This window comes from Pseudonaja textilis, chromosome 4, assembly GCF_049901715.1.
Source record: "Pseudonaja textilis isolate UNSWEBS1 chromosome 4, rPseTex1.2, whole genome shotgun sequence".
In the NCBI taxonomy this organism is placed as follows: domain Eukaryota; kingdom Metazoa; phylum Chordata; class Lepidosauria; order Squamata; family Elapidae; genus Pseudonaja; species Pseudonaja textilis.
Window position 1 is genome coordinate 9547880 of NC_141993.1, and position 576716 is coordinate 10124595.

The window sequence follows — 576716 nt, forward strand, 5'->3', positions numbered from 1 at the left end:
CTTAACAATTTCTTTACGCCCAGTAATTATTAAATACTAATCTCAAGCGTGTTTTTAATTGAAGCAGTAGTTATTCTTTATTCTTTTACCAAAGGGGAAAAAAATAGATCAGTAACTTAAAAGGATAATTAGAACTGCAGAAAAAACAATGGCTACCAACCTGCCTTCCATGGAGGACCTGTATCCTGCAGGAATCAAAAAGAGGGCTGTGAAAATATCTGCAGACCCCTCACATCCCGGACATAAACTGTTTCAACTCCTATCCTCAAAACGACACTATAGAGCACCGCACACCAGAACAGCTAGATACAAGGACTCTGCTAAACAAATAATTCCCTCAACACTGTCCAACTATTTATAAAGTCTGCATTATTATTACTATTAATCTTCTCATCACTCCTTATCACCCATCTCCTCCCACTTGTGACTGTATGACTGTAACTTGTATCCTAATGATTTATATTGACTGTTTCCTAGTATGAGTTGATTGCTTATTGTACCCTATGACTTTTATTAAGTGTTGTACCTGATGATTCTTGACTCTTGATGAATGTCTCTTTTCTTTTATGTACACTGACAGCATTTGCACCAATACAAATTCCTTGTGTGTCCAATCACACTTGACCAATAAAGAATTCTCTTCTCTTCTCTTCTCTTCTCTTCTCTTCTCTTCTCTTCTCTTCTCTTCTCTTCTCTTCTCTTCTCTTCCCTTCCCTTCCCTTCCCTTCCATTCCCTTCCATTCCATTCCATTCCATTCCATTCTATTCTAAAATAACATGGATCCAAGACAGTTTAGAACATGGGCGTCAATACTCAATTGCGTCACGTGATGTATCTCGATGTATCACAACGTTTTTTGTCTTTGCGCAGCTGGGGTGGGCATGGCCTGTGCATGACGCATCCAGCCCATGGGCCGCCTTTTTGACACCCCTGGTTTAGAACAAAGCTTTATCCAAAGACATCAGGCAGAATTCTCAAAAAACCAACTGGGTGGGCGGGGCTCACTTTTTATGGGCCGACCAGGCTGTGAATGTGGAAAAGGGGTGGGGCTTCAGCTGGACACTTATGACTGCGATCTTGACCTTTTTTTTTGACTCTAGCTCCCTCTTTTATTGTTTTATCAAGGGATAAAACAGTTTGAAAAGGTTTTCTCTTGGTAGCAAGGCAGAACTGGTCCTTCCCCACAGAACAGCTAAAATTCTTCTTTTGAAAATGCAAAGTAAACTCAATAAGAGAGTCAGAAAAAACCCACAGGGAACAATGGGAATTCGGGATCCATTTCTTAGCCAGTGGTTAAAGAAACAAGGAAAAGAGACCTAGACGGGTCAAAAGCCGATAGTAGCTGCCTGTCTGGAATGAGCCATACATATATCTAGGTTTCCAGATAAAGACATCAAAAGGCTTAGTAACTGACAGGCAGGTCCGCAGGGGGTTGAAATGTAAGTGTTTTTCTGAGCTTCTGTACATCTCAATTAAAAAAAAGAAGGAAACAACAACTAAAGAATGTGGTGGAAGGTATTATTGTGGCACCTCTGTGAGACTATGCTCTGAAGCTACTGTGCTCTTCAGATGTTTGGGCAGAGATGACTGTGCTGCGTGTCCTTCGGGTTGCATGCATGCCTGTCCTACTTTTGTTTTTCTCTCCAAGATTAAACCACAATCTCATTAACCTGATTGTCTTGTTGCTATCACCAACTTTCTGATTTCAGCACTCTTTTGTTTCTCTCTCTCTCCCTCTCTCTCATCTATAAATCTGTCTCTCTATCTGTCTTCTATCTATCATCTATCTATTTTTTTATCTATCTATCATCAGGCTTCTGTATTGTGTTCGTCTATCTATCTATTTTCTATCTATCTATCTATCTATCTATCTATCTATCTATCTATCTATCTATCATCTATCTATCTATCTATCTATCTATCTATCTATCTATCTATCTATCTATCTATCTATCTATCTATCTCTGTGTATCTATGTATCTATATATCCATCCATCCATCCATCCATTTGGACTAGATGATCTACAAGGTCCCTTCCAACTCTGTTATTCTGTTATTCTGTATCCATCCATCCATCCATCCATCCATCCACCTATCTTATATATAAATCTATCTGCTTGTCTATTCTCTCTCTCTCTCTCATCTTATTTATAAATCTATCTGCCTGCCTATTATCTATCTATCTATCTATCTATCTATCTATCTATCTATCTATCATCTATCATCTATCATCTATCATCTCTATTTCTGTATCTATTTGGACTAGATGACCTACAAGGTCCCTTCCAATTCTGTTATTATCTATCTATCTATCTATCTATCTATCTATCTATCTATCTATCTATCTATCATCTTATCTATAAATTTATCTGCCTGCCTGCCTATTATCTATCTATCTATCTATCTATCTATCTATCTATCTATCTATCTAGCTATCTAGCTATCTAGCTATCTAGCTATCTATCTATCTACTACAAGGTCCCTTCCAACTGTTATTCTGTATCCATCCATCCATCCATCCATCCATCCATCCATCCATCCATCCAATATATAAATCTATCTTCCTGTCTGCCTACTCTCTCTCTCTCTCTCTCTCTCTCTCTCTCTCTCTCTCTCAAACGTGACCTCCAGTTCTGCTATTCTGTTAACTGAAAAGAGTTCTTCCTTTAAGAGACAAGAGCGGCATAAAAAAGAGATTCCAACTTACTTATGGTAGGTATTGGTTGATCTGGAGAATTGCTTTGGCAGGCTTTCAAGATCTGTTACGCTCTCCCACTAGAAATAAAGAATCATTCCACAAATCTAAGTGAGTCTTTTTCTTGATTTTGCCAGATGTCACCATTCACTGTAAGTTGTTCCTGCTCTCTGTTGTTAAAATGGCCAATTAAAGTACTAATGTTATACTTTTCTGGCAAGGTCATGGTCTTAATCCAATCTGCACTATCTCGATTCCCTTCTCGGTTAAGACAATTCCTCGAAATCATTCGAGGCCGGCAAATACCAATTCTTACTTCAGTCCAGTTCCATTCAACTATTATTGGAAGATACAGAAACAGTCTTTCAATATTTGAAGGGTTGTCGCAAAGAACAGGGGACTGATTTATCCTCCAAAGCACTAGAGGGTAAGAAATAACAAGAAATAATGGGTGAAAGCTTTTCAAAGAGAGATCCAACCTGGAAGTAGGGAGAAATTTCTCCTCAGCCAGGGCAATTTTCTGACAGTGAGAGCATTTAATCAATGGAATAGCTTACCTCCTGTCATTGTGGATGTTCTATCATTGGAGGTTTTCCAAAATAGGGTAGACAACCTTTGACCAGGATGGCATGAGGTCTCCTAGACCTCTATGGTTCTTTTTTTCCCCTAAGTTTTATGTGTTTTATTAATATAATATATAAAAAATATATTTCAATCAAACAGTGTGTTGTCTAGGTACAATTGTTTTTAGATGATCATAATCGAAATGTTTACAATAACATTCACCACAATAACATTAATACTATAGTAACAATAATATTTTGTTTATCCATTTCAACAAATTTCCATTTTAACATTTATTCTTTTTTATGTCCCTTTCTTTCTGTTTTTATTGTCTAGCCATCGATAAAATGAGTCCCATGTCAAAAAGTATTTAGTTTCTTCTTTGTCCTTAATAGTAAGCGTTCTAGTATTTTCTTAATTACCTTCTCATGTGTCAGGATCTCGTTACACTTCCTTTGCTGAGCAAACACAATTCTAGCTACAGTTAGTACATGTAAAATCAAGTATATAGTCTCTTTATCATATTTTTCTAGTAAAATGCCCAATAAGAATATTTCTGGTATTCCTCTCTATATTCTGTTTTATCATTTTTTTTCCAACCAGGTATGTATTTTTGTCCAATATATTTTAAGCTTGTGGACAGACCTCTGATTCTATGTTCAAAATCGAACCAAATCTTGTATGCTTCCATGATTTTTGTAGCTTTATTCTGCAAGGCTGCCTGTTCTTTCATTCCAGAATCAAGACGTAGAGAAGTCCTGACACAAGACTTCTGCATGGTGTCATCCAAGCAAAATAGAGACATCAGACGTCCTTCTATGTTCATATCTGAAGTTCTGGATAACACCAGAAGCAACTGAACACCTGTTCTGACCAAGGCTTCCTAGACCATAACTATGCACACGCTTGTTTTAAAAACAAGACTTACTTTATTGCAACGCTGGGAATTGTTTTCATTCCCAGCCGGTAATGAATCTCAAACAGTCCCTCAAGATAAGCACCCACCTTTCTTTCCTGAGAAGTGCTGCCAATAACAGAACTGTCAAATGAACTAGAAAAAAAAGCCAGCTGAAGTACAAAGAGCTTCAAGAATGAATCTGAACCGAACGAACGACTTTGCTTCCTGCAAATGTTCCTCTACCTTTGCACTTCCTTTATAACGTAGGGGAGGGGCAATCACCTCCAAGTCTTACTCCCAAGTCACCCCTTTTGTCTCAGCTGCTCTTGCCTTCTGGCAGCTCTGCACATAGACACACTGGGAACAGGCTCCCCTGGGTTCTCTGCCTCACTGCTGCCAGACTCCAGAGGCTTTGGAGGCAGCACTCCCAGATGGTCCTGGCCCCATCCTTGCATTGGACACAGGACCCTCACCCGAGTCCTCTCCAGGCTCCCTGACTGGTCCCTGTTCTTCTCCACAGTCTGATTCTGCTGCCAGTTCTGCACCGGCTGCCAGTGAGCCACAACAACAGCCACCAATTCAACATGTCACCCTATTTCTTGAACTCCGCATTGCCTGAACTTCGTTGTTTGGTGCATCTTCTGCTTTTGTTCTGTAGCACCGAAGGATTGGAAGACTCCTTACCAAGGATATCTACAGCCATGTAGAACTATGAGTTTGTGCATTTCCTAGCCCGTCTTCATAAAATTAAGGCTTTCGTAGCCATTTGTGGACTCTGAAATGTATTTGGTTCTTCTGCCGAAGACCGTGCAGGAATTCTCACTAGTGAAGGTCAGAAAGTCTTGGCAAAAGAGAAAATGGTTAGAAAATGTTGTTAGGAAAAAGGCAAGTCTTCAACTTTTGACGGCTGCAAACCAGCATGGCCCCCCACCCAAATTTATTTCAAAGGTTTCCTTTCTGCCAAGACAACACTTCAGGATTAAAATCCACAAACTCATGCATATAAAAGAAGATAAGGAGATCCCTGTAGGATCAGGCTAAGGTTCATTTAATCCATCTTGCTAGTCCCAGAGTCCCCAGCCAGGGAGATAAAAAGGCAACAGCTACTTTCCGTTGCTGCTCGCCACTAATTACTCCTCAGTGCAGGATTCTGGAGCAGACAGATAGTTGTCATCACTATTAGCTGCTGGTGAACTAATCTTTTTTTTGTTTTATTTAATCCTATTTTCTAAACCATTGAACACCCCCCAGTAGTTACTGGACCGTATTCCCTTCCTCCCTGGATAGGATGAGCAATAAATGAGGATTACGAGAGTTGAAGTCCAGCACCTGGAGACCCACTGCTGTCTGCTCATCCTAAAATCCCTATTTCAACTTTCCAGGAAGACAACGCAATTCTTGATCTGAGTCAATTTGGCACATTCTGCTTAAGTCTTGTGGCTATTCTGCCCCAATAATTGCGGGGTGGGGAAACGGCACATATTTTACCTCAGGGTAAAGACTTGAGGTAACAGACAGCTGCTAAATGAAGGGAAGGAAATCCATGAGCCGCGGTGGTGCAGTGGTTACAGTGCAGTACTGCAGGGTCCTTCTGCTGACTGCCGGCTGACTGCATTTTGGCAGTTCAAATCTCACCAGGCTCAAGGTTGACTCGGCCTTCCATCTTTCCAAGGTCGTTTGTTGGGGGAAAGAGGCTGACTCTGTAAACTGCTTAGAGAGGGCTGTGAAAGCACCGTAAAGTGGTAATATAAGTCTAAGTGCTATTGCTATTCTTGGGCTTGGAGGTGTTCCTCAGGGCACCTACAGAGAGCCAGGGTTTTTCCCTTGCAGGTGAGGTCTATGTTGGGAGACCAACTCAGGCCAGCTTGGTCTTCTCTACCAGAGGATGCATGAGGCAGCTTCTTCAGGTCAATCTATGCCTTTTCCAAGCGGGGAAAGGACCTGCCACTCAAAGCTGTAAGAGATGACCAGAGTCTTTGTTGGGAAACTCTGAGTCAGGCAAGGGAGAAGGGTCAAGTGGGGAACTAATCATGAATCCTTGGAAACTTGCACCTGATCCCATCTCCCAGTCCCCAAGTTCCATGAAACCTTATCTTTTGTTCCCAAGAAGTCCAGGGAGGTTCTTGTATTATAGGCAGAAAGCAATAAAGTACTGATCTTGAACTTTCACCTGTGGATCTGGCTGCTTGCACCTGACAGTCTTCCTATTGAAGAAACATGATGGGGAAAAGTCCAACTGATGTGTATCTTTTCTGACAACCTTTTTGTTTTTGAAAACGCATTATGAAAAGACAGCAATAAATACAAAGCATAACCAGAAAAAAAAAACCACACTAGATTGTTCTGCACAATTGGACTGGAAGTGCGAGTGAAGATTCCCATTTCTGCTTAATGCAATGCATTTAAACTAGCTCCAATGATTTATCAAATATTTCTAATTTACCTAGTTTTGCCCACTTAAAAACCGCCCTTAATATAAATGCTTCAAAGAGCATTTTGCTGCATTCCTAGGCCATAGATAAGGAAGTCCCTTTCTCCCTCCATATTTAAAGTGTGTTGTTGTTAGTTGCGAAGTTGTGTCTGACCCATCATGACCCCATGGACAATGTTCCTCCAGGCCTTCCTGTCCTTTACCAACTTCTGGAGTTCATTTAAGGTCATGCCTACTGCTTCCATGACTCCATCCAGCCACCTCATTCTCTGCCGTCCCGTTCTTCTTTTGCGTGTTCCCAATATTCAGCTCTTCTCCAGAGAGTCCTTCCTTCTCATGAGTTGGCCAAAGTCTTTGAGTTTCCTCTTCAGGATCTGGCCTACTAAAGAGCAGTCAGGGTGGATCTCCTCTAGGACTGACCGGTTGGATGGCCTTGCAGTCCAAGGGACTCGCAGGAGTCTTCTCCGGCACCAGAGTTCAAAGGCTTCCATTCTTTGGCGCTCAGCCTTCTTTATGGTCCAACTTTCACAGCCCTACGTTGCAACTGGGAAAAGCATAGCCTCGACTATGCGCACTTTTGCTGGCAGGGGGATGTCTCTGTTTTTTAGTATGCTGTCTAGATTTATATTTAAAGTTAACAAGAAGCATTGCAAAAGAAGAGATGTGATGTCTACTAGAGCTGCAGCAAACGTATCTACCATCCAAGTCTCCTGACTTGCACACAGACAATCACAATTCCAAAGTGTGCGAAACAGCACAATAAGACACCACAAGTTGTTTTGAAAGATAGTGCAGGTCAGCCACTCACCAGATCATCTGGACAATGACTTGTGCGCACAGTGTATTTGTGATTTGCAGAGTTTTAGATGGCTTTGTTTTTCCTACTCACTTTCTCTCTGAGAAAGTTGATTGTTCAGCAACATTGGCAACCGGTGGCTATTAAACGTCTCACTCCAGTAACCGGCGGGGAAGAGCGATGTTAAAGATTTGCAGAGTTTGGAGAAGCTGTCCTTCCACTTGGGATCCAGGAGCTGGAAGGATAACCACCACCCACATCCCCCAATTGCTATTCTGATCTCTCAACTTTTCATTCATCTTGAGAAATTGGCCATCTCCGTTGCCACAATGGACGTCTCATCCTTTATGCTGGCTCAGTGACATGTGAATTACCAAGGCCAATTTTTTTAAAAAAAATTTGGCTTCTTTGTGAGAGGGCTTTACATGAATTGCTCTCCCTGCACAGTTGAACTGCTACACACCTCTGTTGGGCAGTGTTATTTTTTCCATTTCAAAACTGGAATCCTGAGGGTATTTTTTTTACGCACGGCACGAGAGAGGCGAGATGAACTCAACTAGTTGGGTGAACAAAAAGGAGAACAGATGTAATGCTGTGTGTGTGTGTGAGAGAGAGAGAGAGAGAGAGAGAGGAGAGAGGGAGGGAGGGAGGGTGGGAGAGAAAGGAGGGGGGTCACTGATGCTTGGCTGCCCAAAGCTATGAATATACATTTTATTACATTAACCGCCACCGGTTTACATTTTATGCTGAAATGTAAAATGTCAACTAGCCATCTTTCTCCTACCTGGAGTTACTTAGCTTGGCCAATGGGAAAGTTTTGCCATAAAATAATGATCCATATCCAGCTTTTCTCAGGTTCTGTCTTGGGGATGGGAAGTTCTGAAATTCTGCTGGCTTCCAAACGAAAACCATTTTATTTCAATAACAACCACTAGATTTTCATTACTGGATCGATATCACCAGTATTTTTAACGCCCTGCCTATTAATACTGGCAAAGTTATAGGTTTGGGTTACTTAATTACATCAATTTTCCTGCTTTCTACAGTAAATTATGTATTTTTATCAGCATCATTGATGAATTGCAGTCCAGTTATTCTTCCCACTTACTCTTATAAGAGTCTATTTACTGCAACAGAACCCCATCACAGCATTAAAAACCCAGAGAACGCCTGTATCACAATTCCTTTATTTATCAGTATCAAATTACATAGTAAATTACTTTGGAGAACACTTTTCTTGAATACTGTAATACAAATAAAGATGTTTCCATTCTTTGACGTACTTATTGTCTTAAAACTGTGCGTTTGAAATAAAACATTTTGACGTATCCCAAAGAAACAGCCTGCATGAATTTTCTGTACTCTGTTTATACATAATACGTGTGTGTGTGTGTGTGTGTGTATTTCTTAAGTTTTCGCGGGTACTTACATGTATGATATTCAGCTTTGTTCGGGTATTTTCCCACATCATTATAGTTGTGCTTTTAAAGTTGTAGCAATGTTTCGGCAGAATCTCATCTGCCATCATCAATACAGAAGCCTGACGTTGCTACAACTTTAAAAGCACAACTATAATGATGTGGGAAAATACCCGAACAAAGCTGAATGCCCCATATATATATATATATATATATATATGGCCCATATCTATTATGGGCTTTACACTTATCATAAACATCCAGATCCTGCTCTGGGAAAATGAGATTCCTGAGCCAAAATCCAAGTTAACGTGGAGAATGAAAGTCCTACCTCTCATTTGAGGAACCCGCATCCAATTTCCTACCCCAGATCACACAATAATCTTGGGTCACCCCAGGAAACATGGTTATAATCCTCATTACTGCAAGAGAACCAGGGTTCAGCTGGGAAGGTAAGTAAACTACAGCAAGGACCAATTCTATTTCTTAGACTTGTACCGTGATTCTACTTATTTCCCAATTGAATTCTCTTCTGGCCAAGGTAAGCAGCGTTGGTCAAACTTCGGGATAGTAGAAGAATTTTGGCGTTCCCTTGAGAACTCTGTGTGTGTCTGTGTGTGTGTCTGTGAGAGAGAGATATGTACAGGGCACCAGAAACTGCACCCTGCATGATGTTGCAGTCCAACAGGATGACGACGACGTGGGGAGAAGGGTATCCAAGAGATGTGTCCGAGGTCTAAATGAACAGAAGTACAGAAAGGCCAATGCAGGGTCACAGGGGGACAGGAAGTCGGCAGCGTTTCCTATGGAGCCCTCAGCGTGCCGGTATCATTTGAAATCGGGTTTCTCTGGGAAGGTGCAACCGGAACGCTTGATGATCACACTGGCAGCGTAGTGCCCGGCACGGATGCACTCCGTCAACGGCCGCTCGTAGACCAACTGAGACAGGAAGCCTGAAGGACAAGATGAAAAGGGAGCGGGTAAAAACACAAACACATATGAAAGGCTGAGCACACCTGATGCACGTCATCTCTAGGAGAGGGAGAGAAGGACCATCGATGGAGACCAGGGAGGGAAAGTCTGCAGAGAATGGGCTTCTGGGATTCCCCCAACCTCTGTGCCACCGGCGAGCACAGCGGACAGGGACAGCTTTGTTCTGTGTCTGCCTGTACCTGCAATGTGCTTTCTCCTTATGGCGCATCTCTGTGTTGGCTGCATGCACTGACTTTGGGCCCAGGGGTGGGATTCAAAAATCCCAGCCACTGGTTTGCTGCCCAGTTGCTGGGAGGGTGTGGCCTACTGGAATGTCCAGGAAGGCCGTTTTTTTTTTTTTGCATTCCCCAGAGTCCGGAGGCTTCTCTCGGGTCTCTGGGAGGGCAAAAACGGCTTCCAGAGGACTCTGGAGGCCCTCCGGAAGCTGGAAACAGGCCTGTTTTCAGACTTCCGGAAGGCCCATTTCCCCCCCTCCACGTGGAACCTGCACTTACCTGCATCAAAAATGGGCCGCTCTTGGGAGGGGCAGGGCCAAACTGGTAGAATCCCACCCCTGCTTTAGGTGATGTAGTCAGCCAGAGTAGAATGGAATAACGGGGAGGACGGGGGATGGGGGGGCGCGACTTTCTCAGCCACCTGGCTTTCCCTGCCAGTTTTTAAAATTTGGCCTTTCCTTTTGCCAGTTTTTCCCCTCCCACAGAGAGCAGAGCATGGGCAGCTAATCTGGTGCTTCCAGTACACACTTCTACACAACCGTATACACGGAGAGTTGTTCCTATGGCCACTGCAGGTAAAAAGATTAGGAAGAATTCCCGAAGTCATGTTCCACAGGGATTTCTTATTCTAATATGTCTGGTTTGGTTCTGCAACCCAACAGGACAGACAAAGATTTCAGACAATGATTAGGACTGCAGAAAAAAACAATTACTACCAACCTGCCATCATCTTCCTGTATACTGCAGGAAGTCAAAAAGAGGGCTGGGAAAATATTTACAGACCAGAGGTGGTATATTCAGCAGGTTCTGACCAGTTCTGGAGAACCAGTAGCAGAAATTTTGAGTACTTTAGAGAACCAGCAAATACCACCTCTGACTGGAGATTTTACAGTCTCCTTCCCCTGCCACGCCCACCAAGCCACCCCCACAGAACCGGTAGTAAAAATTTTTTGAATCCCACCACTGTTACAGACCCCTCACATCCCAGACATAAAGTGTTTCAACTCCTTCTCTTAAAACGACACTATAGAGCACTGCACACAGTTTTTCCCCGAACGCCATTACTCGTTAAACAAATAATTTCCTCAACACTGTCCAACTATTTACAAAATCTGCATTACTATCACTACCTTATGATTCTTGACTCTTGATGACTGGGTCTTTTCTTTTATGTAGACTGAGAGCATTTGCACCAAAGACAAATTCCTTGTGTGTCCAATCACACTTGGTCGATAAAGAATTCCATTCCATTCTTTCATTATTCTATTCTATTCTATTCTATTCTATTCTATTCTACTCTACTCTACTCTACTCTACTCTTTCATTATTCTATTCTATTCTTTCATTATTCTATTCTATTCTTTCATTATTCTATTCTTTCATTATTCTACTCTATTCTTTCATTATTCTATTCTATTCTATTCTATTCTATTCTATTCTATTCTATTCTATTCTACTCTACTCTTTCATTATTCTATTCTATTCTATTCTATTCTATTCTATTCTATTCTATTCTATTCTATTCTATTCTATTCTACTCTACTCTTTCATTATTCTATTCTATTCTTTCATTATTCTATTCTATTCTATTCTTTCATTATTCTATTCTATTCTTTCACTATTCTATTCTATTCTATTCTATTCTATTCTATTCTATTCTATTCTATTCTACTCTATTCTATTCTATTCTTTCATTATTCTATTCTATTCTATTCTATTCTATTCTATTCTATTCTATTCTATTCTAATATGTTTTAAATGCAAATGCTTGGAAAGTTGATGCGCTGACACTTTAAAGCTGCTGTGGATATTTGTTCTTGTTCTTTCGTTAATCTGTTTTAATATAATAAGGCAACATCAACAGAAGAGAATATCTGTGGCTCAGGGTTGAACTGTGGCGCTCTCTGGGTTTGGTGGTTTGCTGGTCGGCTTTTCATTACCCTAATAGAGAACATCATCAATGCTAGTGAGTGTGGAGTTTGAGTTCTGTTCATATAGAACCCTGCCAGTGTGTGTGTGTGTGTGTGTGTGTGTGTGTGTGTGTGTGTGTGTGGTTTTCCCCTTGGTCATTCCTTGATCAGGGTATTGTTTTCTGGTTGATTTGTCTGGTATTTATCCCTGCTCATCTTAACCACACCTCTACAAAATTGCTGTGTATAAACAGGGAGCAAACCCCACATTCACTACTCGCACTGATAACGTTACCGAGTTGGGTAATGAAACGTCTGGAAGCATACAACAAAGAGCACCAAGGACCCCCACCCCCAAAATACCAAGCCATCTTTTCCTGTTTATTGCTGATTTCTTTACTACGACGATCCATTCTGACTGCTATATCACATTTTAATACCATTGGTAGAAATGCTGCAGAATCGGACAAAGTAACTTCTGTGGGGCTAAAACAAGCCCCTGAATAGGTTTCTTAGATGGACCAATGATGAAATGTGCCAAAAGAAACCACACAGTGACCGATGGCTAAGTATGTCTGTTCTGAGACGGCACAATTTAAAAATAAACCCATCTTCCAAGGCAGCACTTCACAGCGCTTTTACACTCCCTCTCTAAGCAGTATACAGAGTCAGCATATTGCTCCTAACAATCTGGGTTCTCATTTTACCGACCTCGGAAGGAAGGAGGGAAAGCCGAGTTAACCTTGACCTCTGTCAGGACTGAACTCCTGGCAGTGGGCAGAGTTAGCCTGCAATGCTGGCATTCTAACCACCGTGCCACCAGGGCTCCTGGTTTCTCTTCCCTACATTAACTACAGGTTTTGGCCCAAAGAGGTAAGTCCAATCAGAAGAAATAAATTAGCATACGCCTATCCCCTCATTAGGGACCTGGTGGTGGCTCAGTGGCTAAGACGCCGAGCTTGTCGATCAGAAAGGTCAGCAGGTCGGCGGTTCGAATCCCTAGCGCCGCATAATGGAGTGAGCTCCCGTTACTTGTCTCAGCTTCTGGCAACCTAGCAGTTTGAAAGCATATAAAAATGCAAGTAGAGAAATAGGGACCCCTTTGATGGGAAGGAAACAGCGTTCTGTGCATCTTCGCCGTATAGTCATGCCGGCCACATGACCACGGAGTCGTCTTCGGACAGCGCTGGCTCTTTGGCTTTGTAACAGAGATGAGCAGCGCCCCCGAGAGCCAGAAGCGACTAGCACGGATGTGCGAGAGAAACCTTTAACTTTACCTTATCCCCTCATTGTATTTTCAAACCTCCTCAGAATATATTTCGGTCTTTTTATTATATCTTATTATTTCTGACATGATCAAAATTAGGCTCAACAGCTTCTGTTCTAATCAGAGGAACGTTTGTTTCAAAAGTAATGTAAGGCGGTGTTTCTCAAACTTGATAGCTTTAATCCATGCAGACTTCACCTCCCAGAATTCCCCAGCCAGATCTAAGGCACTTTTGCCATCCATTTCCCAAATAACATTGTGCAACCATACTATAAACCTTGTTTAAAAATTCCATATCTGGAGTGGAAGATAATACCATAATCCGGATTGTTCCTTTCTTTCATTCTACAACCTCTCTCTGCCACAACTCGAATTAAAAACTCCTCCTTAATGGTGCTTCGAGAAAGTTTAAACTGCTAAAAACATCAGAAAAGCCACTGCAAAGCTGTCATATTTTTTTTTTTAGTCCAATTTTGTAATATGATAGAAATGTAAACAGATATCAAAAGAAAACAAAAAGACAAAAGTAGAAAGTCAGTGTTAAAAACGTGACATGGGATCATGCTCCTTATCTCAAAGCTAGTAGACAATTTAAAAAACAGAGAATTGTATTAGTTTATTAGAATATAAAATACAAAGGAAAATGAAAATAGGAAGTAAGGGAGAGAAAAGGGAAGAGAAGAAGGTGTAGAGGAAAAGGGAAAAAAAACAGCATTGACTTCTTTGTAGTGCAGTAGAATAAAGTAATAATAGAGTGGTACCTTGGTACCCAAATGCTTTGAAACTCATCAAAATTTGGTATTCAACGTATTTTGACATGAAAATATTGTCCCGGTACTCACTGTTTGATACACAATGCGCAAGCTAGAATTTGTTGCTGTCGGCTGCCTTGTAACTTACTACATTATTCCTTATGGGAAAAATTTGTTCGCTAACTCATCATTTTTGGTACTCACGGAGCCTCCCGGAACCAAATAAAAAATGAGTACTCAGGTACCACTGTATACAGCCTCAGCTTTTCACTTTTACATATTAGTAACTACTAAGCTAGTAGGCACTTTTTAAAACAGGATGACTGCAAATCTACACCTGCACAGGAGGGTCTTAAAGTAACACCTATTTGTAGGGACAAAGTTTGCTGGGATGATGAAAAGAGAAAGGAAGAGGAACCGAGCCAAGGGACTTGCAGAATGAACACAGCTCAGAAAGCAGGATGGCTCAATGCCAAACACTTCCAAGGATGAATCTGAACTTCACCCATACAGGATACCAACTATAACTGGATAGATACGTCTGAGACTCGTAGGCTAAGTCCTGTAATTTACATTTGTTTTGTCTTTTACTGGAATCCCTTGCATCGGGGCAACTGAATGGACCTGAGCTTTTACTGGCCAGATGCCTTTCTTGTTGCCAGTGAGGAGTTTGCAGACGGTATTTACTCATTGTGCCCAGAGAGACAAATAAACTGCCGCTGTCTAGGATCGAACTCTGGGATTTGGGGGATCTCTGAACTGCACAGGACCTTAGGTAGGGGCTCTCCTGAACCCCTGCGAACCCCCAGCAGCCCACCCCTGGACATAGCCCTACTTCCGAAGCCCTACTTCGAGGTAGTCCTCGACGTACGGCCACAACTGAGCCCAGAATTTATGTTGCCAAGTGAGAAGTTTGTCCACCGCGTTTTGTTCCCTGCAACAACTTTTCCTGCTACACTGGTTAAGGGAATCACTGCAGTTGTTAAGTTAGCAACACGGTTGTGAATCTGGCTTTCTTGTTGAGTTTGCTCGCCAGAAGGTCGCCAAAGGAGATCAGGTGACCCTGGGAATGCCGTAAACCATCATAAATATGAAGCATCTGAATGTAAGCATTGGATGTCAAGCATCCGAATGTAAATCATACAACCCCAAGGAATGCTGTAACGGTCATTAAGTGTGAAACACGAGCCACTTTTTACAGGGCTGCCATAACTTCTAATGGTCACTAAATGAACTCTTGTAAGTTGAGGACTACTTGCACAACAACATTGACTTAGCAATCATTGGGAATTGGGAGAAAGTGGTATTTCTCTCTCTCTCTCTCTTTTTTTTCTCCTCCCCCCATCTGGAAGCTACATATATATATCTAAAACTATGTTAAAACAAGCACCGGTGTTTGTGTGCTGAATAAAAATGTTCAGATGTTTTAAATTACATAACATTTTCCTGTTTAAATAAAATTAAAATAAGCCTTGACTATTGTCTAAACTTTGGAGCTAAAAAACTCTTTTGTTATTGCAGTCAAAAGGTTTTTTTTCTTCAGAAGTCATAATAAGAATAGCAAAGTCATTTCTCCTTAACCCACATAAATAGCGAAGTAATTTTTTTTTTTGTCTTTAAAAAAAAAAAAGCCACAAATAAACGAGGCTCCACTGAAAAGAGAGCTGTGGGGGCCTGCCTGTTTCTAATAAAGAACCTTTCCCAAAATCGTACATTTTGTTCCTTCCACCTTTGATTTTTGCTTCCTTATGTTCGTTTGTTTGAAAGCTAAGAAATTGCTTTCCCGCTCCAGAAATTGCAGCCCTAGCTTAAGTGCGCAGGAAATATATCAGAATGATTCGAGTTGTAAAATAAGATTTTTTTTTTAAAAAAAAAAAGCAGGATGATGTTTTAAAAAGGGAAGAACTGGGCTACCTTTTAATAGACTCGCAGGCTTTTTATGTTCAAGTCCAGCAGCTACTCAGCACAGCCAGCGACGGGTTATTTACAGAGGCCCTGCGGTTATATTCAGTCGTTGTCTAGCTCCTTGTCAATAATCCTGCACTTTTAGCGAAATGTCGCACGGCTGATAGGGATGCCCAAAGGCTAGTCAATTTCAGTTTGCTTTGGGCAAAGCAGAAATGTGGGGCTCACACCAGATGACTCACAGCCAAGGAAGACGCTTAAAAGAAGGATGTCGAAGATGACGCTAGGATCTTAACTCTGTGAAGGTAAAGGTTCCCCTCGCGCATACACGCTAGTCGTTTCCGGCCCTACGGGATGGTGCTCATCTCTGTTACAAAGCCAAAGAGCCAGCGCTGTCCGAAGACGTCTCCGTGGTCATGTGGTCAGCAGGACTAAATGCCGAAGGCGCACAGAACGCAGTTCCCTTCCCACCAAAGGGGTCCCTATTTTTCTACATGCATTTTTTCCATGCTTTCGAACTGCTTGGTTGGCAGATGCTGTTGTAGCGGGAGCTTACTGCGTTACAGGGTACTAGGGATTCGAACTGCTGACCTTTCTGATCGACAAGCTCAGCATAAGCTGCTGAGCCACTAGAGTCAGAAGGACATGCAGCACCCTATTTCAACAGGTGAGGATAAAACAGGTTCGACATTTTCTCAAGAGTACAGAAACTCCCTGCACATTTCTTTCTCTCTTTCTTTCTTTCTTTCTTTCTTTCTTTCTTTCTTTCTTTCTTTCTTTCTTTCTTTCTTTCTTTCTTTCTTTCTTTCTTTCTTTCTTCCTTCCTTCCTTCCTTCCTCCCTCCCTCCCTTCCTTCTTTCTTTCTCTCTCTCTCTCTCTCTCCCTCTCTCTCCCTCTCTTCTCTTCCCCTCTCTCTTTCTCCTCTCTCTCGCTCTCCAGTTGAGACGAAGACTTGATTGGGCCATGTTTTGACTGGTGGGTGCAGGGGAGGGATCCTTGAATTTCTTTGGGGAAGGGAAAACCCGGAACTCTCAGATTTGAGTTTTCCCGATGTGCCAATACGACAACTCTAATAAAATGGAATTTGGAGGAAATGCTTTGTCTCTTGAGTTTACTGGTTTGGAGTTGCTTAGTTGGAATGCTGACAGACATCTTGACAAGTTGGCCACCTTGTTCCTGCTACAGGCCTGGATGTGTGAAGAAGAAAAGCTTTCATGGTTTTCTCACACTCAGGTTCAGGCAGGTACACTGCGTGATTAACCTCTGGGCGCGTCATGAGCTTCTAGGATGGGTTTCATGCCAATCAGCTTAGATTGCTTTGAAAAGGAATTGGCCAAGTTCACCAAGGATGAGTCTCATAAACAGCTATCGGCAGTAAGAATGAAACGAAACGTCTATATTTAGGGCTAGGAGGCCCTGAGAATCAGTTGGTGGTATTTAGCTGGTTAGCACTGGATTGGCAAACCGGTAGCAAATATTTGGCGTGGGTCACCGAACCAGTAGTAAGTTCTGGCTGGGCATGCCCTTGACATGGTCGCCCTCCCGCCCGCTCACCCGACATTTGCCTAAGGTATTTCTTTCTTCCCCCCTCCTGACAATCAGCTGTACATACGATCAGCTGTGCCAGGATTCCCCTTGCTGAGGCACAGGAAGGCAAAAAGAAATGGCTCCGTTTTTTGCCTTCCTGAGCTTCAGAGGAGCCTTATGGGACCAAAAACATCCCCCTTAGGGGATCCTCTGAGGCCCAGAAGGCCCCCCCCAAAACGGGTGGAGGGCCGCCTGCAAAAAAGTAAAAAAAAAAAAAGGCATGCCCACCCAGTCACATGGCCACACTCACCAAGCCACGTCCACGGAACCAGCGGTCAATTTTTTTGAATCCCACCACCGAAGGCAACGGCTTTCAACTACATTTGCCTTCCAGAGTGATTTCTGCCACGGCTGATAAGAGAGTGCTGGAAATAGGTCTAATAAAGATTTGGAAGTCGGAAGTATGGCGAGGGAGAATTAGTAGGAGGTTCATGTTCACAACAGAGGCCCACACGTTGCACTTGGGCAGGGCTTATCATGGAATCCCAGAGCTGGAAGGGACCTTGGAGGTCTTCTAGTCCATCCCGCTTCTCATGTAGTCCTTATGCTAGGGGTCAGCAACCTTAAAACATTCAAAGAGTCACAACCGGAAGCCCCTCATTGAATTCTGGAGCTGACCGGAAGTCCGGTTTCCCTACTATAGTCTCCTCCTAGTGCGGCGTCCATTTTCCTCTACCTTCTTCCTCTTCCTATCATTTGTGGAGCTGACCAGCAACAGGGAGCTGCAGCAGAGGGATGGATGAGCCACATGTGGCTCCAGAGCCACGGGTCGCCGACCCCTGCCTTATACCATTCCGGACAAATAGCTGTCCAATCACAGCATCATTCCCTAGATTCACATAAAAACAGTTCGCAAACCAGGTATCAGATCAGTAGTGATATTCTACCCCGTTCGGCCCAGTTCTGCTGAGCCGGTAGCGGCGATGAGCAGCGGAGACTGAACCTGTTCTCTCCACTGCTCTGCTGTTGGGCCCGCCCACCCGCACTACCGTACTCACCTTTACCCTCTGAATTTGAAGCACAGCTGCTTTGCGCGGCACAGCAGAGTGCTGCGTGGCAGCTGCTGAAGTGACCAGGACAGTGAAGGCTTGCGGGAGGTGAGTTAGAATGCCTCTGCGCCTGCGCAAAGTGCATGTTTGGTGCGTGCACACAAAGTGTGTGCACGTGCGCAAAACAGGCCCACCAAGCTACGTCCACCGATCTGCTGGTAAAAATATTTGAATCCCACCACTGCATCAGAACCTATGTTATCTTGGCGCCTACAAATACGCATTCTTTTTCTTGCTCCTCACCCGTTTCCTCTTTCCGTCTCTTTTCCTTGCTTGCCCCACTGCTCTTGTCTTCACTTCCGCTTGGGATAAAAATCAACTGGGAGAATCCACAGGCATTAAAAGTTACTCCACTTTCATGTTTCATCTCAAGCTCCTAATCTGGATTGCTTTCTATCGCTGAGCTGATGAAACAACGGGTCACCTTCGCCACGCACGCTAAATGAAAACCTGGTTTTAATTTTGACTTTGGGGGCCACTGTGGTTTGTAAACCCTTTTTTGTGTGAATTCAGGAAAGATGTTTTAGTTGATAAGCCCTGATCAAGTGCAACTTTTATTACAATGTGGATTATATATATATATATATATATATATATATATATATATATATATATATTATATATGTTTTCTGAGGTTCTCGGGTATTTATATGTGGATCTTTGGTTGTTCGGGTTTCTCCCAGTAAGATTGAGTATCTAGGCAGCGTTGATGAGTCTCATTCATCATCTTCAGGCTTCTGTCTCCGGCTCTGTGCTTCTCACATTACTCTGAGAAGCACAGAGCCGAGACAGAAGCCTGAAGATGATGAATGAGACTTCATCGAAACGTGCTCTAGATACTTCGAATCTTACGCGGAGAAAACCCAACAACCAAAGATCCATATATATATATATATATATATATATATATATATATATATATATATATATATATATATATCAATCACCTGGAGTCACCTAGGTGGCAGCTATGTAAATTTGTTTAATAAATAAAAACTTCTGAACCTGTCATGTCCCCATTTGGAGTCTGAATCCAAGAGGGAAGACCAACAGCTGCCAGGGAGCAGTAGAGTGGCTCTGTTGGCTGTGGAGGAAACTGGGGAAGGGCAAAGTCAGGCTGAGCAGAGCAGGGAAGAGATAGAACAAAAGAGAGGGGGTTCAGAGGAAGACCAAAGCCCACCCCCTCTTCATCCAAGGGCACGAAGGGAAGAACGGAGAAGAGAGCAACATGGGTTGTGTGGCTTACGAGGGAGGAAAGGGCCCTGATTCCCTTCACAAGGCACACAGTTGGGAGGGGCGTTTGTCAGGAACAAACATTGAGTTTATCTAATGTTGGCTGCTGTTATTTAAGTTCCTGGCATCCTCCCAACTGGTTTGATTTACTGCTGTGTTACTTTATTTCTGCAACTCCTTATCTTGCCCTGCCAGATTTATTACCTTATCTTGCTTTGGTGGATTTATAGTTTCAAGTTTTCTCTTTACATCATTTTAGATTGGAATATCTGCAGCCGAAGGCTGTTGCAGGTTCCTGGGAGAGTTTTTCTCCAGACCAGAAGGTAACCGGGACATTGGGGGCAAAGTTGGAGCTAGTAAAGGGACCCCTACTAATTACCTGGCTGGGTTGCCTTTGTGCCAAGCCCCGGGTCATCACAGAACCTCTATTGTGACATGTTCACCTCCCCAGAAAAGGTCACTGGAAAAACATCAGCCTTGTGCAAAGACATTTTCTACACCAGTGGCCCCCAACCTTTTTTGTGCCGCGCCCCGTAATGGCATCACCAAATGATCCGCGGCCCGGTACCGGCATCAGCACGCATGACCAAGGCAAGGTGAGCCGAGCAACCGGCCAGCCAGCCGTCCCGCACTTCTTCCCGCCACCTTCAACTCCTCCTTTGTACCTTGGTCGACGGGGCTTCGCTTCGGGACGGTCGCTCGGCTCGCCTTGCCTTGGGTGCTGAAAGAATCCTCACGCCTTAGTTTCGTTCGAAGCCGCCACTCTCCCCCCTTTCGATGAAACTAAGGCGCGAGGATTCCTTCAGGACCCAAACACCACTTTCCAAACCGGAAAAAGCTCACCCGGAAGCACTTTTGTCATCGAAACAAGATGGCGGCGCCCAGCAAATCGGCGGCCCGGTAGGAAATGTTCCACAGACCGGTACCGGTCCGCAGCCCGGTGGTTGGGGACCCCTATTCTACACAACTGCTGGATGCAACTTTGTCCTCCTTGCTGCTTCTTAAGAGCTCTCTGTTTTTAAGGCTTCCATTTCAGCCCTTTTGATTTATACCTTCCTGCTGTTTTTGCTGAATCTTCCCCATTTAAGACAGATGGCAATGAAAAACAACAACAACAACCCAAAACAAACCTGCTGCTCTGCTCATCTACCTGGATGCCAGGCTAAAGATCTGCTTCCCTCAAACCAAGTTAAAAATCAATGTGAAGTTTGAGGAAACACATCCACGGCTTGATTAGGATGTCTCGCTTGTTCTGTAACAGCTACTTGAAGCCAGGGAAAAAATTGATTCGACTCCGTTAAACCTAAAGTGCTGGGGAAAGAGACCCATTGATGCGGCTGTTATAAAAATACCTCCGCGGGAGACTCCGAAGCTGGAACAAACAGCCTATGAAGTGTCAATAATTTTTTACTCTGTATCTATATTTCTCATCTCTGAGAGCGAGAGAAAACACACGAGCGCACTGCTTATCAAACACCCCACGTGCCGGCTAATGCTTATTTCATAATCAAATTCAATTGCACCACAACAATTTTTTTTGCAACCTTTTCAGTGCGGTTGTTACAGTTTGCCTAGCTACTCCTAGCCTCCTTCTTCCCAAAGAAGGACAAATGTCAACCGTTTAAAAACCATCTAAAATCAGAGGAGTACAAGAATGTCTTCTAGCTGTTGAATAATATATTTTCAAACACGCAGACGCTGCAGTTGTTAAGTTAGCAACACGGGTGTGAATCTGGCTTCCCCGCTGAGTTTGCTGGTTGGTAAGGTTGCAAAAGGGGTCACATGATACCCCCCCCCCCCAGGACATGCAAACCATCATAAATAGGAGTCAGCTGCCAAGCGCCTGAATTTCGAACACGTGACCCTGGGGGTGGTTGCAACGGTCGTAAGTATGAAAAACGGTTGTAAGTCACTTTTTTCCAGTGCTGTTGTAACCTCGGTCACCTAAATGGATGTTTGAACATTGAGAACAGCCTGTATGTATTTCATAGGAGGGAAGAGAAAAAGAACATAAAGAAAGAGCCCGCCAGTCTCTCTGTGTGAGTCAAGCAAGGACTCTTAAAAGTTGGGAACAAATGGGAGGAAAGCGTTCCTTATTCTATGACGATAGGTGGGAGGGAGTGACTTAAATATGGTTTAATGAATCAGGATGGATTTAAAAAAAAAAAGATATATGAACTGTTAGAAAGCTTTAAGTTAGTTTTGTCTGTGTAAAATGAGTACTTAGGTATACGCAGGTCTGACGGTTTTTTAAGGAATGCTGAATAATATTCTAACGTTGGTAAAATGTTACAGATGTCAACTCATAAAATATTTCTATGGTCTTTTTAGAATGGCCAACAGAAAGGGAGGGGGGAGCAGTGCGGCAGCTTGCAAACCGAAAGCGCATTCCATAAATGTTTTCAAAGATAGTAACTAGGTGACTGAAGTTTCCAACATGCAAAATTGTAACTGGAGAGCGTGATTGATGACTCTGGGCTATGGATGTGTCCCATTGGAGAATATGAATTACGATACACCCGGGGGTGGGGAAAAACTAGGGTCAAGGGTGACAATGAATGATGTGTTTCAGAGTCGGTTACACCCAGGCAGCGCTGGCATGTTTACTCCTAATACGTCTTTAAGTTTTGGAAGTTTGGCTTGAGACTCATGATTTAAATGGGGGTAAGTGCCAGAGCCCTGACTAGATTTGAAAATATAACAATGAATGATATATTATTCCCAACAGCAAGGAGAAGCTGAGATGGTCAAAACAATTCTTTGATCCAAATAAAAGATTATATTTAATTTTGTCTCTAATTTGAAATTCCTTCCAAATTTTGTGTTGGCAGTGAGAAAAAAATAAATAAGTGAAACTTTGATTGTGTTTTTGTAAGCTAGACAGGCTTATCCTTATTAAAAAAGGCTTGTACATACTGTTGTGTAAAAGCAAAAAGTTGTGGTTGTAATGTTGTTACCTTTGACTGTGCCAAAGAGCATCGGAGGTTGGTGCCTTTTTCTTTCTTTTTTCTCCTGTTACACTATACCCACCGCTTACCACCTTCCAACACAGCTACCCTTCACCCAGCTCTTGTGCAATTTTCAGAGGCCATGCATGAGTGGGATGTGCTCTTGCGCAGTCTCTGGACCGAATGCAAGTTGCACAAGAAGTGATGTCACATGCACCCCCAGGCCCTCTTGAAGATGAACTTACTGGTATTTAATTTTGGTAATTATTTGACATTTCTTTATATATAATACGTAGCACCACAGAACGAGTGGACTGTATTTTTTAAAAGAAATAAATGCCTGCACAGAAAATAGTTTCTGTTTTGTTTGAGGTGTGTGTTTGTGTGTGTATGTGAGAGAGGGAGAGAAAGAGAAAGAGGAAGAGGGAGAGAGAGGGGAAGAGGGAGGGAGAAAAAGAGGAAGAGAAAGAAAGAGGGAGGGAAAAAGAGGAAGAGAGAGAGGGAGGGAGGGGGAGAGAGAGGGAGAAGAAGGGAGCAAGGGAGAGAGAGGGGGAGAGAGAGGCAGAGAAAAAGAAGAGAGAGGGAGAGGAGAGAGAGAGGGAGAGAGAAAAAGAGGAAGAGAGAGGGAGGGAGAAAAAGAGAGGGAGAGAAAGAGGGAGAGAGAAAAAAGAGGAAGAGAGAGAGGGAGGGAGAGGAGAGAGAGGGAGAGAAAGAGGGAGAGAGAAAAAAGAGGAAGAGAGAGAGGGAGGGAGAGGAGAGAGAGGGAGAGAAAGAGGGAGAGAGAAAAAGAGGAAGAGAGAGAGGGAGGGAGAGGAGAGAGAGGGAGAGAAAGAGGGAGAGAGAAAAAGAGGAAGAGAGAGAGGGAGGAGAGAAGAGAGAGGGAGAGAAAGAGGGAGAAAAAGAGGAAGAGGGAGGGAGGTAGAAAGGGAGAGGGAGGGAGAGCCCAACAGAATCAAAGTAGACATTTTCTGAATTTTTGATAAGCTCAGACTGAAGGGTTTGTCATTGCTGTACTGGAGCATGAGAAAGGAGATAAGAGAAGGAGTCATGAAAATAAAAATAGTGAAATTTGAAGAAGCAAGAAGAAGAAAAAAGAAATAAGGTCATCTTTGCCTCACATAGTTTTTTTTAAAAAAAAATATGGGCGAATATGAAAAATATTTTGAATTGAAAGAGTAATGGGCACTACAGCAGAATCTGCTATTGAACCTTCTCCACCTAGCGTGTGGGAACGCAAAGCTATGTTTTGTGCTTGTGGGCCCCACTTAGTATTTGAAAACATGCCTGCAATATTCAAAAAGCTGATACTCACCATTATGACTAGATCAAAAACTGTAAGACAGTCAAAACATCTCTTCGTACAAAGAATAATTTTTCTAATACAATAAGAGGGAAATCTGCCAAATTCCTGTTAGAAATCTCTTCCTCCTCCTCCTCCTTGGAGTAGCTGTCAGTCAAAAAAGGCTGAGGGAGTGAAAATAGAATTGCAAGAAGAGATAGCAAGGGTTAAACCAGACACCCTTGTTGAGCTAATCTCTTTTATACTTATCTTCGGCTGAAAGGAAAAACGGCAATAGCTAAAACATTCTTCACCTCAACGGTCTTTATTTTTCATTCTGCTTCATTTATAAAGATTGCACCAGGCGCCATTCACAACGCAATGGATTTTCAGAAAATCAGCTATCTTTTTTTTTTTTAAACAATGAAGTTACTCTAGCAATCATCTGAGGCGCATATTTTACAGCTGTCAGATGGCGAAGGAGAAGCAGATTTATCCTAGGGGACAACGAAATTAGGATAGGAGGAGAGGGAAATAATCTGTGACAGGTATTTTAATTATGATGATCGTCTTACTGTCATGTTTTTTTTTTATTCGATGCAACTTCCTAAGGCTTGAAGAGAAAAGCCAGAGGGTATCTTTCTTGATGTAGCCCTTGTTTTGGTCTCTCTGCCAAAATCTGGACAACATAAAAAAATAAAAACAACACTGTACATTTCTTTATTTGATGGTTATTATCATGAAATTTAGATTTCTTGAACTAAAGTGGAGGTATCGAATAGGTAGGGGGTTCTTATTGTCAGTTGAGGGACATGTAGTTTCATCGAATTGTTGAAACAAAATCAGTTCCATATATACTGGTAGTCCTCGAGTTACAATCACAACTGATCCCAACATTTGGACCTTAGATATATTTTCTTGGCAATATTACATCTAATTACGATAATGGCTTGGATTGAAAGTTAAAAAAAAAAACATTGAAATTATAGTCAAACAGATAGAGAAACAGGCAGTGGGCTGCAACCGGTTCACACTGGTTTGCGTTAACCGGATGCTAATTTTACATCTGGTTCGCCAAACCGGTAGTTGGAAGAGGACTATATTTTATGTGGGGGAAAAAATGGGATTCTTTCCAGATGGCCCTGATAGCTGCTAGTCATCATGAGAATTCCAGGTGGGAATATGCTGGAATGGATGTTATAAATAAAGTCACAAAATGGAGGTGGGATGTAGGCTAAAATGATATCCATATGAATTTTTCGGGCAGTTTTTGAATGTTCTGCCGTTCATTTTTTGAATATTATATGACATGACATGATAGCATTGTTCCAATATCTAAGGGGCTTCTACAAAGAAGATGGGATTGACCCAGGGGTGGGATTCTACCAGTTCGGACCAGTTCGAGCGAACCGATAGTTCCAGTGATCGTTTGGCCCCACCTACTCGCTCCTAATCTTTCCTGTACTTTATTTCCTTGTCTTGGAGCACAGCTGATTCGCACAGCAGACTGGTTTGGCCATGCCTCAGCTGTTTTACTCACCGGGGGCTGCAGTAGAAGGTAGGTATTATAGCTGAAAATGAGTTTTTTTTTAAATAGTGTGCACGCACGCAAAGCGCACACTTCGCACGTGCGTGCTATCAATGAGCCGGTTGTTACACCAGTTGAATCATACCGCTGGGATTGACCAATTGAAAGCAGGACACGAAGCAACGGATGGAAACTAACCAAGGAGAGAAGCAACTTAGAACTAAGGAGGAATTTCCTGACAGTGAGGACAATTAATCAGTGGAACAATTTGCTTCCAGAAGTTGTGAATGCTCCAACACTGGAAGTTTTTAAGAAGAGATTGGACAACCATTTGTCTGAAATGGTGTACGGTTTCCTGCCTAAGCAGGGGTTGGACTAGAAGACCTCCAAGGTCCCTTCCAACACTGTTATTCTGTCATCCTCTTCTTCTATCACTCCTAAAATTTACTAGCTCCTTGGAAATTGGTATATTTGGGAGAACAGATATGCAGTACCAGAGGACCAAATTAGAGGCAGTCAGTTCTCGCCAGCTATATCCCCCTTAATGCATCTTCGACTAAATCTTGCTTTCCTCAAATTACATCAGCTCCAAACCTGCCACCAAAGTTACTAAGAAATCACCTGCTGGATGGTGAGCGGAAAAAAAATCCATCATCATCATCATCATTATTATTATTATTATTATTATTTAGATCAGATTTTGTGCATGAGAAGGAATGAGAAGTGGAGGATTGTTGGGAATCTGCTCGAGAAAACTACTTGGTTTTGTTTAACTTGGGTTTCCAGGCAGTAAAATACAGGTAAGCCTCAAATTACGACCACAATTGAGCCCAAATTTTCTGTTGCTAAGTGAGACATTTGTGAAGTGAGTTTTGCCTCATTTTACAACCTTTCTTGCCACTGTTGTGAAAAACGTCCGTAAGTCACTTTTTTCAATGCTGCTGCAACTTTGAACGGTCCCTGAATGAACCACTGTAAGTCCAGGACGGCTGATAGTAATTTACGCAAAGAGAGGAATTTTGGAGAGGTCTTCCATTAGCTCCATTCCTGAGGCCTTTTTCTTTCCTGTGAGTAGAGAAGCTGCACCTGAGGAATGGCTGCTTTCACACACCTCTTTCCTAGTCCAAAGTTTCCAGCCTCGAAAGTCATAGGAACTGGTAGCAAGTCAAGTGACTTGTAAAAATATCTGCAACGTATCTTCCCAATTTTATGGGATGTGGATTATAAAATCCCTGTCTTATATTCCAACTCACAGCATAAGGGGGTGATATGGAGCTTGTCTGCCTTAGTGATATATCACCAAAGAGAGCTCTAGATCAGGGGTCTCCAACTGTGGCATCTTTAAGACTTGTGGACTTCAACTCCCAGAATTCCCCAGCCAGCAAAGCTGCGTGTTGAAGTCCGCCAGACTTAAAGTTGCCAACATTTGAGACCCTTGCACTAGATCACTGTCAACCCATAAAATATTTCTATGGTCTTTTTAGAGTTGCCAACAGAAAGGGAGGAAGGAGCAGTGTGGCAGCTTGCAAACCGAAAGTGCATTCCATAAATGTTTTCAAAGATAGTAACTAGGTGACTGAAGTTTCTCCCGTGCAAAATTTTAACTGGAGAGCATGATTTGATGAGTCTTGACTATGGATGTGTCCCATTGGAGAATATGAATTAAATCCTTTTTAAGTTTTGGAAGTTTGGCTCGAGACTCATGATTTAAATAGGGGCAACTGCCGGAATCCTGACAATGACATTTAAATTGGGAGTGCAGGTAGCCCCCACATCTGGAAAGAGGCAGGGGTGGGATTCTACCGGTTCGCACTGGTTTGGGTGAAACAGTAGTTCTGGTGAGCATTTGGCCCCACCCACGCACCCCTACTCTTTCCTGTGCTTTATTTCCTGTTTTTTTTTTTAGCACAGCTGATTTGCGCGGCGCCTCAGCTGTTTTAGTCCCAGGGGCTGCAGTAGAAGGTAAGCAATGGAGTTGAAAATGTGCTTTTTTAAACTGTAGAGCACCCGCGCGAAGCGTGCACTCACCATACCGGTTGTTACGTGCCACCGGAAAGGGGGCTTCCCTGGACGAAGCAGGAAATCAAATAGGATGGGATGCATAAGAGGAATCTCTTCTTGATTCTGTCCTTGGTTCTTAGCTGCAGATCTGGGTTATATTATATTAGTATTTTCAGCTGAGTTTTTTTTTTCCCCTGGTGCTGCTGATATTTGTTTTATTTGTTAACACTGATGTGATTTTCTTAAGAAGGCTCTTTTTAATCCTTAAAAAAGCAGGGGTCTGCAACCTTGGCCACCTTAAGACTTGTGGACTTCAACTCCCAGAATTCCTCAGCCAGCACAGCTGGGAGTTGAAGTCCACAAGACTTAAGGTTTATTAGCAGTACAGAAATCCAGTTATTTGTTCTAGAGTTAAAAAAAAAAAATCACCAACATTGCTGGGATCGCTCCATTTTCCGTTTCTTGACTTCTGCTTGGTTTGATCTTTTTTTTGTTGTTTTCCTATCAAGATTTTTTGCTATTAAATCTGTCTGGATTTTTCAAAGATCAGATATTTGTGGTTCTATGCAGGAAATAACCCAAAGGGGCTTTTTTCACGAGGCAACTGGACTGTCCGGAAATAAAGCAGGAAATAAAAGTTTTAGGTTTGCAACTCGTGATGAGAGTCAATCTGGTTCTCAGACACTCTGTTAGGCAAGGCATACTTCTCTCTCTACTTTTAGTTCTTACTCAGGATGCAGCCGGTTCTCACCGAGTTTTACTCTCTCACACACAGTCTGCCAGAACTTTTTCTCTCTAGCTCTCCTACTTAGCTTACTTTCTGTGCCATCCCACAGATGCAGACTCTCCTGAGTCTGACAAATGAAGAATGAATAATTGGCTCCATCAATTCTCTTCTTTTCCAAACAGTCTAAACCCTCCAAATATTCATTCTTAAAAAAAAAAAATCTCTATTTGGTCGCCAGCAAAATATTCAGACGCGAGTACAGAGAACTAGGTAGATTTTCTCTGCTACACTCAGTGCCCTTTATATAAAACTGTTGCTTTCCATCTGTTAACGCTAAGTAAATATTGCCCCTTGGAAGCAGAACCTGGAGAGATCAGCTCTCAGTAAAGCTACACAAATTTTGCAAGTCCATTAAGAAGCCTCCTACTGTTTACCTCCAGGATGGAGTTTAGCTAAAAATGCCTTCAGAACAGAACGTATTTGGAATTCAATCCCAATGCCTTGTCTGGCCTTAGCTTTTTCTAATGGTAACTGCTACTACTAAAAGAAGAACGGGGAATCTATGATCCCATCTCTCCAACTGGTTCTCATCGTTGCTTTTCCTTGCTACAAAGCTTAGGGAATAGAATGAGCTCATCATCCGATAACACAGGTAATGTCATGCCCCTGGTGGAGACTGACTCTGAGGGAGAGGAGGAACAGCCGACAGGGAGCAGACGTGTTGCTCCGGAGGTTGTAGAGGAGGCTGGGGAAGGGCAGAGGCCGGCTGAGCAGTCAGAGGAGGACCCAGGCCCATCCCCTCTCCATCCTAGGGCATGCAGGGAAGAGAGGATAAAGGAGAAATGTGGTCTTCTCAGGAGGAGAGGGTCTTGATCCTCTTCATGGGATGCAGGTGTGACAGCTGAATAAGAGTTTAGACCCGCGTACTGGCAAACGCTGGAAACAAAGCATGTTTTATTTTGGTCTGAAGTTATCTTGGTTGGCGTCCTTCCAACCGACGGTGCTTTGACTATCTCCTTGAATTTGGTAAATACCTTCTCTTGTTCCTTTGTGGAAATTTCGTCATTGTAGTTTGTTTGCTTTTTTATTTCACCTCTATCTGCTCATTAAATTTGGACTGTATTGTTTTCTTTTGAAGACTATTTTTGAGTGCGTTTTATCTCCAGCTGAGAATTATTGAACAGTGGGGCCAAATCGGAGGCATTAAAGGACATTTATTTACGTTTTGGATTTTGTTACATTTGTGTTACACTCCGGGTCATCACAGGTAAATGCTTTTAGGATAACTTTGTTGTGGTTCGCCGGCAGCCTATGCAGACAGCAGTGGAATCGGACAGTGGGGACGAACGGGGACCAGTCTGGGAGTCTGGGGAGGACTCGGATGAGGGTCCTGCTTCTGATGCAGAGATGGGGCCAGGACCATCTGGGAGTGGGGTGCTGCCTCCGGAGCCTCCAGAGTCTGGCAACAGTGAGGCAGAGGAACAAGGGGAGCCTGTTCCCAGTGCGCATGTGCGCAGAGCTGCTAGAAGGCAACAGCAGCTAGGACAAAAGGGGCGACTCAGAAGTAAGGCTTGGAAGTGATTGCCCCTCCCCTAAGGTATAAAGAACAGGCAAAGGTAAAGAAACCTTTGCAGGAAGCAAAGTCATTCGTTCTGTTTGGATTAAACCTTGAAGCTCTGTGTGGAATTTGTACTCGGTTGGTTTTTTTTTTTTTTTAATGTTATTTTGGCCCTTTAGTTGTTGGCAGCAATTCAAAGGAGAGAAAGGTGGGTGCTTATCTCGAGGAACTGTTTGGACTAAACATGTGCTTAATTATGGTCTCAGGAAACCTTGGTCAGAACAAACCTTCAACCAACCATCCTCTGGTCTTTTGGGTCAGGAGGAGGAGGAAGAGAAGGAGAATTCTGTTTCTGTCACATTTGGGCTAATATCCAAACAACCACCAGAGGGCAGCCACATTTGTGTTTTCTGAACCATGCTGCTGCCACCTAGGGACAGTCTAGAGTTCTGCAACGCAGACCTGATAGTACAAGATTGGCAGCTCAAGGTAAACCTAGATTGTTACAGACTTGAGCCAAGAAGTGAAGACTCTCATATATTCTCTTCCTCTGGTATGGCAACAACAACCATAGTCACACCATAAGAACAAGTCCTGGGTTTTGAGAAAAATAAGGAGAGGGTTGTGGACAACTTTAAGGGCTTTCAGCACTAACCATGTTCAAAGCGAAAGACCCTCTGTTGTTGCAGGACGCAGAGATTTATCGTCAACAAGATAACTTTGCAGCTACAGGAGGGTTTGATTTATCTGAGGCATTTTTAAACAATGCGGACCGAGAGTCATCCCTTCCCAATATTTTTTAGAAAAATTGAGATCAGATATAAATCCGAGCAGATGTTCTGCTATTTCTGACTCTTAAAAGCGTATCATTTGGGGGAGGGGCACTTACCCACCATCAGCCTAGGAAACAGATGCAACTGGGGGTGGGGAGTTTAAGGTTCAAATATGAGTTATTTTCATACTCTGCAATATTCGCCACAACCTGCTAAAAAGAAGAGCAATGCGCTAAGGTTTTTTGAGCCAGACTAGAATTTGGAGGACTCCAACAAAGCACATTTGAGGCCGTTTTCTTTACGCAACATTCTGACAGGCACAATTAATCTTGTGAAAACAAGGTAGATGCTGCTAAAGGTACCAACACATTTTTTTTTTCCCCTGAGAGAATTAACAATCCATTAAAACAGACTCTCGGGATGCAAATGAAGGCTTGCAAAAAAACAAACTTGATGCTCTCTGTTTGGGGGAAAAACGAACAAACCACCGACCCCTTTGTCATCACATTGGCTGATGAAGTTGCCGGTTAAGGAGAGGAAGAAGGGTGAAGAACAGATAGATCTCCAAACAGAATCACATGCAAAAGGTACTTACCACCTACAAAGGCATCTCCGGCTCCATTAGTGTCAACGATCTCACTCTGGTCACTAATTAAGACTGGGAAAGTTCTTACTTCATTTTCTAAAAGGGAAGAAAAAACAACACATGCACACGTTTTACGACATAATTTGATCACATTCTGAAGGGCTGCTCACACTTTGTAAATGGACTCAGCCAAGAGTTGGCTTTTAAAAAGTACCACCACCTCTTACAATACTAGACAACACAGTATCAACAGTAGAGACCTTCACATTTCTGGGTTCTATCATATCACAAGACCTAAAATGGACACCTAACATCAAAAATGTCATCAAAAAAGCACAACAATGAATGTTTTTCCTGTGCCAACTCAGAAAGATCAGCCCAAGGAGCTGCTGATCTGAGTCTTTTATCTGCACCTCTATAACTGTCTGGTTTGATTCTGCAACCCAACAGGACAGACACAGACTCCAGAGGATAATTAGGACTGCAGAAAATACAATTACTACCAACCTGCCTTCCACCGAGGAGGACCTGTATAGTGCACGAAACAAAAAGAAAATATCTACAGACCCCTCACATCCTGGACATAAACTGTTTCAATTCCTTCCCTCAAAACGACACTATAGAGCACTGCACACCAGAACAACTAGACACAAGGACATTTTTTTTCTGAATGCCATTAATCTGCTAAACAAATAATTCCCTCAACACTGTCCAACTATTTACAAAGTCTTCCCATTACTCTTATCACTCATCCCCTCCCACTTGTGACTGTATGGGTGTAACTTTGTCGCTTGTATCCTTACGATTTATATGGAGTGTTTCCCAGTATGATTTGATTGTTGATTGTACCCTATGACTATGATTAAATATTGTACCTGATGATTCTTGACTCTTGATGAATATATCTTTTCTTTTATGTCCACTGAGAGCATTTGCACCAAGACAAATACCTTGTGTGTCCAATAAAACTTGGCCAATAAAAATTCTATTCTATTCTATTCTATTCTATTCTATTCTATTCTATTCTATTCTATTCTATTCTATTCTATTCTATTCTATTCTATTCTATTTCTATTTCTATTTCTATTTCTATTCTATTCCTATCTATTCTACTGGTAAAGGTTCCCCTTGCACATCTGTGCTAGTCGTTTCTGGCTCTAGGGGGTGATGCTCATCACCGTTTCAAAGTCGAAGAGCCAGTGCTGTCCGAAGACGTCTCCGTGGTCACATGACTGGCATGACTAAACGCTGAAGGCGCAAAGAACGCTGTTACCTTCCCACCAAAGGGAACTATATTTTACTTGCATTTTTTTTACATGCTTTTGAACTGCTAGGTTGGCAGAAGCTGGGACAAGTAACGGGAGCTCACTGCGTTACTCGGCGCTAGGTATTCAAACCGCCGAACTGCTGACCTTTCCACCGTGTCCCTTATAAAAGGTTATTTCATTTTCTAAAAGGGAAGAAAACACACACACACACACACACGTTTTACGACATAATTTGATCACATTCTGAAGGGCTGCTCTCATTTTGTAAGTAGACTCAGCCAAGAGTTGGCTTTGATGGCCTCCTAACTGGAGCCTTTTCTGGAGACACCCAGGAGCATGATATGTAACCAAGACAATATAACCCATGGCAAGTTGAGCACTGAAAAGAGCAGGGATGGGAAAACGCCAGCCTTCTGGGTGTTTCTGCTATCTTAAAATCTCAACCACAGTGTGGGCTTATGGTTAGGGTAGGGCTATGTTGGGAGAAACCACAGGTTCCTTAGTTCAGGAGAGAAGCACTTGGAATTAACACATGCAAATGAAATGTAGAGAGGAGGAGGGAAAGGAGGATTGTGAGGTCCTTAGAGTTCTCCGAGCTTGGTTGTTTTCTTGCAGATGTTTCACTACCCAACTAGTTGATGGCATCAGAGAGAGAAGAGGAGGAGGTGGTTTGTGGGCTCCTTAGTGTACTTTGAGTTTAATTGCTTTCTTGCAGACATTTCATTATATCAGAGATAGAAGCAAAAGGGGTTTGCTGAGATGAGGAGGAAGAAGAGGTGGAGGAGGAAGAGGAGAGGGAAGAGGTGAAGTGTGGGGTCCTTAGTGCTCTCTGAACTTGGGTATTTTCTTGCAGACATTTCATTACCCAACTAGGCAACATCATCAGGGATAGAAGGGAGAGGGGTTTGCTGAGAGGAGGAGGAGGAGGAGGAGGAGGAGGAGGAGGAAGAGGAGGAGGAAGAAGAATGGCTTTGCACTGTAAAAAAATTGCCTAAATTATATCCATTTTCCTTTAAAAAAAGAAGAATCTGGATGGTAGATTCTCTTTGGCACAATAAGATTTAAAGGAAATGTTTTCTACTTTTGCTTGTACCTTTTTGGTAATTCCACTCCATTTCCAGCAGTTCTTTCAAGGCATTTAGCAACGGGTGTATTCGAACATGCCATTAACCACGTACACTCACGGGGAAAATGGGTTTAAAGTCACAGAACAAGATGCACATATCCTTCATGAGGAGAGGTGTTCTTTTTTTTTTTTTAAAAAAAGAAAAGAACGTGATATCATTAACGCCCTTTTTGATGTGTGAATGAGGAAAATTAAAACGCCTGCATGTCAGACAACATGCGTACTACATCAGTTACAATAGCAAGATGAAGGAATAAAACCTACTGTAATAGGAGATCCAAAAAAGCTTTACAATGACTGTATTTGTTTTGAAAATCTAAATAAATAACCAGGGTAATGTAATAGGAAGCAACAAAAGAAACAGTTATCAAAATGTTTATGGAAACTGTGTAAGCAGCGTGCATGTGAGGACCAGACAGATCCAGGCTGAAAACGGTCAAGGGCCCTGAAGTAACCATGCCCAGATGTTGGCAGCTCTTTTCCCTAGGAAAATGACTCTCCATTCATTTAGGTGCTCAGGTAGGACTTGAATCTGGGCCACAAATAGATTGGAGCCAAAACCTGCTGAATCTTTGTGGTTTTCTAATGTGGGTAATAAAACCAGTTTAACAAAGAGCCGTGATCTTGACTCTCTCTGCCTGTGAAATTACAAGTTCAGGAACATGTTTTGATAAAACCTCACTGTCACAGGTAAGGGGAGGCCCACTCATGTAGGGAAAGCAGGAACTCAAGTGGAACTTGTCCAAGATACTCAATCTGAAGTCTTTAAGAGAGGGAACAAGGCTTTTATATGTGTCATGCCCGTTGTAATCTGATTCGGAGGGGGAGGCCGAGCAGCTGACAAGGGTGTGGGAGTGTGACTCCAGTGGCTGTGGAAGAAACTGGGGAAGGGCAAAGTTCTGCTGGGCAGAGCAGGGGCAAGGGAGAGCAAGGGAGAGGAAGACTCAGGCCCACCCCCTCTTCATCCTACAGCACGCAGGGAGGAACGGAGAAGGGAGCAATGAGAGTTGCGTGGCTTACGGGGGAGGAAACGGCCTTGATTCCCTTCATTAGCTGCAGCTGGGAAAAACAGTGTTTAAAAAGGGAAGCTGCACACAGCAAGTTGTTGGGAGCAAACTGTGAATTTATCTGGTATCATCAAGGCTTATCTGGGTTCCTGGGATCTTCCCAAGTGTGTGAGTTTTGTTGTGCTTTCAAGTCTACAATTCCTTCCCCTTCCCTGTCAAGTTAATTACTGCAGCATGATTTGTGTGGATTTTTATTTACAGTTTGTATGTACTTTGTTTTCGGACTGAATAAAGACTGTTCCTGGGAGAGTTTTTCTCCAGCCAAAGGTAACGGGGACATTGGGAGCAAAGTTGAAGATAATAAAGGGACTCTTCTTGCTTATTCAACTGTGTGGCCTTTACGCCATGCCCCAGGTCATCACAATATGACTGCTGTAAATTGAAAAAAACTCTTAAGCATAAGCTGAGCTCTGTCTTGGAACATTCAGGTATCTCACATCTCCAAATGTTCTCTTGTCTGGAGGTCCCCCAAAGTGGTCATGCTTCCCTCCAGTCTTTTTCCCATTCATTTTATAGCATCCCCAAATGAAATAAACAAACACATTAAAAAGTTATGACACAAAAGTTATGAAATAAACAAACACATTAAAAAGTTATGACAAAAGTTATGTAGTTGTTTACCAAGCACATTTATGTTATATTAAAGTATAACCAAAATATGACCCAGTAGCTCAGTGGCTAATACACTGAGCTTGTCGATCAGAAAGATTGGCAGTTTGGCGGTTCGAATCCCTAGCGCCACGTAACGGAGTGAGCTCCCATTACTTGTCCCGGCTTCTGCCAACCTAGCAGTTCAAAAGCATGTGAAAATGCAAGTAGAAAAATAGTTCCCTTTGGTGGGAAGGTAACAGCGTTCTGTGATGCCTTCAGTGTTTAGTCATGCCGGCCACATGACCATGGAGACGTCTCTGGACAGCGCTGGCTCTTCGGCTTTGTAACAGAGATGAGCAGCGCCCCCTAGAGCCAGAAACGACAAGCACGTATGTGCGAGGGGAACCTTTACCTTATAACCAAAATATCTTTTACAATTGCCAAGGCATGTCACAACTTTTGAGCACCCCTAATGTTTGGAAATTGGAAATTTTACATGCCCTAAGATTCAGTGTAATGTTGATGTACATCGGGGGTGTCAAATTCAAGCCCCGCCATCCTGGAAACAGCTATTGCCTCTACCAACAAAAATGGAGGTTGGGAGGGCTCCATTTTCACTGGCAGAGGGCTGTAGGAAGCCATTGCAGCCGAAAACAGAGCCCAGGAGCCCGTTTTTGCTGGCAGAGCACCTGGGCCACCACAGATGTCCCCGACACGAGTGATGTTGGGCTGTCCCCCCTGGCCTCCCCGAGCTCAAACACAACTAGACACAAGGACAGTTTTTCCCCGAACGCCATCACTCTGCTAAACAAATAATTCCCTGAGCACTGACCAACTATTGACAAAGTCTGCACTACTATTACTATTAATCTTCTCATCATTCCTGATAGCCCCATCCCTTCCCACCTGTGACTGTATGGCTGTAACTTTGTTTTTTTCCGAATGCCATCACTCTGCTAAACAAATAATTCCCTCAACACTGTCCAACTATTGACAAAGTCTTCCCATCACTCTTATTGCCCATCCCCTCCCACTTGTGACTGTATGGGTGTAACTTTGTCGCTTGTATCCTAACGATTTATATTGACTGTTTCCTAGCATGATTTGATTGCTTATTGTACCCTATGACTAACATTAAGTGTTGTACCTGATGAATCTTGAGTCTTGACGAATGTATCTTTTCTTTTATGTACACTGAGAGCATTTGCACCAAAACAAATTCCTTGTGTGTTCAATCACACTTGGCCAATAAAGAATTCTATTCTATTAATTCATTAACCCTGATGCGGCCCTCAATGGAATCGTGTTTGACACCCTGATGTACATTATAAACTTGCTTTAGGTGTGAATACTGCATACCTCACTACAGGTAGCTCTCAACTTGCAATCATACATTTAGCAAATGTTTGAAGTTACAAAAAGACTGGTTCTCATACATGGTCACATGATTGTGAGTTGGGTGCTTGGCAACAGGCATGTGTTGATGATAGCTGCAGCTTCTCAGACTCCAATAAATGTGCATTTGCAACCTTTCCCAGCTATCTTCTGAGAAGCGAAATGGGAGAAATAGATGTGCTTAATGATGAATCACTTAACTGCAATGATTTCCATTAACAAAAATGTCATACAATTGGGAATGACTCAGTGAACAATCACCTTGTTTAGCAACATAATTTCTGGTCCTCATTGTAGTTGTAAGTTGAGCCTTCCCTGTAGCTCTGATTATAAGATTTCTTAAAAATGTTAATTTCTGCTAAGTCTTTGCATGCATGTGAACAGACTACAGGTGCAAAGTGAGCATCATAGGTCTCTCAAATAATTTCTTTTCAAAAACAATCTTTCAAAAGGTTCCTGGATCCAAACATTTTAAAAGCGTGCCCTGGGGAGTATGGAGAAATGAGAGAAAATTAAAAATGTGGACATGAATTGAAGGCTGGCTACAGGTGCACAGAAAATTAAAACCTTTAACTAAAAGATTAAACGACAGTCCTTTTAACTAGTAACAAACTGAATCATGCAATCCACTCAAGGTACTAATATCAAATTATCTTCCACTATGCGCACTTCTATTATTTCTCTGTAATTTTCAAGCTCCATGGCTCCTCACCCTGCTGATAACAGAAGCTGTAGCACTTATGCTGTTCTTTTTTTATTCCCTCTATCCATCAATTGTAGCACTGAATAAAGCTCAACTGGATGTACGTGACTTCCAAGGTGAAAAATAGGACCATTTATACGTCTGTTTCCGTCACAGTGTGCCACAGGCAACAAAATGCAAGTGGTAGAGGTTTGCAAAATGTAATGTGTCATCTTCCATTTTGCAATTCAGAGTTTACATTTACTTTTGTTCTCGGGATGGTTATTTTATGCTTTGCTTGCACAGTAGCTAAATCACATGTTTTCTTGTTTGGAATTGAAATATAACCTTAGAACAGGAGCGAACAAGATCAGGATCTATAAAGGAAATGCCAATCTCTCCCAGTAGATCCCAACACTTGGATTTCTAGCTTGCTTGCTTGTTTTGTAAGCAGCAGCAATCTATAAAACAAAGACTGAAGTCTGTTTTACTCCTTTTAGAATAGAGTCAAGTCGAGTCGAGTCGAATCGAATAGAATTCTTTTATTGGCCAAGTGTGGTTGGACACACAAGGAATTTGTCTTGGTGCAAATGCTCTCAGTGTACATAAAAGAAAAGATACATTCATCAAGAGTCAAGAATCATAAGGTACAACACTTAATAGTCATAGAGTACCAATACGCAATTAAATCGTATTAGGAATCAGTCAATAAAAATAGTTAGGATACAAACGACAAGGTTACAGTCATACAGTCACAAGTGGGAGGAGATGGGTGAAAGAAAGGATGGGAGGATTAGTAGTAATAGTAATGCAGTCTTAGTAAATAGATCGACAGTGTTGAGGGAATTATTTGTTTAGCAGAGTGATGGCATTCAGGGAAAGACTGTTCTTTTGTCTAGTTGTTCTGTGTGCAGTGCTCTGAAGATTGTGCACACTTTCTGGTGATTTTTCTGAGTTTCTAAACATCTTCAAGAATTGGACAAGGGACGCATATAAAATCCATGATCGTTACGTATTCTACAAGCTAGCCCAGTTGGATTGAGCCGTAGAGACTGGTCTGTAACAATCCTGCAGAATAGTCCAGGTGTTATTATTGTATTGCCGTGTCTTTTGTTAAAAGGAATAGAGGGTGTTGAGACTGCAGCTGACTGCAACAGAGGTGCAAATTTAGAAAAGATAGGATGGGTTTGAATTCACAACATCAACAAAAGTCCAAGCTTTGTCCTCTCTTGCAAGCAATGTGGCCTCTGGTCTTCATAAAGCTCTCTCTCATCTTGTGAAGTATTATTTTGTGAATTTCTGTATGTTTTTTAAATAGCTGAGCCTGTCAAAGGGCCTTATCTGGTCAAAAAAAGCAGGGAAAGTACACATTGTATACATTAGATTTTATATCCTCCATTTGCCTCCAAACTTAGTGGTCCTGTTTGGCACTATAATCTGACTGGAGTTAAATATCCATTCATTTTGTTCATTCGGTCTACGGATCTTATATCAAGATCAGTTTCAGGATTAAAATTGTCTCCTTTCATATCTGGAGGGTTTCCCCCCCAAAGTAGAATGAATTTCTCCAACTCCCAAGTTATAGGAGATAGGAAGATGTAAATCTTCCATACCAATTCTTCAAACTCAGGAACAGCTACTGCCACGGATCTGCTCAGTCTCCAGAAATTAATTCAGTCGGACAACTTACACAAAACCTGTAGTACTGGGAACAAATGCAAATTCCCAAGAACACTGGTAGTAAGTGTAATTGGTATAGAAGTTTTTATTATGTGGCTGATCAACACTATGAAGTCTCCAAATACAACCAGTCAGAATAAAGCTGGAAGGGAGGCTTGGAGATCTTATAGTCCAACCCCCTATACCATTTCAGACCAGTGGAAACTGATCAAGAACAGATCCAACTTAGAAATAAAGAGAAATTTCCTGATATCGAGACAAATCAATTAGGGGAATGGCTTGCCTCTAGAAGTTGTGGCTGGTGCCATCACTGGAAGTTTTCAAGAAGAGATTAGACAGTTATTTGTGCTTAATGGTTTAGGGGTTCCTGCTTGAGCAGAGTGTTGGTTGAGAGGTTCCTCCCAACTCTGTTATTCTGTCAAATGAACCAAGGTCATGGTATACTTCTCATGTTCTTGTCCAAAACCATGGAGGCCTTCTCCTGGCAAATCAAGTGTTCATAGTGTCGCCCAGGGGTGGGATTCAATTTTTTTTAACAACCGGTTCTGTGGGCGTGGCTTAGTGGTCATGTGACTGGGTGGACATGGCTTCGTGGTCATGTTAATTGGCTGGGCGTGGCCAACTCAATATCACTCACATCGAGGCACTCATCTCCTCACCTGGCCTCTCATGACTGTGGGGATGCTGCAACAGTCTTAGGTGTGAAAAACGGTCATAAGTCACTTTTTTCAGTGCCATTGTAACTTTGAATGGTCACTCCACACAAGCAAAGTACCAGCAGAGGAAGGGAAAAAACTCCAGAGAAATTCCTGAGACAGGAAGTCTCGTCCTGCCAAGAATGTAATAAGAGTTAATGGAGAGGCAGTTTCTGTAAGCAACACCAGAATGTTTCCTTCCTGCCTTCCTTATAGGATTAGGACAGTAATTTCTCTGAACTGCTTAGAATGTTAACAACTGATTCTAGAGAATAGGAGCGAACTGGTAGAATTCCACCCCTGGTTTCGCCCCAAAATATCCAAATGTATGGGTAAGAAAAAGGGACACAGATGTATAGCAGTAATAGGTGGCCTGCCTGACATGCTTATGACAGGCCATGCATGGAGGCGTATGACTCCATGCACCCATGGCAACCAGAACATACAGGTAGTCCTTGAATTGCCACCATTCACTTAGAGGCTGTTCCAAGTTACAACAGCACTAAAGAAGTGACTCTTGACCATTTTTCACACAACCATTACAGCATCCCGATGATCACATGGCAACTGGTGTGTGTTTATGACAGTTGTGAAGTGTCCTGGGGTCAGGGAATCCCCTTTTGTGGCCTTCTGATGAGCAAAGTCAATGGGGAAGCCAGATTCACTTAACAATCATCCTACTCACTTAACAACAGTCAGATGGCAGAGCCAGATTCACTTAACAATCATCCTACTCACTTAACAACTGTCAGATGGCAGAGCAAAACTCACAACCGTCTTGCTTAAGCAATGGAAATTTAATAGTGGAAATTCAATAGTGGTCATATGTCAAGGACAGAGCTGGTATTCAGCAGGGTTCTGACCAGTTCTGGAGAACCAGAAGTGGAAATTTTGAGTAGTTCGGAGAACTTGCAAATCCCACCTCTGACTGGCCCCGCCCCCATCTATTCTCTGCCTCCCATCGAGTCCCAGCTGATTGGCAGGGTCTTCTTTGGTTGCCCTGCACAGGAGAACGGAGCTGGAAAGCAGGTTAATGGGGTGGGAAGGGAATGGGGATTTTGCAGTATCCTTCCCTTGTGATGCCCACCAAGCCACGCTCACCAAGCCAAGCCCCACCCACCATGCCAAACCACGCCCACCAAGCCACGCCCACAGAGCCGATAGTAAAAAAAAATTGAATCCCACCACTAGTCAAGGACTATCTCTACTCTCAAAAGTCCTTGAGAGCCCCCCATAAATTTAGATGACCTTTGCCCAAGGATAAAAATGTTCTGTGCATTCAATATACCGTATGATTAGTCATTCAGGATAAAATCCTACATAGCAAACTCAAACTGTGAGTGAGACTTAGTTAAAGCCGTAATAATTGCACTTCTTAATTCTTTATTTATGATTTAGGAATGAATGAATGAATAAATAAATAACAGGTTCCGCCCATCGCTCCCCATAGACCTTAGAAACTCCGCGGCCTTTACTTACATTCTTCAAAGCTTTCTAGTTTTGGCAGCTTCTTACACTGCTGTCTTCTTAACTGGGTTTTATTAAGAATAATGGGTTTTTTAAAATATCTTTCTGAGGCACAATGAGATTTGAAATTTATGCTAATCTCCAAAGGTTACATTCCGTTCTTAACTACACTCATGAAAATACAGGATAGATCACACAGCTCTCAATGGAATTATCTCCGAAACACAAGGATGGCAGGAGAAACTGCAGCGGTATCAGCCTCTTCAAATGAAATAAATGTATTCCTCCTAAATGAGTTGTTGATTGTTCCTCTGATAATTAAGTACACAAGTCTATGATCCTTTAGGATCATCTAATTAGTATCCACATAATTTCACTTAATTGCCACTGTAATTGGAATGTATAGGATTTACACCCTTCCCCACCCTTTCAAAATAATTGCATGCACATTTTAATATAAATTATGTAACAGTTTAGTTTATAGATTAATTTCCACATATGGAGCACAACTCATTAGGATGCTAGTTATTATAATCGCAGTTGTGACAGGCATTTTCTACCTAAAGCTTCTGAATCGTAGGTTTGCATACCAAACCTTTAAAAGCATGACGTGGAGATAAAGATACTCATAAAAAAAGGAGTATGCCTTAGATACCCAACCACTGAACAGTAGGGGAAAAAAAAGAACTCTGGCTATAAAGAATGACTCATTATGAAGACAATACCAAACAGGCTAAAAGGCATAATGAAAAAAAATAATAATATCCACCCTGCATATTTCCTGAACACTGTCAGGTTTATGCCACAACTTGTCATTTTTAATTATTTTTCTTTGAAAGCTTTCCTGGGCTCATGCTTTGTTTTAAATCTCCAAAATAAATTTTCTCAGGCAGCTAAAAGGACGAAATGAAAACAGAGGAAAAATTCTGGCAAACACCCTTTGCCGCAGCTCTAGAATTTTTTTTTTCCAGGCTGAAAATCGCAAATTATTATATTTTGGGAAAAACAAATTCCCTAATAAAAAAAATGGAATACACGTGCAAGTAGACCTCCATTATTTGTGTGCATCCTTTCATTTAGAACGGCTTTGTAGCTGCCTTAAATATGACTTATATCGGCCATCTACTGAAGCTTGAAGGAACTGAGATGATATTTTGCACACCCAAAATCTAGACAAGGTTCCAGAAACTGTCAGTGTGTAAGAAATTATGAGCTGGGATAGCCATAACAAGTCAGCCAATGGGAACTGTTTGGTGACTAAGAAACAGGATCTGTTGTGAGCTATGTCAGATAGCTCAGAGCCTGGGCGTGGCTTAGCTTGACTGATCTATGTACATATATACATATATACATATACATACATACATATATATATATATATATATATATATATATATATATATATATATATACACACACACACACACACACACACACACACACACACACACGTAGGTCTAGGTGTGTTCGGGTCATTTCCTGTGTAAGATTAAGAGTATCTTGGCGACGTTTCGGCAAGGTCCCACTTGCCATCCTCAGGCTGGTGCTTTTGGTTTCGTGCCAGTGCAAGCAGTGTGTGATCGGAGCAGCAGAGACTACCTGCACTGGCACGAAGCCAAAAGCACCAGGCTGAGGATGGCGAGTGGGCGACGTTTCGATGAAGTCTCATTCATCATCTTCAGGCTTGTGTCTTCGGCTTTGTGCTTCTCAGAGGATGAGAAGCACAAAGTCAAGAAGCACAAAGCCGAAGACACAAGCCTGAAGATGATGAATGAGACTTCATCGAAATGTCTAGATACTTCCAATTTTATGCAGGAGAAAACCCGAATAACGAGAGAGAAAGAGAGAGAGAGAGAGAGAGAGAGAGAGAGAGAGAGAGAGAGATATGGCATTCAGCTTTGTTCGGGTATTTTCCCGCGTCATTGTAGTCGTGCTTTTAAAGTTGTAGCAACGTTTCAGCAGAATCTCATCTGCCATCATCTGATGGCAGATGAGATTCTGCCGAAACGTTGCTACAACTTTAAAAGCACAACTACAATGATGTGGGAAAATACCCGAACAAAGCTGAATGCCTTACATGTAAGTACCCGTGAAAACATGAGAATGCTTGTGAAAGGAGAGTCGGTTGTGCAAATGACATCTCCAAGAACTGTTTGGGTGAAGAAGAAACTTATCTACTCAACAAAGAGAACAGGACTCTGTTCAAAAGCTGAGCGAGACAGAGACAGAGACAGAAACGCCAGATTACTCTAGATAGTTGGATGAAACTGTTATTCCACAGAGGTCTGGAAGGGAAGTGAAACACGCAGTGATGAGAAAGGATGATCCATGTCTTAACAAAGCAGATGGATAAATGGGAATCTCCAATTCACCCAGATACATTGCCATCCAAGAGGCCACCTTCAGAGGGAACAATCTCGGGACTGAAATGACAGGCACATGAAATGGGTTATGTCTGTCAGATACTAAATCTAACAGGGGCCAAAAATGATAGGAATGGAGCATGAGATAAGATAATCCCTAGGGAGACTGTCTGGCCAGAGGATGGGAAAACAGGAGAGGAATCAGCCTGGGAACCAGCCTGCTAAAATCACTGATGAACCAAGGGCTGGAAATAAAATTACCTATTGACCTGCTTGGGCCCCACGATAGATTAGAACAACACTTTAAAGCATTTTTCATGTTTGCATTTATTAATTGAATAAGTAACCCTAATTGAACCATTTAATGTTCCCCAGTATATAATCAGATTCTCCATTCAGAACTTCATTTTTTTAAGGGGAGGAAGAATTCTATCTTTAAAACAATTGAAGATATATTTCTTTCTCTGGATAAGAACAATTTCTCTTTTAGCCTTGCAACTGAACTAGAAAATGACAAGACCATTTGTTTCACTTGCGGCTTCTTCTTAACCTCTTCTTATTCCTTATTTTGCCCAATGAAACATGCCACTTATTTTCAAACGGCTCCCTATTAATCCGGAAACCTCAGATACAAACTGACCACACTTGGAAGCAAAGTCTCTGATCTTGGAATTGAATGAGACTGCAGAGCTGTATAGTTCCCCCCTTCATGCCAAGAAAAATACAATTCAGTGGAATAAAACACTCCCAAAAGTGATTGCCAGACTATACAGCTCCCGCAATTGCTTAGGTCACAATGTATGGACCAGTTTTTCGAAGCAGCTTGGAAAAAGTGAATTTGGGAGAAATTGGCATCTTTGGGGAGTAGTGGTCAGAATTTAAAAGCAAAGATGGGGCTACAGACTGCCTTATATTTGAATGACCTCTATGATTCATCTGCATATTTCCAAGCTAAATGTCATTTAGGTAACTCTGGCAAGACATTGACATTTGCTATTTTCACAGATTGCTTCCTGAAGCTTGCTGTTCAGAACAGGAACCTATGCTACCAGTTTAATGACACCGCTAACTTTTTATTCAGCAATTTGGTTCAGAAGCCCTGAAACAATCTAGGAGTCTGTTAGTCCCTCAAACCATTTTTATCTAGTAAAATGAGCCTAATATTAAGATTACGTTATTCTCCTTTTGTTGCTAATTAACAAGGCAGAGGATCTTTTATTATTGGCAACAGAATTTTGGAAGGCTCTCATTAAGAACATTTCCAAGACTTGTATTCAACTTGCTTTTCAAAAACTTATTTCAACTATCCTCAATATTTAATTAGCTGGTAAGCTAGAACTGACAACCAAAGGGGACAATTTCTTGGACTATTAGAACAAGGGTGAAATTATTAAATAATAAATGGAATAATAGTATGTGATAAAATTGCAAATGTGACAGATAAAACAAATATGTGTAATGAATATAGAAATGAAATAAGAATCTTAGATAATATTGTAAGTAAAATATGAGAATATTTTAAGAAAAATGAAATAAGCTAAGATGTGAACTGAAATTTGATAAAATAAGTTTAATGAACTTAATATTTGAGAATATTTAAAAGAAAATAGAATAAGTAATAATGTGATATGAAATTGAACAAGAAAGATGAATATGTAACTATGGTCATGTTTGTACTGAAATGTAAAAACCTGGAACTGCACTGCTCACCGAAAGATTTTTTTTTTAAATATAAAAACAAAAGAAGAAATTGAATAATGAAATTATCATGTATGTTTAAACAATATGGTGATTGGCATTAGAATAATTAAATAATGAAAGATTATAATTTAATACATATATGTGTATTAACATTAGAATTATATAAGTTTGATGAATGTAAGAGATATGATTAATTTTGTTATTTTTGTTTGCACCAAAATGTATGATGCTTAGGTGCCACACTATATATGTAGAATAAAAATAAAAAATTTGGGGAAAAATATTTAATTAACTGCTGCTTTATCTTGCTTTCAATGGATGCTTTATCTCGGTGCTGGTAGTCATTATGTATTTTGAATGGTTGAAGTGCATCATTTCATTTTTCGTCAGCCAACTTGGCTTCATGTACCAGAAAAGAATACAGTCACCAATTTCTCTTCAGAAGGGCACTATTTCACCTGATTTCATGGCTATCAATTTAATCAACCAACCAACCAACCAACCAACCAACCAGCAATCAACCTAACTAGGGTGAAAATCACATGAATCAAATTAAATCAAATCAGCCACTGATCAGCCTAAGGCAGGGGTCTTCAAACTTGACAGCTTTAAGGCTTGCGGACTTCAACTCCCAGAATTCCTCCTCCAGTCATGTTAGCTCAGGAAATCTGGGAGTTGAAGTCCACAAGTCTTAAACTTGCCAAGTTTGAAGACCCTTGGCCTAAGGGGGCCCAGTACAGCCATTAGGAAACAACATGAAAATATCCAAAATAAACAATACATGTAGGTGGCATAGAACAGGTATCCCCAACCTGGTACCTGGCCTGTTAGGAACTGGGCCACACAGCTGGAGGTGAGTGGCAGGCAAATGAGCGAAGCTGCACCTGTATTTGCAGCTGTTCCTCAGTGCTAGCGTCATTGCCTCAGCTCCACCTCAGTACATCAGGCATGAGATTCTCATAAGGGCACGAACCCTACTGTAAACTGCATATGCAAGGGAAATTGGTTGCGTGCCCCTCCTCCTCTCCCCCCCCAACCCATGGAAAAATCATTTTTAGTTTACTTTACTTTATTGTCATTGTACCTCATACAACGAAATTAAATGCCATCCTCAGTGCATGCTATAACTATAAAAATAAAACACAAGCACACATCCTTTGCATTCTATACAATTGAATTGAGAATCCCTGATATTGCATTAATATTGCCCTATACAATAGAATTCAATGGAGCTACTGCCCTGGGATAGAAGCTGTTTTTCAGCCTCTTTGTCCTTGTTTTTATTGTCCTGTACCATCTGCCAGATGGTAATAGTTCAAAAAAAGGGTGCCCAGGATGAGATGGATCTTTGAGAATGTTTTAACTTCCTTAAAGGCAGCGGGAGCTATAAAGCTCTTCCAAAGAGGGGAGAGGGCAACCCATGATCCTCTGGGCAATGAGGTTAACCCTCTTCCATGAAACTGGCTCTCGGTGACAAAAAGGTTGGGGACCGTTGACACAGAAGGCATAAAAGATATAATAAATGTGACTATAAAGAGGAGAGAGAGGATAGGGCACAGGGAAGATTTATGTATATAGTAGGTGTGAGGCTAGATGCCTACTGAGTTGAGTTTACAGTCTTGAGTCACAAGCAGAAGCCAAAAACTTGACATCCAATGAATGTGGAAAGCATGTAGGTTGCAACAGGGTTTAAAGAATTATGTGAAGTTTGATATGAGAACACAGAATTCTTGTGAGGTAAAAAAATTCAGCCATCCCCCCCCCCCACCCCTTTTAAATCTGAAGGACAGTAAGTGCCATCTAGTGGCACTGAAGCTTCAACAGCATTCATGGCCACCATGTTGCTGGACCTCAACAATTAGCTAATTTAGCTACTCTCATTCCCTCACACAATTCAGATATGCAGCAACAGGTTCTTAATGCATTCACAACCACAGAGATTATTTAGGGCACACTTTGCTTCCAAGTTTTTAAAGTTTAAATACAGCTCCTATCTTGAGTAAGCAAACCCCTCAGATATAATGGTGGGATCTCAACATGTTTAGAGTGTATTAAAACCCACAGTTAACTCTGTAAAAAAAAAAAAAGTCACCATAATTGACAAGCAAACATTTCCAATTGTCTTCACAAAGGCATGAAAAAGGAATGAGCTGAATAGTTTACTGAAGTGCCCACAGATGAAGATATGAACAAAAATTAATCGCCTACAGTAATGCTCAAATCTAATATATCATAATTATAAAATTATTGATGGACTTCCTCTTGACAAACAATACATGCATTAGGATGCTCTTCTTTTGTTGCACATGATTAAGAAAACTGTTTATCCCTTTTTGGCTACATCTTTGGCTAATAAGTCTCATACTGCAGATGTTTCTGTAGGCAGCCCTGATGTTTAATGGTGCATGATGCTCTAGGCGAATTCCCATAACCTCACTTTGTCTGAGATGAGCTTAGTCAATTGACAGGATAATAAAGAGAGGGCATTGCCCCAAGCTGGTCTGGGATGTTCCCAATTCTGCACATCTTTTATATTTGCCATTATTTGATAACTGATTGCTTGCAGAATTCTTCCTCCGTTGCTGGGGACAACAACACATAAATATTACATAGTACCATCAAGTTTGTCCAGGAGAAAGGAAGAAGCATGGAATAATTAATTTATTTCATGTTTGTTATTATTGATATATGTATTATTGATACTACTTCTTCTGAGAATCGTTTCTAACATCCATCATATTTATCGTTGGACCTGTGAGGACTGAGCAGGCAAGTGCTTGGCATGAGGTTTAAAATATGCTTCCCCACAAAATATGCTTTCCCACAAAAAAAAAAAAAAAATCCACTCTTGCTTTTAAATCAAAGAGCTGCCAGTTTACAAATCATGGGCCGGAGTCTATTTTCAGATAAAATTAATGCAAAGACGTCTGTTTCAGTTCAACAGACACAGCTGTGTTTTCTTGCTCTCCATCCAAAGTCTCCCGGACTTGGAGTAGGGGCCGTCAAGAGTCCACACCAGTGCGCGAACTGAGACATAGAAAATAAGAGTTCCTTTGAGGATTCTGAGTTCGAAACAAATATGTGCGTTTGGGGAGCTTTGTTTTGAGATGAAGTCACAGCTGGAGCAAAAGGAGACATTTTGAGCACCGCTGTTCCATTTACTCCATGATACAATGCAACTCTAAAAGGGACACGTTCAAAGGTCAGTATGTTCCCTGTTTTGTCTACAACCTTTTGAAGGAGTTGTAAGTCATGACGGTTGTAAAGCAGGCCATCACAAGGTGGTCTCGATTTTATGACCTTTTTTTGCAGTGGTCGTTAAGCAAATCATTGCGATTGCTACTCAGATGGAGCTGGCAGCAGAGTCGGACAATAGCAAGGAGGTTGGGGAGGAACTCGGGCCATTCCTGGAGGCTGAGGAAGGCTCGGACAAGGGCTCTGCAGGAGAGGCAGAGATGGGGCCAGGGCAGGCTGACAGTCATCAACTGCCTTCAGGCTCGGACAGCAGTGAGCCACAGAGCTTCCCAGCCTGTGCTTGCGCAGAGATGCCAAAAGGAAGGAACAATTAAGAACTCAGGGTTGACGTGGGAGTAAGGCCACAGGTGGACAATGAATGGCCCCTCCCATTAAGGATTAAAAGAGGAGCAAAAGGGGAGGGGGCTTTTGCAGGAAACAATTCGTTCATTCGCTCGTTCGTTCATTCCAGCCTCGCGAAGAACTGTCTGTGTAACCTAGAGACTCTGTGCCGAGCCCTTCCCTGACAGCACCGTGTGTGGAGATATTTACCGGGCAGCTTTCCAAGATAGATAAGGTCTGAGCTCATAATTATACCTTTGCAAGACTGTTTGCCAGGCCATTGGCCCAATGTGAATGTAATAAAGTCACATTCATTTAATAAAAGAGGTTTTGCCAGGACACAGAGTTGGCTTAGTGCTTTGTGGGGGGAAGCCTAGGACAGAACACTTGCACAGTTTGATCCCGCCTTCCCTCACCTTTACCCGTATCTCTCTGAGGCAATCACCTTCTATCCTGTTCCAAATGCCACGACTCAGCTAGGTCTCTTTAACACTTAACACTTCTTCCAGGCCTCCACGTTTAGCAGGTATCCCTTCCCTGACCTCTAAAGGGGTTTTTCCTGCACCACTAGAGGAATGTTTGAAGGACGATTGTGTCCATCGCTTCTGTGATGGGACTTGCGTCCGCTTCTCTCACTTAGCAAACAGTCCCCTGGCCATCAAGTCCAGGAAGATCTCTTGGTTTTTGCTGTCTACATGGCCCACCTGGCAGGTTCTGTTCCCTCGGCATATGAATCGGTTCCTGGAAGAATGCAATTTTATGGATTGTGCTGTTGCCTTTCAGAAGCAAAGCATTTCTCCCAACCCAGGCCACTGAGCTTCTGTAAGAGATGTCAGTCATTGTACTACATGGCAAATTAAGACACATACGTCTCATTTTCATTCAATATTTTATAATAAATGATGTGCGAAGAGAAGGATGCTTGATATTCAAGAGCGGAAGGATCTATAAGAACATGGCAAAACCAATAATACTCCGATGCGTCTTCTGACAACTACCTGTGGGCCATACATTTTTACATTCTTAATCATTATTAAATGACTTCATGTCATACATTGCCTGTATCCTGATACAGAAATGAATTATAAATGAAATGAAAGATCAAGCAGTCTTAGAAGAATTACCTCTGGGAAATGAAAATCTTTAATTCTCTTTTATTATTGACATTTATTTGGCTACCATGAATAATAATGCAGCACAGAGATTCAGCTAAGTTTATGTATGAACAGCTTTCCTGGATTCCAAGTCACTTAACATTTATGTTTGCTTATGTAACTGACCTTGCGGAGTAAGCTCTTGTATCTTGAATTTCCTAAGCATATAAATCAACGCATCCCCTAATTTAATTTACACATGGAATCAAAAGTGCAACCAGTCCTCAAACAATTTCCTTATCGCACAAAAACCTCTAAGATTTGATAGTTAGGTTAGCAGCTTCACCGTGAATGAAAGCAAAATATCACAGAAGCCATTGAAAAGCATGTTCAAACGATGCTTCATATCATTTTAACATTCAGCGATGTGTGTTTAAATCTTGAGTTTATTAAAATTACACCACCAATTTCACAGCCTTTTGGCAATCGACAATAAAACTTAAAAGTAAAAACTGAGATATTCAAAACAATTTAGGGAAACAATTAAAAAGTATTAAAACCAGCTACTAAAAACTATTTTAAAAGATAAGTTTTTAAATAGTTTTTTTTTTTGCAATTGCCACTGTTATCTGGATTACAGTTATTATGATAAAGTATTTTATGTAATTTTATTGCATTTTATGTCTTTCTTTTAAAGTTTAACTACTAATAATTACAAATTTGTGCATTTTATTGTTGTACACCCTGACCTAAAGACTGTAATAAAGGTTTGAGTTGATCTGATAAATAGATTTTAATTTATCAACTACAGGATATGGAATTTTCGATTGTTGCTATAAGTTGCTTATAGCAACAGCTGACAAACTTGTCAGACAACTTCAATGAACAGAAGTGGGTTATGGGAGGAATAATTTCTTAAATACGTGGAACAAAGCTATATTGGAGTTTAAAAATTAATGGCTACTGGCGTTTTACCCAGAAATAAACTGGCAGCCAGTGCAAAACTTCTAACATAGGTACAATAGGGTATCTTTGGGAAACCAAAAAGCAACCTGGCTGTTAAGATCTGCACCCCAAGAAGTTGGTGAACTATAATTCCCAGCAACCCAAGACATAAGAAATAAAGGTTGAGGTAGGATGGGCAGGATCACAAAGAATGACAACAGAGTTTCCATGGACGAGAGTGAACTGGAAGCTGTTTTCCCAGAATTAATCCTACACCTTAAGTCCTATTTCCTTACTCTACCCACACTGTCATATTATGGAAGACAGCATTTCTGCCCCAGTATGATAAGGTTCTTCTGGATCTCAGTTGGTTAATCGGTTGGTTGATGGATGGATGGATGGGACCAGAGCAGGTTAAGAAGAGTTTGAAAAGGACTTTTCTTCTACAAGGTCCTTCACTTGATTAGACAGAATCGATTTTGCCCTTCTGGAAATGCAACCGATGGGCAAGTTTTACCAGGCTTACTGATTTCTGCAGTTCACGAGTTCTAGAATATTTGTTTGCAGAGCCACATTATTTAGGATTCCATAATTGTCATGGAGAGAAGAACTAGAGGTAGTAGACCTCTACATATAAGTTGGCCAATGGATCTCAAAGGAAAGTGATACAATAAAGGAAATTGAATGGTGTTTTAAATGTGATTGGCAGAAATTTGGCAAGCTAAGCATAATTTTCAAGGACAGCCTCCGCCTATGCCTGAAGAGAAAAGTTTCTGATCAGTGTGTGCTACCTGTTCCAACATACGCCAGTGAAACATGGACACTAACAAACCTCACAATCAATACAAAAGCTAAGGGTGGCGAAAAGAAACACAGAGTGATACATGCTTGGCATTACAAGACCTGCACCTGGATCAGAGAACAAATGAAAGTATAGGATATCATTGAGAGAGTAAAATAATTGCAAGTGTCCAGTTATCATTGGCTGGACACTGGGGGCCAAGCTGGAGGTATTAAAGGGACTTTACCTACTTTTGTGACTTTGTTGCTTTTGTGCCACACCCCGGGTCATCACACCTGGCTAACTTGGGGAATGGGGAGTAGCATCTTAAGAGGAAAATAATGAAGATAGGAAAGAAGCAAAGGCAGAAACAAGCAAGACTGCAGCAGTAACCAAATCAGGGTCCTACATTTTGGATAGGAAAAAAATCAAAGATGGAAGAAACCCCAGTGAGCAGTAGGATGTGACAACAAGGACCTGTTGCAACAGATTACACCAGGGGTGTCAAACTCGATTTCATTGAGGGTCACATCAGGGTTGTGTTTGACCTCAGGGGGACATGGTGGGCGTGGTCAGGGTGGGCGTGGCAAGCTCGATGGCACTTGTGTTGGGGTGCCTGTGGTGGCCCGAGCGATCTGCTAGTGAAAATGGGTTCCCAAGCTCTGTTTTCGGCTGCGATGGCCTCCTGCAGCCCTCTGCCAGCAAAAACGGAGCTCTGGAGGGACACCTGTGGCCCTTGGGAGCTTTGCTTTTGCTGGCAGAAGCACTGCGGGCTGGTCCTTCACTGTTCCCAGAACAGTTTTTAAAGGGAAGAAATTCAGTATGAACCCAAAGTACATATAGATTATAAATAAAAACCAACACAAACCACGGCTGCAGCAATTAACCAGACTGGGCAGGATAAGGAATGGCAGAATTCAAAAGATAACAAAACACACACAGTTGGGAGGACTCCAGAACCCAGCTAAAACTTGACAAACAAAGATAATGCATGCTTTGCTTCCAGCAAGGTGCTGTGCGCAAACACCCTTTTTAAATCCTGTTTTCCCAGCTGCAGCTAATGAAGGGAATCAGGGCCCTTTCCTCCCCCGTAAGCCACATAACTCACGTTGCTCCCTTCTCCGTTCTTCCCTGTGTGCCCTAGGATGAAGAGAGAGTGGGCCTGGGTCTTCCTCTGAATGCCCAGCTGGACTGTGCCCTTCCCCCATTTCCTTCACAGCCACCAGAGCCACACGCCCACTCCCCCAACAGGGGCATGATACGAGGTGTTCTATAACAGAGGTGGAGAACTATGCCCCCTTTATGATGTGTGTTCAGCTCCCAGAATTTGAAGTCCACAAGTCATAAAGGGGCCATAGTTCCCCGCTCCTCTGTTCTACAGCCACCTTTACCCGTAGTTACCTTGAGTTTCTCATGAAATTCTTTCTCTGCTTTAATTCTCGCTCAGATTATTTAAATGCCCCTGTCTGGATGCACATTCCTGAAATTAAAAATATATGGCAGAATCATAAAGCCTTGAGGGGACACTTTTTCTTGCTCCTTCTTGCTCAAAGCTTCTTAACATTCAGCAGCAAGATCCGCACTGGGCTTCTATGCAGAAACTGATGAAGCAAATTAATATGAATCAGGCTGACATCTACAGTAGGTGAAAGCAACTTGTTCTCGGGCTCCTGGGAACAGTGGATTACATTGTGATGAGTTCAGATAATCCCAAGACTCCTGGGAAATATATCATCTTGGCTAGCTAAAAGTATGCGCATCCCAACGATTGTGAATCATAATTACCAGCCTGGTGGTTCTCTTAATAACTTCAATGTCTATGGTCTCTCCCACATCAAGAGCCGCTTTCTTTCTCTATAAATATGAAACCAAACCTCAAGCTCTTAAACGGCAAGAGTTCTTTATATTTATGGTACAACCTCAGCTCACGAACGCTTCTGACCACGACCAAATCGGGGGCCAACCCCCCCAAAAAATCCGCTAAGTGTTTCACTCTGATTGCGAACACATCCTCGTGTGGCAATCAAACAAAGCGACGGCGATTTTTCCCTGCCACGGCGATTTCCACTTCCGTGCCATTCTTTTTGTGTGAGCATATGCGCAGTCCGTCTTGCTTCCAGTCATGACCAAATCGGGTTGCGACCAAAGTCCTGGAACAGATTATGGTCGTGACCAGAGGGAGATTCCATTGTACTATCAATATAGCCAAGATCGAAGGATTCTTGTCAGAAAAAATGAAGAAGGAAGGAAATGGCATTATGTGAGGAGAGGGCTTTACGACCCCTCACCTATTCTTCCACTTCTCAATTTAGCCTCACCTGCTAATTTTTTTAAAAAAATATTTTTATCCCACCTTTCTTCCCTTCTATATCTCAAGGGGGTGAATGTACCTAATGCAACAACCCCGCGAGGTGAATTTGGCTAAGAGAGAATGACTGGCCCAGATCACCTAGCTATTTTTTCCACACCTAAGGTGGGATTGTAACAACTCACTGTCTCCTGGTGATTGGCCCAAAGTCACCCAGTTGGCTTTTATGAGGAAGGTGGGGCTAGTGCTGACCATCTCCTGTTTCTTAACCAGTGGCCCCCAATCAGGGGTGGGATTCAAAAATCCCCAAAACCGGTTCTCTGCCTGGTTGCTGGGTGGGCGTGGCTATGGTGGGCATGGCCTACTGAAACTTCCGGGAGGGCTGTTTTCGCCTTCCCCAGAGTCCGGAGGCTTCCCTCGGGCCTCTGGGAGGGCGAAAATGGCCTCCCCCAGCTCTGGAGGCCCTCTGGAAGCTGCAAACAGGCCCTTTTCCAGACTTCTGGGAGGGCCTTTTTTGCCCTCCCAAAGCCTCTGTGCACTTACCTGTATCCAAAAAGGGCAGTGTGGAGACTCTGGGGAGGGGAGGGGAGGCGGGGCCAGACGGTCGGTTCAACTACCGGTTCGGCTGAATCCCACCCCTGCCCTCAATCTTTTGGGCACCAGATACTGGTTCCACAGAGAAATGTCTTTCCACAGACCTCAGGGAGTGTGGATTTGTGTGTGGCCCGCATTCTGCGGATGGGACTTCACTGGTTTGCACAGACCGGTTGCTGGCCGGCTGTGGACCGGGGCCAGTCCACAGACCAGGGGTTGGGAGACCCCTGTTCTAGACCAACACTTTCATCACTACATCAAACTGGTTCTCTTTTCTGGGCAATGGAGCAAAACTGGCCAGTCTTCTTTTTCAGGCTTTCTATTTCAAAGAAAGACAAACTTTTTCCTAACTCAGCTCTTTGGCTGAGGAGTCTGTTGAGAGATTACTTTCAAAAGACTGAGTGTCAACTCCATCCGGACACTTGTGAATCCTCAGAGAGAACTACCGAATCAGGGGGCTGCTTAAAAACCAGCCAATTTATTAAGGATTTCGTGAGGTAACTCCACAGCTGCGTATTCCTTAAACACTACCTCATTCTGAGAGAGATCCTGAACACTAAGCCAAAATACACTTATGTATGTGGCAATGATACCTATGAACAGGAAATATGGCACCTAATATCCCAACCTTCTCTTGGTCTCTAAAAACAACTCACACCAGTGAGTTTGAACACAACATAGCCCATTTTACTACTCAGCACATCAAGGAATCATAATGTCTTGTGCTGGGGAGACATGATAGCAGCCTTCCAATATTTGAGGGGCTGCCACAGAGAGGGGGGGGCAAGCTATTTTCCAAGGCACCTGAAGGCCAGACAAGGAATAGTGGATGGAAACTGAACAAGGAAACATTCAATCTGGAAATAACGAGGAATTTTCTGACAGTGAGATTAACCAAAGGAACAGAAGTTGCCTTCAGAAGTTTCAGGAGCTTCATCACTGGAGGCTTTCAAGAAGAGACTGGACATTTGTCAGAAATGGTGTAGAATCTCCTGCTATCTGACAGAAATGGTGTAGGGTCTGCTTGGGTGGGGGGGGGGGTTGGACTAGATGACCTACAAGGTCCCTTCCAACTCTGTTAATCTGTTAAAGTGTGGTTACTGGGAAATCCTCCACTCACAATATCTTGGGCAAAGAATCAAATAAATGTCTCATCAAATATATCTACTAGGAGGACTAGGCATTTCTGTTGTTGGAGACAGCTGAGATTTAGATTCAAGCTCCTTCACTGTGCTCTGATGAGGTTACCTAGTTTGGTGATGAAACATCTGCCAGAGAACCGCCAAGCTCAGAGAGCACCAAGGACACTGGCTCTAACAACAGAAACTTACAAGTCTGTAAGTTTGCTGTATCTCCCCGCCCATTTCTTCTACTCCAAAGGATCATGTTATGGGAAATTAAAAAATGTTTTGGACTCCTTTGCCTGGGTGATAGTTCTTACATATTTCTATTAAAATCATTTTTCTCAGTCTTTCCATCCGTCCTCCTACATGGCGTCTTCCATTTCATGCCTAAAGATGGCACCATACAATCAGGAGTGGGCTTCAAAAATTTTAGCAACCAGTTTAGCAACCTGCCTGGTTGCTGGGTGGGTGTGGCCATGGTGGGCGTGGCCTAGTTGGCCTCCTGCACCACGGTGCGGGGGTGTGTGTGTTTTCATCCTCCCCGGGCCCGTCCATTTCTGGCCTTCCTGAATTTCAGGGAGGCCCATTTTTTGCCCTTCTCGGGTTTCGGAGGCTTTCCTCGAACCTCCAGGAAGGCTAAAATGTCCTCCCTGGGCTCTGGAGGCCCTCTGGAGGCCAGAAATGGGCCCATTTCTGGCCTCCAGAGGGCCTTCAGGAGGCCAATTTTTGCGCTCTCCAAACCTCCTTACTTGGCATCCAAAACGGGCCATATGGAGACTCTTGGGAGGGTTGCATTGGACGGGACCAGCCAGGGGTGGAATTTGCCGGTTCACCAAACCGGCCATAAAATTAGCTGCTGGTTTGCCCAAACTGGGGAGAACCAGTAGCAGCCCACCCCTGCATACAATCCTTCCCTTCAGCATGATACAAAATCATTTATAGGCATTAAACAAGTTTAACCAGTTGCAAATTCACAGGACCCTCCAGCAGTGGTGGGATTCAAATTTTTTTTACTACCGGTTCTGTGGGCGTGATGTGACTTGGCGGGCGAGGCAGGGGAAGGACACTGTAAAATCCCCATTCCCTCCCCAACCCATTCACCTGCTTTCCAGCTCCGTTCTCCTGTGCAGGGCAACAAAAGGAGACCCAGCCGATCAGCTGGGACTCAAAGGGAGACGGAGAATAGATGAGGGCGGGGCCAGTCAGAGGCGGTATTCTGAACTACTCAAAATTTCCGCTACCAGTTCTCCAGAACTGGTCAAAACCTGCTAAATACCACCTCTACCCTCTAGCCAACATTTTTCATCCTTGACCTCATGAAAAACCTTGCCGAGTGCTTTACTGAGGTCAGGGTACCGTACAGTGACAGCGTTTTCTTGGCCTGCTAATTAGTGAAAGGAAGGAATTAGTGGAAGGAAGGAAGGAAGGAAGGAAGGAAGGAAGGAAGGAAGGAAGAAAGAAAGAAAGAAAGAAAGAAAGAAAGAAAGAAAGAAAGAAAGAAAGAAAGAAAGAAAAAGAAAGAAAGAAAGAAAGATTGATTGTCTCAAACCCATGCTGGCTCCTGTTATTAGCAGAGTTCTTTCAAAAACATTTGCAGACCTGCTGCTTGACAATCTGTTCCAAAAGAGACTTTAGCATAAGTTCAAAGCCATGGATGAGGCAGCAGAGAACTGAATTAAATATGCTGCTTTAGACAAAAAATGCACGATAGATTCCCCCCCCCATACAAAAACCCTATTTAAATCAAGAAATGTAGACAATGTGTCTAACTGCAGGAAAAGTCATACTTTAATGATTAAAATGGCATATCATAGATCACTTCATTCCTACACAAGCTCCTTTTTCACTTTTTTTTCTCTAAGGACCAAAAGTTCTCAAGTGGGAAAAACCAAAAGTGGAATTTCCTGCTTTAAAAAAAAAAAAAAAACAGCTGGAAATTCACTTCACAGTATATCAAATTTTGTATTCTCCATTACTACTTACATGCATTTAATCCTTACAGCATCTGTTACTCGGTGAGCTTTGATACAGATAATCAAGTAGAAACAACTCAAGAGAAAATCTAAATGAAAGTAAATAATTTAAATCTTTTCAACCACAGTGCATATTAATGCGCAGGCATCAGATGAACTAGAAAAGGTATCTTTAACATTTTGGGACCGTATCAATGTGTAAAATTATGCTTAGCCCTTACACCAGATAAATAATTATGTCTAAAATCCCTAGAGTGTGGTCGCTAATGGAACAAACTTGATAAAGAGAACCTTTTCCAGCCAGCATCAAAATATAAAACACATTTCTATTCATATGGAAAACTGACTTTTATAGTCATTATATATAGAACCCTAGTAATATTTCCAAACAATATCTTGGGTAAGTGTAAAGCTAAACCATGCTTCTTCTAAACAGGAATCCAAACGAACAGATGCTCAGATATGAAAACCCTATAAAAGCAGCCCAATCCTTCTTATGTATTATCACACTCCCTCGCAAATGAGTGCACGAAGGTTTTCTTATTATCAACAACTGGTTCTGCCTACTGCTGTGTTTCTTTTTTTTTTACCAAATTCACCAGGATTACTCACAGTACATTCTCTTAAAACAGTTTTGTTGCTTTATTTGATGCTCGTTTGATAAGCCCTTTTGGGAAGCACCAGAAGAAAACGGAATGCCATATTCTTCAAACTATTCTTTTGGGGGTCGTCGTAAAATCCTTAAAATATTAGAATTAAATTTATGTTTTTAGAAAGCGTGTACCTGTGGCCATGATGGTGTCATCCTTCCCTTGAGTAATCACCACCACCCGCGGTCTTTTCGGATTTGCTTTTTTCAGTGCCTGAGTCTTTCGGGCGATCTCTTCAATGTCCTCTGTCTTGGTGGGGGAAAAAAAAGAGAAGAAAAATCTTGAAAGCAGCAGAGTGAGTTATCAAAGCCAGATCATAAACTTTTCAACAGATTTGCAGAGGGATTGTTTTTAGTTGAACCTGAATGTGGAGTACTGATGTCAGAATGAAATCGCAGCTGGACAAGCTACTTTGATTAGGACAGATTAGTTTTCTCCACGATCGAGATGATCACCGAACGAGGGGATGAGGAGAAACAGACTGTTGGGCAATTATTTTTCATCTAATTTGCTACTCTGTTTCCCTGAAAATATGACCTACCCTGAAAGTAAGTCCTAGCTTGATTTTTACATGGGTGCCCGATATAAGCCCTACCCACAAAATAAGTCCGAATTAAGATCCCGCCCACTCCAGAGTGGACAGGTAAAAATTAAGCTAGGGTGAGGATAGAGGGGTGGAGCTGCCCTACTACTTATCTTTAGACAGTTGTAGCCAGGCCTTGCATACCTTGACACCTGCCTTTCTGGCCCATTTCTTCTGCAGCCAGCAAGACTTTCCTAAAGGCCTCTGTAGCTGATAAGAAAGCTCTGGATCGATCCAGAGCTATTGGCTGCAGAGGCCTTCAGGAAAGCCTTGCCGGTCACAGAAGAAGAAGCTCCTGAAGGCCTCTGACAGAGAAAAGGAGGCGGGGGATGACACGTGCAAGTGAGGTTAGTCAGTGGATGACATCCCCCCAAAATAAGACCTGGTTCCTTTTTTGTTGGCAAAACATTATAAGACAGGGTCTTGTTTTGGGGAAAACACAGTAGCAGCAGTGGGAAACAGATAGCTTGATATAATTGCTGGGGCAGAGGGGAAGTTAAAAGTCACCTCTTTAGCAGATTCCCAAAATGTGAAGGAATCCAGACCTGGACTTGGGTATGAGCAAGCCATTGAGGGGAGAGTTCTCACAAAAGATTACTCAATCCTGGGAAACAGGAAACAATGAGAATGGAACCGCTTAGATCCAACTTATACCAACAAGATCAAAAGAGGTTCTTTCCTCCTTATATTTCCCTTTCTTCCTATGGGAAGAATTTGAAGAGACCTCCAAATATGATGAATCAGCCTCCTCACCATTTCTGGAGCAACTCTTACTATCCCTGTCCAAACTTCTTCACTATCTAACAGTATGGACCCAGAAGAGAATTTCATGGCTTCAGCAATTTCCAGGAGACAAGAGGATTCAAAAAAGCCCAGTGGTTCTTCAAGAACCAGAGTCACAGGGGATTCTGTAGGGACAGGGCCTATATCTTTTGCTTTATCCTTCTTTTTCTGGTTCATAGATCACTAAAACCAATGTAATTCAATGTAATTCTTCTTAAGGTCTTCCGTGACCACAGACTGATCTACTGTAAGAGCAGTTCTCGTGGAGAGAGCTAACTCAACGTTCTTGTACATAATTCTCCAAGGAGATGGATTCTATCCAGGAACCCAGAATTGCTGAAGGGTCATCCATTATCTGTAAATACCAGTCAACACCACTTCTTGGGAGTCCTCAGACAGACATCATTAAGGACAAAGCGATCCGCCCTCCTTATCTCACTTGAAGAATTTGAAAGTGGTCTTTTCGCATAGCAAATTCCTGAATTCAATTTACAAGTTGTTCTCACCCCCCTTTCCTTATGACTGTATTACCCAAATTATACGGAAATGCTGAATTACTAGAGTGTTCCATACAATACAACAAGTTATGCCTCCTTTTAAAAAATGTTAAAGAAAACTACTAAATTATTCAGGTGCAACTACAAATATAAAGGCTATTTACAGCCACATTGATCTCCCCTCAAAAAAAAAAAACAAAAAAACCTTTCCTAAGTTTCTCTCTGGATATCTCACTTTTAAAAGTCCCTTTAAGCCACAATGATACTCTCCCAGCATCTTATTATTCTCCAATTTTATTATTCTTTTTAATCTAAAAATCTGTATTTTTTTGCTCAGTATCTTCCAAATGACATTTTGCAGGTGATTACATTTTTGAAAATGATGAGGAAGGGTTTTTTTTGTGTGTGTGCATATTAAAAGAAAATTCTTGCTTAGAAAATTCACACCATTTGTGGAAAAGTAGTTAGCTAGAGGATCTTTTATAAAATCTTCAAGAACATTAGGAATGATAACTTCGTGGTTCATGCTGAAATTGCTTTGCTCCAAAAATTACTTCCAGGATGGATTCCCCATATAACTTGGGAACTTCTACTTAAATATAAAACATTTAAGCCTTTAGGCTAAGAAAAACAGCTCCCATCTTATAAAGAATAGGTATCATTTAATTCAGAGTTTCTAAAACTTTAGGACAATCATTAAAACATCATCTGAATCGAACTTTTGTTCCCACCCACATTAAGTGTCACTTAAAAAGCCTTCTTCCATCTTAGTTTTTCTTTCAGTTTGTACTCTAATTCAGCCAATGGTGGTAAAAAAATTAATTTAACTGAAATTAAATCATTGACTTTCATCTTTAATTTCTGTTAATCCACTTTGCAGGTATCTTGATGAAGGAGAAAAAGAAGATATGGCCTTCTGGAGAGATCACAAACAAATGGACCCAGTGCTGATCAGCAACGGAAGAGAATCAAACGAGACAGAATTAGGATCTAAAACAAAAAATTACGTTGAAAAACATTTCAAAAACTGCTATGGGACAAGTTAGCATGATTTCTGTCATTCTGTGCGAATTTAAATCGGACTTCTTCCACATTCCCAACTTGAGGGAAAAAAATGAAAATATACACCCCCTGCACTTTTCTTTGATTTATGTTAATGCTAAGCTAGGTTGTACAAAATCTAATCACAGAAAACCAAGTTTTCCCGCAGCCTTAGCGTCCATCGCAATTCAGAACAGACCATGGCAGGAGACCAAGCTTATAGTTTAAACACTTAACGGTAGAGAGGGGCACGTTTTTGTGTTATCTTGAAGCGATCTAAATTCGGGACACAGACCCTGGCCAGATGTTCCTTCCCTACCTCTCCTTTACACGTCAACAAACGCAGAGGAAAGGCACAGACGGCCCTAGGGGTCTCCCAGGCGTTGAGGCCTGATCAATGCAGGAGAGGAGCCCTCGCTTTCCAGCGGGTCTTAGGATCTTACCAACAACCCCTTGGAGAAGGGAGTAAAGCAAATGAATCCAAAACAAGGGGTTGTTGCCTTTTACACCAGACCGTAAAGATCTGAAAGAAGTTGGGCTGATGCCGTTGGAACCCACCCCTCTCCTAGGAAAATGAAATATTTTAGGATATATTAAAAAGGCAGAATATTTCCCCTAAAAAGAACTCAGAGGGGGAGAAACTCAGCCCCCCACACTTTGCTAATGGGCCATTACTCTGGCCCGGGCCAGTCTATTTTACATAACAAAGGTCTACTGCAGGTAGAGCTATAATAGGAATTGCCCCAAGCTCTTTCATTGCATCATCACCCAGCAAGGCTCAACCAAGCCTGGGACTCAGGACAGCCTACAGAGTTGCCCCTGCATGGCCCCATGGGAGTCTTGACAACCAATCAGAATACAAACTCCGATTCAAATCCCAACAGAGGGCATAAAACCCAGGGACTCTCAGCATCTCAGCCCTTCCTTCTTTTCCTTCACCCCACATCTTGGAAGCATGCCTGTTTTTTCACTTGGGAGCCTCAAGCCATGTGGTCTTGGTCCACCATTAAACCATCTTTCCAAGCAGCCATTCCCTGTTTTCCAGGGTCTTTCTTCCGCCCGCTTGGAACCGAACCCAGAAGGCTATTTTCTTCCAACGTTACACATTTATTGTGTTTGGAGGAAATGCCCGCGGCCCTACGATTGCTAATTCCTCGGATCAAATTGTTTGGGTGGAGCACCCACCCCAGTGCTCTAGAATCACGGAGACCCTTTCGCAAGGAGGCAGTTGACAGGCTGAACAAAAGAAGGGAGCTCGTCTGTGTGTGTGTGTGTGTGTGTGTATAGAGGTGGACTCAGATGGGGAAGAAAAAATAAAAATCCCTATCCCACTCCCCAGAGAGGCTGCGGGACTCCCGCTAATCAGCTGTTAACATATCCACCCACCAAGGCGTTTGCATCGGGATAAAATCGGTGTTCAGCACGGGGCCCAGGTGATTCCAAATGGCACCCTGCTCCTGAATTTTCGTCCTTGCTCGCTGTCCGCCCCCCCCCCGGGCTTTCTCGCGGGGGATCCTTTTTTTTTTTTTTTAAAGAAGAGTGTAATTCAGCTAATGAGGTGGCTTTTTAGCGGAACCGTCTGGCAGGTCCCGTATCTGCAGAGGCAGCTTGAAGCTGCGCCCAGCCTCTCAGCTTCCCGAGAGGCTTTTCAAAATTCAATAAATAACATCTGTAGGCGATGTTGGGCGCAGACCTAAGCAGAGTGCATCATAACACTGAGCTAGCAGAACAAAGAAACCATGACGACTGCCAAGTCTCTATGGCAACCGCAGCGAAGCTTGGAGAGGATAATAGCACATCAATCACGGTCCCAAAGAACTTCATTATCAGCCAGGAAAAGGAGGGGGGGGGGGAGAACCCCTTTAGAATCTGTTTAGCGTGTAGTGTAGGCTTACTCACCTCAAAGCCTTGCTCCCGAGCAAAAGAGGCAGCTTCCTGAAATAATAATAACAATAATAATTTAAAAAGAAGCAGTTAATTAGAAAGGGCTAGATAATCAAGAAATAACATATTGCTTCAGGCGGTCCCCTTTTACAGAGTTATCTTAAGTCTAGCCACATGCAAACCTTTCAGTTACTAACAGATAATCAGAGTAGGAAGGGACCTTATAGGTCATCTAGTCCAACCCCCCTGCCCAAGCAGGAGACCCGGCACTGTTTCTGATAGATGGCGGTCCAGTCTCTTCTTGAAAGCCTCCAGTGATGAAGCTCCCATAACTTCTGAAGGCAACTTTTGATTGTTCTCACAGTCAGGAAATTCCTCCTTATTTCCAGGTTGAATCTCTCCTGGTTCAGTTTGCATCCATTATTCCTTGTCTGGCCTTTGGGTGCTTTAGAAAATAGCTTGACCCCCCCTCCCCCGCCCCTCCTCTATGTGGCAGCCCTGGGTGTGACCCCAAGGACATGTCAATGCCTTTCAGACATGATGGAAATAAAATGCAGGTTTTCCTCTTCATGGGCAACGTCAGGATGGACAAAGAGGATTAACCACGTTCATCATGGATGATCGTGGCAATGATGCTTCCCAGCGACAGCAGCTGGGAATCACCCAAAGTTGCAACTCAAAGTTAGCTCCAATCAACCCCACCCAATGCAGTTTAGAGTCACAATCTGATCTTGTTATCTTCACGACTTCATGAGTTTGGCTGACAGCAACCACCTTGGGCGAATGAGCGTAGCAACACAAATCAAGGAAGATGACCTTTCCTGTCCAAATATTTTTAGCCGTGATCCAGGACAAGCCGTCCCGGCTCAAGGCTCCAGACTCATATAGTGCAAAGAAAATTACTCCTTGTCAGAGTCACAGATAAAGCCATACATGGAAAAGCGCTCTCCTCGGATAGTCAAAACACCCAAACAATAGCAACCAATTTCAGCGACTTTCCTAGAGATGCCTTGGAGGGCTGCATTTAAATATCTCAAAAGATCCTCCCGAAACGGAAGCAGCTGCCTTGGAATCTCCTTCAGTGCACAGGTTGTCAAAAGCAAGAAGGCCATACAGGTACCGGCCATCAAAACATTGTGATGTTGTTTCAAGAAGGAGAAAATAAATGTGAAACTTCCACGCAGAGTGTATTTGTACACTAAGAGGTGGGTGTTCAGCTGGTTCTGACCGGTTCTGGAGAACCGGTAGCGGAAATTTTGAGTAGTTCAGAGAACCAGCCAACATCACCTCTGACTGGCCCCGCCCCCATCTATTCTCCACCTGCCAAGTCCCAGCTGATTGGCTGGGTCTCCTTTGGTGACCTGGGACAGGAGAACGGAGCTGGAAAGCAGGTTAGTGGGGTGGGGAGGGAATGGATATTTTGTAGTACCCTTCTCCTGCCATGCCCGCCAAGGCACACCACACCCGCCAAGCCACTCCCACAGAACCAGTAGTAAAAATTTTTGAATCCCAACACTGCTGTACGCCAATGTTTGGCCTAAGATACAAATGCACCTGAGTCCTCCTTACCCCCTCTAGAAATACCAGCAAAATCTAACTGTGATCTGCGATTAGAAGGAGGACCTCATCCAAGGATGACTACTCTAGTCTCTACAGGTTGAGAATAGCAATAGCATTTAGACTTATATACCGCTTCACAGTGCTTTACAGACCTCTCTAAGTAGTTTGCAGAGTCGGCCTCTTGGCCCCAACAATCTGGGTCCTCATTTTAACCCCCTCGGAAGGGTGGAAGGCTGAGTCAACCTTGAGCCTGGGGAGATTCGATCTGCCAAATTGCAGTCAGCCGGCAGTCAGCAGAAGTAGCCTGCAGTACTGCACTCTAACCACTGCGGCTCCTATACGTTTCTCATTTTAAAACCACACCTTTTATTAAAAGACGGTAAAAACTAGGGAAATGTAGAAGGCAAAAGAGAAAAGGATATTATAAAAGGGTAAAAGAAAAAGCGAAAGATAAAAACAAGGAGACCCAAAGAAAAATATCTAAAGAAGCAACTTCTGGCCTTCTTTGCAGCAGTTATGAAAATGGATCTCTCCACCAACAAATGGTTTAGAGAACAATAAGTAGCTCCTCTCAGCCATAACCACTGTAACAAATAATTAGGGTTGATGGGAATTGATGAAAGAACCAATCAATGGACCAAAGAAGTATATTCAATATATGCAGAGTATTGATAGTTTTCCTGCATAATCCCCATTTAATGAAATAAATAGCCTTAGGCAAAATAATTGCTTTCTCTCATCAACCCTCATGGGATATACAAGCACAGTATGCACACAATGGCACTGCGTGCCTTTGACAAAAGACAACGTGGAGACTTTCCCTTTGTCCCTTCCTAAAACCCTCCTTTTATTTTTCCCACTTCAGAAATTCTCACAGTTGAAATGGCAACCGTTCAATACCGAAAAGAAAAAAAAAGTTAATTCGCAACACCGGATATTAAAATTAGGTTGTGAAGTTGCTGCTTTCTATGGAACTTACCCTCAAGGAGTGCATAATGTGCACTGTAGAAATAGTATGGAGAGAGCGAGCAGCCCCACGGGTGCTTTTTCTGGAGGCAACTGGATTTCCCTGTTTTTCTTTTGAAGACGTTTCGCTTCTCATTGAAGAAGCTTCTTCAGCTTTGACAAGATAATGAATCTCGCTCTGTGTGTGTGTGTATCTATATACATCTATCTATCTATCTATCTATCTATCTATCTATCTATCTATCTATCTGCTTCTGTTTATCATCTATCTATCTATCTATCTATCTATCTATCTATCTATCTATCTATCTATCTATCTATCTATCTATCTATCTATCTATCTATCATCTATCTATCTGCTTCTGTTTATTATCTATCTATCTATCTATCTATCTATCTATCTATCTATCTATCTATCTATCTATCTATCTATCTATCTATCTATCTATCTGCTTCTGTTTATCATCTATCTATCTATCTATCTATCTATCTATCTATCTATCTATCTATCTATCTATCTATCTATCTATCTATCTGCTTGCTCTGTTTATCATCTATCTATCTATCTATCTATCTATCTATCTATCTATCTATCTATCTATCTATCTATCTATCTATCTATCTATCTATCTATCTATCTGCTTCTGTTTATCATCTATCTATCTATCTATCTATCTATCTATCTATCTATCTATCTATCTATCTATCTATCTATCTATCTATCTATCTATCTATCTATCTATCTATCTGCTTCTGTTTATCATCTATCTATCTATCTATCTATCTATCTATCTATCTATCTATCTATCTATCTATCTATCTATCTGCTTCTGTTTATCATCTATCTATCTATCTATCTATCTATCTATCTATCTATCTATCTATCTATCTATCTATCTATCTATCTATCTATCTATCTATCTGCTTCTGTTTATCATCTCTCTCTCTCTCTCTCTCTCTCTCTATCCTATCCTATCCTATCCTATCCTATCCTATCCTATCCTATCCTATCCTATCCTATCCTATTTGTTTATTACATCAATGTCTCCACTGATTCAAAACACACATATTTTTGTGTTATGTGCAGCGTTGAAAACACTGAAAACATTATGTGAAGACTATCTGGCCTTGATTTCTATTGTACAATGGATTCCTCAGATGAAGAAAAAAGAATCTAATGCAGGGGTGAGCAACTATGGCCCCTTTACGTCCCAGAATTCCTCAGCCAGGATGGAGGACATAGTTGCCCTCTCCTGATCTAACAGATAGACAGCCTTCAACTGAGGAAGCTTCTTGGATGAGAAGTGAAACGTTTTCAAGGAAAAAACCAAGAAAGTCCAGTTGCCTTTTGGAAATCACCTTTGGGTGTATATATGCGTGTGTGTGTGTGTGTGTGTGTGTAGGCTTTTTAATGAACCTGAATTCTGTTTGGACTATAGTTTCTTGTGCTCCAAGGTCATTTTCAACTTTCTGGATATATTTAATTTTTATCCCATCTTGATTACTTTATAAATAGCTCAAGGGTTTCAAACATACCCAATATGCCTTCCTCCTCCTCCTCTTCCTCCTGCCCCCCCCACACACACACATTCAAAACTGTAAGGTGAGTTGGGCTGAGAGCGAGGGACTGGCCCAACAATTTTGTACAACAAAATTAAATGCCATCTTCAATGTACATTGTAACTATAAAAATAAAACACAAACACACATCCTTCACATTCTATACAATTGAATTGAAAACGTGATATTGTATTAATATTGCCCCATACAGTAGAATTCAACCGAGTTACTGCCCTGGGATATAGAAGCTGTTTTTCAGCCTATTTGTTCTTTTTTTTTATTGGCCTGTACCATCTGCCAGATGGTAATAGTTCAAAAAAAAGGCTGCCCAGGATGAGATGGATCTTTGAGAATGTTTTGAACTTTCTTAAGGCAGCGGGAGCTCTAAAGCTCTTCCAAAGAGGGGAGAGGGCAACCCATGATCCTCTGGGCAATGAGGTTAACCCTCTGGAGTGCTTTCCTATCTTCCGCTGTGCAATTGGCAAACCCTACAGAGGTGCAGTAAATTCTGGACCTTGGATAAGTTTCCAAATATCTTAAATACTGCCACTAAAATCTACATGGTCTTTGAAATGAATATTGATTCCTGAGTACTATTTCCTCACTCTTGTTCTATCTGGCATAATTTCTGGACTGAAGCATGAATTTGTAGGCAATTAACCAGAGTATCATTTAATAATATACTTTTTCAGCCTAATGCAGAATAGAAGTATCTGTCAGATTTCCCTAAAGGTAAAGTACTAAATAAATGATGGAAAAGTGATGACTGAGGAAAGTAGAACATGCTGTTGAACATCCATCAAGCTGTCAGAGGATGAAGCAACTGAGAGGCAGTGGTGGCAACTCCAGAAACACCACTATCCCAAAAAGGATATGCAGGAAGCGTCCAGATCTTTTTTAGATCCCAGATAAACAGTATCTGCCTCTAATCAAAACATAGCCGAGCATTTTTCAAACCAACTTTCTTCTGACTCAGGACTGGACCTTCTCCAACTTCTCAAGTGCAGAGATTTGGAAAGCGGACAATTAAAATCCCATCATCAATTCATCAAAGGGTTGGAATGAACCTGCAGCAACAGAAGCTTGCTTTCATTATTCCAGCTTTGCAAAACTCTGCTTTGCTTGTTTCAAATTTGTGTTATCCTTCTTTATGTTCCAAGTTAATCTTTGGAACTCCAGATTGGCCAGCTAATGGATCCGATTTACAGTTTGGCTCAAACGTATCTTATTCTTCACTTCAGCTTGTTTTCAGATACTGGCTACCTGCATCTTAGTGAAATTCCGACCTGCAGTTCTAACCCATACATTGCTTCAAGATAAGAATTAACTGAAAAAAAAAAAGAAAATAAACATTACATTTGCAATTGGCACACTGCTGGAAATGGAGCTCTTGGAGGATTCAATCTACCATTTTTAAACCATCCCATAATATCTGTGACTCTACTTGGAAATGGCTTCACCAGATCAAATGTTTCCAGCTTTCCTGGCAAAAGGATCCCAGGCAGGGGTGGGCTGCTGGGGGCTCCCAGGGGCTCAGGAGAGACCCTAATTAAGACTCTGCAAGAGCCCCCCAAAACCTTAGAAAGACAAGCAGAAAGGGAAATCTCTCCATAGGCTTAATTGAACTTCTGGGCCAAGAGCATTTCACACCTCGTAAAAGTGTTGCAAGCTAGATAAACAATCCACTCAGCGCTTCGGGAGGGAGAGCCATTGAGAACATCAGACAACATAGCCGCTAGACTCCGAGGGGATTAATTCCCAAATAATAAGAATCACCTTACTCGCCAGAAACTCCACTAAGACTCCAAGATCCCTCTCACAGGCGCTGCTATTAAGCCTGGTTTCACCCAGTCTTTTATTTAAGTATTAAGTGCACGAAATAATAAACAACTTTTTGGTGTATATCCTTTTTTAGATAATTAGGGCAAAGAAGCGGCGTCAAATTGGCCACACCCACCTGGTCACATGGCCAACTAGCCATGCACATGACCACCCAGCCACGCCCACCTAGCCACACCCACCCACACCCACCCAGTCATTAGGGCAGAGAGCTCTTTGCTAAAAATATTTGAAGCCCACCCCTGATCTCAGGCCTAAAATCTTCCCCAATTAACAGACAAAAGGCTCTGGATTTGGTCAATCCAGTCCTACGTAGGCCTTTCCCGCATGATTCTGATATCTTTCTAAACCAAATGAGGCTTGTACTATATACGGAAGCCTTCGTAAAACTTGTCATGGCGAATCATTCCAGAAGGCACATCAGAGGTGATGCTGTCTAGTTGACGGTTACAGGACTAACTTGTGCCTTGTCCAATATCTGAACTATAGAATAAGGTGGCAGCTTTAATGCCATTTCCAGGGGGCTCTGGTGGATAGGTTCGTAAACTTCAAGTTCTGCATGCCCTCATTTACTTCTGCCTTGCAATCATCATCTGGGGCACTGGGGTTTGATGCCCTGAATCAATGCAGGATTAAAATCCAGCACTCATTAATTTCCACAGCTTCTCTCTGAAAGAACTAACGCACTTGGATGGAGCTGGTCTTCACCTTACACTCGGGGGGGGGGGAAACACTAAAGAAAAATGTTGGGAAAAAGTCTAATACGTAAACAGAAAAATATACTGAGGGCCCTAAAATGCTTGTCCAACCCCCGCTTCCCCAGTCCTGGCCAGCATCACTGGAAAGGGCTCAAGAGAATACAGGAGAATTTATATATTATCAAGATTATGTGCTCTCTTTTAATGTTAATAGACTGGGGAATGTTATTAAGAGACCCAGACTGAGCAACATAATCGAGGATATTACCCCTGGTATCACTTTCAAGTTAACACACCATGAAAAATCATTAAAAGAGGTTTAGAAACTCTTTATCTGCGCTTTTGTGATGCAGCTAGAAGAGGTGTGGTAGTTCTAATTACTTGCTTAGGACTCTTTGGGAAGATTTATAATGGCTACCAGCTTAATACGTGCTGCAAAAAATAACTTTGGATCTGTCTAGTCATGCCAGAAAATGATAGATCTCATTTTTAATTGATTTCCTAGATAAGATCATTTAATACCAGAAGTGTTACTGTCTGAGAAGATTTAGATGAAGTGCTCAATTCTAAATAAGGCAAGATTTTTTTTTTTTAAACCAACCAGATGGCCAAATAAACATGCGGCACAGTAACAGCTCTATTACATAAACAAAATCCACTTGAGGTAGTTTAAATCAGTGGTTGCCCACCAGTGGGCTGGGGACCACCGGTGGTCCGTGAGAAAATTTTGGTGGCCCGCAGAGAAATGTCCCTCCCAAAAGCAATTAATCCAGACTGCATGGGAACACAAGGCTGTGCGGCCCACATGGCCTGCGGGAACACAAGGCTTGTGTCACTTGCATTGTGAACAACATGAGGTAGTGAGGGGAGGGGGGAAAGGGCGGAGATGGGGAACTTGCCCCACTTGCTACATTTGCCTTGCATGGCCACCAGGCTGCTTCTTTCCGCTTCTTTCTTCTTCTGCTTTTGGCTGCACTCAAGGAAAGCAGCACAAGTCTTTCTTTCTCTCCCCCAAATTCCACCAGAAATGAATCTTTGGGACCCCGCAAGGCCTCCTGATCCAAGAGGCTGCACCGGCGCGACAAGTCTCACAAAGACTCATTTCTAGCAGAGTTTGGGGGAGAGAAAGAAAGACTTCTGCTGCTTCTGCTGCTTTCCTTGCATGAAGCCAGAAGTCTCTCTCTCTCTTCCCCTGAGAATGGAGCTGGAGACGGTATCCTGTGATACCAAATAAAGAACAAGCGATTCGTAGGAAAACGGGTGGGGCATTTTCCTGCAGAATTTTGGGGGGATTTTCCCAGGGTCTCTGGTACACTGGATTTAAAATTATGAGTTTGGTGGTCCCTGAGGTCCAAAAAGTTGGCGATCCCTGGCTTAAATCCAAGCATACAAGAACACACAGGCGTTTTCCATAATGCTGGTCCTGTCTCTGAATGGATCTACTTAGAATAAACTTTCTTGAAAAATAAAGGGGCGATTTCTCCTTCAGACCAATTGTTTTTTTCCCCCGATCACGCATTACTTACTCAGCTTCTTAAAACAAATTCTAATCCATGCGTGATCTGACAGATTAAGCGGTCCAATACTTTAATGGATTAAGATTAATTAATATTAATTAAACCATTTAAGTTGTGTTGCAACTCCTTGGAAAGAATGTTAATGAGGAAAGCATTGATCCCTCCTAATTTGGCAGAAGAAGACAGTACCTATAGTGGGAAGCTAAGTAGAGTCAGGTCTGTGTCAGCTTTGGAAGCCATATTGAGACTAGATACTCTCATGCTGTCACATTTTGAGCCTGGGAAAGTGGGAGGGGGGAATTTCTTGGAGTAAATGTAGTTAGACATAACAACATTCTTTTTCTAAATCAAGGTCATGTTAGTTTGTGCATGAGTGAGTGGAACTCTCGAGTTGGGACGGTTGGTGATTGGGGCATGTGATGTGATGATGGGTGCAGGGGATGGATTTGTAGTTTTTACTTATTTCAAGGAAGCCTGGAACTTTCAGATTCGGGATTCCCCAGTTGTGCCAGTTTACTATCCAAATAAAAGGAACTTTTGAGAAGATGCCTGTCTCGGAGTTATTGGTCGGAATGGAGGGTTACTGGAATACTGACATTATCCCAAATCTGAAAGTTTTGGGCTTCCTAGTTCTTAGATAGGAGGCTTTTCAGAAATCCTACCAGTATTGGTTAACAAATCAAGCTAACAACCACCACAGCAGAAGACAGCCGTAAAGCACAGCCATGTTGCTACAATCATAATGTCAGATCTGCCATCTTCAGCTTTGTGCTTTGCTGGCATCCTGCCATAGAAATGCCAGGGGAAATTTGTGGGGCAAAGAGTAGTAAAAAATTAGCCTGGGAACAGGAAGACAAATGGCGAGGGAGGGGGAGATACCCCCGAAAGAAACCAGAGGTGCCAGGCATCAGATCAAACTGGCCTTCAAGGGCACCCAACCTGGGAACAACTCTACCACACAGTTCCCAAAACATCTGGCCGGCCTGCTATTGGACACTGACTGACTGGTCAAGCGGGGAGGGCCAAGGAACGGGGAAAAAGTACAACCTTTGTGCGGGAATACTCAGATCTAGCTTTTCTTTCCCTGCAACCACTGAACCGAAGTAAAAGAACCTATCACTTCAACCAAATGAAGTCGAGGGTCTTTCTTTCCTAAAGACCTGAACTGAGGTAGGCCTGACACACGGAATCATAGAGCTGGAAGGGACCTCAGAAGTCTTCTAGTCTAACTCCCTGCCAAAGACAGGAGTCCTTACTCTATCCTGGACAATCGGCCGCCTGATCTCTTCTTGATGAGATGGAGTATCCACGACTTCGGGAGGCAAGATGTCCCCCTGATTAACTGTTCTCACTGCTAGGAAATTCTTATTTCCGGGTTGGATCTCCCTCTGATGAGCTGTTTGTCCTGCACTCTGTGTCAGGTTTCCAAGTGATGAAATCCATTCAAAAAGAAAAGAACAAAGTCCATCTTCCATGAGTAATTCTTTTATTTAGGAAAGCATCAAATTGGCAAAGTCCATGGTAATTCCGGATTTGACACAATCCGGAATTACCCCATAATATTAGAAGTTAGAAACAACCCCCAAAAGCCACATTCTCCAATAGAACTAATTCAACGATGTTCGATGTCATAAATTTGCACCTCAGGGGACCTAAGCACGGGCAGCTTGTTTTCTCACGGGAAGAAGAACCACCTAGCCTAAACAACTCTCTCTATCTCCACTCCTCCCCGCTCTAGGAATGTGGCAAGCCCGAAACCTTTCCCCCATGACTGCCACAGAGAAAGTAGGAAAAAGAATATACATTAAGTCTAACTAAAATGGCTACACATATGTCCATTTTGGGCTTGGCACTCTGGTTCTTTAGAGAATAAGTTGATCCCCTCTTCCCTGTGATAGCCATTCAAGTATTAGAGGACTGCTATCATGTCTCCCCTGAACCCTCTCTTCATTAGACTAAACATACCTAGTTACCTCAACGGTTCATTGTACAATTTAGTCTTCAGATCTCTTAAGGCCAGGGGTGGGCTGCTGGGGGTTCGCAGGGGTTCAAGAGAGCCCCTAGCTAAGATTCTGTGCAGTTCAGAGAGCCCCCAAATTCCACTCCTGCCTGGCGTTGCTTACCCCATCCCTCCGCTCCCAGGTGTTCCAACCCAACCCATTTTGGATGCAGGTAAGTGCAGGGCTTGGGGAGGGTGAAAACAATCCTCCCAGAAGTCTAGGAAGGCCAGAAATGGGCCCATTTCCGGCTTCTAAAGAGCCTCTGGAGCTCACATTTCAGCCCCCCCAGAGGCTTGAGGAAATCCCTCCAAGCCTGGGGAGTGCAAAAACACCCACCACCATGGTGCAGTAGGCTGACATGGCCATGTCCACTCAGCAACCAGGCAGAGAACCTGTCATGCCCCTGTTGGAATCTGATTCCAAGGGGGAGGTCGAGCAGCTGACAGGGAGTGGGAGTGTGGCTCCAGTGGCTGTGGAGGAAACGGGGGAAGGGCAAAGTCCGGCTGGGCATTTAGAGGAAGACGCAGGCCCACCCTCTCTTCATCCTAGGGCACACAAGGAGGAACGGAGAAGGGAGCAACGTGAGTTACAGGGAAGAAAAGGGCCCTGATTTCATTCATTAGCTGCAGCTGGGAACACAGGATTTAAAAGGGGTGTTTGCGCACAGCACCTTGCTGGAAGCAAAGCGTGCATTATCTTTGTTTGTCAAGTCTTATCTGGGTTCTGGCGTCCTCCCAACCATGTGTGTTTCATTATCTTTTGAAGTCTGTAATTCCTTATCCTGCCCTGTCTCGTTAATTGTTGCAGCCATGGTTTGTTTTGGTTTCTATTTAAAATTTATATGTACTTTGGGTTCAGACTGAATTTCTTCCCTTTAAAAACTGTTCTTTTTTTCTCCAGCCAATGATAACTGGACAATGGGGGCCAAGTTGGAGGTATTAAAGGGACTTTACCTACTTTTGTGACTTTCTTGCTTTTGTGTCATGCCTTGGGTCATCTCATCACAGAACCCTTCACTAAAATTTTTGAAGTCCACCCTTGCTTTTGGCTCTTCTCTATACTCTTTCTATGAGCTGTTTGAATGGTGGTGACCACAACTGGATGCAGTATTCCAAGTGTGGAGTACTCTACACACTAGTATAGAGCGGTACTATCGCTTCTTGTGATCATGTTGCTTATCCCTCTTTTGATGCAGTCTAGGACTGTGTTGGCTTTTTTGACAGCTGTGGGACACTGCTGACTCACACTTAAACGTGACACCTAGTTCCCTCTCACAAATACTACCGCCATGACTGGCTCTGGAATTCTGGGACTGGAAGTCCACACACCTTACAGTTGACGAAGTTGAGAAACATTGCTATAAAACAATCCCAAAATTGTTCCACTGCAAAAAGAAAAAAAACCAACCAACCCCCTTCATTTCTCTCTGGTGTCTAATTTACGAAGATACCATTGTTTTAAATACGTTAACGCCTTCAGGTTGTTTTTTTTTCCAATTCCTCTATTTTGGAAAATTCTTTTTTTTTTTAAAAAAAGAACCAATCCTTTCTCATTTCCTTTCTGTGGGATTTAGTCAATTTAACAATGCTTTTATTACTCCAACACTGAAGGTGTCCTTATTACACCTTCATTATTCAGCCGCTTCCCTGAGGAAGCTGAAATGGCATGATCTTAAAAATTACAGCACATGCATCTAGTTTCATATTTTGAGATTTCTGATAGGGCTTTTAAAACATATGCACTTCCTTCTCGGTTGGTTACAAAAAAAGGAAAGATTTGTTGGCAATATACTCGGCTTCTAGCTATTTTCTTTCAGGTCTGTCTGCAGTCAAAAACACAGCGTGCAACCAAATTATTGGTGGAGATTACAGATACTCAATAGCAATCAGTTTGGCCATGTTTCTTAAGATAATTTAAAAAACAAAACAACCCTAATCTGTAGAAGTATCATTTAATGTTGGCTAGATTGCACAGAATAAGCTATGCATGCTCAATTAATTGCTAGCTAGGCTTCAGGGGGAAAATGCATTTATATTCATATCTAGCTGTGATGTGATAAGGCCAGGATAACTGAAGGGCATAATAGCTCACTTTAATGATGGCGGAGATCGTTCTCTTTTCGGATACATTCACAGAACTGGAAAAAGAAATGATTTTTATTGGAAGAAGAATAATTTAGAGGAGTCTGTGCAGGCGTGTATGTCTGTGTGTAAGAGAGAATGTAAGAAATAGCTCACATCAGAATGTCTTAATCATAGATGCTAGCGATTGTTTTAATGTGTGGAAACATCTTCTAAATAATACATGCGGTTAGCTAATAATTTCAGGGAAACTTTTACGGTTCTGCTCACCGGGATAGCAAAGAGAGACTTTGAAAAGATGGAGTGCTCTCCTTTATCTACACAGATAAGAAAAGCATTAAACTGACAGCATTGCAAGACATTTAGAAAGCTTCTCTCTTGATTTTAAGATCGTGTAAGAATCACAACAAATTGATTCTGCCTAATTGAGATTATGGGGCAGGCCAGGACACAGCATAAAAATCATCCAGGCTGTGGCAAAAATTTCCACCTGGCTTCAAAATGCCAGAAGATACTCAGCAGGTGAACATGTACAGGCTGAAAAGGTGTATATCTTGGCATGTACATCTGTGCATTCGTTGGCATGATTTCATTCCTTCCCTTAGAAACCATGCCGCTAAATTTGCTATCTGCAAAACCTTTTTATAATTAGCTTAGTTTAATAAAATATTTAACATGGAGTGCTGGAGTCCCATCAACACTGACGCTCTCTTCCAAATGAGGAAAACATTCCAGCACTCTGGGGAATAAAAATAATTGCTAACATATAGAAAACAGTTCAAATACTTGTTGAGTTCATATATATATATATGAACTCATATATATATATGAATATATATAGTTGTGCTTTTAAAGTTGTAGTGACGTTTCAGCAGAATCTCATCTGCCATCATCAGGCTTCTGGGAGAAGAAGCCTGATGATGGCAGATGAGATTCTGCTGAAACATCGCTACAACTTTAAAAGCACAACTACTATGACCTGGGAAAATACCCGAGCAAAGCCGAATGCCATACATGTAAGTACCCGCGAAAACTTAAGAGAATATTTATTTATTTATTTATTGGGGGGGTGGGGGCAGGAAGGAAAGTATATTAAATTATGCCACAATTTATATTTTCTTCCTGACTTGGCCAATGATATTTGAACTTAGAAAAAGAAAATAGGATGCCTCAATTTGCAACATACTAAAGAGACAAAAAGACATTTTTATGTTTTACAGTTGATCCCTTTTGCCAACATTCATTCCAGAGGAATATATTTTTGTTATCAACCTCTTTCTGTTAGTCTGGGTTATAGATATCCAGACCTCAGTGTAAGAATAAAAATTATATTTCTGGGAAGCCCTGGAAGGTCTCTTATTGCATTGTACCAAATATGCACACAGTACGTTATGGCTATTTTTTCCAGGTTTCCATGTTCCAAAAACTAAGCTTGTCACAATCAGTTATTTTGTGTAGTATAATTACGGTGACTATATTTTCGCAGGAAAAAATGAGGGACAAGTTGAAAAGGGGGCAAAACCTGGAGAAGGCTCATCAGAGTAAATACTTTGGCTTAACAAAGGAAAATTAAAAAGCAAAACCAAGAAATACGTTTACACAAATACATATTCTAATAAAAATACATAAATCAAACAACATAGGTAAATGTATTTTTAAAAAGGAAATTTAATTTCCATATTATTCACATAAATATCCAAGTGTCACTAAATGGTACCATTTTTATGGTAAAAGTTAAATGACCAATCAATCAGCCAACCTAAAGGACAGCTTGCTAAAATAAAGGACTGCCCCTTATAATAAAGGATGTATAGTCATAAAGTATAATAATAATAATGGAACCAGTGGTGTAAGGTAGAGTGCTTTATACAGACTGGAGAGATCCAGGTTCAAACTATGCTTACAAACTGTCTATCACAGCAACCATTCAAAGCTAAAATGACGTTGAAAAAATAACTTTGCAACCAAGGTAAACATCTACGACTTTCACTATGTCTCCCTCTTCCAGGCGTTTGTCATTACAGTCAGGGTTGTCCTGTTTCTAACCCATTCCACCCCTCACTACTCACAAAGCAAGAGATTGGAGAGGAAGGGATTATAAGGGAGTATGCAGGCACACAAGGTGGAATACTCATAGAAAAGAATGGGCTAGGGTCTTTGAGGAGCAAGAAATTGGTAGACAAACGGTTGGCGCCGGTACATTACTTTCAATAGGTATTCTCCATAGCGTGTCGACTTACTCTCTTATAATCCCTTCCTCTCCAATGAAAGTACAAGTTGACCTTGACTTACAACAGTTCATTTAGTGACTGTTCAAAGTTACAACTGAAAAAAGTGACTCATGCTCTCCAGTTAGAATTTTGCACGGCAGAAACTTTGGTCACCTAGAAACTATCTTTGAGAACATTTATGGAATGCAAGCTGCCCACTGCTTCCCCTTCCCTTTCTGTTGGCAACTCTAAAAAGACCACAGAAATATTTTATGGGTTGACAATCTCCTTTTGGGACCTTGTGACAAGAAAGGTTGTAAAATAGGCAAAACTCATTTTACAGTTGTGTCACAGAAAGTTTGGGCTCAATTGGGGTCGTATGTTGAGGACTCTCGATACATGCAAATAGCAATTCCTTGCTTGCTAATTATCTCAGTGCTTAAGGGGGCTCTTGCAAAGCCATGTCATGAGCTTCCTTCTTGTTGTGGTTCGCCAGCAGTAGGTCTGGACGGCAGCGGTCTCTGAGAGTGAGGACTCAGATGAGGGACCTGTGCGTGATGCAGGGATGGGGCCAGGACTATCGGAGAGTGGCGTGCTGCCTTTGGAGGTCATGGAGTCTGGCAGCAGTGATGAAGAGGACCCTGGGGAGCCTGTGCATAGGGCTGCTCGAAGGAAAGAGCAGCTGAAGCAGCATGGGCGACTCAGGAATAAGGCTGGAAGGTGATGGACCCTCCCATAAGGGATAAAAGCCAGCCTTCGGAGTTGGCTTCTTTGCAGGAAGCAAAGAAGTTCTTTATGCTGAGAGTCCTCATTGAAGCCCTGCTTGCTCCGGTTTGTTTTTTGAAACTTCTGGCTTTGGATATTTATCTGCAATTAGTCTTTTGTTCTTTGCAGCCTTTCGCAACCTTGAAAGGGCTTGCTCTTATCTGGGACAATTAGTTTTGAATGACTCTTGGCTGTGAATGTATAGAATTCACAGCGCCGCGTTAAAAAGGTTTGCTTTTATACCTACTTTGTGTTTGTTTGATTTGAACAAGGTTTGGGCTCAGAACACGTCTTAGTGACTACTTGATTTAATGACAGAGCTGCCACTCTCAATGGTGGCCACTAAATGAGGACTACCTGTATTTGAACAGGAAGTTCACTGGCTGTCTTTGTCTTTCTTGTTCAGCCCAAAACAAGTGGTGGTTGTGGAGATAAAACCAGAGGTGGTATTCAGCAGGTTCTGACCAGTTCTGGAGAACTGATAGTGGAAATTCTGAGTAGTTTGGAGAACTGGCAAATATCACCCCCCCCCCCCCTATTCTCTGCCTCCCATTGAGTCCCAGCTGATTGGCTGGGTCTTTTTTGGTTGCCCCACACAGGAGAACACAGCTGGAAAGCAGGTTAGTAGGGGGAAGGGAAAAGAGATTTTGAAGTAACTTTCTCCCAGGTATGGGGAGGGAATGGAGATTTTACAGTATCCTTCCCCTGCCACGCCCACCAAGCCATGCCCGCAGAATTGGTAGTAAAAAAAAAAAATTGAATCCCACCACTGGATAAAACACACATCAATTAGCATTACATAATCCTCCCAGAGTACATAAAAAAGGAAGATTATAAATACAAGTCCATCAAATAAATATATTTTTGCTCAAATTTTTAACACCATTATAGTTTCTGCAGGAACTTCAAAAAGACCAATTGTCACAGCTGGGATATACAGTAGCTGGGATAGTCATATAATTCAGCTGTTCTGAAAGCTCATGACCGATGAAATTAATAAAACCCATTACAAAAAACTGTATTTTTCCTCTAAACTGGACAATCTGAACTTTCTCTGCAGTCTACCTGTCATATTTTTTCATCTAAAGGTTACTATCAACTTCAAATGTCTCTAGCAACCGGGAACCTTTTAAAAACCAATGTAAAGCATAAAACAGGTAATGTTGGTGTTTAAATGATACAGCTGAATAAAATAGGAATTATTTAATAAGAATTAAAAATAAACTAGCACAATGCTAACAATTACAAGTAATAAGAATTTTAAAAGCAAGAAAACATAAAAATACAGATCTACAGCTTTAATGAGTAATAAAATTAGGGTTGGATTGAAGTGGATTCATTTCAAAAGAACTTTATTAATCATTTCCCTCCATTGTTTCTCCTTTCCTTTTATAGCACATTTAATTTTTGATGGATGACAATCTGTGTGTTTTAGACAGCTTTCCATCAATCATGATAGTTTCAAGACTATCATTTTCAAATTTATAATGTAGAGTTATATCCTGAATGTACACTATAATCTGATTCCAGAATAGAATCTTTCATTACAAATAAAGAGAACAAATGTGAAATGTTAATCAGTCTATTAACTGTTGTTAAAGCGGTAAAGACACAGATAGAAAATGTTGACTATATATTACATCAAGGCCTATTATTTCTCTTCCCATTTAGACAAGCTATTTGAAAAAATGTGTTTTAATATTTTCTCTCTTCCTAGGAATGTGCTGAAGATCCCTTCATAAACTTAGCAAGAGGTTTTAAAATAGGAATTTAATGCCTTCTTATCAATATGCGTTGAATGAAGCTCCTTTAACCGTACCAAATGTAGCAATAGCAATAACACTTAAGACTTATATACCACTTCACAGTGCTTTTTCAGATATCTCTAACTAGTTTACAGAGTCAGCATAGCTCAACAATCTGGGTTTGCATTTTACTGACCTCGGAAGGATGGAAGATTGAGTCAACCTTGAGCCAGTCAGGATCAAACACCAAATAGGCTTTGTTTTATTGTTTATTCCAGGTTTTTTAAAAATATGGGTCACTTGTGCAAATTAGAAATGTCCGAGGGAATTCCAAACCCCGAAATTTTATTTTCACACGGATGGAGAAAAACTTTAATTGGATCCAATTGGAAAATAATTTTTCTCCAATTATGAAGAACAGACAGTTATTATGAATTAGCTGCCTGTCTAGAAGATGTAAAGAAAATAAAAATGCAGCTTAAATATAAAATGGCTTTTAAACATCTATGGTCGATTTACAGCTACGGGCTAACTATAATGATTTTTAAAAGGATCAATAAAGACTCCACTATTCCTTGAATGTAATAACCAAATCCAATGGTCCTATTCTGGATACCATTATATTGTCAGAGGATGGTAGGGTCCAAAAGAAATCTTTGAAAAATACCTGGAGTGCTCAAAACTGTTCATGTGTTACATTCAGTTTGCAAAATATTCCAGTTTCAATGCATTATGACTTGAACATTAAATGTTCTGGTTACACCTTCTGAATAAAACCAGATGCAAATTAGTGGGGTCTTTTGATCTGAATGAGGATTTCCAACAAAACATTGAAATGGAGACTCCCCACAGAAACCTCCTCCTAATCCTCCTATCAACACGACAATTCATAGGGATGCTATCTCCATCCCTTCCTACTTCCATGTGCACTGTTACAGATACGTATGTAAAGAATGGAGGTTTACATTGCAACACATATTGCATACAATATTTGTAGCTCAGGGTTGCCTGTGGGGTCCTTGGTGCTCTCTGAGATCGGTGGTTTTCTTGCAGACGTTTCATTACCCAACTAGGTAACATTATCAGTATTATGTGATCAGTTTTAGCACTGACAATGTTACTTAGTTGGGTAATGAAATGTCTGCAAGGAACCAACCAAGTTCAGAGAGCACCAAGGACCCCATATAGATCGTTACTTGTCATTTGTTCTCCCCGAGAATGCTTCTTAAATCACACTATGTAGAGGCACCAAGAACATGGAAAACTTGCTTGATTTCAGGGGCACGCGAGAAAAACTGATAAAAATTCATTCCTGAGAACAGGAATTTCCAACAAATTGAGGTTGAGGTTTGGATCTTGAAATATCCCCAACTGGTACACTTGTTTCTTCAGAGCAAACTTGTCACGAACAAGCTAAACATGAATAGTGATTTTGCCCTCTTATTTTAAAATTCAGCTTGTTGACTCCTATCCATCTTTCAGCGGCCACTAAATAGTAATTCAAGGTTTTCATTAACACTGTAGTGCCAGAAGTTGGAAATGAGATCTAAATGATCTCAAGGTACCAATGAGACTTCAGCATACATACCCAGGTAACATTTACTAGAGACTTCAGCACCGGTTCTGTGGGTGTGGCTTGGTAGGCGTGGAGTGGCTTGGTGGGCGTGGCAGGGGAAGGATACTGCAAAATCCCCATTCCCTCCCCACCCCACTAACCTGCTTTCCAGCTCCGTTCTCTGGTGCAGGGCAACCAAAGAAGACCCAGCCAATCATCTGGGACTCAATGGGAGGCAGAGAATAGATGGGGGCGGAGCCAGTCAGAGCCAGTATTCCCAACTACTCAAAATTTCCACTACCGGTTCTCCAGAACTGGTCAGAACCTGCTGAATACCACCTCTGGACTTCAGGTAGACTGGGGTACAGAAACTCTACCTCACCGATCCTCCTCATAGAGGTTGGAGTCAGCCAGTTTAAGGCGCTACTTTTTATCCAGGGAATTTATTCCAAACAAATTTTGTGAAGGTACTATGAAAAATGAATCTTCTATTATACATAGGTGGAAGAATATATCAGGTTAAAATATTAAATACCACAGTTACTGCTTCTTAAATGGCACAATACAACCTCTTTTTAGGTTGGGGAATTAAGGAGGTGGGGTAAAAAGCAGACCCATGAATTCTGTGAAATGGCTTAAACTTGGAAAAGCTCAAATCCATGAATTCTCAGAAGAGGATGTGAACACATCCTATCCAGTTCCGTCTCTTATTAAACAAGAACTAATTATTTCCTGGAAAAGTTATTTATGGGCCTAACGGAGGGTCAGCTATTGATGTATCCATCCTACATGGGGTAGGGATAAAGACATTTAAAAAAATGAATAGGTCTCAAGCTAAACCCCAGGTGGTTGTTGTGGTTCGCTGGCAGGTCAGGCCTAGATGATGAAACCTTTGCAGGAAGCAAAGTAGTTTGATCGGTTCAGAGTCAGTCTGGAAGCTCTTTGTACTTCGGTTGGTTTCTTCTCTAGTTCATTTGATACTTCTGTTTTTGGCAGCACTTCACAGAACTGAAAGGTGGGTGCTTATGTCGGGGGACTGTTTGAGATAAATTCCGGCTGGGAATGAAAACAATTCCCAGCGTTGCAATAAAACAAGTCTTGTTTCTAAAATAAGCATGTGTGTAACTACGGCTTAGGAAGCCTGGGTCAGAACATAACTGTATTGTTACTTCGAATGTACACTAAGCGCAGGGGTGGGATTCCACCAGTATAACAACCGGTTTGGTGATCGAACGCAAACACATGCATACTCCGCATTTCAAAAAGGTTTTATACTTTCCTTCTTCTGCAGTCCCTGTAACTAAAACAGCTGAGGCGTGGCAAATCACTCTGCCACGCAAATCGGCTGTGCTCTCACAAAAGGGAATAAAACACAGAAGACAGCGGGGGCGGGTGGGCCCACATTCTCATCGCAGAGAGCCGGTTTGCTACCAGCTGATCTTCAGAACAAGAGGTTCGCCCGAACCAGTCTGAACTGGTAGAATCTCACCCCTGACTAATCGGGCATTAAATTTCATTGCATACAGCTCTCAAAGGGTTACCGCCTCCAATATACATTACATAATATAACAGAATAAATAAATACAGATCTGGTAGTCCTGCCAGAAATACTTTGAAACCTCCTCCCAGAGGGGACCAACAGAAACCAAACATAAAATATAATGCTACTACTAACTGGGTACTTCATCAAACTTAATAAAACACAAACTGAATTTAAAAGAAAAAGCTTTTTTAATGCGATGCTGGGAATTACTTACATTCCCAGCCAAAACTCATTAGACACAGTTCCTCCAGATAAGAACACGCTTTTCAGGGCTGTAGAATGCTGCCAAGAAACAGAAGTCCAATTAAGGCTAACATAAATCAACTCAAAAGCCTAGAAAAAAACCGACCAGAGTCCAGAGTTTTACGAAGGACTCGGAGATTACTGAACTGCTTTGCTTCCTGCAAAGAGTTTGTCATTGAGGTCTGACTTTTATCCCTTATGGGAGGGGCAATCACCTCCCAGCCTTACTCCCAAGTCGCTCCTTCTGCTTCAGCTGCTCTCGCCTTCTAGAAGCTCTGTGCACATGCGCACTGGAAACAGGCTCCCCGGGGTCCTCTGCCTCTCTGCTGCCAGACTCCAAAGGCAGCACCCCACTCCCAGATGGTCCTGGCCCCATCCCTGCAATCGGACGCAGGACCCTCATCCAAGTCCTCGCCAGACTCCCTGACTGGTTCCCTTTCATCCTTACCGTCCAATACCTCCATTGTCCACACTGGCTGCCAATGAACCACAACAGGTAGAGAAAAAAGGGGGAGCTTGAATCAACCATATATACCGCTTTATAGTGCTTTATGGCTCTCTCTAAGCGGTTTACAGAGCCAGCATCTTGCCCCTAACAATTTGGATCGTGATTGTCCCAAAGCTGCTTTCCCCCAAAAAACAACTGGACTTTCTCGGGAGGGGAGGTTTCTTTCTTTGAAAACGTTTTGTTTCTCATCCAGAACTGAAGAAGCTTCTTGAATGAGAAGTGAAACGTTTTCAAAGGGAAAAAAAAAGTTCCAAAAGTTAGATATCACCAAATGAGCACCATAAGAAATCAATGGAGGAATTTCAATCCTCTAAGAAAAAAACAAGTCAAAAACGCAAGGAAAATGGCGTGAGAAAGAACAGCACCCATCTTTTGTTCCAGTTTCCAGTCTTAAATATAAATTATTTCTGTTAAAGGGGATTTTTCAGTTTTCATGGATCACTCCATCCCAAATTATCTTTCACCCTGATCAGTTGGTCGCTGTAGCACCAGGATAATGTTCAGAAATGCAATGGGAAAGATATTGAGATAACCTAGGCAGCTTCATTGCTGAACAGATCTTCCTCTCCTTGTCTTCAGCAAGCTGAAAAGCTAAGCTTTAATAAAATAAAAATGCTTTTAAAATATAGCGCTGGCTTGAAGCCCCCATTGATAAAAATCCTGTTATTGGAAACTCTCTAAATTACTGGAATTAATCATGCTATTTAGAAAATAGCACACTTTCTATGATTCATCTGATTCCATTAATCTTTCTATTCATCTATGTTACCTTGACAGCGGCACTATAAATTCTTCTGTAGGTATTTAAATCATTGGCCTAGGAACTTGTAAGTTAAAAAAAATCTATAGGCAAGATTTTTGGTGCTTCATTCAAGTTACGTTTTATAGAAGTCATCTCTCTCTCTGCCCTTCCATCCAAAATGTGGAATGCTCTTTTGCCTAAATTACAGGTGAGTCACAGTCCTTCGTTTTTTAAAATCATATTACCATACATTTTTTAAAATGAAAGAATTGTTTTAATATGTTACTATTTTATAGGACCTAAAAGAAATCCTATTATTATTTTGATGGTTTGAGGCTTTTTTTTTTTAATCTTGCTTGTTTTGCTGCAAGCTCAGGTCAGAGATCTAGGGCAAATTAAAGACCTACCTGATTAAATTAAGCCCCACAACTAATGGTAAAACTCTACATTTATTCTCAATATATATTATAAAAATATATTTAGAAACATAGAAAAGTGATGGCAGAAAAAGACTCAGTGATCCATTGATCCCCGTTGACTTTACTTCTATATAATATATAGGAAATCCTTGTTTAGTGGTTGCAATTGGGGCAGCCAAGGGAGGGATTTGGTGGTTCTTCAAACCGGCCATAACATTAGCTACAAGTTCTCCCAAACACGGGCGAACCCGTAGCAACCAACCCCGGGTCTTCCACAAACCTCCATTAATAAAGCATTTCTAATAAAGTTTGTGCCCAAGTCCAAGATCATAAGTAAATGTTGCCTGCTAGGCAACCCTCATTCATTCTTCTATGTCATAGTAATTATTATAGCAGTTACAATAATCATTGTTATAATTGTGCTCCTGCCGTGCCTATAAGCCATCAATGGAAGAGCAGTAGTCATTATTTTAAACATTTACATTCTTCCTTGTTTGTTTTAATCCTGTTTACATACAGCAGGATTATAAACCACTCGGAGTCGTCAGCAATGTTAGGAGGGAAAAAGAAAGGAAAGTCCCCAATTTAAATATTGACCAAAATGATTTCCAAAATAATTTCAGTATTCAAAAAGTTAGACACCACCAAAGGTGCACCATAAGTTAGTGGAGACATTTGAATTCTCTCTTTTTTTTTAAAAAAAAAAAGAGAGAGCCAAAAATCAAGGGAAACAATGTGAGAACAGGACCAGAATACCCTAATAACTGACATAATTTATCCAGGCATTTAAATTTGCTATAAATACAAGGAAAAAGAATCGGTAATGGCATTCTGCCTTGGGTTAGGAACACCACATTAGTTAATCAGTGGGGGTGTTTTTTCCTATGTAGAAGTTTTGCCTCAGCCATTTACAACTTATTTTTCTTGGAAATAGTGAAGTATTTGAAATAATGGGGAAGAGGGCCTCTGACTTCCTTTTCTGCTGAGGATTGCAGAGCCCAGCGTCTTCCATATACTCTGAAAATACTTCATGTTGGCCTTTGAGAGCGTATAAATAAAACCTACTGGCAGGATTTACGTTATCTTTGTACCTAAGCCAATTTGTAAAATGGCTGTGAAGCTAAATCATGTAATTGGAAAGACTCCTTCAACATTAATTGGAAATACGATATGGGGCTGTTCAGCCATTCCCTCTTATCCAAATGTAGGGAAACCAGACAGAAATCTGAAGACATCTGTAACGTATATGAATAGGGCAGAAATTGGGAGGTAAGTGGAAATGAGTGTATTTTGAGAGTTACCTTTGTTTTGATGTTCTTCTGCCGTCAGTAAAACAGTTATTTCACAGTGAACGTAACTATTTAACAATGGTGTATAATGAGTACAATAAGCATTTCTTTGGGCATAGAGCAACTACTTTGTAACTCTCCAGAAGGGATAATGATGGAAAAACCTCCATTATAATCATAGCAGGGGAACCTTTTCGTGCGGATTTCAGTGCAGCAGTGAACGTCACAAAATAATTCACAAATATAATTTCCTAAACCTCTAGAGGAAGATACATATTTTATTTCGTTTTACTTAATTTCTCTCATCTTACGTTGGAGATTTGAATCCATTACAATGTAGGAACAGTGGTTATTGGAGGGTATCCGTTGGGGAGAGATTTTATGAGAGAATATTCAAAGAGTCCTCCATTAAAGTGTGGGCCCATGTGCCTGCCATTTCTCCACTGTCTTTGGGAAAAAGCCAAAATTGCCTTTCTGACCTTGGTGGATTATGGGCCTCACCAAGAAAGAAGACAAGGAAGCGCAGCAGCCTTTAACCAACCCAAATGTCATTCTGGGTGATTTCTTTTCAGAAATTAGCCATATTTGTAAAAATTCTGTAGCCACAGGTTATTATATCACCAGAGTTCTTGGTTGGATCAATATGAAATGTCCACGATGTTAACTGAGACCATAAACTGAAAGGCCCTTCAAACATTAGTTTGTTGTTTTAAACATGTTACAACAGAAGAAGCCACACAGTTGGAAATCTGGGAATTGTAAACCCCGTGAGGGTGAATATCTTGAAGCCTATATAATGGATCCTTATGGTCCAACACAAAAAGATTGACCATTTCTTCCCTGTCCAATTACTATATGAACCCTTGCGGTGGTGGGCTGCAACCGGTTTAACAACCGGTTCTGTGAGCGCACGCGGTAATCCACTTTGCTGCGTGAATCAGCTGAGCTGCAAAAGAAGGAAATGTAAGACAGGATAGGGCGGGGGTGGGTGGGCGGGGCCAGCTGATCGTGGTTCATACTGGTTCGCTAGAACCTGTCTGAACCGGCAGCAGCCCACCACTGAACCCTTGGCAAATTTATGTTCTGATAGTGGCTGCACAGGGTTTCTCAGCTGTTCTAATACCATTGTTCTGACTAAGGCTTCTTAAGACCGTAATTAAGCACACGCTTAGTCCAAACAACGCTTGTTTTATTTCAACGCTGGGAATTATTTTCATTCCCAGCCGGTAATGAGTCCCAAACAGTTCCTCGAGATAAGCACCCACCTTTCTCTCCTTTGAATTGCTGCCAACAACTAAAGTGCCAAATTAACTGTAAAAAGTCAACCGGAGTACAAAGTCCACACAGAGCTTCAAGGTTTAATCAGAACAGAGCAAACAAAGTTGCTTCCTGCAAAGGCTTCTCTACCCTTGCACCTCCTTTATACCTTAGGGGAGGGGCAATCACCTCCAAGCCTTACTCCCAAGTCGTCTCTTTTGTCTCAGCTGCTCTTGCCTTCTAGCAGCTCTGCGCACACATGCACTGGGAACAGGCTCCCCTTGTTCCTCTGCCTCACTGCTGCCAGATTCTAGAGGCTCCAGAGTCAGCACCCCACTCCCAGATGGTCCTGGCCCCCTCTCTGCATCAGACACAAGACCCTCGTCCGAATCCTCCCCAAATTCCCAGACAGGTCCCCATTCTTCCCCACTGTCTGATTCTGCTGCTGTCTGTACTGGTTGCCAGCAAAGCACAGCAAGATATTATTCTATCCCTATCCTATCCTATCCTATGTAGCATTTGTGTCGCATTTGGAATCTGCCTCCTTCGACAATATAAAGAGCTGCGATAAAAGTAGCGAAAACTTAAAAATTAGGCAACGAACATTTATTTATTTAAGGTGAGCGGTTCTAAGATGAATTGAGCAAAACTTGTGACCAGGCACTTATCATTGGGAGATAATTGACCTCATTTGAGTGCTAAATGTCCTGAGGAGAAGTTGAGTGTGTTTAAATCCTAGCAGGTTAATTATCCAGTGATTACAATAAACTTGAAAGGTATTAGAGCTAAGAATCATTTGCACGATGATGCTATTAGAAAACTAAATTCAGTGATAATTAAAAGAAATGACGAATAATAAAGTTCTCCAATCATGGATTGCTACATAATGACTGTAGAATGGCAAGAATTGGTTAAAAGCATTAATTGCTTCTACTAAAAGTGCTAAAATTATTGTGTGAAGCCTAGTTAATAAATACTGATGAGGTAAGCAGTAACACTAATTTCCAATATATAAAAAATATGTTTATTTTAATTGTATCCTGCTTTTTACAAATAACTCATAGTTCATCATAGTTCACAGTTGCAATGAATCAACATATTAACCCAAAATATTACAATTTAATAATAATACTCAGGGGTTACTAAAGAGATTTCCAGAACCAGTTATTCTATCTGTTTGCCTGCCTGTCTTCCATCTTTAGTACTTTTACAAATAACTCAAGCCAGCAAACATATCCAACATACCTTCCTTCTCTTCTTTTCCCTACAACAACAACCCTGTGAGGTGGGATGGGTTGAGAGAGTATGACAGCTGGATTTCACGGCTAGGGCAGGACTTGAACTCACAGTCTCCCACCTTCTCCCCGATGCCTTAATTTTTAGCTATTTTTTTTATGTGGGTTTGGCTTTGGCTATATGAAATGGAAATAAAGGTAAAGGTTCCCCTTGCACATATGTGCTAGTTGTTTCTGGCTTTAGGGGTCGGTGCTCACCTCCGTTACAAAGCTGAAGAGCCAGCGCTCTCCGAAGACATCTCCATGGTCATGTGCTGGCATGACTAAATCCCAAAGGCTCATGGAACATTGTTGCCTTACCTTCTATTTTTCTACTTGCATTTCTACATGCTTTCAAACTGGGTTGGCAGAAACTGGGACAGGTAATGGGAGCTCACTCCGTTATACAGCGCTAGGGATTCGAACCACTGAACTGCCGACCTTTCTGATCGGCAAACTCAGTGTTGTAGCCACTAAGCCACTGGGTCCCCGTTGAAATAAAAATACAACTCCATAAAACTAGCTTCCCCATTACTTCTAGTTTGCTAGGGTGCATATATCAGGTGCACAACCACCAACCAAAACCTTGGTTCCTGCTTCCAAAATTCCTCCATAGGTTACCGTTAGGTTGAAATACAAAATATAGAAGAGATTATTAAACGAATTGTTTCCATTTAATTTACTTTAAATCATTTTAAAGTGTTTTCTGGTTATGCCCCTGTTTTAGAATGTGGTCTTTGCTTGCCAAATGAATGAAAATAAAGAAAACGGCCATAAATAACTTTTGCTTCTAGATGACACAATGAGAGAGTACGAAAGAGTTCAGACCTCTCCATGGAGCATGGTGTCTAAAAATTTAAGATGCAATGCAGTGGTGGGATTCAATTTTTTTTACTATTGGTTCTGTGGCCGTGGCTTCTTGGGGGTGGCTTGGTGGGCATGACAGGGGAAGGATACTGCAAAATCCCCCTTCTCTCCCCATTCCACTAACCTGCTTTCCAGCTCCGTTCTCCTGTCAAGGACTACCTGTAGCTGGCAGCAAAAGCCTGTTTTCTTTCTCTCTCTGCTGACACCTAGTGGTTGCCCAGAATCTGCAGCCCAGATCTGCCACCCTTATCATTTTACATGCCAGTACAGTATTAAAACAAGGACACTTCCAAAAAGCTCTTACCGTTTCATTCCCAAACAGGACGTCAACGTAAGGCATGACTTCCATCAGTTGGTCCTTGTAGAACTGGCTAATGAATGGTGCAGAAAGATTTAAAGTGAAGATCTTGTTGTTTGCAGAAGCTTGAATTGCGACTTTCATTATGGATTCTGGAGACACTGTCAAGAAGAAACCCTGCAAAGAAACTCAGAATAAATTGCTACGCACGGAGGGTTTAAGAAATATTGCTGCTATTAAGTGAAAAAAGAAATCCACACAGAAATAGATGCCAGAGATACACAATTAAAAATAAGTGAAGGAAGAGCTCAAAAACACCCATCCAATATGTCTATGAAGATTCTCAATCCTCCAGGTCATGGTTGTCCGAAGGTGCTTTTTCAGGAGGCCACTGGACTCCCTGGTTTTTCTTTGAATATGTTTCGCTTCTCCTCCAAGAAGCTTCTTGAGAGCTGAAGAAGTTTCGTGGATCAGAAGCGAAACGTCTTCAAAGAAAAACCAGGGAGTCCAATGGCCTCTTGAAAAAGCAGCTTTGGGACTCCCATCCAATATCAAGAATATGAGAAAACTACCTCTCCATGAATTGTATTTTATTGAGTGCTTTCTCTATGAGAATTATAATATTTATCTATAGGAAGAAGATTAAGATGGACCTAAAGTTAAAAACAGTTATCTAATCAATATCTTGGGAAACTAGAGTTATATTTATTCAATGGGATTCTTTGAATCATATTCTCTTGAACTATATAAAAAATGGCATAAACTCTGTAATAAACAACTGTTAGTATTTTCCTAGTACTAAAGCAAAAGTAAAAATTATACAGTATAAAAAGTGAATTAAATTAAAAAATTATACAAACTATGTAACAGTAATAAATTATAAAAGTTATTTTAAAGCTTAGGTTACAAAAATCTGCATTAAACACGTAGGAGCATAATTCTGTGTACATGTCTGCTCAGAAGAAAATCCAGTGCATTTAATGAAATTTATATCCTGATAAATGTTTGTAAGATCACAGCTGAAAAGGTGCTTTAGGAGTTAAAGAAACGAAGAGTCAACAAAGAAAGAATCTCTCTCTCTTTGTATTCTCTGTCCTTCAAGCTTTTAATGAAAGTTCAGTGAGGCATTCCGAATCATTTTCATACGATACAATTACTATGAGTTTTGAATGAGTGTGTTTTAATCTTTCAATGCATGTTTCTTTTTCATATTTGTTGGGCTTTTAAGTATGCTCTAAAGAACGAGTAACTATGGCTGATTTTGGTGACTATAGACTTATAGACATTTATGTGATAACATACTAATTACATTTTAACAGCAAGTTTTTCACCTTTTTTTTTTTAAAAAGAACAACCTCAGTTGCTTTGACTTAATTATTGAGCATAAATGTGCAAAAGCACATGCTATACTGAGATTTTGAAAGGAATGCTGCATTAAGAAACATAAAAACATTAGAAATTATGAATAATGCTGACAACATTTATTATTCCTGAAATCTGCGTGGGTTAAAGGCTGAATGTGCCAAATATTTCTCTTTCAAAATATGCTACTAAATATATAATTAGCTTGTTTTCCATATTTACAAAGTGCTATAACACCTCTCAACCACAAGATAGTAACTGTAATGGGAAATAAATGAGAACTGAATGAAGTGTTTAAATAATTTATATGAGCACTGAAATAAATGAACACTTCTCAGGGTTTTTTTTTCCTTAGCTCTATTTAGAAATCTGAAAAAAATGTGATCTGTTCTTTACATTTTGTGAGAGGAAATAAAAAGACCAGGAAATAATGACATATAAGTAATTGTTACTTACAATGTCAGTATGGACAAATAATTACTGATGGTTAACAGTAAATAACATTTATTCTAGGGGTTAAGAAAATATTCCCATGCTGATATACAGGGCTATGTTTTGATATCACAGAGAAATCAAGGGGAGATCATGTTTCTATCAATTCCTCCTTGGGATGTGTATGAGATATAGCTTATCTGATATTACTGTGATGGCATGCACAGCCCTCTCTGTGGGCACGCACCCATTGCCAGTTGCTCTTTTGGTCTTTGTGGGCGCCGGAGCCCCGGAAAAAGGCCTGAGAACAGCCAAAATACAGGCCGTTTTTATGGCCTTTTCCAGGCTGTTTTCTGGGCTGAAGATGCCCCCCAAATGGCCTGAAAACAGCTCCCCAAACAGCAAAAAAACAGATATGCATGCACCGGCCAGCTGGTTTTTGAGTTTCTAGCACTTCGGCACAGCTGTTGGCTGTGGAAGAAACTGAGGAAGGGCAAAGTCTGGCTGAGCAGAGGTAGAGCAAGAGAGAGGGAATTCAGAGGAAGATCCAGGCCCACCCCTCTTCATCCTAGGGCACGCAGGGAGGAAGGGAGAAGGGAGAAACGTGAGTTGCATGGCTTATGGGGGAGGGAAGGGCCCTGATTCCCTTTATTAGCTGCAGCTGGGAACACAGTATATAAAAAAGGAAGCTGCACGCAGCAAGCTGTTAGGAGCAAATGTGAATTTATCTTGTATCGTTGTGGTTTATCTGTGTTCCTGGCGTCTTTCCAAACGTGTGAGTTTTGCTGTACTTTCAAGTCTGAAATTCCTCCTCCTGCCCTGTCAAGCTAATTACTTCAATTTGGTTTGTTTGGATTTTAAGTTATTTTAAGTTATAGTTTGTGTGTCCCTTGTTTTGGACTGAATTTTCTACAGTTAAAGGCTGTTCCTGGGAGTTTTTCTCCCGCCGAAGGTAACTTGGACACTGGGGGCAAAGTTGGAGAAAATAAAGGGACTCATTGCTTATTTGACTGTGTTGCCTTTGTGCCACGCCCCAGGTCATCGCAGATTCGCCACCACTAGTTCTTCACTAGTTATACACATGGTTCTCAAGCAGTGGTGGGATTCAACTGGTGTAACAACCGGTTTGGTGATCATGCACGCATGAACCAAATGTAAACTCTGCGCACATGAATGCCATTTTAAAAAACCCATTTTCAGCTATAATACTTACCTTCTACTGCAGGCCCGGTGAGTAAAACAGCTGAGGTGCAGCAAAATTGCTCTGCCGCGTGAATCAGCTGTGCTCCAAGACAAGGAAATAAAGCACCGGAAAAAGCAGAGGGAGGTGGGTGGGGCCAAATTATCACAGAAACTACCAGTTTGCCCAAACCCGTCCAAACCTGCCCCTGTTCTCAAGGATATTTGCCTCTTCTGGAAAAGTGAGGGATTCTAAAATATGACACCGCCTATTTTTCAAATCCTTCTGTTGCACAATTGCATTAAAGCCAACTCTACCATCAGTTTTGTGGCAACACTAAGTTTATTTGAAAGAGGTTTCCTGTTATTGACTTACAAGTGTGTTAAGCACTTATTTTGCGCAGTTATTTTGTTGTTGCTTTTGTTCACACATTACGTTCTGCAAATCATCTTTTAGTGAGTAACCTCAAGGAATTTTCAACACATGAGTGGCATCAGAATTGATCAACTGCTGGATCCGTTCAGTGAAAACCATTTTAAACAGTCAAAATCAAATTTGACTTGTCATCCTCTCCCACACTTAGTTAACCTTATTGGCGTTTAAACTAAAATGACTTAGAACTGAGGAGCAGAAGGCAATCGGGGAGCTGATTCTCCACAGGCTCGCAGAACAACATAACTTTTTCTATTTTCTGTGGTTTGAAACACCTGTTGTTCCAAAAGAGCTATAATACTGCCCAATGCACAATTTAAAAAAAAATTAAACAGTCAACTAAGATTCTTAAAGATTTAATGTTAAGATAGATGATGGTTGAGAGCCAATTTGGTGAGGGCAACAGGCCAAGCCAGTTGGTTGACCTTCGGCCTGTCCATCTCTCTCTAAGAAAGAGGCAATGGCAAACCACTTCTGAAATCTTGCCAAGAAAATTGCAGGGACTTAGTCTGGGAGTTGCCAGAAGTCAACAATAACTCAGAGGTACACCCTCCCCACCCTCACCCCCAAAATGATGATCGCATCACATACAAGTGTCAGTCAACATGAGGTCTTGAACAAGAGGGTTCAAGAAATGTGGAAAACATTTTAAAGAAAGCAAAGCAGACACAGCATTATTCACTTTTATGGAATGTTTGAACCCATTTCTATCTGCCAATTCTCTGCTAAAATATTAGCTGACTATTTAGGATTTTAACTTATTTAATCCAGAATGTGCCTGTTTTCCAATGCGACTGGGTTACGATGGCCAAAAAACAAAAGAAACTCATCCCCCAACGCTTTTGAATAAAGTTTTTGGCATCCTGCAATTTGTATTGTTTATTTTAATGGAAACAGAGCTTCATAAGTGGAAAATGACTAAGATTTCAGCTATTGTTTTATTTCAAGTGGGCAGTTTTCCCATTTTTGATGAAAGCTAAATTTCAAACAGCTTTTCTACTTAAGTAAAAAAGCTGAACTGTCATGGTATATGCTTATATTGAGGCTGACATTTTCTTTTAAATTAGTGCCAACATGTGAAAAGGAGAGGACTACTTTAAGACTGGAACAGTTTTACTAATGCTGAAGCAAACTCTTAATTGTTGCCACATTGATATTTATCATTACAACAGCTGCAGAGCTAAATAGATAAAGTAATGAACATTAATAGCTTTGGAGCTTACCTCAGGCATGTCAAAGATTATACTTTAAAAATTAACATCAATTTCTAATTATTAAATGTCATGGCCACTACCCAGACAACAGCTTTATAAAAATCCAAGAAGTTTCTGTCTTGGAAATGGATCTTGGCCTCTGGGAGGAAAACACAGCAAACATTATTCATAAAAATAGGTCACGGCTATCACCAAACCCAAAGTCTAAAATATGCTGGGAACTAAAAGGTGGATGTAATGGGCTCCTCAGAGCCTGGGAAAGAGGATAATGATTTGCACGGCATTATAAGCACAGAACATCTGCACATTCTTCCTTTATCATGAAAACATGGAGTTATCTCCCCAGGTACATCAACAGGTGGCTAGCTAGAAAGCTCTAACTTAGGAAAAACTAGAGATATATTGGCTGCTAAAGTAAACAAACTCAATCACCAAGGTTTCTGTAATCTAATTCCCTTTCCCCCCTTTCCATAAATCTGTTTAAAGAAGACTCTGAGAATATAACACCCGGGTAGAAAGCATGCTACGGATGTGCCAAGAGGGTCCCCAAATAATGGCCCTCAGTGTCAGCATTCCAACTAACCAACTCCCAACCAATAAACTCCAAGGCCAGCATTTCCTCAAAGTTCCATTTTATTAGAGTTGTCATATTGGCACATCTGGGAAAACCTGAATTTGAGAATTCCTGGTTTTCCCTTCCCCAAAGAGAATTCAAGGATCCATCCCCTGCACCCACCAATCCATCACAATAGTCCAATGAAACCGTCATCCCAACTGGAGACCTTCCTCCAGACACTCCCCTCCAGGTGCAGGATAACTTGTCCTTGACTTTCTGAGAAGAATATTGTTGAGTCTTATCTTCCATCTCTCCACTAAATCCCCCCTTCCCAAATTGCCAGGCAGTAAATATGGCAGCCTTGAAGCTTCTAAGTAAAATATGGCTTCCAAGGCTGACGACACTCAGCCTATCTCCTTGATGGCTAAAAGGAAGTCATAAAAGGATGGCTACAATCTGACGCAGAGCTTGAGGTATGTCAGTAACGTGTTACCTTTAGATGATCCCTCAGAGTACAGAGCTGTGCTGCTGATAGCAGATTGCCTGATATTTGGCTCAATATCCAACACAACTGGTGTTACTATAGCAATAGCATTTAGACTTATATACTGCTTTACAGCCCTCTCTAAGTGGTTTTACAGAGTCAGCCTATTGCCCTCAACAAATGACCTCAGAAGGACGGGAGGCTGAGTCAACCTTGAGCCTAGTGAGATCCGAACTGCCAAACTGCAGGCAGTCAGCAGTCAGCAGAAGTAGCCTGCAATACTGCACTCTAACCACTGCGCCACCGCGGCTCATCAAGTTAGCATCATACCAAATCCTCATGACTGGAAGAAAAGCAAAAGCCCCGAGATCACAACCCGTGTCCTTGTCGTGGTCTGGTCTCAAAAGCCTCCTGAGATGAGAAAGAACACAACAGAGAATCTGTGTTACCAGAATCAGTGATGACGCTGAGACAACTGATCCCACTCTTCCAATAGAGACCTTTAAATTTCTAGGTTCTATCATATCACAAGACCTAAAAGGGACACCTAACAGCAAAAATGTCATCAAAAAAGCACAACAAGGAATGTTCTTATTGCACCAACTCAGGAAGCTCAAACTGCCCAAGGAGCTGCTGATTCAGTTCCACAGAGGAATTACTGAGTCTATCATCTGCACCTCTGTAACTGTCTGGTTTGGTTCTGCAACCCAACAGGGCAGACACAGACTTGAGAGGGTAATTAGGACTGCAGAAAAAAATATTACTACCAACCTGCCTTCAATCGAGGATCTGTATACTGCATGAGTCAAAAAGAGGGCTGTGAAAATATCTCCAGACCCCTCACATCCTGGACACACTGTTTCAACTCCTTCCCTCAAAACGACGCTATAGAGCACTGCACACCAGAACAACTAGACACAAAAACAGTTTTTTCCCGAACGCCATCACTCTGCTAAACAAATAATTCCCTCAACCCTGTTCAACTATTTACTAAGTCTATTAAGTGTTGTACCTGATGATTCTTGACAAATGTATCTTTTCTTTTATGTACACTGAGAACGTTTGCACCAAAGACAAATTCCTCTTGTGTCCAATCACACTTGACCAATAAAGAATTCAATTCAGTTCAGTTCTATTCTATTCTATTCTATTCTATTCTATTCTATTCTATTCTATTCTATTCTATTCCAAAGAGGCTGAAGTGTGCTCCTCCATGCCAAAAGGACCCTATAACGGAATAAAAGAGCCCAAGTCTAATCGTAGCTAGTTGCGCCTGGGTGAGGTCCAAAGAGAGCAATCTGGGCTTGGGAAGGTCACTGGAACAATGCTGACCCTATGAGGGCCTCGTTCAACTCCTGGCTGCCAAGAGCTTTTCTTGGGGTCTGTTTGCTTTCAGTTTCCCTCACTACTTCTTTTAGCATATTTGGCCTGATGAGTCTGCCTATGTGTGTATGAAACTTGGATTGAATTTAATACTTCAAGATAAGCCTGGCAGATTTATAATTTTAAGCCAGATAAGTGCTGTTTAGGAGGCCAGGCTGATTCCTAGCCGTTCTTTTCTTTTTGTAAAAAAAACAACAACAACAAAGCCCTCTTGGTTCTCAAGAAAGAACGGTCAACCTCACTCCCCAGTGATCCCTGCAGACTTTCAGCAGGGATACAAACTGGTTTTTATTGCTCAGTATTGGGCAAGGCAGACAGGCTACTCACACAGTTTCCCTGCTGCCTAACAGGCTTGCTGTCAATCAGTCTCACCGCTGGAACGGAAAGCAGCAGTCCAGATGTAAAAGAACTGAAGCATATTCACATAGCAGGAAACCTTAGTTTCCTGTTAAGTCTGTGCTGGATCTTGTAATTTGATCGCTGTGGATACACGAATTCCTCATATCAAACATTTTTCATAGACGGCAACCCATGAAAGTGAGACCCGTGGAAGTTCACTCTAAGCATCTTCTTTCTAGGCGGGCAATTTGGTTTGATCCGAGGACCACACAGGTTGCCAGGTCAATGACGATACACACCCATGTGTTTACTCAAAATGGGCACCCTTTCCTTCACCTTAGAGAATATTTAAAAAAAAAAACATTAAGAAGAAAGGGGAGCAGATGGAACTTTACCTTGTCTCGAGGCTCAAACAGGGGAATGCAATTATTGCCTATCCTTGACCAAAGACCAGTACCCTTCTATTTGGGACGATCTCTTTCTTCCACTTAAGGTACAACCTCAAGAGGGATAGAGAAGGAGCACCGAAGGAATTAATGGACACCCGCTTAGCCATCCGAATCTTTCACATTAACCTTCAATAGGGTGGCAGGTTATCACAGCCAAGTCAACCTCACATCCAGGACAGGAACATTTAGAGTAGTCAACATAGAAGATGTCATGCCCCTGTCAGAATCTGACTCAGAGGGGGAAGCCGAACAACTGACAGGGAGTGGGAGTGTGGCTCCATTGGCTGTGGAAGACACTGGGGAAGAGCAAAGTCCGGCTGGGCAGAGCAGGGAAGAGGTAGAACAAGGGAGAGGGAATTCAGAGGAAGATCCAGGCCCACCCGCTCTTCATCCTAGGGCATGCAGGAAGGAACCGAGAAGGGAGCAATGTGAGTGGCATGGCTTACGGGGGAGGAAAGGGCCCCGATTCCCTTCGTTAGCTGAAGCAGGGAACACAAGTGTATAAAAGAGGAAGCTGCACACAGCAAGTTGTTGGGAGCAAATGTGAATTTATCTTGTATCGTCGTGGCTTATCTGTGTTCCTGGAATCTTCCCAACTGTGTGAGTTTTGCCGTGCTTTCGAGTCTGAAATTCCTTCTCCTGCCCTGTCAAGCTAATTACTTCAGCTTGGTTTGTTTGGATTTTTAGTTACAGTTTGTGTGCGCCTTGTTTTGGACTGAATTTTCTACAGTCAAAGGCTGTTCCTGGGAGAATTTTTCTCCAGCCGAAGGAAACCTGGACATTGGCGGCAAAGTTGGAGATATTAAAGGGACTTTTATTGCTTATTTGACTGTGTTGCCTTTGTGCCACACCCTGGGTCATCATAGAAGATGGCGCTGAGAGTCCATACCAACCCTACTGCTCTAAATTATACATTTCTAATTTTCAGCCAGAACCTACAGGTCTCTATAGTATTGCTTATTGATCCATTTGTTTAGTTACAGGGCTTATAACTTGTTCCAATAAAAGCAACTCTGAGCACCAGACCATTCACCAACTGGGGTTGCAAGCAGAGAATATAAACGAGATAATAAATAACTAACATAATAAAAATTAAAAAGAGCACCAGAAATTGCAATACTGCCATATACAAACTGGGAATCTAAACACTCAAAGCCACAAACCTACTCATTGTGCAAAACATCAGTCACAACAAGTCTGCTTCCAAGGTTTGATGGAGCCACCAAATCTTTACAGCTTTCCTAGAAGGAATTATTTCAACATCCTCCAATTCCGATGAAAGAAGGCAATGATTGAAAAAAAAAAAAAGCTATAAGCTGTTAGAATTGATGCAGATTTTAAACAAGAATACTTAGGAAATGCCATCTTCTATCTAAGCTCAATGTAAGTGTCAAGTCTAATTATGTATTTTTATCAAAGATGTCACATTCTTATGCTAAATTTCATACTGCCTGACACAGCCATTCTTCAATTTTCCTTGTTGTGAATAGTTATTATTTGTATGTCACTAAAGACAACAAGAGCATCCATTTTACTTTTCATGCTTCTTGTTGAAGTAAAATCTGTTCATTTGTCCATTTACATCCACTATTTTAATGGAAGACATTAGAGTAAAAAAAAAAAAACTCTTTGAGAAATTAGAAATCCCTTACATAAGATGCTCTACTCTCATCCAATAAAGATCCATAGCAGAGGTGGTATTCAGCCAATTCTGACCAGTTCTGGAGAACCGGTAGCGGAAATTCTGAATAGTTCAGAGAACCGTCCAATACCACCTCTGATTGGCCCCGCCCCCATCTATTCTCTGCCTCCCAAGTCCCAGTTGATTGGCTGGGTCTTCTTTGGTTGCCCTGCACAAGAGAACAGAGCCGGAAAGCAGGTTAGTGGGGTGGGGAGGGAATAGGGATTTTGTAGTAACCTTCCCCTGCCACGCCCACCAAGCCACAACCACAGAACCGGTAGTAAAAATTTTTGAATCCCACCACTGATCCACAGGCTACAAAGACAACACAACAGGCATGGTTATCTGCTTCAAATAATTTAATGTGAGATACGCCCTGAATTTAGGTAGAGAAAAGAGAATGACTAAGATAAAGTTTAGAATTAGACACACAAGTGAGCAATGATTTCCCTCCCACCCTTTGATCTCTTAATATGATTAATCATGCCCTTTGGTCCAAGCATACAGAAATAAATACGAGCTGAGCAACACACTAGCACTTTCCACAGCTCTGAGTACATTACCCAAGGACATGATGTCTGTCTCTCTCTCACGCACATAACACTCAATAATGCAGAACATTTTGAAAATGGCTGCAAATTGGCAAATTATTTCCAAGAAATCATCCTGTTTTTGTGACCATCTTCTTCAAGATTTAAGTAACATTTACCCAAACAACTTTGGAAATGCTTCTAAGATGGCTTTGTAGCTAAGAGGCTAATAGTCTATTAGTGTCACAGTGGATTGATCTGCTAATAGACAAATATATTTCAGAAGAAGAATGGCTGGATCTTGGTGCAAAGAGAATTCAGGGCAGAACTGGGCCTCCTACTTCTTCTGAACCTGCAATCCAGATACCTGGCCATGAAGGCCTTTCTTGACCCTCATGAGGTCATGAGTGGTGTTGCTCCCTGTTGCAAAACAATTGTTGTGGCCTGCCGGTGGCTGACGCAGCTGGAAGCAGAGTCAGACAGCGAGGAGGTTGGGGAGGAACCTGAACCAGTCTTGGAGGCTGAGGAAGGCTCAGATAACAGATAATCAGAGTTGGAAGGGGACCTTGTAGGTCATCTAGTCCAACCTCCCCACCCAAGCGGGAGACCCTACACCATTTCTGACAAATGGCAGTCCAATCTCTTCTTGAAAATCTCAAGTGATGGCACTCCCACAACTTCCAAGGGCAAGCTGTTCCATGGGTTGATTGTTCTCACTGTCAGAAAGTTTCTCCTTATTTTCAGGTTAAATCTCTCCTTGTTCAGTTTCCATCCATTGTTCCTTGTCTGGCCTTCGGGTGCCTTGGAAAATAGCTTGACCCCCCTCCTCTCTGTGGCAGCCCCTCAAATACAGGAACTCTGCTATCCTGTCTCCCCTGGTCCTTCTTTTCACTAGATTAGCCATGCCCAGTTCCTGTAACTGTTCTTCATATGTTTTAGTCTCCAGTCCCCTAATCTTCTTTGTTGCTCTTCTCTGCACTCTTTCTAGAGTCTCAACATCTTTTTTACAGTGTGATGACCAAAACTGGATGCAGTACTCTGGGTGTGGCCTTACTAAGTCTTTATAGAGTGGTGTTAGTAGCTCACTTGATCTCAATTGTATCCCTCTGTTAATGCAATTTAGGATTGCATTGGCTTTTTTTAGCTGCTGCTGCACATTGCTGGCTTATATTTAGCTGTTTGTACACTAAAACTCCAAGATCTCTGTCACAGTTTCTGCTATTGAGCCTGGTTTCATCCAGGGCTCTGTGTCAGAGGCAGAGATGGGGCCTGGGCAGGCTGGCAGTCACCAGCTGCCTTCGGGCTCGGACAGCAGTGAGGTGGGGGAGCTTCTGGAACCGGTTCCCAGCCTGCGCATGTGCAGAGCTGCCAAAAGGAAGGAACAATTAAGAACTCAGGGTCGATTTGGGAGTAAGGCCACAGATGGACAATGAATGGCCCCTCCCATAAGGATTAAAAGAGGAGCAAAAGGGGAGGGGGCTTTTGCAGGAAACAATTCATTTGTTCATTCCAGTCTCCTGAAGATCTATCTATGTAACCTAGAGACTCTGTGCTGAACCCTTCCCTGTCAGCACTGTGTGTGGAGATATTTACCGGGTAGCTTTCCAAGTTAGATAAGGTCTGAGCTCATAATTATACCTTTGAAAGACTGTTTGCCAGGCCATTGGTTGCATGTGAATACAATAATTTCACATTCATTTAATAAAAGAGGTTTTGCCAGGACACAGAGTTGGCTTAGTGCTTTTTGGGGAAGCCTAGGGCAGAACAACAATATGCCCAGGCTTCAAAAGACGGCTCGTTAGGAGAAAAAAAATACGAGATAATCAGGTATTTTTCCTAAGTGCTCCAGAGAATTCATGAGTCCCTACTGAGCTTCTGCATAATGAGCCTTGTCTTGAAAGCAATAAATTATTGAAAACTTCTATTTGTGTCCCTGGTTCCAAATATAATACAGTATATAAACTTTGGTCTGACCAGTGCAGGGTGGTAAAAATGAAAACTATTATGTCCTATTAATAGTCCATTATACTTGTGTGGATGTAGCATAAATATGCACTGCCTTTTTCGCGGTCACATCGTACCACTGAATTGACTTATACTCCGTTTGTTCCACAGATGCAAAATATCTTCTGTATCTCTTGTTTGTGGCTGTTACTGATCTCCTCTGAGCTCATTCCTGTATTTGATTTTGATAATTTATTTGTTTATTTATTTATTTAATATACTTCCCATCTCCCCTACATGGTGACTCTGGGAAGCTTTAACATATTTTGATAAGTGTAAATGGAAATTTGCTTCTTCTATCTGCTCCATTTGTAGCAACTCTTTGCTTTGATCTATTGGACGATTTCAAGAAAAGATGCGGCTGCTTTAAAGAGTCGAAGACAGCAACATGTTTGCTCCTGGTGGCACTCCAAAGCACCTGTTGGGAGTTCAACCTGAAACCCATCACAGCCCTAACAAGCATTGTTGTTGCCAAGGTTACTTTTATTAATATTGTTCAATTGTATATGCTGTCCAACTCCCAGAGCTTTTCCTCCCTTAGGAACTCAACTGTAGTGGTATATTAACCATAAAGTAGACTAAGCACGTGTTTAGGGCACCAGGTCCAAAGGAGGCACCACAAAGTCGAGAAGGAAAACAAAACCAATGAAGGTTTATAAAAAATCTTGCAATTTACAAAGGAGGGGGCACCAAGATTTGCCAGTGCTTAGGGCACCAGTGAGCTTTAATCCCTGTTGTAGACTGATCCTTCTTGTAGGCCTTTTTCCTCCCTCACCCAATCACCAGCCCCTTTTCCTTTCTCCATTAGCAACCATCCCCTACAACCAAATCTTTGGGGGCGATTTTCTACCTTCAAAAATATCCCTTTGGATCCTTTCTCTTTTTGCCTTTCTAATAAGGAATTTCAACTCTTTAGTGGCAGTGAACCACTACTGCTGATTTTAATTTTTTTGTTGTTTTTGTAGCCTTTCTAGCTTTCTAAATTTTGATCACATATGTCAAACTGACTCCTCACAGTCAATGTACATTAAATATGATTTACACGGAGGCCCATATATAGGCTTGGTGTGGTTCCAAACCAAACTGGACTGATGTTGAGATGGTTGAATTAATATGGCAGCCCTCTTCTATATTAATTCAACCTGAACCTTCTCAAAGATTGTATTGTGAAGCCAACTGAAGGATTTTGCAGCAATCCATTTCACTACCCAGAGATATTATTTACGGAGTAATTGGAGGAGACCATTCATATACCTTTCCTTTGAGTTCCTGAAGGAAATAAAGAAATATAAGCCTTTTAAAAAATAAAATAATGACGCATGGACAAAGTAATAATTCTATATAAGGAGAATTTCAGGGAAGGGAGAGGAGTCGAACAGAACAACATCCACATTGCTTAGTTACTTATTCTAAGAAACATGATATAAATTAGACCAATGAAATGATGCCATAAAATTCAATTTCAATCACGCCGATCTATTAAAAATGCTAAAAATTATGACGGCGTTGCAAGCTTTACAAATGAGCTTTCTCTTACACTCATGCTTAACACCACCAATGGAATAAGTTATGAAAACAGTAGTCATTTTTTGAAACTGTTGAACTGTTTTAGTGCAGAAAAGCAGAATTTCGCCTGGCCTGAAAAAAATTGTTTAGTGACTTCATTGCTGGCTGTTTTCTCCAGTCAGCATTTATATAAGGAAAGTGTGTGTTATTAGACCTTAGCAAAATATCACATAATTCCTTTGCACGAAAAACGTCTTTGCTTGATAGATTATAACTCTCACCCAGCATCCACGAAGGCAAAAAGGGAAAGGGGAAAAAAATAGCAAGGTATGTTTTTCATTCACCATATCTACAAGGGAAGAATTGTTTTTCAATGCCTATAAAATGGTTGGGTGCCTGCTTGCTCTAATTGAAATAACAGATGCCCTTTGGGGGATAGGAATGGCACCCGTAGCATAGAAGAAGCTGAGGATTTCAAATGAGAATGTCTCTATAGCCCAAAAGAAGAAATCAGAAGTTTGGGTTTATCCCCTAATGTTTCAATAGACCCGTGTTGAACAAAGCAATGCAATGTTTCTAGTCCTATTGATGTGCTGAGTAATAAATGAAAACAATCACAATACCGGTAATAAATATGAAATGATTTAAAAGAACTATTTTGAAGCACAGAAAAAGATACTTCATGTATTAGAATTGAAGTCACTAAATATAGATAGATAGATAGATAGATAGATAGATAGATAGATAGATAGATAGATAGATAGATAGTAAGGAATGAAATGCTTAGGGTCATTCTTAAAAACAATGATTTCCAGATATCGTTTTTGCAATCCAGCGAATGGAGCTACACAACGAGATGGATTTCAAAAGGAAGCTAGGGCATATAAAAGTGTCGACAATTGCTGTGTCACTTTTGGGGCTCAATCAGCAATAAAGACTCATTTGATTTAAGAAGGGTCCATTATGATGCAAACATGGACATAAATCCCCTTCTCAGACTTAAATCCGGGTTACTGCAAGTAATCCGTGTTCATTTCAAGGAGCCATGGTGGTGCAGTGTAGTTAGAGTGCAGTATTGCAGGTTACTTCTGCTGGCTACCAGAAATTTGACAGAGCAAATCTCACCAGGCTCAAGGTTGACTCAGCCTTCTCTCCTTCCGAGGTGGGTAAAACGAGGACCCAGATTGTTGGGGGCAACAGGCTGACTCTGTAAACCATTTAGACAGGACTGTAAAGCACTGTGAAGTGGTAGATGAGTCTAAGTGCTATCGCTATTTCGCTCCAAAGGGGAGCCCAGACGTTATAGTATCCAACTGTATGAGGTTGTTGAACCAAGTAACCACTTCATGCAAGGGAGAGGATTACTAAAGAGAAGTGAATTCAAATGGTTCTAAAGGTTGAAAAAGGTTGAAGTTGAGGGTGATTCTCTTTGGAGAAGAGCACCAAAATGGTTCTCCCATTATGCTCATTGAGAAAGGAGAATATTCTTCATTCTTGTAGAGATTATCTACCCATGGCAGTTAAGGTCAGTATTCAAAATGTCTTCCGCTATTCAAACATAGACAAACACAAACATTTCAGCAATTTATACACACACACACACACACACACATTTTTTTTCCCCTCAATGGGGTCACTGGAAGCAAACCCAGCACTATCTCCCGATTGAAAGTACAAGGGAGAGGCGATGGTGCCAACAACAATCAACCCCCCCACCACACACTTGTTATGTCTGCACAGAAATACACAACGGATCATAACTGGTCACTGGGTATTGTGCTGATGCATCACTCAACAAAGCATGATGGCAAGAAACAGAGAACCGGCGGAGGCAGGATTCCTTCTCGTGCGACTGAAAGAACTTTTGCAAAGAAGACACAAGCAGTCCCCCACACGAGCAGCGCCCGATGTCTATATGGTGCACTTAGATTAAGGATTTTGTATTGATTTGAGAGAAAACTGGATTGATTTGACAGAGTGGCAGACAAGGGGAGCTACCCACAAAATCTGAGCTCACCTTTGAAAGAATGTCATGTCCGTCAGAATCTGATTTGGAGGGGGAGGACGAATAGCTGACAGGGAGTGGGAGTGTGGCTCCATTGGCTATGGAAGAAACTGGGGAAGGACAAAGTCTGGCTGGGCAGAGCAAGAGAGAGGTAGAACAAGGGAGAGGGAATTCGGAGGAAGACCCAGGCCCACCTCCTCTTCATCCTAGGGCATGTAGGGAGGAACGGAGAAGGGAGCAACGTGAGTTGCATGGCTTACAGGGGAGGAAAGGGCCCTGATTCCCTTCATTAGCTGCAGCTGGGAACACAGTGTATAAAAGAGGAAACTGCACACAGCAAGCTGTTGGGAGCAAACGTGAATTTATCTTGTATCATCATGGCTTATCTCTGAACTGTGTGCGTTTTGCCGTGCTTTCAAGTCTGAAATTCCTTCTCTGGCCCTGTCAAGTTAATTACTGCAGCTTGGTTTGTTTGGATTTTTAGTTACAGTTTGTGTGCGCCTTGTTTTGGACTGAATTTTCTACAGTTAAAGACTGTTCCTGGGAGGTTTTCTCCAACTGAAAGTAACCTGGACATTGGGGGCAAAGTTGGAGATAATAAAGCGACTCTTCTAGCTTATCTGACTATGTTGCTTTTGTGCCATGCCCCGGGTCATCACATATGATCTCTAAAGCTTAAAAAGTGATTATACAGTAAGAAAATATGAATACATTTTAAATTAGCCTCACATTATACTCAGAGAACATTCTGAAAACTTTTCTAATCTTTGCACTGTGGTGTTTAAAACATGCAAGTGAAGGTGACAGCTTACAAAGCTAGTAAGAATCTCAAGATTTGAAACACAGAAGATTTTGAAGCTGAGGCCCTTCAGCTGCTCCAGTTAATCTATGCAATAACTCAACCACCAATCTTTCCAACTGCTAACAGATACCATATGCAACTTTTCATATAAGCTGTTTGCATCAAAGCATCTGTATCAATCAGATCATGTTATTTATTGCTCAATGGCTCATTTAATTGAAATTATCATGTATAAAGGCACGAACGTAACGCTGCATCTCTACACCCAGACTGTAACTAAAGGGAAACCTCCAGAAAATCCCCTATATTTTTTAATCCATATGTTGGCTCCCCCACTTTTGTATCAGCACGCATAGATTATAAAACAGAACACCAAAATAGCCTTCTGACATATTTCTCTCTCTCAAGAGTCAGGTTTTTTTTGGTGAGATGGGTGAGATAAAAATTTAATAAATAAATAAAAGGGAAGAATTTAGGCAGAGATTCTAATCTTGTCTGATTCATAACACTGCTCAGTTTTGAACATGCAGGAGTATCTTTCCATATGTTCATATATCATGTTTCAGAAAATGAAATGATTTTGTGAAGAGACAAGGCCAAGGTTAAGAAACCATCACTGTTCTTCCATTTTCCAGTGGGAGTTATAAATCACGAAGTAAAAGCAAAGTTATTTCTAAGATAAAATATTCATTTTTGTGACTAAAGTCACATATATCAGTGCCATATGCTAGAGAAATAGAAGGGACAATCTAGCAGCATCTGCAAGGGGTAGTTGTAGCCAAAATGTCAACCACAACAATTGTGATGGCCCAGGGCTTGGCACAAAGGCAACACAGTCAAATAAGCAATAAAAGTCCCTTTATTATCTCCTACTTTGCCCTCAATGTCCAGGTTACCTTCGGCTGGAGAAAACCTCTCCCAGGAACAGCCTTTGACTGTAGAAAATTCAAAAAAGTCCAAAACAAGGGACACACAAACTGTAACTTAAAATGCAAACAAATCAAACTGAAGTAATTAGCTTGACAGGGCAGGAGAAGGAATTTCAGACTTGAAAGCACGGCAAAGCTCACAGAGTTGGGAAGACGCCAGGAACACAAATAAGCCACAACGATACATGATAAATTCACGTTTGCTCCCAACAGCTTGCTGTGTGCAGCTTTCCTTTCTTATACACTCTGTTCCCAGCTGCAGCTAATGAAGGGAATCAGGGCCCTTCCCACCCCCGTAAGCCATGCAACCGACATTGCCCATTCCTCCCTGTGTGCCCTAGGATGAACACGGGGTGGGATCTTCCTCTGAATTCCCTCTCCCTTGCTCTACCTCTCCCCTGCTCTGTCCGGTCGGACTTTGCCCTTCCCCAGTTTCTTCCACAGCCAACGGAGCCACAGTCCCACTCCCTGTCAGCCGTTCAGCTTCCTCCTCTGAGTCAGATTCCGACAGGGGCATGACAACAATATACGTGCACAATAAGGGGATGGAGCTTCAACTGGACAGTTCTGGTTGTCATCCTCATTTTTTTAACATGCTCATAGATGCCACTGGTGACAGTATATATATTTATGAATTAACTGAAACATTAGTGTCAGGGTTCCGGCGATTGCCCTAATTAAATCATGAGCCTCGAACCAAGCTTCAAAAAACTCAAAAAGATTTATTAGGAGGAACATGTTGGCATTAACTTAACTGAAGTCAACTCTGGCATATGTAATTTACAGTCACCTGTGACCTTTTTTTCCCCCCTCCCCCCTGGGTGTCTCATAAATCAGATTCTCCAATGAAGCACATTCTCCAATGAAGGATTTTCGAGGGCAGAAGATCTGGTAGCCAATCTTTTTAAGATAAGTGTGGAATGAACTTCTGGTTTTAAACTGCCGTATTGCTCCTTCAGTTTTCTCCCCCTCCTTTGTTTATGGCAAGTTGAAAATAGGCATAGGAATGTTTTATGAGTTGATAATTAGTTGTATAATGATGCCACAATGTTTTCCTTTCTATACCTAATGATCACTTTAGGGCAGTCAGAGCTCAGTTAACATACTGTTCTGACCCAAACCTTGTTCCAAGGAAACAAACACGAAACGGAGGTAACAGCAAAACCTTTTAATGATTCTTTACGAATTCTGTTCCTTCCCAGTTAAAAGGCTGTTTCAAACTAATTGCCTCTGATAAGGAGCCTTGCCAAGGTTGTGCAAGGCTGCCAAGAACACGAGATAAAGTTGCCAAGAAATATTTCAAACACAAAGAGTCTCCAAACACCAACCAAGATATTCCGAATGTCCACCAGGCTTGAGTGCAAAAACGTCTTTGCTTCCTGCAAAGAACTCCAGTTTCTCAGCTGGCTTTTATCTCCTCAGGGAGGGGCCATTAACTTGCAGTCTTGTCCTGAGTTGCCTGAGCTGCTGCAGCTGTTCTTTTCTTCAAGGAGCACTGTGCACACGCACACAGGGCACAGGCTCCTCGGGGACCTCTTCATCACTGCTGCTAGCCTCCACAATCTCCGAAGACAGCATTCTACTCCCTGATAGTCCTGGCCCCATCCCTGCATCACTCTCCAAGACCTCAGCTGTCCACACCTGCTGCCACCGAACCACAACACATACACTCAATGCAGCAAACATTAAGCCTCGGCATAAAGTCCATCAATCTGACACAAATGTCCCCGAATAGCATTTATCCTTTAAGGCAGGTTTTTAATCAACAAATGGCTTCCTTATTCTAACAGATTCTAGTAGGAATCATCCTTATATCCTTCTTCTTCCTTTTTATTGAAACAGTAAGGTTTTAATAAATTGCTTATTAGCTACCCAGGGGGAAAATGCATATAACACAATTACAATATAAGTCCTCATAAAAACTGCTTAAAAACAAGGATGCTTCTGCGCTGGGATGCTTCATCCAGAAATGAGGGTCGTTCCCAACATTCCTCATTATTCCTAATATGTAAGGCCCGAACCATCTCTTGTCTCTTGAGAAATGGGGCCTTCGGTCCAATAAGCCAGCATTCACAGATCATTTCACCCAACAGCTGGAGAGTCCGAGAACATGGTTTGAATCTTGGCGTATGCTTTGCCAGAAGGAGGTTGCCCAGAGTTAACAAACAATCGGGGGACTAAAACCTTTGCAAATGTTCATGTGCTTTCCATCAGATTTCATTCCAGTTGAGATTTGCATCCTCTAGTTTCATGTTACCTAATCAAATTTAATTCTGTAAGAAAGATGACGGGATAAGTGTGCTGCTGCCCAGATTCTAGCACGGAATGCAATGCTGGCAGAATTAATACACAAAGAACCAAACATTTGGGGAAAGAAACCAGGAATTATCTAAATAAGCTGGATCAATGCCCTTGCTATTATACTGGGGGGGGTGGGGGAGTAAGACACAGTGGTTGGTGAGCCCAATGAATGGTTTGGAGGAAATAATGTAAAGGGAGAGGCAAAAATGACACATATAAACATTTTTTCCCTCTCATTCTGGAGTTTGCTTCATGTTTTTCAGCTGTTTTAAACTATATCAATTCCTAAATGCATTTTGGCTTTACAGCACAATTTTGTTGAGTTCTTCAACTCAAAATGGCAGGAGGGGGTTACAAAAAGGAGAGAAGTGAGCCAGACTTGTGTAATCTTCTTGTGTAGTTTAATATACAGTACAGTGTGCACCAACAGCAGGTGGTAAAAAAAGGGTCAACCAAGCTACTACACCCACATTCTAATTCTTGTTCATTACAGGAATAGAAACTAAGGTGTAAGAAATAGCTCATTTAATGTTGACCTTGAAAATTGATCTACTTCAAGAGCTATTTTAATGTTAGTACGGAAAACAAGCTTGTGATAAAAGCTTAAATCTCAGCTATTCAAAAAGACAGGGACAAACATAAAAGAAAGCATCTCTCCAAATTGGCATAACTCCAGAATTTATATAAACCTAGGATTCAGACCAATGTTTCTAAAACTCTAGATTCTATAACAAACCTTTAATTTAATTCTTCTCTACTCTGTTGGCCAAGAACAGACCGTGTTTAGCTGGAATTTGCAATGGCAGCAAGAAGCGGGGAAACGGAAGTTTCCAATTCTTAAGCTGAAATGCTAAGGGTTGAATTTGTTAAGGATAACTCTTGCTAAGCTAATATTACACCACATTTAAAAGAAATGAATTAGATGTTTAGTAGATTGGGGAAACATGGTACGCATACTATATCTTGATTTCAAGAAAAACCTGACAAGGTAACTTATCACGTTCTGATTAGGAAGTTCTTTATGAATAAGCTAGATGGGTTTACAAGTAGCTGCTCACCAGGCTCAAATATTACACTCAAAGGTTCCTCAAGGGTTGTGCAACAAGCTATAACAGGGATCTCCAAACTTGGCAACTGTAAGACTTGTGGACTTCAACTCCCAGAATTCCTCAGCCAGCCACGTTGTCAAGACTCCTGGACTAGAGAATGTTATCAAGAGTAGTGCCAAAGGATCACATATGGCTATGATGGTAAACCCATGGCATGCATGCCACAGGTGGCATGCAGAGCCATTTGTGCGGGCACACGAGCCCCAGCCAAATTTACCTTTTTGGCCCATTTCAGGCCTTTTTCTGCCTCGCAGAGGCTCAAGGGAAGCCTCTGCAGCCTCGAGAGGCCAAAAAACAGCCTTCTGGAAATACTCGAAGTGTCTGTTTTCAGCCTCCAGAGGGCCTCCGGAGCCCAGGGGAGGGTGTTTTCGCCCTCACAGGGGCTCAAGAAAAGCCTCTGCAACCTTGGAAGTGCCGAAACGGGCTTGCAACAAAAAGAGTCACCCTCACGGACATATGGAATGCTGCCGGTTCACACTGGTTCCGGTAGCGCCGGTGAGCAGTTGGACAGGCCCTTTGCTGTCCTATATGTCCTTGTTTTTTAGTTCAGCTGATTCACATGACAGAGCAGGTTGTTGCACCTCAGCTATTTTACTCACCAGAGCTAATAGAAGGTAAGTTTGGAAGCGTGAAATCAGTGGATTTTGAACGCTGTGCATGCAAAACTTAATACACTCATATAGAACCAGTAGAAAAAAAGGTTGAATCCCACCACTGCAAAAGGTGCATTTCAAGATATTTATTAATAACTTGCATGAAGGAGAGAAAGAAATGCTGCGGAACTAAGCCAATCACAAAAGAACAAATGATGTATAACCAGTTGAAGGCAAAGGTAAGGCTGAAAGTGAACTTGAATGGAGATGTCCATTAGATGTAATGGTTAGGTGCAGTATAAGCTCTGTGTCAGGATTCCGGCAGTTGCCCCCATTTAAATCATGAGTCTCGAGCCAAACTTTCAAAACTTCAAAAGGATTTATTGCGAGTTAACATGTCTGGCACTGCCTGGGTATAGCTGACTCTGAGACACATCATTCATTATCATCCTTGACCCTGGTTTTCCCCAACCCCCTGGGTGTATTGTAATTCATATTCTCCAATGGGACACAGCCATAGCCCAGAGTCATCAAGCACGCTCTTCAGTTACAATTTTGCACAGCAGAAACTTCGGTCACCTAGTGTCATGCCCTTGGTGGAGTATGACTCTGAGGAAGAGGAGGAACAGCCAACAGGGAGTGGGAGTGTGGCTCCAGAGGTGGTGGAGGAGGCTGGGGAAGGGCAGAGGCAGGCTGAACAATCAGAGGAGGATCCAGGCCCACCCCCTCTCCATCCTAGGTCACTCAGGGAGGAGAGGATCAAGGAAAAGCAAGGTCTACTCAAGAGGAGATTACCATGATCCTCCTCATGGCTTGCAGGTGGGACCTATGTATATAAGTTTTCAACTGCGCAGTTAGAATTTGCAGGAGTCAATTAGTGTTTACATTGAAAGAGGTTTATCTTTGCTGGCGTTCTTCCCATGGACTTTTCTCGGTTATTTTCCTGGAGTTTATAATTAGTTATCTTGGCTTGCTTCGGAACGCTCATCAATGAGGTTTGTTTTGGTTTTATGTTTGCCTCATTATTTACTTTTGTGCCTTTAGACTGTGCCTAATAAAACAGTGAAGTTAAGTTGAAGGCTTTACCGGACTTTAATATATGTTTCGGGTTTGGGGTTATTTTGAGAGACTACGGGTCATCACACCTAGTTAGTATCTTTGAAAAACTATTTCTGGAATGCACTTTCGCTTTCCAAGCTGTCGCACGGCTCTTTCAAACCTCTTTCCCCCCTCCCTTTCTGTTGGCAACTCTAAAAAGACCATAGAAATATTTTATGAGTTGACACTCTGATGAATAAACTGCCATGGATAACAATAATACTAGTAGGATGCAGTAACAATAACAGTCGGGTTTGTTACAGACCCAACAAGCACACTACCCATATCCACGGATAGCACTGTGGCCTGCCAAGTGATGCCATCAACAAGTAAGCACCCTGGAAACCAGTAGCAACTTCAAGAGTCAATCTGTAGCCTGGATGTCTTGCATTGGAATATACCAGGGGTGTCAAATTCAAGATCCACGGGCCGAATCTGGCCCGTGAGGTGCTCAGATCTGGCCTGCAGGGCTGCCCTGGAAACAATGAAGGTGTGATGACCCGGGGCGTGGCACAAAGGCAACACAGTCCTTTCCTCCCCCCATAAGCCATGCAACTCACATTGCTCCCTTCTCCATTCCTTCCTGCTTGCCCTAGGATGAAGAGGGGTGAGCCTGGCTCTTCCTCTGAACTCCCTCTCCCTTGTTCTACCTCTCCCCTGCTCTGCCCTGCTGGACTTTGCCCTTCCCCAGTTTCCTCCACAGCCAATGGAGCCACACTCCTGCTCCCTGTCAGCTGTTCAGCTTCCTCCTCGGATTCAGACTCTGATGGGAGCATGACAGAAGGACCAGCCTGTGGTGCCTCTGCTAGTGAAAATGGAGCCTCCAAGGTCATGCAGGATCTGCCCGGGCTCTGCTCGCGGCCTCTCCGAGCTCCGTTTTTGCTGTCTGAGCACTGCAGTAGGCCCTCGTGGCCAAAAAAACAGAGCCTCGTTGAGTGGCGTCGAGTTGGCCACGCCCACCCCCTGAGGTCAAACACAACCCTGACGCGGCCCTCAATGAAATTGAGTTTGACTCAACGGTATATACAACAGCAAGGATGAACTGCACTTGCATTTTAACAGTGGAGTGGGCAAACAACTTAAAAAACCTGCCCTCTACTTCCCAGGAAGAGAAGGAAGATAAGGAAAGATGCTAGTGTTGTATGTAGAACATCATTATTGTGGCACTTTATGATATTAAGTAAAAATACTAGAATGCAAAAAAAAAAAAACCAACCCCCAGTTCACACTAAATCACTAAATAACCACTTGGTAAAAATACAAAAGAAAATCATTCCCCACGAGACAAAATAAAGTAGCACCACAAAAAGAAAAACACAAAAATGTAGGCGCCGTTGCCAACTTACATCATTTGTTTCTAGCCTGTCTGAATATTGTCAAGTTCCACTGTTTTCTAATAATGCAAACTCTGGAACAACATTTGGCCACTTTCAAGATGATGTCACTCTTACGGTCTGTGAGAAGAAATGAAAACTAGGGTTTTTCTAGACTGCCAGGGATTATTGCTATGTGGCGGGCATGAATTTGATCATAAAATTGGCATTATGGACAGAACGGATCATAACTCTCCATTTTAGAAAAAGTACTTGATTCACAATCACACATCATGGAATCGACTCCAAAATGCATTGATACAGTATTTATACGGTCATTTAATCTCAATTCCTGGTCTGAATTCACATACATATTCTCTGATCCTCTACAGTAGACTGTAGAGGATCAGAGAATATGTATGTGAATTCAGACCAGGAATTGAGATTAAATGACCGTATAAATACTGTATCAATGTGTAATTTATAAATGCTATGCACTAAATTTTATTGGGGTATCATCTTGATTTTCTACAAATTTCCAATGCAGTTTATTATAGATGGATAGAAAATTAGCCTGGGATTCATCAACAGCTTTAGGTACATCCAACACCCGCCTTTTCTAGTAGGAAGTTCTTGAGATGAATACAATACAGAATGTGATTTAGTTGAATTCTTGTGTATTTAAACTTGCAAAGGCAATTAAATTCTAACGGTTCCTTGCCAAATTATATAGAACAAGGAATAACTGGCACAGAATCATTTGATGTGATTCTGGAATTTCTATGCCTAATTTGATACCAGGTATTTTCAAGTCTAGATATTGAATACACACACATACACACACACACAACCCAAAGTGTACTGGAAAGAGATTGAAATCTCCTCCATGGTATAGGTATATACATTAAAAGAAAAAAACATTTCTAGGCCTGGAAACACCTAGAATCCTTTGCACAGATATGGCTAGAATCATATCACAGTTAATAAGTCAGCTAGTCTTGTTCTGTGTGATTAAAGCAAGGGTCTTCAAACATGGTAAGTTTAAGGCTTGTGGACTTCAACTCCCAGAATTCCCAAGCTAACATGACTGGAGGAGGAATTCTGGGAGCTGAAGTCCAAAAGTCTTAAAGCTGTCAAGTTTGAAGACCCCTGGATTAGAGCCACACAATGGAAAAAAAGAAATGACAAAATTGACCTAAGAGCAGATAGACGACAAGACGGATAATGAGACTTACAGGCACAGAAGATTATGAGAAAACCACAGGATACAAAAGGAGGGGTTTACAGGCCTTTGATTACGGAGTATATGCCAGAAAGTAAAATATGTTAAAGCTTACAGGTTACCAGAATACTTGAGTTTCTGAGGAACAAGAGACAAGAACCAACTATGGAGAAACAGAGTAGAAGAGATCAAAATGAGGCAAGGATGCCCATTGTCCTCCTATCTTGTATAGTTAATATGATATCCGAATGACGAGGCTGGGAAAAATGGCAGCTGGTATCAAAATAGTTGACCAAAACATTGTTTGAGAAATGACACCAATGACAAGGAGGAAAGGTCAGCCTCACTGCGGTTGCAGACTGTTCCCTTGTCAGGTAGGTATAACTGTGAATGCTGGCTACTGAGAAAGAGCAAGAGAAAGGTGAGCGATACCTCTCAATGATGGGTTCAGAAATGATTACTAAGAGCGCAAAAAGAACCAGCTAATCTTGGATTAAGTAAAGACTGATAGTTCCCCTGATGAGATAGAGGATCAGTATGCAGAAACTCACAAAATAGATGAGGGTTTCTCCGTGCAGACTTCACGTCTAACGTGATGGCACCTATCAGGCCATCTAACTTCAATATTATCATGGTTCTGCTACAACAGCAGCTGCAGAAAATCATCAGAACCAATACAAAAAACAAGCCATAGTTACTAAAGGTTCAACAGGGTCCCAAAGTGTTTTTTCAGGAGGCAACTGGACTGTCTTGTTTTTTTTTTTCTATTGAAGACGTTTCACTTCTCATCCAAGAAGCTTCTTCAGCTCTGACAGGACAATGGGGATGGAAGGATTTATAGTCCTTGCAGACAGAGCTGGTCGTTTGCATCTTTTTAGAGAGCTGTTGAGGCCACTTGGAAGTTTATCTCTGTCCCAAAGATGCTTTTTTTCAAGAGCCAACTGGACTTTCTGTTTTTTTTCTTTGAAGACGTTTCGCTTCTCATCCAAGAAGCTTCTTCAGCTCTGATTGGATGGTAGGGAACAGAAGGATTTATATTTCTTGCAGACAGCTGGTCATTTGCATCTTTTTAGAGGGTCCTTGAAGCACTTGGAGGTTGTTCCCTGAGAACATAGACAAACCTCCAAGTGGCCTCAATGACCCTCTAAAAGGATGCAAATGACCAGCTGTCTGCAAGGAATATAAATCTTTCCATTCCCCACCATCCTGGCAGAATTGAATAAACTTCTTGGATGAGAAGCGAAACGTCTTCAAAAGAAAAAAAGAAAGAAAGTCCAGTTGCCTCCTGAAAAAGCACCCTGGGGACAACCATGAATTGGATGACTCTACAGACTTAAAGGTTCAACAATTAACTTCCAAGCAGTACCCAAACTTCAAATGAAAGCTTATATAATTAAGAGTAAGTGATGAAGAGTTCATTCAGCTGTTGTTCTTTTTTTAAAAAAGGACACCAGCTAGCCTATGTCAAAACTCATTAATCTATTATTAAGCTGAAATGATGCATTCTTCCCATTAGATTGGCTGATAATCAGTTCAGCATCTAAACTCAAGAGTGATTATCGTGATAACCCAGAGCAATGAATTGCTACTTCAAAGCCCCGCTTTGCGCATGAAAAATCAACTCTGCTTGTGGAATTCAATTAATATCTCAACAGGAAATATTTCTGGGCTGAATCTGCTTTTCTGCTCTCCAAAGCTGGCCATAAATTTCAAGTGCTTCCTGGACTTTAAAGACAAGACAGGAAAGAAAAAAAGGAGAAATGACTGTAGAACAGCTCTTGTCATGAACAAAAAAAGTTGCTTCCTGGAGCTTTAAGAGCACTCAGCTCCAAAATATTGAAAGCAAAGCTAAGTTCCATTGAACAAGTATGAAGCACACCATCAGCATCCCATCTAATAAACTACATTTCATGTCATTCTATTTGGGGAAAAAAATAACATCTTGAAAGAACCAGCATTAAAATAAAGGAAGTCATCCCCTCTTTTCAATTGCAAGGTAGTTCGCTATTATTAAATAGGCAGTGCTTTTGATTCCTTGTTATGCAAGTGGCTCCATTAAATTTCCTTAATATATATATATATATATTCGGGTGTTTTCCACATCATTATAGTTGTGCTTTTAAAGTTGTAGCGACGTTTCGACAGAATCTCATCTGCCATCATCAGGCTTCTGTATTGTGTTCGTCTGTGAGTCAGACTTTTACAGTTGTTTCAGTTTTAAATTTGGGGCTAGCCTTTTAAAACTGAAACAACTGTAAAAGTCTGACTCACAGACGAACACAATACAGAAGCCTGATGATGGCAGATGAGATTCTGCCGAAACGTTGCTGCAACTTTAAAAGTACAACTATAATGACGTGGGAAAATACCCGAACAAAGCTGAATAACATACATGTAAGTACCTGCGAAAACTTAAGAAAACATATATATATATACATATACATATACATATACATACACATATATATGTATGTATGCAGGTTTTGGCGTGTTCAGGTCATTTCCCGTGTAAGATTGAGAGCATTTTGGCAATGTTTTGATGAGGTCCCACTCGCCATCTTCAGGCTGGTGCTTTCAGCTTCGTGCTCGCGCACAAGCATGTTTTACTTGTATTTTGTATGTGTAAAAACCCAAATAAAACTTTATTTAAAAAAAACACAGTAAAAAACCTGGAACATACTTCCTCATTAGTCCAACACATGAAAGCCACAGGTCATAGCATTGACTTCAATGGCACCAAAACCCTAGCCACTATAGAAAACCCCAGCTACAGAATTATCAGAGAAGCCATAGAGATTGAAAAAAGACCTGAAAGCATGAATAGAAGAGATGATTCCACCAGACTGTCAATTATTTGGAAGCCTGCATTCTCAAACAAAAAAATCTCCACACCACAAGCCAGGCAAACACCTGGGCACAAACAGATCCCCCCTGATACCTCCAGCTCAAACACACCCCAACCAGGCACCCAGATAAACCTAGCTTCCTAATAAATGATAGCCGTCCGTTTACTTGGAGCCAAGCTGCACTAAAAGCCTCCAATACAGGAAACACAATGTTGCCAGCCAATCAAGACAAAAACAGACAGACGATATTAGAAACACCAATCAAGCAAAACGCAGCAAACTCCAAGACCAATAAACACAGACCAAGACTCCCAACCAATCAGGATGAAAAAAAAACCATTCTGGCACAGCAGTAGGCTAGCCCCAAATTTAAAACTGAAACGGCTGTGAAAGTCTGACTCATAGACGAACACAATGCAGAAGCCTGATGATGGCAGATGAGATTCTGCCGAAATGTTGCTACACCTTTAAAAGCACAACTATAATGACGTGGGAAAATACCTGAACAAAGCTAAATACCATACATACATACATACATACATACATACATACATACATACGAACAATGAGTATAAAATACACACTGGACTAACAATTGAAATGTAAGCACTGTCAAAATGGATTGTAATATACACAACACTTTCATTTTAAACATTTGTATTGTATTTTGTATTTTAATGTTTTAAATTTTCAATAAAGGTTTAAAAATTTTTTTAAAAAAAATTCCTTGCATTCAAGGAAGACTGGAAACGTAATTCGCTGTAATCATGCGGTGCCCAGGCATTTTCAAAGCTTTAGCTTTATTAATGGGAAAGAAGCGATGGCCTGAAAGTATTACGGGGCTTCATTTCTTAATGTGCTAAATTTCTATTCTGTCCCAATTAGGCAACTCTACTCCTGCTCCATGGACCAGAATGCGTCATGCGCTGGCCACATCCACACTCAATGTAGCAAAGGGGGAAAAAGTCCCAATACGCCACATGATGCCGCTGTTGACAACATGGCTTAGGACAATAGAAGGGACAGGAAGAACAAGGCCAGAGACCACAGGCTGCCCATCAGTGGAACAACACTGTTCCCATTAGTGATAAAACTAGTCATGCGTATATGCTCCACCATGGAATCCTACATTTACTCTTCCTATATAAATGTCTCCTGCAGTTCAAATTCCTTCTCATATGGAATCAATTGTGGCCACTATTAGAAGCAGAAACATACCCAATGTCTCAGAGACTTCCCTTTAAAACTTTTATGCTTTCCAAAGAAAGAATTTACTTTTCAGACCAGTTGATCAGATTATTTTTTTTCGACAGTTGCTTATTATACTGTGGATTCAATGGATATTCCCATACTTTGGTAGGTCAGAAATTGCATGTGGCATATGGGTAGCCTGCCAGTGACCCCATATCTGGTCTGGACAGGATCTGGATAGGGACAAAGCAAACTTTCCATGGCAGAGATATCAAAAAAGTAAGTTTGGTGGCCTCATGCAGCCACAGATTCATTGATTCAACTGGATGTAACATTAGTTTAGTGAAAATATTTAATATTACTGCCCACTGGTTTATTAATGTTTCCCACCCACCACATTAAAACAATATATTAAGATGGGGACTTCTGGAAGAGTGTTAAGAGTTGCACCAAGAACCCTGAGGCCCGTGGTGCAGCATAGAGTTTGAGATAGGAGATGTAGGAGAAGAGCAGGAAGAGCTGGGGGCGGAGTTAAGTGTGTCATCAGCTTGGAGTCGATGGTCCAGGTCCAACCCTCCTTGAATTCCACTCAGTCTTTTGTGGCACCACTTTACTACTGAACCTTAGTTGACTAGATTGCTCTGTATAGTAAGAAATCTTTGAACTGCAACCTCCTAACCTATGGTCCTGACCCTTTGCGCCTGATATTAACCTCCTGTCTTGTTCTAACCCGGAATTGTGTAGTTACAATCAACATTCTTGTCAGTGCTTTCAAAGTCATGAAGTTCATTCCACGATAAATGCTGAGGATGCTGAACGTTATCTCAGAATAGGAATTCCCGCTCTTTTCCTGCCTTTTCTAAGAGATGTCAGCTTTATTGATCTAAAAACAAATGTGCTTTTAGTTCTTGAGAATTACTGCACACCCACATACAAACATAGGCAGATCTAAGTAAGTGTTATTGACATAGAGAAAGCTTCAATGTTAATGTCTACTTTTTTTCTATAAGAATGGGCGCCAACAGCCATCATGGAACAAGAGAGAAACTAAGCAACCCTAATTCCCCAGAGGAAGTAGAGACAGCCCATTAAGATCAGTGGGTTTCTCCACAGGACCACAATACTGACAACCAATCAGTCAAATCCTATAATGTCTTGCTTTACAGAAGGCAAATTAGCAAGTCAGCCCCTGTTGTCATGAGTGCAAAAGTAGATCTTGGAGTCAATCCAAAGCATTGCAGTAGTCGGCAGGGTAGTCTTCTTCAAACTAAATGAAGGACTTCCTCCCCATTGATTCTCTTACATGCACACTAAAAACTCATAAAATACAGGTGAAACTCGAAAAATTAGAATATTGTGCAAAAGTTCATTTATTTCAGTAATGCAACTTAAAAGATGAAGCTAATATATGAGACAGACTCATTACATGCAAAGCAAGATAGTTCAAGCTGTGATTTGTCATAATTGTGATGATTATGGCTTACAGCTCATGAAAACCCCAAATCCACAATCTCAGAAAATTAGAATATTGTGAAAAGGTTCAATATTCTAGGCTCAAAGCGTCCCACTCTTATCAGCTGATTAAGCCATAGCACCTGCAAAGGGTTCCTGAGCCTTAAAATGGTCTCTCAGCCAGGTTCAGTAGGAATCACAATCATGGGAAAGACTGTTGACCTGACAGTTGCGCAGAAAACCATTATTGACACCTTCCATAAGGAGGGAAAGCCTCAAAAGATAATTGCAAAAGAAGTTGGATGTTCCCAAAGTGCTGTATCAAAGCACATTAATAGAAAGTTATGTGGAAGGGAAAAGTGTGGAAGAAAAAGGTGCACAAGCAGCAGGGATGACCACAGCCTGGAGAGGTTTGTCAGGAAAAGGCCATTCAAAAGTTTTGGGGACTTTCACAAGGAATGGACTAAGGCTGGAGTCAGTGCATCAAGAGCCACTAGAGGAAGAATGGAGAGGCACACATTGCATGATGTGTGAAGTTTCCACAGTCTGTGTTGATTTGGGGAGCCATGTCATCTGCTGGTGTTGGCCCACTGTGGTTCATTAAGTCCAGGGTCAATGCAGCCGTCTACCAGGAGATTTTGGAGCACTTCATGCTTCCTTCCACAGACAAGCTTTATGGGGATGCTGCCTTCATTTTCCAGCAGGACTTGGCATCTGCCCACACTGCCAAAAGCACCAAAACCTGGTTCAATGACTGTGGGATTTCTGTGCTTGATTTGCCAGCAAACTCTCCTGACCTGAACCCCATAGAAAATCTATGGGGCATTGCCAAGGGAAAGATGAGAGACATGAGACCGAACAATGCAGAAGAGCTGAAGGCCGCTATTGAAGCATCCTGGTCTTCCACAACACCTCAGCAGTGCCACAGGCTGATAGCTTCCATGCCAGGCCACACTGAGGCAGACATTGCTGCAAAAGGGGCCCAAACCAAGTCCTGAGTACATATGCATGCTTATACTTTTCAGAGGTCTGATATTGTTCTATGCACAATCCTTGTTTTATTGATTGCATGTAATATTCTAATTTTCTGAGATTGTGGATTTGGGGTTTTCATGAGCTGTAAACCATAATCATCACAATTATGACAAATCACGGCTTGAATGATCTTGCTTTGCATGTCAAGAGTCTATCTCATATATTAGGTTCACCTTTTAAGTTGCATTACTGAAATAAATGAACTTTTGCAAGATATTCTAATTTTTCGAGTTTCACCTGTATTTCTATGGTCTTTTTAGTGTTGCCAACAGAAAGGGGGGGAGGGGAAGGGGTTTGAAAGAGCAGTGCAGCATCTTGGAAAGCGAAGGTACATTCCATAAATAGTTTTTCAAAGATAGTAACTAGGTGACTGAAGTTTCTGCTGCGCAAAATTCTAACTGGAGAACATGATTGATGACTCTGGGCTATGGATGTGTCCCATTGGAGAATATGAATTACAATACACCCGGGTGTGGGGGGGAAACCAGGCTCAAGGGTGACAATGAATGATGTGTCTCAGAGTTGGCTACACCCAGGCAGTGCCGGCATGTTTACTCCTAATAAATCTTCTTTCAGTTTTGGAAGTTCGGCTCAAGACTCATGATTTAAATGGGGATAACTGCCGGGGCTGTGACATACTCCTTGCCTGGCCTGAGAAGGTAAAACACATACACAAAAAAACAGAAATGAGAGAGAGGGAAAGAGAGAGGGAGAGAGAGAGAGGGAGAGCGACCCATTTCCCACAGAGAACACTGGGAGACACAAAACCTGGGTAGACGTGGCGGGTGGGAGAGACGTTGAGTTGGCCACACCCACCCAGGTTTTGCAGCTCCCGGTGTTTTCTTTTCTGTGGGAAACAGGTCCAAATGGCTCTTTGAAGAGTTTAAGGTTGCAGGCTCCTGGGACAAACATCATAAGGCCCTGGGACAGACATTATAAGGAGACAATATATGGTTGAGGTTTTTCCGTTTTTTCTTTTAGTGTTTGTGTGGTTTTTAATGTTGGGTGCAAGTCGCCCAGGGCTTGGTTTTAAGATGAATGGCTATAGAAATATTTGAAAGAAACAACAGAATAAAACATATTACAAGTCATTTTTATTCTATATATTATAGAACATTGGGATATAAATGCTAACAACAATGGGTCAATTTGTATGAGTAAACGTTACTGGATTATGTTTGAAGAAGCTGACATGAAGAACCAGATTTCATCTTTTGGAAACTACAATAAAGATTTAGAAGAATTGTGTTTACATAAATAAACAATAAAAAATCTACAGTGAAAATTGTGTGAAGCAAATGTGATTAGAAAGTTTACAATTTTATCATCGGACAGTAAATGTTTTTTAAGAATTACATTAGTTTTACTTTATTCCTCATTAAATAGACATGAAAACCTTAAACAGTTTCTCTTTGCCTTTAGCACCTGAGTATTTTAGTTTTATGCCAATTTTAATTTTAAATGTAATTTTAAATTTATTATCTTAATGTACGCTTATGAACCATTGTTATAATTTTGGCTCAAATATTGCAAAGGTGCTGACGTATTGTTGGGGTTAAAAAATGGCATCTATGAAGTACATTGTTGGTTAGTTTAGTTTCAAATATGAATTTAGCAAGGCACCTGGGACTAAGGTGGAAAAGAATAACGTTCACAACGTATGAAATATATTAAATTCAAGAGGGATTCAACAAGTTTGAAACTGTTCATCCTGCATGTGAACATATTATCATGGGGATATTCTTCCCCAAATTTTTGCAATATTTTCAGTTGTTGAAGTGCTCACTAATCGTGATCTCATATCAATGTTATGTTAATGTAATCCTTTGTTTGAACTGAGGAACCTATTACCAAAGTATGCAATATTGTTCTGATCATTTGTGGTGTAATTTTTCTTTTAATGGGTTGGCTTTGAACAGTAGAATTCTTCATTTTAATCAGCTCAATTGCAAACACTTTAAATTTTCACTATGTGCTGCCATTACAACTTGGAATAAGTCCTTTTTCAGGCTCAAATTATCCTACTTGAGGACCCAGATTGTTGGGAGCAATATGCTGACTCTGTAAACAGCTTAGAGGGGGCTGTAAAGCACTATAAAGCGGCATATAAGTCTAAGTGCTATTGCTATTGCTACTTTAGACACTTTATTCGAAGACTGCACCCTCTAGAAAAAGCTTGAGTGCTGGGTAAGATAGAAGGAAAGAAAAAGGGATGACCAGTAGCGAGATGATTACAGTGACAATTGGTGGACCATTGGAAGACCTAAACAATCCAGTGTGTTCCTCAGCTATGGCAACTTGAAGAGTTGTTGACATGCCAGCTGAGGGATTCTGGGAGTTGAAGTCCACATCTCCTCAAGTTGCCCTCTTTCAATACTATTGAAGGTGATGCCCAGACTGTTATTTTCTCTATGTGATGATTTTTAAAGTTAATTAGATAGCAGACCTGATCCAGGAAGTTTAAAGGAGAAGGAAAAGGAGAAGAGAGGAGGAGGAGGAGGAGGAGGAGGAGGAGGAGGAGGAGGAGGAGGAGGAGGAGGAGGAGAAGAGGAAGAAGAAGAAGAAGAAGAAGAAGAAGAAGAAGAAGAAGAGGAGGAGGAGGAGGAGGAGGAGGAGGAGGAGGAGGAGGAGGAGGAGGAGGAGGAGGAGGAGGAGGAAGAAGAAGAAGAAGAAGAAGAAGAAGAGGAAGGAGGAGGAGGAGGAGGACATACATTTTGCATATTTCATTGGTAGGACTGTTTTTACTCTTCAATATTGCTCTATTGCAGAATCATGATGTTCTAAAGTAAAAGGAACCACTGAGGTCATCAAGACTAAGTCCTGCTCACTGTAGACATTTCCATCAAGCCATCCCTGAAAGAAGGCTGCCTAGTCTCCCACTGAAGACACCAATGAAGGAGAGTGTCTGTTTTCTTCTTGGGTGTCCATGCATTCTTACAACCCTTTGAGTATCTCCAATAAAATAAATGAAACTTTAGACAGCTAAATTCTCAGGGTTTGATTTAGTCTAAATATGACTTGCATTTTTTCTAAGTAAGAACATGTTTCTACTTATATAGCAAAGTAGTTTGAAGGTCACCTATGCAGTGTTTACTCTGCAGGTTCTTTTCCTCAGGAGCCTTTCCTTGAGGTTGGATTGGTCTCAGATGAATGAATGGGAAGGCAGAAACACTGACAATTGTTATTTAATGCTGATGTAATAAAAAATAACCCACGCTAATCAAATATTCCAAAGTAAAAAATCCAACCTCCCACAAGGAGCTGGGTATACAACAACTTCCAACAAAATGGATATCCGTGCAACTTCATTAAAAGGTGCCTGCCTGACTATTCCACCCACAACCAACACAAGCTATAAAAAAATAACATTATAGTACATTAAAAACATCTCAGAAACCACTAGATAATCATAACCACATGGCATGACCGTAGCACGCAAACCAACTAAATCCCTCCAAAGCATTGTAGGTAAACTAAAAATCTCCAAAGCCCAGGAAGAACAAACAGGAGTCACTTACAACATACAGTGTAAGGACTTAAAAGCCACTATGTAGGACAGATAGGCAGAAGACTAGCAAAGCACATTCAGGAAAACTAATGAGTTGTCAGAAGATATGCTGAAAGCTCCTTAATCAAACAATACATGGATAGACTCAATCATAGTTTCAGCTGGAAAGCTGGGAGTATCCTAAACCAAGCCAAATTCCAAAATGGTCAGAATTTCCTAGAAGCTTGGCATTCAGACAAATCAGTCATCAATTGATACATAGAGAAAAACCACGTTTACAAACCATTCAAAAAAGACAATAAAAAAGCTAAGAAGGAAACAAAAACATCAGAATAGATTCTCTCCAGCAGCCAACACCCAGATAACCAGGTATTAAAGCTAGACAAACATTAAAGCAGAAAGCAATATCCTAATCAAGGAACTATGGAGGAGAAAATCACACCTACACCAACACTGGCAGGGCAATCTACTATAAATAGGGAGCAAGTCCCACATTCACTGATGATATTACTTAGTTGGGTAATGACACGTCTGCAAATAAAAAAACTCAGAGAACACCAAGGACTGCACAGTTCAACCCAGAGCTCCACCTATTCTCTTTTATTGGAACTGATTATACTCCCTGTCCTTTTGTTTGCATAAACATTCAGTCAGTAAAATAGCAATGAGTTCTCCCACTTGGTTTACTATAAGTAGAGAGGGATTGCAAAAAAACTGACATTTACTCCTAACTGCCTCTGGAATATTTTCTTCGGCCTGAGATGCTCTCTGAACAAAACCAATGTTCCAGTAGAATTATTTCAAAATTTCATATTCATTACTGCACCTCTGTATGGTTTGCCAACTGCAAAGATAGGACAGCACTCCAGAGGGTTAATGTCATTGCCCAGAGGATCATGGGTTGCCCTCTCCCCTCTTTGGAAGAGCTTTAGAGCTTCCGCTGCCTTAAGGAAGTTCAAAACATTCTCAAAGATCCATCTCATCCTGGGCACCCCCCACCCCCCCGGTATGTTTTTTGAACTATTACCATCTGGCAGACGGTGCAGGATAATAAAAACAAGGACAAATAGGCTGAAAAACAGCTTCTATCCCAGGGCTGTAACTCCATTGAATTTGATTGTATAGTGTAATATTAATGCAATATCAGGGGTTTTCAATTCAATGTATAGAATGTGAAGGATGTGTGTGTGTTTATTTTCATAGTCATAATGTACACTGAAGATGGTATTTAATTTCGTTGTACGAGGTGCAGTGACAATAAATTCAACCAAACTAAACTAAACATGAAGAATTCTACGCTCTTGACTATCTTTTCCCAAACTCATTTCTTCTAAAAAATAGGACAAATTTACCTGTAACAGATATCAAATAATAAGCCTCAATCAAGGAAAGATAACCAATTCTACACAAAGGAGCTTTTGCCTCAAAATCTGAAAGCATATTCTGCCCCAACCCAACACTAGTCAGTTTTTTTTTATCTGCAGAGGAAAAAAAACAACAGAGTGGATATATATCCATATTCATTCACCTGGCACGATTTAGTAAACAACATTATAGAGTTCAAGCAACTGAATTATCTGAATTTCAAAACCTTCCCCGGAAGCTAAAGAACTGGCCTCTGATGAGTGTGAAATAGATTTATTTATGCTGCTCCGAAAAGATGGGCTGGATCTCCAGCCATTAAAGCCAGTCAAAATTACACACTGTGCTCTCGTCTCTCTGTCAGGTATCTGTCAAGTGCAAAATTGTACATAACCGTTTTCAAAGTAATAACGATGTTTTATCATTTTAATTACAAAGCTTTGGAAAAAAAAAAAACACTCCCTGAAGGAGGTGTGTTGGGGTTGGTCTAAATTAACTGTAGCGCTATAGCCCAAGGGCAGCTGAAAAGAGGGGGAGCTACCAAATTTCATAGTAGTTAGAGCAGCTGTCTTCTTGCCCCGAGGATGCCAGGTTATTTAACAAGCAGACAGCTTGGCACTGGCCCCCTGATTAGCAACATTCGAAGATGGCTGGGTTGAATTGGCGAAGGCTCCATTGTTCAGCATCGGATTAAACATCTGGAGGATTTTGCCATGATGTTCTTTCCAAATACTCTCTTAGAAAAAAAAAAAATCCTGCAACGGGTGTCGTGTGCTACTCGATTTGACGGATAAAGCACGGAATCAAATTCCACCGTGCGGTAAAAGGGACCCTTTTCATAAAAGGGGAGAGAGAGGGAGAGGGAGGAAACTTAGGTTACAAAAAAAAAAAATTAAATAGCAAAATGGGGGGGTGAGAATCCTTCTAATTTGTCTCTGAAATATTCTCAAATCAAAAGATTGCAAGGAGAGGATAGAAACCGCAGGACTGGTTTTACTGCAGCTTATTCTCAAACAAAGAATCTAGAATTTTTTAAAAAAAAGAGCTAACAATTGGGCACTTGCATCTAAAACATCTCTTTGAGAAATAAATCTATCTATCTATCTATCTATCTATCTATCTATCTATCTATCCATCCATCCATCATCTATCTGTCCATCATCCATCCATCTATCCATCCGTCCCTCACCTCTCTCTCTATCATCCATCCATACATCATCTATCTATCCGTCCATCTCTCTCTCTCTCTCTACCTACCTACCTAACTCCTCATCTCCCTCATAGATATGGTGCTACTCAAAGGGCAATTTCTGAAGGAGAGGAGGAAAAAAAAACCCTCCACATTGCATGTTCACACACCCTTATTCTTCCCTGCCTTTGGCTATCTTCTTCTTCTTCCTCTTCTTTTAATAAATAATTGCATCAACCATTATGGTCACAGCAGCAAGGTCGGTCTCTGCCAGTGGCCTTTTTCCTCCGGACGTGGCATTCTTCTGCTCTACCCAACCCGCCTTGAGGGAAATAAAGAGTGGACGCTTTGTGCCAAAGAGCCAAAAACGTGATTGCACAGGAGGTTAATGCAAAATGGCGGCCTAGAAAAACGCATCTCTCAGTAGGGATCGGATTGCAAGTGAGCGCCTGGTGGGCCAGGGAGCGCTCTGCGTTTCCACAGCCTGGGCACATGCCTGTGTTTAAAGGGGTGGCAAAGGAGCTAAGTATCTGCGCTAACCTCCAATTAAAGTCAATCATAAAAACAGCCTATTTAATGAGTACAGATTTCTTTGGGTAATTATAACACCAACCACTTTTTCCCCTCTTTTTAAATCTGTAATTCTGTCTTCTTGTTATTGCTTGCTTTGTCATTAATTGCCTCAGGGCCTTGATTTCCTAGCAACAGACTCTGCCACCAAACATTTGGCTCCAGTTCAACATTTCCTTTGTGAAAAAATCACATGGTGGTGCCTGGGCAGAGTAAAGCAGACTTTGCTCTAATCGGGCTGCCTTTTCTCAGGAGCCAAAAAAAAAAAAAAAAAAAAGGAAATTTAGCTGCAATTTTCAAGGCTGTAGAGAGGGAAGGGGGAAAAAGAAAACAAAAACCAAGAAGCATCTGGTAATTTCTCAAGACGGGATTAATAGCGCCGGTGGGCGTTTCAAGCTATGGAGGCCATTTCAACATTTGATAATAAATAAGATTCGTGAATGCAACGGGGGTTGGCCTTAATTGCTTCTCTTGTTTTTTTTTCCCCTCCTGTTCCAAAGGTGTATTTTATTTTATTTTTCGTGTCCTTGTTTTCAAGTTTCTTTGAAATTGTCAATTGCCCAGAGATGCTTTTGTGAACTGGGCAGCCTCATCAATCTAATACACAACAAATACATATATTTTAGAAGGATTGTTTCACGGGCTATAATGTGATAAATCCGATTAATATATGGAAAAGTAGATGTAGTTGCTTATTATCTTATTCTTAGGCACCACCACGGAGAAACAGCTTGGCAAACACGTCCACAAAGGGACCGAGGGAAAAGCCATTATCATCATCAAGGAAAGAAAATGGCCGATTTATGTTCCTCAAGACCTAAAAAGTGAGGGGAGTTGCTGGTTTTTTTTTTGTGAACTCTTTGTGATTCATATATTGTTCAATTAAATTCTAAGCCATTTATCCAGCAGCAATCTCTGAATGACCTAATTACTGGAAGCTGCCTGCATCACAAAAATAAGACATCACTGGGAAAACAAAAAGGCACAACAACGCCTATCAGCAAGAGATATTAAGCATAATTAGTTTTAGTTGATTGAGTGAGCAGACCTCAAGGGTTGTGCTGTCCCGTCATGGAAGCCTCATCCTGACCTGCCCACCCCAGAACAAGCACTAAGAGGAAGGTGTGGAGTCATATATATATATCCCCACATTATACTGTTTTGTGTAACCCTTGCAAGCAAATTATTTGACGGATTGTAAAGGGACGCTTTTAGTCATAAGCAAGAATCAACAACAGCTGTGCAAATTTTAGAACACCGGTCTGGAGGAACATTAACACTAGCTGAAGACAACAACAATTTTTTTTTAATGAATTTTTTCCTCTTGGATAATCTTTCCTTTCTTTTTTCACATTTCTCACCAGCTGTTCCTGCAGACCTCAGGTAAGGCAGCCATAGTCATTAATGCAACCACACTCGCATTATGTGTTTCTATCTGTCAGAATTGCCTTCTACAATTTGAATCAGAGAATGCATGAGTAGGAAAAATAGAATAGAACAGAACAGAATATAATTATTTATTGGCAAAGTGTGATTGGACACACAAGGAATTTGTCTTGGTGCAGAAGCTCTCAATGTATATAAAAGAAAAGATACATTTGTCAAGAGTCAAGAATCGTAAGGTACAACACTTAATAATAGTCATAGGGTACAATAGAATAGAAGGATATAGGAATAGAATTTAAATAGTATGGCATGGCATGGGATGGAATGGGATATAGAATAGAATAGAATAGAATAGAATAGAATAGAATAGAATAGAATAGAGAATTCTTTATTGGCCAAGTGTGATTGGACACACAAGGAGTTTGGTGCAAATGTTCTCAGTGTACATAAAAGAAAAGATACATTCATCAAGAGTCAAGAATCATCAGGTACAGCACTTCATAATAGTCATAGGGTACAATAAGCAATCAAATCATTCTAGGAAATAGTCAATAAAAATCGTAAGGATGCAAGCCTTACGAAGTTACACTCCTACAGTCACAAGTGGGAGGGGATGGGTGATAAAGAGTTATGAGAAGATTAATAGTAGTGCAGACTTTGTAATAGTTGAAGAGGGTTGAGGGAATTATTTGTTTAGCAGAGTGATGGCGTTCGGGAAAAAACTGTTTTTGTGTCTAGTTGTTCTGGTGTGCAGGGCTCTATAGTGTCGTTTTGAGGGAAGGAGTTGAAACAGTTTATGTCCAGGATGTGAGAGGTCTGTAAATATTTTCACAGCCTCTTTTTGACTCGTGCAGTATACAGGTCCTTGATGGAAGGGAGGTTGGCAGCCATTGTTTTTCTGCAGTTCTAATTACTCTCTGAAATCTGGGTAGTCTAATAACCCTTCTTCAGTGAAGAAGTTCACTAAGACCTTCCCAACGTGTCCTCACCCATCACTCCACTCTCAATGGGAACCCATCGCTGCTGAAATAATTTTACGGCTTAGTAGCTCTTACCATCAAGGAAACTTTTCATAGAGTTCAGCGTGAATCACCTTTCTTTTAATTTCAGCCTGCTAGTTGTTCTGTTGCTTTTGGCCAGAGATGAATACCAGAGGCATTCATGGACAAGTGGGTCAAGAAAGAAGTGATATCAAGTTCTGCAACTTTTTTTTACACGTGTTGCACGCGTGATACATGTAAAAAATGACAAGTGCTTCGACTGCATTCTTATGGGCACTATATGGACTTTTTGACACAAACACCCAGACTTTTGATCTGAGCCTCTTGCATCCCACGATCTTTTTACTTATTATACAGTGATGTCTTTACAACTTAGCACTTCTCTACTTAGTTCTGCTGCTGTCCCCCGATCCTCAGTTGTAATAGGTAATATATAGACCACATCTAGGAACACATCTTTGTCTTGATAACGCTGTTATAAGCAGTTTTATTTTCCTGGATTTTTGAGCACTTCTCAAAAAAATGAAGTGAGGAAGATGAAAGAAAAGACTCTTTTATGCCTCCAGCTCCTTCACCCTCACCTCCATCTTGGAATACTCTGAAGTATTTGCTCTCTTCCAACAATGTCATTTGTCTCCTGACGGACAGAAGCAATCATTCAGTCTGATGGAACTTTTTGCAATCTTTACTCCCCAGGTTCCGGCTATCGACAACAGGCAAATTCTTGTGGTATCTTGTTTGGTCTAGAGCAGGGGTGTCCAACCTTGGCAACTTTAAGACTTGTGGACTTCAACTCCCAGAATTCCTCAGCCAGCTTAAAGTTGCCAAGGTTGGACACCCCTGCTCTAGAGCCATGATGGCGAACCTATGGCATGCATGCTGGAAGTGGCACACAGAGCCATTTTTGCTGGCACGTGAGCCAGCACCCAGAACAGATCCATTGCAGACGCATGCACATCTCCCGCCAGCCAGCTGATTGTCAGGTATCTGCCTTGCATGCGCGGGGGTGTGTGACGCCTATGGGGGGGGGGGCGTCACGCAGGCATGCGCAGAGGTGTGCAATGCAAACCAGGGATGCCCATGTGCAACGGGGCGGGGGGCGCATGCATTGTATTATGGGTGCGCGCGGGCACACATTTTTGGCACGCGACGACGAAAAGTTTAGCCATCACTGGTCTAGAGACAACGGCTCTATCCCTCACAGCATCTCTCCCGCTAATAGCAATGCTAACAATACTTATATGCCGCTTCACAGTGCTTCACAGCCCTCTCGAAGCAGGTTATAGAGTCAGCCTCTTGCCCCCCAATAATCTGGGTCCTCATTTTACCCACCTTGGAAGGATGGAAGGCTGAGTCAACCTTGAGCCAGTCGATCAGGATCAAACTGTTGGCAGTGGGCAGAGTTAGCCTGCAATACTGCATTTTAACCACTGTGCTACCACAGCTCTTCTCAATACTCTTATCTTCCTCCTCAAAAGAGAGATTTCTAGGTCGTTTTATTTGGGCGGGGGGAATCTTAGCAGAATTCTTCCAGTTCTGGGACTATTATAGAATGTATGGGATAAGGGAATTATCTCAGGCGAGCTCATTTTTCAGAGCTTCATACTAGTTTATCCCCACCAAGGGCATAAACCTTGTCTTAAGTTTTTTTATTCTTTCCTGCCATAGGCCTTTAGATAATCATTCTTCTCTTTTTTTCTCTCCTTCATGTTCTCTTTCCTGTCTCCTTTGCTCTTGAATATCCTGGGCTCTTTTTTTTTTGGGGGGGAGGTCTCATCCCAGCTACTTTCATGCAGAACCTTCTACACGCTATTTATGAACTAATAAAGGAGAATATTTGTAGCTCGGGGTTGAACTGAGGGGTCCTTGGTGCTCTCTGAGCTTGTTTGTTTTCCTGCAGACGTTTCATTACCCTAAGTAGTTAATATCATCAGTGCCAGCAAGGAGTGTGGTTTATTGTCAGCGCTCCTTACTGGCACTGATGATGTTACCTAGTTAGGGTAATGCAACGTCTGCAAGAAAACAAGCAAGCTCAGAGCACACCAAGGACCCCTTATATATGAATTTGCTTTCCCCGAGAAGACTTAAAGATGGGAGGTTGTCCTACAGCAGGGCTGTCAAACTTCCAGACCCGCGGACCGGATGCGGCATGCCATGGCCACGCCCATGCCTGGTTTAGTGAAGGGGAAAAATGTCACGCTATGTCACAGGACGACAATGTGACGCCGTGAGCTTGACACCCTTGGTCTACAGGATTGGCCTTTTCTTAAGTGACAAGCTTGATTTGCAAGAGGTAGGATTCACATGCTCTTCTGATGAGAAAATTAAAAACACCGCAAGGTACCATCATAGTGTTGTGGTTAGGTGGCAGCAGGTGCGGATGGCTGAGGAGAGCGAAGACTCAGATGAGGGGCCAGGACCATTAGGGAGTGGATTGCTGCCTTCAGAGATTGTGGGGGCTGGCAGCAGTGATGAGGAGGTTCCTGAGGAGCCTGTGTTAAGTGCGTGTGCACGAAAGATTGCTCGGGGGAAAGAACAGTTACAACAGCATGGGCGACTCGGGAGCAAGGCTGCAAGGTAATGGCCCCTCCTTCAAGAAGATAAAAGCCAGCTGTGAATCAGACTTTTTTGCAGGAAGCAAAGACATTTTGAAACTCCAGCCTTGTGGACATTGCAGTATCTTAGTTGGTATTTGAAGTCTCTTGTGTCGTAAAATATTTCTAGGTAACCTTATCTGTTACTCTTGGCAGCCTCGCACAGTTTTGGTGAGGCTCGTGCTTATCAAAGTTAATTAGTTTGCAGCAGCCTTTAAACCGACGATTCATAAGAATCATTGAAAGGTTTCTGTTCCCTTTGGTTTGTGTTGGTTTTATTGGACAAGGGTTTGGGTCAGAACACATGGTCTCCTTGTTGTCTATTCCCCCCTCTCCCCACCGAGGATCTTGATACCTGCTTGTTGGGTTTGGGAAGCGTTTGGTTACAAATTTGGAACAATGACTGATGACCTCCTTTTACTGGTCCACAATAGAAAGCGTCCTCTCATATTGCACGACTGAGTGGTATGATGGCTTGATAGCTGTGAGTGGAAAGACACTACAGAGGGTGGTTGAGCACAGCACAAAGCATCGTGGGCTGTTCCCTGATACCACCAGATGACCTCACTAGGGCTCGCTGCCTTAGAAGAGTGAGGAAAATCCTCAGGCATGACTCACATTCCGGTCAGCCTTTCTTCACTCTCCTACCATCGGGTAGGAGATAGAGAAGCATTAGCCAGCCGCACCAACAGGCTGAAGAACAGTTTCTACCCGTGGGCTGTCAGACTTCTGAACAGAAAATAACTTCATGTCAACATAGTAGGACAGACTTGTGGGGCCAGCACATTGTGTAACAAGGTCACCTAGTGTAACAAGATTGGGACTGGGTTAGGGACTTCTGTCCTCACTGTGAGTTGTGTTGGGTGTGTGCGCGCATGAAGGGAAGCTCAGCCAGTCTCATTGTACACATGTTGTATTCTGACAAGAAAGGTAATAATACATTCCAAGTTGCCTACCCTCTTGCTAAAGTTCACTGGATGAAACTGAACTAGCTAATCGTCAGATCAGCCTCTCCCTGTTAGACCAAATGTTGGGATGTAGACCTAAGCAAGTAAAACGCACAATCTACCACAATCAGCTAAACACCCCCAAAAACAGATTGGCTCCACTCCCCACACTAAGATCCAAGCTCCCAATTAATAGTCTTCTTTCTAAAGGGTGACCCACTATTGCTGAGATTTGCTAATTATGTTGAGCAATATCTTGTTAAGGAAAAAAAATATATATACAACTTGAAATTCAAAAAGGAGACTGAAGAAGTATTTACTTTGTTTTTCTCATTTCTTGAATATAAAAGTAATCTTCAAAAGTAATCATGCTGGTTTTAATTAGTTTTGAAATTTTCTGGGTTTTTTTTTCTATTTTTGAAAAATAATTCTGCAACGTTTAATTTTTGTTTAGTTCTTCGGATGCCTTGCGGTAGAAAAGTGAATAAAAATATTCTGGACAAATGTTTTCTTGCATAGCTCTATGAAAGAAGGAACATCCATTATTCTTATCCCTCTCTTATCTCTATCCAAAGCACTTTTGTCTGGATTCAAGAAACAAAGCAAGAATATTCCATACTGTAGTTCAGAAACAAATACTAATTTAGGAAACAGCAGGAAAATAACAATGTATGGATTCTTCCCAAGCCAATAGGTCAACAGGCAGCTCGAACAATGAGTGCAAGAAAACATAAATATAAACCAATTAAGCAGAGTAGAACATAAACTTCAGTTTTCCCTCCTTCATTTCTAAGATTTTGGTTTGCATGAAATGTAATTTAGGCGCCAAAAATTCAAGGTCTCAATGCAAGAGAACGTTTTGCAACATTTTGCAGTCCACTTACTGCAATATAATAAACTTTAGCTTTTTCCACCAGCTTCCAGTTCTTCTCCACATCAAGATGATTTTCCTTCTTATAGCAATTAGCAGCAGCCAAGTTAGCAATCAGAGACCTAAAAAAAAAATCATTAAAGTAAGTCAGTTTTCTAATCCTCTCAAAAGAGTAACCATAATTTCCCTACTACCACTTCATTATTTGACCAACAAATATATTGGATGCCACCCGAGACCATACCATGTACTCTAAGGTGCTACCTAATCTTTCTGCTCTGTGCTGCGCTCCCAATTTTTCAAATAATATTTTTTAAATGTATAATACCTACAAGCATTAGCAGGTTGAGAAGCACACTCATCCCAGTGTGGTTATTTAATTGTTGTTTTCTCGAATAGTCCATTTGGGTGGCTGAGTGCTTCATACTGTATGGAAGTGAAATAGGATACTGCAAAGCACCCAGCGACTGATACACTGGAGGAAAGATAAGGGGCTTTTCAGTTAAAAGTGGGGGAAGCGTTAAAATATCGAAAAGCCTGAGTATTTTGCTTCCAGAATAGAAGGTATAAGTGGGGGAGAATGGGGGAAAAAAAAATCTACGAGGGTGGATTTTCCTTCCCTGTGATCTTCAAGAATCTTTTAATAGGAAGGGAGGGTTACGATGCGTTTTTGCATTTCCCATCCTGCACTCATATAATTATAAAAAAGGTAGCAGGGGCAGAGGGACTGATGTTGTATGATTATGACATCCATGCAAAATGATGGAAACACACAATGACACTTTGATGTCATCCTGGCTTCACCAGCAAGGCAGTGAGTCTGCCCCAAACTGGTTTTCTAACTAGAACAGAGAAAGGGGTGGGAAAAGAAGGGGAAAAGAAGAAAAAAAGAAAAAAAAGAAGAAAAGGAATGATTTCCCCCCCTTTTATTAGACGTTGGAGAATTACACTGCACAATTCTGTTGCTGGCCTTACTTGATTAACTTGCCTGTAGCAGGGGACAGAACAAAGATGACCTTGAAACAATTAAACATGGAAGATGACAAGGAAACGCTAAAATTATAGGTTAGATTAGGAAGATTAATGCAGGCAATAAAAAACCACCACAACGAAAACAACCCTGCCACGTCCATTTAGTCACAAGGAGCAATGTTCTACGCAAGGCAGCTGCCTTCATTTAATGTCCGGAGGTTTATGCTTTTAAAAGAGATACTCAAAATCTGTTCTTCCATATTCTGGTTGAAAAATTCTCCCAGCTCTTTTCATTAAGGTATTGTCCTATATGTACGTTTATACCGATGCAGCTTACACTAGGGGGTCTTCAAACTTGGCAACTTTAAGACTTATGGACTTCAAATCCCAGAATTCCCCATGCTGGGCTGGGGAATTCTGGAAGTTGAAGTCCACAAGTTTTAACGTTGCCCAGTTTCTGGTTTGAACTGTTAAGCCAGAGATGGATTTTAGCCTACAATGAACATTTAAAAATAAATGTCATTCAAATGAAAAAAAGCCTCGTTGGGTACGGTGGTGAAATACAATTATGTTATCTCGAGGAGCGTATTAATAAGAAAAATCATCAAAGATCCTGGTGCTGCTGTCAAAATAGAACACGTTAAATGCAATCAAGATTTTAATCTTCTGTGATCTGAATTATCTAAATCCATACAGACATTTTTATCTTGTATCAATGTTCTCACCTTGCAAATGTTCAAACCTGAAATCTGCCCACTGTTGTCCCACCAAAATCAATATATAAACTCTTTCCCAAACAAGGAGAGAAAGCCCACCTTTTCAACATTGCTTTGAGCTGATTAAAAAAAAATGAATGTATAAAAATAATGTAGATAATGAAGAAAGTATTGTTATCCTTATTTTATAATCACAGCTCTTTTTCTACAACCGAACAGACAGAACTGCAGAGTTAATTTTATCATGGAAAGTGCAGGGAAGTATGAAAGCAAGTGGAAATGAATTTGTTCTTTTGAAACGCAGCGTAGAAAGAAAGACGTAATTCGCAGTGTCAATAGCAAGGAAGCTAAGGAGAAACATTGAGTGATTTCAATTTCTAAATTAAATCCTTCAATAAACTTGAATGTCAAAATTGACTACCTACTGCACAGAATCTCTGGGACATTCCTTAAATGGAATTAATAGGATGGTTTTTAAAAAGTACCTTTGACAAAACAAGACGTATGCCTTTCTTTCTTTATTCCTAACCAATGTCTACTGTTTTCAAAATAATCTAAAACTCTGGCCTATCCATAGAGTCAAGGATCCCAGTTCATATCTTTTAGAGCCACCAATCATGAGCAGAAAAATAATAATCTCCTTCTCTTCAACCCTTGGACAAAAATGTTTTGCGTAATCAAATACCCCTGGATAGGTCAAATATTTTATGATTAAAATTCCTGTTTAGCCACCCAGAGTTGCATTTTTGGGAGCCACATAAATCCATATAAATAAATAAATAAACTTTTACCCTCTCTGGAATTTCCAGCCACACCCTTTCTCTACAATAATGGTTGTTTTGGTTTTTTTTTTTACCATTTTTAAAGTACTGGTGCTGCTTTTCATATTTTTACTTGTCTGAAGCTGTCCAACCCACCTGTAAATATAGACCAATTTTCTGACCCAGACCATCCTGCTATAAGCAACACTATTATGACCCAAAGAGCAAAATCTGCATATTACATTATGCCATGAGAGGTTGAGCAGACCACACTAAATCATCAACCATGGCTTGCCTCATCGGCTACACTGAACCCAAATCAAGCCAAGCACACTACGGGTTTATGCTATGTGTAGACCCAGCCAAAAGGTGAGGCTCGAATTAGGAATTTGATTTACTGGCCTTCTGTGCCAGTCCTTCCCAGCAATTGTCTCCCTAGGAGGCAGTCATGAGCAAGACAGAGCTATGGTGGGGCTTTGCTAGCAGCAGCGGCTCTTCTGTCCCAAGGACTGGCCCATAGATTTCCATTGCTCTCCTCTCCTATGCCTTCTGCACATCCGTGCATCAGGCACTGTATCCAGCTGTTCCTCCACTTCCTCATCAGCCACTTCCAGACCTGGGGGCTGTTGACTCTACATCTGAGGGCTGACAGACGGCCCAGGCTCCATCCATCTCTTTCTCTCTCTCTCTCTATCCCTCCCTCTCTCTCTCTCTCCAGTTCCATTCCCTCTTCCTCCTCGGAGCTCTCAGGTTGCCTTGATGCTAACTCTGGCTTCCACACCGCCACCAACTCCTCCTCCTCCTCCTCTTCATCTGATTCAGCTGCTGCAGGGGCCGGTGGCCGACAGGTCACAACAGAGATATGGAAATCTTATTTCCCCAAATGAAAATGGGGTGGTAATCACTGCCTTCGTGATGAGGCCTGTAAGATTTAGTTACGACCTCTGCCACAATGCAAGCCATAATATAGGCTTCCTGTATCTTCTGTTCCTCTACTCCATGTCTCAGGAGAACATAGCCTACCTGTTATCACTGGTGATGCATGCAGCGCAGGTTCCTGTCGGTTCTTCGCTTTGTTCATAGTAGTGAGCATCCACATGAGCTTCCTCCGTTTTTCTTTTCAGGATCTCACCAAATTTATCGGTTCCGATACAGCCAAAAAAGGTTGCAGCTTTGTGGGGGAACTGGATCATCCACTGTAATTAAAGCGAAGGGAAAAATTAAACATTTGTAATGACATCTAGACGCCCGTCACACCGTAAACTGTTTTAAAGGCAAAACTATACCAAAGGATTAACACTTTTAACATCAAACTCAACAGATGCGATCTTTAGCTTAAGTTACGTTTCGATGGCTTTAAAATTATTTAAATCTTTAGATTGTCCAAAGAAACGAAAATGGGATGTCATGTTTTAGGAAAACAGCCATATGGTTTATTACCCATCTGATATGAAACCAATAATTCTCCTAAAATTCAAATGCTCCAGGAAAACAAAACCAGCCGTTCATTTAGTTTGAAACACACCAAAATAAACAATGCTTAAAATAGAAAACAACATCCATGTCATTCTAATGAAAGAAATGAAATTCGACTCAGCCAACTCGTCATGGGCAACTTGCTGCGGGACAACTCACTGTGGGATAGGAGTTACACTCATATCAAAAGAAATGGTGGAATAGAATAATTAAGGGATGCAAAAAAGGAAGGACAAGGATGAAAGGTGAATGGCAAACGTTAAAATAATTTTTATTTATTTATTTTAAATAACAACATTGAATTGTTAAATTGTCCCATGGCAAGTTGTCCGGCGGCCAGTTGGCCATGCTGAGTTGGCTGCGGTGAATTGGCTGTGGTGGGTTGACCCATTCCCATGATGGAGCACCCAACAATTCTGAAGGCAAGCCGTTCCACTGTTTAACTGTCTCTGGTTAAATCTGATAACTAATAACCAAAGTATCTTGTGTTTTAATAGACTATAAATCTGGCCAAAGCTACCCAGAATTCATTATCAAAGAACGTTGAATGATTTTTCTAATTCCTTTAAGGACTTTTGATTCAAGTGAGTGTTGAGCTGAGCATTGTCACCAGAGGTGGTTGTACATAATAATGTATTAAAGCTGTTCCAACACAATGTAGAAAGGTTTTGATTGGCAAAATAAAATCTTTTAATGTATAGTGTAATGTGTTTTTGTTTTAATAGCCCACTGAGGTGGGTTTAGAGGGAAATTCATGCATCAGTTAACCAGCCTCACTCACTGTTCAGATTACACCCTTCTCCCAATATATATTTATGCTCTCAAGAAAACCCTTTTTACCATAAGAGTTCTAAAGAATCCTGAATCCTTTGATTATAGCACAGATCTTAACTCTTATCTAGAGTGTTACTTAAAGATATTTTGTAGACTTACTGCAAAAGCTTCCTAAATTGCTTTGATAAACTGATATACGGTATTTCAAGATAAGAGTACAGATAATAATATACTTTTTTTAATAATAAACTCAACAGCGGAGCTTTTTTCTCTAATGGAAAATCTGAACAAAAAGCTTTAGAGAGCATTAAAATGATCCATGTCATAAATACTGAAAATGAGTGATATTTGAAATATGCAATCAAAGACTTCCCAATGAAAATTACTGCCTCCTTCAAGTTTGCTGAAGCTGCCCAAGCCTCTAAAATCTTGGACAGACAGGTATCTATTAGTTGTGGCCCAGTGAAGTTGGCAGCAGAATCAGACAGTGAGGAGGTTGGGGAAGAACATGGGCCAGTCCTGGAGTCTGGGGAAGACTCTGACAAGGGCTCTGCATCGGAGGCAGAGATGGGACCAGGGCTGTCTGACAGTTATCAGCTGCCTTTGGAGTCAGAGATTGGTGGGGCAGATGAACAGCTGGAGCCTGTTCCCAGTGTGCGCATCCACAGAGCTGCCAGGAGAAAGGAACAGTTAAGGAACAAGGGTTGACTCGGGAGTGGTGCTTGCAGGAGACAATTAGTTCGTTTAATGAGTGTGAAGATTTGTTTATGACTCTCACAGACTCCTTGCCAAGTATTTCCTTGTACAGCATTGCTGGTGCTTTGGACAAGAATCTGATCCCCTCTTCTTTGTGGCAGCCCCTCAAATACTGGAATACTCCTAATTCTTCTTTACTTTAGACTACCCAATCCTGCAGCCGTTCTTCGTATGTTTTAGTCTCCAGGCCTTTTGTCTTCTGAGTTGCTCTTCTTTGAACTTTTTCCAAAGTCTTTACATCTTTTTTGCAGTTATGTTGACCAAAATTGGTTGCAGTATTCCAGGTGTGGTCTTACTTTATAAAGCAGTGCTAATACTTCACATGATCTTGATTCTATGCCTGGCACTAACAGTCACTGAGCAGCCGGTAGTAAGTTGAGGGCTATTGGTAGTAAGAAAATACGGCATTCTAACGGATGTTACTCCAGACTTCTGATTGATCGGAAGCCTGGATGAAAGTCTCTTACTAGGGAAATACAATTTATTGCAGCATCCACAGAGTGAGCAAAACAGAGGCTCAGCTGCAGAAGAGAGGTCAGCCGAGAGCAAGCAACTCTACAGAATTTCTGTCTGAGCCAACAGTTCATAATTATCTGACCTGTGAACAGAAGCCCAGGGTGAGAAGAAACAACCCTGCCAGCTGATGGGGGAGAAGATGGATGGGTGATTGCAAGGCTCAGGGCATGTTGATCTCCTGACTGTCAGCAGCACAGAAGACATAGGCAGGAAAGCACAAGTCATGTACTTCTTGTGTAGGGAAGACAAAAATATTACAGCAGAGAGCGGTAAGGTAAAGGTTCCCGTCGCACATCCGTGCCAGTCGTTTCTGGCTCTAGGGGGCAGTGCTCATCTCTGTTACAAAGCCGAAGAGCCAGCGCTGTCCGAAGACGTCTCCATGGTCATGTGGCTGGCATGACTAAACACCAAAGACGCACGGAACGCTGTTCCCTCCCCACCAAAGGGGTCCCTATTTTATTACTTGCATTTTTTACGTGCTTTCAAACTGCTAGGTTGGCAGAAGCTGGGACAAGGAACGGGAGCTCACTCTGTGACGCAGCACTGGGGATTCGAACCGCTGAACTGCTGCCCTTTCTGATCGACAAGCTCAGTGTCTTAGCCACTGAGCCACAGCGTCCCTTTTAGAGCAGCCATACATCTCTTTATCTCTTCATATGGGAGAATGGACATCACTTGGACAGACCGGACCCCAGGAAACAGGTCCTCCCAAAGGAGGACAACCTTAAAGGAGAACCCCAGTATAGGTTCTGGAAACAAATGCAGAACTAACCACCTCTGGGTACTATATAAGAAAGGTTTTTTTTTAAAAAAAATAAAGATGATAAAGAACTGGGCAGAACAGCTAATTCTCTAAAAGGCAGAAATGAAATTCTTAATGATCTTGATAGGTTAGAGAAATGACCTAACATAGCAGAATTAAATTTAGGACAAAATTATTTTAAAACACAGGTATAAGATAGAGGATCCCTGGTTTAGCCACTGTATTTTGTGAAAATTATCTTGGGATGGCACTTGATCCATAACAAATATTTGGCAAAATGTGACAGAGTTTCAAAACTGGCAAAATGACTTTCTGACCCAACTACTGGACAAAGAACAGAAGACATGTTATAGAACAGCAGGTTCTAGATGAGTGGGAGGAAAAATCTTCTAGTAGTAAGAGCAGTGGAACCAACGAGTTTAGACTTCCCTCTTCATTGGATGGATCCAGGCAGAAATTAGAAAGTATCTGGGATACTTTAATACAGATTTCTGGACTCAATAAACCATGGACTCCTCTGAGCACTGAGACTTTATGAATCCTTGTTTCCTTAAACTAAGATAGTTGAGAATCCATACATTTATTTTATATTATTTTATTGACATTAAATTTATATGCTGTCAATGTCACTATTCAAAATAACCCTGGGCGGCATTCCTGAACAATTATATATGTCAAGAAGATGAATGTGTTTAACTATTTGGTCTACCATATCTGGGTTGTATAAATCCAGACAACCACTTGATGGCAACAAAGAAATTGTATTCATTCAGATGTTTGCAGTTCTGATACAGGATCCCTACAGAAGATTAGATATAATAGAGAAAAAAAAACAGCATTATATAAACACATACTAGCTACTCGAGATAAATCCAGTGTGGCTTATGTTTATTTTGAAGATCTTTTCCATCTCATTAACAAGTTTTTTTTTCTTAAATTTTACACTATGACGATAACAACATGATATCAGAAGGGATTTTCTTTATCTGTTAGATAAAATTCCGAATTGCAAGCATACGCTATCTCAGCTTATTATATACAACATGGTTTGAACCAGGTGGCAAAGTTTTAAATTAAAATTTATGGACTATGATGAACTATGAAAGCCTCCCTCAATTGCGTTTTCCTTCAAAGGTGTGCATGATCAAAGCCCCTGAGATTTGGGCAAAGTCACATGGACTGCTTTTATTGAGCCTAAAAGAGGTGGCCCTCCTCTAACACCCCGAATGCAGAGTTGGCAACAAGCTATATTTCCCCTTTCCAAGATCATGAAGGAAATACACATGGCAGATCATTCTAGCCAAAAGGAAGTCAGTCCGTGAGACACACCATGCAAACTACCTTTGCTTCTTGATTGTTCTAAAACATGGGCAACTATATTCAGAAACCAAAACAAACCCAACCAACACAATTTTGCAATGTTTGCGATGAGATACAGTTCAGCAATTCTATTATTTCTTTATTTATGATTTTTTTTTTTTTGGAGGAAGAGCTACGCAAGACACCCAAGAATCAAAATTAATTAAGACTTGCTGGCTAACTTGGCTTGTCACAATATTGGGATATCACTCCTAAGTCAAGTCATTTCACACGTGCATTTCATAGTTTATTCTGACACCAGCTTCTTGAGGGGTTTTTCTGCAGTCTTGTTTGTTTTTCCTCTGACCAAGCCTAATTCTGTTTTATTTCTGAGTCTCCATATAGGTGACCAAGGGCAGCTAGCTATTGAGTTATAAATTATTTATCAAAATTTACCTTAAATTTTCTAAACACAAATTTTATAAAACAGGGGGGGAGGAAAACTACACACTGGATTTGGGGGCGGGTTTTTTTTTTTTTCCAAATGTTCATAATGTAAGTGGGAGGAAAAAAAAGGGGAATTCATCGCAAGAGTAAATTTGCACACCAGCAAGAAAACAACCTGCAGGTATAGGGTTGATTTTTCTGCCTATATTTAACCTATATTAATTTCTGGGTCCTTCATGAAGATGCAACTGATATTTATCTCCATAAAAAGTCATTCAGAGAAAAATGCAATGATATATATCCAAGTTTAAAGTTAAGTAAGCATGTTCATGCACTTTATAATTTCTGCCAAGTGGAATCTCCACGTTGTCCCAGAGTTAAAGCAAAAATACATTTGGTAATTTATTTATTTATTTTTGCTAAGTACTCTCCTAATATGTTAATATCATTACATGATTTTATAAGTGTAACAACATGTAATTTATTAATTCTTCCTAGAAATAGAGGAAAGGTGCAGAATATGAGGCAGTCAAGATGATAAAATGACGTTTAATGCAAATTTATTTCCGCAATATACCATGTTAAAACAAAGTCGCTTCAGGCAGGGCACGAATGAAAAATGCTAACAAATTAGAATGTCAGAAGCAAAATTAAAGGAGGAAATTGATGGTTCTATTTACATGGCATTAAAAGAAGTCGCTACCATAATAATTTATCACCCCAACCATTATAGGAATTAACACGGCAACACAAGGACCAACCCCAAACAATCTACATTTGATTGAAAAATTAAAACCTAGTGAAAAGGCAATGATGATTAATCAAGCTCGTATCTTGGAAACAAACTGATTTTTACCCACCGACAACCGTCAATTCTTTCTTTCTTTCTTTGATTTCATGCCACTTACAATTGTGGTCTACTTTCTTTGAATTTGAAACAATGGCAAAGTCATTATGGATGGGCAAAAATCTGCGTAAACGCAATGGCTAAAAATTATTATTTATTACATTTATCTCTCACATTTACATAGGAAAGAATGGTTGCAGCAGGGCTCAAACTTAGGAAATTGAATAGGAAATAAAAAAGGAGAAGGCAGGAAGTACATTAGGTATGTTCACCACCTTGAGCTATGCAATATATTAAAAAGGTGCCTCAAAAACCCCCAATAATACACTAAACACGCTTGGAATAATTCTTTTTATGATAAATACCTTCTTTTGTAACAGATTAACAGAGTTGGAAGAGACCTCGTAGGTCATCTAGTCCAACCCTCCTGCCCAAGCAGGAGACCCTACCCAATTTCTGACAGATAGCAGTCATCAATCTCTTCTTGGAAGCCTCCAGTGATGAAGCTCCCAGAACTTCTGAAGGCAACTTCTGTTCCATGGGTTGGTTGTTCTCACTGTCAGAAAGTTTCTCCTTATTTCCAGGTTGAATCTCTCCTTGTTCAGTTTCCATCCATTGTTCCTTGTCTGGCCTTCAAAGGTACTTTGGAAAATAGCTTGACCTCCCCCCCTCTATGGCAGCCCCTCAAATATTGGAATAGTGCTATCAAATACCTTCTTTGTATTTATATCTTGGTTTTTCCTCTGGCAACTTACAGAGACATCTCCCTCAAATGCCATCCCCCATAGGCTATCCATTTTACAGATTAATAGAGTTGGAAGGGACCTTGTAGGTCATCTAGTCCAACCTCTTGCCTAAGCAGGAGACCCTACACCATTTCTAACAGGTGGCAGTCCAGTCTCTTCTTGAAAGCCTCCAGTGATGAAGCTCCCACAACTTCCTAAGGCAACTTCTGTTCCATGGGTTGGTTGTTTCCACTGTCAGAAAATTTCTCCTTATTTTCAGGATGAATCTCTCTTTATTCAGTTTCATGTGTTAATCTATATGAAGAATAATGTACGTCATTCTTTACGAAGCTTGAGGAGATGGTCCTCTCGGGATTTAACGATGATCAGTTCTGTTTCTCCATAACTCAGGACAGGGGTGTGGTGGGGGTTACTTAGACCAGATCAGGGCTAACAAGCCAAAATCCCAATACAGGAGCACTGCAGATGAATGGGTCCCAATCTAGGCCCAATTTTCTCGGAAGGAATTGGCTTGCAAACTGGGGTGCCCGTCTGTATTTTTAACTAGAGGCCCACTTGATATCCAAGGTGATGCTCTGACCAAGCCTTCCTGAGACTGTAATTAAACACACGCTTAATCCAAACAACTCTTATTTTATTTCAACGCTTATGAATTATGTTCATTCCCAGCCCGTAATGAATCTCAAATAGTCTCTCAAGATAAGCACCCACCTTTATCTCCTTTGAATTGCTGCCAACAACTAAAATGCCAAATTAACTGCAAAAAAACCCAACCGAAGTACAAAGTCCACACAGAGCTTCAAGGTTTAATCTGAAACCTAGAGCAAACAAAGTTGCTTCCTGCAAAGGTTTCTCTACCTTTGCCTGTCCTTTATCCCTTAGGGGAGAGGCAATCACCTCCAAGCCTTACTCCCAAGTTACCCCTTTTGTTTTAGCTGCTCTTGCCATCTGGCAGCTCTGCGCACATGCGCACTGGGAACAGGCTCCTCTTGTTCCTCTGCCTCGCTGCTGCCAGACTCCAAAGGCAGCACCCCACTCCCAGATGGTCCTGGCCTCATCTTTGCATCGAATGCAAGACCCTCATCCGAGTCCTCTCCAGGCTCCCAGACTGGTCCCTGTTCTTTCCCATTGTCCGATTCTGCTGCCATCTGCACTGGCTGCCGGCGAACCACAACAGGTGAGGAATGCTTTCTGCCGGTTTGGTCTGGCAAACCAGCTACATCTGATTTTGTACAGAGATGGGTTGCCTTATGATTCACACACACGTTATTGCTATTTTAATTATTGCAATACAGGTAGTCCTTGACTTACAGCCAAACTTTTAAGCGAGTGAAGTTACAACGGCCCTGGGAAAAGTGACTTGTGACTGTTTTTCACACCCCTATTGATTGTTGCAGCACCTCCCAACCCCATGGCCCCATGATCCAAATTTGGGTGCTTGGAAACGGGCATGTACTTATGACAGTTGCAATGTCCCAGGGCCATGGGGTCATCTTTTGTGACCTTCTACAAGCAAAACTCAGTGGGGAAGCCAGACCTGCTTAGTGATGGAATGATTCACTTAATAACCGTGGTGTGACAAGTCGTAAAATGGGCAAAACTCATTTTATTGTCTTGCTTAGCCACAGAAATTGGTTAAGTCAAGGACTATCGAAGTCAAGGACTACCTATAATAGAGTCTATGCAGGACTGTCCTTGAGAACCCTTCCAGGACCTAACGTTTTTTTAGAATGTTTGTCCATTTTTAATGTTTATTCATTCAGTGCTTAGGCTATCCTGTAGGGCAGGGGTCTCCAACCTTGTCAACTCTTTAAGACTTGTGGACTTCAACTCCCAGAATGCCTCAGCCAGCCATCTTGAAGTCCACAAGTCTTAAAATGGCCAAGGTTGGAGACTCCTGGAATTCTGGAAGTTGAAGTCCATAGAGCTGGAAATTAAGGGAAAGCAAAGCTGGCTGAAGAATTCTGGGAGTTGAAGTCCATAAGTTCTTAAAGTTGACATGGTTGGAGACCCCTGCTATAGGGTACACACTACAGACATTTTAGACTCGGACAACAAGGTGTGCACCGGGTGCCACTCAGTTCCCAAGGCAATTCGAGGTGTTGGTATCGGTATACAAATTCCTAAAGTAGGGTTTCCCCAACCTTGGCAATTTCCAGCTTTATGGACTTCAACTCCCAGAATTCCAGACAACAAGGAGAGTTCTGGGAGTTGAAATCCACTCACCTGGGTGAAACCAGGCGTGTGTACTGGTTTTCACTGGGTGAAACCAGGCTTAATAGCAGTAACTGTAAGAGGGACCTTGAAGTCTTAGTGGACAATCAGCTAAATATGAGCCAACAGTGTGCGGCAGCAGCCAAAGAAGCCAATGCAATCCTAAGTTGCATTAACACAGGGATACAATCAAGGGAGGTACTAATACTATTCTATAAAGCCTTGGTAAGACCTCACCTAGAATACAGCATCCAGTTTTGGTCACCACACTATAAAAAGATGTTGAGACTCTAGAAAAAGTGCAGAGAAGAGCAACAAGGATGATTAAGGGGACTGGAGACTAAAACATATGAAGAATGGTTGCAGGAACTGGGCATGGCTAGTCTAGGGAAGAGAAGGACCAGGGGAGACATGATAGCAGTCTTCCACTATTTGAGGGGCTGCCACAGAGAGGAGGGGATCAAGCTGTGTTTCAAAGCACCTGTAGGCCAGACAAGGATTAATGAATGGAAACTGAACAAGGAGAGATTCAACCTGGAAATAAGGAGAAACTTTCTGACAGTGAAAGCAACCAACCGATGGAACAGAAGTTGCCTTTGGAAGTTGTGGGAGCTTCATCACTGGAAGCTTTCAAGAAGAGACTGGACTGCCATCGGTCAGAAATGGTGTAGGCCAGGGTCTCCTGCTTGGGTGGGGGTTGGACTGGATGACCTACAAGGTCCCCTTCCAACTCTGGTTATCTGTTATCTGTTATCACCTTCAATTTGCCAAGGTTGGGAAACACTGTCCTAAGGGCTTTGAAAAGTCAACCACCTAAGAGGTCTTATCCAACAACCTTAGAGAAGGTCTTCTCTGTCTTAGCCTCCTGGCCACAGATTTTGGAGGGCCCTACTCTGTGCTGTGGCTGATGGATTGCTATTTGATGGTGCCACATAGGGGATGTTCTCCCTGATGGCAGGAGTCTTTGTGCAGTGGCCTTTTCCATGCCTAGTGCTGATCTGTATAAGGCAGATCTTGAAACTGTATTTATTTATAATTTACTTATATTATATTTCCTATCCCTTAACCACCCGTCTGCCTACCTTTTATCTTTTAAAGTCGGCCTTTCCCAGCCATTAACTCTGTTTAAGATTTCACTCGTAAAAGAATGTTTTTCATAGCAGGCTTCGTAAAACCACATTGGAATACTCTTTCAATCAGAAGTGGTATAAAAAATATTTTTTAGTAAAAAACTACAATAAATAATAATAACAAAAGAGACAGAAATAAACCCACTAATATAGGAATACTATCTTCACCAAATGCGACAATTTCAAGACGTGATATTGACTTTATACAAATGCTAGGGATATTTCTATATCCCATTCTTAAATTTCACACAGATTAAAGTGCTGCAATATCTCATGACAGTTGTGTGAGGAACAGCCATATGTTTCTGATTTTGCACGGCATTTAATGTTTGCTCTTCTGAAATTACATCATCGTTTTATGTCGACTGTTAGCATCTGCACCCTTTATTTTGGAACTTACGTTTCATTTTACAATGACCCAACGCAATAGTCAATAAAGTTCAAGTAGACACAAATACATATAGAAACAGGTAAGGCAGGATGGAACAATATTGAAGAAGGACATTTAGGAATGTAGTCCCCCACACCAAGGCAGCCTAATTTCACTCATCCCCATGCTCTGAAGCAACTTTTAATGCTTAAAATGTCTATGTATAGGCAACAAATCTTCTTTTTTCCACCCCCAATTACCTGTCGACCTGGGACTTATGCGTTCTAGGTTTGCAAGCGGTATGATGAACGATTAGTAGTCCTTGACTCATGACTGTAAAGATAGACTGCCCGTTACGGTTGTAAGTCGTGGCAATCATTAAGCAAGATGCTCATGTGATCGCCTTGCTTAACCAGCCGCAATCCTCTTTTCCCAATTGCATTTGTTAAATGATTACACAGGTCATTAAGTGGAACACAGGGCATCTCAGGAGTGGGGGAGGCCCTGGGAGGCCAGTGTAAGGCCAGCCCAGCCCTGCAACACCTCTCCAGCTCACCTGTGGCCTATTTTAAAGTTCATTTAGAATAGAATAGAATAGGGTAGGGTAGGGTAGGGTAGGGTAGGGTAGGGTAGAATAGAATAGAATAGAATAGAATAGAATAGAATAGAATAGAATAGAAGAGTTGGAAGGGACCTTGGAGGTCTTCTAGTCCAACCCCCTTCTTAGACAGGAAACCCTACACCACTTCAGACAAATGGTTATCCAACATCTTCTTAAAAACTTCCAGTGTTGTAGCATTTATAACTTCTAGATGCAAGTTGTTCCACTGATTAATTATTCTAACTGTCAGGAAATTTCTTCTTAGTTCTAGGTTGCTTCTCTCCTTGATTAGTTTCCACCCTTTGTTTGTTGCCCTGCCTTCAGGTGCTTTGGAGAAGAGCTTGACTCCCTCTTCTTTGTGACAGGCCCTGAGATATTGGAAGACTGCTATCATGTCTCCCCTAGTCCTTCTTTTCATTAAACCAGGGGGTCTTCAAACTTGACAGCTTGAAGACTTGTGGACTTCAACTCCCAGAATTCCTCCTCCAGTCATGTTAGCTGAGGCATTATGGGAGTTGAAGTCCACAAGTCTTAAACATGCCAAGTTTGAAGACCCTTGAACTAGACATATCCAAGTCCTACAACCATTGTTTCATACGCTTTAGCCTCCAGTCCCCTAATCCTCTCTGTTGCTCTTCTCTGCACTCTTTCTAGAGTCTCCACATCTTTTTTACATTGTGGCAACCAAAACTGAGTGCAGTATTTAACTTTAGAAGGTGTGGACTTCAACTCCCAAAATTCCCCAGCCAGCACCCTTGGCTGGAAAATTCTGGGAGTTGAAGTCCACACATCTTAATGTTGCCAATGTTGAGTCTTCTGCAACTCCCAGAGAAGTTCTACAGGAGCATCTCGGACAGATGCCCATCCATCGTCAGTCTGAAGTCTTCAAGCAAACGAGAACTATGCCTTGCTCACTAGCTGACAACTTGCATGTCAGACATGACAAGCATACAACAAGTTAAAGGACAGTAAAAATTTAATAGGATACACATACAAGTATGAATAAAATATAAGTTAATATTATGAACCTAAAATCTATAAAATGAATCAAAATAATTAAACCAGTGAGGCCTATTAACCTATAAAAGTGAAAACAAAACCTGTTCAGTCGGTGCATTAAAACCAGTATTTATATTAAGGCACATCAAAAATAATATATAATTTGCAATATTTAATAATAGCAATGTCTAATCGGTGTGAAATAGCAGGGTACATATTCCATATGGTCACAGACCATTAAGCAGTTATTCTTTTATGATATCAGAAACATTCAGAGAGACTATATCACTTCTACCAAACTGCAGATTCCAAAGATTAAAATGAAACCTGGGTGTCCTGCCCAATTTGCTAACACCGCTGTTAAGCGGCACGCAGAAATATCTCTGTGAAAGGGGAAAAGTGAACATCGGTCTTTACATGACCCATTCCACATAGGCAGGTTCATTTGTTATTAGGAGTTATACTCATGTTCCAGAACAGTGGAAGGTAAAATATTAAATTATGCTAGCATCATAGCTCATCTATATTTAGATATTTCAATTTGCCTCGGATATCTGGCTGGGCTGAAATTGAAAGGTTGGCCACCTAAGTGGACCCCTACCGGTATCCTAGATTGAGTTTCCTGGCTTTGTATATCTGTTTCTCTCTTCCTTCTCTTGGTTTTGGTGTGGCCGTACGATGTCTATGACATTTCCCTGATTGACTAAGCTGATAACATCATCGGCTAAGGAATAAAATTTAGTCCGGCATGATTTTTTAAAAATATTTGTTTATTCAAAATTTCCCAAAAATTTTTTAAAGAAGAAAAACATATTCTCACATTTTGCAGTGTTGTCGTAACAGTGTACCTATCCAATAGTGTCAATTAAATTCATTTACTACAAATATATCTACAGCTTGTTTACTAAAACCTTACTTATAAACATTTTTATTACATTACAATATTTATATGACTTTGCATATATACGCATCTATATCCACATTCGTCCTTTTTCCTATTTTTCTTTAGTCATTTTCACTAAACATCTTTACTTCCTTTTTACTCAATGATTTGTACCATATATTCCATATTATATAGAAATCTCCTTCCTCCTTATGTTTTAATAGCATGGTTAATGTAATCATTTTTGCGCGTTGGTGTATTTCATTAATTACTGTAATCTGGCATGATTTATTTGCAATGAGCTCGTGCTGGCTGCTGTTGATTGTAGCGTGCCTACCCAAAGTATTCACACATATGCTGCTTGATAATCTATTTGAAGGAAATAAGATGATCAGATGAGAAGGTTTCTCTTCCTTCTGAAGATGTGACTGTTGCTACTCGCTGCTCTCCTGAGATCTCAGCTCTTCTTCAAGAGTTCACAGAGAGGACCAAAACTGTTTTTGTGATCATAGTCTCTAGTTCCCTTAGTACAGAGGTCTCCAAACTTGGCAACTTTAACACTTGTGGACTTCAACTCCCAGAATTCCTCAGCCAGCTATGTATACCCTGTGTAGTAAAAGCTGCTATTCTGAAGATTCCTAATATTTGCAAAACAGTTAAGAAGTAATTTCCAAAAGGGATTAAGAAACGAAGTATATGGACCCATAAAGGCAAGGACTCTGGTTTACGGAGAGATAGCAGAGCTCATTTTCCAGAACTCTAAACTTTTCAGAGACCACTGTGGTCTCCTTGCATGAAACAATGACTGGAGCACTTATTGAATTGAATTGAATTCCTTACTGTCATTGTACGTATATACACAGTATACACACAACGAAATTCACATAACACCCAGAGACCAGACTCAACGTGCACACACACATGACAATCTCCAAACACCCCCACCCACCCACCAAAATTCCCCGCCTCCTAAAAATACACAAGCATCCACACAACAGACCAAGCAATACTGTCCAACAGCTCACTGATGGTGGTCCTTAAGTTCATTGTTAATTGCAATTATAGCTCTGGGATAAAAACTATTGGAGAAAATGTGTGGTCCAAATTTTAATTGTTCTGTATCTTCTGCCAGAAGGCAACAGTTCATAAAGATTGTAAGCAGGATGGGAAGAGTCTTGTTGAGCGACTTCCTCAAACAGTGAGATGTGAAGATGTCATCCAGGGCTGGTAGCTGGAGCCCAATGATAGTCTGGGCAGTTTTAATGATTCTCTGTAGAGTTTTGCCTGCTACAGAGCTGCTCCCATCCCATGCAAGGGTGCCGTATGTCAGGACACTCTCAATGGTGCTGCGGTAGTAGGACAGAAGTAGATGCTCAGATAGATTGATCTTCCTCAGCATTCTCAGGAAGTACGGCCTCTTCTGTGTCTTCTTTACAAGCATGTTAGCATTTATAGTCCATGAGAGGTCCTCTGAGATATAAGTGCCCAGAAATTTAAAACTACCAATCCTCTCCACCTCCTCACCATTTATGTACAATGGTACATTCTGAAGTCAATTATGGGTGATTCCAAGTCCTCTTTTCATCCAGAGAGTAATTCTGAAGAGCCAATCAGTTTGTCATTTCTAAAACTGATGATTTTAAAAACTGGGCACTAGAGGAGACTAAAGATTTTAGGTACAGACAATATATACAGGCCTGTAAAATAGAGCAAAACCGTATGACCATAAAATACAGGAGACTTTTGAAAAATGAAATCATAAAATTATAGCCACACTATCAGCAATGTCAACAACAATGCTTCAATTCATAGATGCTCCTAAGGATAAACTACATCCGAAAGATGTTATTGAAGAAATGTCAGGTATAGAACAATTTTTATCTGACAAGCTAGAGATGGTATTGAAAGTGGATTTACAGCTGACAAGCCAAGGGAATGACTTAGAAAAGGATGTTTCATGGGTCTAAAAAATGAACTGGCTAAGATTTTAAAATTAACAAGGAAATACAAATGACAAACCAAGCGAATGACGTAGATATTTTTTTTCCTACTGGATCTCAAAAAGAGGCTTGTAAATCCTTGTTGAAGGTTTACAACAATATTTGAATGAAGTGAAAATTAAGACTGTCAAAAGGAAAGGATGTAAATCTGGTTTATTTGATCAAAGTTAAAAAGTTATTTTGTTTAAGCTTAAGATAAGATATGCTATACTTTTTAGACTTTCTGATGATAGGAGGACTGAAAAGGCAATGTTTTATAGATTTGTTTGTACAATAAATAACAGATGGGATATGGAATGAAGAAATAAATGTTTGTAACTGAGAGGGTGAAAACTTGTTTATACTTGTTTATATAACAGTTGGAAGTAACTTCTTTATATACTTGTTTTTATCTTCTTTTATCCTTTTCCTTGTACTTTTTACTCCTTTCCATTCTCTTTTCTTTCTTTAGTTTGTATTACATTTTACTACCATTATTAAAATTCTTAACAAAAATGTACATAAAAAAATAAAACAATTTTCTGTAAGGGATTGGAATAGCCATTCTCAAGTTAGAGAGAACTGCTAAGAGAGCCCAAGAACAAAAGAGGGAGAAAGTCTAGAACTGAATAAATTAAATTCCGGGGATGGAGGGACAATGTGATATTGTCCTAGTTCATAAGGCTCTTTATTGTATTATAGGGGGAAATGTGTGACAATTGGAATGCATAAGAGGGGTAGAATTTATTTACCAGGAAGGTAAAAGGGTGGGACGTGGTGGCTCAGTGGCTAAGACACTGAGCTTGTCGATCAGAAAGGTCGGCAGTTCGGGGGTTTGAATCCCCAGTGCTGCGTAACGGAGTGAGCTCCCGTTCCTTGTCCCAGCTTCTGCCAAACCTAGCAGTGCGAAAGCATGTCAAAATGCAAGTGGAAAAATAGGGACCACTTTGGTGAGAAGCTAACAGCGTTCCGTGTGCTTTCGGAGTTTAGTCATGCTGGCCACATGACCTCAGAGACATCTTCAGACAGTGCTAGCTCTTCAGCTTTGTAACAGAGATAAGCGCTGCCCCTTAAAGCCAGAAACAACTAGCACATACGTGCGAGGGGAATCTTTACCTTTACTAAAAAGGTGGAAGAAAAGGAAGCTTTCAAATGTTTTAACATTTAAAGAAAAGTATTCAATAAGCTAACAGGAAATGAAGCCCAATAGTCAAATAAACTAAAAATCCTGGATTTGGTTTTCTACCTGTTCTGTGTTTGGAATCAGCTGCAGGGCACCAATTCCTCATTTATTTCCTTCTATAGGAAGGCAGAAGCAAGGAGCTTCTTGGTTTCTTTCCTCTTTTTTAAAGCTCGTAAACCATCAACTTCGTACTTCACTGGTAACTCCTACGGGTCAAGAAAGGGCTGCACTCTGGTATTTTTCTGTAAGGGATATGGTGCATAGCACTAAACCCATCACGTCACTTGACCATCAACATTTATTGCATGGTAGAATAAAAAAATTGGTCTGGATTTCCTTCTCCCCCTCAGTTGCGGTTAGCTAGCAGCAGGTGCAGACGGCTGAGGAGAGCAAGGACTCAGATGAGGGGCCAGGACCATTAGGGAGTGGACTGCTGCCTTCAGAGATTGTGTGGGCTGGCAGCAGTGATGAGGAGGTTCCCGAGGAGCCTGTGCTAAGTGCACATGCGCGCAGGATTGTGCAGAGCAATTACAACAGCATGGGCAACTCAGGACTAAGGCTACAAAGTAATGGCCCCTTCCTTCAAGAAGATAAAAGCCAGTTGTGAAATGAACGTTCTTTGTAGGAAGCAAAGACATTTTGAAACTCCAGCCTCATGGACATTCCAGTATCCTGAGTTTGTATTTGAAGATTCTTATTTTGCAAATTATTTCTTGTGTGTTATCTTTTGACAAGTCTTGCAGTTTGGCAAGACTTGTGCTTATCACAGTTAATTATTTTGGAAAAGCATTACATGGTTTCTGTTCCTTTTGGATTGTGTTTGATTTGTTGGAAAGGGGCGTGGGTCAGAACACCCTCTCAGATTCAACGGGATAAAACAGAGGTCCCCAAACTTGGCAACTTTAAGACTTGTGGACTTCAACTCCCAGAATTTCTCAGCCAGCATAACCCCAGGAGTTCTCCTGTATCTCTCAAGTTGTGGGAGTTGAAGTCCACAAGTCTTAAAGGTGCCAAGTTTGGAAACCTCTGGGATAGAACATTAAGCGTTTTCTGCAATTGAGCATACTTTTCACATTCCTCCGGAATATGATTTTATTTTGCTTTGGTTTCCATGCTAGGTAAATCCTGATCAAAAGCTTATTTTGGAATGTTGACAATCGCCTGGAACCAAGGAGGACTCTTGCATTGGTAGAGATGGCTGCAATTCTACGGACCCTCCTCAGTGGCTGGGAGTGGGAGTCCAATGTATGCACACACGCACACCAATCTCTGAACCCTCAAGGACACCTGCTGTTCTGAGTGCTCTCCCCTCTCCCCTCCCCCTATCTCTTCAAAACAGACTTTTAAGAAATGCAAACAGGAGGAGGAACCGGGAGTGCGTTTTTTTTTAAGAGAGAATCACTTTCCCACCCTCTTCAGCAAGCGGGAGAATTCTAATGGGAGATCTCTGGATCTAATCTAATTATTTTTCCATCTGTTGGAAGAACCAACCCCCCCCCAAACCCATTACACCTTTTGGGTTACACTTTTTGAAATGCATCTTTTTGTACAAGCAAGCCAGTAGGAAAAGAAGTTTTTTTAAAATTGAATCTTGCTATCTGCAAAAAGAAAAAGTGGGAAAAAAGTGTACTACTCTTCAGCACCATAAATAAAGGAAATAAACTTTCATTCATACTGTAGATGAGCAATTCAGAATGGAGGAAAATGTCGACAAGTATCCACACACACCCTCCCTTTTTAAAGTATATACCCCCAGCCGCAAAGACGATGAAATTTCTTAGAAGGAAATAAATATCCCTTGGAGTTGTTGTAGGGCTGCCAGATATTTAGTTCGCAACAGGAAAAAAGAAAGAAAAAAGATTAAGTTCCTTGGATGGCCCCCAAGAGGGGCTGAGATGATGCAGAACAGCAACCCATCATGGAGGCTCTGCTAACACCCATGTCAGCTTCCATAGTCCTAAATCTAAAGCTGATGGGAATTTGTGCTAACCAGACATTCTAGAATGAAGTCAGAGCTAGCTCAACATCTATTCAAGCAGAAGGAAGCCATGCCCAACCTGACCGATTTTATGTTCCTCATATACAGGCATGATATTCCCCTCTGAAAAAAAAATTGGGGCCGGTCAAAAGAGGCCCCGCGCCGCGCGCCAAGAAATCGCACACACAACACCAATGCTACACACCCTTCCTTTCCAGCCGGTCAGGTGTGGATCAGCTCCGGAGCTGGGCAGCCGCTTCCCTGGTGGCGGGGCTGAGGCCGCCGCCCGGGGAGCACCCGCTGCTTTCTCTCGCCAGGGCCAGGCGGTGGCGTGTTGCCCTGTGCCGCGTGACCTCCACCTGGCAGCACGCTTTTCGGCACGAGGCAGCCGGGTTGCCCAAGGAGCCCGGCCAGCTGGGCGAGGAGAAGGCAGCGAGGGCCCTGCCGGGCTGGGGCGGAAGACCCGCTTGGCAAGGGGCCAGGGAAGCCTGCAGGCGGAGAACCAAGCACGCTGGGAGGCAGAGATTCAGCCGAGGCCATCAGACAGAGAGACGGCTGGTCTGCTCCGGTGCCGCTGCTGCCGTTGCAAAGTGCCGCCGCGGCTCTTCCTTTTTGCCTTTCCGTTCTTGAGGCAACGCGGGACTGGAGCCGCGCGGAGCTGCACCAGTGGTAGCAACTCCTGACTCAGGGGGCCTCCTAGGGGAGGGGAAGGAGGAGGAGAAGGGCGGAAAAGTGGGGGGGGGCGATTCCCCCCAAAATCGGAATTCCGATTTTAATCGGGAGAATATCATGTCTGATATATTAACTCCTGTAAAACTGGCTGGCTTGTAGGAAGGTCCGGCAGCTTTCCCCTTCTGAATTTGGGAAAATAAGAGGAGGGTCTGTGATAATAGTACAAGGGTCTTGTGCAGACTTTATAGCTGCAGATTCATCCTGTTAGAACTAGATAATAATGGTCAGCTCATAACGCGACCTCCTTCTCCAAAATCTCTAGTTTTGAAACTCGCTAGTTAGGCCTTTCTGCTTCATGGAAAGTGATGGTCAAATAGAACTCTTCAACTGAATCAGTGGTCGCCAACCGGTGGGCTGGGGACCACTGTGGTCCGCGAGAAAATTTTGGTGGCCCGCAGAGAAATGTCCCCCCCAAAGCAATTAATCCAGGCTGCATGGGAACACAAGGCTGTGCCGCCAACATGGCCTGCCCACTCACTGGCTCCCACCCTTCAGCCAAGCGCAAACCTTACCTTGAGTAGAGCCATGCAAGCTGAAACTGGATTGGCAGGGGAAGGAAATCTGCCTCGAAGTGGCTTGCTGACGTTGGTGGGAAAGTCGGTCCCATATTCCAGAGCTGCAGTAGTCACAGGATTGGCCCTTTGGTCATCCCAGAGCAGCTCCTCCAGTCAATGGCAGGCTGGTGCACCTAGGTGGAGGAGCAGCTGCTCCGGGATGACCATAGGGCCAGTCCTGTGACTACTGCAGCTCTGGAATATGGGACCGACTTTCCCACCAATGTCAGCAAGCCACCGTCAATCAAAATTCATATTAATGGTCTGTGGGATTTAAAATTATGAGTTTGGTGGTCCCTGAGGTCCAAAAGGTTGGCGACCCCTGATCTTAATCACCAATCAAAAATGTTGAAATAGTTAGAGCCCAAGAGTTTTGGGTTGTGGCAAAACGTAGTCACCAAACCGGTAGTAACACCGGTTGAATCCCACCCCTGCTTTCTATCATATGTGGTGGTCTTGTCCAGAAGCTCAAAAATACTGGACCAAAATAAGGCAACGGTTACAAGAAATTGTCAAAGAACAAACAGAATTTGAACCATGCTGGGGATATTCAAAAAGAAACATGATAAAAAGATTAAGTATATGGTAATGCACGTATTAACAGCGGCTAGAATATCTTATGCACAATGTTGGAAACAGAGTAACACACACACACACACACACCCGATGAATTGATAATTCAAAAAATCTTGGACTGTGCCAAAATGGACGAGTTGACCCTAGAACTAAAAGACAAAGAAGAGTCAGAATATTACAAAATTTGGGAGATATGGTAGAATTGGCTGGAAAATAGACAAATAGAAAACAAAAAAGAAAGGTAAAATAAGTAGACGACAGATAAATGTATACAATCGCATAACAATGTATATAAATGTAAAATACACAAGAGAGATATGTATAATATGAACGTTACAGTACTGTTGATGTTATGATTAATTTTTCTTTTTTAAAAATGTAAAAATCAATAAATTTTCTTTAAAGAAAGAAAATGGGGCATTTAGCAGCTCAGCTGCTTATCTTCCAAGTCAGCAATGGTAAGTAGGACAGTGGGGGTGGGTGGGGGGGGTGGAATCAACTGTGCCGCACGATTGAGATGAGCTACAAGGCAGGAAATAAAGGGCAGGATAAGATGAGGCCAGGTGGGAGGGGCCAGCTGATCATCGGAGCTACAGGTTCCCTTGAACCGGTCCAAACCAGCAGCATCTGTTTGTAAGTGTAGGACTACCTGCACTATGAACTAGGTAAGGATTTTCTAATTATTCTGTGCCCCTTCACCTGTGACTGAGAAGAGCAACCATCTCCCAGAAAATTATTCTGCAGGAGTTCTCCTGTATCTCTCAGGACCAGCCCAGGGACCTGGTAGAGAGAGAGAGAGAGAGAGAGCAGAGTCGGTGGCCTCAGTGGTAAGGATCCTCTCGTCCTCGGCAGAAGTAGCTCAGGCACTCTCACCTAATAGCTTTTTCCCTTCCTTCCTTTGAATGGTCACCTCTCTCTTCTGAATCATAAGAAGCTTTTGAAAGTCACTTAGCTGTAATAGCAGATAATGGTATTCCCAGAAAGTCATTGTTTGAAGAAATACAATATGAAATGGAAATAGATTAATGGCTCCATGGGGAGAAAAAAAAAAAGAACAGATGCTAAAGGATGGAGAAAGCTGTTAGATGAAAATAAGGATAAAGGATACTCCAAGGTGCCTTAAAAACATCCTTGAAGCAGGGAACTGAAACAGAAACTGTGCAAAATATAGTTTAGATACACAGGCATACTTAAAACATAAAAAAGACTCAAAAGCTATCTGTATAAAGAGAGATAATGTAACTAAAACAGGGTGCAAGAAAGTCCATCTACATGTAATTTGATTGCGGCAGTATTCAGAAATTCATAAAGGCATTGCAAGCTGGCAAGAGTTTGCCAGGCTTAGGGGTAAGGATATTAAACATGGTTACTAAGATCTAGGTTAGCTTGGTACAATTTCTCAGAGTTCTATAAGTTGTCAGGTGCCTATCTCTGTGCTCACAAACAGGTTTAAAAGTCTACTTGAATCCAGTCTAATAATCAAGCTAACAGGTCTGTAGTTTCTTGAGACTTCCTTCTTTCCTTTTTCAAAGATGGGGGAATGTGTTTCTTTCTGTTTTTAAAACCTTACAAGTTCTGCAGGGTTTGTATCTTTAGTAGTCTAGGTCCAGGATGGATCCACCCTGCCATAGAGACCTGAATTAAATTACTCCTTCCTTCCTTCCTTCCCTCTCTCCCTCCCTCCTTTCCTTCTCAGCTCATTCTGAGCTTTAGTCAGTGGTGGGATTGGAATAACTTAAAATCTAGCCAGGTACGCGTGGCCGGTTGGTCATGTGACTGGGTGGGTGATGTCACTCATCACACCCAGCCCCACCTCCCGGCCACTCACCTCAAAAGCAGAGGTAGGATTCAGCCAGTTGGGGTGAATCCCAACACTGCTTGGGCCCTGCCCTCGCCCGTGTTTTGGCCAGTTTTTGGACGTTTTCAGGCTGTTTTGGAGCTATTTTCAGGCCATTTTTCGAACTGTTTAGGGTCCAAAAACCAGCCTGAAAATGGTCAAATAATGGGCCAAAAACCAGCCTGAAAACGAGCCAAAAATAAGCGGGGGATGGGTGGGGGCAGCCAGTGGTGGGATTTGCCAATTGGCTGAACTGCTCAGAATCTTAACTACCGGTTCACTTGAACCGGTGCAAACCGGCAGCATCCCTTCTCTGGCTTTAGTCCTATTAAGAGAGCTCCTACAATTTTTGGAGACTTCTCTCATTCTTTGGGTAGCCAGTCCTTCTTCCATTTCTCTTTCTCTCTTCACCATTTTAGAAAGCTCTATTTTCCTATGAGGATGGATCTATTTTACCCCTTTGTGGGATTTTTTTTCCCTCCAACTACGTCTTCGGTTTTGTAGGACTTCCCATCTTTCTGTGACTTTTCCCCTTCAGGATTTCAGTGTTGTTTAAATGTTTCCTTGTACTCGGCTGATGCTCTCCGTGAAGCGAAGCTGCTTCTTACCTGCTTCAGTTGGATCGGTTGGATGCGTTTCTTATTTGGATGCTGCAAGAAGTCGTTCCCAAGAACGAAGCTAACTCTGCAGAGAAGCCACCTGGGCTGATTGGAATAGATCAGCCTCTGGCACAGATCTCCGAAGAAGCCAACTTCTCAAACCAGAAAAGTAGCAGCTACATTTCATTTTTCGAGACTTTTTGCTGCTCTGTTCATTTTTCAGCCAGTGCTGTTTCCCAAACTTTTAATGCCACTATCCAAACAAAGATTTATTTTAGCCTTCTGATGTTTGGCTACAGTAAATTTGGCAGCTGAGGGAAAAGAAAAGGAATTCGTTTCCTCCTCCAAACCTATCTCAATTTAGCAGGCTGTTTGCTGAATTTAAGCTGTGATTGCTCTTTTGATTGAATGTTATAGTTTACGGGGGATGAAGACTCGAAGAACCTGAAGCTTGGAGATCATATTCCAGGACTTTGTGCAAAATAAATAAAAAAAATCAATTGCTTTGTAATCTATCCCCTGCTAGGACTCACCGGCAATAATAATAATAATAATAAAATAGCATGGGATTATGTCACTCCACTTTACTAAACTAGCTTAACATCATAGAAGTTTGCACTGATTACTGCAATATATTCTATTCTTATTATTTTCCTTTCTAGTATATTGAAAAAAATAAATAAAAGCAAATTATTGACACAATTAGATAAACAGTATTCATAAAGCCACTTAATATAAATTTCTCTTAATATTTCTTACAGTCATACCTTGGCACCCGACTGCTTCAAAACTCCTCAAATTTTGTCTTCGACACGTTTTGAAGCCAAAAAATTTGCCCCAGCACTCATGTAGTCGACATGCAAGGAAGAACTGATTGACACCAATTGCCTGGTGACTAGCTATTTCTTCTGGCCGAAATATCGGGCCATGTGGTGTTCTCAGTACTTGTCGGTTTTTAGTATCCGTTGTGCCTTCCGGAACAAATTACCGATTAGTGTAACAATATAAAACCGTATGACAGTGTAACAATATAAAACCGTATTATTCTAATGCAACACTTTTGCTAACACAATGGTATTAGCAAAAGTGTTGCATTAGAATAATACGGTTTTATATTGTTACACTGTTCAGAGGAAGATACTAAGTCTTAATAAATAAATAAAACGGGGCTAGTGCACAAATAAGTCAGCAAAGATTGAACTAGTTTAAGAGACCTTTTTTTTAAAAAAAAATGGGTGTGATTTACAGGAAAGATTTCGGCTCAGTCGTCAGTTAGCAACATTAAAATCAAAACAGCAATAGAGCAGCAATATGGTCAAATATGGGTAGGCAAACATGCTTTTTACTTCCTATAGGAAATAAAGGGCCCCTCATGCCAACCTTGAGCTACGAATATTCTCCTTTATTATCAAAGTCACTTGAGAGTATAAGCTCTTCGGTAGTGGTCGCCAACCAGTGGGCCGGGGACCACTGGTAGTCCGCGAGAAAATTTTGGTGCCTGCAGAGAAATGTCACCCCCCAAGCAACTAATCCAGGCTGTGCAGGAACACAAGGCTGCACTGCCCACAGGGCCCGCACACCTGTTGGCCCCCACCCTTCGGCGGAGTGCAAACCTTACCTTGAGTAGAGCCATGTGAGCTGGAAGTGGAAGGTAAGACCAACAGCGGGGAAGGGAAATCTACCCCGGGGTGACTTGCTGACGTTGGTGGGAAAGTCGGTCCCATATTCCAGAGCTGCAGTAGTCACAGGATTGGCCCTTTGGTCATCCCAGAGCAGCTGCTCCTCCACCCGGGTGCACCGGCCTGCCATTGACTGGAGGAGTTGCTCCAGGATGACCAAAGGTCCAGTCTTGTGACTACTACAGCTCTGGAATATGGGACCGACTTTCCTACTAACGTCAGCAAGCCACCATCAGTCAAACTTCATATTAGTGGTCCGTGGGATTTCAAATTATGAGTTTGGTGGTCCCTGAGGTCCAAAAGGTTGGCGACCTTTGCTCTATGGGACTTAAAACACCCCATAAGTTACAAAGCTGTTTCTGACTAAAGAACAGTCAGTTATCAAGGGGGAAAAAAAAACCCTTTCTTCTTAGCTACTAATATGAAAATAGCATAAATCTGCCTAATTCTCTCATCTTAATTCTTAGAAAAATAAGAATAAGGAATCAGGGGTTCCTTACCCAATTGAATGTTATGTCAGACACAGGGAGATGATTGCCTTAAGTTTTTTTTTTCTTCCAACTCTGAAGGTCCTCTCAGGTTGGATGTTTACCAAGAATGTCTGATGAATTTCTAATTAAGTCATAATTAGACTATTCAGGTTATTTGGTCCTTGCCTTTAATTTCTCGATCAAGGGTTTTTGTTCATTTCCGAAAATAAGAGATTGGGAGACCACCCCAATTATTAAATGTATCTATGAATTGATTCAGGAGGCTGCCACCACCCCCTCCCAAAAAAATCCATGTTCAAACTCTGAATCAAGCAAAAAACCAACAAATTCAACTCATTGTGCAACCTGAAAAGACAAGACGGTGCAGCTCAGCAAAATATTGGCCAGTTTTTGCGTCTTTGATGTATTTCCTTTATAGGGCTCCACTGCCTTAGCATTAAACAATGTCCGTTTCATTGTCTTCTTGCAGGTTTTACGTTATTTAAGCTTGCGTACCTCAGGTTTACCGTCAAAGGGATGGTAAAATTTGGCTAGCTTTAAGCTTTTCTATTTTGTCTGCTGCTTGTCCAGTGAAAATAAATCCCAGTTCTGAAGTGTTCCTTGCATCTCCCCCCCCCGCCCTCTCCCCCCTCCCCCTGGTACTGTTAGCTTACTAACTTTTGTTTCGTATGCTGATGCCTTGCTGCCATTTGTACCATCTGTCCCTTTTCTTTTAAGTGTGCCGGATAAAAGCCAATGATCCATTTTTGGATGCCTAATTATAATTGCCAAATGTGCAAATTAATGATGGGCCTCACGTGCTCACACACACACACACACACACACACGCACAATGGTGCACTGGGGTGTGACACAGCAAGCTCTTCTGCGAAAGGAGACGTAAGAAGCAGCAGCAAGGGCCTGATGCAAGAGGAAACTATGGCCGCCACGTGCAAGGGGCACGTGCTTGCGCCCGGCAATCCTTGGTTTGTTGTCTCTTCAGCTGGGAAAGATCACATGACCAACTCACATGAACAGCCCTTATTTCTAAAGGGTTCCACCTTTGTTCATTTGGTATAGGTTTCCAGCTAGTCACTTAATTACAGAATGCATTTTGAACTTCTGAACTTGTAGCTCAAAATACATCAGAACCTCGGGTCGCAAATGCTCCTGTTCGCAACCAAATCGATTCAAAAAATGGGCGGTGAACAAAATCGGCGTGGAAAGATTCCCTTTCTGTGCCGATTTCCCCTTTGGCGCCATTTTTTGGTGTGTTTTTTGTTTGTTTGCGTATGTGCAGATGGTCGTGCTTCCGGTCACAACCAAATCGGGTTGCGGCTGAAATCCTGGAATGGATTACGATTGCAACCCAAGGGCTCTACTGTATTTTGAACATCAAAAAAAAGGGAAGATTATTGTCTAGGGCAGGGTTGTCAAACTCACGTCATCACATCAGTGTCACACAACATATCGGGACTTTTCCCCCCTTTTCTAAACCAGGCGTGGGCGTGGCCAGTGCGTGACGCATTCTGTCCAGAGCCCGGGAGTTTGACAGCTTCACGCCTGGTCGAGGGTGTGTCAAATTTTTCAACTTTTAATTTCCAAACATTAGAGGTGCTCAAAAGTTGTGGCATGCCTCAGGGATTGTAAAAGTTATTTTGGTTACTTTAATATAATCGGCTGCTCAGAATTGAAATGTATCTCCAATAAACGAACAACCAATCACACCACCAATTGACCACATGGGCACACAGTTACAAGCTAAAGAGGAATAGGACAAGAAACCCCTGCTGATGATGTTACCTAGTGTTGGAATAAAACGTTCAGAAACTAAATTGAAACAAGCTTGGAGAGCAAACCTCTCCAAAATCTAGAACCGCACCTACAAGTATTTTCTATTATTCCATAGCCACATTAGTTTTTGTGCCCCAACCTATAGATCAGTGAGGGTTAGTGCTGAAAGTGTGTGCATGCACTCGCTTGTGTGCCTGCACCCAGGATGCAATGCACGCACGACCTCCCTGCCCCCGCACATGTGTGCACAACCCCCTGTGCATGCACTGCACACCTCTATGCACGAGCGCATGACCCTGTGTCCAAGGCATGCATCTCTGTGCATGCACGCAACCCTCCCCACCGCACGCCTCTGTGCATGCGCATGTGTCTCCCAACAATCAGCTGGCTGATGGGGGCGCACATGCATGTGCATGCATGTGCCGTGGGGCTCTTCCAGGCGACCTCTCACGTGCCAGCAGAAATGGTTCTGCGTACCACTTCCAGCACGATTGCCATAGGTTTGCCATCGTAGCTATAGATCATTGGCTCCCATGAAAATGATCAGAACTATTTTACTTTAAATAGAGACTTTCCAATGCAATTAAATTTATATAATGCAAAGTTCTAACTCATTTTCTCCTCACTTAATAAAATGGGAAGGGGGAAGAAATTAAAAGAAGACAAACTTTTTCATATATACAGGTAGTCCTTGAGGTACGACTACAACCAGAATTTCAGTTGCTCAACAAGGCAGTTCTTAAGTGAGCCAAGTCCAATTTAACAACATTTTTGGCCCTGGTTGTTAAGCAGGTAAGTCAATCATGTGTTTGTTAAGAGTCTCTCTCAAGGACACGTGGATGCACGCTGGTTTCCAAGCCCACAAATTTTGATGACATTGCAGCTGTGAGGATACTATGACGGTCATAAGTATGACGGGTAGTTGTAAGTCACTTTTTTGAGTTCCGCTGCAACTTCAAACAGTCACTAAAACAAGTTGAATATTAAGTTGTAAATTGAGGACTAATAAGGGCACAGTTCTTACCTTTTGTCACTCTAAAGTCTCCCACCACTCAATTCTACAAGTTTAAGATCAATGTCATATATCAATGGCCCCCAACCTTTTTTGAACCAGGGACCAGTTTCACGATTATTTATTCTTCCACGGACCGGTACCTGAGTAACGCGAGACTCCACCGCCATTGTGATGGCTCTTCGTTCGAAGCCGCCCCTCCCCTTTGACGAAACTAAGGCGCGAGCACCCAAACGCCGCTTTCCAACCGAAAACCCAAAAGCAACTAAAAACCTGGAAGTGCCGTCGAAACAAGATGGCGGCGCCCAAGCTTTGCGGCCCAGTAAATGATCCACGGACCGGTACCGGTCCGGGGACTGTTGGTTGGGGACCCCTGTCATATATGGCTTTCAGATTACTAGTTTACGATTATTCTGCAGTGTTGCTCAAATGTTTTCAGTCCCCGGTTCCTTCTTGGTGGTTGCTTCTCCAGGCCTCCGCCTCCTCAAACCAGCCCCCAAACCAGTGGTGGAATTCAATTTTTTTTTTACTACCGGTTCTGTGGGTATGACTTAGTGGGCATGGCAGGGGAAGGATACTGTGAAATCCCCATTCCCTTCCTACCCCATTAACCTGCTCTCCAGCTCTGTTCTCCCGTGCAGGGCAACCAAAGAGACCTAGCCAATCAGCTGGGACTTGGGAGGTAGAGAATAGATGGGGTTGGCGGGGCCAGACAAAGGTGGGATTTGCCAGTTCTCTGAACTACTCAAAATTTCCGCTACTGGTTCTCCAGCATCGGCCGGAACCTGCTGAATACCCACCTCTGCCCCAAAGTCACTTAATTTCCACACTGGAAGGGAGAAACTGTCAAATAGGTGCCTCCGCAAATCCTGGGACAAAGATTTCCCAAGATTCTTCCTTCCTCCAATTGTGTAAAGTTTTAAATCTGTTCCCAATTGTCAAGCTTTTAACAGGCCTTTAATCCAATTATTAGGTAGAAAACCTTCCAGGTAATTTACTTCTTGACAAATTTGAAGTCTCAGATAAGAATGCTTAGTCTCCAGCCATCGTTGGCTTTATTCAAGGACATGTTTGAAGGGCAATGAAGTCCCCAACTTCAAGACACCCTGTAATATTTAAATATCTTATTCAATTAAAGTAGGACATTTTATACATCTAACCCAGAAAGAGAACAGTGGCTGCAACTTTAGATGATCATTGTACACATAACCATCTCTTCCTACTGTTGGCAACAATAAAGTACAACTGTAGAATGTTGTGTTTATGCTACATAAATAAACACATTTTAGGATGAAAACATCTTTTAAGTGTGATGACCTGGGGCGTGGCATAAAGGAAACATAGTCAAATAAGCAAGAAGAGTCCCTTTATTATCTCCAACTTTGCCCCCAATGTCCAGGTTACCTTTGGCTGGAGAAAAACTCTCCCAAGAAGAGTCTTTAAGTGGAGAAAATTCAGTCCGAAAACGAAGTACATTCAAACAGTAACTAAAAATCCAAACAAACCATGCTGCAATAATTAACTTGACAGGGCAGGAGAAGGAATTGCAGACTTGAAAGCACAGCAAAACACATACAATTGGGAAGATGCCAGGAGCACAGATAAGCCTCCACAATACCAGATAAATTTATGATTTGCTCCCAACAGCTTGCTGCATGCAGCTTCCCTTTTTAAACACTGCGTTCCCAGCTGCAGCTAATGAAGGGAATCAGGGCCCTTTCCTCCCCCATAAGCCACGTAACTCACGTTGTTCCCTTCTCCGTTCCTCCCTGCATGCCCTAAAATGAAGAGGGGATGGACCTGGGTCTTCCTCTGAATTCCCTCTCCCTTGTTCTACCTCTCTCCTGCTCTGCCCAGTCAGACTTTGCCCTTCCCCAGTTTCCTCCACAGCCAACGGAGCCACATTCCAACTCCCTGTCAGCTGCTTGGCCTCCCCCTTGGAATCAGATTTCGACAGGAGCATGACATTAAGTCTTAACCTGGATGTAATTCATTGTGAAGGGGGACAAACCTGTGCCACTTTAACGGAATTCTGCGTAGACCCACCAGCATGATATTCTACCTTGAATTTTTTCACCAGTTCTTCAAATCTGAAAGAGATCACAAGGGGAAGGAAGAGAGAAGGAGAAAAAAAGAGGTTACATTTTGTGATTCCGTGTATTTCAAAACTTCACGTTATAGAATGCTGTGTGGATTTGAATTTAAGGCACGAGTGTCAAAACTGGCAGCCTGTTGGCTGGATCTGTCACATGCAGGTTACACCTACCCCAGATCTGTGAAAGCAAAAAAAAAACCCATTGCATTACATCACGTGACTGTCAGCGTTCTAGAAAACCTCCACTCCAACAAATAACTCCAAGGCAGACATCTTCTCAAAAGTTCTGTTTTATTTGGATAGTAAACTGGCGCATCTGGGGAATCCCAAATCTGAAAGTTCCGGGCTTCCTTGCAATAAGTAAAAAATTACAAATCCTTCCCCTGCACCCATCATTGCATCACATGCTCCAATCACCATCCATCCCAACTTGAGACGTCCCCTCACCCAGGTGCAGAAATAACATGACCTTGACCTAGAAGAAGAATGCTATTATGTCTAACCACATAAACTCCAAGAAATTCTCCCCTCCCCTTTTCTCAGGCTCAAGAACGTGACAGTGTGGAAGCGTCTGGCGCTAATATGGCTTCCAAAGCTGACAGTGACATCAATGTGATGCAGCGAGTTTGACACCCATGATTTAAGGCATCAATATAGCAACAGTTCAGTAGGAAATTAACCCCAATAGACCACTACTCAGTGGTGGTATGACACCGGTTCGGCTCGGTTCCAATGAACCAGTAGCAAAAAAAAGAAACCCTCCGGCAATCAGCTGAGAGGAGAAAGAAAAGAGCAGGACTGGCCCCTGTGCTTTAGCTGATTGGCGCTGCAGGCCTCAGTTGGTGTGGGGAAAGCTGCGCGCACGTACAATCTCCGAAGTGGTAGTGGAACAGAAAGAATCACACTGTGGCTACGACTTCCTTTCGCAAGAGCCCAGGTTGCTAAAGCAGGAACTGTTAATGTCAGGATTCCGGCAGCTACCCGCACTTAAACCATGAGTCTTGAGCCAAACTTCCAAAACTTCAAAGGATTTATGGGGAGTTAAAAGGTCCGGCATTGCCTGGGTGCAGCCAACTCTGAGACACTTCATTCATTGTCACCCTTGACCCTGGTTTTCCCCCACCCCCTGGGTGTATCGTAATTCATATTCTCCAATGGGACACATCCATAGCCAAGAGTCATCAGTCATGTTCTCCAGTTAGAATTTTGCGTGGGAGAAACTTCAGTCACCTAGTTACTATCTTTGAAAACATTTATGGAATGCAGTTTTGGTTTTGCAAGCTGGTGCACTGCTCCTCCCTCCTTTTCTGTTGGCAACTCTAAAAAGACCATAGAAATATTTTATGAGTTGACAGTTAAAGCATTATGAAAGTTTGTCTATTTTGGTCAACCCGCAGAGGAAATCATGAGAAAACATTTTTGTGTATGATTGCAGTGACCAAATTACAGAAGAAAAAAAAATATCCTTTAGGATAGAAGCATGAAACCTGGCATATATAAAGGTCAAATTCCAGTAGGAAGGATCCCCCAAATTCCACACACTACACTGGATTTTAGTCAAAAGGCTGAGAAATGAGAACTCATAATGGCAATCTATTTCACTGTCATTTGAGAGAGTTAAAATGTTGTCAACTTCCAACAGCTCAATTTGCCTTGACTTTATATGAGATTATGGCATTAATCAGACCTAAGCAAACATATAATATAATGTAAGGCAATTTAATAGATGAAACTAAATGGCAAAGTCAATATTTAATAAGTTTGCACTCCATTTGGAAAAACTTTGAGTTCATGCTAATTGGTTTTTACCAACCCCAATTCCTGAACACTCCATCATTTTTAGATAAAGGCAGATTTGGTTCCTCCCCCCCAAAAATCTGCACTTTCTTCTATAAGTTCGAAATTCATTGTGAAAGACAATTTGTTTAAGAACTTTTGTACAAAGGAGAATTGCATCACCACACAGCACAGGTAGTCCTCAACCTGTAACCACTCGTTTAGTGACGAAGTTACAACGGCACCAAAAAAGTGACGTATGACCACTATTCACACTTACAACCACTGCAGTATCCTCATGGTCATGTGATCAAAATTCAGATACTGGGCAACTGGTACATATTAAGAGCCTCGGTGGCGCAGTGGTGAGAGTGCCGTACTGCAGGCTCCTTCTGCTGACTGCCAGCTGCCTGCAATTTGACAGATCGACTCTCACCAGGCTCAGGGTTGACTCAGACTTCCACACTTCTGAGGTCAAATAAGGACCCAGATTGTTGGGGGCAAGAGGCTGGTTTTGTAAATTGCTGTAAAAAGCACTGTGAAGCGGTATATAAGTATAAATGCTATTGCTATGATGGTTGCAGTATCCTGAACGGAGTGTGTGTGTGTGTGATCCCCTTTTGAGACCTCCTGACAAGCAAAGCCAATGGGGAAGCCAGATCCACTTAACAACTGTGTTACTAACTTAACAACAGCAGTGATTCACTTAACAACGGCAGCAAGGAAAGTCATAAACTGGGTCAAAACTCACAACAACTGTCTCGCTTGTCCGATTTTGCATTTGGGTTCAAAAAATATTTGCCTCCCTGGGTACTGTTTTCCTGACCGAGGAATCAGGCATTTTCCTCCCCGGGCACCAAAAAAGGCTCGATTTTTAAAAACAGCAAGCAACACCATTTTTTAAGCCTGGAATTCCATCCTGAATCTCGTCCTGGTGTCCGTTTTTATATTTGGGTTCAAAAAATACTTGCGTCCTCAAACACCAGTTTTCCTGACGGCAGCATCACACGGGCAGCAAAAAGGCTAACAAATTTTTTAAAAGTAAGCAGCACCTATTTTAAGTATGGAATTCCACCCCCAAATCTCATCCTGGTGTTCATTTTTGCATTTGGGTTCAAAAAATTTTTGCCTCCCCTAAGGATTATATGGGAATATAAAGTATCTATAAAGAGAGTATTTTTTATGATTAAAAGTAGGGGAATGAAAGTTTATTAAACTACATAGGCAAACTTTGGCTAAGTGGAAATAAAGAAAAAACATGATTACTATATAATTATATGTAGAGGGGGGGTATACACCACGTGGATCTTAAATATATTAGTTTCGTTTTACTTTTACTCTCTTTCCATTGTTTATTATATATCGTTCTAGAGAAAGTTAAGGATGATAATGTTGTACAGGTGGTAGGCTGAAAATGGAAATAATAGGGGATAAAGAATTGAAAATATATGTGTGGATGAAATGATATTGATATCGAACCAATGAATTGAAATATGAAATGGAAATTTATCTCAAGACTAGTGGAATGGATCATGATTTGAGGTGAAGTTAAATAAGACAGATGGAAAGGTAATTACGACTAGGTATAAAAGTTGTAATCTGGAACCGCGTGGCTCACATGAAGAGATGTGTAAAAAATAAAAACAAAAAAAGCCCTTTATTTAAAAAAGAAATGCCTATTTCTTCCCCAGGCATGGCTAGATGGGAGTGGCTAGGTGGGCATGGCCATGTGACTGGGTGTACGTGGCTTTTTTTTTTTTTGCAAACCCCCGTGCTGTTTTTTGTCCTTCTGAGCTTCAGGGAAGCCTCCTGGCGGAGCATTTTTGCTCCCAAGAAACTTCCCTGAGACCCAGGACACCAAAAATGGAGCGCCGGGGGCACAGCACCCCTCCCACGCGCCCCTTTTAGCCTCCTGGGCCTCAGGAAGCCTTCTGGGTGAAGCAGTAAGACAGCAAGGGGGATCCCAGAACAGCTGGAGGAGTTAGAAGAGCTGATTGTCGGGAGGAAAAAAAGAAAGAAATACCTTAAGGAGGGACTGGGTGGGGGAGAATGCAGTCCGCGATGCGCAATAAGGACTGATTGGGTGGGGAGGGAAGGCGGGGGGCAGAGAGGGGCCTGGTCAGCCAGGGGCACGATTTGCTGGTTCTCCAAACTGTGCAGAATCGTAACAACCAGTTTTATAGGACCGGTCCGAAGCAGTAGAATCCCACCCCTGGGGTTAGGTGCCATCACCACCTTAGCTGATTAATTTCAGCTCTGGTTATGTGAAATGAAGCTGGGTTTTTTTTTAACAAGTTATATGAAAGTTTGGTTTTAGTTATGAGACTATGAGGCTTAAAGCCAAGATACTGCATCTCAATTATTTTTAGTGTGTCGTATATTTCAGCTTATGTAACTTGTTTCGATTTCGTATGTATGTATGTATGTTTGTATGTATGTATGTTTTCTTAAGTTTTCGCGGGTGCTTACATGTATGGCATTCAGCTTTGTTCGGGTATTTTCCCACATCATTATAGTTGTGCTTTTAAAGTTGTAGCAACGTTTCGGCAGAATCTCATCTGCCATCATCAGACTTGTGTATTGTGTTCGTCTGTGAGTCAGGCTTTTACAGTGGTTTCAGATTTAAATTTGGGGCAGCCTATTGCTGTGCCAGAATGGTTTTTTCTTCATCCTGATTGGTTGGGAGTCTTGGTCTGTATTTATTGGTCTTGGAGTTTGCTGTGTTCTGCTTGATTGGTGTTTCTAATATCTCCTGTCTGTTTTTTGGCTCTTTTTGTATCTTGATTGGCTGGCAACATTGTGTTACTTTATTGGAGGCCTTTAGTGCAGCTTGGCTCTGGGTAAATGGACGGCTATCATTAGTTAGGAAGCTAGGTCTCATCTGGGTGCCTGGTTGGGGTGTGTTTGAACTAATGATAGCCGTCCATTTACCCGGAGCCAAGCTGCACTAAAGGCCTCCAATACAAGAAACACAATGTTGCCAGCTAATCAAGATACAAAAAGAGCCAAAAAACAGACAAAAGATATTAGAAACACCAATCAAGCAGAACACAGCAAACTCCAAGACCAATAAACACAGACCAAGACTCCTAACCAATCAGGGTGAAGAAAAATACCATTCTGGCACAGCAATAGGCTGCCCCAAATTTAAATCTGAAACTACTGTAAAAGCCTGACTCACAGATGAACACAATACAGAAGCCTGATGATGGCAGATGAGATTCTGCCGAAACGTTGCTACAACTTTAAAAGCACAACTACAATGACGTGGGAAAATACCCGAACAAAGCTGAATGCCATACATGTAAGTACCCGCAAAAACTTAAGAAAACAAATATATTTATATATATATATCATGCAGTAAATGTTTTAGCCTCCATCTACAGGGGTGGCCAGCATTTTACTCCTGATTATAAAATATTGATTTTTCAATGATTCTGCTAACCTTAGGAGTGAATTAATCAAATTTTAAATGTAAGCGAAAGGAGTCTCTTAATTTCATTTCTTTAATTAATTTATATACTTGCTCAGTTCACAGTCACACCTCTTTTCCCCAACAGTCCAAGGGCTTTGAGCAAAGAAACATCTTTTCCAAACTCTAAACCAAAGATTAATCTGGATTTTTTTGCTATGTCGAATGGCCTGAAAACAGAAAACTGGTACTTATGGTATCTAATCCTGTTGTTCCAACTGCTAACCACTTTTGAGTGGGTGAGGTGGATTTTAAAAAAAAAAAGTCCTGGCAGAAAGATACCATAGAACCAGCATCTACACAAGCTTCACGTCCACAGACTATTTCAATACCTAACTTTTAGTTTTTGCACAAAATAGTTTTAAATTACACATTTGGTTAAACAAAAATACATAACTGTAATTTTTTTGGTGTGGTGAGGGAGGAGGGAATTACCAATCTTCCTAGCAGCAAGGGGAAATGTTATATGTCATGCTTACCTCGAGAGAGAAAAGTGAGGTTATCAAAATAAATGTTTTAAAAAGCATGAAATAGTATCAGTAAACAATGTTCTTGAATTTCCATATCTGCTTGGTAAATAAGAATAATTTAAAACCATTTAAATTCAGAAAAATGTACAAAAATCTGACTTAATTATCTACCACTGACAAATATTTATTTTAGACCTATTACTGTCAAACATTTAATGTTAGAATCTCCCAATTTATTTATTTCAGAAATTTTGCACAGCATTCAAGGAACTTTCAGGTAATGGCAAAAAAGTGGCTTTTAAAGTTGAGATTTAAAAAAAAAATGGATAAAACTTGCTGACTTTACTAAAAAGAAAATAAAGTATTTAAATCACAGAGCTAATGTTTTAACCTTACTTTTGTGCCCAAGTTACTTTTTTACATCTTGTTCCAATATTGTTTAAATGTAAACATGTGGAAAATGTTCTTTTAGCATCTATTAAACTGACATTTAAGTCCATTTTTTTTCAACCCCTAACGTTTGTGGTAAAATATTTCAAAGCTATGAATCTTCGAAAATGCACAGGCAAATTGTCTCTTTCATATATAAACATCTGTTCTTCATAACATGGAATCTGTTTAGAATTAGTGACTTCTGATTTAGTTGCTATTTGTTTAGAAGAAGTGGTTTCGGAAAATAAAGTCCTAGTTTGAGGTAATTTTATTTTGCAAATAATAAATACTTTTATAAGGAGTTGCCATTTTCATTCTATAAAAACATATAAACTTTCAAATCTGTAGTATATACTTGACTCTTAATGCGCTCATCTTCTAAATGTGGCTAGTTGTAAGTCACACTTTATCAAGGGCAAGGGGAAAGACTGTTGTTTAATTTCCACTCATTTCATTACTGGCAAAATATGTAATTAATAGCTATTCAAAACCTTGGGGTTCATCAGCCGTGCTCCCAGATAAAAGCACTCAGCGTTCCAGGGGAATACCAATCATATACCGAATAGCTGATATAGAACCTCATAGCCATGGTCTTTGTTAATGATTTTCTTGGCTTCTCTTTGATGGTTTGATTTGAAAACAGAATATTGGGAAAAAGAAGAAAAAGGCAATCTCTTCACGCACAGAGGCTGAATTATCTCTGGTAAGCTGCCGGATTTCAGCCTCTCCGTTTAGCCAGCCAATTTTCCTGCTTTTGCTATCTGTCTCTCTACATGATGATTTTGAATTATCCTGACTGAAACCTGAAATTTGAAAACAGTCTAGGTTACAGTCTGAAGGCCAGTTTGAGGTAGGAGATAAAAAATTAATTAATTGTTATTTGCTTCTCAAAGCCTGTTTTGGTTAATATCTTGGCTGCTGCACGTTTTTATTCTTTTGGATGCTTTTTTAGTTTCATTGTTTTTCATTGTTTTAACTGTTTTATGGTTTTATAATGGTTAAGTTGCTCAGAATCACTTGGCTGAGATGGGCGGCTATAGAAATCAAATCAAATCGCATCAAATCAATCAATGTAGGAGAAGGAGTGGCAGATTCTGGAGGCAGGGTCAAAAGAGGAATCAGCAAAGAATCTCTATGTAGCCACAAATGGACTAAGTCCACCCCTCTTGAATCCCATTGAAAAAATTTGAGTGAGTTGAGTTGATTAGTGTCAGGGATGACAGATAGGAACATGTGAAGTTCCAATTAAAGTGATATTACTTGTGCTTATGCAGAGGCACCTATTCAACTAACAGCACTATCTTGGTGCAAGATAAAGGTCAACAGAATTCAAGAAGAGTTGCATTTACTCCATTTGTAGCTATGTAGAGATACAATGCTGCTTCCGCTTTCGGCTCTGCCCCCAAGTTCAGCTATTCCTTTTCTTACATCAATCAATATCTATAGGAAATGCTAAATAAAACCAACAAGACGACACTTCCAAGACATTTGCTATTAAGGCCCCGACACATAGCAGGTTGGATTGGGAACAATTAACAGGCACATAAGGACCCAGAAGCTTCAGATCGGTACGTCTATTGTTACCAGAAATAACTACAAAGATAGACGTACTGATCAGAAGCTTCTGGGTTCCAGGGACTGCTATATTTCAAACACAAGCCCCCAATACAAAACCAAGATTTAAACTTTTCCCCGGTGTTTTGCCCTGCCTCTCTTTCAGACTGGAGACCCAATTTCCATCTGCCCCTTGTTTTGACAACGATCAGATCTATTTTCATGTCTTTCTCTGATTGTGTGAGAACTACCTCTTACATCTGCCAAATGTTAAGCACTTGAATAAAAGTGTCCAGTGGGATTATCCGTAGAATATTGTCTCTTTATCAAATATATTATTCTCTGGATTGTATTTGGTACGTAGGTCTGAAATTCAAATGCCCACTGCAACAATACTAAAAAAAAAGGCACAAGGAAAGCAACACACATTTTAAAAACTCTTTTGAATTAAAATGAAAGACTTGGAGAAATGGGCAAAAACATGGATGTTCAACCATGTATTTCAAGTTTCTTTCACTCTTACTCTAAAACTAGAATGGGAAGGGTTTGGATTTTATATGTAAAGAAAGAGATCTATTTAGAAGAGAAAGGTTATCTATCTATCTATCTATCTATCTATCTATCTATCTATCTATCTATCTATCATGTGATCTTCGGACACAGCAACCATCACAAAGGTGAACCAGTTGCCAGGCATCTGAATTCTAATCAGGAGATGACCAGGGCCATGCTGCAGTGGTCAGTGTTATAACTTCAAAAGGTCACTCAATGAATGGTTGTAAGTCTAGCATTACCTGTACTGAGCGTCAGAATCAACACAGCTCGTTTTTAAGACTTAGAGTGAAGAACTTGCCATACTCTCGTCCTGAAAGAGGGGCTCATGGCCCTCAACTCTGTGGGCCTTCAGGAAAGCTTTAAACATTCGGTTGTCCCTCAGGCCTTGGGCCAGGAATGTTAGGTGGCCTCATCCTGGGAGGTAGAATATGTGGCTGTGTGCCTCAACTCTCTCGTTTTGCTTTTATCATTGGGGTTTTTGTTGTTGTTGTTGTTGTTGTTGTTGTTATTGACTGCTCTTTTTGTGTGGCACATCATTCAGCTGCATTTCTGGGAGTTGACCAGCCGTACACATCCTTCTATAAACAAATTAAGAAAATCAGACATTCTTGTTCTAGTTATGCTCTGCTTGAGGTTACTTATAGACTCAGGCATGGGACTTCTCCTCACAGTGGGGGCAACCCCAAGGAGATCATTAAAGCCCCCCTTCTCTGCATCGTTATCAAAAGAGGCCTTTTGTTTCTTTCTTCGTTGTTTTTGAGATCTCTTCCTGGAAACTTGTGCGGCTCCTCAGGCCAGGCACATGTCCTTTTAAGACACATCTGCTGTTTATACTTTCAGGGCTCTATAATTGGAATTATTTATTCATCTATTCAGCCAGTCTTTGATGCTTCTAGGCCTGGAAGTAAACTACCTGTCTGTTACCTGTTACCTTGTTACATCTTTTTTTTTTTAAATGCTGCATCGAACAATAAAGATTTTACAATTCTTTTAAGGCTCGATTGCCAATCTTTATTGATGTGTGTGTGTGTGTGTGTAGGTAGATTAGATAGACAGACAGACAGACAGACAGACAGACAGATAGATAGATATCTGGAGAGTTGAGGGCTGTTTGGAAACTGAAGGAGACAGCAAGGAGCCTGGGCATGCCTTAGCTCAACTGTTCTGTAAATACAGATAATCAAAGTTGGAAGGGACCTTATAGGCCATCTAGTCCAACCCCGCGCCCAAGTGGGAGACCCTACACCATTTCTGACAAATGGCAGTCCAATCTCTTCTTGAAAGTCTCAAGTGATGAAGCTCCCACAACTTCTGAAGGCTGTTCCATGGGTTGATTGTTCTCACTGTCAGAAAGTTTCTCCTTATTTCCAGGTTGAATCTTTCCTTAATCAGTTTCCATCCATTGTTCCTTGCCTGGCCTTTGGATGCTTTAGAAAATAGCTTGACCCCTTCCTCCTCTCTGTGGCAGCCCCTCAAATTTTGGAAGACTGCTCTCATGTCTCCCCTGGTCCTTCTCTTCACTAGACTAGCCAAGCTGTATTAAAGCTGCTTGGTGCTGTGAAAATAAAACTGAAACTCCTCTCCTCTGCTTGTGTTTTGCATTTGGAACAGATTTCTTTTCAGGTGGGGAGGGGGAGTAGAACTCCTTAGTATCAGAGCGTAACAAAAACAACGACAATAATAATAATAATAATAATATAAGAAATACTACAAAGTATGGGAAAAATTCTATCAATGATAGGAAAAAAGGAAGGATCTAGAATCAAAAGAGAATAGGTTTGGCAGAACGGATGATTAGAATCGGAAAATATTGTATAAATGTATAGATGTATAAATGTATATAAAATATGTATTCTATTGCATAATATGTATGACAAACAGGATTGTCAGTACGATTACGTCATGTCCAATGTTTTTAATAATTTTCTTAATAAAACCTTGAACTACTACTACTACTTCTTCTTCTTCTTCTTCTTCTTCTTCTTCTTCTTCTTCTTCTTCTTCTTCTTCTTCTTCTTCTTCTTCTTCTTCTTCTTATTATTATTATTATTATTATTATTATTATTATTATTATGGAAATACTCTAAATCCTTTCTTAGTGAACACCTAGAAGCCAAGAAGAACATAAATGCCAAATTTCAAGTTTGTAAGCTTTACAGTTCTGGAGATTTTGTGATGATGCGCGAGTGATATTTTGCTTTTCTACGGTATATATAGAAAGATTTCTCATTCCTCCTGGTTATGCTCTTAACTGAAGCAGTACCACAGGCCAATTCTGAATCACTATAATCTCTCCTAAAGAAGACAAGCCTTGAAAATTGGCGCAACTGTTGCTTTGCAGAAAACCCCATCTTAAAATTCAATCACGTTAAAATACTCAGCAGCTTCTAACTCCTTTTTACTCACTTAAAATACTTAGATACAAGATTTAAAAAATGGTTCCAAAGCCAGCCAGATTCCAACACACAAATGCAAGGATTTCTAATATTTTTAAAATTCTTTCATTTATCCATGAAGTGAAAGGTTCGTGTGCAAAGGTTCCTACAGCTCCAATATGTTCTGAATGAGTGGGGGAATTAGGAAGCAGCTTTTAATGATTGCACTGAATTTAGCCTTTCCTCGTTTGTCACAAATGAATGGTGAGGGATACCTTGTAACGAGAAAAGGTTATAGCTATTTACTGTCTTCTTTCTCTGAATTAAGTTTTATGTAAATTTTAAAATGTCTACGAATAAATGAATGAGTGAATGAGCTCAAATAAAGGTAGAGGATAAATTTTCTGGCCTGTCTTAAGCTTTTGGAGGAAAACCAGAATATCTATTAATTTATCTGTCTGCCTATCTACCTATCAATCTGTTAAATGCAGCTATAAACCTCACTGGGCTCCACATACTTGAAGAAATGCCTTACAGTATTCCATGGTTTAAACCAGGGGTCTCCAACCTTGGCAACTTTAAGACTGGAGGACTTCAACAGCTTTGCTGGCTGGGGCATTCTGGGAGTTGAAGTCCTCCAGGCTTAAAGTTGCCAAGGTTGGAGACCCCTGGTTTTAAGGATCCTGAAAGAAATAACCTATAATTTCCTGGAAAGAGAACCTTTAGTGCAGTCCATCCAAAAAAGCCAAGATGAGACTGACATCTATTTTTGTTCATTCTCATCCGTTCATTTCATGTCATGCATAGCCACTTTTAAAACACTTAGCTTCTGACATGTAAATATAAATTAACTTCCAACTAAACTGATTCCAGCTTTGTGGTCGGCTTGCTAGCTTTATCCTAGGCATTACTATTGTTTTTATTAATATAGAATCGTTTTTTATAAGTGCATGCATATCATCAATATGTGGCTTAATTCATCTTAATTGCATCTGTGCAAAATACCGTGGGTGTGATTTGCCCTCGCATTTTGCTTCCAGTGTTGGAGCTCATACAATTATTTTTTTTTAAAAAGGCGGGGGGACACAAACAAATCTCATACATAGTTAAAAGTAAAGGTTTCCCCTGTCCAGTTGTGTGTGATTCTAGGGGGCACGTCTCACCTTTGTTTCTTAGCCAAGAGCGCCATTGTTGTCTGAAGGCTCTTCCGTGATCATGTGCATGACTAATATACACTGAGGCACACGGAAGGCTGTTACTTTCCCACCGAAGTGGGTACCTATTTATCTACTCTCGTTTGCATGCTTTCAAACTGCTATGTGGTCAGGAGCTGAGGCAATTAAATGGGAGCTCACCCTGTCACGTGGTGCTTGGGACTCGAACGGCCAACCGACTGGTCAACAGCAGGCTTGAGATTTTGAATTTGGACAACCTAGAACTACACCGCCTACGGTTTGACTTAAGCATAGTTTATAAAATAAATCTGCTTTAATGTACTACCAATCAATGACTTTTTCACCTTCAATGCAGAGGTGGCTATTCAGCAGATTCTGACCAGTTCTGGAGAACCAGTAGCGGAAATTTTGAGTAGTTCGGAGACCCGGCAAATACCACCTCTGGCTGGGGATTTTGAAGTCTCCTTCCCCTGCCACACCCACCAAGCAACGCTTACAGAACCGGTAGTAAAAAAAATTTGAATCCCACCACTGTTTCAACTGCAACAATACAAGAGCGCACAATAGATACAAACTCAATGTACACCACTCCAAACTCGATTGCAGAAAGTACGACTTCAGCAACAAAGTGGTCAATGCCTGGAACACACTACTTGACTCTGTTGTCACATCCCCAAACCCACATTCCTTTTCCCTCAAACTAACCACTATTGACCTCACCCCCCTGCCTCCTAAGAGGTATGTAAGGGGCATGCATAAGAGCACAATCGTGCCTACTGTCCCTGTCCTATTGTCCCCATTTATTCGTACTCATTTCCTGTATTTATACTTATGTTTATGATCTTGTAAGCTATTGACAAATAAATAAATAAACAAGCCCAAGCATTTTAACCCCTAGGTGCACACACTCTTACATTTGGGTGAAAGTCTATTTGTATCCTTTAAATCTCTTAACAGTATTTATTTTATCAGGGTAACCAGCCAATTTTTAATCAAAGCCCCTACAAGATTTGGCTGAGTGGCCCTTTGTCCAATGATGCTCCTTTCCACCGTGACATGGCTCTACTTAAGACCGACCTTTGATGTCCACGATGTCAAAAACTTAAACATCAAATCAAATCCTATCTGTTCATAGGTGGAGGGAATGCTTGGTTTCAATATCCCTTCATTGCTGAAGCCTTGATTAAATTGCAGACATTATTAGCTCTATTCCCTTTTCTTAGATTTATGTGTTTTAACCATCAAATCAACAGGAAGTTTCTGCTTTTATTCACCAACGTTTTCTTTGGCCTAAGTTAAAGAGTGGCTTGGATCCTCTAGGCCTGTAATGGTGAACCTATGGCACGCGTACCGCAAGTGGCACAAAGAGCCATTTGGGCCTGCACACGAGCCGTAGGCAAACTTACCCCACTGCGCATGCATGTACTTCACAGTGATTTTTCGGCTGATTTGAGGCCTTTTTTGGCCTCCCAGATGCTTAGGAAAAGCCTCTGCAAGGCTTTTCAGGACAAATAATAGGCCCGTTTTGTCACTTCCTGTTGAAACGGACCTATTATTCATCCTGAAAAGCCTTGCAGAGGCTTTTTCCAAGCCTCTGGGAGGCCAAAAATGGCCTCAAACCAGCCAAAAAATCAGCTGTGAAGCATAGTGCAGGTAAGGGGGTGGCGTGGGGAGGGGGTTGCGCATGCATGCACAGATGGCATGGGGGCATTGCATTCTGGGTGCTGGCATGTGAATGTGTGCGCACTGGCGCGCACGCTATTTTTGGCACAGGAGCCCAAAAAGATTAGCCACCATTGTTCTAGGCAATTCTTTCCCCTGGCCTTGCAGCACCCCCCATCCCCCAGCCCACATTCTGTAAACAGGGCATGGAACTGGGCTTGGATCATCCAGCCAGGTCTTATCTTCCTGCGAGTCGCCATCCAACTCAAGACAAGGATAAAGACTAGGCAAGGAGGAGGCCTCCTCATTCCCAGACTTGGCATATGTTTACGCAACCTCCAAGTGCTTTGCTTAAACCCTGGACAGCACCTCCATCTGCTGCCACAATTGCAGTAGTGCAACCCCTTTACTACACAGTGAGGCCAAATCAAAAGCTCTTTCATTCAACTTGGCACCCCTAAAGTTATGCGCCCATCCTGTTCTCCCTTATTTTCTATACTCCTGAATTTAGTCATACTAAATGGAGAAACTGTTGTCAGCTATTATCCATTGCTATTATTCTATTGGGTCTTAACTTCTTCCTAAGAGGAAGCATGCAAGCATGAAAGAGGAAGATTATATTAGCTTTCTTGGCTAAGAAACAGAGATGAGCATAACCCTTTAAGAGTCGGACACCACTGGACTGGAGAAACCTTTACCATTACAACCAATAATAGAGACGTAGTGGTGCAGTGGTTAGAATGTACTTGTAGAGCTAACTCACTGCTCCCTCCCGGAGTTCGATTCTAAGTGACTCAAGGTAAACTCAGCCTTCCATCTTTCTGAGGAATGAGGACCCAGATAGTTGGGGGCAATATGCTAACATTGTACACCACTTAGAGAGCACTGTAACGCACTGTGAAGCGGTATATAAGTCTAAGTGCTATTGCTAATACATTTTCACAACTAAGTATTCACAACTGCAATAGCTATTTCAACGTACACTTTCATGTATTTCACTTCATACTGCTAATTTCCAAATAATTCATAAGGACCACTTGTACATTTTAGATGAAGAATGAAACTTATTATTTGGTGCACTGTGATGTTGAATTATTTAATCTCAACAGCATTACAATCAATTTTATTTTCCTTATTTGAATACTCCCAGCTAGTTAATGTACTAAATCTGTCATCCTAAGCCTGAACTTGATTAATGATGTACTGTAGCTAAGTAGAATTAAATTAGTGTATAACTGATTAGTACATAATTGGAACAATGCTGTAGATTCTCCAACTTTAATTAGGATAGCTTATCACAGATAAATTATGTTAGAATATACAACTATTTAAGTAAAGAAACAATGGATCCAACACTTAATTTTAGATAAGTCAAACAGGGCTATAAATAAAAATAGTAGTTATATTTCTGCCTTGCAAAGTTCTTCTGCTTAAATATATCACAAAACTAAGGGATTGGTTTCCAAATATATTACAAAGTACCTTCTATGTAATCAACATTGTCTATACTAAATGAATAATGTAATAAAAAGGAGTGCCTTTGTTTGAATACCGAACTAGTTTCATCTCCTCAGACAACGGGACACCCTTACTGAAAATGGACATACTGGAAAAGATGCCTTTTGTAAAAAGATGTGATTGCTGTAAGTTACTTGCCCCCCACCCCAAAAAGAAAATAATTTAATTGGTGTAGCGTAATGGCAGCATTAACTGCAGGAGTAATGAAAGAACCTGAGTCACCCCCTAAAACTCTACCGTTGGATCTGAAAAACAGGCACTCAAAAGGTTTATTTTAGAGAATTAGAGGAAATCCAGTATCCTTATGCAGAGGCCCTCCTACTCAATTCCTGGGTCTCAATATCGGTGTGCTAATCCATCTCTTAAAATGCCCACATTTTCCCCGCTTTCACACGGACTATTCCTTGTGATCAAATCATACACCTCAGTCATCTGTTGCACTCCGCAATTTTTATCCCATCGTTTTCGGCCATTATTTCCCTTCCTGTGTTCAGATTCCTAGTGCTTCCTCTTATGGCTCCGCGTTCTCCATTTGCACAGACATACTATAACCTTTGGATCATATAACTCGATTAATTTATTCCTGTAATTATCCCCTCATTATGAGCTGCCACCACGCGGCCCTCCCAGGTTCAGTATTTGGTGACACGCTAATTTCTGGGCTGTCTTCTCCCTCCCCCGTCATATTTAGTCTCCCAGGTTTTATGATCAGCTTTGCAAGGTGCCTTCTAAGCCCCAGTTCCTGTGAAATGCAGCTCTCCCCTTGCCAAAAGCCTACCCGTCTCAGAGATGAGCCCCACTGCTGAAGAGTCTTTCTCCTCCTCCCATTGGCACCATCTGTGTAGCCAGCTGTTCACTTCCAGTATTCCCTCTCTCTTGGGGCACATCCTTCAACAGGGAGGACTAATGAAAATGCCATCTGGCCTTCTGGTTCCTTTAATTCTTGCCCAAGTCTCTTGCGGTATTTTCAAGGCCATGTCTGACTATTTCATTTGTTCCTCCTCTGCCTGGTAGAAAAGGTTAATTGTGTTCTGATTTAGGCTTCACCAAATCCCAGAGCAGACACCTCGTCCAGACAAAACCCCTTTTTATTAGGCTAATGTGAATGTAATCATTCACATCCAGCAAAGTCCCGGCAAACAATCTTTCAAGGGTGAATTAAAACCACAGACCTTATCAGGCTTGGAGAGTTGCCAGGCCGATAGCTTCCAAGCGCAACGCTGTACAAGAAAATACTTGGCATGGAGACTCTGAGAGTCATGAACAAATCTTCACACTAATTAAACAAATTGTCTCCTGCAAGCACCACTCCTTTTTTGCTCCTCTTTTATTCCTTCTGGGAGGGGCCATTCAACATTCACCTGAGCCTTTATTTCCAAGTCAACCCTTATCTGTTCCCTTCTGGCAGCTCTGCTCATGAGCACATTGGGAACAGGCTCCAGCTGTTCTTCTGCCCTACAGATCTCTGATTCTGAAGGCAGCTGATAACTGCTGGATGGCCCTGGTCCCATTTCTGCCTCCAACGCAGAGCCCTCATCAGAGCCTTCTATAGACTCCAGGACTGACCCATGTTCCTCCCCTAGCCACTGGCAGGTCACAACAAATTGCCAGGGAGAGTAAAACAATGATAGGAATATTTACATCACATCCTGATGCAACGTATTTCCCTTGAAAGGTTATTTATTCATCTGTTTTCGCTCCCCCTCCCATCACTTCCATCTCTTCCAAATAAAAGCCAGAATCCTTCTTGTTGTGGTGCCTGGAAGGTCTTCTCAATAGCTTCTGTAGCTGCTTTTTATCTGGGGATCCAGAAAGACTGTTAGTGGACTGCCAAGCAACCTATTTTGGAGCTCCAAAGAATAAGAATGCTCCTTGGCAGACATGGGTGTTTGTATCAGTTTTCCATCGTTCTTCTGAGAAGCTTCTTGATCATTTTCTTCTTCCACGAGTGTTTCCTGTAACTCAGGGGTGGGCGACTATGGTCCCCTTTATGCCCCGAGGACTTCAACTCCCAGAATGCTGGCTCAGGAATTGTGGGAATTGAAGTTCCCTGGGTGGTAAAGGAAATAGGCGCCCACCCCTGCTGTAAGTGATCTCAGAATTTCTCCTCTTACTTGGAAAATCTGGGGGTGGCCGGAAGCGAGTGAAGTTTTGTCCTAGTCTCTTAAGCTCCTCTTCCAGGTTTACCATCTTCAAGGAACGGTATGCCTTGTGTTAAACCTAAGAGCCTTGTCCCATGTTCCTGTTCCTCAGGTGAATAGGAAGGAGACTGAACCAAAACAATCCTTCTGTTTGACTTCCTTGCCACATTCTTCTTTGCTTCCCCAGTTTCCCCAGTGAGTGGATTTGTTCCATGAAAGATGACGTCTTCTTCATTCATCCCCAAAATTGCCTCGACCAAATAAGCAGGAAAGACTATACCAGTCCCTTGCCAAGAAGCCAGCGGTTAGCCATTTCTCCCAACCTTGACTCTTTCTTTCTCTTCTGCTTCCTCTCCCTTCTCTCTTCTCAGCTGGAGGAATTATTTTAATTGAGAGAATCATTCAACTGTTCATTGGAAGGGCAATATACAATCAACAATGATGAAGAAGACAATTGGGTTTATTAAATTGGAATCATTATTCAAGTCTTTGAAAGTGTGGTTTGGTGGTTTAAGTTGTAAAAATGGAACTGGGAAGACTCAGGTTGTAGCCTACCCATAGCCATACAAGGTCCCTAAAGGATATCTCTCTCTCTTTCTCTCTCCCCACCTTCCTCCCTCTCCCTTTCTCTCCTCAACCAACCTCATAGAGATGTTGTTGTGATTAAAAAATGGGAGAAGAACATAAGCGGTATTCTACTGCATCAGACCCCTAGTCTATACACTCCAGCAGCCTGGTCATCCAGTGGTCAAACAATTGCACAAGGAAGCCCAGTAGTTACACAGCAGATGGTTTTCAACAGCAGTCGCAATGTCATCCAGGATAATAGCCATTCCTCATGGTCCAACTCTTTCCTTAAGACAGCCAAGCTGATAGCTAGCACGTCATCTTGCGATGGCCAACTCTAAAAGTTCCTCCTCGAGTTAAAAGGTAAAGTTTTCCCTGTCCAGTCGTGTCCGACTTTAGGGTATGGGGCTCATCTATCTTTCTTGGCCGAGAGAGTCAGCATTGTCCTAAGACACTACCGTGGTCATGTGGCCAGCATGACTATATGCCAAAGGCACATGGAACACCTATTGGTACCTATTAATCTACTCGCATTTGCATTCTTTTGAACTTCTAGATGAGGAGATATGAGAGCTCAGTGGTTAAAAAGCTGGGATGAAAATTCCTTTATCAAAACTATCTGACAAAAAACTTGAATATCATTTTTGGATTATTATTCCACATCTGAAATTTGGGGTTCTCTTAGCCTCAGTATTCTAACTTTCAATTTTCTATTTATCCTATTATTTATTCTGTGCTTATTGCTGTTGAATAATTACTTATAAGCGGAATAACTATGTAACTATTTAACTTGGGCAAATTCTCCTTTTAAAAAGAGCAAATGCCTTTGTCTAAGAGGAATTAGTAGCTGGAGGGAAAAAAAATGGTTTCACAATAACCTCAGGCATTCATTCATTCGTTTATTTCTACAGCTGCCTTTTGTTATTCGGCACGAAACCTTCCGTTTCATGGGATATGAGCTATTAATTTTATTCATGGCAGGGATATCCAAGGTGAGCTGGAGCTTTAAAATGTTGAATGGTAGACTGAACTCACCGTGAAGGCCCTTTTTCTACAACAGAACCTGGTTGGCTTAGGAGATGGATCTGCCTCCCGCGTGCTCCACAGGCAGGTTTTGGGAAAACCAATGATGAACGGGCCCTATCTCTTTTCCAAAGTAAGACTAGTCTGCTAGAAAGACAGCTCAAAGGACAGAAATCAGGAGAAATGTAGGAAGAAAAAGGAAGAAAAGCTACAATACATACCTTTGTTTACCACCCTGGTGGATTTTCCCTTTTCTCAATCCATCGATCATTTCTGGGAAGGCTGTATCAGTGGTGAAATGCTACCGGTAGCAAAAATGGCTAAGCTCTGAGGATCAGCTGAGAGGAGGAAGAAAAACGCAGGATTGGCCCTCTCACCCACCACTGTGCTTTTCTGTTCTTTATCCTCTCTGCTGATTGGCACAGCGAAGCCTCAACTGGTATTTGGAAAGCGGCGCACGTGTGTGTGTGTTAGGTGTGTGCGTGCACGCGCATGTGCAAAGTGTGTGATCACCGAACCAGTAAGGAAACTGGTAGAATCCCACCACCGGGCTTGTATGGCTTATTTTCCACTGTTGGACAAATTCAGGCTCCTATTTTCCCTACCACAGAACCAAAATATTCTAGGGACATTGAAAACCAACCCAGGAGGTGAGGAATTACACCTGGAGGAGTCCTAGCCTTGCTGGGAACCCTTATGGTACCCTCCACCGAAGGGAGTTATCTGCCAAGGCCTTAAGAGTCAAAGCTATAGAGTGTTTTTATACAAGACCAGAGGACCATGCGACAGCCCAACAGATGTTCCTGCTGAAGTAGCTACACTTTCAGTAGAAAGGATCACACTTCACTGGCCAATAGAAGGGGTGGGATTCTACCGGTTTGGACCGGTTCTATAGAACTGGTTGTTATGATTAGGCAGAGTTTGGAGAACTGACAAATCATGCCCCTGGCTGGCCCCGCCCCTCTCCGCCCTCCCCTCCCCGCCCAGTCAATCCTTATCGCGCATGCCCGACATTGTTGACTATGTTCTCCTCCGCCCAGTCATTCCTTAAGGTATTTCTTTTTTTTTTCCCCTCCCGACGATCAGCTGTTCTGGTGATCAGCTGTGCCGGGATCCCCCTTGCTGTCTGCTTCACCCAGGAAGCTTCCCTGAGGGCCAGGAGGCAAAAATAGGTGTGCCCCGCGCTCCGTTTTTGCCTTCCTGGGAGCAAAAGCGTCCCCCAGGAAGGCTTCCCTGAGGCCCAGGAGGCCCAAAATCGGAGCACGGTGGGGGAGCTGTGTCTGCCCCCACAGTGCTCTGTTTTTTTGCCTTCCTGGGCCCCAGGGAATCCTTCCTGGGAGCAAAAACACCCCCCAGGAGGCAAAAAAAAAACAAACCACAAGGGGGTGCTGGAAAAAATGAAGCCACACCCACCCAGTCATAGGGCCACACCCACCTAGCCACGCCCACAGAGCCAGTTGTTAAAAAAATTGGAATCCCTGCCCTGGCAAATAAGCTTATTTTGCAAAGCTCCAACCTGGGTTGGCCACAGGGACCAAAGGTCTTCCCAGCTCTCTGATTCGTGCTGGCGCCCATCCTCAGGGAACTTGACAAGCCAAATGAACAAGGAAGCCGGAATTAAGGTCGTAAGTCAGTCGTCAAATGACCTTGACGGATTTTATGCTCTTTGTGTAAGGTTGGCCGTAAGTTCAAATAATCACTTAGCAACCCGTCATAAGTCACAGAAAAGACCAGGGTGGGTTTGATTGAAATCACGTTGATTTCAATCACTCGTTAGAAAGGCTTGATTAAATCAACTCGATTGAAACCATAATTTTTAAAGAGCAGCTGTCCTCTCTGTCCTGCAGCAGCTCCTCCTCTGACCCACTGCTGACGCACCAACCATCCCAGTCACTTTAATGGGATGGCTGGGGGTGCGGCAAGGACCCCACAAGGGGAGGGATGTGGCGGGCAGCAGATGAGTGGATGCCCCCCTGAACAGGTGCTGCCAGGATGGATCTGAAATGACAGGTGCTCTTTAAACGTAAGGACTCATTCTTGCTGGTAGTTAAGAGTCTTCAATGTTATTATTTGCAGACAAAAGGAAAGTTTCCTATTTAGGTTGCAGAGCTCGCATCCATTGAATGAGTTCACCCAAAATGTAAATCTTGCAAAACATACAAGCCTCATGCTGCATAACGAAGCTCCATTTCATGCTGAATAAACCGAAGTATGAATGTATCTTAAATAGAAAAGTATTTTTAGATAGATTTTTACAGACCCCTCATATCCCGGACATAAACTTGTTTCAACTCCTTCCCTAAAAATGATGCTATAGACTGAGCACTGCACACCAGAACAAGTAGACAGAAGGACACTTTTGTCCCGAACGCCATCACTCCGCTTAGCAAATAATTCCCTCAACACTTTAACTATTACAATGTTGGCACTACTATTATTATTAATCTTCCCATCACTCTTATCACCCATCCCGCTCTCACTTGTGACTGTATGATTGTAACTTTGTGGCTTGTATCCTTACGATTTATATTGACTGTTTCCTGTTAGGATTTAATTGCTTTTTTGTACCCTATGATTATCATTAATCGTTGAACCTGATGATTCTTGACTCTTGATGAATAAATCTTTTCTTTTATGTACACTGAGAGCATTTGCACCAAGACAAATTCCTTGTGTCACACTTGGCCAATAAAGAATTCTAGTCTATTCTATTTCTATTTCTATTTCTATTCTATTTTCATTCCAGAAGCATTTCATTAAAATAAATTTGATTTAAAAAAATCAAAAAAATCCATTTTAATTTTTTTAAAAAAATCCGATTTAAATACAAAAATCCATTTATTTTTTAGTTTTAAAAAATCATCGATTTTTATCCACCCTGGAAGAGACCACAATGTTTGGAAAAATTAAGGCAAACAAAACATGGATGGAGAGAAAACGAGGTGCCTAAGGCCCACCTGCATGAACTAATAGGAATGATCTAATACATATCGATTTTACAGAAGACAATGTTGAAAAAGCACTATGCAATCTAAAACCATCTCTATCTATTGGACCACACAGAATATGTGCCTACTTCTTAAAAAAGCTATCCACTGCCATAGCCGAACCTCTAAGCATAATCTTTGAAAAATCTTTCAAGACCAGCTCCTTGCAAAAACTATGGTCACAAGCCATGGTCATCCCCATTTTCAAAAAGGGAGACCCCAGGCTAGTTGAAAATTACAGACCAATCTCCTTATGCTGAGTCACCTGTAAAGTCATGGAATCAATTATTAACCAATCCATTATCCTTCACTTAGAGACAAACAACCTACTCTCTAATAAACAATTTGGTTTCAGAAAAAAACTATCCTGTAATCTGCAACTCTTACACTGCAAAAACATATGGACTACAAAACTCGATCAGGGTAAAGCAATAGATGCAATCTACATAGACTTCTGTAAAGCCTTTGATTCAGTGGTACAAGACAAACTACTCCTAAAACTAAAATCTTATGGTATCTCTGGAGACTGGATAGAAGCATTCCTGTCAAACAGACAACAAATGGTCAAAATTGGGAGCGTCCTATCAAATTCTGTACCTGTCAACAGTGGTGTCCCCCAAGGCAGTGTCCTAGGACCAACTCTTTTCATACTCTACATAAATGACCTCTGTGATCATATTAAGAGCAACTGCATCCTCTTCACTGGCGATGTAAAGCTATTCAACACCACAGACAATACTGCTACCCTTCAAAAAGACCTTGACTATCTATCAAAGGCATTAAGAGTTGTTAACCTCATCTTATGTAGCTTTTTCTCTAGTAATATTACACTACTAACTAGAGCATACATAACATTTGCTAGACCAATACTCTAATACAGCTCATCAGTCTGGAACCCACATTACGTATCTGATATTAACACAGTTGAGAAAGTCTAGAAATGTTTCACAAGAAGAGTTCTCTACTCCTCTACTCGTTGCAGAATACCTTATGCCACCAGACTTGAAATTCTAGACCTAGACAACCTAGAACTATGACGCCTTTGGTCTGATATAAGTATAGTACATAAAATCATACATTGCAATGTCCTACCTGTCAATGAATACTTCAGCTTCAACCATAACAACACAAGAGCAAACAACAGATACCATCTCAAGGTTAATCGCACCAAACTTGATTGCAGGAAATACGACTTCAGCAACAGAGTGGTCAATGTCTGGAATACTCTACCTGACTCTGTGTTTTTTTTCCCCAAACCCCCAAAACTTTAACCTTAGACTGTCTACTATTGACCTCACCCCTTTCCTAAGAGGTCTGTAGGGGGCGTGCATAAGCACACCAATTGTGCCTACCGTCCCTGTTCTATTGTTTCTTTTATTTTTCTTATATGTATCCATGTATTCATAACTATGATTTTACTTACACCTATTATCTTGTAAGCAATTGACAAACCAAATAAATAAACTAACTTGTGGCAGTCAGATGTCGAATGGGTCACCAAGTCAGAAGTAACACACCAAAACAATGGTATCTTTGAGAAAGCGTTTCTGTAGCAATATCCCTGCACATCAAACACAAAACCTGCAGACTACAAACTCAGTTGTAAAATACTGGTGAAACAGGCCTGGGATAGTATCGATAAAGGCTCTTTCCAGCACTCTCTACACCTAGTGTATCTCCATGTACATCTCTCTTCAAAGCTTCAGTGGCAAAATGGCACCGAGCTTTTGTTTTGTTGCTGCTGCTGTTAATGGGCCTTTTTGTGGTACGGCTTAGCTTTTATTTTCACTCTAAATGGGACAATTTTATAAAGAGATAAAAGAAGCAAAAACAGCAGCGCCCTCATGTGGCGGTCTGTTGGCCTGCATCCAAAAGGACAAACTTCACCGCATTATTGACGGTTCAATAACGCTGACCATCCCAATTATAGTGGGGATTAAATAATCAACGACTCTTAGAAGGGAAGGCATTCAAAAGAGAGCAACCTAGTTGAAAATCAGCCAGCTTTAGTATACAAGACAGTAGTTCCGTTCACAGAAACGTTCCAGGCAATCCCACCTCACTGCTGTTAGAAAATTTCCAGCCATGAACTAGCTAGGATAGGATCCTGTCATGCTAAGGGCTTGTCGAATCTCGCAGGATGGCAGGCAAGGATCTGATGGATCTTTCCTGCAGATTCCCTCTGCTCCTGTCAAGCAAAACATCCCTCCCTCTGAACTGGACTCGCAGAAGCCTCACGTGCTGGGATTATTTAAGAAGACTTTAAAAACAAAAAGCAGAGGAGAGGGACAATGACCGTAGGCTATGCTGGGATTAAACAAGTTACATTTCTACATTTTAAAATATCTGTTTACATTTACACAAAAGCAGTGCTAACAAGGAGGAGGAGGAGGAGGAGGGGGGGGGGGAGGAGGAGACCAATTAGCTTGGGACTAAATTTGGAAATCAACGATACAAACTAATCTCTTTGAAGTAGGCTCCAAAGAATTTTTGATTATGGCCCAAGGCCAAGGCAAGTAGACCACTGCAGAGGTGACCTTGGAGAAGAAAAGGTAAAGGTTCCCCTCACACATATGTGCTACTTGTTCCTGGCTCTAGGGGGCGGTGCTCATCTCTGTTACAAAGCCAAAGAGCCAGCGCTGTCCGAAGACGTCTCCGTGATCACGTGGCCGGCAGGACTAAATGCCTTCGAAGGCGCACAGAACGCAGTTACCTTCCCACAAAAGGTGGTTCCTATTTTTCTACTTGCATTTTTTTAATGTGCTTTCGAACTGCTAGGTTGGCAGAAGCCGGGACAAGGAACGGGAGCTCACTCCGTGATGCGGCGCTAGGGATTCAAACCGCCGAACTGCTGACCTTATACGATTTAAGGGCAGGAAGAGAAGGGATCATTTTAAAAAAACGAAACCCTTCGGTATAAGAGGAAATGAAGGAAGGACAATGTGGTTGGGCTTTCAAAATTCTTTTCCCAAATCCTCTACGGGTTCAAAGTTCCAATGGCACTGAGAAAAGTGACTGATGATTGTTTGTCACGCTTAACGACCGTTAAGAGCGTTCCCCATGGTCACGTGATCAGAATTTGGGCACTTGGCAACTGGCATGTATTTGTGACAGTTGTAGCGTCCCGGGCGTCATGTGATCAACATTTGTAACTTTCCAACAAGCAAAGTCATGGAGGAAGCCAGATTTGCTCAATGACTATATTATTCACTTAATAACTGCAGTGATTTGCTTAACAACCATGGCAAAAAAGGTCATAAAATGGAGCAATATATTCTATATTTCTTGTAGTCAAGTTTCCCCATCTGGTGCCACTTCAAAGGAATAGTTGACAAGGAAAAAACTATTCTGACAATAAACCCAACACAACTAAAATCGCAAGCACATTAAAATCCAACTCACTAGTGCAGATACTTGCTGGCTGTCTTGTACACATCGAAAGCAATGCAACTGTACCACCAGCACGAAAGGGTCAGGCAAGAGAGAGATTTCTTGCTTTCTTTCCCCCCTCAGGATCTCACAGAGATCCTGGAGGAAAAACAGATTTCAAGAACAAACAGCTTACTCTCTTGCAATCCCGTCCTCTCCAATCTCTCTCCTCTGCAAGGGACACGGGGAGAAAGAGAAAAAAAAACAAAACACAAGGCAGGCATAGGACAATGTGTGCTGGCTATACTGGCGACCCCAAATGGTCATGAATGGGCTATTTCGACGCCAGGGAGGTTTTTGAGGAAGCGTTTTCATAGAAGGCAAATGGTGTCCCCAGGCCAAGGTTCCACATCGAAAGTAAACTTGACGAAAGTTGAGACAAGGACATGGAAGAGTAGCTGTCATTATCCGTTGCGTTTGGTCTTGTTGATTTGGAAGAGCAAATGCCATCCCTCTGGAGGAATGGGCACCAGGAGATAAGCTGCGCAACGCAGATAATTGCCAAAGGTTTGCTGGTGTTGGGATACAGATAAGCTGGGCTAAGCAGGGTGTCAAACTCAAGGCCCAGGGGCCAGATCCAGCCTGCGGGTTGCTTAAATCTGGTGTCAGCTTTGGAAGCCATTTTGAGAGTCCCACGCTGCCACATCTGAGCCTGGGAAAACGGGAGGGGGAATTGTTGGAGTCTATCTAGTTAGACATAATAACATTCTTTTTCTGATTCAAGGTCAGGTTGTGTTGTGCCTAAGTGAGAGGAAGTCTGAACTTGGGACGGATGGTGATTGGGGCATGAGATAGGATGATGAGTGCAGGGGATGGATTTTGTAGTTTTTACTTATTGTAAGGAAGGAAGCCCGGCACTTTCACATTCAGGATCCCCCAGTTGTGCCAGTTACTATCCAAATAAAACAGAACTTTTGAGAGGATGTCTGTCTCGGAGTTATTGGGCAGAACAAAGGGTTGCTGGAACGCTGACATCTGGCTTGCTGGGCCGGCCTGGAAATTGCAAAGGACTCGCCCGCAGTGCCTGTTGCAGCCGAAACGGAGCATAGGAGAGGCACATGCATCCCTCCCGCACCCGTTTTTGTCTGGCAGGGGGCTGCAAGAGGCCATCCAGGCCAAAAACAGGCCGTGTAGGAGGAGCACACAGCCCCCCTGCAGCCCATTTTGGCTGGCAGGGTGCTGCAGGAAGTGTCCATCCTGTCTCCCCCACCCTCCCCTGCCCGCAGAGACGTACCATACTGATCTGGCCTTCGAAGAAATGCAGTCTGACACCCCTTGGTTAGAGGGAGAAAGAGATACTGGCCCAAAATCACCCAGCTGACTTTCACACCTTAAGGCCGTGATGGCAAACCTATCTGCCGCGCATGCGCCTCTCGCTGGCCAGCTGGTCTTCGGGTTTCCGCCATGCGCAAGGGGGGATGGGGAACATGCACAGGGAGGGGCGCATGCCCGGGGATGTGTGCACATTGCATTTTGGGGGTTTGGGCACATGCTTTGGGCACTGGGTGCCGCAAAGGTTAGCCATCCCTGCCTTAAGGCAAGAGTAAAATTTAACATCTCCTAGTCTGCACCGTTAGGCTACGCTGCCTCCTGATAGCCTCTCTCAATATCCCCATCCTTGCCCTCAGCAAGATGTCATTATGGGTTTAACAGCCTCAGAAGCGATGGATTAACATCACAGAAAATAGTCCTTATCTAGCCAGATGTTTTGCATAACGGGGCATAGAAGGCAAACAGCATTTATGGTGCAGAAATACTTCAAAACAGACGGAGGCAAACTGCAGTTTTAAGTAAATACTTCAGAGGGAGACAAACCCCAGTTCATGCAAATGTTTATATTTCCCTTGTGTCAGCCACATCCACTTTTCACACACACACAAAAATGTTTCTGTCCCTTGCTACGTAACCTTTCCATTTCTTCACAAAAACATTACAAAAGTCTTTCTCTCCGGGAGATAAAACCGTTCCAAAATCTACCCCAAAATCGGGTTGCTTTGATCCAAATAATATTCAGGCTTATTATTATTCCCCCCAAACGCTCATTTCTCAAACACATTCGTTATCCTCTTTTTTTTTTTTTCCTGAACGGCTGCAAATGTGCACTGCGAACATACAATGGATTGCCTCTGGAAAAAAAATATAAGTATATACAAGGCTCGCTTTTTCTGGAGCAAAGAGGAAGAAACCCTCAAAAAAGTGTATTGAGGCAGAAAACAAAACGCCAAAGCATAATATGAACAGCACAACTGGATTTCCAATAGAAAATCACTTTAAATGTACATTAAGGCCCCTGGTGGTATCATGTATGTACTGTAGCTTATTCGTTCCAATGCAAATAAAGATTCATTTTGAAAAATGGTTGTTCAGCTGGATAAAAACAATGATGAAGAGGAGGAACTGGTAACATGCGCCTTTCTGCCACAGCTAATGGAAAACCGCAAAAATAGGAGAGTGTGCAGTTAAAACTACTAATGGAACACATTAACGCTAACTCTTTTTGGAGGGAGACAGGCTCCTAGAACGGATTACAAAAATATAACTCAAATTATAAGAAAGCAAGCCACAACATTAATTTCACTTCCGTGAGCACTTGTGATAAACACTCTGCAGAAGGAAAAACTCTGCAGAAGGAAAAACTCACTGCACATGCAGTGCATTCAGAAAGTATTCACTTCACTTTCGTCAATTTTGTTATTCTGATTCTACAGTTGTTGAGATTCATTTTTCCCCCTCATTAATCTACACTCAGTACCCCATAATGACAAACTGAAAACAAGAATTTTAGAAATGTCTGTAAATTTATTAAAAAGAAAAAGAAAACCCACCCCTGTGTTTTACTGTAGTCTGCTGGCTAACGTAACAGCACCGTATGCTAAATAAATAAATACAATTGGTTTTTCTTGCTTATCACTTCACTGCACAGCTCTGAGCTCCTAACAACCTGCACAATCATACGTGTGAATGCTTTCAACTGCCAATAATATGGTTGCAACAGAAGCTTTGCAGAGGCAATTCTTCTCGTCATGGATCCCAGATCGCAAGTCAGTTCCTCCGAGGACAGTACCTCCCCATCCAGAGAACACATCAGAGGTCTCCAAACTTGGCAATTTTAAGACTTGTGGACTTCAACTCCCAGAATTCTCCAGCCAGCAAGTTTGGGGACCCCTGCCCTAAACTGTCAAGAAGTGATGGGAGAACCCCTTAAGCAGCCTGTTGATTTGCTTCAAGAAATGCATCAAGGTTCAACATATCTGGGAGTTGAAGTCCACAAGTCTTAAAGGTGCCAAGTTTGGGGACCCCTGGAATACATTCATGGTGTTGGTGGAGACCTTCAAGGGACATGTCCCAACATGTCCCAACTTGTCAGGATTCAACTTCAGGAGTCTGTCCCATTTAAACCTTGAAAGTCTCCAGGCCAATGCTTTTCAACCGTATCAAGTTCAAGATGTGCCTTCTTCAACTCCCAGAATTCCTCAGCCAACACGCTTGGCAAATTTAGGTCTTGTGGGCGCCAACACGGCTGGATGGGGAGTTCTGGGAGTTGAAGTTCATGCATCTTGACGTTGATGATGTTGAGAAACACAGTTCCAGGCCTTGAGAGAAGACCACAATGACATCTCCCTACAATGAGTGAATGAAAATGAATGAATGAATGAATGAATGAATGAATGAATGAATGAATGAATTCATTCATTCATTCATTCATTCATTCATTCATTCATTCTTTATGGGCCAAGTGTGATTAGACGCACAAGGATTTTGTCTTTGGTGCAAATGCTCTCAGTATACATAAAAAGAAAAGATACATTCATCAAGAATCATCAGGTACAACACTTAATGACTGTCATAGGGTACAATAAGCAATCGAATCATACTAGGAAACAGTCAATATAAATCGTAAGGACACAAACGATAAAGTTACAGTCCTACAGTCATAAGTGGGAGAGGATGAGTGATAAGGAGCGGTGAGAAGATTAATAGTAATAGTAGTGCAGACTTTGTAAATAGTTGAATAGTGTTGAGGGAATGAGTTGTTTAGCAGAGTGATGGCATTTGGGAAAAAACTGTCCTTGTGTCGAGTTTTTCTGGTGTGCAGTGCTCTATAGTGTCGTTTTGAGGAAAGGAGTTGAAACAGTTTATGTCCGGGATGTGAGGGGGTCTGTAGATATTTTCACGGCCCTCTTTTTGACTCCATGCAGCATACAGGTCCTCAATGGAAGGCAGTTTGGTGTCCATAGTTTTTTTTCTGCAGTCCTAATTACTCTCTGAAGTCTGTGTCTGTCTTGTTGGGTTGCAGAGCCAAACCAGACAGTTCTGCAACCCAACAAGACAGACCCAGACCCAACAATCCAACCAACCCAATCTGAAGTGAAAGTGTAAGGTTGTGTATCATCAACATTTGGCTACCATCCTGAAACTATTGGATGACTTCACCCAGTGGTTTCGTACAGATGTTAAAAAGGAGAGTGAAGAAGACTGACTCCCGGATGAGTCCCCTAATGTAGGAGCTACAAAAGACAATCTCTCTTCTAGGATAAGAGTGAGCAATGCCACCCCTGGCCCAAGATAATCAAGAGACCAAGCATAATCATTCTCATTTAGAATGTTTTAAGGCTGGGGTCTCCAAACACGGCAGCTTTAAGATTTGTGGACTTAAACTCCCAGAATTCACCAGCCAGCCATGTTGAAATCCATAAGTCTTAAAATTGCCAAAATTACCTACATTTTGTTCAAAATTACAAAGACAAAGCAATAATGAATTAAAGCTGAAACAAAGCCTATATTTGATTTTTTTTAATAAAAAATCCCAGCAGAATTAAAAAAAGAAATGGACTGTCCAACAATGTGTGGCAGAAAAATGCAAACACTTTAAATCTTTGGACATTTATGGCAGAAAGGCAGTGTGTTGATATCCTCATGTAAATTATGAAGCAGCAAAGAGAGTTAGTTTGTTTTTCAAAACAAATATTTCAGAAGAGGGGGACCCGTTTGTTTATGTTGATTTGAAAATCGTACTGGAGCAAGATTCCATTTGAGATGTTTATAAGGGTGATAACTCTTAAGAGCTGGAACACTCCTTCATCCTGTCAACTCTACAGAACCATTATTAAATAGGAAGTCACAGTCAGCTTGGCTGACCTTCAGTGAAAACACATCTTCAGGGAGTATTGATTATTATAAAATACATCTCACTGAAAGATAGCAAGATCCAGATTCATCAATATTTTGAAATTCCGATGCATCAGAAGCTATGCAAAAATAGCATGTGATTATGATAATGATTTATCTATTCCATGCAGGCCCCTGGTCTGAACCACAACGGGGAGCAACGGAGATAAATCTAGATCAGGGGTGAGCAATTATGGGCCCTTTACAACCTGTGGACTTCAACTCCCAGAATTCCTGTGCCAGCATGGTTGGCTCAGGAATTCTGGGAGTTAAAGTCCTCAGATCGTAAAAGGGGTATATTTGCCCACCCCTACCATACAGGATGGATTTTCTGGATGATTCTTTGGCTGACACCTTTAATTTCATTCCAAATACAACAGAGTTAATGTATATTATCTAGAAGACTGTATTATTTTCAATGTCTTTTTCCAAATTGTACAAGTTTTCAGAACTTTAAAGATGCCAGCACAGCTTCTGATGGGAGATTCTATCAAGTTCTACTACTATTATCACATACACAACAATGTGAAATCCCTACTCCCAGTTATTTAGCTGGTGTTGGCCTTCATACTCGGTGAATTTTTCTCCAAAGGGTAGGCGGTCACAATGTTTTGGCTTGCTCTACGTGCGGATCCAAACAGTGTGACCTTTTGTAATTGACAGGTGGGAATTTTGTCAATGCCCAGATTTTCTCATTGGCATCCAAGCTCTTTTGGTGTGCTACCCAGAGTATGGTACCCAGAAAATCACCGGGACCACCATGGCCAGTTTATGCCATAATCTTTCAACTTCAGTGTTCAGATCTTTTATGAAAGTCTCCAATTCTATTTTGCTATTCCCTGGTGTTGACCCATAAATCATCCATACTTTCTTCTTTTCAACCACAGTTAAATCTGGTGTGTTATGGGGCCAAGGCTTTATCAGTTTGTATTCAGAAATCCCACAGTATTTTAACCTGCTAATTGTCAACTACATTTTCAACCGATTTTTCATTACTGGCATATGATAAATTGTTTTGGTGACAATGTGATTATAATACACTAGCTCGATACCTCCGCTTCACTACGAAACTATGTGGTCTGGCTTAGTTTGGGGGGAGAAAAATAAGGAGAAAAAATTTCTGCCCGTGCCTACCAGCATCCATTGGTATTCATCTGGCTAGAGTCCTGTCAATGTGTGAGAGTTTTGAGGGCTATTTGGAAATTGAAAGAGTATTTGCTGTGTGAACAAGAAGGAGACAGCAAAGAGACTGGGTGTGGCTTAGCTCAACTGTTCTGTACTAAAGCGGTTTGGCGCTGTGAAAGTAAAACTGGAACTGAAACTTCTCTACTTGTGTTTTGCATTTAGATTTATTTTCAGATGGGGAGGGAGAGTAGAACTCCTTAGCATCAGAGCATATTATTAATAATATACTAAATACTAATGCTCTGATGGTCATTTCAAAAAATACTTTCTTAGTGAGCACCTAGAAGCCAAGAGGAACATACGTGCCAAATTTCAAATTTGTAGGCTTTACGGTTCTGGAGATTTGATGATGCATGAGTGATATTTCACTTTTATATATATAGAGAGAGAGATAATGAATGATGTGTTATGTCATTATTATTATTAAAACTTATATGCTGACCAACTTTCAACCCCTTCTGGGCAATGCGACCAATCCCAGTTTGGAGATCTTTCGCATCATTTGCATTATATCGGGGATGCTTGTATCTATGAGGGAGAAATTGATTGTTGAAAAAGCTGAAGAGGGCGGAGACTAATTAATGCTGGGACAGAAGACCACCCTGAGATCCCAGCTCTGCAGATTAGGCAAGGAAGTAAAAGAAAGAAAAAGTTCTTAGAAGATACTTTAATTCAAATGAGAAAGCTGTCATTCAAAACACAGGAAACATCTAAAAGTTTGAAAGAAAAGCTGACTGTGAAATCACTTTGATTCTACCATTTATACATGTCATTTTGACCGTGAGATAATAATCTTACATTCATTTGCCGTGGGTAATATACCCTTGCATAAAGTAAACGGCACTGCATAATTCATGGAGCAAGCAAATCTTTCTACAACACAGTAACCCAAACCAAGATTTCGGAGCTGATAAAAAGCAATTATTCCACTTATATAAACATTTTAACTGCTGAGAACTTGAAGTCACTGCATCACAGGGCTTCTTCTGGAAGTGTTTTTGGAGGCGGCCTGAGGAGCCGGCAGCAGAGACAGACAGTGGGGAGGAACATGGGCCAGTCCTGGAGTCTGGGGAGGGCTCAAACGAGGGATCTGCGTCCGACACAGAGATCGAGCCAGGACCATCTGGGAGTTCTGTGCTGACTCTGGAGCCTCCAGAATCTGATATCAGCGAGGCAGAGGAACAGGGGGAGCCTGTTCCCAGTGCGCGCTTGCGCAGAGCTTCCAGAAGGCAAGAACTGTTAAGACAAAAGGGGCGACTCAGGGGTAAGGCTTGGAGGTGATTGGCCCTCCCATAAGACATAAAAAAGGAGCAAAGGGACAGGAACCTTTGCAGGAAGCAACTTTGTTTGTTCTGATTGGTTTAAACTCTGAAGCTCCGTGTTGACTTTGTGCTCCGTTGGGCCAGCTAATTGGCAATTTAGTCGTTGGCAGCATTTCAAGGGAGATAAAGATGGGTGCTTATCAGCCTTATCCTAAAAAGACTGTGGCAGAACTTCTGTTGGACTATTCATCATAAACTATTTGGGATTCATTATGGGCTGTGAATGCATATAGTTCACAGCCGTTGAAATAAAAAGAGGGTTTTGGGGATTAAGCGTGTGATTGGTACTGTCTCAGGAAGCCTTGGTCAGAACTGTATTCGACCAAATACAACTACGGCCAACAATAGAGTTTTGGATTTTGAAACTACAGAGAGTCAGCTTTAGGAATGAAACTAAATGAACTTTTGTAGTTTTTGACTTACAACGGTGACTGCTAGTGACCGTTCAAAATTACGACGACACTGAAAAAAGTGACGTGTCCATTTTTCACACTTACAACCTGCGATGACCCAGAGCGTAACACAGACGTAACAAAATCCAAAACATAAATAAATGTCCTTTAATGCCTCCAACTTGGCCCCACTGTTCAAAAATTCTCAGTTGGAGATTAAACTTATCGCAAGGCACAGTCTGTTGGAAGGATGCCAACCAAGATAACTTCAGCCCAAAATAACACACGCTTTGCTTCTAGCAATGCTGTGTTTTAACCATCTCTCTTATATACTATTCTCCCCAGCTGCAACCAATGAGGGGGATCATGGCCGCTTCCTCTCTCGTAAGCCAAGTTGTTTCCTTCTACATTCCTCCTTGCATGTCCTAGGATGCAGAGGGGGATGGGCCTGGGACTTTCTCTGACTGCTCAGCCAAACTCTGCCCTTCCCCAGCCTCCTCCACAACCTCCGGAGCCACACCTCCACTCCCTGTTGGCTGTTCCTCCCCTCCCTCAGTCTGACTCTAATAAGGGCATGACACAACCATTGCAGCATCCCCCAGGATCAAATGATCCAAATCAACCGCTTGGCAACTGACTCCTATTTATGACGGTTGCTGTGTCCCGCGGTCATATGACCCCCCCCTTTGGTGACCTTCTCACAAGCGAAGTCAATCAATGGGTGAAGCCAGATTCACATAACAACCGTGTTACAAACTTAACAACTGCAATGATTCATTTAACAACTGTGGCAAGAAAGGTCATAAAACAGGGCAAAATTCATTTAATAAATCTTTAGAAGTTCCCCAATGTACCTTCCAACCCTTGGATGAAAGGATGAAGGAAGGGGAAAAAAGTTTGTATTATTTTTTTAATACAAACACATTTGTTTTATTTTTTTTTAATGAAAAATAGATTAAAGCTGATATAAATAAATGGTGAAAAAAAGAATACTTTCTATTAAATTAATAGAAAATCAAACTTAAGAAGTAACATTGAATTTCTTACAGCTCTTTATGTTTCTCCTCTGCCAAGATCTGGTCATTTGGTTTCAACCCGTATCTGAAAATATAAGAAAAAAACAACCCTAGTTAATTGAAAAAAAATTAACTAAGAAGCAGTTTTCCACTTTGTTACAAGCGCCTGAAGGTTAGTCAACATTGCTTTTATTTTCTTATTTGCTACAGTATCTGAAACATTGATTTGATGCAATTGATACAATGATTTGATACATTGATCCTAAACAAGTTGTTTTAAAATAGTAAACAAAAAATGTTCAAGAGCAAACTAAAATGAACAAGAACCATCCCAATTCTTTGTTTTCATTTTGCAAGGAAAGGAAAACAGAGAATGTGCCAATTTCTCTTCTATATATTGGTATATTTCCGTTGAAATTCTGCTTTGCTTGGCATAAGCCACACTGCACTCAATGAGAAATAGTTTTAAGGGATTCAGTTTCCCATTCTTTATTCATATCACATGGATTCTTAATATCATTTTAATAATAAAAAAAAATCTCTCACCGTTTACATTTTTTTCCCTTCTCTTGCAGTTAGCAACTGCTTCTTCCCCAGAAGAGCTATGGTTATTCCTATCTAATACAGTATTTGGTGAAACATGACACCATTTATCTATAGCGTTTTTCTCGTTTTTGTCTGCAAGACTATTGAAAGAAAAATACAGTGAAAATAAAACCCAGATCCAAGTTTTTGTATTTGTTGCAGAAATGGAAACAGAGCTGGATGGCCGAGTTAAGTGGGTCATCAGTTTAGAATTGTTGTGTTTCCACAAACACTCCAAGTCTAACCTCTCCTAAATTCTGTTGAGCCTTATCTGGTGCCAATTTAGAGATGAACTTTAGTTGACCAGATGCTTGTGTATAGGTTAGAATATATCTTCTATGCTGTAACCCAGGGGTGTCAAGCTCGTGATCTGCAGGACAGATGCGTCATGTGCTGGCCCCGCCCCCATCTGGTATAGCAAATGGGAGGAAAGTCCCAATACGTCACATGACGTTGCCGTCACGACACGAGTTTGACACCCCTGCTGTAACGTTAAGGATAGTCCTGATACTTTGCACCTGATACTGTCCCATATCTTTCATCAGCACAGCACAAAAATACTAGAATGTAATGTATGATAGAAATAAACTTCTTTAAACTTATTTTATATTATCTTTGCAGATGTTGGTTCCACAGATGTCAGGTAATTTATAATATAATATGGGATAAATTGAAAATCCTCGAGAAAATGTTTTGAATCTTTGCCTTGAGAAGATGTTTTAATGCATAATTACCTAATATTAAGAAGTTCTAATCAAAACACATAATGTACAGACAAATATTAAAAATTTCCACCACCTTCTCCAAAGCATTAAGATGAATGCTATATTTTTAGTATTCTACATTTGTAAAGTTCAACAATTTCAGGTGTTTTTAAATATATTCTTTGATATTGTTAGAACCTGCGTTAGGTTTTACTTGATTCTTCAAGTGGAAAATCAGTCATAATCTGATGCTACTAAACCTTACTAAGGACAGCTCTTCCTTAATTTTCTTATTAATGTTTCAGTTGATTCTTCTTATTTGTGCAATGTAATTGTTTTCCCAGAGCATTAACAAAATTGGTGTAAAATATTAATAAGTTATAGATAGCTTTGAGATAAGTCACTGCCAAGTTTGCAATACTGTATTTTCTGCATATGTCTTAATTCAATTGAAATCCAGCTTTTATAATTTTCTAATATAGATAAAAGTTCCAGATAGAGAAAAGTTATGAAGAAAAAGATAATCTCGATATGCATTTTTCTGTACCATTAAACAAACATTTTCTTTTATAGCTTAATGATAAGCAAATCTTAAACTAAGTATTTACATTCAATAGAGCAATACAAAAAAATTCCTTTCGATCAAAAAACCCTTCCTGCTTAAAAACATGAAACTCCACTATAAGCTCTCTTTCTATGCAATTATCCAATCTGATATTTCAAAATAATCAATTTATTACAAACATTTTTCCTGCTTTCTATAAAACCATGTTTATCCTGAACAACAGCATAATTACTGATCCTTATTAAATATATGTTATCATCTTGTTCTTGGCTTCATATCAGATTCTGACAACTTTTGAATCTGAATACAGCAACAATAATCCTGGCCAGTTGATTTCCTATCAAATTCTGAAGTAAACCCTTCATTTGTGGGATTTTTAAGTTTAAAAAGCAGTATCTCCATTCTGAAATAAGAACCATCAATCTATGAAATTTCAGCTGAATCAATGATGGCAATCTAAACTCAGAAACGAAATTATTCCTACTATCTATATACTCTGTCTTCTGAGCAGAACACAAAAGAATAATTGAAATTATTGTAAAATCTGTGTAGTTATCTCTACATTCACAGACGAAATAAAAGTTCGTTTCCTTTGTTTCTGATACAAAACTGTAATGAAGTCTTCTTAAGATAATGATTCATTTCTTACAACCTGTTTTGCAAGATCTCTCTCGCAGTTACACGCTCTATAGTAGTAATTGTGAGAGGCATCTTGGAGTCCTGATGCACAGTCATTTAAATAAGGACCTGGTAAGGCCACACTTGGAATACCACATCCAGTTTTGGTCGCCATAATGTAAAAAAAGATGTTGAGATTCTAGAAAGTGTGCAGAGAAAATCAACAAAGGTGATTAGAGGTCAAAACATGCAGCGAATGGTTGCAAGAATTGGGTATGTCTAGTTTAATGAAGAAAAGGACTAGAAGAGACATGATAGCAGTCTTCCAATATTGGAGAGGCTGCCACAAAGAAGGAGGAGTCAAGCTGTTCTCCAAAGCACCAGAAAGCAAGAAAGGCAGCAATAGTTGGAAACTAACCAAGGAGAGAAACTTTCGAACAGCAAGAACAATTAATCAGTGGAACAGCTTGACTTCAGAAGTTGTGAATGCTCCATCAGTGGAGGTTTTCAAGAAGAGACTGGATAGGGTCTTCTTCTTGACCAGGATGTTGGACTAGAACAGGGGTCACCAACCTTTTGGACCTCAAGAACCACCAAACTCATAATTTTAAATCCTGTGGACCAGAGACCCTGGGAAAATCCCCCAAAATGTCTTCAGGAAAATTCCCCACCCCGTTTGTCTATCAATCGAGCGTTCTTTATTTGGGATCTCAGGATACCATCTCCAGCTCCATTCTCAAGGGCGGGGAGAGAGAGAGAGAGAGAGAGAGACTTTTAGCTTCATGCAAGGAAAGCAGCAGAAGCGGCAGGCCTTCCTTTTTCTCTTCCAAGCTCCATCAGAAATGAATCTTTGTCGACAAAGCCTCTTGGACAAGGAACCCTAATAATAACTACAACAAATTTTCAACCTCCAGAACAGAAAGAAAGAAGTGCTTGACCTCACTTCTATACACACGGGAAGGACAAGCTCAAATAAGGAAACTGGATATAAGTGCTTTTCAAAACAAAACAAATATAATTCCACTTGCTTGGCTAATCCATTGGATCTATATGTATCTTACAAGATGGTAATATTCTGTGCTACTACAGTGATACAATTCAAGCCCCATTACCTGCCTCTATGAAACAGATGGTTCCCAGCCTTATCGTTAGGATCTCAGCAGACATTTCAAATATAACGATTTATTTCAACCGCTTTTGCTAACCCAGGCAGCTTCCTGCATTCTTAATTACTTCATACTGTGTCAATCACAACATTTCTTTTTCTTCGTCCAGAGATAGGAAATTTGAAGTTTTAGTTTCCAAACACTGGAAATCAATCATCTTTGACCAACTGTTAGCATTTTAGAAGGAAAAAAACAAACAAACAATAAATGCAGAAAAGAAAATTGGCAAATCACATTTATGGAATTTCCCACAAAAGCTTTAAAAAAAAAACCCTTTGCCGAATCTGAAAAAAAGCACCAATTTCAATTCAATAAATAAAACGATGGGGGAAATTCTTTTTTTTTTTTTTTTTTAAAGGAAAATCCCCTCCACTAATGTGCTACAAGTGGATGGAGACATTTCAGACTGCAGGTGGTCTTTGGTTTATGACTGCAATCGACGCCAGGGTTTCTGTTGCTGAGCAAGACAGTTACGCTAAGTGAATTTTGTCCCATTTTCTTGGCACAGTAGATAATTGAACCACTGCAGTTGTTAAGTGAGTAACACAGCCGTTAAGTGAATATTGGCTTCCCCATTGACTTTTCTTGTCAGAAGGTTGCAAAAGTTGAGATCACATGATCCTGGAGTACGGCAACCGTCATAAATGTGAGTTACTTGCCAAGAACCTGATGTCAGGATTCCGGCAGTTACATCATGAGCCTCAAGCCACACTCCCAAAACTAAAGAGGATTTATTTGAAGTTAACATTCTATGTCCGGCACTAATCTGGGCGTAGCCAACTCTGAGATATGTAATGCACTGTCACCCTTGATCCTGCTTTTCCCCTCAACCCTCTGGGTGTATCATCCAACGAAACACGTCCATAGCCCAGAGTCATCAATCATGCTCTCCAATTAGATTTTTTTCATGGCAGAAGCTTCAGTCATCTAATCAGTCTTTGAAGAAAATATGAATGGAATGTACTTTCGATTCCACACTGCTGCCTGCTCTTTGACACTCCCCCCTCCCACTTCTTTTTGTTGGCAACTATAAAACATGTATACAAAATGTTTTATGAGTTGACACCTGAATTTTAATCACGTGACCTGGGGGATGCAGTGGTGGTCATTAAGTGTGTGACAACTGATCATAAGTCACTTATGGAAACTCCTGTCATTGTAGACCTCAGCAGAAGACAAACCGAGGGAAAAATGCAACTCTTTAGCTGATGCAATCCAATCACTGACACAAAGTCTATTACACTTAATCCTTGACTTATAACAGTCCATTTAGTGACCGTTCAAAGTTAAAACGGCACTGAAAACAGTGGCTTGTGACCATTTTTCACACTTGTGACCATGGCAGCATCATGTGATTTACATTTGGGTACTTGACAACAGTGGTGGGGTTCAAACAATCTTTACTACCAGTTCTGTACTCATGGCTTGGTGGGCATGGCAGGGGAAGGATACTGCAAAATCCCCATTCCCTCCCCATCCTACTAACCTGCTTTCCAGCTCTATTCTCCTGTGCAGGGCAACCAAAGAAGACCCAGCCAATCAGCTGGGCCTCGGGAGGTGGAGAATAGATGGGGGCGGGGCCAGTCAGAGGTGGGATTTGCTGGTTCTCCAAACTATTCAAAATTTCCGCTACCGGTTCTCCAGAACTGGTCAGAACCTCCGCCTGACAACTGACTCACATTTATGACAGTTGCAGTGTCCAAGGGTCACGTGATTTCCCTTTTACGACCTTCTGACGAGCAAAGTCAATGGTGAAAGTGAGATTCACTTCACAAACGTGTGACTAATTTAAGACCCGCAGTGATTCACTTAACAAATGTGGTGATAAACATTGGAAAACGGGGTGCGGGGGGGGGAGAGATTTTGGCTCAATCGTGGCCTTAAGTTGAGCAATGCAAGGATTCAGGTTAACAGCACCCCATTTCCCCGCTTTCTGACAAACACGACCCTTGATCCATATAATAACTGTCCTTGTGCAATCCAAGAATCCTTCTTCTGCTTGTCTTTCCAGCTGCCATAGAAATGGGGGGGAGGGAAGATTCATTGGGCTTCGTGGGAGAGGGAAGAGTGCTGGAGGCTTGAGAGTGTGAATTGTAAAACTTGGGAAAACTTTCTTGACTAGGCTTGCTTGCTTACTGTGCAGATGTAGCCTCTTATTTATTGAAGCCAAGGTCAACCTTCTTGGTGTACCAGATGTCCGAAACACCACCTGGAGATACCCCCACCTGTCATTATACCCATCTCAGATTGGATGGCCAGTTTGAACTATTGGAGGTGGGAACTTTGGCATAACTTTGTTTGCCTAGTGCCTCAGACCTCGTATTCTTCTGATGCTACCATTTTAATTTTCAGTAAGAGTCCTTTTCTCTATAACAAAGGTTTGCTTTCTTGGGTTTTGAATGGGGCCTCACCTGGCACAAAACTCAAAGTAAGAAAAATATGGTAGCACAAAAACCAAGGGATGTGTGGCTCATTTTATAACAGGATGTCAATCGTAAGATTTCCTGGTTCTTGTATCTCCAAGGACTTGCTTTTAAGGAACTGCGCTATTGATCGAACGAGCATTAGTTCAGATTTGGATCCAACAAATACTCTTTAAATACACAAACGTAATTTGATGCTAGTGCTGCTTTGCAGGAAGTACTTAGAGCGTTATTGGATTTAGGACAACAGTGACGAATTAAAAGTTGCAGCAGGCAGCATAATTTATAAAGGCAACTTCTGGTTAGATTCAGATCTTCCTAACTCATCCAAGAGAGGTTCAATCTTCCTGAATTGACTGTATTCAGTAGCAGAAGACATCTTGTTCCCATCATTGTACAAGATCAACGTCTGAACCAAATAATCTATTCTGTCTGGCAGCCTCACCCTAATCGTGCATTTGGACAAAATTTTAAGCTGTAATTAATACGGTGCAGTGCAAAAGCACTATACCAAGAGCCTTTGAACGTAACGCCAAAATAATAGGTTTAAATGATTAAAAGTAATTGAGAAAGCAAGGAAAGGCAAAGCTCATTAATTGCTGCACAGTGGAGACCTTCCATGCCTTCAGCAATCATCCTTAAGAGCCTACCTCCTCTGTTCCAGATGGTTCTTGGGAATGACATGCACTTTGGACCAAACATCTCCAAGCTTTTTCTCTGGCAACATTGAATTGTTAACTAGGGCATACAAAACCTTTGCCAGACCAATTCTTGAATACAGCTCGTCCACCTGGAACCCGCACTGTATATCGGACAGTAACACAATTGAGCGGGTTCAGAGGTATTGTCAGATCTGTATATCTGCCCTTTTTCACCGGAAGAGGGGTGGGGGAGTTGGTACAAGTTATCCTTTTTGATGTAACCTGAATATCTTGAACCTTATATTGAATCGGTATAACTTGCACATGATATACAACTGGAGGACTGGAGCCAGACGTCTAGAAACTTGTCACCTCTTGGAGAGATAGCAAGAGGAGAAGGGACCATAAACATTCCAGCTCTGAAAGATACTCCCTGGGAAACTCTTCTCAGATATGTTCCCAGAAAAGGGGAGTGGGGAATTAAAATGTTGGTTGTTTGTTTGACAAAATCCACATCAGAATGAAGGGAAGGGTTCTCACTCCCTTTATCTATTACTGTATGCCTGGAAGCATCTTAGATTCTGCTTTGACTAGTACCAGGATCACTTCCTTTCAACAAAGAATTCCTTTTGAAGTGCCTAGCTTTCAGAAGTTCATTCTTTTTCGGTTGAAGGGGAAAAGTCCGGCGCTTACAGATATTTCTTGAGAAGAGAACTCCACTCCTCCACTCACAATAGAATTCCCTAATCCTCCAGGCTTGAAATTTTGGGCTTGGACAATACTGCACAGCCGCCGTCTGCGGTGCAATCTGAGCATAGTTCACAAAATTGTCTGCTGTAACATTTTGCTAGTCAACGACTTCTTCGGCCTCAATCGCAATAATACACACAGGCAAACAACCGATACAAATTCAAGGTAAACCGCTCCAAACTCGATGGCAGAAAATATGACTTCAGCCACAGAGTGGTCAACGCCTGGAACGCCCTACCAGACTCCGTGGTTACAGCCTCGACCCCTCCCAGCTTCAACCTCAAACTGTCTACCGTGGACTTCACCCCATTCCTAAGAGGTCCTTAAAGGGGGCATGCATAAGCGCACCAGTGTGCCTATCGTCCCTGTCTTACTGTCCCCGTTCATCTGTATTTACTTCCTTTGTTTATGTTTACCTTCATACTTATACTTGTTATCTTGTACATGTTTGGCAAATAAATAAATAAAAATCTGCTTGCTCTGGTATTTCTCAACCACCTGAGAAATTCTCTCTCTCCCTCCTACCATAAACCTGCCCAGTTATGTGGATGAACAGGAAGGGGAGATCCCCCATCTGTGGAAAGCTCTCCCAAGTGGGAGGAGATACTCAGCTCAACACACTCTATATTTAGGAAAAGAGGAGAAAAAAAACAACAACCTTCCAAGATGTTAAGTGTTAAGCTGACTATAATCAGCCTCACATTATTGTTACTATCGTTTTCACTTTTTCTGCATTTATGTAACCAGCCACCTTGGGTAATTCTATAAGTAGAAAGACAAGAGTGTTGTTGTTACGATTATTATCCCAAGTAGATGCAAATAGCGAGAGAAGGTTTTGGATTCTTCTGAGTTGCATGAGCTGCCTCCAAAATATCAATTTTTAGTTCGCATTTTGCTAGACTGAGGCTCAGCTTAAAAACGCCTCTCACTCAGGAAGCATCCGGAAGCATTTGTGGTCAGTGGGCATCTCTTAATTTATTTCCCTGAACCGCTGCAGGGATAAAATGGGAGGAGGGGATCTCAGGAGGAAAAGCAGGATATCCATCAATTGGATGAGTAAATCCTATGGACAGACTTTTCTTACAGAATTAATGTTTCCTTTGGCACTATATGTCACAACTAGGACCGCAAGAGACATTCCCATAATGGAAGAGCTCCAGAAAACGTAAGAAGCAAAGCACAGATGATCCTTGGATTATGACAATTGGGGCCCGAATTTCCACCGCTAAGCAAAGTGGTTGTTAAGTAAATTCGCATCCAGTTTTATGAATTTTTTTTTTTTTTGGCCACAATTGTTTAAGCCAACCGCTGCCGTTGCTAAATGAATCATGCAGTCCTTAAGCAAACCGGCTTCCTCCATTGACTTTTGCTTGGTCAGAAGGCAGTGGAGAAGACCATAAATGGTGACCACGTGACTCCAGGAGGCTGCAACCATCACAAACACAACAGCGCTTAGGGGCAATCTCAGATCCTTACTACCATGCATCCCCCAAAATAAGACCCTGTCTTGTATTTTTTGCCACCAAAAAAAAAGGTGTCAGGTCTTATTTTTGGGGGGGGATGTTATCCACTGACAAACCTCACTTGCACACGTCACCTCTGGCCTCCTTTTCGCTGTCAGAGGCCTTCAGGAATTTCTTCTTCTGCAGCCAGCAAGGCTTTCCTGAAGGCCTCTGAAGCAGATAACAGAGCTCCAGATCGATCTACAGAGGCCTTCAGGAAAGTCCTGCCAGCCTTGCCAGCTGCAGAAGAAATGGGCCGGCAAGGCAGGTGTTGGGGTGTGCAAGGCCTGGCTACAAACGGTCTAAAGGTAAGTAGTAGGACAGCTCCATTCCCCCATCCCCACCTTAGCTATATCCTGGAGTGGGAGGGGTCTTAATTAGGGCTTATTTTGGGGGTAGGGCTTATATTGGGTGCATGGGTAAAAATCAAGCTAGGGCTTACTTTCAGGGCAGGTTATATTTTCGGGGGAACAGGGTATCAAAGGCCTGGTCTACACAACAGCTCTTCATTCCACCAGCATCACCACCTCTGCTTTTCGTGGACCTGAATTCAGTCTGGCATTACTTTCCCCAGAAGTTTCCCGACTCGAATTACTGTGAAAGCTGTATTTTCTGCAACAGTGCCAAGGAAGAAGAAAACAGCTTGAATTCCCCGGCTGCCCAGGTGGAACTTAATGTCTTGAATGTGAACGTTTTCGTTACGACTCATTCCAAAATGGCTTCGACTTGTTTTTCTGTTTAATTTCCCAAGATTAAGGAGTGAAATGGGTTATTAGTCACCGAAGCTCATCACCCCAACTCCAGTCAGACCTTCTCAAAGGACACTAGGAGAATTTTCCCATAATGTCTGAACCTCTAATTATAGGAGACTTTTTCACATTAAAGGGAGCCAGCTAAATAAACAGCCACTTCAGACAGATGCCTCTTTAAATTAAGAGGCATTTAGGGTGACAGACAGGCAAGGAAATGGTTTTTTTGGGTATCTTTGAAGTATTCTTTGTCCCTGCTCAATTTAGGAGCCTATTCACACACACACACACACACACACACACACACACACACACAAAAACACACACGCAATTTGATTTTTTTTTTTATTCCATCATTTTAATTGCTTTGGACACATAAATGCTTCTTTCCAAAAATAAAAATTATGCTTAGATATCCCCTTGCCCGCTTTACCTCACAAGGCCAACAGATCATAACTGAACCAAAGCTCTCCCCCCCCACCCCCCGCCGCTCTTCTCCCCAGAGCTTCAACAAGTCAGAATAAAGCTGGAAGGGACCTTGGAGGTCTTCTAGTCCAACCCCTGCTCAAGCAGGAGACCCTATAGCATTTCAGACGAGTGGCTGTCCCGTCTCTTCTTCAAAACCTCCAGTGATGGAGCATCCCACAACTCCTGAAGGGAAGCCGTTCCACGGGTTGGTTGCTCTCACACTTAGGAAATCTCTCCTTAGTTCTACGTTGCTTCTCTCCTTGATTACTTTCCATCCATCGTGGTTTGTTTTTTTTTTGTCTTGCCTTCTGATACTTTGGAAAATAAACTGACCTCCTCCTCTTTGCGGCCTCCCCTAATCCAATCCTCACTTTCCTATTTTAACTTCTGTCCTGTCATTCATTGATCTTCTATTCGGGAAGCAGAGATGGGACATGGCGGCTATGACGCTGAGCTCGTCGATCAGAAAGGTCGGCAGTTTGGCCGTTCGAATCCCCAGCGCCGCGTCATGGAGTGAGCTCCCGTTCCTTGTCCCAACTTCTGCCAACCTAGCAGTTTGAAAGCATGTAGAAATGCAAGTAGAAAAATAAGGACCCCTTTGGTGGGAAGCGAACGGCGTTCTGTGTGTCTTTGGCATTTAATCATGCCAGTCACATGACCACGGAGACATCCTCAGACAGTGCTGGCTTTTTCGGCTTTGTAACAGAGATGAGCACCGCTCCCTACAACCAGAAACGACTAGCACGTATGTGCAAGGTCCTTTACTTAGGGAAGCAGAGCTGCTACCAGACAGCTCTGTTATCTTCCTGTTGAAGTGAAGCTGTTTACAGAGCCAAGATACAAAAACAGCCCTAAATGTGCAATATAATTGTATTATATTTGAGGCGAGCTTCCAAGATGAAATACATCCTGAACTGAAGGAAGGAACAGACCAATTAAGCGTTGTATGAAATTTTATAATCAAACATTAATCAACTGTCAATGCCGGAACATATTTGGTAGTTAACATCAGCTTATCCTGCTACAGTTCCACGGAGCAACCCAAAGGGAGACGTACATCTAGATGCTCAAATCCATGACAGTGTATCTTTCTCCCTGTACTTTTATCTTGCATAACCATTATTTGCAGTTTGTTGCAAAAGGATTGGCGCACCATCGGCCTCCTCTAATGTCAACTCATAAAATGTTTCTCTGGTCTTTTTAGAGTTGCCAACAGACAGGGAGGGAGAGCACTGCACCAGCTTGCAAAACTGAAAGTGCATTCCGTAAATGTTTTCAAAGATAGTAACTAGGAGACCGAAGTTTCTGCCCCGCAAAATTCTAACTGTAGAGCATGATTGATGACTCTTGGCTATGGATGTGTCCCATTGGAGAATATGAATTACGATACACCCAGGGGGTGGGGGGAAACCAGAGTCAAGGGTGATTTCGTCCCAGTAAATCAAGACCCATGATTTAAATGGGGGGAACTGCCGGAATCCTGACATCTAGAACTTAGCATGGGCCACCCAGTTCTTGCTTGAAGAGAAGCGCCTTAGGGATGGTTGGCCAATTGAATCATCTGGAGTTGAAGTTCTCCCACATGAGATCCGTGACCTGCGATGCTTCTGTTGCTGAGAAAGGTGAGCCAAACTGGAGTGGAGATAGCACAATGGCTTCAAGAGGTGGAACCTGATCAGATGAGCCACAAGCTCGGACAGGGGTCCCCAAACTTGGCAACTATAAGACTTGTGGACTTCAACTCCCAGAATTCTCCAGCCAGCTGGAGAATTCTAGGAGTTGAAGTCCGCAAATCTTAAAAGTTGCCAAGTTTGGGGACCCCCTGAGCTAGGAGATTTAGGGCGTGCCAAGTTGGTTGCTCTGTCTTGGGGAGCGGAGAAAAGCAATGGTGCAGAGTCAACCATTCACTCATGAGAACCAACCGAGCTCTATAAAGGAACTTCATTTTCGTTTTGTGTCAAGAGTAGCTGAGGAATGTCCTACCATTGGGTGCAAGCCTGTGGTATCCAAAGCATAAGGATGGAAATTGTTTGGTGGCCTTGAAACTCAATCCACTGGAAAGATGCAGCCTGCTGCTTCTCCATTGTTTAAAGGAGGTAAACAACTCTATTCTCCACACATAAATGTAAAGTAGTAAGGGCTATGTTTGCTTGCTGGTGTAATTGGAGACTGGCCTTACGACAAACCTGTAGTTAATGCTTTGAAATTGGTAGATAAGAATCACTTCCAAGCAACTAGAGTACACTTTGTGTTCTTTGGTCTTGCAAGTCCTTGCAAGTTAAGCATAAGTCATCAGAATAACACAATGGAGTAACAGAATAACAGAGTCGGAAGGGGCCTTGGAGGTCTTCTAGTCCAACCCCCTTCTCAAGCAGGGGACCCTAAGTATTAATTAGTGAGGTCAACGTTAAAGCACTCTTGACAGCCAAGATGGAGATTTCTCTCGGTGCATCTGATTACAGATGAAAACTCAAACTGTATGTACTACAATTGTTTTTCGGTGTTAAAGAAAAAAATATCCAGGTTGCTCGTTTGTTCCAACAAACAAATAAGATGTTGAACAATCTAATGTCTAGATAAGCGATCTAAAAAGTGCGTTACAATGCGAGAACGGAGATGCCCCTGAAAAATTAATGGCTTCTAAGGTATAAAACGGGACTGAAATGCCCTAAGGCGGGAGTCCCCAACTGATACCAGTCCACGGCCCGTTGGGAACCGGGCCACACATGTGGCCAACAAGAACACAACACTTCATTTGCGCATGTGTGGGAACTAGGTTGGGCATCCTCTTCCCACCCACTGCTGCCATTACGTGGAGCTGGGAAGGTTGGAGAAGGAAGAAACACAAAGTAAAACGAACTGCAAGCTCTAAGTTCTTTTCCTTGAGATAAAAAAAGCTTCAAATGGAGGGAAACTGGCTAAGAACAGCGGGAGAAGCCCATGGGGCCACTCTTACTCAGAAAATTCAACTTCACTGTGAGCCGTCCCTAAAAGGCCCCGATGCCCAGACTACAGAGAGGTTCAAATGCTTGGCTCAGCAAGAGAGACGCAGGACAGAGGGAACCTTCTGGATTAAACACACAAATTGTGCGGCAAAAAAAAATCTCGCTCTAAAGGTTAACGTTAGAAACAAGCATTTCTTTTAGTTGGGAAATTTTCATAGTTCCACTTCGCAAACAAGTAAAACAACCGGGCTTAGCATTTGCAATCAAATTTGTTTTATACGTGGGATTAACATTGCAGGAAATATAACAGAAACGCAAGCCGTTTCTACATCTTAACAGCACAATGCAGAGTTTCACTATTTAAGCATATACTGTATAGCAATTCATCACACAGCCAGTGAGTAAATTGGCCCAAACTAACTTACAGGATTGGGCTAATCTATATACAGTATATAAAAGCGAAATACCCCTCACGCATCATCACAAAATCTCCAGTACCGTAAAGACTACAAACTTGAAATTTGGCACGTATATTCCTCTTGGCTTTTAGGTGCTCACTAAGAAAGGATATTTCGAAATGACCATCAGAGCATTTAGAGTATTTCCTATATTATTATTATTAACACGCTCTGATGCTAAGGAGTTCTACTCCCCCACCCCACCTGAAGAGAAATCTGTTCCAAAGGCAAAACACAAGCAGAGGAGAGGAGTTTCAGTTTTACTTTCACAGTATCAGGTAGCTTTAGTACAGGACAGTTGAGCTAAGCCACACCCAAGCTCCTTGCTGTCTCCTTCCTTGTTCACTCAGCAAATACTGTTTCAGTTTTCAAACAGCCCTCAATTCTCTCACACACTGACAGGACGCTAGCCAGATGAATACCGATGGATGCTGGTAGGCAGAGGCAGAATTCCCCCCCCCCTTATTTTTCTCCCAAAAAACTAAGCCCAACCACATAGTTTCGTAGCAAAGCACGGGTATCGAACTAGTAAGAAATAAAATATCCTTCAGGACATGTTCTTAAAATCCCCGTGTTGTTGAACCATGGAAGCCCCGCAAGAGTCTACAAGTCACCGCTTTTAAAGCACGCCATACACATCAACGGATGGCATCTGAACCCTCTGAAAAAGAAATACCCCCAAATTCACCTCCTAAGATTTAACAACATTCATGCTAAAGACCGGGCTGCCTCTGCCAACTAGAAGAAGCAATAAACATCCAGCTGGCATGGAAACAAGAGAACACTTGATAGCCCCAAATTCAAATCACTTTATTGCGGTCATTAAACATTAAAAATTAGGAGAAAATACTTTTTGAATCTCCAAAACAGTCAATAATAAATAAGGAGGAACAGTACATAACAAAAAGGCTTGAAAGCATCATCCTTAATTAATTAAAACTTAAAATCTAGAATTACGTAGGTCCTGACAAATCTGAGGAAGGGACCATACAATAGCTGGCATAAAAAAAAAAATTAAAAACAAATGATCGGCGCGTAATGCTGAGACAGAACCATTCCCAGCTCAAACAAGTTCAATTACTCTTAATTATTCTTTGTCTAATTTTCTACGCCACCGCACAGAATCTGGCAATCTTATGTTATTTCAGGATTAATAACAGACAGTTAGAATTGCTTGTACTGCTGGTCATTATATCCTGCTTTGCCAGCCAGGAATGGGGCATTTCAAGACGCTGTGCAAAACTGGCAGTACAAAAGAACAAATTCAATGGTTACTATTTGTCCTGAGTCACGAGGGCATCCTTGTGGCCTTTTTTTTTTTTTGGTATCTTCCAGCAATGAAGAGCTGAAATCAGTTAATAGCCGCATCCCACCCCAGCAGGAGGAGGAGGAGGAGGAGGAGGAGGAGATGCAACAGTGAAAGCTTCCTCAACGTCTGGCAGAAGACGATAAAAGCAAGGGGTCTTCAAACTTGGCAAGTTTTAAGACTTGTGGACTTCAGCTCCCAGAATTCCCGAGCTAACGTGACTGCAGGAGGAATTCTGGGAGCTGAAGTCCACAAGTCTTAAAGCTGTCAAGTTTGAAGACCCCTGCAATAAACACAACCCAAGGCTGTGTCATAACCATCGGAGTCTGAATCCAAGGAGGAAGATGAACAGCTGACAAGGAGTGGGAGTGCGGCTCTGTTGGCTGTGGAAGAAACCGGGGAAGGGCAAAGTCTGGCTGCACAGAGCAGGGGAGAGGTAGAACAAAGGAGAGGGGGTTCGGAGGAAGACCCACCCCCTCTTCATCCTAGGGCACACAGGGAGGAACGGAGAAGAAAGCAAACTGGGTGGCTTGGCTTACAGGGGAGGAAAGGGCCCTGATTCCCTTCATTCGCCACACCTGAGAAGAGAGTTTTAAAAAGATACATGCTGAGTGTGGCAGCTGCTGGGAACAAACATGAGTTTATCTTGTGTTGACTGTGGTTATCTGTGTTCCTGGCATCCTCCCAACTGGTTTGATTTACTACTGTGCTTTCACGTCTGGAATTCTTGCTCCTGCCCTGCCGGACTAATGACCTCATTTTGCCTTGATTGGACTTATAGTTACAGTTTTTGTTGACCATGTTTTGGACTTGATTCTCTGCAGCCAAAGGCTCTTCCTGGGAGAGTTTTTTTTTTCCTCCAGCCAGAAGGTAACCAGGACATTGGGGACAAAGTTGGAGCTCATAAAGGGAGTCCTACTGACTATCTGACTGTGTTGCCTTTGTGCCACGCCCCGGACCATCACAATCTGGATTGTACCACAAAGGAGAACAAGCCATAATTTGCCTCATCATCCGGCAGGGTGGAAACAGCTAGCACCACACATTTACCCAAATGTCTGTCCAGAAAGTCTCTAATTCTTGCTTCGGGATTATAGAGGCAAGCAGAGACCTTTTCTAAGTATCTCAGGAGGAAGCTGGAGACCTCCTAGAATTGCTTGGTTTGGCTGTCTAGCCTGGAGGAACGCGTGTTTTCATGCTGGCCAAGAGTAAAACAACATTCATTGTGAAAACCGTCAGGAGTTAATTTGCAAGGCAGGCTTAGAGCAAACCAACGAGTCCATGAAGACAGGCCTGGAACGTTTCCTTCCCACAGCCTCACATCTGGACCTGGGTTGTTTGTTCCCACATCAACCAAGTCTCTCTGCCCTGCTGACTTCCCCACAGTCTCACCCATGCTGGCAAAGAACCGGATTCTTCCTCTGATTCAAGGCTCTCAAAACACCCTCCTAGGTTTTACACTGGGGGGAGGAAGTGGACAGTGAAAGCAGTAAACAGGGAGCGGTTTCTCCTTCTTCTAGGGAAATGTTGACAGACATCTCCTCCGCAGTGGTTTTTTTTTCCCCCAACCACAAGTGTATTTAAAGCATCAGGTCAAAAAGTCCACGCTGAATAGAATGTCTTGAAGTTTCATTTCTGCTAGTAAAAGCCTTCCCCTAAATCAGAGGCCTCCAAACTTGGCACCTTTAAGACTTGTGGACTTCAACTCTCAGAATTCTCCAGCCAGCTATGCTGGCTGGAGAATTCTGGTAGTTGAAGTCCACAAGTCTTAAAGTTGCCAGGTTTTGGGGACCCCTGCCCTAAATTGTCAAGAAGTGAATGGAGAAGCCCTGAAGCAGCCTGTTGATTTGCTTCAAGAAACGCATCCAAGTTTAAGGGTAGGCCACTTTGGAAACCAAAAAATGGACTGGCCCCCACAATTCAAGGTTCCCAAATGCTTAGGGGAGAAATGAGGATCCTTGCAATCTGCAGATGTTGCTGAAGCATAAATCTTAATTTTGAAGCATAAATCTCATAGAACACATAAAGGGACCCCCAGAGGTCTTCTGACCCTCTGCTCAAGTCAGAAAACCTTGTATCAAGGTGTCTTCAAACTTGGCAGGTTTAAGACTTATGGACTTTCAACTCCCAGAATTCCTGAGCTAATTCAACAGCAGAATTCCTCTCCTGACTGGAGGAGGAATTCTGGGAGTTGAAGTCCACAAGCCTTAAAGCTGTCGAGTTTGAAGGCCCCTGCCTTATACCATCCTAGTGGTTGAAGAAGCTTCTTGGATGAGAAGCGAAACATTTTCAGAGAATTAAACAAAAACAAAAACAAAGATAGTCCAGCTGCTCTTTGGAAAAAGCACCTCTGGGACTCCCAACGAGGAAACACCAAACCAGATGGAAGGGGCCAATTTCATTTTGTAAAAAGGAAATGATCTTCCTCCATCCCAGACAGGTCTTGAACACAGAAAAGCCTTCTTTAAAAAAAAAGCCCCTTAATCAAGAGGGATGAGATTTTAGACAGATCTAGGTCAGCTATTTCATGAGACAATTTCTTTAAAGATGCCACCTGATGAGCATATGAAAAGCTAAAGAGCAAGAAACCAGATAATACATCACTACAACAAATTATATCAATGCCCTTAATTATCATTTTACGTAAGTCCTCTGAAATCCAGAAATATTGAAAAAAATGAAGCGCTTGCTTCGAGCTGGGATAGCAACAATGGAAATTTTGTATCTATTCTGTTTAATTTGAAAATTCACATATGTTGGGTGTAGCCAAAATCGTGGGCATGGAAAAAAATAACAGTCACATAAAATTCTAACATGTCAGGAAATATGAAAAAGGAAACAATGAGTGTGTTTTCCATTCTACTTTTTTTTTGCAATTGAATATTTATGATATTGGACTCAAAAAAGAACTTACATGTGTTTTTGTTTTTTTTACTAGACAGAGAACAAATCTACATGGCAAAAAAAGAAAAAAATGATAAAGTACCTGCAGGGGGGGAAAAGCAAAAGATTTAGGGCTAGATTATACACTCAAAAAATGAAGTCAGGAAGAAGATCTGTTTGGTCTGCCAAGGAATGCCCAGAAAAACTCACAAAGAGTATTTTACCTGTGAGAGTTGTCTTTTTCTCTCCCTGCTCGTTAATGGCTAGTGGTTAGTCAAGAAGAGAAATGATGACATGCACATTATGACGTCATTGTGCAAAAGACAAGAAAGGCGTCAACTGTGTCATTATATAACATGACTGACATTATATCGTGACTTGGTCTACTGGAAGGGGCCTCCAAACTTGACATCTTCAAAAGTTGTGGATTTCAACTCCCACAATCCCCCAGCCAGCATGGTTACCAAGTTTGGAGACCCCCTAGTCTAGTGGTTGAGGCAGCAGGCTAGAAACCAGGAGATGGCGAGTTTTAATCCTGCGTTAGGCCTGGAAGCCAACTGGGTGATTTGGGGCCAGTCAGAAGGAGACTTCAGTCCCTAGTCTCACCTTAGGCAGGAAAGCCGGCTGGGTGACACTGGATCAATCTCGCTCTCTCAGCCCAATCCACCTCACAGTAATTGTTGTGCTAGTCGTTTCCGGCTCTAGGGGGCGGTGCTTATCTCCGTTTCAAAGCCGAAGAGCCAGCGCTGTCCGAAGACGTCTCCATGGTCCTGTGGCTAGCAGGACTAAACGCCGAAGGTGCACAGAACGCTGTGACCTTCCCACCAAAGGGGTCCCTATTTTTCCACTTGCATTTTTACGTGCTTTCAAACTGCTAGGTTGGCAGAAGCTGTGACCAGTAATGGGAGCTCACTCTGTTATGCAGCGCTAGGGATTCGAACCACTGAACTGCTGACCTTTCTGATCGACAAGCTCAGCACCTTAGCCATTGAGCTACCACATCCCTTTAAAAATAATAATAAAGTTGGGATAAAAAATACAAAATTAAATACAAAATTTAAAAGTGAAATATACAAATTGCTTTATTTGCATGATGACAGCATTGTGGTTTTTATCAGACGCCTATGCCCAACCTTTTCCAATTTGCTGACTGAAGGTCTCACAGTGACTTTAAGACAAGACCCACAATCATTTCTCACAGGAGGCTAAGCCAATGTAGTTCATGCACCTGTGCTTCAATGCGTTGTGCATCAGTCATGGTGATTTGGAAACCATAGCTCAGATATGCAAGCAGATTTTGCACTTCCCACAATTGCGATTTTATTCAACAAACTGTGATTCCACAAAAGACTGGCTATTGAAATGTGTGGATCCCGTTATTGCAACCACTTCCACTGCAATCTGCAACAATGGATCTTGGGATACACTAGGAATATTCCAGAATTCCAACTTCTGGAATAAACTTTTGTCCAAGTCACAGATATTTGTTATCTTCCTGAAAAAGAGCAAGACAGTGAGACTGATGAAAAAGATATTCAAACGAGTTTAAAGGGGGTCCCAACGCTAATATACAAAGCCTACTCCATTCGTATCATCATTACATCCCATCGTCACACAGTATAAAACAGGAGCAGCCCAGCGTTGCCAACATCTTTTCTGGGTTCTTTTTAGAGTTTTTGAGCGGAGGAACTTGAGTTGAGGTTTGAAGAGGTAAAAAACAGAAGCCTTCAAGCTCTGCAGATGGCTAAGAAACTGCAGGAGGTCCTTGACTTATAACCATTCATACAAGTGAACCCTTCAAAGCTGCAATGGCACCGAAACTAAGGACTCAAAACCAGCCCTTGCACTTAAAAGACCCTAGCAGTATCCCCACAGACCCAGGTCAAAATTCAGGTGCTTGGCAAATCAGCATGGTACATCCCTGGTGTACACCCACTGCATAATTTTGGATAGCGTCAGCGAGAGAACATTTCTAGCATATTGCACAGAAATAGAAATCTAAGTAAAACTACATGTTAATACATTACTGGGGTGCAATAAAGAAAGCGGTCTCCTTCCTCTTGGTCTACCCCAAGAGGAAGGAGCACAGTAGAAGTGCGGAATGTAAGCGTTACCCTAAGTGTTGCACTTAATTAGCCAAAGTGTTTAGACATGGAAACTGTTCCAAGACTTACTTGTCGAGGAAATCCTTGTCCACCACAGCACAGATGTCAAGGAGGGGGTTGCCCATTCCAAAGAGGACATTTTCACTGCAAGATAAAGTTCTTCAAGTTACTTGATGTTACAAACTGCAGAGTCCTTATAAATCCTCAACTTACAATAGTTCATTTAATGAAGTTACAATGGCACTGGGAAAAAAAAATAACTTATAGCAATAGCACTCAGACTTATATACCGCTTCACGGTGCTTTACAGCCCTCTCTAAGCGGTTTGGAGTCAGCCTCTTTGTCCCCGACAATCGGGCTCCTCGTTTTATCCATTTCAGAAGGGCGGAAGGCTGAGTCAACCTGGAGCCGGTGAGAATCGAACTGCGGGCAGTTAGCAAAGTCGGCCTGCAGAATTGCATTCTAACCACTGTGCCACAATGGTTCTTAGGATTATCTTTCACACAATTGTTGCAGCACCTTCCTGGTCACGTGATTAAAATTCAGGTGCTGAATTTTACAATTTATTTAACAAGAGGAATTTTGGGCTCAATTGTGGTGCTTAAGGATGAGGACTACCTGCCTATACAAGCTCGCACCATTTTGAGAGTGCAAAGCCCTTCCCTCTCTCCCCCATGAAGTCAGGATTAATTAATGACCTCAACTGCTGCGCCAAACAGAGATCAATCAGCGGCCTTTCACAGATTTGTTTTTAAGCCTTTCTGTGCGTTTGTGTAAAAAGCACACGCGGTGCAGAGTTCACAGCAGCTAAGTGGCTTTTGAAATCCTCAAATGTTGTTTTTATCAAGAGGCACACTTGAAAAGTCACGAAGATAGTTCAAGCTGGCTTTATCTGTAATGCAGATTTTTTTAAAAAACCAAAAAGCAAGTTTGTAGGCGCCAGCTGTCCTTCTGTAGAGGCCTGAGGAATTTTAAAATTCACTCAGTTTGCTGGAAAGCAAACATTTGATCAAAGTTTTATTGATCAATTCCTGTAAGCTAGTTTTTTCTGTCCTTGAGATACGTTGAGTAAATATTTATCAGCATAGCCCTAGGACCCAAAAGCTACAGAGTTTTTAAAAGGAGCCATGGATAGAACACGTGCTTTTCAGATTCAATATTATTTATTTATTTGGTAGAAGTAGAGCTTCACTATTCTCACAAGACAGAATTCACTTACAGCCTTTGTCTGCATTGACCGCTGCTTTCCATGAGGTTTAAGAAGTTGCATCCAATTTTTATGCTGGCCTTTCTGGGTAAAATATGTTTTATGATTCATCTAGCTTATAAATTAGTACTAAGTAAAATTAGGAGCTGAAAAGTGTGTGTGTGGTGGGGAAGGGGAGCTAATGTTCTTTCTGTTTTACAGTATTTTGCCTCCAGTTAATAAAAGATTACAATCTTTTTTTTCAAAGGGAGCCCAAAATTTTTGGCATCTGAAATGGAACCCAAAGGTCTCTTTCTCCAACTGAATCAAAATTTTAGGAAGTCATTCTGGCCCTCTTCAGACCCCCAATGCCTAGATTTTACCAGCCAAATGTGTCGTTTTTTAAATCTGACATTTAATTTTTTTTTAAAAAATATAACATTTTAAAAATTAAAAATCTTTAAAAAGTAAATGAAAAAAAAATATCCAAAATATCTTTTTGTTAAAAAGAAAAAAAAAAGATGAGTGCAAGTTTAATTTGCTGATGATGAAGAAGTCTGGTTTATCTTACTAAAGGCAAATGTGATCATGGAAATTATCAATGTTAACAGAAATGTGTCACCGTAAATGATAACAGCTGTAACTCTTTAAGCAGATACTTCCATGTCATAAGCTAGTCCAAAGTTTATGAAATAATGTTCACATGGCATATTGTCTCCTTCAAGTTAAGCTCACCCATCAGGCCTACCACCCAGATTGAAGATCAGCTTTCTAGAGAAGGCCATTCTGGAAATTTCAAGAGGACAGACCAAGGCTCTTCAAACTTGGCAAGTTTAAGACTTGTGGACTTCAACTCCCAGAATTCCTGAACTAACATGACTGGAGGAGGAGGGATTCTGGGAGTTGAAGTCGACAAGTCCACAAGTCTTAAAGCTGTCAAGTCTACTCCTGGGATAGACGCATGTAGTAAAACTGTTATTTTCCAGGAGACAGGCAAACAGAACGCCTGAGTTCATTTTCAAACATCACGCCACAAGTTTCCCCCCAAGTAATTTCAAAGATTTTTACTCCCGCCTTGACTAAGTGCCAACATTCAAGCCCGCAATCAGCTCTCAAAAAGTTGAGACACCTCATTACCAAAATAAATTAAGAGTCTTCTGGGAAGACAAGAATATTACTGGCACATTTCAGTTTTTATTTAAGTAAATAGGATATGTTTACTTCTCAAGAGCTGGCTTTGACTCCAGTGATATATAAGTCCTATAAATAAACTTGGAAAACCGGAAAATCAATGTTCAGCCATGAAGCTTATACTTAAGAGCTCACCGATCCAGTTGTTGTAAAGTCTAAAGAATTTCAGCTAAAGTGCCCTGGACGTAGTGGACCTATTGGTATATAATTGGTTGCACTGATATCGGAAACAGCTGTTATTTCAGAACTACGTTGAAAGTCTTACTCACAAACTCTTGCAACTGTAGCCAAACATTAAACCCAGAAAATATTTTGAGACATCCAATATTACTGCAAGTCACAGCAAAACCCCACTTGGTTAAAAGAGAAGGAACATCCCCATCCATCAGCAATTCCCACACCTCTCCACCCTACTTCAGGTTATCTCAAACTTCAGTTTTGGTGAGAAGTGCAATGAATTAAGATTCCAGGCACGTTCTGTATTGGTGGGTTTGGTAACCCAAATTCCAAAACAGCCCTTCCGGATTGAATCTGAAGGACTTGTGGGGGGGCGGAGGTAATCCATGAATCTCAAACTTCAGTTGAAGAAGTTTTGTTTGCAAACCAAAATGCCTTGGCTCTCTGAAGCCAGCCAGATTATGGATCCATGCTCCGTGCTGGCCAAATGCCAGACCTTTAAAGCCTGAAAGGGCTCCTGATGATTAAAGATCATATTGTCCTGCCTGCCAAGAGGAGGCCCTTCCTTGTCTAAAGGTTTGTGCTGCAAGAACGGCGTGGCGTGATGCCATCCTTGCCTACAAGGATACCTGGCAGTGCCTTTTCCGAAGGAAACCGGGCCAAATTCACCCCGTGCTTTGCTTTTGATCCAGGCAAAGGTTTCAAAATCAACTCCATTTGATTGCTGAGCCTTCAATCCGGCCCTTCATCTTACACAGTGGGGAACCTTGAGGTTTTTAAGAAGAGACTGGACAGTCCCTTGTCTGAAATGGTATAGGATCTCCTGTTTGAGCAGGGGGCTGGACTAGAAGACCTTCCAACGTCCCTTTCCAGCCCTATTTCTGCTTCTGCTCAGTCCTGCACTGCTTTGGGGGGGCACGGTTGATTCACTTAGAACCGACCCGAGCCACTGCCTTGAAGGCTTCTTGCTCCGCAGGATCAGAAAAAGAAGCGGGGTGTGTGTGTGTGTGGAGAAGGCACAGGATCGGAAGACGTTCTCCAAAAGGATTCAGGGAAAACATCCCTCCCGAGCCAGAAACTTCTTAGAGCTTTTATAGCGAGTTAAAGAGAATCTAAGCCGCCGGTCGAGCCAGCCAAACCGGCCTTTAAGTCGACAATCCTACAGGCTAAAGAGACTCTCGGGGATGTGGAGAGATGCGCGATCCGGATCCGGGCAGGTCTGGTTTAAGTTTAGTATTACTTTGAACTTTAATTGCCACTGCACCCCTCGCATATACAACGAAATCCAGTGCCATTCTTCGGCGTACATGGTAATTGGTAAACCTCAAAACAACCCAACATGTATGTACATTGTAACCTATGGACATCAAAACGCAAAACACACACCCTTCGCCCTCTATGCACCTGAATCGAAACCCCCTGATATTGCATTCATTCAATTCAATTCATTCATTAATATTAATTATTTTAGATCCGGACTGTTGTATCCCTTAAGCCGGCTGGAGAGAGAGAAAAGGGGAAAAAAACCAAAAAACCGCAGCCAGCAGCGGCCCTTCCTTTGCAAAGGGCTTGCCTGCTTAGCGCTGCAGTGCACCGCTTCCCAAAATCTTCGGGCGGCGGGAAGGGTGGGGGCGAGGGTGTTGGATCCGAGGGCAAAAGAGGGTCAGGCTCCCAAGCTCAACCGACGCCGCGTCCTGGCCATGCCGGCCGGATTCTCTCTCCCCCTTGCACTTAAAAGCAGCAAGCCCACCGCTTTGGTTATCCCCACCACCACCCCTCGACCCCCAGCCAGCGCTTTGGAGCCGGATCCGGAGGCGCCAGGAGAGGTGGAACTCTGGCCTTACCATCGGGAGGCTGTGAGTTCGATCCTCGGCAGAGGCTAATATTTGGAAGAGACTCTCCTGCTCGAGTAGATGACCTCTAAGGTCCCTTCCAACTCTCTTATTCTATGATTCTATAAAACTTGCTCGCGCTCCCTCCCCCCTACAGGTTCAGTATGAGCCTCTCCCCCCCACCAAACCGCTTCGCCCGGGAGGCTGGCCCGGACCCCCACCCCCACCCGACCGCTTCGTAGACGGCCACGCTCCGTAGGGCTCGCAGGGGATGAGGCGGCGGCGGCGGCTGCTCTCCTCCTGGCCACGAGGGAGACCCCCACATACACACAGCCCTCCCTTTCTCCCCCCCAAAAGATACCCCTCTGAGGCGCCGCAAGTCCCGCCGACTTAACTTGGCGGGCCGAGCATCCCGGCGCTCTTCTCCTCGCTCAGCCAAGCGGCTGCTGAGGCGAGTTGGGAAAGCCTGAGGCGAGGTGACCAAACCTACCTGAGGGTGGCCATGGCGCCGGCGGCTGACGAGCAATGGACGGTCCCCCTTTCCCCTCACCTCGCCTAGCGCGCAAAAGGGCTCCAGGAGCGTGCGCTGAGGGTGGAAGGAGGGAGCGGGGGGGACGGAGCCCGGGACTCGGGGCCCGCCCGGGCCGCGCCTCCCTTCTTCTCGCCCTGCCGGGCCCGCCGCCATTGGCTGGCACGGGGCGCGCTCCCGAGGCGGGGAGGAGGGGGGCGCGCCATCTTTGCCGCGCGGGGCTGACGCGCCCCAGCTCCTCCCTTCCGCGCCGGCCGCCTCGGCGAGGCCGGGCTTCCCCACACCTGTGCGCCGCAGACGGGCGCGCCGGGAGAACCGCCGCCGCCGCCGCTTTCCCTGACCCGCCCGGTTTCGGGTTCCCCGGGCGTGAGGCTTCTTCCCACGCCGGGCTCCGGAGGCTGAACCCCCACCGGGCCTCGTGGGAAGGTGCCCGGGCGCTTCCTCCCGCCCGCCCGCCCTCCCTCCCTCCCCGCAATGCCGGCCCGGTTCCAGAGAGGCTCCGGTTCCATTCCGACCGACTTGGCCAAACTCGCGGAAAAGGCACCCCCGAAAGCCCCGGGAACTTCCGAGGCTTTTGCCCGCCCGCCTTACATCGCGGCGCGGTCTTCCCCACGACCCGCGCTTGGAACCCCGAATCCAACCGGGGCTTCTGAGTGCTGCACCCCGCGGTGGAGGGCTCAGCAGCCGCTGAACTCCAGCGTCCGGCCCCGGCTCCTCCCGGCCCCGGCTGGCTTCCTTCAAACCCCCGTGAAAGGGCCGCCGATGCGCTGGGAGGAAGGAATACGACAAAGGCAATCCCGCAATGGCGGGATTCAAAAGGACGGGCGAGTTTGGACCAGAACTGGAATCCGAGGAAAGCTCTCAGGCGAGACCCCTCCCGAGTCCCCGTGAACGTCAAGGGGCGGAGGGAAGTGCATTCGGACGTGCAACATCAGTGTCGACTCTTCAAGGTAGACTGGACTAGAAACCAAAGCCATGCATGCTAATATTATTGTAAAATTAATATGTATTTTAAAATAATAAAATGTATTTCATTTTATATATATTTTTTATTTTTTCTTATGTGCACAGAGTATTTGCACCAAGACAAATTCCTTATGTGTCCAATCACACTTGGCCAATAAAGAATTCTATTCTGTTCTGTTCTATTCTAATCTAATCTCTATTCTATTCTAATCTCTATTCTATTATATTCTAATCTAATCTAATCTCTATTCTATTCTATTCTATTCTATTCTATTCTATTCTATTCTATTCTATTCTATTCCATTCTTTATTCCGATATTCTATTCTATTCCATTCCATTCCCTATTCTATTCCCTTCCTTTCCCCCTTCCATTCTATTCTATTCTTATAGTCCTTGATGTATGGCCACTCATTTAACAACAGTTCAGATTTATGGTGGCCAGGGAAAAAGGCAGGACCTGCCCTCGAAAGTATTGCAACTGTTGCACCACCAGATTCGCTTAATGACTGTGTTCGCTTAACAACAGTGGCGGTTTGCTTGATGGCCACAGTAATAAAAAAGGGGGGGGGGGCTAAAATTGGGTCCATTTGCATGTGCTGAGTGACCAAAACGCCGGTCCCAATTGTGGCCATAAGATGAGGACCACCTGTATCAGCATCTTCTAATTCTGAAAGGGCTTTCCCCTCCCTTCACAAGAACCTCTGAGGGCCTTCTTGCCTCAGGCGCTTTCTCAGGTTGCAGTTCTAGGCTGGACTGGGTTTCCTTTTATCTGAGGGCGCCCAGGTTGCAGCTGTTCCTCAGCGTTACTCCTTGTACTAACTGTCACTATTTTCAAATTAGCAAATGTGTATCTCTCGTATCACACACACACACACACACAGAGCCACCCCTTGCCTTGTGCTTTAAGTGAGCCCTCTGAGGCGTGAAGGATGAACTCCTGTGAGAGAACCATCCCAGGCCCAGCCAAAAAAGGCCCCAGGTGACAGGAACCTAGGTGGACAGGCAAGACGAACAGGTGAAGGCACCTGGACTGCTGACGTTCTGTTCTAATAGCTGCTTTCAGGTAAAAAAACAACTCAGCAGAGCTTTGAAGATCAAAAACAGGTATGGCTGCATTACCTAGCCGGTGGCTGGCTCAAACAGATAACAGAGAATCAGAGTTGGAAGGTCATCTAGTCCAACCCCCCACCCAAGCGGGAGACCCTGAACCATTTCTGACAAATGGCAGTCCAGTCTCTTCTTGAAAGCCTCCAGTGATAGCGCTCCCACAACTTCCAAGGGCAACTTCTGTTCCACTGATTGATTGTTCTCCCTGTCAGAAAATTTCTCCTTATTTTTTCAGGTTGAATCTCTCCTTGTTCAGTTTCTATCCATTGTTCCTTCTCTGGCCTTCGGGTGCTTTGGAGAATAGCTTGACCACTTCCTCCTCTCTGTGGCTTGACCCCGTCCTCTCTATGAAATGTTTTCCTCATTTGTATCTTGGGAATAGTAGCAGAACTTAAAACCAAGGTGGAAAATAAAGCCATGATACAAAGCCTTCATGTTGTGTGAACCCAGCTGATGTGGTTTCTTAAATACAGTGGGATTAAGCAAAGAGGTCACTACAAAAGAGCCAGCGCATTGCCTATCATGTCACATGCTCGGGTGTACATTCAACATGACAGGTTTCTTTGTTTTTGAGAAACAAGCTCTTTAAGACACAAAAACTAGAAGTCTACAGAGACATGTCTCTGGACAAAGTGGGGCCTATTTTTCCTACATAGTACCTAATTTGGATTTCCCACACATTAAGAAATTGGAAACTTAGGCTACGAAACACCAATTCACGGAACATGCTCAATAAAAGTTTGCTGGCTTAAGCCAGGATGTTATATAGGATCCAGAAAATGGGGGGATTACTCACTAATTCACAGTTTGATATGTGGCACTAACGATAGATAGATAGATAGATAGATAGATAGATAGATAGATAGATAGATAGATAGATAGATAGATAGATAGATAGATAGATAGATAGATATTGACAAATATATAGAGACAGATGGACAGACTAGATTGTTAAACAGACAAGATAGACAGACTAGATAGACAGACAAGATAGACAGATAAATAGACAAATATATAGATATAGACAGAGACTAGACAGACAGACAGAAAGAGAGAGAGAGAGGAAGGTAGATATATAGCTAGAGACAGACAGACAGACAGACAGATAGATAGATAGATAGATATTGACAGATAGATATTGACAGATGGACCAACTAGATAAACAGACAAGATAGAGAGACAGACAGACAGACCTAAAGAGAGAGAGACAGGAAGGTAGATATATAGCGACAGACAGACAGACAGATATTGACAGATATATATAGACAGATGGACAGACTAGATAGTTAAACAGACAAGATAGATAGACAGACAGACTAGATAGACAAGATAGCCAGATAAATAGATAGACAGACATATAGATATAGACAGAGACTAGATAGATAGACAGACAGACAGACAGAAAGAGAGACAGACAGGAAGGTAGATATATAGCTAGAGACAGACAGACAGAGAGATAGATATAGAGATATATAGATAGATAGATAATATCTTCATTTAAGAGTCTGAGCTAAATAGGAAATGCTCTTCAAATAACAGATTTCCGAGAACAACACATGGCAGGTGTAACAAAATCTGTTGAAAGGAAAAGAACCGACGGGATACAATTAGCACTCTGAAAATCAATGCTGTCGGATCTTTAAAAGCTCACTGGGACTGGTGTTACAGCTAGTCCAAGAAATCAGAATCGAATTAGAAAATTCAAATGCCTCCTCAGATATTACCTGCATTAGTTTCCAAAGGTTCCCGAATTCTTGGGATGTAAATGCCTAGGATTATCGTAAATACGAAGAAAATAATGGGGGAGGCATTAGGTTTGCAGCAATACAGGTAGCTCTCACTTACTGATGGTAATTAGGACCAATAACTCAGTCATTAAGCGATGCAGTCATAAGATGCGATGTTACCTGGCCATTGCAACCTTCCCCATTGACTTTGCTTGTCGGAAGCTGGCAGGAGGGTTGCAAATGACAGCGCTCACAAACACAAAGTCCCATCATGTGTGATGACTCAGGGCGTGGCATAAAGGAAACACAGTCAGATAAGCAATAAGAGTCCCTTTATTATCTCCAACTTTGCCCCCAATGTCTAGGTTGCCTTTGGCTGGAGGAACAGCCTTTAACAGGAGAAAATTTAGTGTGAAAACAAAGTACATATAAACTGTAACTAAAAATCCAAACAAACCACGCTGCAGTAATTAACTAGACAGGGCAGGAGAAGGAATTGCAGACTTGAAAGCATGGCAATACTCACACAGTTAGGAAGACGCCAGGAACACAGATAAGCCATGATGATACCAGATAAATTTACGTTTGCTCCCAACAGTTTGCTGTGTGCAGCTTCCTTTTTTAAACACTGTGTTCCCAGCTGCAGCTAATAAAGGGAATCAGAGCCCATTCTTCCCCTGTAAGCCAAACAGCTCACGTTGCTCCCTTCTCCATTCCTCCCTGCATGCCCTAGGATGAAGAGGGGGTGGGCCTGGGTCTTCCTCCGAATTCCCTCTGCCTTGCTCTACCTCTCCCCTGATCTGCCCAGCCAGACTTTGCCCTTCCCCAGTTTCTTCCACAGCCAACAGAGCCACATTCCCACTCCCTGTCAGCTGTTCATCCTTCCTCTCTGAATCAGACTCGGACAGGGGCATGACATTGTGAGTGCTTCTTGGGCAGCACCATCCTAACTTTAAAATGTCCCTGAACAAGTGGACATTAAGCAAAGCACTGCCTGCACATGATTTCAAAGACAGCTCCAATTGTACTTTGCCAGCAACCAGTTTCCTCAGGCTAAAACTCTGGAAAGGCGCACTCACACACTTGTTGTTGCAAAGATCAGTTTCCAAAAGTACTTTTCATTCAAATTACCTAAGCCGTGCAACTGAGACATTTACATCTCCCCAGGGGAGCTCATGCAAATTATTGATGAGCTTCATCAACCTTGCATTCCCTGTCACCAAGGAAGTCAGACATCCACCAATATACACACCTTCAGGAAATACCTGCTTCCTTGTCCCAAAGTTGCTCTTTTTTTTTTTCAAGAGGCAACTGGACTTTCTGGTTCATTTTTGAAGACATTTTGCTTCTCATCCAAGAAACTTCTTCAGTTCTGTCCAGATGGTGAGCAATGCAAGGAGTCATACTCTTTGTAGAAAAACTGGTCATTTGCATCCTTTTAGAAAGCCGTTGAGGTCACTTGGAGATTTATCTGTGTCCTCGGGGTCAGCTGAGTGGTGCAAGTGGGTGCGGAGCCTTCTCGGAACTGCTGAAAGGACTGTGTTGTAGATTGGGAATGGATGGTGTCATATCCCTCCCTCTCTGTGGAGAGAGGGCTGTTCAGTTTTGATATAGATGGCCTCTTTAATAACCCACTAATGACCCTGCTGTCTACAAGGAATATAAATCCTCCCATTCCCCCACCCTGTATCATTTAGAAGAGACACCAAACTGAGGATTTTCAGGAAGGGTGTTGTTAGGAATATAAGTCACCCAACAGGTATTTGGGTTAGAAATATATAAACCAGGATAAACATTTTAGTACTGTCTCTTCAAGAGCATGCTAAAAACTGCAATTGGGTGTGGTTACTCAAGCGGCCATAAGATGGAGCCAGAAACCTGGGTTGTTTTTGTCTTAGTCTGAGTCTCAGAAGAGAGTGAGTGTATCTGTTTCCTTCTGTTGGAAAGTATTGCCGTTCCTCCATTTTTTCTAATTGACTGATATTATTAGATTTGATGTAAGTCTGATACTGAACTGTTTTTGACACTGGAATTTGATATTTGGATTATCCCTGGATGAAAACTGACTGATTTTACCTGTGAATAACCTTTGGATTGCTTATTTTGGACTTTGCTTAAACCTTTCTGGAAGTAAAAACCTACATTTACTGTACAGTGTATCTGTGTGCTCTGTGTGTATTATTCAAACACTCCTCTCAAATACATCTCCCTGTATGTACTCATTCTCCTAACGGGGAATTACCTCAACAGGTGTGACATTTGAAAACTGTTTGAGTACACTTTAAATGTTTTGAGATTCCCAGAACTCTTTCTGGTCATGAGTTTAAATAGCAATAGCACTTGCTATTTTAATAGCGCTGAGGACACAGATAAACCTCCAAGTGGCCTTATCGACTCTCTAAAAGAATGCAAATGACCAGCTGTCTGCAAGAAATATAAATCCTTCCATTCCCCACTGTCCTGTCAGAGCTGAAGAAGCTTCTTGGATGAGAAGTGAAACGTCTTCAAAAGAAAAACCCAAAAGTCCAGTTGCCTCCTGAAAAAAATCAGCTTTGGAACAACTACGACCTGGAGGACGGAGAATCTCCATAGATAACCTTCTTCCTTGCTTTGCGCTCTCCACCAGCCGACAGGGAGAAGGACCCTTGTTCCACCCCATGCCCTGGCCGAGCCTCGTTTTGTCTTCATCGCCTCCAGACCTCCTCCTTCCCTGGCCCGAGTTAAGGAGCCATCTCTGAAAGCTCGCCATTCTCTGCAGCCCACAACAGCTGGCTTGACGTTAAATGAAGAGAGTCAAGCCAACCAACCTAAAACTTGGCTCGCTTTGTGCTTCTTGCACCAGCCACCATTTAGCCACGCCTTCGTGTGAAAACTCAGCCAACCAAACCCAAGGTTTCCACACAATCCCGGCCACTAAGCACGGAGTGCTCCGTGAAACTGAGGTAACCGAGATGCCCCGAGAACCAGGTTTGACTGTTAATAATTACACAAAGGGAGGAATTTCTGAAAGGGCGGGGGGAAAAAAACCCTTTTGCTGAAGCTAACATGACTGACAACGGACCACTTCAGCACCAGCATTGGAGGAAAGGATTCCTTGCCCTTGAAATAAATCATCTTATTGTGGTTTTTGTCGTAAGGATATTAAGGGGGAACTGTTTTACAGTACAAATCAGCTTGTTACTTTGGGTTCCAGAATGGTTACCTGTGGGATAGGTAACAAAAAGGTGCTAATCAGTTCAACTGCATCGGCAGGAAAGGCCCTTTGGCAGGGGGTCCCCAAACTTGGCAACTGTAAGACTCGTGGACTTCAACTCCCAGAATTCCTCAGCCAGCTGCGTCTCTTTCTTTTTTTCCTCTTAACATCCTAAAGTGGAGAGATTGCAAGAGAGCAAGCTATGCTGGCTGAGGAATTCTGGGAGTTGAAGTCCACAAGTCTTAAAGTTGCAAGACACATAGAAACCCACTAGATCAGTGGCTGTCCTGTCCTGTGTCTTTCTTAGATTTCTACATTGCTTCCGTTCACAGATTCTCCACCCCAAAGCATGCAAACGAAGCCCATAAGATAAAATACTACGAGACTGTGATCTGCCCAGGATCATTGGAGTAACCTGCCAGTCTCCTTTCATGGATATCCCATACCCAATTGAGGGGGCCTAACAGCAGTAGCCCTTAGACTTATATACCACTTCACAGTGCTTTACAGTCCCTCTCTAAGCAGTTTACAGAGTCAGCCTCTTGCCCCCAACAACCTGGGTACTATATTCTAACGGCTGGGAGGGAGGGAGGGAGGGAGGGAGGAAGAAAGGAAAGAAGAAAGGAAAGATGGAAGATAGCAATAGCACTTAGACTTATATACCGCTTCACAGTACTTTACAGCCCCTCTTTAAGCAGTTTACAGAGTCAGCCTACTGCCCCCCAAACAATATGGGTCCTCATTTTACCTACCTGGGAAGGACGGAAGGCTGAGTCCACCCTGAGCCGATCAGAATTGAATTCCTGGCAGTGGGCAGCCTGCAATACTGCATTCTGACCACTGCAGTACCACGGCTCTTAGCCCGAACCAACAAGAGGCATTGAAGACCACGTGCTTCCTAAACCTGGCCTGCTAGGGCAGTTAGTTCTAAATTTCCCCGAGACAAGATTGAGTTCTCCAACAGCTCAAACCCTATGGTGGAAGGGCAGCGGTGGTGCCTTTATGGGAAGCAGAGCAGCTCTCCTGTTGATCTGACCCAAACCTGGTTCCAAGGAAGCAAACGCGAGACAAAGGTAACAGCACAACCTTTTAATGTTTCTTTACGAATCTCGTTCCTTCACGGTTAAAAGGCTGCTTCAAACCAATTAGCTCCAATAAGAAAGAGCCTTGCCAAGGTTGTGCAAGGCTGCCAAGAAAAACAGATAAAGTTACTAAGCAATAATTCAAACACAAAGAGTCTTCAAACACCAACTCAGATATTCCTAACGTCCACCAGCCTCAAGTGTAACATTTCTTTGCCTTCTGCAAAGAACTGCAGTTTCTCGGCTGGCTTTTATCTCTGAAGGGAGGGCCCATTACCTTGCAGCCTTACTCCCGAGTCGCCCATGCTGCTGCAGCTGCTCTTTCCTTTGAGCAGCCCTGCGCACACGCATGCTGGGCACAGGCTCCTCGGGGACCTCTTCATCACTGCTGCCAGCCTCCACAATCTCCGAAGGCAGCATTCCACTCCCCAATGGTCCTGGCCCCATCCCTGCATTACACGCCGGCCCCTCATCTGAGTCCTCGCTCTCCGAGACCTCAGCTGTCCACACCTGCTGCCAACGAACCACAACACCTGCCCGCCCCCCCAACACACAGTGCCTATATACAGTGGTAGGATTCAAAAAAAATTTACTACCAATTCTGTGGGCGTGGCTTCATGGGCGTGGTGTTGCTTGGTGGACGTGGCTTGGTGGACATGGCAGAAGGCTACTGTAAAATCCCTATTCCCTCCCCACCCCACTAACCTGCTTTCCAGCTCCATTCTCCTGTGCAGGGCAACCAAAGAAGAGCCAGCCAATCAGCTGGGACTCGGGAGGCGGAGAATAGATGGGGTTGGTGGGGCCAGTCAGAGGTGGGATTTGCTGGTTCTCTGAACTACTCAGAATTTCCACTACCAGTTCTCCAGAACTGGCCAGAACCAGCTGAATACCCACCTCTGCCTATATATTATTCATTAACCTGGAATACTAATTCCTCAGTGGGCCCAGATGATCTTGCTATGCCTATTAATCACCTCCTGCTTTCTTGATCCAAATAGAAACCATCTCTAACCTGCCTGTCTAAATAGGAGCCCTGTGTGTGAATTCAAAACAGTTTAGCATTAGGGTCAGTTGACGATATTGCCTCTCTCTTTCCTCTTTTTGCTTTTGTTTTCCTTTATTTTTCTGCACTTTTTGCACCTTTCTTTTTTCTTTTCTTTTAGCTTAATTTGTATCCGTTTTTGCTATGATTTGTTAAGAACTTCCATCAAATTATTAACAAAAAATGGCAAAGTACCACTCATTTCTTACGATTGCTGTACGATATACAGCAGTGTTTCTCAACCTTTGCCACTTTGCACAGCTGGCTGGGAAATTCTGCGTGTTAAAGTCCACGTATCTTGCAAAGGTTGAGAAACATTGATACGCAATATCTGTAGAGATTCTCTGTCCTACAGATCATGGTTGTCCCAAAGGTGCTTTTTTCAGGAGGCAAATGGACTTTCTTTTTTTCTTTTGAAGATGTTTCTCTTCTCATCCAAGAAGCTTCTTCAGCTCCGACTGGATGGTGGGGAAGGGAAGGATTTATATTCCTTGCAGACATCTTGTCATTTGCATCCTTTTAGAGGGTCCTTCAGGCCACTTGGAGGCTTATCTATGTATCACTGGGTGACTGATAATCTCTACAGACTTTTTCCTATACAATTTGAGATGAACACCCTTTGAATGGTTGGGGGAGTAGGAATGGATTTCCAGAGGGGAAAAAATTGCATATTACAGGAACCATTTGCACTACTCCGATGACCCTGAGGACACAGATAAACCTCCAAGTGGCCTCAAGGACCCTCTAAAAGGGTGCAAGTGACCCGCTGTCTGCAAAGAAGATAAATCCTTCCATTCCCCACTGTCCTGTCAGAACTGAAGAAGCTTCTTGGATGAGAAGCGAAACATTTTCAAAAGAAAAACACAAGGAAGTCCAGTGGCCTCCTGAAAAAAGCCCCTTTGGGACATTGACATGCAATATTTCTATTAACGTTATTTTGCTTTGGGTCACTTCCCCTTAATTTCGATTACCAACTTAATTTTGGAACGTTCTCTGATTTATTTGCGAGCATCATTTAATTTACTATGCAGCTCACATACATTTTCTCAGGTTGGAATCTCTGAGCAATTTACCCGAAGTTTTTATTTAAAAGCATCGATCAAGGGAGGTTCCATAAAGCAAAGCCTTTTACATCAAATGCATACTTATCAATCCATTGTTATAATCACAAATAAGCAATCAAAAGCAAGCCTGCAGTTACTAGATGTGTAGCTTAGAAGGTCTGTGGAATGAAGAACTTTTGGCAGAGGTATTCTTGTTGGGACAAGAGGAAATGAGGCAACAATAGAAAGTTCCAGATAAACTGAAGATAGGATATACCATCCAGCCTCCTCCCAAGTTAGGGTGCTTAGGATTTCAACTCTTAAGTGCTAATCCAGGCTGAAAGGCAACCTTGGACATCATCGACTTGAGTACTTCTTAGATGTAGCAACTTTTAAGATGAATGGACTTCAACTCCCAGAATTCCACAGCCAGCCAAGCTGGCTGTGGAATTCTGGGAACTGAAGTCCATTTAAACTTGCTAAGGTTGAAAAACCTCGATTTGTTTGACCATCTGCCTAGTTCCATGATGGCAAATGTATGGCAAGCGTGGCACAGACGGGACACAGAGCCATTTGTGTGGGCACGCAAGCCCCAGCCAAACTTACCTGCACTGTGCATGCGCACGCCTCCCAGCTGATTTTTGGCCCGTTTGAGGCGTTTCGCCCTCCCGGAGGCTCGAGGGAAGCCTCTACAGCCTCGGGAGGCCGAAAACGGGCCTTCTGGAAAGAAAGAAGAAAGAAAGAAAGAAAGAAAGAAAGAAAGAAAGAAAGAAAGAAAGAAAGAAAGAAAGAAAGAAAGAAAGAGGAGAGAGAGGAGAGGAGGGGAGGGGAGGGGAGGGGAGGGAGGGAGGGGAGGGGAGGAAGGAAGGAAGGAAGGAAGGAAGGAAGGAAGGATTGATTACAGGATGTCTATCTTACTTATTAAAGTTCTTTATCTAAGACTTTACAGCACTGAAAGCAAAAAAACACCCATTAATATGGGTCTCTACTATGAATAAATCTGAAACAACTTTTTTGTTTATCAGATATATGGCAATTTATAGCTAATTTGTAGCATTATGATGTGAAGCTTCCAGAAAACAGGATTTGTAACTGATGTTTGTTTGGGGGGTTTTGTGTGGGTGAAATTAGCTTTATAAATCCTTTATAAATTTATAAAGCTTATAGGCATGGACGATGTCAAACCAAGTTACTAAAGATTATAATAGCTGGTTTATATAAATTTAAACAGGATGCACCTTTTTTGGTATACCTTCAAAAACCACAATTTAAGAATGTGTTCCATTTTAAAAGGTTCTCTTGAACAAGACAGGTGTGCCTCTTCTTTTGTAATGAAAAGAACCACCACAATCTCTGGAAACCCGGAAAATAATTCCCGTTTCTGTAAAGTATGTGTGCGATGCACAAACCCCTTAATCCCAAAGTTGGACAAGAAGGGAAACAAAGATGAATTTCCATAAAAGGAAGAATCGCATGAAATATGAAAATAAATAAATCTGCATTTGGAAAGATTCTTGGACACCCAGATGTCAAAGGATGTCCTTAAGGTCATAACAAAAATTTTCTAGATTTAAGACAATCATCCAACTTGGAAATGCCAAGCTGGAGAAGACCAGAAAAGGAAGTTTAAGACTTGTGCTTCCAAGTCTGCTACTTTTTTAAAAATTGGCAACTCATATCATTAGGAACCAGCATGAGAATTTCGATATCCAGTTGGCCATGGGTGCCAAGTGTCTTTTTTTTTAAAAAAATATCTGCATGAGTTATGGCATTGGGTGAGTCCTGCTTTCAAACATAAGATTCTGTTTCTTTCCTGCAATTTGAAATAATAATCCCAAAACTTTCCATTACTTTCCCAGAGGTTCTGCTTCCTTTGCAAGGAAATTGGTCCTTAATCTTCTCTAAGCCTTTTGCTTGCAGATGTTTTATTACCCAACCAGGTAACATCATGAGTGCATTTAAAAAAAAAAGATTCTTGCTTAACAAATTTGCAAATTGCTGTTTTACTGTCACCTGAAAAAGTTTATTATTTTCTTCTAAAAAAATTCCATATTAATGTTTAAGTACTGTATATATCTTTGCCTTTTTACACTTGCTCACATTTTATCTTTGTTTTAAATTAAGTTTGGTTTCATTTATTTCTTGTGAGTCGGTCCTAAAAATGACCAACATTGGGAAAGGACCGTATGTTCTAACTGCAGCTGTTCTATGCTGAATTACCAGTAGGTGACACTTCAGATATTATTTCAACTTCTTTATTGGGATTTTTTAAATGCCAGAAAGGCAGCAGAGGGTGAGAGATGCCACTGCTGTCACACGGGATTAGACGTTAGGTTAGATGCCCACTTGCAGGACAGGAAGGACTAAGCAAGAACTATAAAGCAGCTTTAGGAAGAGAGACCAGGTGCAAAGACCCAAAGGACTTCTGGGAATTGACATCCTCCAAGATTTAACCATGCAGACCTCAGCACAACAAAGATACACACAAAGACTGTGCCTTGCTTACTCCGTAGTAAATCCTTTGGGGTGAAGCAGACTTTATGTACAAGTAAGAACACACACTCTAGCGGAGACCGGCTTAGTTAGCTTACTTCAAGGGGTGCGATCCTGCTGGTTCGGAATGGTTCTCGCGAACCGGTAGCTCTGACGATCAGCTGGCCCCGCCCTATCCTGTCCTTTATTTCCTGCCTTGTAGCTCATCTCAATCGCGGCACAGTTGATTTAGCGCCCCCTTGCTGTTCTACTTAACCGCTGCTGACTTGGAAGGTAAGCAGCTGAGCTTCTAAACGCTCCATTTTCAGTGCAGGCGTGGCACGTGCTTGCCAAACCGGTTGTTAAACCGGCAGCATCCTGCCACTGGCTGACTTGTAGGTTAGGCTGACCCTGAGGATGAGCATCATAGCCATCTCGGGATGTGTTCTGACCCAGGCTTCCTAAACCGTAATTACCCACACGCTTATTTTGAAAACAAGACTTATTTTATTGCAACACTGGGAATTGTTTTCATTGATGAATCTCAAACAGTCCCCCCGAGATAAGCACCCACCTTTCAGTTCTGTGAAATGCTGCCAGTAACAGAAGTATCAAATGAACTAGAAAAAGAACCAACCAAAGTACAAAGCGCTTCAAGGATGAATCTGAACCGATTGAACGACTTTGCTTCCTGCAAAGGTTTCTTCACCTTTGCCTGTCCTTTATCCCTTAGGGGAGGGAGAATCACCTCCCAGCCTTACTCCTGAGTTGCCCCTTTTGTCTCAGCTGCTCTTGTCTTCTGGCAGTTCTGTGCACACATACACTGAAAACAGGCTCCCCTTGATCCTCTGCCTCACTGCTGCCAGACTCCGAAGGCTCCAGAGGCAGCACCCCACTCCCAGATGGTCCTGGCTCCATCTCTGCATTGGACACAGGACCCTCCTCTGAGGCCTCCCCAGACTCCCTGACTGGTCCCTGTTCTTCCCCACTATCCGATTCCGCTGGCATCTGTACCGGCTGCCGGCGAACCACAACAGGATGACCACCATGGGTATCTTCAGAAGGAAACCATAAGTGGTCTTGATTAAGGGTGTTGGACCAGGACAACGCATATTCAAGTCCGCTCTCAGCTGTGACATCTCCCTACCGAACAGGATGATTGTTATGGAGGTAAGATTGGAGAAAGGAGTTACTATAGAGAAACTGCCTTGAGCTTCCAGAGGGAAAATAGGATGGAAATATAATGAATTATGATACAGGTAATACCTCCCTAACAACAGTTCATTTACTGACCATTCCTAGTTACAATGACACTGAGAAAAGTGACCTAAGACCATGTTTCACACTTACGGCCATTGCAGCCATCCCCGTAGTCAAGGGATCAAAATTCAGATGCTTGGCCACTGATTCATATTTACGACGGTGGCAGTGTTCTGGGGTTATGTGAGTCCCCTTTTGTGACCTTCTGACAAGAAAAATCAACGGGGGAATTCAGCTTCATTTAACAAACCTGTTACTAAACATGTGCAGTGATTCACTTAGCAACTGTGGCAAGAAAGGTTCGTAAAACGGGGTGTAAAATTCACCGGATGACACAAGAAATTAAGAACGGCGAAAACTACTCAAGGTACAAGCAGCAATAATGTTCAACAGTAAAAATACAATTGAAATAAAATTAATCAAAAGGGGACAGGACAACGGGATCTATTAAAATATCAGCATCCTGAAAGGTCAGAGAGAATAAAGGACTTTTGTGTGAAGTCCAAAAGAGACACGAGATATTCCCTGCTGGAGTCCAGAGCTCCAAAGGACAATCTTGATCTTACAAAAGCAAAGAAGAACTAAAATGAAAGGCTTTGCATATTTTATTTGGAAGAAGCACTTTGGACTTTGCACGAAGTGCGATAGCTGTCTGTTATTCATTAAAGCTGCTTCCGCTCTTTCAAGATTCGGGCCTGACTCGTCACTGAATTCTTTATGGCGGTGTTTCCCAAGCTGAACAACTTTTAAGGTGGGGGGACTTCAACTCCCAGGATTCCCCAGCGGCATAGCCTTTAAAGCAACAGAATCTAATAGATCTAACAGATAATCAGAGTTGGAAGGGACCTTGTAGGTCATCTAGTCTAACCTCCTGGCCAAGCGGGAGACCCTACACCATTTCTGACAGATGGCAGTCCAATCTCTTCTTGAAAGCTTCCAGTGATGAAGCTCCCACAATTTCCAAGGGCAACTTCTGTTCCATGGATTGATTGTTCTCACTGTCAGAAAGTTTCTCCTTATTTCCAGGTTCAATCTCTCCTTGTTCAGTTTCCATCCATTATTCCTTGTCTTCGGGTGCCTTGGAAAATAGAAAATAAAAAATAGCTTGACCCCTTCCTCTCTGTGGCAGCCCCTCAAAAATTGGAAGACTGCTATCCTGTCTCCCCTGGTCCTTCTCTTCCCTAGACTAGCCATGCCCAGTTCCTGTAAGCGTTCATTGTATGTTTTAGCCTCCAGTACCCTAGTCATCCTGGTTGCTCTTCTCTGTACTTTTTCTAGAGTCTCAACATCTTTTTTATAATGTGGTGACCAAAACTAGATGCAGTACTCTAGGTGTGGTCTTACTAAGGCTTTATAGAGTGGTATTAGTACCTCCCTTGATCTCGATTGTATCCCTCTGTTAATGCAATTTAGGATTGCATTAGCTTTTTTGGCTGCTGCTGCACACTGCTGGCTCATATTTAGCTGGTTGTCCACTAAGACTCCAAGATCCCTTCCTGCTATTGAGCCTGGTTTCACCCAGTCTATATGTGTACTTTTGGTTTTTCTTGCCTAAGTGGAGGACTTTACTTTTCTCTATGCTGAATTTCATTTTGTTAGATACAGCCCAGTGTTCTAGTCTGTCAAGATCCATCTGGATCTTGAGCCTATCTTCTTGGACACAGCTATTCCTGTCAGCTTAGTATCACTGCAAATTTGGTCAGTTCCCCTTCTATTCCCTCATCTAAGTTGTAATGAAGATATTGAAGAGTACTAGGCCTAAGACAGAACCTTGTGGCACCCCACTGCTTACTTCCCTCCATGTAGACTTGGACCCATTAAGGACTACTATGGTTTGTCAGCCAGTTGCAAGTCCATCTAGTGGTGCTGCTATCTATTCCACTTTTTTCTAGCTTACTAAGAAGTAGGTTGTGGTCTACTTTGTCGAATGCCTTTCTAAAATCTAAATTTATTATGTCCACAGTATTTCGCTGGTCTACTAATTTAGTCACTGTGTTGAAGAATGAAATAAGATAAAAATAAGAATCCTCTTCAGGATGGATTCACTAACTATTACATGGTATTTTCCGGACCCGAAGCACTTTGTAAATAACGCTTGCATACTTTGAAATGGATCTACACACGCATCATCTTCAGAGTGCAGAGGTGGCACATATCACAGAAAGTTGGGAGCTTTTATTTACCAACCAGGCCAGCTGGAAGCAGCAGACTTCAAGGCTACCACGTCTGACACTCGGCATAATCTGTCAGCTTGGCCAATTTCTGTTGCAAATGAGAGACCTAAAAGAAACGCCCTGCTCTCCAGAGACTGCCTCCGCTAGTTGGCTTGGGGCTCCGATGGGGAAATTGATCACTTGAGGAGATTGATCGACTCATAGCAGATCCTACCTCACCTCTGTGCATTTACTCTCCCCCTCTGGTCCCCATAGTTTAGTCATAACCTGTATTTTTACTGATTGTATCATATGGAATTGATGTATTTATTTATTTTATAGAGCCGTGGTGGTGCAGGGGTTAGAATGTAGCATTGCAAGCTAATTCATCTCACTGTCAGGAGCTCAATCCTCACCAGTTCAAATTTGACTCAGCTTTTCATCCTTCCGAGGTTGGGAAAATAAAGACCCAGATTGTCAGAGGCAATATGCTGACTCTGTAAACTACTTAGAGAGGACTGTAAAGACTGCAAAGAGATATATACTGTAAGTCTAAGTGCTATCCATCCATCATTCCATCCACCGTTCCATCCACCCATTTATCTATCTTTTATCTATCTGTTTATTTATCTATCTATTTACTTATCTATTTATCTATTCATCCGTCTGTGTTGCAAGCTGCCCAGAATCCCTTGCAATGAGACGGGTGGCAAACCATTTTAACACATAAATGAATAATAAACAAACGAATAAATCCAATTTTCCTTCTTTAGTGAGAATTTCAAAAAAAGGTTCTGTATCAAACCAAATGTATTCAAATGTGTTTTTCACCTATTTTTCTACAAACGTTTCTTTCAGGCTTTTACATTAGTTGTTGTGTATTTATGGACTATTCGCAACATTTAACTCCAGGGAAGAAGGTGCCTGAAACCAAAAGCAAACCAAGTTATACTTAGGGTTCACTTAGCTACATTGTACTGAATGTTAATAAGAAGCAGATACACAATATCTCCTATTTTCAATCCCCAGTGACTGGGTTGCCACAATAAAAATGCTTTCGCTTTTCATGCTGTGTGAACTAATTGCAGCGAACCTTCACTTTGGAGAAAAGTTTTCTGTAACACACACCAATTCACAAACCTATAGAGATGCTTCACAGCCATTGTATTTTGGCTCCTATACAGCTCTACTGTTGCCATTTAGGGGCTGCAAAAATCCAGATGTTCACTAAACTTCAGCAAATGGCCAGATTCCTCTCTGTTTCTTTACTGCCACTGTTTATAAGTTTATTCAACATACTCCCCCCCCAATTGTTTTTTTTTTAAAAAAACTTTAAACAGCAAAATGGTGATTAGAACTTGCTTTTGGAAAGTTACTAACAGATTAAAAGTCCAGATGCATTTGAAATAAGATTTTGGAATCAATTATAAGAATCCTTCCCAAGGAAAGATAATGTTGTTTTGATTCTTTTTAAAAAAGTGCTAAGATGTTACTGAAGTGCTAAAACTTTGAATATTCGATACAAGAACAGGGGTTCCCAACCTTTTCTATACCCCACACCCCTGCAACACTTTTGGTATATTCTCGCACCCTTACAAAAGTAAGTAATTAAATGCATATAATTATGCATCTACACTATAATTTTGAAACTTCTAAACCCAAATTTCCCCACCCCCTTGGAATATCGTCTCACAACGCCCCACTAGGGGGAACTAGAAGGATCTCGGAATTACAATGAAAGGAGAAGAACACTTAAATTGGACTTGCTAATACAGACTGGACAAAAATACTTTTAGCACAGTACATATTGAAGAACATTCATAAGCAATGGACCCAGAAATTAATTTTAAAACTTTGTGCCATTTAAGAGTGACTGCCATAAAGACAGACAGATAAGGCTGGACAGTATTTGGAAGACATTTTACCATACAAGATTGAGACTCATCTGAAAGTGATTCTAAAATGGACAAGAGATACTGACTTGGAAAGCTTAATACGTAAATGTCTTGATGTCTTAATACTTAAAAGAGGAAAGCATAAAACAAGTCAAAAGAGTGACACGGCTAACTTTCCTATACTGAATTTACAAAAGAGACTCATTAAAGCTTTGAAGAAGTCCATGAGAAGGGATAAAGAAACTAAGTAAAAAGAAAGACATTATTTGAAGGGACTAAAGATTGTTAGCAATAAAAGGAAAGTGTGTAAAGTAGATTTATTTCATCAAAGTTAAAATAGATATATTAGAGACCCAGTCTGGTGTAGTTGTAAGGCATCAGGCTAGAAACCAGGAGAATGTGAGTTCTAGTCTCACATTAGGCACGAAACCAGCTGGGTGATCTTGAGCCAGCCACTTTCTCTTAGCCCTAGGAAGGAGGCAATGGCAAACCACTTCTGAAAACCTTGCCAAGAAAACTGCAGAGACTTGTCCAGGAAGCCTCTGAAAATCAAACACAATTGAATGGGAGGCAGGAGGCGGGGATGAGATATGGTAACCCTTAATGGGCTTTTGTGGATCAGGATTGACAATAAAGTTTTAAGAATTTGCTTATAGGTAAACAGATGAGCCATTGGAAGAAGACATCCTTTACTGTATTTTAAGATAAGGTGATGTTACTAAAATTGTTTATACTTGTGATGAAGGGGGACGTTATTTCTTTATATATTTTCCTTTACTATAGATTTTCATCTTTCCTTCTATTTTCCTTTCTATTGTGTATTTTCTGCACTTTCTCATTTTTCTTTTTATTCTTTTCTTTTTCTGAGTTTGTATTAGTTTTTATCTTTTAACACACTTAAAAAAATAAAAACTAGGTGGCAAATCCAGCCATACAAAGCCACCAACATTTTGCTGCCATCTAGTGGCCACCCAGATATGGTTACACTTAACCCTGCCATGCAATTGACTGTTTAATTTACACAGTCTAGTAGTCTAAGCTCAAATTGGCACCCAGGTAGATTGGAGCAAGTTAAAAGAGCTACAAGGGGGGTGGGGGGTGTCCCCAACATCCTACTCAGTGGAGATGAAAATAAGGCTTGATTTTGCCATGCTGAAAAAGGGAAGTGTAATTTTTTATATTTTTTTCATAAATTTATTGCTACTGTTTAATAAATTATCCTTTGTTCCTCTGGGATATCAGCTCAAGTAGAGCTCAAAGCTGAAATACAAACAAACACACACACATACACACAGAGTGCTGTGCAAAAGTCTTAGGCCACTGTTACATTTGTTGTGGTAGCAATGGTGGAATGGAATAGAATAGTTTAGTTTACTTTACTGTCATTGCACCTCGTACAACAAAATTAAATACCACCTTCAGTGTATGTTATGACTATGAAAATAAACACAAGCAAACACCCTTCACATTCTATACATTGAATTGAAAACCCTTGATACTGTATTAACATTGCAGAATAGAATAGTTTAGTTTACTTTATTGTCATTGCACCTCGTACAACAAAATTAAATACCACCTTCAGTGTATATTATGACTATGAAAATAAACACAAACACACACCTTCACGTTCTATACATTGAATTGAAAACCCTTGATATTGCATTAATATTATAGAATAGAATAGCTGGAAGGGACCCTGGAGGTCTTCTAGTCCAGCCCCCTGGTCTAGCATTCAAGATTCTTTTCAGACAAATTACTGTCCAGTCTCTTCTTAAAACCCTCCGGTGATGGGGTGCCGGGGATTCCTGAAGGCAAGCTGTTTCACTGGTTAATTGTCCTCAGTAGTGACCCTACATAATTCTGTCTTCAGTTTCCTTATTATAATATAATACAACTATAAAATACAGGAAATCTGTATGCAGTATTGAAAAAGAGGAAAAAGCAGGGGGGAAAAACCAGCTTCCATAGCCCAAGTGGCAAGTATGCAGTGTGAGCTCCCCTATTCTTGAGCCACATCAGACACTGGGCTCCCCATAAAATCTGGACTAGAGCCCTCCTCTTTCATGCCAAAATGACTGCTGAACTATAAAAAGCCTATTTATACCGGGTTTGTGCAAGACATGCTCTTATTTCTCTCTCTCTCTCTCTCTCTCTCTCTCTCTCTCTCACACACACACACACACACACACACATACACACACCCCTCCGTATGGGTGCAATTCATTGTACACTCCCTAAGAAAACGCCCAGTGCCAATCACAGTCTGTCACAGAGTTTGACAGGCAGAAAAATCAGGTGTTTGCACCAGCAGGGCTGCTCTCACACAGGTGGACACCAACACACAAACTGCATATTCAACACATGGTGTTCAAGATGTCCTTTGAAAAAGCCAAGCTTAGAGGGGGTGTCGCCTTCCAGGTGTTGCACACCCTTTCCGTGCAAACCCAGAACTGCAACCAAGAGGAAAGTTGTGACCCTGGGAAGCCTTAACTCACACTCGGGGGCAGGGGGTTTGTCTTCCCCACGGGGGCCCACGTTGTTGTGGGAGCTTCATCCCTGGAAGCTTTCCAAAAAGAGACTGGACTGCCATCTATTAATCAATGGTGTAGGATCTCCTGCTTGGGCAGGGGTGGAGGGGGGGTTGGACTAGATGACCTCCAAGGTCCCTTCCAACTCTGTTAATCTGTTAATAAGAGCCCTCTGACAACCACTTGTCAGAACCGAAGTAACAGGATCCCCTGTTTGGATGGGAGGAGGTTGGGGTAGATGACCTCTAAGATCCCTTCCAACTCTGTTAATAAATGGTGTAGGGTCTCCTGTTTGAGCAGGGGTGAGGGGTTGGACTAGATGACCTCCAAGGTCCCTTCCAACTCTGTTAATTTGTTAATAAGAGCCCTCTGAGAGTCACCTGTCAGAAATGGTGTAGGGCCTCCTGCTTGAGCAGGGGTGAGGGGTTGGACTAGATGACCTCCAAGGTCCCTTCCAACTCTGTTAATTTGTTAATAAGAGCCCTCTGAGAGTCACCTGTCAGAAATGGTGTAGGGCCTCCTGCTTGAGCAGGGGTGAGGGGGTTGGACTAGATGACCTCCAAGGTCCCTTCCAACTCTGTTCAAATCTGATCTGGTTTTGTTTCTCCACCAGGCCCGATTCGGTCCCTGACGGGAAAGAGGAGCGGGCGGAGAGCAGAAGGGCCCCTCTCGGGCGGAGGATTGGACAACCAAGCCGGCTCTGGTCGCCCAGCCAAGCCGGGGCGGTGGCGGCGGGGGGGGGGGAGGACGACGAGAGAGCGGCCCTTCCCCTGCCCGCGGCCTGAGGAGGCGGAGGAGGCGGCGCCGTGAGGCGAAGGAGGCGGAGGAGGCGCGGCCGGCGGGGCTTCCCCACCCCTGGGCGCGCGCTTACCTGAGGCGGCCCGGCTCGTCCCGCAGCTTCGGCTTCTTGGCGCGCGGCGCCTCCGCCGACCTCCTCATGCCGGCGGCCTCGAGGCGAGTCCTTTTTTTTTTTTCCCTTCCCCGCCCCCTTCCCTTCCCTTCCCCGGGGCAGCGTGGAGGAGCCGAGGCGGGGCCCAGGCGGAGGAGGCGGTTGCTCCGGCGGCGGCGGCTGGGCGCGAGGCCGCGGCCGCGCTCGCGCACAGGAGGAGGAGGAGGAGGCGGGGGAAACCGGCGGCTTTTCCTTGGCGGCGTGGCCCGGCCGGCCGGCCTGTTCTTCTCCCCCGCCCCCTCCACCCCTCAGCGGGGGCAGCAGGCGGGCCGGGCCGGGGCGTGGCCGGGCCTGGGAGGACTTCGCAGCCATCTTGGGCCGCGTTGCTGCCTCCGCCTCCGCCGCTCCTCCTCCTCCTCCGCCGCCGCCGGTGGTTTCCTCACGGGGAAGGTAATTGGGGGGCGGCCGGGGGTTTCGCACAGCCGCCGAGCGGGATTCCCGGCTTTCGCCCGTCCGCTTGAAGGGGGTATGTGGGGGGTGTATGCGTGTGGGGGGTCGTATTTGAGGTAAGGTGGCGGCTCCTCCACCCTCTCGGGCTGGGTCCCGATTCCAGGCCGCCGTCCTGGGACAGCCTCCCGTCGGGGTTAGAGACGTTCTGGGCCCAGAAGCTCCTCGGACCGGTCCCTGAAGTGGAGGAACACCGCAGCCGTTGGGTTCGCCACGACACAACCCCCGTTCGTGGGTGGCTGTGGGTGCAAACCCAGCCCGCCTGCGTTTCATTGCAAAGGGTGTCCTGGTTTCTCCGGACGGCTTCTTGGGGTGGGGGTTGGGGGTGTCCCTGAGAGGGGAGGTCCGATGCGGTTTCAGAAGCCGCGTTTCGTTCATGAAATACGACATATTCTCGGTTTTGAAAACAAACGAACAGAACAAATGCAAAATCTGGCTGCTTTTACAGCATGGCTTGCTTTGTTGTTGCTGCTGCTGCTGCTGCTGTTGTTGTGGGAGCTTCGTCCCTGGAGGGTTTCAACAAGAGACTGGACTGTGGTGCATGGGTTTCCTGCTTGGGTGCGGGGTTAGACTAGATGACCTACAAGATCCCTCCCGACTCTTGTTAATCGGTTAATAAATGGTGTAGAGTCTCCTGTTTGGGCGGGGTGGGGAGGGGTTGGACTAGACGGCCTCCAAGGCCCCTTCCAACTCTGTTAATCTGTTAATAAGAGCCCTCGGGCAACCTTCTGTCGGAAATGGTGTAAGGTCTCCTGGCTTTGGACGAGAGGACCTCCAAGGTCCCTTTCAAGTCTGTTATTCTATTCTAAATGGTGTAGGGTCTCCTGCTTGTGTGGGGGGTTGGACTAGATGACCTCCAAGGTCCCTTGCAATTCTGTTAATAAATGGTTGTAGGATCTCTTGTTTGGGCAGGTAGCTGGGGGCGGGGGTGTTGGAGTAGATGACATACAAGGTCCCTTCCAGTTCTGTTAATAAATAGTTGTAGGGTCTCTTGCTTGAACAGGTAGGTGGGGGTGGGAGTGGGTTGGACTAGATGACCTACAAGGTCCTTTCCAACTCTTCTTAATCTGTTAATAAATGGTGTAGGGTCTCCTGCTTGGGCAGGCGGGAGGGTTGAACTAGATGACCTACAAGATCCCTTCCAACTCTGTTAATAAAGGGTTGTAGGGTCTCCTACTTGGGTGGGGGTTGGACTAGATCAGTGGCCGTCAACCAGTGGGCCAGGGACCACTGGTGGTCCATGAGAAAATTTTGGTGGTCCACAAAGAAATGTCATCCCCAAAGCAATTAATCCAGGCTGTGCAGGAACACTTCGCTTGCATTGCAAACAACACGAGGTAGTGAGGGGAGGGGGGAAAGGGTGGGGGGGGACTTGCCCCACTCCCCCCACACGCCTCGCCTGGCCACTGGGCTGCTTCTTTCCTTCTTCTACTTTTGGCTGCACATAAGGAAAGCAGCAAAACTCTTTCTTTCTCTCCCCCAAACTCCACCAGAAATGAGTCTTTGGGACCCTGCAAGGCCTCCTGCTCCAAGAGGCTGTGCCAGTGCAACAAGTCTCACAAAGACTCATTTCTGGTGGAGTTTCAGGGAGAGAGAGAAAGACTTCTGCTGCTTCTGCTTCTGCTGCTTTCCTTGCATGAAGCCAGAAGTCTCTCTCTCTCTCTCTCTCCCCATGAGAACGGAGCTGGAGACAGTATCCTGCGATCCCAAATAAAAAATGATCGATCAGTAGGAAAACGGGGTGGGGAATTTCCCTGCAGACTTTTTGGGGGGATTTCCCCAGGGTCTCTGGTCCGTGGGATTTAAAATTATGAATTTGGTGGTCCCTGAAGACCAAAAGGTTGGTGAGTCCTGGACCACACCTTTTTGCTGAGAGGAAACCCAAGTCGAAGATGAAACCAATCTGAAAACGTGGTTGTGACTTGGGATCGAACCAGGGTTAAACCAAGGCATGATAATGTTCAGTGTGTCAAAAAAGTTTTGTGAGGGGGCGTCTTTTTTTTTTTTGGTTTTGGTATGCTTTATAATATGATTCATAAATGAGGCCTTAAGCTCTCCTGTTTGAAGGGACTAGAACAGAATAGAATTCTTTTATTGGCCAAGTGTGATTGGACACACAAGGAATTTGTCTTTGGTGCATAAGCTCTTAGTGTACATAAAGAAAAAATAAAAAAATAAAGTACATTTCATCGAGAATCATAAGATACAACACTTCGTGATAATCATGGGTTACTAATAAGTCAAATCATACCAGAGAACAAATAAACAATATAAATTGTAAAGAGACAAGCAACACGGTATTAAGTCATAAGTGGGAAGAGACAGGGAATAGGAAGGATGAGAAGAATAATAGTAACACAGTATTACTAAATAGTTTGACAGTTGTGGGAATTAGTTGTTTAGCAGAATGATCACATTTGGGGGAAAAACTGTCCTTGCATCGTTCTCTTGTGCAGTGCGTCGTTTTGAGGGTAGACTGTGGTTTAGAACATGTAAATATATTCCAATAGTGGTTTGTCCTTATATGTTAAGCCATGATTTATTTAGGGAAGGGATCTCTAGGTAAACGAGGGGTTGGGCAGATTCACACAGACCCCTGAGCGGTAAGCCCTGGCTTAACAAACCACAGCACTGGAGCTGCACAACTTGGTCAGACCCAGGGCACAGAAGAGGGGGAAAAACTTTTTTTAACTACACTTTCGCTTTCCATTAATCCTGGCTAAGATACTCAGCCAAGTAAGAGCGCCGCAGCCAATCAGATAGACTACTCCTATCCAGGCAAATGGAGCAGAGGTAGCCTGGGGTTTTCTTCCCCCATCCTTGGGGGTTGTACCAGGGGTTTGGCTCGGCATACTGACACCATTGGAAACACTTCCGTTGTGATTTGTGGCTGCTCTTGTGACCCGTGCTGTAGTGGAGGCCACGATTCCAGGCTGTAGTTAAACTACTCCACTTTAGCAACCGTCTGAAGCCTGGAACACCTTAAAGTTAGTTTACATGGCCTGTTGTGATTGGGTAGTGCGGTGTGTGTTGTAAATAGTGTAGGGTCTCCAGCTTGGGCAGGGGGTTAGACTTGATGACCTACAAGGTCCCTTCCAAGTCTGTTATTCTGTTCATTTTTCTGTTGCCCCAAGAAAAAAAAACAAAGTCCCATTTTTGGATAATTTATCGAGATTTGGGGAGCACCGGTCTAAGCCAAAGAAAAGAAGCTATTAAAGCCTTACTGCAGTTGGCCGAGCAGGGCGGGAACGCCAGGCTGTGATTAGCCACAGTTTGTACCCATGAGTTTTTAAATTTATTGTCCTCAACCACGATGTCACCATCCAGGCAAAAATCCCTGTTAATGTCAAGTAATGATGGGCAGTAATAAAATTTGCAATCCTCCTCTTCCTGAGTATTTCTTACCTCTTCTTCACAAGTGGGAAATGAAATGCAGCCAGTAAGAAGTTGGGAGCAGGTTTAGCCTCCCCACCCCCCACCCCCAAAATATAAAGAGCTCAGTTGTTGCAATCAGTTTAGGCCCTCGCATTTATTTAAGGAATTTGTTTTGACAAATGCCTGAAAAGATAACGCAAACTGTGGACGGCCATGTCACGTGAAGCAGAGGCTTATCCGAGGTTCACACCAAGCATGAATCGGCACACGAGAGGAACTGGGGACATTGTGTACTTGCGTCTGCACTTTTGGTTTGGAGCGCGTCGGGATAAGGAAAAAGTGGCCCTCTCCCTAGATTTTTCAAAGGGGTGAGGACCCATCACGCTTCAAGCATTCAGGGTTTGTTAAGAGGAGCCCAGATGAAAAGTGCCAGAGAGCCTTATCCAGCATAGTTATTGGGAAGTCTGTTTAGTCACCTCTTGGTTTGGACAAGCCCTGAATTGGCTGGGTTCACACAGGCTGAGCTACAATCAGACAAACCTTAAATAGGGCTTAACATGCATTTCTAAGTCAAGTTGGTTTTCTCAGCAGACTCTGTAAGAGAAAAGGAGGCAAACGCTAAAGGTCATATCCTTGGCATATTAGAGATCGTCTTTGTTTTCATATGCTGAGTTATTGCAAGATCAGAGATCCAGCGATACCAAATGCTGCCATGGCCCTAAAGGATTGGTCTGAGACATAGATCGTCCTGTTTTTTCCCCCCCATGGACTTCATCAAAGTCCACCTTGAACCAGAAAAGTTTAAAGTAGGTTGGTTGGTTACTTTTGCTAGCATGGTAGCTGAAAAAGTAAAGGTTCCCATGATTTTTGCACAGATCGTGGCTATCCACACTGATGAAATGATAAACTAACCATCAATCCCTGTAGCCCGAAAGAATGTTTCCGAGTACATCTTAGGGATTTTTACAGAGAATCTCCCTCAAATGGCCTTTGAAAGGCAGATGGTGTTTATACTCATTCATTATGCAAATAAGATCCCTGATCCAGTTAATCTGTGATGTCTAGGTGCAAGTCATCATCAATCCCTTTTTTATATTTTTTTTTTTAAAAAAAATTAACAACAAACACAAAACATAATACATAAAACAATACAATAAAACCCTCTTTCAATTGTACAGTGTCGGTTGGTACATATGTCTTGTTCACAATATCTATAGTCTTTTCCTCTTAAATTTACATTCATATTGCATTAATTAACTTTTCATATATTTTATTATTACAATACAATCATTAGACTTTAATTTCAATTCCATATTATCCTTTAGAGCATATCTCAATTCTTACTAATTTTTATACATATTATGTTTTATTTAAAGATGATCAGTTATAACATATCATTACTACTACAATATACTTCAATTTCTTACTTTTCTATTTAACCATTGATAGAATAAATACCATATTTTATAATACTCTGTTTCTTCTTGCTCTCTAATTGCTAATGTTATCATCATCAATCCTTGTGATTATTATTTTGCAGTTAAATATGAAAATACATATTGGTTGTAGAAGAAGTCATGAAGTTCACAACTCCTATATTTCATAGAGTCATTGTAGCTATGAGCTGCTGGGTATGCATAATTGGATCATTGGGCTCTTCTTGTTCAATTGCTTAATTTTAGTTACATATTCTTTTTACTTTGCATTTTTTTTGTTCAGCTGAAAGCAAACTGGTGGCTTTGAGCCAATCATGCATATTCGGCCCAATTCATCTCACAAGGGGGGTGGTTGTGGGGAAAATAGGAGGAGGCAAGAATACTAAGTGTGTTACCCGCCTTATTTATAACAATAATAAAGGCATGATAAACAAATAAACCTCATGTGGTTACAGGATCCCATTCTTTACAAGGAACCGCATCGGAAAAATAGAGGTTTGTCTATCAGTCTCCATGTCATGCCCCTAGTGGAATCTGATTCCGAGGGGGAAGTCAAGCAGCTGACAGGGAGTGGGAGTGTGCCTCCGGTGGCTGTGGAGGAAACTGGGGAAGGGCAAAGTCCGGCTGGGCAGAGCAGGGGAGGGGTAGAGCAAGGGAGAGGCAGTTCAGAGGAAGACCCGGGCCCGCCCCCTCTTCATCTTAGGGCACGCAGGGAGGAATGGAGAAGGGAACAATGTGAATTGTGTGGCTTATGGAGGAGGAAAGGGCCCTGATCCCCTTCATTAGCTGCAGCTGGGAACACAGTGTTTAAAAAGGGAGTTTGTGCATAGCAACTTGTTGGAAGCAATTCGTGAGATATCTTTTATTGTCAAGGCTTATCTGGGTTCCTGGCGTCTTCCCAACTGTGTGTGTTCGTTGATCTTGGAAGTCTGCAATTCCTTCTCCTGCCTTGTCCAGTTAATTGCTGCAGCGTGGTTTGTGTGGATTTTTAGTTACAGTTTATACGTACTTGGTTTTCAGACTGAATTTCCTCCACTTAAAAGACAGTTTTGGGGAAAGTTTTTTTCTCCAGCCGACGGTAGTGGACATTGTGGACAAAGTTGGAGGTATTAAAGGGACTTTTCTTACTTATGTGACTGTGTTGCCTTTGTGCCATGCCCCGGGTCATCACACTCCATTTGTAGCAATGACCATCTAATAAGAGACTATAAGAAAGCCCTGGTTGCAATGGCTCTGTGCCACTTTTGCCCAGATCCCTGTATAGAAGGTCACATCATGTATAAATCTGCTAGAGCATTGAAAAGAGCACATGCATAAACTCGTGGGATAGTATTCATTGCACGGGCAATGCAGAAACATCAGTCAGGATGCCTAACTTTTGGGGGCTCTGGGATATCCAGTCTAGCTGAAGAGAAAGCAATCGAGTGCCAGTCCCTGAGATCCAGCCTGGTCCAATATCATTCAACTTCTGAGCCAGAGCGATATGCGCTGAACCTGAGAGAGTGAGGGCACAGTTCTTTGTGCGGGCTTGGTGGGCTTCTTGGGGTAATGGGCACCAGTCATCAGTGGATCACGTTAGGATTGTGTCAGTTGAAACTTATCTGAGTAAACAGCCACGAAGTCTTGTTGCTCAGATTGGAAGCCCAGGTGGTTGGCTGTCCATCACCTTTGACCACTTGAGCAATGATTTGGCAAAGGACTACAGGCAGAGTTTAGTTTAGTTTATTGTCACTGCACATTGTACAATGAAATTCAATACCACCTTCACTGTACTATACAGTAGAATTCAACAGAGCTACTGCCCTGGGATAGAAGCTGTTTTTCAGCCTATTTGTCCTATTTGTTTTTATTATCCTGTACCGTCTGCCAGATAGTAATAGTTTAAAAAAGGGGTGCCCAGGATGAGATGGATCTTTGAAAATGTTTTGAACTTTCTTAAGGCAGCGGGAGCTATAAAGCTCTTCCAAAGAGGGGAGAGGGCAACCCATGATCCTCTGGGCAATGAGGTTAACCCTCTGGAGGACTTTCCTATCTGCCACTGTGCAATTGGCAAACCCTACACAGATACAATAAGTTAAGATACTCTCTCTGGTGCTGTTGTAGAGGGTCACCAGCAGTTTCTCATTCAGTTGTTGTTTCTTGAGAAGTCTCAGGTAGTATAATCTCTGCTGGGCCCTTTTGACCCAGGTCAGGTCCTCTTTTAGGGTAACACCCAGAAGCTTAAAACTGGCCACTTGCTCCACTCAGTCTCCATTGATAAGCAAGGGCCGGATTCCTGATCTGTTCCTTCTGTAGTCCACTGTCAGCTCCTTGGGCCTATAGGTGTTGAGAACCAAGTTATTGTCTCCACACCTAAGTTGTCCTCTTGTTTCCTCTTCCTGGAGACCAATTGCTAGGCTGTATAAACTTGGCACTTTCTGTTTTGCTTCAGTAACCACAGAATGGCCAACCAGCTTGCCCTTTATATGAGATCTGCTTTTTGAATAGGTTGATTTGGTCCTGTTGACTTTTGGACCATATCAGTTCATTTTAAGACCGATCTGGTGCCTCCTCCAGGCCTTGCCTGTTTCTAATCTGTGTGCAGCAGACAAGAGCGTGTTCAAAAATTGTTCTTCGGTTGGATTTTAAAAAACCACAGTTAACATCGCTTGTTAAATCAGATGGGGCAGGAGGAGTTGTTTGAATGGTCTTCCAATTGCCAAAGAGTTGCAATAAATGATGAATGCTAACCATACCTTGGTTCTTCACGGGGTACGTCTAGTGGGGGAATTATATGAAGGGCTCTGAAACTCTGCTTGTAACAAACAATGGGGGTGAGTTCACATAGTTGCTAGGATGAAGTGTTCCTGACTGGCCCTAGGTGCTTTGCTTAGATGATGGTTTATAGTTTACTTTTTATGTAAATACAAGTCTTGGACTAAGTAGTCCATGGGGCCAGACCATTACAAAACAGTTGAGGTTGGACCATGCAGGAGAAAAATAATTATCCGCTCAAAAGATCAGTTAAGATTTCTAAGAATCGGTTTGGTTTTCAAGGGGGAATACTGGTGTATCTGCCAATTGTTGCCCTAATAGGTAACTGGCCAAATGTAACTGAATTAAATATTTTGCTTTCCTTTTTTAAAAAAAATTGCTCCTTTAACTGAATACAGAAAAGATAAAACATTACGTAAAGTTATGAAGAAAGAAAAAAAAACCCTACAAATTGTATGCCTATTTATAGAGACGCATATAAAAATATGTGTTTCAGTGAATGGTAACCATATTTCACCATAATCATCCATTGCTAATCTGTGTTGATTGTCATTCCTTTGCAATGTTGCTACCTAGGCACATCATTCGAGCTGTATGTTTATCTTTCCACGGTTGAAGTCTTTGAGTTTCAGAAAGAGCTTGGAGAATCAATTTGCTTTCCCCACTTACTAATTTTCATGCAGTAGAAAAGTAGAGTCTTTTTCTGCTTCTTATAAAAAATTTCAGGGAGACAAATTGTAATACAGTATATGCCGTACTCATTTCAAATGACTCGCTATTCATGTAAGTTCACTTTGCTATTAAAGAAAATACACTTTTATTACTCATAAAAGTATGCTGTGTATATTCAGTTGGTAAATGTAATTACTGCCTGACTGAACTGTAGTCTTACTTTAAGCAATATAGCCCACAGTCACATTTATTAATTGAATTGAATTTAAAATGTTTTAAAGTTTATTGCAAGTCAAGTGAACTTCAAAGATCTCTTAAGTTTCTCCGTTTGACAAGTTGAAGAAAAATGTGAGTTTAAAGCAGGGAGGATATTTCCAGCACAGTCCCAGAGAAAAATAGGAGCTTTTAAATTTAAAGCCTGGTTAGGAGCAGATCCACAAAGGCGTCTTTAAAAAGTCAGAGAAACTACACAGCAAGAATAGACACAATTTAGGTCTTATTTCCTTCAAACCTGGCAGTGCCCACCGTAAGAGATTGCCAACCTGTCACTGGTTTACAAGAATTCTAGCCCTCTCGATGTGCAAGATTGGTGACTCTCAAACTTGAAAACTTTACAGTATGTGGCCTTCACAATGGACACACATTTTAAAAGTTGTCAACTTTGAGAAAAACTATTCAAGATAAAAATCTTGTATTAAAAAAAAGTTACAGGGATGAAACTATTGTTGCTGTTTTATCCTGGAAGGGAATAGTTTGTTGCTTTTTTTATTTTTCCAGATTTTTTTAAAAAAAATAAATTCCTGGGTTAAAAAAGTCTTGTTCTGATATTTTTTCAGCCTTTCTTTTCTCCCTAAGCCTTTATATCTCAAACAGGCTCTTGCTGATTTAAATTCAGGTTAAATATTATTTTAGGCCTAATTTAGTTTTAGGCTTTTAAACTGTTTGTAATATTATTAAAAGTTGCCGAGAGACACTACTTGTCAGCAATTATATATACTGCTGACAACTAGTGTCCCTCAGCAACTTTTGATAATAATTTTTTTTTAAAGTCTAAAAGCCTAAAACTAAGTAAAATAGAAGAGTAAGAATAAGAAATGTCTGTATATAGGAGAAAATTAGGAATAAATTTGGGTTCATTGGCCCTAATGAACAACATTGGTAATAATAGTGCTTTCTCATAGCTGTATTTGGCACGTCTGTGGTTTAATAGCGGGAATATTTAACACCTGATATCTGAAATAGGTCTAAAAATTATTTTTTACCAGTTATTCCATATTAATTACTTACTTCATTTCTTAGATGATCTTAAATATTGGTCTTCTTTCCCTCCCTTCAAATGCTACACCCTTCATGAATCAATTCATTGCAAACAGTTACTTTCTTTGTGTAGCTGTGAAATCTGCAGAGAGCTTAGTTAGTGAGTAATGGGATCTGCTGCTGTTGATCTAAGGATAGCAATGTTAATAATTAGATAAACATAACTATAGGTTATGTTTATCTAAATATAGATTGCTTGCTACCCCAGCCCAGCAGAAAGATATTACTTAGGGTGTTAAGATAGGGGCTTGATAATGTATACATCATGCTAAAGTGTACTTATTGGTTATTTTAACCATAATTTGTGGAACAAGCCGTAGATTTCATTCATAGCACATTAAGACATGGGTCAAATACATCATAGTTCCAGCATTATTCTGGGTTCCCACAACTTTAAGCTATAAACCATGATTTACAAAGCCAAAAAGTGATTCAGTTGGATTTGTCTTGATAAATCCAGATAGGCGTCTTCTAAGCTAAAGACTAAAGTTCTCAGTTGGCATTTCTTGAGTCTCTTAGCTCAAAGCTATTTTACTCAAAATGCTTAATTTCATTTTTTTGTAAAGCTGTAAAATAGCTTTGATCTATTTCTGTTGCTGACTTTCCATCTGAATTGAGGAAGGGCCTCCGTGGTGGCCCCCTCTCACTGGACCATCATCCCCACAGAGCAGTGGTGGGATTCAAATTTTTTTACTACTGGTTTTGTGGGCGTGGCTTGGCTTGGAGGTGTGGCTTGGTGGGCGTGACAGGGGAAGGATTCTGCAAAATCCCCATTCCCTCCCCACTCCACTAACGTGCTTTCCAGCTCCGTTCTCCTGTGCAGGGCAACAAAAGAAGACCCAGCCGATCAGCCGGGACTCAATGGGAGGCAGAGAATAGATGGGGGTGAGGCCAGTCAGAGATGGGATTTGCCGGTTCCCTGAACGACTCAAAATTTCCACTATCGGTTCTCCAGAACCGGTCAGAACCTGCTGAATACCCACCTCTGCCCCAGAGATTAGAATGGCCCCCACTCTAATACTCTTCCAGAAGGCGCTGAAGATCTGGTTCTGCCAGCGGGCCTGGGGAACCCAGAGCAGTATGGAACCCTTTAAATGTCTCATGTATGGTGCTGTCACTGGGGCGGGGGGTGATTTTATTATATTAATTCATTATATAACTCTTATTAGTTGTATTGTTTTTATATGAAGTTTTATATTTGGTAAGCTGCTTTGAGTGACATGTGCAAATAGACGGCAATATAATAGCAACAGCAATAACACTTAGACTTATATACCGCTTCACAGTGCTTTGCAGCCCTCTCTAAGCGGTTTACAGAGTCAGCATATTACCCCAACAACCTGGGTCCTCATTATACCCACCTCTGAAGGATGGAAGGCTAAGTCAACCTTGAGCCTGGTGGAATTTGAACTGCCAAATTGTAGGCAGCTGGCTTCAGAAGTAGCTTGCATACTGCACTGTAACCATTGAGCCATGGAGGCTCCTAAATTCTCAGAATAAATAAATTGGTACACGGTCTGGTTCATTTCCAGCTCAGAGTTTACTGTTGAGGTTTGGTTCATTTTATAGCATAATGTATATAAATGAGCTCGTCCATTGAGTTTCCTGCTGTCTGCAAACAGAGCCAGGTATAGTTTCTTCAGCAAATTGTGGATTTAAAAATTGGAGTTCACACAAGGCAGGGGAGGATGTTGCTTCAATTGTGCCTTTCAGTTTCCAAAGCATGATTGTAACAAAGCAAGGGGGGGTACGAGAGCTCTAAAGTACAAAATGGTTGAATTTTACACTAATGCCCGTGCATATGTCCTCCCAACAGAAAATGATCCACAGCCTGTTTCTTATAAATTCTTCTGGGGACATATTCTTGGAGAAGCACTGGAAGAGCGTCGTCTGCCAATCTGTCTGTGACTATTTCTTTGAAGCTCAGGAAAGAGCAGCCGACGTGGAAAATGTGCCTCCTGTCATCCCCACCCCTCACCACTTCCTCATCAGCATCTACCGAGACAAAATCTTCTTTGTGTCTGTCATACAGACGGAAGTGCCCCCTCTTTTTGTCATCGAATTCCTCCACCGCGTAGCAGACACGTTCCAGGTTGGTCTGCAGAAGGGTTGGGGGGTTAGGGGAGAAATTGAGCTGCAGTTCATCTCTGGCTGCCTAGGCACTTTGGAAAGCTCTGGTGTCAGGACTCCCAACCAATCCACCCACATTCACATCATAAGTCTCTAGCCGCATCTCTCAGAGGAAAGAAAATGGATTTATTAGAAGTGGCCCTGTTGGCGTTAGCTGGGTGCAGCCGACACTAAAATGCATCCTTCATTTCCCCCTTGACTCTGATCTTCCTCCCACCCCCTGGATGTACATTCTCCAATGGGACACATCCATAGCCGAGAGTCATCATTCATGCTCTCCAGTAATATTCTTGTGCTCTGACAACTTTGGGCTCCCCGGATGATTATCTAGGCACTTGAGGAATGCACTGTTATCCCCCACTCCCATTTTCTGGCAGCTAAAAAGACCAAAGGAGTATCTTTTTAGTTGACATCTGGATCATTTCCATGTATCAGCCATAGTGGTTAGGCCCATGATGGCAAACCTATGTCATGTGTGCCGGACATGGCACACAGAGCCATTTCTCTGGGCATATAAGCCATCACCTGTTGCTCTTCCAGGTTCCGGTGTGCTGGTCTTCACGCGCACAGGAGCGCTGGAAACTGGAAGAGCAGCCGCCCAGTTTGCATGCACGTGCCAGGAAGATGATCTTCCGGATTCCGGCGCATACATGTGCATTGGCCACTTGGCCTTCTGGTTTCTGACATGCATGCACACATGAAGACCAGCTGTATGCATAATGGTTGGGTGTGCATACCGGAAACAGGAAGATCATCTTCCCAGCACATGCATGCGTACCGGGCGGCTGCTTTTCCGGTTTCCGGTGCACACCTACACATGTGCGTGCTCCCATTTTGGCACTTGGTGCCGCAAAGGTTCACCAACCCTGGGTTAGGCTATTTTTTTTTCCCTGAAAAAGATATCTGAGTTTTAAGAAAATGTTCCATAAAATTGTAATAATGGCCACACTGAACAGTAGAAATGTAGTTGGAACAAACGAAGGACTACTCATATTTTAAAAAGAGGTCATTAGGAGTTTGGGGTTCGTAACTAATTTTAAGTACTGCAGTAAGAATTCCCAGTACAACTTGCAATTTCCAGAATGGAACATCTATCTATAACTTTGTCTTGAGGAACTCAGATTTCAGCACGCCTTGTTGACAGCAAATCTCCAGAATGACAGATATAGATGAGGAGCATTCACGTTACCTAATCCAGTCCTGCTGTCCTATTTTTAAACCTCTTACTTCCATTCTTTGCAACAGAGGAAACTTAACACATGAGGAAGGAGCAGAAATGGTGGAAGGTTAGCAACTTTCAGATCTTCTGCTCCATAGAAGTAGCCCGATTCAGTTCCCCACTTTCAGTTTTTCCAAAGTGGAACTTGCAAAGAATTAGTGCTTTAGGGTTAGATATTTTTTTCTCCTTCCAGCCAAACATGCCAAATTATTTTCAAGTTATTTGTTGAATATCAGCGTAAGCCAAAGAGGTTTCAGGTCTATTTTAGGGAGATAGAATTTTTGTCCCTAAAATTATTTCTTTCAAAGCTGCATTACTGAATGCTCCAAGAGTGACGTTAGCAGGTAGAAATTACTCAAGTTACAATAGCAATAGCACTTAGACTTATATACCGCTTCATAGTGCTTTCCAGCCCTCTCAAAGTGGTTTACAGAGTCAGCCCACTGCCCCCAACAATCTGGGTCCTCGTTTTACCCACCTTGGAAGGATGGAAGGCTGAGTCAACCTTGACCCTAGTGGGATTCGATCTGCCAAATTGCAATGGGAGTAGCTTGCAGTACTGCACTCAAACCACTGCGCCACCGAGGCTCTCTTATCTACAAATGTAGATAAGAAAGTTTATGGGTGTGCATTGGGTTTTTATGCTTTCTTAATTTTTAAAGGTTTTGAGCAACTTTAGTCTTAACCCAGGGGTCCCCAAACTTGGCAACTTTGAAGACTTGTGGACTTCAATTCCCAGAATTCCGGGAGTTGAAGTCCACAAGTCTTAAAAGTTGCCAAGTTTGGAGACCTCTGGCTTAACCAGACAATATGATGGAGTCTGAGTGTCCCCATAGCTATAGGTAGCTATAAACTCTTAACAGCAGTCTGCTGCAGCACTGAGGAAAGGGCTTGTTGTAACTGACTGCCCGTCAGGATACATATAATTTCTATCCACGGATCTCTACTGAACGTGTGTCCAAATAATTATGTTCCTCACCTTCTGATGAAAAGCCCATCTGATTTATAAACTACGGGGGAAAACCCATGCTGTGTGAATAGATGAATGGATGTTAAATTAGAGAATCTGTCTTTTCTAGCAGAAGCCTGTTTTTGGTTTTTTTTTAAGTGCAGGTAGCACTAATAATTGGAATAAACCACCTTCTCTTCGTTCTTTCTGTGGATTTAGGATTACTTTGGAGAATGTTCCGAAACTGCCATTAAAGACAATGTTGTTATTGTGTACGAGCTTCTTGAAGAAATGCTGGACAATGGTTTTCCCCTGGCAACGGAATCCAATATACTGAAGGAGCTCATTAAACCGCCCACCATCCTGCGCTCGGTGGTCAATTCCATCACAGGTACTGTGGTAGCTTCCCAGTGCTTCCAGCTAGTTTATTCATTACATCTGTATTGTCGCCCGTCTTCCCCGATAAGGTGACTCTGGGAAGATTACAGACCATAAACAGTTTGGTAACTTAACAAGCGGGTGAACTTGCACTGTCCAAACGGCAGGTGACATTTGAGGGCCAGGTATGGATTTGTTGGTTGTGCTTGTAAGCCAGACCTAGAGCTTGGTGGCCCTCTGTTAAGATTAACTGATGGACTGAGGCAGTGGTTACCAACTGGTGGTCCACTGGTGGTCCACGGACCACTAATGGTCCATGAGGAAATTTTGGTGGTCCGCAGAAAACTCAAGCTAGGTCTTACTTTCAGGGCAGTTTCTGTTTTCGAGGAAACGGTATATCTGCAACAGATACATATTTATCAGTTCCCTTGCCTCCTCCCCTCCCTCCCCTGGTAATAAAGTGAAAAAAGTCAGCCTTGTTTTTGCAGTTTTTAAGTCTGCTGGTTTTTGCAGCTGCTGCTGCCACCGCTGCCTCTTTTTTTTTAAAGAAAAGTGTTTGTTTCTTATGGACTGTTTCTTTGTCTTTCCAAGGTAGCAGCAACGTGGGAGACACTCTTCCAACCGGCCAGCTGTCTAACATTCCCTGGAGAAGAGCAGGAGTGAAGTACACAAATAACGAGGCCTACTTCGACGTGATTGAAGAAATTGATGCCATCATAGACAAATCCGGTAAAGGGCCCCTGCAGAAAGAGCGGCTGATAAGATGGGAGGGAGTCCTAGCTTTCTTAACCTTTGTGGCAGCCTCGAAGCCTCCAAGTCAAATATGCTTAACAGATTCCTCCATGGGAAGGAAAACTTATTGCAGCGTACAGTTTTTTTCAATGAATCTGGGGACACCTTAGTTAAGACTTAAATGGATTTTCTCAGCTGGACTCCAACGCAGTAAGCAAAGCAGTGATTCTTAAAGTATAGGGTGATTTGGACATGTTATCCTGGGGGAGGGAGAAGAGTAATAGTTCCATTTGTAATTGTATGAGTGTAATTTGAGAATCCAGTTTGAAATTGTCACTGGAGTGTAAACAACCTACCGTGTTTCCCTGAAAATAAGGCCCTGTCTTATATTTTTTTTGCCATCAAAAAAGGCACCAGGTCTTATTTTGGGGGGATGTCACCCACTGACTAACCTTATTTGTGTGCATCGTCCCCGGCCTCTTTTTTGCTGTCAGGGGCCTTCAGAAACTGCTACTGCAGCTGGCAAGGCTTTCCCTGAAGGCCTCTGCAGCCGACAACAGACCTCTGGATCGATCCAGAGCTTTGTTATCAGCTCCAGAGGCCTTCAGGAAAACCTTGCCAGCCTTGCCAGGTGCAGAAGAAATGGGCCAGCAAGGCAGGTGTTGGGGTGTGCTTAGGATTGTGTTGGCTTCTTTGGCTGCCGCTGCACACTGTTGGCTCATATTTAGCTGGTTGTCCACTAAGACTCCAAGGTCCCTCTCATAGTTACTGCAGTTGAGCCTGGTTTCACCCAGTCTACATGTGTTACTTTTGGTTTTTCTTGCTAAGTGCAGGACTTTCCTTTTTCTTACACTGAATCTCATTTTGTTAGATAGGGCCCAGGGTTCTAGTCTGTCAAGATCCATCTGGATCTTGAGCCTGTCTTCTAGGGCAGCGCTGGCTAACCTTTTTGGGCTCCCGTGCTGAAAACTGCACACGCACTCGAATGCCAGCACCCAGAAGGCAATGCATGCAGGGGGCCCCATGCCCCCCTGCGCAGGTGTGCGGCAACCCCTCTGCAGGTGCCGTGCAGCTCCCGCGCACCTCCACCCCCTGCACATGCGTGCCAGAATACCTGACAATCAGCTGTCGGGCGGGGGCACACACACACCCGCGCAGTGGAGCTCTTCCGGGCGACCTCTCATGTGCCGGCAGAAGTGGCTCTGCCTGCCACTTCCGGCATGCGTGCTATTGGTTCGCCATCACGGTTCTAGAGTGTTAGCCATTCCTGCCAACTTAGTATCATCCACAGATTTGATAAGTTCCCCTTTTATTTCCTCATCTAAGTTGTTTAACTCACCTGGTTTCTAGGCCAGCACCTGAAGCACTAGGCTAAATAATCTCTCCATTTATTTCTACAGGCTCCACGGTCTTTGCAGAAATCCAAGGTGTCATCAATGCTTGCGTCAAGCTCTCAGGGATGCCAGATCTGTCACTTTCTTTCATGGTAAATGGGAGTTTTGTACCGCTACTGTAGGGGGAAAGCGCCCTTTGTGTGATTTCAAGTCTTCCTAACGGCCACAGAGCAGAAAGTTTTGCTTCACTCCCATTCATGCATCAATGTCCCCATCCCAGTGCGGGATTTCAATCACTCCGCATTTTTGATCAGTACAACCCGAGTCTCCTGGGAATTCTCCTTTCTCTGGTGTGCGGAACCGAGAATCCAAGGCATGAGTTGACTCCTCTTCTCCTTCTGCTCAGAGACTGAGTCAGTCAGATCTTTGGCCACGCCTCCTTTGCCTGAGCATGCCCAGTTTTGACTCAGTCTTCAAACAGAGGAGACGTGCAGAAGAGGTACTGATCAATAGGAAGTGAAAGAACCCTTGGATTCTCCGAAACTGTAAGACCGGCTTCGCGCAAAACCTTCGCATTCTGCAAATGGCTAAACTAACTCTTAATTTACTGGCATAGCTACCTAAAGGCAGCTTGCCTTCTTACTTGGGGCCGGCTGCTGTCTTTTGGTGCAAGAAGTTAGCCCAGAAATAAGCCCCGTTGGTTTCAACTAAGTAAAAACTGGCTGGCTATTTGTTTATATAATGAGGATGCCAGCGCAGCCTTGTGTTTCTCCGCCACCTGGATTAATTGCTTTGGGAGTGACATTTCTCTGCAGACCACCGAAATTTTCTCACGGACCACCAGTGGTCCCCGGCCCACTGGTTGGTGACCACTGACCTAAACGGCTGAGAATCTCCAGACACTTGACACAGAGGGCAGAGTTTTAGACTTGGGACTGGGTTGCAAAGCCAGACTTCTGCCTTGTCGAAAGTATTCTTTCAGTATGCTTGCTGTCATGATTGAACTGAAAAGAAATTCGAGGAATTGGGCGGGGCTGATTATGAGGGAGATAAATGGAGCGGGTGTGTTTAGGAGTAAGCTCCATTGCATTCCTTTCGGCCTTGTTTTCCTGGAGTTGCATAGGCCAATATAAGTAGGCAAAGAGGACTGAGCTACTGTCACCACCCTGTCCTTCCCACTATGAATGGAGAATCTGTACCGAGTGTTGTTCCTATTTGAAGCCTCTTTCTCAGATTGAAGCCTCTTGATTGATTTGTCGCGCGCTCTGCTTGGGCTCCCTCAGATGGGAGTAGAAATTCCTTCTGAACTCCAGTCCTTGAGATGGCAGGAACAACACAGGGGGGAAGAGCAGCAAGCCTAATCTCATCTTACTGCAGTGGTGGCTAACCTTTTTGGGCTCCTGTGCCAAAAATTGTGCGCGTGCTTGCATGCTTGCACTCGCGTGCCAGCACCCAGAAGTCAATGCATGCCCCCGCCACGCCCCCTACACATGCACGTGTAATCCCCACCCACCTAACCCCACCTGCACTGCGCCTTACAACTGATTTTTGGCCAGTTTGAGATCTTTTTTGGCCTCCCAGAGGCTTGAGGAAGGCTTCTGCAGGCCAAAAACTAGAGCCATTTGGTCACTTCCGGTATTTTCGGAGAAACAGGAAGTGATGAAACGGGGCTAGTTTCTGGCCTGCAGAAGCCTTCCTCATGCTTTTGGGTGGCCAAAAAAGACCTCAAACCGGCCGAAAATCAGCTGTGAGGCGTGCGCATGCAGTGAGATAAGTTTGCCTGCAGCTTGCGTGCCGGCACAAATGGCTCTGCGTGGCACGCATGCCATAGGTTCACCATCACGGTCTTACTGCATATGTATTCTGTTCCGTTGTATTCCATCCTATCGCAAAACATTAGATTGTGGAGGAAAAGTTTTCTATTTTTGCTTCCTGTAGAACCCAAGACTCCTGGATGATGTTAGCTTCCACCCTTGCATTCGATTCAAGCGCTGGGAATCTGAACGGGTCCTTTCCTTCATTCCTCCCGATGGAAACTTTAGACTGATTTCCTACAAAGTCAGCTCGCAAAAGTAAGTTCGTTGGAAGAGCCAAATATATATGTAAGGCTCCTTTAGGGGTGAAGATGGTCCTGGGCTGAAGCCCCCCCCCCCCTTCTCTTCCCTGCATTCTACATTGGAGCCATTTTTTAGACATTGTTCTTGGCGCTAAAGTCCATAGACCAGGAAACAGCCCGTGAGGACATCCAAGATATACCGAAATAACTTGGGGACTTTGTTTTAGGTGATTATTCTGAGGCCTTAAATGGGCAGCTTGGTGGCCTGGAGGTGGAGCTCTTGCCCCACAATCAGGAGCCTGTGAGTTCGATCCTAGATAGCAGCCGATATTTTTCTCCCTCCGAGTGCAAAAAGAAAATATCTGCTGCGAAGCCCACATAGGTGTCAGGAAGGGCATCCGGTCAGTAAATGCTCAGCTCCATCCAGTTGCCCCATCCAGTTATCCCGATACAAAATGCAGTATATATACAGCCTCATATATGCTACATAACTCAGCTCCATTTCATGCTGAATAAACTAAAGTATGAATGTATCTTAAATAGAAAACTATCTTTAGTGAGATGTTTACTCCAAAAGCATTCGATTAAAATAAATTTGATTAGAAAAATTTAAAATCCAATTTAAATTTTAAAAAATCCAATTTAAATTTTTTTAAAAACCCATTTTTTTATTTTTTTAAAAAACCATTGATTTTAATCCACCCTGAACGTATAAACATTTTGAAATAATGATTAGTGAGTGTGTGATTCTTCCTGAATAGTTAGGGACTCTACTTCTCTCGTTGTTGTAGCTTGGTGGCCATTCCTGTGTATGTGAAACATACAATTACTTTCAAAGAGAATTCCTCTTCTGGAAAATTTGACGTTACCCTTGGGCCTAAACAGAACATGGGGAAGACTGTTGAAGGCATCATCGTGACCGTTCATATGCCCAAAGCGGTACTTAATATGAGCCTGGCGCCCACGCAAGGCAGTTACACGTTTGATCCCGTCACTAAGGTGAGTCCTACCCCCCCAAACAGGGCATCTTCACTTGAGTTCCCAAACTCTTCCCATGGATACGGCGGTGTTGGCAGAGGGCTGGGCTTTCTCCCTTTTTTTATTCATGTGATCTACCTGTCATGTGATCGCTTGTTTTTCTGTCATCGCAACCTGACGATTGGGCTCCTCCTGCCTTTTGAGGGAAATCCTGGATATATATTACAAGGAAGCCTCTGACTACGGCTTCACACAAAAACATCAGATCTTGCAACAGGTTGAACTATAACTGGCATTTGTTCTTGGGATGTCTACTGTGGGATTAGTTAAGAGTGGCAGAGAATGAGTTCCAAGCATGTCGTTTTCGGAAAGTGTTATCTCATCCATTCAGCCACAAGAGGCACAAGCAATCTTCAGCAGAGCTGATTCTTCACTAGTTGTATCTCTTGAGGGAGAAATTCATCCAATTCAAGTAGATTTCCTTCATAGATTGTCTCATTCAGGAACTGTTCTAAATTACGGCGGTGTGAAAAAAATAACTTTGTCGATTTAGAACCTTGAGGGAATGCTTCAGTTATGTGAACGCAATTACAGACAGTACCTATTGTCCTGTGCTTGATCTGTTGCCTTTTTCCCCCCTCCCTCCCCTCAGGACCCGAGATTGGAAGGAAAGGGATTGCAAGAGAGAAAGAGAACAGGCACAGAATAGGAAATACTTCTGTTTGCACAGCACTCTCATGGTTGCTAGCATCAGTGCATTGCTTTCAATGTACACTGCTCAAAAAAATAAAGGGAACACAAATATAAGACATCCTAGATCTGAATGAAGGAAATATTCTTATTAAATACTTTGTTCGTTACATAGTTGAACGTGCTGACAACAAAATTTGCCAATCTTGGTGTTCTCTGGGAAATGCCAAATGTCCTGCATGGTGTTGGGCTGTAAACACAATCCCCACCTGTGGACATCGGGCCCTCATACCACCCTCATGGAGTCTGTTTCTGACCGTTTGAGCAGCCACATGCAAATTTGTGGCCCGCTGAAGGTCATTTTGCAGGGCTCTGGCAGTGCTCCTCCTGTCCCTCCTTGAACAAAGGCGGAGGTAGCGGTCCTGATGCTGGGTTGTTGCCCTCCTACGGCCTCCTCCACGTCTCCTGATGTACTGGCCTGTCTCCTGGTAGTGCCTCCATGCTCTGGACACTACGCTGACAGACACAGCAAACCTTGCCACAGCTCGCATTGATGTGCCATCCTGGATGAGCTGCACTACCTGAGCCCCTTGTGTGGGTTGTAGACTCCGTCTCATGCTACCACTAGAGTGAAAGCACTGCCAGCATTCAAAAGTGACCCAACCATCAGCCAGAAAGCATAGGAACTGAGAAGTGGTCCGTGGTCACCACCTGCAGAACCACTCCTTTATTGGGGATGTCTTGCTAACTGCCTCTGCTTTCCAACTGTTCTCTATTCCATTTGCACAACAGCATGTGAAATTGATTGTCAATCAGTGTTGCTACCTAAGTGGACAGTTTGATTTCACAGAAGTGTGATTGACTTGGAGTTACATTGTGTTGTTTAAGTGTTCCCTTTATTTTTTTGAGCAGTGTATATTCCCCATTGTATGATTGCTTTATCTCTTATAATCCCTTCCTCTCCAGTGAACATAAATACAATCTATTCCCTTATTAGTTATCTCAACACCATTCCAAAGGATGGGGGAGGAGGAAAAATGAAAGCACAGTTGCAATATAAACAAGGGATTCAGAATTTGTCGAAAGAAATGTCTTAGGCTAATTGTGTTTCTTTGATCTCTAAGACACACACACACACACATACACACACAGAAACTCAAATGATGTCTTCATAACATTGTTGTTAGGACTTGGAACACACAGTAGAGGGCAATATGACTATGTTTTTAAAAACCACTTTATTTTTTATTTTATTTTTGATGATTACTTAGGTGTTAACATGGGATGTTGGCAAAATCATCCCTCAGAAGCTGCCTACTCTGAAAGGGATGGTGAATTTACAGTCTGGAGCTCCAAAGCCAGAGGAAAACCCAAGTTTGAATATTCAATTCAAGATCCAACAATTGGCTATTTCTGGTAAGGCAAGCTTCCCGCTCAGCATAGAAAGACTTTGATATAAATTTTATAGTGGCTGATTTAACATAGTAAATATGATTACATAATGCAAACATACCAAATTCCAGAGCTATTCTGAAAACCGTAAATTAACTGAGAGGAAGTTCACAACAACCCTAGCTTTCAACCCAGCTGTTCCTTACATGCATAGTGCTTTGATACAATACATAGATGAATTTCTCCACCCGTTACAAACACAAATCCCTATATATATATATATATATATATTTTGTCTATTGCTGATATTTCATTCACGTGAGACCTGAAACAGAATGCCGTAGTAGGCCCACCCTTATAGAGTTCTCTGGATGTGATGGTGGATTTGCCCTTCTTGGATATGTTTGATATTAAACTTGATATTCTCAGTGTCCTCTCCAACCCTGGGAGCCTTGGTCTCTCTTGAGGTCTGAAGTTTGCCAGTATGATAGGTTTTCCTTTTCTTTTCGGATCTTGCAGTCAGCATTTTGTGGCTGCTTAAGATAGATGAGCCAGCTTAACCTTCACTGGGAAAATACTGCTGCATATTCTCCATCCAGAGAACTGGATGGAGAACTAAAATAACTTCGCTTCACTCCATGCTTATAATTCTTCCGTAGTTTCCTGAAGTGCACTATTCTGATCTATGTGTTCATTATTTATTTCAGGATTGAAAGTAAACCGCCTTGACATGTATGGAGAAAAATACAAGCCTTTTAAAGGTGTGAAGTACATCACAAAGGCAGGGAAGTTCCAAGTACGCACATGAAGCTGAAAAACTCTGCCTTCTCTGGCAGATAGTTGTGTGTATGTATGTGTGTGTGTGTGTGTGTCGGCCTCGGAGAAAAATGAGCATTAGTTACTTAAATTCCTCTTAAAATGCCAAATTCAGCCATTCCTCTGAATATATATCCATTCCACACAGTCCTGATTTCCACGTGTAGTAATAGTTTTTAAGTTGGTCTCTTTTTTTTTTTTTTCTCCTACGTGGCTTTCCAAGAGAAATGCTCCGTTAAGTAGGGTTGGTTGTTCTGGTGGACTTTGTGGATTCCGGCTTGACCACCTGGGCTGTCCTTTGAACCAGCTATTCCTGAAACACTGCCACGCAAACCATCAAAGCACAAGAAGGAAGAACCTGGCTTGGACAGAGAGGAAGCCCAATCTGAAGCGGAGAAAGAAATGGCATTGATGGCAAGCCGTTTCTGGAAAAGAGGCCTCTTGAGAAAGCCCGACCTTACCCTAAACCCTCTTTTGCAAAAGACTTTTTACTGGAACAAAACAAAAACAAAATGCCTTTTTTTTCTGCAGGATTTACACCACCCTGCCTTTCTAGTCAGAACTGCCTTATTATCATCTCGAGAATTCAGCAGACAATCTGTAGCCAAAATTAAGATTTCCCCCCCTCCCCTCAACCATTTGCTTTGAAAAAATGAATGAATGGGATACGGAGCCTGATTTCTTCCAATTACCTCTGCATTACAGATGTCAAAACTTCGCCTCTTTGATTGTTTGTGCCCTTCACACCTCCCCAGGTAGCGCCTCTGAGGTGGTGCTGCTTGTTTCTGATGAAATAAAAGGGAACACAGCTGTACCAACGTCCCTTGGGCAACTTAATTCTCAGACTCTGCCAAGTGGCCCGAGAGAGAGAGAGAGAGAGGTGGGATTTCTGCATTCGTTTTAAAATGTTGATGATCGTAACATCATTACCTCCCTTTTCAGATCAGTTGCAGGGAAGAATCTGGGTGAAATATAACCCAAGCGATGAAGGGAAGGGCAGCGCTCGTTGCAAAACCAAATTATTTGTTTATTTTTTTAAAAATCACACGGTTATAAAGAAATGCTCTTACTGATTGTCTTCATATCATTCTTTTGTGAGGTCATTGTGTCTCCACAGCAACCTTGACTGGACAGAAACCCAAAGCTTCCCAAGTTCCATAGTTAAATGGGGACTTGAAATAAGTTCTAGAGAAAACCAATTTCGCCTTTTGCTTTGTATTTCTGACACAATCCACATTTGCATCTGAGACAGTCCTGTACTAGCAGAGAAGACGAATCTAGTTCTCGCACATAATTGTAAAAATTCGTATTCCAAAACAAATAGCATGTCAGTTGTGACATGTTAGGTGCATTGTTCTGTGGGGTAAATATGCCTTTATTTCTTATTGTAATGGCAGAGAGAATCATGTATTTGTAATTATTTTAATTCCCTCAAGGGAAATGCAAATAGTCCTCTTATTATCATTTATTGCCAAGTTTTACAGATGAGATCATGAAAAGTTAGAATCTGGATCTGTTAAAAGTACTGTCATAAAAAAATTAATCCACTGGAAGTATTTTATAGAAATGCGTTTTCATTTTATTTGACCAGAACAGAGAAAGTCAAAAATATTAGCATATACAACATCATTCTGGTTTACAAAGGAAAGTAGTGGCAAAATGCTCCTGACATTCAATTTGATGGACAGGAGTATTTAGGAAAACACAATTGCATAAGGTGTAGTAGAGGATATTAAACATTTACAAAGGTTTAGTAAACATTCTGAAGGACTCTCCCAAGTCAAATACAATTCAAAGCTTTCCTTTAAACATCCCTTAACAAAAGCTAAATCTTTGGTATAAATTTATGTAATCAAAAGGCATTAATAATATTGCATTAATACAAAGTCAAGCTATTAAACGGTAGTGATTTAAGAAGCTCTCACGCTTGAGTGGCTGAACTACGAGCCTCTCGCCGAAGGTGCCAGGAAGGCCCTTTAAAATCCTCTCTTCCCTACTGAGTTCACGCAGACTGAAAAGGCGAGGCAGGGTAAGGCAACCCTAACCCTGGCAGCCAAGATCCGAAATGGCAATTGTTGTGAGTACCTAACCAGGAAAGAGTGAGAAATCTGCTTTTCTGGATCTTGGCATTTGGAGAGAAGGCGTGAAAAGGCAATCCCTTCCAATTTAGTTTTGAACTACACCTAGGAAGAGAAGGCGAACACTAAGGTGGTGTAAGAAAAGTGAATCGGCAAACTTGTGCCCACCCAACCCTGTCATCAATGCCAAGGGCTACATCCCCAAATCCGCGGTGTTTTCTGGGTGAATGCACAAGCCATTCATACAGAAGCAGATCCAAACAATAGCAGCTGGATTTGGATAATAAAGTCCAAAGTGGATTATTTCTAAAATCCACTGAGTTTTAACTGTTGTACCTCCACGCTTCTCCTCTGGTTTAGCAGAAGAGAGAAATCCTTTATACGGTCAAATCAAATTTGGGTGGTAAGAAACCTAACCATTCAGAAAATCCTAAACTGATCACTTTTAGATGAACAGAGTTGGAAGGGACCTTGTAGGTCATCTAGTCCAACCCCCTGGCCAAGCAGGAGACCCTACACCATTTCTGACAGAGGGCAGTCCAGTCTCTTCTTGGAAGCCTCCCGTGTTTGAGTGCATTTCTCTAGTTGGCTACTCTAGAAATGATCTCTGTCTCTGGCACAGGAGTTTTTTGTGCTGATGAAACTTGGTAGCTGTGGAAAATTCTTCCACAAAGCCTTGTTTAGAGATTGCCATGGGGGGAGCAACTTTTGATTGCTAAACTCCCTTCTACCAAAAGAAAGGTGCTTTTCACGGGATAAAATTGAATTTAGCGTCTTCTCACACGTACAAAAAAAAATAAATGTAAAAGCAGCGGACTGATAATCTGGACTATTGGTTTCCTGATTGTCCCTCACAATGAACAACTAAGCCAACGAAGACGGCCCAGAGTTTCGGATTATGCTTCCAACAAAAACCCTCGGTGCGTTGCATAGAGAGAGAAAAACAAAAACAAAAAACACAATTGTGACAGAGGTAGAGGAGGGAAGACCCGGGGTTGAAATAGTGTTTCTAAAAAAATTTTTAAAAGAAAAATCCAAAGCCGAGAGAGGGGAAAAGTCTGGAGACGAGCTAAAGTGAGATTAGATACCCAAAGCAGCCCAGCGCGTTACTTTTTTTGAAAAAAAACCAACCCTCAAGGTGGGGTTTCAGAAGTCCCCGGTGTCAACCTTGGCAGCACCTTCAGGTGGTCTGCAGAAGAGGGGGGGGGTTTCTCGTGGGGAAAAAAAAAACCACGCTTGGGGAGGAGCAGACCTTTTACTGGTACCATGGGGTCTTCCTGACCCATCGCAAGGTGAATCCAGCATCCGTCCGGATCTTAATAGACGCCGCTTCGGCTTCTCGGACAGTTTCCTTGACGGATTGCATGAGGTTCTGGGCATTGTGGACCAACATCTCGGTGGCCTGAAGGGGAAAAAAATCGTTTCACAACCCATTTTAGAAAAGACAAGTGGTTTAGAGCACTTTCTCAAGCGTGGCAACTTGAAGGCACGTGCACGTCAACTCCGAGCAAGGCTGGTGGGGAATTCTGGGAGTTGAAGTCCACATGTCAAAGTTGCCAAGTTTGAGAAATCACATCTTTTTGGAGAAGTTGGGGGGGAGGCTGACAGGCAGAACTACTATCTCCTATGTGCTGGAACTAAAGCTGCGTATTTAAAGTCAAGGCAGTTTAAAAATGAAATCTTGAGGGAATTCATAATAAGGAAGGACGGGGTTTATTATCAGTTTCTATATCGGGCACCAAATCTGGAGAATTTAATATTTCAGCCCACTTCCCCTTTCTAAAGAATTTGATTTGGGGGGGTGGGGGTGGGGCTACCCACCAGATGGGGCTGCTGAATCCATTTAAATTCAGAACAAAGGCATTGATCATCCTTGGAAAAGGGGCTGCTTTTTAAATTATTATTATTGTAAACCAGATTTGACTGTAACTATCAAACACAGCCAAAAAAGACCCCCCCCCCCCAAAAAGCCATTTATCTTCCATCCTTGCTCCTATGGTAAACGTTTTGTCAGTTTTATTACTGACATTCCTGCCTTTTCATGGTACAGGTAATCCTTGATGTAGATGCCAAAATTGAGGCCAAAACCTGCGTTGCTAATTAAGATATTAAGTGAGTTTTGCCCCATGGTTACAACTGTTCTTGCCACAGTTGTAACGTGAATCGCTGCAGTTGTTAAATTAGTAGCATGGTCGTTAAGTGAATCTGGCTTCCCCATTGACTTTGCTTGCCAGAAGGTCGCAAACGGCAATCACATGACACACACCCCCTGGACACTGCAGCCGTCATACATATGAGTCAGTTGCCAAGCGTTTGAATGGTGATCACGTAACCATTGGAACGTGGCCACAGTGAGAAGTTTGAAAAATAAGTCGTGAGATTTTTTTTTTATTATTATTTAGTGCTGTTCTAGCTGCGAATGTCACAAAAAAAACAGTGGTCGTAAGTCAAACATTACCTGTATATTTGAAAAATAATTAAATAGGTATACAATTATAGGAAACAAGGCTGGCTTTTGCACTTAGAAGAGAAAGTTTAATCAGAAGGGTTGGTGACTGAGCCTGCTGCTAATTGGAACATTTCACAATACGCGTTGTGGCCTGTCAGCTGCCAACCCCTCCAGCAGCCAAATCAGAGGAGGAGGAGGAGGAGGTGTGGGAGTCAGGGTCCGCATCAAGATAACCTGAGAGAGAGAGGGAGAGGGAGGGAGGGAGGGGGAGAGAGAGAGAGAGAGAGACTGGGCCTCTGTCAGCCCTCAGATGGAGAGTCAACAGCCCCCAGGTCTGGAGGTGGCTGATAAGGAAGAGGAGGAACAGCTGGGTACAGTGCCTGACACAAGGATGCGCAGAAGGCAGAGGAGAGGAGAGCAGTGGAAATCTATGGGCCGGTCCTTGGGACGGAAGATCCAATCCTGCTAGCAAAGCCCCACCCTAGCTCTGGGAATAAAAGGCAGTGGGCGGAGATGAATAGGTGTGGCAGACAAACTATTCATCTCCCTGCCGGACAGACTTGTTAGCCTGGGGTGAGAGAGAAACGTTTTGCCAGGGCTGCTGGCGCTCCTAATAAAGGAATCTCTGAGTTCACTTCAGAGGGTTTGTCGTGTTTGGGGACCTGGGTCAGAACAACAGGGTTTTTTTTACAAGACAGCAATACTACTTGCCTCTTCCCCAACACCTCCCAGTTCAAGCTAAACACCCCTCTCTGCCTGGAAGAAGGGAACTGACCTGCTCAGATTCTTCATCGCTGATACTGGTCCGCCCCAACATGGTTGCTTTGACAGTGGACAGGATTTTCAGCTGAGTACTGATGGTTGGGATTCGTTCACAAACCTGTACCAATACAAGAGTTACGCCACGGTTATTTCATTTATCACCCGGGCTATTCTTAAAAACAACAAAATTCTATCATTGATTTTCACTCAGGTGGTCTGCATTTAAAAATAGCCCTAGCATTCTTGAATGAAGAATTTTTAAAAATAGGCCCAAACTCTTTCCGGCAGTGGAAAACATATGGCTGGCATAATTCCTTGAGAATTTCTGAAGATGATTTCTCTGTTCAGAGCATCATTTTACATCAGTCTTCCCCGCCCCCCCAAATATGGCAACTTTAGAGGATGTATGAACTTCAAAAAGATGCCAGTGAATTCTGGGAGTTGAAGTCCACACATCTTAAAATAGCCAAGTTTGAAGCACTACCCTGAATGACACTCATTTATAGCAGTGAAGCTGAGATCATTTAGACTGGGATGTGTTGCTAGTTCGCCGCCTCGTGGGGCAACCTGGATAGCACGGAAGTATGAACCAAATGACTAGCAACAATTGGCAGCCAGACTAGATTGAAGACTTGGCAGTTAATGACAGTTGGCAGTCAGACATCTTTGTAGAACTCCTGGCTCTCCAAATACAATGCAACAGACAGACAAAATGGCTCCCTGTCGTGAGCCACGTTTCACCACCTTACGAAGGCGGGAATCCTTAGTGAAGGAGTACAACAAAACTGACAACTCGCTCAACAGCTGTCTTAACAATGTTGACATCAACACACAGTGGAAAGCCAAACGGGTTGCTGAACGCCCAGATTACAGGCCGTTACATAGATGACCCTACACAAAAAGTGCCACGTTTGACCTTCCTCTCCAGCATTGGTCAACTCTGAACAGGATCCCTACCCAACATGGTGTCTGCCAGGACTCCTTGTTTAAGTGGAGTCTTGTCTCTACCCCTCAGTGTGAGTGGGGTGCTCCTTGATGAAATATCCACCATATTGTGTCCAAACGTCCATCAAGAGCTTGCACCAGCCTTTTCAACATAGACCACCCTGTCCTTGAATGGCTGGGTGGATTAAACATTAACATTTGATCTACTATAAGCCCATGTATTTTCCATACACTAAATTAAGGGTCTTCAAACTTGGCAAGTTTAAGACTTGTGGACTTCAACTCCCAGAATTCCTGAGCTAACATGACTGGAGGAGGAATTCTGGGAGTTGCAGTCCACAAGTCTTAAAGCTGTCTATTTATATAGCATCCATCTGTCTGTCTGTCTATCTATCTATCTATCTATCTATCTATCTATCTCTATCTATCTATCTCAAAGATCTTCAAACTTGACAGCTTGAAGACTTGTGGACTTCAACTCCCAGAATTCCTGAGCTAACATGATTGGAGGAGGGATTCTGGGAGTTGAAGTCAACAAATCTTAAAGCTGTCAAGTTTGAAGACCCCTGTGCTAAATAAATAAATAAAACTTAAGGCTGGGAGGGAGATAACTGAAAAGGCTGGTTGAGATACAAGCTGGCTAAACAAAGCAACAGGTTTAGGGCCCCCTTGAGACCTCTTGGTGCCGGCATTGCCATTTTCATTTCAGCTTGCCAATCTGGCCACTCCAAAGGGGCAAGCGTAATTTTTTTTAAAAAAAATGGCAAAGGGGCGAATCCTGAGCATTGATTTTGGCTTGATACACCTTGCTTTGGCTGTAGGCTTTTAGCAATAGCACTTAAGACTTATATATCGCTTCACTGTGCTTTTCACAGCCCTCTCTAAGTGGTTTACAGAGTCAGCGTATTGCCTCCAACAATCTGGGTCCTCATTTTACCCACCTCATAAGGACGGAAGGCTAAGTCAACCTTGAGCCTGGTAGGATTCGATCTGCCAAGTTGCAAGCAGCTGGCAGTCAGCAGAAGTAGCCTGCAGGACTACACTCTCACCACTGCGCCACCGAGGCTCTTTTAGTCTTACCGGTGCATTTACCCAACCACGGATAGGACCTTCCCAGTTCAAGAGACGTTCTCCGCCTTCCAAGCCAGGTTTCGTGGCCTACCTGCAGAAGGTTTGTTCGGATCCTCTTGTCTGTGCACTGTTTGGCCACCTCTTTAGCCAGACGGGTCACCTCGTCAGAAGCCTTGGCGATATCTTTCGCGCACTGGATGAGAGCGCGCTTGTTCCCGCTGCCCCCTCTCACCAAGCGGGACATCTCGGCCATCAGCAAGGCCATGCGCTTGGCAGCGGCAATGATGTCATTCCCCTAGAGGAGGAGGAGGAAGAAAAGGAGAGCAGCTGTGATTGGCCCAGGCGCCCCGAACGACAGCCACATGCTGGGGCTGTGCGGTTGCTGCTTTGCGACAACAAACGACGACAACAACAAAAAACGGGACCGTAACACAAAAGCCGCATGTGGAACTCTCTCCCAATCTTCAGTGACCACAAGCTTCAGCCAAGAGGTGAGGTAGTGGACACACACACGCACACACACGCACACACACACACGCACGTACATGTTAGTAGTGTTGCCGAAGTGAAAATGACCAAGTTCTGATGTTTAACTCTCAGTGAGGAATCATTTCAAATAAGGCAGCCAAAGGAATGTCTTAACCGATGGTGTTGTGGTGATGGTGAATATTCTTAATGGGTGAATAAAAAAATAAAAGTTACAGGGTCAATCTGAAGTCAATGGTGGGAACTGAATATTCTGAATGGAGAAAAACCACCTGGAAAAGGCTCCATTATTTAAGCCTTTTCATTGGGTGGTGTGCGGTGGCCGAGAGGTGCAGCTCTCGCCTCACAATCAGGAGGTTGTGGGTTCGATCCTAGATACAGGCAGATATTTCTCTCTCTCTGGGCAGTGTGAGAATACATCTGCTGAACAAAACTCCGCATCAGCAACAGGAAAGGCATCTGGCCACGAAACACTCTTGCTTTATTCAGTTGCCCACACTTCACCCCACAAGGGATCACGGGGTCATTAAAAAGATAATGATTTAAGCCTTTTGATCAACTAAATTTAAAATGCATCTGCAGAAGGGTTTTTTTTTTCCTTCAGTCAAAAAAGCAAGAAGATGCTATTAATCATCAGATATAAAACATCATGTGAATGCTTACTCTGTTCCTCTATAGAAGCATATCCAGAATTCATCCATTAATTGGTTAACCGGTCGCCTAAAATTTCTTTCAATGTATAACTCAAAGAATTGCCAGTTCTTCTTTGACAAAATGAACTATTTTCCTCTTTGGGCGGGGAATTAGGAAAGTCACTAATCCATTTTTAAATGCCTTTAAAAAACCAACTCTTTGTTTTTGAGTCACTGTTACAATTAATTATAGTTTGCTGCTTCATTCAGACAAAATCAGAAACTGTGATTACTTAATAAAAAGGAAGTGAAAACTTCCCCGCCCTCACAGTTGCATGACTTTTCCGTTACTTTGGTGTGCTAAACCAAGCTTCATCATGACATTAGAACAGTGTGAAGCTTTCAATGTTCAATCCAACCACGATCAGGCATCTGTCAACTCATAAAACATTTTGAATACACATTTTATAGTTGACAACAAAAAGAGGGGGGGGGAGTTTCAAAGAGCAAGGTGGCAGTGTGGAATCGAAAGTGCATTCCATTCATATTTTCTTCAAAGACTGATTAGATGACTGAAGCTTCTGCCAAGCAAAAATCTAATTGGAGAGCATGATTGATGACTCTTGGCTATGGGCGTGTTTTGTTGGATGATACACCCAGAGGGGTGAGGGGAAAAGCAGGATCAAGGGTGACGGTGAATTATGTATCTCAGAGTTGGCTACGCCCAGGTTAGTGCCAGACGTAAAATGTTAATTTCAAAGAAATCCTCTTTAGTTTTGGGAGTGTGGCTCGTGATTTAATTGGAGTAACTGCCAGAATCCTGACACCATTATTTTGTGCATAAACTACCTGTTGTCAGGATTGCCATTCAAAGGAAAATGCCTGTAAGAATATTCAGCTCAGCCTGGTTCTTAGGTTGGAAGAAAGGATGCCGTATTTGTGAGCAGACGGATGAGTGAATTTGTTGGAAGTAAACACAATGCAAGTAGAAAAAGCAGAAGGTGTCCCCCATCCCATCTCTGGCATGCAAAATAGTGTGATTGTGTGAGGTGCGGTTCGGTTTCAGGAGAAAAGAAACTTGGGGACTCTCCAGATGTGCTTCCATCCTTTTTTTTTTTTTAACATGTCCCGATTACTCTGCACAGATGCAACATTCCGAAAAGCTCCCCTGGCGGTACATCCATTAACACAATGAAACAAATGCAATGTAGTCAATACATACACAAGTACAAGCCGGGGGATGGAAAACATGGTTTGTTCTTTTCTGCAGGTGCAACTTAAGCCAGTCCGTGTGTGCCATGGGGCCAACTCCCAACCAAGAAAAGCCATGCCCGCCCACCCACCCCACCCCGGAGGGTCGGGGAAGAGAACCAAAACACCAAGACTGCCAGGTCCGTGAGAGGCCATTGCTACAAGAGGCAAAGGGTGGGCACCTGCTTTGCCCAAATGACGTTCAGAGACGGGGCAAAAAAAAAGCCCTTGTAGGTGGTTCTCCTGCAAAAGCCAAACGTCCCCCATTCATTTCAGCTAAGCTTCCCCCAGACAGAAGGGGATTAGGCTGGATTACACTCCATCATTACCCACGCGTGGGAGATGCCAATTTGGATTTCATGCCATTCACCCAGTTGGCCATTCACGAGTGCAAAAAGAAAGAAAAAAGGAAGAGAGAAACTTAATTTTCCATAGATATATAGATATATACATACATACATACACCACATCTTCAGAGCTGCCCGGCCATACATTTATTCTTTGCAGCATGCTACTCTTAAGGAAGTGAAAAATAATAATAATAATAATAATCCAGCAGCTTGGCAAACTCCTTTGGGTGCTTAGTGCCAGCAGACCATTCCCGTCATAAGCCACAGACCCCACATCTCCATTAATAATGCAGCGGAAACACCAGAGGCCAAAGTCTGAACATAGCAACTTAAAAGACATTCAGCAGAGCCTCTTCATTCCTCCCTTCTCCCCCCCCCAAAAAAAATACCCCTCCCCTCCATCACAGCCTCTGCCCACAGGACCAGCTCTTTGGCAATGGTGCCATTCCAAGCCATTCCTTGCTGGAGCAAAGGTTTAGTAGAAGCCGTTGACCAAGAGGCAGAAAGCACAACGATGCGTGTTAAAATGTCTTCGGGAGTGACAACCCCTCGCTCGTCTGGAAGTCTCCAGAAAGGCCACCAATGATGGCTTCACGGGTAGTCAGGCACTCCCTCTTTTGGTTTTCGTTTAAGTAAACCCCTCCAACAAGGCAAAAGAAGGAGAGGGTGAGCTTTTGAACGAAGCTTTTGGCCTAACAACACTTGTGAAGCCACGCAGCCCTCCCCAACCATGAAATGCAGACAAACTTGAATCCATTCCGATTAAGAAAAGAAAAATAAACCATGAGAAAAAAAAAATTATGGCATGGGATCCGCCGAGGATCAAGAGTGATGCACATGTCAAAATGGCCGGATGCAATGCGGATCAGTCGCCAGGAAACAGAGGAAATACCTTACTGGACCACTTGGTTGCTTCCCGGTGCAGTGACTGAGCCGCGGCCAGAATGGGCTGGTTAACAAGCTGGTTGGTTGGCATGAGTAACAACTCAGGCTCGTAATCATCTTCCATGTCGGAGGGGAGGGTGAACTCAGCTTCTGCTTCCTCCTCCGCCTCCTCCCGAGCTACACCTGGGCCAGTCTCAGCGGGGGCTTCCTTACCCCCACCGGTCACTTCGGGCTTGGCCGGTGGTGGAACAGGGAAGGTGAAGAAACAGGGAGAGTTAGTATAAGGTGCAGGATATGGTTCAAAGAAGCCAAGAAAGCGAGGCAAGTTTAGGAAAACCCTCTTGGGCGATTAGGGGTAGATGGAAGGACGGCGGAGGAACGGGGAAGTTGACAAAGGGAATTGTCTGAAAAACTAGAAAACGACTCCGAGGGGCCTTTAGGTTTTTCACCTTTTCCCCTCTGTTAATGGTCTTTATCTTTCACCACAACATTTCCTCCTGGCAAGACAATAATGCCACTGACGGAGACACAAACACTTAAAAGCGGACAGAGAGGTGAACGCAGATGACATGGATAGGAGAGATACACCAGGCCCACATCATGGGAGACGCAACTGCTATGGGGCCTCAGCCAAGCATCGGGTGCTATGAAGGGTGGCCCTTGTGAAGAAAAGGGGCAGCTTTGAGCCAGGAGGCCAAATTCACTACAACTCCCTCCTGCCCAAACCCCTCTTAAGATTAGATGAACAGCATTGGAAGGGACCTTGTAGGTCATCTAGTCCAACTCACAGCTCAAGCAGGAGACCCTACACCGTTTCTGACAGATGGCAGTCATCAATCTCTTCTTGGAAGCCTCCAGGGATGAAGCTCCCACAACTTCCGAAGGCAACTTCTGTTCCATGGGTTGATTGTTCTCACTGTCAGAAAATTCCTCCTTATTTCCACGTTGAATCTCTCCTTTGATCCGTTTCCATCCGTTGTTCCTTGTCTGGCCTTCGGGTGCTTTGGAAAATAGATTGTCCCCTTCCTCTCTGTGGCAGCCCCTCAAATATCGGAAGACTGCTCTCCTGTCTCCCCTGGTCCTTCTCTTCCCTAGATTAGCCAGGCCCAGTTCCTGCAACTGTTGTTCATGTGTTTTAGCCTCCAGTCCCCTAATCATCTTGGTTGCTCTTCTCTGCACTCTTTCTAGAGTCTCAACATCTTTTTAACAGTGTGGTCATCAAAGCTGGATGCACTGTTCTTTGTTAAAATGAAGGCAAGCTGCACAACCGCTTCCATGCTTGCTCAGTCTAAACATCTCTTTTTAGAGCCAGGGTTAGGTGAGGTTGCTGATAGACAGAGCACCATGTTCACTGCTGTCCTGCAGCCCAGAGGAGTTCAGGATTGACCGAACATGGGCACTCTCACCCCAACACACACACCCCCCAATGTCCTGACGCAGCCATGGAGAAGACAACAATGAAGAGCAAAGCACGATGGAAGGAGGAAAGAACGGCCAACATCTCGTGCCATCCCACCCCCCCACAACCCCATGAGAAAAAGAGCATTAAAGGACATTAATCAGGGTTCACTATTACCTGACAGAAAGTGATATTAGTAACACAATGTGTCAGAGCAAACCAGAAAGTTTCTGTTAGTGGAGCAAGATTAATGACATGGAGCAAGATTGTTTTGCCACAATGTTGTTCTACAATATCCGAACAAGAGATTTAATTTTTATTTTTTTTTTGGCTTCGGTATCCCAAATCACATCCCAAAGTACCTAAAAACAAAACAGCCCAGTATTATTGTAGCAACCATCGCGGTGATAGTTCATCACAGAACAAAAGGCAGGAAGGAAGGGATAGAGACAAGGCAAAATTGACTGTTTTCAGGGGCCTGAGATACAACCATATTTTTGCTGTCATTCAGTCACTCGCTATCTTCCTGATGACCCTTATTTCATCCACGGTTCTGAGTGCTAAATTATTTGCCGTTCTGAAAGATAAAGCTGCTCCTTCTACGTGCAGTTATATTAGCAGACTCCCAAAATAAATGTGATCCCTTTGGGGTTCATCTTTTGAGTTTCTTGATTAGCAAAATGTTAGTTTGTATAATGAAATTTCAGCGGGCTGCACCATGCCTTGTTCTTATATTGGGGTCAATCTGACATGTTTGGGGGGCGGTGGGGGGAGAGAATAAAAGGAATGATTAAATCAAGAATTCTGCCTCTAGAAAATTTATTTCCAAACTCCCTTTCTCTGCTCTTCCAACCATATATTCGGGAGTCGGTATGGTAGGTAGAAAGGAATTGTCTTCAAAAAAAGACACACGGCTGCTAAATATATAGAATATCTATTTACTTGGGTCATTAATGTTCAATGACCCATGAAACCATAGTTCCAAGAGATTAAGTAATACAGTATATAATCACTAAAAGGTATCTATCCAGAATTACTTGCTACTTGCTACCTCTGTTGTCCTGTCAAGACTTCTGAGCAATCATGAACTATATTTTTCTACAGAGATCTGGTTTATGCTGTTTGAAGATGTCCAATAGAAAAAGAGGTCAAAAAGTTGTGTGTATACATTTAGATTCTAGCAAAGGTCAAATTAAGTTTTTTTTTCAATCCAATCTTTATTATGATCATTAACCAGAGCAATAAGATTTGAAAGGGTTAAAGAAAAGGACAGCAATATGTTGTTCAATGCAGACTTATCCAATTTACCAAGGTTTACTAAGGGGAGGAAATGGTAACTGACACTATGAGAAAAACCAGAAATAGGAATCAGTGAATTTCTCACCACAGTTCTGAACATTATTTTAAGTTGACCTCTTTTTTCATGATAGCTTGATTTACTGTTGAAAGGTTGTCAGAGCTAATCAATGTGACATATTATTTTTAACACAATTTCAATCTGTGTTGGTACTGCAAAAATAGCAACTTTTGCCTACTTAACTTTTAAAAATAGGCACTCAAGAGAAAAACTTAACTCTAAATTCAATCTCTCACACTATCAGGTGGGTGTCTTTAAAATTACAAAACCAATCCAATTTCAAAAATACTTGCAAGAGTCACAGGCAACGTTAAATTTCAAATTTCCCACTACACGTGGACAGATTGGAAGCCTCATCCAGAATTCCAGAAATTGCTCAAGATTTTTCAACGTGGGTCTAGAGTAAAATTAAAAGACAGAAGTAGCATCTCCCACAATCTGCCTTGAGGGAACGATGGATCTTTTCATTCATTCAGATTGGACAAATCTTAGTAACAATCTACATCTTCATAAAGGCATTTCACTTTGCAATTTTTTTTTAAATAAAATGGTGCAAAGCCTTTAGCTGTTTTTAAGCTCTTTTTTTTAAAAAAAAACAAACCTCATAGTGTTTTACTTTTGGGGCAGAATGTGATTTACAAAAATAATAATCCCAGGTGAGAAATTTCTGTACCAGATTGAAGAAATGATCGTAAATAATGGTGATGCACTTCCTGGACATTAATTGTCCCCTTTCAATAACCAAGATTTTCAAACACATAATTAGGATAAACGCCCTAGTTGCAGAGATCAATATAAATTGAGGAAGGTATGTCCATCGCTGAATTCATCACTCTAAATCATTTTTTCCCTTCCCTTTTGATATAGCAGCACCATTTGGAACCCAACAAATTTCAAAGAAATATATCAGAACAACAGCTTTGCAAAGAAGTCAAACCCATTCGTTTTATCCAAAGCAAACAAGAAACCACTCTGGATTGTCCCATTTGTCCTATAAAGTAGGCAACTTTGCATTAAACTCCCCTTGTTTTACATGCTACTGAATTTCAACAGCAGAAAATATTCCCGTAATATTTCAGAAAATTCATTTTTAATTGTTACGAAGAGATTCTGCTCTAAGTTTCTAAAATCAAAGCCTCTGTTTAATAAAATAGTCCTTTATAAGAAAAGGGGTGAAAGTGATCATTTATAGTTTGACAACAATGTAGACAATGAATGAATAAACAAAATGGATTATCATACTTGCAAATGACATCTAGTTTATTATTCTGGCCACTTTACGTTAATTCTTAGGTTGTCCCCAATTTCTATGCCTTCTCCATCAACACAAGGTTTGAGAAAGAAAATAAGGTCTAAAATAAGAAACGATATGATTTTCTGAATTCAGAGAAAAACCAGGTACGTATTGAATGCACGTTTAGGCTAAATAATATTGTTTTGAGAAACCGATGAAGCTTAGGTACATTACAGGCCGACTGGGGAAGGAAAAGAAAAGGAGAGAAACTTTGTTCAGATTATTCTAAGAACAAATCCCATATTTCATTTCAGTAACTTAAAATATTAACACCTGCTAGGTTATATACATCCACAAACATCTCATCTTCTTGTAGCCTTGCCACTTTTAAACCTTACAGGCACACATTGTGGGATGCATCTCACCTTGGGAGGGGTGTGGAAACTCAAAAGCCAGACAAAATAATTTTGCCCTGTTCCAGTTCTCTATTTTTTCCTAGACAGGCAATACTAGCCACACTGGAGTCTTTCATTATTTTCCCTCATCTGTCCTACTAGCATAACTCCATCCATGTTCCACCAACTCTTTTTACACATACACACACACACAGAGATACAAATCTACAACTGTGTTTTTTATCCTTCCTCTCTGTAGCTCCCTGCAACTTTCTACTCTGCAATAAAACAAGACGACCAGGCTACCTAGAAAAAAAAAATGGACTATTTCCTTCTGGTCTCAGGCATCAGGGGGCCCATTTCCCCATTGCCCAGGGAAAATTGCATAATCAAACTGTATAAATGGTGTCTAGAACGGCACAGAAACCAAGCATCTCAATTGTTGGTTTATTTTTCCCCTTCTGGCTAACCACTTTAGCAATCCATAAGAATATGAGACTACTTGGGAGTCTCAAAACATGAAGGAGGAACTAAAACACCTTCCGAGTTCAGAAGCCTCTCGGAAAGCTATTTCTGGATGGAGCCTTTTCTGTATCTAAGGAAAAAAAGAGAAGGCTTTTTAAAAGTTTAGTGTTTTGCATACATAATGTATGCATACAGAGACTTCTTTTTCTCTTAGCGTAGTTGATTGTAATCCCACTTTTCTGTGCTTCACTGAGACCTTCTTATTTATTTATTTTTTTCCAAAACGTCCTAATGCAATGCTGTATTTTATGGCAGCATTTCAGTGCCTTGGGGTAATATATAAAAACACAGCCAGAACACGTTTCCTAGGTTCGTATAACTAGCTCCTTTCTAGCTCTTTGCAAAACAAGTAAAGCATTATCATTTTATTTTGTTCCACGTGCTTCGCCTACGGGACACTGCCTGGAGTCTTAAAACTGAGGCGACCCTACAAGCATTGTGAATAAGGAAAATATGTTTAAAGAGAGAACATTCAGAAACACACACCCCAAAGCAAAATGGAAGCGAGACTCCATCATTCCTAGGATACATAAAGGAGCAGTGGTGAAATGCTACTGGTTCGGCTCGGTTTAGCCAAACCGCCAAACTGATAATTTTAAAAAAAAACCTCCAATGACCAGCTGAGAGGAGGAAGAAGAGAAAAGTGCAGGATCGGCCCTCCAGCCTACCCCTGGCTTTTTCTTTTCTTTATCCTCTCAGCTCATGGGCGCAGCAGAACTTCAGCTGCTGTTCGGAAAAGCTGTGCGTGTGTGCGAAGTGCACGATCACCAAACCGGTAGGAAAACTGTTAGAATCCCACCACTGGGGAGAAGAGTATTCGATTCAAATTGAGCTCCCTGCCTTGTTGAAGTGTGTCCAAGGGATCCTTTCAACAGCCACCTCCAAGAAAAAAAAATGCTTCAAAAGAGAAGAACCGGCCCTAGATTCTCTGCCTGCTTCCCCGGCCTGACATCTCTTTTTTTTTCCAACCCAGAAAAATCCAACCGCACAAAACACTCCGAAGCTCACATGCCTGAAGCAAGACGAGAAGGAAACAAGACCTGGAAATGGTTGGGATGAGAAGAATTCTAATCGACAACGCAGAGTCCTCCTTGAAAGGGCATCATTCTAAGCCAAGAAGCATCAAGCCCCAGAGGTCGAGGTTAAGGACCTACCTTGCTGGACCATTTTCGGGCTTCGTCGTGAAGCTGCCTGGCAGCCATCATCATGGGTTGGTTAAGCACCTCTCCGGCCTTCTGCTCTGGGAATTCTTCATCCTTCTCTTCGGGGGGCGGGGGGCGGGGGGGAGGAACCTCCCCTTCAGGCAGAGGGGGCTTCGGAGGAGCAAGTTCATCGGTGAGCTGAGAAGAAGAAGAAGAAGAAGAAGAAGAAGAAGAAGAAGAAGAAGAAGAAGAAGAAGAAGAAGAAGAAGAAGAAGAAGAAGAAGAAGAAGAAGAAGAAGAAGAAGAAGAAGAAGAAGAAGAAGAAGAAGAAGAAGAAGAAGAAGAAGAAGAAGAAGAAGAAGAAGAAGAAGAAGAAGAAGAAGAAGAAGAAGAAGAAGAAGAAGAAGAAGAAGAAGAAGAAGAAGAAGAAGAAGAAGAAGAAGAAGAAGAAGAAGAAGAAGAAGAAGAAGAAGAAGAAGAAGAAGAAGAAGAAGAAGAAGAAGAAGAAGAAGAAGAAGAAGAAGAAGAAGAAGAAGAAGAAGAAGAAGAAGAAGAAGAAGAAGAAGAAGAAGAAGAAGAAGAAGAAGAAGAAGAAGAAGAAGAAGAAGAAGAAGAAGAAGAAGAAGAAGAAGCATTTGGGGTTTCAATAGCCGGATCCATAGCCAATTCCATGATGGGACATGTTAATGCTCTTGGCCCCGTTTGCCAAATTCAGAGCAATGCCTGTTGTTAGTTGATGTTTACAACAAGAGTTGTTTGTTATGGCTCAGAAGGGCTGAGGGGCAAAGTGAAAAAAAAAATTACTTTGTGCACATTCGTCTACAATTATCTCCTCATCGTTAAAGAAGGTTTTCTGAATTGATAACTTGCATAATATATCAGGAAAGGAGGAGGAGCCAAGGAGGAGGAGCCAAGGGAGGCCCCTCTTACTGGGCAACCTTTCACATGCCTCCCCCCCCCCCCCAGGATTCAAGAGGGTATTTTCACATCAATCTCTGAGGATCACAGACAACACTATTTAACTCAGGGCTCTTCAAAGTTGTTGTTTTTTTTAATTACTGGGGAGATTCTGAAGCAAAGGTAGCCTATAGAACAGGGGGTCACCAATCTTTGGGACCTCAGAGACCACCAAACTCATAATTTTAAATCCCGCAGACCACTAATATGAATTTTGACTGATGGTAGCTTGCTGGCATTGGTGGGAAAGTCGGTCCCATATTCCAGAGCTGCAGTAGGCACAAGACTGGCCCTTTGGTCATCTCGGAGCTCCAGAAGCAGCAGAGACCCTGGGAAAATCCCCCAAAAAGTCTGCAGGAAAATTCCCCACCCCGTCTTCCTACCGATCGATCATTCTTTATTTGGGATTGCAGGATACCGTCTCCAGCTCTGTTCTCGGGGGGGAGAGAGAGAAAGAGAGAGACTTTTGGCTTCATGCAAGGAAAGCAACAGAAGCAGCAGAAGTCTTTCTTTCTCTCCCTCAAACTCCGCCAGAAATGAGTCTTTGTTCATTAGATCGATCCAGAGCTCTGTTATTGGATGCAGAGGCCTTCAGAAAAGCCTTGCCAGCTGCAGAAGAAGTTCCTGAAGGCCTCTGACAGTGAAAAGGAGGCTGGGGACGATGCGTGCAAGTGAGATTAGTCGCTGGATGCATCCCCCGAAAATAAGACCTGGTGCCTTATTTGGTGGCTATCTATCTATCTATCTATCTATCTATCTATCTATCTATCTATCTATCTATCTATCTATATTTTCTGAGGTTCTCGCGGGTATTTGTATGTGGATCTTTGGTTGTTCGGATATATATATATATATATATATATATATATATATATATATATATATATATATATATATATATATATATATATATATGTGGATCTTTGGTTGTTCGGGTTTTCTCCGCGTAAAACCCGAACAACCAAAGATCCACATATAAATACCTGAGAACCTCAGAAAACAAATATATATATAATATATTTGTACCGCATTTTCCTGAAAATAAGACCCTGTTATATATATATATATAAAAGACAGGGTCTTATTTTCAGGAAAATGCGGTACAAACACACAAACATGCTGTAACCCAGGATTTCTCCAGTCCTGGAAGTCCACTCATGTTCAAAGTTGCCAAGTTTGAAAAACCCAGCTCAAAACAAGACAGCTGCATATTCGGATTCTCTCCTTCATCAACAAAGCTAGCGCGGATGGCTCCTTACGTGGAGTTGCTCGAGGTCCGGAGGAGGAGGGGGAAAATCTGGCTCCTGCGGCTGGAAGGCTTCTCGGACTTTGGCTACAGCTCCTAGTATCCTGTATCCAGAATCAAGAAAGTTCTTCTGCAAACCTGGCACATGCACACACAAAAAGAGAGATTTATTTTAAAGCGTCGGTAGCAAAAAGTGTTTTAATCGAGCAGTTAACACTAGCTTTGGGCACCCACTTGCCACCGCCCGAATCCAAAATATACAAAACTCTCCAGTGAAGTTAAGAGACTCAGGAGAAAAGGGACAGTGATAAGATAAAGAAACGAAGCAATTATTAAACTTAAATGGAGGAGGAGGAGGAGTGGCAGAACCTGGGAGCGGAGTTAAGTGGGGGATCGGTCTAGAATCCCAACGTAGCCACAAGCAAAGTAACTTCCCTTGAAGTGGCCCTGATGTAACTCCAAGCAAATGCTGTTTGTTGAGAAGATCCCTACGCCTAGGCTTTTGAGCAATAAATCAATTTAAGTGAAACTTCACCTGTGGACTTGATCTTTTGCACAGGACAACTTTCCATTTTTCAGCCCCCAGCAACGGATCTTGTGTTACTCAAACAGCTATTTGATGAGAGATACATCAACAGACCTACACTGATCTCATTCATTCACTCACTCACTCACTCACTCATTCAATTTCTATAGCTGCCCAACCCAACCAAGCCTGGGCACCTTACAATTCTAAATTTCTAAAACCCATTAAAATAATTGAATATCTTTAAAAAGATAAAAACTTCATGTAAGTACAGCCTTGATGATAGAGCCATTAATAGTTAAGAGGAGGAATAAGCCCTTTGCACATTCTAAGCGCCAGCGCTGGGGGAACACTGCCCAGTTTTTAAAGCCTTGTGAAAGGCCAACAGAGTCAGCGAGACCGTTCTATCAGGTAGTGGCTAGAATAGAGAAAGTCCATCTTCTAGTTCCCGCCAGTCCACTCTTTGGCTGACAGAAGCTGCAGCTGGCCCAATCTATTGGATCAGATTGGATGGGTAGAAACTCTTGAAAAAAGTTCTCTCACAACTTGGCGGTGGCTTCTTATGCTGCACTATTCAATCAAGCTCACAAGCTGTCAGCATGTCAGGCCCCTGTTAGAATCTGATTCCGAGGGGGAGGCCGAGCAGCTGACAGCGAGTGGAAATGTGGCTCCGTTGGCTGTGGAAGAAACTGGGGAAGGGCACAGTCCAGCTGGGCAGAGCAGGGGAGAGGTAGAGCAAGGCAGAGGGAATTCAGAGGAAGATCCAGGCCCACCCCCTCTTCATCATAGGCAAGCAGGAAGGAACAGAGAAGAGAGCAACGTGAGTTGCATGGCTTACGGGGGAGGAAAGGGCCCTGATTCCCTTCATTAGCTACAGCTGGGAAAACAGTGTTTAAAAAGGGAAGCAGCGCACAGCAATTTGTTGGAAGCAAATCATGAGTTATCTGGTATTGTCAAGGTTTATCTGGGTTCTTGGCATCTTCCCAACTGTCCAGTTAATTGCTGCAGCGTGGTTTGTGTGTATTTTTATTTACAGTTTACATGTACTTTGTTTTCAGACTGAATTTCCTTCATTTAAAAACTGTTCTTGAGAGAGTTTTTTCTCCAGCCGAAGCTGGACATTGAGGGCAAAGTTGGAGGTATTAAAGGGACATAATTAAGAAGTGACTATGTTGCCTTTGTGCCACCCAAATACAGCAATTGTGTACTTCCTTCCTCAGGAACAAGCTTCAAAACCCAGACTGTTGGAATCCAACCAGTGAACACTCACCAGGGTCAGAGATGTTGCCTGCCACGGCTTTCGCATCCATCACCATTGGCGAAATGGTCTTGCTCAGGTCATCCGAGGCAGCTTTAATAGCTTCACGGAATTTAGGATCTTCCGAGTTTTCCACCTCTTTCTTGGCCACCAGCAGGATACGGTTAGCTCGCCGGGCAATGCTGGTGGCCCCCGCAACCAGCATCTGGGGCTGAACGTTGGCCATTGCCACTTTGCACTTGTCCAGGTCTTTTTTAATGGCTTCCTCGGAGGCATCCAAGAGGGATTTGGTGTCAATGGCTTCATCTACTAAGCCTGGAATGGCAAAATTCAAAAATTTACCTCCTTTTACATACATGTGTTACCCAAGGGTTGCTCCAGATCGAACTTCCCTTACTCATTATGTGTCAGGCCCCCGTCGGAGTCTGAATCCGAGGAGAAAGACAAACAGCCATCAGGGAGTGGGAGTGTGGCTCCATTGGCTGTGGAGGAAACTGGGGAAGGGCAAAGTCAGGCTGGGCAGAGCAGGGGAGAGGTAGAACAAGAGAGAGGGGGTTCAGAGGAAGACCAAGGTTCACCCCCTCTTCATCCTGGAGCATGCACGGAAGATCGGAGAAGAGAGCAACATGGCTTATGGGGGAGAAGAGGGCCCTGATTCCCTTCACAAGGCACACCTGAGGATGGCGTTTAAAGGAGAGGCAGATGGGAGGGCCGGTTGTTGGGAACGAACGTTGAATTTATCTTATGTTTTATCTTGCCCTGCCAGATTTATTACCTTATCTTGCCTTGTTGTATTTATAGTTTAAAGTTTTCAGTTTACAATGTTTGAATTGGAATATCTGCAGCCAAAGGCTGTTGCAGGTTGGGGGGAGTGTTTTTCTCCAGACCGGAAGATAACTGGGACATTGGGGGCAAAGTTGGAGATAATAAAGGAACTCATTCTTATTCTCTGTGTTGCCTTTGTGCCACGCCCTGGGTCATCACATCACGTGGCTGAACAGGTTAGACCAGGGATGTCCAACTTAGACAACTTTAACACTTGTGAACCTCAATTCCCAGAATTCCCCAGCCAACTTGGCTGGCTTGGTGAATTCTGGGAGTTGAAATCCATGAGTCTTAAAAGTTGTCTAGGTTGGACACCTCTGAGTTGATCAGCCTGCCCAATAGAAACAAGATGGAAAACTCCTCCAAATGTGGGATACCAAGAATTCTGCTCTGCTCTACTGTCTTAACTATCTTTTCTTGCCACCAGAATCTTTCCACATTCATGAATTTTATAACATTCTCCATTATTAATGGGTTTAATGAGTGGTTAAATTAGGAGTGCATTATGTTTATATTCAGAGAAGAAAAAAAGTAGAATCTCTCAAAACTAGTTTAATAAAAAATAATAATCCTGGATCATGGAGAGTTTGGATGGAATTTCGAAAGGCAGAAAGGACACCATATTTCTTTGCTTAATCACGCGACTAAGGGCTACACGAACGTTCACTGTAAAATAGTATCTGGCCAACTGGCCCTTTATTTCACCTGTCATTTTTTCCACATTATCGATCCATTGGTTTTTCATGGTTTCAAAATGTTCATAAGCGGCTTGATTTCCAGGATTTCTCAGGAGGATGCGAGCGGCAGACACCACCTGCAGACAGAAAGGCATCTCAGGAAGGACGACAAAGAAAGAATCAAAGAGAGAGAGAGAGAGAGAAAAGGACAGGCAGGCAGACAGACAAAGAGTCAGAGAAAGAAAGAGAGAGTGGGAGGGAGGGAGGGAGAGACAGACAGACAGACAGACAGAGAAAGAGTCAGTGAAAGAAAGAGAGGGAGGGAGGGAGAGAGAGAGAGACAGACAGACAGAGAAAGAGTCAGAGAAAGAAACAGAATCAGAGAAAGAGAGTCAGAGAAAGAGAGTCAGAGAAAGAAAGAGAGAGAGGGAGGGAGGGAGAAAGAGAGACAGACAGAGAAAGAGTCAGAGAAAGAAAGAGTGGGAAGGAGGGAGGGAGAGAGAGAGAGAGAGACAGACAGACAGAGAAAGAGTCAGAGAAAGAAAGAGAGAGTGGGAAGGAGGGAGGGAGAGAGAGAGAGAGAGACAGACAGACAGAGAAAGAGTCAGAGAAAGAGAGTCAGAGAAAGAGAGAAACAGAATCAGAGAAAGAGAGTCAGAGAAAGAGAGAGACGCACAGAGAGAGAGAGAGACAGATAGAGAAACAGAGTCAGAGAAAGAAAGAGAGTCATAGACAGAGAGAAACACAGAGAAACAGAGTCAGAGAAAGAAAGTCACACATAGAGAAAGAGAGACAGACAGACAGGCAGAGAAACAGAGTCAGAGAAAGAAAGAAAGAAAGAAAGAAAGAAAGAAAGAAAGAAAGAAAGAAAGAAAGAAAGAAAGAAAGAAGAGAAAGAAAAAGAAAAAGAAAAAGAAAAGAGAGAGATAGAGGGCCCACCTGAGGTGTCAGTTCTCTTGCTGATTTCACGGTCGCTTGGATGCCCTCCACGGTACTTTTGTTGGCTGTCCCAACAGCTGCCGCCTTTTCCGCAGTCGCCCCCAGCCTCGCTGCGTGGTTTTCAAAGTTGGCTGCCCTTTCTTCAAAGACCTGAAAGGTGAAGTGCCCCCCCCCTCAAGAGTTTAAACTGATCCAGGACCAAATTGCACCAGCCCACTTGACCTCAGTTCTTCCTTTTTTTAAAAAAAAAATAGATTTTATTAATACAACGTTTTGTCTGGGTATAATATTTACAAAAACAAAAAAAACCTTAGCAAATACTGTACCAAAAATTATCCCGTTTGCTAATTCTATAATACAGATAGATGAAAAGCTCTATTAATGCTACAATACAGTACAATTCCATTTTTTTGTATTGAACTCATTCATATTTTTAGTGCTTTTAATGATTATAGCTGGAGACTTACAGAGTGCTTCGCTACAAAACTAGGTGGCTGGGCTTAGTTTTGGGGGAGGAAAATAAGGAAGAAAAAAAAAATCTGCCTCTGCCAACCAGCATCCATCGGTATTCATCTGGCTAGCGTCCTGTCAATGTATGAGAGAGTTGAGGGCTGTTTGGAAACTGAAAGTTGAGCATAACATGGAAAACAAATGGAAATATGGAGAGCTTTGACCCTAGATTTAGGGGTGCAGAGAACTGGGTAAATAAAATACATTGCTTAGCTCTCAAACTGTAGGATCCGACCAGACTGAGCACGAGAGACAGGTCAAGTATGTCATCAGTTTTGAGTCCTTGTGCACCCACAAGGGATCCAAGTACAGCCCGCCTTGCATTCCTTTGGCTCTTAACCACCACCAATTTGTTTTGATCATTAGTAGTTCGGATTGGTGGTGCGGTAGCCTAAAGGTGGAGCTCTCGCCTCACAATCGGGGTCCTGTGACTTCAATCCGAGGTGGAGACCCAGTGGTGGGATTCAAATATTTCTGCCACCGGTTCGGTGGGCGTGGCTTGGTGGGCACACTTTGCACGCCTGCACGCACCAACCAAACCTGCACTTTGCACAGATGCAGAGGCATTCTAACTCGCCTCCTGCAAGCCTGCACGATCCCGGTCACTTCGGCAGCTGCATGCTTCTGCGCCGCGCAAAGCAACTGCGCTTCAAATTCAGAGGACAGAGGGGAGTATGGGAGCCTGGGTGGGCCCAACAGCAGAGCGGTGGAGAAAACTGGTTTGGTCTCCTCTGCTCATCGCTCCTACCGGCTCTCCAGAACTGGGCAGAAATGGTCGAATACCACCACTTGTAGAGACAGATATATCTCTCTCTGGGCACCATGAGAATATATCTGCTGAACAACACTCCACATTGGTGACAGGACGGGCATCCGGCCAGTAAACACTCAGCTCCATTCAGTTGCCCAGACTTCACCCCACAAGGGATTATGGGGTCGTTAAAAGAAGAGGATGGTGATTAATGGTTCAGATCCTTCTAGAAAGTGTTAAACCTGCATTCATTTGAACCCGCCTTCTAACTACTTGTGCCTGATACAAACCTAACTTTGAAGGCCACTGATTTTGTCCTGTCCAATTAAATTACGTATGACCAAGTTTACAAAAGTTGACTTTTAATTTAAGAAATAAAATAAAATGTTGGACTCAGAAACGAAGTATTATTTGGGGGGAAACAAGTCCCATTAGTTCATTGATATAGAATCCTCAAAGGCTGGCATCTTTCAAACAACTATAGTTATACCACTTTAGAGCAGAACAGGTTGGAAGGGCGGAAATTAAAATTTCTGCTGGCCACTCACCTCATCCCTGTTGGGAGCATCTGGAGGAGCAGTGGCTGCTACTGCCAACAGCTTGATTGGGGTGGTGGTATCACTGAACACTTCCGATACTTCCTGGGTCATCGCTTCTTGCATCCTTGATTTAAGGTCCTTAACAAGAATCAAGACATTTCACACTGAGAGATGTACCTAATGAAAAGGAGGACTAGGGGTGACATGATAGCAGTGTTCCAATATTTAAGGGGGCTGCTGCAAAGAAGAGGGGGTGAACCTACTCTAGATAAACAATCCACAAGCGCTTGCAAAGGAGATCCGTTGAGAACATCAGATCACATAGCCACCAGCCTCCGAGGGGGATTAATTCCCCCAAAATAATCACGTAACTCACCAGAAACTCCACTAAGGCTCCAAGATCCCTCTCACAGGCGCTGCTAAAGTGTTTCTCATATAATAAGGCTGGGTCTTATTTTTTTATTTTGAGCCGCCCCAAAATGGCTAGGCTGTCTTTTCGGGGGTGACTTAATTCCCACCCCCCCTTGCATCTTTGGGTGGGTGGGCAGCGACAGCTTGGATGTTGACCTCGGCGTTGGTGGGGCACTTGGTATCGGGGTCAACGCAGGCAGCACCATATCCGGGTGTGCAACAAAAGTACTTCCTAATGGCAAGCCACTCCCCCCCCATTTCGCATGTTTTAATATAGGCCTTAATTTGGAGGGAGGGGCTTAATTTCATTTCATGCCTATAAAACATGCTGGGACTTCCTATTGGGGGAGGCCGTATTGTTGGAGAAACAGGGTATTAAGCCTGGTTACACCCAGTCTTTTATTTAAGTATCAAATGCACAAAATAATACACAACTTTTCGGTATATTATCTTTTTTTTTTTTTTTAGGTAATTAGGGCAACGAAGCGCCGTCGAGTTGGCCACACCCACCCAGACACATGACCACCCAGCCACGCCCACCCAGCCCGTCATGAGGGCAGAGAGCCCCCCGCTAAAAAAAAATTTGCTCCTCCTCTTTACCTTCAGCGATTCCTGCAGCTGAAGAGCCACGGCTCTGGCTTGTGGCGAGTCCCCTTCCCCTCTTGCAGCCAAATCAGCCAGCTGGCCAGTGAGCTGCTCCACCCGGTCACACTTGGCGAGCAAGTCCTGGCGGTAAGGCCCCATCATGACGTTGGCAAGGCGGCGCCCTTCGGCCACCAGTCCCCGGAGGGCAGCCTGGCCTGCGTGGAAAAAACAAAAAACAAAAATCAATTCACCTTTCGGTCAGCTGTGTTCTTGGTTCAAGGAGAAGGTAAGAGAAAAAAGCTGTACAAAAGGGGAAAATTGGGGGTGGAGTAAAATCAAGAACCGTAAAGGTAGGCCGTTGCAAGAAAGTCTCCCCCGCCCTTCCAATGTTAAAAGGCATCTCCAGGCGTGTCCGACTCTAGGGGGCGCTGCTCATCTCCCTTTCTTGGCTGAGAGAGCCAGCACTGTCCAAAGACGCTTCCGTGATCACGTGGCCAGCTTGGCTATCTATCGGAGGCGGTATTCAGCCGGTTCGGACCGGTTCTGACATACCGATAGCGGAAATTTTCACTAGAATGGAGAACCAGCAAATACTACCTCTGGTTGGCCTTGCCTACTCACCCCCGCTGTTACCTCTCCTATATTCCCTTGTATTTTTTAGCTCAGCTGATTCGCGAGGCAGGGCAGATTGCCCCGCCTCAGCTGAGCTAAAAAAAAACAGCTCAGCTTTCCAGCGTTGACAGAGGTTGGTTTTTGAGCCCTCTATGAGCGCACAAAGTGTGTACAGAACTGGTAGGAAACCATTTGGAAACCCATCACTGCTGTCTATACACTGAGACGCACGGGCACTGTTACTTTCCCGCCAAAGTGATACCTATTGATCTACTCACATTTGCATGCTTTCGAACTGCTAGGTGGGCAGGAGGTGGAGAAAGGCACAGGAGCTCACCCCGTCATGCAATGCTTGGGTCTCGAATCCGGACTGCCAGCTTTCCAGCTGACCAGCTCTGCATCTTTAACCACTGAGCCATCGCGCACCCTCCCCAATGTTACCAGATTGTGAATCAAGACCTTGTTGCTCATTCTTTCTTAGGAAGTGATTTTTTTTTTACACAGCTTACCTACACCTCGATCATCCACGCTTGGGTTGTCTATCCATCTTTGAGCTTGCTCAATCTTGCCTTCCAAATGAACAGCCGGCTTGACGGGTCTGCTGTTGGCAACAGCTTTGTTGGTTTTGGACTGCAAATTCTGAAGGGATGTTGCTATTTGCTTGGCTAATGCCCGGGCTTCTGGAGAGTCGCCTTTCCCACTATTGGGGGAAAAGAAACAGCTGTTAAATAAACCTTGTTAAAGTGGCCCATTAAGAAGACAAAGTTTAAGGGCAAGAACAGTGAATCAGCTACTTATAACCTTATAAGTACTGCTGTTCATTAAACTTTAACAATGCCCTATGGATTTTTTAAGTGGCGATACGAGTTTACATTTACAAGGAGAAACAAGAATCGTAAGCTGGGGGAAAAAAACAAACAAATGTCATTAAGGTTGAATTTACACTGCTGTTGACTGGAAAATTGGCTTAGATACATCTTAAGAAGAGGAAGTCTGACTAAAACTGCAAACCTATCTCAGTTTTATCCCAATTCTCAAAGTGTCCACCAAACCAGTGGTTGCCAACCGGTGGGCCGGGGACCACTGGTGGTCCATGAGAAAATTTTGGTGGTCCGCAGAGAAATGTCCCTCCCCAAAGCAATTAATCCAGGCTGTGCGGGAACACAAGGCTGCGTCGCCCACATGGCCCGCCCACTCACTGGCCCCCACCCTTCAATCAAACCTTACCTTGAGTGGAGCCACACAAGCTGGAACTGGAAGGTAAGACCAACGGCCAGGGAGGGAAATCCGCCCCCAAGGGTGGCTTGCTGACATTGGTGGGAAAGTCAGTCCCATATTCCAGAGCTGCAGGAGTCACAGGACAGGCCCTTTGGTCACCCCAGAGCAGCTGCTCCTCCACCCGGGTGCATCGGCCTGCAGTGGACTGGAGCAGCTGTTCTGTGATGACCAAAGCGCCAGTCCTGTGACTCCTGCAGCTCTGGAATATGGGACCAACTTTCCCACCAACCTCAGCAAGCCACCGTCAGTCAAAATTTATTTTAGTGGTCCGTGGGATTTAAAATTATGAGTTTGGTGGTCCCTGAGGTCCAAAAGGTTGGTGACCCCTGCGCCAAACAATACTGGATTGAGGTCTGTAAGGGGTCTGTAAGGGGCGTGCAGAAGCGCACAATCGTGCCTACCATCCTTGTCCTATTGTCCCCAATAGTCCCTATTTCTTGTATTTAAACTTATGTTTATTCTTGTTTCTGTTATACTGTAAGCCTTTGGCAAAATAAAATAAATAAATAAATAAAACGTACTGTTTCCGAAGGTCAGACAATTTAGCTGTCAAAGCAGAAATCTCGCCCAAGGACCGCAAAATGTCATCTCTCTCTTTGGGGTCTTCACAGAGTTCTGCGATTTTCCTGGCTTCCGCCATAATGCCCCGGATGTGCTCTTCTCCTTCGCTGCCCCCGTTAGGATCTGCCAGCCAGCTCTTCATCAAGAGAAAGAGGGGGTCAACATGGGGTCTGCTTCCGTGGTGGGATTCGAACATTTTTACCACCAGTTAGGTGGGCATGGCTTGGTGGGCGCGCTTTATGCACGTGCACAGACTTTGCGTGAGTGCGCGTGCCAAACGCACGCTTTGCACAGGCGCAGAGGCATTCTAACTCGCCTCCTGCAAGCCTGCACTCTCCCAATTGCTTCAGCACCTGCCGCGCAACGCTATTCTGTGCCACACAAAGCAGCTGTGCTTCAAATTCAGAGGATAAAGGTGAGTATGGGAGCCCGGGCGGGTGGGTGGGCCCAACGGCAGAGTGGCGGAGAGAACCAGTTTGGTCTCTTCTGCCCATCGCTGCTACCGGCTTGAGAGAACCGGGCCAAACCAGTAGAATACCACCACTGGTCTTCTTGTAATCTTTGAATCTCCTAACACTGAAATGCTGTTCGGGTCAAAAGTGATTCAACGGGCAGATAATGCAGCCCACATTTTCTTGGGGTAGCCCAATGTCTATCTCAAGGTTCTGGCATAAAGTGAATTTACAGGAAGCCGATAGGAAGAATACGTAAGATCCGCAATTGTTGCATTCGATCATTCTCAAATCATTTGTCAGCGTTCCAATGAAACTTCCCATTTCATTCAGCACTCAGAAACAAAATTCATCCAAGTAAGAACTGATTAAAGAAGTCATATTGGCACGTCTGGGAATCTGAGAGTGCCAGGTTTTCCCTTCCCAACTGAAATTCAAAGATCCATCCCCTGCACCCTCCAATCCATCACATGGCCTGACCAACCATCTTCCCAACTGGAGACATTCCTCCAGACACTCCTCTCCGGGTGCAGGGTAACTTGTCCTTGACTTTCTGAGAAAAGAATGTTGTGGAGTCTAATCTTCTACCACTCTGTGCAATTCCCCCTCGCAAATTCCCAGGCACTAAAATGTGGCAACTTCGAAGGTTCTACGTAAAATATGGCTTCCAAAGCTGACATCATTCCAGCAACAAAAGTCATTATACATTGGAAATCAGAAATCATTTCAAGGGCATTCACCATCCTTCCCTCTTCACAGCAAAGGCTGTGAGTTACCTGAGCAGCATCAATCTTCTTGGCTATGGCCTGCTTAGAGTTGGTCATGGCCTCCAGTTTGCGAGCTGCGTTTTCCACTCTCGCGGTTAGTAAGTCCAGCCCTTGAGCAATCTGCTGAGCTTTCTGCATGGCGAGAGGACTGGTACCTTGTCCCCTGTTCAAGGGGAGAAAAAAGACATATAAATCCCCAGATACATTTGCCACAGTTGACCTGGGTACACAGCATTCAGACAGAGCCAAGGCAGGATCCAGAGTGATGGGATATAGGCCACGGCTGCTTAGATAAGGCCAAACCTCCCCTAACTAACTAAATAATAGAACACCCCCACCCCACCCCGCCATCTGCCATCTTCTGGATTATGGACCTTTCATCTTACAGCTACTCAGGGAAGAGAAATTATGCATCATGAGGAACCCTCACAATATTGCCCAAAGTACAATCACATGACTGTTGGGGAGGCAGATGTGGTCGAAATCAGTCGTAAGTAGGTTTAGAGGGGTATGTCACAACTTCAAACAGTTGTTAAGCGATGGTTTTAGGTCAAGGAATACTTGCATTTGTTTTCTTTACATAATCCAGCAGCTGTAAACTGATGGAAATTCACCATGAAAATTTGACAAGCAGAATGCTGGGAAAGTTGAACAAGTTTTTTCCACTTCTACCCTGTTTCCCTGAAAATACAACCTATCCTGAAAGTAAGTCCTAGCTTGATTTTTACATGTGCGCCCAATATAAGCCCTACCCCCAAAATAAGCCCCAATTAAGTTCCCGCCCATTCCAGAGGGCATGGGTAAAAATTAAGCTTGGGTGGGGATGCGAGGGGTGGAGCTGCCCTACTACTAACCTTTGAACAGTTATAGCTAGGTCTCGCACACCCCGACACCTGCCTTACGGGCCCATTTCTCCTGCAGCCAGCAAGGCTGGTTAGGCTTTCCTGAAGCCCTCTGTAGCTGATAACAAAGCTCTGGATCAATCCAAAGCTCTGTTATTGGCTGCAGAGTCCTTCAGAAAAGCCTTGCGAGCCACAGAAGAAATTCCTGAAGGCCTCTGACAGCAAAAAGGATAGCAGTGAGATTCAAAAAGTTTTACCACCGGTTTGATGGGCGTGGCTTGGTGGGCACACTTTGTGCACGTGCACACATTTTGCATGCGCACGTGGGTGAAATGTGCACTTTGCGCAGGCGCAGAGGTGTTCCAACTCACCTCCTGCAAGCCTGCACTGCCCCGGTCGCTTCAGCAGCTGGCGCGTGGCACTCTGCTGTGCCATGCAAAGCAGCTGCGCTTCAAAAGCAGAGGATAAAGGTGAGAATGGGAGCCCAAGTGGGCAGGTGGACCCAACAGCAGAGTGGCGGAGAGAACCTCCATTGCTCATCACCACGACCAGCTCGGCAGAGCCAGTGGAAAATCCAGAGCTTTGTTATCAGCTATAGAGGCCTTCAGGAAAGCCTAACCAGCCTTGCCAGCTGCAGAAGAAATGGGCCAACAAGGCAGGTGATGGTTTGTGTGAGGCCTGGCTATAACTGTTCAAAGGTAAGTAGTAGGGCAGCTCCACCATCAGGCTTCTGGCAGATGATGGCAGATGAGATTCAGCCAAAACGTTGCTACAACTTTAAAAGCACAACTATAATGACGTGGGAGAATACCCGAACAAAGCTGAATACATGTAAGTACCCGCGAAAACTTAAGAAAACATATACACACGCACATATACACACACACACACACACACACACACACACACACACACAGATATGCAGGTCTTGGCATGTTCGAGTCTTTTTCCATGAAAGATTGAGAGTATCTTTTATGTTTTTATGTTTTATGACGGCAGCTCCGATCACGCTTTGCTCACACAAGCACGAAGCCTGAAAATGGCGAGTGGGACCTCGTCGAAACGTCACCAAGATACTTTCAATCTTACATGGGAAAAGAAAGACCCGAACATGCCAAGACCTGCGCGTGCGCGCACACACACACACACACACACACACACACACACACACACACACATATATATATATATATATATATATATATATATATATATATATATATATACATATATATATATATATATATATATAGGCACGGCCTTATTTGGGGGGAAACATGGTATTAATGTACTAGTAAAATAAAGAGATATAAATTCTCTCCTGTGGGTGATTTTAGCTTTTTTTTTTTAAAAAAAAAAAAGAAAGATAAAGTTTGTTATTTGTTGGTTACCTGGCCCGAAGATCAGCTAGTTGATCCGTCAGCTGGCCCAACATTTTGCAAGTGCCTAGAATCTCCTGGCGTTCTTTACCTGCGCACAACTCTCCAACGTTTCCTGCTTCGTCCAGGATTTGTCTTATGGCTTGTTCACCAGCGTCCCCTAGGAAGCAAGAATGGGGTGAATAGAGGCCCTATATCTGATGGAAGTAGGTCAATTCTGCTATAAAAACAAAACAAAACTCAATAACATGGATAAATGAATAGAATTTAAGGTTCCGAGATCCACATTCTCTTAAACAAGGAGTGGTTGGGCCAAAATAACAGGCAGCAAATTCAGCAACAGATGAAGGAGAGTAAAAAACACGCCCCCCCTGTCAATTATCCCATGTTCCAGAGGAGCTGGTGCCAGAGGTTGATAGTATCCTTGGCTTGACCAAATCTACCACTGGAGATGAACTGCTGGCACCTCAACCATGTCAGTTGTTGTCATGCCCCTAGTGGAGGCTGACTCTGAGGGAGAGGAGGAACAGCCGACAGGGAGTGGAAGTGTGGCTCCGGAGGTTGTGGAGGAGGCTGGGGAAGGGCAGAGGCCGGCTGGGCAGTCAGAGGAGGACCCAGGCCCATCCCCTCTCCATCCTAAGGCACGCAAGGAGGAGAGGATAAGGGAGAGATATGGTCTACTGGGGAGGAGAGGGCCTTGATCCTCTTCATGGGCTGCAGCTGTGACAACTGGATAAAAGGACAGACATGCATATGGGCAAGTGCTGGAAACAAAGCATGGAAATATCTCTAGTTTATTGTTCCTCTCTGAGTTCGGCGTCCTTCCCAGTGTGTGTTCTGATATCTGTGGACATCTTCAAGCCCTTATCTTGCTTGGTTTGTGTTGTTTTTTAACTCTTTATAATTTAAACAGCACCTCCTCCTTCTTGTAACTGCTTGTGTGGGAGTTTTTTTTTGTCTCCAGTCAAGGATATTTGGAGTTTGGGAGCAAAGTGAAGGAATAAAAGGGACTTCACCTGTTTTTTGTGACTGTGTTTATTTTGTATCCCACCCTGGGTCATCACAGTTGTTGCTGGAGCTAATACTAGGAACCTTCAGGCCAAGTTCTCAGTAGCAACAGCACTTAGACTTATATACCACTTCACAGTGCTTTACAGTCCTCTTGAAGGAGTTTACAGAGTCAGCCTCTTGCCCCCAACAATTTTGGGTCCTCATTTATCGACCCTGGCAGGATGGGAGGCTGAGTCCACCTTGAGCCTGGTGGGATTCGAACTACCAAATTGCAGGCAGCCATCAGTTAGCAGAACTGGCCTGCAATACTGCACTCTAACCACTACACCACCACAGCTCGTTAGCTGCCTGTCAAATGCAACCCATTGGGTTTAAAAAAAATGTTTAGGTACTTGGGACTTGGGAAAGAAAATAAATAAAATTCTGCAAATCTGGAGCCAATATTTGTCTTATTAACATTACTATAACTTTATTGCTATTTTACTATTACTTTAACTACAATATAGTTAAAATGAGTTGGTTACATTAATCTGAACAGCACAGCATGGCATGTGTCAGAAGTTATTCCATCAATTCACAATTGGATCAGCACTTTGGGGCCAACATAATCAAATGAAGACGAAGACAAATTGATTTAATTAATTATAGAGCTCTGCTCAAATACAGTATAATTATTTAAATACGGACTGTATTTCTTTACAAATGAGCTATGCTAATACAGCAATAAATATGCAATAACCAAGAGCAGAAACCATTCCAGAATATTAATTAAGGAAGATGACGAGCTAAATTCTTTGGAAAACTTAACAAAATAAACAAAGATTCCCAAACTCTCTTCTGGAGCAGCTTGCCCACTAATGCAGGGGTCTACAACCTTGGTAACCTGAAGATTGGTGGACTTCATAGCTATGCTGGAGGTGTCTATCACCAGAAAGTATACCGAAGGGATCATTGAAGCCAGACAAGTCTCAAAGTTGAAAACATTCTCAAAGATCCATCTCCTCCTGGGCGCCCTTGTTTTGAACATCTGGCAGATGGTACAGGACAATAAAAACAAGGACAAAGGGGCTGAAAAACAGCTTCTATCCCAGGGCAGTAGCTCCGTTGAATTCTACTGTATAGAACAATATTAATGCAGTGTCAGGGGTTTTCAATTCAACTGTATAGAATGCGAAGGATGTGTGTTTGTGTTTTATTTGTTTACTAGCTTGACACCCATGCTTCACAACGAAACTATGTGGCTGGGCTTAGTTTTTTGGGGGGGAAATGGGGTGGGGTGGGGAATTCTGCCTCTACCTACCAGCATCCACCAGTATTCCTCTGGCTAGCACCCTGTCAGTGTGTGAGAGAGTTGAGGGCTGTTTGGAAACTGAAAACTGTATTTGCTGTGTGAACAAGGAGACAGCAAGGAGCCTAGGCATGGCTTAGCTCAACTGTTCTGTACTAAAGCTGCTTGATGCTGTGAAACTAAAACTGCAAGTGCAACTCCTCTCCTCTGCTTGTGTTTTGCATTTGGAAGAGATTTCTTTTCAGATGGGGAGGGGGAGTAGAACTCCTTAGCATCAGAGTGGTCTTCAAACTTGGCAAGTTTAAGACTTGTGGACTTCAACTCCCAGAATTCCTGAGCTAATATGACTGGAGAAGGAATTCTGGGAGTTGAAGTCCACAAGTCTTAAAGCAGTCAAATTTGAAGATCCCTGGTGTTAATAATAAAATACGAAATACTAATGCTCTGATGGTCATTTCGAAATATCCTTTCTTAGTGAGCACCTAGAAGCCAAGAGGAACATACGTGCCAAATTTCAAGTTTGTAGGCTTTACAGTTCTGGAGATTTTGTGATGATGCATGAGGGGTATTTCGCATTTATATATATAGATGTATAATGTACACTGAAGATGACATTTAATTTCATTGTACAAGGTGCAATGACAATAAACGAAATGAAACGAAACGAAACGAAACCAAAACTAAAACTAAAACTAAAACTAAAACTAAAAACTAAAAACTAAAACTAAAACTAAGGAATCAAACTAAAAATATCCAGGATCCATTCACCACAAGACAACATAAAAGGACTCCCATACCAGATTATCATTGCCCGGGTTAACAAGGGCCGCAGCAAAGGGGTTTAATTTAGTCCTGGTTGCATTTTTCCCCCATATTTCTCTTTTGAATAATATTCTTTCATATTGTCCCATCCCATTTCGATCTCTGTCCACATTACCTGCGGGAGCAGTGGGGTCCCTCAGCCACCCCTTGGCCTGGTTCATCTTCGAATCGATTAAAGCCAGAGCTCTCTTCATCGCTTCTGTGTCCTTTGCAGGAAAAGGAGAAAACAGGAGATTATCCTCATAGATGAACTAACAAAATCCAACTTAGTTGATGCAATTTACAATGCAAAAGTCTTCTTGGGTTTGCAGGCAATGCTCTCCCGTGAGAAGCCAACTCATGGAATTGGTCAGCTGCGCGCGTATGAAACATCGGGCGCATTTCTGTTATTCAAAATGCATGAGGTATAGGGCATGCACTCTATAAGGCCTTATTGAGATCCATTGTTTTCCAAGCACAGAACACTCCAGAGAAAAAGAAACAGGTTGGCATTCAGAAGAAGTGTTAAATCTTTACCCTCAGAAAATGGAATAATAGCCACAGACAACACCCCCATGCACCCTTCTCTGCCCACTCCCTTCATGGCTGGTGAAATTATTTTTATTTATTGGTATCTAATGGATTAAAGCAGAGACGTCCCCCTGCCAACAAAAGTGCGTAGAGTCAAAGCTATGGCTTTCCCAGTTGTAATGTAGGGCTGTGAAAGTAGGACTATAAGAAAGGCTGAGCGCCAAAGAATGCAGGCCTTTAAACTCTGGGGCTGGCGAAGACTCCTGCGAGTCCCTTGGACAGCAAGTTGATCCAACTGGTTGGTCCTAGAGGAGATCATCCCTGACTGCTCTTTAGAAGGCCAGATCCTGAAGAGGAAACTCAAAGACTTTGGCCACCTCATGAGAAGGAAGGACTCACTGGAGAAGAGCCGGATATTGGGAACAAGCAAAAGAAGAACGGGACGGCAGAGAAGGAGGTGGCTGGGTGGAGTCACTGGAGCAGTCAGCGTGAGCTTAAATGGACTCTGGAGGATGGCAGAGGACAGAAAGGCCTGGAGGAATGTTGTCCATGGGTCGGACACAACTTCGTGACTAACAACAACAACAAAACGCATTAAAGAGAAGGAAAAAAGATGACACCATGCCCCATGGATTAATTAGATATAGCACTGGATTATAAATTTTCTAAAAGCCCCCCATTTCCTAGTTCTTATTTCTCAGATAAAATGATGGCTGACTACACCAGCAATATGAAGGTTCCTACAAGCGTAGAAAGTGTAGTCTCCCTATTCACACCAACACACCTTTGGGACTGCCATGGAAATGTTTCAAAAGAGCCCATGAGAAGGTCAAAGTCAAGGTCCAATAGAAAATGCTCTTTTGCCAATCACCACAGCACCACGTAACACTCCAAACACAAAGCAGATACCCAGCTGGGTTCTTCAAACCTTGCATCACACCACAAGATGCAATTTAGAGTGTGAAAAGACTTCAATGAGATGTATGAGATGAGATATATATATATTCTGAGGTTTTCACGGGTATTTGTATGTGGATCTTTGGTTATTCGGGTTTTCTCCCGTGTAAAATTGGAAGTATCTAGGCGACGTTTCGATGAAGTCTCATTCATCATCTTCAGGCTTGTGTCTTCGGCTTTGTGCTTCTCGGAGTAATGATTATTTTGTAATAATTAATAATTACTCTGAGAAGCACAAAGCCGAAGACACAAGCCTGAAGATGATGAATGAGACTTCATCGAAATGTTGCCTAGATACTTCCAATTTTACGCGGGAGAAAACCCGAGTAATCAAAGATCGATTGATCTATCTATCTATCTATCTATCTATCTATCTATCTATCTATCTATCTATCTATGTTTTCTTAAGTTTTCATGGGTATTTATATGTATGGTATTCAGCTTTGTTCAGGTATTTTCCCACGTTGTTATATTTGGGTTTGGGGTTATTTTGAGAGACTACGGGTCATCACATTTTGACTCCTGCAAATTCTAACTGCACAGTTGCAAACTTATATCCATAGCTCCCACCTGCAAGCCACGAGGAGGATCATGGTAATCTCCTCCTGAGTAGACCTCGCTTTTTCCTGATCCTCTCCTCCCTGCGTGACCTAGGATGGAGAGGGGATGGGCCTGGATCCTCCTCTGATTGCTCAGCCTGCCTCTGCCCTTCCCCAGCCTCCTCCACCACCTCCGGAGCCACACTCCCACTCCCTGTTGGCTGTTCCTCCTCTCCCTCAGAGTCAGTCTCCACCAGGGGTATGACAAAAGGTGAGTACAGGTAGTCCTTGACCTATGGCCACTGTTGAGCCCAACATTTCTGTCACTAAGACAGTTGTTAAGTGAGTTGTGGCCCATTTTGCGACCATCTTTGCCACAGTTGTTAAGTGAAATCCTGCTCTCTCCTCCCCATTGACTTCGTTTGCCAGAAACCAACTGGGAAGGTCACTGTGATGACCCAGGGCACGACACAAAAATAACAAAGTCACAACCAATGAAAGGGATCAAGGCCTTTTTCTCTCTTGTAAGCCATGTTGCTCCCTTCTCCGTTCCTCCCTGCATGCCCTAGGATGAAGAGGGGATGGCCCTGGGTCTTCCTCTGAATGCCCAGCCATACTGTGCCCTTCCCTAGTTTCCTCCACAGCCACCAGAGCCACACTCCCACTCCCTGTCAGCTGCTCAATCTCCCCCTCAGAGTCAGACTCCAACAAGGGCATGATGGTCACAAATGGAGACCTCATGATCCCGGGACACCAACAACCGTCATAAATATAAGTCAGCTGCCAAGTGACTGAATATCGATCACGTGGCCATGGGGACGCTGCAATGGTGTCAACTCAAAAAACATTTCTATGCCTGTTTTAGGGTTGCCACAAACAGACGTGGGGAGGGGGTGGAATTTGAAAGAGCACTGCAGCAGTTTGGAAACGAAAGTGCATCCCATTATTATCTTGCAAAGATTGTAACTAAGCGACTGGAGTTTCTGGCGCCCGCAAATCACTAATTGGAGAATGTAATTGATGACTCTTGGCTATGGACGTGTTTCGGTTGGAGAATATGAATTACGATGCACCCAGAGGGTGGGGGGGGGGGGGAAATGAGGATCCAGGGTGACAGGGAATTACGCATCTCAGAATCGGCTGCAAACAGATCATGCCGACATGTTTGCTCCTAATAAATTTTTTATAGTTTTTGAAACTTGGCTGACAAATGGTGAAAAACGATTGTAAGTCACTTTTTTCGGTGCTGGTTGTAATTTCAGTCACTTAAAGCAATGGCTGTAAAGTCGAGGACTACCTGAAGGGTAACACTCGCCACACAGGAAACCACACAACACACAGCAAACACCCCCCCCCGAGTCATGCTTTTCTGTTTTAGTAGAAAAGGCAGCAGTTGTGGGTTGAGGAAGAGATCTTACCTTCTAAAAGGGTGAGGGGAAAGGAGAAAATTAAGGAGAAAGATATATATGGATATATTTATAAGTAGTAGTTCTAAGAAAGAAATTATAATTAATAGCGGGCTAATCTGTTTGCAGTCTTAAGCGATAAGGGCCATCCTCTGCAGAGACTCACACATAATCACAGTTCTTCCTTCTGTCTATCACAATGTTTAATAAGTCAGAATTCAACTCCTTTTTCACAGATTTGTGATTTAGTACAAATAGTGATTTGGAGATTGCAATTCCAAGGAAGCAAAGCGTGACTAAACTCTACGTGCTTATCTATTTATGCTTAAATCAATATGTTTTTCTTTAAATACCCTACAAATTACTACTCTTTTAATCTTCTCATCACTCCTTATCACCCATCCCCTCCCACTTGTGACTGTATGACTGTAACTTTGTTGCTTTTATCTTTACAATTTATATGGACTGTTTCCTAGCTTGATTTGATTGCTTATTGTACCCTATGACTATTATTAAGTGTTGTACCTTATGATTCTTGATGAATGTATCTTTTCTTTTATGTACACTGAGAGCATTTGCACCAAGACAAATCCCTTGTGTGTCCAATCATACTTGGCCAATAAAGAATTCTAATTCTAATTCTAATTCTCATTCTCATTCTTTTCAATCCTATCCTACAAGTCAGTTTACAGATAGCAAGAGATACAATGCTGGGACAGTAAGTCAGAAAGCCGCAGAATCAAAACTAAATCATCTATATTTAATGACCCCATAACCCCTTGCGGGGTGGAGTCTGTGCAACTGAACGGAGCTAGCAGAGTGTTTTAATGGCTGGGTGCCTTTCCTGTCGCTAGTGTGGAGTTTTGTTCAGCAGATGTGCCAGAGAGAGAAATATCTGCCTTGACCTGGGATCGAACTCACAGATTGTGAGGCAAGAGCACCACCTATAGGCCACCGAATCGAAACTAAATGTTGATTAATTTTCCCAGCAGAGCGGAAGAAAGGGGCTCAGTCCTTCAGGCCACCTCCTCCCAGAGGGACACCCTCTGCTAAAACATAGTTTATCCTTACATGGAAACTGGATAGAAATGCACAGCTTCTGAGATGTTTTGACAGCTCTATGGCTCTCAACCCATTAAAATAATTAAAAGTCTCTGAAAACAGTCAAACCCATTTGTGCTGGTTGGCTGACTGGAAATTTGCAGCTTTTCAACCAACATCAAAAATTCCTTTTAATCAATTTAGGTCTCAAGTCATAAATCTGAGGGGATTTTAAGGTGTCCATCTCAGAACTTGACTCCAGGAAGGAAGTCCACACCAATCATTTTAGGATGTGGGAACTTCAACTCCCGAGATGCCCTTAGGATGTCCCCAAGTCCACGCATCTTAAAATGGGTGAGATTGAAAAACAATGATGTAGAGTAACATCCAGATTATGATACTTCATTTGCTTATTGGGTTGTGTCCCTGCCGGGAGATGCAATTTTAAAACAAATAGTCATCCAATTTTGTTGGAAATCTGCATATATTTAATGTTCTGCTAACAAAGGAATTGCATTGTCCTAAAGGTAAATTCATATACCAAAATTAACTGACATCACTCTATAAATTAGTACTTGTGGTTTGTTTGTTTGTTTGAAATATGGGTTCATGTCTAATCCTAACTCACTCTCAACCTAGACAGCACACTTACTTTGCTGGCCCAAGCATCTTCGTCCCAGGAAGTCAGCTGCAATACACGGATTATTTCATTTATTTCTGTACTCATCTTATCCACTGTAAATTTGCGGTTTTTCAAGGCTTCCTCAATTCCCTGGTTCTGAGAGTTTTTAGTTGTTACAAAAATCTTCATTGCTGCAGAAATGAAACAGAGGGTCAAACCATATCAGGAAGATACGCTAGGAAATGTCCTTTTAACGTAAACATGGGCAAAATAAATGGTGATATTCAATGGCCATATTCCCGAATTGATTAAAATAGTAGGATACAAACTTAAGGAAAGAAAAGTGTATTAAAAAGAAAGAAAGAAAGAAAGAAAGAAAGAAAGAAAGAAAGAAAGAAAGGAAGGAAGGAAGGAAGGAAGGAAGGAAGGAAGGAAGGAAGAAAGAAAGAAAGAAAGAAAGAAAGAAAGAAAACAGCTTAGAAAACATAAAAAGAAATACATAAGGATGTGACTTCCGACTTTCACCATCACAATTTAAACAATTGTAGTTACTCTTTATCCCTTCTAAAGTTATATTTATCTCTTTATCCCATATCTCATATTTAATTATAAACAAATCCATAAATCATATTTTCAGTCCTGAAGTCAGCAGGAAGCCCAAAAATGGGTAGCCAGAGGTTACATTGTATTATAATCTTGATCAAATAAACCATATTTATATCCCTTTCTTTTACTTCTAACAGACTTAATCTTTGGTTCATTCAAATATTGTTGTAGGATTTGATTTATCTTAATTTCTTCTTTATCCTATGATACAAGAGTTTTTCAAGGCTTTAAACAAGCCTCTTTTGTAAATCCAATAGGGAAAAATATATCCATTAAAATCTCAGCCAATTTCTTTGGTAGACCCAGTGAAACATCCTGTTTTAAATCATGCTCTTTGCTTTTGTCAGTTGTAAATCCACTTTCGATATCATTTCTATCTTGTCAGATACAATTTGTTTTACATCTGACATTTCTTCAAAAACATCTTTTGGACATAGTCTACCTATAGAAGCACCATCGTTACTGATGTTGTTGATATTGGGAGCTATGACATTCTTCAAAAGTCTTTTAAAAAAGCTTGTGCAATTCACATTGGCAGATTCTTTTTTTTTCTGAAATAATCAGAAAGAGTTTTTTTTTTTTCCTTGTCAAGATTTCAAGCTCGGACCGCCAGTGTTCAGTAACATTTCTTTTCTTAATCACAATTATTGGTATTGTTTGAGCGAAATGTTTGTGCTTTTCAGCAAATGTAAAGACTGGATCTGAAATCAAATATTAGCAAGATCTTCATCTGAACTGCAGTGCTGGAGTCCATTTCAAGGCAAATATACCAACATATAAATAGCCCATCCATTCACATGTCTCGAGAAGCCCAGCTTCCAGAATGTAAATAGGAGATATGTAGTCCATGTCAGCTGAGAACTTCTACCCCACATAAAACAGCCACAAATAAAATCACAGATTTAGTTATACGGTAGGGTTTATCAGACATATGAGGAGAGTTTATTTTTGAACACCTTTCACTATGCGTATTCCTTTGCTTCACAAATTTATGGCATATGTCTTCACCAGTGGTAGGATGCTGCCGGTTCACACCAGTTCTAGCGAACCGGTAGCGCCAGTGAGCAGTTGGCCCCGCCTTTTCCTGTTTTATTTCCTTGTTTGTGAGCTCAGCTGATTCGCGTGGCAGAGTGGAACTGCCACACCTCAGCTGTTTTACTCACCAGCGCTGAATACCAGGTCAGTTTTGAAGCGTAAAATCAGCAGTTTTTGAAGGCGCACAAGAAGCAAAGTGCTTTCTCATAGAACCAATAGTTTAAAAAAAAAAGGCGGGGGGTGACTTCCACCACTGGTCTTCATACAATCCCATGGTTTCCATACTAAGTTTTGATCTTTAGTTTACCTGAAATAAGGACGGGGAGGAGATCCTTCACCGTGTTCATAGAGTTGACCAGCATGACTCGGTGCTCTTGGTGAGTCAGTTCTTGCTGCCGCTCGTCAATCATCTTGGCCATCTTTGTCATTCCTGCATCAAGGAAATGGAAGAGGTTGTCTTCAAGAGGCCACGTGTTGAGATTTCAGGCAAGAGCAAACCACATTAAAGGACCACTGAAAATGCTGTTTCTCTTCAGGGGAAGTTTTTATCATTTTACCATATCTCCTTCCTCCTCAGTTCAGCGAGGGGGCTGTAGGGCAAATTCTTTTTTTTTTGGAAACATAAGATGGCTGTGAAATGTGGTGCTTCACTTTTCAATACATCAGCCTCTTGAAACAGGGAGCTAAAGAGACTCTGGTGGGCAGCACGAGAACCTGTGGTCTCATTAGTCCTTTAGAAGGACCCCACTTTCAGTGACTAGCCCTGTCCGTGTCTTTTAAAAAATTTTTTAAACCTTTATTGAAATTTGAAACATTAAAAGACAAGTAGATCTAAAAATAACATTGTACAATTCTCCATCTTCTTTTGACAGTACAAAAAAATCTTGATTATATTCATACATTTCCATACATTTCTAGTTAATCGTATACATATATTCATATCTTCTTCTGATCTATACATTTCTTATTCCTACTATCTATCCATTGATACCAGTTATCCCAAATGGAATAATATTCCGAGTCTTCCTTATTGTTTAATTCTATAGTGAGTTTGTCCATTTCTGCACAATCAAAAAAAAAATATATTTGGGGAGTAAACAATCTGTCGGTATAGTGGCTATTTCCCAAGATTGTGCAAGTGCAGTTCTTGCTGCTGTGGTAATGTGGTAATATTTTATCTTTTTAGGATACTTTCCCTTCATAATCCCCAATAGAAACAATTCCGGCTTCAATTCTGTTCGGCATTGTGTAATTTCAAACCCTGTCCATGTCTTGATGGGCTTACTGATGGAAAGGGTTGGCTTTGGTTAATCCTGGAAGGAGCAATCGTAGGAATCAAAGCTATGGCTGCTGTCTTTTGATCTCTTGACTCCTTGACTAGTCCAACATTTGAAACTATTTGGCAATTTCTGCAAGCCAGGAAAACTGGGTCCATCTGAAGGTGTCGGATCAAAATCCGGCCACTCCTTCTCTGCAGTGCTTTCAAAGGGCAATGAATCCCACACACACAGCTCAGGAGAATCCAAGAAAACCACATCCTGGAAGTCTTAAAGGTGCTTTTTTCAAGAGGCCACTGAACTTTCTGGTTTTGCTTTGAAGACGTTTTCGCTTCTCATCCAAGAAGCTTCTTCAGCTCTGACTGGATTCCTTTCTCCACCATCCAGTCAGAGCTGAAGAAGCTTTTTGGATGAGAAGCGAAACGTCTTCAAAGAAAAACCAGAAAGTCCAATGGCCTCTTGAAAAAAGCACCTTTGGGACAACCATGATCTGGGTGACTGAGAAATCTCCACAGATACATTCTAGAAGGTTCTGGATGAAAACAACAGACCAATCCCCAGGAAGTCAGAGACATCCAAGGGCTCTCTAACCTGGTCCCAAATTCTTTGTGTAGGTCACCAAGTCTTCCATTGTCTCCACCACTTCAGCCACTGTGAGGTATTCCAGAATTCCTTTGCAGACGCGGATGATTTTACGGACCTGAAAGAAAATAAATACAACTATGAAATAATTGAGTGGGTTCTTTTTTTCATTTCTTTTGTTACCAGCCGATTGTTTTAAATTAAATTGAACTTAGGCAAGAAAAACAAAAAGTACACATATAGACTGGGTGAAACCAGGTTTAATAGCAATAACTGTGACAGGGATCTTGCAGTCTTAGTGGACAACCAATTAAACATGAGTCAACAGGGTGTGGTGGCAGCCTGTAGAGTTATAATCGCAGGAATGTTCCAATCTCAGATGGCAAACCTCAGATAAAGAATGTTTCCAAGCAAATACAACTCAGGCAAACCAAGTCACTAATCTATGGATAAAGGAGGATTAGAGAGGGGAAGTAGACATATGTTAGACTTTAACTAGAGATAATTAATTGTAAGGATTACTGTACTAAACAGTAACGAAAGTTAAGCAGTAACCAAAGTTAACCAATGATGGAGGATAACTAAAAATGTATATAAATGCAAGACTATACTCCAGTAAAGATCATCATAATTCAGTGGTTCATGATCAAACAACTCAACTGCCTTGTCATTACAACAGCAGCCAAAAATGCCAACACAATTCTAAGTTACATTAACAGAGGGATACAATCAAGATCAAGGGAGGTACTAACACCACTCTATAAAGCCTTAGTACGACCACACCTAGAATTCTGCACCCAGTTTTGGTCATCAGACTATAAAAAAGGATGCTGAGATTCTAGAAAGAGTGCAGAGAAAAGCAACCAAGATGATGAGGGGACTGGAGGCTAAAACATACGATGAACAGTTGCAGGAACTGGGCCTGGCTAGTCTAGGGAAGAGAAGGACCAGGGGATAGCAGTCTTCCAATATTTGAGGGGCTGCCACAGAGAGGAGGAGTGGGTCAAGCTATTTCCCAAAGAATCCGAAGGCCAGACAAGTAATAATGGATGGAAAATAATCAAGGAGAGGTTCAATCTGGAAATAAAGACAAATTTTTTGACAGCGAGAGCAATCAACCCATGGAACAGCAGTTTCCTTCAGAGGTTGTGGGAGCTTCATCCCTGGAAGCTTTCAAGAAGAGACTGGACTTTCATCTGTCAGAAATGGTGTAAGGTCTCCTGCTTGGGCAGGGGGTTGGACTAAATGTCCTACAAGGTCCCTTCACACTCTGTTAATCTAATCTAAAAGAATAATAAGAGCCAGCTTGCAGAGTTAGCAGTCAGTCAATTCAAAAATTTAGCAAGAAGACCACAAATGATTGGGTTGAGCCACATTGAGCCATAAATGATAGTTAATAAACAATAATAATTTATTGCACATTAAGTCCAAACAATGTGAAGGCTTCACGGGCAGTGTGAACCCAATCTAATTCTGTCTTCACCCAGATGTCTGTCTCTCTGGGTGAACATTCAGATGTTGCCATTCTACCAACAAACACAAAAATACAAGCAAGTTTGCTTCTAGTTAAAGTTCTCTGTACTGGTGAATATATATAACTTTTAAAAGGGCAGATTTGAGAATATACTACCCAATTTCAAAGCTTTCCAGACATTACCCTTGTGGTGAAGGCACCAGGCTAGAAATCAAGAGACTGCGAGTTCAAGTCCTTCCTTAGCCATGAAAGCCAGTTGCGTGACTTTGAGCCAGTCATTCTCCCTCACCTCACAGGGAGGTTATTGTGGGGAAAATGGGAGGAGGAGGAAGGCATGTTGGATATGTTCACCAACTTGGGTTGTTTGTAAAAGCAATAAAGGTGGGATACAATTAAATAAATCAAAATAATACCAAGAGTTCTTAAGATAGTGGCGGCTTGCATGCAAAGGTGTCCATGCACGGAGAAGTTAAAAAAAAAGTCAACATGACTCTTGCAACTATCTTGACTTTCTCAATTCCTCTGTGGACTTTATTTTTGTCCCTATCTGTAGTTGTCCCTGTTTATCTGCATGACAATTAATGAGTCATAATCAATGCTAAGGGACGCGGTGGCTCAGTGGCTAAGACGCTGAGCTTGTCGATCAGAAAGGTTAGCAGTTCAGCGGTTCGAATCCCTCACGCCATGTAATGGAGCGAGCTCCCATTACTTGTCCAAGCTGCTGCCAACCTAGCAGTTTGAAAGCATGTAAATTAAACGCCAAGTAGAAAAATAGGGACCACTTTGGTGGGAAGGGAATGCCTTCGGGCGTTTAGTCATGCTGGCCACATGACCATGGAGACGTCTTCGGACAGCGCTGGCTCTTTGGCTTTGCAATGGAGATGAGCACTGCCCCCTAGAGCCAGAAACGACTAGCACGTATGTGCGAGGGGAACCTTTACCTTTAATCAATGCTAATCAAACCATCCTCAGGCATTTAATTTTCATGCAAATTCGTGGTTAATTTCAATGCTAATTAAACTGTCCTCAGGCATTTAATTGTCATGCAAATTTCATGGTTAAGCCTTCCTAAAACTGAGTAAAAAAGCAGGGGAACATCCCACCAGCACCAACCAACACACACACACACACACACACAGACGGATTGCATCCCAGGACATAATGTTCAGGCAAGAAGAGATGTGAAGTCCATTTCAGAATCCCAAATTGTAGGCATGGCTCAGAAACAATGTTTAAACCTTCTTTGAACAAAAAATAATAATAACAAAAGCAGGATTCTTTGGGAAAAAAAATAAATACCCCAAATCCCAGTTTCAAGGCCTTAAAATGGCATTTTGCTACTAGTTTTTGGGAGCACACCCTGCAGCATTTTTTCTTTCTGATGGTAAGACGATCTTCGAGTAGGCAGAATGGTCTGGGGCGTATCAGTCCCAGAGAGCCCCATCTTGTGCAATAAAGAACATGGTGCTGATGCAAAATAAGGAAGGAATAAAAAAATCCTCGCTAAACAGAAAACAGTATCCAAGATTAATATTTCAGCTGAATCTCACCCCATTGCTCCCGTTACACCCGAGCAAAGAACAATTCTCCAAACGGAAGTTTCTGCTAGCAGAGAATGTTCGGTACCAGAGTGACATCTTTCATACGAGTTCAGTGGTTTAACCAGCATTCAATACATGCTAGAAGCCCTAAGGCAGGAATGTGCCTTTAGATAACTTAGATCACAGAGCATAGAAACGTAAGGCTGGAAGGGACCTTGGAGATCTTCTAGTCTAACACCCTGGGGACCGTGTAATTCCCAGCTTCCGACCCACCGTTGCCTTTTTACAGTCATTTTAGAAATCCCACCTCGGCTTCATCAAAGGTCAGAAGTAAGTCCGACGTCCCCGAAAGGATTCCTCGGGACCCATCGATCAGGTAATCGCGAGCAGTGACTGAATAAGGATCCGTTTGGAGCATCTGAGCTGCCTGGACAAGTTTTGTGCAAGCATTTTCCACTCTGTAAAGAAGGATAATCAAAGCAAAATTAATGTTGGTCCTGCTACCTCCGGAAGCACAGCTGAGAGCAATGTAGGCAGTCCTTGAACTTATAATGAACCTCCCCAGGGCTAGTTACAACCTGTTCTGACCAAGGCTTATTAAAACACTACCAAACACACGTTAGTCCCCAAACCCTTTTTTCTTTATTTCAACGGCTGTGAATTATAGTCATTCACAGCCCGTAATGAGTCTCACACAGTTTGTAAATAGTCTCATGGAAGTCTGCCAAAGTCCTTCGGGATAAGTCTGATAAGCACCCACCTTTATCTTCCTTGAAATGCTGCCAACGACTAAATTTCCAATTAGTTAGACAAGGCCAAACGGAGCACAAATTCAACACAGAGCTTCAAGTTTCAAAGCAATCAGAGCGAACTAAGTTGCTTCCTGCAAAGGCTTGTGTCCCTTTGCTCCTCCTTTATGTCTTATAGGAGGGCCAATCACCTCCAAGCCGCCCCTTTTGTCTTAACCGCTCTTGCCTTCTGGCAGTTCTGCGCAAGCGCACTGGGAACAGGCTCCCTTTGTTCCTCTGCCTCGCTGCTGTCAGATTCTGGAGGCTCCAGAGTCAACACACAACTCCCAGATGGCCCTGGTCCCATCTCTGTGTTGGATGCAGATCCCTCATCTGAGTCCTCCCCAGACTCCCGGACTGGTTCCTGTTCCTCCCCACTGTCCAACTCTGCCGCCATCTCTGCAGGCTGTCGGCAGACCACAACACAACCTAGATTTGAAGGTGCACATTTACAGTCACTCGTAGCATCCTGTGCAAAGGCGGTATTCAGCAGATTCTGACCAGTTCTGGAGAACTGGTAGCGGAAATTTGGAGTCATTCAGACAACCAGCCAATACCACCTCTGACTGTCCCCACCCCCCTCTATTCTCTGCCTCCCACTGAGTCCCAGCTGATGGGCTGGGTCTTCTTTGGTTGCCCTGCACAGGAGAACAGAGCTGGAAAGCAGGTTAGTGGGGTGGAGAGGGAATAGGGATTTTGCAATCAGCTTCCCCTACCATACCCACCAAGCCACACCCACAGAACCGGTAGTAAAAAAATTTGAATCCCACCACTGGGATCCTATTGTCACATGATTTGCGATGTGCTTTTTGCCAGAGGCTGGTGTTCACTTCAGGTATCTGACAAAACAACAACAACAACAACCCAACCTTTATGGACATTAATCTCTCTCTTAATGACTGTAGCATTTGTTTTATAGACACCTTGTTCCCTTAATGACAGCCACAAAAACAGTTGTAAAGTCGGACATGGTCGCATGGTAACTTGATGCAACTTATGACTGTGATTCTGGGCTCAACTACGGCCACAATGCAAGGACAGCCTATATCTCTCTTTGAAAATCTTTCGCTTATGCGGCATAATTATTATTTTAATGCAAGGATCCACCCCATTTTGGAACTGCCAGATATATTTGGGTTTGCAGCAATGGATCTATTCACAACATGACTTTCCCTGTAGACGGAATCGATCACAAACACCAATTTTCCAGGGAAGGGGGAATTGATAAGGTTAAAGAGAATACAGATCGATCCAACCGATCCTTCAGCGGTGGGTTTGGAAGCCCTCAAATTTAAGGTGATTTTTCTGAGCCCAACTTTCAACGCCGATGCTCTTTTCACAAAAGGAAAGCAATTGATCCTCAAGGGCAGGGTAATATTCCATGTCTAACAATATTCCCCCACCCTTCAAGAACAGAGCAAAATATTCATTTCACAGAAGGGAAAGGGTTGATGTTCAAAATAACACGCCCCACCCAAGCCACAAACAAACATTCTCACAAATATCCGTTTTTTGGGAAACAGTAAAAAAACATACAAGACGCATTTCATAATGACCTTCAGTTTTCGAAGATGCTTGCCCATTCCACAGTTTCCTCCTGTTGCTTTTTTTGTTATTTTGTTCTGGCTTAACTGAGAAGGCTTCTAAATAAAATGCTGTGATGACCCAGGATGGGATACAAAACGGACACAGTCACAGAAAACAGGTGAAGCCCCTTGTATTCCTTCAGTTTGCTTCCAAGCTCCAAATATCTTTGACGGAAGACAAAAAAACTCCCACACAAACAGTTACGAAAAGGAGGGGGAAAAAACAACAAAAACCAGGCTAGATAAGGGCTGCAGGATGTCCACAGATAACACACACTGGGAAGGATGCCAAACTCAGAGAGGAACAATAAACTAGAGATATAAGTCTAAGTGCTGTTGCTACTGAGAACTTGGCCTGCAGGTTCCTAGTATTAGCTCCAGCAACAACTGTGATGACCCAGGGTGGGATACAAAATAAACACAGTCACAAAAAACAGGTGAAGTCCCTTTTATTCCTTCACTTTGCTCCCAAACTCCAAATATCCTTGACTGGAGACAAAAAAAAACTCCCACACAAGCAGTTACAAGAAGGAGGAGGTGCTGTTTAAATTATAAAGAGTTAAAAAACAACACAAACCAAGCAAGATAAGGGCTTGAAGATGTCCACAGATATCAGAACACACACTGGGAAGGACGCCAAACTCAGAGAGGAACAATAAACTAGAGATATTTCCATGCTTTGTTTCCAGCACTTGCCCATATGCATGTCTGTCCTTTTATCCAGTTGTCACAGCTGCAGCCCATGAAGAGGATCAAGGCCCTCTCCTCCTGAGTAGGCCATGTCTCTCCCTTATCCTCTCCTCCCTGCGTGCCCTAGGATGGAAAGGGGATGGGCCTGGGTCCTCCTCTGACTTCCCAGCCAGCCTCTGCCCTTCCCCAGCCTCCTCCGGAGCCACACTTCCACTCCCTGTCGGCTGTTCCTCCTCTCCCTCAGAGTCAGTCTCCACCAGAGGCATGACAAATGCTGGACTGGAAACCCCCCTATTTTTACTATCTGAGAATGACTCCCACTTCCCAATTTGGGTTTAGACGCTTTCTTAAAAAACATGACAGGACACATACACTGCATCAGTATTTCATCTATTAGCGCACAGCTTCCCAAGAGTTTTAGAAACATTTTTTTAAAAAAAATCAAAGAAAAACCAATACAAAGAGTGACCCCACCTAGCCACTGCATTACTGAACAGCATCGTGGGATTTTTATTTTTATTTTACTGCAGATCCTTTATTGGGGGCAAAAGGACAGTATTTCTGAAATCAAAGAAAGAAAGCTCCTGTAAGTAAAAAAAAAAAAAAATCAATCTGGGAATTTTCTACCAGCAAATAAAAGTCAAGAAAAATTGGTTAGCATGGAGGAAGTGGAAAAATCTGCCACAAGATCAAGTAAATTCAAAAATTTAAAACTGAGTCCTCAATTTATAACTGATCACTGAACCACTGTTTCAACAGCCTTGGATAGCAGCCTTGTCTTTGTAAAACATTGTGCCCTCTTCCCCCCGCCACCCCATGGTCACACAATTGCTATCCAGGTGCTTGGCAGCCCGTCCGCACTTATAAAGTTTCCAAGTGCCCTGTGATCATGAGATCACCACCTGCAGTCTTCTCTGCAGGTTTCAATCGGGAAGCCAGCAGGTTTCAAGGTTGCAAGCAGCTCCCATCAGCCACACAGCTGAGATTCCTCCCTGTTATGTCTCACCTGTACCAACAAGGTGAGAAGTCCAAATTTCCAACTGAATACAAACAAGCAAGTAATTACAGGGTTAAATTCCTTGAACTGATAAAGTTCTTGGCAGTTTCACACAAGCAGGAATATAAATCACAAGCTGTCACCGCACACAGGATACTCCGAAGCTTCTCTCACTAAGTAACACGTTGTCCCGAACAAGTTCCCAGAGCGAACACACCCACTTTTATTCCCTGTGGGGCGTGTCAGTCCCTCATCTCAGTCTCTGATTCGTCCTTTCTTTCTGCGTTGCAGCTCACACTTTTGCCTGCGCCGTTGCCTCGCATCAAGCCAGCATTCCTCAGCTTGATCCTCAGTCAGAGGCTCTGATACGCCCCTCTGGTTATCTGCCGACACCTGAGGCACAATCAGGGAGGAAGGTATTGCCGAAGAGGAAAGTCCTGGGGAGGAAGGCAACTCCAAATCCTCTAACAAAGCAGGCTCAAACCTCAGAGCCAAATCCTCCTCTTCCTCATTGTCCAAGTCTTTGTCCTCTAACAGAGCAGGCTCAAACCTCCAAGCCACAACATCTCCCTGGGCACATATCACAGGGATCCCTTCAAAAGCAGAAACGGTTACCTGCTGAAGCCAGACCCTTAAGATCTGAGCTTTGTTTCTGCAGCCCGATGTAGGAACTCCTCCGAAGGGTTGCCAGAATGGGGCTCGGAAATGGAGCAATTCTCTTCCATTCCCCAAGGGAAGACCAACTCCTTCAACGGGGGTGGAGCAGTGGTGGGATTCAATTATTTTTTTTACTACCGGTTCTGTGGGTGGGGCTTGGTGGGTGTGGCAGGAGAAGAATACTGCAAAATCCCCATTCCCTCCCCACCCCACTAACCTGCTTTCCAGCTCCCTTCTCCTGTGCAGGGCAACCAAAGAAGACCCAGCCAATCAGCTGAGACTCTGGAGGCAGAGAATAGATGGGGTTGGCGGGGCCAGTCAGAGGTGGGATTTGCCAGTTATCCAAACTACTCAAAATTTCCGCTACTGGGTCTCCAGAACTGGTCAGAACCGGCTGAATACCACCTCTGGGGTGGAGGAAGGTTGCTCAGATCCTGCAGCCTTTCAGAGGAGTTTCTTTCTGCGCACAGAGAAGAACTACTAAACCCATCAGGCACCTCTTCACTTTGTCCACTTAACCACCCAGGAGATTGCTTAACGACTGCACCTGGGGCAGCCGGGATAAGCAATTGTTCAGCGAAGCAGTCCCATAGGTGTATCATTTAATTGTTGCTTCTCTTAACAACCAAGATTTTGGTCCCCAAGGTGGTAATAAACGGAGGACTAACTTTAGAGCGGTTTGATCAACCTTCGGTGCTCTGATTATCACACTGAGATTTGAGGCAGGGCGGAAAACAAGACACAAAAAGGCTTCAATGACTTCAAAAATCATCTGCTGCTCCATTTATGTTTGAAAATATTAGGTTTCTCAAAGCATTTTCCCCACCTGTCGTTTTAGAAAGAGTGCTTATCTCCTGCCTTATTTGGGCTGAATCTTTGCATAGAATAGTCAGCAGTTTAACTCATACAAGTTTGGAATTTGTTACTGCTGGGATTGTGTGTGTGTGTGTGTGTGTGTGTGTGTGTGTGTGTGAGAGAGAGAGAGAGAGAGAGAGAGAGAGAGAGAGAGAGAGAGAGAACCTGTGTAAATATGTGCAAAAATATGTAGCCCATTTGATTCTTAGTCATCTTAAGCCAACAACTGCTTGCTTGAAAAAAATTCTAACTACCTAATATGAAAAATCATCCATCTGCTTCCATTTAAATAATGCCTGTGCTATTGTTAAACTCTATTTATTCACAGCTAATTTTCATAGGCAATGATCCAATTCCTGCCACCCTAAACTGAGCATTTTGACAGGCAACAGATGCACCGCTGCAATGCTAGAGAAAATTCACAGAGGAATAAAACCAAGAACCGTGTTTTTGTTAGAGCCAGGACCAACCCGATTATAAATCTATGGATTTTAGTGAACAAAACAGATATTCTGGACACATGACCTTTACTAACAGCCGTGCAGGCTAAGTTGTAACATAGATGAGAAAGCAATATCATATTTACAAGCCAAATTTTGAAAAAGGTTAGGTTCACTTGGCTTACTTTAGAGACGAGCCAAGGATCTTATAAATACCCCTTAAAGCAAAATGTGCCAGAAGCATCTGTATCCGTTCCTGTTTGTTTTTTCTTTAAGCACTTTCAGCCCCCTAAAATACAGAACTTCAGCAACTATCAATCCACGGCAGATCTGTCCAGCCTCAGAAATTGATGGACCCTGGTTCCTGCTAGTCTGCTGCATGGAACATCGGAAGGCCGAGCGGCCATTTGGAACAAGAAGCTGCCAGGGCTCTGCATCCAACGTCATCTATGCAAGGTCTCTCACCGATCACATCCTTCTCTGCGGTTCACAGAAGAATTGGAGGCGATTCTCAGGGTTCCAAATAATAGATCCACAGCAAGCAAAACTCCAAGGCATGTAGATTCCTCAAAGAACAGCTCTATTGGAAATATTTTCAGGGTTCCGGCGATTGCCCTAATTAAATCATGAGTCTTGAGCCAAGCTTCAAAAGAATTCAAAATATTTATTAGGAGCAACATGTCGGCATTAATCTAAATGAAGCCACCTCTGGCATATGTAATTTACAGTCACCTGTGACCCTGTTTCCCCCCTCCTCCCTGGGTGTGTCATAAATCAGATTCTCCAATGAAGCACGTTCATGGGCTGGGTGTCATCAATCAGATTCTCCAAAGAAGGATTTTCGGTAGCTTAGCTACAATCTTTGTAAGATAAGCGTGAAATGTACTTCTGGTTTTAAACGGCCTTATTAGCTCCTTCAGATTTCCCCACCCCTAATTATGGCAACTGTAAAACATGCATAGGAATACTTTATGACTTGACAAATGTTATATTGGCACATATCTGGTGAAAGCAAAACTTTGAAGTCTCCCGTGGTTTTCACCTAATTAAAAAGTTTTTTCTACTTTCTCAAAACAATCAGTCACATGGTCCAACCATGATGCAGACTGGCAGCCGGGTAGCATCACTCTGCCTTCCTCCAACCAGGTGTGAGAAAATATTTTGTTTTAGCTATAGAATCTCTTCTATCTCAATTCCCCTATCCCTCAGCAACTGAAGAGGTCAAAAATGGCTTCGGTCAGGTCAGCTTCAGGGTTGACAGCAATGAATAAGAGAAGAGACATCTAACGTGCTTCAACGAGGGATGAACAGAGGTTGGAGCTGCTTTTAAAACCTACTTCATGGTGGGTAAGAGTTGCAAATTAACAGTCCTTCTCCATCCTTATTTCCACCCCCCTGCAAACACCCGTCCCGTAGCCTTGTTTCAGATAACATGGGTCCTCTTGCTAGAACGGCTCAGAAATCGTCCTGAAAGGCTCTGCAGAAGAATTTGCTCAGCATCTACCAGATTTTTTTTTTTTCAAAATCATTCTCAGTTGGATGCCAGCCTTGCTGTAGGTCTTAGGGCAGCGATGGCTGACCTTTTCGACACCGAGTGCCCAAAGCACACGCAAGCCCCCCAAATGCAATGCACGCACATCCCCTGCATGCCCTCCGCCCCCGTGCATGCACGGCAGAGAACCGAAAATCAGCGGGTTGGCAGGAGGTCCGCACGCATGAGTGCCAGAGCTGAGCTGGGGCAACCGCTCGCTTGCCCACTGAGAGGGCTCTATGTGCCACACCTCTGGCACATATGCCATAGGTTTGCCACCACAGTCTTCGGGAGATGCCCTGCGCAGATTCTTACCCTGTTATACGGGATCAGTTTGAACGCGCTGGAGCAGAGGAAATGAACGGGATCCTTAGGACTGTGAGATCAGCCACCTGCTTTTTAGATCCATGACTCACCTGAGCTAACAAAACCTTCCCCGGGAAACGTCATGCGAATTCACCTTCTGGCAGTGGCGAATTCCTCGAGTGAGGAGGAATTGCTCTTCCACTCCTTCAGGGAAAGTTGCCCCACCCACAATTTCAATGTTGTATAACGTTAGGTGACTTTTACCTACAAACTGATGCTCTGTAGCCCAAGCAAATATAGTTTAATGACACAATGATGGCAACATAAGCTAAATCCGAAGATTTGCAGACTCAGCACAAGAGCCAGGTGGAAATCCAGAATGTTTGGTCTGGTTAAGTTGTTCAGTTAATAACTAACTCCTAGGGCAGTGCACAAATCCTGTGCGGTTGCAAGTAGATGCCAGAGCCCTTTTTTTCTCTGGTTTGGCTTCTCTCAAAGATGCACATCTTGGACCTGGGCCCCTTCGCCCTGGAGGGCCCGGGGACACCACAAAGAGAAGTTAGCCCTCACAGCACCTCTATGCCAGCCAGGAAGGACTTCCGTAGCTGCATAAGAAAACAGATGGAAAGCATGAGATTTAGAGATCCAAAGGGGATCTTGTGCAGCTTCTCCCCAATTGTCATCAGTTCTGAAAGCCACTTGCTCTCCAAGACATGTGCAAAAGCTGTTTTGCCAAGGCCAATCTGTATTAAAATACATTATTAATCTACATTACCAGGCACTTTGGCACATCCACTCTTGGCCATCAGAAATGCCAATGGCAGAGGGGACCTCAAAAGCACCCACCACCACAACAACCACAGCTGGGTTGTGTCACCATGGTAAGACCTCCACATCTTGTGTAAGGTAAAGGTAAAGGTTCCCCTTGCACATACATGCTAGTCATTTTTCCAGCTCCCGGGAGCGGTGTTCATCTCTGTTACAAAGCCAAAGAGCCAGCGCTGTCTGAAGACGTTTCCGTGTTCATGTGGCTGGCATGACCAAATACCAAGGGTACACGGAACACTGTTCCCTTCCTACCAAAGTGGTTCCTATTTTTCTACTCGCATTTTTTGCATGCTTTCAAACTGCTAGGTTGGCAGAAGCTGGGACAAGGAACGGGAACTCACTCCATGATGCGGCGCTAGGGATTCGAACCGCCGAACTGCCGACCTTTCTAATCGACAAACTCAGCGTCTTAGCCACTGAGCCACCGTGTCCCTTGTGTACCTGCGTGCAATGTCACGGCTCATGTACAAAAGACAGCGGGCAACGCAACTGCAATGTCACAATGCTGCTTTTACCATTTGACACGCAGACACCCCTGGCACATCTGGATGGATGCTTTGGACCAGTGGTGATGTCATTTTGGGCAAGGGCCAACAGGTAGAAGAGCCATCTCTTTCTCCAGACTATCACAAGATGATAATGCAGCCTCATAATGAGGCTTCGAGAGATAGGAGTACTTTTCAGGCCCTGGTTACAAATGGAAAAATGAAATTCCTTGTAAATATTTCAGCATGCATTAGTCTCACTCATTTTCGGCTATCAAGTCTGACCTTCAAATGAAAGCTTGAATGTAATCATGGTACATTGTAGTCAACAGAGAATTCTGATTATGGGGTGTTTTTTTTTTTAAATAAAACATCACAAAATTAGACCCTGACGCAGTTTCAACTATTTGGTTCATTCTCAGCCCAAATATAGCCAACTCTATGTATCTGCCTCTGAAGGCCATTAATTTCTTCTCTTGAATTAGGAACTGATGTATCTATGCCTATCCAGCAATTTAATCAGACAGAAGACTTGATTCCAAAGAGAAAACAATTAGCAATGATTCTTTTCAACAAAAAGTTAGCATGAGGTGTTATCAATGATAGCAACTGAATCGAAGTGATTAATAACGCACCCTCAGAATCTCAGAGGTGGAATACATTATAATCAGAAATGATGCATGAAATTAACTACAGGTGCCATTAAATTCCAGGCATGAAATGAAATCCGAGTCATGCCAAGGACAAAGGTAGGGAAAAAGAATGGATAAAAGATTACAACTGTCTCCTCCATAGAAGAAGCTGATGCTTTAAAGAGAGAATGCCCAACAGAGGATGGACAGAAGGATGACAGGTTAAAGTTATGGCCTAAAAACACTCAATAACAATGGAACTAATCACAGGCCCATTATAAAGGAGACCCTGGACTCATAAATCCTAAGGAGATATTACTACACCTGAACCCAAGAAGTGGATTTTGATTTTATCTAGTCCAGGGGTTGGCAAACTTTTGGACCCCAGGGACCACCAAACTCATAATTTTAAATCCCGCAGACCAAAGACCCTGGGAAAATCCCCCCAAAAGTCTGCAGGAAAAATCCCCACCCCATTTTCCTACTGATTGATCATTCTTTATTTGGAATCGCGAGATGCCGCCTTCAGTTCTGTTCTCAGGGGAAGAAAGAGAGAGACTTTTGGCTTCATGCAAGGAAAGCAGCAGAAGTCTTTCTTTCTATCCCCCAAACTCTGCTAGAAATAAGTCTTTATGAGACTTGTCATGCTGGTGCAGTCTCTTGGAGCAGGAGGCCTTGCAGGGTCCCAAAGACTCATTTCTGGTGGAGTTTGGGGGAGAGAAAGACAGACTTTTGCTGCTTTCCTTGCATGCAGCCAAAAGCAGAAGAAGAAGCAGCCCAGTGGCCAGGTGAGGCACGTGGGGCGAGTGGAGCAAGTTCCCCCCTCCATCCTTTCCCCGCTTCCGTCACTACCTCATGTCGTTCGCGATGCAAGCGATGCAAGCCTTGTGTTCCTGTGGGCCATGTGGGTGGCACAGCCCTGTGTTCCCGTGCAGCCTGGATTAATTGTTTTGGGGGTGACATTTCTCTGCGGACCACCAAAATTTTCTTGCGGACCACCAGTGGTCCCCGGCCCACTGGTTGGCGCCCACTGGTCTAGAACATGGGTGTCAAACTCGATCAGGTCACCCGATGTATCATATTTTTCGCCTTTGCAGAGCCAGGGTGGGCATGGCCCACGCGTGATGCAAACGGTCCGCGGGCCGCCAGTTTGACAGGCCTGATCTAGAATATTCCACAAAATATTACCCAACAGGTTCTTGTTTTTCCACCTGCTCTCCTTTCTCCTTGCCATCCCTCACCAGGAAGAGGTAGGGTGCAGCCTTTTTGAAAACTTAAAAGCAGAAAACACTCTCCTGCACATACAAGGTTTTTGACAACTGCTATAGACCGGTCTTTCTCACCCTTGCCAGCCAACTTTGGCTTGGTGGCTGGGGCATTCTGAGTGGGGTGCTGACTCCAGAGCCTCCGGAATCTGACAGCAGCAAGGCAGAGGAACAAGGGGAGCCTGGTCCCAGTGTGCACGTGCGCAGAGCTGCTAGAAGGCAAGAGCAGGTGAGACAAAAGGGGTGACTTGGGAGTACGGCTTGGAGGTGATTGCCCCTCTCATAAGGGATAAAAGACAGGCAAAGGTGAAGAAACCTTTGCAGGAAGCAAAGTCGTTCACTCTGTTTGGATTAAACCTTGAAGCTCTGTGTGGATTTTGTACTTCGGTTGGTTTTTTTATAGTTCATTTGGCACTTTAGTTGTCAGCAATTCAAAGGAGAGAAAGGTGGGTGCTTATCTCGAGGAACTGTTTGGGACTCATTACAGGCTGGGAATGGAGATAATTCCCAGCATTGAAATAAAACAAGAGTTGTTTGGACTAAGCGTGTGCTTAATTATGGTCTCAGGAAGCCTTGGTCAGAACATTTAGGGACTTTGAGGTGCGCACATCCTTACATTGAGAAAGTTGAGAAACACGGCTCTAGTAGACAAGTTCTTTCCCTGCAACTTGGCTACCAGATCCCTCTCCTTGGTCCTGAACTTATGACAGGTTTCACATGTGCACCTCCCACTCTTGCCCTGAAATCTGAAGCAGGATCCCCACCACGCTCTCTCCTCTGCTCTTGCCTGAGGAACCATAGATTGGAGTCGTGGAAACTTGACTGGATTCAGACAGCGACAACCATCTTCCGTACTCTACTCTGAATTAGCCAAGTATCTGGCAAGCGATCTAATGTTGTAAAGTGAAGAGCTTTGTTCTCAATGAGATTGTCCCTTAAAGCAGTGGCCCCCAACCTTTTTTGTGCCACGGCCCGGTACCGGCATCAAAAAATGATCCGCGGCCTGGTACCGGCATCAGCACGCATGACAAGGCAAGGCGAGCCGAACGACGGGCCAGCCAGCTGTACCTCGCTTCTCCCCACCACCTTCAACTCCTCCTTTGTACCTTTGTCGATGGGCTTCGCTTCGGGACGGCTTCGGGACGGTCGCTCGGCTCGCCTTGCCTTGGGTGCTAAAAGAATCCTCATGCCTTAGTTTCATTCGAAGCCCCCCCCCATTCAATGAAACTAAGGCGCGAGGATTCCTTCAGGACCCAAACGCCGCTTTCCAACCGGAAAAGCTCACCCGGAAGCACTTTCTCATCATACAAGATGGCGGCGCCCAGCAAACCGGCGGCCCGGTAGTAAATGTTCCACGGACTGGTACCGGTCCACGGACCAGAGGTTGGGGACCCCTACCTTAAACGGTGGACATGTATTGAAAGAGACACACCTCTGGCAAATGATGTCCCTCAAAAGACTGCCTTCAGTCATGCAATGTTGGTTTGGGAGCCCTAAGCAGCTTATCCTAAGCGGTAAGATTTCCTAAACTGATGATGTAAATCTTAACTCTACTTACTTGATGAATGCTGGTGGCATGTCTCTCTTCAAAATCTGGTCTTCGGTTGTCTGGACAGTTTCTTTTCCCACCTGCAGGTGAAGAGATGCATTTTTGTCATTACCATCAATACAAGTCACACTTTGTACTCTCAAACATAGCTCTTCCAATTGCCAAGATTCAGATAGTATCGCAGAATTCTGCCAAATAAAAATGAACGGGCTAGCAGTAGAACACAACTGCTGTCTTACTAGTATTATTAAATGAATTTCTCTTAATTTCTTCCTTCCTTTTTTCTTTCTTTCTTTCTTTCTCTCTCTCTCTCTTTCTTCCTTTCCTTTCCTTCCATCCTTTTTTCTTTCTTTTTCTCTTTTTTCTCTCTTTCTCTCTCTCTTTTTTCTTCCTTCTTTCCTTTCCTTTTATTTCTTTTTCTTTTCTTTCTCTCTCTCTCTCTCCTTTTCTTTCTTTCTTTCTTTCTTTCTTTCTTTCTTTCTTTCTTTCTTTCTTTCTTTCTTTCTTTCTCTTTCTCTTTCTCTTTCTCCCTTCCTTCCTTTGACTATCTGTAGCCATCCAACTCCATCAAGTGACTCTGGGCAGCTTTCAATTCTATTTTTTTTTAAAAAAATAAATTTTATTAAGTTTCCAAATTTTAAAAACATAAAATAAAATTCTAAATTCAATTCTAAAATTATCAAACCATTAAAGAAATATAAAACATAGATTAAAACAATAAAAATGTGCACAAAAATAAATAAGGACAAACAGCAGCCATCATGATTAATCAACTATCACTTTTTTATTTGTTCAATCCAAATTGAACCCTCGTTCAATCCAAAAGCAGGAATATGGGGACACTATTAGAGGAAGTCCTGTAAACAACCTTAAACAACCTGTGAACAGTTTAACAACTGTTCAAAGTTACACCTGACCCTTAAAAAAGTTACTCATGACTGATCTTGCATCGTGTGTGATTTGTAACCGGCTCACATTTACAATCTGTTGCAGGGTTCTGGGGTCACATGGACATGATTTGAGATTTTTTTTTTTGCCAATTTACAACAATTTTTTTGGCCAGAAAAATGCCCATTAGGGAGAATGGATTTGCTTAATGACTGGCATCTTCATGATGACTTGTTTTATGATCATGATAAAACTGGTCATAAAATTGAGTCCAGTCACATGATTTATGATCACAATGACTTATGATGGAAATTCCAGAGTCCATTGTGGTCATATGTTCAGGACCACTTGTGAAGTACAATATTACTTGTAGGTTACTACTTGTAACCTACAATGCTTGGTTAAGGAAGATAATGCACAAAGGGCTATATTATATAACACATGTTCCTAAATAGCTTCTATATGTATATGTAATGAGAAACCACAATGTCTTCTCATCCCATCGATCAACAGTTTTACAGATACAAAATAAATATGGAAACTGCAACTACAGTAAACCATCTCCTGAATAAATTTATTCTCCAAATTGCAATAATGAGCCACATCTAAATGTTAGAACAGAGAATGACTGACCTGCCTCAAGTAATGCAATTAGCAATTTCTAGCTCAGAGACAAGCTCTCAGATATGGACTGTATCCAAGTACATCACAAATTCGAAACCAGACCATCACCTATAATCCACTAGATTTTATATGATTAGATTCTGTATAATTGAATGATTGTCCGCATAAAGTACTGTAAACGATGGATTATTTTAAATTACTGCTTCCTAGCAACTTCAATTTTCGTGGTTGTATGCTTTCTTATATATTTGTGGCATTCCAAATGGTTACTACTAAGTCTATTTCCCTTACTGCTGAATTTCAGAAGTTACAGTTAAAAGGAAAGCTGCTACTCAGGGGTAGGCTGCTGGGGGCTCAGAAGAGCCCCTAGCTAAGACTCTGCAGGGCTCAGAGAGCCCCCAATAACCTCAGAAAGCAGCAAGGGAAAGCTCTTAATAGGCTTAATTGAATTTCTGGGCATTCAGCCAAGAGCATTTCACATCTCATAAAAGTGTTGCAAGCTAGATAAACAATCCACTCAGCGTTTGCGGAAGGAGAGTCATTGAGTACCTCAGATAATATAGCCACTAGCCTCTGAGGGGATTAATTCCCAAATAATCAGAATCATGTAACTCACCAGTAACTCCATTAAGACTCCCAAGATCCCTCTCACAGTCACTGCTACTAACCCTGGTTTCACCTAGTCTTTTATTTAAGTATTAAATGCACAAAATAATTTGTTTATTCTATTCATTCATTCCATTTTCTATGGCTGCCCAACTCAACCAAGTGTAACTCTGGGCAGCTTATGGTTCTAAAATTACACAACAATTAAAAAAAAACACACACACAATACAACAGGAAGAACATCCAGAAAACGGATGATGAATATGCAAACCACGTCTCCGCTTTCCCGGTTGCATTCAGATTAATTCCCCAGTTCAAAATCAGTTAACCGGTTCTGTTCAATTTGGAGCCCTGATTTAACAATAACCCGATGGGTCAGATGGACAGAATGTTCTGCTTTCTGTCAGAAATTCACCCTCAGATATCTCTAGAAAAGGGAGGGGGGGTTTAATTCTGCTCTACTGCTATTGGAAGGCACCTGAAATAGATACTGGCATTTTGAATGGCATATACAACACATTTTGTAGGACCGTAGTAGCACTTGATGCAGTATATTTTTGCCCTTCCCCCCTTTTTTTTTTCGTTCTGGTCTTTTGCTAAAAATACACTGTGTGCAAGGATCACATTAGCAGGCAATCTGCATTTCAGCCCATTGTCATCATTTATGTTAATGGTTTCCATCTTCCTGCAAGAGCAACTACGGTTTTTTTTTTAAAAAAAAAATCCACCTGCAGAATCTGCTCGTGCCTCAAAAATCAAAAAATTGCCAAAAGAAATAAGTTTTAGAATGGAAATCAAGGGGGAGTTTGAAGATGTCAAGGCAGCTTGAGGCCGCTGCTCCTTCCACCAAAGGGCCATTTCTAGTCTCATTTATAAGAGGCTAGATTTAATTTAATTTGTACAACAGGGGCTGTTTGATGAATGGGGTATGTGGTTGTTAAGGGGGGAAAATCCATTTCAAGTCCCAAGTATGTTGAGATGCTTTGGGGAAACAACCCAAAGAAATGAACTTAAGTCAGCCTTTGACCAGCAAAGAATGAGCTTTTGACTCTCAAATTTATATTCTGTTTCCTGAAATAGACGGGACATCTGGCTCTGTGGTACCAGAATAGCTGTCTTGAATATATTGTGCTCGACCAAAGGAAAGGCTGAATAGCCCTGTTAACTTTCTACTAACAAGGATGAAAGTGCCATAACAAAACTGCAGACAGCTTTTTACTTTTAAATGAAAAAAAAAAAAAAAACCTTCCAAAACAATCCTGAGAAGAAACACCTATTTAGCTGTTATCCAAACTTTTGAAAAATGCTTGCATTTTTTTACGAATTGTTTGTGGTTATAAAAACTTGAAAGAAAATCATTTTGCGTTTTACAAGATACTCAGAAAATCGTCCCTGAAGAATGCTAAAATCCAATCCTTACTTTTCTTAATTAACAGCTGATATTGCATGAGCTGAGCATGTGATTGATGGGATGGGAGAGAAGGAAGGAAGGAAGGAAGGAAGGAAGGAAGGAAGGAAGGAAGGAAGGAAGGAAGGAAGGAAGGAAGGAAGGAAAAGAGGTCAGGAGGTAGGGAAGGAAGGAAAGAAAGAGGTAGGGAGGAAAGGGAGGGAGGAAGGAAAGTGGTCAGGAGGCAGGAAAGGATGGAAAGAGAGGGAGGGAGGGAAGGAGGGAGGAAGGAAGGAAAGAAAGATGGAGGAGGGAGGGAGGGAGGAGGTCAGGAGGTAGGGAAGGAAGGGAAGGAAGGAGGGAGGGAGGGAGGGAGAAAAGAAGGAAGGAAGGAAGGAAGGAAGGAAGGAAGGAAGGAAGGAAGGAAGGAAGGAAGGAAGGAAGGAAGGAAGGAAGTCAGGAGGCAGGGAAGGAAGGAAAGAAAGAGGGAGGGGAAGGGAAGGGAAGGAGGGAGGGAGGGAGGAAGGAAAGAGGTCAGGGGGTATGGAAGGAAGGAAAGAAGGAGGGAGGGAGGGAAGGGAAGGAGGATAGATTTTAAACAGCACATCTGTTGACAGTGATCAAAAATGATTCTCCTGCAGATCTTTCAAAGTGAATCCTTGGAAGGGATGCTGGGCTCACTCAGCCTCTCCTGCCTTTTGCCAAGACCTGCTATTCAGAAGAACAAAGATTCGTACTGTTTTGTAGAACAGAGCTCCATTGGCTTCGCCTGAGCTGAATAATGGGCCCCATTCTGCGAAGGAGGAGGAAGAGACGCGTAGAGTCACACTCAAAATTTACTGCAGCCCATTCATCAGGACAAGAGAGCAGGATCTGCTCCCAAGAAGAAACCAAGCAGTGGATAAAAAAAGAACAGCTGCAACACAGCTCCAGACACTTAGCTCACACTTCAGATGAAGTCGAGAGAATCCGAAAAGTGGCACAGCGAGCAAGATGAGATGCTGGAAAGGTTTCTCTTTACTTTACTGGAGTAGGAGCAGGTCTGGGGAGCGGCTTACTTTGGAAAGAGCGCATTTCTTCTCCATTTTGGTGCGCCTTTTAGCCAAGACTCCTCCCGAAACATTGCAAGGCTAGCCGCGGTAGCCCAAAGTGGCAAAAAGTCAAGAGGAGACTGGCAGCGCCCTTCCAGCCTGGCATGGCCTTTGAAGAAGGTCACAAAAAGGTGCTCTCAGATTCCGAGGGACTGAAAGAAACATTAAAGGCAGGCCCAAGGAAAAAGAAAGGGGTGTCAAACTCAATTTCATTGAGGGCCACATCGGGGCTGTGGTTGACCTTGCGGGGTGGGGGGGAGCACGGCCGACTGGGTGGATGAGGCCAATTAGGTGCACATGACCAACTGGGTGGGCATAGCCAGCTTGATGCCACCCCCCAAACTGCTGGCATGTTTCCTCTTTGCAGTGAGTAGACCGGGCCAAATCCACGTTGGCCGGCCCCTTACATCTTCCACATCGCAGGCCAGATCTGAAATTGCAGGCTGGATGTGACATCGCAGGACAGATCTGACATCACAGGTTGGATCTGACATCGTGGGCCAGACCTGATATCGCAGGCTGGATCTGACATCGCGGGCCAGATCTCACATCGCGGGCCGGATCTCACATCGCGGGCCAGATCTAACATCACGGGCTGGATCTCACATCGCAGGCCAGCTCTCACATCATGAGCCATATCCAGCCCCCAGGCCTTGTGTTTACATGTTCTCCTAATCACAGAGACCACCAAGATGTCTGAGCAGCTCCAGCAAGACCACCACCCTTCCTCTCCAAAAGGAGCAAGTGACTGTTTTGGCAAGGATCGCTTCATCAGACCATCAAGATTGTCCAGATCAACTATAGGAGATGATTAGATTTTAGCTTCATTGAGATGAACCGATACATATATTAACCAAACCTTGCAAAGACAAAAGGGGTGACTTGGGAGTAAGGCTGGGAGGTGATTGGCCCTCCCATAAGACATAAAGGAGGAGCAAAGGGACAGGAGCCCTTTGCAGGAAGCAACTTTGTTCGTACTGGTCGGTTTGAAACCTGAAGCGCCGTGTTGAATTTGTGCTCCGTTTGGCCTTAACTAATTGGCAATTTAGTCCTTGTGGCAGCATTTTAAGAAAGATAAAGGTGCGTGCTTATCAGACTTATCCCGAAGGACTTTGGCAGACTTCTGTGGGACTATTCACGTACTGTATGAGACTCATTATGGGGTTGTACATGACTATAATTCACAGCCACTGAAATAAAACAAAAGGTTTTTGGGACTAACGTGTGTTTGTTAATGTCTCAGGAAGCCTTGGTCAGGACAGAAGTTAGCATGAGTCTCTTCCTCGTTCCGTCTCCTTTCCTGGGGGATTAAGGAATGTTTCCGCCCTTTTGGTTTTTGTAACGTCTTCTGCATATTGCCCTGAAGCCTGTATGTGTTTTAGGAATATAAGAGCCAAGTTTGTTCTCCCTGTCTCTGGATTGTTCCTCTTTGCATTCAGTGGCATTTTTCAGGTGCTTGCAAATCAGGGGTGTCAAACTGGCCACCCATGAGCTGGATGCAGGGCTGGGCTGCTGGGGGTTTGCAGGGGTTTGGGAGAGCCCCCTAGCTAGGTTTCTGTGCAGTTCAGACAACCCCCAAATCCCACTCCTGGATGCCTCACCCCTCCCAGGAGTCCCCACGCGGCCTGTTTTGGATGCAGGTAAGTGCAAGGGATGTGCAGAGGCTCAGGGAGGGCAAAAAAAACCTCCTGGAAGTTTGGGAAGGCTGGAAATGGGCCCGTTTCTGGCTTCCAGGGAGCCTCCGGAGCCCAGGGAGGCTCTTTTCACCCTCCCGAAGGCTCGAAGAAAGCCTCTGGAGCCCGGGGAGGGTGAAACACACACCCCCGCCGTGGTGCAGGAGGCCAACTAAGCCACGCCCGCCCAGCAACTGGGCAGAGATCCCATTGCTAAAAATTTTGAAGCCCATCCCTGGCCGGATGCATCGCACGCAGGCCACGCCCACCCTGGCTCCGCAAAGGCAAAAAGTGTCGCAATATGTCATTTCCCACGATTGAGTTTGACACCTGTGCTTGCAACCCTTGGCAGCCTTCTCCCCTGGGAATGTATCCTATTTCAAGTTGAAGCACTGAAAGCTGACACCCCCGTCCTTATTTCCGTCAATGAGGCATGCATTTTTTTTTTTAAAGCTTCTTGGAACAATAACTTTCTTTTTTTTTTTTGGTTTAGAGATGTGCATTATTAAAAATAAGTGTATTTTATAGGAGGTAGAAGAGCCTTCACTAAGCAAAAGTTGTTGTCAGAGAGATTCTGCATTTATTTACTCAGAAGGAAGTCCCGCTGAATGGAGAGAAAAAAGCGTTTACTTCCAGAGACGATTGTTTCCATTCATAAAACATGCAACGAAGAGGCAAAGCTTGCCATTCCGGAATAGAGGGCCATTAATACAGCAGATTTTCCTGCCCCCTCATTGTCAACAACAATTTTCACTTCTGTAATTTATAAACGTATGTATATAAGGCTTGAAAGTTTGAATTTGAGGGGTAAACTAACCCAGGAAGAAGGGATTTCTTATTGTGCATGCAGCAACTGGGATGCTAATCCTGCAAGACGTTGGAAGACCTCAGAATCTCCAAAATGCTACAAAGTGAGGCCAAGCTAAAAGCAACAGACATTTCTGCTCCCTCTAAGATGGGTGTTGCCTTCACTTCACAAACAACAATTTGGCGTGGTCTTCCAAAGGCCAGTCCTGCCATTAAGCAAAGCAAAACTGCTACTTCAGAGTTTTTCAGTATGAAAAGCTATAAGGCGTTCCTTTCAATGAAATTATCTGTATGAGGATAATGAAGATAACTCAATAAAAGAATCACCTATTCCAGAAAAGAGAAAACAAGTTATCGGTCATTTCCATCATTCTGAAGAGAAGGACAGCTGCTCTAGAAAGGCCTATAAAAGATGGGTGCAATTTTAAATCAGCTCTTAGAAATAATCATCTGTGAAGGCTAGTTAGAAAACTAGAGATTACTCATTTGGCAATTGTAGTGACACACAAGATTCTGCCCCTAAAATTATACAGTATGCTTAAGGAATTTCACATGAGTCATCAGCAAAGATCCATCTCTTGGATCTGGCGACATGGCCAATTCACACAAACTTTCCAGACATCACTTAACAATTAATCCAAATGTTGTGAATTCTCCAAACTGGAAGTTTTTAAGAAGAGAATGTACCACCATTTCTCTGAAATGGCATAGGGCAGGGGGCTGGCTAGAAGACCTCAAAGGTCCCTTCCAACTCTGTTAATCTATTCCAGGGGGTCTTCAAACTTGACAGCTTTAAGATTTGTGGACTTCAACTCCCAGAAGGCCTCCTCCAGTCATGTTAGCTCCAGGAATTCTGGGAGCTAGAAGTCCACAAGTCTTAAAGCTGTCAAGTTTGAAGAGCCTTGGACTATTTCGATTCTATCTCAAAAATCATGTCAATGGAAGAACTTTGCCCCAGAAGGCAACTATCTAGAAGTAACTCCAAAAACAGATGCTCCACTGAGTCCTTGCCACAGCTGCTTCTGAATTATTAACCACAAACACCACAAACTGCCTTTTCAACCAGCATGTTAACAGTTTCCCTTACTGGGCTAATTTCAAATCAGTGAAATCATTTCTATCTTATTTCCTGACTTGAAGTCATGTCCTCACCAGATTATGAAGGGTGGGGTGGGGGAGGAGAGTATATAAATATATAATTAATGTACATCAGTGGTCCCCAAGCTTTTTTGTACCACGGACCGGTACAATCCACGGACTGGTACCGGCATCAGCACGCACGACCAAGGCAAGGCGAGCTGAGCGACCAGCCAGCTGTCCCCCGCTTCTCCCTGCCACCTTCAACTCCTCCTTTGTACCTTCTCGTGGTCGATGGGCTTTTCAGGCTCTTTCTTAATCTCCTGAGTAACACGAGACTCCACCGCCATCGGGACGGCTCTTCGTTCGAAGCCGCCCCCCCCCCTTCGACGAAACTAAGGCGCGAGGATTCCTTCAGCACCCAAACGCCGCTTTCCATCCAACCGACGACCGACAAGCTCACCCGGAAGCACTTTCTCAAGCGCCGTTGAAACAAGATGGCGGCGCCCAAGCACAGTAGGCGGCCCGGTACAAAATGATCCACAGACCGGTACCGGTCTGGGGCCCGGTGGTTGGGGACCTCTGATGTACATTACTTATGTACACATATATGACGTATGTATGTAAGTGCATAAATAACGTGAAGGGGAGAAGTATAGAAAAATAATGCTTTCTATCACAGTATCGAGGTCACACTTGGGGGGGGCTGTGTCCAGTTCTAAACACTCCAATGCAAAAGGGATACTGAGGCCCTAGAAAGAATATAGAAAAGAGCAAATAAGGTGCTAAACGAATCTAGAGGCTACTAAATTCATGCAACATTTTTCTTAACTTCTCTGCATTCCTGCTCCTGAAGTATTTCTGCATAGGAAAAGACCCAAACTAATTCCTCCTGTGAAGAAATGGTCATATCTGCTATTTACTCTGCCCTCTTTTATCTGAAAATGCGATGAGGGAATCAGCACAGGAAGGTTTCTAAGCGTTTACACAAATTTCAAATGGCATTTCAAAAGCCCTTAGGCAACATCCTGGTAAAGTTGTCACCCCCTCAGTTTGAAGACAGAGGCAACGAAAAAGAAATTGAAGGAAACTGGCTCATTCAGTGCCTTTTAATCTCTATTAGAGTGTAATTTAACCCCACAAAGATTCAAAATATGTGAGCTCACAATTAGACTAGTTTGAGACTAAATCCAAGGTCCCTTCCAGCTCATTCATTCTATTCTAGGAAGTTTTAAGAGCAGTTATATGCAAGTTTACCATCATCCTGGAAACTTGCAAAAAAACAAAACAAAACTGAAGAGCCACCCTGGTGAAGCCTTTATAAACATCCTCTTTTGTTCTGCGGTGGATTGAACCCAATTTAAGGTCAAGCTTGCTATCTGAGACCAGACTGAACTATGCACCCTGACTAAAGTACTGACAGCCAACGGCTTCCACAAAAGCAAAATCACCGGCTTGATCACCACCAAGGCAGCGAGCGCCTCGCCCGCAGCTCGCTTTCCCGGCTCTGCCCAGCCCCGGCACGGCCCTGGCGGGATGAGCAGAGGGCCCGGCGGGGAGGCGCTCGCTGCCTTGGTGAGAGCTCTGCCGCCGGGCAGGAGGGCCCCCCTGTCAGCTGCGCTGGGCACCCCAGGCGGAGCTCTTCGCGCTCTGCCTGGTGCCAGGCAGGGATGGCGGCTGGGCACTTCTCCCGAGGTGGGCCGATCCTGCGCTGCAGCCCCGGGAGATTTGCCTCCCCACATGGGGTTGGGCTGCCCTCTTGGGCAGGGGAGGCTTTGTTGTAGTAGGCTGTCGTTTTTAAAATAATTTGCTTTACTTTCGAAGGCAAAGGCAAGGCGGCAACAGGAGCGCCTGAAGCCAAGTGTCTCCTCAGGGCTCCAGTTGCAGGGAGGAGCCCTGACTGGCCACACGTGGCTGCACCAAACGCCGCGGCGTTGCTCTAACGCCGCGGCAGCAGGGGAGAAGGGAAAGCAACGGTGGCGGAAGGTCTCCTGAACATCCAAGCTGCCGCCGCCCACCCACCCGAGGATGCAAGGGGGGGGAATTAAGCCACCCCCCAAAAGACGGCCTAGCCATTTTTTCAGGGGTCAAAAAAAAAAAAAAAGGCCTGGCCTTATTTTGTGAGAAACACGGTATATACAGGAATCCATGGCAGGGGAAGGTCATAATTGTTAATGAAAAAACTGGATGCCCTCCATGACATCATCTCTCAGCCAGATGATTAAGAAGGCCAAGTAAGGACCATAATTGTCTCCATCTTGGTCCCTGCCTATTAGATGGGTCAACCAGTTGAGGGGAAACTTCGTGTTTCTCCACAGATGTAAGATCTCGGCAACCAAGCCAAGACTGTCCTGTATTTTGGCAGTAACAAAGCCAATTGCTCCAGAAGACTTGTCAAACTCAATTTCATGGAGGGCCACATCCACATTGTGTTTGACCTGGGGCAGGGCAGGGGGACAAATCTATTGTACAAGCAACAACCAACATTAGATTAGATGGCCAACAGCTATAGAAGCTGGCTCTCCCTCTTCCATCCAGGCACAGAGTCCTCATTCAGATCATAGATCTGATACCCCAACTGCTAGAGCAGGGGCCTTCAAACTTGGCACGTTTAAGACTTGTGGACTTCAACTCCCAGAATTCCTCCTCCAGCCATGTTACCTCAGGAATTCTGGGAGTTGAAGTCTACAAGTCTTAAAACATGCCAAGTTTGAAGGCCCTTGTGCTAGACTAAAAAACCCCATATCTTGTTACAGCTATTTCTCAGAAATTAAAAGCCTTCTACCCGGATTGGTTTTGCAGTTTAAAATTATCGACTATGGGGGGAAAGCTACAGAATTTTTGAGAAATTAGCACTGATCTTTTTTTGCCCAATAATTCCATAGTGAAAGCCGGTTTGATAAATATTGGTTAAGGAACTAAAAGCTAGAAACCAGGATTGCCCTGCATTAGCCCAAAGCTGGCTGGGTGATGTTGGGCCAGTCACCCACTCTCAGCAAATCACTACCAAAATCTTGCCAAGGAAACCATGCAGTCACCAGGAGCCAATCATGACTCAAAGGCAGACGCTGCCAAAAAAAAAAAACATGGTGAAAAATCAACGTCCAACTAGAAATTAAGATCCATAGCAGCAGCCATAAACAGGGTAACCAGCCCCTTGCGGGAGAAAATTCCAGTTCATTCAATCAGGATTCATATTACATCAACAATGTGCAAAGGATGAAAATCCCAAACCTTTGGGTGTCTCTCAAGCTCTATTTTTATAGGGTTTAATTTAAACAAAATAAAGAAATGAAAATGCGTTAAAAAGGAAAATATCAGCTTCGTGAAAAAAGAAGAAAATCTTAAGATAAAACAGTGTTTACATCAATACAAAGAAATGTAAATCATAAAATTAACTGGACTTTATCGATTCATCCATTTTATGTATGTAACAATTAAAGTAATAAGGCCATGCATACCTGAAAACAAAACAGTAAATTAAAACTAGTCAAAAGGACTGGAAAAAGTATTTAAATGCAAGGTTATCACTATGTATCAGGATAAAAGAAGTAATGTAACAAAACATGTTTTACAGTTTCAACAGTTCTGCCAAACGTCAATGCATATTTGCAACAAAATCTCCGGCCATAGTAGCAATATTAGAAAGTAAGGAATAGAACCAAAATAAAACTTTTAAAAAATGAAAACTTAGAAATACAAGACTGGCTGAAACCCAGAGCTTCATTTATCTTCCGGCATGTCTGTGGGAACCAGCCACATCAAATCACGGGAGCCATTTTGTGAGAGTTTCGATAATAAGCTCCCAAATATACCCTGAGATTGAAGACAATTTATTTCATAAACCTAGGGAAAACACGACAGGGATAGCATAATTGACAAAACTGCTATGATGCAGCGACAGAAACCATAACTAGCCTTGAGACGCAACTAATATAAAAGCAGATTAAGGCAATACAAAGGCACAGACAAGGAAATTATTAGAATTTTGTCAACAGACAAATTCATAGCCTTGGGTCAATTAAAATCTTTGTTTGACTTTTCCAACAACAACAACAAAAAAAAGAGTGGGAAACTCCCTTATAATTTATTTTTAACCTCCAGATATTGCCAGTTCACTCCCTCTACAAGAGCTATCCTAAAATGGACACTGTTTAAAAATATCTGCAGCTGGACTGAGCTGAAGGTTGTTGGGGTTTCATAAAGTGGCGATGCTTTTGATGAACATCTTTAACCGAATTCCTGTGGAGAACACAAAACCCTTGTCAGATAAAGCTGGCTAAACAGAGGAGGGTTAGAAGGCCACAAATGCCACGCTGGGACAAACTAAGACCAAATGAAAAAAAAAAAAAACTGACTGAGAAAAACCCAGAGTTCAGCTCAGGGGTCGGCAAACTCCAGATCAAGAGCTATGAGCAGCTTTCTAATTGTGACGACCAAAAATGGACCCGCGAGGTCTGCCATTTTGAGACAGAGAAGAAGCCCTAAAACTGGCACGGTGCATTTCAGAAAGAGCTTCCCCCACCCCTTCCAAAATCCCCTTTGATGGTTCATAAGGAATCTGGTCAGGCTGTGGCTCTTGAAATGTGTGAATGGAGAATGCTGGGCCACAGATCCCGATTGATCTCTGATATACGTTCCCGATAGCAAAGAAGAAGGGTGTCAGCTTTGGAAGCCATATCGAGACCATTTCCTGGAAGGAATAATGGACCCTTTCGAGGTGTGGACTGATGATAAAAAGCCTAGAGCTGTGATGGCGAACCTATGGCACACCTGCCACAAGTGGCACGCAGGGACATTTGTGCTGGTACGCGAGCCGCAGGCAAACTTACCTCACTGCACATGTGCGTGCCTCACAGCTGATTTTTCGACTGGTTTCAGGCCTTTTTCGGCCTCCCAGAGGCTTGGAAAAAGCCTCTGCAAGGCTTTTCAGGATGAATGGGTTCATTTTGTCATTTGCTGTAATACCAGAAGTGATGAAACGGGCCTATAATTTGGCCTGAAAAGCCTTGCAGAGGCTTTTTCCAAGCCTCTGGGAGGCCAAAAAAGGCCTCAAACCAGCAGAAAGATCAGCTGTGAGGCGCAGTGCAGGTAAGGGGGGGGGGGAGATTGTGCACGTATGCAGGGGGAGCATTGCATTCTGGGTGCTGGCACGCGAGTGTGTGCGCGCTAATGCATGTACAATTTTTGGCGCAGGAGCCCAAAAAGGTTAGTCACCACTGACCTAGAGGCTCTGAAAACCCCTTGGAAGGCTCTGTTACTCCTTCCAGAAGAGATATTTGGACATGCAGGGAGTCCTCAACTTGGAAATTACAACAACAGCACTTTGGGAAAAGAAGCAACTAGTTGTTTTTCACACTTACGACTGTAGCAGCATCCCCAATGTCGCAGGATTGAAATTTGGCTGTTTAGCAACTGGCACGCATTTGTGACAGTTGCCATGTCCCGGGGAACATGTGGTCCCTTTTGGGGAACCTCCTGGCAAGTAATGGGGAAGCCATGTGTTGCCAACTTAATAAACTGCAGGGATTTGCTTAACAAGGGTGGCAAGGAAGGTGCATAAAAAATGGAGCAAAACTCACTGAAAACAAGCTATCTTGCTCCACAAGGGAAATACTGTGGGCTCAATACTGAGGAGTACCTGAGCTCTCTGTTTCTCGAGCCATTTCCATCTGCTCGAGGAGGAGGAGGAAGGGCTGGATCTAAGAGAGGAAACTCAGGTCAAGAGCAACAACTCGGGAACATATAGAATTCTTTATTGGCCAAGTGTGATTGGACACACAAGGAATTCGTCTTGGTGCAAATGCTCTCAGTGTGCATAAAAGGAAAGATACATTCATCAAGAGTCATCAGGTACAACACTTAATAAGAGTCATAGGGTGCAATAAGCAATCAAATCATACTAGGAAACAGTCAATATAGTTCATAAGGATACAAGCGGCAAAGTTACAGTCATACAGTCACAAGTGGGAGGAGACGGGCAATAAGGAGTGGTGAGAAGATTAACAGTAATAGTAGTGTACGCTTCATAAATAGTTGAACAGTGTTGAGGGGATTATTTGTTTAGCAGAGTGATGGCATTCAGGAAAAAACTTGTGTCTAGTTGTTCTGATGTGCAGTGCTCTTTGGCATCATTTTGAGGGCAGGAGTTGAAACACTTTATGTCTGGGATGTGAGGGGTCTGTAGACAGCCCTCTTTTTGACTCATGCAGTATACGGGTCCTCGATTGAAGGTAGGTTGGTAGTAATTGGGCTTTTTTTTTTTTTTTTGCAGTCCTATCAGATTTCACAAGCATCAGAGAACAAATCACCGATACAAACTCAAGGTAAACCGCTCCAAACTTGATTGCAGAAAATACTTCAGCCTGGAATGCCCTACCTGACTCCGTGGTTACAACCTCGACCCCTCCCAGCTTCAACCTCATACTGTCTCCCGTGGACCTCACCCCATTCCTAAGAGGTCCTTAAAGGGGGCGTGCATAAGCGCACCAGCGTGCATAAGCGCACCAGCGTGCCTACCCTCCCCGTCTTACTGTCCCTATTTATCTCCATTTACTCCCTTTGTGTATGTTCATACTTGCTATCTTGTACAAGTTTGTTGACAAATAAAATAAATTTTTTAAAAATCCTGCCGAGCTCCACAGGGCAGCTTGTTTTCATTTGCAAGCAGCAGTCAAGAAGTGGGGTGCAAGGAGAGAGGGGTTAAATGGGGGACCACGCAGGAAGAGAGACACTTTCAGTCACCCATTCCCCTTGCGGAGTGAAAAGGATTCAGCCCAGGAAACCTTGTTGCACTGCTGCGCCCTTCATTTGTAACTTTTCCTGCCTATTGTGACATGACATTAATTACATCATCTGGCCCTGGGCTGTTTCTGGATTTTTTCAGTAGGCCACAGAGTATAATTCAGAAGCTGGGGAGGAAAAAAAAAGCTGTTTTGTTTTTTTAAAAAAATCTGAATTTCTTTCTTTAAAGGAGCGATAATAAATCAGAGAGGGAGAAAACCCTTTGAAGAAATGGCTGAAATGGAAATTAGGAAAGCAGACAAATATATAATGCAGGAGTCAAAAAGACTCCTTTGAGGCGGTGGAGAAAAAAACGCTAGAAAGAGGGAAATTAACCCTAGAAGTTGTTTTTAATAAGCAGGTCATTAACATAAGTGGGTTTGCAGGAAGTTGGGAGGAAGGCAGGAATGGTAAAGGAAAAACGGAAGTTGGGGAAAGCTAACACAGGATCGGACTGAGTTTTTGGATCAGTAGGAATTCTCAGCCCAAGTTTCGGATGCTGAAAAAAATTTTTTTGCACAAGAAGGTTTTTTTCCTGCTTGGTCCCCCAACAGGCAGACTAGAACAGGAAATCCACTTCGCAGGAAAGTTAGGATTACTTTTACTGAAATTGGCTGTAAAAAACAAGAATCTTGCTTATCTGGTTGTCGCAAACCTTCTTATATATCTAGCGCAGAGGTCTCCAAACTTGGCAACTTTAAAGTTTTCTGGACTTCAATTCCCAGAATTCCTCAGCCAGCATTAGCTTGCTCACTTGTAAATCCGTTCCTCTGCAATCTCTCTCCGCTTTAGGAGGTTAAGAGAAAAAAAAAGAAACAGACGCGGCTGTCTGGGGAATTCTGGGAGTTGAAGTCCACACAGGTCTCAAAGCTGCCAAGTTTGGGGACCGTCCTGTTCTAGCGAGTCAAGGTGTCTGCAGGAGCCTGGATTTTAAAAATGCTTTTAGCATTTTTGCCTGTGGATCTCCTCCATCAAGATATGGGGGGGGGGGGTGTCAAACTCACGTCATCATGGCAACATCATACGATGTATGGTGACCTTTCCCTCCAGCCCTTTGCTAAACTTGGTGTGTGGGCCTGGCCAACGCCTGATGCATCCGGGCTGCGAGTTTTGACACTTCTGGTCAAGATCATCTCCCTTATTTTCCACACCAACCTTAGCGACTTTTTAAGAGGCCTGGATCTCAAACTCCCAGAATTCCCCAGTCAGGATGGGGCTCTGCTCTTCGTTCACACAAAGGCCGATGCAAACCATTTCTGTACTGATGAACAAAACATTACTGGCAGGCCCTTGGGATCAGTGAGTTTTCCTGACTTTTCCAACACTACTTTTATCACTCAGTACCACCATTGCGCCTGCATGCCAGGCAGTGTCTCTAAGATCCAGCAAACTGTCCCTGCGGTGTAGGACAGGGCCTTGGCCATCCATAGAGAGGCCAAAAGGCCCAGCCTAGACACTCAGGAAACCTTCCTGCTGTGACAAGAGTAGAGTTAGGGAAGTGAAGGGAACACCCATATTTGCTGGGAGGAGGAGGAAGAGAAATCCAGAAGGAACTTCTTTGAGAAATGAAAAGGCAATAATTCCCTCAACACCATCAAACTCTTTATTAAGCCTGCATTACTAATTACTATTAATCCTCCCATCCTTCCTTTCACCCATCTCCTCCCACTCATGACTGTAACCTTGTTGCTTGTATCCTAATGATTGATATTGACTGTTTCTTCCTATGATTTGATTGCTTATTGAATTGAATTCTTTATTGTCACTGTACGTATATACACAGTATACATACAAGGAAATTCACATAACACCCAGAGACAAGACCCAACACGCACACACACATGACAATCCCCAAACTTCTACCCACCCACCAAAATTCCCCACCTCCTAAAAACACACAAGCACCCACAATCCTGTCCAACAGCTCACGGATGGTGGTCCTTAAGGTCATTGTTAAGTGCAATTATAGCTGTGGGATAAAAATTGTTATTGTACCCTCTGACTATTATTAAGTGTTGTCCTGATGATTCTGGACTCTTGATGAATGTATCTTTTCTTTTTATGTACACTGAGAACATTTGCACCAAGACAAATTCCTTGTGCGTCCAATCACACTTGGCCAATAAAAGAATTATTTCTCTTTCTTTCCTTCTTTCTTTCCTTCCTTCCCTTTCCTGTCTATCTAGGGAGGAGGTGGCTCATGGCCTCTTAAGGGTCAAAGAGTTAAGGCAATGCACCCTGGAAGCAACATATCCCCATATGTGAGCCAGCCTTAAATGTTCTTCCTTGGAAGTAAAACCCACCCATACCGGATCAGGAGGATCTTACAAGCAAAGGAACAGAAATGAATCAGTTGTACTCATTGCTTTAAAAAAAAAAAAAAAGAGGAGGCAGCTCCCTGGGGGAATTTCCTTCCTGGACAGGAGAAAAAGACCCCAGGGGTCTCCAACCTTGGCAACTTTAAGCCTTAGAAGACTTCAATTCCCAGCATTCCCCAGCCAGCTTTGTTTTAAAGTTGCCAAAGTTGGGAGACCACCCCCCTGCCCTAAATCATTGCAAAAAGCAATTGCACAAAGGATTCTGGGAGTTGAAGGCTCCTCCAAGGCTTCAAGTTGCCAAGGTTGGAGAAGGCACCAGTCACCAGAAGGCATTTGATAAGGAGGAAAAGAACAGGCAAAGGAAACTTGTCAGGAAGTTCCACAAAAGCAGCTGCTTCTCTTCTGGGCTGGAGGAAGGGAAAGGAAGGGAGGAAGGAGGTGGCTTTCCCTGAGAACGGCCTGCTCTGCTCTGCTCTGCTCCCCCCGCCTTTCCGACACAAGAAGTTTAGATAGGACTTGGCTTGCAGTTGCAAAGCCGCCTTACAGCAATTGCCTTCTATGAAGGCCCCTAAATCAGGGGTCTCCAACTTTGGCAACTTTAAACCTGGAGGACTTCAACTCTCAGAATTCGGGGAGTTGGGAGTCCTCCAAGTCTTAAAGTGGCCAAGGTTGGAGACCCCCTGCCCTAAATCATTGCAGAAGCAACCCCCAGCTTTGCTAATTGGGGGAATTCAGGGAGTTGGAGTCCTCCAAGTCATAAAGTGGCCAAGGTTGGAGACCCCCTGCCCTAAATCATTGGAGAAGCAACCCCCAACTTTGCTGACTGGGGGGATTCTGGGAGTTGGAATCCTCCAGGCTCAAAGTGGCCAAGGTTGGAGACCCCCATCTCCCTAAACCATTGCAAAAGGGAGCTTCCCCGATTAGGAAGGGTTCCCCCACCGGATCCCCATTCGGGACAGCTCCGGCGAATGACTTGGTGGAGGGGAAGGGGGTCCCCTCCGACTCCGACCCCACCCCCCACCCCCACCCCAGCCCCGCCCCACGGCTCACCCGGACCAGGTTGCTGACGGCGTCTCTCACGGCGGCCACCGGGCCGGTGAGGTCCGGGATGGCCTTGCCGTCCACCTCGCCCTCCTCGTGCATGATGACCAGGTGGGAGATCTGCTGGGCCACGGGCTCCAGGATGCTCTCGATGGTGCGGGTGTGGAAGACCGGCATGGCTGCGAGAGGGAGCGAGCCCTTTGAAGCCAAGAAAACTTCCGACGGCTTGATTCCCCCCACCACCAACCCGCGCCGGCCCCGGGAAAGGGAGCAAAAAAAGCAAAGCGCTTGCTTGAGGGAAGCCCGGCGGACTTTTACGAGGCGGGAGCCGTCGAGGCTCGGGAGCTGCTTGCAGCCGCGCCGGGACCCGCTCAACCTCCTCACACCCCCGCCCAAAAAAAAAAAAAGCGCCCTCGCTTCGCCCGGCTCAGCCTCCCTCTCTCCGCAAACCTTCCGCAGCCCCGGACCCGCGCCACGCCACGCCCCCCCTCCCTCTCGGGCCGCGTCCTCCGCCAATGAGGGACCGCCAGCCCTGCTCTGATTGGAGGGCCCCACCCCCCACACACATTCCGACTCCTCCCCCTCCCTGCTCTTCCACCCGCCCCCCACTGCCCCCCGTCAGCTCGCTGGGCTCTGCTCCGCCACTGGCTGTCCTGGCTCCGTGTGACGTCAGGCATTCTGGAGTCCATATAAGGCCATGATTAAAAGCCGGAGCCTTTCGGGACCGGCGGGCGGGAGAGGATTCCTGTCAGGGAGGACGAGTGGGGTGGGGTGGAGGAGAGAAGGCAGCGTCCCGCCTCGCCTCGCCAAGCCAACTTCGCGTCAGCCCACCCTGCCCCGCGCGCCCATCACCTCTTCCCCGACGGGCGGGCGGGCTTTCCCGCCTGGGTTTTTGCTGGGACTTCTCCACAGGAAAGGGCGCGCGGGGGGGAGGGGGGGTTCGCTCTGTAGTGGATGCTGGAGATGGGCTTGGCGGGAGCTGAGGGGAGGTGGGGGGGGTGTCTTCCTCCTCCCCACCTCGAAGGGCTTTGGCTGCGCTTCCCTTGAGCCCCCGGGGTTTCTGGGAGGGGTCTGGTGCCTTCCGCGCCCCCCCCCATTAATCTCACCAGCCTTTCGTCCGTCCGAGATGGGTCAAATGAGGGCCCAGAGGTGACTATAAAAACACTGAGGGCTGTAAAGCAGGGTCTCCAACCTTGGCCTCTTTAAGACTTGTGGACTTCAACTCCCAGAATTCCTCAGCCAGCTTTGCTGGCTGAGGAATTCTGGGAGTTGAAGTCCACAAGTCTTAAAGTGGCCAAGGTTGGAGACCCCTGCTGTAAAGCACTATAAAGCGGAATATAAGTCTAAGTACTATTGCTTTCGTCCTTTCCTTTTTCTCCCTCCCTTTTCTCTCCTTCCTTCTTTCCTTCCTTCTTTCCCTCCCTTTTCTCCTTCCTTCCTTCCTTCCCTTCCTCCTTCCTTCCTTTCTCCCTCTCATGGCTTAGAGCAGGGGTTAGAGCAGGGGTTAGAATGCAGCATTGCAGGTTGAGAGTCTGCCCACAGCCAGAAGTTCAAATCCCACCACAGGCTCGAGGTTGACTCAGCCTTCCATCCTTCTGAGGTGGGTCAAAGGAGGACCCAGATGGTTGGGGGCAAGAGGCTGGATCTATAAACCGCTTAGAGAGGGCTGTTAAAAGCACTGTGAAGTGGTATATAAGTCTTAAGCGCTATTGCTATTCAGAAATCCTGAGCCAACCCTATTCACAAACAAAAACACCTTCCCCTTCAGGTGACGGGATCAAGGACATCCCATTCACTGAGAAAAGTGGAAACCATACCAGTCCATTAAGGAAGGCGGGCTAGAGGCAAGCGATCAACACGATGTAAAAAGGATGTTGAGACTCTCCAGAAAGAGTGCAGAGAAGAGCAACAATTAGGGGACTGGAGGCTAAAACATATGACGAACAGTTGAAGGAATTGGGTATGTCTAGTGTCTAATGAAAAGGAGGACTAGGGGAGACATGATAACAAGGTTCCAATATCTCAGGGGCTGCCACAAAGAAGAGGGAGTCAAGCTATTCCCCAAAGCACCTGAGGGCAGGACAAGAAGCAATGGATGGAAACTAATGAAGGAGAGAAGCAATTTAGAACTAAGAAGAAATTTCCTGAAAATGAGAACAATTAACCAGTGGAACAACTTGCCTCCAGAAGTTGTACATTTTAAGAAGAGATTGGATAACCATTTATCTGAAATGGTATAGGGTTTCCTGCCTAAACAGAAAGGTCTCTTCCAACTCCTGCTCTGTTCTGTTCTGTTCTATTCCATTCCATTCCATTCCTATTCCTATTCTATTCTATTTTAAAATCAATTACACATGCCTGACAGGATTAGGACCAAGGAAGTGATAACTAAGACCCATCATGAGCCTTTGCAGAAACAAGTAAAACTAATCAAAAAATAAAAGTGCACAAGGCAAAACGCAAAATTACAAAATGCTGGAAACTATAAAAATCCTTGCACTCATTAAGCTAATTTGTCAGCTGTCCCAGCACTGCTTGCTGTGGTTCTGCTCATCAATAAACCAAACGCTTCTTTCCAATCGGCCTCCATTTTATTTCCAGCAACTTTCTCTCCGCTTGGAACTGAACCAGGTGGATTTTCCTTCCAACACTCTCCTTTCCTGCCTGCGCCTCCTTTCCTCTCTTAGCCAAGTGCTTCTTTTGAGGAAGTGGAGCAGAGCCAGCCTCTCTCGATGGTTAGCCGTTTGCCCCTTTGTGGAAACCACAAGCGGTGGGAAGGGAGGGGCGGGAATGTGGCTTCCTCCTCGGCTGCCAAGTTCTGAAGAAACGGCTTGCTTAATAAAAAAAATACTTAATAAAATACTCCGGAAGTTGCAAAGGATCGGGTGGAAGGAGCTGCGGGCTCCAATCAAAGAGGCACCGAAAGCCGGGAGAGTTGCGAGAAGCTGAGCTAAGGGTGGATCCACCCTGACGGCCAAGCCTTGGGAAGGAAAGAGTGTCCCAGAATAAACCAGGGATTGAGTTGAGTGGGGCCTTAAATTGAATTTGCGGGGTCAACAGCCTCTCTGGCGGCTTGCGATGGGAAGCAGCAGGCCGCCTCTGACTGCTATTCCCAGATTCGGATCAACTAAGTCACTTGGGATGTAGTCTAGAGAATGACATATTTTGGGGGATATTAAAAAGGCAGGAAATAATATTTCCCCTAAAGGAGAAATGTGGTGGTGGGGAATCTTAAGGGAGGCAGAAACCAGCCCCAGTTTCCCTGCCCCAAGCAGAAACTGAGGAGGCCAGCTTATAGAAGTGCAGATTTGGTGATCCCTTCAGAAAGGCTGGGTCAGACAGAGACTCCAGATAAGCAACACAATTAGGCAAGCCGTAAGTGACAAGATTAGCTCAGAGAAACACCTAGGATTTGCACATCCCTTTCTGCCTGTAGAGTCAGCCATAGGAATTTGTCAACAGCCGTAATAGAATATTAACGGACATGTTCCTGCACAGGAACAGGAATCTCGAATACAAAGCCCAAAGAAGGTATAAAAACCCACCCACTCTCAACTCCATTTTGTCAGCTGAGGTTGTTTCTGTCACCCAGTCAGAGCTGAAGAAGCTTCTGGGATGAGAAGTTGAAACGTCTTCAAAGGAAAAAAAAACAAGAAAGTCCAGTTGCCTCTTGAAAAAAGGCCTTTGGGTCAATCATGACCTGGATGACCGAGAATCTCCATAGACATCAAGCCAGGGGAAAATATACCCCAAAGAAAATATTAAAAAGCAGGGCCACCATACAGGTTCTGCTTCAGATAGGGTGACCGTATGAGCTGTCACACAAGAACTTTTGAGCCCTCTTTCTTTGACACCCTTCCCTGCTTCTATTGGCCAGCCCCTTTTCTCTCTCCCCATCCCTGAGAGAATTGGTTCTTGGAAGTTGTTAAGGCCGAATCACACTTCCCAGCTACGCTGCCCAAGCTGAGTTTTCCCTGCAGGATCAAGTGGGGAATAATCCCTCTCCTGATATCCAGCAGTAAACTCATTGCAAGATGGTGCTGCCTTTCTGTGATGTATGCACTGACTTGTAATCCTGAATTTTAGAGCAATGAAATGTGTGTGTGTATGTGTGTATGGTATTTAGGTTTCTTCGGGTATTTTCCCACGTCTTAATAGTGCTTTAAAAGTGCTTTAAAAGCACAACTATTAAGACGTGGGAAAATACCCGAAGAAACCTAAATACCATACATATATACATACATATATACATACACACACACACATATATACAGGGGTGGGATTCAAATTTTTTAACAACCGGTTCTGTGGGTGTGGCTTCATTGGTGGGTATGGCTTGGTGGTCATGTGACTGGCTGGGTGTGGCCAACTCAACATCACTCGCATTGAGGCACTCATCTCCTTGCCTGGCCTCTCGTGACTGTGGGGATGCTGCAACAGTCGTAAGTGTGAAAAACGGTCGTAAGTTACTTTTTTCAGTGCCATTGTAACTTTGAATGGTCACTCCACACAAGCAAAGTACCAGCAAAGGAGGGGAAAAAAACTCCAGAGAAGTTCCTGAGACAGGAAGTCTAGTCCTGCCAAGAATGTAATAAGGATTAACGGAGAGGCAGTTTCTTTAAGCAACACCAGAATGTTTCCTTCCTGCCTTCCTTACAGGATTAGGCCAGTAATTTCTTCTAACAACCGGTTCTCCGAACTTTTTAGAATGTTAACAACCGGTTCTAGCAAATAGGTGCGAATCTGTGGAATCCCACCTGGTCAATGGATCCGGAGCTGATCGCACACCCCCTTGAGTTCACTGGACTGGATCATCAAAAGAATGGCTAGTGAAACATGTCAGCAAGTCCAAGCTTCACATAAAGGGGAAAACAATATTTTGACACCTTTACTGGTGGCAGCCAAATCCTACAACCAACCAGCTTAATATTTGCATTGCATTTTTTCTTTTCACTGAGTCTTGACCATTGTATCCTTCGTTTTTCTTTTCTTCTGATATCTGAATGATATAAATGCTGTTGATCCAGGGTAGTTCGGTTAACGTGTCCGCAGAATCACAGTTAACTGAAATTACAGTTCTGCCTATGTTATATTGTTTCAGTATTTGAATCAATTCCCTATTTATGCAAGAGATTAATTATGATATGCAAATCAGATAATCCTTGCCTGTTTTGTATTAATCAGTACTGATTACACAACTGTCTAACAATCAGTACCCCATCGCTTGTTATTAGGGTAAAAATAAATGAGGGCTTTTACTCCGGATGAGATGGAAAACAAAATATAAATATAAGAAAAGAACAACTTTTAAACATTTGTTTAAAACAGATGTTTGGAAAAGGCATATGTACCTCACAGTACATTATCAATCGAGGACACAACTTCCTTGCAACATAAAATGATCAACTGTTTCACTGCCTGGTCCTTCTCACCTTCAGAAATAAATATGCAGATGCTGAAAAAAAAAAAGGAAATTATAGTGATAAATACATTCTGAAGATTAACAGCGACGTAATTCATTTTTTAAAAAAATAAATGGACATTTTTTTAAAAAACACATTTTTATTTGACCTTCAACTCTGTCCACCTTTTGTGCAGACATCAATGGGGTTCAATCCCAGACGTGGTATTACAGAACAATAACAGAATAACAGAGTTGGAAGGGACCTCGGAGGTCTTCTAGTCCAACCCTGCTCAAGCAGGAGATCCTATATCAATTCAGACAAATGCCTGTCCAATCTCCTCTTGAAAACCTCCAATGATGGAGCGTCCAAACTTCTGGTGGCAAGCAGTTCCACTGGCTAATTGTTCTCACTGTCGGGAAATTCCTCCTCATATCGAAAAACCTCATAGTATCATATCCATTTGTAGTTAGCAAAAAACCCAACCATGATCAGGAAGGCATTTTCCCCAGTAAATTTGAGCTTTGGTTCCAACTGTAACCCAGTCTTTCTCCTTGCTTGCTTGCTTATGTTTTGATGTAACTAACCTTTAGCTTCATAGCCCTAGCACGTTTTTTCCAAACACACACACACACACACACACACACACACACACACACACACCTCCCTCTCTGTAGACAGGATAAAACCCCTAGACAGGAGCATCCTGCAGCTACAGTCCCTCCACCTAGTTCAGCACCCTCGTCATCAATCCATGCAAATATTACAGGGATCTTAAGCTAAGAAAGGAACGTAAGCATATGTGTCCCAAAGGTGCTTTTATTTTTCTTTTCTTTGCTTTTGAAGCCGTTTTGCTTCTCATCCAAGAAGCTTCTTCGACTCTGACTGGATGGTGGGGAATGGAAGGATTTATACTCCTTGCAGACAACTGGTCACTTGCATCCTTTTCTCAGGTTGTTAAGGTCACCCTGGGTCATCGGGGTCACCTGAGTGGTGCAAATTGGCGTGGAGCCTTCTTGGGACAGAGATGTCAAAACTGAACAGCCTTCTCTCAACAGAGATCATCTATCTCCAATCTACAACACAGGTCTTTCCACAGTCCCAAGAAGGCTCCACACCCATTGGCACAACTTAGGTGACCATCCCTGCACCTATTATAAGAAATTTGCAGAGTTTGGGGGCATCTTCCATGCATTTTATGACCTATTTGGGCTTTTACTCGAGAGCCCCATTTATCTTCCCTGAAAAATGGGGATCTGGATCAGCTGAGAGATGGAGAATTGCCGCCCTTTAAGCTGTTTATCGAGGATTGGATGCCCGCAGTTTATATGTTGCTTGGCTATTTAAATCAGACCTGGTTTTATTGAATAAAATAATGGAGACCCGGTTACACACTAGCTGTTCCTTTTATTAGAAGCGTTATCTTTTGCAGCTTCCTCTGTCAAGGTCTCCCAAGGAAATGCAAGGAAGTGAGAAATGAATTGCTTTCCTCCCCTCCTTGTGGAAGAGACTTCAAATACAAACGGCTGTTGTTGGCAAACAACCCAGCACAGGAGATGCCACAGCCTTCCGAAGTCCCTAAAACTACAGCGTGAAACCTGTCTGGTTCACACTTCTGCTTGGATGCTTTTCAATCTGATCCAATCTGGACAGTTAGGAGGACACCAGACGTGGGGCAAAGCTACCGCGGAGTCACACGGGGCAGGGAACACTGTGGACGAGGCCATTGAGCCATCTTTGTTTCTTGCAAAGATGTTTTGGACACTGATGGGATTCAAAAAGTTTTTTACTACCAGTTCTGTGGGCATGGCTTGGTGGGCGTGGCAGGGGAAGGATACTGCAAAATCCCCGTTCCCTCCCCACCCCACTAACCTGCTTTTCAGCTCCGTTCTTCTGTGCAGGGCAACCAAAGAAGACCCAGCGGATCAGCTGTGAGTGTGGTTTGATGGGTGTGGTATTCTGTGGGCATGGCTTTTGGGCGTGGCTTTGTGGGCATGGCAGGGGAAGATTACTGTAAAATCCCATTCCCCCCCACCTCACTAACCTGCTTTCCAGCTCAGTTCTCCAGCACAGGGCAACCAAAGAAGATCCAGCCGATAAGCTGGGACTCAATGGGAGGCAGAGAATAGATGGGGTTGGCGGGGCCAGGCAGAGATGGTATTTGTCCGTTCTCTGAACTACTCAGAATTTCCGCTACTGGTTCTCCAGAACTGGTCAGAACCTGCTGGATACCTACCTCTGGTTTTGGCCATGGGTCCGAAAGAAAGGGGAACCCATCCATCACTCATCTCTGCATTGCCTAGTCAGGGGTCCCCAACCACCAGTCCCCGGACCAGTACTGGTCCGTGGATCATTTTTTACTGGGCTGCAAAACTTGGGCTCCGCCATCTTGTTTCAACGGCACTTCCAGGTTTTCGGTTGGAAAGTGCTTCTGGGTTTTCAGTTGGAAAGCAGCGTTTGGGTGCTCGCGCCTTAGTTTTGTCGAAGGGGCGGGCGGCTTCGAACGAAGAGCCGTCCTGATGGCGGTGGAGTCTCGCGTTACTCAGGTACCGGTCCGTGGAAGAATGAATAATTGTGAAACCGGTCCCTGGTACAAAAAAGGTTGGGGGCCACTGGCCTAGTTGATCATTCCGTTTGATTCTTGCTGATTCACAATATCAACCAGTCTCTCATTTCCAGGAATGGAAATATCAGGCCCAGCACTGGAAGCTACAGCAGCCACCGAGACGTGCAAAAAGGACCCTCGGGTGGTCCTGAAGCTTACCAGATGGCTGGAGGAAAACAGACGCTGAGATATAGAAGTAACTTGCCCACTCCACCCCCCATTGTCAGATCCTAGAAGGAAACATACGTCTCTCACTGGTGTTCCTCTTTGCAAAATAATCCTTGGTCAGCCTTTGATCTTCATAATATCTTTTTTTGGGTGCTATTAAAAATCCAAGATATAAACAAATAAGGAAGTGTTGGAAGAAAAAGCCATCTGGTTCGGTTCATTCCAAGCTAGGAGAAAGGCACTGGAGATAAAAATGGAGTCTGGAGGCTGATTGGAAAGAAAGGTTCTCTTTATGGTTGAAGCAGAACTACCAACCATGTGTGATTCGGGGACAGCTGACAAAATGGAGTTTAAAGTGAGTGGGTTTTTATACTTTCTGGATTCCTATGGGGGTCATGGCCCATGCTAACTTTTTTGTCGTCGTGTGCTGAATGGGCATGCATGCATGCGCAAGAGCACACACACCTGCCTGCACCCATAATGCAATGCACACATGCCCCCCCTGCCCCCTGCCCCCTGCCCATGTGCACACATCTCCTGCATGTGCACTGCCCTCGATGCATGCATGGCAGATACCTGAAAATCAGCTAGCTGATGCGAGACGCATGCACATGTGCGGTAGAACTGAGCTGGAGCGATGGCTTGCATACCTGCAGAGATGGCTCTGTGTGCCACTTCTGACACGTGTGCCATAGGTTCGCCATTACGGCTATAGGCAAAAGAAAAAAATGCAAATCCTAGGTGTTTGGCTGAGCTAATATTGTCAATCTTTTGTTTGCTACTTATCTGGAGCCTCTGTCTGACCCAGTCTTTCTGAATGGATTACCAAATCTGCGTTTCTAAAAGCTGGCCTCCTCAGTTTCTGCTTGAGGCAGGGAAACTGGGGCTGGTTTCTGCCTCCCTTAATAATTTTTTCCCCCCATTTCTCCTTTAGGGGAAAATATTCTATCCTGCCTTTTTAATATTTCCTAAAATATTTCATTCTTCTAGGAGCGGGGAGGGTTTCCCACAGAATGAAGTGGCACTCTTCTCATTCTGCCCTGGATTATTTAAAACTGCTCAGCTAAATACTCAACAGCCTCCAGCATCCACTGTGACCAGAAGATCCCACCGCACCTTCAATCGAAGATCTACCACCCAGTTGTTTGCCTAGGACCCCTCTGTGGGGCAGGAGGCTGGCCAACAAGAAAGGGGCACAAATCACTGCCCAAAATGGAGACACGTGTGATCAGATGGTCACTGAGGGACACTGGCTGGATCATACTACAAGCAAAGACATCCAAAGTCGTGCCAATTCTGGACAAAACAAGAGACGTGAGGCTGCGGTAACATGGACAGGTGGTCAGAGATGGTGTGGAATCCACTGTGAGGTGTTGTGCAGCCGGATGGCTGGGAGCAGAGGTGGTTATTCAGCCAGTTCTGACCAGTTCTGGAGACCCGGTAGGAGAAATTTTGAGTAGTTCAGGGAACCGGCAAATCCCACCTCTGACTGGCCCTGCCCCATCTATTCTCCGCCTCCTGAGTCACAGCTGATTGGCTGGGTCTTCTTTGGTTGCCCTGCATAGGACAACAGAGCTGGAAGGCAGGTTAGTGGGGTGAGGAGGGAATGGGGATTTTACCGTATACTGGAGTGGAGTGGGAATTGAGATTTTTCAGTATCCTCCCCCTGCCATGCCTACTAAGCCACACCACACCCACCAAGCCATGTCCACAGAACTGGTAGTACATTTTTTTGAATCCCACTACTGGCTGGAAGTCCCAAGGACAACCGAAAAAAAATGATGGCTGGACTGTTTGCATGAAGACACATGAGTTGTAGGCACATACAACTCATGCTGCAGTCTGGATGAAGCGGTGGGCGAAATGCAAAACTGTGGACCCCAAGAGATGACAGGAATAACACAAAGAACAGGAAGAAAAGCTAAATTATTCAACCATGCAAAGAGAGGGGATCTAAAGGGGAGACTTGCACTTCCTTTTTTTGTGCAGAGAAAGCAAAGTATGAATGCGACACTCACTATACACAGACAGTTAATAAAATAAAGGAGATCATTGTAGATTTTTGAAAGAGCCAGCTTGGTCATACTCCGCTCAATATCAAGGATGTAGCTGTACAGATGGTCAGCAGTATTAAGTATCTGGGGGTGCAGATAACTAACAATCTGACTTGGTCTCTCCACACGTCATCCTTAGTGAAGCGTGCAAACCAGCATCTGCATTTCCTGCATCGGATGAGGGGAGCACATCTTTCTCCTTCTGTCCTGGCCACTTTTTACAGAAGCACAATTGACAGCATTTTAACAAACTGCATCCCTGTTTGTTTTGGTGGCTGCAGTGCCTCAGATAGAAAGTTCCTACAGAGAGTGGTGAGGACAGCGGAGAAGATTATGGGAAGCTCGCTTCCTGGTATTCAGGATACTGCTTACAAGCACTGTGTGTGTAGAGCTCGAAGCATTGTTAGAGACCCAACACACCCACTTTTTGGGCTGTTTCTGTTGCTCCCCCCTGGGAGGAGGTTTCAAAGTATTTCTAGCAGGACTACCAGATTCTGTAACAGCTTTGTTCCTTATGCCATCCATCTTGTAAACTCTCAGGATTTGTTTTTCTCACCCTGTAAATGTATATGTTTGAACTAGACCTTATTGTTTCTATGTGTCATATAATATAGGGGGGTATATGCATAATTTCTTATTTATTTGTCATGTTTATGTAGTGTATATTAGAGGTGATAATCCTTTGAGAGCTCTATGCAATGAAATTTTATTTTAATGTATGCTGATTAGTGTACATTTAAAGTGACAATAAAGTCATTCTAAGTTATTCTAAGTCTAAGGTGCGCCCATTTGATGGGGAAGAGCAGACTGGCATTCTGGGTGGGCAGGCAGAGCCTTTCTGTTTGCCAAGGTTTACCTAGCAGGAACTCTTGAAGTCACTGATCACAACAACAAGAGAAATAGAAAGCACTCTAGAAGGAGGAGGAGGGTGGAGGTGGAGGAGGAGGAGGAAGAAGATGAAGATGGAGAAGGAGGAGGAGGAGGAGGAGGAGGAGGAGGAGGAGGAGGAGAAGAAGAAGAAGAAGAAGAAGAAGAAGAAGAAGAAGAAGAAGAAGAAGAAGAAGAAGAAGAAGAAGAAGAAGAAGAAGAAGAATGCATTTTTTAATGCATTTTTTGCAAAGGAGGAAGAGGAGGAGGAGGAGGAGGAGCAGGGGGGGAGGGAGAGAAAGAGTGTTGCTGGAAGGTAAGATCCATCTGGTTCAGTTTCAAGCCGGGAGAAAAGACGCTGGAAATAAAATGAGGCTGGAGGCTGATTGGAAAGAAGGTCCATTCATTGATGAAGCAGAACCACCAAGCACATGTGCTTTTGGGGCAGCTGACCAAATGGTTGAATGGGTGGATGGATCTTTGAAGTTTGGACCGTTCCGTTTGGACCGTTCTGTGGTGTGTGCGCGCAATGAAGGGGGCTTGTGTTTTGAAAGGGTGTTGGGGGATTCCTATTGTGGCTAATGGCTTTCATCCTGTGTTGGATCTTGGGTGAGGTGTCTGCTTGTTCTAATCCTACCATTCTGCTTTTATTAGCTGTCAACCTTGCAAGGAGTTCCAAAATATCCTGCCTTGAATGGGCTTCTGCTGGCAGTATTTGCTCTGCTTATAAAATGGAGCCATCTAGATCATTGGCTTCCTCTTTCAATAAGCTCTTTATCTCCTTAAGTACTGGCATCTGCTGTGGGCTATTTAGGGGGAGGCTGCTTTCTGCCTTTAAAAATACGTTTCACTATTTCTCCTTTAGGGAAATACAATATTCCGCCTTTTTTAATATTTCCCCAAATATTTCATTCTTTGGGGCGGGGGGGAGCTTCCCACAGTGTGAAAAGCAAGGGGTGCATCACCTTGTAGAAATGAAATGGTCAGTTGTTTTCAGATGACCAAAAGGGACTCCTCCCACCCATAGTTGCCTTTCTTAGTGGCGTGTTGTCACAACAATAGCTGAGCCAGGCTAAACACGGTTAGTGCAGAAGTGCGAGCTAGCAGGCAAATGCACAATAAATAGCTTGGTCTGAAAAGGTTTTGACATCTTTATCCAAATGAATAAAATTGCCAACTTGTCAAAGGGCAGCATTGTTGGGTTCTTTCAAAATAAAATAAATAATAAGCTGAGCTGGCCCAACACAGAGGGATCCGAGCTAGAATTTTCCTTTCTGGGATGTCAGGCTAGTTTTCTTCTCGCACTTTACTTGCATGGAAGCTAATGAATATTATGATGCTCTCTGGGTTGCTGAAATTTATGGAATCCCCCACAACAGCGCTTTACCGACTGATAAAGTTGTACAGAGCAGAACTGTGCTCAGAGGAGGAATTGTAAAAACTCCCAGGGAGATGAAAATAGCTTCGGGGTTCAGCCAAAGAGCACAGCTGGGAATGAGGATATTTCAGCAGTTAAGAAACAGGTAAAGATGCCTGTGTACCGTGGGATGAAATATCCACCTGGTTCAGTTCCAAGCCAGGAAAAAGACACTGGAAACACAGAGGCTCATTGGAAAGATGGTTTAATGATGAAACAGAAGCACACGGGTTTGTGGTTCTGGGCAGCCGACCACATGGAGTTGAGAGTGAGTGGCTTTTATACCTCCTTTTGGGCTTTGCATTTGAGCTTCCTGGTCCTATTCCTGTACAAGAACATGTGTTCTATTGGCTGTTGTCAGACTCCCATGGGGCCATGTAGGGGTTATGTAGGGGTCATAGCTGGCTCTAAAGGCAAAGTACAAACCCTGGGAGTTCATCTGAGCTACGTTTGGTTGAGGTTTCTGAGGGCGATGCAATGTCTAAAAGGGTTTTGGGTAATTCCTATTTTGGCTTAATGGCTTAGTCCTGGTTTGGCTCTTGGATGAGGATATTTGCTTATGAATAGAGCTTTCTAGTTCTCAATAAGCTCTTTATCTCTTAAGTGCTGCAATCTGCTGAGATCTATTAAGAAAGTTGGGGACTGCTTTCTTTTTCCAAGAGCATGTTTCTCCATTCCTCCTTTAGGGAAATATAACATTCCACCTTTTTTTTTTTTAAATATTCCTCAAAATATTTCATTCTTTTAGGAGAGTGGCGGGTGCTTTCAACAGCACACAATGTCCCAAATAGCGGACTGCCTCAGACAATATATCTAAGCTTCTCCGACCTGCTTTTTCCCCTCCACAAGGGACTTGACTGACTTCACTTGAATGAAACAGCCGCTCTGGAATCTAAGCAGGAATTCACCAGGGATTTCCAAGCAACCGTCCAATTTCCAAATATGGGAGCAAATAAGCAAGAGAAGCGCTGGAACCAGCATCCTATGAGAGAAGGCAGGAGGTCCTGCCAAGATTTCCAACTTCAGGGCCTCTTTCGTGTTTCCTCAGAAAGAGGCTCTACAGTTTTGGTCTAATTAAGAGGTGGGGGGGTGGGGTGGGCAAAGAATGGCGTGCAAAATACCCCCATAAGCTTAATTTTTCTTTTTTTAGTGAATTGTACTCAATGCACAATAGTTTAGTTTAGATCTGTGATGGCGAACCTATGGCATGCGTGCCCCAAGTGCCACGAAGAGCCATTTGTGCTGGCGCACGAGCCGCAGGCAAAACTTACCCCATTGCGCAGGCGCGTGCCTCACAGCTGATTTTTTTTTTTTGGTTGGTTGAGACCTTTTTTGGCCTCCCAGAAGCTTGGAAAAAGCCTCTGTAAGGTTTTTCAGGCCGAATTATAGGCCTGTTTTGTCACTTCCAGTATCAGAGGAAGTGACAAAACGGCCTATAATTCGTCCTGAAAAGCCTTGCAGAGGCTTTTTCCAAGCCTCAGGGAGGCCAAAAAAGGCCTCAAACCAGCCGAAAAAAAATCAGCTGTGAGGCACAGTGCAGGTAAGGGGGTGGCAGGGGGGTAGAATTGCATGTGCAGGGGGCTTGGGGACGGGGCCATGCATTGTATTCTGGGTGCTGGCACGCAAGTGCGTGCACGCTGGCGCGCATGCAATTTTTGGCACAGGATCCTCCAAAAAGTTTAGCCACCACTGGTTTAGATAGTTTAGAATTCTTCTATTGGCCAAGTGTGATTGGACACACAAGGAATTTGTCTTGGTGCAAATGCTCTCAGTGTACATAAAAAGAAAAGATACATACATCAAGAGTCGAGAATCATCAGGTACTACACATAATAATAGTCATAGGGTGCAATAAGCAATCAAATCATCCTAGGAAGCAGTCCATATAAATCATAAGGATACAAGTGGCAAAGTTACAGTCATACAGTCACAAGTGGGAGGGGATGGGTGATAAGGACTGATAAGAAGATTAATAATAGTGCAGACTTTGTAAATAGTTGGACAGTGTTGAGGGAATTATTTGTTTAGCAGAGTGATGGTGTTCTAGAAAAAACTGTCCTTGTGTCTAGTTGTTCTGGTGTGCAGGGCTCTATAGGCATTGTTTTGAGGGAAGGAATGGAATCAGTTTATGTCCGCGATGTGAGGGGCTTGTAGATATTTTCACAGCCCTCTTTTTGACTCATGTAGCATACAGGTCCTCAGCTGAAGGCAGGTTGATAGCCATTGTTTTTTCTGCAGTCCTAATTACACTCTGGAGTCTTTGTCTGTCTTGTTGGGTTGCAGAATAAGTCTCAACTTAAAGTCTCCGGCTTCCAAAGGCATGGATTAGAGATCCTGCACATCAACCGACAATCCACTGGATCTCTTGGGACTGCCCTCTTCTGCTTCAACCCAAAGCATCTCCAACTGGAATCGGTCAACACCAAGATACTTCAAGAAGCCTCCAAAAGAAAGGAGCCATCAAAGCAAATATTCCTATTTACTTAGAAACGCAAGGAAATTCTTGTATGCGTGACAATAGAGCTGGGGGAATCCAATAATTCACATTTCTCCACCCCTGTTATTGTTGAGGGATAATTAAGATCACTATGTAATTTATTGTCTAAACCATCCAGGACAGAATTGGTTTGCATGCCATGTGGCCAGCAGTGTCAAATATTTCTCCCAAGGAGTTAGCTGCCCTCACTGCTTGGACACAAGCGTGGTCATTGGCCATCTGGCAGATTTAAAACACATCAACACATCCATGAGATCCCTGTTCTCTTCACATGTATTCCACGTGTGATTAGAGAAGATCTCGGTGGAAGATGGAAGTCAAGAAGCCCACGAGGCACACCATGGCAAGCAGTCGGATGTTTTGGACTCAGTGCCTTGTTCCTTATGTTGTGGGCTCATTGTTTGTTCCTTGTTTCATGGACTTTCTGGTTCCCTTGCTTTGCTGGACTGGGCGCAGCCAGAGGCTGCTGTGTCTCTGTGTGTGCGTGCACTTTGCTCTGGAACTTGCCAAGAACATGGGAGCATTGGGGGGGGAAATTTGGAGCATTGACGGTGTGACCTTTGTGCCTTGTCCACACATGTAAGGCTTTAAAGGTGACACCCAGCATCTTGACTTGGCCCCAGAAGCAAATCAGCAGTCAATGCAGCTCCCACAGGAGAAGTGATACATGTGCACAAAACCATGCAGGCCACTATATTTTAAACCAATTGAAGCTTCCAGATCTTAAATGAATTTTCCTAAAATCCATGGTTGCAAATAAATGAATTGCTACTCTTGTTGTTGTTGTTAGTTGCAAAGTCATGTCTGACCCATTGCAACCCTATGGACAATGTTCCTCCAAGCCTTCCTGTCCTCTACCATCTTCCAGAGTCCCTTTAAGCTCATGCTGACTGCTTCCGTGACTCCATCCAGCCACCTCCTTCTCTGCCATCCCCTTCTTCTTCTATTGCCCTCTATCATTCCCAGCATGAGGCTCTTCTCCAGGGAATCCTTCCTTCCTTCTCATGAGGTGGCCAAAGTCTTTGAGTTTCCTCTTCAGGATCTGGCCTTCTCAAGAGCAGCCAGAGTTGATCTCCTCTAGGACTGACCGGCTGGATGGCCTTGCAGTCCAAGGGACTCGCCGGAGTCTTCTCCAGCACCAGAGTTCAAAGGCCTCCATCCTTTGGTGCTCAGCCTTTCTTGTGGTTCAACTTTCACAGCCATACTCCTCAATAATTGTCTCACTGCTTTCAGAAATTAAAGGGTTACAAACCATGAGCAAGGAACAGAGGCCATAAAACAACATTGAGCTGATTTTATAAGCCATCGAGACAGAATGACCATGGATATAATTTAAATTTGTTTGAATGATGAAAAGATTAACGTTTATTGGATCTAAACCTGGGTTTGAGAACGGTGAACATATTGGGTGGAAGGTTATCACGATATTGCAAAAACATATCCGAGCAATGAATTGTGAGCGATGTTTTGACTGGCGTGCTTCTAAAAAATTATTCATTTCCCCCAGACAAATATTAAGGCTTTGCCTTCTTTGGAGAAGCAAGATTAAAGGCATATTGGCATTGCATTTTTAAGCCACTCTGTCTGGTTCTCATGGCAATTTAAGTCTAAATCATAAATATTCAGAAGAACCTGTCTGGGATGAGGTGGGCTGGGCTCCCCCTGTGAGATTGCTGGCTGGCGCTTGGACCTTTTGGTTCCCAGAGTAATAATGGCTGGTCAGGGTATTTACAGAGAATCCTTGACTCACAACCACTCATTTAGTAACTATTCAAAGTTACTGTTATGGCCCGCCAGTGGCCAGCAGAGCTTGCAGCAAACTCAGACAGTGAGGAGGTTGGGGAGGATCATGGGCCAGTCATGGAGTCTGGGGAAGGTTCTGACAAGGGCTCTGCGTCGGAGGCAGAAATGAGGCCAGGGCCATCCGACAGTTATCAGCTGCCTTCAGAGTCGGAGGTCAGTGGGGCAGAAGAACATCTGGAGCCTGTTCCCAGTGTGTGCATGTGCGGAACTGCCAGGAGAAGGGAACAGTTAAGGAACAAGGGTCGACTCGGGAGTAAAGGCACAGGTGGATGGTGAATGGCCCTTCCCAGAGGGAATAAAAAGGAGTGAAAGGAGAGTTTGCAGGAGACAATTAGTTCATTTAATTAGTCTGAAGATTTGTTCGTGACTTTCAGAGACTCCTTGCCAAGTATTTCCTAATACAGCCTTACTCTTGGAAGTTATGGGCCTGGCAACTATCCAACCCTGATAAGGTGTGTAGTTATAAATTACTCTTGAAAGACTATTTGCCAGTACTTTGCTGGAGGTGAATGATAGGAATCAGGGGTAGGATTCAAATTTCTTAACAACCGGTTCTGTGGGTGTGGCCTAATTTGTGGGTGTGGCTTGGTGGTCATGTGACTGGGTAGGTGTGGCTTGCTGACTGGGCATGGCTTGATAGTCATGTGACTGGGTGGGCATGGCTTGTATGTAAATATTATAAATAGTTATGTAACTATTGATTTTTTAATAAAAAAGAGCAACTTTTACCCAAAAGCAGGCAAAGCAGGCAGATTGAGTTGCTCACAGAATCACAGATTCACTTAGAGATCTATCTATCTACAATCGGCTACCTGAGTCTGACTCTGCACTGAAAAGCGGAAGCTTCAGTCCTAAGGAAGGTTCCGCTCTGCTTTTAGATTAGCTAGAAAGCAAGAAATCCAATGATTTCCTGCTTTCTAGCTAATCTAAATCTCCTGGCAGAGCAGAACAGCTGATGGTCCCCCACCCAAAAAGGAAAAATAGCAACTTACCAAACGGGGCAAGTTGGATGGTTTGCATGCTGGGTTAGAAGTGAGTGGGCGGGGAGGGGAGGGGCCAGCCAGTGGAGTGATTTGCCGGTTCTCCGAACTAAGCATGTATGCAGCGTTTGCTAGAAATCAGCTGTGTTGCCTGGACAGCTGACAAGTGTTGCGCAGGGGTTAAAAATCATCTTGTTTCCTGCTTTTTCAACCTCAGCTGTGCTACCCAAAGCAGCTGAGGAGGAAAAAGCAGGGAATAAAGGACAGCTTAGAGCCCGGGCAGGCGGGTGGGCCAAACACCAAACTCATTCGGTGTCAGCTGCTCTTCGCAGCTACAGGTTCTGTAGAACTGGACTGAACTGGTAGCATCCCACCCCTGATAGGAATTCACATTAGCCTAAATAAAAAGGGGTTTTGTCGGGATGAGGAGTCTGCTTCGTGATTTGGTGAAACCTAGGTCAGAACAGTTACGACACTGAAAAAAACTGACTTTAGGACTGTTTTTCTCACTACCATTGCTGCATCCCCATGGTCACGTGATCAAAATTTGGATGCTTGGTAACTGGTTCATTTTTATGACGGTTGCTGTGTCCCTGGGGGGATCACGGGGTCCCCACGGGGTCCCCTGACAAGCAAAGTCAATAGTGAAGCCAGATTTGTTTCATAACCATGTTGCTGACCTAACATCTGCAGTGATTAAGTAAGGCCATAAAATGGGGCAAAACTCACTTAACGACTGTCTTGCTTAACAACAGAAATTTTGGGCTCAATTGTGGTCATAAGATGAGGACTACCTGTACTGCACAGACATGTAGATGGATACACACACACACACACACACACACTCCCTATAGTATGTATGTATACAAAGTTTATATAAAAAGTTGAGAGCATCAACATGCGAGCACCTCAACCAGCTTTAAAATAAAATTTCTTTTTTCAAGAGGACTTTTGTGGTTTTCCTTCAAAGTCATTTTACTTCTCATCTAAGAGGCTTCTTCAGCTCTTCCCTGGAGCTCCCTGAGCATGTGCTGGTGACCAAAAATCAGATCACGCCAGTGAGCTATGTTGCAGCCACTCCCTATTGGCTGGCATTTAAATGTCGGTGCCTCTATTAGAATAGAATTCTTTATTGGCCAAGTATGATTGGACACACGAGGAATTTGTCTTGGTGCAAATGCTCTCAGTGGACATAAAAGGAAAGATACATTCATCAAGAGTCAAGAATCATCAGGTACAACACTTAATGATAGTCATAGGGTGCAATAAGCAATCAAATCCTACTAGGACACAGTCAATATAAATCGTAAGGATACAAGCGACAAAGTTACAGTCATACAGTCAGAAGTGGGAGGAGATGGGTGATAAGGAGTGATGATAAGATTAATAGTAATAATAGTGCAGACTTTGTAAATAGTTGGACTGGACAGTGTTGAGGGAATTATTTGTTCAGCAGAGTGATGGCATTTGGGAAAAAAATGTCCTTGTGTCGAGGAGGGCGGAGCTGGCATTGCGACAATACGGCATGTGACAACGTTCAATACAGACAATGTTAAAGCAAGAAAAAGAACAAGAAAAAGTGACTCTGCAGATGATTATGCAAGGAATTCAAAATATTCAAGCAAGTTCAGAGAATATTGAAAAGAGAATAGAGAACATTGAACAAAGAACAGAGAACATTGAACAAAGAACAGAGAACATTGAACAAAGAACAGGGAAAACCGATGAAAAAGTGGAGAACACCCAACAAACGATGTTGAAGTATGATGAGAGATTCCAAAAAAATTGAAGAAGAAGATAAATAAAGAGACAAGAAGATTGGAGATATTGATAATAGATTAACAGTGGTTGAACAAGATAAAAGTGGTATGTTGAGATGGGAGATGGATAGATCAGAATTCTATCTTAGATTCCAAAATGTAGAGGAAGAAAAAGGACAAAACTTAGCTGAGATAATGATAGAAATACTGGCTGAAGCTTTGGAAATAACTCAAGAAAAGATGATGGATGGAACAGATGAGGTTTATTGAGTTTTCACAAGATATGCGTTGAGAAATAGCTTACCAAGAGAAGTTCACATTAGATTTACAAAGAAAGCCATTAAAATGCAAACATTTCAAGTGGCAAAAGAGAAAACATTGAAATATAAAGACAAGGAGATTGTGGTCTTGAAACAAATACCCAGAAGAGTGAGAGAGATGAGAAGAGAATACTGATTCCTGACTAAAATGCTTCTTAAAAAAGAAGTGAATTATAGATGGCTGATTCCAGAAGGTTTAATGTTCACATGGCAAGAACAGAGACATAGAATTGGCTCAATTGAGAAAGCAGAATTATTTTATACAGAATTTTTTGGAGGGAAAGAGGAAGAGGCAGAAAAAGAGATCTCACTAATTGAATTCCAAGAGGACTGCCAAATGGCGATTGAAAAAGAACAAGGAGCAGTAGGTGGAAAGGTGGAAGCCAAAGAACAACGTGAACTAAGATCTACAAGAGCTGCTAAACTTAACTACAAAATATAACCATGGAAGAGAAAAAACTGATTACAATTAATATAAATGGACTTAACTCAGCCGTTAAAAGAAGGCAAACCTTTCATAAATTAGAGAAATTAAAATTTGATATAATTTGTCTACAAGAAGTACATATTAAAAAACAATATGAACAATTGTTGATACAGCCAAAATTAGGCAAAATATTTACTTCCTTGAAACAATGTAAGAAAAGAGGAGTGGTTTTATATATTAAAGAGACCACCCCAGCAAAATTGATTTATACCGATGATGATGGAAGAATTCTAATGGTGGAAATAATGGACAATAATACGAAAACACTCCTGATTGAAATCTATGCTCTGAATGACAAACAAGAAGAATTCTACAAAAAATTACATATGAAAATAATTGAACTGGACTATGCTAATATAGTTATGATGGGAGATTTTAATGGAATTGTAGACAATAAATTGGACTATACAGCACAGAAAACAATAAAGCAAAACAGAAAGACTCTCTCTAAATCTTTTTTTTAAATGGTAGATGAAATAAACTTAAAAGATACATGGAGAGAAAGAAATGCTAAAACTAAACAATACACCTTCTATTCAAATAGACACTTATCATGGTCCAGAATAGATTTGATATGGATGTCAACAGAATTAATAACTAATATTCAAGAAATAAATATTGAAACAAGTACTTGGGCAGATCACAATCCAATGACAATTAAATGGAAAGGACAAAAAAGAAGATCTAGATGGATGTTAAATAATACTATTTTAAGGGGAAAAGACTTCACATAGTGGATGGAGAAAGAATTGGCTTTTTTCATCAGAGAAAACAAAAAAGAAAATACATCAATTCAGAATGTATGGGATACAATGAAGGTATATGCCAGAGGCTTGATAATAGACTATACAAGGAAAAGGAATATTATGAAAAGATGAGCCTCTAAAGCCTTAGAGGATGAGTATAAAAGACTTGAAAAAGAGCTACAGAAAATGCCACAGAAAAAAGGACATCAAGCTAAAAATGGATATAGTTAAACATAAAATGGGTCAAATAGAAAAAGAAGAATTAGCACAGAAAATTAGAGGTGCTAAACGGAACTACTTTGAAGACGCAAACAAACTAGGTAGATGGTTAGCATAAAAAACTGAGAAAGGAGAAAGAATCAAGGAAAATATTGCAATTAACAGATGACCAAGGCCAAGTTTGCTATGGTAGTAAAGAGAAGAAGGAAATCATTCGAGATTATTATGGGAAACTATACACACAAGAGAATATTGATGAGGAAAGCGTTAAACAGTACTTACAGAATGCTAATTTACCTCAGATACCTAAAGAGACTGAAATAATGTTAGAAAGCAATATAACAATGAAGGAGTTAACTGAAGCACTCAAGAAGCAAAATAATGGAAAGGCACCAGGCCCAGATGGACTTCCGGCAGAATTTTACAAAACATTACAAGAATCGTTGAATCTTCCATTGCTAGAAGTTATGAATGAACATATGTTAAAAAAGAAGATACCTGTATCATGGTCAGAAGCCTATATTACACTTATTCCAAAAGAGGAGGCCAATCCATTACAAATTAAGAACTATAGACCTATTTCTCTACTAAATGCAGATTATAAAATCTTTGCTTCAATATTGGCAGAAAAAGTTAAAAAATATTTAAATAATTTTATCCATCCTGATCAAAATGGATTTCTGCCAAAGAAACAAATTAAAGACAATATGAGAGTAATCTTGGAGACCTTGGAATACTACGAGGCACATCCTGAAAAACAAATGGCTCTGATATTTCTAGATGCACAGAAGGCATTTGAAAATGTGAATTGGCGATTTATGTTATTACTGTTGGAACAGATGGGTTTTGCTAGAAAATTATTCAAACAATAGAAGCTATATACTATAAGCAAAGGTAATGATAGAGGGAGGACTGACAGACTCTATCAATATAAGAAAAGGAACAAGACAAGGGTGCCCGCTATCACCTTTGTTGTTTGTGTAAACTTTGGAAGTGCTAAACAGAAATATTAGAGATGAAAAGAATATAAAAGGGATGAAAATTAAAAAGGAAGAATTTAAGCTGCAAGCATTTGTAGATGATCTGGTTTTCATCTTAGAAGACCCACTAGAAACAGCATCAAAATTGATAGAAAAGATAGAGACATATGGAAAGGTGGCTGGTTTGAAAATAAATAAAGGTAAGACAAAGATCTTGACAAAGAATATGCTATTAAGACAAAAGGAAGAACTGGCAGACCTATTGAAAATTCAGCTCACGAATAAGATCAAGTACTTGGGGATATATTTGACAGCAAGATGTAGTACATTAAAAGAGAATAATTATAGCGTTAGATTTGGCGAAATGGGAAAATTTACAACTGTCACTAATAGGGAGAATTTCAACAATCAAGATGAATATATTACCCAGAATTTTATATTTGTTTCAAACAATTCCAATTAGGCTTGGAAAAGATTACTTTGAAGATTTAAATAAAATTGTGTTGAAATATATATGGCAAGGTAAGAAAGCGAGAATAAAGTTAACACTTTTGCAAGATGCTAGAATTAGAGGAGGATTTGGTTTGCCTAATTGGGAGTTGTACTATCAAGCTACAAATCTGATGTGGGTTAAGGAATGGATAACAGTAAGAAATTGTTGACATTAGAAGGACATGACCTGTTGTCGGGGTGGCATGCTTTTTTATGGTATAAAGGAACTAAAACACAGGGGTATTTTAGAAGACATTATATACGGGAGTCTCTGTGGTTAAACTGGGAGAAGATTAAAAGACAATGTTAGTTGAAAATTCCAGTCTGGTTATCGACTATTGAAGCATTTTCTTATCCTATAATATACAAAAGGTTACAAACAGATATGGTGAAATATTAAATGAAAAGGGTGAACTCAAATCTATACAAAAACTAGAGGAACAAGGTGAATTGGTTTTCATATGCACAAATACATTCAAGGTATGATAAAGATTCTAAAATGGAAGGTTTCTATGATAAAGTAACTGATTTAGATAAGATTTTGACAGGTACTGATGAAAAGGTGATTAAAAAAACTGTATGGATATTTATTAGAAATTAAATTAGAAGAAGAACAAGTTAAAGAAACTATGGTTGCTTGGGGGAAGAATTTTGGATATGGGATTGATCTAGAGAAATGGCAAAAATTGTGGTCTCAAAATTATAAAACGACAATGTCAACAGCATATAAAGAAAATTTGTATAAGATGTTTTACAGGTGGCATTTTCCCCGACAAGAATAGCAAGAATGTTCAAGAATAAATCCGAAAAATGTTGGAAATGTCATCAGACACCCGGCTCATATTACCATATGTGGTGGACTTGTGCGGATGCTAAAAAATACGGGACTAAAATCCACATGTGGTTGGAAAAAATGACAAAAAAACATGTAGACTTGAAACCAGAGATATTTTTATTGGGAATTTTACCTGAAATATATAGTAAAGACTTGAAATGCCTGATTGTAAATGTATTAACAGCGGCTAGGATTGTATTTGCCAAAAACTGGAAAAATGAGAAAATACCATCACAGGAGGAAATCATTAAGAAAATGTTGGAATGTGCTGAAATGAGTAGATTGACATTTGAAATTAGAGAACAACAATTTTATAAAATTTGGGATCTTTTCTATCAATGGTTAGACAACAAACTACAGTAATGAAATATGTAGACTTTTAGAAAATAATAAATATATAAAGATGTGCTTCTTTCTTATTATATCTACAAAATGATTTTAGGATAGATTTGGGATGATAATATGAACTGTTATAAAATAAACTAAGTAAATTGTGATTATCTTGTAAAACATGAATGAATACAAGTATAGTCAAATGATTGATTAATAATGATACTAAGGTATTTAATTTTTGATTGAAAATACGAGATTATATGCAATGTAATTGTAATTGAAGACTATCAAATGGAAGCACGAAACAATTTGTAAACCAACCGGCACACTGTATGTACACCTATGGAAGATGGCTTGATGTTTTTATGTTTTGTTTGTTTATGTTTGTTTTTAAAAACCAATAAAAAAAAAATTTTTTTAAATGTCCTTGTGTCTAGTTTTTCCGGTGTGCAGTGCTCTATAGTGTCGCTTTGAGGGAAGGAGTTGAAACAGTTTATGTCCGGGATGTGAGGGGTCTGTAAATATTTTCACATCCCTCTTTCTGACTCGTGCAGTATACAAGTCCTCGGTTGAAGGCAGATTGGTAGTAATTGTTTTTTCTGTAGTCCTAATTACCCACTGAAGTCTGTGTCTGTCCTGTTGGGTTGCAGAACCAAACCAGACAGTTATAGAGGTGCAGATGACAGACTCCATCATTCCTCGGTAGAACTGGATCAGCAGCTCCTTGGGCAGTTTGAGCTTTCTGAGTTGGTGCAGGAAGAACATTCCTTCTTGTGCTTTTTTGATGATGTTTTTGATGTTAGGTGTCCATTTTAGGTCTTGTGATATGATAGAACCTAGAAATTTGAAGGTCTCTACTGTTGATATTGTGTTGTCTAGTATTGTAAGAGGTGGTGGTATGGGAAGGTTTCACAAAAGTTTATAAAATCGATATACTCATATCCTGCAAAGGCCATTTATCACCCAGGCTATAACAGTTTAATGGTGCCTGATTACATTAGCCCTAAGGTAGGCCAAGATGAAACATCTTGCCTCTTGCTAGCAAAAAGCAAGAAATCATCTTCTGGTTTTTTGCCCTGGTCTTTATTCAGTCATGACATCACCTTTTTTGAATTAGAGTCAGGAAGAGAGAGTCAGATTTGATTCCATTATAATCAGTATTGACTAGCTCAATAGTTTCTGCTGCTTTGAGCAGGGTCTGGGGACTAGATAAAATAGGTCCAATGTTTTTGCCCTTTCATGGATTTGAGAATTATGATGGTACATAACAAAGGGACGCAGTGGCTCAATGGATAAGACACTGAGCTTGTCGATCAGAAAGGTCGGCAGTTTGGCGGTTTGAATCCCTAGCACCGTGTAATGGAGTAAGCTCCCACTCCTTGTCGCAGCTTCTGCCAACCTAGCAGTTCGAAAGCACGTAAAAGTGCAAGTAGAAAAATAGGACAGTGGTGGCAAACCTTTTTCGGCTCCTGTGCCGATAATTGCGCGTGCGCTCGCGCTTGTGTGCCAGTGTGCCAGCACCTAGAAGGCAATGCGTGCTGCCCCTTCCGCACAAGCGTGTGCGATCCCCCCGCAGCATGCTGCACATCTGTGCATTCCCGTGCAATTCCCATGCCATGTGCTATGCATCTCTGTGCACGGACGTGCGATCCCCTTGCCACATGCCACTCATCTGTGCATGCGTGAGCGATCACCCCTCACACGCTGTCCATCTCTGTGCATCTCTGCTCATCTCTGCGCATGTGCACATGATCACCCCCATGTGCCATCCATCTGCGCATGCACGCATGATCCCTCCATGTGCCACACATCTCTGTACATGAGCACGCATCTCCCACGCACCCCCGTGCCTCCCGCGCATGCACACCAGATAACCGACAATCAGCTGTTGGGTGGTGGCGGCGCGCACACATGCAGAGTGGGTCTCTTCCTGGTGAGCTCTCGCATGCCGGGGGAAATGGCTCTGCATGTCACTTCCAGCACGCCTGCCATAGATTTGTCCTCATGGCTCTAGGTATTCACTGATTCGTTGCTTGATTAAAGAGCACTTGAATAAATCCGTAACTCTCGCTCTAAACCCTACCGCCCTCTTGTAGTAAATAAGTCATGAGTGTTGAACAGTTAGTGCATTTCTCAGAAATGAGCTCTACTGAAATCAGTGAGTGACTATTTGCCACCTGATACGGCAGTGTGTGAGGGTAACTACCTCCTCTGAAGTAAACCCCATTGAAGAAGCAACATTTGGTCCCAGGGAAAGCGGGATGGCCAGCTCTTAATGCTTGCAGATTTTTTTTCAAGCTGCTTTGCTCAATAGCTAAGGGGCTAGAGTTTTGTTGACCTTCCCATCACTTTCCTCACCCAAAGTTTATTTTGCATTGTCACTTAAGAGGAAGAAGTGGTTTTCCTGCCCTGTTTCTATCCCTCGTCTACAGCTCGTGGGTAGGCTGTGAAAATTGCACAGTTCATGGTCCTGCTTCAGCTGATAATGCCGAAAAGACTTTTCCCCCTTCAGATGAGAGGAGACCTTGGACTCATCAGGGTATTTTGCAAATGGAAGGATGTCTTCCCAAACGAAGAGTGAAGCATCTGTTTTCAATTTCCACATGACTCAAGAGTGAACTATGCACTCATCTAAGGATGAAGTCAGCCTTTCAAATACTGTATGTCCTTCAGTAGCGATGTAAAACAGTCAGGCTATTCTTTTATCTTCCTTCATTGTTATCCATGTTAGAGAAATGTTCCATGTTCCATGTGGAAAAATGGGAAATTGGCCACCGAGTCTTTGTAAGACAAGGCAAATGTTGCAAACCTCGTGAATTTTTAAATGAGAGTTTGTGAAACTTTTTAAATGAGAGTTTGTGAAACCCAACAATGAACCACAAGACTCCTGCACATGCCTTAAATGCTACAAAACTCTAAAGGATAATGAAAACTCCATCAAATGTTCTCTGTGTAACAAATACGCTCATCATGACTGCTTGGGATTACCCAAGCAATTGATTCAATACCTAAAATCATCCAATGAGTTTCCATTTCTCTGCAATTCATGCAGACCCATACTGGATCTGTTGGAAAGAGTCGATACCATTGAAACACGATTAACATCCCTTGACACCAAAGTAGCATCCCTGGACGCCTTAATAGAAAGATTATCCAACCTCAAAAAAAAAGACACAATGCAAAAACCTGAACACCCAATAGCTACAAACCACATCTCTACTCAACAACCACAACCCAATCCACAACCCAATCCACAAAAAAACATAACCCAGACAAATATTGATATCCCAATCCTCATCAGAGAGGCTGTTGAGCGTGAACGGAAACGTCCAAACGCCATCTTATTTGGTCTAGAGGGCATCAATGATAATGATGACATCACAACTGTCCGAAACATCATCAGTGATTATCAAGCATCAACCATCTCCCCTGATGAAATACTTGACATTTCCGCATTGGCCGAGAGCTCAAAAACAGTGACGGCTCTGTGACCCCACGCTTCTGCAGGGTCATTTGCAAAAATGAATCAAGCAAACGCAAATTCATTTACACTATAAATTCACTCGCCAAAACCAACACCAACCATAAGAACCTTCGTTGTCGCCCTGACCTAACCATACAGCAACGTGCCCGCTCCCGTGTACTCCGCACTGAACTCAAAAAACGTCTCGACAATGGGGAGAAGGACCTGTACATTGACTACCATGCTGACTGTATCAAAAGTAAGTCACACATCCCGCAACTCAGCTTTAACCTTCAACCACAACCCTACCTCAACCAATCCACCATCACCCAAGACTAGCACGCACGCCCTAACTACCTCAACTCCAACTACTGCTGGCCTTAAATGCAAGCTACTCAATGCAAGAAGCCTTGTAAATAAAATACCTGAATTTTTCCTCCTACTAAATATGGCTAAATTCGACATTATATTTGTCTGTGAAACATGGCTCAATGCATCTCTCCCCGACTCCATTACCACAGTAAGAGACTATCATGTTTACCGATCAGATCGTGAAATTCGTAGAGGAGGTGGTGTTGCTATCTTCTACAAAAAGTCCTTACATCTAAAAAATATCCAAGTTACCCAGGAGCTTGCTCTTCCTGAGACCATTATCTGTGAACTATCCTTAAATATCACAATTCGATTCTTACTATGTTACAGAGCACCTGATTATGACATCGAACATGTAAACAAGCTAAATACACTACTAACATGGGCAGCATCCTGCCCATACCCTTTATCTTTCTTGGTGATTTCAATCTGCCTCATATTGACTGGACCCTAAATGAATGTACAACTGAAACCATACATGCAACCTTTTACAATGCTGTTACAAATCTGGGACTGGAACAGTTAGTATCCAACAACACTAGACTAAACAACTGCCTCGATCTCATCTTCTGCAATAGTTTGAATTTAATTTACGGAATACAAACTAAAGAACCCTTTTCCAGCAGTGACCACAATATGATTGACTTTTGTCTCAACATACGTCCACACAAAACCACCACAATGATGTGATCCCCAATTATAATTTCAAAAAGGCAACTATGATCTTATAAACAACGATCTCTCATCCCTTGATTGGCAATCTCTATTCAATGGATGCAATACTGTTGAAGACCATTACAACATATTTTTACTTGAAGTCAAAAGAGTCATCAAACTATATGTACCAACAACTACTCCCAAAACAAAACAAAAACAGATTGCCCATAACAATAAGGAAACTTCAATCCAAAAAGAGATCACTCTGGCGGAAAAACAAATCTGGTCACGTTGCCAATTTCAAAAGCCGATACAAAAATTTATGCCACCAAATAAAGACCGAATGCACCAATTATCATATTAAACAAGAGGAAAACTTTCTAAGCACCAATTCCACCAATGCTTTTTACAATTTTGTAAACAACAAACTAAAAGATTCAAGGTCCATTCCACCCCTGATAGGACCTAATGGTAAAGACTGCAACGACGACACCATTAAAGCCAACATCTTTAACACATTTTTTGGCTCAGTATTTGTAAACAGCAATGGATCATGCCCAGCATTTCCTAGCCGAACCACAGATAACTACAGTGATCTAATACATATCGATTTTACAGAAGACAATGTTGAAAAAGCACTACGCAATCTAAAACCATCCCTATCTATTGGACCGGATGGAATATGTGCCTATCTCTTAAAAAAGTTATCCACTACCATAGCCGAACCTCTAAGCATAATCTTTGAAAAATCTTTCAGGACCAGTTCCTTGCCTAACCTATGGTCACAAGCCACAGTCATCCCCATCTTCAAAAAGGGAGACCCTTGCCTAGTTGAAAATTACAGACCAATCTCCTTATGCTGCGTCACCTGTAAAGTCATGGAATCAATTATTAACCAATCCATCATCCTCCACTTAGAGACAAACAACCTACTCTCCAATAAACAATTTGGTTTCAGAAAAAAGCTATCCTGTAATCTGCAACTCTTACACTGCAAAAACATATGGACTACACAACTTGATCAGGGCAAAACAATAGATGCAATCTACATAGACTTCTGTAAAGCCTTTGATTCAGTGGTACATGACAAACTACTACTAAAAATAAAATCCTATGGTATCTCTGGACAACTGCATAACTGGATAGAAGCATTCCTGTCAAACAGACAACAAATGGTCAAAATTGGGAGTGTCCTATCAAATTCTGTACCTGTCAATAGTGGTGTCCCCCAAGGCAGTGTTCTGGGATCAACACTCTTCATACTCTACATAAATGACCTCTGTGATCATATCAAGAGCAGCTGCGTTCTTTTCGCTGATGATGTAAAGCTGTTCAATACCACAGACAATACTGCTACCCTTCAAGAAGATCTTGACTGTGTATCAGAATGGTCAAACAAATGGCAACTTCAAATCTCAACAAATAAATGCTCTGTCTTACATATTGGCAAAAAAAATCCGAAAATAAAATACAAGCTGAATAGTCAAGATCTTGTTGATGATCCAAGCTCTGTAAAGGACCTTGGAATACTCACCTCTAATGATCTAAGTGCTAGTGCCCACTGCAACTACATAGCCAAAAAGGCATTAAGAGTTGTTAACCTAATCTTACGTAGCTTTTTCTCTGGTAATATCACACTACTAACTAGAGCATACAAAACATTTGCTAGACCAATACTCGAATACAGCTCATCAGTCTGGAACCCACATTACGTATCTGATATTAGCACAATTGAGAAAGTCCAGAAATATTTCACAAGAAGAGTTCTCCACTCCTCTACTCGTTGTAGAATACCTTATGCCACCAGACTTGAAATTCTAGAACTAGAAAACCTTGAATTACGCCGTCTTCGGTCTGATTTAAGCATGGTATATAAAATCATACATTGCAATGTCCTACCTGTCAATGAATACTTCAGCTTCAACCATAACAACACAAGAACACACAACAGATACAAACTCAAGGTTAACCGCACCAAGCTTGACTGCAGGAAATACGACTTTAGCAACAGAGTGGTCAATGTCTGGAATACTCTACCCGACTCTGTAGTTTCTTCCCCAAACCCCAAAAACTTTAACCTTAGACTGTCTACTATTGACCTCACCCCTTTCCTAAGAGGTCTGTAGGGGCGTGCATAAAGCGCACCAACGTGCCTACCGTCCCTGTCCTATTGTTTCTTTTATTTTTCTTTTATTTTTCTTATATGTACTCATTTCATGTATTCATAATTATGTATACACTTTTACTTATCTCGTAAACAATTGACAAATAAATAAAATAAAAATAAAAATAAAACTTCAGTGATTTTTTTTAAAGAAGTAACTCTAAATTGTTATTTTTTTTCCAGTTGGAGTTTCCTCGGTTCTTCTTAGTGAGTCTAGAGTGCTCTATATTGGCACCATACTACTGATGAAATTTGAGGACTGCTCTTCCTCCAAAATATATGTTTTGCAGAGGTTTGTCTGAAATATTTTTTTTTTGAAACTTTTAAAGCAGCCATGTTGCTTTTTTTCCTGGATTCAAACAATTTCCTTGGGCAACAATAACTTGTTCTTCCTAACACCCATTATTCTTGAAAGCACGTCTTATTCCTGAAAAAGTGTTTGTTTTATTCAGATTCATTTCTATAATAATTTGCTGTTTCTTTATATAATACATAGCACGATCAGATTGCATATTTTCTTAAATAAATGAATATGGAAAGAGGGGAACAGTGACACACCAAGTTTTTTCCCCCCATATCAAGTCAAAAAGATTCACCACCATTGAGAAACATGTTTTTGCACAAAGGGGCCATGCTAATCTTCTCTGTATTCTTCCAATTTTAGTATAGGTGCTGCTGCACGAAGTCAAGAAAATACTGGATGAAAATACACATGTGGTTGGAAAAGATGATTAAGCAGCCTATAGAACTGAAACCAGAAATATTTTTGTTAGGTATAACACCAGAAAGCTATGACAAAGGGGCTATATATTTAATATTACACGCACTGTTATGTCCTCGGGGCTGACACAAGTTCCCCCTCAGGTCCGTTCATACTGCGGGGGCGTTTGCAGCCCCCATTGGCTGGCTCCCTTCGACAGCCGGCTATAAAAGCTGGCTGCTAGGTAGAGCCAGCCGCTGTTCGCTGGAAGGTCTGTTGTTAGCTTACAGACGCGACAGCCCCCTTTATTCCCCTGAATAAAGTGTGTTATTGAGATGCTCTGGTGTGGCCTCCCCTTTGTTCCGAACGTAACACGCACTGACAGCAGCAAGAATTGTATTTGCACAGTATTGGAAAAACAAGAACACTCCATCAGATGAAAATATAATTTGGAAAATATTGGATTGTACAAAGATGGATAGATTGACATTGAAAATAGAAGATAAAGATGATGCAGAATATTACTTAACGTGGAATAGGTTTTATCAATGGTTGGAGATAAGAGGTAGAAATTAGATGAAGAAAGAGCATTACGTTCAAATTAAACATGAACGTTGTTTATAACTATAAGTATGCTAATATAATCAATAGGATTACAAGCTAATATAATTATAAATATGGTTAGAATCATTTTGTTGTACTATTACTATTGTTACCCGTAAATATGTTACTGTTTTCTTTTCTTTTGTAAAATGGCATGCCCGGACAATACACTGTATTTAAAATATTTATATATAAATAAAAAAACTTGAGTTAGGAAAAAAGAGAGAGAGAGAGAGATGTTTTTGCACCAGAGGTGTGCAATGCCTTGGATTCGCTTCCCAAAAAGGGCTTTGGAAGAGCCTGTGAGTGCACACAGCCAGTGTATGCAACCTCTTGCCAATGGCAGAAATAACATTCTGGACTAGGTACAGTATATCTGTTTTAAGAAGCTGCAGGCAATGTCTGTTGTATTCCCTGATCATGCCCCCCCCCCGGCCACACCCACTCCGCCCCACTGAGGTCAAACACAACCTGATGTGGCCCTCAATGAAATCAAGTTTGACACCGCTGCTCTAGAGACAACCCCTAGGAACCACAACCATAAAAGGTAATTTGTAGATAAAGCCAGAGGGCCAGAGGTGGTATTTAGCCAGTTCTGACAGGTTCTGGAGAACCGGTAGTGGAAATTTTGAGTAGTTCAGAGAAATCCCACCTCTGACTGGCCCCACCCCCATCTCTTTTCTGCCTCCCATTGAGTCCCAGCTGATTGGCTGAGTCTTCTTTGTTGTCCTGCACAGGAGAATAGAGCTGGAAAGCAGGTTAGTGGGGTTGGGAAGGAATGGGGATTTTGCAGTATCCTTCCCTTGCCATGCCCACAAAGCCATGCCCACCAAGTCATGTCATGCCCACCATGCCACACCTACAGAACTGGTAGTAAAATATTTGGAATCCCACCACTGGTCTATGCCTATGTTGCTTCAATTTTTTTGTGCAATTAGAGCTATCAGATCTGGGTTGCAAGCCCACTTCTGTGTTTCTTTACTGCCTTCTGATGGCCATCCAGATTTTTGTAGCCTAGATGTCATAAACTTAGTACAACCATGCACTGCTCTGAGCTGTTCTTGGTTCCACAATCTCAATTCTACCATGAGACTTTGTGGAACTCCTTCCTGACTTGCGTGCTGAACATGATGCCCCTGCTTCCAGTTTTAGATAGGCTTTGCCTCATATCTGCTCTCAGCCCTTTACATTTTCCCTCAGATGGTGTCCAAAAACTCTGGAGACTATTGGATCATTAGGCAACCATCTTGCCTGGTTCACTGGAGCAGTACATCACCCAAATGATGAACGTCCCTAAAACAATTTGTTCTTTTAAAAAAACCAAAAATAGCAAGGACAATTTTATAGCTACAGCTTTTGATATTTTAGCTTGCTGTTTTTCATATAGAGTTCCTTCTATCATTTTTTAAAAAGTTGACAGCATCAATCTTATGAAGGATTATTTATATTTTTATTTGAAAAGCACCTTGAGTTGACTCGACACAAGATGGAATTATTTATGGGAGATGGAGACTTTTGCTGCTACTGTTGTCCTCAGCTGCTACTATATTTATTTATTTTATTATTCTTGGTTGTTTAATTTTGTTTAATTTTTTAACCAGAACCACTAAAGATGTGAGATGGACAAGCTGATTTAAATAAATAAATGATGCCCCTCCAAAAAACTCCTATACTGTGCTCTGCTATTTGTTGAAAAGTTCATATGTTGTTAAATGAATCGGAAAGTTCATTTTTCCTTAGCTGCTAATTACACCTTGTTGTAAACTGTCAAGGGTCACCTGATGATTAAATGGATGGCATATAAATTTAATAAATAAATTAAAACAAATAACTGTACAAATGCAGCTATGGACACTTACATGGGAACATGCCATATAATGCATCTAATATATAACAGATATGATATATGAATAGAATAGAATAGAATAGAATAGAATAGAATAGAATATTGGAATAAAAAATAGAATAGAGAATAGAATAGAATAGAATAGAATAGAATAGAATAGAATAGAATAGAATATTGGAATAAAGAATAGAATAGAATAGAATAGAATAGAATAGAATAGAATAGAATAGAATAGAATATTGGAATAAAAAATAGAATAGAATAGAATAGAATATCGGAATAAAGAATAGAATAGAATAGAATAGAATAGAATAGAATAGAATAGAATAGAATAGAATAGAATAGAATAGAATAGAATAGCAGTAAACAATAAGTGGTAATAATTCAGCATTTTACTTCATAATCCTAGGAACATATGTCATCAAAGTGTAAATACTAATTATCTAATTCCTTTTATATCTGGTAGATTTCCACATCCATCCTTTTTTTCCCCCCTTCTAAATCATTGCTGTGGATTACATTAGGGAATGTTGGCAGAATCCTTTAAGAATTTTTCCTCTCTCCTTCTTTCAGTGCAGCATTTAATAAACTCTGACAAGTGGCAAATACTTTGTCTGTAGCATTTTTTGGCCATAGTTAACTATACGACCATGCAGCTTCTTTCATTCAGCTGATGGGGACATCCCTGGGCTGGGTTCTTGTGGTAATAGGGAAGAGGCAGAGAGCACAAGGATGCCCTCTGCCTTAATTTTAAAATAGTTACTTTAAAAATATGATATAAACTTTTGGTATTTTCTAAACCAGTCAAAAGGCAGTAGCATTTCACCATGAGAGAGCATTTCACGGAGTCAGCTATTGGTGGCACCATCTTGGATGAATGTTTATTAGAGGGAGCATCCCAGTCAAAATGGCGGCCAGGAGTTTGTAATCAAAGCCTCACCCTTGTTATGGGTGCCTCCCCTGAAAATGTCCCTCCATGAGACGTTTTCAGAGTAGAAAAGAAGTTTTCACTCCTTTAACTATCCACTATTGACCTCATCCCATTCCTAAACGGTCTGTAAGGGGCATGCGTAAGTGCACCATCGTGCCTACCATCCCTGTCCTATTGTCCCCATTTACCTATTTGTACCTATTTCCTGTATTCTTACTCATGTTTATACTTATACCTATTATCTTGTAAGTGATTGACAAATCAAAGAAAGAAATAAAATAAAGAAAGAAATAGTCCTCTGTTAGCCTAACAAACCAGGGTTTGTGCATCATATACTGCAGCGTTACTGCATGTAGACAATCCTGGCTGTGTATGGAATTCATGTAAATTGGCTGTGTTTAAGATTCCTGCAAGACGAAGCATTTAAAATTTACATTAAATTATAATTTAAAAGAAAACTTTTATAAAATGATGTATCACTGGTATTTAACACCAGATACGGTAAGTTATCTAAGATGTATAAAGGTATGTTAAATTAGTGTTGGAAGTGCAAAAGTAAAGAGGGACTTTTTATCATTGATGGTGGACATGTGTCAAAGCAAGTGTGGTTCATATTTTAATACAGAACATTTTGAAAATGTAGATAAAGATAAAATCAGAAATTTTCCTTTTGGGACTAATGGAAAAAGACTTGGAGAAAAAAAAAAGAAACTTAGTTACTATATAGGTTGACAGTAGCAAGACTATTGCATGCACAAAAATGGAAGGACACTTCAATTCCTACCATGCACAAATGATTGCAGAAGTGATGGAGTTGGCTGAAATGGCAAAATCGACTATTTTGATTAAAGAAAAGAATATAAATACTTTTGTTTCCACACTGAGGCTGCTTCTGAACTTTGTGGTAAAGAATGAAACTTTGATTTTGGGTTTTACCAATTAGACTGACAGATCTTTATAGGAATGGCTAGTTTATATCAGAAAAAAAACAAAAAGTTGTGATTTGATGTTATGTTAATGCCTTATTTTACTGCAACAGAGAGAGTTGGAATACTTCTTTTTCTTAATCCTTCCTCACTTTTCTTCTCCCTGCTTTCTCCCCAGTGTTTTCCCATTTTCTTTCCCGTTTTGTATCTTATCTTACAAAATAAAATGTTAACAATTCAAGATTCCTGCAAGTATTTTTGCATGAATGCAGCCAACTGAAACCATGTTTGAAAACTGCCACTAAATTCCATCCCAGACAGACAAGGGAGAGGAGGATGTGAACAACCCAAGTGATTACTGCAAATTATACTTTGTCTCCCCCAGATGGACAATGACCAAACTGCCCCTTCTGACAGAAAAAGGAACATTGGTATAAAATGATGGCTAACCTGAAGTTTAAGAAATATGGAGATCGTTAATCCTGTTGAAGTGTTGTATGATCTAGTAACCCCATCAACTGTGATTAATATGAAGAATAGAAAGGGTTCTGTCTCTGGCATTATTTGCTGCGAACGTGCCACATCTTAAACATTAGTGGAGAATTAGAATGAAAGTCTTTCCTTTCTCATCGCAAACTCCTTATTATGTTTCTGATCTCCTTTCTTGGTTTCCTGGACCTTAGAAAAGCCAGAACCTGGGGTGGACTTCAGCCAGTTCTCACTGGTTCAGGTGAACCAGATGTTAATTTTACGTCCGGTTTGGCGAACCGGTAGTTCCAATGGCCTCGCCTCCTGTCCCCATCATTTTCTTTAACTATGAATGGCAAAACCTATCACTTTACTGAACGTTTTTATTACCCAGGGAACTGCTGTAAAACCTACAAACTTGAAATCTGGCACGTATGTTCCTCTTGGCTTCTACAGAACTGGTCCCCTGGTCCCCAAAAGGGTGACGGCCACTTTTCTAGCACAGTGAACACTGACTCAAGACGATTGTCCGAGATGGAGAAATGGTAGCCCCACCTATCCCCCTTTCATGTACAGAGGTTGGTCCCTTTGGTGGGGGGGGGGGAATCACTGCTCCCCTCTGGTAGTAGAATAGCTTGATCCTACCAGAAAAGGACATGGGGACACGGTGGCTCAGTGGTTAAGACAATGAGCTTGTTGATCAGAAGGGTTGGCAGTTCGGCGGTTTGAATCCCTAGCACCGCGTAACAGAGTGAGCTCCCATTACTTATTCCAGCTTCTGACAACCTAGAAGTTCCAAAGAAATAAAAATGCAAGTGTCAACTCAAAAATATTTATCTGGTCTTTTAGAGTTGACAGCAGAAAGGGAGTTGGGGAAGTAGAGCCTTCCTTAAATGCTTTCATAGATCATGGCTAGGCGGCCGAAGCTTCTGGCGTGCAAGATTATTTCTGGAGAGCATGATTGATGACTCTTGGCTATGGATGTGTCCCATTGGAGAATGTACATCCAGGTTGTGGGGGGGGGGGGAGACCAGGATCAAGGGTGAAATGAACGATGTGTCTCAGAGTCGGCTGCACTTAGGTAGTGCCAGCATGTTCACACCTAATAAATCTTTTTTTAAAAAAACTCTGTGAGATGTGGCTAAAGACTCATGATTTGAATGGAGGTGGATGTCGGAGCCCTGAGTAGAAAAATTGGGACCACTTTGGTGGCAAGGTAAGAGTGTTCCGTGCACCTTCGGTGCTTAGTCATGCCAGCCACATGACCACAAAGACAACTTTGGACAGCGCTGGCTCTTCAGCTTTGTAACGGAGATGAGCACCGCCCTCTAGAGCCGGAAACAACTAGGATGTATGTGCAGGGGGAACCTTTGTCTTTACCTCTATCTTACACCCCAAAGAAGACACAAACATCTGTTTTATTAACAGGGAATTTTATTGGTTGTTTAAACCTGTAATATATATATATATATAAAAACAATAAATTAAATAAAGTAAAAATATTAAATAACAAGAGAGGGTGCCAGCCCCCATACAAATTATCTGTTCATGGAATAAAAGAATATTATAAAAAGCTAATACTATATTTACTAAACAAGTAAATCGCCAAACTATACATTAAACATTTTTACCTCACTACTCGTGTTGATCCAATTCCAGCCTTGTTCAGGTCATATTCAGAGATGGTAGATACATTAGGAAATTGGGACCTCTATGGAATTATCCCTGAGAATACATTTTGACCTTAAAACTGCAGGCACATCTGCATTACCAACTTAATCATTTTGCTATTGCTCATAATTTTATCAAAGACTTCTGAGCATCTCATTACATTTCCAATATTCCATCTCTTCAAGCCCTCTCTTCAAGGACTGTTTCACTCTTTAGCTCAGTTGAGTTGATGTTTTATCTTGTGCCTCGTGCTACTGAACATTGGTGGAATTTGACACGTAATAAAATGTAGCCACTTTACCGCTAAACAATTACAGTCGGACCTGTCATCAAGAAAAGGACCAAGGGTCCACAGAAGTTTCTAGAAGACCAAGATGGAGGATGCTGAAGTACAATGACGATTTAACCACATTGAATGCAACACTCTTTTATCTCGTGAATTTATAGCAGGGAAATGTATCTCTAAACATTATAAATTTCATTTTTTTCCCCCTAACACTTGTTTCCTAAGGCTTTTAAACAAAATGTCTAATGCATTTCTGACCTTTTAAAACAAAAGTAATACCAGAAATAGTTTGAGTTAAGTTCAAAACATTTATCAACCATAGCTCCAATTCATTTCAACTGAAGCACTTTCTGATGCCTCCACTTTTTAAAATTCTTGAGAAATTCTGCTTCCTGTCTTTCTGAGCAGAAATGGCCTACCCAAAGTTATCTATGGACCTAAAAACTTTTTACTATTTTAGAAAAGAAGGGCCTGCTTGCTTAGAGCAATAATTGCAGACTCTAATCTTGCAGTTTTAATAATGCCATTAGTAGCACATAGGTATTCCCAATGTTTTTTTTAACCACATTGCAATTATTTCAAATTGTACATGGCACAAAAACTTGAGGATGTAAAAATATTCCTGGGTGGACCCTAAATGGATCATTTGCTTAAAACCTTATTATTATCTCCACCATAGTTGGCAAGATGCTAAGAAACAAGTGCCAAGACTGGTTCCCATGTAAAACACAACTAGAGTAAAATATATCAGTAATTTTTAATGTATCGTCGTATCTACACTATTATTTTCATAGAAACTGGAATGTGAATAAGTACTGGGGAACGATTGCATTTTTAACCTCAATATTGCATCAGATCGCATTTTCAATTTTTTTTTTAAAAAAAAGGCAGTTAAAAAGGCAGCAAAATAATATTAAGCAAATATCAACGTGGCAGTGCAACCCCAGTTAAAAGTCTTTTAAATTTCATTCAGTACGGTAACATTTTAAAATAACATCAAATTGTACATTTCTGCACAATGGCACTAGCCATTAGTAAGTTATCAATTTTAAAACCTTACTCTTTAAAAAAAAAACCCACTAAAATTGTAAACCACCAACTCTTCTGGTGGGACATGATTTAAATCCCACTTAAATGTCTTTTTTGAGAGTTAAGCAGGGTGGGTTTGGCATGGGATAGTTTTTGTATTGTTCCCAGCAATGGCTTGAGCGCCTCTCCCTCCGAGAGATACATTGCCCGAACTTTAACAAATGATTCCCACAAGCCCTTGAGAAGAACCATCAACTTCAACGCAGGGCTTGGCATTTCAACACCTGAAAAGACTTGGCTCAAATCCCACGCATCTGACGTCATGGTTGACACCAAGCAAAGGAAAACACCCCCCCTTCCCTTTTCATTTTGGAGGGTAGAAACTTTTGAAATGGATTCTGTTCATGTTGGTGTCAATCCAAGGGATGTATCTGCTGACTCTGGTGTACACGCCAGGCTTCCTTTCCTTCGCGCAGCCATCTCCCCAGCTGACGATCCCATAGAGAACCATCCTGCCATTGGACATGCAGGTGAGGGGACCACCTGAATCTCCCTGGAAAAACCAAGCAAGACGGAAGGTGATCAGCAAGGGAAGGTAGCATTGTTTGAAAGTACAATTTCAGTTGGGGTCTCTTGTGTTCACAGCAGTGACTTTGTTGTCGCCTGTCGGCTGCCAGCCCCTCTGGCAACCAAATCAGATGAGGAGGAGGTATGGAAGTCAGGTTGCATCAAGGCAACCTGAGAGCTCTGAGGGGGAAGAGGGAATGCAGCTGTGTGTGTGTGTGTGTGTGTGTGAGAGAGAGAGAGAGAGAGAGAGAGAGAGAGATGAAGGCTGGGCCATCCATCAGCCCTCAGATGGAGAGGCAACAGTCCCCAGGTGTGGAGGAGGCTGATGAGGAAGAGGAGGAACAGCTGGGTCCAGTGTCTGATATGTGGATGCTCAGAAGGCAGAGGAGAGGAGAGCAGTGGAAATCTATGGGGCGGTTCTTGGGACGGAACAGTCACTGCTGCTAATGAAGCCCCACCCTAGCTCTGGGGATAAAAGGCCCGGTGAAGATGTGATAGACAACTATTTATCTCCTGGCTGTGTGAGAGAGACGTTTTGCAAAGGCTGCTGGTACTACTAATCAAGGGAACATTTATTTAACTACAGGGGGTTTGCCGTGTTTGGGAGCCGGTTAGAACGGACTTGTTTTCTCCAGGGACAGGAAGAAGCAGTGGCAGCTTCGGCCCTAACATCAAGGATCTCATCTTTACCAGATCCCTGAGATCCATGGGAAACCACAACAGAGACAACTTGAGTCTTGCCAAGTCGTAGCTGCCCAACTTGGCGGCCCAGTCACAAAACAATGTATGAGAAGCCAGCTGACAAAGGGGCCTCTAGACCCTTCTTGGCCCCTCGCTTCTTTCTGGGCATTTCTAACCAAGCATCATGCTGCGGCCTCTCACCATTTCTGTTTTGCAAGCAGGTTTATGCTGACGAGCGACACCATGGAAAGAACTACTAATACTCAAAAGATGCAGTTCAGTTTTGCAGCACGCCAACTGTGTCTCATGTTTCAACCAGGAAGTAAAGAGGGGGAGGGGCGGAACTTGTTCCCTGATGGAAAGTTTCAGCACGCACACTCCTGTCCATGGATGACCTTCAACTAACATGCTCGGTGTTAAAAGCCTGCTTAGCAAATCCTAGCTGCTTGTCCAAGCAAGTAGAGATAGTCCTACGATACAATTGAGCCCAAAATTTCCATGGCTAAGCCAGACAGTGGTTAAGCGAACTTTGCCCCATTTTACGAGCTTTCTTTGCCACTGTTGCTAAGGGAATCAGTTGTTAAGTTAGTAACACAGTTGCTAAGTGGAACTTGGTTTCCCCACTGACTTTGTCTACTGGAAAGTCGTAAAAGGTGGATCATATGAGCCTAGGATGTGGCAACCCTCCTAAATATATGCCAGTGGCCAAGCATCCGAAATTTGAATGTATGACCCGGGAGAACAGTTGTGTGAAAAAGGGCCATGTCACTTTCTTCAGGGCCACTGTAACTTCGAGTGGTCACTAAGAAACTGTTGTAAGCCAAGAACTACCTGAATTATCCAGGCAAAGAAACCATACTGAAGAGCCTCAATGGCACAGTAGTTAGAGTGCAGTACTGCAGGCTACTTCTGCTGCCTGCCAGCTGCCTGCAATTTGGCAGATCGGATCCCACCAGGCTCAAGGTGGACTCAGCCTTCCATCCTTCCGAGGTGGGTAAAATGAGGACCCAGATTGTTGGGAGCAATTGGTTGACTCTGTAAGCTGCTTAGAGAGGGCTCTAAAGCACTGTGAAGTGGTATATAAGTCAGTATATAAGTCTAAGTGTCCTTCCTTCCTTCCTTCCTTCCTTCCTTCCTTCCTTCCTTCCTTCCTTCCTTCCTTCCTTCCTTCCTTCCTTCTTTCCATTGACTCAGCCTTCCATCCTTCCGATGTGGATAAAACAAGGACCCAGATTGTTGGGGGCAATATGCTGACTCTGTACACTGCTTAGAGAGGACTGTAAAGCACTATAAAAGTAGTATATAAGTCTAAGGGCTATTGCTATTCAGCATTGACTCAGCCTTCCATCCTTCCAAGGTGGGTAAAATGAGGACCCAGATTGTGGGGGGTTAATTTGCTGACTCTGTAAGCCGCTTAGAGAGGGCTGGAAAGCACCGTGAAGCGGTATTTTGTACAACATTCTTGGAGACTCTTCCCATCCTGCTCACAATCTTTGTGAACTGTTGCCTTCTGACAGAAGATACAGAACAATTAAAATTTGGACCACAAGTTTTCTGAATAGTTTTTATCCCAGAGCTATAGTTGCACTTAACAATGAACTTAAGGACCACCATCAGTGAGCTGTTGGACATTATTACTTGGTCTGCTGTGTGGATGTTTGTGTATTTTTAGGGGGTAGGGAACTTGGTGGGTGGGGAGGTGTTTGGGGATTGTCACTTATGTGGGCATGTTGAGTCTAGTCTCTGGGTGTTATGTGAATTTCATTATATGTGTATACTGTGTATATTTGAACAATGACAATAAAGTAATAAAAAAATAAAGTGCTAGTGCTATTAATGTGTTGACTGGGTCTACCCAATGTGCTAAGCAATAGTTGAGTGTTGATGATATATTGTGACATAATGTTCCACCCATCTCAGATTAGGCAAGCTTTGTGTATTACACAGACTCAAGTCTACTCTGCGTAGACGAGTCTTCACATCAGAGTATTCTCTTCACACCAGAGTATTCTGTAGTTACCAAGTGTGTAAATGACCCCTAAACAAACTTACACTGCAGGAGTCAGTCTTCCACTCTGAGCCTGAAGCGCAGAGCATGTTCTCGTTCACCTTGTGACCCTCGTAGTATCCTTTACATGTGGACTGGGGTATTAATTGTACATTAGCTGATTTCAGGACTCGTGAGTAGTAAATGGCAGCTGTAGACAAAAAACAGAGAAAAGCGGTGTGGGACAAGATGCATATTAACTTTTTTTTTTTACTTCAGAGAAAACAGAAGGGAGTGAGGCTTTCCACATGCGCAAACCTTGCTTGTAGCCCACATTCCAACTACATCTGCAGAGTCTATTCTTCACAAATATGAGGCTTTGCAAGGTTGGAACTGCAGATATGGTCCAGAGAGTCAAAATAGGAGCCAAAATCACTTGGTCAAAGCTCCACCCATTTCTCATGCATCACATATAAAAATAGGCGGAGCTTCAACCATACTCTGGTGGCCACCATCTTGTCTGGTTTTTTTTCCCCCATACTCTGAGATGCCTGAAGGAAGGAAGGAAAAACCACCCACTTACTTTTGCTTTGTTTTCCGTAGCCAGAAACTTCACAGTGGGAATGGTCTCTCAGCATTAAATTCTCCGAGGGCAAGCAGATGGTTTTGACAATGGCCGACTCTTTCGCACATTGGCCAGAAGATGACCTGATCTTCATAAGGGCTAAAAGAAGAGAGAAGAATTAAAAATGAATATAGCAAAACTGTAAAAAGTTGCCTTCAATTATTCATCCAACAAAACCTAATTTGTATTTAATGCTACTCATTCCAATCACTTTTCCAAATAATTTAATGTGTTTTAGACTGCATGTGTATTAACTCACATTTATCTGTTGATAAATTTATTTCCAAATTTAATTTATAAAATCCAAATCTTTGGTTTTCCCCAGCCTCCAAACAATCATTTTAGATTTAATCTCAGCTAGAAAATATACTGTAGCTTTCAAATAGTTCTGTTTTCTTAACTCAGTCCAAGAAATAAATATTAATCAATTAGCATTGATCCTCATCGGATATCAGTCACACTGGACTCAAATTAGCTGGATTCGTACTTAATACAATGAACCAATGGGACTTTTGTTAACTTAAATGTCACTTACTTCGGTAGCCCTATGCTAAGTCTAGGCAAATTTAGAACTAAATACATATGCAACAACATTTCTCCCTCATTTATATCTAACTGAACTGTGAATCAAAGTTTCTGCACACAGATCACAAACCAGAGCTAAGATAGCAATCAAATTAACCCCGAATGATTGGTTTCTGTCTAACTCTACTTTCCTTAAATATTAAACTGATCTCTTTTAACCAGGGTTCGGGCTCAAAAAATGTAGCAACTGGTTCCCTGCCTGACAGAAGATAGAAGAAAGGTGGGCATGGCCATGGTGGGCGTGGCCTAGTCTGCCTCCTGCACCATGGTGGTGGTTTCCTCCTTCCCAGGGTCCAGAGGCCCTCTGGAGTTTTTCGCCCTCCCCGAGCTCTGTGCGGGCCCTGCACTTACCTGGGATACAAAACTGGCCGTGTGGAGACTCATGGGAGGGGTGAGGAGGTGCCCCCCACTGGAGTCTCCAAGGGTGGGATTTACCAGTTTGCCAAACTGGACATAAAATTAGCAACCGGTTCGCCTGAACCGGTGTGAACCGCTAGCAGTTCACTCCCTGCTTTTAACTTTTTACACATACGCTCTTTCCAGAAAAAGGAGAGTTTGACTATACTGATATTAATGTTAATATTCTCAAAACAATTATTGCTAGTGAATAAACACCTCACTGGCTTGGAGAAAAAGGGAAGACTTCATTTGTATTCACCCTTTTTCCAAACCGTTATTTGTGGTCACCATCCCCCCATATTGTATTTCAGCATGAGAATCCAATCAGAAAGTTTTGTGCTGGGCAAGAAGACAATGCAGAAGGTCACTCACCGATATCATTGTTATAATCTCTGTTTTGTTGCGAAAACGCCTCGTGAATGATGAGCCTCTCCACGCTAAATTCTTGATCATTTGCATTGCTAGCATTTGTTGCAGATCTCCCCAACCTAACTATGAGCTTGGATGTATCAGAGCCACTAAAAAGAAAGAACAGGCAAATAGGGTACAGCTGTGAATTTCAGAGAGCATTTGAACCAACCAATTTCATCCTGTCATTGTTTACTTGTTAAACTTTTATAATTATTTGACTCGTTGCATTCTTTGCACAGACCCACAAAGCGCTTCATAAAATTCAGCAAAGTCATTTCTAGCTGTCCTTGTGTTCAAAGTGGTCCTTGCCCCCATTTTTCTGGACTTCAACTCCCAGAATTCTGGGAGTTGAAGTCCATCAGTCTTAAAAGTTGCCAAGGTTGGAGACCCCTGGTATAGAGCACCTGATCTCATCTGGGCTCTGAAACTGAGCAGGTCCGGCCAGATCTGTTTGGTTTTCTGGGTGGTTTGTTTTTTAACCTGGGGGACAATTTTTTTTAACATTAATTGGGAACAGAGCAGCGCTAAAATTGCTACCGGTTTGGTGGAACGGGTGGTAAAAAAAAGCTCTGATGATCAGCTGAAAGGAGAAAAAAGAGAAAAGTGCAGGATCAGCCCTCCCATCTGCCCCTGTGCTTTTCTCTTCTTTATCCTCTCAGCTGATCGGCATGGCAGAGCCTCAGCTGGTGTTTGGAAAGCTGCGCATGCGTGTTAGGTGCACACACACATGACGTGCGTGATCACCAAACCAGTAGGGAAACTGATAGAATCACACCACTGGAATAGAGGCATGGAAACAGGATACAGAGCGGGACTAGGGCTGCTAATTCAAGGAGGGTTATAGAGCAGGGGTCTCCAACCCTGGCAACTTTAAGACTTGTGGACTTCAACTCCCAGAATTTTGGGAGTTGAAGTCCATCAGTCTTAAAAGTTGCCAAGGTTGGAAACCCCTGGTATAGAGCACCTGATCTCATCTGGGCTCTGAAGCTGAGCAGGTCCGGCCAGATTAGTCTATGGAAAGGAGATCAGAGGAAGGATAAAGATTAAACTGGGTATTAGGAAAACATCCCAGAAGATAAGAACAATTCACTTCCATGCAGTTGCTAAGAGATTGTCAGAAACTGAACTCCACTTGAAGGAGACTTCACTTTCTAAGTGAATACAGAATTAACAACATAAGCTGTGGTCGTAAGTCTGTGTTTGGGAGAGTAGGTCTTTCCTAATTTTATTAAGGTAATTACTTCTGCCTAAGCCCAGGAGATTATTTTATATCAATCAGAGGACTACCCTCCTGTCACTGATGTAGAAGATGACACCGTCCAGAAAATGGACTTGGCAATGAAGATGAGGCCAATGATGTTTGGGTGGAGTACATGCAGAGGTGGTATTTAGCAGGTTCTGACCAGTTCTGGAGAAATCCCACCTCTGACTGGCCCCACCCCTTTCTCTCTGCCTCCCATTGAGTCCCAGCTGATCGACTGAGTTTTCTTTGGTTGCCCCGTACAGGAGAACGCAGCTGGAAAGCAGGTTAGTGGGGTGAGGAGGGAATGGGGATTTTGCAATAAGCTTCCCCTAGAAGCGGAGAGGGAATGGAGATTTTGCAGTATCCTTCCCCTGCCACACCCACCAAGCCACGCTACGCTCACCAAGCCATGCACACAGAACCGGTAGTAAAAAAATTTGAACCCCACCACTGGTACGTACATGCCCGAGAAGCAATGGGCTGCTGTAAGGACCCAGCAGGGGTCAATGAGGCTGCCACCACAAAAAAACTGGTTCCCTCTGGAGTGGAAGATGCTGGCTATCCAAGGCTGGGATTCAATAGGGGCTGTCAGACCACCCACAATCTTGAAGTTCCTGCTTAAGTGCCTCTGACCACACGTCCTGCCTATGAAACGAAAGAAAACAACAACACATTGCTAAAAGGTGTGCTCCAGTGACCACAGGCAAGCCTTCTGCCCTTGTCACATTACACACAAAACATTAGATTCTCCATCATGGGAAATTTTCTCCACAAGGGCTTATTTTACTAAAGCAGATTCTCAACTAGCCAAACGTTAGCAAAAACTCTTCCCCTGTTCTGTATCATTTTAGACTACAAAATGAGAAGGGGTTTTCATTCTGCCTCCACCAAACAAAAAAACCTTGCATATTAGGGAAGGAACCTAGCAGGTTGAATAGGGAGGAGGTTGAAAGACGAGCGTGTTTGTACAAATATTTTTGCACCTTTCTGCTAAGGCTTTTCAGAAATTGAGAAGACACAAAATGTTACGAAGATGTTTGAGGTTGACAACAACCTGGAAGCAATATGTTTGCCCTTCCTTGGGACCAGTTCCATTCTCTTTTACCTCTCTCAGTTATGGGGACATCTGTGCCCCTGCGGCTGATTCACAACTGAAATTCTTCCAGCTCCCCCTGTTGAGTTTGCAGGAGCTCCAGCTGAAGATCACCGGAAGATCCATGATGCACACACAACCTCTCTTTTAGATAAAGCTCCCATTGTAAATTGGGTTAAAATGGGCTAAAAGGGGCTTGGCAAAGAGAAACCCTCTGGACAATGGATAAGCTATGGAGAAAACCTCCCTCTCACTCTGGGAACACTTTAAGCTCCTGTAAATGCAGCCCTGGTCAAAAGGGTCCAGCAGAGATTATACTACCTGAGACTTCTCAAGAAACAACTGAATGGAAAACTGCTGGTGACCTTCTACTGTTGCACCATAGAGAGCATTTTAACTTACTGCACCTCTGTATGGTTTGCCAATTGCACAGTGGCAGATAGGAAAGCACTCCAGAGGGTTAATGTCATTGCCCAGAGGATCATTGGTTGCCCTCTCCCCTCTTTGGAAGAGCTTTATAGCTCCCGCTGCCTTAAGAAAGTTCAAAACATTCTCAAAGATCCATCTCATCCTGGGCAGCCTTTTTTTGAACTATTACCATCTGGCAGATGGTACAGGACAATAAAAACAAGGACAAATAGGCTGAAAAACAGCTTCTATCCCAGGGCAGTAACTCTATTGAATTCTACTGTATAGTGTAATATTAATGCAATTAATATCATGTTTTCAATTTAATTGCATAGAATGTGAAGGATGTGTGTTTGGGTTTTATTTTTATAGTTATAACGTACACTGAAGCTGGCATTTAATTTCTTTTGTATCAGGTGCAATAACAGTAAACTAAACTAAACTAAACAAACCACTTAAAAATGGACCGCCCTAAGACATCCATCACTTTTGCACTACAGTAGAACATCTTACAAACATTTTTAAAAAGCAATTGTCAAACAGGACTTTCTGGTTCTCACAATAATATTTGGATCCTCTGTAATATAGCGTTCTTTGATTTTAAGAGGGGCACATTTATCTTTTTTTTTTTTTTGCTTTGTTTTTCACATACTTAGCTATTTTCCTGAATGTGTCAAGTTGGATTTATAGAATTTAATAATATTTAAAAGTTTACCTTATAACCTATTGCTTTTTCTGTGCATTTTCTAAATGTCCACATTTTTATCGCATTTTTGCCCACCAAATATAACATACAAATAAAAGTTCTTAATATAATGCAAAAAATATATATGATATGGCAAGCTGTCTTCATGTGAATGTAATTAACATCTCTTCCATCTCCCATTTTGGATCTCATCATATCTATATAACAACTTACCGTTTTGACATGTGGGTATGTCACAAGATGTCACAGATGTGAGATATCCCTTCCGAACATAGCACCATGGCTTAGAACGGCCGTCTGGATTCCTAGAAACCATAAAAAAAATCTTCATAAGGATTAACCCTCGGAAAGATCAAAAATGACCTCTATGTGTCAGTGTTCCAGCAAACCTCCATTCCAATCATTAACTCCGAGAAAAATATATCTCAAAAGTACCTTTATTAGAATAGCACCTGGCACATCTGTGGAATCCCGAATCTAAAAATTTTGGGGCATTCCACAATTCCCCAAACTACAAATCTGCCCTCCCTACTTGGTCATCACATGCCCCTATCACCATCTGTCCACAGGTAAGATCCTTATTTCATCCTGCACCATACTCAATGACCTTGAACTAATGAAAGAATTTTATTTTGTCTACTTAGAGCTACTTAATTGAAATCACCCCCTTCCGACTGTCTCAGGCTATGTGGCAGCATGGGATATGGCTTCCAAAGCTGACACTAAGGTTCATTTTAAAGGTTCCTTACAGCATTAGCCCTGCAAGAACTTCATATAACCATTGGTCAAAAGTTGATGATTCCTGAGCCTTCTGACAAAGAACTTTTGATTGATGGCATGTTGCCATCATGTTCTCTTATTTAGCTGATAGAAACAAAGTTAGCCTTGTTACCTGGCCACCTTAAAGAGACTGTGTCAAAGAAGTCGGGGTGTGGGGAATGAGTTCTTCAAAAGTTTGAGAAGAATATGTCTGCATATGTCTCTCACCAGAGTTGCAGAATCTGTATCATTGCTTTTATTCATGCAAAACGTCAGAAGCAGGAGTGGGTTATTACCGGTTCTCCCCCGTTTGGGCGAAGCGGTAGCTAACTTTATCCATTTTAATTGCTGGCTTGGGAAACTGGCAAATCCGACCCCTGGCTGGGCCCACCCACCTCACCTCGCCCCTCCCGGGAGTCTCCATGCAGCTTGTTTTGGATCGGTACAGGACCTGTGCGCAGCCTCCTGGAGGGTGAAAAACGGGCCACCCTGAGGCTCCGGAAGGGCCTCCGGAACACTCCAGATGGCTCCGAAGCCCAGTAAAGCCGTTTTCACCCTCCCGTAGGCTCACGGAAAGTCTCCAGAGCCCAGGGAAGGCAAAAACACACACACCCAGGCCGTGGTACAGAAGGCCGACTAGGGCACACCCACCATGGCCATGCCCACCTAGCAACTGGGCAGAGAACTAGTTGCTAAAATTTTTGAAGCCCACCCCAATCAGAAGGCACCATTCAAATGTATAGATTGGAATATGGAAGGTGGAAAATATGACTCTGGTTGCAAAGGGCAATAGACGATACACTAACATTATTACCTGCAATAGTTGTGTCTGCCTAAACCAAGCTCCAGCGAATTTTCCGCGTGCACATTGTAGGGCCGCCTCTTGACTAAGTGGGAGTCCCAAAACAGACACTTTTCCCCATTCTCGTTCTTTGACTCAGTCCCTCTGTAGTCAGTGCCATCCCCAGTGTAACATCTGGTTGCAACATCTGAAGGAAAAGGAAAGAGTCAATGTTGAGTCATGACTGAGAGAGGAGTGCAGATTTCAGAACCTGCGCAAGGAAGCATCAATTTCCTCCGTTTAGGTCATTGTAACAGCCTCCTCCAGCCGCAAGAGGCTTGCGCAACCACGAAGGAAGGTGCAGCAGGACCGTGTGAAAGTACACAGGCGTGTGTCTGGATGCCAGATTATCTTATCCAAACCAGTTCCCCAACTGAAGAAATTGTGAAGTACCTATCTCACAGTGATCTCCATCATATCCTTCAGGACACAAGCAGTACTTAATTTGAGAAAAGAGACCATAACTCAAGCAAGTTCCTCCATTCAAACAGCCACAACCTGTAATCAGATATTTGAAAAAAAAAATTCATTTTTATTAAAACATAAATATGTAGTATGCATTATGTACACTAGGGATTTAGTGCAGGGGTGTCAAACTCAAGGCCTGCAGGCCAGATCCGGTCTGTGGGGTGCTTGGATCTGGGCCACAGGGTCGGCCTGGAAACAGGGAAGGACCAGCTCATGGTGCCTCTACCAGTGAAAAGGGAGGACTGCGGGGAGCCCTCCCGAGCTCTGTTTTTGGCTGCGACGGCCTCCTGCAGCCCTCTGGCAATGAAAATGGAGCTTTCCTCAGAAAATGGAGCTAATTCAACGTCCTGCAGTCCAGGCTCTGCTGGGCTCTGTTTTTGCTGACAGAGGGCTACAGGAGGCCGTCGCAGCCAAAAACGGAACCCAGGAGGGCTGCGTGTGAACTGCAGGATGTTGAGCTAGCCACGCCCAGCCCAGCCATGCGCATTCTCCCCCCCCGCCCCCAGCGAGGTCAACTGCAACCCTGATTTGGCCCTCAATGAAATCAAGTTTGACACCCCTGTTTTAGTGGACCCAAACTGCCCTCCCCCCCCCACTGTGAAAGTTGCTGCTCCTTAAAGCTTAAGGACCAAACACGTGGTGACAATTTGTAATTTGCTACTTGACCAAACCATAGCAGTCTTTAGAGTTAACAAAAAGGAGAAAAGTTTATTTACCTTTGTAGTCATATTTAATTTTCTTCGGCAGCTTCTGTTGTCTCTGCCAAGGATAAGCCTAAAACAAAACAACATCCATAAATACACACATACATGGATCAATATATTAACAACTATTTTCTTATTTGATACAGCTACAAAACAGGATTTTGTTTTTCCTCATGAAAACTCCGGATCCCAGTAATTCAGGGAGAGTTACTGGTGGATGTTAGCTTATATGCCCTTCCAAACATCGATTTCCCCAATGGCACTATTAATGTAAAAGGGAAAACAATGACCGCCTACTGATGGAGAAATCAAATTAAACTGTATTTAAGTCATGTAATCAATTAAAATTTATTTGATTAAATGTAGCTCCTTACAAAAAATTGGTACAGTTCTCTGCTCGAAAAGAAATCTATGGGTTCTAAAACATCTAGACGTTTGTTTTTTTTAAAAGACACAGCAGCAAACTGTAGGCAGCATTCACAAATGCATCTACAAGGATGTCCAAATACTAAAATAATTTTGTGAACACATGTAGAGCAAAGCTGGGCATTTTATAGTTCCCTGGGCTACATCTGGCTTTCCCTGTCCAGCCCATGTGAATTGCTTTTATTTTGAAGGCAATTGTTTGGTTTTTCCCCCAATTTATGTATGTCCATGCATGCATCTTCCCAGGCTTGTTGGTTTGACCCTCCACAATAGTTCCAGTTTCTCATGTAGTCCCTTGGGAATATAAATTGCTTTCCCCCACCACCACCACTACCACCAGGGACCTAGAGGTTTCTCCTACATCCTTATAGTGATTAGATGAGCTGCCTTCAGGGGTGTACCAAGGATATGGTTAAGAGAGAAAAAAAGCCAATATGGCAGCTGCAAAGATATAATTAAAGCTCAGCTTGTTTTGATGTATGGGAAGAACGTCAATCAAACCATTATATCAACTGACTTGAATTTTTTTTTACCAACCGCTGAGGATAACCCTGTCCTGATGTTATCAGCCCCTGTCGGAGTCTGAATCTGAGGAAGAAGCTGAACATCTGACAGGGAGTGGGAGTGTGGCTCTGTTGGCTGTGGAAGAAACCCGGGAAGGGCAAAGTCCAGCTGCGCAGAGCAGGGCGGGGTAGAACAAAGGAGAGGGGGGTTGGAGGAAGACCCACCCCCTCCTCATTCTAGGGCACAGAGGGAGGAATGGAGAAGAGAGCAACATGGTTGCATGGCTTATGGGGGAGAAAAAGGCCCTGATTCCCTTTATTAGTCACAGTTGGGAACACAGTGTATAAGAAAGGCAGGCTGCGTGCGGCAGGCTGCTGGGAGCAAACGTGACTTTAATCCTGTGTTGACATGACTTATCTGTATTCCCGGCATCTTCCCAACCATGTGAGTTTTGCCATGCCTTCAAGTCTGAAATTCTTGCTCCTGCCCTGCCAAACTAATTACTTCAGTTTGGCTTGTTTGGACTTTAAGTTACAGTTTATGTGTACCTTGTTTTGGACTTAATTTTCTGCAGTCAAAGGCTGTTCCTGGGAGAGTTTTTCTCCAGTCAGAAGGTAACCTGGACATTGGGGGCAAAGTTGGAGATAATAAAGGGACTCTTATTGATTAACTGACTGTGTTGCCTTTGTGCCACGCCCCAGGTCATCACAAAGACATTCCCTAAACTACTCTACAAAGAGCAGGTCAAAGGCCTAAGAAAGGAAGGCTAGAAGAACAAAAACCTAGAGTCCAATATTTGGGGAAATATGCAGAATATATAAAAAGGAGTAACCCAAGACCAGAAGGGGCAAAAACCAAAATGCTGAGGTCACTTACTGCTTTAGAATAAACCCATAACATGGGTAGCTCAGTTACAAGAAGTGCCAACTCACTAACACATCATCAGACAAAACATTGTCTACGTTGACATGTGAAAAGCATAAGGAAGCAACGAAAAAAAGGGCTAAAAATACATTTAGATCATGGGTAGGAGTGGAAGTATCATGTTTATGTTCAAAAATGGAAGTAAATCCCAGCCATTGTCAGTTGTATCACTGGAGCTGTATCACTGGAGGGTTGCACAACCTACCGAAGCTGCCATCTCTGCGACGAATGCGCTCAGCATGACAAAGACGATGGCTTGCGGATTCATCCTGTTAGGCAACAGGTTCCTATTTGCAGTGACTTTGCTTCTTCTTCTTTGCTGGACTCTGAAGAAAGAAAAGAAGAAATTTGTCATTTGGGGCAACTCTTGGCTAAACACTTTTGTCTCCATTCCTGGTTTGGGGGACCGATGGAGTGGTTGACTCAGTACGGCTTTCCTCTTTAGCCATTTTGAACTTTATGAATTAGAGACTGTGGGAATATTAGATCATTAGATTATGTCATTAAGGGATGTACACCAATATATTCTTTATGAATTTCCTCATTGGTACCTACCGAATCTTGTGTTTTCACTTCTCTCATTGGACACCCGAATAAAAAGCAAGATGTAAATATACTAGGAAACAATAAAAACAACTTATATTGTTTTTATTGTTTCCTAGTATTTGATTGCTTATTAGTATCCTATGACTGTTGTATCTTATGATTCTTGACACACACACACACACACACACACACACACACACACATAGTATACTAAGAGCATATGCACCAAAGACAAATTCCTTGTGTGTCAATTACATTTGGCCAATAAAGAATTCCTATTCTATTCTATTCTATTCTATTCTATTCTATTCTATTCTATTCTATTCTATTCTACTCTACTCTACTCTACTCTAAATCTAATAGCCAATCATACCTTATAACCACACAGATGAACTATATAACCAAAGGCCCCAAAGGGGAAAAAATTCTGCTAAAAACAGCAAAATCAAATAAAATATTGGCTCATATCGAAGTGGACAGCAAGTAAACTGAGTTACAATATGGAAGTAGCCATTGGCATGGGTTTCTTTAAAACTCTAAGTTCCAAGCTTGCCCCAAATATTGTATAGTGTGGTCTCTGTATTAGGGACCAGAGGGTTCCAATCACATTTCCTGCTAAACCCAGATTGGCAGTTGATGGTCTTCTAAACTTAGAATCAGGGGTGCCTAGAAATGAGATGAGGTGTGGCTAAAAAGCCCAGATGATGGTCCATTTCGAGCCTCGGTGACCCCATTGTGACCACCAACCTGTTCCTTTTTTGGAACATACTTTGTCTGCCCCTTATGTTAGGGTAAGGAAGCTGACGCCAAACTACTAATTGAAGCTCCGGTTTTATCCCTCAGATCTCCTTAATGGCCGACCACTTTCCATCAAGATGAAACACGGGCACAGTACAAAAACTAACGGCACGTGGGCTATCAACAGAGTTGATATGGTCCTTGCTGCTGGATGGTTGTGCCAAACACGGCAGTTCTGCAAATATTAAGTAAAATCAAGTTCCAGGCAGAAATAAACAGCTCCACGCCCAGGAAGCAGGGTTGGCTGATAGCTATCCCTGCTTACATTCCAAAAGTTAAAGAACATTTGGACTAGATATATTTTGCTCTCAGCATTTATTATACCTTAAGGAACAAATTCGAGGATGCATATAAGAAACCTGGAACTAGAAACAATGAAACTGTGAGACTCTAGAAAGAGTGCAGAGAAGAATAACCAGGATGATTAGGGGACTGGAGACTAAAACATACGAAGAATGGTTGCAGGAACCGGGCATGGCTAGTCTAGGGAAGAGAAGGACCAGGGGAGACATGATAGCAGTCTTCCAATATTTGAGGGGCTGCCACAGAGAGGAGAGGGTCAAGCTGTTTTTCAAAGCACCTGTAGGCCAGACAAGGAACAATGGATGGAAACTGAACAAGGAGAGATTCAACCTGGAAATAAGGAGAAACTTTCTGACAGTGACAGCAACCAACCGATGGAACAGAAGTTGCCTTTGGAAGTTGTGGGAGCTTCATCCCTGGAAGCTTTCAAGAAGAGACTGGACTGCCATCGGTCAGAAATGGTGTAGGCCAGGGTCTCCTGCTTGGGTGGGGTTTGGGGGTTGGACTGGATGACCTTCAAGGTCTCTTCCAACTCTGTTAATCTGTATTCTAAACAAACCCACATGTTTTTTTCCCTTAGGGATATTCATAACATATAAATCTTACTCTTGCTTCATCAATATCGAACAATATTGAAGAATATTGAACAATCTTTGCCTGATTTAATATTTTTTTCCAAATTTTAATCTCTCTGCAATGCAAAACATAGCAAAATCATTGTGCAGAGGTAGTAAAATAATCCTGTAAACAATTCACTAGCTGCTCCTGATCCACAGTTTTTTGCAAATTTCTGAAAGTTTTAAAAAACTTACAAAATCTGTTTATACCGAGATGACAATGGAGGAAAGATCTGCATATTACCAAAGTGAACAATATCGGCAATCACAAAATACTACAATGAGTGAACTGGATATTTACAAGTAATAAAAGTAACAAGTTTGAGGGGCAATATTTTTTTTCTCCCATAAATCTTGAAATCCATATTTTTCCTGTATATTAAAGATGGGGATTTTAGAAATTGGACAGAATCTTCATATAGCTCTAGCAATGCAAATGTTTTGAAGTAAGAATGTGTGCATGAACAGAATTACAGATTCCTGCTGCATTAATACTTTCATTCCCCCAAGTGATGATCTGATCTTTACAACTCCAGTGGCTATTTCATCTCCCAGCATGTAGAGACCAAAGTGCCATTTCCATTAGATGTTAGGAAACCAACAAATATATCATTTTGTTTGCTAAATTAGGCGAGAAAGCACAGCTTTTCTGATTCGAAAAGTTCTTTTTTGAAAAGTGAAAGGGCAACAGGATAAAAGATGGTTGAATTTAACTACCCGCTTCAAGCCACTCACTTCAGGTTGTTTTATACATTTGCAAAAGTTACTTCAACAGGAAAATAGGGAACAAACTGTACGTGAAAAAACAACAACTGCTGACTCTCATAAGCCAGTCTGCTGTTGTTTTTGTTAGCTTACTCCCACATTATGTCACATTGTGCTTCTTTCATTCTCACAGAGGGTTTTAACCATTTAGAGGATTAAGAAATCCCCTTAGATAGAATCCTAAGGCTATTTACTCAGAAGTATACCCCAGTAAGTTGTGTAGACCTGCAGTTTAAGGCTCCAGTTTTCTGCGTTATTGGCCTGAAGCCCACAGAACTTTACTTCTGAATAAGCAAACGCAGAACTGATTGCATCGCAACCTAGAAGCCTTACTTCAGCCTCACTGCAGCCGCCAGCTTTTAGAAAAAGAGAATTCAGATCAAATTGTGCTACGTTGGCAGGAACAGAGGCGTCTTTTGGCTTTATCCCTTCTGACTCAGGATGATCAGGGAGAACATAATCCCGTTTGTATATCTCTGAATGATTTACAAGAGGGTAATGAGAGGTTTCAATCTCTGTAGTAGTAATAATTAGTAATACCTTTTTAAGCTGCTTCACAGATGAAGTCAGGAGAATTTGGCAGAGCATGGGCTTCAAGGTACTTTGCTCTTCATCCTGATAAGATGTGTACCTGCCTAACTGACTTACACATCACCTGCCAAGGACATGGTCTACATATGATGCTCAGCTGCAGCTCTCAACCTCTTGCAATGGAGGTTGGTGCCAGACTCTGGAATGCCACCTGCTGTAATGGGGATCTAATCGATTCTGCCAGCCCGAGATCAACCCATTCTCCCATTAATCGGATTTATCTATACATCCTCCATTACTCTACAGGTCTTTCTTAAGGACATCAAGATCCTAATCAGATCAAATCTTTTTTTTAATCTTCCGCAGTCAAACTCTGAACTCACCGCATGTTGCTATTCAATGTGTGTTTGTGTTTATTTCCATAGTCATAAGGCACACTGAAGATGGAATTAAATTCCTTGTACCAGTGCAATGTAAACTAAACTTAATCAGGGCAATTCTTAAAGAGTTCCCTTCCCAGCCCTGCAAGATCTTGCGTGGGACTGGGGTTGTCTCCAATTCTGGAGACTCTGCTGATCCCACCCAGGACTTGCCCCTGGCCAAAAAGGGCCAGTTAGCCAATAGCTCTGTCACCTCGTTCCTTTTATCTAGGCAAGCAGATTAAATTATATGCAGATTAAAAGCTCGGTCAGGGTGCTGCAGGAAGGCAGGCAGGCAGGCAGGCGGCTCAGAGGGCTTGTATTAGCAAGTTCTCTAACTCCGAGGTCGCCCTTTTAAAAAAAATATTTCTCAGGCGTTTGGGAGGCGGTTTGTCCCCGGGGCAATTTTTGGAAGCCCGTGTCTCCTGTCTGCCCAGGCAGGCTGGGATTCTCTGCAACGAGGAAGTTTCTCTTTCTCTCTCTCTCTCTCCTCCCAGAGGCGTTTTGCTGGTTTCCCTGCATCTGGCGCAAAAGGGCTGCAAGGTTGGACGGGTGACAAAAGCGCACTTTAGGGATTTCGCCAGCCGCAACGAAGGGTTGCAAAGCTAGGACGGGTTGCAAAGCTAGGAAGATTCAAGGGGAGAATCGGGAGGAGGGGCGCGGGGGGCAGCGAGGACTGCACCGACCCAGAAAGGGAGCAAGCAAGCAAGCAAGCAAATCCGGCGACTTTAACCCTGCACAGATTAAAATCCAATCAAACCGGCAGAGATGCGGAGGAAGCTGCGCGCGGTCGGGGGAAGAAGAAAGGCACAAGTGCAAACGACGACCATGGCCCTGCCTGGAGGGAAACCGGCGTGCAAGAGCAGATATTTGGGGTGGGGGCGGGGATGGAGTAGGGGGTGGGGAGAATTTGGCTCACAGTCAGAAAAATGGAGCGGCAGCTCTGTCCAACTCCGAAGGGTTTCTGAAATGCGGTGATTGTTTGGGGGAGTAAGAGGCTGACACTGTAAACCGCTTAGAGAGGGATGCAAAAGAACTACGAAGCGGTGTATAAGTTTAAGTGCTATTGCTATTGACTCAGCCTTCCGAGGTGGGTAAAATGAGGACCCAGATTGTTGGGGGCAAGAGGCTAACTCTGTATACCACTTAGAGAGTTGCAAAGCACCATAAAGCGATATATAAGTCTACGTGCTATTGCTATTGTCTCAGCCTTCCGAGGTGGGTAAAAGGAGGATTGTTGGGGGCAAGAGGCTGACTCGTAAACCACTTAGAGAGGGCTGCAAAGCACCGTGAAGCGGTATCTAAGTCTAAGTGCTGAAACCATTGCGATTCCTCCTGCTCTCCCGCGCAGAGTCGCGAGTCCTAAGGGTGGGAGTGGGGTGTGTGCGTGTATGTGTATGTGGTCCCGATGCACAACACCTCTGCACATGCAATAGGGCCAGCGACAGACACACCGCGAGGACCTCCTAAACTTTGCAAACTGAAGGTTAGAGCGCTTCGGCTCCTCCTGCACGCAGGAACGCGCGTCCCCTTCCCCCCCCCACCAGGTTGGAAACGCGCCATCGCCCCCGCGGGGCAAGGCGAGCGCGAAAGGATCGCTCTCTCTCTCGCCTCAACAATCAGGAGGCTGTGGGTTCGATCCTACGGAGAGGCGAATATTTGGCGTAGACTCTCCTGCTCTGGAGCACTGGGGGTTGGACTAGATGGGACCTCCCGGGTCCCTTTGTCACCCTATGAAGCCAAAATCGCGGGGGAAAGCGGTTAACAGTATAGCAGAAGAGTTGGAAGGGACCTGGGAGGTCTTCTAGACCAACCCCCACTGCTCCAGCAGGAAGCAAAGCAAAGCAGCCGCTCCCTTCCCACGGCCTCAGAGCCGGACCCCTCAGGCGGTCACCCCCGGCAGCTTACCAGTTCTCCCTGGAGCTCCGCGGCGTCGGCAACAAAAACTAAACCTGCGGCTGGGAATCCAGGCGCTGTCCAGCTGCCGTTTCCCCCTCCCAATCGGATGGCTGCCTGCCTCTTTGGCTGCCAGCGCCGCAGAGCCCATATATCAGCCTCGGCTCGGGCTCTGATTGGCCCGCTGCCGCCGGTCACGCATTCCAACTGGGTGACGAGATCGAGGCCCCGCCTCCCCCCGGTGGGAAGCCGGGAGGTGGGGGCTGCTTTCGGAGAACGGCGAGGCTCCTTCGCCGTAGTGGGTGAGTCAGAGGGGGAATTCTGCCGGGCGGGCGGTTTTCCCGCTTCTTTGCCGGCAGCGCCTCAGGGAGATGCTCGGGGACCTGAAGGGACCGTGGAGGGAAGGGGGACGGGGCAGTTCCCACCGCCGGCGTGGAGCAGAGGAAAGTTTCCGGAGTTACCCCCCCACACGCACACCGAGCGTTTGGAAGCAAACTCGCCTTTAGAAGAGGCGACCCCGAAACTCTATGCAGGGCTCCCCGAACTTGGCAACTTTAAGACTTGTGGACTTTAACTTCCAGAATTCCTGAGCTAAGATAATTGGAGGAGGAATTCTGGGAGTTGCAGTCCATAAGTCTTAAAGCTAAATCATCTATCTATCTATCTATCTGTCTGTCTGTCTGTCTATCTATCTATCTATCTATCTACCTATCTATCTATCTACCTATTTATCTATCTACCTACCTACCTATCATCTATCTATCTATCTATCTATCTATCTATCTATCTATCTATCTATCTATCTATCCATCTACCTATCTACCTATCTGTCATCTATCTATCATCTATATCAAAGGTCTTCAAACTTGGCAACTTTAAGACTTGTGGACTGCAACTTCCAGAATTCCTGAGCTAAGATGATTGGAGGAGGAATTCTGGGCGTTGCAGTCCACAGTCTTAAAGCTGTCTATATATCATAAATCATCTATCTATCTATCTATCTATCTATCTATCTATCTATCTATCTATCTATCTATCTATCTATCATCTATCTACCTACCTACCTATCTATCATCTATCTATCTATCATCTCTATCATATCTGTCTGTCTGTCTGTCTGTCTGTCTGTCTATCTATCTATCTATCTATCTATCTATCTATCTATCTATCTATCTATCTGTCATCTATCATCTATATCAAGGGTCTTCAAACTTGGCAACTTTAAGACTTGTGGACTTTAACTCCCAGAATTCCTGAGCTAAGATGATTGGAGGAGGAATTCTGGGAGTTGAAGTCCACAAGTCTTAAAGCTGTCAAGTTTGAAGACCCACCTCCTCTACGGAAACTCTCTGGAGAATTTGAGGGGGGAGGGGCTTGGAATACACCTTGGGAAAGTGGGGGTGGGGTCTCCCAACTTGGCTGGCTGGGGACCTGTGGGAGTTGAAGTCCACAAGTCCTAAGTTGGCCGAGTTTGGAGGGGGCTACGACCATTCGCCACAGCCCACACTCAGCTGCAGGACGAAGAGTCAACACTAAAGATCGAAGAACTGGTGGGAAAGAACAGGGCTCTCCAACCTTAGCAACTTTAAGACTTCTGGACTTCAACTCCCAGAATTCCTCAGCCAGCAAAACAGGCTGAGGAATTCTGGAAATTGAAGTCCAGAAGTCTTAAAGTTGCCAAGGTTGGAGACCCCTGGGATACGGTCATTAAAAGAAAGGGTGCAAAGAGCAAGGGACTGTATCAGTGGTGGGATTCAAAAATATTTTACTACTGGTTCTGTGAGTGTGGCTTGGTGAGCGTGGCGTGGCTTCGTGGGCGTGGCTTCATGGGCATGGCAGGTGAAGGCTGCTGCAAAATCCCCATTCCTTCCCCACCCCACTAACCTGCTTTCCAGCTCCGTTCTCCTGTGCAGGGCAACCAAAGAAGACCCAGCCAATCAGCTGGGACTCGGGAGGCGGAGAATAGATGGGGGCGGGGCCAGTCAGAGGCGGTATTTGCTGGTTCTCTGAACTACTCAAAATTTCCGCTACCGGTTCTCCAGAACTGGTCAGAACCTGTTGAATACCCACCTCTGGACAGAATGAAATGCGAATGGCAAAACCTTAAATTTTTATTTATTTATTTGAAATTAGAATTAGATTAGCAGAACTTGGAAGGGACCTTGTAGATTATCTAGTCCAACCAACACCCCCCCACCCAAGCAGGAGACACTACACCATTTTGGACAAATGACAATCCAATCTCTTCTTGAGAGTCTCAAGTGATGAAGTTCCCACAACTTCCAAAGGATAAATTGTCCTGCGGCAAGTTTTCCCTGCAGTGAGTTGGCCGTGATCAGTTGGCCATAGCAATTTGGCCGTGGAGAGTTGGCTGTGGCAAGTTGTCCGATTCCCTCCAAGAAGAATAGATCTACGGCGATCCCCATGGATGGTCTGGCAGAAACAGAAATCCCGCCTTCCTATGGAATTAGGAGGAGCCTTCACACATTTGCGTTGCCATATACCTGCATAATTCATGTGACAGCTGCAGAAGACGAGCTGCACTCTAGTCCCTTATAAAGTTGCATGAATAATTGTCACTATTGATAAAATGACTTAATACTTTCATTTGGTTATGTTGCTTTTGCATATTGCTTAACATCACTAAATAGTTATACATTCATAGACAGTAATTAACTATATACATCCATAGCAATCAACATATTTCCCACCTTCATTCATTCCTTTTCCACAGGTATTTGCAAATAGATGAATGCTTACCCCATTAATTCAAAGCAAGCAGACTCTTTTTTTCCTAAGCAGTCAGCATTGTCATTAATTCTTCGGTCTCCAAACAGTGCAATATTTTCTTTACATTTATCATGTTTCTCTCATTGCATTTTTGTCACCTAGAAATATATATATATTTTCCCCTCTCTTTGGATCACATTCATAAGGTTGCACAATTTTTTTTAAATCCAAAGGTATCCCTGATTCTTCCATTATTGTGTTCACTGGGACATAAACATGAAACTATTGCCAACCTGTGGGTTCATGCACACCCAGACCAAGATGAAACCAATTCATGTGTTGCAACATACATTTCAGTCCTGTCATTCATAACGAAATCTTATAACTTCCCCTGCAGATGTTCATGAATATGATATCGATAAGATCTGACCACTTCAGATTCACTGGCACCTTTCCCATACTTTTAGTTTCACAGACATGTGACGTAACTTTTTCCCTTCCTTCTTATTTGTTAATTCATGCTCTTTACCGCCTATTCCTCCATCTCAGGTCACCATATTCTATATGGCATGTCATGGTCGTTGTTCTGAGTTCGGCTTCCCCCAAAACACGAGGCCGACTCCATGCCCCAGTAAAACCCCTTTTATTTGGTTTACTGTGAATTCCTCTCCAGCAAAGTCCTGGCCAACAGTCTTTCAAGATAGTTCACAGTTACAGACCTTTATCAGGCTTGGAGAGCTGCCAGGCCGATATCTTTCAGGCGCCACATTGTAGCAGACAATACTTGGCAAGAATGCAGGAACAGATAGATCTTCAGCCAAATGAACTAATTGTCTCCTGCAAAACCCCAGTCCCCTTTCGCTCCTCTTTTATTCTTCTTCTTAGTAAGATAAAGAAAATTACACCTGTGGCCCGTCAATTTTGGCTGTGCCACAAGCACTACCAAAGCTCAGATTTATACAAAATGTGTGCTTAACATTATTCAGTTGAAAACTGGGGCTCTAAACTAGGATTTCCGTCTTGCAAGCCCACATATTATTGTCCTTATCCTATCACTCCTGTACGAGTTACATCTCATATACTAACATGTTCATTAGACACAAAACCAGGGTCACCACTATGACCCATTTTAGAGGTGTGTAATCTGTACCCACAAGGACTGAATACTGGGACAGATCCAACGACGTTCTTAATATGATGGAAAAATTTCATGTTAAATTATGTTGTAAGCTGCCCAGAATTCTTTGGATATGAGATGGGTGGCAAATAAATTTTATAAATAAATTATAAAGTAAAACATGAAAGAGTTGCCACCGATTGGTTGCCAAACCATGTACTATGTCCAGATATTTTTTTTAACTACTTCTTGTTTTTTTCATATGCCAAGCAGCATCTTCAGTTTGAGGGGTGTAAGAAGTGGCCATGTGGGTGCTTCCATGTTATGACGGAGTTCATGTATCTCAGGCTTGATGGCCTTGATTTTGTCAATAAGCCACCTGAGATGGAACCAATTGTAGAATGTTGCAAGGCCATTGTTCACAATAAATATGAGAAGAAATTACCAAATCTTTTTCTTTGGGAAAAAAAATACTTCCTTTCCTCATTCATACTGAGCACTCCCTGAGTAAAGGTAAAGGAAAAGGTTCCCCTTGCACATCCGTGCTGGTTGTTTTCGGCTCTAGGGACCGGTGCTCATCTCTATTATAAAGCCAAAGAGCCAGCACTGTCCAAAGACATCTCCGTGGTCATGTGGCCGGCATGACTAAATGCCCGAAGGCGCATAGAACACTGTTCCCTTCCCACCTATTTTTCCCTATTTTTCTACTTGCATTTTTACATGCTTTTGAACTGCTAGGTTGGCAGAAGCTGGGACAAGGAACGGGAGCTCACTCCATTATGCGGCACTAGGGATTCGAACCGCTGACCTGCCAACCTTTCTGATCGAGAAGCTCAGCGTCTTAGCCTCTAAGCCACCGTGTCCCAGAGTATTCCCTGAGTATTCGGATGCATAATCCTCCTTTGGCATCCCTCGTTCTCATGAAACCAGCCTTGTCCCATCCTCACATTGTAAGGGAAGCATCCAAGTCTTCAATCTTTCCCAAGATGTCTGCAGGGAGGTCAAAGAGTCAAAATGGTGGTTGCCACCGAACACCTGAAGTCCCATTCCGTTTTTACCTATGCTTCATGTACTACTATTGCTTGTGTTGTGGCTGCCACTTTTACTCTTTACTCTTTCCTTACTCTAGTGTTTGCCAAACACAATCCATCCACAAAACCTGTAGGAGAGATGAGAATGTGTCAACTAATGAACCCTTTCTGTTGCCTCAGCATTGGTTGAATTATGCTACAGATTACCTACGAGGGAAGGCTCCAGTGAGCAAGCAATCATTAAAAGCTGGCTTTATTGTAGAGATTGTGCAAGGATCAATGCTTGTGTGGGGTAGAAAGTTTTGACATACTATTGGTTTAGAACAGTGGGAAAAGATTTGGAATACCAATTATAAAATAACAAAACTGATGTGGCTTACAAGGAAAACCAACACAAAATATTCTATCGTTGGTATGAGGCACCTTCACAATTGGCTAAGATCTATCTGTGCAATCAAGGGTCATCCTGTGTCGTGGCCATTATCTTGGGTTTTTTGGACCCTGCTCTGTGGAGACACCTGGTGAAATCACAGAGGCCTGGTGTTGCCTCTGGACAGCAAGAGTATCTATGTGGAAAACTCTGCAAAAGTAACAGCAAAAGTTAAAAAACAAAAAAAAGTAAGCCAGCTTGTTGTTCGATATCCTTTGTTGAATGTGTATGTCCTTGACCAGATTAATTTTTTTTTTCTGGGCAAAGTAGCAATATAACCTGGCACTGTCTTGTGCCACCCTGAGAAGCCAAACAAAAACAGGGAAATCCAGTGCTTGCTTCTGTTTTTTTAGAAGAAAAGTCAATGCCACGCAGCCAATACTTGCGTAGAAACATATAGGAAGGTGTATCAAATGAAGGACAAGAGCTACTGGACCCAGGAGAAGTAGCAAGAGAAAATTAAGAAGTTCATGGCAATCAGATTCTGCAAAATTGCATTGAGAAAACAAACACAGCATCAACACTTCAGTGTCATGTAATTATGATAAGAGGAAAGAAATTCTTCGTGCTTCAATGTTTGCTGCCATAGCTATCATATGTTCTCCTGTCCCTGAACTTTTAACCACATTCTCCCTCCTTCATATCAAACCAGCCCAAAAGGCAGCGCATCCATCTTTTCCTTTATGGGTTATTTTCCACCAAAATTAAAAAAAGAGAAGATCTTAATCTGAATTGCAGGGGATATAATGACACCGGCCTGCTACTTTCCCATGGGTTCTGCGCTGCCCACTGGGAAAGTGGAGTCATTAACTCTGCTCTCTCCCCAAAGCAATTAAAAGAAGCACTATTTCATCTTTAAACAACTGAGAACAATCCTGCTTAGTCATGGCCCAGGAGGACAAAGGAACCATTTCTTCCTTGAGTTGAAACGAGAAAATATAGGATTTCATCCGGTCCTGTGAATCACTAGTAGCAGTTCAAGCATAGATGTGACCGGAAGATAGATAGTCAGTCAAAATTCAAATGTGGGGTAAAATCTGGCTTCTGCTGCTATGGAAGAGAGTCACTTTTCCATTTTGAGCAAGGACTGCCATTTCAATGTCATTTTACCTAGTTCCTAGAAGTGCCCACATTGCATTTCCCCCCCTTCTGAATAAAGCCGGCCAATTAAGTCGATTCAGAAAGAGATTGGGTTTCCAGAGTGCTGAAACGTAAAAACCATAATGATTTTAAAGATTATGCACTTTCCTCCCCCCGATCCAGCAGCCTAAAAACTCTTCCAAAGGGTTAGAACAATTCCAGTATGAAGGAACAGGAGGGGCGAGAAATGTGATGGCTTGGATGCAGGGGTGGGATTCCACTGGTATAACAACTGGTTCAGTGAGGTATTCAGCAGGTTCTGACCGATTCTGGAGAACCGGTAGCGGAAATGTTGAGTAGTTTGGAGAACCGGCCAATCCCACCTCTGATTGGCCTCGCCCCCATCTATTCTCCGCCTCCTATTGAGTCCCAGCTGATTGGCTGGGTCTTCTTTGGTTGCCCTGCACAGGAGAATGGAGCTGGAAAGCAGGTCAGTGGGGTGGGGAGGGAAGGGGATTTTGCAGTATCCTTCCCCTGCCACACCCACCAAGCCACACCCACCAAGCCAAGCCACGCCCACAGAACCGGTAGTAAAAAAAATTTGAATCCCACCACTGGCTGTGTTCTAAACAAAAGGATAAAGCACAGGAAAGAGTAAGGGCAGGTGGGTTCCCCATCACAGCGATCTGGTTCAGAGCGAGCTGAACATCAGAACAAGGGGTTCACCCGAACCGATAGAATCCCACCCCTGCTTGGATGTGAATGAAGTTGCTTTGGATGTGTTGAGTGTCTATGTTCTCCAACAGTGAGACCCCCTGTGCAGGATCAGGGTTATGCTTCAACACACTGCAGCAGGCACCTGTGATGACCGAGGGCATGGCACAAAGGCAAACACAGTCACATAAGTAAGAAAAGTCCCTTTAGTGCCTCCAATGTCCAGTTACCTTCGGCTGGAGAAAGAACCTTCCCAAGAACAGCCTTTAAGTGGAGGAAATTCAGTCCGAAAACAAAGTACATATAAACTGTAAATAAAAACCCACACAAACCACACTGCAGCAATTAACTGGACAGGGCAGGATAAGGAATTGTAGACTTCAAAGGCCAACAAAACACACACAGTTGGGAAGATGCCAGGAACCCAAACAAGATAATACACGATTCATTTCCAACAAGTTGCTGTGCGCAAACTCCCTTTTTAAACACTGTCTTCCCAGCTGCAGCTAATGAAAGGAATCAGGGCCCCTTCCTCCCCCATAAGCCATGGAACTCATGTTGCTCCCTTCTCTGTTCCTCCCTGCGTGCCATAGGATGAAGAGGGGTGGGCCTGGGTCTTCCTCCGAATTCCCTCTGCCTTGCTCTACCTCTCCCCTGCTCTGCCCAGCCAGACTGTGCCCTTCCCTAGTTTCTTCCACAGTCAACAGAGCCACACTTCCACTCCCTGTCAGCTGCTTGGCCTCCCCCTGGGACTCAGATTCTGACAGGGGCATGATAGCACCCCCTTAGTCAGGTCTTTGGTGCAATGGTTAAGCCTCAGGTGAGAAGCCAGGAGACGGTGTATTTTAGTCCTGCATTATGCACAAAGCCAGCTGGGTGACCTTGGGCCTATTACTCTCCCAGTCCCAGGAAGCAAGCAAGGAAAAACTACTTCTGAAATCTTGCCAAGAAAACTGGACAGACTTCTCCGGGAAGTTGCCAGGAGTCATCCCTGACTGAAAGGCACTTTCCAAAAGTACATTCTCTACCGATCAACTCTCTTTTGAATTGAGTTTGGCCTATTGAGGAACAAAAACTAAATGCATAAGTGGCTGATGGGTAGGGGCCAGTGGGGATATCTGCCTCGAAGATACTTGTGAGTAACTACCTGGGGATATAGTTGATTGCAAATTGCATCCAAGCCAGCAGGGCAATTGGGCTACGAAAAAGGCAGCTGTTGATTTTAGGCTGCATCCATTGAAAAAGTTTTTAAAGCAGAAAGAAATATTTTTTACATAGGCGAGGTAAAGGTAAAGGTTCCCCTCGCACATATGTGCTACTCTGTTCTGGCTCTAGGGGGAAGTACTTATCTCCGTTACAAAGCCGAAGGAGCCAGCGCTGTCTGAAGACATCTCCGTGGTCATGTGGCCAGAAGGACTAAACACCAATAAGGCACACGGAACGCTGTTCCCTTCCCACCAAAGGAGTCCCTATTTTTCTACTTGCATTTTTTACATGCTTTCGAACTGGTAGGTTGGCAGAAGCTGGGACAAGTCACGGGAGCTCACTCCATTACACGGCGCTAGGGATTTGAACCACTGAACTGCCGACCTTTCTGATCGACAAGCTCAGTGTCTTAGCCACTGAGCCACCGCGTCCCTACATAGGTGAGGCTCCCCTTCAAATGCAGGGCCTAACTTTCGGGAAGACATTTTAAGAAGAATTCGAAGCAATCGGAACAGGCTCTGAGAAGACCAGTTCAGGACAGAAGGAAGGACCTGGAAACGAATGTGTGGCTTTGGGAAGGAAAGAGGCCTCTGGGATGGGAAGCCTTCTTCAGGTTAGAAAAGGACCTGTTAAGACCTTCCTCCTGTATTCTAGAGTGCAGGACCTGAAATCCTGAGTTCAGATTCCCATCTCCCTCCAGCTGATTGAAAGAGGGTGCCCAAAGGAAGGGCATTGCTATCCTCAACCCCTTTTAGTACATGTTGTATGCATTTATTTGCAATATGAGCAGTGATGGGTTTCAAAAAAAATTTTCCTACTGGTCCAGAAAGCCCACTTTGCACGTGTGTGTGTGCAGGGCTCAAAGACCTCCCTCTGTATCAAAGCTGGTGAGCTGTGCTGTTTTTTAGCTCAGCTGAGATGCGGCAATCCGCTCTCTGCACAAATCAGCTGAGCTAATAAACAGCAGAATGTAGGACAGTTAAGAGCGGGGGCAGGTGGGTGGGTGGGCCAGCCAGAGGTGGTGTTTTGCTGGTTCTCCTAACGAGTCCAAATTTTCGCTACCAGTATGTCAGAACTGGTCCAAACCGGCTGAATGCAACCTGTGAATATGAACACTTTTACAGAGGGAAGCTGCTTTGCTAATAAAGCCATTCCTTCTGCTACAGCAGCCTTTGATGCTGGGAAGTGGTTTTGCTCCAATCCAGGTGTGTATTGCAACAGCCCTAGCCGCAGTTGCAGTGTGGGAACACTGCATGTATGTAAATACCAAGTAGTGAGGAGAGGAAAGAGGAACGGATCCTTGGAGCAACGTGGATGGAGGAAGGAAGAAACGATCCAGGCACGATCCTTGGATACTTTTTTTCTGCAGAGATTGTGAAGCAGAGTAGAAACTAACTGGAGGTTGAGATCAGGTTGGCTGATAAGGTTGCTCATGTCCCTCTGAGCATCCTTCAGTTGCGAGCCAAGGCTGAGTAAAGCTTTGCTTCCACTCAAGAATGGGAGGTGGATTAAAATCAGAGCAAACGCCCAACACCCTCAGTGTTGCAAAGACAAAAAATGAGGGGAAATCCAGCTTCAGTCCAACATTCGATTAAATCAACAAAGAGTCAGGAAAATACAGTTCCAGCTCTCAAAAGGAAACAATATCACAGGAAGAAACAGGTGGGTGTAGCTGATCCAGGAAAGGGGAACAGGAGTGTGTAGAGGGACCCTGAAATTAGAGTGATGCAAAGATCCTTGTGCAAAATAGAAATGCCTTCAACAGCATTTACATCTCTACCGCCCCCTTTTCTGGATGTTTAAACATCTTGTATGAAGACGTATTCTCAGAAACTCCAAGATCTGTGCATATCTTTTTTTTTATAAATCTCCAGCTGGCCTAATCAAAACATTTATTGCGATTTAGAATAGAATAACAGAGTTGGAAGGGACCTTGGAGGTCTTCTAGTCCAACCCCCTTCTTAGACAGGAAACCCTACACCACTTCAGACAAATGGTTATCCAACATCTTCTTAAAAACTTCCAGTGTTGTAGCATTTATAACTTCAAGATGCAAGTTGTTCCACTGATTAATTATTCTAACTGCCAGGAAATTTCTTCTTAGTTCTAAGTTGCTTCTCCCTTTGATTAGTTTCCAGCCATTGCTTCTTGCCCTGCCTTCAGGTGCTTTGGAGAATAGCTTGACTCCTTCTTCTTTGGGGCAGCCCCTGGGATATTGGAAGACTGCTATCATGTCACCCCTAGTCCTTCTTTCATCGAACTAGACATACCCACTTCCAGCAACCGTTGTTCATATGTTTTAAGCTCCCTGTTGACAGCATTCCAAGTCCCAAAATATGAAACAGTGTTGTTGCCTTTTTTATCGTATCAACAATTTTCTAAAGAAAACTGATAAACTTGACATCAGCACTTTTGGCCTCTGGAAAAGAAAAAGCTGAGCCACTGCCAATTTCCTGTTTTGGAAAGAGGATCTTTGAAAGAGGCCTAAGTAAATTCCCAAAATATCTGCTCAGCGGCTTTCAGACCAGCATATATCAACAGAGCTGGTCCCAGATGATAGATAGCAAATGTCAAGAATGTATTATTTCCAATAAACATCAAATTTGGTATCTAACTGGAGCCCTATCAGGAAGAGTTAAGACCCCTTCCTAGATCGTGTTTCTCACATCGATTGAATTCAGGCCTCCTTCTGGATTTCTTCTAAGTTCCCAAGTTGATCTGCAGTGGTTTAATCAAACTTCTTTTGCAGAAAGGAAGCCTACAGCTCTCCAGAAAAGGCCCAGTGGCTAAGAAACTGAGCTTGTCGATCAGAAAGGTCGGCGGTTCGACAGTTCGAATCCCTAGCACCATGTAACGGAGTGAGCTCCCATTACTTGTCGCAGCTTCTGCCAACCTAGCAGTTCGAAAGCATGTAAAAATGCAAGTAGGAAAATAGGGACCCCTTTGGTGGGAAGGGAACAGCGCTCTGTGCACCTTCGGGCATTTAGTCATGCCGGCCACATGACCATGGAGATGTTTTCGGACAGCGCTGGCTTTTTGGCTTTGTAACGGAGATAAGCACAGTCCCCTAGAGCCAGGAACAACTAGCACGTATGTGCGAGGGGAACCTTTAATATTACTGTTAGAGGAGAAATAGGTTGGGTGTCCCATGTAGTTTTCACAACTTTGGGAAAACCTTAGGAAAAGGTGCAAGCAAAGATAGGACAACCTTTCTCTTAAATGTAAGGAATTTCTTCTGTGAGAGCTGTACAGTTCTGCAGTGCCAGTCGGCTTAGCTCATCTTGAACTTCCCTCTTCTCAAATTTTACCAGTAGGAAGCAGGAAAAACCCAACTTAGAAGAGAAGTCCAGCTGCTGAAGGAAGTGAATCTTGATGACTCAGTGTGTGAGTTTTGTGTGTGCGTTGAATTGTCCCTTCCCCACCTCACATTCCTCCTTTGAGTAGATAATAAATTTACTGATTAATCAAAATCACGTCAACATTGTGCTTCTCTCATTCATGCACAACAATTCAAAAAATTGGCAACGTTTTTCATCCACTGTGGAGCAGGACATGGACCTGAGTCAAGATACCATAGTAGTAGTCACATGGTCCTTGATGCTGCAAGCTCTTTGCATGCTAGTTTCCAATTGATTCTTCCTTTGCTTAAAGCTCTGCAAATGGCAAAGATATGTCCCTTTTTTGTGTTGAAATATAAACCACGATTAAAGACAGAAAATAAGAGACTCAGCAGAAAGTTACGCTCTAAAAATAGCCTGAATATTTCTTTTTAAAACCTCTGGTCTAAATTCTAGCATTTGGCAACTACAATTCCTACGCTGCCTGTTCTTGGGTTGATCTAACACCTCATTTAGAGCAATTTAATGTAGATTCTCCTGTGCAGGGCAACCAAAGAAGACCCGGCCGATCAGCTGGGACTTGGGAGGCAGAGAATAGAGGTGGGCAGAGCCAGTCAGAGGTGGTATTGGCCAGTTCTCCAAACTGCTCAAAATCTCTGCTATTGTTCTGACCCAAACCCTTTTCCAATAAAACAAACATGAACCAAAGGGAACAGAAACCTTTTAAGGATTCTTACGAATCCCCAGTTAAAAGGCTGCTGCAAACTAATCAGCTTTGATAAGCACAAGCCTTGCCAAAACCATGCGAGGCTGCCAAGAATAACAGATAGAAAATATTTTACAACACAAGAGTCTTCAAATACCAACTAAGATACTGCAATGTCCATGAGGCTTGAGTTTCAAAACGTCTTTGCTTCCTGCAAAGAACGTCCGATTCACAGCTGGCTTTTATCGTCTTGAAGGAGGGGCCATTACCTTACAGCCTTACTCCCAAGTCACCCATGCTGCTGCAGCTACTCTTTCCTGCGAGCAGCCCTGCACGCATGCACACTTGGCACAGGCTCCTCGGGAACCTCCTCATTGCTGCTGCCAGCCCCCACAATCTCTGAAGGCAGCAGTCTACTCCGTAATGGTCCTGGCCCCACGTCTGAGTCCTTGCTCTCCTCAGCCGTCTGCACCTGCTGCTGGCTAACCACAACAGCTACTGGTTCTCCAGAACTGGTCAGAACCTGCTGAATACCCACCTCTGATAAGAAGCAAAGCCAAAACGGATCATCTGTGGTTGTTATTATTTGAACTTCAAGAAACACAGCTGGTACAGAGGAGCTTCCTAAACTGCAAGTCCCATTTACTGAATGAGCAGGTTCTGCCTTACAAAGACACTTCCAGGCCCTGAGGCTCTGATTGCTGCCTTAATTAGATGAATCGGTAAGCTGAACTCCCAGCGGAGTCCGGAAGGAGCTGTGGCATCCTCTTTTTCACCCAGGCAACGAGTGGGTGATGCTTGATTTACAATCTGATCATGAGTGAATAAATCTGGAGAGGAGGGGGTGCAGTTCTACCTGGAAATAGCTCCAGGTAATTACAGTTTTCGGTAAGTCCAGTCCACACAGCTAAGTGGTAAGACCAACCTCATCTTTCTGCTCACTCATTCACGATGGCTGACAGTAATCAAGAAATAATTATCTCGATTTAATTCGTGGAATTAATGAAATCAACTGACAGAACTAAGAATTAATTAAGATTTGTGATTTTAGTGATCCAAGTGGGATATTTCAGCAAGTTTATGATCCCATATGTGTCTTCAAATCAACCGTGAATGATATATTTGCAGGGAGAAAAGAGGAGGGTTTGGAATGGCCATTGCACTTCCCAGATTTGAATATTATTGAAAATTTCCGGGGAGATGAGATTTAAAACATGCAGTGCATGTGTGGAGACTATGGGTTTTTCCTCAACTGGTATTTTTCTGCAAAGAAAAATAAGGGGAAATTCTCAAACAAGAATAGAAGGACTCTTATTTGGCTTCAGGAAATGTTTGGAAACGGTTACTTCTACCGAAGGAGGTATATAACTAAGTATTATACGGAAAGAGATCTGAGCTTTTTCATCTGCCATATTCCCTGTTTCTAACTTGGAATCTGCAAACAGCTGAACATAAATAATAGGAATTCACCCAAACATGAAGCAAGCTATTGTATTTAATTATACAATATATTAAATATACCAAAAAGCAGAGACATCCCCCTGCCAACAAAAGTGCGCATAGTCAAGGCTATGGTTTTCCCAATTGCAATGTATGGTTGTGAAAGTTGGACCATAAGGAAGGCTGAGCGCCAAAGAATGGAGGCTTATGAACTCTGGTGCTGGAGAAGACTCCAGGCAAGGCCATCCAATCGGTCAGTCCTAGAGGAGATCAACCCGGACTGCTCTTTAGAAGGCCAGATCCTGAAGATGAAACTCAAAGGCTTTGGCCATCTCATGAGAAGGAAGGACTCACTGGAGAAGAACCGAATGCTGGGAACAAGCAAAAGAAGAAGGAGATGGCAGAGAATGAGGTGGCTGGATGGAGTCACAGAAGCAGTCAGTGTGAGCTTAAATGGACTCCAGAAGATGGTGGAAGACAGGAAGGCCTGGAGGAACGTTGTCCATGAGGTCGTGATGGGTTAGACATGACCACAACTTACAACAACAACAACAACAAAATACAATATACTATTGTAGAGTCTGTCTCAGCTTCTGCTCATGTAGAATTTATTAAAACATATAATTTGATCTGAAGATGCCTACACCTTAGCATACAACTGGACAGTAGCTGTCACGATCAATCTTTGCCAATAATGAATGCTGATCAAAAATATTGGACAATGTTGCTTTTTTTTTTTTCCAGAATAAGACTGCAGATTTCTAAACCTATTGTTGAACCTGATCAGTGCTTAGATAGGAGACCACGCTGGGATCTGAGGCCTGTATGCTTGACAGAGAAGTTGGAAAAAGAAAAAAAAGCAAGGATGTGCTACCACCAATTACACTGCACAGAGGGGTCCATTTAAGTCAGGGGTCCCCAAACTTGGCAACTTTAAGACTTGTGGACTTCAACTCTCAGAAAGAGAAATCTGGGAGTTGAAGTCCACAAGTCTTAAAGTTGCCAAGTTTGGAGACCACTGATTTAAGTCATCAAGAGTCAATCTCCATTTGCTTTTACATTTCACAATTTTACAATCTGCCCAGGAAAACCGGTAGCATTTGGAATGTTTATTCTTCTCTGGTTAACAAAGGTTTCTTTCATTAGTCGGTTTGATGTTTTGGAGAGAAAGAGTAGATCTTTAATCTGGAATCATAATCCCAAATGGCCGGAGTCAAGATGTTTGAGTGGAAAGCAGCCCCGTTGGCCCAACAATCTCAACAATGCCTGGCAGCGCTGACAATAAGTCAGGAATTTGCCCAGTGATTCACTTTTGAAGCAGAATAAAAACAGTGAGTAAAAGTGAGGACCTGCCCCCATCCCTAGAAACTACCTGATGATTTATGGGACTTCCAATTGCTTTCAGCACCAAGATGTTGATGATCTCACCCTCCCCTATTTCCTCCTGTTCACCTGCCGGGCTTTAGTTTCTATTCAGGTGCAGCAATATTTGCATTGGCTTGGTGATACAATCTGTTCTTTATGCAAGACATCGTGGGTGTGGGTGAGAGAAGTGAGATAAGAAAAGTCAAGATGGCCACTGCAATTGTATAGTCTTGCTCCTGTGGCACTTTGGAATATTTATCTATTTGACTTGATTTGATTTATACGCTAACCTTAGCAGCAGCACACACACACACACACACACATATTCACACACACACACACACACACCAATATTCCTTCCTCCTCCTATTTTCCTCATAACAACCCTGTGTGGTGAGCAAGACTGAGAGAAACAGGCTGGCTCAAACTCATCCAGCCGGCTTTGATGTCTAAGGTGGGACTAGAACTCACAGTCGGTTTCTAGGCCTGCACCTTAACTGCTACACCAGACTGGCTCTAACTTTAATCAGGTGCTTGAGGTCGCCTTGGGTTTTTTATCTGCAAGTGTTTTTATCCCTGCCTTCCTAATCTGAACGTGCTGATTCTTTGTATTTGGACACCTCATAAATAGTTGATTTATTGTAACATGTAAGTACACTAAAACATATCCAGAAATGCTGTGATACAGCTTTATCTATGAAAATATATACATTATATATATATATATTTTACTTCTAAATAACCGCATTTGTTAAGGGCTTCCAATTGATGAAGTGCAATTAAGCTTTTGAAAAAGCTTTTCCTGTATTGTTTTCATGTGAATTACACTAAGAAGCACTATAAGACACAGGGTGGTTTGTTATGCAGGTGATCAATTTTCCATTTCCAGATTTTTATATTTGAACTTTATTAGGGAAATATTAAAATTTCCTATAAGGTGTCTCTGGTGACCATTCCAAAAACACAGAATAGTGAAGCTTTTGCAAACACAAAAGGAGGTGGCAAGTTTAGTTAGTAAGGAAGTAAGTTTATTGTTGTAGCCACAGGTCATAACCTATAGGATGCCATAAAATAGAGTAAAACAAACTAAAATAGTAAGAGATAACGATAGTAATTCAAAATGCCTTTGAGATTTTAGAAGTTATAGAAGGTTTTTCATTTTTCAAAGAGTTTTCATTGACTTTTGTTTTCTTTAAATGTTTTTGTTATAGTTTTTTTTTAAATAAGTTGGACTCCACTGAAAAACTGGAGCCAAAATAAACTATTTATATACATAATAATAATGATTATACATATTTGGAATATATAACATAAATATGATAAATATAGTATAGTACAGTACAGCATAGTGCAATGCAATTAATATAATTTAATAATAAAATGCAATCTGACACAGCCATTGAATACTCTATTACAATAATCTCAAATGTAATTAAGGCTATTCTCTCCCTTCCTCTCTTTTTCCCTCCCCCCCTCTCTCTTTCTCACATGCTAAAAAAATAACTTCCTACAGGGTGTTACACCTCATTTTATGTGGATCTGTCTCACTTGTTAAATTAGTTTTGGGGCATTTTTAATTGCTCTTTCTTATCATTACAAATCTTACCAAGAGGAAGATGACATCATCTATGAAGCTTTATCTCTCCATATAAGGTCTAAAGTTGGATGGGGAAACTTACCCCAAAACGGTGCCTCCGACATTTGTGAATAATTCTTCCTCTTCTTCTTCCTCCTCCTCCTGATTTATGCTTGCTTAATTATGAAAAATGAGGGGTTTGGTAAGCCTGCTTACAGCTTTCTCTTTTATGGATATTTTATCACCTGGAGGTGTGTGTAAGTGTGTGTATTTGTATTATGAACATTATGTGAAAGTGTTAGGAGGGAGCAAGTACACCTGTATATCCATTATTTACACAGTTTTAGCTTTTTTGAGCAAAATCGTAAGAGCTACATAGGGTTATCCTTCCTTTCTTGATTTTAGCCATAAACTTCACGGTTGGCGAAATTATTTTATTGAAGATTTTCCCTCAACCGGAAGAACATGAGAGACATAGTTTTGCTCTACACTAGCCAGAGAGATCCGATGTCCTATTGATCATAGTGGGAGAACAGGTTCTTTGCTGTGAGGGGAAATGTGTGCAAAATTGTGTTAAGGAGCTTTAGATGCAACTAAAACAAAGCTTCTCAAATTTCACACCACCTAAAATCACAAATGAACATGTGATTTACCCTCATTAGTAAAACTAAAAAGAAACCTACCCCCTGAAGTCTAAATAATAAATAAAACTGCTACGATTGTTTATTATTTCCTGCCTTCATGATTTTTATAAATAACTCAAGCAGTGATCAGATTCAAATAATTTAACAACTGGTTCTCTGCACTAATGACTGGCTGGATAGGTCTGGCTGGGATGGTCATGTGACTGGGTGGGCCTGGCCAACTCGACATCACTCACGTAGAGGGGTGCCTTACCTTGACCGGCCTCTCCTTGCCCCGCCTGAGACAAATGATGAGAGCTCACTCCGTTATGAGGCGCTGGGGATTTGAACCGCCGACCTGCTGACCTTTCTGATCAACAAGCTCAGTGTCTTAGCCACTGAGCCACTGTGTCCCTTTTTAAATTTTTAAATAAAGTCCCTAGAATTCTTCAAAACAACTGCTACAGTTTTTTATGTTTAAAAAGTAAGTTTAACGTGGAATTTGATCCCCACAAGAAATTGTTTTTAAGACTATAATTTATTTGGCTTTATTCTTGCTTTCTTGCTTGATTAATTATGTACTTGTCAAGTTGGTGGTAACCCTTGGAAACTACATAAGTAGGTTTTCTCAATGACTATCTGTCTCTAATCTGGTATTTCAGCTCTCCCAAAGAAGCAACCATTACCAAAATAACTGAGTCCATCCATGTTGCTCTCCCAACATAATAGATCTCCCAGAGTACTAGGTCTTCACATAAAGCACCCAAAATATTATAAGTTGAGCTGGGTCATTTGTGCCTCAAGGGAGAACTCTGGGCTGGTTTGTTTGATAGTTCATCTGTTTGTTTTCTTCCCTATCTGTGGTGTTCATAGAAGTCTTCTCCCACATTAAAGTTCAAAAGAGTTAATAGTTTTCCTAGCCTGCTTCTTTAAAACCCAATTTTTGCTTCTGTAGAGTATCATAGGGAATACCAGGGTTTGCACCAGGATTAGATGTAAACTAGATACAGTCTAGAATCCAAGCATCATTTCTAAGACTTTCATTGCTACCAGATCTTAAATAGAATGGAATGGAATGGAATAGAATAGAATTAGAATAGAATGGAGTAGAGCGGAGTGGAGTGGAGTAGAGTAGAGTAGAGTAGAGTAGAGTAGAGTAGAACAGAATGCAGAATATAATAGAATAGAACAGAATGCAGAATAGAGTAGAGTAGAGTAGAGTAGAGTAGAGTAGAACAGAACAGAACAGAACAGAACAGAACAGAACAGAACAGAACAGAACAGAATAGAATAGAATAGAATAGAATAGAATAGAAAGAATAGAATAGAATTCTTTATAGGCCAAGTGTGATTGGACACACAAGGAATTTGTCTTTGGTGCATATGCTCTCAGTCTACATAAAAAGAAAGATACATTCATCTAGAATCATAAGATACAACACTTAGTGATAGTCATAGGTTACTAATAAGCAATCAAATCATACCAGGAAACAAATAAAACAATATAAATTGTAAAGATACAAGCAACCTGGTTATAGTCATAAGTGGGAAGAGATAAGCACTAGGAAGTGTTATTATAATCTAGTAGTAGAAGAAGAATAGCAATAAAGTCCTAGTAAATAAGTTGATAGTGTTGTGAGAATTAGTTGTTTAGTAGAGTGGTGGCATTCGGGGAAAACGTCTAGTTGTTCTGGTGTACAGTACCTTATAGAGTTGTTTTGAAGGTAGGAGTTGAAACAGTTTATGTCCAGGGTGTGAGAGGTCTGTAGATATTTTCCCAGCCCTCTTTTTCACTCATGCAGTATACAGGTCCTCCATGGAAGGCAGATTGGTAGCAATTGTTTTTTCTGCAGTTCTAATTATATGTGTGTTTGTTTCAGTGATATAGTTAGTGTTTTTAATTCATTTTATAAGACATTAGATTGGCCTGCTTTTTTTTTTTTACAGATGATCAGTGGTTTATTTATTTATTTTATTAAATGTATTGATTGCCCATCATACCACAAAGGTAACTCTGGACAGTTTATAATATTAGAAAGATAAAATATTACAAAACCTATGCACGATTTAAAAAAAGACAAACACTCAACCATTACTAAAACATGGTATCCCATATTAGCTCATTTTTTTTCAGACCTTTAAAAATGAGGACCTTATGTAATAACTTTATAAGTAATTAAGGGTCTGTATTGAAAAAGTATAACCTCCATGATATTTAATATCCATCTTTACTTGCTTTTTACTTTATACCCACAAATGTGCATATAAATAATTTTTAATATACACTAGAGTATATGTAATTCAAAGAGAGAACAATGTACGATCTGTTTTTTTTTTTCTTCCAACATGGTTAAACCATTGCCATCCTAGCAATCTGGTTTTCTGGGCACTTAAAGCCTGGCTGCTAAAGGTCTGCTTCCCCACCAAGGGGTTGGGTTTTCCCCTCATGCTTTTCACCAGTTGTGGTGCTCAACATCTCCCTGAGTTCACAAAGGAAGGGTGGAGAAAATAGAAGCAACTCAGCCTGAAGGAAACTTGAGGAAGGGCTCGGTCAGTGACTCAAAGGAAGTGGAGGAAGTAATAGCTGATATGCTCAGACTTCTCTTCATCAAGTCAGAGCTGATGATTGAATTCCACTTTTCCTGAAAGAGAAGATGATTTCCAGACCAAGTTCATCTATGCTTTAGACCAGGGGCTATTTCTGTCACACATTTTGTCACTTCTCTTGAGTGCCGCCTATATGGTGGAAGCGATTGAATATAACCATACACAAAAACACACTTTAAAATAGGCATGCTTTTTATAGGCACTTATTTTATTTGAAAGGTGTAGTAAAATTTATCTTTTTAAATCATTGTGAGTTGCAGCAAGCTTGTGAAGGTGTCAGGTCAAAATGTGCCAATCCATTCAACTCTATTTTGAAACCAGAACTATTTACTGCAGTAAATTCCTTCCTTCCTTCCTTCCTTCCTTCCTTCCTTCCTTCCTTCCTTCCTTCCTTCCTTCCTTCCTTCCTTCCTTCCTTCCTTCTACATGCAGAAACACGTGCAGACTGGCAGTACAGTGAGATTTCACCCAGTCAATGAAACTTGTATTGTGGCCATCATAACCCAAACTCCGTTCCTTTGGTTCGTTTGGGCTACATTGCAATTCGCACACAAAGAGGGCAGAATTTTGCTGTATATTATCATTTGCAACCCCCATCCACGATGCCTTATTAATAATTGAAGCATTATTTTAATGGGGCAGTCTGATTCTGGAATGCAGAATCTGTTTTGTATTTTGATAAAAAAAAAAAACTCTTGAGATTCAGGAATAACAGTTTTATATTCACTTAACCATTTCCACGTAAAAATGCTCTATCAATCTGGAAGCATTTCTAAACCTCACAGCATTGGTGATCTTTGCCAAACGAGTCTTTCTGGAAACGCAGTAAATCTAGGACTAGTTTGCTGTTTTCTTTTAATGCTTCAGCACTAATGGGTTTATTGGCAGCTTTTCCTTATGTTCTGGTTCTTGGCTTGAGGTGATTCAACCGAAAAGTTGGATGGATGACTCTTTACTTATCTCTTGTAGGGACCATGGGATTAAAAATATATAGCACCCAGGAAATGTAATACATAAATATAAATGTAACATGAAGGATGCTGAGGGAACATGGGCCATTTATTTTATTTCAAAGGTTTTAAGACATTCCATTTGGAGGATAGGAAGTTAGAATGGGGCTCATATGGATGTGTCCCAACAATTCTTTGTTTCAGTCAGAAATCTGCGGGCCGCTCTTAGAAATAAGTTCATAATATGTGATGACCCGGGGCGTGGCACAAAGGCAACACAGTCACATAAGTAAGAAAAGTCCCTTTAATACCGCCAACTTTGCCCCCAATGTCCAGTTACCTTTGGCTGGAGAAAAAACTCTCCCAAGTGAGAGTTGGCCTTTAAGTGGAAGAAATTCAATCCAAAAACAAAGTACATATAAATTATAAATAAAAACCAACATAAACCACACTGCAGCAATTAACTGGACAGGGCAGGATAAGGAACTGCAGACTTCAAAGGCCAACAAAACACATGCAGTTGGGAAGACGCCAGGAACCCAGATAAGCCTCGACAATAAAAGATAACTCACGATTTGCTTCCCACAAGTTACTGTGCGTTTTAAACACTGTTCCCAGCTGCAGCTAATGAAGGGAATCAGGGCCCTTTCCTCCCCCATAAGCCACGCAACCCACATTGCTCTCTTCTCCATTCCTTCTTGTGTGCCCCCAGGATGAAGAGGGGTGGGCCTGGGTCTTCCTCTGAACTCCTTCTCCCTTGTTCTACCTCTCCCCTGCTCTGCCCAGTTGGATTTTGCCCTTCCCCAGTTTCTTCCCCAGCCAACAGAGCCACACTCCCACTCCCTGTCAGCTGCTCGGCCTCCCCCTCAGACTCAGATTCTGACAGGGGCATGACATAATATTTCCATACTGATCCATTTCCCCCCCCAGCTTCATAATTTAAATCTGGAAAGAAATGCAGCTTTTTAGTTGTTACTATCGTTCAGCAGCTAGATTAAAAATGTGTGCCAGTGGATTTTGTGAATCATTTTGATTATTTACCGGTAGGTTTTATTCATACTTTTTCCCCTTCTTCCTTTATTTGAAGAATTTCTTTCTTTTTTTTAAAGGGAGAGGGGAGGGAATGCCAGAGAGAAATTGCAGGATAATCCTTTGCATATTTCCTAAAGAAGCAAAACTTCCTGAGGCCAGTGGTGCCCCTTATTTTCTCTGATCAAGGCCATGGGCTTGTCAAACCCACCATTGCTGGGATGTCACATGCATCATTAGCACTGCCTGCCAATCGGAACCCCCCAAGGCTCCTTCCCAGCAGCCCCTCCCTGCAGCATCTCAATATGGTTATAACAATTTGTGTGAATTATTAATATTTTGTGATCCAAGAAATGGGAAGGAAGACTTCCGGCGATACTATGAACGGGAAAGAGAAGAAATCCCAGTAGACTCTTGTAACCAGATCTGCAGAATTGCTTACTCAGGCTCGTTGACCTCATGGTTGTCGTCATAATCAGACGATTAGTGGCTTATTTTCCTACAAAAATGAAAAAAAAAGACAGACATTTCTTCAGTAAGAGCCAGGGAAAGCCAAATAAAAATCATTTCTTTCTTGAAAAATCACAGAGCTTTGTTTATAGGTTGTATTATAGCCAAGTTCTAGATCCTTCCAGAAGACTTTCTTGATTTGGGTACCAATTGACCGAGGGGATGGGAGGCCAATTTCTTCTAGGGGTGCAACCCTCTGGAGCACAGGTGGTATTCAGTCAGTTCTGACCCATTCTGGAGAACCGGTAGCGGAAATTTTGAGTAGTTCAGAGAACCAGCAAATACCGCCTCTGACTGGCCCCGCCAACCCCATCTCTTCTCTGCCTCCCATTGAGTCCCAGCTAATCAGCTGGGTCTTCTTTGGTTGCCCTGCACAGGAGAAGAGAGCTGGAAGGCAGGTTAGTGAGGTGAGGAGCAGTGGTGGGATTCAATATTTATTTTTACTACCGGTTCTGTGGGTGTGGCTTGGTGGGTGTGGCAGGGGAAGGATACTGTAAAATCTCCAGTTGGAGGTGGTATTTGCTGATTCTCCAAACTACTCCAAACTTCCGCTACCGGTTCTCCAGAACTGGTCAGAACCTGCTGAATACCTACCTCTGGTGGGGAGGGAATGCGGATTTTGCAGTAACCTTCCCCCAGGAGTAGGGAGGGAATGGAGATTTTGCAATATCCTTCCCCTGCCACACCCACCAAGCCACGCCCACAGAACTGGTCATAATTTTTTTTGAATCCCACCACTGCTCTGAAGCTCTACTTAGTAGCATCAAGCGCTTTGCTTTGTTCTGATGTAAAAATCACCTTCTTTGTGATAAAGAAGGAAACTGTTCAAATAAACTGAAGGAAAAATAACAGTTAGTATAAAGAAGAACAGCTTTCTAGCTTTTGCAGACTCTGTTGTCTCTCTCAGAGAACAATTCTGCTTACCATAGGCTACATGGAAATTACTTTTCCTGTGATATAAGTAGAAGAGAAACAATGGAAATAGATAGTACTGGTCAAACAGCCTTAGAGCAATTAGATCATATTAGAATAGAATAGAATATTTTATTGTCAGTTTGAATGTACATTAGTCGGCATACATTAAAATGAAATTACATTGCATACAGCTCTCAAAGTATTTTGTGTATTCCACAGAAGGAAAGCTTACAGGTCAGTGTTGAGATAGCTGATTAATACGCAACAGGAGCCTCAAAAAATATGAAAAACAAAATAGAAAATTTATTTTGACATGGTTAAAGCAAACATCACCACCACCATCTCCTCCCTAACTTTTTCTCAAACAGCAAGAAACTAATTCTTTTGATTGAGGGAAAGAAGATGGAAGACTTTCAGTTAAAGTACACACTTTGCTGAACATTGGCAGCCTCATCTAAAGAAAAATTATATAAAATGTTTTATTGTTGGCATCTAGCAGCGGAGAGATTGGCTAAAATTTATCCAAACTTAAAATCAGAGTGTTGGAAAAGTAAAAAGAAACCGGGTACATTCTTTCATGTGTGGTGGACCTGTCCGAAAGTGAAAAAATTATGGAATAAGGTATAGATCTGGCTACAGGAAATAACAAGTCTAAAGATTATATCCAAACCTGAAATGTTTTTTATTAGGGATAACCAAAGGAGAATAGTCAAAAGAGAATGAATGTCTAATGTTACACATCTTAACAGCAGCTAGAATATACTATATGCTCCTACTTGGAAATCAGATAGTACACCCACAGGTGATATGACTATAAACAAAGTAATGGACTGTGCAGAAATGAACAAATTCATAATGGAATTTCAGGAGAGGGAAGATAAAGAATTCTATATGACCTGGGAAAAATGGTTTGTCTGGTTAGAAAATAGACAGAAAATATAATGCAAAAGTAGAAGCTTTAAAGTGTAATTGTAAATAGTGTATATAGATGTATAGATGTAGAGAAGAATGGTATAACTGATATCACAAATAACTGCAAAAAATGTATACAGAACTTGTTTTTTTTAAGGTGAAAATTTAACTTTAAAGGTGAAAATTTAACTTTATTTTTTAAAAAGTACACACTTTGCTCCCTTACAATCATAAATGTTGACCATGGTGAGAACAGATTCTTCACATCCTTCAATCAGATAATCTTCCAATCCTTGAAGTTCATTCTGAACAACAGATTTTTTTTCTTCCTAGCATTTTCTCACCGGTGCAAAGGTCTAGTTTTTTCCCTTTATCAACTAAGTGTTGATCCATTAGTTGCAAGAAGAATTGACCCGCTGACTTGCTGTCAAAGCCTGACATCATGGACTGAGAGAGAATGATTAGCCCAAGATCACCTGATTGGCTTTCATACCTAAGGTGAGACTAGAACTCACAGTCTCCTGGTTTCAAGCCCCATGCCTTAACTATCAGGAGTAGTCTTTCTCAACTTTGACAACTTGAAGATGTGCGGACTTCAATTCAATGGCTGGTTCAATTCAAATGTGATTACTCTTTCTTCTCCCAGGAAGTTCTTACTGTTCTTATTGGAAATTGCAATCTTCCAAAGATCTCAACACAGTCTCAATACTCAATATTCAATACTCTAGGTTATGAGCATTGGTGGCACAGTGGTTAGAATGCAGTACTTACTTACTTATTTACTTACGTATTTGATTTGTCAGTTGCTTACAAGATATAACAAGGTATAAGTATAAACATGAGTAAGAATACAGGAAATAGGTACGAATAAATGGGGACAATAGGACAGGGACGGTAGGCATGATTGTACACTTATGCATACCCCTTGCAGACCTCTTAGGAATGGGGTGAGGTCAATAGAGGTTAGTTTAAGGTTAAAGGAGTGGTGGTTAGAGGATGTAACAACAGAGTCAGGTAGTGCATTCCAGGCATTGACCACTCTGTTGCTGAAGTCGTACTTTCTGCAATCAAGTTTGGAGTAATTTACCTTGAGTTTGTATCTGTTGTGTGCTCTTGTATTGTTGCAGTTGAAGCTGAAGAAGTCATTGACTGGTAGGACATTGTAGCAGATAATTTTGTGTACTACACTTAAGTCCAACTGTAGGCGGTGTAGTTCAAGGTTGTCCAAGCCCAAAATTTCAAGCTTGGTGATATAGGGTAGTACTCCAGGCTACTTCTGCTGACTGTCAGCTGCCTGTAATTTGGAAGTTCGAATCTCACCAGACTCAAGGTTGACTCAGCCATCCATCCATCTGAGGTGGGTAAAATGAGGACCCGGATTGTTGGGGGGCCAATAAGCTTTTTTGTAAACTGCTTAGAGAGGGTAAAGCACTGTGAAGCAGTCTATAAGTCTAAGTGCTATTGCTATTAACAATGATTAATGCTCTTTCAGTAGTCCTGGAATTGCAGCACTATTTAGCTCACTATGAACTCATGTAAACATCAAGCTCAACATTTCTGGATTCTGAACTTACTGAACTTTTACCAAATAAAGATATCTAAAATAAGAAATGATGACATCCACGATCTAAATAGCTTGACAAAGTAACAGGATGCTCTTGATTATGCAAAAAACGAAAAAAAGTATGTGACCTTCGTGAAGCATCACTTATCACTTGTGTCAAGATCTCTCTTTTGTACATATGGTACCAGTGAGGTACTTTGTTGTTCCATCATGTCTCAGCACTTGGCATTTTAAGGAATTGTGAAAGAAGGCCTCAGAGAGGGAAGAACCCGTCTGCCGGAAGAAGCAAAGCCATTTTAGCATGTTGTCACAATGGTCAACAAGATGCTGCTAAAGTGCTTGCAGGCGAAAGACAAAGTGAGGTGGCTCTCAGCCGCTTTCCCCTACCTTACAGCTGGTATTTGGGGCCCCCAATGTGGATGCAACACTGATTTTTTTAAAGACCCGTTCTTCATTAACTTACTCTTTTTCATAGGTATCCAAGTTAGTGGCCATCACCATGGCTTCTGACAATGAATTCAACTCTTTAATATCTTTTTTCCTTGGTAGTTAGTATAGACAGTCCAGATCCCATCAATATCTGTGTAAATTTTAAGGGGTTTTCCTCAAAGTGTGCGACTTCACACTTCCTTAAATTTCATTTGCTCTTTAATTGACCATTCATCCAGTTTAAAGACATCCTCCTAAAGCAGTTCAAACCTTTGGTTGTTTCCAAATGTCATTATCAACAAACTTGGCCAGATCACTGTTTATCCCTAGGTCAAGATGATTTATGAAAAAAAATATTTAAAAATATTAGTTCCAGCACAAATCCTTGACAGATTCCACTTCTTACTTCCCTTCGTTTAGAACATTGCTCATTTATGCTCTTAGTTATAGAAATTACTGTGTCACGTCCACAATTTCTCTCAGGATCCTTTTCACATCTTAGCTATCTAGTGGCCCAACTGCTTAGTTAGTTTTTTGCCTGAAATATATTTAATGCCCTTTACTTCTGTCTGATGTGCCTTTCCTTCATACTGTGCTGATCCAAACCTTGTTGCAAGGAAACAAACACCAGATGGAGGTAACAGCAAAACCTTTTAATGATTCTTTGCTAATTCTGTTCCTTCCCAGTTAAGAGGCTGTTTCAAACTAATTGTAGTTTGATAAGAAGAACCTTGATAAGGTGGTGCAAGGCTGCCAAGAACACTAGATAAAGAGCTATTTCAAACACAAAGAGTCTCCAAACACAAACTAAGATAGTCCAAATATCCACAAGGCTTGAGTGCAAAAACTTCTTTGCTTCCTGCAAAGAACTGTGGTTTCTCAGCTGGCTTTTATCTCTTAAGGGAGGGTCTATTACCTTGCAGCCTTATTCCTGAGTTGCCCGTGCTGCTGCAGCTGCTCTTTCCTTCGAGCAGCCCTGAACGCACATGCACTTGGCGCAGGCTCCTTGGGGGCCTCTTCATCACTGCTGCCAGCCTCCACAAGCTCCAAAGGCAGCATTCCACTCCCTGATGGTCCTGGCCCCATCCCTGCCTCACACGCAGGCCCCTCATCTGAGTCCTCGCTGTCTGAGACCTCAGCCATCCACACCTGCTGCCAGTGAACCACAACACATACTCCATTTGCCACCAATCCTCACATTTACGAGCATGGCAAGTCTGCAAGGCCACCCAGAATTGCTTCAAGTTGCGAGTTGCGGGATGGGCAGCATATAAATGTAATATATAAAACCAGCTTATCATTGTAATACATAAGCACAGTTGCCGTTTCACTCAGTGAGTTTGCTTAATGACCACATTGCCAGTCCCAATTACTGTTGCTAAATAAGGATTTCCTAAGCACAAGAAACTAAAAACAGCAATCAGATAAAACGTTACCAAATTAATATAACTTCTCCAATTTATGTTGTTGTGCCCATCTCATTGGTAGTCTCCGTTTCACTTTTCCTCACAACTGAGATTCTTTGGTAACCAGCTATAAAACCAGATTCCAAAACAAATGTATATCCCCAGAATAGAAATTGTCTTTGGGGATCCCAATAAAGTGTACATTCAATCTGCAGGTATATTTTTGCCACATCCCAACGGTCCATTGATAGTAAGCCATTCCCAGGAATTGTTTTCCTTCCCATCCTCACCAAGAACCCTCTCCAGATGAGGAAAAGAACCAAGAGGCTTACATCCCGACACACAGACCTAAGGATAGTAGGGCCACCAACGATACTCAGGAAACTACTATCCCCATCTCCTGCCTTGGATCATTCAGATTCTGATCCAAACTAGGGGCCTCCCCAACCCAGCCTTTCAAAACATGGATATTTGAAGAAGAGCTTCCATGCCAAGAGGCGACTGGGTGTCAGTTAAATTTAGCTCATTGTATAAATACTATACACACACACACACACACACACACACACACACACATACACATACACAGTGTATATTCAATCTAATTGCTGTATTAGTTGTGGAGTCCTATCATTATTAAGACTTATGACCAACATTTCTATACTGTTACATTGCTACCATAAATGGAAGAAGACTCTTTTATGTTCCTCTTCAAGAAAAGGCTGAATAATTATGTGTCAGAGTGGGGGAGGGGAAGGAAGAGGACAATGGCAACAACACATTTATTTTCATCTTAGACTTGTTATAAATAAATAAATAAATATTTTATTTTCCTTAAAATATGGTTCAATGGTAGGAGGTGCTGGGTTAGGAATCAAAACTGATTCAAAGGTGTATATACACACACACAATCACACGCACACACACAGGCTCGCACACAAAGAGGTCTGGTGAGTGTGAAAGCCGTGGACTGAGACAAAACCCAAGAGCATCCAGGAGGTAAAATGGCACCCAAAGAAAGAGAGGAGGCCTGAGGAGGCAACAGCGGATATTGCAGGAAGATTGAGCAGAGGAAGCACCATGGTGAGACAAGACCCTGCAAGAGATGTACCATTTGCAGAAAGCTGGGGGGGAAGGCAGACTTCAGGAAATCCTATCGGTGATTGGAAAGAGGTGGACCAAAAGTCAGCACTGAGGCACTGATCATAGCAGCACAAAAAAAAGGCACTAAGTGCCGGATTCATAGAAGGAGGGGTTAACCACACTAGGCTGTGCAGGGAAGCAAAAGTATAACAAAAGGGTATAATATAAGATATAGGGTCTCTTGCTTGGACTAGAAGACCTCCAAGCCTCTTGCAACTCAGTTGTTCTTTTTTTTTTGTAATTTTTTTTTGAGTTTTCACAAAAAGAAAAGAAACACAATTAAAACATCTTTTTTGAAAGCAGCATAATCCCGGGTTACATTTCTTTGTGCAGACACAATTTTTGGTTCATGCTCATTTTTATATTCTATTCCATATCTTATTACAATTTTACATTTTCTACATAGCTTCTCCCCTCTTTTAATTTCCTCAATTTTATTATATTTATTTCATCTCAATTCAAATCATTATATTTATATTTTTTGTCTGTCCTGTTTCAATTGTCTATTATCTTTTCTCATTAAACAAAATTTCTCCTGTAGTTACTGATTGGAGTATGACGCCTTTATATCTTTCCCCTAAAGTTATAACACTCAATATAATACATAGCTTCCATTCGGATTCTGTTTGGTACATTCTTAAACTACACACAATATTCTTATAACAAAGAAAAAATTATAAATGTATATAATTAAAACAACATTCCATTCCAATTCAGTTCTATCATTAATATTAAAATTCATTAAAGATTTTTCACATTACTTTTCAATTAAATATCATACCTCTATGGGAACAATTATTAGCTTTCCATAATCAATTCCCCCCCTCTTCACTTATATTTTATAAAACATTGACTAATTAAAGTGTTCCCATTCCTTCCTGATTCAATTTTCTCATTTATTTTATTTCATTTACTTTATTCATAAACATTTCACTAAGTTACACTAATCTTTCTATCCCTCATTCTAATCATATGTTGTTTCCAAATTTCTAAAGTTTTTTGTATTTCAAATATAACAACACAATCTCATGTACCTTTACAGAATCCCCTTTTCAGTTGAATTTTTACCCATTATCTCTAAATAGGTCCTGTTTCTCTATATCTTGCTCCGGACCTTTGTGACTTCTTTTCCTTTCCTTCTTCCCTCTCTTCTTCTCCCTCCTCTTTTTACCCCTTTGTCTCTCTACCTCTACTTCCCTCTTCTGTATTCCCCTTTTCTGTTGTTTTCCAGTATTATACTTATTTTTCAAATTATTTTTCTTTTCTTTGGTTGTTTTTTTAAGTTTTAAATTCTCCATCCTCTTTCCCCCCTTTCCTTTTTCTTCCCCACATAGAGTTACTTGTTCATTAAAGATGGCTTCTTCTTTGTCCCAGTCTTCTTGTTTTGCAGTCTTTTCTTGTTGTCTCTCATAGTTCCAAATCTCCATTTCTAAGAATTACAAAATGAAGCCAAAAGAACCCTTCCCTTCTTGTGCATCTTCTTTGTACTTTTTAAGTTCCATTTTCAATTCATCGAAAAGTGATGCCTTTGTAAAAAAAATTTAAACAACCACCCGATTGATTTTAGTCATTCAAATATAATTGCCAAAAATCCAAAAGTCACCAAGTAATCCAAATACACACAAACTGTTTCTTTTTGCTCTTTCTTTTTTCTACTTTCTCTTCCTGGGGTTACTATTTAGTTGCAAAGTTTCAGTTAAAATTTATCTTTTAGAAGTCTTATTGAAATTTTACTTTAGATTCTTTTAAAGTCCAGGCAGTCTCCTCCCTCTTCCAGATCCTGCCCTTATTCTTTTTCTCTCCCTTCCTGCTTATAGAAGAAAAAGTTTTTAATGTCCAGAAATCTTTATTGTCCCTTTGGCATTTAGTTATATTTTCAGCTTAATTGCCTGTTGATGCCAAAGGGGATTTTTCCAATTTCTTATTCTTATTCTTATTTCTTATTCTTAATTGTCAATGTAAGGAAGGAGAGAGAAGAAAAAAAACCCCAAACCTTTCCCTTTTCACTTTCTGTTGCTGCTTCCGACTCTTCTTTGGGAGCGATTAGTATTAATTGTATGTATTGTATTTATTGTACTGTCAAAAAATGATGCTGAAAGATATTGACACATCTTCTATTATAGACATTTTTATATTTTTAAAAATATTTTGAATTTTGGTAAACTTTTTAATATTTTGAATTTCAATAAAGTATTTTTTAAAAATTAAAAAGGAAAAAGAAAAAAATGTGAAAGCATCATATAGATTATAAGACAGAAATATTTTTGTTAGGTATAGTACCAGAAATGTATGATAAGGGGAATTTGTATTTAATATTACATGTTTTGATAGCAGCAAGAATTGTATTTGCACAGTACTGGAAAAATGAGGAAATACCAAGAGAAGAAACGTAATAAAAAGATATTAAATTGTGCAGAAATGGACAGATTGACGTTAACGATAAAAGAAAAAGAAGATACAGAGTATTTTCAAACATGGGACTTGCTTTATAAATGGTTGGATAATACAGATAGAAATTAAGAGCTGGAAAAGTATTATTATGTAAGCAAATTGACTCAGACAATAAACTGTTCACAAAATGTATAAATAAACTGTTTAAAAATAATAATAAAGAGAGAGGAATGAATTTTAGACATAACCAGATTCTGGTTAACAAAATTGCCAGATGACAAAAAGGAAATTAAATCAGTTTTAAACTGAATAATTTTCACTCTGTCGGGGCTGTCAGAACGGTTTCCCCCAAACCCCAAGATTTTGCACTGAAATAAACCTAGACTCCACACACAAAAACCAAGATGACAAAGCCTACCATAAATCGGTTTTAAACTAAACCATTTTGCCTATTTAATACATGGCATATAATGTAATCCATAGAAAAATGTAGATTTCATTATATTTGAAAATAAAAAAAAATCTAGAAAACCAGACAAGGTTCAAAAAATTCAGATCTGGGTTTCAAACCCCAGCGCTGGCCGTCCTGAGGATCACATACTGTTTTGTGCACTCTGATTTTTTTAATACTGTTATAGTTTTTAATGCTGACTGTTGACATTTTTATAATGATTGTTTTTATATCGTTGTTTTATTTGATTGGTTGTATGCTGTCCGAAGTCATTTCTGGTGAGAGGGGCACTCATTTGATAGACAAATAAATAAATAAATAAAGTTGCAAGGATTGAAATTCACATAATGTTATAATCTATAAGGGGCTTTTTAAAATAAAGATGTACCATCACTATATGGCTGCAGAAAAATGAATGAGAATGTATGCAGTAGGGGCACATGAAATGTATGTTGGAAATCTGGACAATATGAACAGTCATTTTATTATGTTTGGTGGATTTGTAAAAAAAAAACAACCAGAAAATTTCAGATTCTAATACAGATACTGATACAAAGAATTTTAAAGGCTAAGACTCGTTTGAAATAAAACCTTTTGGGGAGGTTGGGATTATTGGATAGAGAGCTGGAAAAAGGCCATAGAGGATTGTTTTTATATATGATCACTGCTGTTAGACAGTGTTAGTTTTTTTGCCAGCAGGCATTTCATTACTCAACTAGGTAACACTATCAGTGCTAGTGTGTGTGTGTGTGTGTGTGTGTGTGTGTGTGTTGCTTCCTGAATATATACAGTAGTTTGCTCTTTTAGGGTTTGTGTGTGTGTTTCTCTCTTTGGTAGTTCCTTATTTAGGGTACTGTTTGTGCCCAATAATTAGTCTGGAGGCTTTTGGTTTTAAGTCTTATTAAAAGGTTAATTACAAAGGAAGATTTAGTTTAGAAATGTGTGAAGAATGGGGGAAAAGTTACCGAAGAAGGAACTTACAGTACTTCAAGTTCCAATCATCATGGTGGGACATCAGCAAGTTCTCTGCAGCTTCTTATTTAGGCAAATACGGAGATATGCATTGCTTAAGAGGGTTGGAGAAGGGAGAGGATCCATTCCATGGTGGGATTCAGCAGGTTCTCACTGGTTCAAGAGAACCTATAGCTAACTTTTTTGTGCAGTTTGGTGAACTGGCTGAATAACGTGCCTCACCCTGCCCGCCGGGCCTTGCTTTGCCCTGCCCCTCCCAGTCACTCCTCCCCTTGTTGCCTGGCCACTTGCCTGGCCACCCAAGGTTACAAGGAGTGGCGGGGTGGGGCTGGGTGGGGCAAGGAGAGGCCCCCCTCAATGTGAGTGATGTTAAATTGGTCATGCCCACACAGTCCCATGACCATCCAGCCATGCCTATCATAAGTGCAGAGAACCGGTTGTTAAATTATTTGAATCCTACTACTGGATCCATTTATGCAACTATTCATACAATATCTTAAGAGCCTTGGTGGTCCTACTACTGGAATCCTACTACTGGATCCATTTATGCAACTATTCATACAATATCTTAAGAGCCTTGGTGGTGTAGTGGTTAGAGTGCAGTACTGCAAGCTACTTCTGCTGCAGCTGCCTGCCTGCAATTTGGCAGATTGAATCTCACCAGCCTCAAGGTTGACTCAGTCTTCCATCCTTCTGAGGTGGGTAAAATGAGGACCCAAATTGTTGGGGGCAAGAGGCTGACTCTGTAAAACTGCTTAGAGAGGGCTGTAAAGCGCTATAAAGCAGTATATACGTCTAAGTGCTATTGTGTGATTTATTTATTTTATTTTATTTATTTTTATTTGTCAGTTGCTTACAAGATAATAGGTATAAGTATAAACATAGTTATGAATACATGAAATGGATACATATAAGAAAAATAAAAAGAAACAATAGCACAGGGATGGTAAGCACGTTGGTGCGCTTACGTACACCCCCTACAGACCTCTTAGGAAAGGTGTGAGGTCAATAGTAGGCAGTCTAAGGTTAAAGTTTTGGGGGTCTGGGGAAGAAACCACAGAATCAGGTAGAGTATTCCAGACGTTGACCACTCTGTTGCTGAAGTTGTCTTTCCTGCAAACAAGTTTGGTGCGATTAACCTTGAGTTTGTATCTATTGTTTGCTCTTGTGTTGTTATGGTTGAAGCTGAAGTATTCATCGACAGGTTTTATATACTATACTTAGATCGGACCGAAAGTGGCGTAGTTCTAGGTTTTCTAGGTCTAGAATTTCGAGTCTGGTGGCATAAGGTATTCTGCAATGAGTAGAGGAGTGGAGAACTCTTCTTGTGAAATATTTCTGGACATTCTCAACTGTGTTAATATCAGATATGTAATGTGGGTTCCAGACTGATGAGCTGTATTTGAATATTGGTCTAGCAAATGTTTTGTATGCTCTAGTTATTAGTGTAATATTACCAGAGAAAAAGCTATGTAAGACTAAGTTAACAACTCTGAACGCCTTTTTGGTTATGTAGTTACAGTGGGCTCTAGCACTTAGGTCATTTGAGATGAGTACTCCAAGATCCTTGACAGAGTTTGGATCATCAACAAGGTCTTGACTATTCAGCTTGTATTTTATTCTGATTTTTTTTACCAATATGTAGGACAGAGCATTTATTTGTTGAGATTTGAAGTTGTCATTTGTTTGACCATTCTGATACACAGTGATGACCCAGGGTGGGATACAAAACAAACACAGTCACAGAAAACAGGTGAACAGGTATTCCTTCAGTTTGCTTCCAAGCTCCAAATATTCTTGACGGAAGACAAAAAACTCCCACACAAACAGTTACAAGAAGAAGGAAAAAAGCAACACAAACCAGGCAAGATAAGGGCTGGAGGACATCCACAGATAACACACACTGGAAAAGATACCAAACTCAGAGAGGAACCATAAACTAGAGAAATTTCCACGCTTTGTTTCCAGCACTCACCAGTATGCAGGTCCATCCTCTTATCCAGTTGTCACAGCTGCAGTCCATGAAGAGGATCAAGGCCCTCATCTCCTCCCTGCATGCCTAGGATGGAGAGGAGATGGGAGAAGGGATGGGCCTGGGTCCTCCTCTGACTGCTCAGCTGGCCTCTGCCCTTCCCCAGCTTCCTCCACAACCTCCGGAGCCACACTACCATTCCCTATCAGCTGTTCCTCCTCTCCCTCAGAGTCAGTCTTCACCAGGGGCATGACATATTGCTATTGCTATCTTACCACAGTGCGTGGGTACTCCATGTCAAGCCAAAACAAGCAAAGAAAATACTTCCTTGCACTACCTTCAGCACAACGAATAATGGCTTTCTCTCTTTCCAGTGAAGTCTCGAATGGTCTGAAACTGCTTGCAGACAACCTAACTTTCAGGTTAGCCTTGCCGAATTTGTGGGTTTCCCCCAGGTTTGGCTGAAGAAGTCCTCCATTTTGAAGAATGCTGAGGAGAGGTGTAGTTTGATTGCCTGGTATGTTGCCAGGGCTTGGCCAGAACTAGACGGATGTGTGGGGGTTACCCATCTGCAAAGGATAGCTTTCACAACGTGCTGATTCTAGATTTAGTTCAGGGGAATTAATTGTGGGAACTTCAGGGCTTTCTGATCCTTGAATGGAGATGAAGATGACAAGGGTTGAGTAAGCATTGCTTCAGGCAATTCGCTTTTCAATTGAAACTAAGAGGGTGAACGTGAAATGCAAGATGCGTGCCAGGGAGCTGGTGGGAAAGGGTTGGGTTTGAAGGATTACTCAAGGTGGTTGTTTTTTTAAAAATATCTGAGTGAATTATTCTGATGCCTGAGTTAAATTTAGCTCATTGTTTTAAATTTATTTTTAGGATAATGCAATTGATAACATTCTTGACAATATATCTCCACCCAAATTTGCCAAATAACCCAACTTGGGTGTATAACTAAATAGTATACTTATTTAAAATGCATATGTATATTCCAATTTATTTCTAAAGGTCACCAATAAAATTTACCAAGACATACACTCTTCTGATGAAGTCACTTTTTTTTTACTGTATGCCAGGAATATATTATATTGAATATATATTATATTGAATATAATTCTTTATCTAAATAAGAAAATAGTGCATGTTTTTTAAAAAATAATTACATTTTCTTTGGATAGAATGGAAAATAACCAGCTATTTATGTGTTTGAAGTACTAAGGCAACCATATGTTCTCCATAAATAAAATCTTCAGCTTAACTGAATACAAATTGGCTTGGACGTGAGTCTCCCATCGATAACTGATATGTGAAAGTGTTGATATGTGAATGATGCTTCTTTTATAGAATATTTGGCAACCCTAAAATTTAATCATAGAGATTTTCAGATATACCATTGTCAACAAATACATTCCCAATTATGGGAGGCCAGATAATTTTTGTTTGTCCTCTGTGAAGCTGGGACATATTCCTGCTTCATATTTATGGAGTAATGTATCATGAGCAGAGGTGGGTATTCAGCAGGTTCTGACCAGTTCTGGAGAACCAGTAAATTTTGAGTAGTTCGGAGAACCAGCAAATACCAGCTCTGGCTGGAGATTTTGCAGTATCCTTTTCCTGCCATGTCCACCAAGCCACGCCCATAGAACTGGTAGTAAAAAAATTTGAATCCCACCACTGATCATGAGGGACATCTAATCTTCACTAAGAAGAGCAATTTCAACTGAAGAACATCAGTGATGCCCAAACTATTTAATGTTCAGGCACAAGAAACTAGTACAACAGTGTGAATTGGTCAAGTTACTTCTTTATTGTTGCATGCCTATTTACAAGAATCTCACTGACAGACTTGACAGTATCCTCTGGAGAACCCCCAGATAAGGGTCTCAGGGATTCTGGGGAGATAAGATCTGCATTGCTTCCTGCTGCACAAAGACTCTAAGCTTGTCTTCCTCTTCAAACCTCCCTTAACTGGAAATGCCACTACATTTATCAACCATAAACAATGGATATATCATTAACATCAGTGGTGGGGTTCAATTTTTTTTTACTATTGGTTCTGTGGGTGTGGCTTGGTGGGCATGGCAGGGGAAGGACACCATAAAATCTTCAGTCAGAGGTGGGATTTGCCAGTTCTTCAAACTACTCAAAATTTCCACTACCGGTTTTCCAGAACTGGTCAGAACCTGCTGAATACCACCTCTGACTGACATACTTCCCAAGTGCCAATGCTAGAGAAGATAGTTTGAAACTGAGAAAAGTTGCTTTCTAAGGTTTTATGCAACAGACCCAGGTAGATAGGAAGAATGTAGACCCAAATTCTCTACCAAGAATTGGCAAGACTGGGATGTTTCTAGCTTTCTAACTTTTTAGGAGCCTCTGTGGCGCAGTGGTCAGAGTGCAGTATTGCAAGCTACTTCTGAGCCAGCTGCCTATAATTTGGTAGTTCAAATCCCACCAGGCTCCAGGTTGACTCAGCCTTCCGTCCTTCCAAGGTGGGTAAAATGAGGACTCAGATTGTTGGGGGCAGTATGCTGACTCTGTAAAGCTTAGAGAGGGCTGTAAAGCACTATAAAGCGATATAGAAGTCTAAGTGGTATTGCTATTTCACAAGGCAGCTGGGATGTACCACAATTGCTTATTCTGTAACAGCTTCTGTTACAGGCCGTATGTGAAGAAACACACGAGCTGTTGTGCTGTTCAGAGATTCACTGAATACTGTGCCAGAGGGAAACTTACAATAATTTTACAAAGCAGTTTGTTGGCATGGAAGCATCCAGTTTAAAATTGAAAACTGCCCTTATGATATTACCTCAGGGAATTCCTCTCTAGAACACTAAAAATCTCCACAGACTGTTCTCATCCTGGACACTCATATTTCAAACTGTTACCATCAGGGAGGCGTTATAGGTGTCTTAAAATGAGGACTAAGAGATTAAGAAACAGTTTCTTTTCCAAGGCAGTAACTGTCTTGAATCAAACAGTGCATTTGTAATTTAGTCCTATTATTATTATTATAATTATTTTAATTTTTAAGTACTCTGTAGTGTGATTGTGATGTGGTGTTTGGGGCACTGTGCTGGAGTAGTTTTCAAATTTCATTGTATTCATGGAATGCAATGACAATAAAAGATATTCTATTCTATTAAGTCCTAACGTCTTAAAAAATATCACATGGAAATTTGAAACAGTGAAATATAATATCCAAAGTATTCCATGCAATCAGTTTGATATTTTATAGTTGCTTCTAATAAAAATATCTCTTATGGCTGAGGATCTGAAAAAAAATACTTAAGGGACACTACATTTGCTCTTTCTAAGACATTGTTAATGGAGTTTGTCTATTGCTCCGAGTACAAGTGAAGAAAATCACTAAAAAAATAGAAGAAAAACTAAAAAAACAGGAGGTGGAGAAAAAAATGTATATGTACCATGAAATTGGATATGAATGCAGTTTGGTATGTTTTTGGTATGAACGTTCAACCCCTAGTATTTGGAAGAAACCACAGAGTCAGGTAGAGTATTCCAGGCATTGACCACTCTGTTGCTGAAGTCGTATTTCCTGCAATCGAGTTGTTTGTAATGGTATTTACATGGTATGATATTTATTTATTTATTTAATTTATTTGTCAATTGTTTACAAGATAATAAGTATAAGTGTATACATAGTTATGAACACATGAAATGAGTACATATAAGAAAAATAAAAGAAAAATAAAAGAAACAATAGGACAGGGACGGTAGGCACGTTGGTGCACTTATGCACGCCCCCTACAGACCTCTTAGGAAAGGGGTGAGGTCAATAGTAGACAGTCTAAGGTTAAAGTTTTTGGGGTTTGGGGAAGAAACTACAGAGTCGGGTAGAGTATTCCAGACATTGACCACTCTGTTGCTGAAGTCGTATTTCCTGCAATCAAGCTTGGTGCGGTTAACCTTGAGTTTGTATCTGTTGTGTGCTCTTGTGTTGTTATGGTTGAAGCTGAAGTATTCATTGACAGGTAGGACATTGCAATGTATGATTTTATATACCATGCTTAAATCAGACCGAAGACGGCGTAATTCAAGGTTTCCTAGTTCTAGAATTTCAAGTCTGGTGGCATAAGGTATTCTACAACGAGTAGAGGAGTAGAGAACTCTTCTTGTGAAACATTTCTAGACTTTCTCAACTGTGTTAATATCAGATACGTAATGTGGGTTCCAGACTGATGAGCTGTATTCGAGTATTGGTCTAGCAAATGTTTTGTATGCTCTAGTTAGTAGTGTGATATTACCAGAGAAAAAGCTACGTAAGATTAGGTTAACAACTCTTAATGCCTTTTTGGCTATATAGTTGCAGTGGGCTCTAGCACTTAGATCATTAGAGGTGAGTATTCCAAGGTCCTTTACAGAGCTTGGATCATCAACAAGATCTTGACTATTCAGCTTGTATTTTATTTTCGGATTTTTTTTGTCAATATGTAAGACAGAGCATTTATTTGTTGAGATTTGAAGTTGCCATTTGTTTGACAATTCTGATACACAGTCAAGATCTTTTTGAAGGGTAGCAGTATTATCTGTGGTATTGAGCAGCTTTACATCATCAGCGAAAAGAACGCAGTTGCTCTTAATATGATCACAGAGGTCATTTATGTAGAGTATGAAGAGAGTTGGTCCTAGAACACTGCCTTGGGGGACACCACTATTGACAGGTACAGAATTTGATAGGATTTAGTAAGTCATCTTAATATGCACCAAGTTGTTGCTTTTTTCCGCAAAGATTGGAATTGGTTTACATTTCAAGAGCTGTGACACTGTAATTGGATTTACTGTACTTTCTTTCCAAACATTTTAAAGCTCTCAACAAGTAGTTTTGCTGGAGAAGACTCCTGCGTGACCCTTGGACTGCAAGGCCATCCAACTGGTCAGTCCTAGAGGAGATCAACCCTGACTGCTCTTTAGAAGGCCAGATCCTGAAGATGAAACTCAAAGACTTTGGCCACCTCCTGAGAAGGAAGGAAGGACTCCCTGGAGAAGAGCCTAAAGATGGAGGACAACAGAAGAAGAGGGCAGCAGAGAAGGAGGGGGCTGGATGGAGTCACTGAAGCAGACGGCGTGAACTTAAATGGACTCTGGAGGATGGTAGAGGACAGGAAGGCCTGGAGGAACATTGTCCATGGGGTTGCGATGGGTTGGACATGACTTTGCAACTAACAACAACAATAATAACAATTGATCATATAGCAGCCATGTGTTCTGTATTAAGAGGGAATCTCACTAGGCACAGCTTTGAATCAGGAACATGTTAACTCTAGAAAACTTCACAGTCAATAGTTGCTTAGTGGGAAAAGTTGCTGATTTTCTTCAGAAACCTCTTGTGAATTCCAAAGAAAGCTTTGCTAACCCAGGGTTAAGTTGCAGGCTAGAATTGTTCTTGTCATGGTAGAGTCATTAGCTGAATGTGTGCCAATTACACTTCCCAGTTCTAAGAATAGCCTTTCCCAATTTGTTTAATCAGAGTACCTGCAATTGTCTATCAACTCCCGGAAGCTGCTTATTCAGCTTAGGTGTGGTTGTAACTGCTGGGATTAGAACCAGAGGAACAATTGGACGCCCCTGGCTGGCACAGAGAAAACTGCCCTCATCTTAACCTCTTGATTTAATCTGAAAGAACAGCGTTCACCCTAAAGTTTTCATTTAAAGCCGCTTCCAAATGGCATTCATGCTATTCCCTGCCAAAGGATTATCTTTCTTCTCACCAACCTTGGGATGCTGAAAAGGGGCAGGGGAGACAGTGGGGGGGTCTCGGTGTCTCTTATCATCGTCAATAGGAGGTATGAAGACTCGGGGCATGGCACAAAGGCAGCACAGTCAAATAAGCAAGAGGAGTCCCTTTATTATCTCCAACTTTGCCTCCAATGTCCAGGTTACCTTTGGCTGGAGAAAAACTCTCCCAGAGTTTTAACTGCAGAGAATTGAGTCCAAAACAAGGTTTGCACAAACTGCAACTTAAAATCCAAACAAATACATCTGAAGTAATTAGTTTGACAGGGCAGAAGAAGGAATTTCAGACTTGAAAGCACGGCAAAACTCACAGAGTTGGGAAGACGCCAGGAAGACAGATAAGCCACGATGATACAAGATAAAGTCATGTTTGCTCCCAACAGCTTGCTGCATGCAGCTTATCTTTTTTATACACTGTTCCCAGCTGCAGCTAATGAAGGGAATCAGGGCCCTTTCCTCCCCCGTAAGCCATGCAACTCATGTTGCTCCCTTCTCTGTTCCTCCCTACATGCCCTAGGATGAAGAGGGGGTGGGCCTGAATCTTCCTCTGAATTCCCTCTCCCTTGTTCTACCTCTTCCCTGCTCTGCTCAGCCAGACTTTGTCCTTCCCCAGTTTCTTCCACAGCCAATGGAGCCACACTCCCATTCCTTGTCAACTTTTGGCTTCTTCCTCTGAGTCAGATTCCATCACGGGCATGACAGGAGGGAACCTTAATGGCCTGCAAAACAAGCATCCGGTCTCCACAGGGTCAGAGACTTCCACCAGAATGATATTGCAGCATTGCAATAGTGAGTGTAATGTAAATTTAACCCCTTTTGTAGATATGCAGGTAGAAATGATATATAAATGTCCCTCCTCTTTGATCCACCTTGCATAACTTCTAATTACCATCTGATGTGTACTTGGAATTAACTTTTACTTCTCTGAAGACTTGTAAACATGGAAGGATTTTGCGTTGTTATCTCACTCATCTCAAGATTGTTCGATGATGAAGCAACCGTGAACATAGTTAACTTTCTCCTCTTTTTAAAAAAAAACTTATTACTGTGTTATTGCATACATTGTAGATCTCCTTTTCTCTCTCTCTCTCATGGTATTTCAAGCAGGGGAACTGAGTCTGTACAATTTAACGTCCACAGTAGAAAAAGTTGAGCGAAAGTAACTGGTCCAAAGGCAATCAATGAACCCTGGAGCCAAGGAAGAGTTGAACCCCTGGTACTTCCTGATTTGAGGCGTTCTCAACAAGTCAAGACATAATCAAAATGATACATGTATGTTTTTTTCCTTATGAAATTTGGGATTGATGGGGTATCAGACTGGTCGCCCCATAACCAGATAGAACTTCTGAGGAAAAATCTCTCAAGGCCAATTACCAAAGTTTTCTTCTTTTAATTTGATTGACAATTTGTGACTCATTGCTATATGGAGACAGAAAAAAGGCAATCTGAGAAAGTATACATATTTTTCTGAAAGGCATGGATCCTTTTCAAGAATAAGTGTGACTTGGATTTCAAAAGCGGTTCTTCTTCTTGGCATTTTGGTTCATGTGTTCAGCAAATATTCCAGCATCCCCCCCACACTAAATCAGCTTGGAAATGCACAGATAAATGTACAAACTAATCCAAGTACATTTAATCTATGCAAAGGTTTACATTGGACAAGCTGGCCATCTGAAAAGTTCCTCTTACTCATTTTAAAGAAGCTTGCACAAGGAGAGGTTTGCAAAATATTCTGCCTCACAGGTTCCTGTCCTATATTTTGTCTTAGCAGCTTTGGGGGTGGGGGTGGAAGAGGAGACAATCCTGATGAACATCAAAATATTTTTGAGAAAAATACTATCTTGCATGGCATGTTAACATAGACAAGGTGGTATAGCAGTTTTTAAAGCAATTCTTGGAGGAAGAACCACAGATGTTGTTGGGCATTTTCTGATCTGGAAAGAGGTAGATATTTCAGGAAATGTTGTGAAGGATAGATCCAATTTGGCAAGTAAATTAAGGGAGGACTATGACAGTTGAGAGGGTAAAAGCCAGAACATTTAAAAAGGTGAACAATGTAGTGTTTCTGCACAAACACTAAAAGCTGGTGGAGTGGAAAGAATTGGTGGGACAGGAACTCTATAGAAAGACTTGGGAAGGATGCACTGGGGGAAATCCAACTGTTTCTATCAAAAGAATGAACTTTTGAAAACTGGGTATTCCAAAAGGAATTCTTTATTGAAGGAGAAGAAAGCAAGTCAACATTAAAAGCAGGATCTGGTATCCGTTAGAGTGTGTAACTCAGATAAGGGGAGTTAGAGCCCCTTGGACAATTTATTTTTATTTATTTATTTGTTTTGTCAATCACAAGATAATAGGTATAAGTATAAAACATAGTTATGAATACATGAAATGGATATATATAAGAAAAATAAAAAGAAACAATAGCACAGGGACGGTAGGCATGTTGGTGCGCTTATGCACGCCCCCTACAGACCTCTTAGGAAAGGGGTGAGGTCAATAGTAGGCAGTCTAAGGTTAAAGTTTTTGGGGTTTGGGGAAGAAACCACAGAGTCAGGTAGAGTATTCCAGACATTGACCACTCTGTTGCTGAAGTTGTATTTCCTGCAATCAAGTTTGGTGTGATTAACCTTGAGTTTGTATTTATTGTTTGCTCTTGTATTGTTATGGTTGAAGCTGAAGTATTCATTGACAGGTAGGACATTGCAATGCATGATTTTATATAATATACTTAGATCAGACTGAAGGCAGCATAGTTCTAGGTTTTCTAGGTCTAAAATTTCAAGTCTGGTGGCATAAGGTATTCTGCAACGAGTAGAGGAGTAGAGAACTCTTCTTGTGAAATATTTCTGGACTTTCTCAACTGTGTTAATATCAGATACGTAATGTGGGTTCCAGACTGATGAACTGTATTCAAGTATTGGTCTAGCAAATGTTTTGTATTCTCTAGTTAGTAGTGTGATATTACCAGAGAAAAAGCTACGTAGGATTAGGTTAACAACTCTTAATGCCTTTTTGGCTATGTAGTTACAGTGGGCTCTAGCACTTAGATCATTAGAGATGAGCGTTCCAAGGTCCTTTACAGAGTTTGGATCATCAACAAGGTCTTGACTATTCAGCTTGTATTTTATTTTCTGATATTTTTTTGCCAATATGTAAGACAGAGCATTTATTTTTTGAATTTGAAATTGCCATTTGTTTGACCATTCTGATACATAGTTGAGGTCTTTTTGAAGGGTAGCAGTATTTTCTGTGGATTTCACCAATCCACAGATGCAGACATGTTATTTGCCCCTGTCTTTGAGAAGGCAGTTAAGGAGAAGTTCCCAGGAATTTTCTTCTGGAGTTGGAATTTATATGGCCCCTTCTCCTCTTACCATCTCTGCAACAGGCATCTGAGGCAACAGGCAATGTGTAAAAGGCCATACAGATTCAGTGGAAGCATTAGAACATTTAGGTTACGTCAAGTGGAAAATAATTAGCTGTGTCAAAAAAAAAACCCAAACCCATTCTTCTTCCATTGAAGAATGGCAGATACATGGATCTGACAAGACAGCATAGACATCTAAAATATAAGAAGCAATGGAAAATTGGATACCTTCACAGAATTTTTATAAGTAATGCTATTAGCCACAATCATAAATTAGATTCTGGAAAATACACCTGTGTAATCTGGTCAAATAATGGGGTTAGCCCTAATTCAGGGAAGGGAATCAAAGAGGTAGACAAAGTGGTTATTTTATGTATTTTATTTTTTTACATGAGGATTTTATCCTCATGTAGACTTGAGTATATTAATACCCAGGCTATGACATAAATAAAGTTAGCCAAACTGTTGGGTTACAAGAGTTGGTCCTGGAATTTACCAAAGGAGAGGTAACCCTAAATTTAATCTCAAATGGTGATCATGCACCAATTAATTATTTGCATCTCTTTTTATTGTAGAATATAAAACAGATCCCTATCCTAATTTTTTTAAAAGGGAGGAATCCGGAAACTAAAGCAAATTGAAGCAACGTGAGAAAATTATTCTAGGATATCACGAGAGACTACAAAATAATAAACCACTCTATCTTGGTGGCATCTATGGAAAAGTTCCTAAAGAAACCAAATACGAAATTGCTAGCCAAAATATATAACTTGTTCTCAAATCAGGATCAGTGCCAGAGGTCTGGACGTGATCTCAATTTTTAAAAATGACTTTGGAGCCATCTGGAAAATTATAGGCAGGTCAATATATTTATACCGAGAGATCTAGTCATCAAAGAAAAATGACTAGGAAGGAATCTTGCTGAAGGAGAATCAGTGTATCCTGCAAAGATAAATCATGGTTTTATATGTTTTTGGTGGCCCTGTGGATGGAAGTGGCCCTGTGGCCATTGTAGGCTTGGATTTTTCAGAAGAAAAAAAATCCTTTAACAAGGTTCCTCATGAAAGATTCTTGCATAAGCTGTCCTTTTATGGTCTGCTTTCTAGCTAAGAAGCAAAGGGTAAATGGACAACTTTCTCAGTAGAAGGAAGTTAGAAATGGAATCCCTCCAGATTCTGGGTTGAAACTGGTGCTTTTTAAAAATTTGTTCCTAAATTTTCTTTAAATAGAAGCAGTGAGTTAAATTTGGAGAATGATGACAAAGAAAAGTGACGATGAAAAATTCCAGAAACCCTTTAAACTGAGTGAATGGAAGAAACCAACGGCCCTTTGACTGATTCAGCTGAAAAGGAGCAAGAACTGTAGAGGCTTTTGTCACTATTTTGTATTTTTCCCCAGCTAGAGGCATCTTTTTAGTCATTGCAAATAACAAAACATTATCCAAAGAGGGGTCCCGGAGGGCTATTATTGTGGGAAAGTATCATATAAAGCTATTTATTCTTTATTCTCAAGGATCATGAGAATAACAGAATAACAGAGTTGGAAGGGACCTTGTAGGTCATCTAGTCCAACCCCCCATCCAAGCAGGAGACCCTACACCATTTCTGACAGATGGCAGTCCAGTCTCTTCTTAAAAGCTTCCAGGGGTGAAGCTCCCACAACTTCCGAAGGCAACTTCTGTTCCATGAGTTGATTGTTCTCACTGTCAGAAAATTCCTCCTTATTTCCAGGTTGAATCTCTCCTTGTTTAGTTTCATCCATTATTCCTTGTCTGGCCTTTGGGTTCTTTGGAAAATAGCTTGACCCCCCTCCTTTCCCTTCTCCCTTTGTGGTAGCCCTTCAAATATTGGAAGACTGCTATCATGTCTCCCCTGGTCCTTCTCTTCCCTAGACTAGCCGTGCCCAGTTCCTGCAACCGTTCTTCATATGTTTTAGTCGACAGTCCCCTCATCATCTTAGTTGCTCTTCTCTGCACTCTTTCTAGAGTCTCAATGTCTTTTTTTTTTATAGTGTGGTGACCAAAACTAGATGCATTGTTCTAGATGTGGTCTTAGTAAGGCTTTCTAGAGTGGGATGGGCGTGTGGAGAAATTACTGCATAGTATTAATATTGGTAATTTACTTTCGGATAAAAACTGGGCCGCCATTTTCTACTGATATGTTTTTTCCCCAGGAAATGTCCTTGACTCCCAGCTGACCAGGAGGTTGAAGGTGCTAAAAGTCTCAGATCTCACTTCCAACTTGTTTTCTTTAGCATCATGAGATTCTTGACTATGAGAATCCATTTCCCTTCTATGCAGGAAAGCAAGGAACAAAAGAGGCCCACCTTTAATACAGCACATGCTGAGAAATTTCCTCTCTTAAAAATGACTCATATCCACTTGGCTATAACTGTGATTATTTCCTTATTTAGTTCAAGCATTTTATACGTTATTGTCTTGAAGCCCTGAAATAGAGATTTATAGAATAGTGGCAAATCCCTGCTCCCTTATTTATAACTAGCTCGATACCCGTGCTTTGCTACAAAACTGTGTGGTCGGGCTTAGTTTGAGGGAGGAAAATAAGGGGGAAAAAATGTCTGCCTCTGCCTACCAGCATCCATCGGTTTTCATCTGGCTAGCATCCAGTCAGTATGTGAGAAAGTTCAGGGCTGTTTGGAAACTGAAACAGTATTTGCTGTGTGAGCAAGAAGGAGACCAGAAGGAGCCAGGGCGTGGCTTAGCTCAACTGTTCTGTGCTAACAGATGAAAACTGAACAAGCAGAGATTTAATCTAGAAATAAGGATAAATTTTCTGACAGTGAGAACAATCAACCAATGGAACAGAAATTGCCTTTGGGAGTTGTGGGAGCACCATTACTTGAGACTTTCAAGAAGAGATTGGACTGCCATTTGTCAGAAATGGTGTACGGTCTCCCACTTGGGCAGGGTGTTGGACTAGATGACCTACAAGGTCCCTTCCAACTCCGTTAATCTAACCTAATCTAATCTAAAGCTGCTTGATGCTGTGAAAGTAAAACTGACACTGAAACTCCTCTCCTCTGCTTGTGTTTTGCATTTGGAACAGATTTCTTTTCAGGTGGGGTGGGGGAACAGAACTCCTTATATTCAGAGCATGTTAATAATAATAATATAGAAATACTAATGCTCTGATGGTCATTTTGAAAAATCCTTTCTTAGTGAGCACCTGGAAGCCAAGAGGAACATACGTGCCAAATTTCAAGTTTGTAGGCTTTACGGTTCTGGAGATTTCGTGATGATGCGTGAGTGGTATTTCGCATATATATGTATATATTACTTAACACAGAAGGAAAAGGGAAATTGGAGTTAACTGTTGCAAACTGGAGGGCTGGAGTGAGGTGTACAAACAATGCCCCACACTATGAATGCGTGCAGTGTTCATGATTCCTACCTGTTGAACTGTCAGTAAGACATTCTCTAGATTAGAGATGTTCAATCGTTTAGAAAGTGGAATTGTTTTTCTTACACTTCTCACTGCGTTTTCATCGTTTATTTATTTTATTTAATTATTTATTTATTTTTATTTGTCAAGCGATCATAAGATAACAGGTATAAGTATAAACTTAGTTATGAATACATGAAATGGATACGTATAAGAAAAATAATAAAAGAAACAATAGGACAGGGACGGCAGGCACATTGGTGCGCTTATGCACGCCCCTAACAGACCTCTTAGGAAAGGGGTGAGGTCAATAGTAGACAGTCTAAGGTTAAAGTTTTTGGGGTTTGGGGAAGAAACCACAGAGCCAGACATTGACCACTCTGTTGCTGAAGTCATATTTCCTGCAATCAAGTTTGGTGCAGTTTACCTTGAGTTTGTATCTATTATGTGCTCTTGTATTGTTATGGTTGAAGCTGAAGTAGTCATTGACATTGACAGGTAGGACATTGCAATGTATGATTTTATATACTATACTTAGATCGGGCCAAAGGCGGCGCAGTTCTAGGTTTTCTAGGTCTTGAATTTCAAGTCTGGTGGCATAAGGTCTTCTGCAATGAGTAGAGGAGTGGAGAACTCTTCTTGTGAAATATTTCTGGACTTTCTCAACTGTGTTAATATCAGATACGTAATGTGGGCTCCATACTGTATCTCCCAGCCATTTGTTGAAAGGTGTCAAAATGCCTTTCCTTCGAGGATTCGATTTTCCCGCTGGAAAGCTCCGGCCCAAGGATACGGACAACTGCTTGAAAGCTGGATCTTTTTATTTTTCAGGAAGGCGAGGGACAGCGAGAAGTCTGCGTTCCTTGGCTAGCTGGCTTCTTATGGTAAGTCCCTGGTTTTTATACCCTTTTCTCCCTTTGTGAGTTGATTTCGTGTGAATGTTTGTATTTGTGCTTAATGTTTCAAATCCTGTTTGAGTTTGTCTTTATTCCCGCCGGAGGGCAAACTCCGTGGGGTGCGGAAGGCAAACTCTGTGGGGTGGTTAGATTGTATTATCGGGTTTTTTCCTGATCTCTTTTAGCTTTATAATGGTTTTTTTTTTTTCATATTTGTTTTGTGGCAATCTCCTGTCTGTCTCTTTTGTAATTTATATTTTTTTGTGTCTTTTGTCTGTTTGTTTTGCTTATTTGGTATGTCCTGTGTTTGTAATGGTTTCCTTTTCTTATTTGTCTAGTTTTCTTAATTACGTAGGCTTTTGTCTATAGGGATTCTTTAATACCTTTTATTTGATTCCTTTTCCTATGTAAGTTTGTTTTATGGCTGGCCTGATGTTCCCCTTGGGCTTTTCCTGTTTGAGTGACACTACTGTCTTCGTGAAGTTCCCTTTTCACACATTGTTAATGTGATTTAAAGCCAGCCCTCATTCTGTTGTTTTGACCTAACTGTGGATGGATCAGTCTTTAAAGCACAGTGGGTTGTTCCTGGGGAAATAAAATCAGCCTGCCAATAATGCTAACACTTTTGTAAATATTATAAAATGCTTGTGATTTGTTAATAGTCAAGAAATGATCGTAGATATTTTTTTAAAAAAAAATCCCAGACCAGTGACATGTTTTCTATAGGAAACATGTCCCAGGGATGAACATACGAAAGCGCCTAGTCATTCTCAAGAGCTGTGTAAAGTTTGTTTACAAACTCAACCCACAGTAATGTTACGGAGAAGCTGGTCCCAGTGTCAAACCACAGCTGATACTTAAACAGGTTTGTATTTTAACATAAATAAAGGAAATTACTCGGGTGAAATACGTTTAGAAAGACGGAGGGAAATTGGCTCAGTGCACTGAAACAAATGCGGTCATTTCCTGTGAGGCAACATCAAACCACATTCGGGATGGAGCAACGATCTGCCATCATATCAATCCATTTCACGTCTGTGTTCTCCTCCAATAGCAGCCAGAGTTAGTGCTTTTCCTAGTGTAATGTTCACACTGTGACTTTATTCAGAATATTCATCCCGGAAGTTCTGTCTACACAGTCAGCCAAATTATGCCTCAAATCAAGGGTTTGCTTTTGCAGTACTCTTAATTTTTTTTTTAATTGTAGAACAGAACAGAATAGAATAGAATAAAATAGAATAGAATAGAATAGAATAGAATAGAATAGAATAGAATAGAATAGAATAGAATACTTTATTGGCCAAGTGTGATTGGACACAGGAGGAATTTGTCTTGGTGCAAATGCTCTCAGTGTACATAAAAGAAAAGATACATTTGTCAAGAGTTGAGAATCATCAGGTACAACACTTAATGATAGTCAAAGGGTACAATAAGCAATCAAATCATACTAGGAAACAGTCAATATAAATTGTAAGGATACAAGTGACAAAGTTACAGTCATACAATCACAAGTGGGAGGGGATGGGTGATAAGAAGTGATGAGAAGATTAACAGTAATAGTAGTGCAGACCTTGTAAATAGTTGGACAGGGCTGAGGGAATTATTTGTTTAGCAGAGTGATGGCTTTCGGGGAAAAACTGTCCTTGTGTCCAGTTGTTCTGGTGTGCGATGCTCTATAGCGTCGTTTTGAGAATAGGAGTTGAAACAGTTTATGTCTGGGATGTGAGGGGTCTATAGATATTTGTACTTTTTTCTCTCAATCATCTTTAACAGTGCTGAGGCATCTTTGTTACATACACACATTTCCATAAATTTCTAATTGTTCATATACATTTCTATATCATTAAGAGCAAAACTCTTAATGAAATCCTGACTTCATTCAGCCAATGACTAAGGCAATGTTTAATATTAACCAGAGAGATTTTACGAAAGTTTACCAACAAGCACATTTTTAATCAGATTTTTTAAAATAAAATGTCACCTGTATTACTTTGAGAAGTAATTCGAGGCAGTCAGCATAGGTTGGGCTGAGAAAGAGAGTGATGGGCCCAGCCAGCTCTCATGCCTGAGGCAGGACTACAACTCACTGTCCCCTGGCTTTTAGGCCAATGCCATAACCACCACACCAAACTGGCTTTTAAATTAATAACTAATTAATACAATTCATTCTATTAGTTAATGTCATTGGTTGCTATTTAAATAATTTAATTGTTTAATTAATTTAAGTCATGTTTGCCAACAAAAATATTGCCAGTTACATGCTCTCTGATATATTAATAAGAAATAAAGCCCTTTGTAAATAAGAGAGGTTTGCAACATGACTGGGCCAAGGTAGAAATAATATTTTATAGCCGTCTTCCCATACTTGACGAGCTGTCACAGAGAAGAGGGAGCTGATTTATTCTCCGAAGTTCTCAAGGGCAGCACAAGAAGCACAATGGGTGGAAGATGATCAGAGGGAGATCCAGCCTGGAGATAAGGAGGAATTTCCTGACAGTGAGAACAGTTATTTAATGCAGTGGTTGCCAACCAGTGGCCACTGGTGGTCCGCGAGAAAATTCGGGTGGTCTGTAGAGAAATGTCACCCCCAACACAGTTAATCTAGGCTGTGCGGGAACACAAGGCTGCGCCACCCACATGGTCCACGGGAACACAAGGCTTGCATCACTTGCATTGTGAACAACACAAGGTAGTGAGGAGAGGGGGGAAAGGGTGGGGGGAACTTGCCCCACTCACCCCACGCGCCTGGCCTGGCCACTGGGCTGCTTCTTTCCATTTCTTTCTTCTTCTGCTTTTCGCTACACGCAAGGAAAGCAGCAAAAGTCTTTCTTTCTCTCCCCCCAACTCTGCCAGAAATGAATCTTTGGGACCCTGCAAGGCCTCTTGCTCCAAGAGGCTGCGCCAGCATGACAAGTCTCACAAAGATTCATTTCTGGCAGAGTTTGGGAGAGAGAAAGAAAGACTTCTGCTGCTTCTGCTGCTTTCCTTGCATGAAGCCAAAAGTCTCTCTCCCCCTCTCCCCAAGAATGGAGCTGGAGACAGTATCCTGTGATCCCAAATAAAGAACTATTGATCAGTAGGAACAGAGTGAGGAATTTTCCTACAGACTTTTTTGAGGATTTCCCCAGGGTCTCTGATCCGCGGGATTTAAAATTATGAGGTTGGTGGTCCCTGAGGTCCAAAAGGTTGGCGACCCCTGATTTAATGGAACAACTTGCCTCCAGGAGTTGTGGGTGCTCTTCAAGAAAAGATGGAGGATGAACAAATAAAAGACACAATGGTACAATGCGGGTAAAAAAACTTTTGACTATAGAATTAGAGAAATGGCAAGATTTATGGGAAAGGAACTAAAGATTAACAATGGCAACATTTTGTAAATAAAATGTATATAAAATGTTTTATAGATGGTGTTTACCACCTGCAAGTTAGCTAAAATGTTTAAAAATAGCAAATGTCAGAAATGCAATTTCAAAAAAGGGCACCTTTTATCATGTGTGGTGGCTATGTGTTAAAGCAAGCACAATTTGGGCAAAAATACACAGATGGCTAGAAAAGATAATAGGGAAACACGTAGACTTTAAACCTGAACGGTTTTTTATTAGGGATGATATCAGAAAAATTGGATAAGAAAAGTATGTATTTAATATTGCACGTCTTAACAGCAGCGAGGATTATCTTCGCTCAATATTGGAAAAATGAAGAAACACCGCAAGATAATTAAGCAGATACTAGATTGTGCAGAAATGGATAGACTTAGACTGAAAATCAAACAGAAAGAAGACACAGTATATTATCAAGCATGGAAGTTATTTTATCAGTGGTTGGGGAAAAGGGGTGGAGATTCAGCATAGAATCTGAATTGTTAAGCAAATTATATACCCAGACAGCATGATGTTTATTAAGCGCTATGAAATGTAAACAGAAAATTAATAAAATTTGTAATAAAAAGAAGAAAAGATTGAACGGTCATTTGTCTGGGATGGTATAACTTCTCCTGCCCAAGCTCCCTTCCAGCCTTACGGATTTTTTAATTCTAACATCTGGAGAGGTCCCACCAATTCTTCACTCCTGTTGCAATTCGGACTTTCCAGAAGACATGGCGATGGTGCCTCATGCTTTAATTTGGCAGAATTGAACACATCAATTCATTTATTTTTTCCTAATAAAATATGCAGCATCTTGGTGGGGTTGTTTTTTTTTAAAGCAAAGGAGGGAGAAATTTTGGAAAAAAATATTCTGTTATAGAATATCGCTGAAGCAAAAGACCTGGAAGTCGTCTCTGGAATTTTATTAAGAAAGTTTGGCTTTATTTAGAAATGTTGGGTTAATCCCACACAGCCACATACCTCAATATGCCTTCATAAGTAAAAGAGCCTCTTCTCACAAGTCAATCAACCTATCCGAAAGGTGTTTTTTCAGGAGATAACTGGACTTTATTGTTTTTTCTTTTGAAGACATTTCACTTCTCACCCAAGAAGCTTCTTCAGCTCCAACAGGATGGTAGGGGAATGGAAGGATTTAAATTCTTGCAGACAGCTGGTCATTTGCATCCTTTTAGAGGGTCCTTGAAGCACTTGGAGGTTTATCTGTGTCTTCAGGATCACTTGAAATAGTGCGGCTGGTTTCACTTGAAGTAGTGCTCCTTTTTTCCCTCTGGAAATCTATTCCTTCTCCCACGCCATTCAAAGGGTGTTCATCACAAATTGGATAGCTGAATCCCCACCATCTTTTCAGAGCTGAAGAAGCTTCTTGGATGAGAGGCAAAATGTTTTCAAAGAATAAAACCAGAAAGTCCTGAAAAAGCCAAAGGTGGTATTCAACCGGTTCTGACCGATTCTACAGAACCGGTAGCAGAAATTTTGAGTAGTTTGGAGAACCGGCAAATACCGCCTCTGACTGGCTCTGTCCCCATCTCTCCTTTGCCTCCCACTGAGTCCCAGCTGATCGGCTGGGTCTTCTTTTGTTGCTCTGCACAGGAGAACGGAGCTGGAAAGCAGGTTAGCGCGGTGGGGAAGGAATGGGGATTTTACAGTATCCTTCCCCTGAGAAACCACCAAGTCACACCCACCAAGCCATGCCACACCCACCAAGCCACACCATGCCCACCAAGCCATGCCCACAGACCCGGTAGTAAAAAAAAATTGAATCCCACCACCGAGCACCTTTGGGACAACTATGACCTGGAAGGCTGAGGATCTCAACAGACTTTCAATTGCCCTATGTTCCTATTGGAGAGGGTGTGGGGTGTCCACAGGGGGCAGTTGAAAAGTCAAAAGGGCATCTGGTCTTAGATGATGAAGGAAAGCCCCATCGTTTTTACCTACAACACATGTAAAAAAGGGGGGGGGGCAGAGTTTTGTTGATGTGCTTCTGGGTATCATCTTGACTTTTGGACTGTCCCTTGTGGACACCCCTGAATCAAAACATCAGTTCTGACCAAGGCTCCCTAGACCGTAATTACGCACACACTTATTTTAAAAACAAGACTTATTTTATTGCAACGCTGGGAATTAATCTCAAACAATCCCTCGAGATAAGCACCCACCTGTCTTTCCTGTGAAGTGCTGCCAATAACAGAAGTATCAAACGAACTAGAAAAAGAACCAACCAAAGTACAAAGAGCTTCAAGAATGAATCCGAACTGAACGACTTTGCTTCCTGCAAAGGTTTCATCACCTTTGCCTGTCCTTTACACCTTATGGGAGGGCCAATCACCTCCCAGCCTTACTCCTGAGTCACCCCTTTTGTTTCAGCTGCTTTCACCTTCTGGCAACTCTGCACACACGCACACTTCCTCAGCCTCGCTGCTGCCAGAGTCCAAAGGCTCCAGAGTCAGCACCCCGCTCCCAGATGGCCCCGGCCCCATCTCTGCATCAGATGCAGTACCCTCGTCTGAGTCCTCTCCAGACTCCCAGAGTGGTCCCTGTTCTTCCCCACTGTCCAATTCCGCTGCCGTCTGCACAGGCTGCCAGCGAACCATAATAACACCATCCAAGGTGGCCCTAAACTGTGTGTTTATATGAGGAATTGTAAAAAGGAGAATGTTGATTGATACAATCGATTTTGCATTTTAACTTTGGAAATACTGTAAAATTTTAAAAAAAACTTGATTAAAAAATAAATCAAAGGTCAGTTCATAAAAGGCTCTTGTGAGAAGTTGAGTGATAACAATGAGGTTGGCTGTCTGTGAGCTCCTGAGTGTGGAAGTGCGGGCATTAAAAGTGCCCACAAGGTTGGCAAAGGAGGGGGGCATGAGTGACACAATGTGCATCCTAACATTGTGATGCAAACTCTGCCCTTTACATACTTTCCTGCAACATTGCAATGCAAGCCTGAAAGGGTGGGGCTTGAATTGAGATCCTATGACACGCATCGTTGTCATTTTTGACAACACTGTGGTTTTGTGGACAGATGTGCTCTTCGCAATATAAAGAAAACTCACATGTGTGAAAGAGATGGCTGGAGTCTGAGCTGGCTAATATCTTAATCTCAAGGTGTCATTTCTCTGAAGTATTCAGCCACAGGTCTAGTGGGGAAGGCAGTCATTTGGAAACCAGGAGACCATGAGTTCCAGTCCTGCCTTAGTCCTTAGCCATGTATGCCACCTGGGTGATTTTGGAGATCTTGAAAAATCATAGAATGGAATGGAATGGAATGGAATGGAATGGAATGGAATGGAATGGAATGGAATGGAATAGAATAGAATAGAATAGAATAGAATAGAATAGAATAGAATAGAATAGAATAGAATAGAATAGAATTAGAGTAGAGTAGAGTAGAGTAGAGTAGAGTAGAGTAGAATATGGACTGGAATAGAATAGAATAGAATAGAATAGAATAGAATAGAATAGAATAGAATAGAATAGAATAGAATAGAATAGCTAGAGAATAGAAGAGGCTTTGGAGATCTTCTAGACCAACCCCATACTCAAGCAGGAAACCCTATACCAGTGGCCACCAATCAGTGGCCCGGGGACCACTGGTGGTCCACGAGAAAATTTTGGTGGTTCACAGAGAAATGTCACCCCCAAAGCAATTAATCCAGGTTGTGCGGGAACATATGGCTGCACTGCCCACGTGGCCCGTGGGAACACAAGGCTTGCATCACTTGCATTGTGAACAACACAAGGTAGCGAGGGGCGGAGGGGAGGGGCGGAGGGGGAAAACCTCCCCATTCACCCCATGCATCTTACCTGGCCACTAGGCTGCTTCTTTCTGCTTCTTTCTTCTTCTGCTTTTGGCTGCGTACAAGAAAAGCAGCCAAAGTCTTTCTTTCTCTCCCCGAAACTCCACCAGAAATGAGTCTTTAGGATCCTGCAAGGCCTCCTGCTCCAAGAGGCTGTGCCAACGCAACAAGTCTCACAAAGACTCATTTCTGGCAGAGTTTGTGGGAGAGAAAAAAGATTGCTGCTGCTTCTGCTGCTTTCCTTGCATGAAGCCAAAAGTCTCTCTCTCTCTCTCCCCACCCCCCGAGGACAGAGGTGGAGACGGTATCCTGCAATTCCAAATAAAGAACGATTGATTGGTAGGAAAACAGGGTGGGGAATTTTCCTGCAGACTTTTTGAGGGATTTTTCCAGGATCTTTGGTCTGTGGAATTTAAAATTATGAGTTTGGTGGTCCCTGAGGTCCAAAAGGTTGGCGACCGCTGCCCTATATCATTTCAACCAAATGGTTGTCCAATCCAGAGGTGGTATTCAGCAGGTTCTGACCAGTTCTAAAGAACTGGTAGCGGAAATTTTGAGTAGTTCAGAGAACTGGCAAATACCCTCTGACTGGCCCTGCCCCCATCTCTTCTCTGCCTCCCGAGTCCCAGCTGATTGGCTGGGTCTTCTTTAGTTGCCCTGCACAGGAGAACGGAGTTGGAAAGCAGGTTAGTGGGGTGGGGAGGGAATGGGGATTTCGCAGTATATCCTTCCCCTGCCACGCCCACCAAGCCACGCCCACAGAACCGGTAGTAAAAAAAAGTTGAATCCTACCACTGGTCCAATCTCATCTTAAAAACTTCCAGTACTGGAGCATTCACAACTTCTGGAGGCAAACTGTTCCACTGATTAATTGTTCTAGCTGTCAGGAAATTTCTTCCTAGTTCTAAGTTGCTTCTCTCCTTGGTTAGTTTCCAACTATCACTCCTTTCTTCCTTTCTGGTGCTTTGGAAAAGAGGTTGACCCCCTCGTCTTTGTGGCAGCCCCTCCAATATTGGAACGCTGCTATCATGTCACCCCTAGTCCTTCTTTTCATTAGACACTAGACCTACCCAATTCCTGCAACCATTCTCCACACGTTTTAGCCTCCAGTCCCTTAAATCATCTTTGTTGCTATTCTCTGAACACTTTCTAGAATCTCAACATCTTTTTTACGTTGTGGTGACCAAACCTTGTTAGGACTCGAGTCTTCCTTTTAGTCTTAAAATGGGATAAGACCCAGAATCTTTTCAACAGTGAGACGTGTGGCATATAGATTTAATAAATATATATAAATGCTGAGTGTTCATCCTATCCACCCTTCCTCATTTTGACCGGATGAAAACCCCCCAAAAAGGTTTGGTTTGAAAATATCACTATAGATCACGTTTGTTTACTTCCCACGGCCTAAGAGTTTCACTTCCAGGTAAAAACAGCTGACTGGATCTGGCTAAACATTTAACTTTAGCATCTGATTTGTGTGATGGATGCTTTTCATTTTATTATTTGTTTTACTGATTTTTTTTTCACGTAGGTGAGGTGAATTAATTGTACTTGCATTTTCCCCTTACAATAATTTTATTTTACAAAGTATTAACTATGTTGAAAATTTGCATTTTTTCTGTTGCCCTAGTGGGAAGTAAATAATTTGCTTATATTGTTTACTGCTATTTGGTGTTAAATAAATAATTATTTAATGTTTACATTTAATATAATTGTGGTATCTGGACTGGGGAATGTCTTGGGAATAATCCTACCTTTTAATCTCTTTGTGAGTCTTAGTTGCTGTCAGTCAAGCAGTGGAAAAGACCAGGTCGATGGAATTCACAAATTTTTACTACTGGTTCTGTAGACATGGCTTGGTGGGTGTGGCATGGGAAGAATACGGTAAAATCCCTGTTCCCTCCCCACCCCACTAACCTTCTTTCCAGCTCTGTTCTCCTGTGCAGGGCTACCAAAGAAGACCCAGCCAATCAGCTGGGACTCCGAAGATGGAGGATAGATGGGGGTGGGGCCAGTCAGAGGCAGGATTGGCTGTTTCTCCAAACTACTCAAAATTTCTGCTACCGGTTCTCCAGAACCTGCTGGGTACCACCTCTGGTCACACCTGATGGGCTATACTCAGGGTTGAGGGCCTTACATTGCGAGGTAAGTTATAGGACTGCCAGCTTCATTTACTCTGGGCAGCAAGATGTTTTCTGCATGTCATTCTTTTTCTCAAGATCTCCTGAGTAGACAAATGACAAGGAAAAGGTGGCTTCTTGTCTAATTGACCTGATAATTATTGCTCTTTGCTTTGCCATGCTCCTCTGTCTCCTAAATTCATTTGGTGGCCACGACCAGGGCCTTAATCTGCTCAGTGTCCACCAAATCATCTCTAAAGTCCATCAGGGTCAGTCTTCTGAATGGCCCAGCATCCTCCACGTTTCTTGGTTGCAACCGCACATCAGGAGTAGGCTTCAAAATTACCTCTGATGTTGTCTGCCTTGTAGGTAGACCAAACAAGAAACATGGCCAGAGCAGCTAATTCTAGTTTATGGTAAGATTACATTAACAGAATCATGATAGTCTAAAAGTACCTCTCTCTTCCTGTCCCCTGTCCCCAAAGAAACTATACAAGTAACAAGAAGACAAATTGTTCTGACTAAAAGAAGGTTGTATGTTTATGACAGACCAGCGTCTCTCCTGAGAAATTTGCCAGCACACATTCCTGCTCTCAATTCCCTCGGCTGCTTCTCTTCTTCTGTTTCCCAAGATTTTTCTCCACATACCATTGCAGATCCTTCTTAAGCTCAGTGGTCTCAGAAGAATTTAATCATTTTCTGAAGACGGCTTGTCAATTCAGCTCCATATGCTAAGATTTCCACTACTGTGGTCATTCATTATATGCAAAATATGGCCTTTCTTCTGTGGAAATAAAACCCACCATATTATAAGACCGAAAAAGAAGAGATAATTACTATGGCCTAATATAATGCTGTGATAATTTTGCAATAAATTCTTGTGGGAATCTGCTCCTTGTTGACCTCTTATATAAGAGGTCACCCAAAAAATCCTGTTTGTTCCTTTATTTCTGCTGATAGTTGTTTTCGGTTTTATTATGAAAAACGCAACCATGACAACCTGAAAAACACAAGCACTACACAATCCGTGATCCTTTGGGTCATGTTTCAGAGATATTTCCTTACCAGATCCCACAACTACAGAGTTTCTAAACTATCTGCATTTTGCCCAGGTTAAAAGTTACAGGAATGAGAGTTTTAGTAGTGCTGTCATGCTCCCATCAGAGTCTGAATCCGAGGAGGAAGATGAACAGCTGACAGGAATGAGAGTGTGGCTCCATTGGCTGTGGAGAAAACTGAGGAAGGGCAAAGTTTGGCTGGGCAGAGCAGGAGAGAGGTAGAACAAGGGAGAGGGAGTTCAGAGGAAGACCCAGGCCAACCCTCTCTTCATCTTAGGGCATGCAGGGAGGAATGGAGAAGAGAGAAATGTGGGTTGCATGGCTTACAGGCTTACGGGGGAAGAAAGGGCCCTGATCTTGTCTTGTTTGGACTTATAGTTACAGTTTTTGTTGACCTCATTTTGGACTTGATTCTCTGCAGCCACAGGCTGTTCCTGGGAGAGTTTTTCTCCAGTCAGAAAGTAACCAGGACATTGGGGGAAAAGTTGGAGCTAATAAAGGGACTCCTACCCACCAACTCCTTGAACTTTGGTCTTTTTAGTGATGGAGCAACCAAAACTCTGGCAGGCAACCTATCCTATTGATTAATCATTCTGTCAGAAAATTTCTCGGATGGATTTCTCTTTAACAAGTGTCCACCCATTACTTCTTGTCTTGCCATTTGGTGCTTTGGAGATTAAGTTGATCCTCTCTCTTCTCCCCTCAACTATTGGGAACAGAGGTGGGCTTCACATAATTTAACAACCAGTTTGCCTAGTGTAGAACCGAAAATGTGAATGCATGTGCCTTCCATGCTTGCATGCGGATTCTTGGGCAGACACGGTGAGTAGAGCAGGCAAGGCACGGAAATCTTGCCTGGGTGGGTTGCATGGGTGGGGCGAGCAAGCCAGAGAGTGAGATATATAGGATGGGATAGCACCAGGGCGGGTGGGCAGGCCCAGCCGGTGGTTGGATCTACCGGTATGGGCAAACCAGTCCAAACCACCAGCAGCCCATCTCTGATTGGGTATAACATGATATGCTATCATATCCCCCTGATCCTTCTCTTCAATAGGTCAGATGTACAGTATCTCCCTCCCTCAACCATTCATCCTATGATTTATACAGCATACCCTTTTTCATCTTTGTTGCTCTTCTAGTCTAAGGCTATATTCTATAAATGTGAGCCACTTACTTCTCGTTTTGCTCTCTGGTATTTTGGAGAATCAATTAATTCCTTTTTCCCCTGAGACAACCTCTCAAGTACTAGAAGACAATATAATGTCCCCCAGTTCCTTGTCTTCAATAGGCTGAGCATCCTGTTCTGACCAATGCTTCCTGAGACCATAATTAAGCACACGCTTAGTTAAAACAACTCTTGTTTTATTTCAACATTGGAGATTATGTTCATTCGCAGCCTATAATGAGTCCCAAACAGTCCCTCAAGATAAGCACCCACCTTTCTCTCCTTTGAATGGCTGCCAATAACTGAAGCACCAAATGAACTCTAAAAAACCAAAGTATAAAGTCCACACAGAGCTTCAAGGTTTAATCTGAACAGAATGAATGACTTTGCTTCCTGCAAAGGTTTCTCTACCTTTGCACTTCCTTTATACCTTAGGGGAGGGGCAATCACCTCCAAGCCTTATTCCCGAGTCGCCTCTTTTGTCCTAGTTGCTTTTGCCTTCTGGCAGTTCTGCGCGCACACACGCACACACACACACACACACACTGGGAACAGGCTCCCCTTGCTCCTTTGCCTTGCTGCTGCCAGACTCCGAAGGCTCCAGAGTCAGCACCCCACTCCCAGATGGTCCTGGCCCCATCTCTGCATCAGACCCAGGACCCTCCTCCGAGTCCTCCCCAGACTCCCAGACTGGTCCCCGTTCTTCCCTACTGTCTGATTCCGCTGCCATCTTTATAGGTTGCCAGTGAACCACAACTACAAGAATGGTACTTTTAAAATGTTTTCTTTGGGTTGGATGTGGAAAGTATATTTAAACAGGCTTTGATGAAAGAAATCCTAAACTTGGGGAAAGTAAGTGATGCGATTTGCCCCTTTTGTTGTCTAAATGAAAATATGTGCCAAAATTAAGGGGAGAACTGATCATCTGATCTTGAAATAATAAATTCTGGCTTTTTTATATTATAAAGGTTTTCTTTTCTTCATAGCTTTAGTAACCTGAAAAACTGCAAACAGGGACAGCTCCATTTCCGTTTGATTATTGACAACTGTTATGGAAAGAAGCTCATAATAACTTTGAAAGGGAAGGGGTTCCTTTATTACAGGTCTCTGTTTTATAAATCTGGAGAAAACGAGAGTTCAAGTTGATCTACTCTTAGAAAAGAACCACTTTCTAAACACAGATCAGAACACGATACACATCAGGGAAAACCCATAAGCATCCTTTAAATAATAGATGGTGTTATTTCTAGCTACATACCCTGCAGCTATGCCGAGCTTTATTAAAAAGTTGAGACAAGGTCTTGGAATGAAAAAACTGAAATGCAAAGAGAACAAACTGACTCTTTTGTTGATGTTGACTGATGTTGAAGGAGAACTCTTAAAAGAGTTTCTGATTGTTGACAGTGCCAATTATATTTGTGTATTCCAGTTCAAATTAATGGAATATGCAATCAGTAAATGAATATGTAAACATTTTTACATGGCTCAGCCACTATCCATTTATATAATACCATGGAGCAAGAAAACACTAATATTTAATTTATGGTTTCACTTATAATATTACAAGATTGCCTTTCCCAATCACTAGAGTCCTAGCTGTGTTTGGGAGAACAGAAAAAAATCATCAACACATACTGTAGTAACAAAAGCACAAATGTGTCAATCAGCGTAGGAGTGTGAAAGACTTCAGATTAAGTCACTCATCACTAATTTGTGGGAACTTCCAAAGGTGCAGGCATTCTACATCTCTGTCTTTTTGTGTGTTCTAAGCCAATGCGTTAATGCATTACTGTTTTTCCTGACTTTTTAACTTATTCCACAGTCTTGAAAATCATTTTCTGTCCTCCTCAAAGTTAATTCACCGGGCTAAATACGCATTCTTACTTTTTTTTTTTCATATGAAAAATACCTCTCCTTGGCATGATTCATTTCAAAGTTCAGCTTGTTCTCTTGCCAAGCCAGATAGTTGCTTTCTGCTCCCACTAAGACAGGTTGCTCTGACGGAGAGGAGGAACAGCCAACAGGGAGGGGAAGTATGGCTCTGGAGGCTGTGGAGAAGGCTGGGGAAGGGCAGAGGCTGGCTGAGCAGTCAGAGGAAGAACCAGGCCCATCCCCTCTTCATCCTAGGACACGCAGGGAGGAACAGAGAAGGAAACAATGTGGCTTACGGGAGAGGAAGTGGCATGATCCCCCTCATTGGTTGCAGCTGGGGAGACTAGTATGTAAGAGAGACAGTTAAAACACAGCGTTACCAGAAGCAAAGCACATTTTATTTTGGGCTGAAGTTATCTTGGTTGGCATCCTTCCAACAGACTGTGCCGTGTTATCTCCTTGAAGCTGGTAATTACTTATCCTGGTCCATTGTGGAAATTCCTTCCTTGTAGTTTGTTTGGGTTTTTTTATTTCACCTCTAACTGCTTATTAAGTTTGGACTGTATTGCTTTCTTTTGAAGACTATTTTTGAGTATGTTTTAGTTTTAGTTTACTTTATTGTCAGTGTACCTTGTACAACGAAATCAAATACCATCTTCAGTGCACCTCATGACTATCATAACACATCATTATGGGATACAGTCAAGATCAAGGGAAGTACTAATACCACTCTATAAAGCCTTAGTAAGACCACACATAGAGCGCTGCATCCAGTTTTGGTCACCACATTATAAAAAAGATGTTGAGACTCTAGAAAAAGTACAGAGAAGAGCAACCAGGATGATCAGGGGACTGGAGGCTAAAACATACAATGAACGGTTGCAGGAACTGGGCTTGGCTAGTCTAGTAAAGAGAAGGACCAGGGGAGACACGATAGTGGTCTTCCAATATTTGAGGGGCTACCACAGGGAGGAAGGGATCAAGCTATTTTCTAAAGCTCTTGTAGGCCAGACAAGGAATAATGGATGGAAACTGAACAAGGAGAGATTTAACCTGGAAATAAGGAGAAACTTTTTGACAGTGAGAACAATCAACCAATGGAACAGCTTGCCCTTGGAAGTTGTGGGAGTGCCATCAGTTGAGACTTTCAAAAAGAGATTGGACTGCCATTTGTCAGAAATGGTGTAGGGTCTCCCGCTTAGGTGGGGGATTGGACTAGATGACTTACAAGGTTCCTTCCAACTCTGATTATCTGTATTTGTATCATTATCTCCAACTGAGAATTATTGAACAATGCAGCCAAGTTGGAGGCATTAAAGGACATTTATTTACATTTTGGATTTTGTTACATTTGTGTTACCCTCTGGGTCATCACACTTGCCCTCTATAAATACACATTTTAATCACTTTGTTTAGATAGCAGCTGAACAACTGTGGACTACAGCAGACGTTCCATGCTGTGTTCGATACTGGGGAGATCTAAGGTTGGTTGGCATCTGCTTATTGCCCTGGAGATAAGAACATCAGAATGCAGGTTGGTAGCTTTGGTGGAGACAGATCATCTCCCAAAACTTCCTTTTCAGATTAATACACTCTTGACTAATACTATGTTCATGTAGAATAAATAAATGCGCTACACAAAACAGCTTTTGAATTTTAAGCCACCTGGAGTCATTGATTCAGATGGGCGGCTATAGAAATTGAATGAATGGGATATAATCAAGATCAAGGGAGGTACTAATACCACTGTATAAAGCCTTAGTAAGACCACACCTAGAGTACTGCATCCAGTTATGGTCACCACACTATTACAAAGATGTTGAGACTCTAGAAAAAGTGCAGAGAAGAGCAACCAGGATGATTAGGAGACTGGAGGCTGAAACATACGATGAATGGTTGCAGAAACTGGGCCTGGCTAGTCTAGTGAAGAGAAGGACCAGGGGAGACAGGATAGCAGTCTTCCAATATTTGAGGGGCTGCCACAGATCGAAAGGGATCAAGCTATTTTCCAAGGCACCCAAAGGCCAGACAGGGAATAATGGATGGTAACTGATCAAGGGGAGATTCAACCTGGAAATAAGGAGAAAATTTCTGACAATGAGAACAATCAACCGATGGAACAGAAGTTGCCTTCGGAAGTTGTGGGAGCTTCATCACTGGAGACTTTCAAAAAGAGACTGGACTGCCATGTGCCAGAAATGGTGTAGGGTCTCCTGCTTGGGCGGGGAGGTTGGATTAGATGACCTACAAGGTCCTTTCTAACTCTGTTAAATCTGAATGAATGAATGAGGGGCTTCATTACTTACAATTGGTAAAGTTGTCCAAAATGGTATGTTTTAATGGAACATTGATGAGCATAAAATTAAATGACTTTCCATTGGAAAATGCAAGCAATAATAAAGTCCTAGGCCTTAGCGATCTAATGGAACAACAGTAGAATGGAATTTCTTCTAATGTAAGGAAATCTTCAGATATAACCCCACTACGAGACCATTCTGGGTTTCAAAAGTATTGATCTCTTTCAATTGTGTTCCAAAGACATACCTTCTATTGTTAATTGATAGAAAAATTCAATACATAGCCATATACAAGTGGATCCTATCGCTTACGTTGCTAAACATATTTGAGGCATACATGAATGCCATGCACTACTTGCATATTTTGATATGAAAGGAAAGAACCCATGAGAAGTGCTATTTTATTAGGAGAAAGACGGGGAATTCCAAGGTTTAGATCACTCATTCTCATCTCAACAGAACTTCACCGTTGCTGGCCTACACCGGATTTAGTACTGAGAACATGTATTAACACATACTGCGTGCTCACTCATTGTTTTACTCTGAATTATATTTACGGTATATCTTTTTTTAAATAGACTTTTATTGTGTTTTCCACTGTTGTAAGAATTATCCTTCCAGGTTCAGTTCCGAGTGGGGAAAAAGACACTGGAAACATGGAGGCTGTTTGGAAGGTTTAATAGTAGACAGGACCACATGGCCTGGAGCTCCAGAGTGAAAAGGAAGGATGATCACATGCTTCAAGGTGAAGGAAGAGATCAAGAAAAAAGGGACTGATATGCTGAGAGTGCCTGGGTTTTATAACCTTTGTTGGGATTTGAATTGAAGCTTGTTTCTAATTGGTTGTCAGACTCCCATGAGGCCATGCAGGGGCAACTCTGTAGGCTGTCCTGAGTTCCAGGCTTGGTTGAACCTTGTTGGATGATGATGATGCACTGAAAGGGCTTTTGAGCAACTGCTATAGCTTTACCTGGAGATCTTTATTATGTAAAATATTCTGGCCCAGGCCTTAATGGCCCACCCATTAACAAAGGTGTGGGTAAGCTCCTACTTCCGAGGTGAGTTTCTGTTTCTGAGTTTCTACTCTTTTTAGGGGAAATGTTCTGCCTTTTTAATATTTCCTAAGATATTTCAATTTTCTAGGAGAGGTGTGGGTGCTAACTTCCTACACCACCATTACAACTCATATCATAATCACATTTTCAACAGCATTTTGACATCTACAAATATTATCTTATAAGTCTCAATACATTAAATATACTGTACATCTATCAATAACTATTATCAACAATTAGTTCTATCTTATATTCTTATTTATTTTACATATTTACAAATCGTTTTCTTAAGGTCTCTTACAGTTAGTCTTCACATCTTATTTCTTATTTCTTATATCTGTTCGCTATCCATTCATACCATTTCTGCCAAATTGAATACTCGGGGTCCTCTTTCTCTTTCATTTTTAACGTGAGCATGCTCATTTCAGCACATTCCGTTATTTTTTGTTGGACTAATTCCTCACTGGGGGTATTGGGAGTTTTCCACATTGTGTGAAAGCTACCCTGGCTGCTGTTAAGATATGTAAAATTATGTGTGTGTGTGTGTGTGTGTGTATAGATATAGATAAATATATAGGTATAGATATAGATATAGGTATAGATATAGATATTGATCTTTAATAATTCCTAGTAGGAAAAGTTCTGGTTTAGGTTCAGTTTAGTAGCCTGTAATTTCTTGTAGCCAATTTTTAATTTTAGTGCAATATGTCTTGGTCTCGGGGCATAAACACCACATATGATAGAAGGTACCATCAACTTGTTGGCATTTCCAACATTTTGGACTTGTATTAGGATATATTTTAGCCAATCTCATTGGAGCCAAATACCACCGGTAAAACATTTTGTGCACGTTTTCTTTATATGATGAAGTTATTGTTAATTTGTAGTTTACACTCTATAATTTCTCCCATTCTTTTAGATCTATGTTGTACCCAAAGTTCTGCGCCCAGGCTATCATAGTACTCTTCACAGTCTCTTCTTCCATTTTAAAGTCTAATAGTTATTTGTATGTTTTAGATATGAATTTTTGTTCTGGTCCCATTAAGATTTTATCTAATATTTACTGTATATCTTTTTGAAACTTTTAAATGTTTCTTGCTTTCAAGCCAAATTCACAAAAGATGAAAACCAAAGAATTTGCATTGATTATCCCTATCAGTATTCTTAAGCAGCTTCTTTAGAAATTTAAAACAACTCAAGATCAGTTGGTAGAAAACTAGAGTCATCAAAATGCTGCATATAATCAACAGACACCACAATGAGTCAACTCAACTGATCCCAGATGATTCACAACTGACCTACTTTTTTTTCCCCTTATCCTTCAAAGAATGATATTTTTTATCTACAAGCTGACCTTTTTGAATACACTATTGTATTCAAAAATACAATGAAGATGAGAAGGAGAATTTCACTCCATCTTCTTCAACAGTTGCCTATTCCCAGATGTGAAAGCAGATAGAGGTTCTCCATGGCCAACTCCTGCCTTACTTTCTTCCTCCAGTCATTATTAACACCTTGCAAAACCACAGAAGTCTGTATTTCCTGTTGGATCTTTTAATGTGGTAATTGTTGTTGGCAAGGATGGATATAACATTTCTCAAGTTTCATTCTCTCCCACACAAAAAGCAACGGAGGACATAGTAGAAGAGACACCCAGCTTTTCTTCCTAAACTGTTAGAGATGTATCATCGGATTGTACCCAGTAGGTTCAGTTTGGGTAACATACAAATTTGAGATAGCCAGATACCATGTTTGTTCTTGAGGTGGGTTGATTTAGATGAAAAGTTAGAGGCTCCTGGGAAAATGGCATATTTGTGCAGTAGATGTTTTGATTTTTTTTAAAGGTAATTGTTCTAATTTCCTCCTTTGGAATAAGGTAGTCCAAACCTTTGTTTGTCTTGCCACACTTCATGGAATGATATAATTTGAGAGAGCTGGAAGAGACCGTGAAGTCACCTAGTCCAACCATCTGGTCAGTTCAAGAGTCCAAAAAGATGTCTCTCCAGACACATCCAGCAAAAGTGAGATCATCACCACACCAGGAAATTGGCTTGGCTATCAAAATGCACTTACTATTGTTGGAAGAAAGATCCAGCCGGTTGAGTTCCAAGCTGGGAGAAAGACACTGGGAACATGGAGGCTGCTCGGAAAGTGGGTTTAATGATGAAGCAGAACCACATGGGTTCATGGTTCTGGTGCAGCTGACAAAATGGAGTTGAGAGACTGGGTGGCTTTTATACCTTCTTTTGGGCTTTGTATTTGAGCTTCCTGTTCCTGTGCAAGAACATGTATCCTATTGGCTGTTGTCGGACTCCCATGGGGCCATGCAGGGGCCATAGCTGGCTCTATAGTCAAAATACAAATCCTGGGAGTTTGTCTGAGCTAAGTTTGGTTGAAGTTTGGGCTGATGCAATGAAAGAGCTTGCTGGCCAATTCCTATTGTGGCTGAGGGCTAATCCTACCTTTATCCAGACCTTGCTGCAGGGAATCTCAAAAGATCCTATCTTGAATGGGTTACCAAATCTGCATTTCTAAAAAGTGGCCTCCTCAGTTTTTGCTTGGGGGTAGGGAGATTGGGGCCGTTTTAAGAACATGTTTCTTCATTGCTCCTTTGGGGAAATACTGTATAATATTCTGCCTTTTTAATATTTCTCAAAATATTTCATTTTTGGGGGGGGGGGGTGGTCCCTCATAAAGGATTTCTTTCTTAAAATTCAGTCAGTATTTACCTTCCCAAAACTGAAATCCATTATTCACTATTTTGCACTTTGGAAACAGAAAAGAACAGCGCTTGATAATCTCTTTGTTATATCATGCTTGGCATCGCGAACAAGCAATATTTTGTTGCTTGCATTTATAGTAAATATGTAACTAAATCATCAAATCTATGTTTCAAATCAGTTCAGTACAAAAAGGGATCTGATCCAGGCTCTCAAATCCGATATTGCAGCAGAAGCTGCAGGAAAACAGTCCTGCCAAGAGGGAGTGGTTGAAAATGATTTATTACTGTCTTGTGCCAAAAGTGTGCAGCACTGAATCAGAAAGACCTCAGCCAACAATATATGGTAGAATGGAAGCTACATGACTGGAAAAACAAGGGGAATCCAGATGTTACAATATGCTTGTTTACACCCTAATCACTCACATTAGACCACCACATTGTTAGACAGTGAAAATAAACCCAAATCCAGTGATTCACATATCTCAGAGCCAGATGTCACAATAACCCACTTTTAAAGTCAAGGAATGCAATCAGTAGAAGGAAGAAATCTGCTCTTAAATGTGCTTGGACTCTTAATCTTTTGGGAAGCCTTCTCTTCTCTTCTCTTCTCTTCTCTTCTCTTCTCTTCTCTTCTCTTCTCTTCTCTTCTCTTCTCTTCTCTTCTCTCCTCTCTTCTTTTCTCTCCTCTCATCTCCTCTCCTCTCCTCTCCTCTCCTCTCTCCTCTCTTCTTTTCTTTTCTCTCCTCTCCTCTCTCTTCTTCTCTTTTCTCTCCTCTCCTCTCCTCTCTCCTCTCTTTTTCTCTTTTTTCTCCTCTCTCCTCTCTTCTCCTCTCCTCTCTCCTCTCTTCTTTTCTTTTCTCTCCTCTCCTCTCTCTTCTTCTCTTCTCTCTTCTCTCCTCTCCTCTCCTCTCTCTCTCTTCTTCTCTTTTCTCTCCTCTCTCCTCTTCTCTTCTTTTCACTTCTTTCCACTCCTCTCCTCTCTCCTCTCTTTTTCTCTTCTCTTTTCTCCTCTCTCCTCTTTTTCTCTTCTCCTCTCCTCTCTCCTTTTCTTTTCTCTCCTCTCCTCTCTCTTCTTCTCTTTTCTCTTCTCTCCTCTCCTCTTCTCTCCTCTCCTCTCTCTCTCTTCTCTTCTTTTTTCACTTCTTTTCACTCCTCTCCTCTCCTCTCTTTTTCTCTTCTTTTTTCTCCTCTCTCTTCTCCCCTCTTCTTCTCTTTTCTCTTCTCTTCTTTTCTCTCCTCTCTCCTCTTCTTCTCTTTTCTCTTCTTTACTTTTTTCTCCTCCTCCTCTCCTGGAGGACACAAGAGAAAACATTGGTACTTTCAAGTGCCTCCTTCTATCCATCAGCAGGATATTCTCTTCCTGGTAGCTTTCATTAATTCAGAAGTATCTCCTTAGGCTGAGACTTTCTTTCCAAATGTTTTTCTTTCCAGATTTGGGAGGGAAAGAAGGGCATTATTCTCCTTTGAAATCTGCAATGTTACACCCTTTTTTTATACTACTAAGGAAACTCGGCCCCCGCAGGCAGCCTGTTTTCCATGGGAGGGATTTCTCCTACACCTCGCTAGTTCCTCTGCCCAGCTTCACTGTGTTATTTTCCTTCCAAGCCAGGGCAGATGTGGCTGCACCACATTCTCTTTGTCTCCTGACCTAAAGTCTCCTATCTTGTTTGTGGAACTTCCAGTGCCATGGAATTGGTGATTCGTTTATATAAAATGAGCTTATTTAAGTCCTGCTTCCTGCACACCATCCATGCGTTCATCTACTTGTCTGCCACTCACCATGTATGGATGGGCATCCTTCGGTCTCAAGGGACTAAGGTATCGTGCTCTGAAAAGAGGTCCTAAAACAGCATCTAGTGTGGCTAAAAAGAGGGGCAATCCTTTCCACACCTTATTCAGACCTTGCTGCAGGGAATCTCAAAAGATCCTATCTTGAATGGGTCACCAAATCTGCATTTCTAAAAGGTGGCCTCCTCTGTCTTTGCTTGGGGGTAGGGAGATTGGGGCTGTTTTTTTAAGAACATGTTTCTTCATTTCTCCTTTGGGGAAATACTGTATAATATTCTGCCTTTTTAATATTTCTCAAAATATTTCATTTTTCTAGGAGGGGGGGTGGCTTCCCTCACTATGAAGGATTTCTTTCTTAAAATTCAGTCAGTATTTACCTTCCCAAAACTGAAATCCATTATTCACTATTTTGCACTTTGGAAACAGAAAAGAACAGCGCTTGATAATCTCTTTGTTATATCATGCTTGGCATCACCAACAAGCAATATTTTGTTGCTTGCATTTATAGTAAATATGTATCTAAATCATCAAATCTATGTTTCAAATCAGTTCACTACAAAAAGGGATCTGATCCAGGCTCTCAAATCTGATATCGCAGCAGAAGCTGCAGGAAAACAGTCCTGCCAAGAGGGAGTGTATTTTTTCTTTTATGTACACAGAGAGTATTTGCACCAAGACAAATTCCTTCTGTGTCCAATCACACTTGGCCAATAAAGAATTCTGTTCTATTCTATTCTATTCTATTCTATTCTATTCTATTCTATTCTATTCTATTCTATTCGTAGCTGGCTGGAAAACTGTACTCAACAGTTAGTCCTTAATGGGACTACATCCACATGGAGAGAAGTAAGCAGTGGGGTACCACAAGGCTCCTTCTTAGGTCTGGTACTCTTCAATATCTTCATAAATGACTTAGATGAGGGAATAGAAGGGGAACTCATCAGATCTGAATCTATTATGATGATTTATTTATTGCAATGATTTGTCATTCAAAAGCTGCTGGATGGCTCATCTTCCTTACATTAAAATGATCCGTAAATTCCATAAATATCAACACAATATATTTAAACATTTGCTGCTGTCGTGCTCCAAAGTTTGCCCTCCCAAAACCCCACAGAAGAGAATAGCTTTTACCTGTTTCCTGAAGAGTAAAAGGGTGGCCTGATTTTGGGGAATGGCTGTTTCGAAGAGAGGTGGGTTGTTCCTTTGCTGGGATACAATGACCAAAGAGAACTGTCTGTGCTTATTAGTGTCAGTTTAAGTTTAACTGACTGCGAGCAAAAAGTAACTGCATATGACAAAGGAACATATCATTTTCTGAATTAAATAACTTCTTCATGTAACATGCAGCTCTGCTCCTTAAGGTCTGAATCAGTCTTGGCTCCCAATCTTTTGCTGGTCCCGGATCAGGGGTTCCCTCTTCTTCCTAGGTCTTTATCAGAGGTGGTATTTAGCAGGTTCTGACCAGTTCTGGAGAAATTAGCAAATCCCACCTCTGACTGGCCCTGCCCCCATCTATCCTCTGCCTCCCGAGTCCCAGCTGATCGGCTGGATCTTCTTTGGTTCCCCTGCACAGGAGAACGGAGCTGGAAAGCAGGTTAGTGGGGTGGGGATGGAATGGGGATTTTGCAGTAACATTCTCCTAGGAATGGGGAGAGAATGGGGATTTTGAGGTATCTTTCCCGTGCCACGCCCACCAAGCCCACCACATCATACCTACCAAGCCACACCTACAGAACCGTTAGTAAAAAAAATTTGAATCCCACCACTGGTCTTTATCAAGGGTGACGGCCAACACCAAATTTTGTCATTGTTTGGGCCTTCCCTTTCAACTGAGAGAAGGCAGTTTCTGTTGCTTGGCAGAGCTTAGTTGCGTTTCCTCCAAAGATATGTGTTCTTATCCACTGTTGCTTTTTCTGCCTCAGGGACTCAATGGGAAACAGAGAAGAGATGAGGGTGGGGCCAGTCAGATGTGGGATTGGCTGGTTCTCTGAACTACTCAAAATTTCTGCTAACAGTTCTCCAGACCTGGTCATAACCTGCTGAATACCACCTCTGCTCCTGACACTGATTTATGAAAAGAAAATGTCACAAGAAGCACACTACATTTATTAAGATTGGATTCAACCTGGATCCAACTCAGGCTTGGAACACCCAAAGAAATATCCAGGTCCAGGTCCAAGTTGGAAGAAAGGCACTGGAAATAAAATGGAGGCTGGAGGCTGATTGGAAAGAAAGGTTCCCTTTATTGATGAAACAGAACCACCAATCACATGTGACAAAATGGAGCGTAGAGTGGGTGAGTTTTTATACCTTCTGGATTCCTATGGGATCATGTAGGGGTCATGGCTGGCTCTATAGGCAAAAGAGGGAATGCAAATCCTATGTGTTGGTCTGAACTCATCTTGTCAACCTTTGGCTTGCCTAATTGTGTGGCTTATCTGAAGTCTCTGTCTGACCCAGTCGTTCTGAATGGATTACCAAATCTGCATTTCTATAAACTGGCATTCTCAGTTTCTGCTTGGGGCAAGGAAACTGGGACTGTTTTTTTTCCTCCCTTAAGGTCCCCCCCCCCCACCATTTTTCCTTTAGGGGAAAAGCCTTTTTAATATTTCCCAAAACATTTCATTCTTCGGCGGGGTGGGGTGGCTTCCCACAAAACTGAATATTTTATTATTTATTTGACTTCTCCCGCCTTTATTTTTGATCAGCTCAAGGCAGCGTCCATACCTAATGCTCCCACCTCCTATTTTCTCTACCACAACAGCAAGACTTTGGAAAATAAATGAAGGGTGATACGGAAAAACTGTGGACATAAATGAGTGGGTGATATATAAACTATCACAACTCTTGGCTGGGAAAAAAAGATTCCAACCAGGATATTACATCGAAAAGAAGGATCAGAGGAAGGAAGGACCATCCTTCCTTTTTTCCAAGCTATAATCTAAGAAAGTAGTCAACACAGCAATGTCATTGGATCTTCCCACTGGCTTTTTACTATCCAAACAGTCCTTGGATGAGAGCAGTTGTCTCTCATCCAAGAACAGGTTGTGGGTGGAAACGCTAGTTTGGCATACATCACAAACACTTGGCTAAGGTAATAAGGGGTGGTTTTCTTGCCCACTATGTCTGCCCGATTACTCTGTGGCATAGCAAACTTAGTCTGGACTGTGACAGCAGCTTTGAAGAATTCTATGCTAAATGTCAGATGCTTCATCCGGCAATCGACAAATTTTGGCTGTGTCTGGTTGCAATCGGATAGGTGGGAGAGCATTTGAGTTTCGGTGGTCAAAATGTTACTTGGTCATCCAACTGTCTGGTAATTGAGTCCTGGAACAGCAATGGGGCAATTTTGAGGATCTTACACCCTCTGGTTTCACTGTATATCTTCATAAAGGCCCATAAAGCCTTCCGCTGTCATGCCATTTTTCCACATAAGCATTTATGCACGTCCCTTTGTTTCTCTTCTCTTCCTCATGGTGTCCCTTCTGCAACCAAAGGAAGGCAAGAGGGCAGCAACTAAGGTTATTATGGCAGCATAGGAGCAGCAGTTACCAGCAGGGGTATAGGGGATAAAATGGCAGAAACTATTAAAAAAAAAATGATTGGGGCAATGGAGAGGCGAGCATACTTTCTTGGAGAAAGTGTACACCAGCTCTGGTGAGCTGCAAATTGTTACACTGTGGTATGAACGGAGCTGTGTTTCATCCAACGAAGAAAAAAAAAACTTTGTGTTCCCTGTGGTGTAACTGCCCATTACAAGAACCAGCTAGAGCTATGGGAGTGAGATCCTGGGCAGTTGTCCAGCCAAATGAGCTTTCATGGGATCCAAAAAGGTACACACAACTCCTTTATCAGAATCAGAATAGAGCTGGAAGTGACCTTGGAGGTCTTCTAGTCTACCCCCCTGTACAAGGAGGAGACTCTACAATTTGAGACAAGTGGCTGTCCAATCTCTTCTTAAAAACCTAACTTTTGAAGGCAAACTGCTCCACTGGTTAATTGTCCTCCCTGTTAGGAAGTTTCTCCTTAATTCCAGGTTAAGGTTAGGGTTAGTTTCCAGTCATTGTTTCTTGTCTCGCCTTCTGGTGCTTTGGAGAATAATTTGACCCTCTCTTCTTTGTGGCAGCCCCTCAAATACTGGAATACTGCTATCCTGTCACAGTTAGTCCTTCTTTTCTCTAGCACCATCAAGACGTAGTACCTTTAAGAACTACTTGTTGAGTACAGTTTGACAGTCAGTTACAAATCCATCTGGTGGTGATGCTGACTATTCCACCTTTTTTTTTTTAGCTTACTAAGAAGTAGCTTGAGATCTACTTTGTCAAATGCCTTACTGGAATCTAAATATATTACGTCAACGGCATTTCACTGGTCTAGTTTAATCACTTTGTCCAAGAATGAAATAAGATTGGTTTGGCAGGATCTGTTTTTAACAAAGCTGTCCTGGCTTCCAGTTATAACTTTGTTTTTAGATGTTTGCAGATCTATTTTTTTAATTATCTCTTCCAGTATCTTCCCAGGTATTAATGTTAGGCTGACAAATGAAGTTTGAAGTGTTTATACCTAAAGATACAATAGGAAAATGAACACAACAAGGAGTAGAACTTAAGGCCCATACAAACTTAACATAACAACCAAACAACCTAGTAAAATAGCAGTAAATTGCTGTAGAAGGAGAAGTCTTCAAGGAGAATAGTTTTCTAGAAATACCAGAGCTGTCATTCTATGATTTTCTGTAACACTGGATGGTTCATTCTACTGTCAATTGTACTGACATTAAGAAAAACTGTCAATTAATCAGCGGAACAACTCACCCCCAGAGGTTGTAAATGCTCCATCACTGGATGTTTTTAAAGAAGAGATTGGATAACCATTTGTCTGAAGTGGTGTAGGGTTTCCTGTCTAAGCAAGGGGTTGGACTAGAAGACCTTCAAAAGCCCGCCCAACTCTGTTATTTTATTCTAAAAGCAAGGAATCGTCTAAGGCAGTGCCTGGCCGTACCTAACCATGTTTTGTTTTATTTTGTTACTTGGTTTTCATTTGTGAACCAGTTATTTCATACAGAAGGCAGGCTCATATTTTCTATATTTAAGGAAAAGGTTTACGTGGCAAACTTGCATACAAGTAGAAGAAAATGTCATGTTTAATATCAAAACTTACCATGCCTTAAGCTCAGCTGCCAAGACTAAGATGATCCCAACCAGGCCTGAAGATCACTTCCAGCCCTGTCACAGCAAATAATTGAGGCATGTCAGCCCTATGGATCAAGGTCCTTGGGGTTCTGATTCAGAGGTTTTGCTTTAAAACCTGTAATATGAGAAACTTGAAGCAGCAGCTTCCTCAAGTACATGTAATGATTCAGCTCACATTCATCTACTCGGATGGTTACTATAACTAAAAAATATAGTTTAATCTGAAAGTAAAACCATATTTCCAGAGGTGGTATTCAGCTGGTTCTGACTGGTTAGTAGTGGAAATTTTGAGTAGTTCAGAGAACCGGCCAATACCACCTCTGACTGGCTCCACCCCATCTATTCTCGACTTCCCATTGAGTCCCAGGTGATTGACTGGGTCTGCTTTGGTTGCCCTGCACAGGAGAACAGAGCTGGAAAGCAGGTTAGTGGGGTGGAGGGGGAATGGGAATTTTGCAGTATCCTTCCCCCAGGAGTGGGGAGGGGAATGGAGATTTTTCTCCTGCCAAGCCACGCCAACAGAACCGGTAGTAAAAAATTTTGAATCCCACCGCTGCATATTTCCCTTCTTTCATCTTGAAATGTATAGCCCTTTCTATAAATTTTTAATTCCTCCCCAGTTCCAATTTTCCACACTAGCATACTTGTTTGCATATTTCTCATTGTTTCACTTTGGAAAGCTGTAATTGATTTCCCAGACAGATTATAACATTAAAAGTTAATATATAATAATGCAGTATCTAGTAAGTAGTAGCAGTTGTTTGAGCAATGTAATTGAATTTCAAAAGTGTAACGCGTACTGCCTGAGCTGTGAATTTCTCCCAAATCAGAGATGCTTGGATAGGAGAGCTTTGTTCCTCAAGAACAAATTTATTATTCTCCACCTTGGCTTCCCTTGTAAGGGGTCGGTTTAAATGCAGGTGCTCAGTTCTATACGTTGTTTAAAACTTTATGCTGCTGGCTAGAAGATAGCATTATTTCGAAAATCCTAGTCTGCATGAAACTATCCTTGTTATAATCACCCAGGTTCAAAATTACTGGGAATTCTTAGGAAGATCTAGGAAAGTTTGGTGGCTTCCCAATATTGGGGCTGATCTGCAATCAGTTGTGATGATCCAGGGCGTGACACAAAAATAACCAAGTCACAAAAATAGAAGAAAGTCCCTTTAATGCCTCCAACTTGGCCCCAATGTCCAATTATCCTCGGCAGGATATCAAACGCTTAAAGAAAACAGTTTATGGAGGGAGTAAATGCAGTCCACACCCAAAATAAAGTTAATTTGAAGTAAAAAAAAAAACCAATACATCACACTGAAGGAATTACTACAGCAGGCAAGGATGATTAATTGCAGACTTCTACCAAATAACGCAGTAACCATAGTTGGGAGAAAGCCAAAACACAGATAAGCTCCAACAAGAATACACGCTTTGCTTCCAGCAACTTTATATTTATTTATTTGATTTGAATTGATTTGTCAATCACTTACAAAATAATAGGTATAAGTATAACATGAGTAAGAATACAGAAAATAGGTACGATTAAATGGGGACAATAGGACAGGGATGGGAGGCACGATGGTGCACTTATGCAGGCCCCTTACAGACCTCTTAGGAATGGGGTGAGGTCAATAGTGGTTAGTTTGAGGTTAAAGGAGTGGGGGTTAGAGGATGTAACTACAGAGTCAGGTAGTGCATTCCAGGCATTGACCACTCTGTTGCTGAAGTCGTACTTTCTGCAATCAAATTTGGAGCGGTTTACATTGAGTTTGTATCTGTTGTATGCTCTTGTATTGTTGCAGTTGAAGTAGTCATTGACTGGTAGGACATTGTAGCAGATAATTTTGTGTACTACGCTTAAGTCCAACCATAGGCGGCGTAGTTCTAGGTTGTCCAATCCCAAAATTTCAAGCCTGGTGATATAGGGTATTCTGTTGCGAGCAGAGGAGTGTAGTACTCTTCTTGTGAAATACTCCTGGACTCACTCCATTGTATTAATGTCTGATATACAGTGTGGATTCCAGAGAGATGAGCTGTATTTGAGTATTGGTCTAGCAAAGGTTTTGTATGCCCTAGTTAGTAATTCAATATTTCCAGAGGAGAAGCTTCATAAGATTAGGTTTACAAGTCTTAATGCCTTTTTGGCAATGCTGTTACAGTGAGCTCTGGTGCTTAGGTCATTAGATATGAGTACTCCTAGGTCCTTGACAGAGTGAGAGTCATCAATGAGGTCATATCCACCAGATTTATATTTGGTGTACTGATTTTTTTTACCAATATGTAGGACAGAGCATTTGTTGGTTGAGATTTGGAGTTGCCAATTGTTTGACCATTCAGAAACATATTCAAGGTCACTTTTAAGAGCAGTAGCATAGTCGGTGGTGTTGAATAGTTTTACATCATCCGCGAAGAGGATGCAGTTGCTTATAAGGTGATCACAAGTGTCATTTATATAGAGTATAAAGAGAGTGGGTCCTAAAATGCTGCCTTGGGGGACACCACTGTTTACTAGAGCAGGGTTTGATATAGCACTCCCTATTTTTACTACTTGTTGCCTGTTTGACAGGAATGCAGTAATCCACTTATGAAGGGATCCAGAAATTCCATAAAAGTTTAGTTTTAACAGTAGTTTGTCATGTACCACTGAATCAAAGGCTTTGCAGAAGTCTATGTAAATTGTGTCTATTGCTTTACCCTGGTCGAGTAGAGTAGTCCATATGTTTTTGCAGTGGAGGAGTTGTAGGTTGCAGGACAATTTTTTCCTGAAACCAAATTGTTTTTTGGAGAGTAGGTTGTTTGACTCTAAGTGGAGGGTGATGAATTGGTTAATGATTGATTCTATGACTTTGCACATGACACAACACAGTGAGATTGGTCTGTAGTTTTCAACCAGACTGGGGTCACCTTTTTTGAAGGTAGGGATGACCTTAGCTAAGGACCATAGGTTTGGTAAGGAGCTGGTTCTGAATGATATATCATATATAATGCTTAGGGATTCTGCTATGGCAGAGGACTTTGCCATGCACAGTTTGTCTTTTTAAACAGTCCTTCCGGTTGCAGCCCATAAAGGGGATCAGGGCCCCTTCCTCCCCCTTAGACCACACTACTCACATTTCTCCCTTATCCGCTCCTCCCTGCGTGCCCTAGGATGAAGAGGGGATGGGCCTGGGTCTTCCTCTGACTGCCCAACCAGCTTGTGCCCTTCCCCAGTTTCCTCCAGATCCACCGGAGCCACGCTTCCACTCCCTATCAACTGTTCCATCTCTCCCTCAGAGTCAGACTCCAACAGGGGAATGACATCAATTCTTGTCATGATCCTGTTAGGGAATTAATAGATGCAGAACACAGAATAACAGAGTTAGAAGGGACATTGGAGGTGTTCTAGCCCACCCACCCCTACCCAGGCAGGAGATCCTATACCATTCTTGATCAATGCCTGTCCAAACTCTTCTTAAAAGCCTCCAGTGATGGAGCGACCACAACTTCAGGAGGCAAGCTGTTCCACTGGTTAACGGCTCTCACGATCAAGAAATTTCTGCTTAGTTTTGGATCTCTCTTTAATGAGCTTCTACTCATTAATTCTTGTCCTGCCCTCAGGTGCTATGGAGACTAGGCTGATCCCTTCTTTTCTGAGAGAACCAGAGGTGGTATTCAGCAGGTTCTGACCAGTTCTGGAGAACTGGTAGCGGACATTTTGAGTAGTTCGAAGAACCAGCAAATCCCACCTCTGACTGGCCCCGCCCGCATCTCTTCTCTGCCTCCCGTTGAGTCCCAGCTGATCAGCTGGGTCTTTTTTGGTTGCCCTGCACAGGAGAACGGAGCTGGAAAGCAGGTTAGTGGGGTGGGGAGGGAATGGAGATTTTGCAGTAAACTTCCCCTGCCACGCCCACCAAGCCATGCCCACAAAACCGGAAGTAAAAAGTTTTGAATCCCACGACTGGTGAGAACCCCTCAAAATATTGGAAATGCTATTAAGATTAAGATGAAAGAGATCAACAAAGATTGCATTTGTGTTGTTTTGTTGTTGTGTTGTGTTGCATTTATGTTGCTTTTAATTGTGAAAAATCCAATAAAAATTATTTTTAAAAAAACGAAGATGAAAGTTAAGAAACTAAGATGAAACAATGGATTCCTTTTGATTCCCTTGAATCCCTCCTTGCCTTTCTAAGTAATCAACCAGTTTTGTCCTCAGCACCATAGAGCTGGCTCAGGAATTCTGGGAGTTGAAGTCCACAGCTTGTAATATTGCCAAGTTGCCCACCTTGTTCAAAAAATGTTCGCTTTCCTATTTTCAGAACAAAAACTCCAGAGTCCCAGGCTCCATGCTGGTGGACTACAGTGTTTAAAAAAGTAAAATAAAATAAAACAAAACAAAGCGCTGCCATTGATTTCAGGCATTGAAACAAGATCAAGGTGATAAATTACTATATTTGAAATAAAAATATGATGCTCGAGTCCCCTTAACTGTGAGTTTGGTTATTGTGATGACACGGGGTGTGGCACAAAGGCAACACAGTCAAATAAGCAAGAAGAGTCCTTTCAATACCTCCAACTTTGCCCCCAATGTCCAGGTTACCTTCGGATGGAGAAAAAACTTACCTAAGAACAGCCTTTAAGTGGAGGAAATTCAGTCCGAAAACAAAGTGCACACAAACTTTAAATAAAAATCCACACAAACCATGCTGAAGTAATTAACTGGACAGGGCAGGATAAGGAATTGCAGACTTCAAAGGCCAACAAAACACACACAGTTGGGAAGATGCTAGGAACCCAGATAAGCCTTGATGGTACCAGATAATTCACAATTTGCTCCCAACAACTTTGCTGTGTGGAGCTTCACTTTTTAAACACTATTCCCAGCTGCAGCTAATGAAGGGAAACAGGGCCCTTTCCTCCTCCGTAAGCCATGCAACTCAAGTTGCTCCTTTCTCCATTCCTCGCTGCGTGCCCTAGGATGGAGGGGGTGGGCCTGGGTCTTCCTCTGTACTCCCTCTCCCTTGCTCTACCTCTCCCCTGCTCTGCCCAGCTGGACTTTGCCCTTCCCAGTTTCCTTCACAGCCAATGGAGCCACACTCCCACTCCCTGTCAGCTGCTCGCCACCCCTTCAAAAACAGATTCCAACAGGGACATGGCAGTTACCCATCCTCGCATATTCTTTACTTGTTATAGCATGATTTGAACCACAATCCCTCAGGCAAGAGATTGTAGTAGAGTTTGGTCATCCGTCTTGTGATCCCACATGAAGTCATTAAGAAAACTTAAAATTTGTCAGAAGTTCTAGAAAGAATAATCCACCTAGCAATTTAATTACATGGGTATCAAACTTTATGCCAAAAGATTGAAGTTTTCAATTCTAAACTAAAGGCACCCATCCAGCTCTTCTTTCTAAATTGTATTTTAATCAAGATTTTAAAATATAATTGGGGGGGGGAGAAACCCAAGAAGTTAAAAAAAAAAGGCCAAAATAGATGTAGGGGACAGATTTGCAAGCGTTATAAAATTAAACTCAATATTCACACTTTTATTAGTTTGGATCTACATATTAAAACATCACACGTCTGTGGGAACTATGATTCTTTGTTCTTTGTGTACGTGCTAGGACAACGGAGCCTTCTGGTGGTTGGCTGGAACACGGAGCAAGGAGCAAAGACAAATTGTTACCATTTCTTAACCAGAACTGTAGCAAACTTAAACTTTGCAGCCTTGTATGCTTTATGCGAATGATCAGTGCATGTTGTGTGATGTAATGCGTTTGTGATAGGACGTTAACAAAATTGCTACGTTAACAAAGATTGCTTCTAATAAAAGAGGGTTTCGGAGTTCTCTCTGCGCTCTCATCCCAAGACAACTTTGCGTAGTGTCTTCTTTTCATGAGAGACCACCACAACTGGTGACCCCGACGTGATCCACTCAAAAGAGATACGTCTTTGGCACACCCATTCTCGTTGTCTGGAATAGACTTGGTGCACCCCATCCGCTTGAATCACTGGCGACAACAGATCCCTCGTGAGTATGGGTGGTAGATTCTCTAAGGAGCAGGCAGCTCACATTCAGGAAATCAGAGAATTGACCAAACGAAATTTTTTTACCTTTAAAAAGGGGGGTTCCCTTCGTGCCCCCCTCCCAAAAACCTCTATTGAGGAACTCCTAGAATACATTTGGCAACACTGCCCTTCTTATCCGGCTAAAGGCAGTATCAAAACTACAGTATGGAAGGAGATTGGAAAATACCTTCATGCAAGTCCTAGGGCCCCTTCGTCTATATTAATTGCTTGGAGGGTGGTTTTTGAGGCTCTCTCCTCTCTAGAGCAACCCCTACTTGGCCCCCTTTCTGGACCCCCTCCCTATGTGAATCCTGCTGTACAACTCTTGCCCCCCGCTGTGGCGCCTGTGTCTCTTAAACCGACTGCCCCCCCGGAGGCAAATGAGGTTGGTAAACCTCCCCCCTTCTCCTGACCCCCCCCTCACCCAATCCCTCTTCTTCTTCTCTTGCTTTCCCTTCTGTGCCTTCCTCTCCTGCCTTACCCCCTCCTACGGGCGCGGTTCATGCCACCATCGCTGCGGGAGTTAGAACTGGCGAGTTAGATCACTTCGACTGCCCATCGGTGTTCCCGTTAGTTTATGCGCAGAACGCGCAGGGACAAAACATCCCGCACTGGGAACCCATCCCTGTTAAATCAATCAAGGATATCAAACAAGCTGCACAAATGTACGGTATTCAGGCTCCATTTACGATGGGATTATTTAGAATGATGGCTAACGCCCATATAATGATCCCAGCTGATTGGCATAGCCTTTTTCATATGACTCTAACAGGGACTCAATTTGTTGTATGGCGAACGGAGTTTCTCCATCATGTAGCCTATTGGCAGCTCAAAATCCGAATCTTACCGCAAATGAACTGGCAGGAGAGGGTGCCTTTGCTGCTCCCGCAGCTCAATATAATAGCCCTATTAATGCTCTTAACCTTTCTGCACAAGCCGCTCTGCTTGCTCTCTCTCGCTTGGATGACCCTCATACCTCCGTACAATCTTTTGCAAAAATTCTACAAAATTCCAATGAACCCTATGCCGATTTTATTGAACGCCTCCAAGCGGCCCTACAAAGGCAAATTACAAATGAGGCGGCTCGGCAGGAAATTCTTCTTAAATTGGCATATGAGAACGCTAATGCAGACTGTAAAACCTTGCTTACTCCCTTGATTAATTCTCCAGATGCCACTCTAGCCCAATTCCTACAAGCCTGCAGGGTGGTGGGAACACACCTATACACTTCCGAAATGATGGCTGCAGCTATCACCAGAGGTAATAAGCCATCTGGTAATTGTTACAATTGTGGGAAGCCTGGCCATTTTAAATCATAATGTCGAGCCCCCAGCGGGGGGGCAGCAAAGCCCTCCGTCAGTAGAGATGTTCGACCAAAAACAGTCTGCCCGAAATGTAAGAAAGGCTATCATTGGGCTAATCAATGTCGATCAAAAACTGAACCCTCAGGAAACGAGTAGAGGGGCCAGCAGCTAGCCCCTCTCCCAAGGCTGCCCATATGCCATCCACTGTGTATGAATTATCAGTGGCAGAAGATGTGCTCATATCCTTTCCCCATCTACCACTCTGTCGGCGCACAGCTTCCTCCTTCTGCCTCCTTCTCCTCCGATAAAACTGCTCTTATACAATCTCACCCTCGTGCCCTCCTCAAAGGAATCTCTGTGGTTCCCGATCTGCTTTATCCTTCCTCAAAACTCTCAGCCATTAACCTTTCTGTGCTATCCACTCTTCCAACGAAGTTACAAAAGGGTGATGTCGTAGCAAAAATGATCATGATACCGCAACTTCCCTCTGATGTGCTTGCCCTCACTAGATCTATCACCGAAACTAAGCCCACACTCTTGGCTTTAATCAAAGGTCGCCGCTTCACCGGTCTTCTGGACTCTGGTGCTGACGTCTCGGTGATACGCTCTGACGAGTGGCCTACAGACTGGGAAACAGAGACCTCCCCATCGGTCAGAGGTGTAGGAGGGATTCAAATGGCTCTCATCAGTAAGTTTTGGCTCCCTGGGACTTCTGAAAACCTCACAGGGACTGCACAAATAAAGCCCGTCATCCTCCCCCTTCACATAAATTTGTGGGGGGGGGACTTACTCTCTCAAATTGGTGCTAAATTGCAGCTAGAATGACTCACCCTCTTCCCCTTCGGTTGACCTTAACCACGGACATTCCTGATTGGGTTGATCAATGGCCATTGCCAGCAAATAAATTGCTTGCATTGCAGCAATTAACAGCCGCATCTGCTGCTACTATTCTATCCGCTTTCTCTCTTTCTCCCCTAACCCCTTGGGACAGTCACAACTATTTTCATCAAAATAAAAGGGCTCTTATGAAGGAATTCCAAATCACCACCCAAGGGGCTGCTGCGATTATTCAACAGTGCCCTACTTGCAGCAAGCAAGCCCCTGCCCTGCCAATGGGAGTAAATCCCAGAGGCTTAAAACCCTGCCAAATTTGGCAAATGGATGTAACCCAGTATGCGCCTTTTGCACCATGGAAATATATCCATGTTTCAGTGAACACATACTCAGGGTTCATCATGGCCTCCCCGCAAAGAGGAGAGACCACAAAACATGTCATTAGCAACTGCATCCAGTCATTTGCGTGCCTGGGAAAGTCCTCAGAATTAAAAACTGATAATGGCCCCGCCTATACTCGTACCAACTTTGCTACCTTTTGTAAACAATGAGGCATTTTGCACAAATTTGGCATTCCATACAATTCTCAAGGGCAGGCCATAGTAGAAAGAGCCAATCTGACCCTAAAGAATGCTCTTGACAAAGTTCAAAACTCGATGGGCAAACTCACCCCAGGGCTACCCACGCTGCAAAACAAGCTTAACTTGTGCTTATTTACACTGAATTTCCTGAATGAGTCTGGGACACCTGCTTCTTCTGCCGCCTCTCGACACTTTTGCTCTCCATCCAAGGATGCTCCTAGACCTCCAGTCTACTTTTGACAGTTGCCAGATCCCACATGGCATGGGCCAGCTTAACTTATAACCTGGGGATGAGGGTACGCAGCTGTTTCCTACAACAACGCCACCACCTGGGTCACCGGACGACAAGTGAGGCCTTTTCTACCCAAACCAGCCTTGCCTACATCAGCATCATGAAGCTGCCCACTGCATTCATCATTTGCCTCCTGGGTTTCCACATCGTTCCTGCCAATACGACAGCCACCCCATCCTCCTGCAACGCCTGCATCAAAACTACTCGCAGCGGAACGAAAACCCAATCCACCCTGATCTATCATACCTTGAAGCCCAAGTGCAACTCCACGACGGTCTCCCCTTGTCTGCATAACAACACTCAATATGCACAATGTTACACTGCCGAAGGCATTCAGTGCTATGAGCCCAAGGCAGTGGGACCCATTACAGCATCCCTATATGTCTGTGCATACAAAGGTGGCTCCAGTTCTGATCTTGCAGGAATGTTCTCTACCAGTCAAACAAAAAATGGGTACATAACCCATAATGTCACTCGGGGGGGGGGTACCAACATCTCAGTATGCTTTGATGCTTGCCTTGCCATCAGCAAAGGTCAAGGTCCTAACGACGCTCCAGGAGTTACCTGTGGCTCACACAGCTGGCAGAGATCTTATCTACAGGAAAAGAAATATCTCTTTCAAAAGGTGTCTGGGACTAACGTGGGGGCCACCACTGTTTACAACTACTGGTACACCCCATCTATTGTCTCTGCTCAAGTAAGAGGCCCTCAAAATATTAATATCACTGTTAAATCAAACTCTACTTCATGTATCACTGACAAATGTAATCCCATTTGCTTGTACACTCACTTACCTGAATCTAAGGGGGTACAATATCGTTTTTTAGGTCTTGATTTTAGAGACATGTTTGGATCCTGGTTCCCAAAATTGCCTGGTTTGCAAGCTATTGTAGTGCTCATTGGTATGATTGCTGCGGGATGTGTTGTATTGCCTTGTGTATTACCCATCTTTGTACGCACTATTTCTAACAGTTTATCCCTCTTGGCTGAGAAAAAAGCCACTGTGCAGGTAATGGCTCTCTGGAATCAACAAATAACTAACACATATGAACCACTGCCATCCGAAGATGAGATAGGAGAGCCAACCTGTGACGACCCAGACGAGGACAAGGTGTTTGTGATGGTTGAAGAAGTCACGAACGCCGTGGATAACATCAGCATGCACAGCACTCTTGCCTACGCGCCTGACAAAGACTGTTATTGGGACTAAAACACTGCCTGTCTCTTAAAAAGGAAAAACAGGGGAGATGTGGGAACTATGATTCTTTGTTCTTTGTGTACGTGCTAGGACAACGGAGCCTTCTGGTGGTTGGCTGGAACACGGAGCAAGGAGCAAAGACAAATTGTTACCATTTCTTAACCAGAACTGTAGCAAACTTAAACTTTGCAGCCTTGTATGCTTTATGCAAATGATCAGTGCATGTTGTGTGATGTAATGCGTTTGTGATAGGACATTAACAAAATTGCTACGTTAACAAAGATTGCTTCTAATAAAAGAGGGTTTCGGAGTTCTCTCTGCGCTCTCATCCCAAGACAACTTTGCGTAGTGTCTTCTTTTCATGAGAGACCACCACAAACGTCATGCAATACAACCATACTAATTGCAGCAGCTAAAAATTCTCCATTTCTCACTGAAAATTGGGTTTAATTCTTTCTCTGAAACAATGGAGAATCAAATAGTAGGAGTACAGATCAATGTCAGAAATCATATTTGAGAAACTAACTAACCCTAACCTCAACTAATTCAGCTACAGTTGGAAACCATTCCTGGATTATAATTCTACCTATTTTTGTTTGCTACTACCTTTACTGGTTTGTTTGCCAATAAAGAATTTTTAGCTTAGTCAATGTGCAACCTCCCCTGCGTACCTTTCCAACCCGCACTTCTACATTCTCTTCCACACCATCCCCTAACGCCTATACAGGCCTGTATGCACCCTAATTTCTACTGGAGGGTCTTCCAAAGGTCCAGAATTGCTATCAAAAATCAGTACCCCTGGGTCTCACCCGACTCTCCAACCAGTGGTGGGATTCAAAAAAATGTATAACTGGTTTTATGGGAGTGGCTTAGTGGGCGTGGCAGGGGAAGGATACTGTAAAATCTCCATTCCCTCCCCACCCCACTAACCTGCTTTCCGGCTCCGTTCTCCTGTACAGGGCATCCAAAGAAGACCCAACTGATCAGCTGGGACTCAATTGGAGGCAGAGAATAGATGGGGTTGACAGGGTCAGTCAGAGGTGGATTTGCCAGTTCTCTGAACCACTCAAAATTTCTGCTACCAGTTCTCCAGAACTGGTCAGAACCTGCTGAATACCCACCTCTGCCTCCAACCCCCAAAGCAGGGAAGCACCAGGACATTTCATAAGACATAAGAATTTTATTTGTCATTACACTCGCAAGCGGGTGCAACGAAATGAGGTGCTCTTCCACAAGTAAAACTGGACAACACCATCGAAAGAAAATAAAACTAAACACAACAGACCATACAATAATCTCTATACAGTTTAAAAATGTAAATACCCCATTACTCTCAGCCATTAAATTCCACAAAAATCTTATGACCCTGCATTCAAACTCAAAACTGCACTTGGATAAAAACTGTTCTTAAATCTAGTCGTCCTTGTTCTTAATACCCTGAATCTAGAGTTTCCCTAGGTAAGTTTGAATTACCAGATGGATCTTGACAGACTTGAACCTTGGGACCTATCTAACAAAAGGAAATTCAACGTAGAGAAAAGTAAAGTCTTACATTTAGGCAAGGAAAACCAAAAGTACACCTGTAGACTGGGTGAAAGCAGGCTCAATAGCAGTAACTGTGAGAGGGATCTTGGAGTCTTAGTGGACAATCAGTTAAATAGGAGCCAATAGCATGCAGCAGGAGCCAAAAAAAGCTAATGCAATCCTAAGTTGCATTAACAGAGGGATACAATCAAGATCAAGTGAAGAACTAATACCACACTATAAAGCCTTAGTAAGACCACACCTAGAGTACTGCATCCAGTTTTGGCCTTAGTAAGACCACACCTAGAGTACTGCATCCAGTTTTGGTTACCAGACTATAAAACTGAGGTTGAGACTCTAGAAAAAGTAAAGAGAAGAGCAACCAGGACGATTAGGGGACTGGAGGCTAAAACATTCGATGAATGGTTTCAGGAACAGGGCCTGGCTAGTCTAGTGAAGAGAAGGACCAGGGGAGACATGATAGCAGTGTTCCTGTATTTGAGGGGCTGCCACAGAGAGGAGGAGGGAGTCAAGCTATTTTCTAAGGCACCTGAAGACCAGACAAGGAATAATGGATGGAAACTGAACAAGGAGAGATTCAACCTGGAAATAAGGATAAATTTTCTGACAGTGAGAACAATCAACTGATGGAACTGAAGTTGCCATCGGAAGTTGTGGGAGCTTCTTCACTTGAGACTTTCAAGAAGAAATTGGATTGCTATTTGTCAGAAATGGTGTAGGGTCTCCTGCTTGGGTGGTGGATTGGATTATATAACCTACAAGACCCTTCCAACTCTGTTAATTGGTTGCAAACTAAATTGGTTGGGCTGATTATAGTGAGGAGAACAAAGTCATGAACTTAACTTGGAGCCAAGCCATGACCAGCTCCATAGGTGAAGACCAACAACATCAGTTTTGAGCTCCAAGCCCAAGCAACTCTTTAGACGGACAGGTATAAACTTGCAACAGGAATGTTTTCTCAACCCATTCCACACTCTTGTCTCATATGATGCCATGAGTCAGAAAAGACGTTTATCTTTGAAACTGCCCTCTTAATAGCCAGATAATACAGTAATTACACCAAGAACTTCAGTGGAAGTTTTGCAGCCATGTCTTCAATCATCACCTACTTGTTTACTTAACGTTTTCTTTAGGCAGAGAAAAAGTTCTTTTATTGATCTGCTGCATTTAACGATACTGGTCTTGAATCAATCCACTGCAAACGAAGGCCTCTTCACTTAAAGTTATGGGCCATTAATCCATTTGGGTTTGTGCTGGTTTGTAGATAAGCGTTCTTCAATTTCCAATCTAGGGAGAGAGGTTGTCCAATGTCACCCTGCTGGGCTCCTATATAGCTAAGGAAGCACCAGAGACTGGCTAAGTCCATCACCTTAGCCATTAAACCATGCTGATTTTATCAGCACTTTTGCAAACATTTTATAAACAGATCCATTTAATGTAAAGCTTTAATTTCCTTGTACCTTAATTATTAATATGAGATGAAGAAGCAATCCCATATTTTTAGAAAAATATAAATCCGTGGAAGAACAATTACAACAACAACAACAACAACAACAACAACAACAACAATAATAACAATTATTATTATTATTATTATTATTATTATTATTATTATTATTATTATTTTGTGAAGTTTTGCTTGGTTGAGGTAGGCAACACCGAGGTGATTCCATATGCCTATGTTTTAGAAGCTTTGGCCTGGACTTCTGGGATGCTTCTTGCAGTTTTTCTTCATAAAACCTATGATGAACAGTTGCGGGAACTGGGCCTGGCTAGTCTAGGGAAGAGAAGGACCAGGGGAGACAGGGGAGCATCTTCCAATATTTGAGGGGCTGCCACAGAGAGGAGGAGGGGGTCAAGCTATTTTCCAAGACACACTGAAGGCCAAACAAGGAATAATGGATGGAAGCTGAACAAGGAGAGATTGAACCTGGAAATAAGGAGAGATTTTCTGATAGTGAGAACAATTAACCCATGGAAGTTGTGGGAGCTTCATCCCTGGAGGCTTTCAAGAAGAGATTGGATTGCCATTGATCAGAAATGGTGTAGGGTCTCCTGTTAGAGCGGGGGTGGGGGGGGTTGAACTAGATGACCTACAAGGTCCCTTCCAACTCTGTTAATCTGTTATTGGTAAAACCTTATACAGGGACTAACAAATTTTACACACTTCAGACAGAGCTGGATTAAAACACTTCTTTGATTCCGAGGTAGCTTTGGGCCCTTTAGGACTGTCTCATTCACCCGATAAAGATAATGTCATTGGAGAAAAGGAAGGGTTGCCCAGGCATGACTGCACTGTGAGTAGAGGCAAGTGGTGACATGACTTAGAGAACAGAAATCTCTTTCCAAAGGAACAAAACACTTTCAAATGTGACCCTCTTGGTCCACATTTGATTCTTGTGACATTCCTGATCTTTGCTGATGGGGTAAGATCTCCCTTCCTTCCTCTTGCTCAAATAGCTTTTATTTCTCTTTCTATTTCTTCTCCCTGCTTACTGTGCTGTGCCAGAATTTTTCGGGCCTCTTTTCTTCTGCCTTGGCACATTGCACAGCCTTTTAAAAGCAGGGCAGCATCTCGGAGAAATCCAGACAGGCTCACGTGCCACAGCCTTTCCCAAGCAGGTGTGGGAAGAAAAATCCATCGGGTTCCGAACTGGTATTTTGGTTCTTCGGCAGCCTGAAAAGAATGGGACAGTGGGGAGGAACAGGGACCACTCTGGGAATCTGGGGAGGACTTGGACGAGGGTCCTGCATCCAATGCAGAGATGGGGCCAGGACCATCTGGGAGTGGGGTGCTGACTCCAGAGCCTCCAGAGTCTGGCAGCAGCAAGGCAGAGGAACAAGGCGTTCTGACCCAAACCTGGTTCCAAGAGAGTAAACAACAGATAAAGTTCCTAAACAATAAATCAAAGAGTCTCCAAACACCAACTCAGATATTGTAATGTCCACCAGGCTCGAGTATCAAACTTCTTTGCCTTCTGCAAAGAACTGCAGTTTCTCAGCTGGCTTTTATCTCTTAAGGGAGGGGTCATTACCTTCCAGTTTTACTCCTGAGTCGCCCGTACTGCTGCAGCTGCTCTTTCCTTCGAGCAGCCCTACACGCACACGCACTGGGCACAGGCTCCTCGGGATCCTCTTCATCACTGCTGCCAGCTTCCACAATCTTCAAAAGCAGCATTCCACTCCCTGATGGTCCTGGCTTCATCCCTGCATCACACACAGGCCCCTCATCTGAGTCCTCGCTCTCTGAGATCTCAGCTGTCCACGCCTGCTGCCGGTGAACCACAACACTAGGGGAGCCTGTTCCCAGTGTGCGTGTGCACAGAGCTGCCAGAAGGCAAGAGTAGCTAAGACAAAAGGGGTGACTCGGGAGTAAGGCTTGGAGGTGATTGCCCCTCCCCTAAGTTATAAAGGAAGTGCAAAGGTAGGAAAACCTTTGCAGGAAGCAATGCCGTTCGCTCTGATCAGTTTGGACTCTGAAAGCTCCGTGGTGAATTTGTGCTCTGTTCGGTTTTGGAAAGACTAATTGGGGCTTTAGTGGTTGGCTTTCAAATCAGATAAGGTGCGTTCTTATCAGACGACTTACAAAGAACTTTGGCAGACATCCCTGGGACTAATTATAACTGGTTAAAACTCATTTTGGGCTGTGAATGATGATAATTCACAGCCATTGAACTAAAATAAAAGAGTTTTGGATTTTATATGTGTTGTTGGTATCTCAGGAAGCCTTGGTCAGAACAGCTGGGAGAAAGGCACTGGAAATAAAATGTAGGCTAGCTGCTTAGGAAAGAAGGTCCGTTTATTGATGAGCAGAACCAGCAACAGCGTACGGTTCTGGGACAGCTGACAAATTGGATTGATGAGCGCAAGGATTTCTACAGAGTTTCTGAAATGCTGCTGGGGGTTGTGCAATGTAGTGTGTCTTTTGCTATTCTAATGGTGGTGGGTTATTAGAGATTGTGAAGGGGAGATGGACGTAAATTTTAATCCCATCACTGGAGGTGAAGGTGTTTTGTTTGTGAATAGGCTGGCCCAGGCTTTCTTAATGGGCATCCTTTAATATCCATCTCTAAAGACTTCAGGCATCTGCTGGAGGCTATTAAAAAAGACTGGGAGCTACTTTATGTTGTGGTCTGCTGGCGGCCTGTGGAGCTGGCAGCAGAGTCAGACAGTGGGGAGAACATGGGCCAGTCCTGGAGTCTGGGGAGGACTTGGACGAGGGATCTGCATCTGACACAGAGATGGGGCTAGGGCCATCTGATAGTTATGTGCTGACTCCGGAGCCTCCGGAATCGGACATTAGCAAGGAAGAGGAACAGTGGGAGCCTGTTCCCAGGGCATGCTTGCGCAGAGCTGTCAGAAGGCAAGGACAGTTAAGATAAAAGGGGCAACTCAGGAGTAAGGCTTGGAGGTGATTGGCCCCTCCCATAAGACATAAAGGAGGAGCAAAGGGACATGAGCCTTTGCAGGAAGCAACTTTGTTCGTTCTGATCAGTTTAAACTCTGAAGCTCTGTGATGACTTTGTGCTCCGTTTGGCCTTGTACAGCTAATGGGCAATTTAGTCATTGGCAGCATTGCAAGGGAGGTTAAGGTAGGTGCTTATCAGCCTTATCCCAAAAAGACTGTGGCAGACTTCTGTTGGACTATTCATAAACTATTTCGGACTCATTACGGGCTGTGAATGCATATAATTCACAGCCGTTGAAATTAAAAAAAAAAGGTTTGGGGGACTCAGCGTGTGATTGTTACTGTCTCAGGAAGCCTTGCTCAGAATGCTTTCTGCCTTTAAGAACACGTTCCTCCATTTCTCCTTTGGGGGAAGTATCATATTCTACCTCTTTTATAATATCCCCCAAAATATTACATTCTCTAGAAGGGTGGGGGGGGCTTCCGACCCAGGCATCTCCCACAGGGGCCAACCATGCAGGCTGCAGATGTTGGGCATTGTAATTTAACATCTTTGGAGGGCCCTAGTTGAAGAAGAGCTGATGTGGAGCCAAGCTTGCCCTTTTCCTCTTGGGCCTTGCTCCAAGTGTTTACAGGAAAACACAGAGATCTTGGATTAAGTCTAGGATGGGTCAGCACTTCATCTACGATGATTAAATTTTACGGCAAGAATTTATTTGACTCACTGACGCAGGCATAGAAGATGTGACGTCAGTTAAAAGGCCTTTCTAGGAAGCAGGAGGGTCAGAAAGTTACCGAAAGTCGGAGCTTCAACCCAGGTGGGTATTTTTTAAAAAAATAAAATAAAATAAATTGGGTACTCTGTAATACAGAAACGATGTTTTCTTGGAATTTAGTTGCAGTGGTGAGACAGATGTGAAACTGACATGGGAAGAACCCAGCTGCAAGCAGAACATGTGACAGCGATCAAATGAGCCATTTTCAGTCTGACTCATTCACAGTTAATGAGGAATCTGCCTCTGGCTTTCCTTTCTCTGTTTTGTCCTCTTTTTGTCAGGCTTAAACGTGGCATTTCTTGCTTGCCTGGAGTCTCTAGAGGTGAAGGTTTAATTTCTCCAGGGCTAAAAAAAAAAAAAAAAAAAAAAATGGAGGGGAGACTTGTAAGGAGCAGCAGAGAGAAACTGGTGCCGGGAATATGAATTGATCTGCAAAAGCAACTGAATTAAGAGCCGAGGTAATATCCAAAATCGTTGCAACTGGGGAGGGAGAAGCTAGAAGCATCAAATGCTGTCTTCCTTTTTTTAATGGTTCGCGTGTTTATTTGGAAGATGGCACTGCTGCTTGCAAAGAGGTTTCCCAGGCATCAATTTAAATGGCCCGTAGCTACACTCAGTTACGCCAAGTTTAATCACTTGATAAATTTGCAACAGGGGTTCCATCCAGTGCAAGATTCCAGACCGAGGACAATTACTTTCTGATTAATCTCAACACTAATTTCATTTAAAAGCCCTGCCATTCCTCCAAGAGGCTCAGGGGAATGAGGAATATTACAGGTACCCCACAGAAACACTGTTAGAGCTGGGTGGTATATATATATATATATACATGCATCATCACAAAATCTCCAGAACCGTAAAGCCTACAAACTTGAAATTTGGCAGGTATGTTCCTCTTGGCTTCTAGGTGCTCACTAAGAAAGGAATTTTGCAAATGACTATCAGAGCATTAGTATTTCCTATATTATTATTATTATTATTATTATTATTATTATTATTATTATTATTAACACGCTCTGATGCTAAGGAGTTCTATTCCCCCTCCCCATCTGAAAAGAAATCTCTTCCAAATGCAAAACGCAAGCAGAGAGGAGTTTCAGTTTTAGTTTCACAGCACCAAGCAGCTTTAGTACAGAACAGTTGAGTTAAGCCACGCCCAGGCTCCTTGTTGTCTCCTTCTTGCTCACACAGGAAATACTGCTTCCGTTTCCTAGCAGCCCTCAACTCCCTCACACACTGATAGGATGCTAGCCAGATGAATACCGATGGATGCTGGTAGGCAGTATATATAGTATGTGTGTATATATATATATATATATATACATATATATATTGCAGGCCCGGCATATTTAGAAACCACAAGAATGGGGATCACCTTTCTGTTATAATTAGATCCTTTTAGATCCCTTCAGTTAAATATGCTAACTAGAAATACAAAGTAATTATAATTTCAGTTCCAGGTGCCAAGCATACTAGAGGGAACCAAGGGGTTGATTAAGTACAGTTAATATACTCTATCCTCTTCATCTCATTTTCTCATAAAATTCTGATTTCTGTCTCTTTTCAGACCTTACACAATTTCCTTGGGCAAAGGCATCCTACAAGGAGCTGAATTGAAGCAGAATTCTCCTGTTTTGCAAATCCAGAACTAGTGGGATTCCTGGCTGAGTTGCACAGGACACCTAGTGGCTCTTGGCTGTAACTATATCATCCTATTGTGAAATGCCTTCAAGACATCGCAGACTACAACAGCTATCAGCCTTCAACCAGGAATATGGGTGATCACTGAAGAATTGCACAAAATAAGGTCCAGAGGTCTAGTCTGGTTTAGTGGAAGAACAGATCTCCAAGGCTGCTCTTTTGCAATAACAAAAACCAAGGCTGAAGATCTGCAGAATTCTCAGTGGCACTGGATGTATGCAACTTTTGTTGGCAAAAGCATTAGTTGTACAAACCTATGAAAGCATTCAGTGCAGACTGAAGGGCAATGGAATAACAGTGTCTTTGCAGCCGACATCCCCCATAACAACCATTAGAATATTTTTGGAAAACGACCCAAATGACATGAACTGGGGGAAAAAAAATGGATAACCGAGGTGGCAGGAAGACGAGTATGAGATTTTTTTATTGCTCCTGGACAATATTTTATTCTTTTGGGCTCTTGTAATGTTCAGATTGTTGCCCTGATTGTTGGTATCTGCTGTCTATTCTCAATATTTCAGGACTGGAAGAATTGGGTTGGACTAGATGACCTACAAGGTCCCTTCCAACTCTGATAATCTGCAATTTGTAATCTAAAACAGGTGTTCTGACCCAAACCTTGTTCCAAGGAAACAAACACAAAATGGAGGTAACAGCAAAACTTTTTAATGATTCTTTACGAATTCTGTTCCTTCACGGTTAAAAGGCTGTTTCAAACTAATTGTCTCTGATAAGACAAGCTTGTGCAAGGCTGCCAAGAACACTAGATAAAGTTGCCAAGAAATATTTCAAATACAAAGAGTCTCCAAACACCAACCAAGATATCCCGAATGTTCACAAGGCTTGAGTGCAAAAATTTCTTTGCTTCCTGCAAAGAACTCCGGTTTCTCAGCTGGCTTTTATCTCTTAAGAGAGGGGCCATTAACTTGCAGACTTACTCCAGAGTTGCCCATGCTGCTGCAGCTGCCCTTTCCTTCGAGCAGCCTGTGTGCATGCACACTGGGCACGGGCTCCTCGGGAACCTCTTCATCACTGCTGCCATCCTCTACAAGCTCCGAAGGCAGCATTCCACTCCCTGATGGTCCTGGCCCCATCCCTGCATCACACGCAAGCCCCTCATCTGAGTTCTCGCTCTCCGAGACCCCAGCCATCCACACTTACTGCCGGAGAACCACAACAACAGGTTGGCTTCACATTGCTTTGTAAAGAACTGGGGAACTGTATGGTAGCAAAGTCTCATAATTAGTAGGTCCCTGGGCCAAAGCATACATTTAACACCTAGAGCAGGGGTGAGTAACTATGGCTGGGAATTGAAGTCCACAGGTCATAAAGGGCCCATAGTTGCCCACCCACTCAGAAATGGTGTAGGGTCTCCTGCTTGGGCAGGGGATTGGACTAGATGACCTACAAGGTCCTTTCCAACTCTTGATAATATGTTATCTGTTACCCCGACTTAGAAGTTGAGGCACAAACTGATAACTTTGAATCTGCCACTCAAATGCCAGGGATTTCCTACAAAGAGAACATGCTCTGGCTTGAATCTTCATGCATTATCTCTTTTAGCAGTCTTACTACATGTTCTTCCTTTCATAGGCATTCCTAAGCTACCTTGGGTGGAGGCTGGGCTGACTTATGGAAAATTAGCTGGATACCCGTGCTTCGGGACGACACTATGTGATCGGGCTATGCAGGAGAAATCCAGTTCACAATCCGTTGAATCAGTGGTGGTCGATGATTGAAACACATAAGGGAGTATTGCTCCCGCCACCTTGAGTCCGAAAGCAGCTCCTTAGGTGGAAGGCGTAGACATTTTGGTGAGGTACCGACGTTTAGTACTGTAAGGAGCCTCAGGCCGATCCTGAGCAAAGGAGTGATGAGCAAAGGAGTGGAATGTCTGCCGGTTTGAACTGAGGTAACGGAATGTGAGGCAACTGGCAGTTGGAACAGTTTTCAGGTGGGGAGGGGGAGTAGAACTCTTTAGCATCAGAGCATGTTAATTGCTGTATTAAGAAATACTAGTGATCTGATGATCATTTCAAAGAATCCTTTCTTAGCGACCACCTAGAAGCCAAGAGAAACATACGTGCCAAATTTCAAGTTTGTAGGCTTTACGGTTCTGGAGATTTCATGATGAGTGAGCGGTACTTGAGTTTTTATATATATAGATTAACAACTAACAGAGGCAGTTTGGTCTAGTAGTGAAGGCATCAATGCTAGAGACGATGAAAGTCCAACCGGAGACATGAAACTTTAGGTCAGTCTCTTTCTCTCTCTCTCTCCCTGGCCAATCCACCTCATGGGTTGCCGTTATGAGGAAAATTGGAGGAGGACTAGATCATGGTCACTGCCTTGGGTTATTTATAAAAATAAGAAAGACGGGAGATTTTAACTGGGCCCAGAATTATAGTCAAAAGTCATGGCAGCACAATTTAGGATTTGGGGAATGAGATACAATTGCTGGGGAAATTTTGGAAGGAGCAGAGATAATTATGGTGGTGGTTTATGGGAGATTAGACACCATTATGGACTTTCTACACATTAAACACAATAATAGATTGTTAACAGAGGGCTTTGAAGTTTAAAATGGATTCTGCTACTCATTTTGGGAGCATTAATCTCAGATGACATTTCCTTTATCATTTTGCTACAAATCCTTTATTTATTTTTTAAAAAACACACTACTTAAAAAAGTTAAACAGGAACCTCCACATAATGTAATTCATCTCACACATGACAAAATAAAAATAAAAATACATACAGAAAATACAACTTGATGAACAGCCATGAACTACTAACATCTAAAGTCCTTGTTTTTCTTTGTTCCACATATATGTGGTCCGTAACCAACCAAGAGCTGTTTCTCTGATAAAGTCAAACTTGTGGAAATTAAGAGACCTTAAAAAAAAAAGACATTTGAGAGAAGTACCTTTATGTTTGTACCGGTTCCAGTCAGGAGAATAAAAGCTCTGATATTATTTAAACGTAAATTATCTGTTTCGGTTCTGTTTAGAACACAGCATCCACTTCTTCCTAATACAAAATCCATCTCATTTTCTACTACTGGCTGTGGAAATTATTCAGAGGGACCTTAGTATTTTAGCTAAAATTGCTACATACTTTAGCTTGCAAGAATTTAATTCAGATGGGAGGGGGGCTTTGACAAATGTAGGGAAAACTTTAAAAACCAAGGAGGGGGCTTCTGAAATGAGCTTTGCCAATTAGCTCTTCCATCCCTCCATATTCATGGTGTGAACAGCTTGTCCTGTTTAAGTACCATGTTTCCTCGAAAATAAGACCCTGTCCTATATATTGTTTGCCACCAAAAAAAAGCACCAGGTCTTATTTTCAGGGGATGTCATCCACTAACTAACCTCACTTGCGTGCGTCACCCTTGGCCTCCTTTTCACTGTCAGAAGCCTTCAGGAACTTCTTCTGCAGCCCGCAAGGCTTTCCTGAAGGCCTCTGCAGCCGATAAGAGAGCTCTGGATCGATCCGGAGTTTTGTTATCAGCTCCACAGGTCTTCAGGAGAGCCTTGGCAGCCTTGCTGGCTGAAGAACAAATGGGTGGGCAAGGCAGGTGTTGGGATGTGCGAGGCCTGGCTACAACTGTCCAGACGTAAGTAGAAAGGCAGCTCCACACACCCCCACCCTAGCTTAATTTTTACCTGTGCGCCCTGGAGTGGGTGGGATCTTAATTAGGGCTTATTTTGGGGGGTAGGGCTCATAGTGGGCACATGTGCAAAAAAATCAAGCTAGGTCTTACTTTTGTCTTTTCGGGGAAACGGGGTAGATCCAGCCTAGCATACTAGCAGCTCCGAGAGATCCACACACTCATTAAACTGGAGGATCTTTGAGATAATGGATCAGAAGACGAAGCCGTGTAGACGTTCATTTGCCAGGTGAGCTCAACCCCAATGTTTGGTGCTCCTGATCAGCTCTGCAGGAGGCCTTTGCAAAATGAGCCTGCTTTCCTCTCATGGGCTGCCTGTCCCCACAGATGGTGGTGGGTCAGGAACCCCTGGCATATGAGCTGCCCACTCCAAGGCATTGCACAAGGGACCAATCCACCACCGCAGCAGGAAGGAATGGCAGCAGCAGTAGAGAAAAGGGAAGGGCCTCCGTGGCTCTCCTGGCCTCCATTGCCCAGGCCAAAGGAAGTAGAGCCATGCCTAAGCGGGCAAAGCCATCAGTCTGGGTTCAGAGCCCACCCCCCTGACCCCTGACCCCGGGAAGAGTTCCTGCTCCAGTTAATGCTGAGAGAGGCTTTAGGGAAAGAATTGAAGACTGTTCCTCCATGAAGCCAAGGGGAGGCTGGCTGGGAGAAAGGTAAGAGTTAAAGATGGCTTTGTTTAAAAAGGTTCTTGAAAGGAGCATCACTTGAACCCTTGGGGTATTTCCTGGGCTGAAGGATGTGGCCGATTTGTACCTTCACTAAAATAAAGAGGGGAGAGGGAGAGAGGTGGGGATGGCAAGAGAGGGAAAGGGGAAGGAGAAAGAGGAGGGAGGGATGGTGAGAGGGTTGGTGAGAGAGAGGAGGAGGAAGGGAGAGGGAGGGAGCTAGAGAGGGTGGGAGGGAGAGAGAGAGAGAGGAAGGGAGAGGGAGAAGGAGGGAGGAGAGGGAGGGAGAGGTAGAGGGAGGGAGGAAGAGAGGGAGGGAGGTAGAGAGGAAGGGAGAGGGAGTGGGAGGGATATAGAGAGGGAGGAAGAGAGGAAGGGAGAGAGAGAGGAAGGGAGAGGGGAGAAGGAAGGAGGAGAAGGAAGGAGAGAGAGAGGAAGGGAGAGGGAGGGATATAGAGAGGGAAGAAGAGAGGGAGGGAGAGGAAGGGAGAGGGAGAGGGAGGGATATAGAGAGGGAGGGAGGGAGAGAGGGAGGGAGAGGAAGGGAGGGAGAGGGAGGAAGAGAGAGGAAGGGAGAGGGGCGATATAGAGAGGGAGGAAGAGAGGGAGGGAGGGAGAGGGAGGGATATAGAGGGAGGAAGAGAGGAAGGGAGAGGGAGAGGAAGGGAGAGGGAGGGATATAGAGAGGGAGGAAGAGAGGGAGGGAGAGAGGGAGGGAGAAGGAGAGGAAGGGAGAAAGAGGGGAGGGAGGGAGGGAGGGAGAGGAGGGAGAGAGGGAGAGTGGGGGCTGCAGGAAGTGCGCCAGCGTGCGGGAGGTTGCGATTTGGAGCCTTCCCTCTGGTCACAGTGCTGCGGAGAGCCAGATTAGGGCCCGGGAGGGGGCTCCCTTCCTTTGCTTGTTTCCTTGGCGTCCCGGCTTCCTTGGGGGCTGCTCTTGCTCTGCTTCAGGGAAGAACCGCTGGGCACGTCTCCCTCATCCGGGCCAACAAACAAGGCCGCCCTGTTTTCCTCTTCCTCCTCCTCCTCAGGCTGAGCCATGGCAACCAAAGGGTCGGGCTTCACCGGTGAATCAATGCCTGGCACATTAAAGACAACACAAAAGGGTCACAAAAGTGGGAGCTGGGCCTCAGCACCGACCCCGCCGATGAGACCTTCATCCCCCCCCAGGAATGGCCCTTCCTTTGTTCACCAAGAAAAGCTTTTTTAAAAATGGCCCACGAACAGCAGAAATTACCTGAGGGGGAAATGTTTTTTTTACCATTTCCTAATAATGCCTGAATGGAAATGCTAGGCAATATTTCTACGCCAGGACCACTGCTCTTCTGAAAATTTCTATGAATCCACAAGAAATATCTGCAAATAATAGTTCTGGACTAGCCGAGTTTATAAAAGGGGGGCATTTGCAGAACTTGACCGTATAATATTGCTACACAGGCATTTTAGTTCTTGGCTTCTCCTGAAAATGACGCACTTTGGGGGTGGACTGGATGGCATCCAAGCCCCTTTCAATCCTAAAATATTATGGTCTGTTAGTTTCTGGATCATCTGTTGACCGCAGGCAGCAATTAAAGAAAAATCCAGACCTCCAGAAAAATCAAAAGCCCCCCCTGCTTGTCAAAAATGGGGGGAATCAGCCAGCCCCAAAGACCCCTTTACCTAAGGAGCTCTAAGTTGCTCATCTCCCCAGACCCCCCAAAAAAAAGGAAAGAGTCCTTGTCCTTCAGCACTTGCAGAGCCCAGCTGGATAGGGCTGAACAGAGGTGGGCTGCTGCCGGTTTGCACTGGTTCTGGTGGACCGGTAGTTAAGATTAGGTGCAGTTTGGTGAACTGGCAAATCCCACCACTGGCTGCCCCCTTCCCCTGCCCATTTTTCGGCCATTTTCAGCCCAGGAAATGGCCTGAAAACACCCTGAAAATGCCCCCAAAACAGTTTGAAAAATGGCCCTAAAAACAGGCCGAAAAATGGGTGGGGCCAGAGCCAGCCAGTGGCGGGATTAGCCCCAACTGGCTGAATCCTATCTCTTCTTTTGAGATGATTGGCCAGGAGGCAGGGCTGGGTGTGATGAGTGACATCCCCTACCCAGTCACATGACCCACCGGCCATGCCCACCCAGCCAGAGAACCGGTTGTTAAAAAATCTGCACCCCACCACTGGCTCCGAAGGCTGAGCTGGCCTTGCTCCTGGGGGCCCTTCAGTTGCTCGCTGGCTCCGACTTACTCAGCTCTTGGTAAACCGAAGTGGCTTCTTTGGCCAAGAACAGGGGTGGCTTTTGAGGGGACCCCGACTCCATCTTCATGAACTCTTCGCAGCAGTGCTTCCACTGACCTGGAAGGAAATCAGGAAAGGGACCGAGTTCAGAGTCTCCGTTTTTAAATACTAGCATCAAATGCAGCCAACACAGTTCTGTTTCAGAAGAGGCATTTCCCCCGTAAAAACGTGTATCACCGTTTTTATAATTGCACTGTTTTTATGCTTGACGGGTAAAACGAAACTCCCTACGGTGGTCATCTCTTAAAAGTAAATGTTCCACTCGCACCTGCGTGTTAGTCGTTCCCGGCTCTAGGGGGTGGTGGTCATCTCTGTTACAAAGCCGAAGAGCCAGCGCTGTCCGAAGACATCTCCATGGTCATGTGGCCGGCATGAGTAAATGCCTGAAGGCATTCCCTTCCCACCAAAGTGGTCCCTATTTTTCTACTTGCATTTTTACATGCTTTCGAACTGCTAGGTTGGCAGAAGCTGGGACAAGTAACAGGAGCTCACTCAGTTATGCGGCGCTAGAGATTCGAACCACCAAACTGCTGACCTTTCTGGATTTAAGTTCACCCTTTTCATTCAATATTTCACCATATCTGTTTCTTCCTTTTTGTATATTATAGGATAAGAAAATTCTTCAATAGTCGATAGCCAGACTGGAATTTTCAAATAACATTGTCTTTTAATCTTCTCCCAGTTTAACCACAGAGACCCCCGTATATAATGTATTCTAAAGTACCCCTGTGTTTTAATTCCTTTATACCATAAAAAAGCATGCCACCCCAACAACAGATCATGTCCTTCTAATGTCAACAATCTAGTATTTCTTAATGTTATCCATTCCTTAACCCACATTAAATTTGTAGCTTGGTAATACAACTCCCAATTAGGCAAACCAAATCCTCCTCTTATTCTAGCATCTTGCAAAAGTTTTAGCTTTATTCTCGCTTTCTTACTTTGCCATATATATTTCAACACAATTTTATTTAAATCTTCAAAGTAGTCCTTTCCAAGCCTAATTGTAATTGTTTGAAACAAATATAAAATTCTGGGTAATATATTCATCTTGATTGTTGATATTCTCCCTATTAATGACAGTTGTAAATTTTCCCATTTCGCCAAATCTAGCGCTATCTGCTATTTAAGTTTGATATAATTATTCTCTTTTAGTGTATTACATCTTGCTGTCAAGTATATCCCCAAGTACTTGATCTTATTCGTGACCTGAATTTTCAACAGGTCTGCCAGTTCTTCCTTTTGTCTTGATAGCATATTCTTTGTTTTATCTTTATTTTCAAACCAGCCACCTTTCCATGTCTCTATCTTTTCTATCAATTTTGATGCTGTTTCTAGTGGGTCTTCTAAGATAAAAACCAGATCATCTGCAAATGCTTGCAACTTAAATTCTTCCTTTTTAATTTTCATCCCTTTTATATTCTTTTCATCTCTAATATTTCTATTTAGCACTTCCAAAGTTAACACAAAGAACAGAGGTGATAGTGGGCACCCTTGTCTTGTTCCTTTTCTTATATTGATAGAATCTGTCAGTTCTCCCTCTATCATTACCTTTGCCGTCTGCTTATGATATATAGCTTCTATTGCTTGAATAAATTTTCTAGCAAAGCCCATCAGTTCCAGCAGTAATAACATGAATCGCCAATTCACATTATCAAATGCCTTCTGTGCATCTAGAAATATCAAAGCCATTTGTTTTTCAGGATGTGCCTCGTAGTATTCCAAAGTTTACTCTCTTATTGTCTTTAATTTGTCTCTTTGGCAGAAATCCATTTTGATCAGGATGGATAAAATTATTTAAGTATTTTTAAGTCTTTCTGCCAATATTGAAGCAAATATTTTATAATCTGCATTTAGTAGGGAAATAGTTCTTGATTTGTAATGGATCGGTCTCCTCTTTTGGAACAAGTGTGATATAAGCTTCTGACCATGATTTAGGTATCCTCTTCTTTAACATAACTTCATTCATAACTTCTAGCAATGGAAGATTCAACGATTCTTGTAAAGTTTTGTAAAATTATGCCGGAAGTCCATCTGGGCCTGGTGCCTTTCCATTATTTTGCTTCTTGAGTGCTTCAGTTAACTCCATCATCATTATATTGCTTTCTAACATTGTTTCAATCTCTTTAGGTATCTGGGGTAAATTAGCATTCTGTAAGTACTGTTTAACTCTTTCCTCATCAATATTCTCTTGTGTGTATAGTTTCCCATAATAGCCTCGAATGATTTCCTTCTTCTCTTTACTACCATAGCAAACTTGGCCTTGGTCATCTATTAATTGCAATATTTTCCTTGATTCTTTCTCCTTTCTTAATTTATATGCTAACCATGTACCTGGTTTATTTGCATCTTCAAAGTAGAGGAAGAAGGTATAAAGATGAATTGGCTTCCATATGCGCAAATACATTCAAGGTATGATAAAGATTCTAAAACAGAAGGTTTCTATGATAAACTGACTGACAGATAAGATTTTGACAGGTACTGATGAAAAGGTGATTTAAAAATTGTATGGATATTTATTAGAAATTAAACTAGAAGAGGAACAAGTTAAAGAAACTATGATTGCTTGGGGGAAGAATTTTGGATATGGGATTGATCTAGAGAAATGGCAAAAATTGTGGTCTCAAAATTATAAAATGACAATGTCAACAGCATATAAAGAAAATTTGTATAAGATGTTTTACAGGTGGCATTGGGATCTGGGATGATAATCTGAATTGTCATAAAACAAATTAAGTAAAATATGATCATTTCGGAAAACACGAATGAATAAAGGTATAGTCAAATGACTGATTAATAATGATATTAATGTATTTAATATTTGATTGAAAATACAAGATTATATACAATGTAATTATAATTGAAGACTATAAAATGGAAGCACAAAACAATCTGTAAACCAACTGGTACACTGTATGTACATATATGGAAGATGACTTGATATTTTTATGTTTTGTTTGTTTATGTTTGTTTAAAAAACCAATAAAAATTTTTTTTTTAAAAAAAGAACACTGTGAAGCAGTTATAAGTGCTATTGCTATTTGGGCTTTCGGGCCCTCCCTCTGAGGGGGCCTGCATAAAGCCAGATTCTGCCAGTTTTGTCAGATTTCATTATGGCTGTGGGAAAGATTGGGCGGGGGGGGGTTGGCTTTTGCAAATGTTGGGGCTGTTGTGCAAAGGCAACCGTAGGTGTTTGCACTTTCCTCCAACCAGGAGAACAAGGAAGAGCCAACTTACTGAAATCCAAAAAGTGCTGCGAGAAAGCTTCCATCCACTTGCCAAGATCCTGCTGGCTTTCTGCTTGGAAAATCCGAGCTGCGGCCTCGCCGGGCTCAGGGTTGATCACGGAGAAAAGGTTGGCCTTTCCCCCGGCCTCTTTCTCCACAGGACGAATGCGAGTTTCCTAAACGTTACACAAAACCGTCATGTTCCTGTGTGCATTGTGTGGTCTCCCTTCACCTGGTTTCAGCTGAAATACACACATACACAAACACACACTTTCTCTGGCGTGTCCATCCACCCCAGCAACCATTCAAGGTGCAGCTTTGGTTTTACATCTTATTGTCCTGGTTGGTGGGGGAAAAATAAATAAATACGTGTCCCAAGAACGGACCATCCATCAAAACCTGCAGAATGTTTTCACAGGTTTTTAAAGAGGCACTACTGGAGGAGCTGCTTGAAATCCATGGAGCTGTTTTTGTAAGCTTGCCTGATTAATTTGCTCATTTAAATCTTTTCATTCTAAAAATAGAAGATTTAAATTAATGCGTCCATAAACCTGGCCTCCTATTAATTCAGGTAACCATAGATACCAGTAGAAAATGAAGCCAAGGAGTTTTGTACTCAACAGGTTAGAACAGTTGGCCTCCTCCCAGTTGACAAGACTTCGTTGATCTATATTCATAAATCTGCATTCATCTGCATCGTGTCTCGTGCCACAAATGCTTTTATGCAACAAAAGATGTTCTCCGATGAAAACCGCTTTATTCTTTCCTTGGATTATTCAAGGGACGGAAGATGCTAATTTCAGCAATAATAGGCCGATCCTCTTGAAGCTGCAGTGCATCATTCAGCAAGAGGGGAAACGGCCAAGGAACTTGCATATTAAGGATCTTATTTAAAAGCATCTGCAGCTTCTGTAGCAGAATAGAATTAAGCAAGCAGCGAAATGCTCCCCAGCCCTCCAGGTTGGTTTGTCATAAAGGCTTAAATGGGTTCCAGAGCCAGATATTGGGGGGAAGGAAGGGAACCAGGAAGGGGGAAGGGAGGTCAACACACTATAAAAAATATGTGGAGACTCTAGAAAAAGTACAGAGAAGAGCCACCAGGGTGATGAGGGGACTGGAGGCTAAAATATATCCAGAACGGTTGCAGGAACTGGGCCTGGCTAGTCTAGGGAAGAGAAGGACCAGGGGAGACAGGAGAGCAGGCTTCTAATATTTGAGGGGCTGCCGCAGAGAGGAGGGATCAAACTATTTTCGAAGGCACCCGAAGGCCAGACAAGGAACAATGGATGCAAACTGAACAAGGAGAGATTCAACCTCGAAATAAGGAGGAATTTTCTGACAGGGAGAACAATCAACCCATGGAACAGAAGTTGGCCTTGGAAGTTGTGGGAGCTTCATCACTGGAGGCTTTCAAGAAGAGACTAGACTGCCATCTGTCAAAAATGGTGTAGGATCTCCTCCCTGGTTGGGGTGGGGTGAGGGGTTGGACTAAATGACCTAGAGGTCCCTTCCAGCTCCATTAATCTGTAAGATCTGTAAGGAGGTGCTCTTCTGCTAAATTCCCTAAGCTGGCAAAATTAGTTTCAACCAAATGCCCAAATCTGGGAAGCTCTTTAGCCTGCAGGCGCATCCAGCTGCAGTCCATTGTGAAAAGGGAGGGGCACTTTCACCACCCCCTCCTTTTAAGTCCACAAGGCCACCCTTCATACAAACAGGCGTTTAACCGAGGTAAGGTGAACAAAGAGCAAAGAGAGTCCAACCATTCAATCTTGAAATAGTTAATGGTTACAATTTATATGGACTGCTTCCTAGTATGATTTGATTGCTTTTATTGTACCCTATGACTATTATTAAGTGTTGTACCTTATGATTCTTGACTCTTGACGAATGTATTTTTTCTTTTATGCGCACTGAGAGCATTTGCACCAAGACAAATTCCTTGTGTGTCCAATCACACTTGGCCAATAAAGAAGTCTATATTCTATTCTATTCTATTCTATTCTATTCTATTCTATTCTATTCTATTCTATTCTATTCTATTCTAATTCTAATTCTAATTCTCTATTCTCTTCTTTTCTATTCTATATCTCATTCCATCCCATGCCATGCCATCCCATTCTATTTAAATTCTATTCCTATATCCTTCTATTCTATTGTACCCTATAACTGTTATTAAGTGTTGTACCTGATGATTCTTGACTCTTGACGAGTGTATTTTTTCTTTTATGTGCACTGAGAGCATTTGCACTAAAGACAAATTCCTTGTGTGTCCAATCACACTTGGCCAATAAAGAAGTCTATGTTCTATTCTATTCTATTCTATTCTATTCTATTCTATTCTATTCTATTCTATTCTAATTCTAATTCTCTATTCTCTTCTTTTCTATTCTATATCTCATTCCATCCCATCCCATGCCATCCCATTCTATTTAAATTCTATTCCTATATCCTTCTATTCTATTGTACCCTATAACTGTTATTAAGTGTTGTACCTGATGATTCTTGACTCTTGGCGAGTGTATTTTTCTTTTATGTGCACTGAGAGCATTTGCACTAAAGACAAATTCCTTGTGTGTCCAATCACACTTGGCCAATAAAGAAGTCTATATTCTATTCTATTCTATTCTATTCTATTCTATTCTATTCTATTCTATTCTATTCTATTCTATTCTATTCTAATTCTAATTCTCTATTCTCTTCTTTTCTATTCTATATCTCATTCCATCCCATCCCATGCCATCCCATTCTATTTAAATTCTATTCCTATATCCTTCTATTCTATTGTACCCTATAACTGTTATTAAGTGTTGTACCTGATGATTCTTGACTCTTGACGAATGTATTTTTTCTTTTATGTGCACTGAGAGCATTTGCACTAAAGACAAATTCCTTGTGTGTCCAAACACACTTGGCCAATAAAGAATTCTATATTCTATTCTATTCTATTCTATTCTATTCTATTCTATTCTATTCTATTCTATTCTATTCTATTCTATTCTATTCTATTCTATTCTCTATCCCATACCATCCCAAGCCCTCCCATTCTATTTAAATTCTATTCCTATATCCTTCTATTCTATTGTACTCTATGACTGTTACTAAGTGTTGCGCCTTATGATTCTTGACTCTTGATGAATGTATTTTTTCTTTTATGTGCACTGAGAGCATTTGCACTGAAGACAAATTCCTTGTGTGTCCAACACTTGGCCAATAAAAATTTCTGTTCTGTTCTGTTCTATTCTTGGCCAATAAAGAATTCTATTCTATTCTATTCTATTCTATTCTATTCTATTCTATTCTATTCTATTCTATTCTATTCTATTCTATATCCCATTCCATCCCATCCCATTCTATTTAAATTCTATTCCTATATCCTTCTATTCTATTGTACCCTATGACTGTTACTAAGTGTTACGCCTTATGATTCTTGACGAATGTATTTTTTCTTTTATGTGCACTGAGAGCATTTGCACTGAAGACAAATTCCTTGTGTGTCCAAACACACTTGGCCAATAAAAATTTCTATTCTATTCTATTCTATTCTATTCTATTCTATTCTATTCTATTCTATTCTATTCTACTCTACTCTACTCTACTCTACTCTACTCTACTCTACTCTATTCTTTCCCAATATCTAATCTATTCTGTTCTATTCCTGGCCAATAAATAATTCTATTCTATTCTATTCTATTCTATTCTATTCTATTCTATTCTATTCTATTCTATTCTATTCTATTCCTCTATTAAGCAATGCTTGGCTTTACCCGGTTGATGGGAATGGACAAGGCTGGCTGCGCGTCGGCCTCTCTCTCTTCAGGGGCAGAGAAGCCGAGCAGCTGCCCCCCTCTCAGCACACAGTATCGCTTCCTCCAGGTCTCCCCCTGGACACCCCCCGATGGCTGTAAGTAAGAAAGGTTGTCGGTCACAGATCACTCCAAAGATGATTTCACTCTCAGGCAAAGTGCAAGTTCCTTATCAGGAAAAGAACATTCTCCACGGATGTCCTTGGCAATGACCGATGACAATATTGTATTAAGGGTGAAAGTGAGTGGCCTCTGGCACTCCCACCCACCCACCCACCCAGAGTCCCACTGAAACCGCTGCTTGACCCTCTGACTTCATCCGGTCTCTTTGCCTTAATCGGGTGTTAGCAACCCGCGGCTCTCGAGCCGCATGCGGCTCTTTAGGCCCTCTGCTGTGGCTCCCTGTCAGTTGATCCCAGCACTGGCTGGTTCTGCCCCTCGCCCTCGCTTCCCAGTCAGTTCTCGAGTTTTACCTCAGGAGGTAAAATACAAAAAACAGAAATGAGAGGGAGGGCGGGAAGGTGGGGGGAGAGAGAGAGAGACCCATTTTCCACAAGAAATACTGGAAGTCACAAAACCTGGGTAGGCATGGTGGGGGTGTGTGTCATGTGACTGGGTGGGAGTGACATTGAGTTGGCCACGCCCACTTATGTTTTGAGGCTCCCGGTGTTTTCTTTTCTGTGGGAAACGAGTCCAAGTGGCTCTTTGAGTGTTTAAGACTGCCGACCCTTGACCTAAATTCACAGGGCGCCTGGACAGCCCCCCCCAGCACCCACAAATGACCCAATATCATCCATACAAAACCTTTTGTCAGAGTGTTTGCAGCGTGACTACTATTGCGAGACAACCTAGGGGCACAGCATAGCACATAGAGGCTTTGTCTTTTAACAGTGGTTTATATGCAAGACTGCTATATACATAGGTGTTGGGCCACATACCAGGCAAGCAATCAGTCTTCATTGCTCTGCACGGAGAACTACAACGCAGATATAACACAAGGAGAAAGAGAGAGAGATACACCCTCTCATGGCCTCCTTTATATAGACAGCTTCTTAAAGTGGCAATAACTCTGCTGACCCAGCCTCAGTCTTAAAGCGGCAATACCTTGCTGACTCATTCTCATTGCATCAGCGTTTACAGCGGCCTTATAACAGCTGGTCAGCTATTAAATCTCAATACTTTTAACACCTTTCACTAAAAGGACTGGGTGACCTGGCCACAAATCATGGACAAGAGTGGTGGCCTCCCGGGCCTTTCCTGGAGTGCCCCCCTTGGAGCAAAACCAGCAGCGATAAAGTTAAGATATTATCAAAGGAGACACAAACTGAAGAAATCCTCCCCTTGAGGAGCCCTTAAAATGTGTATTAGCTGGAGCTTGGTTTTTGGGGGGTATTCCCAGTGGGAAGAAGGGACTCCCTCCCAGATGGATGTGGGCTCTCCTTCTGGGGGAAGGTCTTCTGGCTGGACCCACCACCCTCCTTCCGGCCAGGGTAGTGAGCCGAGAAAGCAGGAAGGTTATCCCTTCCTTGAGAGGCGACCAGATCTGCTACCTCACAAGTGTCCAGCACGGAGGGAGGGAGGCAGAGAGGGAACTTCCACCCTGCTCTTGGCATCCAAGGGACAGCCAGGGTTATCAGTGCCCTGGGACAAGACGGACCCACCCTGTGGGATCCAGTTGAAGAGGGCAAAAGAACTGCCAAGGCACCCTCAAGTGTGAAGAGGCCCTGTCCAAGCATAAAGGCCCCATCGGGTGTTTTTACCTGTTCATGAAGAAATCCAGACATGGCATCCTGGGTCATGCAATCCGGCTGGGCAACCAGGCGGCAGCACATGGTGCCATACAGCGGAAGCCAAGAAGGAGAGTCCTCTGCAAAGACAACGCAGGAGAAACCGGCCTCTTAGCTCCCAAGCTCCTTGGCCAAATTCACACTGAGCAATAACTGAAAACAGGCGCGGAGCAAAAAGTCACACCCCGATTGATAACATTCATTCCACGGTGAGATCTTTTAGACTGGAAGATCTGCCGGGGCAGAAATTGCACAGGTGCAGGATAGCTCAATGGTGGCTAACCTTCTGGGGATCCTGTGCCGAGAATTGCGCACGCACTTGTGTGCACGTGCCAGCACCCAGAAGGCAATGCATGCAGGGGCCCGATGCCCCCTGTGCATGTCTTCTGTGCACCCCAGATAACTGACAATCAGGGAGGGCGATGCATGCGCAGGCACAGTAGGGCTCCTCTGGGTGACCTCTTGCATGCTGGCAGAAGTGGCTCTGCGTGCTACTTCCAGCACGCTTGCCATATAGGTTTGCCATCACGGGTATAGGTGGTACCTGGCTCAATAGTAGTAATTGAAAGAGGGATCTTGGAGTCCTGGTGGACAATCGCTTAAATCTAAGCCAGCCGTGTGCAGCAGCTACCAAAAAAGCCAACACAGTTCTAGGCTGCATAAACAGAAGGTTAGGGTTTTTAATTATAATGCCTTAGGAAGGCCACACTTGGAATATGGCCAGAGGTGGTATTCAGCAGTTTCTGACCAGGGGTGGGATTCAAATATTTAACAACCGGTTCTGTGGGCATGGCTTGGTGGTCATGTGATTGGCTGGGTGTGGCCAACTCAATATCACTCACATCGAGGCATGCATCTCTTCGCCTGGCCTCTCATGACTGTGGGGATGTTGCAACAGTCGTAAGAGTGAAAAACGGTCATAAGTCACTTTTTTCAGTGCCACTGTAACTTTGAATGGTCACTCCACACAAGCAAAGTACCAACAAAGGAGGGGAACAAAGACTCCAGAGATGTTCCTGAGACAGGTAGTCTAGGCCTGCCAAGAATGTAATAAGCATTAACGGAGAGACGGTTTCTGTAAGCGACACCAGAATGTTTCCTTCCTGCCTTCCTTACAGGATTAGACCAGTAATTTCTTCTAACAAGTGGTTTTCCGAAAGGCTTAGAATGTTAACAACTGGTTCTAGCAAATAGGTGCAAACTGGTAGAATCCCACCCCTGGTTCTGACCGGTTCTGGAAAATCAGTAGCGGAAGTTTTGAGTAGTTTGGAAAACCAGCAAATCCCACCTCTGACTGGAGATTTTACAGTATCCTTCCCCGGCCACGCCCACCAAGCCACGCCTACAGAACTGGTCGTAAAAAAATTTGAATCCCACCACTGAATACGGCGTCCAGTTTTGGTCACCATGATATAAAAAAAGATGTTGAGACTCTAGAAAGAGTGCAGAGAAGAGCAACAAAGACGATTAGGGGACTGGAGGCTAAAACATATGAAGAACGGTTGCTGGAACTGGGTATGTCTAGTTTGATGAAAAGAAGGACTAGGGGAGACATGATAGCAGTGTTCCAATATCTCAGGGGCTGCCCCAAAGAAGAGGGAGTCAAGCTCTTCTCCAAAGCACCTGAAGGCAGGGTAAGAAACAAAGGGTGGAAACTAATCAAGGGGAGAAGCAACTTAGAACTAAGAAGAAATTTCCTGACAGTTAGAATAATTAATCAGTGGAATAATTTGCCTCCAGAAGTCGTAAATGCTCCAACACTGAAAGTTTTTAAGAAGAGGTTGGATAACCATTTGTCTGAAGCGGTGTAGGGTTTCCTGCCTAGGCAGGGGGTTGGAATAGAAGACCTCCAAGGCTCCTTCCAACTTTTGTTATTCTATTCTAAATTCAACGGCCATGCTGACATATCTCCCAGAGACCCGCAGAGAACAGACTGAAGCGTCAGTCTGATACTTCAGGGAAACAGAGAATGAGGTGACCCGGGACAAGGGCTCTTCCAGGCGGCCCCAAGAGAAACCTCTGAAGGAAGGTTGTCTGTCCCCTTGCTTCTTCCCTCCCTCCAAACGGAGATTCGTTTCCTGAACTCAAGACAAGAAGACAATTCCACCTGAATGGGTTGGGGTGACGGAAGGCGCAGCACGCGCGCGCGCACACACACACACAAAGCAAAGCAAAGCTTCTCCAAAGCCAACTTGGAAGGATTTGGAAGGATTCGACACGTTGAACCTAACTTACCGTTTCCCAGGAGTGTCAGGCTGTGGGCGTTGAAGCCATCCTTGGTGTTCTCCAAGCTCAGGGAGGCTGAGGCCAGCAAGCTGTATTCCACTCCCCTGGTTAAGAGAGAGGAAACACTCACAGACAGATCCAATGGCCGTCTTGGTATATTTGGCCTTTGCTATTGTGTTTCCCTGAAAACAAGACCCTGTCTTGTATTTTGTTTTCCACCCAAAAAAAAGGCACCAGGTCTTATTTTAGGGGGAAGTCATCCACTGACTAACCTTACTTGGGCGTGTCGCCCCTGGCCTCCTTTTCGCTGTCAGGGGCCTTCAGAAGCTTCTTCTCCTGCAGCCGGCAAGGCTTTCCTGAAGGCCTCTAGAGCCGATAACAAGAGCTCTGGATCGATCTAAAGCTTTGTTATCAGCTCCAGAGGCCTTCAGGAAAGCCTTGAAGGCTACAGAAGAAATGGGCTGGCAGGGAAGGTGTCAGGATGATCAAGGCCTAGCTACAACTGTCCAAAGGTAAGTAGTAGGGCAGCTCCACCTCCCCAATCTCACCCTAGCGCAAGGGTGGGCAAACTTTTTGGCTCGGGGGCCTCATTGACTTTTAAAATTTGACAGACGGGCCGCCACCTGGTGTCGAAATGCCTATCATTACAAGTCAAAATCAAATGAATGCAATCATTCAATCATTCATATCAAACCTTAATTCTGTACCAATCTTTGGCGGGCCGGATTAAAAAAACCAACGGGCCGGATGTGGCCCGCGGGCCATAGTTTGGCCACCCCTGCCCTAGCTTAATTTTTACCCATCTACTCTGGAGTGGGCAGGACCTTAATTAGGGCTTATTTGGGGGGTAGGGCTTATATTGGGCACACATGTAAAAATCAAGGTAGGATTTATTTTCCCTCCAGGGGCTGCTGGACTTCAGGGCCTACCCCAACGGAAGAGCTCTCTGTGCCCCACAAGACACAGAGCCAGCCCCCCATGGAAAGCCCAGGTAAAGCTGTCCTCTGGCAGGGCCTTTCCTACCAAGTGAACCACCCTACGCCGAAGAGGGCAGGGGAAGCAGGCCAGTGACTGAAGGGCTAAACGCAGCTAACCCTTCCAAGCACGCCCATCGGAAAGGCAGGGGAAACGAGGCTGGGGTTCCATCATAACTTCTCCGTTGTGCCCAAACGTGGCTTTTCTCTGCGTGCTCCTGTGAGCATCCCGTGAGAGCTGACAAGATCAGGCGTGTCAGCGAACGCAGCCGTGTTGTGGCCGGGGGTGGGTCTGCTACCGGTTCATACCGGTTCCAGCGAACTGGGTGTTAATTTTACATCTGGTTTGCCGAACTGGTAGGTGCAATGACTGTCTCCACGCAGCCTCATTTGGGTCCCAGGTAAGCGGAGGGCCCACACAGAGGTTCGAGGAGGGTGAAAAACGGGCCTCCTGGAACTTGGGAAAGGCTAAGAATGGCCCAGTTCCCAGCCTGCAGAAAGCCTCAGGACCTCAGGGAGGAAAGCCTCCGGAGCCCGGGGAGGGTGAAATGCCCCCGCCCACCACGGTGCAGGAGACAGACTAGGCCATGCCCACCATGGCCACACCCACCCAGCAACTGGGCCAGAGATCCAGTTGCTAAATTTTTTCAAGCCCACCCCTGGTTGTGGCCCCTCACCACCCTGGAGGACACCCCTGCCCACCTCGCCGAGAAGTATGGCTTGTGCCATAAATAAAAAACTTTCCTGGGAGAAGTTAGACCCCTCTCCCCGCAAATGAATGAAGCAGATGCGATAATAAAGCAGTTGGTTTTCTGCATTAACCAGTCCAGGAACACTCACCACCTCCGAGCCCCCCGACTCCCCTCACTGGACTAGCCACGCCACTATATCTCCTGCTGGGGGTGGGTTGGGGAGCATCCAGCAGTGGTATTCAACCGGTTTGCACCACTTCGGCTAAACCGGTTGTTAAATGGCTGGCTGGCCCCACCCCTCCCAGAAGTCCCCACGCGCCCCATTTTTGCTCCCAGACGTGGCCCCTCCGCCACCCATTCTTGTTCCCAGCAGGCTGCAGGGAGGCCCACTAGGCCCCAAAAGGGGGTGTGGCATGTCCCCACGGCCCATTTTCGCTCCCAGGGAGGTGCAGGAGGCCGAGTGCTGCCTGTCACACTCCCTGGCCACGCCCACCATGGCCCCGTCCACCTAGCAGGCCCTTAGGGCAGAGAACCGGTTGTTAAATTATTTGAATCCCACCACTGGGAGCATCCCACCCATGGATGTGTCGCCGGCCCAAGAGGCAAGAGGATCTGAACCGCTTCCTCCACTTCAGGAGAGGCAGAATGTAGATTTCTGGAACGGAACTCCTCCAGAGATGGAAACCACCCTGAGAGACCCTCCCGCCCGCATCCGAATCAGCCCCCAATCCAAGTCCACTCACTGTGTGGCTGTTTCGGTGAGCAGGAGATTCTCAAGGTCACTTTGATCCAAAGCAGAGCTGAATTTCTTCCCAGCGCTTTTCCCCAGGGAGGTCTTCAATTTCTTGACCAGCTTCCTGGGGGTGTTGGTGAGGGTCAAGGGGTCTTCCCCACAGCAGCAACTATACACCTCCACCTTCAGCTGGAAGTCTGGCCCAGCTCCCTCGCTAGACAGAACGGGGGCAGGGTTCAGAAGGACGAATATGTATGTATGTATGTATGTATGTATGTATGTATGTATGTATGTTTTCGGAGGTTCTCGCGGGTATTTGTATGTGGATCTTTGGTTGTTGGGTTTCTCCGCGTAAGATTGAGTATCTAGAGCAGCGTTTCGATGAAGTCTTATTCATCATCTTCAGGCTTCTGTCTTGGCTCTGTCCTTCTCAGAGTGATGTGAGCTTGCAGCTGCTTCTTCCAGGAAGAATCAGCTGCAAGCTCACATCACTCTGAGAAGGACAGAGCAAGACAGAAGCCTGAAGATGATGAATGAGACTTCATCAAACGTGCCTCAGATACTCGAATCTTCGGAGAAACCACAACCAAAGATCCACATATATATATATTTATTTATTTATTTATTTATTTATTTATTTAAAGGGACTACTTCTGTTTTTTTTTGTTTACCTTGGCTGCTCTTCAGTGGAAATGCTCCCAGCCCAATTTAAAGTAGCCCCCATAAGATCCACACATAAAATACTAGCTCGATACTCGTGCTTCGCTACAAAACTATGTGGCCGGGCTTAGTTTTTGGAGGGGAAAAAAAAATTCTGTCTCTGCCTACCAGCATCCATCGGTATTCATCTGGCTAGCGTCCTGTCAGTGTGTGAGAGAGTTGAGGGCTGCTTGGAAACTGAAGGAATATTTGCTGTGTGAGCAAAGAGGAGACAGCAAGGAGCCTGGGCGTGGCTTAGCTCAACTGTACTAAGGCTGCTTGGTGCTGTGAAAGTAAAACTGAGACCGAAACTCCTCTGCTTGTGTTTTGCATTTGGAACAGATTTCTTTACAGGTGGGGAGGGGGAGTAGAACTCCTTAGCATCAGAGCATGTTAATAATAATAATAATAATAATAATAATAATAATAATAATAATAATATAGGAAATATTAATGCTCTGATGGTCATTTCAAGAAATCCTGTCTTAGTGAGCCCCTAGAAGCCAAGAGAAACATACGTGCCAAATTTCAAGTTTGTAAGCTTTATGATTCTGGAGATTTTGTGAGGATGCGGAATTGGTATTTTGGTTTTATATAGAGATATTAAAAGCACAGAACAGCATGTGCAGAAATCAGCAGATTCAAGCAAAGTGACAAGTCCCTAAATTTGCTGGAAAGTGACTGAGCCCAGTCTCAGTTTTTGACCCGAGCTAAGGGCCCATCGGTGGATTCCTCAAGAACAGGCCAGTCAACTGTACTCCCAGGTGACATTCACAGTTGCTCTAATTTTCAGGTGCAAGCGGAGATGGCCTCCCACCAAGCTTACATGTTCTAAAAAATTTTTTAAAACTGTGGGATTTGTTCAAGATTTTGGGTGCCCTTATCGGTTCAGGAATACTCACAATATTATTGCATTTTCTAAACATATGTCTGTTGCTGCCTTATCCACAATAAGCAAGTCTGAATCATACACCTGAGCTCCTATTTTGAACAAGCAAAAAATTGAGTAACGTTTGCTTCCTGCAAGGGAAAAAAAGAAAAAAGGCAGAACAACTTCAAAATAATGTATTGTGTCACACACTGTACGGTATGTACTTACTTACTTACTGAATTTATATTGCCGCCTATTCGCCCATGGTGACTCAAGGCGGCTTACAGAATATAAAACCACATTTAAAACAATAAAAACTAACAAAAAGAATCAAATAAATTAATAGAGTACAATATAACAAAATCACTCTCCATCTCCCACCCCCCAGTAAATTTATGGGATTTAATAACTGCTTCAATCTTAGGGAAGCCACACACTGTACACAACTAGAACAACTAGACACCAGAACATTTTTTCCCCAAACGCCATCACTCTGCTAAACAAATAATTCCCTCAATACTGTTCAACTATTACAAAGTCTGCACTACTATTATTGTTAATCTTTTCAACACTCCTTATCACCCATCCCCTCCCACTTGTGACTGTATGACTGTAGCTTTGTCGCTTGTATCCTTACGATTTATATTGATAGTTTCCTAGTATGGTTTGATTGCTTATTGTACCCTATGACAATCATTAAGTGTTGTATCTGATGATTCTTGATGGATGTAACTTTTCTTTTATGTACACTGAGAGTATTTGCACCAAGACAAATTCCTTGTGTGTCCAACCACACTTGGGCAATAAAGAATTCATTCATTCATACACTGGATGAAACATAGTAATAAAAGTTTGAAACAAGAAACAGTGAAGCAAGCAACTTGGTTTGATGTCCTTTAACGTCTATACAGCTTAGCAAATCTCTCACTTTACAAATGAGCTTTCAATAGCTAGCTCAGAAATTCATTGGGGTTTCTGATCATACATTACGTTCGGAAGTTAAAAACGCTTGAAATCAATTTCATCCCAAAACGATTCATTAAAGCACATAGAGAGGAACTGTACAAACAGCCTCTTCAGAATTATGAACGCAGAATGAGGAATTACGAGTATTTTGCTGGGTGAGCACCTCTGAACTTACAGAAGCTAAAAGTTAAACCCATCTGTGGGAAGGGGAAGGTGGCAAAAACATGGTTAACCTTAGAGGCCTAGCTGGCATCTCTTTCAGCTACTGCGCTAACCGCAGACAAACTTTCATTCATTTTACCTGCCAGGTATATTTTCTGTCTCTGGCAGTTCAGCACGTTCATGGCCACACACATGGAAGGAATCCCTGCTGTTATTGCACACTTTTCTTTTCTTTTTTGTATATGTTTTATTTGCAGTTTTCCTCTAACAACCAACATTTTTTGTGGACAATGTAACTTTCCTTTTCTTTTTTGTATATGTTTATTTGCAGTTTTCCTCTGACAACCAACATTTTTTGTGGACAGTGTAATGACTGGGTTAACATATTTTTCACACAGTGCTCACAGCAATAATACAATTAAATATACAGAATTGTTATCTTCCAACTTCTAATCTTAATGTGGTTATAATTATATTATATTCTTTTATGTATCAATCTATGCTATACTATTTTCTCAATTTATACTTATTTCTTTATTTTCCCGTTTGTTGGGGTTCTTCTATATTGACCTCTTTACCTTTAAACAATACTATTCTCTCTTTCAATACTATTCTCTCATTTTTTTATCACTTTCTCCAAAAGTATATCTAAACATTAATAACATTTCTTTATACAATATACTTATTAACCCGTTAGGTCACTAATATTTTAATATTGTAAATATCACTCTGTGTTCTACCACATTTTCAATATCTCAATTTTCTATAAACATCAATAAAACCAGTTGTCAGTAAGATTTAATCAGTCCCAAGATTATATCTCTAAATCCCCTGAATTTATAGTCCTTGCAAACCATATTTTCCAGTAACGTATGAGAATATTGAAGAAAGCTAATAGTAGGAATGTGTAAATATGGTCATTTTTGCCTTGAAATGTTAAAAGAACTGGATTGACACTGTTTGCATAAAGATGTATTTAAAGAAATAAAAATTAAAAACTTGAAAAAAAACCCTATATTTTCCAACATATTTTTTGCAACCTGTTAATGATAATAAATACATTTAAATATACCTAGTCCTAGTCTTCCACCTACTAATTGTAATATATTTATGGTTATAATAAATTCTATTATATATGTGCCACTTTTTTCCCAGTTTAAACTTTCCACTTATTTATATTGGTTTTCAATATAATTACTATATTACCGGTTGTTGTTGTTATTATTATTATTATATATAATAACTATCCCTGCACACTTTTCTGAAGAGCACGTGTTCAAAAGGAAAAAAGTTTTCATCAGCCCATTTCGGACACTGCAATTCACATGCTCAGCTATAAACTGACACTTATAGAACTTGCCTGTGAGAATAAATGCTGGATGATGCTTTGTACTGAATCAGCACTGATGAAAAGCTTCCGCTTGGCTAAATAGGTTGCATAACTACTTAAAAAAATAAAAAAAAACCATACATACTGTCTCTGCTGTTGAAATGATCGGAGTTTTTCCACATCAACGGAATTCGCAGATCTAAAAGAAAGAAGGGGGGAAAAATAAATTCATTGCAACTCCTAACCCAATCCAAAAATCCAGAATAGATTCTATTTTCTAGAAATGTTCTCTCTCGATATTCAAGTGTTCGTTCAGCATTAATAATGCTGGCTGGGGAATTCTGGGAGTTGGAAGGCGGCAAATCTTCCACAAGTTGCCAAGTTTGAAGACCTCCTGCTGTAAGCAGTTACTACCATGAGCTGTGGTGGCGCAGTGGTTAGAATGCAGTACTGCAGGTTACTTCTGCTGACTGGCAATTGCTGGCAGTTCGATTCTAACTGACTCAAGGTTGATTCAGCCTCCCATCCTTCCAAGGCCAGTAAAACGAGAACTCAGATTATTATTGGGGGCAGTGTGTCGACTCTGTAAAACTGCTTAGAGAGGGCTGCAGAGCACTGTGAAGCAGTATATAAGTCTAAATGCTATTGCTGTCAGGTTTGGTGTAAAAGTAGCACTTGGAAAGCAAGTCTTCGGTTTTTGTTTTACTTACTTATATTCCACCAAAGTGATTCCCTCTCTACCTTGAGACTGGAAGCAGATTTTTTGCTTCTTTTTCTACTCAAATTGGCACTGAAAATGTAAAACTATACTTATTTACAAGAGAATCACAGAATTTGCATAGGTGCAAAACCCTTTTTGTGTTAAGGTAATGGAGGAATTGACCCTCCAAGCCAAGTCTCATCAGAGCCAAGGAGATGAAACTGGAGCCGACATTTAAGTGGGAAAGGCATCAGTGCCAGATGAGAGCCAGATGAGCACAAATTTATTGTGTTCCCCAGTTGTTCCCCAGTTGCAGACAACAGAAAACCAATGTACCTGAAATGCCAACCTTCCCTCTACAGGCACGATCTTTAGCATCAAAATCTGAACATCTAACAAAAGAAATAAAAAATATTAATTAGAAAGAAAAAAAAAAGTTCACTGTTTTCCCTTCTCTTCCAAGGAAACCTCATCAGCAATCAGATAAATGGATACCACTAATAATTTAAAGCTAAACCTTTCAGGGATTTGAAACCTCATACATTTCTGCATTCATTACAACATACTTGTCTCTTGTACACCTTCAGATATGAAATGCATATGGAATTCTTATACAAGGAAAAAGCGGATTGTAGGTGCCACTTCCAAAAGCCTTTAAAAACATCAGTTGCAATTGAAAAAAATCACAGTTCAGCTGGGTAAGTGTATATATATTTACTGATTTCTGACTGTTCTGTGATTGAAGTCATTCAGCCACCAGTAACAGATTAAAAGATTTGGAAGAGATCTTGTAGGTCATCTAGTCCAACCCCCCCACCCAAGCGGGAGACCCTACACCATTTCTGACAAATGGCAGTCCAATCTCTTCTTGAAAGTTTCAAGTGATGACGCTCCCACAACTTCAGAGGGCAAGTTCTGTTCCATCGGTTGATTGTTCTCACTGTCAGAAAGTTTCTCCTTATTTCCAGGTTGAATCTCTCCTTGTTCGGTTTCCAACCATTATTCCTTGTCTGGCCTACAGGAGCTTTAGAAAATAGCTTGACCCCCCGACCCCCATGACACTCCCTCAAATATTGGAAGACTGATATCATGTCTCCCTTGATCCTTCTCTTCCCTAGACTAGCCAGGCCCATAATAGAATAGGTATTGAAAGACAAGCAGTATTTGGACGTACGAGGCCCGAGAGACCTCGCAGCATTGTTAAAGTCTCCTGCAAGAGTTGCTTGTTACCATTCACTCCAAGGCTTATGAATGAAGGGTCTTCCAACTTGACAGCTTTAAGACTTGTGGACTTCAAGTCCCAGAATTCCTCCTCCGGTCTTGTTAGCTTGGGAATTCTGGGAGTTGAAGTCCACAAGTCTTAAACTTGCCAAGTTTGAAGACCCTGAGAACTGTGGGAATGACACTATCGGCCGACTTAGGGACTGTGATAGCATGGCCAGCAGATGGCACCAACCTATCATTTGCAATAGGAAACATGGAAGAGACAGATTGCAAACATTGAGTAACCAAATCACTTCTGGCCAATTGTACTTTTATCTCACCCTCTCTTACTTGATTGTGGCTGATCCCCATTGTGTCTTCATGGGGCCAGTTGAGAAATCTACAAAGTTACTCTGTCATGCAGACAACCATGCAGTTAAGTCAATGAATAATCTCCAGCCCCTCCAATTCTGCTCCTCTTGCAATTTCGTTGTTTTAAATGGTTGCAAACCAGAGTTTCGCTACTTTGTTCTATTGCTTTATCTCGGCTAGAAAGTTTCCACCAACCCAGAGAGGAAGCGAAGCAGGGGGAAAAGCCCAGGGGGGTCCTGTGGTTTTAAGAGGAGGGAGCCAAAGACGGGGAGGCCAAGAAAAAGCCAAGGAGGGAAGAAAGGCAGGACATTGCAGACCATTTGGCGCAATCCAGACTGGGAGGATTGGAGTTGACTGGGAGATCAGAAACTTTGACTGCTTGACTCCTGGAGCATCAAGATGCTGAGTGTGTGTGTGCACGCACACTTGTGTGTGTGTGTGAGAGAGAGAGAATGAGAAAGAGAGAATGAGAGAGGGAGGGAGGGAGGAGAGAGAATGAGAGAAAGAGAGAAAAAGAGAGACAGAGACTAGGAGAGAGAGAAAGAGAGGGAATGAGAAAGAGAGGGAGAGAATGAGAGAGAGAATGGGAGAGAATGAGAAAGAGAAAAAACAGAGAGAATGAGAGAGAGGGGAGGGAAGGAGGGAGAGAGAGAGACAGAAAGAGAGAGAGAAACAATGAGCAAGAGAGAATGAGGGAGGGAGGGGGAAGAGAATGAGAGAAAAAGAGAGACAGAGAGAATGAGAAAGAGAGAAAGAAAGAGAGAACGAGAAAGAGAGGGAGACAATGAGAGAGAGAATGGGTGAGGGAGGGAGAGAATGAGAAAGAATAAGAGAGCGGGAGAGAAACAGAAAGAGAGTGAGAGAGAGTGGGAGTGAAGGAGGGAGAGAGAAAGAAAGAGAGAATGAGAGAGAGAGAAAGAATAGAAAAGAAAGAGGAAAGAAAGAAAGAAATAGGAAAGAAAGAAAAAGAAAGAAAGAAAGAAAGAAAGAAAGAAAGAGAAAGAAAGAGAAAGAAGGAAGGAAGGAAGGAAGGCAGAAGAAAGAAAGAAAGAAAGAAAGAAAGAAAGAAAGAAAGAAAGAAAGAAAGAAAGAAAGAAAGAAAGAAGGAAGGAAGGAAGGCAGAAGAAAGAAGGAAGGAAGGAAGGAAGGAAGGAAGGAAGGAAGGAAGGAAGGAAGGAAGGAAGGAAGGAAAGAAAGAAAGAAAGAAAGAAAGAAAGAAAGAAAGAAAGAAAGAAAGAAAGAAAGAAAGAAAGAAAGAAAGAAAGAAAGCCTCCCCTTTTCTGCTCCAACCGGGCAGCAGAAGCAGTTGCAGCTGCCACGGCGCTTGGCTCGGGGGATCTGCCGAAGAGCTCCGGTCCGGGGAGGGGGCGCTTCGGCGGCTCTTCATCGGGCCCTTCCCAGATTTGGGGTTTCAGGCAGCGTCGGGTGGGATGCAGCCGCGCCTCTCTTACCGTCCCGCCGGTCGGCGGAGCTCCGCGCGGAGGGCCCGCAGGCGGCCGTTGCAGAGAGCCAGAGCCTTGGCTGCGCGAAGGGCTTGGTCCCGGCTGGTGCTGGCGGCCAGCAGTTTGCGGAGCCCGTCCCGCATCCGCGTCTCCATCTCCAGCTGCTCCTGCCGGGCCCGAAAGCGAAAAAGTCGTGAGCAGGGGGAGAGATTCCGACGACCGGCACACACGTGTCTCCCTTCCTCCCCCTCCCCGCCAGAAGTCGGGCTACGTCAGGAAGGGGCTTCGGGAACGCATCTCGAGGAACACCCCGCCACAAAACCGGGGTCTCCAACCTGGGCCGCTTTAAGCCTGGCGGACTTCAACTCCCAGAATTCCCCAGGCAGCTTCCTGGGGAATTCTGGGAGTTGAAGTCCGCCAGGCTTAAAGCGGCCCAGGTTGGAGACCCGCCTAAATGTCCCCGGCTGGAGGACCAGGCCGGGCCCGCCCTCCAGCTCCGTCCGAGCCCCGCAGGTTCCCGGCAGCCGGGCCTCCGCAGCGCCGGCCCGGCCTCTTCCCCTTGCCTCCCGCTCTCTCTCTCACCGCCGCCCCGCCTCGCCCCGGCTCCGCCATGGCCGCCTTCGTTTTTCCCGCCTCGGCCGCTCGCCCCGCCCCGCTCGCCCGCAAGCCCAGAGAGGCTGAGGCACCGCGCTTCTACCCCCGGGCTCTGCTGCGATCGCCCGGTGGCCTCCTTTCCCTCGCCTGGCTCGGCTTCTCCCGACGCCCCCCTCCCTCTTTTGGGGGGCACGTCCGAATCTCTGGCGCTTCTTCGGGGGGGGGCGGGAGAAAAAATCGGGTTGGAGCCAAACCCGATTTTTTTTGTTATTAAGGTTTTTTATTTTTAATACAAATTAACAGAGTTGGAAGGGAACTTGTAGGTCATCTAATCAAACCCTGTGCCCAAGTTGGCATTTGATGGGCCTGGAAGTGTAATTTTTCAATATGTAATTTTTTTTTACATATATAAACTAGACTAGAATAGAATAGAATAGACTAGACTAGACTAGACTAGACTAGACTAGACTAGACTAGAATAGAATAGAATAGAATAGAATAGAATAGAATTTTTATTGGCCAAGTTTTATTGGACACACAAGGAATTTGTCCCTGTAAATACTCTCAGTATACATAAAAGAAAAGATACAACATTGAGAAAAGATACAACTTCCTGGCATTTCCTCCGCCATACACACTGAAATAATTTTCAGTGTTTTGTAGTTTTGTACAGTTATTTTTGACCAATATACTCATTTTGGCACATATATAATGTCACATTCTGGGTCTACTTAGCCTATTTATTTTATGTTCCACTTCTTCAACCATTTGGTAAAATCTATCATAGTATTCTGTCTCCCCTTTATTTTTTTAGTTCTAATCTATCCAGTTCTGCTCAAAGCAGTATTTTCTTTATTATATCCCTTTCTGAAGGTGTATTTTCACTTTTCCACTGCTGGGCATATCCCATTCTTGCTGCTGTCAGAATGCGTAGTATTAAATATATTGACCCTTTATTAAAGCCCCTGTTGTAATTCCTAGTACAAATAGTTCTGGCTTGAATTCTAACTGTTGTCCCACCATTTTTTTTAACCACATCAGGATCTGTCGCCAAAATTCCCTTGCTTTTTTTGCCTGTCCACCACATGTGGTAATATGTGCCTGGTTATTGCTTGCATTTCCAACATTTCGGGGATGTATTACTAAACATTTTAGCTAATCTTGCCAGAGGAAGATGCCACCTTTAAAACATTTTATACAAAATGCTCTTGTGCAATATTGGAAAAATGAGAACATTTGATGAGGACATAATTCGGAAAATACTAGGCTGTGCAGACATGGATAGATTGACATTAAAAATAAAGGACCAGGAAGACACTGAATATTACTTGAACATGGAATAGATTTTATGAATGGTTAGAGAGAAAAGGTAAAAATTAGGCGAAGGAAGATTACTGTTATGAATGAATTAAATATAAAGAGGGTTTATAATGATAAACATGTTGAGATAACTATCAGGATTACAAATAAGTTGACACAAAGAGAAATTCAGTTAAAATCACTTTGTTACATTATCATTATTGTTATTAGTATATATGTTTATTTCTCTATTTATTTTCTTTTGGCTACTTTGTAAATGAACTGACCTGACGACACACTGTATTCAAAATGTTTATGAATAAAAATAAAACATAAATTGAAAAAAAGAAATCAACTGGTGCCCAGAGGAGGCTGAAGCAAGTGCTGGGATTTCTCAGGCCTGGTGGCTGATTTGGGCGGGTCATAGATACTCCCTCCTCCTCCTCCTCCCCCCCCCCCAGGCGGGGGGGAGAAGGACGTAAAAGCCGCCCCACACATGAACACCCAGCTTCTTGGGGTGTCTTAAGAGGAGGCTCCTGCTCAGAACCAGGTGAGGAAGGGGAGCCTCGAAGCCTGCCAAATAAGCCCGTTCATTCAGATTAACAGAGTTGGAAGGGACTTCATCGCTGAAGAAGCTTCTGGGCTGAGAAGCGAAATGTCTTCCGTCCAGTTGCCTCTTGGAAAAAAATAAAGCACCTTTGGGACAACCAGGACCTGGAGGATGGAGAATCTCCATAGACAAGGGACCTTGTGGGTCATCTAGTCCAACCCCCTCTGCGCCCAAGTATGCCATTTCTGACAGATGGCAGTCCAGTCTCTTCCTGGAAGCTTCTAGTGATGAAGCTCCCACAACTTCCGAAGGCAACTTCTGTTCCATGGGTTAATTGTTCTCACTGTCAGAAAGTTTCTCCTTACTGAATCTCTTCCCTGTTCAGTTTCCATCCATTCTTCCTTGTCTGGCCTACTGACGCTTTAGAAAACAGCTTGACCCTTCCTCCTCTCTGTGGCAGCCCCTCAAATATTGGAAGCCTGCTCTCCTGTCTCCCCTGGTCCTTCTCTTCCCTAGACTAGCCAGGCCCAGTTCCTGCAATCGTTCTTCAGCTTTAATTGGTTTTGCCCCCAGCCTGATCACAGTCTTTTCTGTCCTGTGTTTCCATATTGTGGTTTTTTGAGCTGCCCTAAAGATACCTCTACTGTGGCTACTGCCCTATCTGGGACCTTCTCTCTCTCTCTCTCTCTCTCTCTCTCTCTCTCTCCTCTGCATTCTCTCTCTGTCTGTCTGTCTGTCTGTCTGTGTGTGTGTGGACCAGGCACTTCAGGAGAGAGCCAGCTCTCCCAAGCAGTTCCCGCTGGACCGACTCTGAAGAACCAGGTTGAGCCTGAGCTGCTGCTTTACTGGTGGAAAGGGTTGGTTCTTCGGGTTGGTTCTTTGGGTCAGGGAAGGTGAGTGTTTTTTCCTTCCTTGCTTTGAATATTAACGTTTTCGGCCAGCCTCTTAGGGACTGATTATTTATAAGACTCTTACTCTTCAGTAAGGCCATAGAATTACTGTGCCCAGACACATTATTAATATGGCAGTTTAGATGGCTTGCAAGTAGTATAATGAAGTCTTTTATAATAGTCTTTTCAGTCCAATATCACGCCTTGAGTAGACTTAAGGAGTTGTTTGAATCAAGAGTACTTAAGACTATTTTTGTACCCTTTGAGCTGAATAGGTCCATTTACAGACCCCTCACATCCCGGACATAAACTGTTTCAACTCCTATTCTCAAAACGACGCTATAGAGCCCTGCACACCAGAACAACTGGACACAAGGACAGTTTTTTCCCGAAAGCCACCACTCTGCTAAACAAATAATTCCCTCAACACTGTTCAACTATTGACAAAGTCTGCACTACTATTACTATTAATCTTCTCATCACTCCTTATCACCCATCCCCTCCCACTTGTGACTGTATGGCTGTAACTTTGTCACTTGTATCCTTAGGATTTATATTGACTGTTTCCTAGTATGATTTGATAGCTTATTGTACCCTATGACTATCATTAAGTGTTGTACCTGATGATTCTTGACGAATGTATCTTTTCTTCTATGTACACTGAGCATTTGCGCCAGACAAGGAAAAATGGGTGGAAACTGGACCAGGAGAGATTCAACCTAGAAATAAAGGAGGAATTTTCTGATCGTGAGAACAATCAACCCATGGAACAGAAGCTGCCTTCGGAAGTTGTGGGAGCTTCATCCCTGGAGGCTTTCAAGAAGAGACTGGACTGCCACCTGTCAGAAATGGTGCAGGGTCTCCTGCATGAGCAGGGGGTTGGACTAGATGACCTACAAGGTCCCTTCCAAGTCTGTTCATCTAATCTCATCTAATCCTGGGGAGCAAAAGGCTAATTGCGGCTCCGGAGCCTTGGAAACGGCTCAGCCCTTGCTCCGCAGCAGGGCGGAGGGGGGGGGGGGCAGCCGACGACTTGGGAGCGCGTCGCTCCGTCGTGATTTACGACTCTGCCGAAAACTGGGGTGGTTTTTTTTTTCCTTTTTTCCCCCGCAGCCTCGGATGAACGGCGCGCAGGAGGCGCGGCTGGAGGACCGCGGGGGCGCCCGGAGGGAGGCGGGCAGGGGCAGCAGCCGCGGCGGGACTGCAGCAGCCGCCGCCGCCGCCGCCGCCGCCGCTCCGGAGGTGAGTGAATTGCAGGGGGAGACGCAGCGATCGGCCTGGCTGGAGGTCGGGGGTGGAGGGGGGAAGAAGGCGAAGGCGGTGCCCGGCATTGAACGGGCGACCTTTGGAAGAGGCGGACCGGGGTGGGCTCGCCGCTTTTCCCACCGCGGGGTCCCGCCGGCCCGAGCCTGACGTCATTCGAGGAGCTGGGGCGGAAAGCCAGCGCCCGGGAAGCCCTCCCGGGGAGGAGGCTGGGATACCTCGAGGGCAGCGGCGCACCCCTCGATTGGCGGGCTCTACGTGGCCCTGCGGGGAAGCGGCCTCGCAGGACTGCGGATTGAGGAGTGGGGGGAGAGAGAGAGAGAGAGACCCCACCCCACCCCACCCGCAAAAGGCCCGCCTTGTTCCGCATCGACAGCCCTCTTGGGTTCTGGGGAGTGCGGGGGATGCCGCCACCCACCCACCCCCGTCCCGAGGCTGCTTTGGCCAGATATTTTCAGCAACCCCGCCCCGCCGCCCCCTCCCCGGTTCCGATCCCTTTCGAGGACCCGAGGCCTAAAGAGGCTTCTTCGCCTTAAGGCTAAACGTAAACCGCCCCCTCCTCAAACAAGGGAGCCGGGTCTCCGGGCGCCTCGGGGCCGAGGGGGCTGTTGCCCCTGCCCCAGAGGGGCTTTGGCTGAGCCCCTCCCCCGTGAAGCGTTGGCCCCCTTTGGAAACCCCTTCCTCTCAAAGAAGGTGTGTTTCCCCCCACCCCCACATAATATACACACCCCAACCTAGTGCTGGGACCCTCACAAGGCCCCCTCACAACGCCCAACAGGAGTGGCCCCTGAGGCTGAATGCAGAGCAGCCCCTCCCTCTGTCCCTCCCCCTTCCCAACTGGGTCCTTGCACCCAGGTCTCAGAAAAGCTCCCCTGTCGGAGAGAAGGAAGGCACCGGATGGAGAAGCTGACCTACCTGGATCCAGGTGAGTTCCTGTGAATTGGCTTCCCTCAAGAGCAGGGGTCTCCAAACTTGGCAACTTTTAAGACGTGTGGACTTCAACTCCCAGCATTCCTGTGATGACCCAAAGGGGCGTGACACAAAGGCAACACAGTCAGATAAGCAAGAAGAGTCCCTTTATTATCTCCCAACTTTGCCCCCCAATGTCCAGGTTACCTTCGGCGGGAGAAAAACTCTCCTAGGGAACAGCCTTTGACTGCAGAGAATCAAGTCCAAAACAAGGTACACACAAACTGTAACTTAAAGTCCAAACAAACCAAACTGAATTAATTAGTTCGACAGGGCAGGAGCAAGAATTCCAGATATGAAGGCACAGCAAAACTCACACAGTTGGGAAGACACCAGGAACACGGATAAGCCACATCAACACAGGATTAAAGTCACTTTTGCTCCCAGCGGCCTGCCGCACACGGCTTGCCTTTCTTATCAACTCTCTTCCCAGGTGTAGCTAATGAAGGGAATCATGGCCCTTTCCTCCCCTGTAAGCCATGTGACCCATGTTGCTCCCTTCTCCGTACCTCCCTGCATGCCCAAGGAGGAAGACGGGGTGGGCCTGGCTCTTCCTCTGAACTTCCTCTCTCTTGTTCTACCTCTCCCCTGCTCTGCCCAGCTGGACTTTGCCTTTCCCCAGCCTCCTCCATAGCCAACAGAGCCACACTCACACTCCCTGTCAGCTGTCTGGCTTCCTCCTCGGATTCAGACCCCGACAGGGGCATGACAAGTCCACAAGCGTTATAAGTTGCCAAGTTTGGGGAGCCCCCCCCCCCCGCTCAAGAGTTTGCTAAGTGGGGGCAAAATTCAGGGATGTTGGGGCGACTGAGAGGCTGCTCCTTCCTCCAATCTGGGGCTCTCTGAACGTGCTGGCCTCTCTTGCATGGGCTCTCTCAGCAGCCAGCAGAACTCTGCCCTTGCCCCGGGGATGGGATCTGTAGTCCGGAATGTTTCCTGGCCGAGAAGAGCCTCGCTAACCTCTCCCTGCTTCCTCCCTGACCGCCAGGACTGGGAAAGGAATGCAACAGAAGGCCTTTGAGGACAGCAAATCCACGTGGCAGGAATCACTGGACCATGCCGGGGTCCACATGCCCTTCCGCTGCCCACGGTGTGGGGACCATGCCCGGTTTAGAAGCTTGTCCTCCCTGAGGGCCCACCTGGAGTACAGCCACGCCTTCGAAGACCGAAGCCTCCGGCCCCAAGGTGGCTTCTTCTCTCCCCTCAAGGGTGTCCGGGCCACCTCCTCCCACCACCCCGAGACTCAGGGAACCTTCCGGGATGTGGGCAGCCATGGCGTCCTGAAGCCACGGCTCTCCTACCTGGACTTCTGCGAGCCGGAAGAGCCTCCGCCCAGGAGGCCCCTGGTGGGAGAGGCGGAATGGCCGGCCGGCCTGGGAACGGGCCCCGCCTCGGCCGAGACGGCCTGGGACCCCACCTGGAAGGCCGTGGACTCCGGCGCGTCCTTCGAGGCCCACGTCCGGGAGAAATTCAACCACATGGTGGAAGCCGTGGACAAGACCATCGAGAGGCGGATTGAGAACCTCTCCCGGGAGCTCTCTCGGAAGACGGCCGAGCTCCTGGAGGTCCGGGCAGCCTTCGTGCAGCTCTCACAGAGGAAGCAACAGGTGCAGCGCCGTGAGCGGGCGCTCAACCGGCAGGTGGACGTGGCGGTGGAGATGATTGCTGTGCTGCAGCAGCGGCTCACCGAGTCAGAGGAGGAGCTGCACCGCAAGGAGGAGTAAGTCAGAAGAGGAGCAGGAAGAGGAGCTCATGTCCGAGAGGGCAGTAGCTTTCCTTCCCCACCTCATGCCTTGACCCTGCTGCTGGAGAGGGCTACTGGGGGAGGGGACCAGGTGGGGGAAGATCTCCACAGCCATGTGCTAGCTGGTCGAAAAAGGCAGCCCAGTTTTTACCCGAAAGTAAATTACCAATATTAATACCATGTTTCTCATATAATAAGGCCGGGTCTTATTTATTTTTTTTGAGCTCCCCAAAAATGGCTAGGCCGTCTTTTCGGGGGTGTCTTAATTCCCCCCCCCTTGCATCTTTGGGCGGGTGGGCGGCGACAGCTTGGATATTGACCTCGGTGTTGGTGGGGCACGTCATATTGGGGTCAACGGAGGCAGCACCATATCTGGGTGTGCAACCAAAGTACTTCCTAATGGCAAGCCCCCCCACCATTCCCCCCCATTTCGCATGTTTTAATATAGGCTTTAATTTGGGGGGGGAGGGGCTTAATTTCATTTCATGCCTATAAAACATGCTGGGACTTCCTATTGGGGGAGGCCGTATTGTTGGAGAAACAGGGTACTATGCAGTAATTTCTCCGTGCACCCATCCCACTCTATAAAGTCTTATTAAGACCACACTAGAGCACTGCATCCAGTTTTAGTCACCACATTATAAAAATGTTGAGACTCTAGAAAAAGTGCAGAGAAGAGCAACCAGGATGATTACAGGGACTGAAGACTAAAACATAATGAAGAACGGTTGCAGGAACTGGTCATGGCTAGTCTAGGGAAGAGAAGGACCAGGGGAGACAGGAGAGCAGTCTTCCAATATTTGAGGGGCTGTCACAGAGAGGAGGAAGGGGGTCAAGCTATTCTCCAAAGCACCTGAAGGCCAGAGAAGGAATAATGGATGGAAACTGAACAAGGAGAGATTCAACCTGGAAATAAGGAGAAACTTTCTGACAGTGAGAACAATCAACCCATGGAACAGAAATTGCCTTCAGAAGTTGTGGGAGCTTCATCACTGGAGGCTTCCAAGAGACTGGACTACCCTCTTTCAGAGATGGTGTAGGGTCTCCTACTTGGGTAGGGAAGGTTGGACTAGATGACCTACAAGGTCCCTTCCAACCCTGTTAATCTGTATGTATGAGCTCCTCTCCAAAGACCCAGCCGTCCAGGCAAGGACTGCAATGGGAGAAGTGGGAGACCCCCACTCCTCATGGCTGAGCCAGAGAAAGTCCTTCAAAAGCCCTTCATCCTGGCTTCCTTCCCATTCCAATTTCTACTTTTTGTGAGTCTTAAACCAGATCAAACATGGCTGCATTTCACTCAGGGCCCTGCCTGCATGGCCACCTAGCTGCATGGGAGCCTTGGTGAGAAGAGGTGGATCCCCCCCAAGGGATCTGTTGCCAAGGAGAGGCCCCAAAGGTTGCAACTTGACGCAAAGTAGGTAACTAAGCAAATGAAAACAAGGATGTGTGCAATTGCCCTCTCAAGAGAAGTTTTCCCCCGACCCTTGGCTGAGGATTCTGAGGACAAGCTACGGGCCAAACCTGACCCATCAGCTGGGACCTTCAGATTAATACAGTGTGGAGGGACCTTGTAGGCCATCTAGTCCAACCCCCAAATAGAAGACCCTACACCATTTCTGACAAAGGGCAGTCCAATCTCTTCTTCCAGTGAGCTGTGGGAGCTCCCACCTCTTCTGAAGGCAACTGGATGCAGTACTCTAGGTGTGGCCTTACTAAGGTTTTGTAGAGTGGTATTAGTACCTCCCTTGATCTTGATTGTATCCCTCTGTTAATGCAACTTAGGGTTGCGTTGGCTGTTTTGGCTGCCGCCGCACACCGTTGGCTCGTATTTAATAGGTTGTCCGCAAAGGCTCCGTCCCTGTGTAAGGCCCAGACTCTCTCCCTTCAAACGATAAGAATGAACTTCTGAAAGGCTGGTTACTTCAAGAGGAATTCTTTATTGTGAAAAGGAAGTTACGCAGGTACTAGTCAAAGCAGGCTCTAATATGCCTCCAGGCATACAGTATAGATAAAGGGAGTTAGAACCCTTCCCCTTATTCTGATGTGGATTTAGTCAATACAAAGAAGCAACATGTTAATTCCCCCTTTTTTTTCTGGGAACTTAGCTTAGAAACGTTTCCCAGAAAGTTTCTTTCGGAGCTGGAATTTGTATGTCCCTTTCTCCTTTTTCTGCTATCTCTCCAGGAGGTGGCATGTTTCCAGGCATCTGGGCTCCAGTCCTCCAGTTGTATATCATGTGCAAGTTATACAGATTCAGCACAAGACATAAAATATTGAGGTTCCATCCAAAAGGATTACTTGTACTAACTCACCCACTTTCTTCTTGCATTGAAGAATGGCAAATACACAGATCTGACACCCTGAGATGTGGCGCCTGCAGCCAATCAAACACTCTGCCTGCTTTGCATGCCACCACCACCCCCCTCCCCAATCAGAAGAGGAGGAGAAAGCAAAGGCAAAGCTTGGCCAAGTTTTAGGATCTTGCAGAAGCTGGGAGGGGCAGAGATCTCCCCTCCAGTGAGAGAATATTCCAAGCTGAGGAATGAATATCATTAGAGGCTTCGGGGTTTTTTTCTGCAGAACAGCTGGCTTCTGTTTCCCACACAATTCCTCAGCCCAGATGTACATTAAGTTTTAAAAAATGCCCTGGCCTGGGGCCTCCCCACTCTTCACACCCCCCCAGGGATCTGCCGGTGGTCCCAAGCTGGCCACAAGAGCCTAGCTCCGTGATGGCGAACATCTGGCACACCTGCCACAAGTGGCACGCAGAGCCATTTGTGCTGGCACGCGAGCCGCAGGCAAACTTACCTCATGGCGCATGCGCACACCTCACAGCTCTTTTTTTTTTTTTCCCCGGTTGGTTTGAAGCCTTTTTTTGGCCTCTCAGAGGCTTGGAAAAAGCCTCTGCAAGGCTTTTCAGGCCAAATAATAGGCCTGTTTTGTCACTTCCTGTAATACCAGAAGTGACGAAACGGGCCTATAATTTGGCCTGAAAAGCTTCTGGGAAGCCGAAAAAGGCTTCAAATCAGCTGAAAAATCAGCTATGAGGCACAATGCAGATAAGGGGCGGCGGGGGAGGGGATTGCACACACATGCACAGGGATGTGGGGAGGGGCGCACGCATTGCATTCTGGCACGCGAATGGAGTGCATGCAATTTTTTGGCACAGGAGCCCAAAAAGGTTAGCCACCACTGGCCTAGCTATTTGGGTGGGCCTTGGAAGTGTGGCTTCTTCTGCCTATGCTGGAGGGCTTCTCTGGGCCCCCCACCTCTGCATTCCCCTCCTCTGCTCGGCTGGCCTAGCCCCCCAAAACAGCATGGGAGGAAACCCCAAAGGCCCTGGAGCACCCCTTCGCTTGATGGCTCCTCTTGAAAGTCTGCTGCAGTCTCCCAGGGAGAGACCCAGAGGTTCTGGGCATTCAGCTGGTTCTGACTGGTTCCCGGAGAACTGGTAGTGAAAATTTTGAGTAGTTCGGAGAACCGGCAAATCCCACCTCCGACTGGCCTCATTGTTCAGAGTATTGCAACGTAAATTCAGCACCAAAAAAGTAAACACAGATGACCGAGGCTTCGTTTAACTTCTTTATAAACATATGAAGTAAACTTTACAGCACCAGTTGTAGATTTCTCCAACATGGAGCAGACTCAAACAGAAGCAGACATGTTACAGGTTCAGAGCAGAGCTCTAGTTTTAGCAAGCGAGCAAGCAAGTTAGTTAGTTTCTCCTTCACTTTAGAGCTGAGGACAGAACAGAGATAAACCACGGCCAGATTCTCTCTTTAAGTTTCAGCCCTCAATTCAGCTCTTATTGGCTGACTTTGTTATTAAGCTCTATTCCAGTTCATGAATATACTCCCACACTCACCCCCATCTATTCTCTGCCTCCCAAGACCCAGCTGATTGGCTGGGTTTCCTTTGGTTGCCCTGCACAGGAGAACAGAGCTGGAAAGCAGGTTAGTGGGGTGAGGAGGGAACAGGGATTTTGCAATAACCTTCCCCTGCCACACATCTGTAGCTCCAAGTTTGCATCAGACCCCACGCCTGGAGTCATCAGGGGTGGAGGGCCCCAAAGGTGCTTTTTCAAGAGGTAACTGGACTTCCTGTTTTTTTTTTTTCCTTTGAAGATGTTTCACTTTTCATCCAAGCAGCTTCTTCAGCTCTGACTGCATGGAGGGGAATGGAAGGATCCCATCCAGTCAAAGCTGAAGAAGCTGCTTGGATGAGAAGTGAAACATCTTCAAAGGAAAAAACAGGAAGTCTAGTTGCCTCTTGAAAAAGCATCTCTGGGACAGATGTGGGTATTCAGCCGGTTCTGACCGGTTCTGGAGAACCAGTACCAGAAATTTTGAGTAGTTCAGAGAACTGGCAAATACCACCTCTGACTGGCTCTGTCCCCATCTATTCTCTGCCTCCCATTGAGTCCCAGCTGATTGGCTGGGTCTTCTTTGGTTGCCCTGCACATGAGAGCAGAGCTGGAAAGCAGGTCAGTGGGGTGGGGAGGGAATGGGGATTTGACAGTAACCTTTCCCTGGAATGGGGTGGAAATGGAAATTTTGCGGTATCCTTCCTCCAAGAGTGGGGAGGGAAAGGGAATTTTGTAGTAATCTTCCCCTGCAATGCCCACCAAGCCACGCCCGCCAAGCCACGCCCACAGAAACAGTAATATAAAATTTTGAATCCCGTCACAGGAGAGAAGTTTAGGAGCCGAGTGCAGATTCCGAGGACAAGGAGCTTTCATAGCTGCTCTCCTCTCTCTGGGGAGAAGGACCTCAATGAGGAGCCAAGCCGGTTTGTTGCCAACAACATCACGAGTGCCCCAGCCTGTCTCGCTGCCGATCCTGGGTCCCTTGGCACCCACGGTGGGCTGTGGGTGGACCAGGAGGGCACTGCTGCTTTTGCCGCTCAGTGGGTGCCACCAATCTGCCCCGCCCCGGTCCCAGCATAGCTGCCTTGTTGCCCTTGCAGGGAGGTCGTGACCTTTAATCACTTCCTGGAGGAAGCAGCTGAGAAGGAGGTCCGTGGGAAAGCCCGACTGGAGCGTTTCATCGAGAACCTGCTGCAGCGGGTTGACCAGGCGGAGAAGCAGCTGGAGAAGTACCAGCATCAGCATCTGCTGGGCAGCTCTGGAGACCTCGACCAACATCTGGTGAGCCGACGCTCCAAAGCAGGGGGACATTTTCAAACTTGACAGCTTTAAGCCTGGCGTACTTCAACTCCCAGAATTCTTCCAGTCATGTTAGCTCAGGAATTCTGGGAGTTGAAGTCCACAAGTCTTAAACGTGCCAAGTTTGAAGAGAGAGGTGGAGCCTGGGCCGTCGGTCAGCCCTCCGATGGAGAGTCAAGAGCCCCCAGGTCTGGAGGTAGCTGATGAGGAAGAGGAGGAACCGCTGGGTCCAGTGCCTGACGCGTGAATGCACAGAAGGCAGAGGAGAGGAGAGCAATGGAAATCTATGGGCCGGTCCTTGGGACGGAAGAGCCACCACTGCTAATGGGGCCTCGCCTTAGCTCTGGGGATAAAAGGCAGGAGGTGATGAATAGGTGTGGCAGACCACTATTCATCTTCCGGATGAGAGAAACTTTTTGCTAGAGCTGCCGGCATTCCTAATAAAGGAATCTTTTGAGTTCACCTTTGAAGGTTTGTCGTGTTTGGGAGGCTGGGTCAGATCAGTGGCATAACTGGTGGCCAGAGAGAAGTTTATCCTTCAGGGTGTGGCTGGACCCACTTTTAAAGAAATGGAAATGAATGCCCGCCTTATTTCTGGAGGAAAAGGTTTTCCGCTGGTGGCACTTTGGATACAGGGGAAATCTGTGCAGTTAGTGTGTGTGTGTGTGTGTGTGTGTGTGTGTGTGTGTGTGTGCGTGCCTGGAGGAAGTGATCATCCTTATCCTAGTTTCCTTCAAGATTTTATTGAAAAACCTCCTTCAGCCACAGTAAGACCTCTGAAACGCACCAGCCTGCAACCAGGCCCGGCTGGAGAACATTCCAGAAGGAGATTGTGGAGGCCTTCCTCCAGGAAGTGACGTTTGCTCCATTTAGGCAAATTTCGATCGGGGTCTTTTCAGCTGATTAATGTTTACTATGCGGTGTCATCGATTGATTTCAGAAGAATTTGCACCGACGTGCAAGAACACAGGATCGCAATAATCGATCAATAACGATTGATTTAATATCGGTTCGGGTCAGTCTTAACAAATTCTTCCTTGTTTTAGTTTACAGATCTGTCATCTTTCAAGAAAGCCAGGTGCCTGTATGTATGACCTTCCCTCCCCTTCATACGGGGGTGGGGGGTGGGTGGGTGTCTGAGCTTGGGCTGCTAAAACTACGTTTTCCGTTTCTGGGTTCCCTTTACCAGACCTGACACTCATATTCATTCATTCATTCATTTATTCATTCATTCATTCATTCATTCATTCATTCTCTCTCTCTCTCTCCCTTTCCCTCTCCCCTTTTCTATCTTCCCCCCTTCTCTCTCTCTCTCTCTCTCTCTTCCCTCCTCTTTTTCTTTCTCCCTCCCTCCCTCTGTTTCTCTCTCCCTATCCCCTTTTCTCTCTCCCACTTTTTCTCTCTCCCTCCCTCTCCCCCTCCTTCTCCCTCCCTCCATTTCTCTCTTCCTCTCCCCTTTTCTCCGTCTCCCCCTCTCCTTCTCTTTCTCGCTTTCTCCTTCCCCCTCCCTCCCTCTTTCTCTTTCCCTCCCTCCTTCTGTTTCTCTCTCTCTCTCCCTCTGTTTCTCCTTCCCGTTTACAGCTGGGGGTACCCAAACAGTCCTGGTAGTCCCCCTGACCCCAAACCTCATTCGCTTCAGAAAGGGCGGCTCTTCCTGAAGAAAGCCAAGGATGAGAGACTTGGAGGTGGCCCTCACCCCATCAAGTGGCTGCATGAACCCGCGGAAGGCTGCACTTGGGACACGGGGAGGCCCCAGAAGAAGGCGGAGGGAGCCAACAACATCGCCCGGAAGGTGAACGCAAAATCCAAGATCGGCAAAAAGAGCAAACCGCTTTACTGAGGGCGCCCGTACCTCCCTCTGGTTACGCAACGCACATGTGCGTTACCGTGTGGATGCGTGTGGCTAGAGAGATCGATCGATCTGGAGTCCTGACGTCATTCGCTTTTGATCAGAACCAGAAGGTCCCTCTGGGGCTCTGCGGAGGTTGGCCTGGAGCGGGAGTCCCCAAACTTGGCCACTTGAAGACGTGTGGACTTCAACTCCCAGAATTCTCCAGCCGGCATAGTTTACTCTCTTCTAATCCCTTCCTCTGCAATCTCTCCCCACTTTAGGAGATTAAGAGAGAGAGAAAGCAGCCGTGGCTGGCTGGAGAATTCTGAGAGTTGAAGTCCACACGTCTTAAAGTGGCCAAGTTTGGGGACACCCGGCCTGGAGGATCCGTGGCAATTCCAGGGTGCCGCCCTCTGCCCATCGAGGGGGGGGGAATAATTAGGGGGACCAGCTTCCCAGAAGCTGCATGTAGCAAACCATCATCTTCATCATCATCTGTTTCTCTACTCATTTGGACAAGGACTTGATACATTTAAGAGATAACCAAGATTGCATATGTAAATGGCCTCATTTCCATGTGACTCTGAACGAGAGGTGCCGTTAGGTTTATTTTTCAACCGCCAGGCTTCAGCAGAAGCTGAAAGAAAATGGGGAGTGTTTCGGTTGGCTTCTAAGCTTGTGGTTACCAGAATATCACAGGGAGATACTTGGGAAAGCCATTTCAACACGGATCCCTTTTCCTGCATCAATCCGGAGGAATCCATTCCACCTGGCACCCTGAAAAATCCACTTTCTATTGTCGTTGGGAGGGGAGGCTGGGCAGGAGTGGATGCAGATATGTTGCCCCCCCCCGCTTCCCAGCTCCATCGCTTCTCCACGGTTTGCGTGTGTGAGACCCAGGTCGTCACACCTGCTTGTTGTCGAGATGCTTCCGTCGCTCCTCGCAGCTGTGCGCGAGGGAAGTGGGCAATGCACGGTGCATGGAGGGTTTCCGAAATCTTCCACTCCCGGTGATCCAAGTTTTGGAAGATCCCGCTTGTCCTCTGGTGGGGCGTCCACATTCCCACCCAAGAGAGTTAGCTGTTCTTGCACGGGGAGGCTCTGTGGAACGATGGCTAAACTCCCCCAAGAATTCTCGGTGTCATTCAACAACGTGTGATTGCTGCTTGGTTGAGGGTGGAGTGAGAGAAGGATGTCATAATGCAGTGATGGTGAACCTTTTTGTTATGGTGTGCCGAAAATGCGCAGGTGCTGGCACCCATAATGCAATGCGCCCCGTCCCCCCTGTGCATACATGCACAACACTCCGCCACCCCCTTACCTGCACTGCGCGTGCCTCCCAGCTGATTATCGGTCCATTTGAGGCCGTTTCCGCCCTCTTGGAGGATCAAGGAAAGCTTCTGCAGCCTCAGGAGGCCGAAAACCGGGCCTTCTGGAAATACCGGGAAGTGCCTGTTTTCAGCCTCCAGAGGGCCTCTGGAGCCCGGGGAAGGCCGTTTTTTGCCCTCCCGGGGGCTTGAGGGAAGCCTCTGCAGCCTTTGGAGGTTGAAAAAAGGGCCCATTTCGGCATTTCCAGAAGGCCAGTTTTTCGGCCTCCCAAGGCTGCAGAAGCTTCCCTTGAGCCACTGGGAGGATGAAAATGGCCTCAAACAGGCTGAAAATCAGCTGGGAGGTGCACACGTGCGCAGTGCAGGTAAGTTTGGCTGGGGCTCGTGTGCCCGCACAAATGGCTCCGCGTTCCACGCATGCCGTAGGTTTGCCATCACGGTTATAATGCCATTGCTCAGAGGGCCTCCTGCCAACGCGAAGGGCAAGCAGAAACATCTGGCTCTGCTAGCCTGGAGTGGAAGCAGAAGGGGTCTTGCTGTGCCTGATGCATCACAGACAGATCTTGGCCGAAGGCAGCAGTGGACACAGGGAGTTGGCCACAGAAGCTGAGCCAGCAGCTGGCCATCCCTGGTCTTTTGCCCCTCCGGAGCAAGGAAGCCAACGGCAGAGTTCCCTCCGCTTCAGGCTGGGAGGCAAGACCAAGGGACAGAAGCCACTTCCCCTGGTCTCGCCAGGAGCTTCTGAGTTTGCCAAAGAAAGAAGGGGGAAAAAAAACTGGGATGGGATTTCACTGGGGAAGCCTCTTGGAAATCCCTTCCCTTCGGCCGTTGTGTCTTCTCCATTGCTCTGGGTGGCTGCCCTTGGGAGATGCTGATCTTCATGCCAAATTGACAGATAGTTTAACTTCCTTCGAGTACAAAAATATATAAATATATATATATATTGCCCGACTACGTATCGCTCCTTTTTGAAATGCTTCAGATAAAAGATGTAACATGTCTTGATGTGAGGTGGTTCTGCGGTTAAGCGTATTAAGCCTTGTGGATTGTTTTCCTTACAAGATTTCAATTTATTTGGGGCAGGGGGTGGGAAACACATTGTTATGATTGTGGCAATAAAAACAGGGTTTGCAATATATTTAAACCAGAAGTAAGAAACAAGCAAGAGCATTGGTAACTGCAGGGGTTGATCGGTCTGTTAAAACGTTGTTTCATTTTGTAATGTCGGGGTTTTTTTTGTCACCTGTCCAGCTTCCTGTTTCAATTGAGAGTAATTCTCTCCTTGGAGGCTGTTTTGAATAGACCCCCAAATATCCCAGTCGTTGCTGGGCTCACACCTCTGACCTGCACAGATCTAGAGAGCCACTAGATGGGGACATGGTGTTGGAATGTCTGTATCCAGTTGCCTGAATTCATCCATTCGCTGGCTAGCAGGGGGCAGTCCCCAGATGGCCCTGAAAGCAAATCTCACCCCCCACAGCCCCCCATCTGATGTAGGAGACCTCTCTGCCTGCTTTTATCCCAATTTCCTTGGGAAATTCCCATCCCACACTTTAAAAAAGAGATCTGGAGCGATTCCTTGCCTGGCCAGTAGGTTGTAAAGCCAGCCATACTACGCGAGGCTCCCTGTAACTTCCCATGGCTCCAACTAGCTCAGAGGTGTCAAACTCAAGGGCCAGGGGCCAGATCCGACCCGGAAGGGTGCTAGATCTAGCCCACGGAGCCTGCCTGGAAACAGCAAAGGACCAGCCCACAGTGCCTCTGTCAGTGAAAACAGAGCTCGGGAGGGCTCCCGAGCTCCGTTTTCACTGGCAGAGAGTTGCAGGAAGCCACTGCAACTGAAAATGGAGCTCGGGAGTGCTCAGAGCATTGCAACATAATTTCGGTGCCAGAAAATTAAACACAGGTGGCTGAGGCTTCATTTCACTTCTTTATAAACTTATAAAGTAAATTTTACAATACCAGTTGTAGATTTCTCCAACATGGAACAAACTCAAACAGAAGCAGACCTGTTACAGGTTCAGAGCAGAGCAGTCCTCATTGGCTGACTTAGTTGCTATGCCTATTCATTGGCTGACCTTGTTACCACGCTCTATTCCAGTTCATAAATATACTCTGAAAGGGAGCCCGTTTTCGCTGGCAGAGGGCTCAGGCCACCACAGGTGCCTCCTGACACGAGTGACATCGAGCTGGCCACGCCCCCCCCAAACATAACCCTGATGCAGCCCTCAATGAAATTGACACCCCCAAACTAGCTGATAGCCTTCTGGCTGTGGCCTCAGCAGCTAGCCAGAGGGAAGAAAGGGGAACTCCCCTCCCAAGATTATCCCTGCACCCTTCCTTGGGGATTTCAGCTCAGAGGTGGGGAACACGGCCTCAGCACAGCTGCAGGGCCTCTGGTTGTGTCCAGGCTCCAGGGGAGCGGACTCAGAGGGGGGGTGCCTCTTTCTAGCAGTTGCCCCTGGGGCTTTGCAATGCCGACTTCCATCCTGGGTTCTTTCTGAGCTCAGCCGGAGGGGCTGCCTCTTTCCTGGAGGGTCTTGGCTGCTGTTCCTTCATGTCCCCGGCCCCGCCACAAAAAGGACTCGCTCCATTTCCAGCTCACCTGTGGTTGCTGTTTTTCACGACAAAAGACCGAGGGCAGGTCGTTTTCCTTGCTACCCTCCAAAGCTGAATCAATCCGTTCCAAAGCAGTTGGAATGCACTGTAATGCCAAATAAATAAATAAATAAATAAATAGAGGAAGAAATACATTTTAGATGACTATGAAAATGCCTAATAAAGATTATATTTCTCAATTACATCATTCTGCATGGTCTTCCAGTGTTCACCACCAGAGGTGGGTATTCAGCCAGTTCTGGAGAACTGGTAGTGGAAATTTTGAGTAGTTTGGAGAACCGGCAAATCCCACCTCTGACTAGCCCCACCAACCCCATCTATTCTCTGCCTCCCATTGAGTCCCAGCTGATCGGCTGGGTCTTCTTTGGTTGCCCTGCACAGGAGAACGGAGTTGGAAAGCAGGTTAGTGGGGTGGGAAGGGAACAGGGATTTCCCTGTATCCTTCCCCTGCGATGCCCACCAAGCCAGAACTGGTAGTAAATTTTTTTGAATCCCACCACTGTTCACCATCCTAGAGCAGGGGTTGGCAACCTTAAACACTCAAGCCACAAAGTTCCTAACGGGAAGCCCCTCATTCAATTCTGGAGGCAACCAGACTCTATGGTGGTTCCCCCACCATAGAGTCTTCTCCTAGCACGGCGTCCTTTTTCCTCTGCTGACTGGAAGTCTAGTTTCCCCACCATAGAGTCTCTCCTAGTCCAGCGTCCTTTTTCCTCTGTCCTAACCAAAAGCCCTATCAATTGTGCAGCCGACTGGCAACAGGAAGCTGCAGCAGAGGGATGAAAGAGCCACATGCGGCTCCAGAGCCACAGGCTGCTGACCCCTGTCCTAGAGAGTCGCCATTGGCTTACACAGTTCTCCGATCTCCATTGAACAGGGTGAGGCGACCTTCCCCCCCAGCCCAAGGAAGGAGCTTGGCTGACCTTCTCAGGCCTCTCAGCTGGGGGTGCGGGTGGATTCTGCATTTCCTGACCTGAACTGGGACCAGCACATAAGGCTGGGCAACGTATGGGAGGACCTTGTCTAAGCTTCCAGACCTGCAAAAACTGCTCCTACTCTGTTATATGTTGTGGCTGAACTGTGGGCTTCTCAGAGACCCTCCCAACAGACACTGCCCGAGTCCTGGGCCCTATCTAACAAAATGAGATTCAACGTAGAGAAAAGGAAAGTCTTACATTTAGGAATGAAAAAACAAAAGCACACATATAGACTGGGTGAAACCAGTCTTAATAGCAGTAACTGAGTGGGATCTTGGAGTCTTAGTGGACAACCAGCTAAATAGGAGCTAGCAGTATGCAGCAGCAGCCAAAAAAGACAATGCAATCCTAAGTTGCATTAACAGAGGGATACAATCGAGTTCAAGTGAGGTACTGAAACCACTCTATAAAGCCTTAGTAAGGCCACACCTAGAGTTTTGGTCACCACACTAAAAATATGTTGAGACTCTAGAAAGAGTGCAGAGAAAAGCAACCAGGATGATTAGGGGACTGGAGACTAAAATATACGATGAACGGTTACAGGCACTGGGCCTGGCTAGTCTAGTGAACAGAAGGACCAGGGGAGACAGGATTAGCAGCCTTCCAATATTTGAGGGGTTGCTACAGAGAGGAGGAGGGGTTCAAGCTATTTCCCAAAGCACCCGAAGGCCAGACAAGGAGCAATGGATGGAAGCTGATCAAGGAAAGACTCACCCTGGAAATGAGAAATTTTCTGACAGAACAATCAATCCAAGGAACAGAAGTTGCCTTCAGAAGTTGTGGGAGCTTCATCCCTGGAGGCTTTCAAGAGGAGACTGGATTGCCACCAGTCAGAAATGATGTATGGTGGTGGTGGTGGGTTGGACTAGATGACCTACAAGGTCCCTTCTGACTCTGTTAATGTGTATCTGGTCCAAAAACAAAGCCAACATTAAGAAATATTAGAAGAGCTGATTCAAGTCCTGCAAGAACTCTTGAGGGTCACAGGAGCCTGTAGGGAATTAAAAAGTGGCTTTTCCTACATCCTCCCTTTCCCAGAAGGCTTATCGTGTTATCTGGGGGTCCCTTCCAACTCTGTTAATCTGATAATATTAAGGACCCTCTCCTTAATATTATCATCACATAATCCAGTAATTATCCTGCTCTCCTCCAACCATAGAATAGAATAGAATAAGGGATAGGAATAGGAATAGGAATAGAAATAGAAATAGAAATAGAAATAGAAATAGAAATAGAATAGAATAGAATAGAATAGAATTAGAATTAGAATTAGAATTAGAATTAGAATTAGAATTAGAATAGAATAGAAGCCAGAAGTGGGATTTAGGGGTTCTCCGAATTGCACAGACTCTTAGCTAGGGGCTCTCTTGAACCCTTGCGAACCCCCAGCAGCCTCACCCCTGGTTCCCCTCCTCATCTGCCCATTCGCAGACCCAGAAAAGGGTCTTAAATTATTGCAAAGACTCGCCAAGTAGACCAGAAGCGGGAGCAGGTTCCTGCAATGCCCCGTTTTGCCCACTAGGGGAAGATAAAGCCTAATGAACGGTCCCAGTTTTGAGTCGATCTTTCCATTTTCCTCCTGACTCTGAAAGTATTTGATTGAGAACGGCTCCATTTCCCTACCTAAAATTTCCTTTTAAATTTTCGTTCAGTTAGGTCCCCAATCAGTAAACTAAATTGTTCAGAGGCTGGGGGGGGAAGCGGGGGATTTGGATAGCCTGTCACCAATACTCAAGAGGGCGTCGGGTAGCTGCTTTTCCAACTAATGATCTGTCTGTCAACCCGTTTCTTTCTTGTGGCAAAATAGAGGATGGATCCTCCCTTCCATCTCTGTTCTGTGGCTGCCTTGCGCACAACGTCTGAGAGTCTCCAATGCCTTCCCTTTAGGGGACAGTCCAGGCTAATGACCCGTGGGGTGTAGCTTCTGGTGGCTATGAAAAGTTCTGTGCCACTTGTCAGAGACAGATAAATAGACCAGGTCAACCCTCTGGCCTTCTATTTTTCGCTCCTTCCTCTTGCCTACTTTTTTGCATCCTTTTGCCAGTTAGCTCTTTTTGATGTTTAGTAAATATCCCAACTACATTTTCTGGCTAGCTGGACTTAATGGTGTATGTGCAGGAGTGGGCTGGTGCCGGTTCACACTGGTTCGAGTGAACCGGTTGTAAATTTTACATCTGGTTTGCCAAACCGGTAGTTGCAACGACTGGCTGGCCTCACCCACCTCACCCTGCCCCTCCCAGGAGCCTCCACGTGGCTTGTTTTGGATACCAGGTAAGTGTAGGGCCTGAACAGAGGCTCAGGAAGAGCAAAAAACAGGCCTCTTAGAGGGTCTGGAAGCCAGTTTCTGGCCTCCAGAGAGCCTCCGGGGCCCTGGGAGGGGGGAAACGGCCCTCGCGCAGGCTGGAGGAAAGCCTCCAGAGCCCGGGGAGGGGGAAAACTGCCCTGCCATGGTGCAGGAGGCCAACTAGGCTATGCCCACCGTGGCCATACCCACTGAGCAACCAGACGCAGACCCGGTTGCTAAATGTTTCGGAGCTCACCCCTGTGTACCGTGCTTCCTCTGATCTGCATACAGGGATTAACTGGAGGGTGGGATGATGAGCACGCTGGGTACAAACCAGCATTTTTCCATCTGGAGAAAAAAAAAATCAAGATTTTGCTCAATGGTTTCGGCAGGAATGTTTTCAAATATTTGCAAGCTTTGTATCTAAGTTGAGATAAGTGGGGTATCTCCAGGTCTAAACCTCACCTGATAATGATCGGTTGGTTCCCTCTGAGTATAAATAGCAATCCAGAGGCAAAAAATAAAATAAAATATGGATGCCGTCCAAGTTTATATAAGATTGACATGAGGCAACCTGTCTGCAGACTTAAGTTTTGCAGCTCTGAATCTTCTCCCAAACCTTTGTCGTCATCCTTCCCAAGATTTGGGGTTCTGCGCCTTACCTAAAACCTGTGGAGTGCTTCCCAGTGGTAGGATTCAAATTTTTTTTTTTACTACCGGTTCTGTGGGCGTGGCTTGGTGGGCGTGGCAGGGGAAGGATACTGCAAAATCTCCAGTCAGAGGTGGGATTTGCTGGTTCTCCGAACTACTCAAAATTTCCGCTACCGGTTCCCCAGAACTGTTCAGAACCTGCTGAATATACCATCTCTGGTCCTTTTCGCACCATGGCATGTGAAATTGCTGCCAGAGTGCAGCTTGGGTTGCTTGTAGAGGCTAGTCCTGAACAGCTTCTACGAGGCTAACAGGCCACGGAAAGAGCCTCGCACTATCTGTGCTACGGGAGGAGGAACCTTTTAGCAAGCTCCTGCGAGTTTGCTTCAGCTACAAGAGAATTAATGTCAATTACTGCGGGAACGAGATGAATACGGGAAAGGTTGCCATTGAATGGCTGAATCACAAGAAAAGTCAACCAGCCACTTCCTCCCGTAACTAAAAAGGCCATTGAAGGCCCTTCCTAGATTCCCCATTGAAGGGAATCGTACCAACATCCCAGCCCCAATGAGGCCCGGCTTCAAGGATCTGGTAGCATGTGAAGAGAATTTCTCGTGTGACTGGGGAAAGCTTCAGCCAAGGGCAGGGACTCAGCCTCTCTCAGGTGGCTCCTTCCGGTTTTGTTCCCCCTGCCAACAGCAGTCTGGTCCATGTGCCCACACCACGTCCCCAAGAAAGCTATCGCCAAGAGAGTTCATTTGAGATTCAGGGATTGAAATAGCCACACTAGGAGATGCTTATAAATGCCAGCTGGGTGAGCTCACATACTTTAGAGACCTCTGGCCCAGCATACCTGGGTTATATAAATAAAGGAGACACAATGGGTTGTGTGATTTGCTCTTCAGTTACCGGAATAATGTAAAAAGGCAATACTGCCTGAAAGCTCCCTGAATGTCTGAATAGAAGCCCCCTCCTCCCCTCTCATTCCAAAGACATTTCATCTAAATGTCAACCTATACCTGCCCGTTTTGACTGCCTGCAGGCCATGCAGCTTTTCCAACTTTATTTTACCCCGTCTTTCTGTCCTGCGAGGGGATGCGGTCAGAGGTAGGATTCAGCAGGGTTCTGACCAGGGTTCTGATCAGTTCTGGAGAACCGGTAGTGGAAATTTTGAGTAGTCAGGAGAACCGGCAAATACAAACCTCTGACTGTCCCTGCCCCCATCTATTCTCTGTTTCCCAAGTCCTAGCTGATCAACTGAATCTTCTTTGGTTGCCCTGCATAGGAGAACGGAGCTGGAAAGCAGGTTAGTGGGGTGGAGAGGGAAGGGGATCTTCCTCTGCCAAGATGACAGACAAGAAATAATTTGCAAAATAAGAATCTTCAAATACAAACTCAGGATACTGGAATGTCCACGAGGCTGGAGTTTCAAAATGACTTTGCTTCCTGCAAAGATCGTTCATTTCACAGCTGGCTTTTATCTTCTTGAAGGAGGAGCCATTACCTTGCAGCCTTGCTCCCAAGTTGCCCATGCTGTTGTAACTGTTCTTTCCCGTGAGCAGCCCTGCATGCATGCGCACTTGGCACAGGTTCCTCGGGAACCTCTTCCCCTGCCATGCCCACCAAGCCATGCCCACCAAGCCATGCCCACCAAGCCATGCCCACAGAACCGGTAGTAAAAATTTTTGAATCCCACCACTGGACACAGTGGCTCAGTGGTTAAGACGTTGAGCTTGTCGATCAGAAAGGTTGGTGGTTCAGCGGTTCGAATCCCTAGCGCTGCGTAGCAGAGTGAGCTCCCGTTCCTTGTCCCAGCTTCTGCCAACCAAGCAGTTTGAAAGCATATAAAAATGCAAGTAGAAAAATAGGGACCCCTTTGGTGGGAAGGTCACAGCGCTCCGTACGCCTTAGAAGGCCTTTAGTCATGCCAGCCACATGACCACGGAGACGTCTTCAGACGGTGCTGGCTCTTCGGCTTTGTAACGGAGATGAGCACCGTCCCATAGAGCCAGAAACGACCAGCATGTATGCGCGAGGGGCTCACCTTACCTCTCCTACAAGGGTTTCTTGTTTGTGAGACTGACCACTCACCTCTGTCGGGGTGTGAGGCTTATTCATATAGGAGAAGACGTTCCCCACCATCAGATTCGGTGGAGGTAAATTCATGCTACGGGGCTCACTGAAATAACTTTCATTTGACGTGTGCCGGTCTTCTTAATCTAAGAACGCCTCCCTCGACTGGTTATATTCCTGTGGTTCTCCACAAGCCACCGTGGCTGAATTCACACATAATGCTAAAAAAACGGCACAGGTAGCATTGACAGGTAGTTAAGCTGCAAAGATAGCCTGACCTGGCTCCACTAAGAGAAGGTATTTATAGGAGCCCACCAGGGTCCTTGTAGAAAGTTAGCACTCAACCTTTTCCTAGAACAGGAGTCCTCAAACTTGGCAACTTTAAGACCTGTGGATTTCAACTTCCAGTTTCTCAGCCAGCTATGAGGAATCCTAGAAGATGCCCTAGAAGAATGAAATAGTCTAGGAATTTTTAAATTCCTAGATTTTTTTAAATTTTTAAATAGTCTAGGAATATTTTTAAAAGGCAGAATATTATATTTTCCCTGAAGGAGAAACATGTTTCTAATGAAAACAGAGCCTCCGCTGCCTGCTCCCCACCCCAGCAGATATTTTGGGGCCAACCTATCCACAAGTCTAAAGACCTTCACCCTCAGGATACGGTTGGATTAGCCCTCACTCAAGATCCAAACCAGGACAAAGCCCTTAAGCCATAATAAGAATTGCCCAACACCCTTTCAGAACACAACTCTCTTCCTTACATCATCACCCAGCAAGACTCAACCAAGCCTAGGACTCAAGACAACCTACAAAGTTACCCCGGCATGGTCCCATGGGAGTCTGACAACCAATCAGGATACATTTCTTGCCAAGGAACAAATGCAAAGCCCAAGGAAGCAAGTTCAAAGCCCAAGAGAGGGTATACATTTCTCTCCCCCTCTCCCTCCCTCCCTCCCTCCCTCCCTCCCTCCCTCCCAGGTGCTCAATTGCCCAAGACCTCAAACCATGTGATCCTGTCCACCATTAAACCATCTTTCCAAACAGCTTCCATGTTTCCAGGGTCTTTTTCCCCCACTTGGAACTGAACCCAGATGGACGTTTCTTCCAACATCCCTCTCTTCTGTTATTTCCAGCCACCTCCCACCTGGGCACCCAGTGGATGAGGGGGAAGCTGGGCTGTCTGGGTGGGGCTGGATGTGCCCCCTTTCCAAAAGACCCTGGAGATGGATGGAGAGAGAGAGAGAGAGAGAGAGAGAGTGTCAGTCATGCCCTTGTTGGAGGCTGACTCTGGGAGAGAGATGGAACAGCTGACAGGGAGTGGGAGTGTGACTCCAGTGGTTGTGGAGGAAACTGGGGAAGGGCACAGGGCATTCACAGGAAGACCCAGGCCCATCTCCTCTTCATCCTAGGGCACGCAGGGAGGAGCAGATAAGGGACAAACGTGAGTGGCATGATCTACGGGGAAGGAAGGGGCCCTGATCCTCTTCATGGGAGCTGGGAGGACTGTTTAAAAGGACAAACTGCACATGGCAAAGTTGCTGGAAGCAAAGCGTTCATTCTTGTCGAAGCTGATCTGTGTTTTGGCTTCCTGCCAACTGTGGTTCCTGCATTATCTGGTAAAAGTCTGCAATTAATCATCCTTGCCTGCCATAGTAATTCCTTCAGTGTGGTGTGTGGGTTTTTTTTATTTTGAATTAGCTTTACTTTGAGTGCAGACTGCATTTACTCCCTCCGTAAACTGTTTTCTTTAAGAATTTGATATCATTCCGAGGATAATTGGACATTGGGGCCAAGTTGGAGGCATTAAAGGGACTTTCTTCTATTTTTGTGACTTGGTTATTTTTGTGTCATGCCCCAGATCATCACAGATAGATAGATATACACATACAAATTATTTTTGCACAAAAATTTCTGACATCATATAATATGTCAACTCTTCCATCGTTCTAATACTTACTTTCCTCTATCAATAATACAGTCTCTTTCCAAATCCCCCTCACCCGGTTCTTTCACCTTCCAACTTCTACCTCGTGTTTCTAACTATTGATAAAACCTATTCCATGTTAAATACTATTCTGTATCTTCTTTATCTTTTATTTTTAGTGTTAGTCTGTCCATTTCCACAGTCTAGTATCTTCCTTATTGTCTCATCCTCTAAACGGGGTGTTTTCATTCTTTCAATGCTGCGTGCATACAACTCTTGCTGCAGTCAAAACATGTAATATTAAATATTTTTTTATTTTTTTTATTTTTCTAAACACAGACAAAACAATTCATAAAAACATAAAACCATCTTTCAGTTACATACAGTGTGTCGACTGGTTGCAATTCTTTTGTGCTAAATGTCCATAAGTCCTCCTTCACAAGTCACATAAATTCTCATATTTTCCATTTTATGTGTGTGTGTGTGTGTATGTATGTATATTCTTTCATTTAACAATAACTATTTGTTCCACCACTTCATATAAGATATTCAACATTTTAAACCAATATGTAATGTAACTTCCATTGCCACCTCATCTAATAAAAAATACATGTAATATTAAATATATTGTCCCTTTGCCATAACCCTCTGACGTGATACCTAATAAAAACAATTCTGTTCTTAAAATCTATATGTTGTTTGGTCATTTTTTCCTAGCCACATATGTATTTGAGTCCAAAATTTCCTTGTCTTTATAAAGGTCCACCACATGTGGTAATATGTGCCAGATGATTGTTTACATTTCCAACAGGTTGGGGACATATTTTTATCCATTTGAAACTGGAGCCATTTTGAAGTCAAGTGTCCAAGCGGCTGTTTGAGGGGAAAGAACCAGAAAGATTTCCAGAGGAAGAGAGAGGAAGCTGCCCCACTTTACATCGAGGGGGGCTGTGTGGAGATAGTTTCCTCCTTTAAATTCCTGGGGGTCTACCTCAGCGAAGATCTTACCTGGAAAATCAACACAACCCAGGTGGCCAGAAAGGCCCAACAGAGACTCCATTTCCTCAGGGTCTTGTGAAAGAACAACGACTGATGACCTTCTTTTACCAGTCCACAATAGAAAGCATCCTCACATATTGCATTATGGTGTGGTATGCTGGCTTGACAGCAGTGGACAAAAAGACACCACAGAGGGTGGTGAGCATAGCACAAAACATCAGGGGCTCTTCCCTGATGACCTTGCTAGGGCTCGCTGCCTTAGAAGAGTGAGGAAAATTCTCAGGAATACTCACACTGGTCACCATTTCTTCACTCTCCTACCATCGGGTAGGAGATAGAGAAACATAGCCAGCTACACCAACAGGCTGAAGAACGGTTTCTACCTGTGGGCTGTCAGACTCCTGAATGGAAAATAACTATATGTCAACATAGTAGAATAGATTTGTGGGGCTGGTGCTGTCAGCTCGTGCTCCATTCAAAATCCAAGAAAGAAATACTTAGACTCCATTAATCAGAGAAAAGATATCTTTTCCTGGAAATCAAGTGGTAGCAACAAAAGAATTCTGAATCTGAGAAAATGGGCGCGTAAATCACATATACCAAGTAATGGCAACGTTCCCACCCCCAATAGTTCAGTTGGCTCATCCAATTAAAAGGTGTGTATATCATCATGTGGGCATCTCCAGGTGGTGATGAGGCTTCTGTCCGTTGACCCTGACATATTTTGATAAAGGGTTGCAGCTGTGCATAGCATAGGATAGAAACCTAAGCAAGAATGTACCCGCCCCCCAGTTTATACAGTTCTGGTTTGTAACCCCTCCAGCTCACTTCCCATAACCATTCCCCCCTCCTCCCCCCCCCCATTACTTATGACAGCCGAAAGGTGCAAAGCAAAGGGAGAAAATCTTGAAGGCTGACAGGTGCATTGTGCAACAAGGTCACATAGTGTAATAAGATTGGATCTGGGTTAGGGACTTCTGTTGTCACTGTGAGTTGTGTTGGGTATGTGTGTGTGAATGAAGGGAGGCTCAGCCAATCTCATTATACACATGTTGTACTCTGACAATAAAGATAATAATAAAAGAAGCCTGCAGCCATTGCATGATTGGGCACTTCCCCCAGTGTTCTGACCCACGCCCTTTTCGGTCAAATCAAACACAATCCAAAAGGAACAAAAAACTTGTAATGCTTGTACTAAATAATTAGCTGTGATCAGCACAAGCCTTACCAAACTGTGCAAGACTTGTCAAAAGATGACAGACAAGAAATAATTTGCAAAATAAGAATCTTCAAATACAAACTCAGGATACTGGAATGTCCACGAGGCTGGGGTTTCAAAATGACTTTGCTTCCTGCAAAGAACGTTCATTTCACAGCTGGCTTTTATCTTCTTGAAGGAGGGGCCATTACCTTGCAGCCTTGCTCCCAAGTTGCCCATGCTGTTGTAACTGTTCTTTCCCGCGAGCAGCCCTGCACGCATGCGCACTTGGCACAGGCTCCTCAGGAACCTCCTCATCGCTGCTGCCAGCCCCCACAATCTCTGAAGGCAGCAGTCCACTCTCTAATGGTCCTGGCCCCTCATCTGAGTCCTTGCTCTCCTCAGCCGTCCGCACTTGCTGCTGGCTAACCACAACACCCAGTTAACCCTCTGGCTGAGCTCTGGGGTTCTAAAGGAGTTTCTTGGGACTCCTTTGCCTCCAGCCACCCTTCCCATTCACCATTGGCCATCGTCCCCCTGCAGCCGCACCCCGTATGGCTCTGACACCCCACTCTCTCTTCCTGCGACTGTTAATGCTACCTAATAGTGTTAATCCATCATTGGTCGTAAATTTGGGAAAAGAGCATTCTGCCACGTATTAAGCGCTGCTGCTAGAAATGATTTATTTCACTCATTTCTACAGCTAAATCAGAACAGATAAAAAAAACAGATTATTAGCTAAGCTCAGTTAGAAAAATGTAAAGCCCAAGGAAGCAATGCAATCGGTATTGCAAATCCAGGCATAATCGTCTTCACTTTCACACAAGAAGAGAGAGCAAAGTACCCCCAAAGCCCCGGAAGTCCTTCGGGGTGCCAGGATGAGAGTCTCATGGTCTGGCACCAAAAGCAGAGTTGCTCCCTCAGCATTCACTCCACACGGAGCCCACTGATCCAAAGGTCAACGGATCCCAGGAGATAAAGCGTGGAGGGTGGTTTCGCAAAACTTGTTGCTGGAACTCTTTTCAAAAACATATAGTTAAATTGACATTTCTTTACCGCCACTCTCTCTGCAGGAATTCAATCAAATCTAAATGTCTGGATGCAGAAGTGGGTTTCAAACAATTTAGCAGCCGGTTCTCTGCCCGTGTGCTGTCCCAGCCAGCCTATGGGAATTGGATAGTTACTTAGGAATTATGAGCTGTCCCCTTAAGGGAATGCATCATGGTAAATGTAGTTAAAGGTATCCTGGGAAATGTAGTTCATGTCACGTGGCCACATCTGTAATCCTGATTGGTTACTAATTTGACCCTCGAGGGGTTGGGGGAAGTTTTCCTCACTTTTGCCTGAACTCTCTAACTCATGGCAGCTGCTTTCTATCGCTACGAGATGGGTTAGGAGATAACCATTTTTTACTACAAGGCAGATATACAAAGGAATGGTCATTAAAGAAGAACTTCATCACAAATGTGAGCTATGAGGATATCTGATGAAGCAATAAATGTATAGATGCAGATAGATAACTCAACAAGATGTCCATAACAAAGTACATTTATTGGTTCATCAGGTATCCTCATAACTCACATTTGTGATGAAGTTCTTCTTTAATGACCAATCCTTTGTATATCTGCCTTGTAGTAAAAGATGGTTAGCTCCTAACCCATCACGTAGCGATAGAAAGCAGCTGCTATGAGTTAGATAGTTGAGGCGAAAGTGAGGAAAACTTCCCCCAACCCCTCGAGGGTCAAATTAGTGACCAATCAGGATTACAGATGTGGCCATGTGACATGAACTACATTTCCCAGGATACCTTTAACTACATTTACCATGATGCATTCCCTTAAGGGGACAGCTCATAATTCCTAAGTAACTATCCAATTCCCATAGGCTGGCTGGGACAGCACAGCTCAGTCACAATACTTTGAAAGCTTTTATCTGGAAACCTTCCTCTGGTACAGAAGCAGCCTGTGATGATCCAGGGTGTGGCACAAAGGCAACACTGTCAGATAATCAGTAGGAGTCCCTTTATTAGCTCCAAACTTTGCCCCCAATGTCCTGGTTACCTTCTGGAGAAAAACTCTCCGAGGAATAGCCTTTGACTGCAGAGAATCAAGTCCAAAATGAGGTCAACAAAAACTGTAACTATAGGTCCAATCAAGGCAAGATGAGGTAATTAGTCCAGCAGGACAGAAGCAAGAATTCCAGATGTGAAGGAATGGCAGTAATTCAACATGGTTGGGAAGATGCCAGGAACACAGGTAATCACAGTCAACACAAGATAAACTCGCGTTTGCTCCCAGCATATGCTGCACTCAGCTTGCATCTCTTTTAAACTCTCTTCCCAGATGTGCCTAATGAAGGGAATCGGGGCCCTTTCCTCCCCCATAAGCCATGCAACTCATGTTGCTCCCTTCTCCTTTCCTCCCTGCCTGCCTTAGGATGAAGAGGGGGTTGGGCCTGGTTCTTCCTCTGAACTTTCTCTCCCTTGTTCTACCTCTTTCCTGCTCTGCCCAGCTGGACTTTGACCTTCCCCAGTTTCCTCCACAACCAATAGAGCCACACTTTCACCCCCTGTTGGCTTTTCATCTTCCTCCTTGGATTCAGACTCCGATAGGGGCATAACACTGCCCATGTGCATCCTGTGCCAGCCTCTCTGCCTGATGAAAATGTCTGAGAGACCCCTTCACTCAACACAAACCTTGCACTAATGTATAAGAGAAAAAAGCTTTTTTGACTCCCCGGAGGAGTGAGATCAGGACAGCGAGCATTCTTCCCCAGAGTGTTGATGAGGACCAGCTGCTAACCGAAGGCATCTGGGTACCACACCCCCCAAAAGCAGCGTCGGATGTGAGTGGACAGAGGGGCAGGGCAGAGTCCATGTCTGTCAACTTTAACAGCCCCCAAAGGGCTCAGCGGCCCCCTCGCTCAACAACAGAAGTCACTGAAGCAACATGATAATGAAAAGTGTTATTTGCATTTAATTAAACGTTACCAACATTTATTTTAATTCAATTAAAAGGCAGAATAGCATTTAATTTGGTTTTAATAACAGATAACTAAATGTGTGATAACTAAATGCAATGGATTGTTACAGAAAAAGTTAGCAATTAATTGAGATCAAAACACGAGATATAAATCTTGCGGCTGCCCCATTAGCACAAAATTACACAAATAACAAATGTCTGATCAGATTCTCCATAATGAAGAGCTGCGTGTACTTATTAAGAGTTATTGGGGCAGCTGTTCCTTCCCATGGCAAACATCCAGGGAGGCAAAAGAGCTGCTTTGTCAGCTCAGTGCCCAACGCAGGTTTGCCAGGCCTTACAATCGCAGCCACCCTCTTCTTCTCCCAAAGTTGGGTTAGCAGTGCTGAGGGTTAAAATCTCAGCAACCCGCCTGGAACTAACCAAGGCTCCCTGTTAGGGACAAAGGCAAGGGGAGGGGGCATTTCTGGTTCCAAGGAACTATTAAAGTCTCTATTGTCCCAGGGTCCATCATCAGAGTGCAGGCTGGGCACTTTTAGCCACGTACTTCTGGGTGCCAAGCAGGAGCACCATCCTCCTGCCATGCGTATGGGTTGGTGCAGTGGCGGATTAAGGCTCCCTGGTGCCCTAAATCACTGGCAAATCTTGGTGCCCTTCTCCTTTGTACATACTGTACAAAGGAAGCCATATTCTTAACTTTGTGGTGCCCCCTTTGGGCCTGGAGTCCTCAGCATGTGCTTAAACTGCTTAATGGTTAATCCACCACTGGGGAGAGGGAGAATGAGAAAGAGAGGGAGGGAGGGAGAGAATGAGAGGAAGGGAGAGGGAGAATAAGAGAGAGAGAGAAGGCAGGAAGAGGAAAAGAAAGAAAGAAAGAAAGAAAGAAAGAAAGAAAGAAAGAAAGAAAGAAAGAAAGAAAGAAAGAAAGAAAGAAAGAAAGAAAGAAAGAAGGAAGGAAGGAAGGAAGGAAGGAAGGAAGGAAGGAAGGAAGGAAAGAAAGAGGGAGGGAGGGAAGGAGGGAAGGAGGAAAGAAGGCAGGAAGAAGAAAGAAAGAAGAAAGAAAGAAAGAAAGAAAGAAAGAAAGAAAGAAAGAAAGAAAGAAAGAAAGAAAGAAAGAAAGAAAGAAAGAAAAAAAAAAAGGGAGGGAGGGAGGGAGGGAGGGAAAGGAGGAAAGAAAGTAGGAAGAAGAAAGAAAGAAAGAAAGAAAGGAAGGAAGGAAGGAAGGAAGGAAGGAAGAAAGAAAGAAAGAAAGAAAGAAAGAAAGAAAGAAAGAAAGAAAGAAAGAAAGAAAGAAAGAGAGAGAGAGAGAAAATGAGAGGGAGGGAGAGGCAGTGGCACATTAAGGCTCACTGGTGCCCTAAATCACTGACAAATCTTGGTGCTCTTCTCCTTTGTACAAAGGATCCATATTCTCAACTTTGTGGTGCCCCCTTTGGGCCTGGTGTCCTCAGCATGTGCTTAATCTGCTTAATGGTTAATCCACCACTGGGTTGGTTGAGAAGATGGGGAGGGAAGGAAGAGCTGATCACATGGCCAAAGCAGCCTCTCAGAGCAGCTGCCCCTTTCAGAGGCGGCTTCAAAACTGGTCGAACATGGTGTGGGGGGGCGGGGTGGGGGGGCAATGGTGACCTCGGGGGATGTGGAATACAGCCAGTCCAAGGCTGGGAAGAAGGAAGAGGCCGGGGAGGCAGGCAGCCGCCTTCATTCCCATAGAGGAGGGAGCTGTCCATGGTTCTCAGTGGGGGCAAAGCAGGATGGGGCCGATAGAAGCCAAGGGTTGGTTCTTGGGTTTGTGACGAGTGCCGTGGGAGCAGAAAGCCAGAAGTCCCTTCCTGGGGATGGTGACTGTGTGGTTAAGGACCGTTCCCTCCGTTTACCAGCAGCATCCATTGAGGGCTAGTTTTTGAGCCCCTTCTCACTTCCTCGCTCAGGAAACCCCCAAATTCACCGGGGCTCCCTCCCGAGCACGTGGGGAAAGTTGGCTTGCCGAGATCAGCAAGGGTGACAGCAATGAATTTCAGAGCTGACAGTGTCCCCCCTTGAAATTCATCGCTGTCAGAGGGGTTTTAAGCGGGGTGCATTTTCCTCGCGGTACTTATGAGGACCACGACTCTTGCTTCAGCCCTGCCTGTTCATCTCTTTAGGATCAGTGGAGGAATGGCCCCCAAAAGGGGCAGAAGGACACAAATGTGCCTCCTTTCCCTCCATGCAGCATGTCCCCAAATCCTTCCCAGGTGGCTTTTCTCGGGTGGCAGCCCTGTTTGCCCACCGCCATCGTCCCTCTCCTCTTCCCGCTCTCGGTGCATCAGAAGCAAATGCCAGGAGTGCCAAGCAAGAGGCTCAGAAGGGCCTGAGAGGATCCTGGCCATGACTGGCCATGATGCTCCTGTCTCACAACAGCTTCAGTCTGATCCATGTGTATGTGTGTGTGTGAGGGGTGGGCTTCAAAAATATGAGCAAAGGGTTCTCTGCCTGGTTGTTGGGTGGGTGTGACCATACTGAGCGTGGCCTAGTCAGTCTCCTGCACCACAGTGTGTGTGTGTGTGTGTGTGTGTAAGTTTTCGCCCTTCCCCAGGCTCCGAAGGCTTTCCTTGAGCCTCCAGGAGGGCGAAAACGGCCTCCCCGGTCTCTGAAGGGGGTGAAGCTCATTTCCCTCCATGGCTGGGGAGCTGGAAAGCAAAGTCGCGGAGTCACAGTAGCAAAGAGACCTATGGCCAGGGGACTGGCACTCTGGCTGGCTAGTGGCACCCAGAGAGATGTGGGAGCCTCTCCCATGTTCTCCTGGTCACAGGCACTTGCAGCACTAATGACTGTGGCCCCCAGTTCAGGGGTGGGCTTCCTAAGCATCAGCAAAGGGTTCTCTGCACGGTTGCTGGGTGGGCGTGGCCATGGTGGGTGAGGCCTAGTCAGCTTCCTGCACCATGGTGGTGGTGGGGTTGCTCTCCCCGGGCTCCGGAGGCTTTCCTGGAGTCTCCGGGAAGGTGAAAACAGCTTCCCTGGTGTTCCGGAGGCTCTCTGGAAGCCGGAAATGGGCCCTGAACTTCCGGGAGGTCCACTTTTCACCCTCCCTGAGTGTCTGTGCGTGCCCTGTGTTTACCTGCATCCAAAACGGGCCACTTGGGGACTCCCGGAAGAGGCGGAGTACGGTGGGCGATGCCAACCAGGAGTAGAATTTTGGGGGGGGGTGTTCTCCAATCTGCACAGAATCTTAGCGAGGGGCTCTCCCGAACCCCTGCAAACCCCCAGCAGCCCACCCCTGGGGTGTGTGTGTGTGTTAAGTTGTGTGAGTTCAGCCCCGGGAAGCCAGATGCAAAACACACCACTCAAGCCGCAGCTTTCCCAGGGAGCAGCTGCCAAAAGAGAATTTTTAAACTTCGCCCAGAAGACCCACCCGGACTGTGACTCAGCCAGCTTGAACTGGCTCACCCTTTGACCAACTTCCATTCCCCCTTTTGAGGGCTCCAGGGTGGGCTGTGGGCAGTGAAGCCTTGGCAGCCTTCAGCGGCTTTTCTTCGAGGGATGAAGGTGGCATGCCTTCAGCGCTTCTATTTTCGAGGCGTTCTCTCAGTCAGCCTTTGATGGATCAGTGGGATGCCCGTAACTTGAAGACCAACATAAACCCAGAAGTCAAATAAATACAGTTATAATGATACGATCCGAACTGGAGCGTGGTTGGTGTGCCTGATCGAATGAGGGAGGCTCGGCGCTGCTGGCAGACGGGGTGTGACAGAGCAGAGTAAGGAAAGTGGAGAACAAACCCATGACAGCAGTTAGGAGGAATTAATGACACGCCAAGGATAATGGCTGCTTGGGAGGGTGGGAGTGGGTGAATCACGGTGCCGTATGAAAGGAGAGTTTGATAGGCTGTCATTCAAAAGCTGTTCTCACTCTGTCTTTGTCTTTGCACCAGCATCCTATGTAAACAGGCAAGACCCCTTCCCATTAGCACGAGAGTACGAGGGGGAGGAGGAAGCCAGCCCCTCGGAGCTCCTAGCAAGGAGGGAAAGACCAGCCTGGCCCCCATCTTACCGGGGGCTGCTTGAGACCCCTGCATGCCAGCAATGTCTCTGTGGCCAGAGCAGGGACAGGCTGAGTTTAGTTTAGTTTAGTTTAGTTTAGTTTAGTTTAGTTTAGTTTAGTTTAGTTTAGTTTAGTGTAGTGTAGTTTAGCTTATCTTATCTTAGCTTAGTTTAGCTTAGCTTAGCTTAGCTTAGCTTAGCTTAGCTTAGCTTAGCTTAGCTTAGTTGACTTGACTTGACTTGACTTGAGTTGAGTTGAGTTGAGTTGAGTTTAATTTAGTTTAGTTTAGTTGAGGTTGAGGTTGAGGTTGAGGTTGAGGTTGAGGTTTAGTTTAGTGTCATTGCACCTCGTACAACGAAATCAAACACCATCTTCGGTGCCCATCATGACCATGAAAATAAACACAAACACACATCCTTCACACTCCACACATTGAATTGAAAACCCCCCACACCGCACCAACACTGCACTATACAGCAGAATTCAATGGAGCTACTGCCCTGGGATAGAAGCTGTTTTTCAGCCTATTTGTCCTCGTTTTTATTATTCTGTACCATCTGCCAGATGGTAATAGTTCAAAAAAAGGCTGCCCAGGATGAGATGGATCTTTGAGAATGTTTTGAACTTCCTTAAGGCAACGGGAGCTATAAAGCTCTTCCAAAGAGGGGAGAGGGCAACCCATGATCCTCTGGGCAATGATGTTGACCCTCTGGAGTGTCGTCCTATCTGCCACTGTGCAATTGGCAAACCCTACACAGGTGCAATAAGTTAAGATACTCTCTATGGTGCAACGGTAGAAGATCACCAGCAGTTTTCCATTCATTTGTTGCTCCCTGTGAAGCCTCAGGTAATATAATCTCTGCTGGGCCCTTTTGACCAGGGCTGCAATGTGGGCACCCCAAGACAGGTCCTCTTTTAGGGTAACACCCAGAAACTTAAAACTGGCCACTTGCTCCACTTGGTCTCCATGGATAAGCAAGGGCTGGAGGCCTGATCTGTTCCTTCTATAGTCCACTATATGCTCCTTGGTCTTATTGGTGTTGAGGACCAAGTTATTGTCTCCATGCCACAAAAACAACCAGTCCACCACATCTCGGTAGGCAGACTCATCCCCCCTGGAGATGAGTCCCACCACTAACCAGAGCCCAAGGAGAAGGGGAAGACGGGGTGGGGGACTGAGAGGGATCCTCCCAAGTTGCCACAAGTTGGCACAAGTTGGCCAATATCTGGGTGTCCTGAAGGGCTTCCTGTTTCCTTGGCAAAGCAGGAAGGGGCCAAGAGGCAGCAGGTAGAAAGTAGGTAGAAGTCAAGAAGCATTCAGTAACATTGATCATATGACTGTCAATGCCACCGTCAACTCCATTGGATTGTTGAACGCTAACAGTTCCCTATTTTCTTCTTCCTCTTTCTTCTCTGATGTGTCTAATGTGTGGATTTCAACTTGCTGGATGAGTGGGTTTTGGGTGGGCTACTCGTGATGGAAATGAAACAAGATAAATAAAGAGTTTCTTCTAAAAACCAACCAACCAACCAAGCATTAAGTACACACTTCACCTTTAATGTTAACTCCATCAACAGGAGGAACAGTTAAATTTTTCCAATTTGGGTAGGGAATCAGTTTCGCACAAGTTGATTTGAGAGTCTTTTCTAATCAATGGTGGAATTCAAAAAAAAGAATTACGATTGGTTCTGTGGTGTGGCTTGGTGGGAGTGGCTTGGTGGGCGTGGCAGGGGAAGGTTCCTGTAAAATTCCCATTCCCTCCCCACCCCACTAACCTGCTTTCCAGCTCCATTCTCCTGTGCAGGGGAACAATCAGCTGGGACACAGGAGGTGGAGAATAGATGGGGGCAGGGCCAGTCAGAGCTGGTATTGGCTGGTTCTCTGAACTACTCAAAATTTCCGCTACCGGTTCTCCAGAACTGGTCAGAACCGGCTGAATTCCATTTCTGATTCTAATCCATCCAAGTGTGTCCCTCTTGTGAGGGAGAAATGGATAAACCTGAGGCCCCACAAGCCCCTCCAGGCCATTCCATCCAGTGTCTTTTCTGTTTGCCCAGCTTATCTGCAAGGAAATCTTCAGATTGAATTTACCGCAACGGATATTCTGACTAATGAAACACTGGAGCAACGTGAGTTTGTGCAGCAAGGAGGGTGGGGTTCTAGGTCTCACACACCTGTCCGGACTTCTTCAGTCCTTAGATGTTTGGTCACCACGCTATAAAAAAGATGTTGAGGTTCTAGAACAAGGGATCTTCAAACTTGGCAAGTTTAAGACTTGTGGGCTTCAACTCCCAGAATTCCTGAGCTAACATGACTGGAGGAGGAGGGATTCTGGGAGTTGAAATCCACAAGTCTTAAACTTGCCAAGTTTGAAGACCCCTGATCTAGAAAGAGTGTGGAGGTGAGCAACCAGGATGATGAGGGGACTGGAGGCTAAAACATGTGAAGAACAGTTACAGGAACTGGGCTTGGCTAGTCTAGGGAAGAGAAAGACCAGGGGAGACAGGATAGCAGTGTTCCAATATTTGAGGGGCTGCCACAGAGAGGAGGAAGGGGTCAAGCTGTTTTCCAAGGCACCTAAAGGCCAGACAAGGAACAATGAATGGAAACTGAACAAGGGGAGATTCAACCTGGAAATAAGGAGGGATTTTCTCACAGTGAGAACAATCAACCCATGGAACAGAAGTTGCCCTCGGAAGATTTGGGAGCTTCATCACTGGAAGCTTTCAAGAAGAGACTGGACTGCCACCTGTCAGAAAGGGTGTAGGGTCTCCTGCTTGGGCAGGGGGTTGGACTAGATGACCTACAAGATCCCTTCCAACTCTGTTGACCTCTGTTAAAGTTGCCTCCTTTGAGGCATAACAGAAGTCTTAGAAGAGGATTTTGACACTTGTGTCTGCTTGCCAGTTTGTTTCTGGGAGCAAATCTTGAACTGCGGTCCTACTGTCCTCTACACCAGGAGTCCCAAACCCCTGGTCCCTGGATTGGCGCTGTTCTGTGGCCTGCTAGCAACCGGTCCATGGAAACAAGTGTAGCCCCATCTGCAAGATGCAGGCAGCACACAAAACCACACAGCCCTCTGATCCACGGAAAAACTTTTCTCCGTGGGACCGGTCCCTGGTGCCCAAAGCGTTGGAGGCCCCTGCTCTACACAGGGTCTGGGGTCTGTCTCTCCCACCCTCTCCTTGGACTAAGCCAGGCAGAGAAGTTCAGAGAGCCTCCCGGGATCCGTTTTTTTCCCGCAGGGCAGATTTGCTGGGATCTGTGAATTTCAGACCCTGCTTTCCTGCCAGATGATTCAAAAATACCCAAGTGGCACTGAGGAATGCAACGCTATACCGTCCATGCAAGAGCAGATGTATAATTAGCTACTGTTGTGTCTCATTTGCCTTGCAGAGCTATGGACAAAACCAGACTGCGCTTCTTTAATTCGCAAATGGGGGATGTCTCGTGTTTCTTTCTAAATAAAGGTGGAGAAACAGCCAACACACACACACACAAACACACACAGGAAGAGGCAGATTCATCAGGCAAGGCGGTTGGTTGGTTGCTGTCCTGCAGGAGACAGTGGAGTGTTATTGCACACGTCTGGGTGTGTGCAGAACCGGTGGGAACAAGTTCCTTTTGGGAACCAAGAGGAGACGGTGGGTGAATGCCTGCAGGCACACGTGCACACACAAACATTGAGTTTGACACCCCTGCTCTATAGTGTGTGTGGGGGTGGGTGGGGGTGTACGCACATGCACACACAAATAAGAGTGTCCCAGATAAAAGCATCTTGCAGTGCAGTTTTAAATTGTGAAGGGCCAATATTCGCGTCCTGGGATAACGTTGCAGGATCTAATCTGGATCGGACACCGAGATTGTCTGGAAAGATGGATCTAAAAGCCTCTCGGGGCCTTTCTTTCAATGATGACAAATGTGTCATCCACCTACCACAGCAGCACCAAAATCGAGGGGTGTGGTTTTGAAATGAACGGCGTTCTTTTTCCCCACAGGGGACTGACCCAGATTGGATCCTGCGGTCTTGAATCCTTTTTTTTTTCCCCTAAGCATCCAAAATGGCTGTATGGTTGCTGGCAGCCAACATCCCCAGAGTCTGGTGTGGAAAAACAGCAGGGATCAGGAAAGCCCCTTTGGTGGCTAGACGCCACGCTTGGATGTCTGGCAGACCAAAACTGGGTGAGGCTGGCTGCTCTTCCCCTAGACGGGCCTCTCTCTGCAAACTATCCCCGCTTCAACAGAGCCCAGAAGTGATGGGGGGGTATACTCGGCCTTCACTGCTTGGCTAGTGCAGGCAGGCAGACCACAATCTACCTTGGCAAGGGGCCTCACCTGGGCCGAGGATTAAAGAAGGCCGACCCCTCCCCTTGAGGAACAGGGCTTCAGACCCTCTGCTGGGGTCCTCTTGGAGCCAAGTGAGTCTGGGGTCCAGTGCTTGGAGGCAGGGACCTAGGGAGTATCCGAGGCAGAGGTGGCATTCAGCCGGTTCTGACCGGTTCTCTAGAACCGGTAGCACAAATTTTAAGCAGTTTGGAGAACCGGCAAATCCCATCTCTGACTGGCCCCGCCCCCATCTATTCTCTGCTTCCCAGCTGATTGGCTGGGTCTTCTTTGGTGGCCCTGCACAGGAGAACAGAAGTTGGTGGGGTGGGGAGGGAATGGAGATTTTGCAGTCTATCCTTCCCCTGCCATGCCCACCAAGCAACACCCACAGAACCGGTAGTAAAAAATGTTGAATCCCACCACTGATCTCCGAGGGCCCTGGGAGGCAAATTCCCTTTCACGACTCTTCCACTCCACGGAGAGGGTATTTTCTAAGGTAGGCACTGAGCACTCTGGGCAAGGGGGGATCTCGCCTGAGCCAGCTTGAGAAAAAAGGGCAAGATTTCCTCATGATTCGTCTTGAGGTTACTCTTGCTTCTATCCTGACTTTCCCTCCCATGGACGGCCTGAGCACACGGCCATCTTCACAGCATTATGGGCCCCAGGCAAAGCAGCGTACTGGGGCCCCTACAACAGCTACTCACAGGGATAAAAATGTAAACGGCCGATAAAAGTAAACATATATTTTTGCACGTTAGTATTAATTTAAAAATGCAGTAAGATGTAATAAATGCGTTGCTGTGTTTATATGATACAAGGTGCATCGAGGGGTTAACAGACACAGATTAGGATGGGGCCTCCATGCTCGTAGGAATCACAGGCAAGTGCCTGTCAGGCCCGTGCACTAAGGCAGCTGTCAGTGTGTGCTCCCTTCAAGATCCAAGAAAGAAATACTCAGACTCCATGGATTAGAGCAAAGTTATCCTTTTACTGGAAATCAAAGTGGAAGCTATAGATTGAATTCCGAATCTGAGAAATTGGCACGCAGATCACATATACAAAGGAATAGAATTGTTCCCACCCCCCCAAAGTCCAGAAGTCTCTTCCAATTAAAAGTTCTGAATATGATCATGTGGGCATCTTCAGGTGGTGATGAGGCTTCTGTCCGTTGACCTTGACATATTTTGATAAAACTTCGCAGCTGCGCAAAAGGGGATAGAAGCTAGCAAGGAAATGGAAAGTTAAAGACAAGAATTTGTACACCCCCTCCCCTTGCTTACCCACAGTAAAGGAATGCAAAACACCTCCAGCTCTCTTCCCCTCCAAGTCCCCCCCTCCCTCCGTTGCTAATGACAGCTGAAAGAGTTAGGCCCGGCAGCAGAGAAGATGCAGCAGATAGAATATGAGATAAATAGCAGATAGGATAGTAGAAGATATCTTGAGGCTGACAGCAGCCCTGCCTGAGCATGATGGCCATCCTCCTTCTCATTCTGCAAGGGCCAAACTCCCCACCCCCCCACCGAAGGCTAGGTCCAGAAATCAAGGGCGACCCTGGTTCAGCAAAAGGCAAGGAGGGGTAAAGCTCATCTCCCTCCGTGGCTGGGCAGCTGGAAAGCCAAATCACAGGGTCAGGGTAGTGAAGAAACCCGTGGCCAGGGCAGCTGGGGACTGGCACTCTGACTGGCCGGTGGCACCCAGAGAGGTGTGGGAGCCTCTCCCGTGCTCTCCTGGTCACCAGCACTTGCAGCGCTAATCACTGTGGCCCCCAGTGGGCTTCAAAAACTTCAGCAAAAAGTTCTCTGCCAGGTTGTTGGGTGGGCGTGGCCACAGTGGGTGTGGCCTAGTCGACCTTCAGCACAAAAGCAGGGGGGGATTTTTGCCCTCCCCAGACTCTGGAGGCTTTTCTTGATCCTCTGTGAGGGTGGAAACAGCCTCCTTGGGCTCTGGAGGCTCTCTGGAAGCCAGAAATGGCCCATTTCCAGCCTTCCTGAACTTCCAAGAGGGTTGCTTTTCACCCTCCCTGAGTCTCCACACAGGCCCAATGCTTTCCTGCATCCAAAATGGGTGGTCAGATCCCTCTATCTGCCATTCTTCAATGGAAGAAGGGGAGGGGAGGGGAGTTGGTAGAAGTAATCCTTTTTGATGTAACCTGAATGTCTTAAACCTTATATTGAATCTGTAAAACTTGCACATGATATACAACTGGAGGAGTGGAGCCAGATGTCTAGAAACGTGTCACCTCTTGGAGAGATAGCAAGAGGAGAAGGGACCATAAAAAATCCAGCTCTGGAAGATAATCCCTGGGAAACTCTTCTAAGATATGTTCCCAGAAAAGGGGAGGGGGGAATTACAATGTTGGTTCTTTGTTTGACTAAATCCACATCAGAATAAAGGGAGGGGTTCTAACCCCCTTTATCTATTACTGTATGCCTGGAAGCATCTTAGATTCTGCTTTGACTAGTACCAGGATCACTTCCTTTCAATAAAGAATTCCTTTTGAAGTTCTTTCAGAAGTTCATTCTTTTTCGGTTGAAGGGGAAAAGTCCGGTGCTTACAACAGGCCACGTGGAGACTCCTGGGAGGGGAGGGGCAAGTGGGGCCAGCCAGGATTTGGGGGTTCTCTGAACTGCACAGAATCTTAGATAGGGGATCTCCCGGACCACTGTGAACCCCCAGAAGTGCACCCCTGCCCCAGTTCTGCCCCACAAGGATGGCTTCAGGGCCCAGGGAGCAAATGGGCATGACTTCCAAGGTAAGGACCGAGGGTTGAGGCAGCCGGCCAGGGCTGAGAGAGCAGGGAAAAAGGATGTTCCTCTCTTCCAAGCCAGAATTTTGCAAGAGGGGATTATCCAGATCAGCAGATCACCACCAGTTTGGGGGTTGTTGCCCCCCACACGCACGGTCACTTCTTCAGCTGCACCCCTGGAGAATTACACTTCACGGAGCTGACAAACCTTCTGCAGTGCAAAACAGATTGAGTATATTTTATAGCGGGCCCTTTTTAACGCTTGCATTTGAATACATAAAAGTTGAAATGGAAAAAAAAAGAAACTTTTTACGTCGGGCTTCCTATTGTTTTTGCCCTGCCCATATTGTGCATTTTTACAGTCAGATTTCAGTTTTGAACAAATGGCTCCCTTCTCTCTGATAATAGCACGGTACAAGGGTACGTAGCTTTCACTCATAATTACCCCAGCAATATTTATGAACCGTCATCTCCATCATTTATCTCATCGAAAGCGAAACAAACGGATTATCAGAGCAATGCCTTTCGGCTTCATTAGCTTGCATAGACCCAATTTGCACACACACACACACACACACACACACACACACACACAGAGGCAAGATGCTGGCTTTCCACCTCTTCTCTCTACCCTGCATAGAGGGAGGGTCTCCCATTGTCTCCCTCAGATTCAGAGGGCAAAATTAACCCTGGTTGTGGGGGGTGGGGCACAAGACAGGCTGGCAAGCTGACCTGGTCATCTGGCCAAGTGGATCAAAGAATGACAGCACCAGAACATGGAAAAGTTCTCTTTTCTCACCCAGGTTAACTGGATTACAGCTTGGCTGTCAGCCCCACGGGGTGGATGGATTAGGAAGGCTGGTGCACCCTACTAATTGCCCCCCCCCCAAGCAAGGGAGGTCTGGCACTAAAGAGCAGCTGCTACATTAAGCTCCCAGGATTCCTGAGGCAGATCCAGCGGTACATCTGGCGCAGGCCCACAACTGCATGGACAGAATCCAGCTGCAGCTTGGAGAAAATATTTCCTCTCTGCTTTCCAGGTGAGGGCGCTGTTGCCCCACAAGAGACGGAATCTGCTGAAGGAATCTTCAGCCTAGAAATGGCCTCTGAGGATGAAGTCCCACTGGAGAGCTGAGCCAACTAAGCAGCCGCTTAGGTGGCCCTGGGAAAGGCAGACAACCGGATTGGAAGAGAAAACATCTGGCCTGATTTTGTTCTTTTTTAATATTTAACTTTTTTTTAAAAAAAATGTTTTCTATAAAAACTAACACAAACTAACGAAAAGAAAAAAAGCGGAAAAGAGAGAAAAGAAAAAAGAAAGAAAAAAAATAGAAAAATGCAGAAGAAAGAAGAATAAGAAAGAAGTTTCCAAAAAAAATTTTGGAAGTACAATCACAAAATTATATCTCTGTCTAAAACCCACTCTTGTCATTATTTAGATTTTTTTTTCCTAATCATCCAATCCACAAATCATAAGCACATTTTTTTTCAAATTTTATGCCAAAAGTCTCTAAGAGGTTTTCCATCATTGATTAATATTGTTTTCTCTCTAAGAAAAGGGGTTAATTTAGACTCCTCGTCAACTTCCAACATCTAGGCATTATTGAACTTTTCCACTTTCAAGCATAATATTAGTCTTACTGAGTTATTATATTTAAAAACAAAGTTCCATGACTTTTTTTTCTAGTTGCTTATCCATTAGTCCCCCTCCCCAAAGGTCTCAGGTTTTAATTGTGCCTTAACCTTTTGAGATCTTCTGAATATTTAATGCATGCATTTGAATCCAACTTTTGAAAGCGATTTTTACAGATCCAGCAGGGATGACGAAATGCCCCCTCAAGTTGCTCACATTTCCAGCAAAGATTCAAAGTTACCTTTAGTTCTACCCAGTGGTGGGATTCAATTTTTTTTACTACCGGTTCTGTGGGCGTGGCTTGGTGGGCATGGCATGGCAGGGGAAGGATACTGTAAAATCTCCACTTCCACCCCATTCCAGGGGAAGGATACTGCAAAATCCCATTCCTTCCCCACCCACTAACCTGCTTTCCAGCTCCGTTCTCCTGTGCAGAGCAACCACCGAGGACCCAGCCAATCAGCTGGGATTCAATGGGAGGCAGAGAAGAGATGGGGTTGGCAGGGCCAGTCAGAGGTGGGATTTGTTGGTTCTCCGAACTACTCAAAATTTCCACTGCCGGTTCTCCAAAACTGGTCAGAACCGGCTGAATACCACCTCTGATTCTACCCAATTTCCTTAGTGACAAATACCAACGATTCATCTTTTTATAAACATTCTGATTAAGACTAGAACCTAATGCAAATTTCAGTCCTTCCAACCATATATATTTCCCCATTGGAGCATCTGTATATTATAGTTAATCTTTCCCATTCTGTTTTATAATACACTCCTTCATTTGTTATTCTTCTATCGCACATCTCAACAAAAGTTTGTGCATTTTAGCAATGACCTACCCAAGCTCTTCCATGTTCTGGTGCACACAAACATTTTCCCTTCTGGTGTGTGTGTGTGTGTGTGTGTGTGTGTGTGTGTGTGTGTGTGTGTCTATTAGAGAAAGATGCCTGCCTGTTACTTTCATAGACAACCGACATTAAGCTATTTCAGTGATGTGTCTCTGGGCTGGTGCATACTCTTGTCCCACACAGCAAACTCCTCTTTCCCACCAGAGGACATGAGAAAAGTTTAGAATAGAATCGAAGGGAAGGGAAGGGAAGGGAACGGAACAGAACAGAATCTTGAAGGGACCTTGGAGGTCTTCTAGTCCAGCCCCCCTACTCAAGCAGGAGAATCTATATCATTTCAGACAAGGGACTTAATCCACAGGTGTCCAACTCGCTGCGTCATGTTGATGTCATGTGACATTTTGTGACATTTTTTTGCCTTTGCGGAGCTGGGTTGGGCGTGGCCTATGCATGATGCATCTGGCTCATGAGCTGCCAGTTTGACAACCCTGGTCTAGTGTCTTCTTAAAAACCCTCAGTGAAGGAGACCCCAAGGCAAAGCTGTTCCACTGGTTAATTGTTGTCACTCTTAGGCAGTTTCTCCTTAATTCCAGGTTGCTTCTCTCCTTGATTGGTTTCCATCGATTGTTTCTTGTCCTGCATTCTGGTGTTTTGGAAAATGGGTTGACCCCCCCCCCCCTCTTCTTTGTGGCAGCCTCTCAAATACTGGACTACTGCTATCCTGTCGCCCCTAATTCTTCTTTTCTCTAGACTAGCCAAACCCAAATCCTGCAGCCATTCTCCGTACGTTTTGATCTCCAGGCCTTTGATCGTCTTATCCCTCTTCTTTGAACTTTTCCCAAAGTCTCAACATCTTTTTCTGTAGTAGGGTGACCAAAATTGGTGGCAGTATTCCAAGTCTCGTCTTGCTAGAGTTTTATCAAGCGGCACTGATATTTCAAGCGAAGGAAACCATGTCCACAGAAGGGCTGGGAATGCATGAAAGCCGTTCCCTCCGTGCGCAAAACCTCTCCCATGGAAGGGCAGCCCGGGAGAAGGGCCCCGCTTGGTGGGCCCTTCCCAGCCGGGCCCTTTGGAATGCAAGGCCTGCGCCTTGTCACACCAGGCTCCCGGGGGGGGTGGGGGGAGGACGGGTGAGATGCCCAACAGATTCCAACTGCCATCCCATGTCATCCTTCCGTGGGGAGCTCATCTCGGTCTGGGCCGCTCACAATCACGGCGAGGCGAGATTAGGCCATCCATCTCAATTGTGGAGGCAGCGTTTGGCCCCCATATTATTCTATCTGTCATGTCCTCTTCAGGCTCCCAAAGAATCCCTGTCTCATACATCATTATTTTTTACAAAGCTTGAAAGCTCCCCTAGGAGGCGCTTCCCACTCCTTGCCCCACCCGCCAGGTCCAAGTGCCTTAGAGCTTCGGGGACGTGTCCCAATGCAGCCGCCCCGCTGCGGCCTGGCCAAATCTGCATACCAATAACAGCTTCTCTGAGCCTGAGGGGTAGAGAGAAAGGAGGAGGAGGAGGAGGAGGAGGAGGAGGAGGAGGAGGGCCAGCTGACAAAGAGAAGCAGGAATCCAACCTGAAGTGCCACCTCAAAGAATGTCTTAGGTCCCCACTCAGGGAAAAGGCAGGGAAGAGCACGTGTATCCTCTGACTGACAACCCATTCGAAGCACAATGTGTGAGGGATTGTGACTGTGCCTGTTGACTGGGGTTGTCAATGCCAGGAATTTGGGGAACTGAAATTTTAATGCGTGAGCAGAGAACCTTTTCAGCTTCTCAGGCCTGCTGTGGCCACTTGGACATCTGTATTGTACACACACACACACACACACACACACACACACACACACCTCCCTCCCAAGAGCAGATCCAGCAAAGGCTGAGTTAATGTTGCCTTTAGAAGCAAAAGCCGTGGAATTAAATGTGGTTTTGTCCCGGCTGACAAGGGCAGAGGCTCAACTGCTTGCATGTCTCCCCAGTCCAGCTATGTTTAAGCAGCTGCCATCAGTGGCAGGGCCACAGCCTCAGGCAGAGTATATCTTACTAACACCCACCACCCACAAAGTTACTAGAGGAATTGGTAGTTGGGGCCCCAGAACGTCTGGTTCCGCCCTTACCAGAAGAACCCAGTTTAAAAGTCCTGGGCTGCATAAACAGAGGGATAGAATTGAGATCACGTGAAGTGTTAATACCTACTTTATAAGGCCTTGGTGAAGCCACACTTGGAATACTGCATCCCGTTTTGGTTGCCACGGTGTAAAAAAGACGTTGAGACTCTAGAAAGAGTGCAGAGAAGAGCAACCAAGATGAACAGGGAACTGGAGGCTAAAACATATGAACAATGGTTGCAGGAATTGGTCATGGCTAATGACTAGTCTAATGAAAAGAAGGACTAGGGGTGACATGATAGCACTGTTCCAATATCTCAGGGTGTCAGCCTTCAAGATTTTCTTCCTTTGCTTTGCATCTTTCGGCTGTCATAAGTAAGGGGGGGAAGAGGGGCGACATGGTTATGGGAAGTGAGCTGGAGGTGTTACAAAACAGAACTATATAAGTTGCGGGGGGGAAGATTCTTGCTTAGGCTTCTATCCTATGCTGTGCGCAGCTGTAAATCTTTATCAAAATATGTCAAGGTCAACGGACAGAAGCCTCATCACCACCTGGAGATGCCCACATGATGATATACACAACTTTTAATTGGATGAGCCAATTGAACTATTGGGGGTGGGAACGTTGCCATCACTTTGTATATGTGATTTACGTGCCCATTTTCTCAGATTCAGAATTCTTTTGTTGCTACCACTTGACTTCCAGTAAAAAATATCTTTTCTCTGATTAATGGAGTCTAAGTATTTCTTTCTTGGATTTTGAATGGAGCACCAGCTGACACAGGGGCTACCACAAAGGACAGGGAGTCAAGCTATTCTCCAAAGCACCTGAAGGCAAGACAAGAAGCAATGGATCAGTGGTGGTATTCTACCAGTTTGGCCCAGTTCTGGAGTACTGGTAGTGCCAAAGAGCAGCGGAGACCAAACCGGTTCTCTAAGATGCTCTAAGTTGGGCCCACCCGCCTGCTGGGGCTCCCATACTGAGTTTTACGTCCTGCTTTTGAAGCGCAGCTGAGAGGTGGTATATTCAGCAGGTTCTGACCAGTTCTGGAGAACCGGTAGCAGAAATTTTGAGTAGTTCGGAGAACTGGCAAATCCCACCTCTGACTGGCCCCACCCCCATCTCTTCTCTACCTCCCATTGAGTCCCAGCTGATCAGCTGGGTCTTCTTTGGTTGCCCTGCACAGGAGAACAGAGCTGGAAAGCAGGTTAATGGGGTGGGGAGGGAATGGGGATTTTTGCAGTATCCTTCCCCTGCCACGCCCACCAAGCCACACCCACCAAGCCACGCCATGCCCACTAAGCCACGCTTACAGAATCGGTAGTAAAAAAATATTTATTTTTTAATATAGCTTTTTATTTTTTTAAACAAACACAGGCAAAACAATTCATAAAAACATAAAACCATCTTTCAATTACATACAACATTTTTTGAATCCCACCACTGGTGCAGCTGCTTTGTCTGGCGCAGCAGATTGCTGCACGTCAGCTGCTGAAGCAACAGGGAGATTGCAGGAGTGCAGTAGGTGAGTTTGAAAGCCTCTACACCTGCGCAAAGTACGCGTTTGGCACACAAAAATGTGCCCGCCAAGCCACACCCACCGAACCGGTGGTTAACCTTTTTTAAACGCACTACTGCAATGGATAGAAACTAATCAAGGAGAGAAGCAACTTAGAACTAAGGAGGAATTTCCTGACAGTGAGAACAATTAACAATTTGCCTCCAGAAGTTGTGAGAGCTTCACCACTGGAAGCATTTAAAAAGATGTTGGATATCCATTTGTCTGAAGTGGTGTAGGATTTCCTGCCAAGGCAGGGGGTTGGACTAGAAGACCTATCCTATTCCTATTCCTATTCCTATTCCTATTTCTATTTTTATTCTAAAAGATAGATGTGACACACCTTTGTTGGGTTTCCGCTCTCCACCTCCATCTGTGATTCAGCTTAGGGTCCTCCAGCTGTTTCAGACTGCAGCTTCTGTGAGTCCTCACCATCCCCAACTGGGATCTGGGATGATGGGAACCGTTGCCAGAAGAACTTAAGTCCGCCATTTTGAGGGCTCTCTTTGTCTTCACCTATGAGATGAACCCGCAGGCGCCTGTCTCTC

General features: G+C 43.1%; 6 protein-coding genes and 2 pseudogenes across 13 annotated transcripts; 3 read left to right on the plus strand and 5 right to left on the minus strand.

Moving 5' to 3' along the window:
- Nucleotides 1–8553: 8553 nt before the first annotated feature.
- Nucleotides 8554–248027, minus strand: ADK (adenosine kinase). 4 transcript variants are annotated; one of them, XR_015743669.1, is made up of 12 exons: nucleotides 247896–248027; nucleotides 221710–221784; nucleotides 201804–201857; nucleotides 167469–167547; nucleotides 138267–138439; nucleotides 134808–134916; nucleotides 89925–90095; nucleotides 62998–63033; nucleotides 58329–58443; nucleotides 31124–31210; nucleotides 9498–9756; nucleotides 8554–9426 (listed from the first exon to the last, which is right to left on the minus strand). XR_015743669.1 is itself a non-coding variant. In XM_026710963.2 (11 exons), exons 1-11 carry the CDS (start codon nucleotides 247961–247963, stop codon nucleotides 9632–9634), a joined length of 1092 nt encoding a protein of 363 aa, XP_026566748.1. In that variant the 5' UTR covers nucleotides 247964–248027; the 3' UTR covers nucleotides 8554–9631. The 4 variants fall into 4 exon arrangements, 2 of the variants coding, with proteins under 2 accessions (XP_026566748.1, XP_026566749.1); XR_015743670.1 differs by lacking the exon at nucleotides 247896–248027 and adding an exon at nucleotides 226517–226590; XM_026710963.2 differs by having other exon boundaries at nucleotides 8554–9756.
- Nucleotides 247845–271367, plus strand: AP3M1 (adaptor related protein complex 3 subunit mu 1). Of its 2 annotated transcripts, none has more exons than XM_087933842.1 (9): nucleotides 247845–247978; nucleotides 259791–260066; nucleotides 262492–262663; nucleotides 263242–263379; nucleotides 264783–264868; nucleotides 266655–266788; nucleotides 267564–267771; nucleotides 269712–269856; nucleotides 270540–271367. In XM_087933842.1, exons 2-9 carry the CDS (start codon nucleotides 259794–259796, stop codon nucleotides 270638–270640), a joined length of 1257 nt encoding a protein of 418 aa, XP_087789968.1. In that variant the 5' UTR covers nucleotides 247845–247978; nucleotides 259791–259793; the 3' UTR covers nucleotides 270641–271367. The 2 variants fall into 2 exon arrangements, with proteins under 2 accessions (XP_087789968.1, XP_087789969.1); XM_087933843.1 differs by lacking the exon at nucleotides 247845–247978 and adding an exon at nucleotides 248073–248363.
- An 837-nt stretch (nucleotides 271368–272204) lies between these two features.
- On the minus strand, nucleotides 272205–348807 carry VCL (vinculin). Of its 2 annotated transcripts, XM_087933841.1 has the most exons (22): nucleotides 348349–348744; nucleotides 330054–330124; nucleotides 317743–317893; nucleotides 314430–314538; nucleotides 312869–312991; nucleotides 310951–311111; nucleotides 305961–306051; nucleotides 302737–302884; nucleotides 300513–300666; nucleotides 299245–299420; nucleotides 297955–298145; nucleotides 296849–297048; nucleotides 295847–295975; nucleotides 294038–294187; nucleotides 293127–293235; nucleotides 291609–291911; nucleotides 289826–289950; nucleotides 287622–287807; nucleotides 281565–281789; nucleotides 278045–278248; nucleotides 275951–276055; nucleotides 272205–274128 (listed from the first exon to the last, which is right to left on the minus strand). In XM_087933841.1, the coding sequence occupies exons 1-22, from the start codon at nucleotides 348514–348516 to the stop codon at nucleotides 273982–273984; spliced, it is 3426 nt and encodes a 1141-aa protein (XP_087789967.1). In that variant the 5' UTR covers nucleotides 348517–348744; the 3' UTR covers nucleotides 272205–273981. The 2 variants fall into 2 exon arrangements, with proteins under 2 accessions (XP_087789967.1, XP_087789966.1); XM_087933840.1 differs by lacking the exon at nucleotides 281565–281789 and having other exon boundaries at nucleotides 348349–348807.
- Nucleotides 348808–379544: 30737 nt separating this feature from the next.
- Nucleotides 379545–379641, minus strand: LOC113443082 (U6 spliceosomal RNA; annotated as a pseudogene).
- A 6209-nt stretch (nucleotides 379642–385850) lies between these two features.
- On the minus strand, nucleotides 385851–406775 carry PLAU (plasminogen activator, urokinase). The gene is made up of 11 exons (XM_026710965.2): nucleotides 406639–406775; nucleotides 400957–401077; nucleotides 398910–398967; nucleotides 398119–398223; nucleotides 397699–397873; nucleotides 396339–396430; nucleotides 394380–394563; nucleotides 392637–392782; nucleotides 391239–391379; nucleotides 390721–390866; nucleotides 385851–387973 (listed from the first exon to the last, which is right to left on the minus strand). Exons 2-11 carry the CDS (start codon nucleotides 401017–401019, stop codon nucleotides 387785–387787), a joined length of 1299 nt encoding a protein of 432 aa, XP_026566750.1. The 5' UTR covers nucleotides 401020–401077; nucleotides 406639–406775; the 3' UTR covers nucleotides 385851–387784.
- Nucleotides 406776–487539: 80764 nt separating this feature from the next.
- Nucleotides 487540–488619, plus strand: LOC148125749 (endogenous retrovirus group K member 8 Gag polyprotein-like; annotated as a pseudogene).
- A 13828-nt stretch (nucleotides 488620–502447) lies between these two features.
- On the minus strand, nucleotides 502448–528228 carry RTKN2 (rhotekin 2). Its single transcript, XM_087932200.1, has 12 exons — nucleotides 528175–528228; nucleotides 527602–527759; nucleotides 524912–524967; nucleotides 524021–524074; nucleotides 521449–521566; nucleotides 519858–520061; nucleotides 517458–517552; nucleotides 515196–515302; nucleotides 513397–513531; nucleotides 509643–509808; nucleotides 506355–506462; nucleotides 502448–505212 (listed from the first exon to the last, which is right to left on the minus strand). The coding sequence occupies exons 1-12, from the start codon at nucleotides 528202–528204 to the stop codon at nucleotides 505001–505003; spliced, it is 1443 nt and encodes a 480-aa protein (XP_087788326.1). The 5' UTR covers nucleotides 528205–528228; the 3' UTR covers nucleotides 502448–505000.
- A 3779-nt stretch (nucleotides 528229–532007) lies between these two features.
- ZNF365 (zinc finger protein 365) lies at nucleotides 532008–546022 on the plus strand. 3 transcript variants are annotated; one of them, XM_026723927.2, is made up of 5 exons: nucleotides 532008–532167; nucleotides 534146–534877; nucleotides 539867–540047; nucleotides 541112–541149; nucleotides 541647–546022. In XM_026723927.2, exons 2-5 carry the CDS (start codon nucleotides 534159–534161, stop codon nucleotides 541903–541905), a joined length of 1197 nt encoding a protein of 398 aa, XP_026579712.1. In that variant the 5' UTR covers nucleotides 532008–532167; nucleotides 534146–534158; the 3' UTR covers nucleotides 541906–546022. The 3 variants fall into 3 exon arrangements, with proteins under 3 accessions (XP_026579712.1, XP_087788329.1, XP_087788328.1); XM_087932203.1 differs by lacking the exon at nucleotides 532008–532167 and adding an exon at nucleotides 532961–533113 and having other exon boundaries at nucleotides 541705–541875; XM_087932202.1 differs by lacking the exon at nucleotides 532008–532167 and adding an exon at nucleotides 532966–533113.
- Nucleotides 546023–576716: the final 30694 nt, after the last annotated feature.

Bases quoted from the DNA above. Each gene is read 5' to 3' on its own strand.
- ADK (XM_026710963.2), bottom strand. From the start codon at position 247,963: ATGAGGAGGTCGGCGGAGGCGCCGCGCGCCAAGAAGCCGAAGCTGCGG. The intron at 138,440-167,468 runs GTTTGTCCCCCT...CTTTAATTACAG, and splicing joins ATTCCGTTAAAGTGGCACAG to TGGATGATCCAGTTCCCCCA. The intron at 134,917-138,266 runs GTAGGCTATGTT...TTTTTTTTTTAG, and splicing joins TGCATCACCAGTGATAACAG to GTCTCTGATTGCTAACTTGG.
- ZNF365 (XM_087932202.1), top strand. From the start codon at position 532,986: ATGCAGAGCAGCCCCTCCCTCTGTCCCTCCCCCTTCCCAACTGGGTCC. The intron at 533,114-534,145 runs GTGAGTTCCTGT...CCTGACCGCCAG, and splicing joins GCTGACCTACCTGGATCCAG to GACTGGGAAAGGAATGCAAC. The intron at 540,048-541,111 runs GTGAGCCGACGC...TCCTTGTTTTAG, and splicing joins GAGACCTCGACCAACATCTG to TTTACAGATCTGTCATCTTT.
- PLAU (XM_026710965.2), bottom strand. From the start codon at position 401,019: ATGAATCCGCAAGCCATCGTCTTTGTCATGCTGAGCGCATTCGTCGCA. The intron at 398,968-400,956 runs GTAGGTTGTGCA...GTTTTGTTTTAG, and splicing joins TCGCAGAGATGGCAGCTTCG to GCTTATCCTTGGCAGAGACA. The intron at 398,224-398,909 runs GTAAATAAACTT...ATCTGATTACAG, and splicing joins AATTAAATATGACTACAAAG to GTTGTGGCTGTTTGAATGGA.
- AP3M1 (XM_087933842.1), top strand. From the start codon at position 259,794: ATGATCCACAGCCTGTTTCTTATAAATTCTTCTGGGGACATATTCTTG. The intron at 260,067-262,491 runs GTTGGTCTGCAG...CTGTGGATTTAG, and splicing joins GCGTAGCAGACACGTTCCAG to GATTACTTTGGAGAATGTTC. The intron at 262,664-263,241 runs GTACTGTGGTAG...TGTCTTTCCAAG, and splicing joins GGTGGTCAATTCCATCACAG to GTAGCAGCAACGTGGGAGAC.
- RTKN2 (XM_087932200.1), bottom strand. From the start codon at position 528,204: ATGGCGGAGCCGGGGCGAGGCGGGGCGGCG. The intron at 527,760-528,174 runs GTGAGAGAGAGA...CGGGCCCGGCAG, and splicing joins CGGGGCGAGGCGGGGCGGCG to GAGCAGCTGGAGATGGAGAC. The intron at 515,303-517,457 runs GTAAGTTAGGTT...TTGTCTTTGCAG, and splicing joins CCTGACACTCCTGGGAAACG to AGGACTCTCCTTCTTGGCTT.
- VCL (XM_087933841.1), bottom strand. From the start codon at position 348,516: ATGCCGGTCTTCCACACCCGCACCATCGAGAGCATCCTGGAGCCCGTG. The intron at 300,667-302,736 runs GTAACCAACAAA...CCCCTTGAACAG, and splicing joins CTAGCTGATCTTCGGGCCAG to GGGACAAGGTACCAGTCCTC. The intron at 287,808-289,825 runs GTAAGGAGCCAT...TCTTCTTCTCAG, and splicing joins CGGACCTCGAGCAACTCCAC to CTCACCGATGAACTTGCTCC.